The following is a 576716-nucleotide window of genomic DNA, read 5'->3' on the forward strand; positions in this document are numbered from 1 at the left end:
AGAATGGATGTGACTTTAAGCATAAAAATGGAGCTACCATGGGATCTGGTAGGCCCACTAATGGCCCTATCACATGAGTAGACCAGAATTAAAAAGACACAGGCTGGCAATCTTGCACTGCAGCAACATGTACCATAGCCAATCCTGGAAGAAACCAAAATGTCCATCAACAGAAAAATGCACCAAGAAGAAGTCGTCCATGTACACAATGGAATATTAGCCATGTAAAAGCACGGAACAGTGCCGTTGGCACCACCATAGAAGGAACTACAGATAAAATATAAAATATTTGCAAACGAATCAATGGACAAAGCTTTAATCTCCAATATATATAAACAGCTCATGCAGCTTAATATTTAAAAAAACAAACAACCCAATGCAAAGATAGGTAGAAGATCTAAATAGACATTTCTTCAAAGAAGATACAGAGATGGCCAAGACACACATTAAAAGCTGCTCAACATCACTAATTATTAGAGAAATGCAAATCAAAACTACAATGAGGTATGGCCTCACACCTGATAGAAAGGGCATCATCAGAAAATCAACAAACAACAAATGCTGGGGAGGGTGTGGACAAAAGGATCCCTCTTCCACTATTGGTGGGAATGTAAATTGATACAGTCACTATGGAGAACAGTACGGAGGTACCTTAGAAAACTAAAAATAGAATTGCAATATGATCCAACAATCCCACTTCTAGGTATATACCCAGAGAAAACCATAAATCAAAAAGACACATTCACCACAATGTTCATTGCAACACTATTTACAATAGCAAGGTAATGGAAACAACCTAAATGCCCACACACAGACGAATGGATAAAGATGTGGTACATATATAAAATGGAATATTTCTCAGCCATAAAAAGGAATGAAACTGGGTCCTTTTTAGAGATGTCGATGGATCTAGAGACTGTCATACAGAGTGAAGTGAGTCAGAAAGAGAAAAACAAATATTGTATATTAATGTATATATGTGGAACCTAGAAAAATGGTACAGATGAACCGGTATGCAGGGCAGAAATAGAGACACAGAGGTAGAGAACAAACGTATGGACACCAAGGGGGGAAAGCCATGGTGTGATGGTGGTGGGATGAGTTGGGAGATTGGGATTGACCTGTATACATGTATATGTATAAAATAGATAACTAATAATAACCTGCTGTATAAAAAATAAATAAAATTAAACTTCAAAAATTTTTAAAATAAATAAAATTAAAAAATAACACGGAAAAAGTTCTTCCCTTCACACAGAGGTGTGTATATGAATGTATTATTTCCATGCTTATATCTATAAATACATAAAAGAGAATAAAATCTACCTTGAACTAAACAAGAAAAGAAAAACCCCAGAACCCACCAGATATACAGAGGAAAACCCTATCAGGGCACTTGCTCCAGTGGTAAACAATCCTGAAGTTGGTCAGAGGTGGGGAATCATCTCCCATGCAGCCAGCAGCCCCCCTGCAAGGAGCGTCCTCATTGCAAAGCTGGGGCACCGTGCCAAGGCGTCTGTGAGTAAACGTGAGCTGAGCCCCAGGCCAGCTGCTGCTGAACTGTTCCCACCCTTCCCAGGTAAAACACCTGAATATGTACAAGGACTTGAAAGCCTAGAGGAAGGGCCGTGGAGCCACACCAGTGAGAGCAAGCAGGCCGACTTCGTGCCTGCAGGCCAGCCAGGGTGGTCCTGAGCCCGTGCGCTCATCGGGAAGCTTTCCATTTCCCTGCCTGAGATACCCCTCCTGTCCTGGCCCCCACTGCTTTTTTCCTTCCTCACCTCTGCCCGGGGAGATATTCCAGCGGAAGATATGGGTGACACATCCTCTTCCTTAGTAGGTGGCAGCCTGGCAACTCCTGCAGAAAGTCCAGCAGAGCCCCACTCACACCGGGCCACCCACAAAGCCGTGGCCCCTCACTCCTTCCTGCAAGCACAGGCCCGAGACTCCTGACGGGGCAGAGAATATGGCGTCAGGCACAGCTGCAGGGGCTCTTGCTGCCTGGAGCGGTGCTCATATTGACCTCAACCCAGGCACACCTGGGGAGGGTTGGCCGGCAGGGTCAGGCCGCCCAGGTCAGTCAATCCTCACCCCTCAGGGGCTCACATTGCAGAAAACGGACCGCACTGAAACGGCCAGGTCCAAGGAACAAGTGTGGGCTCCTGAAAGTCAGGATAGACAAGGGGCTGCAGCTCCGGCTTGTTTTCCAATCACTTTGTCTGGCCCATGAGTGGGAGACAACTTCAAGAAGACCCTCTCCTAATGAGAGGAACCCAGGAGTCAGGGAGAGGAGTTGTGATGGGTGAAGACAGAGGCCTGGTTCCCCAGCTGCAGTGGAAGTCTCTGGAAGACCAGGCAGAGGGAGGCCGCACAGAGTGATGCCCGGGTCACAGACCTGTCGGAGCTGCTGTTTGTTAGTTCAGTTCCTGCTCTGAGGTGCTCTGTGTCAGCTCTGAGTGACAGGTGTTGTGGGATGCTCTGCAATGAGGACTATGTGCACGGTTCCTGTGTGCCCAGCCCTGCTGGGGTACCTGCCCAGGGGAGCTCCGTATCCTGGGAGGAGCCTGACCATGAGAGCCCCATGGGCTGCTGGGTAGTTGTGCAGGTGTGTTCCATAACCTGGGAGTGGCCTGACCAGGAAAGCCCCGTGTGCTGCTAGGGACCTGCACAGGTGATCCTCCTATCCTGGGAGGGGCCTGACCACGAGAGCCCCGTGGGCTGCTGGGGACCTGGTAAAGGATGGCAGGACAGTCAGTGAAGCCACCGAGGATATACATCCAGTAGTTCCTAATTCCTACACTCTGCTGGTCATTCTACCATTCACCAGGACATGTTATTCTGTAGTAGACTTCAATGATGCCTTCTTCTGTATTCCATTAGTCCCAGAAAGCCTCTGCTGCCCTACTAACCAGATTTGGGAATGGAGAAATGCTGCCGCCTTGTGGCCGTTTCCCACAACAGCAGCTTTTAAACCCAGTGCTAATGGTCACTAAATATTCACACTCATTGCAGGCCTGTAAATGACACCTGTCCTCACAAACAATCCTGGGGTCGAAAATTGACCCAAAAATTCAAAAGAGGACAACCTTCCAAGAAGACAATTTCAAGAGGTTAATTGTACTCTCCGTTTTTTTGTTTTACTTTACCAGAAATTTTAAAAGGCGTGGGAAAATGCTGAACATTAGGAATAATTAAAGTCATGCAAATCCAAATTACAAAAGCCTATCAGCTCACACCAGTCAGAATGGCCATCAGCAAAACTTCTGCAAACAGTAAATACTGAAGGGGTTTTGGAGAAATGCCTACACTTGGTTCAACGTGGGACATGGTAAGAGCCAGTAATGAAAACAAAAAGGAGGTGTCTTGAAAAGGTAACTACTGAGCTACCATTCAATCAAGCATACCCACTGCTGGGCTTATAGCCTGAGGGGATGAGAATCCAAAAGACACAGGCTGGGCTTCACTGGTGGCACAGTGGTTGAGAGTCCGTCTGCGAATGCCAGGGACACGGGTTCATACCCGGGTTTGTGAAGATCCCACATGCAGTGGAGGGGTGGTCCCGTGAGCTATGGCTGCTGGGTCTGCACGTCTGGAGCCTGTGCTCTGCAAGGGGATGGGCCCCAGCACTGAGAGGCCAACATACCATAACAAAAAAGACACAGGCTGGCAATCCTGCACTCCAGCAATATTTACCATAGACAACAATAGGAAGCTACGAAAATGTCCATCAACAGAGGAATGCACAAAGAAGTCGTCCATGTACACAATGGACTATGACTCCATTAAAAATATATATATAAATTCAGTTTAGAAACCAAACATAAGTGAGAAAACATCAGGTTTTGGGGGTTTAACCGGGCACATTCCAATCTAATATATAACTGAGGAACACCAGTGCCAGGAAGGTATGTTTCCCTAGTTCCCAGATTGGGAAAAGCAGAAATGCTGCCACCCTCTGGCCATTACCTGCAACAGCAGCTTTAACACCTGTGCTAAGGGTCACTTCATAGGCACCAGTACTGGAGGGCTGTAAATGAAACCTGCCCTCAAAATGTCTTGAGGGGGGTAATGGCCAAAATATCTCTAAATGTCACACATACTGCACGAAAAGCATTTGAAAAGGTAAGCTGTACTCACAGTTTGAAGGAAAAAAGGACATGCCAGAAAGCTCAATTTCAAGGGCTTAAGAGATGTATTCAAATCCAGCCACAAAGAGGTATCAGCTCACACTAGTCAAAGTAAACATCAGCAAAAAAACTACAAACAATAAATGCTGGAGGTGTTGGGGAGAACTGCATACCCTCAAATTTAAGTGGAACGTAACCTGGTAAGTGCCACTACTGAGAACAAAATGGAGGTGCCTTTACAAGGTAAACATTTTGCGACCATATGATCCGGCAGGCCCAATCCTGGGCCTATAACCTAAGAAGACAGAATTGGAAAGACACAGGCAGGCAAATGTGCATTGCCACAGTATTACAATAGCCAAGACATGGAAGCAACCAAAAAAGCCCATCAACAGATGAGTGGACAAAGATGAACTGGTACATGTACAGACAGAGTATTAGCCAAGGAAACAAAGGTCACTAGGCCATTGGCAGCACCGTAGATGAGTCTAGAGGTAATCAAGCCACTTGTAGTAAGTCAGAAAGAGAAAGACACATATCATATGATATCACTTATAGGTGGTACCTAAATATTGATACCAGTGAAGATATTTCCACAGAGAAGGGCAATCACAGGTTCACTAAACAAAATTATGGTTCACCAATGGAAAGGGGTGAGGATTGCATACATTAGGATATTGGGGTTAACAGACATATAAAAGCACAGGTGAAATATATAATCACCAATGACCTACAGAATACCAGGTGACGACTACTCAACATTCTGTCATAACATTCATGGGAAAAGGATCCCAGGAAGAATACACAGATGTATATGTGTAAAAGAACCATATCTTGCACACCTAGAACAAGCCAAACATTGAAATCAAATTTCCTGTGATAAAAAATAAAAATTAAATTAAACAAACGAACAAGAAGGAGTGAGTCAAACTTAAGGGGCTTTTCCCTGGCACATTCCATTCTAAATTACAACCCAGAACAGGACTTCCATTGAGGCTCCGTTGCCCTAGTAACCAGATTTGTTAAAGGAGAAGTGCTGCCACCTTGTGGGCGTTTCACACAACAGCAGCTTTAATCCCAGCGCTAATGGTCAGTTGATATTCAAAATAACTGCAGGCCTGTAAATGACACCTGCCCTGAAAACAAATCCTGGGGTCGTATATCGACCAATAAATTCAAAAGACGACCACATTTCAAAACGACAGCTTTAAGAGGCATATTTTACACACATTTGTCTCCTGTTCCTTTTTTTTCTTTTTTTGTGTTAAAAAAACGGGAATGGAAAAAGGCTGAACATCAGAAATTAATAAAGCCATGCAAATCCAGTGTACAAAAACGTTCACCTGACAGCCGTCAGAATGATCATCAGCAAAAAAAATTCTACAAAGAATAAATGCTGAAGAGGTTTTAGAGAACAGCATACACTTTAACTGCTAGGCAGATGAAACCTGGAAACAGCCAGTAGTGAGAACAGAATGGATGTGACTTTAAGCATAAAAATGGAGCTACCATGGGATCTGGTAGGCCCACTAATGGCCCTATCACATGAGTAGACCAGAATTAAAAAGACACAGGCTGGCAATCTTGCACTGCAGCAACATGTACCATAGCCAATCCTGGAAGAAACCAAAATGTCCATCAACAGAAAAATGCACCAAGAAGAAGTCGTCCATGTACACAATGGAATATTAGCCATGTAAAAGCACGGAACAGTGCCGTTGGCACCACCATAGAAGGAACTACAGATAAAATATAAAATATTTGCAAACGAATCAATGGACAAAGCTTTAATCTCCAATATATATAAACAGCTCATGCAGCTTAATATTTAAAAAAACAAACAACCCAATGCAAAGATAGGTAGAAGATCTAAATAGACATTTCTTCAAAGAAGATACAGAGATGGCCAAGACACACATTAAAAGCTGCTCAACATCACTAATTATTAGAGAAATGCAAATCAAAACTACAATGAGGTATGGCCTCACACCTGATAGAAAGGGCATCATCAGAAAATCAACAAACAACAAATGCTGGGGAGGGTGTGGACAAAAGGATCCCTCTTCCACTATTGGTGGGAATGTAAATTGATACAGTCACTATGGAGAACAGTACGGAGGTACCTTAGAAAACTAAAAATAGAATTGCAATATGATCCAACAATCCCACTTCTAGGTATATACCCAGAGAAAACCATAAATCAAAAAGACACATTCACCACAATGTTCATTGCAACACTATTTACAATAGCAAGGTAATGGAAACAACCTAAATGCCCACACACAGACGAATGGATAAAGATGTGGTACATATATAAAATGGAATATTTCTCAGCCATAAAAAGGAATGAAACTGGGTCCTTTTTAGAGACGTCGATGGATCTAGAGACTGTCATACAGAGTGAAGTGAGTCAGAAAGAGAAAAACAAATATTGTATATTAATGTATATATGTGGAACCTAGAAAAATGGTACAGATGAACCGGTATGCAGGGCAGAAATAGAGACACAGAGGTAGAGAACAAACGTATGGACACCAAGGGGGGAAAGCCATGGTGTGATGGTGGTGGGATGAGTTGGGAGATTGGGATTGACCTGTATACATGTATATGTATAAAATAGATAACTAATAATAACCTGCTGTATAAAAAATAAATAAAATTAAACTTCAAAAATTTTTAAAATAAATAAAATTTAAAAATAACACGGAAAAAGTTCTTCCCTTCACACAGAGGTGTGTATATGAATGTATTATTTCCATGCTTATATCTATAAATACATAAAAGAGAATAAAATCTACCTTGAACTAAACAAGAAAAGAAAAACCCCAGAACCCACCAGATATACAGAGGAAAACCCTATCAGGGCACTTGCTCCAGTGGTAAACAATCCTGAAGTTGGTCAGAGGTGGGGAATCATCTCCCATGCAGCCAGCAGCCCCCCTGCAAGGAGCGTCCTCATTGCAAAGCTGGGGCACCGTGCCAAGGCGTCTGTGAGTAAACGTGAGCTGAGCCCCAGGCCAGCTGCTGCTGAACTGTTCCCACCCTTCCCAGGTAAAACACCTGAATATGTACAAGGACTTGAAAGCCTAGAGGAAGGGCCGTGGAGCCACACCAGTGAGAGCAAGCAGGCCGACTTCGTGCCTGCAGGCCAGCCAGGGTGGTCCTGAGCCCGTGCGCTCATCGGGAAGCTTTCCATTTCCCTGCCTGAGATACCCCTCCTGTCCTGGCCCCCACTGCTTTTTTCCTTCCTCACCTCTGCCCGGGGAGATATTCCAGCGGAAGATATGGGTGACACATCCTCTTCCTTAGTAGGTGGCAGCCTGGCAACTCCTGCAGAAAGTCCAGCAGAGCCCCACTCACACCGGGCCACCCACAAAGCCGTGGCCCCTCACTCCTTCCTGCAAGCACAGGCCCGAGACTCCTGACGGGGCAGAGAATATGGCGTCAGGCACAGCTGCAGGGGCTCTTGCTGCCTGGAGCGGTGCTCATATTGACCTCAACCCAGGCACACCTGGGGAGGGTTGGCCGGCAGGGTCAGGCCGCCCAGGTCAGTCAATCCTCACCCCTCAGGGGCTCACATTGCAGAAAACGGACCGCACTGAAACGGCCAGGTCCAAGGAACAAGTGTGGGCTCCTGAAAGTCAGGATAGACAAGGGGCTGCAGCTCCGGCTTGTTTTCCAATCACTTTGTCTGGCCCATGAGTGGGAGACAACTTCAAGAAGACCCTCTCCTAATGAGAGGAACCCAGGAGTCAGGGAGAGGAGTTGTGATGGGTGAAGACAGAGGCCTGGTTCCCCAGCTGCAGTGGAAGTCTCTGGAAGACCAGGCAGAGGGAGGCCGCACAGAGTGATGCCCGGGTCACAGACCTGTCGGAGCTGCTGTTTGTTAGTTCAATTCCTGCTCTGAGGTGCTCTGTGTCAGCTCTGAGTGACAGGTGTTGTGGGATGCTCTGCAATGAGGACTATGTGCACGGTTCCTGTGTGCCCAGCCCTGCTGGGGTACCTGCCCAGGGGAGCTCCGTATCCTGGGAGGAGCCTGACCATGAGAGCCCCATGGGCTGCTGGGTAGTTGTGCAGGTGTGTTCCATAACCTGGGAGTGGCCTGACCAGGAAAGCCCCGTGTGCTGCTAGGGACCTGCACAGGTGATCCTCCTATCCTGGGAGGGGCCTGACCACGAGAGCCCCATGGGCTGCTGGGTAGTGGCACAGGCAAGCTCCATAACCTGGGAGTGGCCTGACCACGAGAGCCCCGTGGGCTGCTGGGGACCTGGTAAAGGATGGCAGGACAGTCAGTGAAGCCACCGAGGATATACATCCAGTAGTTCCTAATTCCTACACTCTGCTGGTCATTCTACCATTCACCAGGACATGTTATTCTGTAGTAGACTTCAATGATGCCTTCTTCTGTATTCCATTAGTCCCAGAAAGCCTCTGCTGCCCTACTAACCAGATTTGGGAATGGAGAAATGCTGCCGCCTTGTGGCCGTTTCCCACAACAGCAGCTTTTAAACCCAGTGCTAATGGTCACTAAATATTCACACTCATTGCAGGCCTGTAAATGACACCTGTCCTCACAAACAATCCTGGGGTCGAAAATTGACCCAAAAATTCAAAAGAGGACAACCTTCCAAGAAGACAATTTCAAGAGGTTAATTGTACTCTCCGTTTTTTTGTTTTACTTTACCAGAAATTTTAAAAGGCGTGGGAAAATGCTGAACATTAGGAATAATTAAAGTCATGCAAATCCAAATTACAAAAGCCTATCAGCTCACACCAGTCAGAATGGCCATCAGCAAAACTTCTGCAAACAGTAAATACTGAAGGGGTTTTGGAGAAATGCCTACACTTGGTTCAACGTGGGACATGGTAAGAGCCAGTAATGAAAACAAAAAGGAGGTGTCTTGAAAAGGTAACTACTGAGCTACCATTCAATCAAGCATACCCACTGCTGGGCTTATAGCCTGAGGGGATGAGAATCCAAAAGACACAGGCTGGGCTTCACTGGTGGCACAGTGGTTGAGAGTCCGTCTGCGAATGCCAGGGACACGGGTTCATACCCGGGTTTGTGAAGATCCCACATGCAGTGGAGGGGTGGTCCCGTGAGCTATGGCTGCTGGGGCTGCACGTCTGGAGCCTGTGCTCTGCAAGGGGATGGGCCCCAGCACTGAGAGGCCAACATACCATAACAAAAAAGACACAGGCTGGCAATCCTGCACTCCAGCAATATTTACCATAGACAACAATAGGAAGCTACGAAAATGTCCATCAACAGAGGAATGCACAAAGAAGTCGTCCATGTACACAATGGACTATGACTCCATTAAAAATATATATATAAATTCAGTTTAGAAACCAAACATAAGTGAGAAAACATCAGGTTTTGGGGGTTTAACCGGGCACATTCCAATCTAATATATAACTGAGGAACACCAGTGCCAGGAAGGTATGTTTCCCTAGTTCCCAGATTGGGAAAAGCAGAAATGCTGCCACCCTCTGGCCATTACCTGCAACAGCAGCTTTAACACCTGTGCTAAGGGTCACTTCATAGGCACCAGTACTGGAGGGCTGTAAATGAAACCTGCCCTCAAAATGTCTTGAGGGGGGTAATGGCCAAAATATCTCTAAATGTCACACATACTGCACGAAAAGCATTTGAAAAGGTAAGCTGTACTCACAGTTTGAAGGAAAAAAGGACATGCCAGAAAGCTCAATTTCAAGGGCTTAAGAGATGTATTCAAATCCAGCCACAAAGAGGTATCAGCTCACACTAGTCAAAGTAAACATCAGCAAAAAAACTACAAACAATAAATGCTGGAGGTGTTGGGGAGAACTGCATACCCTCAAATTTAAGTGGAACGTAACCTGGTAAGTGCCACTACTGAGAACAAAATGGAGGTGCCTTTACAAGGTAAACATTTTGCGACCATATGATCCGGCAGGCCCAATCCTGGGCCTATAACCTAAGAAGACAGAATTGGAAAGACACAGGCAGGCAAATGTGCATTGCCACAGTATTACAATAGCCAAGACATGGAAGCAACCAAAAAAGCCCATCAACAGATGAGTGGACAAAGATGAACTGGTACATGTACAGACAGAGTATTAGCCAAGGAAACAAAGGTCACTAGGCCATTGGCAGCACCGTAGATGAGTCTAGAGGTAATCAAGCCACTTGTAGTAAGTCAGAAAGAGAAAGACACATATCATATGATATCACTTATAGGTGGTACCTAAATATTGATACCAGTGAAGATATTTCCACAGAGAAGGGCAATCACAGGTTCACTAAACAAAATTATGGTTCACCAATGGAAAGGGGTGAGGATTGCATACATTAGGATATTGGGGTTAACAGACATATAAAAGCACAGGTGAAATATATAATCACCAATGACCTACAGAATACCAGGTGACGACTACTCAACATTCTGTCATAACATTCATGGGAAAAGGATCCCAGGAAGAATACACAGATGTATATGTGTAAAAGAACCATATCTTGCACACCTAGAACAAGCCAAACATTGAAATCAAATTTCCTGTGATAAAAAATAAAAATTAAATTAAACAAACGAACAAGAAGGAGTGAGTCAAACTTAAGGGGCTTTTCCCTGGCACATTCCATTCTAAATTACAACCCAGAACAGGACTTCCATTGAGGCTCCGTTGCCCTAGTAACCAGATTTGTTAAAGGAGAAGTGCTGCCACCTTGTGGGCGTTTCACACAACAGCAGCTTTAATCCCAGCGCTAATGGTCAGTTGATATTCAAAATAACTGCAGGCCTGTAAATGACACCTGCCCTGAAAACAAATCCTGGGGTCGTATATCGACCAATAAATTCAAAAGACGACCACATTTCAAAACGACAGCTTTAAGAGGCATATTTTACACACATTTGTCTCCTGTTCCTTTTTTTTCTTTTTTTGTGTTAAAAAAACGGGAATGGAAAAAGGCTGAACATCAGAAATTAATAAAGCCATGCAAATCCAGTGTACAAAAACGTTCACCTGACAGCCGTCAGAATGATCATCAGCAAAAAAAATTCTACAAAGAATAAATGCTGAAGAGGTTTTAGAGAACAGCATACACTTTAACTGCTAGGCAGATGAAACCTGGAAACAGCCAGTAGTGAGAACAGAATGGATGTGACTTTAAGCATAAAAATGGAGCTACCATGGGATCTGGTAGGCCCACTAATGGCCCTATCACATGAGTAGACCAGAATTAAAAAGACACAGGCTGGCAATCTTGCACTGCAGCAACATGTACCATAGCCAATCCTGGAAGAAACCAAAATGTCCATCAACAGAAAAATGCACCAAGAAGAAGTCGTCCATGTACACAATGGAATATTAGCCATGTAAAAGCACGGAACAGTGCCGTTGGCACCACCATAGAAGGAACTACAGATAAAATATAAAATATTTGCAAACGAATCAATGGACAAAGCTTTAATCTCCAATATATATAAACAGCTCATGCAGCTTAATATTTAAAAAAACAAACAACCCAATGCAAAGATAGGTAGAAGATCTAAATAGACATTTCTTCAAAGAAGATACAGAGATGGCCAAGACACACATTAAAAGCTGCTCAACATCACTAATTATTAGAGAAATGCAAATCAAAACTACAATGAGGTATGGCCTCACACCTGATAGAAAGGGCATCATCAGAAAATCAACAAACAACAAATGCTGGGGAGGGTGTGGACAAAAGGATCCCTCTTCCACTATTGGTGGGAATGTAAATTGATACAGTCACTATGGAGAACAGTACGGAGGTACCTTAGAAAACTAAAAATAGAATTGCAATATGATCCAACAATCCCACTTCTAGGTATATACCCAGAGAAAACCATAAATCAAAAAGACACATTCACCACAATGTTCATTGCAACACTATTTACAATAGCAAGGTAATGGAAACAACCTAAATGCCCACACACAGACGAATGGATAAAGATGTGGTACATATATAAAATGGAATATTTCTCAGCCATAAAAAGGAATGAAACTGGGTCCTTTTTAGAGACGTCGATGGATCTAGAGACTGTCATACAGAGTGAAGTGAGTCAGAAAGAGAAAAACAAATATTGTATATTAATGTATATATGTGGAACCTAGAAAAATGGTACAGATGAACCGGTATGCAGGGCAGAAATAGAGACACAGAGGTAGAGAACAAACGTATGGACACCAAGGGGGGAAAGCCATGGTGTGATGGTGGTGGGATGAATTGGGAGATTGGGATTGACCTGTATACATGTATATGTATAAAATAGATAACTAATAATAACCTGCTGTATAAAAAATAAATAAAATTAAACTTCAAAAATTTTTAAAATAAATAAAATTAAAAAATAACACGGAAAAAGTTCTTCCCTTCACACAGAGGTGTGTATATGAATGTATTATTTCCATGCTTATATCTATAAATACATAAAAGAGAATAAAATCTACCTTGAACTAAACAAGAAAAGAAAAACCCCAGAACCCACCAGATATACAGAGGAAAACCCTATCAGGGCACTTGCTCCAGTGGTAAACAATCCTGAAGTTGGTCAGAGGTGGGGAATCATCTCCCATGCAGCCAGCAGCCCCCCTGCAAGGAGCGTCCTCATTGCAAAGCTGGGGCACCGTGCCAAGGCGTCTGTGAGTAAACGTGAGCTGAGCCCCAGGCCAGCTGCTGCTGAACTGTTCCCACCCTTCCCAGGTAAAACACCTGAATATGTACAAGGACTTGAAAGCCTAGAGGAAGGGCCGTGGAGCCACACCAGTGAGAGCAAGCAGGCCGACTTCGTGCCTGCAGGCCAGCCAGGGTGGTCCTGAGCCCGTGCGCTCATCGGGAAGCTTTCCATTTCCCTGCCTGAGATACCCCTCCTGTCCTGGCCCCCACTGCTTTTTTCCTTCCTCACCTCTGCCCGGGGAGATATTCCAGTGGAAGATATGGGTGACACATCCTCTTCCTTAGTAGGTGGCAGCCTGGCAACTCCTGCAGAAAGTCCAGCAGAGCCCCACTCACACCGGGCCACCCACAAAGCCGTGGCCCCTCACTCCTTCCTGCAAGCACAGGCCCGAGACTCCTGACGGGGCAGAGAATATGGCGTCAGGCACAGCTGCAGGGGCTCTTGCTGCCTGGAGCGGTGCTCATATTGACCTCAACCCAGGCACACCTGGGGAGGGTTGGCCGGCAGGGTCAGGCTGCCCAGGTCAGTCAATCCTCACCCCTCAGGGGCTCACATTGCAGAAAACGGACCGCACTGAAACGGCCAGGTCCAAGGAACAAGTGTGGGCTCCTGAAAGTCAGGATAGACAAGGGGCTGCAGCTCCGGCTTGTTTTCCAATCACTTTGTCTGGCCCATGAGTGGGAGACAACTTCAAGAAGACCCTCTCCTAATGAGAGGATCCCAGGAGTCAGGGAGAGGAGTTGTGATGGGTGAAGACAGAGGCCTGGTTCCCCAGCTGCAGTGGAAGTCTCTGGAAGACCAGGCAGAGGGAGGCCGCACAGAGTGATGCCCGGGTCACAGACCTGTCGGAGCTGCTGTTTGTTAGTTCAGTTCCTGCTCTGAGGTGCTCTGTGTCAGCTCTGAGTGACAGGTGTTGTGGGATGCTCTGCAATGAGGACTATGTGCACGGTTCCTGTGTGCCCAGCCCTGCTGGGGTACCTGCCCAGGGGAGCTCCGTATCCTGGGAGGAGCCTGACCATGAGAGCCCCATGGGCTGCTGGGTAGTTGTGCAGGTGTGTTCCATAACCTGGGAGTGGCCTGACCAGGAAAGCCCCGTGTGCTGCTAGGGACCTGCACAGGTGATCCTCCTATCCTGGGAGGGGCCTGACCACGAGAGCCCCGTGGGCTGCTGGGGACCTGGTAAAGGATGGCAGGACAGTCAGTGAAGCCACCGAGGATATACATCCAGTAGTTCCTAATTCCTACACTCTGCTGGTCATTCTACCATTCACCAGGACATGTTATTCTGTAGTAGACTTCAATGATGCCTTCTTCTGTATTCCATTAGTCCCAGAAAGCCTCTGCTGCCCTACTAACCAGATTTGGGAATGGAGAAATGCTGCCGCCTTGTGGCCGTTTCCCACAACAGCAGCTTTTAAACCCAGTGCTAATGGTCACTAAATATTCACACTCATTGCAGGCCTGTAAATGACACCTGTCCTCACAAACAATCCTGGGGTCGAAAATTGACCCAAAAATTCAAAAGAGGACAACCTTCCAAGAAGACAATTTCAAGAGGTTAATTGTACTCTCCGTTTTTTTGTTTTACTTTACCAGAAATTTAAAAAGGCGTGGGAAAATGCTGAACATTAGGAATAATTAAAGTCATGCAAATCCAAATTACAAAAGCCTATCAGCTCACACCAGTCAGAATGGCCATCAGCAAAACTTCTGCAAACAGTAAATACTGAAGGGGTTTTGGAGAAATGCCTACACTTGGTTCAACGTGGGACATGGTAAGAGCCAGTAATGAAAACAAAAAGGAGGTGTCTTGAAAAGGTAACTACTGAGCTACCATTCAATCAAGCATACCCACTGCTGGGCTTATAGCCTGAGGGGATGAGAATCCAAAAGACACAGGCTGGGCTTCACTGGTGGCACAGTGGTTGAGAGTCCGTCTGCGAATGCCAGGGACACGGGTTCATACCCGGGTTTGTGAAGATCCCACATGCAGTGGAGGGGTGGTCCCGTGAGCTATGGCTGCTGGGGCTGCACGTCTGGAGCCTGTGCTCTGCAAGGGGATGGGCCCCAGCACTGAGAGGCCAACATACCATAACAAAAAAGACACAGGCTGGCAATCCTGCACTCCAGCAATATTTACCATAGACAACAATAGGAAGCTACGAAAATGTCCATCAACAGAGGAATGCACAAAGAAGTCGTCCATGTACACAATGGACTATGACTCCATTAAAAATATATATATAAATTCAGTTTAGAAACCAAACATAAGTGAGAAAACATCAGGTTTTGGGGGTTTAACCGGGCACATTCCAATCTAATATATAACTGAGGAACACCAGTGCCAGGAAGGTATGTTTCCCTAGTTCCCAGATTGGGAAAAGCAGAAATGCTGCCACCCTCTGGCCATTACCTGCAACAGCAGCTTTAACACCTGTGCTAAGGGTCACTTCATAGGCACCAGTACTGGAGGGCTGTAAATGAAACCTGCCCTCAAAATGTCTTGAGGGGGGTAATGGCCAAAATATCTCTAAATGTCACACATACTGCACGAAAAGCATTTGAAAAGGTAAGCTGTACTCACAGTTTGAAGGAAAAAAGGACATGCCAGAAAGCTCAATTTCAAGGGCTTAAGAGATGTATTCAAATCCAGCCACAAAGAGGTATCAGCTCACACTAGTCAAAGTAAACATCAGCAAAAAAACTACAAACAATAAATGCTGGAGGTGTTGGGGAGAACTGCATACCCTCAAATTTAAGTGGAACGTAACCTGGTAAGTGCCACTACTGAGAACAAAATGGAGGTGCCTTTACAAGGTAAACATTTTGCGACCATATGATCCGGCAGGCCCAATCCTGGGCCTATAACCTAAGAAGACAGAATTGGAAAGACACAGGCAGGCAAATGTGCATTGCCACAGTATTACAATAGCCAAGACATGGAAGCAACCAAAAAAGCCCATCAACAGATGAGTGGACAAAGATGAACTGGTACATGTACAGACAGAGTATTAGCCAAGGAAACAAAGGTCACTAGGCCATTGGCAGCACCGTAGATGAGTCTAGAGGTAATCAAGCCACTTGTAGTAAGTCAGAAAGAGAAAGACACATATCATATGATATCACTTATAGGTGGTACCTAAATATTGATACCAGTGAAGATATTTCCACAGAGAAGGGCAATCACAGGTTCACTAAACAAAATTATGGTTCACCAATGGAAAGGGGTGAGGATTGCATACATTAGGATATTGGGGTTAACAGACATATAAAAGCACAGGTGAAATATATAATCACCAATGACCTACAGAATACCAGGTGACGACTACTCAACATTCTGTCATAACATTCATGGGAAAAGGATCCCAGGAAGAATACACAGATGTATATGTGTAAAAGAACCATATCTTGCACACCTAGAACAAGCCAAACATTGAAATCAAATTTCCTGTGATAAAAAATAAAAATTAAATTAAACAAACGAACAAGAAGGAGTGAGTCAAACTTAAGGGGCTTTTCCCTGGCACATTCCATTCTAAATTACAACCCAGAACAGGACTTCCATTGAGGCTCCGTTGCCCTAGTAACCAGATTTGTTAAAGGAGAAGTGCTGCCACCTTGTGGGCGTTTCACACAACAGCAGCTTTAATCCCAGCGCTAATGGTCAGTTGATATTCAAAATAACTGCAGGCCTGTAAATGACACCTGCCCTGAAAACAAATCCTGGGGTCGTATATCGACCAATAAATTCAAAAGACGACCACATTTCAAAACGACAGCTTTAAGAGGCATATTTTACACACATTTGTCTCCTGTTCCTTTTTTTTCTTTTTTTGTGTTAAAAAAACGGGAATGGAAAAAGGCTGAACATCAGAAATTAATAAAGCCATGCAAATCCAGTGTACAAAAACGTTCACCTGACAGCCGTCAGAATGATCATCAGCAAAAAAAATTCTACAAAGAATAAATGCTGAAGAGGTTTTAGAGAACAGCATACACTTTAACTGCTAGGCAGATGAAACCTGGAAACAGCCAGTAGTGAGAACAGAATGGATGTGACTTTAAGCATAAAAATGGAGCTACCATGGGATCTGGTAGGCCCACTAATGGCCCTATCACATGAGTAGACCAGAATTAAAAAGACACAGGCTGGCAATCTTGCACTGCAGCAACATGTACCATAGCCAATCCTGGAAGAAACCAAAATGTCCATCAACAGAAAAATGCACCAAGAAGAAGTCGTCCATGTACACAATGGAATATTAGCCATGTAAAAGCACGGAACAGTGCCGTTGGCACCACCATAGAAGGAACTACAGATAAAATATAAAATATTTGCAAACGAATCAATGGACAAAGCTTTAATCTCCAATATATATAAACAGCTCATGCAGCTTAATATTTAAAAAAACAAACAACCCAATGCAAAGATAGGTAGAAGATCTAAATAGACATTTCTTCAAAGAAGATACAGAGATGGCCAAGACACACATTAAAAGCTGCTCAACATCACTAATTATTAGAGAAATGCAAATCAAAACTACAATGAGGTATGGCCTCACACCTGATAGAAAGGGCATCATCAGAAAATCAACAAACAACAAATGCTGGGGAGGGTGTGGACAAAAGGATCCCTCTTCCACTATTGGTGGGAATGTAAATTGATACAGTCACTATGGAGAACAGTACGGAGGTACCTTAGAAAACTAAAAATAGAATTAAAATATGATCCAACAATCCCACTTCTAGGTATATACCCAGAGAAAACCATAAATCAAAAAGACACATTCACCACAATGTTCATTGCAACACTATTTACAATAACAAGGTAATGGAAACAACCTAAATGTCCACACACAGACGAATGGATAAAGATGTGGTACATATATAAAATGGAATATTTCTCAGCCATAAAAAGGAATGAAACTGGGTCCTTTTTAGAGACGTCGATGGATCTAGAGACTGTCATACAGAGTGAAGTGAGTCAGAAAGAGAAAAACAAATATTGTATATTAATGTATATATGTGGAACCTAGAAAAATGGTACAGATGAACCGGTATGCAGGGCAGAAATAGAGACACAGAGGTAGAGAACAAACGTATGGACACCAAGGGGGGAAAGCCATGGTGTGATGGTGGTGGGATGAGTTGGGAGATTGGGATTGACCTGTATACATGTATATGTATAAAATAGATAACTAATAATAACCTGCTGTATAAAAAATAAATAAAATTAAACTTCAAAAATTTTTAAAATAAATAAAATTAAAAAATAACACGGAAAAAGTTCTTCCCTTCACACAGAGGTGTGTATATGAATGTATTATTTCCATGCTTATATCTATAAATACATAAAAGAGAATAAAATCTACCTTGAACTAAACAAGAAAAGAAAAACCCCAGAACCCACCAGATATACAGAGGAAAACCCTATCAGGGCACTTGCTCCAGTGGTAAACAATCCTGAAGTTGGTCAGAGGTGGGGAATCATCTCCCATGCAGCCAGCAGCCCCCCTGCAAGGAGCGTCCTCATTGCAAAGCTGGGGCACCGTGCCAAGGCGTCTGTGAGTAAACGTGAGCTGAGCCCCAGGCCAGCTGCTGCTGAACTGTTCCCACCCTTCCCAGGTAAAACACCTGAATATGTACAAGGACTTGAAAGCCTAGAGGAAGGGCCGTGGAGCCACACCAGTGAGAGCAAGCAGGCCGACTTCGTGCCTGCAGGCCAGCCAGGGTGGTCCTGAGCCCGTGCGCTCATCGGGAAGCTTTCCATTTCCCTGCCTGAGATACCCCTCCTGTCCTGGCCCCCACTGCTTTTTTCCTTCCTCACCTCTGCCCGGGGAGATATTCCAGCGGAAGATATGGGTGACACATCCTCTTCCTTAGTAGGTGGCAGCCTGGCAACTCCTGCAGAAAGTCCAGCAGAGCCCCACTCACACCGGGTCACCCACAAAGCCGTGGCCCCTCACTCCTTCCTGCAAGCACAGGCCCGAGACTCCTGACGGGGCAGAGAATATGGCGTCAGGCACAGCTGCAGGGGCTCTTGCTGCCTGGAGCGGTGCTCATATTGACCTCAACCCAGGCACACCTGGGGAGGGTTGGCCGGCAGGGTCCTCACCACTCAGGGGCTCACATTGCAGAAAACGGACCGCACTGAAACGGCCAGGTCCAAGGAACAAGTGTGGGCTCCTGAAAGTCAGGATAGACAAGGGGCTGCAGCTCCGGCTTGTTTTCCAATCACTTTGTCTGGCCCATGAGTGGGAGACAACTTCAAGAAGACCCTCTCCTAATGAGAGGAACCCAGGAGTCAGGGAGAGGAGTTGTGATGGGTGAAGACAGAGGCCTGGTTCCCCAGCTGCAGTGGAAGTCTCTGGAAGACCAGGCAGAGGGAGGCCGCACAGAGTGATGCCTGGGTCACAGACCTGTCGCAGCTGCTGTTTGTTAGTTCAGTTCCTGCTCTGAGGTGCTCTGTGTCAGCTCTGAGTGACAGGTGTTGTGGGATGCTCTGCAATGAGGACTATGTGCACGGTTCCTGTGTGCCCAGCCCTGCTGGGGTACCTGCCCAGGGGAGCTCCGTATCCTGGGAGGAGCCTGACCATGAGAGCCCCATGGGCTGCTGGGTAGTTGTGCAGGTGTGTTCCATAACCTGGGAGTGGCCTGACCAGGAAAGCCCCGTGTGCTGCTAGGGACCTGCACAGGTGATCCTCCTATCCTGGGAGGGGCCTGACCACGAGAGCCCCATGGGCTGCTGGGTAGTGGCACAGGCGAGCTCCATAACCTGGGAGTGGCCTGACCACGAGAGCCCCGTGGGCTGCTGGGGACCTGGTAAAGGATGGCAGGACAGTCAGTGAAGCCACCGAGGATATACATCCAGTAGTTCCTAATTCCTACACTCTGCTGGTCATTCTACCATTCACCAGGACATGTTATTCTGTAGTAGACTTCAATGATGCCTTCTTCTGTATTCCATTAGTCCCAGAAAGCCTCTGCTGCCCTACTAACCAGATTTGGGAATGGAGAAATGCTGCCGCCTTGTGGCCGTTTCCCACAACAGCAGCTTTTAAACCCAGTGCTAATGGTCACTAAATATTCACACTCATTGCAGGCCTGTAAATGACACCTGTCCTCACAAACAATCCTGGGGTCGAAAATTGACCCAAAAATTCAAAAGAGGACAACCTTCCAAGAAGACAATTTCAAGAGGTTAATTGTACTCTCCGTTTTTTTGTTTTACTTTACCAGAAATTTTAAAAGGCGTGGGAAAATGCTGAACATTAAGAATAATTAAAGTCATGCAAATCCAAATTACAAAAGCCTATCAGCTCACACCAGTCAGAATGGCCATCAGCAAAACTTCTGCAAACAGTAAATACTGAAGGGGTTTTGGAGAAATGCCTACACTTGGTTCAACGTGGGACATGGTAAGAGCCAGTAATGAAAACAAAAAGGAGGTGTCTTGAAAAGGTAACTACTGAGCTACCATTCAATCAAGCATACCCACTGCTGGGCTTATAGCCTGAGGGGATGAGAATCCAAAAGACACAGGCTGGGCTTCACTGGTGGCACAGTGGTTGAGAGTCCGTCTGCGAATGCCAGGGACACGGGTTCATACCCGGGTTTGTGAAGATCCCACATGCAGTGGAGGGGTGGTCCCGTGAGCTATGGCTGCTGGGTCTGCACGTCTGGAGCCTGTGCTCTGCAAGGGGATGGGCCCCAGCACTGAGAGGCCAACATACCATAACAAAAAAGACACAGGCTGGCAATCCTGCACTCCAGCAATATTTACCATAGACAACAATAGGAAGCTACGAAAATGTCCATCAACAGAGGAATGCACAAAGAAGTCGTCCATGTACACAATGGACTATGACTCCATTAAAAATATATATATAAATTCAGTTTAGAAACCAAACATAAGTGAGAAAACATCAGGTTTTGGGGGTTTAACCGGGCACATTCCAATCTAATATATAACTGAGGAACACCAGTGCCAGGAAGGTATGTTTCCCTAGTTCCCAGATTGGGAAAAGCAGAAATGCTGCCACCCTCTGGCCATTACCTGCAACAGCAGCTTTAACACCTGTGCTAAGGGTCACTTCATAGGCACCAGTACTGGAGGGCTGTAAATGAAACCTGCCCTCAAAATGTCTTGAGGGGGGTAATGGCCAAAATATCTCTAAATGTCACACATACTGCACGAAAAGCATTTGAAAAGGTAAGCTGTACTCACAGTTTGAAGGAAAAAAGGACATGCCAGAAAGCTCAATTTCAAGGGCTTAAGAGATGTATTCAAATCCAGCCACAAAGAGGTATCAGCTCACACTAGTCAAAGTAAACATCAGCAAAAAACTACAAACAATAAATGCTGGAGGTGTTGGGGAGAACTGCATACCCTCAAATTTAAGTGGAACGTAACCTGGTAAGTGCCACTACTGAGAACAAAATGGAGGTGCCTTTACAAGGTAAACATTTTGCGACCATATGATCCGGCAGGCCCAATCCTGGGCCTATAACCTAAGAAGACAGAATTGGAAAGACACAGGCAGGCAAATGTGCATTGCCACAGTATTACAATAGCCAAGACATGGAAGCAACCAAAAAAGCCCATCAACAGATGAGTGGACAAAGATGAACTGGTACATGTACAGACAGAGTATTAGCCAAGGAAAAAAAGGTCACTATGCCATTGGCAGCACCGTAGATGAGTCTAGAGGTAATCAAGCCACTTGTAGTAAGTCAGAAAGAGAAAGACACATATCATATGATATCACTTATAGGTGGTACCTAAATATTGATACCAGTGAAGATATTTCCACAGAGAAGGGCAATCACAGGTTCACTAAACAAAATTATGGTTCACCAATGGAAAGGGGTGAGGATTGCATACATTAGGATATTGGGGTTAACAGACATATAAAAGCACAGGTGAAATATATAATCACCAATGACCTACAGAATACCAGGTGACGACTACTCAACATTCTGTCATAACATTCATGGGAAAAGGATCCCAGGAAGAATACACAGATGTATATGTGTAAAAGAACCATATCTTGCACACCTAGAACAAGCCAAACATTGAAATCAAATTTCCTGTGATAAAAAATAAAAATTAAATTAAACAAACGAACAAGAAGGAGTGAGTCAAACTTAAGGGGCTTTTCCCTGGCACATTCCATTCTAAATTACAACCCAGAACAGGACTTCCATTGAGGCTCCGTTGCCCTAGTAACCAGATTTGTTAAAGGAGAAGTGCTGCCACCTTGTGGGCGTTTCACACAACAGCAGCTTTAATCCCAGCGCTAATGGTCAGTTGATATTCAAAATAACTGCAGGCCTGTAAATGACACCTGCCCTGAAAACAAATCCTGGGGTCGTATATCGACCAATAAATTCAAAAGACGACCACATTTCAAAACGACAGCTTTAAGAGGCATATTTTACACACATTTGTCTCCTGTTCCTTTTTTTTCTTTTTTTGTGTTAAAAAAACGGGAATGGAAAAAGGCTGAACATCAGAAATTAATAAAGCCATGCAAATCCAGTGTACAAAAACGTTCACCTGACAGCCGTCAGAATGATCATCAGCAAAAAAAATTCTACAAAGAATAAATGCTGAAGAGGTTTTAGAGAACAGCATACACTTTAACTGCTAGGCAGATGAAACCTGGAAACAGCCAGTAGTGAGAACAGAATGGATGTGACTTTAAGCATAAAAATGGAGCTACCATGGGATCTGGTAGGCCCACTAATGGCCCTATCACATGAGTAGACCAGAATTAAAAAGACACAGGCTGGCAATCTTGCACTGCAGCAACATGTACCATAGCCAATCCTGGAAGAAACCAAAATGTCCATCAACAGAAAAATGCACCAAGAAGAAGTCGTCCATGTACACAATGGAATATTAGCCATGTAAAAGCACGGAACAGTGCCGTTGGCACCACCATAGAAGGAACTACAGATAAAATATAAAATATTTGCAAACGAATCAATGGACAAAGCTTTAATCTCCAATATATATAAACAGCTCATGCAGCTTAATATTTAAAAAAACAAACAACCCAATGCAAAGATAGGTAGAAGATCTAAATAGACATTTCTTCAAAGAAGATACAGAGATGGCCAAGACACACATTAAAAGCTGCTCAACATCACTAATTATTAGAGAAATGCAAATCAAAACTACAATGAGGTATGGCCTCACACCTGATAGAAAGGGCATCATCAGAAAATCAACAAACAACAAATGCTGGGGAGGGTGTGGACAAAAGGATCCCTCTTCCACTATTGGTGGGAATGTAAATTGATACAGTCACTATGGAGAACAGTACGGAGGTACCTTAGAAAACTAAAAATAGAATTGCAATATGATCCAACAATCCCACTTCTAGGTATATACCCAGAGAAAACCATAAATCAAAAAGACACATTCACCACAATGTTCATTGCAACACTATTTACAATAGCAAGGTAATGGAAACAACCTAAATGCCCACACACAGACGAATGGATAAAGATGTGGTACATATATAAAATGGAATATTTCTCAGCCATAAAAAGGAATGAAACTGGGTCCTTTTTAGAGACGTCGATGGATCTAGAGACTGTCATACAGAGTGAAGTGAGTCAGAAAGAGAAAAACAAATATTGTATATTAATGTATATATGTGGAACCTAGAAAAATGGTACAGATGAACCGGTATGCAGGGCAGAAATAGAGACACAGAGGTAGAGAACAAACGTATGGACACCAAGGGGGGAAAGCCATGGTGTGATGGTGGTGGGATGAGTTGGGAGATTGGGATTGACCTGTATACATGTATATGTATAAAATAGATAACTAATAATAACCTGCTGTATAAAAAATAAATAAAATTAAACTTCAAAAATTTTTAAAATAAATAAAATTAAAAAATAACACGGAAAAAGTTCTTCCCTTCACACAGAGGTGTGTATATGAATGTATTATTTCCATGCTTATATCTATAAATACATAAAAGAGAATAAAATCTACCTTGAACTAAACAAGAAAAGAAAAACCCCAGAACCCACCAGATATACAGAGGAAAACCCTATCAGGGCACTTGCTCCAGTGGTAAACAATCCTGAAGTTGGTCAGAGGTGGGGAATCATCTCCCATGCAGCCAGCAGCCCCCCTGCAAGGAGCGTCCTCATTGCAAAGCTGGGGCACCGTGCCAAGGCGTCTGTGAGTAAACGTGAGCTGAGCCCCAGGCCAGCTGCTGCTGAACTGTTCCCACCCTTCCCAGGTAAAACACCTGAATATGTACAAGGACTTGAAAGCCTAGAGGAAGGGCCGTGGAGCCACACCAGTGAGAGCAAGCAGGCCGACTTCGTGCCTGCAGGCCAGCCAGGGTGGTCCTGAGCCCGTGCGCTCATCGGGAAGCTTTCCATTTCCCTGCCTGAGATACCCCTCCTGTCCTGGCCCCCACTGCTTTTTTCCTTCCTCACCTCTGCCCGGGGAGATATTCCAGCGGAAGATATGGGTGACACATCCTCTTCCTTAGTAGGTGGCAGCCTGGCAACTCCTGCAGAAAGTCCAGCAGAGCCCCACTCACACCGGGCCACCCACAAAGCCGTGGCCCCTCACTCCTTCCTGCAAGCACAGGCCCGAGACTCCTGACGGGGCAGAGAATATGGCGTCAGGCACAGCTGCAGGGGCTCTTGCTGCCTGGAGTGGTGCTCATATTGACCTCAACCCAGGCACACCTGGGGAGGGTTGGCCGGCAGGGTCAGGCTGCCCAGGTCAGTCAATCCTCACCCCTCAGGGGCTCACATTGCAGAAAACGGACCGCACTGAAACGGCCAGGTCCAAGGAACAAGTGTGGGCTCCTGAAAGTCAGGATAGACAAGGGGCTGCAGCTCCGGCTTGTTTTCCAATCACTTTGTCTGGCCCATGAGTGGGAGACAACTTCAAGAAGACCCTCTCCTAATGAGAGGAACCCAGGAGTCAGGGAGAGGAGTTGTGATGGGTGAAGACAGAGGCCTGGTTCCCCAGCTGCAGTGGAAGTCTCTGGAAGACCAGGCAGAGGGAGGCCGCACAGAGTGATGCCCGGGTCACAGACCTGTCGGAGCTGCTGTTTGTTAGTTCAGTTCCTGCTCTGAGGTGCTCTGTGTCAGCTCTGAGTGACAGGTGTTGTGGGATGCTCTGCAATGAGGACTATGTGCACGGTTCCTGTGTGCCCAGCCCTGCTGGGGTACCTGCCCAGGGGAGCTCCGTATCCTGGGAGGAGCCTGACCATGAGAGCCCCATGGGCTGCTGGGTAGTTGTGCAGGTGTGTTCCATAACCTGGGAGTGGCCTGACCAGGAAAGCCCCGTGTGCTGCTAGGGACCTGCACAGGTGATCCTCCTATCCTGGGAGGGGCCTGACCACGAGAGCCCCATGGGCTGCTGGGTAGTGGCACAGGCGAGCTCCATAACCTGGGAGTGGCCTGACCACGAGAGCCCCGTGGGCTGCTGGGGACCTGGTAAAGGATGGCAGGACAGTCAGTGAAGCCACCGAGGATATACATCCAGTAGTTCCTAATTCCTACACTCTGCTGGTCATTCTACCATTCACCAGGACATGTTATTCTGTAGTAGACTTCAATGATGCCTTCTTCTGTATTCCATTAGTCCCAGAAAGCCTCTGCTGCCCTACTAACCAGATTTGGGAATGGAGAAATGCTGCCGCCTTGTGGCCGTTTCCCACAACAGCAGCTTTTAAACCCAGTGCTAATGGTCACTAAATATTCACACTCATTGCAGGCCTGTAAATGACACCTGTCCTCACAAACAATCCTGGGGTCGAAAATTGACCCAAAAATTCAAAAGAGGACAACCTTCCAAGAAGACAATTTCAAGAGGTTAATTGTACTCTCCGTTTTTTTGTTTTACTTTACCAGAAATTTTAAAAGGCGTGGGAAAATGCTGAACATTAGGAATAATTAAAGTCATGCAAATCCAAATTACAAAAGCCTATCAGCTCACACCAGTCAGAATGGCCATCAGCAAAACTTCTGCAAACAGTAAATACTGAAGGGGTTTTGGAGAAATGCCTACACTTGGTTCAACGTGGGACATGGTAAGAGCCAGTAATGAAAACAAAAAGGAGGTGTCTTGAAAAGGTAACTACTGAGCTACCATTCAATCAAGCATACCCACTGCTGGGCTTATAGCCTGAGGGGATGAGAATCCAAAAGACACAGGCTGGGCTTCACTGGTGGCACAGTGGTTGAGAGTCCGTCTGCGAATGCCAGGGACACGGGTTCATACCCGGGTTTGTGAAGATCCCACATGCAGTGGAGGGGTGGTCCCGTGAGCTATGGCTGCTGGGGCTGCACGTCTGGAGCCTGTGCTCTGCAAGGGGATGGGCCCCAGCACTGAGAGGCCAACATACCATAACAAAAAAGACACAGGCTGGCAATCCTGCACTCCAGCAATATTTACCATAGACAACAATAGGAAGCTACGAAAATGTCCATCAACAGAGGAATGCACAAAGAAGTCGTCCATGTACACAATGGACTATGACTCCATTAAAAATATATATATAAATTCAGTTTAGAAACCAAACATAAGTGAGAAAACATCAGGTTTTGGGGGTTTAACCGGGCACATTCCAATCTAATATATAACTGAGGAACACCAGTGCCAGGAAGGTATGTTTCCCTAGTTCCCAGATTGGGAAAAGCAGAAATGCTGCCACCCTCTGGCCATTACCTGCAACAGCAGCTTTAACACCTGTGCTAAGGGTCACTTCATAGGCACCAGTACTGGAGGGCTGTAAATGAAACCTGCCCTCAAAATGTCTTGAGGGGGGTAATGGCCAAAATATCTCTAAATGTCACACATACTGCACGAAAAGCATTTGAAAAGGTAAGCTGTACTCACAGTTTGAAGGAAAAAAGGACATGCCAGAAAGCTCAATTTCAAGGGCTTAAGAGATGTATTCAAATCCAGCCACAAAGAGGTATCAGCTCACACTAGTCAAAGTAAACATCAGCAAAAAAACTACAAACAATAAATGCTGGAGGTGTTGGGGAGAACTGCATACCCTCAAATTTAAGTGGAACGTAACCTGGTAAGTGCCACTACTGAGAACAAAATGGAGGTGCCTTTACAAGGTAAACATTTTGCGACCATATGATCCGGCAGGCCCAATCCTGGGCCTATAACCTAAGAAGACAGAATTGGAAAGACACAGGCAGGCAAATGTGCATTGCCACAGTATTACAATAGCCAAGACATGGAAGCAACCAAAAAAGCCCATCAACAGATGAGTGGACAAAGATGAACTGGTACATGTACAGACAGAGTATTAGCCAAGGAAACAAAGGTCACTAGGCCATTGGCAGCACCGTAGATGAGTCTAGAGGTAATCAAGCCACTTGTAGTAAGTCAGAAAGAGAAAGACACATATCATATGATATCACTTATAGGTGGTACCTAAATATTGATACCAGTGAAGATATTTCCACAGAGAAGGGCAATCACAGGTTCACTAAACAAAATTATGGTTCACCAATGGAAAGGGGTGAGGATTGCATACATTAGGATATTGGGGTTAACAGACATATAAAAGCACAGGTGAAATATATAATCACCAATGACCTACAGAATACCAGGTGACGACTACTCAACATTCTGTCATAACATTCATGGGAAAAGGATCCCAGGAAGAATACACAGATGTATATGTGTAAAAGAACCATATCTTGCACACCTAGAACAAGCCAAACATTGAAATCAAATTTCCTGTGATAAAAAATAAAAATTAGGGGCTTCCCTGGTGGCGCAGTGGTTGAGAGTCCGCCTGCCGATGCAGGGGATACGGGTTCGTGCCCCGGTCTGGGAAGATCCCACATGCCGCGGAGCAGCTGGGCCCGTGAGCCATGGCCGCTGAGCCTGCGCGTCCGGAGCCTGTGCTCTGCAACGGGAGTGGCCACAACAGTGAGAGGCCCGCATACCGCAAAAAAAAAAAATAAATAAATAAAAAAATAAAAAAAAAAATAAAAATAAAAATTAAATTAAACAAACGAACAAGAAGGAGTGAGTCAAACTTAAGGGGCTTTTCCATGGCACATTCCATTCTAAATTACAACCCAGAACAGGACTTCCATTGAGGCTCCGTTGCCCTAGTAACCAGATTTGTTAAAGGAGAAGTGCTGCCACCTTGTGGGCGTTTCACACAACAGCAGCTTTAATCCCAGCGCTAATGGTCAGTTGATATTCAAAATAACTGCAGGCCTGTAAATGACACCTGCCCTGAAAACAAATCCTGGGGTCGTATATCGACCAATAAATTCAAAAGACGACCACATTTCAAAACGACAGCTTTAAGAGGCATATTTTACACACATTTGTCTCCTGTTCCTTTTTTTTCTTTTTTTGTGTTAAAAAAACGGGAATGGAAAAAGGCTGAACATCAGAAATTAATAAAGCCATGCAAATCCAGTGTACAAAAACGTTCACCTGACAGCCGTCAGAATGATCATCAGCAAAAAAAATTCTACAAAGAATAAATGCTGAAGAGGTTTTAGAGAACAGCATACACTTTAACTGCTAGGCAGATGAAACCTGGAAACAGCCAGTAGTGAGAACAGAATGGATGTGACTTTAAGCATAAAAATGGAGCTACCATGGGATCTGGTAGGCCCACTAATGGCCCTATCACATGAGTAGACCAGAATTAAAAAGACACAGGCTGGCAATCTTGCACTGCAGCAACATGTACCATAGCCAATCCTGGAAGAAACCAAAATGTCCATCAACAGAAAAATGCACCAAGAAGAAGTCGTCCATGTACACAATGGAATATTAGCCATGTAAAAGCACGGAACAGTGCCGTTGGCACCACCATAGAAGGAACTACAGATAAAATATAAAATATTTGCAAACGAATCAATGGACAAAGCTTTAATCTCCAATATATATAAACAGCTCATGCAGCTTAATATTTAAAAAAACAAACAACCCAATGCAAAGATAGGTAGAAGATCTAAATAGACATTTCTTCAAAGAAGATACAGAGATGGCCAAGACACACATTAAAAGCTGCTCAACATCACTAATTATTAGAGAAATGCAAATCAAAACTACAATGAGGTATGGCCTCACACCTGATAGAAAGGGCATCATCAGAAAATCAACAAACAACAAATGCTGGGGAGGGTGTGGACAAAAGGATCCCTCTTCCACTATTGGTGGGAATGTAAATTGATACAGTCACTATGGAGAACAGTACGGAGGTACCTTAGAAAACTAAAAATAGAATTGCAATATGATCCAACAATCCCACTTCTAGGTATATACCCAGAGAAAACCATAAATCAAAAAGACACATTCACCACAATGTTCATTGCAACACTATTTACAATAGCAAGGTAATGGAAACAACCTAAATGCCCACACACAGACGAATGGATAAAGATGTGGTACATATATAAAATGGAATATTTCTCAGCCATAAAAAGGAATGAAACTGGGTCCTTTTTAGAGACGTCGATGGATCTAGAGACTGTCATACAGAGTGAAGTGAGTCAGAAAGAGAAAAACAAATATTGTATATTAATGTATATATGTGGAACCTAGAAAAATGGTACAGATGAACCGGTATGCAGGGCAGAAATAGAGACACAGAGGTAGAGAACAAACGTATGGACACCAAGGGGGGAAAGCCATGGTGTGATGGTGGTGGGATGAGTTGGGAGATTGGGATTGACCTGTATACATGTATATGTATAAAATAGATAACTAATAATAACCTGCTGTATAAAAAATAAATAAAATTAAACTTCAAAAATTTTTAAAATAAATAAAATTAAAAAATAACACGGAAAAAGTTCTTCCCTTCACACAGAGGTGTGTATATGAATGTATTATTTCCATGCTTATATCTATAAATACATAAAAGAGAATAAAATCTACCTTGAACTAAACAAGAAAAGAAAAACCCCAGAACCCACCAGATATACAGAGGAAAACCCTATCAGGGCACTTGCTCCAGTGGTAAACAATCCTGAAGTTGGTCAGAGGTGGGGAATCATCTCCCATGCAGCCAGCAGCCCCCCTGCAAGGAGCGTCCTCATTGCAAAGCTGGGGCACCGTGCCAAGGCGTCTGTGAGTAAACGTGAGCTGAGCCCCAGGCCAGCTGCTGCTGAACTGTTCCCACCCTTCCCAGGTAAAACACCTGAATATGTACAAGGACTTGAAAGCCTAGAGGAAGGGCCGTGGAGCCACACCAGTGAGAGCAAGCAGGCCGACTTCGTGCCTGCAGGCCAGCCAGGGTGGTCCTGAGCCCGTGCGCTCATCGGGAAGCTTTCCATTTCCCTGCCTGAGATACCCCTCCTGTCCTGGCCCCCACTGCTTTTTTCCTTCCTCACCTCTGCCCGGGGAGATATTCCAGCGGAAGATATGGGTGACACATCCTCTTCCTTAGTAGGTGGCAGCCTGGCAACTCCTGCAGAAAGTCCAGCAGAGCCCCACTCACACCGGGCCACCCACAAAGCCGTGGCCCCTCACTCCTTCCTGCAAGCACAGGCCCGAGACTCCTGACGGGGCAGAGAATATGGCGTCAGGCACAGCTGCAGGGGCTCTTGCTGCCTGGAGCGGTGCTCATATTGACCTCAACCCAGGCACACCTGGGGAGGGTTGGCCGGCAGGGTCAGGCCGCCCAGGTCAGTCAATCCTCACCCCTCAGGGGCTCACATTGCAGAAAACGGACCGCACTGAAACGGCCAGGTCCAAGGAACAAGTGTGGGCTCCTGAAAGTCAGGATAGACAAGGGGCTGCAGCTCCGGCTTGTTTTCCAATCACTTTGTCTGGCCCATGAGTGGGAGACAACTTCAAGAAGACCCTCTCCTAATGAGAGGAACCCAGGAGTCAGGGAGAGGAGTTGTGATGGGTGAAGACAGAGGCCTGGTTCCCCAGCTGCAGTGGAAGTCTCTGGAAGACCAGGCAGAGGGAGGCCGCACAGAGTGATGCCCGGGTCACAGACCTGTCGGAGCTGCTGTTTGTTAGTTCAGTTCCTGCTCTGAGGTGCTCTGTGTCAGCTCTGAGTGACAGGTGTTGTGGGATGCTCTGCAATGAGGACTATGTGCACGGTTCCTGTGTGCCCAGCCCTGCTGGGGTACCTGCCCAGGGGAGCTCCGTATCCTGGGAGGAGCCTGACCATGAGAGCCCCATGGGCTGCTGGGTAGTTGTGCAGGTGTGTTCCATAACCTGGGAGTGGCCTGACCAGGAAAGCCCCGTGTGCTGCTAGGGACCTGCACAGGTGATCCTCCTATCCTGGGAGGGGCCTGACCACGAGAGCCCCATGGGCTGCTGGGTAGTGGCACAGGCGAGCTCCATAACCTGGGAGTGGCCTGACCACGAGAGCCCCGTGGGCTGCTGGGGACCTGGTAAAGGATGGCAGGACAGTCAGTGAAGCCACCGAGGATATACATCCAGTAGTTCCTAATTCCTACACTCTGCTGGTCATTCTACCATTCACCAGGACATGTTATTCTGTAGTAGACTTCAATGATGCCTTCTTCTGTATTCCATTAGTCCCAGAAAGCCTCTGCTGCCCTACTAACCAGATTTGGGAATGGAGAAATGCTGCCGCCTTGTGGCCGTTTCCCACAACAGCAGCTTTTAAACCCAGTGCTAATGGTCACTAAATATTCACACTCATTGCAGGCCTGTAAATGACACCTGTCCTCACAAACAATCCTGGGGTCGAAAATTGACCCAAAAATTCAAAAGAGGACAACCTTCCAAGAAGACAATTTCAAGAGGTTAATTGTACTCTCCGTTTTTTTGTTTTACTTTACCAGAAATTTTAAAAGGCGTGGGAAAATGCTGAACATTAGGAATAATTAAAGTCATGCAAATCCAAATTACAAAAGCCTATCAGCTCACACCAGTCAGAATGGCCATCAGCAAAACTTCTGCAAACAGTAAATACTGAAGGGGTTTTGGAGAAATGCCTACACTTGGTTCAACGTGGGACATGGTAAGAGCCAGTAATGAAAACAAAAAGGAGGTGTCTTGAAAAGGTAACTACTGAGCTACCATTCAATCAAGCATACCCACTGCTGGGCTTATAGCCTGAGGGGATGAGAATCCAAAAGACACAGGCTGGGCTTCACTGGTGGCACAGTGGTTGAGAGTCCGTCTGCGAATGCCAGGGACACGGGTTCATACCCGGGTTTGTGAAGATCCCACATGCAGTGGAGGGGTGGTCCCGTGAGCTATGGCTGCTGGGGCTGCACGTCTGGAGCCTGTGCTCTGCAAGGGGATGGGCCCCAGCACTGAGAGGCCAACATACCATAACAAAAAAGACACAGGCTGGCAATCCTGCACTCCAGCAATATTTACCATAGACAACAATAGGAAGCTACGAAAATGTCCATCAACAGAGGAATGCACAAAGAAGTCGTCCATGTACACAATGGACTATGACTCCATTAAAAATATATATATAAATTCAGTTTAGAAACCAAACATAAGTGAGAAAACATCAGGTTTTGGGGGTTTAACCGGGCACATTCCAATCTAATATATAACTGAGGAACACCAGTGCCAGGAAGGTATGTTTCCCTAGTTCCCAGATTGGGAAAAGCAGAAATGCTGCCACCCTCTGGCCATTACCTGCAACAGCAGCTTTAACACCTGTGCTAAGGGTCACTTCATAGGCACCAGTACTGGAGGGCTGTAAATGAAACCTGCCCTCAAAATGTCTTGAGGGGGGTAATGGCCAAAATATTTCTAAATGTCACACATACTTCACGAAAAGCATTTGAAAAGGTAAGCTGTACTCACAGTTTGAAGAAAAAAAGGACATGCCAGAAAGCTCAATTTCAAGGGCTTAAGAGATGTATTCAAATCCAGCCACAAAGAGGTATCAGCTCACACTAGTCAAAGTAAACATCAGCAAAAAAACTACAAACAATAAATGCTGGAGGTGTTGGGGAGAACTGCATACCCTCAAATTTAAGTGGAACGTAACCTGGTAAGTGCCACTACTGAGAACAAAATGGAGGTGCCTTTACAAGGTAAACATTTTGCGACCATATGATCCGGCAGGCCCAATCCTGGGCCTATAACCTAAGAAGACAGAATTGGAAAGACACAGGCAGGCAAATGTGCATTGCCACAGTATTACAATAGCCAAGACATGGAAGCAACCAAAAAAGCCCATCAACAGATGAGTGGACAAAGATGAACTGGTACATGTACAGACAGAGTATTAGCCAAGGAAACAAAGGTCACTAGGCCATTGGCAGCACCGTAGATGAGTCTAGAGGTAATCAAGCCACTTGTAGTAAGTCAGAAAGAGAAAGACACATATCATATGATATCACTTATAGGTGGTACCTAAATATTGATACCAGTGAAGATATTTCCACAGAGAAGGGCAATCACAGGTTCACTAAACAAAATTATGGTTCACCAATGGAAAGGGGTGAGGATTGCATACATTAGGATATTGGGGTTAACAGACATATAAAAGCACAGGTGAAATATATAATCACCAATGACCTACAGAATACCAGGTGACGACTACTCAACATTCTGTCATAACATTCATGGGAAAAGGATCCCAGGAAGAATACACAGATGTATATGTGTAAAAGAACCATATCTTGCACACCTAGAACAAGCCAAACATTGAAATCAAATTTCCTGTGATAAAAAATAAAAATTAAATTAAACAAACGAACAAGAAGGAGTGAGTCAAACTTAAGGGGCTTTTCCCTGGCACATTCCATTCTAAATTACAACCCAGAACAGGACTTCCATTGAGGCTCCGTTGCCCTAGTAACCAGATTTGTTAAAGGAGAAGTGCTGCCACCTTGTGGGCGTTTCACACAACAGCAGCTTTAATCCCAGCGCTAATGGTCAGTTGATATTCAAAATAACTGCAGGCCTGTAAATGACACCTGCCCTGAAAACAAATCCTGGGGTCGTATATCGACCAATAAATTCAAAAGACGACCACATTTCAAAACGACAGCTTTAAGAGGCATATTTTACACACATTTGTCTCCTGTTCCTTTTTTTTCTTTTTTTGTGTTAAAAAAACGGGAATGGAAAAAGGCTGAACATCAGAAATTAATAAAGCCATGCAAATCCAGTGTACAAAAACGTTCACCTGACAGCCGTCAGAATGATCATCAGCAAAAAAAATTCTACAAAGAATAAATGCTGAAGAGGTTTTAGAGAACAGCATACACTTTAACTGCTAGGCAGATGAAACCTGGAAACAGCCAGTAGTGAGAACAGAATGGATGTGACTTTAAGCATAAAAATGGAGCTACCATGGGATCTGGTAGGCCCACTAATGGCCCTATCACATGAGTAGACCAGAATTAAAAAGACACAGGCTGGCAATCTTGCACTGCAGCAACATGTACCATAGCCAATCCTGGAAGAAACCAAAATGTCCATCAACAGAAAAATGCACCAAGAAGAAGTCGTCCATGTACACAATGGAATATTAGCCATGTAAAAGCACGGAACAGTGCCGTTGGCACCACCATAGAAGGAACTACAGATAAAATATAAAATATTTGCAAACGAATCAATGGACAAAGCTTTAATCTCCAATATATATAAACAGCTCATGCAGCTTAATATTTAAAAAAACAAACAACCCAATGCAAAGATAGGTAGAAGATCTAAATAGACATTTCTTCAAAGAAGATACAGAGATGGCCAAGACACACATTAAAAGCTGCTCAACATCACTAATTATTAGAGAAATGCAAATCAAAACTACAATGAGGTATGGCCTCACACCTGATAGAAAGGGCATCATCAGAAAATCAACAAACAACAAATGCTGGGGAGGGTGTGGACAAAAGGATCCCTCTTCCACTATTGGTGGGAATGTAAATTGATACAGTCACTATGGAGAACAGTACGGAGGTACCTTAGAAAACTAAAAATAGAATTGCAATATGATCCAACAATCCTACTTCTAGGTATATACCCAGAGAAAACCATAAATCAAAAAGACACATTCACCACAATGTTCATTGCAACACTATTTACAATAGCAAGGTAATGGAAACAACCTAAATGCCCACACACAGACGAATGGATAAAGATGTGGTACATATATAAAATGGAATATTTCTCAGCCATAAAAAGGAATGAAACTGGGTCCTTTTTAGAGACGTCGATGGATCTAGAGACTGTCATACAGAGTGAAGTGAGTCAGAAAGAGAAAAACAAATATTGTATATTAATGTATATATGTGGAACCTAGAAAAATGGTACAGATGAACCGGTATGCAGGGCAGAAATAGAGACACAGAGGTAGAGAACAAACGTATGGACACCAAGGGGGGAAAGCCATGGTGTGATGGTGGTGGGATGAGTTGGGAGATTGGGATTGACCTGTATACATGTATATGTATAAAATAGATAACTAATAATAACCTGCTGTATAAAAAATAAATAAAATTAAACTTCAAAAATTTTTAAAATAAATAAAATTAAAAAATAACACGGAAAAAGTTCTTCCCTTCACACAGAGGTGTGTATATGAATGTATTATTTCCATGCTTATATCTATAAATACATAAAAGAGAATAAAATCTACCTTGAACTAAACAAGAAAAGAAAAACCCCAGAACCCACCAGATATACAGAGGAAAACCCTATCAGGGCACTTGCTCCAGTGGTAAACAATCCTGAAGTTGGTCAGAGGTGGGGAATCATCTCCCATGCAGCCAGCAGCCCCCCTGCAAGGAGCGTCCTCATTGCAAAGCTGGGGCACCGTGCCAAGGCGTCTGTGAGTAAACGTGAGCTGAGCCCCAGGCCAGCTGCTGCTGAACTGTTCCCACCCTTCCCAGGTAAAACACCTGAATATGTACAAGGACTTGAAAGCCTAGAGGAAGGGCCGTGGAGCCACACCAGTGAGAGCAAGCAGGCCGACTTCGTGCCTGCAGGCCAGCCAGGGTGGTCCTGAGCCCGTGCGCTCATCGGGAAGCTTTCCATTTCCCTGCCTGAGATACCCCTCCTGTCCTGGCCCCCACTGCTTTTTTCCTTCCTCACCTCTGCCCGGGGAGATATTCCAGTGGAAGATATGGGTGACACATCCTCTTCCTTAGTAGGTGGCAGCCTGGCAACTCCTGCAGAAAGTCCAGCAGAGCCCCACTCACACCGGGCCACCCACAAAGCCGTGGCCCCTCACTCCTTCCTGCAAGCACAGGCCCGAGACTCCTGACGGGGCAGAGAATATGGCGTCAGGCACAGCTGCAGGGGCTCTTGCTGCCTGGAGCGGTGCTCATATTGACCTCAACCCAGGCACACCTGGGGAGGGTTGGCCGGCAGGGTCAGGCCGCCCAGGTCAGTCAATCCTCACCCCTCAGGGGCTCACATTGCAGAAAACGGACCGCACTGAAACGGCCAGGTCCAAGGAACAAGTGTGGGCTCCTGAAAGTCAGGATAGACAAGGGGCTGCAGCTCCGGCTTGTTTTCCAATCACTTTGTCTGGCCCATGAGTGGGAGACAACTTCAAGAAGACCCTCTCCTAATGAGAGGAACCCAGGAGTCAGGGAGAGGAGTTGTGATGGGTGAAGACAGAGGCCTGGTTCCCCAGCTGCAGTGGAAGTCTCTGGAAGACCAGGCAGAGGGAGGCCGCACAGAGTGATGCCCGGGTCACAGACCTGTCGGAGCTGCTGTTTGTTAGTTCAGTTCCTGCTCTGAGGTGCTCTGTGTCAGCTCTGAGTGACAGGTGTTGTGGGATGCTCTGCAATGAGGACTATGTGCACGGTTCCTGTGTGCCCAGCCCTGCTGGGGTACCTGCCCAGGGGAGCTCCGTATCCTGGGAGGAGCCTGACCACGAGAGCCCCATGGGCTGCTGGGTAGTTGTGCAGGTGTGTTCCATAACCTGGGAGTGGCCTGACCAGGAAAGCCCCGTGTGCTGCTAGGGACCTGCACAGGTGATCCTCCTATCCTGGGAGGGGCCTGACCACGAGAGCCCCATGGGCTGCTGGGTAGTGGCACAGGCGAGCTCCATAACCTGGGAGTGGCCTGACCACGAGAGCCCCGTGGGCTGCTGGGGACCTGGTAAAGGATGGCAGGACAGTCAGTGAAGCCACCGAGGATATACATCCAGTAGTTCCTAATTCCTACACTCTGCTGGTCATTCTACCATTCACCAGGACATGTTATTCTGTAGTAGACTTCAATGATGCCTTCTTCTGTATTCCATTAGTCCCAGAAAGCCTCTGCTGCCCTACTAACCAGATTTGGGAATGGAGAAATGCTGCCGCCTTGTGGCCGTTTCCCACAACAGCAGCTTTTAAACCCAGTGCTAATGGTCACTAAATATTCACACTCATTGCAGGCCTGTAAATGACACCTGTCCTCACAAACAATCCTGGGGTCGAAAATTGACCCAAAAATTCAAAAGAGGACAACCTTCCAAGAAGACAATTTCAAGAGGTTAATTGTACTCTCCGTTTTTTTGTTTTACTTTACCAGAAATTTTAAAAGGCGTGGGAAAATGCTGAACATTAGGAATAATTAAAGTCATGCAAATCCAAATTACAAAAGCCTATCAGCTCACACCAGTCAGAATGGCCATCAGCAAAACTTCTGCAAACAGTAAATACTGAAGGGGTTTTGGAGAAATGCCTACACTTGGTTCAACGTGGGACATGGTAAGAGCCAGTAATGAAAACAAAAAGGAGGTGTCTTGAAAAGGTAACTACTGAGCTACCATTCAATCAAGCATACCCACTGCTGGGCTTATAGCCTGAGGGGATGAGAATCCAAAAGACACAGGCTGGGCTTCACTGGTGGCACAGTGGTTGAGAGTCCGTCTGCGAATGCCAGGGACACGGGTTCATACACGGGTTTGTGAAGATCCCACATGCAGTGGAGGGGTGGTCCCGTGAGCTATGGCTGCTGGGGCTGCACGTCTGGAGCCTGTGCTCTGCAAGGGGATGGGCCCCAGCACTGAGAGGCCAACATACCATAACAAAAAAGACACAGGCTGGCAATCCTGCACTCCAGCAATATTTACCATAGACAACAATAGGAAGCTACGAAAATGTCCATCAACAGAGGAATGCACAAAGAAGTCGTCCATGTACACAATGGAATATGACTCCATTAAAAAATATATATAAATTCAATTTAGAAACCAAACATAAGTGAGAAAACATCAGGTTTTGGGGGTTTAACCGGGCACATTCCAATCTTATATATTACTGAGGAACACCAGTGCCAGGAAGGTATGTTTCCCTAGTTCCCAGATTGGGAAAAGCAGAAATGCTGCCACCCTCTGGCCATTACCTGCAACAGCAGCTTTAACACCTGTGCTAAGGGTCACTTCATAGGCACCAGTACTGGAGGGCTGTAAATGAAACCTGCCCTCAAAATGTCTTGAGGGGGGTAATGGCCAAAATATTTCTAAATGTCACACATACTTCACGAAAAGCATTTGAAAAGGTAAGCTGTACTCACATTTTGAAGGAAAAAAGGACATGCCAGAAAGCTCAATTTCAAGGGCTTAAGAGATGTATTCAAATCCAGCCACAAAGAGGTATCAGCTCACACTAGTCAAAGTAAACATCAGCAAAAAAACTACAAACAATAAATGCTGGAGGTGTTGGGGAGAACTGCATACCCTCAAATTTAAGTGGAACGTAACCTGGTAAGTGCCACTACTGAGAACAAAATGGAGGTGCCTTTACAAGGTAAACATTTTGCGACCATATGATCCGGCAGGCCCAATCCTGGGCCTATAACCTAAGAAGACAGAATTGGAAAGACACAGGCAGGCAAATGTGCATTGCCACAGTATTACAATAGCCAAGACATGGAAGCAACCAAAAAAGCCCATCAACAGATGAGTGGACAAAGATGAACTGGTACATGTACAGACAGAGTATTAGCCAAGGAAAAAAAGGTCACTATGCCATTGGCAGCACCGTAGATGAGTCTAGAGGTAATCAAGCCACTTGTAGTAAGTCAGAAAGAGAAAGACACATATCATATGATATCACTTATAGGTGGTACCTAAATATTGATACCAGTGAAGATATTTCCACAGAGAAGGGCAATCACAGGTTCACTAAACAAAATTATGGTTCACCAATGGAAAGGGGTGAGGATTGCATACATTAGGATATTGGGGTTAACAGACATATAAAAGCACAGGTGAAATATATAATCACCAATGACCTACAGAATACCAGGAGAAGACTACTCAACATTCTGTCATAACATTCATGGGAAAAGGATCCCAGGAAGAATACACAGATGTATATGTGTAAAAGAACCATATCTTGCACACCTAGAACAAGCCAAACATTGAAATCAAATTTCCTGTGATAAAAAATAAAAATTAAATTAAACAAACGAACAAGAAGGAGTGAGTCAAACTTAAGGGGCTTTTCCATGGCACATTCCATTCTAAATTACAACCTAGAACAGGACTTCCATTGAGGCTCCGTTGCCCTAGTAACCAGATTTGTTAAAGGAGAAGTGCTGCCACCTTGTGGGCGTTTCACACAACAGCAGCTTTAATCCCAGCGCTAATGGTCAGTTGATATTCAAAATAACTGCAGGCCTGTAAATGACACCTGCCCTGAAAACAAATCCTGGGGTCGTATATCGACCAATAAATTCAAAAGACGACCACATTTCAAAACGACAGCTTTAAGAGGCATATTTTACACACATTTGTCTCCTGTTCCTTTTTTTTCTTTTTTTGTGTTAAAAAAACGGGAATGGAAAAAGGCTGAACATCAGAAATTAATAAAGCCATGCAAATCCAGTGTACAAAAACGTTCACCTGACAGCCGTCAGAATGATCATCAGCAAAAAAATTCTACAAAGAATAAATGCTGAAGAGGTTTTAGAGAACAGCATACACTTTAACTGCTAGGCAGATGAAACCTGGAAACAGCCAGTAGTGAGAACAGAATGGATGTGACTTTAAGCATAAAAATGGAGCTACCATGGGATCTGGTAGGCCCACTAATGGCCCTATCACATGAGTAGACCAGAATTAAAAAGACACAGGCTGGCAATCTTGCACTGCAGCAACATGTACCATAGCCAATCCTGGAAGAAACCAAAATGTCCATCAACAGAAAAACGCACCAAGAAGAAGTCGTCCATGTACACAATGGAATATTAGCCATGTAAAAGCACGGAACAGTGCCGTTGGCACCACCATAGAAGGAACTACAGATAAAATATAAAATATTTGCAAACGAATCAATGGACAAAGCTTTAATCTCCAATATATATAAACAGCTCATGCAGCTTAATATTTAAAAAAACAAACAACCCAATGCAAAAATAGGTAGAAGATCTAAATAGACATTTCTTCAAAGAAGATACAGAGATGGCCAAGACACACATTAAAAGCTGCTCAACATCACTAATTATTAGAGAAATGCAAATCAAAACTACAATGAGGTATGGCCTCACACCTGATAGAAAGGGCATCATCAGAAAATCAACAAACAACAAATGCTGGGGAGGGTGTGGACAAAAGGATCCCTCTTCCACTATTGGTGGGAATGTAAATTGATACAGTCACTATGGAGAACAGTACGGAGGTACCTTAGAAAACTAAAAATAGAATTGCAATATGATCCAACAATCCCACTTCTAGGTATATACCCAGAGAAAACCATAAATCAAAAAGACACATTCACCACAATGTTCATTGCAACACTATTTACAATAGCAAGGTAATGGAAACAACCTAAATGCCCACACACAGACGAATGGATAAAGATGTGGTACATATATAAAATGGAATATTTCTCAGCCATAAAAAGGAATGAAACTGGGTCCTTTTTAGAGACGTCGATGGATCTAGAGACTGTCATACAGAGTGAAGTGAGTCAGAAAGAGAAAAACAAATATTGTATATTAATGTATATATGTGGAACCTAGAAAAATGGTACAGATGAACCGGTATGCAGGGCAGAAATAGAGACACAGAGGTAGAGAACAAACGTATGGACACCAAGGGGGGAAAGCCATGGTGTGATGGTGGTGGGATGAGTTGGGAGATTGGGATTGACCTGTATACATGTATATGTATAAAATAGATAACTAATAATAACCTGCTGTATAAAAAATAAATAAAATTAAACTTCAAAAATTTTTAAAATAAATAAAATTAAAAAATAACACGGAAAAAGTTCTTCCCTTCACACAGAGGTGTGTATATGAATGTATTATTTCCATGCTTATATCTATAAATACATAAAAGAGGAATAAAATCTAACTTGATCTAAACAGGAAATGAAAAAAAATACCCAGAACCCACCAGATATACAGAGGAAAACCCTATCAGGGACTTGCTCCAGTGGTAAACAATTCTGAAGTTGGTCAGAGGTGGGGAATCATCTCCCATGCAGCCAGCAGCCCCCCTGCAAGGACCGTCCTCATTGCAAAGCTGGGGCACCATGCCAAGGCGTCTGTGAGTAAACGTGAGCTGAGCCCCAGGCCAGCTGCTGCTGAACTGTTCCCACCCTTCCCAGGTAAAACACCTGAATATGTACAAGGACTTGAAAGCCTAGAGGAAGGGCCGTGGAGCCACACCAGTGAGAGCAAGCAGGCCGACTTCGTGCCTGCAGGCCAGCCAGGGTGGTCCTGAGCCCGTGCGCTCTTCGGGAAGCTTTCCATTTCCCTGCCTGAGATACCCCTCCTGTCCTAGCCCCCACTGCTTTTTTCCTTCCTCACCTCTGCCCGGGGAGATATTCCAGCGGAAGATATGGGTGACACATCCTCTTCCTTAGTAGGTGGCATCCTGGCAAGTCCTGCAGAAAGTCCAGCAGAGCCCCTCACACACCTGGCCACCCACAAAGCCGTGGCCCTTCACTCCTTCCCGCCAGCACAGGCCCGAGACTCCTGATGGGGCAGAGAATATGGCGTCAGGCACAGCTGCAGGGGCTCTTGCTGCCTGGAGCGGTGCTCATATTGACCTCAACCCAGGCACACCTGGGGAGGGTTGGCTGGCAGGGTCAGGCTGCCCAGGTCAGTCAATCCTCACCCCTCAGGGACTCACATTGCAGAAAATGGACCGCACTGAAACGGCCAGGTCCAAGGAACAAGTGTGGGCTCCTGAAAGTCAGGATAGACAAGGGGCTGCAGCTCCGGCTTGTTTTCCAATCACTTTCTCTGGCCCATGAGTGGCAGACAACTTCAAGAAGGCCCTCTCCTAATGAGAGGAACCCAGGAGTCAGGGAGAGGAGTTGTGATGGGTGAAGACAGAGGCCTGGTTCCCCAGCTGCAGTGGAAGTCTCTGGAAGACCAGGCAGAGGGAGGCCGCACAGAGTGATGCCCGGGTCACAGACCTGTCGGAGCTGCTGTTTGTTAGTTCAGTTCCTGCTCTGAGGTGCTCTGTGTCAGCTCTGAGTGACAGGTGTTGTGGGATGCTCTGCAATGAGGACTATGTGCACGGTTCCTGTGTGCCCAGCCCTGCTGGGGTACCTGCCCAGGGGAGCTCCGTATCCTGGGAGGAGCCTGACCACGAGAGCCCCATGGGCTGCTGGGTAGTTGTGCAGGTGTGTTCCATAACCTGGGAGTGGCCTGACCAGGAAAGCCCCGTGTGCTGCTAGGGACCTGCACAGGTGATCCTCCTATCCTGGGAGGGGCCTGACCACGAGAGCCCCATGGGCTGCTGGGTAGTGGCACAGGCGAGCTCCATAACCTGGGAGTGGCCTGACCACGAGAGCCCCGTGGGCTGCTGGGGACCTGGTAAAGGATGGCAGGACAGTCAGTGAAGCCACCGAGGATATACATCCAGTAGTTCCTAATTCCTACACTCTGCTGGTCATTCTACCATTCACCAGGACATGTTATTCTGTAGTAGACTTCAATGATGCCTTCTTCTGTATTCCATTAGTCCCAGAAAGCCTCTGCTGCCCTACTAACCAGATTTGGGAATGGAGAAATGCTGCCGCCTTGTGGCCGTTTCCCACAACAGCAGCTTTTAAACCCAGTGCTAATGGTCACTAAATATTCACACTCATTGCAGGCCTGTAAATGACACCTGACCTCACAAACAATCCTGGGGTCGAAAACTGACCCAAAAATTCAAAAAAGGTAAACCTTCCAAGAAGACAATTTCAAGAGGTTAATTGTACTCTCCGTTTTTTTCTGTTTTACTTTACCAGAAATTTAAAAAGGCGTGGAAAAATGCTGAACATTAGGAATAACTAAAGTCATGCAAATCCAAATTACAAAAACCTATCAGCTCACACCAGTCAGAATGGCCATCAGCAAAACTTCTGCAAATAATAAATACTGAAGGGGTTATGGAGAAATGCCTACACTTGGTTCAACGTGGGACAAGGTAAGAGCCTGTAATGAAAACAAAAAGGAGGTGCCTAGAAAAGGTAACTACTGAGCTACCATTCAATCAAGCATACCCACTGCTGGGCTTATAGCCTGAGGGGATGAGAATCCAAAAGACACAGGCTGGGCTTCACTGGTGGCACAGTGGTTGAGAGTCCATCTGCGAATGCCAGGGACACGGGTTCATACCCGGGTTTGTGAAGATCCCACATGAAGTGGCGGGGTGGTTCTGTGAGCTATGGCTGCTGGGGCTGCACGTCTGGAGCCTGTGCTCTGCAAGGGGATGGGCCCCAGCACTGAGAGGCCAACATACCATAACAAAAAAGACACAGGCTGGCAATCCTGCACTCCAGCAATATTTACCATAGACAACAATAGGAAGCTACGAAAATGTCCATCAACAGAGGAATGCACAAAGAAGTCGTCCATATACACAATGGAATATGACTCCATTAAGAAATATATATAAATTCAATTTAGAAACCAAACATAAGTGAGAAAACATCAGGTTTTGGGGGTTTAACCGGGCACATTCCAATCTAATATATAACTGAGGAACACCAGTGCCAGGAAGGTATGTTTCCCTAGTTCCCTGATTGTGAAAACCACAAATGCTGCCACCCTCTGGCCATTACCTGCAACAGCAGCTTTAACACCTGTACTAAGGGTCACTTCATAGGCACCAGTACTGGAGGGCTGTAAATGAAACCTGCCCTCAAAATGTCTTGAGGGGGGTACTGGCCATAATATTTCTAAATGTCACACATACTGCACGAAAAGCATTTGAAAAGTAAGCTGTACTCACAGTTTGAAGAAAAAAAGGACATGCCAGAAAGCTTAATTTCAAGGGCTTAAGAGATGTATTCAAATCCAGCCACAAAGAGGTATTAGCTCACACTAGTCAGAGTAAACATCAGCAAAAAAACTACAAACAATAAATGCTGGAGGTGTTGGGGAGAACTGCATACCCTCAAATTTAAGTGGAACGTAACCTGGTAAGTGCCACTACTGAGAACAAAATGGAGGTGCCTTTACAAGGTAAACATTTTGTGACCATAAAATCCGGCAGGCCAAATCCTGGGCCTATAACCTAAGAAGACAGAATTGGAAAGACACAGGCAGGCAAATGTGCATTGCCACAGTATTACAATAGCCAAGACATGGAAGCAACCAAAAAATTCCATCAACAGATGAGTGGACAAAGATGAACTGGTACATGTACAGACAGAGTATTAGCCAAGGAAAAAAAGGTCACAATGCCATTGGCAGCACCGTAGATGAGTCTAGAGGTAATCAAGCCACTTGTAGTAAGTCAGAAAGAGAAAGACACATATCATATGATATCACTTATAGGTGGTACCTAAATATTGATACCAGTGAAGATATTTCCACAGAGAAGGGCAATCACAGGTTCACTAAACAAAATTATGGTTCACCAATGGAAAGGGGTGAGGATTGGATACATTAGGATATTGGGGTTAACAGACATATAAAACCAAAGGTGAAATATATAATCACCAAAGACCTACAGAACACCAAGAGAAGACTACTCAACCTTCTGTCATAACATTCATAGAAAAAGGATCCCAGGAACAATAGACAGGTGTATATATGTAAAAGAACCATATCTTGCACACCTAGAACAAGCCAAACATTGAAATCAAATTTCCTGTGATAAAAAATAAAAATTAAATTAAAAAAACGAACAACAAGGAGTGAGCCAAACGTAAGGGGCTTTTCCCTGGCACATTCCATTCTAAATTACAACCTAGAACACGACTTCCATTGAGGCTCCGTTGCCCTAGTAACCAGATTTGGTAAAGGAGAAGTGCTGCCACCTTGTGGGCGTTTCACACAACAGCAGCTTTAATCCCAGCGCTAATGGTTAGTTGATTTTCAAAATAATTGCAGGGCTGTAAATGACACCTGCCCTGAAAACAAATCCTGGGGTCGTATATCGACCAATAAATTCAAAAGACATCCACATTTCAAAACGACAGTTTCAAGAGGCATATTTTACACATATTTGTCTTCTGTTTCTTTTTTTTTCTTTTTTTGTTAAAAAACCGGAATGGAAAAAGGCTGAACATCAGGAATTAATAAAGCCATGCAAATCCAGTGTACAAAAACGTTCACCTGACAGTCGTCAGAATGATCACCAGCAAAAAAAGTCTACAAGGAATAAATGAGGAAGGGGTTTTAGAGAACAGCATACCCTTTAGCTGCTGGTGAGATGTAACCTGGTAACAGCCAGTAGTGAGAACAAAATGGACGTGCCTTTAAGCGTAAAACGGGAGCTACCATGAGATATGGTAGGCCCACTCGTGGGCCTATCACATGACTGGACCAGAATTAAAAAGACACAGGCTGGCAATCCTGCACCGCAGCAAAATGTACCATAGCCAAGACCTGGAAGAAACCAAAATGTCCATCAACAGAAAACTGCACCAAGAAGAAGTCGTCCATGTACACAGTGGAATATTAGCCATGAAAAAGCATGGAACAGTGCCGTTGGCACCACCATACAAGGATCTAGAGATAAAATATCAAATATTTGCAAATGAATCAAGGGATAAAAGTTTAATCTCCAATCTATATAAACAGCTCATGCAGCTTAATATTAAAAAGAACAAACAACCCAATACAAAAATAGGAGGAAGATCTAAATAGACATTTCTTCAAAGAAGACACAGAGATGGCCAAGTCACGCATGAAAAGCTGCTCAACATCACTAATTTTTAGAGAAATGCAAATCTAAACTACAATGAGGTATCACCTCACACCTGTTAGAATGGGCATCATCAGAAAGTCTACAAACAACAAATGCTGGGGAGGGTGTGGACCAAAGGAACCCTCTTCCACTACTGGTGAGAATGTAAATTGATACAGTCACTATGGAGAACAGTATGGAAGTTCCTTTAAAAACTTAAAACAGAATTACCATATGATCCATCAATCCCACTCTTGGGAATATACTCAGAGAAAACCATAAATCAAAAAAGACACATTCACCACAATGTTCATTGCAGCACTATTTACACTAGCCAGGTAATGGAAGCAACCTAAATGCCCACACACAGACAAATGGATAAAGATGTGGTACATATATAAAATGGAATATTTCTCAGCCATAAAAAGGAATGAAACTGGGTCCTTTGTAGAGACGTCGATGGAACTAGAGACTGTCATACAGAGTGAAGTAAGTCAGAAAGAGAAAAACAAATATTGTATATTAATGCATATATGTGGAACCTAGAAAAATCGTACAGGTGAACTGGTTTGCAGGGCAGAAATAGAGACACAGAGGTAGAGAACAAACGTATGGACACCAAGGGGGGAAAGCCATGGTGTGATGGTGGTGGGATGAGTTGGGAGATTGGGATTGACCTGTATACATGTATATGTATAAAATAGATGACTAATAATAACCTGCTGTATAAAAAATAAATAAAATTAAACTTCAAAAATTTTTTAAATAATTAAAATTAAAAAATAAAACAGAAAAAGTTCTTCCCTTCACACAGAGGTGTGTATATGAATGTATTATTTCCATGTTTATATCTATAAATACATAAAAGAGAATAAAATCTACCTTGAACTAAACAAGAAAAGAAAAACCCCAGAACCCACCAGATATACAGAGGAAAACCCTATCAGGGCACTTGCTCCAGTGGTAAACAATTCTGAAGTTGGTCAGAGGTGGGGAATCATCTCCCATGCAGCCAGCAGCCCCCCTGCAAGGAGCGTCCTCATTGCAAAGCTGGGGCACCGTGCCAAGGCGTCTTTGAGTAAACGTGAGCTGAGCCCCAGGCCAGCTGCTGCTGAACTGTTCCCACCCTTCCCAGGTAAAACACCTGAATATGTACAAGGACTTGAAAGCCTAGAGGAAGGGCCGTGGAGCCACATCAGTGACAGCAAGCAGGCCGACTTCGTGCCTGCAGGTCAGCCAGGGTGGTCCTAGCCCCGGGCGCTCTTCTGGAAGCTTTCCATTTCCCTGCCTGAGATACCCCTCCTGTCCTGGCCCCCACTGCTTTTTTCCTTCCTCACCTCTGCCTGGGGAGAAATTCCAGCGGAAGATATGGGTGACACATCCTCTTCTTTAGCAGGTGGCAGCCTGGCAACTCCTGCAGAAAGTCCAACAGAGCCCCACTCACACCGGGCCACCCACAAAGCCGTGGCCCCTCACTCCCTCCCACCAGCACAGGCCTGAGACTCCTGACGGGGCAGAGAATATGGCGTCAGGCACAGCTGCAGGGGCTCTTGCTGCCTGGAGCGGTGTTTATATTGACCTCAACCCAGGCACACCTGGGGAGGGCTGGCAGGCAGTGTCAGGCTGCCCAAATCAGCCAATCCTCACCCCTCAGGGTCTCACAGTTGCAGAAAATGAACCTTGCTAAACGGGCCAGGCCCAAGGAACAGGTGTGGGCTCTTGAGAGTCAGGATAGACAAGGGGCTGCAGCTGCGGCTTGTTTTCTTATCATTTTATCTGGTCCATGAGTGGAAAACAACTTCAAGAAGACCCTATCCTAATGAGAGGAACCCAGGAGTCAGGGAGAGGAGTTGTGATGGGTGAAGACAGAGGCCTGGTTCCCCAGCTGCATTGGAAGTCTCTGGAAGACCAGGCAGAGAGAGGCCACACAGAGTGATGCCCGGGTCACAGACCTGTCAGAGCTGCTGTTTGTTAGTTCAATTCCTGCTCTGAGGTGCTCTGTGTCAGCTCTGAGTGACAGGTGATGTGGGATGCTCTGCAATGAGGACTATGTGCACGGTTCCTGTGTGCCCAGCCCTGCCGGGGTACCTGCCCAGGGGAGCTCCGTATCCTGGGAGGAGCCTGACCATGAGAGCCCCATGGGCTGCTGGTTAGTTGCACAAGTGAGCTCCATATCCTGGTAGGGGCCTGACCACGAGAGCCCATGGGCTGCTGGGTAGTTTCGCAGGTGAGCTCCATATCCTTGGCGGGGCCTGACCACGAGAGCCCTTTGGGCTGCGGAGGGCAGGGTGGGTGGATGTGGGACCTGCCCATGTAAGCTGTGTATACTGGGAGGGGCCTGACCATGAGAGCCCCGTGGGCTACTGGGGACCTGGTAAAGAATGTCAGGACAGTCAGTGAAGCCACCGAGGATATACATCCAGTAGTTCCTAAATCCTACACCTAAATCCTCTACCATCCACCAGAACATGGTAGTCTGTATTAGACGTCAATGATGCCTTCTTCTGTATTCCATTAGTCCCAGAGTCAAAGAAATTTTGGATTGTGGGTGGCAGGTCTCAACATACAACAAAAACAATAGTGCTGGTCCGTCCTGCCCCAAGTGTTCAAAAATTCCCACACCATCTTTGGGGAAACGTTAGCTAAAGATCTAAAAGTTCTACCTCTGGAAAAGGGAACCCTCCTTCCATATGCAGATGACATTCTGATCGCCAGCCCTACTAAGGAGTCCTCTGTACTACCTAGCAATAAAGGATAGAAGGTGTCCAAGAAAAAGGCTCAAATATCACAGACTAAGGTGACCTGCCTGGGATTCATTCTCAAGGAAGGTCAGAGTAGCCCATCCCAGGAAAGGGAAGAAGCCATTTGCAGCCTTACCCCTTCTAAAACTGAAGACATCTTACAGGTTCCTGGGGAGGCTGGGGTTTGCTGCATCTGGATCCCTAACTACAGTCTAATAGCTGGGCCTCTATATGAAACACTGAAAGGAAAAAATGATGATCCTTTTGAATAGAGTCCAGAAGTGGCCTTTCAAGAATGGAAAGAGCAGTCAATTCAGACCCTTGCCCTGGATCTCCCTAATTTAGCTAAATCCTTTGACCTTTACATTCCCGGTCGAAGGTGAATTGCCCTTTTTGTATTAGTGCAAAAACTGGGACCACTTGAAATGGAACAACGCAAGAATGCCCTCCAGGTAGGAGAAGATACGGTCACCAAGGACTTGGCCCACCGCCCCATCTGGCCAGGATACTGGGGGTATCTAAAAGCCTGGAAATCAGCAGCCCACAAGGCAAGCACCTTCCTAAGGGAAAAGGACCCCATGTGGTGATCCTAACCACCCACCACGCCCTGAAGTTGTAGGGATCGCTCCGTGGGCACACTGATCTCCAGTGAGGAGGCCCTCCAACTCCAACCTCCAGAGTGACAAACGGGGGCAACGTGTCCCCATGACGACTCGTGTGACCATCACTTGACCTGGAGCTTCTCTCAGAAAACAACAAGAGTGTACCCCAAAAGAGCAGACTACTGCTTGCAGGACTGACTGCACCCAGAGGGGAGCTAATAAGCTTGGTGGGGGAACCGTATATCATGCTTTCACCATAGAAAAGCCAGCAGCCACCGTGGTGATGGCAGCTGATGAGACTGCCTGGACTCCTGGCTACTTCAAAAGGCCGTTGACTCAGTTGTCGTCATGGTCCTGGATCACCACTGACCCTGGACTGTCTCGGAGTTGAGCGGGCAGGGCTCTGACACCTGGTGCTGTTTGTACGTTAATTCAGGGGCCTAATTGAAGAAAGCACAGACTACTGGTCAGAGCATCTAGGCTGGCAGAAACCGTCAGCCTAAGGCGGCCAAACAAATGTGGGTCAGGGTAAAACCGGCCCACCCAGCGTCTCTGCGCATCTCTTTCCTGGACCCTTAAAGGTCATTAGAATCTATAACATTTCCAATGCTGGTGCTCAGGCGGACGAGCAGTGAGGCAGGAGGCCTGGGGACAATCAACCTCACCTGGAGGCTGCTGGGGAGAAGTTCTGCCCCTCCCCCCTGGTATGAGGACTCTCAACTCAGCACAAAGCAGTTACAGAAGAAGGGTCTGCACCCTCAGCACCCCAATAATGAGGAATGGGACAAAAGGCAGAGGAGGGGGTTGTCACCGGCAAAGCCCATGAAAAATTCCTGGAAGATAAAAATAGAATCTGGGCAATAAAATAAAGTCTAACCTTTTTCTCCTTTGTGCTTTGTCTAATTTCACTTGCTCCTAGCTTTCCACATGCAGAGGTCCCACACCCGGCACCTCAGACCCGATTTCCTAGTGCAAAATTGCTGGGCCGACACCTCAGCTTGCGGGGCCCAGTGCAGACTCCACGACATAGAGCCTGAGCTCCAGCCTACCCAGCCCTCGAGAGCTCCACCCCCTCCCTGCCGCTGACGGTGACGGGATCCCTACACAGCAGCCCGGAGCGCACGCTCTCACCTCTCCATTCTCTGATTAAAATATAAAGTTTTCCTTTGTTTCTGAACCAAACTCAGTCTCGTTCTGTTGGCTCCAATGACACTGGGCAGGGGGACCCTTGTTGGGACCCATTCTGGAGCATCAGTGACAGAATTTGAGAACATTGTAACTTCAATGAACAGATGTGTGAGCCAAACTGTAATTAACGTAGAGCAGTGTATAAGGCTCGTTTAAAGGAAGAAGTTTCTAACACTTCCATTTGATATTTCCATCACTTTATTATAAGCAAGTTCAGTGAAGGGCTTTTGTCTTACTTGTCAGGTCAAGTTTACAGAAACTAAGTGATTTTTTTCCAAGGATGTACATCTAATAATCTGGGCTGAAGCTTCAATCTTCTTTTGAATAATTTTCCATTGAAAATGATACCCCTCTTTCAGCTCCCCCATTTCTGAGGAATATAAAATCTTATAACTTATTGTTACCAAAAAGGAAAGGCGGGGGGAGGAATAAATTAAGAGTTTGGGATTAACATATACACACTGCTATGTATAAAATAGATAATAAACAAGGACCTACTGTATAGCACAGGGAACTACACAAAACATTTTGTAATAACCTATAAGAGGAAAGAATCTGAAAAAGAATAGATATCTATATGTACATCATCTATAAAGGCCAGATAAAATTGAACCTAAGGGAGGCCGATGATGACCGCTTCTGACACTCAAGACTTCAATCATCTAAAGCTTGGACTCTGCCTACTGTCCAAGGCCCTTCATGAACATGCAAGTACCCGTAGCTTAAAACATCCCCAGTTTTAGGGTTCAGGGAGACACTATTTTGGAAAAGTCCCTCGTGTTCTCCTTACTTGGAGGGGACCCTTCCTACCCCTAAAACATGCCTGTGACACCCAAATGATGGTACACCGTCTGATCGGGAAGAGTTTGGAAAAGGCACCTCATCTTCTCATCTCCTTGTGGTTGGGTTCCCCCTGCAGCCTCTTTTCTAAAAATCTCCCCACTTGGGAAGTCAGCACCTTCAACACCCTGTTTTGCACAGTTTGGAAATTGTCTGGAGGATGAAGTGGAAGGGGGGGAACCAATGAGAGACAAGCCCTAGGTGTTTGGACAGGCACATGCCATGCTAATTTCCAATCAGGAAGAGGAAATGACCAAAGTCTCACCTTACCCCTGGAACCAGAATAGGGCTTGAAGCAATCCTACTGTTTTGTGGCCCATTCCCAAAAAGACAAGTTGAAATATGGAGCTCAGGGGCACTGCAATTCACAAACCTGCAGGTTTGTAAATGATACCTATCATCGAAAAATGTCTTGAAGTAAGTCCTCGAAAAGGACTTGTAATCAAGGCACAATTGCAGGAAGAGGATTTCAAGAGGTAGAATGGACTCGTCATTAAAGCACATGAAAAGCAGCTGAACTTCGCCAATGATGCAGTTGGCCAAAAAGGGCGTATGCGTTTGTCCTGAATATATTCAGGACAAACGCATACGCCCTTTTTGGCCAACCAAACAAGCAGGCAATGCAAATTAACACTACAAAGAGGTATCACTTCGCATCATTCAGAAGGGCCATCCTCACAAAGTGTAAAAACCAGAATGCAGCACAGGGGATGGAGAAAAGAGAGCCCTGTTATGCTGATGGTGGGGATGTAAATTGCCAAGGCTATTCTGGAGAAGTGTATTGTGTTTCCTTAAAATTCTAAAAAACAGAGCTACAGAGCATACGGCACTTCCACTCATGGGCATATTTCTTGGGAAAATAAAAATCGACAGGACACAGGCACCCCAACCTTTAGTGCTGCTCTGTTTACAAGAGCCTCGACTTGCATACAACATAAATGACCTTGGAGGGAAAAAATGGATTAAGAGTATGTGGTACTGGGCTTCCTTTGTGGCGCAGTGGTTGGGAGTCCACCTGCTGATGCAGGGGGCGCGGATTCATGCTCCAGTCTAGGAGGATCCCACATGCTGCGGAGCGGCTGGGCCCGTGAGCCATGGCCACTGAGCCTGCCCGTCCGGAGCCTGTGCTCCACAACAGGAGAGGCCACAACAGTGAGAGGCCCACGTACAGCAAAAAAAAAGGAAAAAAAAGGAAAAAAAAATGAATATGTGATACTTATGTAAAATGGAATATTACTCAGCCATGAAAGAAGGCCAGTTTCATCAACTTGGGTGGGCTTATGTAAGATCATTCTAAGTGACATAAGTCAGACAATAAAAGAGACTTAACATAAGATATCACTTATAGTTGGAATCTAAAAATGGCTACACATGAATTAAATGACAAAACAGAAGCAGAGTCACACATTTAGAAAACACACTTATGGCTGCTAAAGGGGAAAGGTGGGGTGGTGTGAGGCATAAATCAGGAGGTTGAAATTAGCATAGATACTGTTCCATAGACCAAATAGGTAATCAACAAGACCTACTCTATAGCTCAAAGCACTTTAGTCAGCACACTCTAGTCACTGGAAAGGAATATATAAGACTGGTAAGAATCTGAAAAAGAATTTATTGATGCCCCTCTGTAAGTGAATCAAGTGAATGTACAGAAGGAAGAAACACAGCATTGAAAATCAGCTATACCCCATTATAAAAATTAATTAGAGAAGAAAAAAGAGAAAGACAGTGAGAGGGAGAGAAGTTCTTACAAAATTCGTTCAGGAGCTGTGATGCAACCTGGATTGACCTCATCTAGACCCACAGAAGAAACAGCCAGAACAAAGGTTCAAGGATAGTGTCTCCAGCGTGTTAGAAAGCTTGCAAGAAAGGCAGTGTGGCTGGAGCAGAGCGAGCAAAGGAGACAACAGTGAATGGAGAAGTGATTTCTTCACTTGTTTCCTTCTAGAGTTTAACAATAACTTATTTTGTCAGACTTTTCTTTTTAAAAAATCACTTCCTTGAATAATAATAGCCAAATAAATATAGGAATTGGTTTTTTGTTTGTTTGTTTGTTTGTTTTTTGCATGGACTTGAGGATATGGAGAGGGGAAAGTGTAAGCTGGGACGAAGTGAGAGAGTGGCATGGACATATATACACTACCAAACGTAAAATAGATAGCTAGTGGGAAGCAGCCGCATAGCACAGGGAGATAGCTCGGTGCTTTGTGACCACCTAGAGGAGTGGGATAGGGAGAGTGGGAGGGAGGGAGATGCAAAAGGGAAGAGATATGGGAACATATGTATATGTATAACTGATTCACTTTGTTATAAAGCAGAAACTAACACACCATTGTAAAGCAATTTTACTCCAATAAAGATGTAAAAAAAAAAAAAAAAATCATGGTCCAAACAGAAACAGAGTCACAGGTGTAGAAAACAATCTTATGGTTACCAGCGAGGATGGGAGGGAGGGATAAACTGGGAGATTGGGATTGACATATATGCACTACTATATATAAAATAGATAGCTAATAAGGACCTACTGTATAGCACAGGGAACTCTACTCAGTACTCTGTAATGACCTATATGGGAAAAGGATCTAAAAAAGAGCAGATTATATATATATATATATATATATATATATATATATATATATATATGATTCACTTTGTTGTACAGCAGAAACTGACACAACATTGTAAATCAACTATACTCTAATAAAATTTTTTTTTAAAAAATCAATGGAAAAACACTGAATCTTAAAGCTAGGGAGGAAATGCTGATATTTCCCTTCCAGGTAAAAGTTTTCCTTCAGACAGTTCCTTCTTGCCTAGTAACCATGACGTGAAGCCCATCTCCAGTTGTCCTTCCTCAAGAGTTCATTGCTCAGGTGTGGGCACGTGACTAATGGGCAGCAGATCCAAAGGTGACAGGTAACCAGTGAACTCGATGGACAGGCTTATTAAGATTAGACAGACCAAAGTGATCCACTTTCCCAGAAATTTGAACTAATACATAAAAGTAATATTCCAGTTATCAGAAGCTGTCATGTGGTTGAGGATCTATCCCTAGAAGCCATGAATTAGCTGGTGATATTCATAAAGTTATTCTAGATTTTGACTTGGAAATAAAATTAGATAATTTTAGAATTTTAAAGTCATCTGTAAGGGGCCTCTTAAATTTACCAGCATATGTGCTACATTTTTATTCAATATCTGAAGTCACAGACTGTTGTCGGATTCTAAAATGGCAAAAATGTTCAATATGAGTTTATTTACTTCTACCTAATGAGGTTTGTATTTTTTTTCTTCCCCCCACACACTGACAAACTTCCTACTCTATTAAATAAAAGTGAATTTCATGAACACAATGAAGGATTTGTGTGTGTTTGTGCACACGCATCTCAGTGTCACTTTTGAACCGATCTCAATTATTTTGGAAACTCACTATTTGATCCTCTGAACACCCCATTTCTAATGTGTGGAGGGAGGGTGTTTCCCACCACCAAGAAGTTTTCTGGACGCCAACTTGGTGTCCTACAGTTCAACTCAATTCTAACACTATATCCTTGGAAACAGCATCAGATTCCACAGGTTATGGGCTCAGTCCTACCAGACCACATGGCCCTCCACTGCCACCCACCTCCTTACAAACACAAACACACACACACACACACACACACACACACACACACACACACACACTTCAGATATGAATTGCAAGTCCAGGTTATCACCTGTGCTTCTGACTGATTGACTATAGATCAGCAATTCCAGCGACCCTCCTTGGTTTGGGGTGAATTTGCTTGATTGGCTCACAGAGCTAAGAGAAACATTTACTTAACTGATTGTTGGTTTATTACAAAAGAATATGACTCAGAAGTAGCCAGATAAAAGAGATGCCTAGGGTAAGGTATGAGAAAGGGCATGGAGCTTCCTTGCCCTCTTTGGGTGTGACTCCCCAAATCTCCACGTGTTCACCAACTCGGAAGCTCTTGGAACCCCTCCTTTTGGGTTTTTATGGAGGGTTCCTGAAATGCATGACTGATTACAACGCTGATGGCTGAACTCAGTCTCCAGCCCTGTCCTCTCCCCTGAGGCTGGAGGTTCAGGGGTGGGGAGGAAAGTGAAAGTTCCAACATTCTAATCAAATCTTTGACTCAGCTAGCAACCAGCCCCCATCCTTAGGCTGTTTCCAAAAGTCACCTCAGTAACGTAAAAACACACCTTTGTTGTCCCTGTCACTTAAGAAATTCCAAGACTTTTAGGAGATTTGTGGAAGGAATAGGGTTTGAAGACTGAATATATACTTTTTATTGTAAATTGCAACATCACACTCACCAAAATAGCTTTCAACATTATAGACTGTGAACTTTATGAGGAAGGACAACTTGATTTAGTCAATTAAGTTTTTGGTGCTATAGTTTACAGAAAAAAATATAACCCTGAATTGTGGTGCTAATGCCACCTGGTTCAATTTTCTCTATCAGCTGACCTCAACTTCATAATCCCATACCTTATACACAGTTTTGTTAACTCCAAGAGTTTGCTTTTGTAACAGGCCCTCACAAACAGTAAAGTATTAAGGACGTCACTGAAAAGAAAAATTCCGTTGAGATAATTTTTAATTGCCTGACACCTCTGTCTCCTAGTTATCCTAGTTCCTTCACATAAATTGTGTTCAAGTGAGAGAATGTAATTTTATTTATTATTTTTTTAATATTTATTTATTTATTGGGCTGTGCCAGGTCTTAGTTGTGGCATGAGGGATCTTTTAGTTGCGGCATGTGAACTCTTAGTTTTGGCATGTGGTATCTAATTCCCTGACTAGGGATTGAACCTGGGCCCCCTGCATTGAGAGCACAAAGTCTTACCCACTGGACACCAGGGAAGTCCCAAGAGAATGTAATTTTAATAATAAATCACAAAATTGGATGTGTGTAGCAAGCTGGGGAAAAAACAAATTCCCGAAGTAGCAACCAGAAGGATTCCATCCAAACAGGACAGAGGAAGACTTTGCTTGGGAATTTGAGCAGCCCCAGAGGAACGCTCTAAATACTCCAACATCGGGATTTCCACAAGGAAATGTCCCTGCCAGATCACTCTATATAAAGATCACAGTTTAAGAAATTCATCTGCTCTCAGAGTTTCCATTTGGGTTTCTAATGTACCACTCTTAAATATGAGCAAACACACAAGCAACAAAACAGGTAGGAAAAAAAAGAAAAAGAAAATATCAATTAAGTGGAGAGAAGAAAAACATTATTAAAATATCATAAGTATCCTCAGAGCCATGAGATATTGCATTCATAAACTAAAATGGATGCTTTGAAAAAGTAACATTCAAAGAACTAATAGAGGTATTTTGAAAATTGTAACTATTAGAGCAGAAAAGAAAAATTCACAAGATTTGGAATATGAAGTCAACAATTCTCACATAAAGTAGGGTAAAGAAGCAAATAAATAGGAAACAGTGAGGGGGAAAAAGAAAGGAAACAGTCCAAGAGATCTGATAGAAATTTCCAAAAAGAGAAAAGAAGTCCGTAGAAAGGATAAAGTCATGAATAAAATAATTTTCAAAAGATTAGCAGATCTGGAGAATATAAATTTGCACTCAAAAGGGACTCACACACAGAGTGCCTGACATAATGGAAGGAAACAGAGCCCATCAAAGTATATACCTGTGAAACAGAGGAATATTGACAAGGTGAGAGAGAGAGAGAGAGAGAGAGAGAGAGAGAGAGAGAGAGAGAGAGAAAACTAGGTTTCAAAGAAAAGATAAGAATTTGAATGATTTCAGCCACATTTGGGCCCAGGAGACAGCAGAGAAATACCTTCAAAATTTTGTGAGCCACCAATTTCCAATCTAGTGTTCTATACTTTGCCAAGCTATTAAGTAGAAAGATGATAGAATAAGGGAATATTCACATATGCAAATTCTCAAAAAATGTTTCACATGCATCCCTTTTTAGGAATATGCTGGAAGATATACTGCACCCAAACAGGAAGGAAACAAACAAACAAACACTCCCTTCTTCCCCAACAGGAGATGGAACCCAGGAAACAGGAGATCCTACAAAAGAGACAGGTGAAGGGAATTAAAATGATAGTGAAGTGTGTCCAGGACCAAAGGTGGGCACAGAGAAGAACAAGTCTAGATTTTAGCAGTTTAGAAGTTTCCAGGAAAGTTATTTTTTAGTAAGAAGAGAAAATTCAGAGAAGACCTAATGTATTTGGATATAATAAGAAGTTTATTATATAAGAGAAGGAGCCTTTGGGGTTGAATTAGTGAAGAGTACATATAAAGTTGATAGAATGTGAAAGAGAAAATATTAGCTCAAAGTTAAAAAAAATGTACAAGAAAAAGTGAGCATAGTATACTGGATTCAGTCCTAAAAAACAAAACCAAAATTTCACTCTTACCAAGTTGAAAGGGTGTGTGTGTGTGTGTGTGTGTGTGTGTGTGTGTGTGTGTGTGTGTGTGTGTGTATAGTGGGGGGTGAGAAGGGATTTTGAAAAGATATAAATCCTCATCTTCCAAAAATGGGAAGTCAAAAGGTAATTTCAATGAGAAAATACAAGAAGTAGAAACATGTATAAACATGTTACATGGAGATACAGAGGTAAATACCAAAGGATCAAGTTGAAAAATTCAAAGCGGTTGCCACTTGGAAGCAGGAAGTGGGATGGTAGAAGCTTAATAGAGTCATTAGAAACTTCAAGCTTTGGGCCAGCCTTTCCATAAATAACAACCTCAAATAAAGGAAGGAAAGTAAAAGGAAGTGAAAAAATAATAAAATCTGGAAGAATATAACAAAAAACGATTCTGTGCCTTTCTCTATGGTGTGAATATGTAGCAACGGAGGTATATCATATTTATAATAAAAGACTTATTTTAAAAATTAAGTATATATGTAAATAAACAAGTAATGCACAAACACACTGGCCTAGCCAGCCTATGGTATAGTGAACATATCATTATTAGCAGAAGCTTTTGGAAACAAAACCTTATTGTTCCTTTAGTTTTATCATTATGAGATTAACATTTTAAAAGGAAAAGAAGCATAAAGATATAGAAATGTTCTCCCACCACTATAAATACTACTCTTCTCTCGTTGCCTTTCATGTGACAGTAACATGTTCTCCAATGATCACAGTGATTTGTGTACTTGAATAGTACTTTTACTTAATTGCCTGATTCTGCTCATGATACTTCTTTTAAAAATTAGACTAGTTTTCTGATATGGGGGGAATTTTCAAATTCTCTAAATTTCACTTTTTTAGGTGTATTGAGTATCAGAAAGTTATAGTCTTCCTATCTTAATACAGACATAGACTTTGGAACATGACGAGACAGGTTTAAATACTAGTTCTGCCGTTCAATAGCTGTGTAACTCTGCTCAGATTATATTGTATTTCTGAGTTTCAATTTCCTCATTTTAAAAATGGCAACTATAGGGCCTCCCTGGTGGCGCAGTGGTTGAGAGTCCGCCTGCCGATGCAGGGGATACGGGTTCGTGCCCCGGTCTGGGAGGATCCCATATGCCGCGGAGCGGCTGGGCCCGTGAGCCATGGCTGCTGAGCCTGCGCATCCGGAGCCTGTGCTCCGCAACGGGAGAGGCCACAACAGTGAGAGGCCCGCGTACCACAAAAAAAAAAAAAAAAAAAAAAAAAAAAAAAAAAAAAATGGCAACTATAATGCCTACATTGCAGGTGTGTTATAAAAATTATAAATAATTTGTGTAACATAGTAGGTGCTTAATAAATGATTACTTTTGCTATTAATTTAGGTTAGCTAGGAAAGGGAAAAAATGCATCTTAAATCCAAATTTTCTAAAATATGATGTCTCAAATTGATAGAGATCGTGATTTTTTTTGACATAAAATACAATGGAATAGTATTGGGGTGTTCTTCATGAACTGAAAACAGCCTGTTTTCTGTTTTCCACAGGAACTGCTTTGGGGATGCTTTTAGGACAGCCTGAGTGGCATACTGGTGGTACTAACGGTATAAAGTATTGATATTGGTTTATATTAAATGCAATTTTATTTAAGGAGGGGACCCCCTCCCCCTCCCCCCTCCCCCCACCCCTCCCCCACCCCCTCCAAATACACTCTCTGCATAAAGACAAAAGTCTCCACAAAATACTGAGAGGTAGAAGTAGGGAAGGGTGCATTTGTATGGGATGTTGACATTTTTTATCTATATAACTATGTATAAGTGAATAGAAAACTAAAACCCTTTAAATCTAGATTTTGCTATTAAGGACAAATGATGAAAGCAGAAAGCTGAAGACCCAAAGCTGTCAGAAAAATCTGACTAAGCCACGTTAGTCATTTAAGAAATAAATCATAAATAGATCACAATAGAAAGACTGTCGTCTCTGAGGGACTGCTGAGCATACACTTTGTGCATCTTCTCCATTAGCGAGATTGGCACTGATGAAAGAGCTCTTGGTGCACTCAGTATAATCATGCAGTATTGATCCCACATCTTTAAACCAAAGCTGTAGGGCTCCAGCAGAGGGCATGATTCACAAATGCTGCAGAGGGGGAAGGGTTATCTATTTATTCTATCATCTATCTATTTATCCATCTAGCTGGAGATGGATCTGAAATTTACAATTTCTCTCAACCTCAGATTGCTTTCCTTTTGTAGTGGGCTCCATTCAGGGAGTTAGTGATGAAAGCTAATATACTTCATGTTTTTTACCCTAGAAAATGGCAATGAGAAACAGGAAGCTGGTTTTCTAGAGAGAGATTAATTATTGAATAAAATATTTAAAAATATTTACTGAAAAAATGATTCTTTTTGGCAAATTGCATTTTTCTTTAAAATGCTTGGATATGTTTCTTTCTTTATGGATATGAGCTGCCTTACTGAGTCCAGAATCTGAAGGAGGGGGAGAAAACATATTTTTTAATGCCAAGTTAACAGCCTATCTTAGGAAGGAAAGGTGACTGCAGTTGAAAAAGCACCTAGAGCTTGATAAGAGTTCTTAATAATGAATTCTAAACAGCACATGCATGCACACATACGTAATCCCCACCACTGAATAATAATTAGCTTTTCTTCTCAGGTGAGTGTCTTAAAATATATATGTTGTAATTTAAAACTATTCCTGAGGTCAAAAATATTCAGGGAATATGAGGAAACGGGTAGAGGAGCTGAGGGACGAATCTCCATTATCAGGATTTCTCCACCTATTCAAAATGTCCTGACCTCAGAGCAGCTTCCATACAACGTTCCTCTGTGGGTGGGGTCACCCCACCCCACCGCCGACACCTTGTCTAAGTCAGGCTAAACTTTATGATGACTGGAAGAAAAAAAATCCCCAATAGCTCTCTCTCACCTTCTGACTCAAGATCCCAATATTTGATCTCGATGTTTCTGAAAACGATGGGTTTGAGTTTTTAGCTTTAGCTTGTATTTGGCCCTCAGCCCTGAATCTGTCCTGTTGCACATAGGAGATTTCAGACATTACCTCAGATTGGGTAACATATAACACATTGAAGGCAAAGTGATACTTTTAATAGTGACTTTTTTTTTTTTTTTTTTTTTTTTGTGGTACGCGGGCCTCCCACCGCCGCGGAGCACAGGCTCCAGATGCGCAGGCCCAGTGGCCACGGCCCACGGGCCCAGCCACTCCGTGGCACGTGGGATCCTCCCGGACTGGGGCATGAACCCGTATCCCCTGCATCGGCAGGCGGACCCTCAACCACTGAGCCACCAGGGAAGCTCTAATAGTGACTTTTTTTTTTTTTTTCGGTACGCGGGCCTCTCACTGTTGTGGCCTCTCCCGTTGCGGAGCACAGGCTCCGGACGTGCAGGCCCAGCGGCCATGGCTCACGGGCCCAGCCGCTCCGCGGCACGTGGGATCCTCCCGGACCAGGGCACGAACCCGCGTCCCCTGCATCGACAGGCGGACTCTCAACCACTGCGCCACCAGGGAAGCCCGCTAATAGTGACTTTTGATAATGTTGATGATAGTGATGAAAAACAACACTCTGCAAATAGAACAAAGAACAATAGAGAACATAGAAAACAAATATGAATGGAAAGGGCAATAGGCTGTTTCAACTGAGGTCTTGACCCCAATGAAAAAAAATAAAATATCCATCTCAATTACATATCTAAATGTATGTAGGTCCTGGGATTTTTCTTCTTCCTTGGGAGCAGACACGCTTTCATTTTCCATTTTATGAGAGTACCAAAGAATTGCAGAGACAGTGGCTCGGCATTCCTTTGAAGTATTTACTAAGGAGGTATTTCAAGCTCTACTAAATGTCTGCTGCACTATCAGTAAAAGCCAATATTAAAATTCAGGGATCTAAAGCATGTTTACACTAGGCTCAAACATTTTTTTCATACATTAAAAGAACATCAAGCCATCTAAAATCATTTGTTAAAAAGGGCTCTTCTTGTTTACTCATCAACAAATAAAGCACTTAGCCAGCATTATTCTTAGCATTTTTAGTGTTCTGTTAGTATAATTTTTTGATTATTTTTATTTATTACAAGTAATAAAGACATAAACACTTATGCTTCCTAAAATTTTTACTATCAGATTCACATCTGATTTTTTTTTAAATGCTTAACCCTATTCCTGCACTAAACTTCTCAAATTATTTGAATCTATTTGGCTAGAAGGCATGATTTGTTTTCCAAAACTGTTTTTTTTTTTAGTAAGCAAACAAAAATTCCAAAAATAAAAAATCTTATTCTCAAAAGGAAACTTACTAGAACACTAAAATTAGAGTTTGCAGATTCTAACCTAAGACCACTAAATTTCGGACTTTGGGAAACATTTCAAAAGCCTCTCCTCTGAGCTAAAGGAATAACTAGATAACATAGTTCACACAACATATTTCTGAAAACTCCAAGATCACCAGACTTGAAGCTACAGTTGAAACATTGTATCGCTCTTTAATTGCACATTTATACAATTATACAATTGCAAATTGTGTAAATTTTTAAAGGGCAAACTTTACCTATGCATCGTATTTGGTGTAAGAAATAGACTATTTGAGGGAAACATATTCATTTGGGTTAAATACATAAATTTTACTTAAACACACAAAAAGTCATGTTCAGTATTTTCCAAAGTAGAATGGAATGTGAGGTACACTGGTTTCTAATTCTAAACCCAATCCCAATTTTTCCATAGTCTTAATTGCCATTAAACTTCTCTAGCCTGCTTCTGTGTCGTACAGTGGATTCTTGCATATGAGTTGTGGTAGCTGTGGAAGTGGCCACGCCTTCATGAAAACCTGCTGTGTGGAGCCTAGGGGATCAAGCACGTTAATGAGCTACCCCCATGAACCCTGAAGCCATGCATCCCAACTACTCCCAGCCAATGGCTAAGCAGGACAGGGAATGGGACCCAGCCCAGGCCTGCCTGAAGTCATACTTCTAAGGACCGAATTTTCCTTGGAGCCTCCCCTTAGCTTGTCCAAGATTTTCTCAGACTTGTTCTGTGATCGAGGCTCCCTTCCTTGCCCAGCCTTCCTTTTCCTCTCTGTCTTCACAGTTGTCACCCTTCTATCTCATCCTGAATGCTCTCCCTGCCTGCTTCCCCTCCCCCCTGCCTTATCCTTCACAGGCAATACCCCAAATCCCTGACATATCCAATCCTGCCCAGGTGTCTACTCCAGATGTCTTCTTCTTGGAAGACATAAACTGACACAAATTGTATACAGGTGATGAGATGTGGTTTGGGGTCACTGTCCAGTGGGCAAGTGAGACCTCATCTTGAATGAAATGTGAGGCAAAGAAAGTTCCTGCATAAAGAGGCAGCCCAATTGCCATGATTTCATGAGTGGTGACTTAGGAAGATGTCCCCATGGAGAGGAATGTCCTTGCTGGTGTGATGATTAAGGTGTTTTAAAGATATAGGGTTAAAAAAGCCTATAAGGACAGCACAGTTGACTGTTTACTACTGAATTAAATTGAGGCTTTATAGAAGGACAATGACAAATTGAGGGCAGTTAACAAATAATTAAAATGTGATGGCTGGAGGGCCACTATTGTAGTGTGCAGTAGAAGCCCTTGTTTCCTGTACTGGGAGAGCAGATGCAGTCCGGGAGCTGACCCAGATTTCACATTTAGAACTGCAGAGCTCCAGAGACAATTAAATGTTCAACACAGACAGTACTGGTACCCTGAGGTCAGGGCAGTGGCTGGGAAAACATGAACCTTGGAAATACTGACTAAAATGGCTTTAATGCTCCCCTCTCCTTGACTAAACTTTAGACAGGCTTCATCCTGCCTCTAAGCCCCTGACCTCTCTTTCCTTAGAGCATTTACTTTAGAAAATGTGTTATACAGTTTTCTTTGTCCTTTTCCTATGTAAATCCTTTAAAAAACATCTTGACTGCTTTACAACCCAGGAAAGTGTTTCTGGGGTGAACTGGGAGCCATCCTTTCAAAACCTAACCATCAGGAAGCTAGGGCATCTTCTCCCAGTTTCTCTGGGAAGGTAGGAGCCTAACTTCCATGGACACAATTATACAGAAGACCTAGTAACAGAGAAGAACATTTGTGAACTCAGGAATGACTCAATGTGTTAGACACATCCCATTGTCAACCCTGCCTCCGACATCCTCCAGCACACTTCTGCTAGCTCACCACAGAGCTGGAAAGCCCTCTTGACATTTGTTTCCATGGGGTTGAGGTCAGATGAGTTCTGGCCTCTCTCCCCTATTTCAACAGCCTTGAGTAAAGTTTTCTTGTGCAATTTTTGTTTTAACAACATCCCTGAGAATAGTAGTTCTTCAGATCCCTCTGACCTTGGGGACTTACAGAGGGGAGGAGGCTGTCCCTCCTTAGTAAGAGCTAATGCTTCTCCAGACAGGAATAGGCTGCAAGACACCAAGCAGGTGCCCTTCTCAATAGTTGTCTCTCCCTGCATCCTGGCTACTAGGCTGATGACTATGATTAAATTCTAGCATCATTTAATGAGAGACATAATGGGCCTGATAAGGGAGGAATGAGGTTATACACTGAAGAAGCTACAAGTAGTACCCAAGGGACTACCACTGGGATTAGGTTTTGAGGCTGTTTGATCAAGGGGGCCAGAATTAAAAACTGAACAAGAGCAATATATTGACTCGGCAGCATCTTCTTGGAATGTTTGATTTTATACCTGGGTAAGGACCTCAGAAAATGGAACACTCACCGCTAAGAGTGGCTCTTAGAAGCTAAGAATAAGATGGGTCACACTGAGCAAAGTGCAAATGCCTTTGTTGCCTGGCAGGTTGTAGAGGAAAAAGAAGAAGACTCAGGAATGTGGGCCCAGTGGAACTGATGTTATGTGAGGTCAGAAGACCCATTAGAGGATGCCAGCATTCAGGGGAATCCAGCATTCAGCAGGGCAGTCAGGAATGCATTGGTAGGGGTACCAGCATCCATAAATTCAGTGACAACTCATCTCGGAGTGACAGGGAAGTCATTAGAAGAAGTGTTCATAGAGCTGGTCTGATCACTATCCATGAGGGTGACAAGCCCTGAAGTAATTGAGTCCAGGTGGCAGTGATTAACTGCCAGAAACAAGGGGCCCATAGGATCGGAGTAGTAGCCAAAGGGGGCTGGACTTGCAGGGAGTTACAGAGATTGTTAATAGAACATGACACCACCACACACAAAATAGACAGGTAGCCACTGAGTGTGCTGTTTGACTTCTACAATCAGAAGCAGCCTAGAATGGAAGAGCAGGAAGCTAAGGGTTATTGTCTCAATAAAAACTCGCAATTGTTTGCTCAGTTCTCAAACCTAAAACAGAATTCATGGACTGAAGAGATGACCATGTATCCAGGAGGAGCAAGTCTGTAACACCACAGCAAGTATATGCTGTACTGATTCCCCAGGTCCTTCCCCAAAGAGACTTACAGCCATTTTCTCATGTGATTATATACTGGTGAGAGGGAAATACCCAGAGGATTATTAGACACAGAGTCTGACCTGACAGTGATGCTTGTAGATTTAGTGTATCATCATGACCCTGTAGTTACTCTGGGGATTACAGGAGCCATGGAATAAATGGAATCCTGCTAAAATCTGGCTTAGAGTGGATCCACTGTGTCAATAGATATAACTGATAGTCATTTCTTGGTCTCCAAATACACAATTGGCATGTCACTTGGAAGTTTGGGGTATTCCCCATGTAGAGTCCTTGAATTTATTGGAAAGACCAAGTGGAAGACTCCAAAATTATTTCCTCTACTCTCCTCACAGCCAAGATAGTAAATCAAAGCATCTCTGGGGGACAGGAAGGAATATAGAAATTAGCACCACCATTACAGACTTAAAGGATGCATGGCCCTAATGTTCATCATTCTGGCCCTCAGAGAAAATGAATGGATTGTGGAGAGTGACCACTGTAAGCTCAGGCAAGTAACGGCTCTGGTCGTAGTTGCTATGTTATATGCAGTATTGCTGCTAAATCTTACTAATAAGGCTTCAAGTGCATGGTATACAGACATGGGTTTTGCGAATGCACTTTTAAAAAAATTTGATCACAAGATCAGGAAAAAGTTGCATTTCTGTGGAATGGACAACAACATTTACTTATGGCTTTCCCCCAGGACTATATTAACTCTCTCACTCCTCTGACATAATTCAGATTTCTTCTGAATATATTATCTGGACAGATTATCACATTATTACACTGATGACATTACATTGATGCTAAGTTAGGCACTATGAAAAACTGGTGGCTATTAAATTGGAGGCCTTGCTAAGACATTTCAGAGAACTGCTATTTCAGTAAAGTTTTTAGGGGTCCAGTGGCCAGGGACATTTGCAATATCCCCTGAAAGGTAAAAGACAAATTGATGTGTCTTACAATTCCTATAATAGGAAAGAAACCACAACACATGGTAGAACATTTGGGGTTCTGGCCAGAACACATTGTGCACATAGAAATGTTATGACGCTTAAGTACAATGATATGGAAGGTTACCAGATTTGAGTAAAATCCCAGAGTAGAAAAGGGTTCTGAAGCTGGTCCAGGCTATGGTACAAGTGGTCCTGTTACTCAGGCCACATAATCTTGTAGGTTCTATATTGTTAGAAGTGTCAGTTGTGGGAAAAGATGGAATCCAAGTTTATGGCAAACCTTAGTGAGAGAATCCTAATGCGTGCTACTGGGCTTCTGGAACAAGGCCATGCCATCTGCAGTGGAGAATTCTACTTCATTAGAGAATCATCTCCTGGCATGATACTTGACAAAGGGGCACCAAGTGACCATGTGTCTGGAACTGCCCATAATGGGTTGAATACTCTTAGGCCCACAACCTCAGAAAGCAGAAGGCTGAGCAGCAGTCCATCATAAGTTAGAAATAGTGCATTTGGGATCAAGTCTAAATGACAACAGAGGGCATAGGCAAGCTGCATGAGAAGGTGGCCCAGACCCCATGTCATTCACAATTGTTGTACTAGAGCCCCTTTGTGGGTAAATTCCCTATGACCAGCTGAAGAAAGAGGAAAAGGCCTAAGCTTAATTTCTAGATGGGTATAAGAATGCAAACTGAAATTGGATAACAGTGGAGAGCAGTATTTCTTGATAATAGTGAAGAGAGAAAACCTTCCCAATGGGTAGAAGTCCAAACGGGGAATCTGATCACCCACTCTTTGTGGAAGGAGAAGTGACCTAAGGGGAGAACATATGTACGTTTCTGGACATTTGCTAATGGCCTAGTAGACCGGTCAGGAGCATGGAAGGAAAAGATTGGAAAATCAGAGACGAGAAGGTCTGGGATAGCTGTGGATGGATATGTGGGAGTTGGCACTGAGTATAATTTTTGAATCATATATTAATGCCTAACAGAAAGTATCCACCAAAGAAGAGGCACTGAACAATGAAGTAGGCAAAATGATTTGGCTCAGTTTACATTAGCCACTTTTGTCATTGTCCAGTCTAGAACTGGCATTAGTGACACATGAATGGAATGACCAGTCACACTACGGGTATTTCTTGATCATGGGCAAAGATTTTTTTTTTTTTTTTTTTACGGGCAAAGGTTAAATGATGTTTATGCTTACTGCTTTGTCTTTTAATTGTCCCCATACGTTTCTATTGTGTTTAAAATCTAGAACCAAGAATTATGATAATTATATAAACAAGTCATGAGGTTTAGAAGAAAATTATCAATACCAGAATTATGTAGCAAGACAGTATTCAACCAGAAGCACAGTAAGTTCCACAGATAGTGAGCCTTACTTTATTTGTTTGTTTGTTTATTTATTTATTTATTGCGGTACATGGGCCTCTCACCGTTGTGGCCTCTCCCGTTGCGGAGCACAGGCTACGGACGCGCAAGCTCAGAGGCCATGGCTCATGGGCCCAGCCGCTCCGCGGTTTGTGGGATCTTCCCAGACCGGGGCACAAACCTGTCTCCCCTGCATCGGCAGGCGGACTCTCAACCACTGCACCACGAGGGAAGCCCGAGCCTTACTTTATTGATAACTTATTTAGATTCAGATTTTGACTCAGACTTTGTAGAAAAATCTTGTTTTAAAACATGGCTACTTATAGTGATTTGGTGGTGGGGGGGGAGAAATTACATAAAATGGGAGCAAATGAGTCAGCAGAAAGGTTTTGTTTCAGGAATGCAATTGCATTCTCAATTTTGTTAGATTTGTGGGGTACCTTGCGTATTATGTAGTTCAACTCTTTAGTCTGGGGAAATCAGGCCTTGAGAAGGGAGACAGTGTCATAGCACTAATTAGTGGTAAAACTATTGTTAGAATCCAGCTATTCTGACAGTCTATTATTTTTCCACTATGTCATATAGTCTATTGTACTTAGAATAATGTTATTTGAAAATATTGTCATTACCTACATGAAATTCATATTCCTTGAAATAACTGATCTCTTAATTTGTCTTAATGGTGGTCCTGAATAAATCCTGCATTTGCTTTGTTCAAAAGAAGAATTAAAAATGCAACTTGAGGAAATGGTGATAATGCTGAAAAGTATGAAAATTGATAACAGGTAACTTTCTAAATTATGAATTTATACCAGCTGTTTTCTCACATATTTAATAGTGCCATTTTTTAGAAAATGTTAATCAACATATTCTACACCTGGACACTATTCTTTGATTACCATGGACCTTCTTGAGATGAGGTTATAGATTATCCATCCTCAACTCTAAGATTTCATTTAAAATTTAAATTTGCTTTTTATCAGTTTAACGACAATAGCTCACTTTCAGGGTTTTTCCCATTTCCGATTCTAAACTTCAGATTATTTCTGTGGCACTAGCTAATCAGCATTTCACACCGATTTTCTTGAAATTTTTTTTTTCTTTCTCAGGTTCCTCATCAGTGCAAGTATTTTCATCACTCAGGTGATGATTCTAAGATCATAAGGTGACAAAAATTTATCTGAGAATAATTTTCTCCTTCTTCTCTATATATTTTATATATTCAATAGCCTTTTACTGTGAAATATTTTTTATTATGTAAAATGTATTTTGTATGAGCACCTTATATTAAATTCATTGACAAAAATATTGAATGACAAGAAATATTCTATCAGAAATTGTAAGAAAAAAGGTCCACTTGTCTAAGATTTGACTGAATGCTAGAATCAGAAAGCAAATAACATAAGGCCAAGAAAGTTCAAGTGATTTTTCCACTCTCCTATTCTCTAAAGTATTGAAACTCGTGAACATCTTTTACTGTTATACCAACACCATTCTGGCCTCAAAGTCCTCTTTCCCCTTCTCCCTTTCCACACCACACTTTCTGACAAGCCATTACCTTCCTCCTAACCTCACTCCTTATAAAGGCTAAGACAGATGTAACTCTCTGTTCTATCAGTGTTTCTCCTGACTTTCATCCCACCTGGTATTTATCCTTTTTCTTTCAAGAGAAAAGGAAAAGTGTCTGTGTGTATGTAGTATGCATGTGTATGTGTGTGTGTGTGTGTGTGTGTCTGTGTGTATGTTAAGATGGGAGGTGAGTGAGAAATAAGTTAGTGACCAAAATGGCCTTAACATTTCATTCAGCTTTGCCAAACTTTAGACAGGTTTCTTTCTGCCTCTAGGCCCCTGACCTCTGTTTCCTTAGAGCTTACTTTAATTTTAATTTCTTAATATAATCTTGATATACAAAAGATATATATTTAATGGATAAGATTCAATGAGTTTGGACATATACAAATGTGGAAACCATCACCACAATCAAGTTAGTAAACATATTCATAGCCTCCAAAACTTTCCTCATGTCTCCCTTTTTAGTGATAAGAACACCTAACATGAGATTTACCCACTTACATTTTTAAGTGCACAATTCAGTATTGTTAACCCTAGGCCCTACATTGTACAGCAGATCTCTAGAATTTACTCATCTTGCACAACTGAAACTTTATACCCATGGAAAAACAACTCCCCATGCAAGTGGGTGAACCAAACAAGAAGCATTTGCAATAGTTCAAGTGTGAGAGAGAATTAGAAAAACAGAAGGATGCAGTTTTTTTTAATGGCTTGAATTTGAGGGGGAGAGTATAAGAGAAGAAGGTGTCAAGGATGTTGTCCAGTTTCTTGGTATGGTTTGGCCATAGGAACCACTATGAAGTTTTAGAAGGGACATGTTATGGTCAGATATGGATTTTAGATAAGTCACAGGGGATGCATTTGAAGGAGAGGAGGTGGCAAAGCCATTAAGAAGCTACTGTAGAAATCCAAGTAGGAGTGGATAGAGTCTGAATGAGGCATAACTGAATCAAATATTCTAGGCAGCTGTAATTTATTTACTCTGCAAGTCCTAACTACTGTTAAAAGGAAGTAATTCAATAGTGTATGACTTTCTTTTCAAGGTCTATAGCAGATTTGAGTACTCCCTTTCAAGGGAATATGGGAAGCATTCAAAACCTCTAATCAGGGCTTCCCTGGTGGCACAGTGGTTGAGAGTCCGCCTGCTGATGCAGGGGACACGGGTTCATGCCCCGGTCTGGGAAGATCCCACATGCCGCAGAGCGGCTGGGCCCATGAGCCATGGCCCTGAGCCTGCGTGTCCAGAGCCTGTGCTCCGCAACGGGAGAGGCCACAACAGTGAGAGGCCCACGTACCGCAAAAAAACAAACAAAAAAACAAAAAACCTCTCATCAATTGACAAAAATAGTTCCTTGAATTTAACAGGTAGAACAGAAAATTAAACTCTCCAGCTCAACAGAATAAAGCTGGCTCCCACATTAGAAACTTTTCTTCATTGAAAGCAGAAATGTCATCTGATGAAGGAAAATTGGTCAGTTTTGCTAATAATCGGTTATTGTCTCTGGTTCAGCTATCTTTTTTCAAACTTTTAGGTGCAATACTGTATATTTTGAAGAAAGTGGTAATCTCTTATTTGTTTTGGAAACATTCTTTGAAGAATAGAGATAAAATACATTTAGAAATATATTATTTGCAAAATTTTCAATTGATAAGTAAAAGATAGAATCAGATATTGCCCCACTGGAATCATAACACTTATTTTATAGCAATACCATTATTACCAAAAATCAGAATTTATGACAGTTTATGCAATCTGATCCTGATACTTTATAAACCTCTCTTTTTAGGTCTTCTTTACCATTGTAAGCTTGGGAAATACAGTTTCTCAGTATTTTTGAAATAAGCAATTCATTTTCACAACACTTGTTTACACCATTCCCTTAGCCTAATTCTTAGTCTCTGGTTTCAACTGGTAAATTCTAGTCCCCTTCTAAGACTTTACTCATAGTTCCCTAAAATTTCCCTGATTTTCCCAGGAGGAATTAATTATTCAATCTTACTTAATTTTTTATATTATTCTTTTACCCAATCCAATCATCATTCACTTTCTTTACTTCCCTCCTTAACAGTTATACCAGGACTTCCCAGGTGGTCCAGTGATAAAGACTCCACCTTCCAATGCAGGGGACATGGGTGGGCTTGATCCCTGGTCGGGGAACTAAGATCCCGCATGCAGTGGTGCAACTAAGCCCTTGTGCCACAACTACTGAGCTCGTGTGCCTCAACAAGAGGGCCCACTTGCCACAATGAAAGATCCTGTATGCCTCAACAAAGATCCCTCTGCCACAACTAAGACCTGATGCAGCAAAAAAAAAAAAAAAAAAAAAAAAAAAGAAAAAAACCAAAACAGTTATACCTTCTATGGTCTGGCAGTGTAAAGGTCCTGAGACCTCTGCTCCCTTGCACATCTATCTTTTTGTCTAATTCATTTAATTAAAATTTACAGTGTCTGTTCTCTGCTCCTAGAAATAAACCAAGTCAAGGCGGGGGAAAGCCATATGGAAGGAAGATTGGTGTGACTATGTGCTGTCACTAAGCTCCAAAGAGCCTTCAATACAGCACAGCATCCTTCTCTTCCTGTCTACTTGCCCTCCCACTCATTTCCAGGACTATTTTAAACCTTCTTTGCTCTTCAAATATCTAACTTTTATTCATTTCCTCTTCACTCAAAGCAAATGACCTCATAGCTCACTGAGAAAAATATAGCCATCAAAAGGAAAGACTCTTAACCTCTTCCTATCAAACTTACAATGTCTACTTCTGTGCTAATGATCTCCCTTTCTTTTTTTGTTTCATTAGGGTAGTAATTTTAAACCTTGGCTCCACATTGATAGTAGCACCTGGGGAGCTTTCAAAAAATACTTCTGCCTGGGCTCAAACACCAGCAATGCTTGTTTACATAGTTTGGGTTGGAGTTTGTGTATCCATGTTTTTGAAAGCTCCTCATATGATTCTAATGTGTAGTCAAGACTGGGAATCAAACCTTAGAAAAATTGTTCTTTCTCCTCTTAAAGAGGAGTTGCTGAACAAGTATTAACATTCCATCTTCTCATATCATACACTCAAACTAATTTGTTTGTTCTTTATATATAGAGGGAGTGTAGAGAATCACTCCCTCTCAAATTTGTTTTTTCCATTGACACTGCATTTACTCAATCTTCTCTCATATTAAAAACCAAACCAAAGTGAGGACCTTCAAGATGGTGGAGGAGTAAGACGTGGAAATCACCTTCCTCCCCACAAATACATCAAAAATACATCTACATGTGGAACAACTCCTACAGAATACCTACTGAACGATGGCAGAAGACATCAGGCTTCCCAAAGGCAAGAAACTTCCCATGTAACTGGGTAGGGCAAAAGTAAAAAGGTGAAACAGAGACAAAAGAGTAAGGACAGGACCTGCACCTCTGGGAGGGAGCTGTGAAGGAGGAAAGGTTTCCACACTCTAGGAAGCCCCTTCGTGGGTGGAGACTGTGGGGGGCAGAGGGGGGAAGATTCAGAACCATGGAGGAGAGCGCAGCCACAGGGGTGCGGAGGGCAAAGCGGGCAGATTCCCTCACAGAGGATCGGTGCCAACCAGCACTCACCAGCCCGAGATGCTTCTCTGCTCACCTATCGGGGCGGGTTGGGGCTGGGAGCTGAGGCTCAGGCTTTGGAGGTCAGATCCCAGAGAGAGGACTGGGGTTGGCTGCGTGAACACAGCCTGAAGGGGGCTAGTGCACCACAGCTAGCCGGGAGGGAGTCCAGGAAAAAGTCTGGATCTGCCTAAGAGGCAAGAGACCATTGTTATGGTGTGCACGAGGAGCGGGGATTCAGAGCACCACCTAAATGAGCTCCAGAGATGACGTGAGCCGTGGCTATCAGCACGGACACCAAAGATGGGCATGAAATGCTAAGGCTTCTGCTGTAGCCACCAAGAAACCTGTGTGCAAGCACAGGTCACTATTCCCACCTCCCCACCCGAGAGCCTGTGCAGGGTCCCGTGATCCAGGGACAACTTCCCCAGGAGAACACACAGCATGCCTCAGGCTGTTGCAATGTCATGCTAGGCTCTGCTGCCGCAGGCTTACCCCACATTCCGTACCCCTCCCTCTCCCTGGCCCTGAGTGAGCCAGAGCCCCCTAATCAGCTGCTACTTTAAACCCGTCCTGCCTGGGTGGGGAACAGATGCTCTCAGGCGACCTACATGCAGAGGCGGGGCCAAATCGAAAGCGGAACCCCAGGAGCTGTGTGAAAAAAGAAGAGAAAGGGAAATCTCTCCCAGCAGCCTCAGGAGCAGCAGATTAAATCTTCACAATCAACTTGATGTACTCTGCACCTGTGGAATACCTGAATACACAATGAATCATCCCAAAACTGAGGTGGTGGACTTTGGAAGCAACTCTAGACTTGGGGTTTGTTTTCTACATCTAATTTGTTCCTAGTTTTATGTTTATCTTAGTTTAGTATTTAGAACTTATTATCATTGGTAGATTTGTTTATTGATTTGGTTGCATTCTCTCTCTCTCTCTCTCTCTCTCTCTCTCTATATATATATATATATATATATATACATATATATATTTTTTATTCCTTTTTCTCTTTTTGAGAGTGTGTACGTGTATGCTTCTTTGTACAATTTTGTCTGTATAGCTTTGTTTTTACCATTTGTCCTAGGGTTCTGTCTGCCCATTTTTTTATTATAGTTTTTAGCACTTGTTATAATTGGATTTTTTTATTGATTTGGTTGCTCTCACTCTCTCTCTCTCTCTCTCTATATATATATATATATATATATATATACATATATATATATATGTATATATATATACATATATATATGTATATATATATACATATATATATATACATATGTGTGTATGTATATATATATATATATATATAGAGAGAGAGAGAGAGAGAGAGAGACAACTCAAAACAATGAAGAAAATGGTAATAGGAAAATACATATAGATAATTACCTTAAATGAAATGGATCAAATGCTCCAACCAAAAGACATGGACTGGCTGAATGGACACAAAAACAAGACCTGTATATATGCTGTCTACAAGAGACCCACTTCAGACCTAGGGACACATACAGACTGAAAGTGTGTTGATGGAAAAACATGTTCCATGCAAATGGAAATCAAAAGAAAGTTGAAGTAGCTATTCTCATAACAGACAAAATAGACTTTAAAATAAAGACTACTACAAGAAACAAAGAAGGACACTACATAATGATGAAGGGATCAATCCAAGAAGAAGATATAACAATTGTAAATATTTATGCACCCAAAATAGGAACACTCAATACATAAGGCAAATGCTAACAACCACAAAAGGGGAAAATGACAGTAACACAATCATAGTGGGGGACTTTAACACCCCACTTTCAACAATAGACAGATCATCCAAAAGGAAAATAAATAAGGAAACACAAGCTTTAAATGATACATTAAACAAGATTGACTTAATTGATATTTAAAGGACATTCCATCCCAAAACAACAGAACACATTTTCTTCTCAAGTGCTCATGGAACATTCTCCAGGATAGATCTTATCTTGGGTCACAAATCAAGCCTTGGTAAATTTAAGAAAACTGTAATCATATCAAGTATCTTTTCCTACCAGAATGCTATAAGACTAGATATCAATTACAAGAAAAAACCTGTAAAAAATACAAACACAGGAAGGCTAAGCAATACACTCCTAAATAACCAAGAGATCACTGAAGAAATGTAAGAGGAAACAAAAAATACCTAGAAACAACTGACAATGAAAACACAATGACCCAAAATCTAAGGAATGCAACAAAAGCAGTTCTAAGAGGGAAGTTTATAGCAATACAATCCTACCTCAAGAAAAAAAAAAATCCCAAATAAAAGACCTAACCTTACACCTAAAGCAATTAAAGAAAGAGTAATAAAAAAAACCCAAAGTTAGCAGAAGGAAAGAAATCATAAAGATGAAATCAGAAATAAATGTAAAAGAAATGAAGGAACTGTAGCAAAGGTCAATAAAATTAAAAGCTGGTTCTTTGAGAAGATAAACAAAATTGATACACCATTAGCCAGACTCATTAAGAAAAAAAGGGAGAAGACTCAAAACAATAGAATTAGAGATGAAAAAGGAGAAGTAACTGACACTGCAGAAATACAAAGGATCATGAAAGATAACTACAAGCAACTATATGCCAATAAAATGGACAACCTCGAAGAAATGGACAAATTCTTAGAAAAGCACAAACTTCCAAGACTGAACCAGGAAGAAATAGAAAATATAAACAGACCAATCACAAGCACTGAAATTGATAGTGTGATTGAAAATTTTCCAACAAAGAAAAGCCCAGGACCAGATGGCTTCACAGGCTAATTCTGTCAAACATTTAGAGAAGAACTAACACCTATCATTCTCAAAATCTTCCAAAATATAGTAGAGAGTGGAATACTCCCAAACTCATTCCACGAGGCCACAATCACCCTGATACCAAAACCAGACAAAGATGTCACAAAAAAAAGAAAACTACAGGCCAATATCACTGAGGAACAAAGATGTAAAAATCCTCAACAAAATACTATCAAACAAAATCCAACAGCACATTAAAAGGGTCATACACTATGATCAAGTGGGGTTCATCCCAGGAATGCAATGATTCTTCAATATACACAAATCAATCAATGTGATACACCATATTAACCAACTGAAGGATAAAAACCATATGATCATCTCAACAGATGCAAAAAAGCTTTTGACAAGATTCAGCACCCACTTATGATAAAAACCCTCCAGAAAGTAGGTACAGAGGGAAATTACTTCAACATAATAAAGGCCATATATGACAAACCCACAGCCAACAACGTTATCAATGGTGAAAAACTAAAACCATTTCCTCTAAGATCAGGAACATGACAAGGTTTCCAACTCTCACCACTATTATTCAACATAGTTTTGGAAGTTTTAGCCACAGGAATCCAAGAAGGAAAAGAAATAAAAGGAATTCAAATCGGAAAAGAAGAAGTAAAGCTGTCACTGTTTGCAGAACATGATACTATACATAGAGAATCTTAAAGATGCTACCAGAAAACTACTAGAGCTAATCAATGAATCTGGTAAAGTAGCAGGATAGAAAATTAATGCACAGAAATCTCTGGCATTCCTATACACTAATGATGAAAAATCTGAAAGAGAAATTAAAGAAACTCTCCCATTTAGCATTGCAACAAAAAGAATAAAATACCTAGGAATAAACCTACCTAAGGAGACAAAAGACCTGTATGCAGAAAACTATGAGACACTGATGAAAGAAATTAAAGATGATACAAACGAATGGAGAGATATACCATGTTCTTGGATTGGAAGAATCAGCATTGTGAAAATAACTATACTACCCAAAGAAATCTACAGATTCAATGCAATCCCTATCAAACTACCAATGGCATTTTACACAGAACTAGAACAAAAGATTTCACAATTTGTATGGAAACACAAAAGACCCCGAATAGCTAAAAAAATGTTGAGAAAGAAAAACGGAGCTGGAGGAATCGGGCTCCCGGACTTCAGACTATACTACAAAGCTACAGTAATCAAGACACTATGGTACTGGCACAAAAACAGAAATATAGGTCAATGGAACAGGATAGAAAGCCAAGAGATAAACCCTCGCACATATGGTCACCTTATCTTTGATAAAGGAGGCAAGAATATACAATGGAGAAAAGACAGCCTCTTCAATAAGTGGTGCTGGGAAAACTGGACAGATACATATAAAAGAATGAAATTAGAACACTCCCTCACTCCATACACAAAAATACACTCAAAATGGATTGAAGACCTAAATGTAAGGCCAGACACTGTAAAACCCTTAGAGGAAAACATAGGCAGAACACTCTATGACATCAATCACAGCAAGATCCTTTTTGACCCACCTCCTAGAGAACTGGAAATAAAAAGAACAATAAACAAATGTGACCTAATGAAACTTAAAAGCATTTGCATAGCAAAGGAAACCATAAACAAGACAAAGAGACAACCCTCAGAATGGGAGAAAATATTTGCAAATGAAGCAACTGACAAAGGATTAATCTCCAAAATTTATAAGCAGCTCATGCAGCTGAATATGAAAACAAACAACCCAATCCAAAAATGGTCAGAAGACCTAAATAGACATTTCTCCCAAGAAGATATACAGATTGCCAACAAACACATGAAAGCATGCTCAACATCATTAATCATTAGCGAAATGCAAATCAAAACTACAATGAGATATCACCTCACACCATTCAGAATGGACATCATAAAAATCTACAAACAACAAATGCTGGAGAGGGTGTGGAGAAAATGGAACCCTCTTGCACTGTTGGTGGAAATGTAAATTAATACAGCCACTGTGGAGAACAGTATGGAGGTTCCTTCAAAAACTAAAAATAGAACTACCATATGACCCAGCAATTCCACTACTGGGCATATACCCTGAGAAACCCATAATTCAAAAAGAGTCATGTACCAAAATGTTCATTGCAGCTCTATTCACAATAGCCAGGACATGGAAGCAACTGAAGTGTCCATCAACAGATGAATGGATAAAGAAGATGTGGCACATATATACAATGTATATACTCAGCCATAAAAACGAACAAAACTGAGTTATTTGTAGTGAGGTGGATGAACCTAGAGTCTGTCATGCAGAGTGAAGTAAGTCAGAGAGAAAAACAAATACCATATGCTAATACATACATATGGAATCTTAAAAAAAAAAAAAGGTCATGAAGAACCTAGGGGCAAGATGGGAATAAAGATGCAGACCTCCTAAAGAAGGTACTTGAGGACACGGGGAGGGGAAAGGGTAAGCTGGGACGAAGTGAGAGAGTGGCATGTACATATATGCACTATCAAATGTAAAACTGATAGCTAGTGGGAAGCAGCCACATAGCACAGGGAGATCAGATCGGTGATTTGTGACCAGCTAGAAGGGTGGGATAGGAAAGGTGGGAGGGAGACGCAAGAGGGAGGGGATATGGGGATATACGTATGCACATGGCCAGGAAGTCATTATAAAAATTGTTATTGGCCTTAAAATACTAAAAATAGAACCAGCATATGACCCAGCAATCCCAGTACTGGGCATATACCCTGAGAAAACCATAATTCAAAAAGACTCATGTACCAAAATGTTCATTGCAGCTCTATTTACAAAGCCATGGAAGCAACCTAAGTGTCCATCAACAGATGAATGGATAAAGAGGATGTGGCACATATATACAATGGAATATTACTAAGCCATAAGAAGGAACAAACTGAGTTATTTGTAGTGAGGTGGATGGACCTAGAGTCTGTTATTCAGAGTGAAGTAAGTCAGAAAGAGAAAAATAAATACCGTATGCTAACACATATATATGGACTCTAAAAAAAAAGGTCATGAAGAAGCTAGGGGCAGGATGGGAATAAAGACGCAGACCTACTAAAGAAGGGACTTGAGGACATGGGGAGGGGAAAGGGTAAGCTGGGACGAAGTGAGAGAGTGGCATGGACATATATACACTACCAAATGTAAAACCGATAGCTAGTGGGAAGCAGCCGCATAGCACAGGGAGATCAGCTCGGTGCTTTGTGACCACCTAGAGGGGTGTGATAGCGAAGGTGGGAGGGAAGGAGACGCAAGAAGGAAGAGATATCGGGATATATGTATATGTATAGCTGATTCACTTTGTTATAAAGCAGAAACTAACACACCATTGTAAAGCAATTATACTCCAATAAAGATGTAAAAAAAAAAAAAAAAAGACAACCCTCAGAATGGAAGAAAATATTTGCAAACGAAGCAAGTGACAAAGGATTAATCTCCAAAATTTACAAGCAGCTCATGCAGCTCAATATCAAAAAAACAAACAACCCAATCCAAAAATAGGCAGAAGACCTAAATAGACATTTCTCCAAAGAAGATATACAGATTGCCAACAAACACATGAAAGGATGCTCAACATCACTAATCATTAGAGAAATGCAAATCAGATTTACGAGGTATCACCTCACACCGGTCAGAATGGCCAACATCAAAAAATCTACAAACAAATGCCGGAGAGGGTGTGGAGTAAAGGGAATGCTCCCACACTGTTTGTGGGAATGTAAATTGGTACAGTCACTATGGGGAACAGTACAGAGCTTCCTTAAAAAGCGAAAAATAGAACTACCATATGACCCAGCAATCCCACCACTGGCCATATAACCTGAGAAAACCATAAGTCAAAAAGAGTCATGTACCACAGTGTTCATTGCAGCTCTATTTACAATAGCCAGGACATGGAATCAAACTAAGTTTCCATCGACAGATGAATGGATAAAGATGTGGCATATATATACAATGGAATATTTCTCAGCCATAAAAAGAAATGAAATTGAGATATTTGTAATGAGGTGGAAAGACCTAGAGTCTGTCATACAGAGTGAAGTAAGTCAGAAAGAGAAAAACAAATACCGTAAGCTGACACACATATATGGAATCTAAAAAAAAAAAAAAAAAAGGTTCTGCAGAACCTAGGGCAGGACAGGAATAAAGACGCAGACGTAGAGAATAGACTTGAGGACACGGGTAGGGGGACGGGTAAGCTGGGACGAAGTGAGAGAGTGGTATGAACTTATATATACTACCGAATGTAAAACAGATAGCTAGTGGGAAGCAGTTGCATAGCCCAGGCAGATCAGCTCTGTGCTTTGTGACCACCTAGAGGGGTGGGATAGGGAGGGTGGGAGGGAAACGGAAGAGGGAGGAGATATTGGGATATATGTTTATGTATGGCTGATTCACTTTGTTATAAAGCAGAAACTAACACTCTATTGTAAAGCAATTACACTCTAATAAAGATGTTAAGAAAATTAAAAATTTAAAAAATCCCCACAGAGGCGTTAAAAACAAACTAACAGAAGAACAAACCAAACCAATCTACCAGCGAACGAACCAATCAACCAACCAAAACAAAAAACTTTAGATTTCTCCATCCTACCTGTGGTGAGCAGTTTTCTGTAACAGCTTGGCTAGGCTGTAGCACCCAGTTATTCATCCAAACACGACTGGAGGCATTGCTGGAATGGCCTTTTGTAGAGTTATTTAACGTCTCTAAACAGCTGACTTTAAGTAAGTTGATAATCCTCAATGATCTGCGTGGGTGTGGCTGATCTCATCAGCTGAAAGTCCTAAAAACCTTTCAAAAGCTTAGGTTCCAAAATGAAGAAATTCTACCTGTGGACTGCAGGTCCACTTCTTTCCAAGAGTTTTCAGTCTACCCTTGATACAATCCGAAGGTCTAAAAAGAATTAAATATTTGTTGAGTCCATTAAAAAAAACTGGTTCTGTCCCCATCATTCCACTCAAAACAGGCTACACATGTTCTAATTAACCTTATTTTGCCAAACACTTTTTTCAAGTGGCTACCCAACTGACCCGTGCTTAGAAAGTTCATGCTTTTTTGCAGCTCTGCTTTATCTCCTCTGTTAGATATGGTGTCCATTCCTGTGCGAGTCAGCTGGTCTCACTATTTTATTCAGTTGTTCAATTTATAGATATAAATAGATGTTGGATTTTATCAAATTTTTTCCACCACCTTATGATTTTTATACTTTAATATATTAATGTACTGGATTTCATTAATTCATTTTCCAATATTGAAATAATCTTGTGTAACTGGGATAATTCAACATGGCCATGAGTCTACCACTTTTATACACTGTTCGATTGGGTTTGTTGAATTTTGGCTTTTGGTATTGGCATCTATGTTACACTTGATCTAGCAAAACATTGAGAAGGGATAGCACATTAGATAAAAGTTGCTCAATCAGTTCAATGCATTCCTAAATTTAATTATTTTATAGAGATAAATAGAAAGAAAAATAAAAGTAAAAATTCAAATTAAGTAGATTTCCTATACAGTTTCAAGGTTAAAGAAATGATATATAACATTCTTGCCACAGAGAGAAAGTTATTGAATAAACTAAGATACATGTAAGTCCACTCGACGATGTACCCACTGGTCCAAGAGGGTAAATTTGAGGATTAATAAGAATAACAATTTCAATGAATTAAAATTTATCAAATATGTTAAAGTTCAATTTCTTGATCTGGGTAGTGGTTATAAGAATGTCTGATATAATAATTTATTACGTTATACATTTGTTTAATTCTGTTTCTGTAACCATGCTGTTTAAAACATACTTTTTAAACTGGGTGAGTGAATGTATCCATCATATAATTTCAGAGAAAATGTTCCAGAAAGTTCTATGTCTATATTAAGTATCAATCTATCAAGTTGATAAACACAAGAAGTCGAAGTTGATATTTTCAATATTTATTAGTAAGGCTGAGGCCACAGCCTTTATACAGCACAATTTGCATAAGTTATCAAGATACTTCTTGTGTACAATCACAAAACCAAGACATATTTTTACACAGAGTAAAACTCAAGACAGATTTACAAGCATTTTTTATACAAATCTCATGTATTTCAGTTCAGTTTATACAACCTTTAGCCCAAGAATTTTTATTGTTCATTAGATTTTCCAGAGAGATTTGGGTAGAAGAGAAAAAAAGGACACATTAGCAAATCACCAACACAGCATGCAACATACAGTTAGAAACAAGACATATCTCCAAGTACTCTATTTTTTATCTTGAAATCAATTTTATTAGGTTTTTATTTTTTCAGACAAGAAATTTATTTCCTTTAACATCAGATGTGTTTTTGTTAGGATATCAGCACACACATTAATCGGTAGTGGGAGCACCTGAGCACATCACCAACAAATATACAGACACAATCAAACAAGAATCATATTCACATGCTGAATGCCACAAGGATTTAATATTTCAACTTCGTCTAGGTTACCAAATGTATAGTTATGTACAGGGTAACGAATTAAGAAAATGCTGTCAATCTACGTATCAGATAAGGAATCATTTGATTAAATGCTTTTGATTTAAAGGGCATATCTTTAATAATAACACCATGGAACATACAGAAAACATCAATTGTCATATTCAATGAGATTATCTGTTTCACTCATTCATTCTTGTGTTACATCAAAGGCAAGTTATTATTAAAGAGACAGCTCATAATTATTCATTGAGCTTTCTTTTACTTCCAGCTCCAAGCTCAAAAAGAGGGAAAATCACTCTGTCACACATAGAGTTATAAACACATATATAGCTGTAGTTGGCTGCTTTTGGAATATTAGACATCGTAGCAATGAAAATAAGTTTTTAAAAATATTGTTAGTTATGATTTAAATAATAAAGTAAAAAAATACTATAAACATCTTTGTGATATCTTAATGAAATGAAACACTGATCAAATCATTTCTAATAAATTGGGCACAATATAGTATATTATTTCATTTTATTTCACATCACCACCAACCTAGCTCACTACCTCTATCACCACGATCATCACAACCGTTCCTATAATAAGAATCAATATCAGCTGGTTACCAGCTATAATATTCCCACAATATGACTATCTTAATGTGTGTGATCCACAAAATTAAATCCACTGATATGCTGAAAATACTCATTTACTAGTGTGATTAATTACAATATGGGCAACATTAAGGAGCAAAGACAATCACTACCCCTTAGTCTTGGATACTCTTCCTTTAAACTGAAGTGATAAATAAAGAGTTCAGAGTCACCAAAAATCTCCTTAACCTTAAGTAAAACAGGGAAACACCAACTTCTTGCTCCTAGTGTTGTCTGTGTCTGTCACGACCATTCTAGATATCCCTGTCTTTTGTAAAAATTCACTCTGTGCTTTTGCTTCACAGCTAAAGGTTTCTTGAGGACCGAATTTTAAACCAAGAAGCAACTTCCGTCTCTGATGACTCAATGAAGTTGTAGGAAAAATTAAGATCCTTTTCAAGGTATAAGTGCTATAGTCGGACTAATCACGTGTTATTTAGAGATTACAAACTTTGTCTCTATTAGGATAAAAAAAGCTAATTCTGGTAAAATAAATGAAATAAAAAGTGGAAAATCATGTGCTGTGATATATACAAGAAGTAAAAAGTAAAAAACACCAAGAGCCCTATTTGCAATTAAAAAAGAAATAGTTTTGTTGTAAGAAGGGTAATCAATATTATTCAGAAGAAATGCATTTGTAGAAGGATCAGTGTTGCATAGAATAATTCCAGTACAACCTAGGTGTTTGGTCAGCTGCAAACTTGGCACACTTATGCTCTCTGAATGGGGATGCTGGTGCACAAAACGAAGCCCTGTCACTTAACTCTCTGGATTGGCCTGGCCCCATCACCAGTTGTTGGAACAGAGGGGCACCTGTAATGGTAAGACTCCTACTTCTTCAGGTCAAATAGCTACCAAGGTATGACCTTTGTTTTGGTGGCACCTCCTTTTGTGTATCCTAAAAGAAACTGCAGCTGGAATGAAGTAAACTAACTGGTCATAAACCTCTCATCCACACTTGTGGATGTAAGTGGCTGCAGAAGAGGATCCATGGGAGCCAGAGTTTCCTTTTAAGGACAAACAGCAGAGCCTTTTGATGTCAGAAAGAGATCTTCCTGAACCCTTCCCTTCCCCAGTTATAAGTGATGATTATAAGCTTCCTAAAGTGCTAAATTCTGCTGGAAATATCCATGGCAACCATCAGCAGATCTAGTTGTCTCTAAAAATAAAATCCTAGCAATATCAAATCTTTAGCGATCCCCTCGCTGCACGTTCATTTTACACCAATATCAACGATAAATGACATTGCATTTTCGGGGGAGAGGGTCTTAAAAAATAGAGGGAAGAAAAGTGACTTATCTTTCTTAGATTGGCAAGGAGTGAATTTGTATTTCTTTATGAATATAATAAACATATGTAACTTGTTATTTATTAGAAGTTATTTTTAATATCTTAAATTTAATCAATTCCTCTCAGATTTCAAGTATGTTTTTCTTTAAAAATGAGAAGATTCAATATCTGAGCAATATATTTGGAGATGATTTCTCTAATCCCACTAAAACCTCACCTTTGAATAAAGAATCAGTTCTTAAGCTCAGAATTCACAGAGAAGCAATTTAACTAATTTATTTTTGTGGATATGGGAATAGGATAAGATCAGCATAATTTATGTAATTTATGATAACCTGATTTGCAAATCATTTTCATTGAATTTTCTCCCTTTTTTAGGTTAAACAAAAGTTTATATTTTAAAGGAAAAATTAGTTTTGGAGCCAATATACTGCTTTTATCCATGTCAGTGCTTGCTATTGGTTTGGAAGATGCTTTTTCACATATAAAAATTGGGAAATAAAAAACTGCATAATACTTATTCCTCACTTATGTGTATAAAACTATATTTGGAAATGTGCTTTCATCTTCTCTCATAGATCACTTAGTTTGATTATCCCAACATCCCATTAGGAAGGTTAGGAATATATAATTATATTTTCCCACAAATAAGAAAACTGAGGAAAATTAAGTTTAAGTGACACGTGCAAGGTGACACAGTTCGTCAGTGGCAGAACAAAGACCAGAAGCCAGGCTTTTAATCCTAGCCGAGTGCGTCTCCTATAAGTCCACGTTACCTCCTTTGTTCACGTTGTTGGTTGATGGGGAAGAGGATGCTTCAGTTTAATGACTTAGACGTTGGTCTTTTTATTCCATATTATTAAAATAGCTCAAAGGATATTTTCACCTTAATATAATGTTGATTTTTCACATATTTTCCCAACATTGATGAACTTGATCTCTGTGATACTGTCACTAAAGTAGGAAAATAGAGCACTAAAGAGAACTTGAATTTAGGGTCAGGGTTTTCATTTTACAAGATAATGTACTAAGGGGAAAAAAAGACCATTGTGGAAGAGCAGGAAATGACACCAATTTAATCAATGTCACAGATTAATACGATTTGTTTGCCAGAGGAAGAATTTTCTCTCTGTCCATGTATCATTCAAGAGAAAGAAAATATATGAGATAATACATTTATTTGCAATTCCACAAAGAACACGTTATCATGCTTCCTAGAACATACCAATTTAATCTAGGTCCTTTGCTATGTAGACTGAAAATGTCTTGGATTAAGGGTAAATTATGGAGGTTTTGATGTTTCAACCAAGGTTCCAAAAGTTTGTGGGGCAATATTCTTTTTTGTTAGCCAGTCATGGCTTTATTTCTAGATAAATGTAATTTCATTTCTACTTAGTATTGTCTTAACTATACTTTATTTCAAGTTTTACTAGTGTGCTTTTACAACATGAATTCTAAAACTGGTGGTGTTCACCCTTGTAACATTTAGACACAGAGAAAACCTGTACAACATGATCTAAAAGCTATACTTTCTACATCCCTGGTTCCCTTTTCCCTGTAAACACAAGCTCCTTACTTCTAGTCTGGACACATATTGTAGGTGTATCCTATGTCAGAATCTCAAAACAGTTAGTTGTCTGAGAAGATAAGACGAAGAAGAGACTTTTGAAAACTGAGATTTGTTCCATTAGTTTTTTCCTTTCAACCAAGTTCTTTTGCATAAAGGATTATTTTTGCCTGCATTAGAAAACATATTAATCTTTGAGTCTCAGCCTTTAGATAGCTGTAGCTCAACTCTAGTCAAAAATTTTTGCATTAAGCAAACAAAATTTCTCTCACTGTTTTTCTTGACAGCCACAAGAAATCCAAGGTTTGAGAACTTTTTTTCTTGTCTTCAATATATGAACTTTTTCATTTGAGGTTTTTTTTTCTATGTTCCACAACAATACTTTTGCAAGCCTTTGAGTATGTTTTTGCCTTTTGTTCCTCTTCTTATGGTTACCCCTGAAAACATAGCTTAGAACAATAGTATTCGACTATAGTCTTGATTTAAGACTGTTTAAAGAACTTTCTATACCCTGAGCAGACACATTTCTTCAGTGGGCTTGAGTAGGACTGACCAAAAGTTTGTGCCAGTTGACTATTCTTTTTCTGAGATCCACTTTGTCTAGCCAGATACAGGCTTCACCAATCAAGGTCTTTTTCATAAACTTCCCTCCATTGGAAAAAAGTAAAATCTAGAAAAAAATAGCCAAAATTATATATATGTGTGTGTATATTTTCAACCTCTTTTATGGACATTTGCTCATCAAAGAAGTAACAGAGACAAGAAAGGGTGAGGGTGAGAGAAATAGCAGGCATACTTGTAGGAGAACTAATAACTAACATGTCCTCAAAAGATCTGCATAATATTAATTAATTTACTTCAACATTTCCCAAAGGCAAAGACATATCCTGAAGGACAGGAGAATTCTAGATAATATTAGCTAGCTAGATAAACCTAGCTAATTCTAACTAGGTTTTTGATTAAACTGATTGAAAGTTTCAAAAAAGAAATTTGCTAGGTGCATGTTTTATTACTTAATGAAATATTAACTCAAATACAGAATTATTTGAGTGGTGAGTACATAAATACGAGTTTACAAGGCAGATAGAACACAACAATGACTTTAAATGCCATTTAATTTACTGGGAATTTTATTATAGGAAGCACTTCCAAAGTGGCTTCTTGTCATATGTAGAGCTTACACTAGTTGAAATTCCACGGGATCTCACACTCAAGAAATTTTTTTCTTTTAGGGATCAGTTGAAAGAAAAGTAGAGAAATTGAGATGGAGATAACCATTAATCCTTGACAATTCTTCTCTCATGCTCTCTCTTTTTGGAATCTCCTTCAGATAATTCATCTTTATTCCTGACTAAAATTTACTATTACGTTTCTGACTTCAAAATCTACTTTTCTGTCTCTTTTAGCCTCTGGTTTGGGGATTTCAAATGGCACATTTTATATTTTACTTGGACCCTGCCTTCCTGTTAAGTTTATCACATTTCAGACAAACTCATGTTCTTTCTCCCTATCCATCCCTTCTGTAACTATTCAATCTCTGTGACTGACACATTTGTTCACACAGATTTCAGAGTATCCTTTAACTTTTTTATTCCCTTCAACTCTAATGTCAATTAATCCTCTCAGTGTAGTTTTTGCTTTGCAATATCTCTTACATAGGTCTCTAGTACAGGCCTCTAAGTGCCAGTACCATGGTCTTCTCTTCCCACATTTTTTCATCTCTTCCCTCCCTCCTCCTTTTTCCTCTTTCATTACATATCTCTATATCTACTAAAGATATACTATGTACAAGCATTGTGCTAGGCTACAAAACAAAGAACAATGAAAATCAAGCCTTGCACTAGAGAAGCTGATAGTATAGAAGCAGTGAGAGGTAAGTACACAAATTGTTGTACAAGACTGGGATTAATGGCCTAATGAGATAAGCAAAACATTATGTGAATAAGGTGTGATAAATTACACCCAGGGTCATTATTAAAGAGCTGAGTTTACATTGAAGGATATGGAAAATTGTGATAGATGGAGAGAGATGGATAAGGGAGTATTGAAGGAGAGGAAAAATATGTGCAAAGACTTAGAGGTTTAACCTGATTTCAAGATTCTGGTGTGACTGGGGTCAAGAGTGAGTGGAAATGTATACAAGGAGATGAAATTAAGTCAATACAATTAGAACTCACCTTAGAGGACTCTGAATGAGTCAGGATAATGATGAATCACTGGACGGTTTCAATGTAACCTAGCCAGTGTTTTTAAAAGATACTTCTGCCAGCAGTGTGATAAAATGAATTAAAGGGTAAGATATTGATGGCAAATAGGCCAGGTATATTGCTGAGATGACTTGCATAACAAAGATGAGGACCCAAAGAGGATTAGTGTGGCAGTGAGCATGGAAAAAAATCTATGTAAAAGAAACTGAGTAGGTAGAAGAGAGGCAACTTGGTAGCTAAATGGATGGGATGAGTGGGTTGAGGAATTTTAAAGGGCCCCTGGGAAGTTACCTCTAAAAATTAACTTATAAAATATCACATAGTGTATGACTGGCATTTAAATATTGAATAATTAAATGGGAAATAAATACAGTATAAATGAAAATCTAAAAATCGGAACTGTATGAGTTACCTGAAGAGAATGTCCAGCAGGACTTAGGCTGAATCTAAAAGTTTCATTGAATGAAGGCTCTCGATCATGTCTACATACTCTTGTTTTTTTCTTGATCACCTTTTTTTGGGTAGAAACGTTCATCACATATAGTTTCACATATAAATCTGAAAATAAGAATTCAGCTTGTTAAGTGTCCATTAATAATACAATTTTCTGTTGAAAGAGTTATAATCGTATATGGAGAGTTCTCCTACATTTTACACAAAGCCAGTAGCCTGTGAACAATTTGTTTCAGACAACATAGAGTAATTAAAATATACACCAATTTTCTAAGCAACTTAAGTGTTTTCTTGTTGTATAATAAATACATCACTCTATATTTGTGTTGAAAAAATCTAATTTTTAACTAGTAAAATATCAACTTGCTCTATATAAGAGAAATTCATTCTTATTTCATATTTTTCAGATATATTTGGTACACAGCCCAAATTTTAATTAGCATTTTCTAGGCTATTTAGGACATACTCCTAAAGAGTTCCTAGATACATTATATTGTTCATTATCATAAAATTAGATACCTGGTAAGTGATCAGGAGATTTAAATTTGTAGGTGATATTTCTGCATTGGAGGATTTCAACTATGAGTTGTTCCCCATCTGTCTTCATTTCTTTCTTCAGTGCAATCTTGATTTCTCCCATTACCTGAGTTTTAACTAGAACAATTTAATTAAAAAGTTAAGGAATATGTCATGCCATTAATTAAGTGGTTAGTTCAATAATTTACTCATATTTTCATTTATTGAGTGTTTATCAAGTGCTAAACACCTTATCACATCCTGTGGAACACAGATGAATAAAATACAGTCCCAGCCCTTAAGGAGAGGAAGGTCTCATGGGGAGACTGATAAATTATACGCTTACAATAAAGTATGTTAAGTATAATGATAAGCAAGTAACAAAAGGGGTATGGAATAAATTCAAGTAGGTAAGTATTACTCAACTGTAGATTTTTAGGCCAAAAGAGGTAATAGATGAGACTACAGGGGACTATAGGAAGACAGTCATACATAAAAATAATAGAATTCTAACATAATATATAGGAAGTATTAAGTCAAGTGAAATGCAAGAAGTTGTTTGCCGACAATTGCTCACTACTTACCAGGCTTGCAAAAGAACACTTGTTAATACAACTAAATGTCATTGTATATTGTATCTACTTCCATTCTATTTTTCTTGTAAAACAAGTAGGCAACGAGAGCATATGGTAATAACATTACACAAGGGAAAATATGAGTGACTGAAATGAATTCAATGTATTTCTTTCTAGTGTTTATCTTGGATTTTTACATTACTGAAGAAGCTATTCATACTAGGTCAAATTTTTTATTGTTTCATCCTTTTCTCTATCGACACATATATTTATCCACTTACAATTCACCAACAAATATTTTATTTTCCACCCTACTCTGTGATAAGCACTCTGTTAGGAAGAATGGATACAATGATACACATGCTTATTGGTTTTATGGTTTTTCTGTCTATTGGGAAGAAATCCATCAATGAAATATTTTTATCAATAAGTGTACAATTAGAAAGAGAGGAAAGGTTCTGAAGTACAAGAGCATGGTTACAAGAAAGCCTAGGAAAGGGCTTCATGAGCTGATACCAGAAGAATAAGAAAGAATTAACTAGGTGACATGGGTGGGGAAGAACATTATAAAGAGAAGGAACAGTGTGTTCACAAAAGGCAACATCATGGGACTGAGGAACTAGATAAATATTAGTGTGATTATAAGATATTGTTAAGTGGTACTATGTTAAGAATTTGAGTTTTACCTTTAGAACAGTAGGAATCTATTAAAGGTCTTTAACACGGATGTAAATCATTTGTTCTCAAATGTTTCTGTCTCAGGATTTCTTTATACTCTTAAAAAAAATGGTGGTACTCAAAGAACATTAACATTTCTAATTAAACAGTAAAATTGTATATTTAAAATTTATTTATTGATTCAGTTAAAATGACAATAATATACCTATAAATAAGTATTTTAATGAAAAATAACTGTATTTTCCAAAGCAACAAAAAATAGTGAGGAGTGACATTTTATATTTTTCAAATTTCATTAGTGCTTGGCTTAATAGAGGACAGCTGGATTCTCATACCTGTTTCTACATTAAATGCAGGTCAATATGCTGTTTTGTTTGAAATATATGACAGTCTCACACAGATATATATATAGTTGGAAAAGGAAGGAGTATTTTAATATCCTTTCAGACAACTGTGGGCAATCTTTGATACTACATTAACAATTGAAAAGTGTTAGTTTCTTTAAGATTAGTGTAAATGTGAAATCTGAAACCATATCAATGAACCTTTGGACTCTTACTTTAAAATATAATTGTCTATCTTGCACCTTGAATGGACCAGTTAACTATGCCTGAATTGGTAACATACTATATTGTTCATTTTGGAAAATACTGGTTTACTGAGTTATTCAGGTCTTCAAAACATTGACACAATTCATACAATATTAAAGCACATTTGTTAATATCACCATTGATATCATAAAAAACGTCTGACTATTGAAAAGCTGACAAGCTCAGGGAGGCAGGTATAAGTTTTGGAAAATTTTATTTTTACTTAAAAGTTGATTTTTATTATTGACAACAACTATTGCCAATTGTTTTTCTCAAAGTGAAAAACTCACGTTGTTAATTTTTGAGAAAATGGCAGCTGAATACAGTCAGCCTTCTGCACCCATGGCTTCTGCATCCATGGATCCAACCAACCGAAGATCAAAATATCAAAAAAAATTTTTCCAGAAAGTTCAAAAAAGCGAAGCTTGAATTTGCCACATGCAGGCAACTATTTACATAACATTTACATTGTATTAGGTATTATAAGTAATCTAGAGATGATTTAAAGTATATGGGAGGGGGCTTCCCTGGTGGCGCAGTGGTTGAGAGTCCACCTGCTGATGCAGGGGACACGGGTTTGTGCCCCGGTCCGAGAAGATCCCACATGCCGCGGAGTGGCTAGGCCCATGAGCCATGGCTGCTGAGCCTGCACGTCCAGAGCCTGTGCTCCACAACGGTAGAGGCCACAAGAGTGAGAGGCCCGCGTACCGCAAAAAAAAATAATAAATAAATAAAATAAAGTATATGGGAGGATGTGCATAGGTTATATGCAAATATTACATCATTTTATATAAGGGACTTTAGTGTAAGCAGATTTTGGTATTTGTGGAGGTTCGTGAGGCTCCTGGAAACAATCTCCCATGGATACCAAGGGCTAACTCTACCAAAGTTTGAATAGGCAGAGTTTATCTGTCAGTCTTCTTTCAAGTAAAAATGATATTTCTTGTAAAAAAAAAAAGGCTGGCTCAGCTTGCAACTCAAAAAAATTGCACTAACATGCTTTCTCAAGTCAACGTTCATATTTTGGTATGCAGCAAAAGTGCTTTGTGTGTAGTTCCCATTTTATCACACAGAATATTCTAGAACATAGACTATTAGAAACACATGTACTTAAGGGTCTAGGTTTAATAACAAGCATTTAAATTTCTTTATCAAGGATATTAAGTGAAACAGGCAAGTTTTTCATATAAGTGCATGGTGGTAAAAAATAAATAAATACAGTCACTATTAGTACACTTTGGTGCTGCTGCCCTGATTTATGCTAAGTCACCAGCAGTTTTCTGCAGCATTGCTTTTGCATTATCAATGTAAATGTCAACATGGTAAAATGGTAAATAATATCTTAGTATATTTAAAAAATAATTTTGACCTGGATGCACTTCAACAGTCTTGGGGACCCACGGGGATTTCTGAACCATGCTTTGAGAATGACTGTTAAAGAATATAGTTGAGTAATCTCCTTGGAAATTAAAGTAACAAAAACATCATGTACAAAATCTATTGGATTGTAGTTATTTAATCATTTCGATTTAATTTTATCACACTTTTGGATATGGGTTTTTAGAATGCATTTCTTCCCTGCATTAATTTTTGCTTTAATTAACTTATATTTTCATGTCTAAATGTACCCTAACATGAGGAAAAATATCTACCAATACCATACTTTGGCCTGCTCTCTTCCTTCTTTCAAAACACTAAGTTCCCCAAATAGGCAAAGTTGTCCTCCATATGTTTGATAAACTGAAACACAGATCTTCTAGACATAGTTAAATCGTGATAATTCAGCAGCCAATGATCACAGATACTTCACAGTAGCTGGGTGTTAGCTTTACCCTTGAGAAATTCAAGAAAATAAAGTGCAAGCCAAGGATTTTTAATACAGCTAAAGTGTCTTTCAAGCAGCAAGCCCATAAGTTTAAGCATAAGGAACTCAAGAATACCATAGAAAAGTTCACTCTCAAGAAATATATGAGAGGATAAATTTCATCACATCAAAGAGATAACTAGAGAGACTTCAGCCAAAGGAGTGATGGTGAATATTTAATACATTTAATTGTAGAACTGAGACTAAAATAAGAGTCAGAATATAGACGGGTAGAAGGGCAGCATGTAATTGTCATATATTCTGATAGAGTATAAAGGATGAAACTGAAAGAGATGGATGACAAAGGGAGAGAAAGGGACAAGTAGAATGAGATTGTTGATTTTTGTATAGGTAAATGGTAGGTGACACAAGTTATACTATTTAAAATTGACAAGACAGATGGTAAGTGATAAGTAAGAAGAGCAAACATAATAAAAGGTATAAAAAAAGACAATCATTGGAACAAAGATAGAAAGCTTTCTTAATTACAAAAGAAATTTAAAAAAAATTAAAGACACCAAACGGAGGAAGAAACACAACAAATCTAACATCATATACACAATAGTTATAAAACAAAATGCAGAGTTATGATCAAACATATCTGTCATATCAATAAACATGAACAGGCTCACTGAGCATATTTTTAAAAAGATATTCAGATTGGCCCATAAAGCAAAGCTTATGAGCTATGCTATGCTAAAACTTAGTTTCGTTTCAAATAATCAGAAATACATGAATTGTAAGCATGCCAGATGTATGGAAACAATAAGAGAGTAGGGGTTGATATATTATTGTGAGGCTAAATAGAAATAATTCAGTTCAAAATGTAGTAAACAAGACAAAAAACAGGACATGTTATAAAGTTAAACATCCATAAATCATAATGAAGACACAACAATTATGAATATCTATGCACCACTAAAATAGGTTGAAACTAGAAAATAAGGTGTAAAGATGTAGGAGATGAAAGCTAGAATAAAGAGAATAATAATAAAATACTTTAACACAGTATTTTCAGTACAAGACAGGTGAAGTAGACTAAAATACGTAAAGACAGAATACTGAGACACCATAACCAATACAGCAGATCTCAGATTGTATATATTAAACACTACACACTGATAAGAGAGAAAATATATTTTCCTCAATTAAATATGGAACATGGATCATATTGATTGATTATGTATTGACTTACAAAGTAGACAACGGTAAGTTCTATAAAATGAAGCTAATACATTGTCTGATAACACACACACACACACACACACACACACACAAAGGCTTTAACGAAACAATTCTTGGCTGAACAGCAAAATACAATGAGAAAATACAGAAGTTCTGAAAAACAATGATAATGAAAACACTATAAGAATCTATGAGAATTAAAATAATGATCAGAGGAAAATCACCAGTCTTAAACACCTATATCATTTAAAGCAGTGATCAGAAGAAAGTGTATATATGCATTAATATTCCATCAACAAAATTTTAAAAAATACAATTGATTTAACCTTCCAATTCCAAAAGCTAGAAAAAGAACAACAAAGTAATATAAAAGAAAGTACGAGAAAATAAATAATAAAAATATACAGAGAAATTAATGAGGCAGCATATAGAAAAAATAGAAAAATAGTAGATAAAATTAATGAATCAAAATTCTGGTACTTTGACTAGCATCAATAAAATAGAAAAACCAATAATGAATTTAGTCAATAACATGGGGCCTTAATATTATGATTTACAAATGGCATGTGGCCTTTTAACTATGACACTACTCTCCTCTCAGTGATTTGGTGTAAACATTTTAGTGTCCTGGATATACCCTAATACTATTAGCTCACATTCTGTTTACACATTCTTGACGGGCAGAAACAGCAAACATGTCTAATATATTTATTTGAACTTGTGAGGGACCAGCTAGCTCAGGTTACTGAAAGATTTTAAATAAGTATAAACAAGCCCATTCAAATCAATCTGTTTTATTTTAAAGAACTTTGCAGGAAAATGAAGAATTTTCAATATAAAAATGAGAAAACAAGACAGATGTTAGAATCTCCTTTCTTTAATACCTATAAAAACTAGGGGAAAAAGTAAAATTTAGGAAAGTATTAGCCAGTAGCAACTAACCAAAGAATAGTCTCCTGCCAGAAAATGATGAGTGGTGTGTAGGAATGGAAAGGCAGATTCTGGGAAGGCTCAGTTTAGCAGCATCCCCAACCATACCACGTATCACAAAATTCTGCCAGGAAAAGAGAGATGAATTGCCAAAACCCTGAGAATTATCACCAAGTCCCCAGCACAGAGAAGTGGATGAACAATGAGCTTAGGCAGCCCCAGAAATGTCATACTAAACCCTTGAGAGTGGCAGCTTTGGCCCATCGCTAGGAAGATCTGAGGGTTTCACTGAAAATTGGAAAAACAACAAGTGCTCCCCATTTACTGGGGATCCAAGGTTAAGGAGGAGCAAAATCCAAAGCTGAGAGAGTCTTTTCATTGGAGTAAGACATACCTGGGCTTAGTTGAGTGAATGCTGGCAAAACAAAAGCAAAAACAAAACCAAAAAACATTTAAATCAAATCTCAATAGAGAGCAAAACGTATTCAATCAGGGCAGCAAATCTATCTGTGAAAGAGCTCTATTTCTTTCCTCCAAAGGCATAGAAAATTGGATAAAACTACTACTGCTCCATCTCTCAAACAGTAACTGGGATGGAGGGGAAAAAAGAGCATTCTACCTGATAAGGAGGGAGTCAAGGAAAATACTCCCACTATTTGGAGCCAATAGGAGTTGTGGACAGAATTGATCACACCACTGAACATGATGAAATGAAACAGCAAGACAATTTTTTTCTGGGAAAAATTCACTGTTATGGGTCATATTCCTCTAAAACTCCAACATGCCAAGCATATAAAATTTATTGTTGCTGTTTACCACTTTCTCACTTCAGGAGAAATGTAGAATTAAACACTTGTTAACTAAAGTTCTCAAAGCATCACATTGCCTATTTTTTTTATTGGAAGGTTAAATTCACATGCTTCACAGTGTGATGCTTGTGAAGTTCTTGTTAAGTTTTTCCTACTCCAGATTGTTCTTTATTGTTTCTACTAAAGGAGGAGAGGAACATACCTACTGAGGTGGTCTCAAAGAATGCTTGCATTAATTATGAGTTGTTACTATCAATCGTGCTTGCTCTTTCACTGGTTCAGAGTACCTTTGTCATTGGAAACAGATGCATATGGATGGTGACAAAAACCTCTGTTTTCACTCTCTCCACAGGGTGAGGGAGAGTGGTGGGTAGGGGGGTCAGCAACTACAGATCTGCTTGGGCCTCTGAACTGAAGAAGACAATGCACACGCAGAGGCCATGTGTGGGTGTTTTGTCATTGTATTTGGAGTAGAGAGTAAATAGGCAATAAAAATTGCTTTGACCAGCCTCCAGGTCTCTTGGTGTCCCAAAATTTATGTTTTGGTTGTATTAAAAGAATAAAAATTAATCCTACTCTAGAGAAGATATTTATCTTACAACATGATACATAGCTATGATTAAGAGTAGAAAGAAGACTGTCTTTTCTCCATTGTATATTCTTGTACCTTTTTCCAAGATTAATTGACTGTAGGTGTGTGGGTTTATTTCTAGGCTCTCTATTCTGTTGCATTGATCCATATGTCTGTTTCTGTGCCAGTACCAAGCTGTTTTGATTACTGTAACTTTGTAGTATTATCTGAAGTCTGGGAGGGTTATGTCTCCATCTTTGTTCTTTTTCCTCAGGATTGTTTTGGAATTCTGGGTCTTTTATGGTTCCATGTAAAATTTCAGATTATTTGCTCTAGTTCTGTGAGAAATGTCATGGGTAATTTGATACAGATAGCATTAAATCTGTAGATTGCTTTGGGTAGTACTGCCATTTTAACAATATTAATTCTTCCTATCCACGAGCATGGGATATTTTTCCATTTCCTTAAATCATCTTCAATTTCCTTTATTAATGTTTTAGAGTTCTCAGCATGTAAGTCTTTTGCCTCCTTAGGTTTATTCCTAAGCGTTTTTTCTTTTGGATGCAATTTTATTTAATAAATTTTTATTTTTATTTATTTTATTTTTGGCTGTGTTGGGTCTTTGTTGCTGTGTGCGGGTTTTCTCTAGTTGCGGTGAGCAGGGGATACTCTTTGCTGTGGTGCACAAGCTTCTCATTGCGGTGGCTTCTCTTGTTGTGGAGCACAGGCTCTATGTGCACGGACTTCAGTAGTGGTGACACGTGGGCTCAGTAGCTGTGGTGCATGGGCTTAGTTGCTCCACGGCATGTGGGATCTTCCCGGACCAGGGCTCGAACCCATGTCCCCTGCATTAGCAGGAGGATTTTTAACTACTGTGTCACCAGGGAAGCCCTTGATGCAATTTTAAAAGGGAGTGTGTTTTTACTTTCTCTTTCTGATATTTCATTGTTACTGTAAAGAAATGCAACAGATTTCTGTATGTTAATCTTGTATCCTGCTACCTTGCTGAATTCATTTATCAGTTCTAGTAGTTTTTGTGTGGAGTGGTGTAGGGAAAGCTTGATAGTCTCATGTAAATCGATGAAGTTAGAACACACCCTCACATCATACACAAAAATAAACTCAAAATGGCTTAAACACTTAAATATAAGACATGACACCATAAATCTACTACAAGAGAACATAGGCAGAACATTCTCTGATATAAGTAACACCAATGTTTTCTTAGGTCAGTCTCCCAAGACAAGAGAAATAAAAGCAAAAATAAGCAAATGGGACCTAATCAAACTTACAAGCTTTTGCACAGCAAAGGAAACCATAAACAAAATGAAAAGGCAACCTATGGACTGGGAGAAAATATTTGCAAACAATGTGACCCACACGGGCTTAACTTCCAAAATAAACAAACAACTCATACAACTCAGTAACAACAACAAAACATCCCAGTCGAAAAATGGGCAGAAGACCTAAGTAGACATTTCTCCAAAGAAGACATACAGATGGCCAATAGGCATATGAAAAGATGCTCAACATCACTAATTATTTGAGAAATGCAAATCAAAACTACACCAGTCAGATTGGCCATCATTAAAAAGTCTACAAATAACAAATGCTGGAGAGTGTGTGAAGAAAAGGGAACCTTTCTACACTGTTGGTTGGAGTGTAAATTGGTGCAGCCACTATGGAAAACAGATGGAATTTCCTCAAAAAACTAAAAATAGAGTTGCCACATGATCCAGCAATACCACTCCTGGGCATATATCTGGACAAAGCTATAATTCAAAAAGGTACATACACCCCAATGTTCATAGCAGCACTATTTACAATAGCAAAGACATGGAAACAACTTAAATGTCCATCAACAGAAGAATAAAGAAGATGTGATCAATATATGTATATATAACGGAATACTACTCAGCTATAAAAAAGAATGAAATAATGACATTTGCAGCAACATGGATGGACCTAGAGATTATCATACTAAATGAAGTAAGTCAGAAAGAGAAAGACAAATACCATATGATATCACTTATATGTGGAATCTAAAATATGACACAAATGAACTTATTTATGAAACAGAAACAGAGTCACAGACATAGAGAAGAGAATTTTGGTTGCCAGGGAGGGAGAGGGGTGGGAGAGGGGTGCAAACTATTATATATATAAAGGATAAACAATAAGGTCCTACTGTATAGCAAAAGGAACTATATTCAATATCCTGTAGTAAACCATAATGGAAAAGAATATCAAAAAGAATATATGTATGTACAAATATATACATATATATATTATATATATATAATATATATATATATAATATATATATATATAACTGAATCACTTTTCTGTACACCAGAAACTAACACAACATTGTATATCAACTATACTTCAATTTTAAAAAAAGAATAGAAAGAAGAGGAAGAGATGATGGATATATAGAAGGCATAGTTCAAAAATGAGATGACAAAATAATAGGTGGGGTGAAAATGGGGATAACAGAGCTAAAACACAAATAATCCCACTTGAAAGCTGTTAATGAATTAGAAACATCTGGGAACAAAATTAAATAAGATGGAAATCAGTATTATTGACATAGAGGGAAGAAGGCTTAGGATGATACAGAGAGAAAGATAAAGAAGTTACAGAACAATGACAGATATATTAAAACTGAAAAATATGATCCAATATAACTTATTGCTCAGAAAAAGTAAATTCAAGAGAATAGAAAATAACATCTATTTAAAATGTAAAGATATTTCTCTGAAATAACAGGAGAGTGAATCTCTGGACCAAAAGATCATCCTATACTCACTGAAGTGATAAGTTGGTACACTGATATATCCAGCTTAAGCTACTTCAAGGATACAGAAAACATTCTTTAAAAATCCAGGGTGGGGGGGAAAGTCCTCTGAAAGAGTACATTTGTGTATAAAAGAAACAGCCTTCCTAAAATATTTAAAAGACTAACTCAAGGACATAGAGGCTATAGTAACGAGGGAAAGAAAAAGAGAGGAGAGAGAGGGGGAGAGAGGGAGGGAAGAGGGAATGAAGGGAAAATCTGAAGATGAAATCCAGGCCACCAATAAAACAATGGAAGAGGAAAGTGGAAGAAAGTGGAAGAGTGTTGATTTCCTTTAAGCAGAGAGTTAATCAATAAAATTTAAATTTGAAATAGCGTATTAAAAAACATAATTACTCAACCTCTTAATATTTTCAATTTTGTTTCTTAAACTTAGTGAGATCTTTCATAAACTATGGCTGAAATATTTTACATGACTAAAATAGTTATTGAAATTAAGTTATTCCTTTATTTTTACGTTATATTCTTTTTTTGTTAAATCTAAAAACAATATAATTATGTTTTGACAAAGAACAAGACTAATTTAATTCCATTTTAACAAAATTGTGTGTGTCCCTCTCTTTAGCTAGCTGAAGTGCTCCAAGTAAGCGGAACTGTAAAACTGGCTTACTTTTATCTTGCACAGCTTTCTTTTTTCACACTCTCCAGTGCTTTATTCTCCTTTAAGATATGCAATGTTCTTTCCACTTTTTTGTTTTCTTAAAAAAGAGTTTACATATATTCTATCTTTGAAAAAATGTGTATGTTGTATCTGTAAGCAACATTTATACACATACCTATATCTATATCTCCAACTACTTTATATTTTTAGTAAAGTATATTTTAAGAAAGTATTGCAATTACTAGAACACTATCATTATTTCACAAGAAATAAAGTTGGTAAAATCCCCATTTTACAGATGAGAAAATAGTAGCTTGCATGTTTTAAGTAACTTGCCAAATTGTTAAGCGTCCTAGGCAGAACTTTACTCTAGATCTTCTTATTTTAAGCACAGGGGTCTGTTCTCTCATGAACACCTTATATTTTCTTATGAATAATATTTGTAGAACACTGGCTCATTCATGGAAATATTAATTTAAAAATATTTTTTAAAAATATTATCAGAATGAAAGGATTTTTCAGGGGCTATTTTGCTATTTTATTTTACCCAGACATAGGACTTTAGAAAGCAGGGAAGGCATAGCAAACAATTATTTTAGTTGGTTAAACAACAGGTAGAAGTTATCGTCTACCTTTATACACTAGATTGATTATACAGGATATTTATATTAAAGAACAAAAAACAGCAATAAACACTTTCTAAAATATTCATAATTATATGAGAGTCTATATGGAATTGAATAGACACACAAAGTAAAAGAAGTGTCTATTGATTAAGAAAAAAATTTTTTTTGTATTGGTATTTTTAAGACTTAACTGGATGGAGTACAAATTGAGGTTTACATTTTCCCAAAATTGTAAGCATTATATTGCAACTTGAGCAGCTTTTGCCAATGCAAGACCATTTCCAGCAAAAATCTCTTTAGAGGCAATGTTTAATGAGCTGGAAGTGAATAAAATGTGGAAAAGTAAAGAAGCAAAGAATGTTACTTTGTAAAGGAAAGTCTGTGTAAGGAAAAAAAGAGAGCAAATAAAATTCTCAACACTTTTCTTTGCATTTGCCAATTTTCGTTAATAAATACTACATAGCAATGTTGCAGGTCGCTGGTGCTAATACAGTCTGAACTGGTTTTAGGTAAGACGCATATTTAGCTCTGACAGTCTGTCACCTCATAATTTGTTACCTAGCTCCTATCACTCATTCCAAGTCTAAGAAAAGTCCAATATAGAATTAAGATGGATTAAAAACCAGGAATTCTGGCTTCTAGCCCTGTGAGATGTCAGGCTTGTCATTACGTATCTGTTTTGTATTTCCTCATATTGTAAAGTGAAAATATGTAATATGATTATTTATAGACCATTTATAATATCTTTCAACTTTATAGAATAATAAATTTTTAGACATTTTCTGATATTATCTAAATACTATTTAGTCCCGACCCTCTACTAAGCATCTTCTATCCTAGATAATTTTGTCTGTTTACTCAGGTATTCTAAACCTTCTCATTATAGAAAGTCTTAATAATGTGCTAATACCTGTTAATAGCCAAAATAGTGATGTATATTTCCTCATGTATAGTTGTATTTTCCTTCATTTCAATTATTTTTACTCTATCAGTTTTAGTCTAAATGATGATTCTCTAAAAAAAAGCTAACACAACAATGGCAAATTGTTAGCGGAATGTCTAAAATGGTAATTATTCAATAAGCATTCATTCTTTTTTATGTCTCAACATTTGATGCAATGGAAGATCAGTTCTAGAAGTAATTGACAGTTTACTCCTAGCAAGCGTATCTATACCATTAGGTCAATTGCTCAATCTATTCAAAGTAAACAAACAAAACAAAAAAATGTCTTGATATATCCATATAAATCAAGACTTTTTAAATGGAAATTTCTTTAATAAAAGGTCTTCTTCTACTTCACTGAGCCTTTCAGAGAAAGGAAGTGAGCTAACTGTAGCTTGTTTTATTCAACAGTCTCTCTATAATTTGCAACCATGTGTATCAACCCTACCCTACAGCCTATAATAAATTTTACCTTCCATGCTGAAATTATCTCTCTCTCTTCCAAAAGTTCAAAGTGGTACTCACTAATTTGATGGTGGTACTGAATAATTACCTAAAATTGGTACTTCCTTTTTCTTTACACCATGTCCTTGAGTAGCAGGGAAAGCTACTAGATCTTTTAACAAGTCTGGTAATCTTATCTGTATTGAATTTCATCTCCTAGTATATTGTTGTTTTCTAGCAGCTGTGTTCAAGTCATTGATATGTTTTAAACTTAGTTCTCAGAAACATGTTTTCTGGACAAAGGTTCTTACTTTATATGCAGGACTGAATAGAAGGAGTGAAGAATTAGTTTTTAAAGGTTTATCCTAGTAATTTAATGTTTGAAAGGAGGAAGCAAAAATGAAACTAATTTCTTCATTCTATATTGTATTAAATTCTATTCCAAGTACTCTCACTGTAAGACCTCCTGAAGTTGACTCTCCATAAATCAGCTTGCTCATACAATGAGAATGACCCCATGCAGCCAACTCCATTATCTGACTTCTTTGCTACCTTTGTATATAACAGATGACTGTAAATGCTTGGGTCCAGCACTTTTTACTAAAACATACCATTAATAAAGTGTTAGAGAATTCCCAAGACAGGATGTGTGAAATGCTTTGTGATTACATATAAATAATTGCTTTATAGGACAATTCAATATATTTGGTTTTCAAAATAAATGAATCCTCATCCCAAATATATTTCACAAAATATAATTTTCCACTCTCTAACAGTTTAAGTATATATTCATCTGTAACCAAGTGAATAAATATTACTATAATATTATGGATAAAGAATACAGATTAAATAAAATTTAAAATAACGTATGTATAACACAGAGAATTGTATTTAATATCCTATGGTAAACCATAATGGAAAAGAATATATAAAAAGAAAGTGTATATGTATACACATTATAACTGAGTTATATATATATATATATATATATTTATATATATATATATGTATGTATGTATAACTGAGTTACTTTGCTTTACAGCAGAAATTAACACAACATGGCAAATAAACAATACTTCAATTAAAAAACAAACAAAAAATAAAATAATATGTAAACGTCAGTCATATCATCTCAATTTTTCCTAAACCATTTGAAATAGACAGAGGTATGACTAACTTCACTTTCAAGAAAAGAGACTCTGAAGTTCAGGTTGATTAATCTGCCAAAAGTCACATAGCTAGATTAGATGCTTCCAGCAAGACACCCCAAGGTTATTGCCAAAATTTTGATTATCTATTATGTAACAGTGATTATGTGCCAAATTCATGTATATGCTTGTGAGCGTGCCTATGTTGGGGGAGTAAAGTTCAGGTTTTGTGGGGAAGTTGTGCTGGAAAGACCAGGTACAGACAGGAGCAAATGCTCACCCATTCCCTTTCCAAAGCACTAGTTTGTGATCATATACTTCTTGATTTGCTGCATGTAGGGAATTACAATATACTTGAATGGTATTCACAATGCATTCAATTTCTTAAACAACTCACCTATTCCAGGCACATTATGTATGTAGACTACTACAGCCTTTAAAGGGTAAAGACTGTTCCTTATTTATCCTGGTCTTTTTAGCCCACAGAAAAGACACCTAGAATATATTAGATGTTTAATGAATGAATCTGTAAAACTTTCTCTAATATGTACAGCAAACCTACAAATGAGGTATCGTTTTCATTTAGCTCTTAAGAAAGTGATTGATAAGGCTTGACTTAAAAGCCCATGCTCTTCCCATTAAACTAAGCTGAGACCATAGATCTGGAGATGTTTTGGAATATTTTTTCAAACCTATGGTTTTCACCCCAAATAAATGCTTTTTCTCAGTTTATTAATTGCATTCTCTGTTTACGTGCATATACAAGCCTCTATTATTCAAAGCCATGGGGAGACATCCTAGTACATGGTCATGTCTCAGGGCTGAATGGAGCCGAAGGAGGAGGCATTTTGTTATGTTTTCATTAAGTTTATTTTGCAAGGCAGAAGAGTTCTATAAGCTTTCATTAAGGCCCTTATTTGAAATAACCCAGACTCAAGGAGATATTTTATACAATAAGGCAGGCATTTGGGTCTAATATGATTTAAGAGTTTTGTGAAAGTAGGCCAGGCCTGAACATTCTCTCTTCTTACATAAAGAAAGCCTTTCTTTCTGAGACAAAGCCAGAAAGAACATCATTTTAGAAGGAAAAAGATAGATTTTTCTGATTGATCTTCAGTGTTTTGGGAATCTTTTGTCCTTTTGGTACATGATTTTAGCATTCATGTTGCTGTGACTGAAAATAACCAGAGCTCTTTAAAAAAAAACTTTTAATTAAAGCCTCCCATCCATTATCTTGTATGAGACCTAAAAAAAAAACAAAACCCAAAACCCCCAAATCCTCCCCAAAACAAAACAACAACCACTGTTAGAGAATAAAAATTGAAAACCTAAAAGGATCTTACATTTTAAATATTTGCAGTTATGAAATACCCCTCAGATGTCAGGAAAACAAATCCTAAAATGAGTGAAATGGGAGAGCTGGTATGATATAACAAGAGGGCAGTAATGTTCTTTTCCAGAGAAGCGTCAAGTTTAAGAAGACAAGCCTAGCTTCCTGAGTTCACAAGGCATTGACTAGACCTCCCATCTAAACCTCTTGATCTAAAACCAGGAAGATTACCACCCAGGAGAAGTGATGGGTCTACACATATTCCCTTTTTACAGAGAAACCTTAACATCATCAGGTAATGATTTTAGAAAATAAAATCAGGTAATAGTATAATGTTAGGGAAACTAGAATTTCTTGTGAAAAAATAAAAAAGTTTGTCTCTGTAAGAGTGAAGCTCCCGATGCACTGTAGAATAATCGCCAGTTTCTTACAGGAGCGGATGGTGATCAGGCAGTCAGGTAACCTCTGAATAAACCTGAGAAAACCACCCAAATGAGGGTTAAATAGATTATGAGAGTCATATGTTTCCATTGGACCACTAGGTTACTTATATCATTTTGCTTTCTTTGTGCTTAGATTAATTCTACCACTCTTAACATACAGAACTTTTGATCCTCCTCAGTTTTAACCAATTCTCCAGTTTTTCACTTACTACTAATGCAATATTTGTTCCATTCTATAAAACCATTCCTCAATTCCTCAATACAATTTTTTTAATTTAACAAATTTAATCAGTTATACATATACATATGTTCCCATATCCCCTCCCTTTTGCATCTCCCTCCCGACCTCCCTATCCCACCCCTCCAGGCGGTCACAAAGCACCGAGCTGATCTCCCTGTGCTATGCGGCGGCTGCTTCCCACTAGCTATCTACCTTACGTTTGGTAGTGTATATATGTCCATGCCGCTCATTCGCTTTGTCACAGCTTACACTTCCCCCTCCCCATAGCCTCAAGTATATTCTCTAGTAGATCTGTGTCTTTATTCCTGTCTTACCCCTATGTTCTTCATGACATTTACTTCTTAAATTCCATATATATGTGTCAGCATACAGTATTTGTCTTTCTCTTTCTGACTTACTTCACTCTGTATGACAGACTCTAGGTCCATCCACCTCATTACAAATAGCCCAATTTCGTTTCTTTTTATGGCTGAGTAATATTCCATTGTATATATGTGCCACATCTTCTTTATCCATTCATCCGATGATGGACACTTAGGCTGTTTCCATCTCTGGGCTATTGTAAATAGGGCTGCAATGAACATTTTGGTACATGACTCTTTTTGAATTATGGTTTTCTCAGAGTATATGCCCAGTAGTGGGATTGCTGGGTCATATGGTAGTTCTATTTGTAGTTTTTTAAGGAAACTCCATACCGTTCTCCATAGTGGCTGTACCAATTCACATTCCCACCAGCAGTGCAAGAGGGTTCCCTTTTTTCGACACTCTCTCCAGCATTTATTGTTTCTAGATTTTTTGATGATGGCCATTCTGACTGGTGTGAGATGATACCTCATTGTAGTTTTGATTTGCATTTCTCTAATAAGTAAGGATGTTGAGCATCCTTTCATGTGTTTGTTAGCAGTCTGTATATCTTCTGAGGAGAAATGTCTATTGAGGTCTTCTGCCCATTTTCGGATTGGGTTGTTTCCTTTTTTGTTATTGAGCTGCATGAGCTGCTTATAAATTTTGGAGATTAATCCTTTGTCAGTTGCTTCATTTGCAAATATTTTCTCCCATTCTGATGGTTGCCTTTTGGTCTTGTTTATGGTTTCCTTTGCTGTGCAAAAGCTTTTAAGTTTCATTAGGTCCCATGTGTTTATTTTTGTCTTTATTTCCATTTCTCCAGGAGGTGGGTCCAAAAGGATCTTGCTGTGATTTATGTCATAGAGTGTTCTGCCTATGTTTTCCCCTAAGAGTTTGATAGTGTCTGGTCTTACATTTAGGTCTTTAATCCATTTTGAGCTTATTTTTGTGTATGGTGTTAGGGAATGATCTAATCTCATACTTTTACATGTCCCTGTCCAGTTTTCCCAGCACCACTTATTGAAGAGGCTGTCCTTTCTCCACTGTACATTCCTGCCTCCTTTATCAAAGATAAGTTGACCATATGTGTGTGGGTTTATCTCTGGGCTTTCTATCCTGTTCCATAGATCTATCTTTCTGTTTTTGTGCCAGAACCACACTGTCTTGATTACTGTAGCTTTGTAGTATAGTCTGAAGTCAGGGAGCCTGATTCCTCCAGCTCCGTTTTTCATAATCAAGATTGCTTTGGCTATACAGGGTCTTTTGTGTTTCCACACAAATTGTGAAATTCTTTGTTCTAGTTCTGTGAAAAATGCCAGTGGTAGTTTGATAGGGATTTCATTGAATCTGTAGATTGCTCTGGGTAGTAGAGTCATTTTCACAATGTTGATTCTTCCAATCCAAGAACATGGTACATCTCTCCATCTATTTGTATCATCTTTAATTTCTTTCATCAGTGTCTTATAATTTTCTGCATACAGGTCTTTTGTCTCCTTAGGTAGGTTTATTCCTAGATATTTTATTCTTTTTGTTGCAATGGTAAATGGGAGTGTTTCCTTGATTTAACTTTCAGATTCTTCATCATTAGTATATACGAATGCCAGAGACTTCTGTGCATTAATTTTGTATCCTGCAACTTTACCAAATTCATTGATTAGCTCTAGTAGTTTTCTGGTAGCATCTTTAGGATTCTCTATGTACAGTATCATGTGATCCGCAAACAGTGACAGCTTTACTTTTTCTTTTCCGATTTGGATTCCTTTTATTTCCTTTTCTTCTCTGATTGCTGTGGCTAAAACTTCCAAAACTATGTTGAATAAGAGTGGTGAGAGTGGGCAACCTTGTCTTGTTCCTGATCTTAGTGGAAATGGTTTCAGTTTTTCACCATTGAGGAGGATGCTGGCTGTGGGTTTGTCATATATGGCCTTTATTATGTTGAGGAAAGTTCCCTCTATGCCTACTTTCTGCAGGGTTTTTATCATAAATGGGTGTTGAATTTTGTCGAAAGCTTTCTCTGCATCTATTGAGATGATCATATGTTTTTTCTCCTTCAATTTGTTAATATGGTGTATCACGTTGATTCATTTGCGTATATTGAAGAATCCTTGCATTCCTGGAATAAACCCCACTTGATCATGGTGTATGATCCTTTTAATGTGCTGTTGGATTCTGTTTGCTAGTATTCTGTTGAGGATTTTTGCATCTAAGTTCATCAGTGATATTGGCCTGTAGTTTTCTTTCTTTGTGACATCCTTGTCTGGTTTTGGTATCAAGGTGATGGTGGCCTCGTAGAATGAGTTTGAGAGTGTTCCTCCCTCTGCTATATTTTGGAAGACTTTGAGAAGGATAGGTGTTAGCTGTTCTCTAAATGCTTGATAGAATTCGCCTGTGAAGCCATCTGGTCCTGGCCTTTTGTTTGTTGGAAGATTTTTTATCACAGTTTCAATTTCAGTGCTTGTGATTGGTCTGTTCATATGTTCTATTTCTTCCTGATTCAGTCTTGGCAGGTTCTGCATTTCTAAGAATTTATCCATTTCTTCCAGGTTGTCCATTTTATTGGCATAGAGTTGCTTATAGTAATCTCTCATGATCTTTTGTATTTCTGCAGTGTCAGTTGTTACTTCTCCTTTTTCATTTCTAATTCTATTGATTTGAGTGTTCTCCCTTTTTTTCTTGATGAGTCTGGCTAATGGTTTATCAATTTTGTTTATCTTCTCAAAGAACCAGCTTTTAGTTTTATTGATCTTTGCTATCGTTTCCTTCATTGCTTTTTCATTTATTTCCGATCTGATTTTTATGATTTCTTTCCTTCTGCTAACTTTGGGATGTTTTTGTTCTTCTTTCTCTAATTGCTTTAGGTGCAAGGTTAGGTTGTTTATTCGAGATGTTTCCTGTTTCTTAAGGTGGGATTGTATTGCTATAAACTTCCCTCTTAGAACTGCTTTTGCTGCATCCCATAGGTTTTGGGTCATCGTGTCTCCATTGTCATTTGTTTCTAGGTATTTTTTTATTTCCTCTTTGATTTATTCAGTGATCACTTCGTTATTAAGTAGTGTATTGTTTAGCCTCCATGTGTTTGTATTTTTTACAGCTCTTTTCCTGTAATTGATATCTAGTCTCATAGCATTGTGGTCGGAAAAGATACTTGATACAATTTCAATTTTCTTAAATTTACCAAGGCTTGATTTGTGACCCAAGATATGATCTATCCTGGAGAATGTTCCATGAGCACTTGAGAAAAATGTGTATTCTGTTGTTTTTGGATGGAATGTCCTATAAATATCAATTAAGTCCATCTTGTTTAATATATCATTTAAAGCTTGTGTTTCCTTATTTATTTTCATTTTGGATGATCTGTCCATTGGTGAAAGTGGGGTGTTAAATTCCCCTACTATGAGTGTGTTACTGTCGATTTCTCCTTTATGGCTGTTAGTATTTGCCTTATGTATTGAGGTGCTCCTATGTTGCATGCATAAATATTTACAATTGTTATATCTTCTTCTTGGATCGATCCCTTGATCATTATGTAGTGTCCTTCTTTGTCTCTTCTAGTAGTCTTTATTTTAAAGTCTATTTTGTCTGATATGAGAATTGCTACTCCAGCTTTCTTTTGGTTTCCATTTGCATGGAATGTCTTTTTCCATCCCCTTACTTTCAGTCTGTATGTGTCTCTAGGTCTGAAGTGGGTCTCTTGTAGACAGCATATATATGGGTCTTGTTTTTGTATCCATTCAGCCAATCTGTGTCTTTTGGTGGGAGCATGTAGTCCATTTACATTTAAGGTAATTATTGATATTTATGTTCCTATTCCCATTTTCTTAATTGTTTTCGGTTCATTATTGTAGGTCTTTTCCTTCTGTTGTGTTTCTTGCCTAGAGAAGTTCCTTTAGCATTTGTTGTAAAGCTGGTTTGGTGGTGCTGAACTCTCTCAGCTTCTGCTTGTCTGTAAACGTTTTAATTTCTCCATCAAATCTGAATGAGATCCTTGCTCAGTAGAGTAATCTTGGTTGCAGGTTTCTCTCCTTCATCACTTTAATTATGTCCTGCCACTCCCTTCTGGCTTGTAGAGTTTCTGCTGAGAGATCAGCTGTTATCCTGATGGGGATTCCCTTGTGTGTTATTTGTTGTTTTTGCCTTGCTGCTTTTAATATGATTTCTTTGTGTTTAACTTTTGACAGTTTGATTAATATGTGTCTTGGCGTATTTCTCCTTGGATTTATCCTGTATGGGACTCTCTGTGCCTCCTGGACTTGATTAACTATTTCCTTTCCCATATTAGGGAAGTTTTCAACTATAATCTCTTCAAATATTTTCTCAGTCCCTTTCTTTTTCTCTTCTTCTTCTGGAACCCCTATAATTCGAATGTTGGTGCGTTTAATGTTGTCCCAGAGGTCTCTGAGACTGTCCTCTGTTCTTTTCATTCTTTTTTCTTTCTTCTGCTCTGCAGCAGTTATTTCCACTATTTTATCTTCCACCTCACTTATCCGTTCTTCTTCCTCAGTTATTCTGCTATTGATCCCATCTAGAGTATTTTTTATTTCATTTATTGTGTTTTTAATCTATGCTTGATTCATCTTTAGTTCTTCTAGGTCCTTGTTAACTGTTTCTTGCATTTTGTCTATTCTATTTCCAAGATTTTGGATCTTGGAAATAGAATCTTGGATCATCTTTACTATCATTATTCTGAATTCTTTTTCAGGTAGAATGCCTATTTCCTCTTCATTTGTTAGGTCTGGTGGGTGTTTATCTTGCTCCTTCTCCTGCTATGTGTTTTTCTGTCTTCTCATTTTGGTTATGTTACTGTGTTTGGGGTCTCCTTTTTGCAGGCTGCAGATTCGTAGTTCCCGTTGTTTTTGGTGTCTGTCCTTAGTGGCTAAGGTTGGTTTAGTGGGTTGTGTAGGCTTCCTGGTGGAGGGGACTAGTGCCTGTGTTCTGGTGGATGAGGCTGGATCTTGTCTTTCTGGTGGGCAGATGCACGTCTGGTGGTGTGTTTTGGGGTGTCTGCAGACTTTTTATGATTTTAGGCAGCCTCTCTGCTAATTGGTGGCGTTGTGTTCCTGTCTTGCTAGTTGTTTGGCATAGGGTGTCCAGCACTGTAGCTTGCTGATCGTTGAGTGAAGCTGGGTGCTGGTGTTGAGATGGAGATCTCTGGAAGATTTTCGCCGTTTGATATTATGTGGAGCTGGGAGGTCTCTTGTGGACCAGTGTCCTGAAGTTGGCTCTCCCACCTCAGAGGCACAGCACTGACTCCTGGCTCCTCAATTTGGGATGATTTGTTGTCTATTCATGTATTCCACAAATGCAGGGTACATCAAGTTGATTTTGGAGCTTTAATCCTCTGCTTCTGAGGCTGCTGGGAGAGATTTCCCTTTCTCTTTTTTGTTCCCACAGCTCCCGGGTCTCAGCTTTGGATTTGGCCCTGCCTCTGTGTGTAGGTCACTGGAGGGCGTCTGTTCTTCGCTCAGACAGGACAGGGTTAAAGGAGCAGCCACTTTGGGGACTCTGGCTCACTCAGGCCGGGGGGGGGAGGGAGGGGCATGGAGTGCGGGGTGAGCTCGCAGTGGCAGAGGTCGGCGTGACGTCGCACCAGCACGAGGCGCGCTGTGCGTTCTCCCAGGGAAGGCATCCCTGGATCCCGGGACCCCGGCAGTGACAGGCTGCACAGGCTCCCGGAAGGGCGGCGTGGACAGTGACTTCAGCTCGCACACAGGCCTCTTTGCGGTGGCAGCAGCAGCCCCAGCGTCCCACGCCCGTCTCTGGGCTCTGCACTTTCAGCCGCGGCTCACGCCCTTCTCTGGGGCTCCTTTAAGCAGTGCTCTTAATCCCCTCTCCTCGCACACCAGGAAACCAAGAGGGAACAAATAGTCTCTTGCCTCTTCGGCAGCTCCAGAGTTTTCCCGGACTCCCTCCCAGCTTGCTGTGGCGCATTAGCCCCCTTCAGGCTGAGTTCTCGCCTCCAGCCCCAGTCCTCTCCCTGCGCTCTGACCGAAGCCCGAGCCTCAGCTTCCAGCGCCGCCCGCCCCGGTGGGTGAGCAGACAAGCCTCTCGGGCTGGTAAGTGCCGGTCGGCACCGATCCTCTGTGCGGGAATCTCTCTGCTTTGCCCTTCCCAAGTACGTGGGGAGTTTCTTGCCTTTTGGGAGGTCTGAGTTCCTCTGCCAGCGTTCAGTAGGTGTTCTGTAGGAGTTGTTCCACGTGTAGCTATATTTCTAGTGTATCTGTGGGGAGGAAGGTGATCTCCGTGTCTTACTCTTCCGCCATCTTCCCCGGAAGTGAACCAGAAGATTCTTTTTGTTTCCTTTTCCTCTGTCCTTAGTTTCACTGGCTCACAGGGTGCTGCAAGACGGGGCCCAGCACCTAATGTTAAACGACAGCCCCTCAATACAATTTTGCAGCAATCACTTTGTCTTCTTTGTCCTTAATTGCCATGCTAGATAAAAGAGCACACTATAATTCTACCTCAGTTTTGTATTCTCAGCCCACTTGGACTGTATGTGTATATATTTGCCGCTCCAGTTCCCGTCTTCATCAGTCTTTCCTGCTTTGCCCCAAGAAGAACACTTGCTTGCACTTCATCACCTGGGTGTCCTTACCTTATATGACTTCTGTGGGGTTTTAGAAATGAAAAACCAGCAGGAGATGTAAGGGTAGGAGGAGAGAGGCTGGGCTATTTTTTGTCTTCTTTGACTCCATCCTCTCTGTCAGCTAGTTTTGCAGTGGCTGTGCCTTGTTACAAAGGCTACCACTCCTGTCTGCGATCTCCTGTACCGTGGCTGTATATCTTGCTGGGTTCTGGAAATAATTTCCCTCCCCATGCTTCATTAGACCCAGGGTAGGAATGGCTTTTTGTTGTGGCTGCTCCTTAATATGCATCACCTTTCCTTGTGAGTTCCTTTAACCTTCACCACCTTGTAATGGTCATTAAATTCTTTTAAACTACCCCTTTGAATGTGTTACCTGTTTCCCACTAGGGTTTCGTGGGACATCCCCTGTTGCATATAAAGTCAGACAGTAATCCAGGGTTTGTTTTGTTTTGTTTGTTTGCTTTTTCTCTATAGGGAGACATTCTCCCAATTCCATCTATGAAACAGTCCCCTTTGATTTGTGGTGCCACTTTGAGTTCCCATATATTCCTGGGTCTGTCTCTATGCTTTGTATTCTATGTCATTGTTCCTTTCATCTTGCACAAGTACCAGACTCTTTTGTCTTTATGTTTTAACACCTTGCAGGGTAACCTCACCCTTGTTTCAGTCAGGACAGATTAGATTCTGCTGTAGTAAGAAACACTACCAAAAGAGATTATCATACTAAGTAAAGTAAGTCAGAGGAAGACAAATATCATATAATATCACTTACATGTGGAATCTAAAATATATATATATATATATATATATATATATATATATATATATATATACACACACACACACACACACAAATGAACTTATTTACAAAACAGAAAAAGACTCACAGACATAGAAAACAAACTTATGGTTACCAAAGAGGAAAGGGGTAGGGGAAGGGATAAATTAGGAGTTTAGGATTAACAGATACACACTACTATATATAAAATAGATAACCAACAAGGATGTACTGTATAGCACAGGGAACTATATTCAATATCTTGTGATAACCTATCATGGAAAAAATACGAAAAAGCATATATATATATATATATATGTACATATATTCAATTTGCTGTACACCTGAAACTAAAACATTGTAAATCAATACATCAATAAAAAAAAGTTAATTTAAAAAAAATGAAGGATTTTATTCTCTCACTGTACATATCCAATAAAGGTTGGCAGGGTCTCTGCTCTTTTTAGTCACACCATCTCAGGCTGATGGGTAGTCACAATTTTCCCCCTTGCTGACTGCCATGTCTGGAGGAAAAGAGAACTCTACAAGTCTCACACCAGCAGTTAAATGTTCAGTTCAAAAATGGCACACATCTTCACTATCAATGACTCATTGGCTAGAACTAGTCAAAGGGTCAACTGTGTCACAAAGAAGCCAAAGAGTCTGGGAGTCAGAGAAACAGAAATAATTAGTGAGCAACACTAATGAACACCAAAACTTTCTTTGCTCCTTTTCAAAGTTGACTTGGATGTTGAAAGTTCTCTATTATTTCATATGAATGTTTGAATAATTATATTGAGTTCCTCAAAAATATCTAGCTGGTAATTTCATCAGAATTTTATTAGATTTATATTTTTATATTTAAATTGTTTCACTACAAAGCATGGAATGATTCTACATTTATTCAGATTTCCTTTTATGCCCTTTAATAGAGTCTAAAAGTTGCCATGGATATCTTGGTTATTTTACAAGTTAAACCTAAGATACTGTTTAATTTTTTTTTTGCAGTACGCGGGCCTCTCACTGTTGTGGTCTCTCCCGTTGTGGAGCACAGGCTCCGGACACGCAGGCTCAGCAGCCATGGCTCACGGGCCCAGCCGCTCCACGGCATGTGGGATCTTCCCAGACCGGGGCACGAACCTGTGTCCCCTGCATCGGCAAGCGGACTCTCAACCACTGCGCCACCAGGGAAGCCCACTGCTTAGTTTTGATATTATGAGTGATATTATTATTTTTGTTGCTTTTTTGCTATTGTGTATTTATGATTAATTATTGGTGATCTAGAGTAATTCTTATTAGTTCTAACATTTATCTGTTGATTCCATCAGATTTTCTGCATACATACTCAAATTGTATACAAATAATTTGTTTTATTCTTTCCCTTCCAATCACTGTACCTCTTACTCAATTTTCTTTCCCTATATATTAACCGAGACCAATGCTATGTCAATTATTAATAGTAGACATCCTTGTCAATCCTGATCTTAAAATGCATGTGCCAAAATTTCACCTATAAGTAAAATAATTTTTAATATAATCTTTACAAAATTAAGGAAAGGCCCTAACTTTCCTAATTTGCTAGGAACTGTCATCAAAAACAGATGTTTAATGTAAATGAAATGATTTTTCTTCATCCATGTAGTTTAATTTATTATATTAGTGAATATATTAAAATTATGTATTAATCTGTCATAAATATAGTTTTCCAATTTATATTATTACAAACAAAACTAAAATAAACATTTTTTACACAACTCTTCACACATAGATAAAATAATTTAGCTAGAATATAGTAGAATATTTAGGATATGTTGGAATCATTAGCCAATGGTTAATCAAACATAATGCAAAATTTCAAATTTAGTTGTTACTGTCAAATTAGTCTCAAAACAGTTTATACTAACATTTTATGTACTGCTTTTCTATCAGCAGTATAATAATTTTGTCACACTTCTGAAAATTTCAAATTTTTTAAGGACTTTTAGAAAAATCATATATACATATATACATACACACACATACTGAATCCTGATCCATTTCTTTTATATGCATAACAAATATCTACTTTCAGTCTTCATATTGTTTTTGTTTACGTTATAATTTTTGGAACAAAAGTTTTATTTTAATTGCAATGTGGTCAAATTTGTTAGTCTTTTACACTACAGTTTTGGTTTTGTGTTTAAATAGTTTTGTTTTGTTTGTTTGTTTGTTTGTTTTTTAACAGTTTTTTCATATTTTGCCATTGGGAAGAAAGTCTCTGTTTTCTTCTAAAAGTTTTTCACTTTAGATACTCAAAACATCCTCAGTTACTCTTTATTGCTTTTTTACAGTGTGAGGTAGTAGGAATTTATTTTTCTTTGTAGGCAGCCAAATTTCCTTTAATCATTTCTTTATTTGCAATGCAATTTTTGTTATAAATTAAGGTTTCATATACAGGAAAATATTTTCTGGTCCATCTGCTCTGTTTCATTGTTCTACTAGATAATACATGTGTTGTACCACAGTATTTTGTATACTATAACTCTAATTAATCTTGATAACTAGGAATAACCCTACTTTATCATTTTTATTCAAAATTTCTTAGTCTTTAGTTCCTTTATATAAATTTCACAGTCAGCTTTCAAAATTCCACTACAAACTTTTAGTTATTTAATTGAACTTTCATGGTATTTCCATATTAAGTGGGAAACAATTGCAATCTTTATGATATTAATCTTTATGACATGCTCTATATGTCTATTCATTCAAGCCTTCTTTTTGGAATTTCAACATTATTTTGCAATTTTCTCATAAAAGTGTGAGTATTTTGTTAGATTTATCTACTGGAATCTTAGACTTTATCTCTACTGTGAATAGTTTCTCTTTTTAAATAATGTTTTTGAAGTGGTCATTATAGGTGACATAAGAAGGCTATTATTTCCTACCTTGATTTTTCTATTTTTTCTGACTCTGATACCATTTCACCAGCTTTATTTTAAATAGTAATTGTGTGATGTATATATTTCCACTTCTTTTTTTTTCAACTCATCTCTGAGACTTTTACTTTAGGTAGATTTTCTGTAAATAGCAGGCAGCTAGATGTGTTTAACTACTTGGATGAAATTTCTCTTTCATTAGGTGATTTTAACATATCAACAAGTTAGAAGTAATTTGGAATTAATTTTACTTTCTGTTTAACTCCTTTTTTAAAAAACTGCACTTTTCTCAATTGTTTTCCTTCTGCCTCCTTAAGGAATGCTTTCATCTGTAAGTAACTGAAAAACTTACTTAGAATGATTAAACAAATAGGGATTCATTTCTTAATATAAAAGAAATCCAGAGATAGGCACAGGTTTGTCATTTCAGTAATGAGGCAGGCACCCAAGTTCTTTCTTTCTTTCTACTGTGTCATTTTTAGTACTTGTTTTTTTGCCCTTTTTGTCTAATGGTTGCAAGATGCATGCTACATATCCAGGCATCACGTCTACCTTCCAGACACAATAATATGGGTGAGAGAAAAGGATTTTACACCACAGGGTTCTCGCAAAAATCAAATGAGCTAACACAGTGCTCAGCATATTTAAGCTCTTGACAGATTTAAATTATTTACATTTCCTCTTTACTATAATAGAAATCATTTCTTATTATCCAATTTTTATAAACCCCAAATCATTTTGATCCCCAAGTCCAGGCAGTATATTGTACCCTATCCTTCTGGCAGGAACTTCACACTGATAGCTCCAGAGTGTACTAATCGCTAATTGGCTTAGGTGAACAGTGCCTCCTGGAACTGGGCTTTGCTCATTTTACATACATGAGCAGCACTGACCTCAGGCTTCCTAGTAAATGAAGCATGCAAGATCATTGATACTCCTGATAAATACAAAACACAATTACTATTAAAGTTGAAATTATTAAGTAGAGAATTTAGTAACCTACCTTCAAAGAACAAAAAATAGAATGTTCTATGGACTAATTGCTACTGCTTGCCACCAATTTTGAAAACCTGCTACCAATTTTACTATTTCTGATTGACTGAAGCTAAGCCCTTTTCTAATCAAAAATAGCTATCATTTCCCCAAGTGCTTCAACAGCAAAATAAAAGCCTCCTATATTCTCTCTATACTCAGTTTACACAGTGATACTCTGAATGAGTAGTTAATATTAGCTCTCTTTTAAGTCCTCATAAGTCAATCATTTCCCTCAAATGACAAAGATAGTATCTGGTACAAAAGCACTTGGCATTATCATCCCCCAAATTAGTAAATCAGACTTTCTTTGGTTTCTTTTTTAAAGGTTGAAATTATAGGAAATGGATGAACCATAATTTTAGATTGGCCAAAGTATATTGAGAATATACTAGGCATTGCAAATATCGGCATGTCACTTTAGCTCACAGTAAAATAATCCTTGAAATCAGACTCACATAAAAATGCTTCATCAATAGTGGATTGACATGAGTGAGTTTTCTGAAAAAGAAGAGTAAGTTCTTTTTAAATAATCAAAACACCAATAAATATTTTAAAAATTAAATAATCAGCGCTTTTGAAAAGAAAGGCAATGACCTGATAAATTTTTTTTTTTTTTTTTTTTTTTTTTTTTGTGGTACGCGGGCCTCTCACCACCATGGCCTCGCCCATAGCGGAGCACAGGCTCCGGATGTGCAGGCTCAGCGGCCATGGCTCACGGGCCCAGCCGCCCTGTGGCATGTGGTATCCTCCCGGACCGGGGCACGAACCCGTGTCCCCTGCATTGGCAGGCGGACTCTCAGCCACTGCGCCACCAGGGAAGCCCCTGATAAATTTTTAATTGAAATTTACGCAAATAATATTATCTTTTTAAAAATAAATTTAGTTATTTTATTTTTATTTATTTTTGGCTGCATTGGGTCTTCGTTGCTGAATGCAGGTTTTCTCTAGTTGCGGTGAGTGGGGGCTACTTTTTGTTGCAGTGTGCGGGCTTCTTATTGCGGTGGCTTCTCTTGTTGTGGAGCATGGCTTCAGTAGTTGTGGCACGTGGGCTCAGTAGTTGCAGCTCGCGGGCTCTAGAGCACAAGCTCAGTAGTTGTGGTGCACGAGCTTAGTTGCTCCGTGGCATGTGGGATCTCCCCAGACCAGCGCTCGAACCCATGTCACCTGCATTGGCAGGCGGATTCTTAACCACTGCACCACCAGGGAAGCCCTATGTCAGTTTTAAGAGCACTGATAATGCAGTGCATCCAAGATTGTAAATCTATTGTGGTGATATATGTTTAGCCAGAAGAAGCCGAAATAAAAAAGAGAGTAAAATGTTGAATTTCTGGAAATAGTCCCCATGCCACATTTGAAAATGATACACTAAATGAATTATCCATTAATACTTAATGAATTTTGGAACATTTTTCACGTTATTATAGAATATCAAAACACATTTCAGAAATTTATTCTAGCCCTCTGTTCTGTATTTCATTCCAAGCAAAACTCTTCTACCGTTTCTATGTAATAAGTAGTTACAATACTTATTTTTATTATTATTCTTATTAGTTACATTCTTTACCTATTTAAAAAAATTCCCTTTAATACTTAGTAGAAAGTTTTCTAGCATCTATTTAAGAGGTTTTTTTTTTGTGTGTGTGTGTTCGTTTTGCCACATCCCTGACTGCTCCATTCAGATTCATGGATTTCAGTACATTTTTTAAAGTATATGCAGACATATTCTAACATAAATCTCTTATTTTACCTTTCCAGTATCCCTTGTGTTCTTCTACCACTACACTGGGAAGGTCTGCCCCCAAATCCAAATGGATCTGTTAGGTTGAAAACCACCATATTTCATTTTCTTTGCCACAGTGATTGTTCCAGAGGTGGGCATCTGAGCCACATAGGAAAAAGCAGAGTCCTTCACTGAGGATATTTGAGACATATTCTCTCTTTCCTTTCAGTCAAGAGCTTAAAAGTGGGTCCCAGAACAGCTGGGAGCTCTGTCCCCAGCCTCATGGAACAGCCTGAGTACAAGGTTAACTTGCAGGGAAAATTGAGAAAAGAGTTGAGAATCTAGAACAGGCTGCAGGCTGGTATTTCCTGAGGCTATTTCCAGCTATGAACTTCTCAGTTATAGCAACCTATAAACATTCTTTTCTTTAAGTTAGTTTGTGTTGTTATCTGTCTCTCAACAGTGAAATATACTGCCTTATATAGGTATAGTTGAGGAAATATGTTAAAAAATTGCACCCTAGATGTAATGAACAAATAAATGTCAAAATTACTCAATATTGTTTTCTAAAAATTTAAAATACTTTAGGTAGGTTTAATGGAGTATAAATAATATGTAGTAAGCACTCATGTAATGACAGGTCAGTTTAAGAAATAAAACATAAATTCAGATGAAGCCAATTATGGAACCCTTCCCCAATTGCATCCTTCTCCCACATCCCCAAAGTAATCATTATTAGTTTGATGATTATATTTTAATACTATTACTATGTATATATGTATCACCTAAGCACTTCTCACTATACTGGACCCTAAACCTGGTCTGAGACATCATCATCTGTTCCCTGGATAAGTGCAATAAATACCCATCAGTTCTTCCTTCTTCTGCTTTTCTTCCCTGCAGAATAGTCTCAAAAGAGTAGTTGGGATGAACCTTTTAAAACTTAAGTCAGACTGTTGCATTCCTTGGCTCAAAACCCTCCAACAATGTCCCACACCACTTTAAATAGGAGGCAAAGTTCATGCTGTGTTCTCCTAGGCTCCTGTTCCTCCTCTGACCTTCTCACCTCTGCTCTTCCTTGCCGCACTAGCCCCTTTTTCATTGGATGTGTGGGGCTCATTTCTCCTTAAAAACATTTTGTTCTGCCTGGACAATTCTCCCCCCAGGTATCCGCATGGCTCTCTTTCATCTCCTCCAGTGTTGACACAACTGTCTCTCAGTGAAGCTTTCCCAGAAAACACTATTCCCAACTTTTTTTTTTTAACTGCAGGTGCCCAGAATTGAGCTGCTCACACTCCTCAATTCCTAGCCCACAAACACTCAATCAGCATTGTCTCTGCCCGGATCCTTCTTTGTTTAGTATTTAATTATCTTTATAGTTTTCCCTTTCATCCCAATAACTTCAACTCATCACCCTCCCAACCACAGCCACCCAATCTTGGTATTTACTACAATCCTTTCAATCCAACTTCCATATATTTGTTCACATGAATATTTACATAATGATGTAGCTATAAAAAATCTAGTATTACTTTGTGTTTACTTATTTGTAATGGAAATAATATTGTGCTATAAATCTCTTTCTTGATTATGACAAATTATATGCCAACAAATTTGACAACCTAGAAGAAATGGACAAGTTTCTAGAAACATAAAGCCTAGAAGAGAAATAGAATCTGTAATTAAAAAACTCCCTACAAACAAAAGTCCAGGACGAGAGGGCTTCACAGGTGAATTCTACCAAACAAGCAAAGCAGAAGTTATATTGATCCTTCTCAAACTCTTCCAAAAAACTGAAGAGGAGGGAACACTCTCAAAGACATTCTATGAAGTCATGATCAACTTGATACCAAAACCAAAGACACCACCAAAAAAGAAAATCATGGACCAATATCTTTAATGAATATAGATGGAAAAATTCTCAACAAAATATTAGCAAACCGAATTGAACAATACATTAAAAAAATCATACACCATGACCAAGTGAGATTCATCTTAAGTTCACAAGGATGGCTAAACATACACAAATCAATGTGATACACCACATAAACAAAAGAAAAGCCAAAAACCACATGATTCTCTCAGTAGATGCAGAAAAAGCATTTGACAAAATTCAACATCCATTCGTGATAAAAACTCTTACCAAAGTGGGTATGGAGGGAACATATCTCAAGATAATAAAAGCTGTTTATGACAAACTCACAGCCAATATAATATTCAACTGTGAAAAGCTCAAAGCCTTCCCACTAAAATCTGGAACAAGACAAGGATGTCCACTCTCATCTCTTCTACTCAACATAGTATTGGAAGTCCTAGCCACAGCAATCAGACAAGAAAAAGAAATAAAATGTATTCAAATTGGAAGGGAACAGGTAAAATTGTCATTTTATGCAGATGATATGATACTATATAAAGAAAACCCTAAAGACTCCACACAAAAACTACCACAACTTGGGCTTCCCTGGTGGCGCAGTGGTTGAGAGTCCACCTGCCGATGCAGGGGACACGGGTTCATACCCCAGTCCGGGAAGATCCCACATGCCGCGAAGCAGCTGGGCCCGTGAGCCATGGCGGCTGAGCCTGCAAGTCCAGAGCCTGTGCTCCACAACGGGAGAGGCCACAACAGTGAGAGGCCCGTGTACCACAAAAAAAAAAACCCCAAAAAACCAAACAACAACAAAAAAACCTACCACAACTTGTACATGAATTCAGCAAGGTAGCAGGACACAAGATTAACATACAGAAATCAGTTGCATTTCTTTACACCAACAATGAAATATCAGAAAGGGAATGTAAAAAAATAATGCCTTTGAACTTCCCAGGTGGTGCTGTGGTTAAGAATCCGCCTGCCAACACAGGGGACATGGGTTCAAACCCTGGTCTGGGGAAGATTCCACATATCATGGAGCAACTAAGCCCGCATGCTACAACTACTGAGCCCATGTGCTGCAACTACTGAAGCCTGCTCGCCTAGAGCCCATGCTCTGCAACAAGAGAAGCCACCACAATGAGAAGCCCATGCACTACAACAAAGACTAGCCCCTGATTGCTGCAACTAGAGAAAGCCTGCATGCAGCAACAGAGACCCAACGCAGCAAAAATAAAATATAAATAAATAAGTAAAATTTTTAAAATGCCTTTTAAAATCAGACCCTCTAAAATAAAATACTTAGGAATAAATTTTCTGACATAAGTAATATCAATGTTTTCTTAGGTCAGTCTCCTAAGGCAATATACATAAAAACAAAAGTAAACAAGTGGAACCTAATCAAACTTACAAGCTTTTGCACAGCAAAGGAAACCACAAACAAAATGAAAAGACAACCTGCAGAATGGGAGAAAATATTTGCAAATGATGAGACTGACAAGATCTTAATTTCCAAAATATGCAAACAGCTCATACAACTCAACAACAAAAGAACAAACAATCCAATTGAAAAGTGGGCAGAAGAACTAAAGAGACATTTCTCCAAAGAAGAAATACAGATGGCCAACAGGCACATGAAAAGATGCTCAACATCGCTAATTATTAGAGAAATGTAAATCAAAACTACAATAAGGTACCATTTCACATCAGTCAGAATGGCCATCATTAAAAAGTTTACAGGGCTTCCCTGGTGGCGCAGTGGTTGACAGTCCGCCTGCTGATGCAGGGGACACGGGTTCGTGTCCCAATCCCGAAAGATCCCACATGCCGCGGAGCGGCTGGGCCTGCGAGCCATGGCCACTGGGCCTGCGCATCCGGAGCCTGTGCTCCGCAACAGGAGAGGCCACAGCAGTGAGAGGCCTGCGTACTGCAACAACAACAACAACAAAAAAGTCTACAAATAACAAATGCTGGAAAGGCTGTGGAGAAAAGGGAACCCTCCTACACTGTTGGTGGGAATGTAAGTTGGTGCAGTCCCTGTGGAAAACAGTACAGAGGTTCCTCAGAAAACTAATGATCTGGCATTTTGGTTTCCATCCTCAGAAAACCATATGATCCAGCAATTCTACTCCTGGGTATATATCCAGATGAAACTCTAATTCAAAAAGAGACATGCACCCCTATGTTCATAGCAGCACTATTCACAATATCCAAGGTATGGAAACAACTTAAATGTACATCAACAGATGAATGGATAGATGTGGTACATATATACAATGGAATATGACTCAGCCATAAAAAAGAACGAAATAATGCCATTTGCAGCAACAAGGACACAACTGGAGATCTGGAGATTATCATACTAAGTGAAGTAAGTCAGAAAGAGAAAAACAAATACCGTATGATATCACTTACATGTGGAATCTAAAATATGACATAAATGAACCTATCTATGAAACAGAAACTGAATCACAGACATAGAGAACAGACTAGTGGCTGCCAACGGGGAGAGGTTTGGTGAAGAGATGGAGTGGGAGGTTGGGGTTAGCAGCTGTAAGCATTTATATATAGAATGGATAAACAACAAGGTCCTACTGTATAGCACAGAGAACTATATTCAGTATCCTATGACAAACCATAATGGAAAAGAATATAAAAAAAAGTAGAATGTATATATAGGTATAACAATCACTTTGCTGTACAGCAGCAATTAGCACAACATTGTAAATCAACTATACTTCGATAAAAAAAATCTCTTGTTACTCATTTCCTTCCCACTCAAAGTTATGTTTTTGAAATCTACTGATTTTCTTATATGTAAATCTAGGTCATTTTTTTCTGACAGCTGCATAGTATTCCTTTACCTGCATCTCATGTGATTTATTTATGCATTCTTCAGCAATGGACACATATATTGACTCCAACTTTTCACAGCCACACACACACACACACACACACACACACAACACACAAACTGGAAAGCATTACGTTACTAATGCCTTTGTAAGTCTTTACATACCAAATAACTTATGTTTCACCAGCAGTATTTAATGTTTTATTTTTGCCTTTAGCTTAAGAAAGCAATTATTCTTAATTGTCCTTGAGGAAAAAAAAACTTCAATGATATAAGCTAAGGAATGCTTCCATGTATCTGTCTAACCCTTCATCTCTTCACCTCAGTCATTTCAGCTCACAGTCTGGTGAGGAGATAGAACTTAACAAGATCATTACAATGCAATGTGGTTAATGCGATGATAGAGGTGCTGAGGGTAAAAAGAGAAGACTTCCTTAACAGAGCCAGTGGGAGTGCTTGCCACAGATAGCTTCTTGGAAGAGGTAAGGTGAGGAGTGGCCTCAAAGGATGAATAGATGTCTTCTGAGATAAAGCCATTTGAGAAGTGGTGATCATATTAAGTAAAGAAAACAGCATGAGCAAACGTAAGCAGTTTTGATATAACAGAATATAGAGTGGGAGAGGGAACATGCCAGGAGATAAACTGGAGAAGTAGAAGGAGGGGCTTGTTGTATTAGAACCTTGCAAGAGTCAGGTAGCCAATAGGGGTTCCCAGAAATGTTTTATACAAAGCCAGATTAAACAGTGCCATCAAAGATGATTTTGAAGATGATGATACTATAGGTGAAGAGAACAATTAGGAAACTAGGAGGTTCTCTGGGTGAGCTGTGATGAAAACCTAAAATGGACATTTTTAATATCAGATAGAACAAGATTTAAAATGGTTTTATAAGCTACATATACCTATAATGTAATTGATATTAATCTTAGTTAACCGGCCATAATCATCAACAATGTTAGTTTTCTTTTGAATAGTTGCAGCTACTTTTATAAATTTATTTTTCATGCAATAGCACTGTAACCATTAACGTTAAAAAATCTTGGAAAGTACAATAGGCAAGAGTCAGTTGATATTAGATTATATATCTGTAAATTTTAACCCACACTGTTTAATTAGTTGACTCTGGGTGAATGGTGTCGTTGTTCTACGTCTCTGTTTCCATAACTTTAAAATCGAAATAATTATTCTATGTTTATATCCCCTACTGTTTTGTGACAATGAACCAGATAATGTAAAGGCATTTAGAACAAAGTAAAACTATATATCTGTAATATTTATATATCTGTAATATTTTTATGTCTTGTTTTGTTAATTTTCTACAACTATGCTAAGAGAATATTCTTAGTTTCTATTCATTCACTACCCTTTGCTATGTTTTAATGTCCTTATCTTGATTCAAAATCCTCTCTCCCATAAATAAATCAGAGCACCAACTCCCAAAGCAAGCAGTTTGGAGACTTCTAGGCAAAGAAGACATTTTCAAAAAATATTAAAAACTGCCATTAGAGATATGAATCCCTGAAAGTCTAAAATATTCTGGGCTTAAATTTAGCAATTGCTGATTCTTTGATGTGTGCTTAAGGCTAAGAAACAGTCAAGATCTATTCCAGAAATTTAATTCATTTAATTCATTTTTAGTGGTCAATTAATAACTTCCAATAACCTCCAGTGATGAACTTATCTCACAGTAAAGACCCAGAATTATTTTTTGTTTCAATAATAGACAATTTTTAGGATATGCTTTCAATGTTAAATTCCCAGTGAGTAATCCAGGACTAGAAATCAGTAGCACTGAATTTTAAACTCAGGTCATTTAGTAAAGCATAATAAGGTCTAGAAAAGACATCCTTCATAGAGGGGAGGCATTACTATACAAGGGATCACATCAGATTTATTCTGGGAAGAAGAGTAGTTTGAAATACTGTAATAAATATATGTATCATCTTTTCAAAACAAACTGCAAAATATAGGACTTGAAAACATCTTTTCTGGTGGAATGCCAAAGGCAGAAAAATAAACAATTTTAGAAAACATGAGTTTAAAAGTCTTGGGGAAAATCAGGTCAGAAGTATTCACTTACATGATATAGGCGATGACTAGGACAATGACCGCTAGCATTTATTGACTCTGTGCCAGCCACAGTGCCAAGCACCTTACAATTGTTATTTCCATCAATCCTTGCAACACACTGATAAGGTAAATACTACTGTTATTCTTACGTTTGTAGACTAGGAATCAGAGACTTAGAGAATATGAGTAACTTGTCTAATATCCTACATATAAAAATTGTAATGTGCATACTGGCATATAAAGATATACCATGTCCATGAATAAGAAAATATTTGATGTAATGATGTAAATTCCCTCAAAATTATATTAGAATTTTAATATAATTTCAAGAAATATTCATGTGGAACTTCCTTTGCTTCTCAACAAAGAGAGTTTTAAAGTTTTAAAAAATTATTTATTTTTTAACATCTTCAGTGGAGTATAATTGCTTTACAATGGTGTGTTAGTTTATGCTGTATAACAAAGTGAATCAGCTATACATAAACATATATCCCCATATCTCTTCCCTCTTGCATCTCCCTCCCACCCTCCCTATCCCACCCCTCTAGGTGGTCACAAAGCACCGAGCTGATCTCCCTGTGCTATGCGGCTGCTTCCCACTAGCTATTTTACATTTGGTACTGTATATATGTCCATGCCACTCTCTCACTTCGTCCCAGCTTACCCTTCCTCCTCCCTGTGTCCTCAAGTCCATTCTCTATGTCTGCGTCTTTATTCCTGTCCTGCCCCTAGGTTCTTCAGAAACATTTTTTTGTTTGTTTTTAGATTTCATATATATGTGTTAGCATATGGTATTTATTTTTCTCTTTCTGACTTACTTCACTCTGTATGATAGCCTCTAGGTCTATCCACCTCATTACAAATAACTTAATTTCATTTCTTTTTATGGCTGAATAATATTCCATTGCATATATATACCACATCTTCTTTATCCATTCATCTGTCAATGTCAAGCTGCTTCCATGTACTGGCTATTGTAAATAGAGCTGAAGTGAACATTGTGGTACATGACCCTTTTTAAATTATGGTTTTCTCCGGGTATATGCCCAGTAGTGGGATTGCTGGGTCGTTTGGTAGTTCTATTTTTAGTTTTTTAGTTTTTTTTTTTTTTTTTTTTTTTTTTTTTTTTTTTTGCGGTACACAGGCCTCTCACTCTTATGGCCTCTCCCATTGTGAAGCACAGGCTCCGGACGCGCGGGCTCAATGGCCATGGCTCACGGGCCCAGCCGCTCTGCAGCATGTGGGATCTTCCCGGACTGGGGCATGAACCCGTGTCCCCTGCATTGGCAGGCAGACTCTCAACCACTGCGCCACCAGGGAAGCCCTATTTTTAGTTTTTTGAGTAACCTCCATACTGTTTTCCATAGTGGCTGTTATCAATTTACATTCCCACCAACAGTGCAAGAGGGTTCCCTTTTCTCCACACCCTCTCCAGCATTTATTGCTTGTAGATTTTTGATGATGGCCGTTCTGACTGGTGTGAGGTGATATCTCATTGTAGTTTTGATTTACATTTCTCTTATGATTAGCGATGTTGAGCATTCTTTCATGTGTTTGCTGGCAATCTGTGTATCTTCTTTGGAGAAATGTCTCTTTAGATCTTCTGCCCATTTTTGGATTGGGTTGTTTGTTTTTTTGATATTGAGCTGCATGAGCTGCTTGTAAATTTTGAAGAGTAATCCTTTGTCAGTTGCTTCATTTGCAAATATTTTCTCCCATTCTGAGGGCTGTCTTTTCATGTTGTTTATGGTTTCCTTTGCTGTGCAAAAGCTTTTAAGTTTTATTAGGTCCCATTTGTTTGTTTTTGTTTTTATTTCCATTTCTCTATGAGGTGGGTCAAAAATGATCTTGCTGTGATTTATGTCATAGAGTGTTCTGCCTATGTTTCCCTCTAAGAGTTTTATAGTGTCTGGCCTTACTAAAGTTTTTTTTTAATATTAAAAAAATAAATGGGTAACAACAGTCTAATTTAGAAAAAACTGAAAATAAAGTCAGAATAACAATGAGACTGGCACTGACAGACACAAATAGACTGAAATGTCAACAAAATATTCCATAAAGTTCATTACCAGCCATGAATATTCTTGAAAATTTTGAGTATGATTGATACAGTATTTCATATTAGTGAGGAAAGGAAAGCTTATTCAACAAATGTTTCTAGGAAAATTTCTTGACTATTACCTTATCACATGGAATAAGCAAAATTTATTTAAATAATTCAATATTACCTTTCACAGCACAGAAGAGCTAGAAGAAAATAGAAATAATTATGTACCTAATATCTTCTGTGTGTGTAAAGAATATCTAAACAAATGATTAAAGGAGAAATGATAAATAAAATTACTTATAAATTTGATCCCTCATATTTTTGTATTTAAGTTTAGGGATGAAAGTCAGGGATTTAATTTGTCATTTTAAAAGGACTGGATGCAACCCTTTGTTCACATGTTATGTTACTCACACCCTGGACTGAACAACTGCCCTCTGCACTGTTCATTCTTCTCAGTAACCTCAACAACTTCTAATTCCTGGTAGGCAGCAGTGTGCTGGTTAAATATATGGACTTTAGTATCAGACACAACTGGGTTTGGGTCTTGACTTTGCCCCTAATGGCACTAAAATCCTCTGATTTTCAATCTCCCTGTATGACTTGCAGGGAGGAAAAAGTCTATTAGATGTTACTGAGATTTTTCTTGTATTGGTCGTCGGAGCTTGGAAGAGATAATGCTCCTCTTTGCTCCTGGTTCATGTTAAGTGCTCCACAAATGTTACTACCTCACGACTCTGCATAATTGAGACCTATATCCTGAACTCTAGATTCACAGTCCAACTATATAATATGCATTGTTTCTACTTGGATAGCCTATATTTACTTCAGTCCTTGAAAAGTCCTAAGAGGGGATTTGAATAAAAAAGAGGTCTACCTTGGCTCTTCCATAGAAAATTCAATACTGTTCAGTATTGATACTGTCTAAATTCCTCACTAACATTTAATAGCTTCGCACTTTCACAGAAGCATTGAAGTCCTTTGTCTGATCTAACTTTGTACAAGTTAGATCCAATTTCTCTACTCTCCCTGGCACACTTTGCTCCAGTTGCACTGAATTACCTTTCCCCTACATACCCCTAATCCTTTCTTCCATTTGTATCTTTTCTCAGATTGTTCCCTCAGTCTGGAATTTGCCTCTCCCATTGCCACATGTTTAGAGCTTGTCCACCCTCCAAAGCAGTTACCACCTGTTACATCTCTCACAAAAACATGCCCCCGACTCCTACAGATTTAGCAATGCTTTCAAATCCCAAAGCACATAATTTGCTCTCTCACTTATGAATTTTCATCCTAATTCTTCCTTGCATTGTTGTTATTAAAGGTGATAAAATAGTTAACAAGGGATATGGCACAGTCTCCAAGCAATGCCGTTGCTCAATGACTGTACACACTGGTTAAGCATGCATGCCTATTGGTTGATGATGAGACAGGACCACACTAGATCGTAAGCTCCCTCAGATCCGCATATATATTAAAGTGACCTCTGTAGCATCCAATTTTTTAACACAATGTCTTGCACATAATAGACATACTCATATTGATCATTACACAACTTAAAAAATATAGAAAAGAAAATCATGTGTCAGTCAAATTAGGGCAACAAGCTCACAAACAACTAAACATATTCAGTCGACGGAAAACAATTTTACAATATAATGTGCATGGTGGTTGGTTTTTAAAGACAATATGTGTAGGGCAAGTAATCAAATGACACAAAAGAATCCACTAATCACATTGTTTTTGACAATATCCTGACCTCAAGATTGAGGTAAAAATCAGATAACATCACAATTCCTTGTTAATTTTAACAACACATCTACAATATAAATAGGTTGTCAATAAATTTTATCTATTGTTAGCTTTAGTAAAACGGAACAAAATACACATACTTTTTAATTTAAAAATTAACTCCTTGAAAGATCATTCTTGACCTCGGTAAAATGAAGAGAATTAGGAAACTACCAAAATGATAAAAGGGGAAGTGATAGAAGACAGAAAAAAGGCATTATGTATTTAATTTGAAAGTTCCTTGGTTTAATTAGGAACAGAGCCTGAAGAAATGGGAATGTCTGGAGTCATCATGAATTTTTCTTCAGGAACAAGAGTGTTAACTATCATCTGAGTTGTGAGAACTCTGCTGGGAGCTCCTGGAGGCCAAGGATTATGCCACATTCCAAACTGCATCCCCAGTGCTAATCCTAGTTCCGTTAGCCACAGCATTTGCTGAGGGACTCTCTGGATGCCCTAGTAACAGTTGCTATTCTGTTCTAATTGGGGGGTCTTCCAGAATGGTTTTGTATTTTTGCCTTTGCAAGCTAATTTTTAAACAACTCAGTTGGACAGGGAAATGAGGAAATTAAATGAGCATTTTACATACAGCACTTGGATATTCCAATCTACAACCCCATAGAGAGATAACTATCATTTACTCCATTTTCTTTTCCCTATTTAAAAAGAGAAAATACTTGGAGAAAATACTTTTAAAAACCTGTTTTTGTGTATTTATCAAAACAAGACAACAAGATAGAGGACTCCAATCCTGGGGCCTAGATTTTTCTTGGTTTAATTCAGGAAGTCATTTCTGTTGTACACTTGCTTCATGGACTTTGCAAAATATGTCCATTCACGTAACAAGGATTCAAACTAATCACTGTTAGAGCTATGTATGAAATATATACCTATATAAAATAGACTTGAGATGCCAGTTAAAATGAGATTGTTGTGGTTATTACAGATTTCCATTATTTCTGCATAAGTTGTTACGCCTTTTAAAAAAACAAAACAAAACCACTTCCAATAATATATTAAATCAAATCTTGTTCTCTACCCTAAACCCCTCCGCATCACATCCTCAGGTGATGTGCTTTCACACACTCAAGTATCTGACTGAACACATGTGTGAGTAGACCTTAGCATATTTCTACAGTAGTAGAGGTTTATTTGTTCTGGCCCACTGAAAATTGAAATTGAGTAATTAAATTCAGGCTTCCAAAGATACTTAAGAGAATAAATGATGTATTAGTGTTATTTGTTCTTTAAATGCACGCAGCCAGGCAAATTATGCTTCATACAAAATCACAATCCTAATGCCTGCTGCTAAAGCTTGTGAACACCTGGTTTAGAAGAAAAAATGGGTCAAGTCAGTCACTGTATGTAATATACATGGATATCCACCAGCAAAGAATAACACAATTAGAAACTTTAAAAATGTGGGGAAGAACCAGATCGTCTATTTTGAGGGTATTCGAAGTTTTTAAGGTAAACTGGGAAAACACTTGTCAGACTTGGAAAGTCTAATGGATTTGATCTAAATCTTTAAAGGAAGTGGTCCAGCTCTTCCAAGAAGTGCATATTTCGTCTTGACTAATATCACTCTTTTGGATGGGATTCAAATGGCTCTCTCTTATATCCACTTCTCATTTAATAATAGCTACAATTTAAAGAACGTTAAACACGCATCACACATGGTCCTTACTCGCTCTTTACATTGTGCACTTACTTAAACTGTGGGCGTTCAACCATTCATTAGTAGAGATAGCCCACAAGACTATTACTATTTTCCACTACAACTTAGGTCAGAATTCCAGAACTTTTGATTGATCTTATATTCTGAACCACTGAATTAATCTCATGCTAGGATTAAAATTTATAAGTCACTGCTGTACAGAAGATGTATCATTGTTAGAGAAAATGATTAAGAGGATAGTAGATTTTTAAAAATCAGAACCCAGAAGAAGTAGACTTGCTCAATAAGTAGAATAAGGACACAGCTATTTAGCATTAAAAAAAAAATCTCAACGTGCTCAACACAAAATTTCAGTCCCATAAAACATTACTTTTTGCATTCTGTATACTATAATTCCAAAACAAGAATAAAAATTTTATGAAAACAGACTGTCTAAAGATGATTACTTAAAATCTATGATAAAATAAAATCTGGTTTAAATTATGACCATCCTAGGGCATATCACTGTAGATCAATTTCACTTAGAGTGGACCGAGGTAGTCACAAAACAAAGTGCTTAAATGAATAATATGAAAGGTTCAAGATGAAGTGGAACATTGCCATATTTACAATTTCAAGAAAACTGTACTAATCTACAAAGAGACACTATTTTTCTGATGCTATGGAGAAGAATTAAAAAGAGGAAAATTCTGGTCAGGAGAGTATATATTATGTTTAAAAACAAATTGAACTAACTGTTTTGTCTGTTCTTTGTTTTCCCAGGCTGTTTATGTTGACTGACAACAAAGGGAAGTGAAAGCAATCCTCTGGATCACTCAAAACAGATAAAATTTACATCATACATATACCTCAAGTCCAACACAAGGTTGAGTCCATATTTCTATGGGGACAAAAAAAATCTTACACTTTAAATTGGTATCTTCTTCTTATCTGCTTAGAACAAATAAATTTTTGTCTGATTCAATAATTTTCTCCCCAACCTCTGCCTATATATTCTTCTTAATGTAAAATTGTTCGTAAAGGATTTTTTTTAAAAAATATCTTTATTGGAGTATAATTGCTTTACAATGGTGTGTTAGTTTCTGCTGTACAACAAAGTGAATCAGCTATATGTATACATATATCCACATATCCCCTCCCTCGTGAGCCTCCCTCCCACCCTCCTTATCCCACTCCTCTAGGTGGACACAAAGCACTGAGCTGATCTCCCTGTGCTATGTAGCAGCTTCCCACTAGCCATCCATTTTAAATCTGGTAGTGTATATCTGTCAGTGCTACTCTCTCACTTCATCCCAGCTTCCCTTCCCCCACCCCCATGTCCTCAAGTCTGTCCTCTACGTCTGCGTCTTTATTCCTGCCCTGCCACTAGGTTCATCAGTACCGTTTTTTTAGATTCCATATATATGCGTTAGCATATGGTATTTGTTTTTCTCTTTCTTACTTCACTCTGTATGACAGACTCTAGGTCCATCCACCTCATTACACATAACTCAGTTTTGTTCCTTTTTATGGCTGAGTAATATTCCATTGTATATATGTGCCACATCTTCTTTATCACACTTGTAATAAATGTTTAACATTTACTCTTCTCGCTAGATTGTAAGCTCCATAAGGGCAGTCTGTCTTAATCATTGTATGTAGCACAGTACTTGGCACATAGTATTTGCTCAGTAAATATTGTTGTCTGACCATAGTTTAAAAGAAAACTATGTTGAAATATTATTTTAGATTTCTTTTTAAAATTTACTAATGATATGAAAATTTTATTACATGAAGAGCGTAGTGAAAAGGTTTTAATGAAATGATTTATAAAATGAATCTATACCAAGTGTTTTGTCTCCTTATTTAGCTATTTCCTTTGATATGCTCAGTACCAATTTGTTTTGTGTTTTTGTTATACTATTTCAAAGAGGGGACTTTCTAGTGCATTAACTGTAAGTGTACACACTACACCCTGTGAAACATAATACAGAAAAGCAAAGAAAGGTGAAAATGAAAAAGAATTTTTTCATAGATTTTGAAGACTCAACTAAATAAATGGAGAAATTTTGTGTTCCATTTTAAAGCTCCTACAAGTATAATGTATATTTACTTGGTATCTAAGTAAAATTTCTTCAATTGGGACTTTAATCATCACAGTACTTCACATAGTACTTCTTTGTTTGTTGTTAGACATGGATGCTTTCTGACTCTGGCACGTGGCTAGGCCTAACTGAGATAACCCTCTCTGTGGTATGCTACTGTTCACACAGGGGAAGGGACGCTGCTGCAGCCAGGGCACTGCTAGCCCACTGGCAGCCTCTCTGAGGCCAGAATATCCCTGTAGCTGGTCCAGGGTATACCTGATGGATTTTGAAGTATAACTTTCCTAAAAGATTTAATATTTATTGTAGTTTTCTTTTTCATATTATTAGCAATCTCTTAAGTATCTCTTATAGAACTACTCATAACTTCACATAAATGTGTTACTTGTAGATTTGCTTATTGTCAAAATGTCATAAGTAACTCAGTCAAAAATAATTTGTCCAAAATATTGCTGCCAAAAGGGCATGACTCACATTACATTACATATTCCATATGGTTCCCATCCTCAGCTCCCACCCCTCTGCTCAGTAACTAATCTGAGATTAACTGTTGATAAGGGTCAGTTCACTAAAATATAAACACATTGACTCATAAGTTTAAATAAAATATAAAGTAGCCTACGACTGGCTTCTTCTTGGAAAACAAGCATGTTTTGTGTGGGACTGATAGGAAATAAGAAGGCGGCATTAGGATAAACAATTTCTATTCTTTTCAAATGTTAACATCGATACTAAAATAATTATATTTATAAACTTTAAGGTTAAGAGAAAGATGAAGTTAAGTAGCTAAAACTTTTGGGAAAAAGCGCCCATGAATTGCTTCTCTGTATACATGAAGTATAGAATCAGATGAAAATCAATGGCTATTACTTGAATATAAGATTATATTGTTTATTCATTCACTTAAACATTCTTGAAGCAACTTTATGGGCAAGGCTTTCTGCTAAGTGCTGGGACACCAAGATGAATAAATCATAGCTCTGGTCTGAGAGTTGTTCAGCCTTATGAAGGAGACAGGCATAGAAATGGGTAAATTTAAGTCAAAGAACAATGATAACACAAGATGAAAATTATGGTATAAATAGGCACAGATTTTGTGAGTGATAGACAAGTACAGGAGGAGAAAGAGGAAAACCTGAATTCAGGGCATATGTAGTTTGATGCATCTATGGAATTTCCAGGTAAAGTATTGTACCAACCCTATGCCTGTGTGCCCTTGGACGCATCTTTGGTCTTTCTCAGCCCTGCTTTCAGAAGAGCTGCTCCCTAGCATGTTTTCCAGCCTCCCCTGTTAGTTGGCTTCCAGCTGATTTGATCAGGCCCTGGCAGAGATTGGAGAAGGGGAGGAAGGGAGAAACTGGGATATTTCTCCCCATCCTTGTCTATCTCAATATATATTTCTATCTTTTGTTGTGTCTCTTCCTTACCTCCTGAACCCGGAAGACAGGCTTATCTTGGTTTCAGCTCTCCCTGTCCTCCAGCCTTTAGGGACAGTAGCTTTCTTCTGCTACCTCCCTACCCCCTGCTGGGTTTCTCAGCATCTTCCATGCACATATAATAACTGCCAGCCATAAATGTCCTATTTTTAAAATATGTAAATTTTTAATATGGTTTCTATTTTCTTGGTTGGGCACAAATGCCTGGTGGACATCTGAGTCTGAATTCCACTGAGCTTGGATGGCAATCAACATATAGACAAGAGTTGATGAGTTTATACAGAAGGACGATGGGTAAAAGGAATGGTGGATTGAGGATGGGACCGTGGGACCATGGCAACAAGTAGAGGAAGCACAGTCTTTGAATGAGTTCAAATAAAAATTTTTAGTAGAACCAGAAATATGTGATGCCTACGTAAGTCCACTGGGAAACTTAAGCATCACTTAGACCCAGCATTTTTCAGATCAGGTTTCTAAAGATAGAAAGATCAGGTCACCAGTCAAGACAAGATTTGAACCTTAAATCTGGGTTTCCTATTTCCCCATCGAATGGCCATGTGGTACCATGCCATTAACCATTCTTTTTAATAGCGTGTGATTTGGCATCATTTTCCTGGATTCAATCACTTGCTCTTACCTTGTGTGATGTTTGCACTTCAGTTTCTTTTCATGTAAAACCAGGTACATTCATAGGTAATTGTACGAATTAAATGAGATAATATGTGAAAAGTACTTAGAATAGTGTTAAGTACTTAGAATAGTTAAATTCTTGAGAGTGTAAGTCATGATGGATACCAGTTTTATCAGATCTTATCAAAACATTAGGAAAAAAAAATTTTAAACGAAGGATAAGTCATTGTGCACCTTAGAGATACTGATTATGTGTGGAAGAAAAGGATTTTTTTTTTCACTTTGTAATACATTTATAATACTATTTAATAAAACAAAGTTTAATTTCAAATAAAGTTCTCACTTTAGAAGTTAGTTCAGTCATTATTTTTTCTGTAAAAAGATTTTTACACCATTAGTTTCTTCTTAGTTCCACATTTTTAAGGCTTGCCATTGACTTAAATGAGGTTTCATGATTTTCTATTTGTATAGTATTTTAAACAAAAACATTTTTTTTAAATTTCAAGATATTTTTTCCCTGAGAAAGTCTTCAAGTTTCGTTCTGTAATCCTCACTCTTCTTTTCCTTTAAAATTTATTGTACCCCAAAGTGCTTAAATGTTAAATATGAATGTTAAAATGAAGTGACAAAGTCATTCTAATTTAATAGATCATACAGATAATGGTGACTTATTTCCTAGTGCTTTTGGTATTAGTACTTAGAAATTAACATTCATATTAAAACAAAAACAAAGCAAACAGTATAGCATACAGATACAACCAAAATCCAGTGTATTGTAAACTGTAACTTACCTTCAGTGTCTGCTAGTCCTACGCCTACTCCTGGCTGTTTTATAGTCTCTTGCCCATTCTGCCCCATCTTTCCTCTGTTTAAAAAGGAAATAAAAGTTTATATATTCAATTATAATCCTAAATGCAAATGAGGAGTCCAAGTTTGAAAAAATAGAATGATGTCATATATTCAGACCTGCAACAAATTACTTGAATGGCAAATGTTGTATGAACACAATAAATCACTCTATATCATGTTAATTTTAAAGTGAAAATTTGTTTATCATTCCTATTTAGTCCAAACATAGAACCTCAAAATTCAGTGTCCTATTCATGGCCTCATTTATCAAAGACATAACCATCATGAAATCTTCAAATTTTGTTTTAGAATTGTTTTTTTTTTTTCTGCCATTTTTAACTCAAGAAGGAGAAGGGTTTTTTATATCTTCACACTTTGTTATGATGAGTTATATAGATCCTTTGGTGAGAAGGGAAATGTTGAATTGAATAACTTATAAATATAATATTGTAATTACATGGATTATTATTTCTTACAGATCCTTCCTGTATTTTAAGCTGTGTGTAGCACATTGGCTTTTGAAGTCATACAGCTTGGTTTCTACTTCTGGCTTTGCTGCTTTATGCTATACATCATGTAAGGTAAATCTTTCAATCTGGTGAAGACTATTTCTTCTTTTGTAATTTAAGGATAGTAACAGGAGCTACCATTTGGTTATGGGAAAATCACATGGAAAATGTATGTAAGTGCTTAGCATAGTGTCTGAAACATCATAATATTCAATAAAGTACTAATAGGTAGATATGTACATAACAGCTTTAGAATTCAGCCAAAGGCTGAAAACCATTTTTAATTTCAGCCTTAAACTTCTTGGAAGGCCAAACAGATGAAGAATTCATTATACTCTGAGCACTGTAGGTTCAGAATATTGATAATATAAGAGCCACACGATTATAGGTCACTTCTTATTTCTTCAGAGAAAAAGCTACATGGCGTACAAAAGATTTGGAAGTTGCCTTTATATGTAGTTATATAAGATGTTCTAAAAAGATGGAATAAAAATGCTTAAGTGTTAAAAATGGTGCTTGAACAAAGGAATGTCTTGATACTAGACTTTCTAGACAATAATTCAAACATAGCAGTATTTACTAACAATTCATTCTTACTCTCACAAAAATATTTAGTTTGCGTTACCAGCTGAAAATGTAACCATACTTATTTCTTAAGACTCCAATTAGATCTTACTTGAAAACTGCTCTAAAGATCCTCTCATCATTCTACTGAAATGGTTCTGCACATAATGAAAGAGGAACTGATGTAAATTCAAAATCATTTTATCTTGAAAGCCATTACATTGTTCCAAGACGACAATTCTAGGTCAAAGTTTTAAACACAAATTTTTATTAAGTGATTATGTGAAGGATAAAGTGCATGAAGAAATGTTATAAATTATATATATAATTATATATAGTTTGCATCTGAATATATACAAAAAAGTCTTGATTAAGCAATGCACAAAACTTCAATTTGTGTAATTACTTCAATGAGATTTGAGACAAACAGCTATGATAAATTTAAAAAATTAACTTTGTCTGCCAGGATTAGACATGGAGAAAGCTTAATAACTTAGTAGCAATCTCACCTTTAGCAGTATACTATACAAGCAGAGTGGGCCAAAACACATCTTGTTACTGAGCCAAACTCAACTGAAAGTGAGGATCGTTTTAGTAGTGCTAATCGAGTAGATGAGAGTACTGAAAAATTACTATTCTATACTTTGCCAAACTTTAACAAAATAAGTATAATTTTTAGTAACGGTAATAAAAAATTTTTTTGATAATTTTTATTTGATCTTGAGGGCTATATTTCATATTTTAATGATGCTATTCCACTGCAGTATTTGTTTCTAGTGAAAACTGATTTTAACATTTGGTATTTAGCCAAAATGTGTATTAGGTGCATTTCTAAGATTATACAGAAAACTTGCAGCACTGTGAAGCTAAATGAAGTACAAAGGAAATGTAACTGTGGGTCTTAAAGGATGCAATTTTTCTGAATTCCCAATAAATAATCTTCATCTCAGGACATTCTGACTGCACAGGTTATAATTTATCTCTGTTAAACAATCACCAAATAGTTATTGAACACTTATGCTAGCCCAAGCAAAACTGTGTTAGATACAAAGAGAGACAGAAAAGAACCACCAAATACTGCTTTTTACTTATATCCTGTAATGCTTTAGAAAAGAGAATTTTCTTTGTGCTCATATGGCAAAAACAATAGCCTCCTATGCAGTTTTAAAAGCTTTTGATTTACAAGAGAAACAGGAAAATGGGAAAAAGCAAAATTGAAATGTGGTTTGTGTGTAAAAAAACCAATCTACTTCCACTTCAGACATTCAGATATTGAGGAAATAATGTATTTTACGCTCTGAAAGTTGTAACTTTATCATCAGTGTTAGATTATATATTTTGAAAGGTACAGATAAATTGGAAGGATAGTAAGTGATGTGTGGTGCAAAACCTTTACAAATTTATATGATATTCACAGCTTGGAGAGAGAGGAATGTAATGAATTTGTAGAAATTCTCTTCAGTTAAATTGGATCATCAGAGTCTGCGGACTAATGAGATCACACTCCTTTTAGAAATAACTGTCAATAAAAAAAGAACTGATTAAATACAAATAACTCCATTGAATCCACAGCCTAGGTCTCAAAAAAAATAGACAGATAATCGAATAATTAGTCAATTTAAGTAGGAAAAATGTAACCCAAAAATCACAAAATAAACATTTTCACCTTACAAATCCCTTTTATCCATTATTTTGCTTTTATAAACTTGAGCCATTATCTAAATATTAGAACTATTCTGGGGATCAAAAGGAAAGATTCATAAAAAACCGTGATAGTAAAACAAAGAGAAACAGAAATTCCACTCCCAGAGATGGTTTCACTTAACAGAGAAAATGAAAAAGACCCTCTAACAAGGGCCCAGACTAGGGATCTTCAAACTCACTTTGCAAAGGGCCAGACAGTGAATGATCTGAATAGTCCCGGTTGTAATTATACAAGTCTGCCCCTAGAGCACAGACAACATTAGGCAACACATAAGCAAACTGGTGTGGCCGTGTTCCAATAAAAGTTAATACATGGACACTGAAATTTCAAATTCATGTAATTATCATGTGTCACAAAATGCTATTCTTCTGGGTTTTTGGGAAACATTTAAAAATGCAAAAGCCATTTTTAGTTCTTCACAGACCTTACAAAAGCAGGCAGCAGGCTGGACTCACCCTGGGCTAGATCCTGGAGCTCCATGGCCCAATGGTGTTTTTGAAAACTTAGAAAACTAGTTACTGGAGAAAGTCAGGAAGTTTAGATTTTGATATTGGAATAGAGATAACATATTTATCTTGGATTTATCTTGGATGCTGCTAGATTTTGCCACCCATATGACTAAACCCATTCTAACACAGTTAAAATACAGTCTGCTTTAGTTTTGCATTTTATTTGCAATATGATTTTCTCGAGGCTTAACGTATTATAAATTAACTTTATTCCAAGAGTATCTATTTGGGGACCTATGCCCTGCTTGTTATTTGTTCTAGAAAATATGGATCCACTTCAAAATCTTCCACTTTAATGGTAGAGGAATTTATAGTTGAAAAGTCTACATGAGTGGCCCAATGTGCTATTTCAAATGTGATATATGAGTTCTTTAAATATGTTTAAATATCTCCTGATTCAAAATCAATTAATCTATGCATTATGCAATTAAAGCATCCATATATTACTGCTGCTGAACTTGATTCAGGCATAGCTAAGTTATTATTATTTTAGCAGTTTTTCTATTAAATACAGAATGCACTGATTAAGTAGTCCTGGTGGTGACCAGCATTCATGCTTAGAATTCACTAAGTTAATCCAATCTTTCCTGAACAGTCTATTTTTTACATAGGCATAAACAGTTGAAATGCTTCAGGGACACTGACTCAGACTTGGATAATTATCTAGTTATTTCCTTTTCAATGTTAAGAAAAGCTTACTCATGAGGCTGTTAACTTTCCAGTGGGAAAACAAAAAAAAAAAACCACCACTTACATCCTTGGAATAGGAAATAGATTAGTGTCCCCTGCAGTGCTGCTGCTTCCTTCACTGTCCACGCTATACCCACTGCCAAAGCTGCTGCCCGAGGAGCCAGTGGACACGGAGCTTTCTGAAGGCCGGTGATTGGTGGGCTTGGCTGCATGGTGTGGGAAGAGTCAACACCACAGTCAATCAATGAACCTCCCATTGATCTCCAAATGCATACTTATATGTTTTCTTCATTTACGTGTGTAAAGAAACAGCTCTAGCAAGAACTCCACATCTCTTAACCTGCCTTTCATTTTCTTTTCCTTAACCAGTAACTCTCAGTGGCAACAATGAAGCCCTTGATTGTTTTTGTTGGATATAAAAGAAAAAAAATTAACTTCTAGGAATCAACCATCACATTTTAAGACTGAGTTAAATAGTATTATTATTACTTGTGATTTCTTTAGAGTTACTTGTGATTTCTTTATAGAGTATTGCAATAACGATATGGCAAACAAATAAGAATTGTGGCTATTTCATGGAGAAAGGAATTTAGGAAAACTTGGGTAGACAGAAATGACAGAATATGTGAAAATTGCTTACTTACTTCCCATATTAATAACGAGTAATTTGTTTTTCTCCTGAGAAGTGAAGATGCAAAATAGAAGAGATAATTTCAGAAAATGACTGAAAATCCTGGACTTGTTTGTATGTAGCTCTACCAACTACCTCCAGCAGGTTTTTAAATTTGAAGATATTTGTTTCCCCTTAGGCATGTCCTAGTTTATGACTGGGAATTGTTTTAAATAACCCATAAGTTTGATTTTTTGTATATAAGAATCCATATTCCCATAGAAGAGTTATGAATTTGTGTTATAAATTATGCAGTAAGAGAATGGTAATATTGTTAGCAGAGTTCTAGATTAGAGATTTGGGAGGAAATTCTGATGCAAAAGGAATGAAAAGAAGGCAAGTGTAGGCGATTGGGATTGACATGTATACACTGATGTGTATAAAATTGATGACTAATGAGAATCTGCAGTATAAAAAAACAAACAAAAACCAACTAATACTAAACTTTCTTTGGGTTATTTGTATGGAAATATGTTAATATAAATGTTTCAGACATTACATGAAATTTCTAAAAATCTTATATGTTCTGGTGTAATGTTATAAATCATAATTCTAGTTATTACTTTAAAATGTATATCTCAGAAATAACTAAAAAAAAAGAAGGCAAGTTTTTCCTCTTTTTTTATGGGGGTGGAGATTCTCTAGGCAAATTTTTGAAATTGTCATTTGTCTTCTGCCACGTGGTCAGAGTTTAAGAGCATGAGCTCTGATCACACGGATCTGGTTTTGAATCCCAACTCCTGCTGAAGTTAACTCTAGGTGGTCTCCGTTTCCTCATTTGAAAATAATGGGGTCAGTAAAGCCCCCCTCATAAGACTGTGATTATGAGGAGTGAGATAAAACAGGAACTCACTCTTCTTTGTCTTGTGATTTAATTTGCTGTACCCCCAAGCTCTTCTTCAGGGCTTTATGGTCAGTGGCTGTTCTCCACTTAACAGTGCACCTAGTCCCGGACAATGAATTCACCTCGATTCTCTTCTAATTTTAGATGTATTCTAGGCTGCAAAAGTACTTAAGAGTCTCTCTCCTCCATAAATACTCTCCTCCTGTTCACTCAGGAGTTTCTCAAGCAGTTGGATAGATCCACACAACTGGGTAAAGAGTTGATAATCATTTAATGATCCTAAATGACCAAAATTTTTCTTAAGGAAATGTATAAAAACACAATGACAATCCGGTGGAGTTTTAACCAATATACCCAAATAAAATGAAAAGCATAGATACTGTGAGGGAAATCATCTGAGGGCAGGAAACTCTCCATCAGATTAGCCAGGATCAAGTCTTGCAAAGGCTTTAGCTTTTCCTCACTTCTTCCCTTCTATTTCTGAACTAGCAGTTTCTCTAAAGCCACCAGAAATTTTCATACTATCTATTCCAGTGATAGTAGGATTCCTTTCCCAGAATAGAGAAGGAAGAAATGTTTGATAATTAGTCAGTTATATATCAGGTATCTATAAATTGGGAATAGCTAGTTAGAAAAGGGTCTGAATCCTGTTAAATAGCCAGTCATCAGTGAATTAAGAGTAACTCACAGGACTAGATTTCCAGGAAAAGAATAATAGTCATAATATTTGTTTAATATTTTCTTCAACTTATGTGGAAGAAAACCAGCTGGCGTATTTAGTGTTAAAGACCTTTTAAAAGGATAAGTTAAAAAATGTAAAGGTAATATGACTGATATAAAATTATGAACATTATAAAGAATATTAAACTGTATAACCAACCACATAATGAGTAAGATAAGTCAACTGATTGTAAACAAGGAAAAGCTATCATACCTTTTGATTGTCATTATATAATACAACCTACTAGATTGTTAATAATTTTTAGTATGATATTGAATGTAAAAATTTAATTTCATCAACTGGAAAATCTCAATATAGCATTTTCAAAGACAAACCTTAATTAATAGACATTAATTTTAAAATCAATTTATCTTTACTAATTTAAAACTTTTTTTTTCCCAGAGCAATCTCACAATATATCAAAATATCCACATTATAGAAATGATGTCTTATTTACATATCAAAATATCCAATCTTTTCTTTTGCAAACTTTGATTTTACCTGATGCAATTTCTAGTTCTATTCCTCTTCTGGGAAATTTGAGAAATGTGAACAGAATGTAAAACAATATAATAATAGAAAAGGAACAAGGATAGAAATAAATTTAAGGAAAGCCAGTTTTGTCATACTGCCTAGGTGAATAGAAATTTCATTTGGAAAACCTGTGTAAGTGTTGTCAATATTTTAAACGCAAACAAGTAATAGTTTATAAGAAATATTACAAGAAAGAAAAATATAGGGAACATATACATATTTCAGAATAAGTAAGTCTACCTTAACATCTTTGCAAAACAAAATTACATGTAATGTTGAATCTAAAGAAATTTTAGGCGGTTAGGTGAATAATTCAAATGAGTCTAGATATTTGGCATTATCTCAAAACATCTGGTGCATGACTGAATTTTTTTATACTTAACCTGGTATGTAAGCATAGAGATAGATAGCCTGACATTTAGTTACTTTTTGAAAATGACTTAAACTAAAATGCAGAGTGGATCTTCCCTGTACAAGGCTATATATACATAGCATAAAATGAGATTAAAAATACAGAAATGGTGAGGTTTTGATAAGCTGGTGCTAAGAGTCCAAATATTTTAAAAGTTCTTTTTCAGTTACTTGAAACTACACGTCTATTTGCTAATTTCTTTTAATTGAATCAGCCCCACATAAGAAACCATCAACTCAATTAAACTGAACTGTATTTCTGCAAACTTCTTAGTGAATAAAGTGCTTTTAGGATTTAATGTTGGAGGCCAGATCGTATGCAATTTCAAGACATCTCACGATTTCAGTCAAGTTTTTTAGTTTGCCTCTCGAAGTCCTTTATCATCTGCTTCTTTCCATATGTACCTCCCATAATTTTCCTTTGTATACCCTTCACTGAAGCCCATTCAGACCACTCACTCTGAATCCCTATGGTTTGGCTTTTTTTCTCCTAGCTCTAGCCAAGCCTCTTCTTTCCAGTTTTGTTATACCCTCCTCTGACCCTGTCACTTTCTCATATCTAAATTATACTCACCCGGAAAGGCTCAGCTCAGATAGAACCTGCTTCATACATTTTCCTCATCTTTACAATCAGAAGTGAACTTCTATACCTAGACTCTCATAGCACATAATTTTTTTCTTTTATGGCAACTGTCACTTTCTATCTTTAATTGTAGTTGTTACATTCATGTGGCTATTGGAAACAGAACCTACCTATGTTTGCTCCACGGTAGCATTCTTAAAAACTTAATCCTGGGACTATGCTTAAGCAATATTAAATAAATTGATAGTAAAATTATAATGATAACATATTAATAATTCTTTCCTTTAACCAAACAACTTAAAACATCTGAGTGATTTAGTAAGATTTTTCATTTTTAATCCAGTTCTGTTGATACAAATCAAAAAAATCTCATCAAAGATACCACAATATAGGTTTTTTTTAAATCCCACTTTCTTTGTCAATGCAATTTTGGGTAACCTAGCTTTTTTGGTAGCTTTTAAAATCAGAGATTCAACTTTAATCTGTCATACTGTATATAAAAATGTGATCACTCAACCAGTTGTTCTGTTATCCCAATTCCCTCAAAACTGGTTTGACTGAAAGAAATATTTAATGATAATACATGAAACATGGGAGAGCATAGACTTGTGAATTCAAAAAATTCTTAACAGACCATGAATATTATATATATATTTCTAAATTGAAGTGACAAAATAATTTGTATGGTAACATTCCATGGGAGGCACTAGATGGTGCTAATACAGACACTAGTACTTAGGCTGATTGCACCTTTTGGTATACAGACAGGTGGTGAGCTCCAGTTTATATTTCAGTGTAATGTCTCTCTATGTTCTTGTAGAAAATATTATTTTAAAACATTAAAAATAAATGACTTTCCATAATTTTATGATTTCAAAATTAACAATTTAAAAATATTGCTTTATTTTTCCTAATCTTGAAATCAGAATTTCAGAAATCATGTATTATGCACCTGTGTATTACATATGAAAATATTTATTTTACATTAGAATTGAGATTTATTTAATAATGAAAAACATTTTTGGAGCCATTTTCTTAAAGAGTTACATTTTGGGGGGCCTTCTTTCTTTTTGAATTTTTATTTTTACTATTAAGTACCAACTAGAAAAAAGAATGTATCATATAAATATGTGATGGAAGAAGTCCACTCCTACAAAGAGGGTCCCTATACGCTAGAAGAATAAATACTAGCGTGTTGAAGAATTTTGTGATTCAGTTATTGAGGGGGCATTTCAGGTAAACGTATTTATTTTCTGTGAGGCAATTCAATCTGTTTTAAATTATTCTTTGACCTCTTCATTTTCTGCGGCTTCTAGGTGGTTAGAAAACATTTTATTACTCCTCTGTGGCTAACCTTAATTAAACCTGGTAGTGTCTCTTTGACTGAACATCTGTCTTCAATTAGTTTGCTCCGTTGATTTTTCCCCTCTACTATACATACATACTTAAAAAAATGCAGAACTATCACTGTGCCTATCACACGATGGCAGCACCATGCGCAAAGTCTCAGATCAGAATTGTAGACGATTTTTATAATTGTGGAATCATGGAAATTAAAAGCTGGTAAGGACTCTAAAGATAACCTGTTCCAGAACCATCATCTTGCTTATAGAAAAACTAAGCCCTGGAAAGTTTAAGTGACTTGTTCCAGTTCACAAATCAAAACTGAAAAGTGCTCATCCACTTTTCTATCATATTGAATTGTCTCAAATTAAGAGAGGTTGCCTACCTTAGAATTCAGTGCTTGGAATGTATGAAGCCTCACTTCCATTGGTTTTATATCTTTGGTCTAGCTCAAAGGTATTTCCAAATATTTCAGGAGTAATTTATTATGCAGGTAACCTGTAATTTCCCAAATTACTTGGTTGATGCAGTATTAATATTATCTTCATAGATACAATGTATAGGATTTTAGGATCAACTGCTTGAAATTAAGAGAAATCAATCAATAATTCTTTTGCTTATTCCAATAGTATAATGATGGAACTGAAATAACTACCTGGCTATTTTAGAAATTATATACTTATAGCATGCTTTTTTTTTTTTGCTTCTTTAGCTAGTTTAACTTTAATTTAGCTGGTATTAACTTTAGTGACGTTTTCTACTTTATCTCCTTTACCTTTCACTCTTTCTATTTATCTATCTACCTTTTATTTTTGCTGTTGTTTTAGTTGTTATATTTACTAAAGGGATTTTGCAGTTTTATCTCATTTGTTGATTGGATTTGGATGTAGCCCTGAAAAATGTCAACTTTTAGTTTCCACTGTTACCAGCACTGTTGGTAGGTTTCCCCTCGAATTATGTGCAATAACATTTTTAGGTTTTCTACTGTCATCCAGGGGTATTAAGAAGGGGTGTTGCATCTTACAAGGACTTTAGAAATTTAGTATACTTTTTTTTCTGAATTTAATTCAGTATATTCGTTATCCAATTTGGAAAAATTTAAAAGAAGACACTAGAAAAATGGCATAGGTAGCTTCAATACAACTATTTGTAGGAATGTTCACATACCTCCAAATTACAAGTTTTCACAAATAAAAGTATTTAAAATAGACAACTCTGATTTCTACAATATATCAGTCATTTGTAAACCCTTGGGTGGAGTCAGTGAAAGGAAGGATGTCACTGAAATATTTTTTAAATGAAAAATTATTGGTGATTATATTACCTCTCTCCCAGGGTCGTTGAGGATGAAATTAACACTAACACTCGGCTTGGTCACTCAGAAAAAATAATTATATATATCAGAAAGTTACAACAAACTTATAAAAATCAAAATATGTCCCTCAAGATATTCCATATTATTCACATAGTAGCTTCTTTCAGAGAGGGAGAGGAAGATGCGATGCTTCTATTTTCTATGTCCTGGGAAATGTGGTAAAGCTTTAAATCATGTTCGCACTCTTCCCTCTCCATCCACATTGGCCTTACAACTGACTTCTTCAAGACGTTTTAATAATCAGTTCAATCTTTTTTGATCTAATGCATCACCATTTTGCAGGTTTCTCCCATTCACTCCCTAGCTTTATGGATAATAGGATCAATGATCACTTTAGGGAACAAAAGTAATAGCATATAACTTCAATACAACACGTATTGGAAACGAGAGTAAAGTTAGCTTAATAACAAGGTAGAGGATTTTTTTCTTACATAAATACAATATGTAATGGCTCAGTGTACTATAGTTCTTGCATTTATGCTATAATGTTGCCTTTTAAGTGTGTCTTCCTTTCTAAAGGTGTTTTTGGTTCAGAACTTATTTTGGAAGAAGACACTTAAAATAAATACAGTTTAAGTGGGGACCAAAATTTCAGAGTAAATAATGGATAAAAGTTTAATTAAGACATCATAAAGAAAGTAAATTCATTTTATCTTTAATAAGTTTAGTTTATAATTCTAGCTATGTCCAAATAAATAGAATGAACAAAGAGTTTATCAAGGAGACCAAGTTTTGGTTTTGTGCTAAAAAAATGCTAACACAATTAAGATCTTTACCTTTAGCTAACACAATAAAGATCTTTACCTTTAAAAGATTAAGAGTAAGGAGAATTATATTGAAAGAAAAAAATCTTCAAGATCTACATCAATTTTCAGAGCAACTCAATTTTTCAATATTTATTTCATTCTCCTTTGAAACTGAAATATTCTCTCTCACAGTTTGCTTGCAAAACAAGTGGTCCTGTTTGAGTGAAAGTAATTATAAAAATAGTTTTGAAAAATGTTCTTACATAATCCTGAAACTGATCACCTAGATCATGAATACGAAGATAATAAGGACGTTATCTTTAAACGGAATCCAAATAATTTGATTTATATAAAAATCCTGTCCAAAGGAGACATTTCCAGTGCAAATACAAATTAATAATAGCATACTGATTTACATGGCTAATGCTACAACAAACACTGAGTATTATTTTTCATATCATTCAAATGTAGTCAGTGGCCATAAAGTAAAGAGGAATTTAGACAATTATTTGGTAAACATATGTCCAGTCCCATGGAATCCATCTCTAATTAATTTCATTAATTTTCCTACCTTCTCCAAATAGATCATTTTCAAACACTTTCTCTCCTCCTATACTTGGTTATATCCCAGTGAACTGTAAAGATTACAAGAGAGAACCAGACCAGAATAACAAAATAATTCTATTTTCAGATATTTCTAAACATGATGGTGTCTGTGCATATAAACTTAAGTCATTGACTAATTGCAATGTTCTACTTCAATTTCAGTTGAAGATAGACAAAACTCATGCTTTTGTCATTCTTCAAATTTTTTCCACATACCTTTAATCAGTTATTTGATAAATATTACTAGGATGGGATATTTATGGGGACAGTGATTTTTGACTATTGTGTCCACTGCAGAATCACTAACACTTTGAAGAGTTTCTGAAATATACTTACTATTCATTAAAAAAATGTGTGTATGAATGTGAATAAATGATGAGCAACTAATATGGGTAATTCAGATAATATTTTCTGTAAATGATAAATAACATTTTCAGAATTCCCTTTTTAGCTTTAATTATTTAAAAACAATAAATTATATGTTTGAAATTAAGGATCAAGGATTAGGTAAGAGGTAAGAAACTTAACATTTCCTCAAATTTGAATCAAAGTGATGATCTTCAGTGTTTCTATTGTTATTTATGCCAACAATGAATTTGCAAAGTATAGGACCACTAATATAGATAATCCAATAGAAGATTAAAGAAACAAATAATTTATAAATGTTTCTCCAATAAATTTTATCATCAAAATAAGGACACACAAAAAATGTATTCTATCTTTAAAATACTCCCTTTCATTCTACCTTAGGCTCGGAACAACTTGATTAAAGTTGACAACTTACCAGACAAACTGCAAATGTAAATAATGAATATGGGCATATAATCATAATGTAACCTAAATCATGCCCAATAAAATATTTAAAATAAGAATATAAAATGAAAAATCATTTGTCAATCTTAAATTATAAATTAACATTAAATAAGAAAAGAAAGTAGGGGTTCCAAAATGCAATCAATACAAGATATAAAAAGCATAGAAAATTTAGAGGCAAATATGATAATTATCTCTTGTAAGAAATTTCTATTTATCCAACCTCATTGACTATTGGAAAACTTATGATTGTACCCAGGTATAGATCAGTGGCTTTTAAATATTTTGGTCTCAAGACCCCTTTTCCAGTCTTAAATATTGTTGAATTTCTTAAAGAACTTCGCTTTATGTGAATTATATCTATCAATATTTATCATATTCAAAATTAAGAAAAAGTTAACATAAGCAGTTGACAAATACATATTCATTAGCCATCAAAGCAATGATGTCACGACATCTCATGGAAATGTAGGAAAAGTCCACTGCACACTAAGGAAGGAATGAGAGTAAAAAAGACAAATAACATCTTAAGAGTCTTAAGAATTTTTTGACCTTGTAGAGTCCTGAAAAGGTCTCTGGGACACCTAGGGATCAATGGACACACTTTGAGAATCACTGGTCTACATCTACAGTGATGAAAATTAAGTATGAACTGTGAAAATGAAAAAAAAAAAAAAAATTAGCACCAGCTTTTTTTGACAATCATCTTAAACCAGTATATACATGACAATCATTCTATGGTGTCTTTTATTTTTTATTTTCTGCAGCAAAAAAATCAAGTTCTAATGCCTTACTTGAAAAGATTTATTATTATTATCATCACCCTTTTAATTTCTCTAAGGTTCTTCAGAATTTGTTTCACCCAGAACTTCACAACTATAGAATTATAAGGTCTGAGTTAAATATTATATGTATCATAAAAATTTGCGTGTCTGTTCTATTTTTGCCTAAAAAACACACAAAAAACTTTATTACACAGAAATCCAGAGTAAATAATGAAATTTAGCAGGCATAAAACAATGCAAATTCTTCCCAAAACGGCTTTTCTCTACACTGTCTCTTCAATTTTCTTGTACATTAATAGTTGGATGGAGCCAAAGTAGTTATTTACTTTAAAAATGTCAGTAGCAATGAGAATGCTTTACAGCAAACTAAAAGTATATATAGAAAGTATATATATATCCATATAGAAAGAAATTTGAATTGTGTAGTATAAAAATTACATTTTCTCTCTCTTTAGATTCCAACCTCATTTTACCTAAAGAGTCAGATAAAAATATAATGTGACCTGTATGTATAACTGAATCACTTTGCTGTATACCAGAAACTAACACAACATTGTAAATCAACTATACTTCAAAAAAATTTTAATAAAAATAAAAGCTATAAGATCTTTGAAAAAAAAATGTGACCTATAGAACTTAAAATAATGTGGTTTTTAATTTCAAATGTCTTAATGAGGAAAAGTAGATTTTGCTTCTGTGTTCTTTTAAGAACAAATAAAGTAGAAGTAGAAATTTTATTCCATTGTCTTTCTTATGTTTAAAAATAGGGACCTACCTCCTGACTTTTTCTCTAATTTTTTTTTCTTTTCTTTTCTTTTTTTTTTTTTTTTGGCCACACTTTGAGGCTTGTGGGATCTTAGTTTCCCAACCAGGGATTGAACCCAGGCCCTTGGCAGTTGAGAGTGTGGAGTCATAACTACTGGACCACGAGGGAATTCCTACCTCCTGATTTTCATCAAGCATTTTCTTCTTAAAATCTTATCTGCTCTTGTTTGATTTGTAATAGTAATATTTTGATTAGTTTCTGTTCAAATGATCATTTAATTAATTTTATCTTTCAGTATTTTAAAACACATTGAGGTATAAAGCTATGGTTCTATCTACATTATTTCTCTTTATACATCTGAAAACTGTAATACCCCAATCAAAATATTGCTGAAATGTTTTCATTTGAAATCCGTAAGTTTTTTTTGTCACCTCAATGATTAAAATATATATTTACAGACTCAACAAAGTAATAAAATAAAAAAGGCTATTTTTCACAGTCTGACTCGTTGTACATAAAGATTCCTTTCATCCTATCCCATCCCCCTATGTCCCCCTCCCTGCCAAAGATTATCTTGCACAACAGAGAATGGGTGAAATATCATGGTTTTACATAATGTAGTACATTCGGATGAAAAGTGGGAAAAAAATCAAGTAATTCATGGATAGATATCTGCAATTAGGCAATGTTGTTAAGCAGCTACCTATTAGCCTTTGGCATTCTTCCGCCTCTCCCCAGGTGGCACTTCACCCAGTTCCAGGATCCTTCCTACCCAGGCGATAACGTTCCCAGCCCCAAGCTCAGATTGTACCCTCTGTCCGTGGTCCCGCACTGTGTCCCCATCAGCCTTCTCATGCTCCACGCTTCTCATTTCTTTCCTCCATCAGCATTTCCTTGCCTGTCTCATTTGCTCTGGGTCCTGCTCTCTGATGGTAATTTGGTAAATTAACTTTTAAAAAATAAATTTGTTTAAACCTAAAATAAAATAATTTGCAATCAAAAAATAAGTTTAACATTGTTAAAGACATGTCATAAATAGCATTTAAGGGACTTTGACATGTTAAAAATTAGGCCTTTCTCTTCTAGGATCATGTATTAATAGTCCCGCTCAATCACATAGGCCCATAGTTAGATCACGTGACAAAGGCACAGCAATACTGAAGCCAAGTTTGATACTTAGATAGGCCAGCTGGTCTTGCTATTCATGTCAGATGAAATGAACATAGAAGTCCTCAGTATGAACCAGTAATTCCTTACGTGGATGGCTTGACACACTCATGGCTACTACTAGAAAAGAACAAAAGTATCCATTCATGATACGTCAGTGAATTCACCTTTGGGAAGGAAGGTGCATAAACAAGAGACAGTGTCATATGTTCAGAGCTATATATTTACTGTCTGTGCCTCTGCATGTGCAGCAGAGATATTTCTGGCAATGAATGTTAAATGACTATAGGAAGATTTGAAAATGCATAACCAATCTAAGAAAATATGGAAACTCTTAAAAACCCAAAACTTTAGAAGAACACTTTGATTTTCAGAGACAACAAAGAAATACAACCCTTGCCCCCAGAGACATAGGCAGAAAACTTTGAAAGCTGAAATCCAATTTGATTCTCTCAGATTTTTGCTGGCTATTTTCTGTGTTCACATCATTACAGTTTGTTTTCTTTTTAAACTATCCAAAGTTTCCTTTTAAAAGCTTTTCTCTGCTGCCTTTCTTTGCACAAACACATTGAAATGAGGAATGTTGTCTGTTTTTATTAACCTCTTACACACATTCCAGAAGACTTCATCTCCAAATGATCTCATTCTGATTTCTTTCCCTTTTGAACCCTCTCCTTTCCAGAAACAGAGAACGCCAAATTCCTTCTGATCAAAAGTGACCATCTGCTTCCGGTCAGAAGAGAATGGACCACTGATCAGCTACTGCCTTTGTAACCAACACTTCTCTCCACTCCCAGTGCCCGCCCTGTTTCCCAACCAGCCACCCATACCACTTGCCCAAGACAGCAGCTCTCACAGAGACATGGCTTAGTCAGAGTTCACCACGGCAATATGGATAGGAAACTCTTCTTTGACAGGTGCCACAAAGGAGCCTTACGGAAAGTGGAGTTTCCAACAGCGGTCTGTGGAAGTAGCTTCAGGACCTTCTCCTACGATTCGGCCACAACAAGGGACCTTCAGTCATAGCTCCTCACATAACTCAGTCAAAGATTCATCTTCTTACTAACCTCTCCAAGCTCTCATCTTACTGCCCAGGGTGGAGGGATACTTCTATCCATCCTGTATGAGTGTTTCTAAACTTAAAGCTTACCTAAAATCTCAGCATCAAACAAAAACAGCTCAGGAATTTTAAAATGCCCTTAATATATATATATATATATATATATATATATATATATATATAATGTAATATATTCCATAGCAACTAAATTAATTTTCAAGGTTGTATATTCCATAGCAACTAAATTAATTTTCAAGGTTGTAAAAATACTTCAATTTGTTTTAGTTTGGGTATGGATTTAAAAAACAACCTATCTTGAAACTCTTTTCCCTGGTTGGCGTTACCTTCTAAAATAGCCGGGCCTATAATTCCACCAAACCAACTGGCTTAGAAAAAAACATTTCCAGGGATTTCTAAATACAAATGTAGAGTTGTTTAGGTATCAGGATGATCTGGCACAATCTGTCTAAATCCTGTCCTTCAGATTCCCTAGCATGCAACTAAACCCTGGAGGGAGAGAAAAAGTTCCTCCTTTCTTACTCCATAATTCTTAGCTGACCCATATTTTCTGCTACTTCAAGCAGAAATCTGCTGAAAAGCTCATATATATATATATATATATATATATGAAAAGCTCTTTAGGGGCAATTTCGTCACCCTTGATAGCAATGACTGCAGATGTACACACAGTTTCCTCTACAGAACCTGATTACTGCTGCACTCTGCTTGTGCTCTTCCCTGGTTTGTGGCAGCTTAATTATCAGCCTTCAGAAAAGAGGATCAAGTAGGTAGACCAAGTCTAAATTGTATTCCGCCATAATTTCTAGCAACCTCTAATCATTTGTAAGGACTGGAGTGTAAAGAGCAAATAAGTAAATGACAATTGTTTTTAGTGAAATCAGGAGAGTTTGATTTCAAAGGAGCCAATGTATATAAAAAACAAAGCCTTATTAGGTGCAGTCATAAACAAGGGTTAGATTGCCGATTCTGACAATTTCCAGGTATGCGTTCTTCATCAGTCATGCTGCCACACACACACCCCGACTCTCTGATGGCTCACTCAGAAAACAGAAACGAAAATATCTGCAACGAATCCCTCATCCACTAGGTGTGACAAAATGAGAAAATGGGAGATGAAACACTTTGCACAATGTGAAGAACTATTCTAAATGTATGAGAGTATCCATTAGAGCATTATCCAAAGAAAGGGAGTTAAATGCATTTTGCTGCAAATTTTAAGACCCACATCTAGGAAAACTAGGACAAAGTATCATAGGAATACTTAAATCATGATAATTAAAAAGAGAGTGAAATAAGAGAAGCATTTGACTACTGTGACATTTACAATTATGAAATATTTGCGGTAAGAAAATAAAGTAAGAAATCAACTGAACTTATTTGATGGAAAAAAAGGTGAGAGGTGGAATTTTAAGTACTGTTGGACAGTACTAGTAAGGCTAACTAGAAAAGGGAAACTGCTTTGGTGATAGTCTATAAACTGGGCTGAGTAAATGCATATTCACAATTATCTTAATATTTAAGCTGTTTCCTTAATTGCCTGCTAATTCAAGGAACAACAGAGTGGTTTGGCCTTTGTACTGCCACATCATACATCCTCTGTTACTCCTAAATATCTGATTAGTTGGGACAAAAGCATATTAAATTTAAAAAATTTCTGAGAATACAGAGAAATGCAATAGGAAAGTACAAGTCTTAATTTTAGTTTGTGGAAAGTACAGAATCATAGAATCAAGTGTTTTAGGGCTGGAAGGGACTTAAGGGGGCAAACACTGCTATAATTTTTTTAATCCTTTCTTTGATATATGTTTTTGTATTAAAATTAAATTTAAATTTGAATTACAATGAAGATAATTTTATTTTATTTTTTTTAATTTATTTATTTTATTTATTTATTTATTTTTTTTGTGGTACGCGGGCCTCTCACTGTTGTGGCCTCTCCCGTTGCGGAGGACAGGCTCCGGATGCGCAGGCTCAGCGGCCATGGCTCACGGGCCCAGCCGCTCTGCGGCATGTGGGATCTTCCCAGACCGGGGCACGAACCCGTGTCCCCTGCATCGGCAGGCGGACTCTCAACCACTGCGCCACCAGGGAAGCCCTGAAGATAATTTTATAATCACCCTGGTTTGATCCCTGTCACTGGCAGTGAGTGGCATTCTTTCTTGGGGAAAATTCCACAAATTGTTGGTGTCAAGTTAGGGACAGATATTAACTTGCTTTCCTTCCTAACAAAGCCATGGAATCAAGTCTAGGTGCCTGTCCAGAGCAAGACTCGTTGGATTTGTCTTCCTCTATCCAGAAAGCTGAGAAGATTGTGAAGTAGATCAGACGTGCAAGAAAGGAAGAGTGGAAGCATTGCCTAGATTAGCCCAAACCCGTTATTTATTTGCATGTTTATGTAAGCTCTGGTACTTTTATTTGGTAATAATTCCCCATCTATCTTATGTTTCCGACATGAAACTTTGTCCTGCAACTCAATATTCTATCATTATAGCTCGCATTAGCAACGAAGCAGTAACTTTAAATTCTCTATTGCAAGGAATCAAATGAGAAAGCAAAAACTGACACACTCATTTTAAGCTGCATCATATAACAATGGCTCAGAACCCAATGGTTTATGAATGAAATAAAGATACTTTATTTATTACACAGGCACTTGGATATTCACATGCCCAACACATCTGATACACTTGACAACTACGGAAACATGAGTGGAAAAAATGTGTTCGTAGGATCAAGAAAGAATTTTCACCATGTAAAGGTGAATGAGTGCATTAACAATTTTTTCCTTTACTTTCCTCTAAGAATTTCCAAAATCCACTGAATTTTTTAAAAAGTTACACTTGAAATAATATTCAACAAAAACTGATCTACATTCCAACTGGTATGCTAACTCGAATTGTGAGCAGTTTAAACTTTTATCACAGTGCAACATATTTATAGTCATGCTTGAACAGATTATGTTAGTAGCATGCGTTCCATTCTGCAATATGAATACTGTTAATCTATTTCCCAACAAAAGTTAAAAGATGCCCAGTGCATAGAAAAATACAAATCACTGTAGTCAATATATTATGGGACTGATCTTGGGACTTACACAGTGATGATGAAGTCCTGAAATGCCATGCCCACAAAAGCACATTAAAAAGTGGATAAACATACTTTATCAGACAATCTCTAAAAATTAAAAGATGAGGGCTTTAAATTTGGGGATGTTCTTGCTGTGTGCTTTGGATAGCGTCTTTCTGCTCACCTCCTTCTGGCTTGACTGGTCCATCAGACATCACCTTCCTGAGGGCTAGCTGGCTTTGGTCTTGGTTGCCATTAGCTGGTGGAGGCAGATTATCAGACTGAGTTCTTTGAATGGGGAGGACTCCTGCTATGCTGTGTCTGTGCTGCTTCCTGGCATGATAAGACTGACCGCTTTTATGTGCTGCTGTGGTAGTGTGGGTGAAATGGAAACCCAGAGTATGTATCCTCAGATGGAACCAGCTTGAATGTTATTCATGCAAACAGAAGTGATCTTTTGCTCTATCGAAGTAAGTTGTGTTTTCAAATGCCAAAATGACACCACATGCACAGCACTAAAGGGGGTTAAAACTGGCTGTTTCTTTGGAAATGATGACTTTGCGAGATGGGGAGAACATTCATCTATCTCCGTTGTTTGGCTGATGCCTCTTGGAATTAACAGTGCCCCTACATTTTTAAAGTCTCTGTACTCACTAAGTTCTTATATAATTCTGTCAATTGAAATTACAGCAGTTAAGATGGGTGAATTGTTATGCTTTAATTGATATCTTGGCTTCCAAAGGATTTCCAATGGTTAGAAAAAAGAATAACCCTATAAATTCTCTTGTATCATATACAAAGTGTGATCCAACACAATGGACCCAACTGTGTTTCTTAATGAGGTAACATGGCCTCATCGAATATGCTTAGACATACATTAATACTACATACTTTTTTGAGAATATAGGAAACATTATTTTCTTTATAGATTTTTTTTTCCAAAAGACTACAAAGTTTCTCACGTGGAAAGCCTCATTATTTCACATGCATAATTTATTAAAAATTTTAAGCGTAAAATGGTTTTTCCATTTCCCCTAGGTTCTAGAACTTGACTGTTGGTTACATGACTCTTCTGCCTAAAATTTTTTAGCGTTTTTCAGAGGTGAGACTCTCATTGCTAATCTGCTCAAAATGCTTATGTGTGTGCCTTTTATTGGTGTAATGCCTGGAAAACTGGCAGCCACTTGTGCTTATAATTCCTGTATTCTAAAGGATATTTAAGTGCACACAAAAAGGACACACAACATAGTTTTGCCTGCACACATCACAGACACAGCTACCAAATACTATGAGCCAGGTTGGATGGATGGTGGAGACAAAGGAGAAACAGCCAGTTTTTTTTTCGTTCTATGTAAATTAAAACAAAAAAGAACTAAATGAGAGAGAGCATATTTATGTATCGATACTGTTCCTACACAGACAAAGGGACAGAGAACAGAGGGAGCAGGGAATGCACAAAACAAAGCAAATGAGGAAGGACAGCAGGAAAGAAAGGCAACAGATGAACATTAAGCTGCCATGCTGAGGAATTTATTTGCGTCTTTTACTTGGTTGGAGGCGGAGTTGTTGCACGGCGGCTTCGGCAGCGGCTATAGCAGCCCCTGCATCTTCCAAGTGGGTCTGAGTGACGCTGGTTTTGCTTTGACTGCGAGATGGTCCATGAGAGCGGAGATGGCCTTCGGATGAGGATTTCGAGCTACCGGGACTACTATGGGATTTCTCAATGGTGGGAACCTGCATGTCTGGTTACAAAAGGGTAAAACATGAGTTAAATTTGCTTCAGCGTTCCTCCTGTCAAGCTGGGTCTCACACAGTTTGAAACCGTCTAAGATTTAAGTTAATCCTGTTTCTTTTTATGCAACTGCTCACCATACAGCGATGTGATTCAACACTTGGGAGACAATGTTTGGGAGGAAAGGCAAGAGGATGATAATCTTGAGAAGAGAGGTTTGAGAAGAGGAATGAATACATTCTAAGTGGTCTCATATAAATGAATATATTAACTTACAGTTTCACCAAGCAACTCTGCTAATTCTAGTAGGGACCAGGTAAGAAACAATAGGCTGACACTGCCAATGGAGGAGTTTTTAAGTAAAATTCCTGGAGAAAGGTGTGTGAGTCACTGGGATACATGGAAGTGGGGACTGTATTATATCATCACCTCAGGTGGTTTTAGAGAATGTATATATAAGATCACACATTTACTTTGGTAGTCATAGAGAGAGAGGACTTTATACCAATCATCTTCCAGAATGTTAATTAGTGCAGAGCTGATCTGGCTAAGTGGAATCCAGAAATGATCTATACAACTCATAAGTAATCTATAGCACTTATTGTAGTCAGTGGTTTATTGTATCAACTCAGTGGCCTCCTGGACGTGACCTCAGTTTTTCATCTCCTAGAACACTTGCATTTCCAATCCAAATTGCAAAGAACCACTTTTCAATTTGCTGTACTTCCTGAGAAGAGGGGAAAAGGAAGGAATACTCAGATCCAATATAAAAATTTTTATTTAATATTTATAAATATCTCAGCATATCCTGGAAAGATACTACATGGTTCTCTCATACAGGCAGTTAACTCATTTTATGATGAAGATTACTGTTGTGTTGTAGGATAAGTGGTTAATGAACCTCCCAAAGGAAAAGCTCATTCCAATGGGAAAGCTGTGCATATTGCCAAACCCAATGTATGATGCTGCAATTAAAAAATAATAACAGTAGTTAAAAAAAATCATAGAATTAGTTTGAATGCACCACTTAGGAAAGGTTTAAGTAATTTTCAGCACACCAATTGTTTTGATGACATGAGGAAAATGTTTTTGATATAATTAAAAAGCAGAATGCAAAACTGTTTATGTCCATATATTACATATATGATTTATGAGTAAGAATATACATATGAAAAAATAGGGATTTAAACAGAAGAAACATGCATAAATGGTAATGATGATTATGTCTAGTTAATGAACTGTTGGGGATTTTTATGTTTTCTTTATGAAATACCCCAATGTATTTTATAAAGTCATATTAACCTAGATTTTGGGAGCTGAAAAAGACCCAATAGCTCATATAACCCAATCTCCTCTATTTTATAGGTTGAAAAACAGAGAACCAGAGAGGTGAAGATCACAAAGGCATCAACCTAATTATGGGCTGATCTGAGACTAAAGCCCCTTTCTCCTGATTCCATATCCATTACTCTTTGCATAATATTATATTAAATATTTCCCAATATAATACCTTTCAAAAGATATTAAATATACAGGCACTCATATTCAAGAAGATACTGAGTAAACAAACAGACAAAAGCTTTTTTCTACTTGAAATATCTCCTACCCTTGGATGGGTCAGGGAAGATACCATGGCTTCTGCTTTTGATGACAGACGGCTTTGGGGACTGCTGGCTGCTTTGACTGGAATGGGACTTGCCATGATCAATGCTTTCAATCTGTTCTTTGAGAGGATACCACCTAGGCATGTTATCGAGGTGAGATGTGCTAGATAAATCAATCAATACCTGAAAAAAAGTGCAATAAGTGAATAAAATTTATGGATTAAGCTGTAATTCATTTGTTGTTTTTTTCTGTGATCTGAAACTTATTCAAGGACATAAGTCAAAGGATATAGTATAACCTTTAGGATGATGAGGTCTTCCTCATTTTTCTTCACCCATGATACTGAGAATGTCTTATGCATACCAGATGCTGTATAAACGTTTGGTTAAATCGAACTGTATGACATCTCTGACTATTAATTAAATTATTTGGAGATGATGCAAAAAGGTAGAGTCACAAGTCGATCTCTTTATGAAATAAAGTCTTCTTTTGTTAAATGGACACATGATATTCTTAAACTGGGCTAGTGTTTTTTTGCAGATTGTTTTATTTTAGTTACAAGAGGGACAAAATGAAAAAGAATGGCTAATTTTCAATTACTAACTTATTCCCTCTATTTTAAAACATACTTTACTTCACATTTGAAACAGAGATATTACCAACAGTTTACAATAAGAAAGCGCTGTGTCATGGTTTAATTGGCAACATTTTTTCTTTCTTAGTGGTACATAAACAATGGTGCATTTTACAGTAGTTGGCATCTTATATTTGAGCAGATATTAAAAAATAAAACCACACAATTGATATATGCTTCAGGTTCATGTGAACAAAAAATTATAAGGACTTCAATAAATCAGCTTTTTGAAATAGGACAATAAATCAGATATAACCGTACTCTAGAGTAGTCCTGTCTAAGACCAACATTAGTCCAAGTGGCTATACCGCATGGAGCCTGCAGGTGAAGTTCAAATGATCTAGTTTTGATGGGAAAGAGGTACACAGTGTAGGAGCCAAACAAGACCTCATGTCACCTAGACTACTCAACTGTTTTCTATTGCCTCTATAAAAATGATATTGTATTTTCTAAGGTGTTATATATTTTCAGAGATTTATTTTTTTAACATTAATTCATACTTCTGCTTTAAGCAAAGATCACTAAACAAAATATGTATTTTTGGAATATGACAGATGAAAAATATCACAGAATCTGACCATCTTGCCACATTTCATAATTAGGTTACATTCCTTGTGAATTTATAAAAATTGTTTTTACTGTTTTCTCCTATTTCTAGTTTTGCTTCTTAAAATATTTTGAGATGTTTTGTGGGACACTTAAAAGAAATATGCAAAATGTCACATCAAGTCATTCATACGTGCAATGAGGAATAGCAATTAAATAAACTGAAAATGCATTTGAAAAAAATATCCAGCTCATTTTATAATACAATAAATTTATCTCAAATCTTTTACATAATCATTTGGATTCACAGCATGATTATATAACTTTCTATCAAAACAATTAATATTTCATCTTGCAAATTAATTATAAAGTACATCAAGTGGTAAAGTGAAAAATATTTCTCCAGTTGCTATTCATCTATTCAAAGAGTCATTTGTAAATAAATTCTATCCACCAAAGAATTTTATCCAGAAACAGTTATCTTATACACTTAAGAAATATGCTTTCCATAAAGATTTAATTGATGGTTTATAATGAAGCAAATAAAAAAAAGGAAACCATAGGCTCACCTCACCAAGAAAATCATTGGAAGAAAATTTATCATAATCCCAGACTGTCACCTCCAGTGTTTTCTTCTTGAGCTACAGTTCAAATCAAAATGTCATTAACCTAATTTCTCATCATAAATTTTCATTATACTCATATAATAGACTCATTTATATTTCCATTCCTTGAACTCTTTCCGCTTAGGTAAAAATACTTTAAGTTTATATAAAACTGTATATTTACATTCAATATTATATAAGCTGTCAATCATTTTGTGGTCCAACCAACTATTTGATCATAAGATACCTCACTATTTTGCAAAAAAAAGGGTGATTTTTACTTATTTCCTGTTATTCTACCCCTGCCCATTATTAAAAGTACCAAGTAGAATCTATATATACTCTTTAAATACATGAAATTCATAGGTTGCAAAAATGTCTAGGTTATTCAAAGTAGTTGGGTTATAGGTTTTTTGTTTCAGTAAATTGCCATAACACATTAGTAGCACTGTCTTATTTCTGCAGGGGAACTTAACTTATTTTAAATTCAAGAACCCAGATTACAATTTATATCCAGCTTCAATTTCATAGTCAAATTAGAAATCTTCCAAAGGATAAATCAGAAACCTCATTTTGAAAGACAACTCATTTGTAAATTGTTTTCATGGATGTCTCCTTCCTATTCTGTTTGTATTCTTTTCTCTCTGAATTCATCTTTATAAACCATCAGTTATTTTCTATTATTGATACAATGTTATGACATGAAGATTTTCAGAAACACATTGATGCAATTTTGCTTAGAGTCATCTATTTGTTGTGATAATCCTTTACACTAGTCTTCTTCACACTTTCTTCTGTACAGTTTAGTTGCACAATGCCAGATCCGTAGGAAGCCTCAATTTAGAAAAGAGATGATCCCTAAATTGTTGCCAGGAGGGGTAATTCATTTCAGTGCATCTGAATCTTATTTTTTCTTTGTTTATGAAAGTCAAAATACAGCTAGCTAGAAAACATTTTCCCTCAAAATATGATAAATAGAGCCCACTCTACTGAAATATTTAATTTTGAAATAATCAGTGGAAAATGTCCCACCAGTCTTATTCATTTTGCTTATTTTTTAGCTGTTTTGTCAAAATGTGCACATTTTCTTTCACTGTATCTTCGAACTGCACCCAGTTCCTTTTACTGGCTATATTTATTGCATGTATTTTACTTATTTTTTGTTTGTTTGTATGGAAAAATTGATATGAATCACAATCTTTCAATAATTCTATCATCACTATTTTTATATTAGCCTGAATCTGTCATATAGAAAATAATCATTGCATACCTGTTCCATGGAGATACTTTTATAAATTACTGTTTGATTCCACTCAGGATTAAGACTTTTCTGAACATATTTAGTCCTTCTCTTGTACTCAGCACTGAATTGGAAAAAGAGAAAGAATTACCCTGATTATTTACCTTGACCGGTGACTTCATAGTCAACCTGAAGGTCATGCAGACATTTAAAGGTATTTTGTTTTGAATCACTATGTAATCGTCTCATCATCCTCATGTCTTAAACTGTATTTTAAGTTGAATGCACAATGACAATTTAAAAATATTTTGGATGCCTTTAGTTTTATTTTCCCTAAGGTATTTTTTTTTTAAAGAAAAGCTTTTAGGTGTTCTAACTAGAATACAATTTTAGAAATCAATCTCTCCTGAATGTGTGAGATAATTACATGAACTATACAGTAACATCAATATCTTCTTGTCCTATAAATAATAATTTGATATTTAACTTTCCAATAGTTTTGCAACTGATCATGTCAGCAAAGCCAAATGGTCTTTCAATTCATTTTTTTCTGTAAAAAGCTGAAATAACTGTACTGACTGAGGAAAGGATGAAAAATGGCTGTTGCTATAGCTGAGATTCCATGAACATTTGTTACCTTATATTTATAGTAGATTTTGGCACTCTTGGTAAAGTAGAATACTTAATCTAGTTATGAAACAATCTTAATTAAATATAAATTCTTGGTTTATGTCAATAGCTTATGTTACAAATGATGAACCAAATCAAAACTTTTCCTCATTCATTATAACTTGGGGCATTTCAGTTTATCCTTGACTCTTCCATACCCTCTGATCACCAGTTAGAAGCTTATATCTTACACGTTTAAGCGTAACTTATTTTCAAAACTTATTCTAATTAAGTTTGACAAAACATTTATAACTGGCATCAACCAGTTAATGGGGTTGGAATTATTGCTATTTGCTATGAGCCAATGGTGCCCACATAGACAAAGCGTTTCTCTAACACTCACTGGCTTTTTCCAAATTTTCTGCCTAGAAAACAAACCTATTTGTTTGGGGTCCATTCACGTGCCTGGATTTCATAAACTGCCTTACCCTAAAGGTATTGCATCCTGACCCTGGACCTGTATTTCTATTCCCAACTGTCGGCAGACTAACTCTTGTTATATTCCTGGTCTCAAGCATTGCCAAATTCTGGAATACCTACTATTGTTCCCCAGATGCTAATTTACTTATTCATTCTAGATAAAACTATTAAGAATAAAGCTCCATTTCACCACTCACTTTTAGAGATGGGTCTACAGCCAAGTATCTTTTTTTCTCCCTCTGGCTTTATTCTCTTTCGTATCAGACATACACAAGGGCAATAGTTTCCAACACTGACTGCATATTAGGATCACTTTGGGATCTGAGTTCCCAGGGTGGTAGGTGGGGCAACTAGCAGGGCACCCACATCCCCCTGCCCTTCACCCCCAAGGAGAGTCTTATTTAACAGATCTGGGGTGAGGCTTGAGCATCAGAATTTTAAAAATGATCTAGGTAAATCTAAAGTATTGCCAAGATTGAGAACCACTGAGAACCACTGAGCTCATGTCTCCTAAGACCTCACATTTCAGCCACTGTGAACTGAATCCAATTTAAGAAATGAAGCAGCACTATTCTCATTTGTAACCAACCTATCTGAAAGTACAAAAAAAGACAGTAGGATTTGACAATTTTGTCATTCAGCACAAAGTGCAAATAATTCTGGGGAAATGTATAGGCAATGATTCAAAGACACAGGAACTTTCATAGACTATGAACAGAAAGTATACATTTGTACATATGCTTTTTAGGTAAATTTGTCTATGTCTAGTTAAGTTTATGCACTCAAGTACCCAGAAAATTCCACTTTGACTTAATTCCACTTCTACTTTAGAGAAATTCTCCCACATGTACAAAAGGAATTTGTTAAAGTTCATTGCAACATTGTTTCTAATAGTGTGTTAATAATATAATAAATAAATACATTATATTTATTTAATGAAATTTAAGCAGCAGTTAAATTAAATGAAATATACCTTCATTTATCAAGATAGATAAATCTTAAAAAAAAATCTTGAGCAAATAATTCGCAGAAGAAAACCTATGGTAAGTTATCATGATATAAAGTTAAGATTACATGAAATAATACTGTAAATTATTTATGTCTACTTGTATATATGTACGACAAACATTAATATCGTAAGACAGCTTGGGAATTATAGATGTTAAACTCTATTTTGTGGTTATCTCAGGAGGAGAGGGGGATGGTTTCAGAGGACTTCAGGGGTACTTAAAATATATTTTTTATTTAAAAAAATCTGAAGCCAATATAGCAAAATGTTACGATTTGATAAAATTGGATAGCAAGAACACAGGTATTTGTGACAGTATTTTCTATAATTTTCAGTAAGTTTAAAATATTTTATAACAAAATTCAAAACTATTTTAGCAAATTATGTCCCTTTATACTTTATGATTTTCATTCTTTAAATTAATGACATAAGAAGAATGAATATGACCACTTTTAAGTTAATAGCCAACTCTGGTTGCTACTTTAGAATTCATGGCTGTTCCTGTAGTAGGTATACTAAGAAAAAAACACATTGTGTAGTATGAGCTTTAAAGTTTCTGTCTGTTTTGGACTTAATTATCCAAGTGGTGAGACCATGGGAAAAACATATTAGGGATTAAGATTCATAATACAGTGAACAGTGGTAAAATTGTTACTTTTTCAAATTCTGAAAAATTGAATGCACAAAATTTTAAAATAAGATTGAAGATGGAAATTATAATGTCAAATGCAAACTCATGTATCTTTACTAAAATTCTAGATATGTCAGTGTATATTAAAATAGCCTGAACTATTGAAATGTCTTCAAAAAGATGTATTAGTCAACATATTTTAATTTATAATATTAATAATTATATTTCACATGCATACTTTAGTAATTTTTTCACCCATATGTAGCAAAATTATTGAATGTCAACTCTGCACCAGGAATTATGCTCTATCAAAATGTATAACTGCAAAACTCTTAATTGTACTGACATACCATTATGTCATGAGAAGCACTTTATAAAGTAAGCACATTGAAATAATAGCAGCTAACATTTACGAAATGCTACTCTTTCACAGGCAGAGTTCTAAGTGCTTTTCATGTGTTACATTATTTAATCCTCAAAGCAACTCTATGTGTCCAGTATTATTTATTATCCTATTTTATAGCTGATAAGAACTGAAGCTCAGAGGAATTCAGGCACGTTGGCAAGGTTGCATAGTTATTAATTTATAGGACCAGGTTTCAAACACAGGGAAACTAATTTCTTGCTCTGAAACATGAGCTATATGAACTCAATTGATTAGGCCCATCATAAAATTTCTTAATTGCATATTTCATTAGCTGAAGTGTCTAGTTTGTCTTCTTTATTTTACAGTCAAAAACTGTACATTTCAAATTAAATGTTTTATATATATAACATAAATTATTTATAGTGTGTGTATATATACACATATCGAAAATGAGGACAGCTTTAGAGTTGCCTAGGGAAATATTGAATGGTATATCCTAAGACTAAGAGAGTGCTGTGGAACAACTAGGGATAATTATTATTAAAATTTACTTTTGCTCAGATACACTCACATATAACCCCAATTAGTCGGGAAAAATCTAGATGTTCACTTTACTAGGTTATCTTAATCTTACTAATAAGTTTGAATCTCTAGTTCTCTCAAGACTCAAGGTCTGTGTCCTTTAGGGTTAACGAGGGTAAACACACCTTTCTCCTGATCCTGCCTCTACCAGCACTGGTTGACCTGTGTAAATGCCAATGAGATCCCTTTGCAATCTTTTCACACTTGAATTTCCTGACACGCGAGATGGCCACATAAAGCTCTTCCTTCAAGAACCCTAGTTTGATAGCTACCATGTACTGACCATCTTGGGCATGATGTCAATGGGCTGTGTTCCCACTTTACACAATTGAAAACTCCACAGTTCTCATCTCCATATCAAAACCTGTGGATTTACAAGTTGAAGGTGGCCAGGTAAGCAGAGGGATTCTTGAATGTGAGCAGAAATCCAGGCTGAGAAATAAGTGGAGTTCCTTTCCCTTTCCTACCATGTCTGTTAAACACACTGCAATCCCTCATGGGAAGACTGCAATAATGACATTATTTTAGGACAATTAAGCCATATGTAATAATCAGAGAAGTTTTTTAATAAGGGAAAATAAAAAGTCAATTAATCAAGATGGAACACGGTGCTTATCAAACAAAAATCTAGGGACTTCCCCGGTGGTCCAGTGGTTAAGAATTTGCCTTCCAATGCAGGAGGCATGGGTTCGATCCCTGGTCGGGGAACTAAGATCCCACATGCCGTGGGGTGCGGCCAAAAACTTTAAAAAAAAATCTAAACCTTTATTTCCTTAAAGTTTTGACTAATTTCTTTTTTCTTTTTCATTATTGGACCATCATTTTCTCATAGGTAGATATGATTTTAAGGCTGGCAGAAAAAGGTATTTAAAATTCAATTACCCTCTTCTAAACCAGAAGAAAAAAAAGTTCTCTGAGTTTCTCTGTAAAAAAAAAAAAATTGAGAAAGAAGAATGGAATATAATGGCTTGTTTGTTCTTAACTTTCACAGAATTATCTAAAGTACTGAAGGTCTTCATTTCTTTTGTTTTTTCTTGATTGGAAAAAATACATATAAATTTCTTTATTGAAAAAATATATAATGAGTCCAATAAAGATATATATGTGTGTGTGTGTGTGTGTGTGTGTGTGTGTGTGTGTGTGTGTGTGTGTAGTTTTTTCAAAATTACTCCTCTGAGGATGTTGCCTTTAATTTAGAAAGAAGCACAGAGCATATCCCATTTTATAAGCTCTGTTTATCTGTGTGCAATAGTGCATTTATGGGCTGTCACTTGATTGTCCTCTGTGCCCCCTGAAGTCTGACACTATGGCTGTGTTCTCAATTCCAACAGAGTCTGGAGCAGTCTGTGCTAAATAAATGGTTTTTGGATGGATCTTTAAAACATGTTTGTACTTCTCTTTTTCCTTTAAAATCTATTTAAATAAAATGTTTTGGCCTTCAAATTGTAAATACGATACCTGAATCTGCTTTACATTCTTTCCAGAAGAAATAGTTTGAGATGCTAACAAAGGTGTTTAGAGAAAGTCCAGCCAGGAATTAGGCTTCCAGCTATCATGATAGTAAAAATCAGCTTCAGTCATGGCAAAATCTCATTAGTGGGAAAAAAATCTGTACTTTGTCCAACAGTGTAATGAGAGAAAACCACAACGAAAGCCTTCAGATATACTCATTTCCATTTCTTAATTATCCGGGGACAAGTTTTGAGTTCATGGACTCTTCAGGCTATTTCCTTGTCTTTCTTTCACCTCATCTCGGCTGACATTTGGGCTGTCAGAGCTTATGAGTATCTTGATTAAAGGATGGCAAGAGGAAATGAAAGGAGACAAGAAAACTGGACCAGTGAAATTCTTTTAGTTAACAGGACATTTAAAAAAAATTTTAAGAATGAAGGATGTATTACACTTATTATTGAAGAAAAGTTGTTTGATTTTCTATATAGTGTTGTTAAATAATTTGGTCTAATGCAGTAGCCCAAGCATTCTGCATTTCTTTTTTGTAGGGATAACAGACCATTGGCTACATGAAGTTTATTATACATATTTCTAGCAATAATAGCAACTGCCATTTATTGAGAGCTTATTACGTGCCAGACATTATGCTTATCATTTTTGGTGCATTCTCCCTGTGTTTCACAAAAACACTGGGAGGGGGGCTATTATGATTCCTAGGTGGAAGAGGAAATAGTTTTAGAGAAACCTCACAACTTCTAAGTGGCAGGGCTGAAATTCAAATCCAAGTTCTTAAGGACTTCGCTTATTGGCCTCGTCAGCCTAACTTACAATGTCAGTACCTCATCAGTATAGTTCCTTTCCACATTGACAATTCTCGAAGAGATGATGAAAGTGATTTCAAGATGAAAGATATGATGAGAAAGTGACTCTAGATCTTCTAAATTGTAATCTAATACATCACAGATTATTTCGACCATTATTTACATTTACAGAAAACATGTTCTCTTCTAAGTTAAATATAGACAATCATTGTCATTCTGACAATTTCCCCCAGGTTTCTCTGGACAAAAGAGAGGAAGCTTCTGAATAAAGTGACTGACAATGTTTGTTCTAAAATGACACTATCTCTTTGAAACAAAACTCATTTCACGTATCAGTCTGAGAGATCTGAAGATGAGAGAGCCAGTCATAACAAGCAACCTTTCTCAGTATCAAATTTTACTGGTTGCCATAATTATGTGATTGCAAAGAAACAGGAAGTTTCCGGGCACCAGAAAGGTTGTAGTGACTAACACTATTCTTTGAGATATTTAAATATTTAAGCCTTTACAAATCAGAAACTGCCTCTTTTGGGCAACAGCTTGTCAGGTTTAGTAAAGATGCTGAATTTTAATGTCACAGACAAAAATCCTGTACCACTAATATTCTGGGTGGGACTAAAATTCCCATCACCCTGTTGCTACAGATGGTACAAGATTCACCTCCCCAATTAAATAACACATTTAATTTATAAAGCAATAAGATGTACAAAAAATGCTTTTGGCTATGTGTTAAGAAATATCCTTAGCTGACAATGTAATGATGCAACATGCTCTAGCAGAAAACAGACAAACCAAGGAGGTTGCTCTTATGCTGTTGCTAACACCCTAGAGCAGGCAGATTATGGCATCCTATATTACACAGCAATAATTTTGTGGTACAGAAGGTATAAAGGCATGAAAATGTTTCAATATCACGTCTAAGTGAGGGTAAAAGACCAGACAGCTATCATCTTTAAGATGACATACACACCTAGTACTGGTCATCCAGAAGATCAGTTAATTCCTTTTGAAAAATGACTAGATTTTTTTGTTTGGTTGTCATAGAAGACTCAGAAGAATCTGAGCCATAATTTTTGCAAGAGAAGCTAAATGAATTTTAGCAGACAAATTATAAATGAAAACTTTAGTTATATCTAATTTCAAAGTGACAGTTCCTTATTCATACCTTTCTATGTTTTTACTCTTTTCTACTTTTCTGGGCTCCAAGGCACATACCTGCTACACATATTTAGTAATGTTGTGGTCAGAATAGTCTGCTATTAGCCTAATTCAACTGATACCAACATGTAGAAAAATAAAAATTATAGCCGAAGTTGAACTGCAGGTGAATGTACTTAAAAGGCAAACAAGAGAACTCTAGACATTTCATTGAAGTGTGACACTGAAAGAGAACCAACTCTACCTTGCATTCTGGACAACCATGACTTGACTGCATTGATTCCAAGAGCGAGAATGAAGGATACAGCAGGAAAGTAGGAAAGACAGGAAGAAAAAAGTTAGGAACAGAAATAAGGAAGAAAATGTGAGAATAAAATCTAGAGGGGCTATGCCATAATATATTAACAACATGAGGCAGAAAATAATCTTAGAACTAAAGTGAAAATAATACCTCACAAGTGTAGTAAATTCCAAGGTCTTGGCCACTATAATAATTAGGAGTAATTTAATGAAAGGGCTAGGAATTGAATACGAGTAGCACATTAGCCTGCTTTTTGGTCAAATCCCACCCAAAAGGCATGTTTTGTTTGACAAATGGCATGGGGATAGCTTTAGGTGGGACCTCACTCTTCATTTCACTATAGTTGCGACCCTTTCTCTGTTACCTACTCCAGAATGGACTGACATTCATGCCACCTGCCTGACCTTTCTAGTTATTCAAGTTTGCAATAGTCTAATTGAAACATCCTGTAACAAATAAAGGATAACCACTCTCTAATAGTATAAAAGGTGATACTCCAAGATATTAAAGAAGATAGAAAATAAAAGACAGTGCTTTAATTTCATTCATTCATTAGGAAATGCTGATTGGAGATATACCCTTGGCAGTCATTTCCTCTTGTCCCATAATACTGTCATTAAATAACACTGAAGGACTAATGACCCAAATCAAAGGCAGAATGAAGTTGTCAGTTTGTTATATTCATGTTAAAAAAAATAGTGGTGGGATGAGGGATAAATAAGGAATTTGAGATTAGTAGATACAAACTACTACATATAAAATAGATAAACAACAAGGTCATACTGTGTAGCACAGGAAACTATATTCAATATCTTGTAATAAACTGTAATGGAAAAGAATATGAAAAAGTATATACATATATATGTATAATTGAATCACTTTGCTGTATACTACAAACTAATGCAACATTATAAATCAACTATACTTCAAAAAAGTAGACAAATTACAGTTATAACTATTACATAAAGATATAAACTAACATAAAATAAAAGCTTCCCTTTCCTGTTCTATATGGCTAGTTGGTAATGTCTGAATTAAATTCATTTCAGCCTGCAGAATTCTCTTTAATATTTCTCGAAGGGCAACTCAGCTGGGAAAAAAACTGTTTCTCAGATTTGTTTTACTGGCAATGTCTTACTTATTTATTTAACATCTTTACTGGAGTATAATTGCTTTACATTGTTGTGTTAGTTTCTGCTGTATGACAAAGTGAATCAGCTATAGGCATATTTCTATCCCCATATCCCCTCCCACTCGTATCTCCCTCCCACCCTCCCTATCCCACCCCTGTAGCTGGTCACAAGCACCAAGCTGATCTCCATGGGCTATACGGCTGCTTCCCCTTAGCTATCTATTTTACATTTAGTAGTGTATATATATTGATACCACTCTCTCACTTCGTCCCAACTTACCCCTCCCCCTCCCCGTGTCCTTAAGTCCATTCTCTACATCTGTGTCTTTATTCCTGTCCTGCCCCTAGGTTCTTCAGAATCATTTTTTTTTTTTTAGATTCCATATATATGTGTTAGCATACAGTATTTGTTTTCCTCTTTCTGACTTACTTCACTCTGTATAACAGACTCTAGGTCCATCCACCTCACTACAAATAACTCAATCTCGTTTCTTTTTATGGCTGAGTAATATTCCATTGTATACATGTGCCACATATTCTTTATCCATTCATCTGTCTATGAACACTTCGGTTGCTTCCATGTCCTGGATCTTGTAAATAGTGCTGCAATGAATCTTGTGGTGCATGACTCTTTTTGAGTTATGGCTTTCTCAGGGTATATGCCCAGGAGTGGGATTGATGGGTCATATGGTAGTTCTATTTTTAGTTTTTTAAGGAACGTCCACACCGTTCTCCATGGTGGCTGTATCAATTTGCATTCCCACGAACAGTGTAGGAGGGTTCCCTTTTCTCCATGCCCCCTCCAGCATTTATTGTTTGTAGATTTTTTGATGATGGCCATTCTGACCAGTGTGAGGTGATACCTCATTGTAGTTTTGATTTGCATTTCTCTAATGACTAGTGATGTTGAGCATTCTTTCATGTGTTTGTTAGCAATCTGTATATCTTCTTTGGAGAAATGTCTACTTAGGTCTTCAGTCCATTTTTGGTTTGGGTTTTTTTTTTTTTTTTTTTTTTTTTTGATACTGAGCTGCATGAGCTGCTTGTATAGTTTGGAGATTAATCCGTTGTCAGCTGCTTCGTTTGAAAATATTTTCTCCCATTCTGAGGGTTGTCTTTTCATCTTGTTTATGGTTTCCTTTGCTGTGCAAAAGCTTTTAAGTTTCATTAGGCCCCACTTGTTTATTTTTGTTTTTATTTCCATTTCTCTAGGAGGTGGGTCAAAAGGATCTTGCTGTGATTTATGTCACAGAGTGTTCTGCCTATGTTTTCCTCTAAGAGTTTTATAGTGTCTGGCCTTATATTTAGGTCTTTAATCCATTTTGAGTTTATTTTTGTATATGGTGTTAGGGAGTGTTCTAATTTTATTCTTTTACATGTAGCTGTCCAGTTTTGCCAGCACCACTTATTGAAGAGGCTGTCTTTTTTCCATTGTATATTCTTGCCTCCTTATCAAAGATAACGTGACAATATGTGCATGGGTTTATCTCTGGGCTTTCTGTCCTGTTCCATTGAACGATATTTCTGTTTTTGTGACAGAACCATATTGTCTTGATGACTGTAGCTTTGTAGTATAGTCTGAAGTCAGTGACCCTGATTCTGCCAGCTCCGTTTTTCTTTCTCAAGATTGCTTTGCCTATTCGGGGTCTTTTGTGTTTCCATATAAATTGTGAAATTTTTTGTTCTAGTTCTGTGAAAAATGCCATTGGTAGTTTGATAGGGATTGCACTGAATCTGTAGATTGCTTCGGGTACAATAGTCATTTTCACAATGTTGATTCTTCCAATCCAAGAACATGGTATATCTCTCCATCTGTTTGTATCATCTTTAATTTCTTTCATCAGTGTCTTTTAGTTTTCTGACTACAGGTCTTTTGTCTCCTTAGGTAGGTTTATTCCTAGATATTTTATTCTTTTTGCTGCAGTGGTAAATAGGAGTGTTTCCTTAATTTCTCTTTCATATTTTTCATCATTAGTGTATAGGATTGCAAGAGTTTTCTGTGCATTAACTTTGTATCCTGCAACTTTACCAAATTCACTGGTTAGCTCTAGTAGTTTTCTGGTAGCATCTTTAGGATTCTCTATGTATAGTATCATGTCATCTGCAAACAGTGACAGTTTTACTTCTTCTTTTCCGATTTGGATTCATTTTATTTCTTTTTCTTCTCTGATTGCTGTGGCTAAAAATTCCAAAACTATGTTGAATAAGAGTGGTGAGAGTGGGCAACCTTGCCTTGTTCCTGATCTTAGAAGAAATGGTTTCAATTTTTCACCACTGAGAACAATGTTGGCTGTGGGTTTGTCATATATGGCCTTTATTATGTTGAGGTATTTTCCTCTCTGCCTACTTTCTGGCGAGTTTTTGTCATAAATTTGTGTTGAATTTTGTCAAAAGCTTTTTCTGCATCTATTGAGATTATCATATGTTTTTTTTTTCCTACAACTGGTTAATATGGTGTATCACATTGACTGATTTGCGTATATTGAAGCATCCTTGCATTCCTGGTATAAACCCCACTTGATCATGGTGTACGATCCTTTTAATGTGCTGTTGGATTCTGTTTGATAGTATTTTGTTGAGGAATTTTGAATCTATATTCATCAGTGATATTGGCCTATAGTTTTCTTTTTCTGTGCCATCTTTGTCTGGTTTTGGTATCAGGGTGATGTTGGCCTCATAGAATGAGTTTGGGAGTGTTCCTACCTCTGATATATTTTGGAAGAGTTTGAGAAGGATAGGTGTTAGCTCTTCTGTAAATGTTTGATAGAATTCGCCTGTGAAGCCATCTGGTCCTGGGCTTTTGTTTGTTGGAAGATTTTTAATCACAGTTTCAATTTCAGTCCTTGTGATTGGTCTGTTCATATTTTCTGCTTCTTCCTGGTTCAGACTCAGAAGGCTGTGCGTTTCTAAGAATTTGTCCATCTCTTCCAGGTTGTCCATTTTATTGACATACAGTTGCTTGTAGTAATCTCACATAATCCTTTGTATTTTTGCAGTGTGAGTTGTTATTTCTCCTTTTTCATTTCTAATTCTGTGGATTTGAGTCTTCTCCCTTTTTTTCTTGATGAGTTTGGCTAAAGGTTTATTAATTTCTTTTATCTTCTCAATGAGCCAGCTTTTAGTTTTACTGATCCTTGCTATTGTTTCCTTCATTTCTTTCTGATTTCATCTTTATGATTTCTTTCCTTCTGCTAACTTTGGCAGCTTTTTGTTCTTCTTTCTCTAATTGCTTTAGGTGTAAGGTTAGGCGGTTTATTTTAGATGTTTCTTGAGGTAGGATCGTATTACTATGAACTTCCCTCTTAGAACTGCTTTTGCTGCATCCCATAGGTTTTGGGTCATCGTGTTTTCATTGTCATTTGTTTCTAGGCATTTTTGGACTTCCTCTTTGATTTCTTCAGTGATCTCTTGGTTATTTAGTAGCATACTGCATAGCCTCCATAAGTTTGTATTTTTTTAGTTTTTTCCCTGTAATAGATTTCTAGTTTCATAGCGTTGTGGTCAGAAGATACTTGCTATGATTTCAATTTTCTTAAATTTACCAAAGCTTGTTTTATGACCCAAGATACGATCTATCCTGGAGAATGTTCCATGAGCACTAGAGAACAAAGTGTATTCTGTTGTTTCTGGATGGAATGTCCTATAAATATCAATTAAATCCATCTTGTTTAATGTGTCATTTAAAGCTTGTGTTTCCTTATTCATTTTCCTTTTGGATGATCTCTCCATTGGTGAAAGTGGGGTGTTAAATTCTCCTACTATTATTGTGTTACTGTTGATTTCCCCTTTTAAGGCTGTTAGCATTTGCCTTATGTATTGAGGTGCTTCTATGTTGGGTGCATAAATATAAATAAATAAATAAAAGGGAGAAAGAAATAAAGAAAGAAAATAAATAAAATTATTAAAATAAAAAAATAAATACATAATAAAAAAAGAAGAGAGCAACCAAACCAATAAACAAATCCACCAATGATAACAAGCACTAATAACTAAACTAAGATAAACATAAAAATCAGAAACTGGTCAGTTGCATACAGCAAACCCCAAGTCTACAGTTGCTCCCAAAGTCCACTGCCTCAACTTTGGGATGACTCATTGTCTATTCAGGTATTCCACAGATGCCGGGTACATCAAGTTGACTGTGGAGATTTAATTCGCTCCTCCTGAGGCTGCGTGGAGACATTTCCCTTTTTCTTCTCTGTTTACACAGCTCCTGGTGTTCTGCTTTGGATTTGGCCCCGTCTCTGCATGTAGGTCTCCCTCTGGAGCCTGTTCTTTTGGGAAGTCTGAAGTCTTCTGCCAGCCTTCAGTAGGTGTTCTGGAGGAGTTGTTCCACATGTAGATGTATTTTTGATGTACCTGTGGGGAGGAAGGTGATCTCCACATCTTACTTCTCTGGCATTTTGAAGGTCCTCTCCAATGTCTTATTTATTAAAAGAAAAGTCTTTATTTTTGAAGGACAGTTTTGCTGGATACAGAATTCTTGTGGACCATCTTTTTCCTTTAGTACACTGACTATGTCATCTCCCTACCTTCTGGGCTCCATGGTTTCTGACTGGCAATGAGTTTTTAATCTTATAGAGGATCTCTTGGATATGATGAGCCACTTCTCTTGCTTCTTTCAAGATTCTCTCTGTGGATTTTGATAGTATGATTACGAAAAGACCTAGTATAATTTTTTTCTTTTTATCCTGATTGGATTTTGTTAAGCTTCTTGGCTGTGCAGATATCTTCCAACAAGTGTGAGAAATCTTTTGCCATTATTTCTTCAGAAATGTTTTCTGCCCTTTCCTCTTTCTCTCCTCTTGGAACTGCCTCTCTGTGTATGTTCGTATATTTTATGATATCCCAGGTTTCCAAAGCATTGTTCCTTTTTCTTCATTCTTTTTTCTTCCTGTACCTTAAAGTAAACAATCTCAATTGACCTGTCTTCATGATTGCTAATTGTGTCTTCTGACTAAATATATTGTTTATCATATTATTAAGACAGTAGATCCTAAGACTTCTCACCATAAGGAGATTTTTTTTTCCTGTCATTTTATTTTACCTGTATGAGGTGACAGATGCTAACTAAAGCTTTATTTTATAATTTTAAAACACCCATTTGAAAATATGCATATGAATAATAATATATCAAGTCAGTTAATGAACATTTAACGTATTGAATAATACATGTCTTATAAAAGAGTAACTGATGAGTCCTTGAACACTGGTTTCACAAATATATTTTGAAAAGTAAACTAATTCTTTAAATCTTCCACAAATAATTCCTGAAATGATTTTACTGTCTACCTGATTGGTCATAGCACAAGTGCTTTCCCGAATTGAAATACTGATGTGTTCTCATCCAGGCATGTTTTGCTACCATCATGGCTCTCCTAAAACCCATTAAGGCTTAATTACAAATTTTTAATTCCACCTTACTTACTAATTGGAAATAAATAAATATGACATGTAGATAAAACTAAGGAAAAGATATTAAACTCTTTAAATTAGAGACCAGAAGACACTATCACTATTTTTTAAACCATAGGGCAATATTTACGATACTAAGAATATAGTACTTCTTTACTTACCCTCGCCCTGGAAGAAGGTACACTTTAACAAAGGGGTCTGAGTAACCATTGTTGTCTCGAGCGACAAGGTTTCTTGCTTGGAGAATATGTATTATGAGATTTCCAAGATCATAGTTGATTTGAAGCTTAAAGGGACAGCAAATATTCCATGAACATTATCTTTTTTGTTTTAAAAAACATATAATACATTATTATTCAGCATTTTACCAGTATTTTTAAAAAGTTCTCATAAGGAGCATCAACTGCTACTTTCATTTTATTTGAAACTGAACAGACCAGTTAATGTCTAATTTAATTGGGAACTCCCAGGCACACATTAATTACTAGTAAATGTGCTGCTTATTCTTTCCACGGTGAAAGTCCTGGCCTGTCAAAAATTCATTTAGGATAATCACACAGTGAATGCTGGCTCCATTTTTAAACTAAATTTCTACTCTTAGGAAAATCAGAAATGTTAACATTCATAAATACAATTGCCAGAATTTTGAAAATAAATTAATTGATGAATTTATTAGAAAATATCTTTTGCATTTCATCAAGTAATTAGCAGTGGGTGGAATCATTATTTAAAGACAAAGATGTTAGTACTGAATTGTAAGAATATTTAAGAATGTGTAGATTTTATCCCTTCCTATATTAAATTATCTGATAAACCTATAGCTATTCTTTCTGTGTGTGCTTTCTTAATAGTGAGGCTAAGATAATGAAATATTGTTCTTTAATTTTAGAAGCTGAAGAGAAAAGAAGAGGCAATGTCTCATAGACGCTTAATGGCTGTTGTAAAATTGTCATTGAATAGTAAAAGACTTATAGCTCAAATTAATATTTGAGAAGCCTGCACGATTCAAAATAATCAAATTAACTAATTTTTCACCGTCAAAAATGAAAGATTCTTTTGGCATCATTTAGAATAAGACAATTCTGTTTGTTGCTGTTTCTGTTTATCAAATAACAGAAGGGAAGGGATCTATATTTTGAAAAAGAAAATCCATAAATAAAAAATGAAATTTTTTTATAATCATACAAAACAGATATGCTGTTGACAATGGAATAATTTAGATGAGATAGTCTTCATGTTAATAATTAAAATAATTTCCTAATTTCAGAATAATTTTGATCTGGTTATGTTTTGTGGCAGAAAATGAATCTTTGCTTTCCTCAGTACAGAAAGGCCCAGAGTCTCTCTGACCATCATGGAAGCAATATGAAAAAGGAAACAAAGGGCCGTGAAGGAAGAGGAGAAATGAAAAGTTTAGAACTGCAGTAACTGTGCTCTAATGGAGTACTGAAATAGAAGAATTACTCTGCAATTAATTTCACTGAGGTTTATAATGGCTTCCAAATCTTTAAGGAGAAATTCTTCTCCATTTTCTCCTTTCTCTGCTAGCCTGAAAGTCCACTTTTAACTTGTAAGGCAGTAAAATCATTTCTTATTGAAACTGAGATTTGCAGGCTACCCTAAGAGAGTGCTTTCCAAAATGTACTCTGTAAATGTGGTGCCTTAGAGAACACTTAGAGTTGCTTGGAGGTTACATCTGAGAGAGAATGAGATGCCCCCAGTAACCCTCAACCAGAGATATGCCATGCTGGCAATTCACTGTTTGGGTGTTTACATAAGGTTTCATTAAAAGACAAAAGATAAAATGTAAAAAATTGAAATCACTGTCATAAGAAAATATCCCCCCCAAAAAAAAGGAAAAGAAAATAAAATAACCTGGGTGTTAAGAAGGAAAATTATTAGAGTAAATTTCCACTATAGAATTAAATATTACTACTGAAGGGAAAGGAAAATAAAATAAGGACAAAAAAACCCAACAAACCAAAAAGAAACAGCATATATTGGCCCATGAGCAAGAAGTTTAAAAAAATGAGCAGAAAGAAGGAGATATTATGAATGAGAACACCTAGCATTTTCTGTGCTGCATGTGAAATGAAGAAAGATTAGGTCTGTTTTTCTAGAAGTGGGAAATAGCAGCGATATAGCAAGATCAAGAACACACAGGTGATCCCGACTCCATCCTGCTGGGTCCTTCTTAGTAAGGTGCCCATGTTCTGCACTCTTTCTCCATTTCCACTCTCATACTGCACTTCTGCTTGAATCAGGGTGTACCTAGGTTAACACTTAATTGATTTCTTTGTCTTTGTGTCCTACCCTTCATAATACTTTCTAGAGGCCAAGGCTCTATGAATTTTCTATCACATATTGCTCTGAATTAGCCTCTCCCTCACTCAAAAATATTTATTTCCTGATCACTCTATTATGTCGTGGCTAACATCCCTTGGCTTCTGTTCAAGGTTCTTTTAATTTAGTCTCAACTTACGTCTATAGTAACATTTTCCTGCAGCAAAGCAGATCTGTTCCTTTCACTACCCTCTGGCAGAAGAATCTTCCCTTGTACCATTTCTTCCAGGAAAACACTCCCCCTTTCTCTATGCTTACCCTCAAATTAGTTCAAATCTGTTACACTTTGTGAAAATGTACTGTAGATGCAACTAAGACTCACTGTTCTCTTTCCCTTGTCTGAAATGTTCAAATAGTTATTATTTGGTATTGTGTTAATTCTTTCCTCATGATATTTATTATCTACACTAAATTACTTTTTGGTACCATCTAAAGTACAGTTTTTCTAACATTTTTGACTTTGTCCATGTACAATGCAATATAAACACAGAAACACACATACAGAACTAAAAAAGATAGTGATTTATACTATTTTCTTCTATTTTCCTGGTCAAAATCCTCTAAATTGATTTGATAAATTACAGATTGGTTATGACCCCCAGTATGAAAAACACTGCTCTAAAAGAATTGCTCAGCATTTATTTGACAATTATTGATCAGAGGAAGAAAAGAGGACAGCATTAGACTCATGAAACTCTTAAAGAGGACCCTTCAAATTTCCAGGAGAATCTGTCATGTTTGAAACATTTTCAACATGTATAAAGTAACCGAGGCATACTACATTGATACTGTTAAGGTATCAGGCAGACTTCGAAGTATAGAATTCCACAGATATCATTAGATTTAATAAAACATGTATTTGTATTAAAATACTTTTCTGTAAAATTGTATTTTTTCATTATACATCTATATACATTATAAAACAGGAAAGGTTCTAACAATGCTTACAATTTCAATAGACCAGTGGGAAAAAGAGCCACAAAAGATGGTATAGCAATGATCTTTTAAAAACTTTCATACCTGAATTTCCCCCGTAATTGGATGAGAGACAACCTTTGTTGCATCAGTAGGCTGCAATATCAAAACATAGATTAATGGATAAAGCTTTCATAGGATTTACCATTTCAACTTCCTTCTGAATTAATTTCTGTTTGTCAGAGCACACCCTGCCTGGAGAACACATTTCATCCATTTGGCTGCTTCAGATTAGGGTGTCTACTTACACTTCTCAATACATGTTTAATTTTATAAATACATAAATCCCTTTTTCATTTTGTGAAGCCTGTTTTTTTTTTTTTTTTTTGCGGTAGGCGGGCCTCTCACTGTTGTGGCCTCTCCCCTTGCGGAGCACAGGCTCCGGAGCACAGGCTCAGTGGCCATGGCTCACGGGCCCAGCCGCTCCGCGGCATGTGGGATCTTCCCAGACCGGGGCACGAACCCGTGTCCCCTGCATCGGCAGGCGGACTCTCAACCACTGCGCCACCAGGGAAGCCCGTGAAGCCTGTTTTGAGGCTATAATTTTATACCTGCAGTAATCTATGTTCAATTATCTAAGAAATGGAACAATTTTGGTTGAAAGTATTCAATTTAAATATGAACAGATTTTAAATATCTATAAGAGAATGAAAAAGGTTTTGTTTTTATTCAACTGCCTAGGAGCCCAGAAGTTATAAACGTCCATCCTTATATTCCTTTGTTGGGTTCTCAGCCTATTCCTACTCTCTTCTAGAGTGGAACAGCCAGGCAATCACTTCTTAGTATTTCATACTCCTTTAATTAAAATTCCATCCCAGTCTATATAAGTTCTCATCTCCTTAATAATTTCCTTATGTCAGTAAAGCCTTAAAAACTGTTAGGACTGTGATCTGGTAAAGTGATTCATTCTGCTGATTAAGTGGCTAATTGCTGAATTGTTACATTTCAATAGAATGTACAAATTTGTACCAAAAAAGAGATGCTGTCCCTGACTCTAGATCTATAATGGAATTTCAGGCAACATGGCATCACTATAGGGAAATATTTACTAAAATGGAGGCAAGCTTGCTACCCTACAAATAAGGTCCTGTCTCCCTATATATACATAATATTGGTTTTATTTTAATAATTAACCAGAAAAGGAGAAATTCATAATACTTAGGTATATATACTTGTTCTGCTACCTTTTCTTTTATAAATTTATGCTAGAAATGAGAGCAATCAAAGAAGACAGCTATATTCCAGGTCTTGTTCTGTGAAATAAGAATAAAAATAATGTAATCATTGGTAAAGTTATAGAGTAAGGGTTAAATTTTCTAAGCCATATATCCTTTATTAGTTCAGCTCTTTTATAAGAAACTACGCCCTGGCTGCAAAGGATAAACTGCTAGGTAATGAACCATTATATTTACTTAATAATTATTTTACTGTTTAAATTTTAAGAAAAAGAAACTGAATCTAGAAAAAGGACCACACAACTTCCTGAAACTATTTCTATCTCAATTAACGATGGGGAGTTTCCTAAAACCAGATATCCTTGCATCTCAGTTAGGAACGTTGGGGAATAACTAGAGATAAAAAGTCAAAAATAAGACCAGAAAAAAAAAAGAATAATGATAATGTATTTTGTTTTGATTTATTTTTGACAGTTGTAACTCATTTGACATATGATCGTGCAAACATAACTAGATTCAATACAGAGAATAAATGTATGGACCATCTTTAAATGTTCTGGGGTATGGCAGTGAACTCATAAGAGCACAGAAGGATATTGTAATATCTGTTGTACAGTGGGCAAACTACCAGCTCCAGATAATTACAGTTTAAGATTAGAGACAAGTATTTCTTTTTGATAATGTTATACCTTTGTGAGGCTGGTTTGTGATGACTGTGGTGCTAAAAAAAAAATGTACTGCAAGAAAATCAGTGAGATCAGTGTGGAACAGGAAATGAGAGTGTCAGTGTCCAAACCAATTCCACCATTTGAATAGCTGTGCAGTGCCCATCAGGCACATACCCTACTGATATATAATTTGAATGATTAACAATGAAATAAATATATTTTAATTTCATTTTATGGGTATTATTTTTTCCAATGGTTACTAAGATGTTAGGGTATAAATACTAGTTGAATTGTTAGGACCTAACTACATAATAAATGAAATTGTTTTAGGTATTTCTTTGGGCATAAGGGCATCATGAAAAAATTACTGAGATGTTGTATGCCATGACAGAAAAGTTTGGGAAAGCAAGAACCTATTTCATTAGAACGCTTAAAACTAGTAAGCACTTAGTACAATTATTTATTTATACCATGACTTGGAAGAAATTATTCAGATTTTAAAGATAAAATGAAGAAAGTCTGATTAGATTTCAGAAATAAAAGACCTTGAGGCAGTAAACTAAAAATTTTGAAGACAAAAATTCATATTGAATTAGTAAGCAAAATAATAAAAATAGTCTTATATACATAACATATAACTTAAACATATATCTAAATAGATGCATATTTTACTTACATTTACTCAGAAGTAATCACTTAAACTAGAGTATTAATAGATTAATAATTACTTATGAATAATCATTCAAAATGTTTAATAGATGGTGCTCTAAATATCTAAATGTATAATTATGCTATGATTTAAATTTTTAGTTTTAATACATCCCATTACATTAATGTTTTATAATTTAATATATAGTTAGCCTCATACCTAATAAAAATGAAAGGATGTTAAAACTATAATTTTCTAAATTAACTGAAGAACATATGTTATATTTGGAAATATTATATTACCTGACTCAGGAACATGTAAGTTTTAGACAACTGCTCGATATTTCTCTAATCTCTCAATATCAATTTTCTTAACTTTGCAGAATTTGGAGAACAAATAAAAGTATTGCTTACTACATGCTGACTGGCCAAGAAATATCATTAAATTTATTCATTCATTCAGCAAAAATGTTTTAAGAACTTCAGTACCAGCTAAATGTTGATGATAAACCCCCCCAAAAGATGAATAGGTAGTAGTACCTTTCTTCAAGAGTGTTAACATCTATTGACTATACATTTCTATATATATATAAAACTTCAAAAATAACCAGATTTGATTATCGTTATTACTACTATTAAGAGTTAAAAAGGAATCTCTATACCATAACTGTCCAGTGGAATATAATGTGAGCCACACAGGTTATTTGAAATATTCTAGTAGTAACATTAAAAATATAAAAATAAATGGGTGAAATTAATTTTTACTGCCATATTTTATTTGATCCAAATCATTGAAAATATTATCATTTCATGATGAAATCAATATAAAAGTTGTAATGAGCTATTTTACATTCTTTTTTTATACTAAGTCTTTGAAATTTGCTGTGTAATTCACTTATACAGCATATCTCAATTAGGACTAGCCACATTTCAGGTGCTCAGCTGTCACACGTGGCTAGCAGCTACTGTCATGGACAGTGCAGCTCTATAACTCTTTATCATAGCAAAACTTCTATAAAAACTACATAGGCCACATTCCTGGCATAGAAAAGAATGACCACATATCAAAACCTGTTCATATTATTTCCTTGATGTTTGTCCTACAATACCTGTTTTCATCTTCTACTCATTACCAAAAAGTTAACATATTACAAAACAATTACATTTTCTACCCCCATAATATTACAGAGACTCACAGGTGCCACTGACATTTTAATCTAATTTTAATTTATTCTGTTACGGTCTATGCAAGCTACTCTACCATGTTCTTAGGGAGCTAGAAGAAATAAGAAATGGTTCTTGGTTCTCAATGAGTTTGCAGCCCATTTGGGAGGATAAAATAAGGAGACAAGTAACTATAATCAAGATACAAATTGTCCTAAGAGGTACATAAAGCATCTGGCACTTTGGATGGAGGGAAGGAGGAAGGAAGGCTAACTTCTGACTTAAGGAAGGATGAGAATATGGAAAGACGTTGTGGAGGAAGGCTTCCTGTTATTTTATTTTCACTTATCACTGGCTCTTTATTTTCCACAGATTGTAAAAGTCGTGCATGGCATGTAATGTCTTCCAGTTTACAATCATCTAGGCTTCTCCTCTATTTCTTACCCCTATATCCTTTGTACACCTATGTCCTAAGCATACAATTTTCTGTTTCTGAGATTTTCTTCATGTTGCATTCTCTTCTTTGGATGTTGGTTCCTTTCTCCCTTTTACCAAATCAGTTCATTAGCTAAATGCCAGCTTTTCTAACCCCACTCTCCTAAGAGTGCTCTGTGTACTTCTTAATGACCACCAACATTACAGCTTTACTAAATTTGTTTATATATCCTCTTCATCTATACATAGATCAGCACTTTTCAAATTACAAGGGGCACCACACTCACTTGAAGAACTTACTAAAACCCAGGTTGCTTGGTCCCATCCCTGGGGTCTCTGATTCAGAAGGCCTAGGGTGGGATCAACAATCTGCATTTTTAACAAGTTCCTAGATGATGCTGGTGCTGTTAGACTGGGAGCATGCTTTAAGAACCACTCATCTACATAGGACACAGGGAAGGATTTTATCCCTCTTTGTATCTTGGGTACCAATTATGACCCGTGACACTGAGGTGGCATCCAAAAATGTCTGTGGAAAGTAGGAATGAGTTTAAAACCCTAATAAATAGAGTACTTATTAGCAAGGCAATTGTAAAGATCTGACAACATTAAGCTGATGGTGATAATCTTCTAAGGAAAACCATTGACCAGGCTCTCTTAGAATGAGCAGGACAGGGTCTTAGACAGAGGTAGGGAAGCTGACATTCCAGGGAGCAGGGCTTCATTTTCGACAGAATAGTGATTCAATCAGAACATGGTGTCACAGATCAGATAGTTGTAGGGTAGTTTAAGAGGAAGGAAAAGAGACTGGTGAGTGGAGTGACCAGTAGTGAGTGCAATACTGTTGGCCAAAAAAAAATAATGCTTAGCTAAAGAAGCTGGCAAGTTCAGAGAACGTAAAAAATGATTAAAGACTTATTAAAAATTTAAAATTCACAGGATTAAGATTCAGTGAATGAAGATAAAAGAAGAGGCAATGGTGCTTTTACATTTGTACTTAATTTTCTGGGAGGATGGTGATGTCAAATGCTGAAATAAAAAATATCTGGATGACAGACGTATAGAACTACAATGTGCTTGGTGTGAAAACTTTGCTAGTCAAGTCTGTCATGTCTTTAGTTCTACTGTGTGGAGGTACTGAGAAAGGAATCAGTAATGGTATCAGTGTGTAACTCCAGAGACAGGGGGCCTCCATGAGGTAATTCTTCAAAATTAACACATGTGGTAAAATATAGTTGTGTTAAAATTTATTTTGAAATTGAGTCTATCCTTGAACTTATTCCTCATAAAACCTTACTATATTTAGTTTGAAACAAGTCATTTTATGATGCAATGATTAAGATCATCCTACCATTCTTTTTTGCTTCTAAATAAAAGGGTTTTTTAGTGACATCTGCTGCGTTTTTACACTTAGTAGAAAAAACTTTATTTTCCGAAGTCTAGTCAACTTATCCAACCATAGCCTGTCCTTCCTATATATCTCACCACATAAAGAAAAAATCTTATTTGTGGTTAAACAAACAAACAAAAAACCTTTTTTAATGTATTTATCAACCATGAAGAGAGTTTCTCTATTAATAATCAAATCTATGGGGGAAAATCACAAATTGTCTATATTATCATCTGATTTTATAAAGTTAAAAAATTAATTCATGTTTTTTTTTAATTCCCCAGTAACTCTAAAATAATAATGTTAGAAACATTGGTTCTAAATGAAGAGCTGCATCAAGAGAAAATTTATTAGTATGGAATTCGGGATAAATTTCAAAATGGCAATACTATATTACTGGCTTTCCTTCTTTCTTGTTGTCCTAAATTATCCTCATTTCTTTGTCCTTTTTACCTTCTACTTAAGTTACAAAATCTACTGTAACGTATATCTTGTGTTTCCAAAAAGATACAAAGATATATTTGATATACAGAGGCTCAGATTTGTGTAACAACAAAGAAAAAGAACATGAAGCATTAGATACATTTTTCAAGTTCCCCATAATAACTGCTACAGTATTTTAAGAGATGTAGAAATACATCATTTTGATACCTCTTGATCAGTTATAAACTCAGAAATGGAAACATTTTTTGTTTGTTTCAGTAGATCATTAGGAAAGGAGAAATCACATGAAAAACACCTTAGGAAATAATATTGTATTTCCTACCTCCTAGTCTGAATAAGGAGCTAGAAAATAAGTAACTTGGAGGTTGCATTGGACACTTCTCACCTTGCTGCTGCTGTGTTTCTTTTTGCTCACTGAGGGTGACCCTGGTTGCCCAGGGCTGGGAACAGAACTGGATCCTGCTGATGTAGGGCCTGAATGAACGTGAGATCCTTTTTCAACGACGGACGACAGAACCAGTGGTGACTGCTGTAGCGAGACCTTCTGGAGCTCTGCAGCCAACTGCTTAGGATCAACCCCTGGGGATTTCGCTTTATCCACTACAACAAAATGAAATGGCTTCACACAGTCTCAGTTTCATAGGTACTTAATACCATGGAACTTATCTAAGTTCTAGATAACAAAGGCATTCAGAACTTATAAAAGTTTTATAGTTACTTATAAAACAAGCTAAATTAAAAAAATACATGCAATTGTACCTTTATGAATCTATTATTAAAGAAGTCTGGAAGGCTCAGAGAAAAATGAAAGAATACTATATTACAGAGGAAAATGGAGGTTCCTATTATATCTTCATAAAAATGTTTTTAAATGTTTTATATAGAGAATTCTATGCATGATAAAATATTGTTTTACTCACTGGAATTTAATTTGTATGATTGGCTGTTTTTCCTTCTTGAAATCTTATATATCTATTTCTCTAAGTGAGAAATTTCAAAGAACATATTTACATTTACAGATGTATGAAAATTTCTATAGGCCTTGGCCTGTTCTGTTCAGTGCAGTGACCCAGCATCTTAGAAATGCTGACTACAACATAGGAAGTGCCCAATAAATATTTGTTGAACAAAGCTATAGTGATATTTTTAGTCTTATAAGTGATTTAGATTTATAGACTGTATTTGTTATCTAAGAGATAAATCTACTTCATCGTGTAGTTATGAAATTATATGTTGAATTTTATTTATCATAAAAGGCAACCAAAAGGTTTAGGAGTAAGTGTTCCAAAACCAACTGCTAAAAAAGAACCAGTATCATCTAAAAATTATATAGGACCCCAAACAAATGGCTCCATGGATTACTTTCATATAATGAATTTTATTTTAAAGAATTAAAAATATAAACTCTCACAGTAAGAATTTCATATGAATTTCTTTAATGGGTCAAACATGTAAATATGTGTTTTCCTAGAACACTAAAAGTGTAGTTACAATGCTTTTGATTTTCTTTATGATTACATGAATATATAAACATCTGTCTATAAATTTATTTTTGTCTATATCTATGTATGTGTCTATATCTGCCTCTACAGCTACATCTGCCTCTACAATTACACCTCCATTTAAATCTACATCTTTACCCACAGTTGGAAGCAGACTGTTTTCACCTACCAGCTTTTGGTGGTTCATGAAGTTCTAGGTGCTGGGGATTTTCAGAATCTGATAGCATACTGAGGTCCCTAAAAATTAAAACAAAAAAAAAAAATTAAGAAAGCAACTGAGGAAGTCTGAGACAAAAGGCCTTTTTCCCCAACTATGCTGAATATATTTTTTCAGTAGGTAAATGAGAAGTGGTTAATGATATAAAGCAATTTCAAAGCATGCTCACCCTTCTAACCAAAACTATATTTGCAATGCTGTTAAAAGTCAGCTAATAAAAATGATTATTTAAGGTGAAATCTTTATGGATTAAATATAAGTTCATTTTGAAATACTGTACACATCCATGAAATCTAAATGGGTTTAGGCTTTCATTTAAATGATGCATGTTTCAATAAAAGCATGAAGGGGGACATAATCAGAAACAAAATTAGCTGGATTCTTTCTATGCTTTAGACTTTGATTCTGAACACAAGAAATCTATAAAACTTGTATTTACTTCATGTTCTAATTACAGGAAATCTTGCTGACTGGCAAAGGTTCCACCTTAACAATTTTAAATTAAAAGAGCCATGAATAGCCAAAAAATGGAAACAGAAAGATGGGGAAAAACTCACAGTCTTACACATATTTCTGCTTCCCCACTTTGCTGACTAATGATACTCTGTACTTCTTCATATGTTTTAGAAGTTAAAGGAACTCCATTCCATTCCAATACTTGCATGCCTACAAAGACAAATTCAAGTATAAAATAAAAAAGGTGTGCTGTCTCATCTGGGTCCACAAGGCACAGAACACATTGCTTTGCATTTAAAAACCAACTCAACACACCATTTCAGAGAACATCAGTTCCAAGTTCTCTGGAACATTAATATCAAAATCATATGAAGTTTGATTTCATCAACTTACCTGAACATATAAAATATGTCAAACAGAATATGCAAAATGTTGCTCTTGAAAATCTATTAAATAGTATCAAACACATGCATTTTGTTCACACTGCTTTAAAGAAAACATTCTTGACTGTATATTGCTTAAACCAATTTTGTGTGGGAAAAAAATAATTGCAACCACCAATATAATTTTTCCACGGCCAATGAGCAAATAGAAGAGTGTAAACTTCCATTCTATTGTGGAATAGGAGTGGTAGAAAAAAGTCATTAGGATTTTGTTGCGAAGCTCCCTTTAAGAAATTGTTACAGCTTCAACTTTGATCAGATAAAAAAGATTTCCATGGTGTGTGTTTTTCTTCGCTGCATGCAAGACAATCTTGAGTAGAAGCAGTAGAAATGTTATACAGACGGCAGCGTCATGGATGTGTGTGTGGCCTGTGCAATAGTATGCCCTGTGCTCAGAAGGGCCCCATGCTTGGTTTAATGCTTTGCTACTGCCATCTTGAAATTCTTAACACTGTTTGAACAAAGAGTCCTATATTTTTATTTTGCACTGGGTCCCATAAATCATGTTGTTGGACTGGTTACAGAGCATTTCATGTTTCCTCTCTTCCTAGAAAGGTAATTTTCATACAAAAAAGTAGTAACATAATTAATATTTCAATATTTTACACTTGTTTTTTTGTCCATATTATATGAGCTGCCAAATAATTTTGGGAACGTATATGGCACAAATCACATGGTCCTAATATGTAGCTAAGTGGGCTAGATACAAATTCGATGAAACCATCCTGAGTTATAGTGCCCAGATATTTGTGAATGCTACCAGCTTTACCTGAGAAAAAATACCTGTATGCCATGACTAGGTTATAATTTAAATAAAAAGAAATGCTTGTTGAACAATTAGGTTTTCAATGAGCTTCACAGATGCCAATGTGAAATTCCCTATTACTCACTATTGGCTTCCATGGGAAATTTTCAACATGGCATGACTGAGTCTTTAAAAGTTTTAATGATTTTGATATACATTGGAAAGCGTATTACCAGTTGCAAACAAGTAAGGAAAGTTCTTTTACTATTGGGAAATGGCAAAAGAAGTCCTTAAAAGTGCCCACGATAACACAAACAAGAATGACTTTTCTATAACTTATTCCAAGAAAACTTTACCTTCAGATGGGCCTTAGGTTTATTTCAACAATCCCAGGCTGTTGTACACATAAAATGAGAAAATTACATAAAAGACAGTGATAATACCACTAAAGAAAAATTTAGAGCTGAAAGAGGAAAAGCACACTGAATAACACACTTTTTCTTAGTCACAAGAAAGAGTACATTTATGAACAGATGATTCTGAATTGAAACAAATTAATAGTGCTATAATTCAGAAATTGCATTGTCACTTTCCTGCAGGAGCAAATTCTATGAAAGGCAATAGCTGCATAATCTTCATGCTTCTTCTGTTGAACTTATCCATTCATTTTTCACATCTTAAAGGGGCAAATTTATAAAACATATTTATCCAGTGAAATGAATAAATGCTTCTAGTTGTAAACAGGAAAACTATTTAGACACATTAATAAAACTGATGAAAAATACAGATAACTAGGATCTTAACCTAGATATTTACCTGAGATCATGAACTACATGATTTGCTCTGTCCTAAGATATGCCAGCTGAACTTCTTTTCCCCTTACTCAGTTTCCCACTAGCACTGGGGCAGTACTGCAGTTCAAAAAATTTTGCCAGTTCTTTTATCCTTTTATTTTTGGTTTCAATGGTGAGTATGCGTTCTATAGGGAATGTGACTACTTGAACACAGTTTCCTTTCCTCTGCCTCTCCAACTTCCTACAAATCCTACAAGAACCACAGTAAAATAACCAAGTGAATATACAAACTACTTTAAAATTCATAAGATGGTTTTAGTCATTGTCAGAATTAAGTACTGTTAGGTATGAGTCTTCAAATATGATATTTTTGAAAATAGTTTAATTGTAAAATCCTATAAACTATTTTAAAATGCATGCAGAAATTGTCTGATCACACTACATAGAAACCAAAGTAGTATTTTATCATTTCAACGATTTGAATGTAAGCATATTCAATCTTTTTTTTTTAATTTTTATTTTTTATTTTTTGCTTTATAACAAATTTAATCAGTTATACATATACATATGTTCCCATATCCCCTCCCTTTTGCGTCTCCCTCCCACCCTCCCTATCCCACCCCTCCAGGCAGTCACAAAGCACCGAGCTGATCTCCCTGTGCTATGCGGCTGCTTCCCACTAGCTATCTACCTTACATTTGGTAGTGAATATAGGTCCATGCCGCTCTTTCACTTTGTCACAGCTTACCCTTCCCCCTCCCCCTATCCTCAAGTCCATTCTCTAGTAGGTCTGTGTCTTTACTCCTGTTTTACCCCTATGTTCTTCATGACTTTTTTTTCTTAAATTCCATATATATGTGTCAGCATAAAGTATTTGTCTTTCTCTTTCTGACTTACTTCACTCTGATGACAGACTCTAGGTCCATCCACCTAATTACAAATAGCTCAATTTCATTTCTTTTTATGGCTGAGTAATATTCCATTGTATATATGTGCCACATCTTCTTTACCCATTCATCCGATGATGGACACTTAGGTTGTTTCCATCTCCGGGCTATTGTAAATAGGGCTGCTATGAACATTTTGGTACATGTCTCTTTTTGAATTATGGTTTTCTCAGGGTATATGCCCAGTAGTGGGATTGCTGGGTCATATGGTAGTTCTATTTGTAGTTTTTTAAGGAACCTCCATACCGTTCTCCATAGTGGTTGTACCAATTCACATTCCCACCAGCAGTGCAAGAGTGTTCCCTTTTTTCCACACCCTCTCCAGCATTTATTGTTTCTAGATTTCTTGATGATGGCCATTCTGACTGGTGTGAGATGATAACTCATTGTAGTTTTGATTTGCATTTCTCTAATGATTAATGATGTTGAGCATCCTTTCATGTGTTTGTTGGCACTCTGTATATCTTCTGTGGAGAAATGTCTATTTAGGTCTTCTGCCCATTTTCGGATTGGGTTGTTTGTTTTTTTGTTATTGAGTTGCATGAGCTGCTTATAAGTTTTAGAGATTAATCCCTTGTCAGTTGCTTCATTTGCAAATATTTTCTCCCATTCTGAGGGCTGTCTTTTGGTCTTGTTTATGGTTTCTTTGCTGTGCAAAAGCTTTTAAGTTTCATTAGGTCCCATGTGTTTATTTTTGTCTTTATTTCCATTTCTCTGGGAGGTGGGTCAAAAAGGATCTTGCTGTGATTTATGTCATAGAGTGTTCTGCCTATGTTTTCCTCTAAGAGTTTGATAGTGTCTGGCCTTACATTTAGGTCTTTAATCCATTTTCAGCTTATTTTTGTGTATGGTGTTAGGGAGTGATCTAATCTCATACTTTTACATGTCCCTGTCCAGTTTTCCCAGTACCACTTATTGAAGAGACTGTCCTTTCTCCACTGTATATTCCTGCCTCCTTTATCAAAGATAAGGTGACCATATGTGCATGGGTTTATCTCTGGGCTTTCTATCCTGTTCCATTCATCTACCTTTCTGTTTTTGTGCCAGTACCATACTGTCTTGATTACTGTAGCTTTGTAGTATAGTCTGAAGTCAGGGAGCCTGATTCCTCCAGCTCCATTTTTCGTTCTCAAGATTGCTTTGGCTATTCGGGGTCTTTTGTGTTTCCATACAAGTTGTGAAATTTTTTTGTTCTAGTTCTGTGAAAAATGCCAGTGGTAGTTTGATAGGGATTGCATTGAATCTGTAGATTGCTTTGGGTAGTAGAGTCATTTTCACAATGTTGATTCTTCCAACCCAAGAACATGGTACATCTCTCCATCTATTTGTATCATCTTTAATTTCTTTCATCAGTGTCTTATAATTTTCTGCATACAGGTCTTTTGTCTCCTTAGGTAGGTTTATTCCTAGATATTTTATTCTTTTTGTTGCAATGGTAAATGGGAGTGTTTTCTTGATTTAACTTTCAGATTTTTCATCATTAGTATATAGGATTGCCAGAGATTTCTGGGCATTAATTTTGTATCCTGCAACTTTACTAAATTCATTGATTAGCTCTAGTAGTTTTCTGGTAGCATCTTTAGGATTCTCTATGTATACTATCATGTCATCTGCAAACAGTGACAGCTTTACTTCTTCTTTTCCGATTTGGATTCCTTTTATTTCCTTTTCTTCTCTGATTGCTGTGGCTAAAACTTCCAAAACTATGTTGAATAAGAGTGGTGAGAGTGGGCAACCTTGTCTTGTTCCTGATCTTAGTGGAAATGGTTTCAGTTTTTCACCATTGAGGAGGATGCTGGCTGTGGGTTTGTCATATATGGCCTTTATTATGTTGAGGAAAGTTCCCTCTATGCCTACTTTCTGCAGGGTTTTTATCATAAATGGGTATTGAATTTTGTCGAAAGCTTTCTCTGCATCTATTGAGAAGACCATATGGTTTTTCTCCTTCAATTCGTTAATATGGTGTATCACGTTGATTTGCGTATATTGAAGAATCCTTGCATTCCTGAAATAAACCCCACTTGATCATGGTGTGTGATCCTTTTAATGTGCTGTTGGATTCTGTTTGCTAGTATTTTGTTGAGGAGTTTTGCATCTATGTTCATCAGTGATATTGGCCTGTAGTTTTCTTTCTTTGTGACATCCTTGTCTGGTTTTGGTATCAAGGTGATGGTGGCCTCGTAGAATGAGCTTGGGAGTGCTCCTCCCTCTGCTATATTTTGGAAGAGTTTGAGAAGGATAGGTGTTAGCTCTTCTCTAAATGCTTGATAGAATTCGCCTGTGAAGCCATCTGGTCCTGGGCTTCTGTTTGTTGGAAGATTTTTTATCACAGTTTCAATTTCAGTGCTTGTGATTGGTCTGTTCATATGTTCTATTTCTTCCTGATTCAGTCTTGGCAGGTTGTCCATTTCTTCCAGGTTCTCCATTTTATTGGCATAGAGTTGCTTGTAGTAATCTCTCATGATCTTTTGTATTTCTACAGTGTCAGTTGTTACTTCTCCTTTTTCATTTCTAATTCTATTGATTTGAGTCTTCTCCCTTTTTTTCTTGATGAGTCTGGCTAATGGTTTATCAATTTTGTTTATCTTCTCAAAGAACCAGCTTTTGGTTTTATTGAGCTTTGCTATCGTTTCATTTCTTTTTCATTTATTTCTGATCTGATTTTTATGATTTCTTTCCTTCTGCTAACTTTGGGATGTTTTTGTTCTTCTTTCTCTAATTGCTTTAGGTGCAAGGTTAGGTTGTTTATTCGAGATGTTTCCTGTTTCTTAAGGTGGGATTGTATTGCTATAAACTTCTCTCTTAGAACTGCTTTTGCTGCATCCCATAGGTTTTGGGTCGTCGTGTCTCCATTGTCATTTGTTTCTAGGTATTTTTTTATTTCCTCTTTGATTTATTCAGTGATCACTTCGTTATTAAGTAGTGTATTGTTTAGCCTCCATGTGTTTGTATTTTTTACAGCTCTTTTCCTGTAATTGATATCTAGTCTCATAGCATTGTGGTCAGAAAATATACTTGATACAATTTCAATTTTCTTAAATTTACCAAGGCTTGATTTGTGACCCAAGATATGATCTATCCTGGAGAATGTTCCACGAGCACTTGAGAAAAATGTGTATTCTGTTGTTTTTGGATGGAATGTGCTATAAATATCAATTAAGTCCATCTTGTTTAATGTATCATTTAAAGCTTGTGTTTCCTTATTTATTTTCATTTTGGATGATCTGTCCATTGGTGAAAGTGGGGTGTTAAAGTCCCCTACTATGAGTGTGTTACTGTCGATTTCTCCTTTTATGGCTGTTAGTATTTGCCTTATGTATTGAGGTGCTCCTATGTTGGGTGCATAAATATTTACAATTGTTATATCTTCTTCTTGGATCGATCACTTGATCATTATGTAGTGTCCTTCTTTGTCTCTTCTAGTAGTCTTTATTTTAAAGTCTATTTTGTCTGATATGAGAATTGCTACTCCAGCTTTCTTTTGGTTTCCATTTGCATGGAATATCTTTTTCCATCCCCTTACTTTCAGTCTGTATGTGTCTCTAGGTCTGAAGTGGGTCTCTTGTAGACAGCATATATATGGGTCTTGTTTTTGTATCCATTCAGCCAATCTGTGTCTTTTGGTGGGAGCATTTAGTCCATTTACATTTAAGGTAATTATTGATATGTATGTTCCTATTCCCATTTTCTTAATTGTTTTGGGTTATTGTAGGTCTTTTCCTTCTGTTGTGTTTCTTGCCTGGAGAAGTTCCTTTAGCATTTGTTGTAAAGCTGCTTTGGTGGTGCTGAACTCTCTCAGCTTTTGCTTGTCTGTAAACGTTTTACTTTCTCCATCTAATCTGAATGAGATCCTTGCTGGGTAGGGTAATCTTGGTTGCAGGTTTTTCTCCTTCATCACTTTAATTATGTCCTGCCACTCCCTTCTGGCTTGTAGAGTTTCTGCTGAGAGATCAGCTTTTATCCTGATGGGGATTCCCTTGTGTGTTATTTGTTGTTTTTGCCTTGCTGCTTTTAATATGATTTCTTTGTGTTTAATTTTTGACAGTTTGATTAATATGTGTCTTGGCGTATTTCTCCTTGGATTTATCCTGTATGGGACTCTCTGTGCCTCCTGGACTTGATTAACTATTTCCTTTCCCATATTAGGGAAGTTTTCAACTATAATCTCTTCAAATATTTTCTCAGTCCCTTTCTTTTTCTCTTCTTCTTCTGGAACCCCTATAATTCGAATGTTGGTGCGTTTAATGTTGTCCCAGAGGTCTCTGAGACTGTCCTCTGTTCTTTTCATTCTTTTTTCTTTCTTCTGCTCTGCAGCAGTTATTTCCACTATTTTATCTTCCACCTCAATTATCCGTTCTTCTGCCTCAGTTATTCTGCTATTGATCCCATCTAGAGTATTTTTTATTTCATTTATTGTGTTTTTAATCGATGCTTGATTCATCTTTAGTTCTTCTAGGTCCTTGTTAACTGTTTCTTGCATTTTGTCTATTCTATTTCCAAGATTTTGGATCTGGGAAATAGAATCTTGGATCATCTTTAGCATCATTATTCTGAATTCTTTTTCAGGTAGACTGCCTATTACCTCTTCATTTGTTAGGTCTGGTGGGTTTTTATCTTGCTCCTTCTCCTGCTGTGTGTTTTTCTGTCTTCTCATTTTGCTTATGTTACTGTGTTTGGGGTCTGCTTTTTGCAGGCTGCAGGTTCGTAGTTCCTGTTGTTTTTGGTGTCTGTCCCCAGTGGCTAAGGTTGGTTTAGTGGGTTGTGTAGGCTTCCTGGTGGAGGGGACTAGTGCCTGTGTTCTGGTGGATGAGGCTGGATCTTGTCTTTCTGGTGGGCAGATGCACGTCTGGTGGTGTGTTTTGGGGTGTCTGCGGACTTTTTATGATTTTAGGCCACCTCTCTGCTAAAGGGTGGCATTGTGTTCCTGTCTTGCTAGTTGTTTGCCATAGGGTGTCCAGCACTGTAGCTTGCTGGTCGTTGAGTGAAGCTGGGTGCTGGTGTTGAGATGGAGATCTCTGGAAGATTTTTGCCGTTTGATATTATGTGGAGCTGGGAGGTCTCTTGTGGACCAGTGTCCTGAAGTTGGCTCTCCCACCCCAGAGGCACAGCACTGACTCCTGGCTCCTCAATTTGGGATGATTTGTTGTCTATTCATGTATTCCACAGATGCAGGGTACATCAAGTTGATTGTGGAGCTTTAATCTGCTGCTTCTGAGGCTGCTGGGAGAGGTTTCCCTTTCTCTTCTTTGTTCTCACAGCTCCTGGGTCTCAGCTTTGGATTTGGCCCCGCCTCTGCGTGTAGGTCGCCGGAGGGCGTCTGTTCTTCGCTCAGACAGGACAGGGTTAAAGGAGCAGCCTCTTCGGGGACTGGCTCACGCAGGCCGGGCGGGAGGGTGGGGCACGGAGTGCGGGTCGAGCCTGCAGCTGCAGAGGTCGGCGTGACATTGCACCAGCCTGAGGCACACCGTGCATTCTCCCAGGGAAACCGCCCCTGGATCCCAGGACCCTGGCAGTGGCGGGCTGCACCGGCTCCCGGAAGGGCGGTGTAGACAGTGACCTGCGCTCGCACAGAGGTTTCTTGGCGGTGGCAGCAGCAGCCCCAGCATCCCACGCCCGTCACTGGGCTCCGCGCTTTCAGTCGCGACTCGCGCCCGTCTGTGGAGTCCCTTTAAGCAGCGCTCTTAATCCCCTCTCCTCGCGCACCAGGAAACCAAGAGGGAAGAAAAAGTCTCTTGCCTCTTTGCCAGCTCCAGAGTTTTCCCGACTCCCTCCCGGCTAGCTGTGGCACATTAGCACCCTTTCAGGATGAGTTCTCGCCGTCAGCCCCAGTCCTGTCCCTGCGCTCTGACCGAAGCCGGAGCCTCAGCTTCCAGCGCCGCCCGCCCCGGCGGGCGAGCAGACAAGCCTCTCGGGCTGGTGAGTGCCGCTCGGCACTGATCCTCTGTGTGGGAATCTCTCCGCTTTGCCCTACCCAGGTATGTGGGGAGTTTCTTGCCTTTTGGGAGGTCTGGGGTCTTCTGCCAGCGTTCAATAGGTGTTCTGTAGGAGTTGTTCCACGTGTAGCTGTATTTCTGGTGTATCCGTGGGGAGGAAGGTGATCTCCGCGTCTTACTCCTCCGCCATCTTACCCGGAATTCCTCATCTTACCCGAAAGTCCTCATATTCAATCTTAAGGAAACTTTTTACTTTGACTTTGGTTTAGAAATAATTCCCAGAACACAGTGAACACATGAATGGTTTTATCTATTATTTAGCATTACGAGCAAACACATTTTCTTTATGTTTAAATTATATCAACATGTATGTTAACCAGTTGTTCAAGTTTGAGATTGCATAGATGATACTTCAATTATATCCCTAGAAAGTGCCTCTTCTAATAACTTTTAATAGGAAAACTAAGATAATCTGAATTTTTTTGAATGTACAACAGTCATGATAGAGTTTGCTGCTCAAAGTCTTACATCTAATAGGTTATTAAACACTGAAAAAAGACAATAATCAGGTAATTTTTGAATTCTAAAAACATCAATCACTACAAAACATTCTGAAATGTGTGTTTTTATAACTTCTGGGGTTACTGAATTTTGTATGTTTCCCAAATTGGCAAAAGCTATTCTTATCTTTACAATTCAGAATTTCATGTTGTTATTTCTCTGTCTATAATATTTACCATTACTGCAAAAACATCTTCTGTATTAAAATTATTGCATTAACAGTCAAAATCTTATACGTTAATGTATATGCAAACATATATCACACAAAAGCTCATGACTGTTACTGATTTATTCCACAAATATTTATGTGGCAGGCACTACACAATTCATCACCTTTGTGAAGATCACCACCTTTGTATCTACTATTTTATGCTGTTATAAAAATTAATAAAATAGATACTCTACTAGAAAAAGCAGAAGTATCTTGGCAATTAGTAAAATGAAGATTCACAGAGAAGGAAATTCAAAAGTGGTTTAAGTATATGAAGAAAAGCCCAGACTCATTAGAGATTAGAAACTACAAATCAAAACAGTAATGATGTATTACTTAATGCTCATCATATTGAGGAAAGTTTGAAAGCCAGAAAATACAGCATGTTGACCAGGATATGGGATTTAGGGGACCTTGACTTCAAGAGAGATTATAATTGCTAGGAGGTTTTTTAGCTTTATCCCCACTCTATGATGTGAGAATACTAAAACTGTTAGGATGAAAAAAACCAACTGCTCATTTACAATTTATAAACATGTAATTATTTTAATGGGAATGCAGACAAATGCAACCACTCTGGAGTGCAATGTGGCAGAATGTCGTTAAATTAAGCATATGTACACCCTAGGACCCAGAAATCTTCTTGACTTTCTATTTGTGGGGAGGTGGAAGTATCAGGAAATATGGACAATGAGAGCTTAATAATTACTCATGATGGAAACACTTAGCAGTTTTAGGAAAGAGACCATACCAGGTGTTAACACCAAAGGGCAGATCCATCTTAAAATCGTCTGCCAAGGGGCTTCCCTGGTAGCTCAGTGGTTGAGAGTCCGCCTGCCGATGCAGGGGACACGGGTTCGTGCCCCGGTTCGGGAAGATCCCACATGCCGCAGAGCGGCTGGGCCCGTGAGCCATGGCCGCTGAGCCTGCGCATCCGGAGCCTGTGCCCCGCAACGGGAGAGGCCACAGCAGTGAGAGGCCCGCGTACCGCAAAAAAAAAAAAAAAAAAAAATCATCTGCCAAGTAAAAACAAGTGAGAAACAGGATCGGATGTATAGGGCAATGACATTTATGTTCATTAAAATGATATTCACACAAACTAACATTATATATCATACAAATAAACAACAGACCATTACATAAATTATCATGGTTTTTCATGGAGGGAAGAACAGATAGGAAGAGAAAGTGAGATAAAAGGAAAGAAATGAGTTAATAAATGAATGAATAAACAAACAAGCAAACAGTCCCCCCTCACACACACACAGAGGAGGGGACCTTATGTGAACCAACTGGGCTGGTGTGCTGTGAAATGAGAATTGGATGCAGCTGGGATAAAAAACCCCACAAAACAATTAAAAAATATGCATATAATAAATTATTTATAACTTATTATTTTATCCTTTTTTCCACTGATATTATTAACTATGACTCTAGGTTAATTTTTTAAATTTGGACATCCGCTCCCAAGAACCCTCTATAAACTAGCAGCAGTAGGAAAAACTCAGCTGAACTGGTTATCTGCCCTGGCTTTCTAAATAGCAAACAAACCCTGCAAGTGATTTTCAGGAGTCCAATACATTGTCCCCAACAGTTATACTACTTACTCATTCATTTTCAAGTTAGGCAATGTTAATATAAGAGAAATGCATAGGTAGATGGATTTTATTATTTTTCAGAACTACATTTTAAAATATTTTACAATTTTAGCCTATTTATACATTAATATAAAAGAAAGAAGGGTGGAAAAAAAGGAAAAAAAAAAGGAAAGGAAAAAAGAATGGAGGGAGGTAAAGTTAAAAAAAATAGTATTTGGGCTCCCCTGGTGGCACAGTGGTTGAGAGTCTGCCTGCCGATGCAGGGGACACGGGTTTGTGCCCTGGTCCAGGAAGATCCCACATGCCGCAGAGCGGCTGGGCCAGTGAGCCATGGCCACTGAGCCTGCGCGTCCGGAGCCTGTGCTCCGCAACGGGAGAGGCCACAACAGTGAGAGGCCCACGTGCCGCAAAAAAAAAAAAAAAAAAAAAAAAAAGTATTTGAATAGTGTCTTGATTATTTACAGATCAAAGGAGATGTCCTCAATTATGATAAGATGTTCAATACTGTACACCTGAAACACTTTAAAAATCAGCAAAGTATGGCTTGCATATATAAATGCTCAAATGAAATTAATTTACATATTATAAAATTATCACATTTTGAACATAAAAAATTATCTAGGAAATATCAAAGACTACTGTTCAACTGTCTGAGCTTACCCACAGTTTTTTTTTTTTTCTAGGTCTGAGTCTACTGAAATATTTAGAATTAATGACTTCCACACTTCCAGATGTAAAACAGATATGCCTCCACTCATTAAAAAAATTGTAAAGAAAATAGATTATCACATATTTTTCAGTATTAATGGTCAATAATAAAAGGGTCATTGAAGGAGGATTACATGAATGAAATGTCTTACAAAGGCATGTCAACTAATTCAGAGGCTCATTATAAAGTAAGCAAGATCTGTGTAGAGGTGCTAGTTTTAGTCTTTTGCACAACATACAAGAGAAGTGAAACATGAGGTGACATGACTTTTCTAACATCAGTTAGTTGATGGTAATGCAGAAATATGAAGTCCATTTAACTGTCTTTCAGGCCAATGCTAGTGTCAGTAAAGAGGAAAACTCATTCAAATTATGCTAACCAAAACTACATCGTAGCCCACCTGAATATAAACAATGTTCAAATATGTAAAACCTAGCACAAAGAACACATATGTTATCTATAATGACATATTTAACCACAATGAAGAAAGATAATTTAGAAATTATTTCATTATCTATATGATATTATTTGAAGATTTGGGCATGCAAAAATTGAAGATCTTATTGAACAAACAGAAAGTTGTTGTCGGATATATCATTTTATGGTGCGTAAACAATGACCATTAGGAAAGCTGATTGGCTTTCTCATCTCTTTTCTCCACTTCACTCCCAGAAGGGAAACCAATTTCACATTTCTACAGGCACAATGATGGGAAATTATGCTGAGCCCCGCTGGAAGGGAAAATAATGTAGGAAGGATTGTTCAATATCACTAATCATCACGGAAATGCAAATCAAAAGCACAATGAGACATCATCTCACACCTGTTAGGATGGCTATTATTTAAAAAAACCCCAAACAAACAAACAAAACCCCACAAAAGACAATAAAAGTATTGGTAAGGAAGTGAAGAAATTGGAACTAGTGTACTCTGGTGGTTGCAATGCAAAATGGTGCAGCCACTATGGAAAACAGTATGAAGCTTCCTAAAAATTAAAAGTAGAATTATCACATGATCTAGCAATCCCACTTCTGGGTATTTATCCAAAAGAACTGAAATCAGGATCTTAAAGAGATATCAGTGCTCCTATGTTCTCTGAAGTGCTACACACAAGAGCCAAAATGTGGAAATAACCTAAATATACATTAACAGATAAATGGATAAAGAAAATATGGTTTACAAATATTAAGGAATATTATTTAGCCTTTATTGTTCGGGATTCAGGAAATCCTGTAATAGGAGGCATGAATGAACCTTGAAAATATTATGCTAAGTGGAATAAACCAATCACAGGAGGACAAATACTGCTTGATTCCATCTATATGAGGTATCTAAGATAGTCAAACTCATAGAAGCAAAGAATAGAATGGTGGTTGCCAGGGCCCAGGGGAGGGGGAAATGGGGAATTTCTTATTAACTTGTATAAAAGTTCAGTTATACAGGACAAATAAGCTTTAGGTATCTGATAAATAACATTGTGCTTTTAATTAACAATGATGTATCTTACACTGAAAAACCTACGAAGAGGGTAGATCTCAATGTTAAAAGTACTAAACAGAATTTTAAAAAGAAAAAAAGAAGAATGTAGGATGAATGAGGGGAAGGGAAGGTAGAGAGTTCTAGGGAGATCTCCCCCAACAATGGTGGCTGGAGGTTGCAAGGGCAGTAGAGAGCAGCATCCTGCTGGCTTATATTACCCAGGGAAAATGGCATTACCTCGAAGAAAAATTTCTGTGCAGTGCCATTAGAAAAGCTGACTGTAGATTTGGTGGCTCAACCTAGGCAGAATTTCTCTCGTGAAAATTTGGTCACAGTTTAAAGGAGCCATCCACTGTCAAGGAAGCATGCAGGCTTGGACACTGCTCTCAATGGGGTGTGGGTCAAGGTAAAGAGGCCCAACCCCCAGTGTTCTAGAATGTGTAAGAGCCTCACTGGGAATTTCCCCAGTGCTCATGGGGCAGGCAACATCAAAAAATTGAAGGGTTTCAACTTCTCACCAGTAGATGAAGGGAAGATTGGAACTGATTACATTTGATTTACAGAAAAAGTCGTATGTTTCTTACACTCCAGTATAGGTGTTGCAAATTCATGCTTTTTAAACAGAGTTAAGGTAAATAGGGGAATATATCCATGATTTGTGGGTCCAATTTGAAGAAGATTATCGTGATAGGATTCTATTTCTAATCACTCCGACCACTAAAATAATCTATTATTCCAGTTCAATATTTCCTGGAAGGATTGGTACAGATACCAAAGTCACACTATGGCTACAGTTTATGGTGTTTAAAATTAGATATGTTATTTGAAACAGGCTACAATAGAATGTGGCTGAATAAGGCAGGAAAGGGGTTATGGGTAGATTAGTAAAATTTTATTGATCCTCCCGAAAATAATATAACACGTGGAGATATCCAATGATAGGTTTGTGATGCTATCACCTCATTTAAAATAGGGTGCAGTTCATAAATTTATAAACTTTTCTCAGTTTAATTTCCCTATTTATTTTGTTAAAATACTCAGAATGGATGTTTTCTATTGACTTTCTAATTAAATGGCATGAACAGATTAATGTCATCAAATCTAAAGGATATCATGACCAGCTAACAGTAACAGATTAAACCAAAATGCACTCATGATTATACAGAGATACAGAGTTGGGTTAAATGGACATAGGAAGCTAGGGCAAATGACACAATTGTGCATGAGAAATGCTTGTCTTAACTGGTGCCTCCTCTGCTTTAAGTATCCCTAGCGAACCAGCAAGGATTTTAACTTTAATTATGTTCTTAACCTTTTTTGATACTCATGTGTTCTGTACTATTCCCTTTATAAAGTTATTTAAATGTATCCCACTACTCAGACAATGGATTTTAACATAAAATATCATCAATTTATACTAGGAAAAGTGTTTCTTAATAAATACAGGAGACGTTTGAACCAGTGGCAAAATCATCATCATCATCATCATCTCCACTGAGCATATATATAGAAGATACAGATTCCATTTCATAACATTATTTGACAGACAAAATGCGCAGAGCTTTGCTTTGACTTCTGAGTTGTAACTTTAAATCATGTGCAAAATTGGACAAAAAGGAAACTATGTTTTGAAAAGTAAAGTTATAAAAAGAAATCTCCCAATCAAAATTTAAGAGCAAAAAATTCCAATATACTATTCTAGAGTATAAGAAAATACATGTTTTTTTACAAAGAAGAAGAGTTTTTTTTTTAAATCATAACCTAAGTACTCATCACTAGAAATATTATAACATGGTCAATTTCTGTGCATAAAAATGTTGTTTTTATATTTTGCTTATTTTCAGCCAGACACTATATAATTATTATGAATGGTATAATCAAAACTAAAAGAGTGAACTTTAAATACATAAATTCTTTCATCATCTGAAGAGTTAAAGGATAGAAATAAAACAGAGAAGTCATTTCAAACAATAAAAAATCAATAACCATTTTATCACCCTAAGAGAAACTTTACAAAAATAAAATGAATTATGTGTTTAGTTACTTCATAAGAAGTGCCAGTATTCTATTAACATCATGAAGAAGAACTAGCAAATAATTCACTTTGGCTGGATAGATGTTCAACACATGACAAATGTTATTTGATGGTAGAATTCTATTCAAAAAGTTCTCACAGTAAACAGAATGTAATTTCAATCTATATATATATATACAACATATTACAATTCTTGATTTTTCCATTAATAAACTAGAGTTGTTTAAGAAGACACCTTAACAGCAATATCTGCCAAATAATAGAGAAAAAACTCAGCTATTTTCCCTCCAGCTCTTTAAAATTCACGTAGAAAAATTATTTCCTCTAATTCAGAAGCAAACATGATTAACAACCACAAAAAATAATGGTAACATATTTTGATGAATTACACAAAACTTTCAGATGTATACCATCTAATTAGAAGAAGTCTTTTTGATTAAAATGAATAAAATTAGATCTATTTCACTTATGTTAATCGTACCAACATGGGACTTCGTTGTTTTTTTTTTTTTTTACAAAGTTATTTTGATCACTTTTTCTCATTTTATCTTTACAGCACTTCAGTAAAATAGGTAGGGTAAATGTAACTATTACTGTGTTTACAGATCTGAAATCTGTTTTAGAAATTATACTGAGTGGTAGTTCAAAGAGCCAGGACTCCTGATTCCTCATCTACGTTCAAGAATATTAGCATTCTGAGGGCTTCATTTCTGTTTAGGTTGTATGACTTCTATTAAAGAATGTATATTTATTGTATTAATTAAAATAAGATTTAAGACTTGAATGTTAAATGCTCTGTAGGTTTGTTATATGATGTAGAGATTGAAGTTTTTTTAAAAAATGGTGGAGTACATTTTGGCCTACTAAATTTGAATACTGTGTACAGGAACAAATGAATGAACATATTGAGGTCACTTTCACTGAGCTGAAATGTAATACACATGTTATATTAGTATTTATAGATATATGATATAATATCGTTTATCTCCACATCCCCTGTTCCCACCTTGGTCTGAACAGCCACATTTCATGCCTGGATCATTTCTATAGCATCCTAACTGCTCTCCTTCCTATTCTTTACTCCTTCAAACTATTCTCCTTATAGCAGTCAGAGTGATTTTATTTAAACGTCATTCAGCTTGTGTCATCCCAGTGCCTTCTCATTTGACATTAATAGAAGCTGAAGTCCTCACACTGACCTAGAAGATGTTACCTCTGTTACTTCTGTTACTCTGTTACATCCGTTACTTCTCTGCCGGAAATTCCTGCTTTCTTCTCTCTCACTCACATCCTCACTCAGTGCCAGCCATGCTGGCCTCCCTGCGGTCTTATTATTCCTGGCACACACCAGGCAGGCTCTTGCTCTGGGCCTGTGCCCTTTTCATTCCTCTGCCTATAATACCAATAACTCCAAGCTCACTCCTTCCTCTCCTTGGAGGCTTTCCTCATTTTTTGCCTTCTTGGTGAGGTCTTCCCTGACATCCCATCTAAAATTTCAACCCTACTCTATTTGGCATATCCACCCTCCTTGTTATCTTTTTCTCCTTAGTACTTATTACCACTTATTATGTGATACTTATAAGTAGGTTTTACTTTCTGTCTCACCTACTGAAATGTATGGTCCATGTTTTCTTCATTCATGTCCCACAGGACCAAGAAAGGTTGCTCTATAGAGCATGTACTTACACACACACACACACACACATGCTAGAACTTAAAAATCTCAAGTACCATATCTGACAGTGACGGGGATCTAGTAAAAACTAGAGAGTAAAAGAAAACAAAAGTAGCCTAACAGGAAAAAAAGCAAATTTATTTTCTTCCACCACTCTCAGTGTAACTTAGTATATATATGAAAAACCTTTAGTCTGATATGAAAATCTGCATTCCCACAGAATATTCTTTCTGCTGCAGTCTCGTCACTATACCTGGAACATGGCTGTACTCCATCACTATAAATAAGTAAAATATGAACTATGTAAAAAATTAACCAATGAAAGAGATAAAAGCCTAAAAAGATCTGTTTCAGTTCCTGGAGAGTTCTTTGCCCTCAGGAGCTTACAGTCTGTTCTTAGACATTACCTGAAAGTTACCTGGGGAGGGGAAGAGGCATATCTGTAACCCACACTTAGCTATGGTACTGGTTCTGACAGAAGCCTGCAGAATAAACCAATGTATTCTGCATTTCTATATTTCTCTTACTGAAAGTAGAAGAAAATATACATTGTCAAAAAAGTTATTAAATAATGGGTTTTCTTTCTGTAAATACATCTTTCTCCTAGTTCTTCAGGTTTATTTTATATTTTTGTTCATTCAGACCCTGACCAAGCTTTTCCTCCACAGTGAATATCCTCTATCCACTGCCCTTCTAGGCTGTAACCATCTTGAAAGCAAGGTGGAATTATAGAATGATAGAATTCTAGGATATACCTGTAGAGTAGTTACTGAAATAAACGTCTTGACCCATTTGCATTCTTTATTATTTCCCATATTCCTGATATTCTCTCCTCTACTCCTTCCTAAAACCTTCTTTCTGAACTCCCTTTTTATCACCTCCATCTACCTTGTCAGCATATTACTGCTGCACACCAATAGGTTCTTACAGTTCTGCAGTAAGCACCTCAGTGTTCTCCCCCAATAAGAAACAACATCTCATGCAGGGATGAATTCAAGTATTGTAAGGCCTGAAGCTTATGCAATTTTAAGAAAAAAAAGAAAATTATGAATACAAAATTGATACAAGTGAATATTTGTTAAAAGGACAAAATAAACCACAACAAATTACAAAAGTTAAAAAGCTGACAAATGTCACAAATATCACATATATTTTTTAACTTCCTGGAGCCTTGGAAGGGGCCTGTATAGGTGAGGAAGGAGCCCTGAGACTTTAGGGTCATGATTTATCCATTCTGATTTCATTCCTTCTTTCATCCTATGTAATTAGTCTCACATTCTTAATTCTAGGGCTCACATTTCCATTTTATGTAACATACACAACTTACCATAGCACACATACTACTGTTTTGCTTCCTCTTTCCACACCTTAGACTGTATGATTCTTCTCAAGGTTCAATTTCTCCCCTGCACCCCTTCAATAGTAAAGTGTCTCAAAAGTATGCATTACAGAAGGGTCTTGTGGAGGGCCCCTTACACTTAATGCTGAACACCCAGTGAGTTTCTGTGATTTGTCAACAGCCATAAAAAGGAGTTGATGAGAAAGATCAGTCCACACACTGGGTGCCAGACACCTGACATCTGACACCTACACCATGACTCTATTCACTAACAAGATATGCTTTCAGTGACTTACAGAGCATGAGAGTTACATAAGCAGATATTAATTGTATGTATGTCCATAGACTTTAATCAGAGATGAGATTAACAAACTGTTGATAAGAAGAAAAACTTAGAAGCCTTTTTATAAGACTAGCCAAAAGTATGGTTTTACGGTTAGGAGGTGATATATTTACATGGGACATGACTTAATCACTTCAGGTTTTAAATTTTTAAAAAATTTATTCAGGCCTAATAAATACCTAAAATGATATTCCATTATAGCAGAATACCCCTAGCAGATCAATGCTCCCTTACAGGAAGACTGAACTTTGTGAGTTAACTGTCATCTATGAAAATAATTTCGTCTATCCTTAAGAAAATAGTTTCTTTAGTTAATCTAGTTCTTTATAGTTAACTATGCATGAAAAATACATCAGCTCCTTTCATACTCACAGTTAACCCCATGAGATAGGTCTTGAAACCTCCTAACTGACACATCAACCCATCCAGATGAGATAAAAGGAGACTCAGAGAACATAAACAGCTTGCCTAACATCATGAGGATGACATTAATTCAGTGTCTTCTGACTTCAAATCTGTGATTTTTCCATTAGGAATATTCCAAATCCCTGCAGTTCAGAGCTCAGACCTGACCATGGTCAATTATCTACGCATGTTCAGATAGAGGGTACGGAGTTCAAGCTTAAGTAGCACATACTATTCTTATCATCAAAGATCTCCGAAGTAAGTACCATCTTTTCACTACTCCTGTGAAATACTATATCAAACACTATACTAAATGTTTCTGACACATTATTTGTAAACCTGATAACAATTTTTCAGCCACTATTATTATCCCAATTTCCCAAATGAGAACACCAAAAGTTAAACTTATCCAGGCAAAAAGTACCCGAGCTCAATCTAAATCCTGATGTGTCTGACTCTAAAAACATTCTCTTTATATAATGAAGACCTTGAAGCATTGGCTGTTTGAAGATTTGTTGTATCTATTAAAGACAGTTCAGCATCCTTGCTTCCCAAATAACAACTCCAAGTTCATACACACCAAAATGTAGCCTGTTATGGCATACTGATTAGACAAATCCAGAAATTTAAAAACAGAAACAACTGTTAATTATTAATCAGTATCACTTGAACATACATATATATTTTAAGGTATACCACTCATTGATAAAAGCAATCAAATTAGGATATGGAGTATTATACATACTAAAAAATGCGTTAAAAAAAGGGCAATTATTTCATTTTCTTGATGTCCCTATCAGAAATACTGACTCAAACATAATTTCCTCTGATTAATTTCAAAATAAATGTATAAAGAAGAGAAACATCTTTCTTTGTCCTGGCAATACAGCTAATCATTAATATGTAAGTATGATATCACTGCATCTTAAAAATAGTATATTACAACCTACCAGTCCAGGTACCCACAATTTATGTTCTTTCTTTACAGAAGATAGTTTCCTAAATGTTTTTTTAGAAAAATTCTTGTATCAACAAGAAATATGATCTTGTGCCATGTGTACCTGACACACTATCTTGCAGGAATTCTGAGAAATCTCATGCTAATGACCAATCCATACCTGGTAATCCCCCTGGAACAAGAATAAGGAAGCTCACTCATCTGTGTGGTGTGTTTCCTGGTCTCCAGCTTTGATCATTGCCATGCCATCTGTAACATATGCCAAAAAAGCATAAGCAGAAATAGAGACTTTCTTGCCTCGGAACATTATCCTTTAAGTCACACAGGAGTGTGTCCTCTACTGGAATTAGCTCTTCTACCACAGACTTCTTCAGGACAGGGAATTCCAGAGGCGAACCTCTAAAATCAAAACCACCATGCCAAAAACACCTAACCTCACCTCCACTCCAATCACTGATTCTCAAACATAAATCCAACAACATTTTCTTGCCTGAAACCCTGTCAGTTCATCTTTAAGAGGAGCTAACTAGCCGAATCAATATCCCCTACACTGAGACAACTAGAAAGTGAGAATTTGGAAATATCCGTGAACTAGAATTTATGCCACAGGTACATTTCCTCACAGAATAGCATATAGACAAACTAAGATAAACTAATTTCTTTACAGGCCTACCTACTGGCCTGGGAGAAGGTAATTTTCCACATAGCTCGGCTAAATCCATAAGCAAACATTGTATATCATTGGTTTTAACTTTTTGCTCTCCTAGTCTATGTTCCTACTGATTCATTAAGAAGCTTATTGAAGCTACATTCAGAGCTTAACACTATATTCCTATCTTAGCTCCAAACAGCATTCTCCAAACAAATATGATTTTATTATCAATAATAAAGACAATTTATCTTCAAAATACTTCAACTATATTGATTTTCAGCTGGAAAACCTAACAATATAAACAAATACCTGTTTTTGGTTCAATGGCTAAAATGTGTTTAGTTCTTATGGATTCACTGTTCTCTTATGAAAACTGTTGAAATATGAAAGGTATCATGCAGGTAATATATTTCTCAATTATGATGTTACGATACACAATACTAGGGGAAAAACCATTTGGAGAATAAGTTCAGAAGTCCAGCGATTAAATAAAGCTTAGAACCAGTGATATGCACATAAAGGATTAGGTTTGGTCCATTATACTTCCTAAACAAACTTTTATTTTATTTATATTTTCTACTCTTCCTTTTCTGGAGATATAAAATTGTTGTAAGTTGATATAAAATGATACAACTTGTTAATAAGTTTAACAATTGCTATGTGTTAATTTTTTTAATGTCCTAATGTACTTTATTGTATTGATTCAAAATACAATGATTAAATCTCTAAGAAGAACAAAGGTCCAGCATTGTGAACCCATGGAAGACTCAAATAGATAAGACTCAATATAAAAAAAATTTTTTTCTAAGTTAATCTATCCCTTCAATATAATCACTACCAAATTTCAACAGAGATTTTCCAGAAAACTGACAAGCCGGTTCTAGAATGTATATGCAAGACCAAAGGGTCAAGAATTGTCCCAAGAGGATTTTGAAGAACAGCAGTATCGTAGATTACCTACCATATGTCAGGACTTAAAGTCATCATAATTACAACAGTGTGACACTGATGTAGGGATAGACAAATAGACAAGTAAGCTAGAACAAACATCTCATAAAAGACCCATACATGTACAAAAAAATCAATATATGACAGATGGGGCACTGTAGATCAGTGGGAGCAATGATACACTCTTCAATAAATGGTGCACAGGCAACTGATTATCCATACTGGTGGGGGGGAAAACTAAAATTTCTAGTCAGAGTATGATAGACTAAAAATAACAATTCTATGTCTATAAGGACATTATATAAAGAGTACAATTTCACAATTTTTAGAAGGAAATATATGCTAATATTTGAAGACTTCAGGGCAAGGAGAATTTCCTAAATAATATAGAATATTTAAAAAACTTAATAGAAACAAAATAAGCCAACTATGTTAAAATTTCATTAAAAAAAAAAAAAGACACTAAAGAAACAAGCCACATACTGGGAGAAGATATTTACAGCCTACATACTTGACAAACGATTATAACCAGAATACATCAAGATTTTCTAAAATTCAATTTAAAATACACAAACAATCCAAATAAAGAATAAGCAAAAGAACAGGCAAATCACAGATGAGGAAAACCCAAGTGCTAACAAGATTAGTAACATATTATCATATTCAACATTACTGAAGGTAAGGTGAACGAAGAAAAAAATGGCCTATCATTTCACATTATACTTGAAAAAGAAAATGTTGAGAAAGAGGAACAAGGATATAAAGGAATAAGAACACTAATTTACTACGGATGAACGTAAAAATAGCGTAACACTTTGGAGAGCAACTTGGAAAAATCAACTACTGTTGAAGAAACCACACAACATTCTCTTATATTATTTAATAAGATAGTCACTATAACCCAGAAATTGAACTTTTTCTAAATTTTTTTGAACTCTTTTTTTTTTTTTTTTTTTTGCGGTACGAGGGCCTCTCACTGCTGTGGTCTCTCCCGTTGCAGAGCACAGGCTCCGGATGTGCAGGCTCAGCGGCCATGGCTCACGGGCCTAGCCGCTCCACGGCATGTGGGATCCTCCCGGACCGGGGCACGAACCCGTGTCCCCTGCATCGCCAGGCGGGCTCTCAACCACTGCGCCACCAGGGAAGCCCAATTTTTTTGAACTTTTATTGTAGAAGAAACTTCTGTACATGTGCAAAAGGAGACTAATTCAAAAAATTAATTACAGCATTGTTGGAAATAGTAAAAAAAACCTCATATATAACCGAAATAACCAGAGAATGTTTAAATTAAACTGTAGTAGAGACATACAGTAATAGAATTCTGCCCTGAAGTGAAAATAAATAACTAGAACTACATGTGTGTATATGTAGCTATGTATACCACTTTAGATAAAACTCATAAACTCTGGAACTAAAAAAAGTGGCAAAAATACATGTACAGTAAACTATCATTTATATAAAATTTCATAAACAAGCAAAATGAATCCTTATAAAGTTTATGAATACATACATAAAACTATAAAGAAAAGCAAGTGAAGGGTAATCTCAGATTAAGTCTGGTGGTTTATTTTGGGCGAGTAAGAGAGGTTTGGGAGAGGAGAGGTGACTACAGGAGGCTTTAATTGGTTTTTAGGTACTTATCTCTCCTAAAAATATGAAACAAATAGGCAAGATGTTAAGACTTAAAACAATATGGTGAGTACATGGTTGTTTGCCATATTATTCTCTACAGCTTTTTTGTACACTCAAACACTTGTAATGAAAATTACAGGTCAGTGACCAATTAAGTGTTAAACTGCATACATCAAACCATGAATACTGAGACGCTCCCCCTGCCCCACTCCCATCGGGGAAGGCAGAACAGAGATGTGTGATGTTGAGCTGCGCATCCCAATAGATGAGAAATCTTATAAGGCAAATCTTTTAAGGCAGTTTTCCTGATTGTGGAGGAGGCCCAGACTAAGGAAAATCACATCCACTTTCAACAAATTAGCAAACATCAAACCCTGACTTCCTGTGTTTACCGTGTAATGGAGAAATGCAACCACTGAGTTGCTTCAGTAAAATTTTCCAAGATTGAGAGCAAAACCCACTCACCATTTAAGTGCAAATGAATCAGAAAGAGACGTGTCAGGCAGCAAACATTTCCAGGTAAGACTTGCTATTTTAAGTTTAGATTTTAATTTCTAATTTAAAACTCATCTGTTTTGTGCCTTTCACCCTCTCTCCACCAGACAGCCAACACAAAAATTGGGAGATTCTGGACTGGTGAAGAACCCAGTAGACAACTGTAGATTCTGGGTTCTACTGGCAAAACCAGGATCTAAATATTGAGAGTCAAGATAGCATCGTGAGTCTAACAGAAATACTACCAAGAGTTGTATTAAAGATTTATGTTTTAAGATAAAGTAAATCTGGAAATCATAAATAACGAATTATAGGTGTGAGTTATGTAACAACTGGACTCTAATAATCAGAGGATCTATAGTCATAGAGAGGCCTGGCTTAGCACTTGGCAAAACTTTGGGAGAATGAATAAATAATACAATTAATAAAAGTAAAATCTTAAGTCACATGCACATAGCTTTCAATGATTTCCCACTTTTCGCAATGAAACAAACTGCAAAACTATTATTTCCAAAAAAGATGACGACCTTAATGGCAGTCTCTGAGTTTATAAAATCACAGATGTAATTTTAGGTTCATTTCAGTTTCCTTTCTTGAATAAGTTTGTATTATATCTATTATTAATTTAGGTGCATGAACTTAAAAATGGCCACATAGATAGGGGGACCGGAGGAAGATGGCGGAAGATTAAGACGCGGAGATCACCTTCCTCCCCACAGATACATCAGAAATTCATCTACACGTGGAACAACTCCTACAGAACACCTACAGAACGCTGACAGAAGACCTCAGACCCCCCCAAAAGGCAAGAAACTCCCCACATACCTGGGTAGGACAAAAGAAAAAAGAATAAACAGAGACAAAAGGATAGGGACGGGACCTGCACCAGTGGGAGGGAGCCGTGAAGGAGGAAAGGTTTCCACACACTAGAAGCCCCTTCGCGGGCGGAGACTGCCGGTGGCGGAGGGGGAAAGCTTCGGAGTAGCGGAGGAGAGCACAGCAACAGGGGTGTGGAGGGCAAAGCGGAGAGATTCCGGCACAGAGGATCGGTGCCCTCAGCCACACACCAGCCCGAGAGGCTTGTCTGCTCGGCCGCCGGGGCGGACAGGGCTGGGAGCTGAGGCTCGGGTATCGGGTTTCAGTCGGAGCGCAGGGAGAGGACTGGGGCTGGCGGCAGGAAGAGAGCCTGAAGGGGTTAGTGCACCGCGGCTAGCCCGGAGGGAGTCCGGGGAAAAAGTCTGGAGCTGCCGAAGAGGCAAGAGACTTTTTCTTCCCTTTTGTTTCCTGGTGCGCGAGGAGAGGGCATTAAGAGCGCTACTTAAAGAAGCTCCAGAGACGGGCGCGAGCCACGGCTAAAGGCGCGGACCCCGGAGACGGGCGTGGGATGCTGGGGCTGCTGCTGCCGCCGCCACAAGGCCTGTGTGCGAGCGCAGGTCACTGTCCACCCCCCCTTCCGGGGAGCCTGTGCAGCCCGCCACTGCCGGGGTCCCGGGACCCAGGGACGGCTTCCCCGGGAAAGCGCACGGAGCGCCTCGGGCTGGTGCAACGTCACGCTGGCCTCTGCCGCCGCAGGCCCGCCCCGCACTGCGTGCCCCTCCCCCCGCCCCACCTGAGTGAGCCAGAGCCCCCGAATCTGCGGCTCCTTTAAACCCGTCCTGTCTGAGCGAAGAACGGACGCCCTCCGGCGACCTACACGCAGAGGCGGGGCCAGGTCCAAGGCTGAGACCCAGGAGCTGTGAGAGCAGAGAAGAGACAGGGAAATCTCTCTGTGCAGCCTCGGAGGCAGCGGATTAAAGCTCCACGGTCCACTTGATGTGCCCTGCGTCTGTGGAGTGCATGAATGGACAGCGAATCATCCCAAATTGAGGCGGTGGACTTTGAGGACAAGATTTAAGACTTTTCCCCCTTTTCCTCTTTTTACAACGAACTATCCCAAATTAAGGAGGTGGACCTTGAGAGCAAGATTCCAGACTTTTTCCCCTTTTCCTCTTTTTACAACGAATTATCCCAAATTGAGGAGGTGGACTTTGAGAGCAAGATTTTCGATTTTTCCCCCTGCCCTCTTTTTGTGAATGTGTATGTGTATGCGTCTCTGTGAGATTTTCTCTGTATAGCTTTGCTTCCACCATATGTCCCAGGGTTCGATCTGTCCGTTTTTTTTTAATAATTACTTTTTAATTTTAATAACACTACTATATTTTATACTTTATTCTATTTTACTTTACCTGCTCTTTCTTTTTTTCCTACCTCCCCTTCCTCCCTCCCTCCCTCCGCCCCTTTCTTTCTTTCTCTTTCTTTCCTTCCTCCCTCCCTCCCTCCTGTCTTTCTTTCCTTCTTTTTCTTTCTTCCTTTCTTTCTTTATTTCCTTCCTCCCTCCCTCCCTTCTTCCTTTAACTCTTTCTTTTTCTTTCCTTCCTCCCTCCTTCTTCCTTTCACTCTTTCTTTTTCTTTCCTTCCTCCCTCCCTCCCTCCTTTCTTTCCATCCTTCCTCCCTCCCTCCCTCCTTTCTTTCTTTCTTCCTTCCTTCCTTTCTTTCCTTCTTCCTCTCTCTCCTTCTTTCTTCTACTAATTCTTTCTCTCTACTTTTTCTCCCTTTTATTCTGAGCCGGGTAGATGAAAGGCTCTTGGTGCTGCAGCCAGGAGTCAGTGCTGTGCCTCTGAAGTGGGAGAGCCAACTTCAGGACACGGGTCCACAAGAGACCTCCCAGCTCCACATAATATCAAACGGCGAAAATCTCCCAGAGATCTCCATCTCAACACCAGCACCCAGCTTCAGTCAACGACCAGCAAGCTACAGTGCTGGTCACCCTATGCCAAGCAACTACCAAGACAGGAACACAACCCGACTCATTAGCAGAGAGGATGCCTAAAAACATAATAAGGCAACAAGCACCCCAAAACACACCACCAGACGTGGACCTGTCCACCAGAAAGACAAGATCGAGGCTCAACCACCAGAACACAGGCACTAGTCCCCCCCACCAGGAAGCCTACACAACCTACTGAAACAACCTTAGCCACTGGGGACAGACACCAAAAACAACGGGAACTACGAATCTGCAGCCTGCAAAAAGGAGACCCCAAACACAGTAACATAAGCAAAATGAGAAGACAGAAAAACACACAGCAGGTGAAGGAGCAAGATAAAAACCTACCAGACCTAACAAATGAAGAGGTAATAGGCAGTCTACCTGAAAAAGAATTCAGAATAATGATAGTAAAGATGATCCAAGATTCTATTTCCAAGATCCAAAATCTTGGAAATAGAATAGACAAAATGCAAGAAACAGTTAACAAGGACCTAGAAGAACTAAAGATGAATCAAGCATCGATTAAAAACACAATAAATGAAATAAAAAATACTCTAGATGGGATCAATAGCAGAATAACTGAGGCAGAAGAACGGATAAGTGAGGTGGAAGATAAAATAGTGGAAATAACTGATGGAGAGCAAAATAAAGAAAAAAGAATGAAAAGAACAGAGGACAGTCTCAGAGACCTCTGGGACAACATTAAATGCACCAACATTCGAATTATAGGGGTTCCAGAAGAACAAGAGAAAAAGAAAGGGACTGAGAAAATATTTGAAGAGACTATAGTTGAAAACTTCCCTAATATGGGAAAGGAAATAGTTAATCAAGTCCAGGAGGCACAGAGAGTCCCATACAGGATAAATCCAAGGAGAAATACGCCAAGACACATATTAATCAAACTGTCAAAAATTAAACACAAAGAAATCATATTAAAAGCAGCAAGGCAAAAACAACAAATAACACACAAGGGAATCCCCATCAGGTTAACAGCTGATCTCTCATCAGAAACGCTAAAAGCCAGAAGGGAGTGGCAGGACATAATTAAAGTGATGAAGGAAAAAAACCTGCAACCAAGATTACTCTACCCAGCAAGGATCTCATTCAGATTTGATGGAGAAATTAAAACATTTACAGACAAGCAAAAGCTGAGAGAATTCAGCACCACCAAACCAGCTTTACAACAAATGCTAAAGGAACTTCTCTAGGCAAGAAACACAACAGAAGGAAAAGACCTACAATAACGAACCCAAAACAATTAAGAAAATGGGAATAGGAACATACATATCAATAATTACCTTAAATGTAAATGGACTAAATGCTCCCACCAAAAGACACAGATTGGCTGAATGGATACAAAAACAAGACCCATATATATGCTGTCTACAAGAGACCCACCTCAGACCTAGAGACACATACAGACTGAAAGTAAGGGGATGGAAAAAGATATTCCATGCAAATGGAAACCAAAAGAAAGCTGAACTAGCAATTCTCATATCAGACAAAAGAGACTAAAATAAAGACTATTAGAAGAGACAAAGAAGGACACTACATAATGATCAAGTGATCGATCCAAGAAGAAGATATAACAATTGTAAATATTTATGCACCCAACATAGGAGCACCTCAATACATAAGGCAAATACTAACAGCCATAAAAGGGTAAATCAACAGTAACACACTCATAGTAGGGGACTTTAACACCCCACTTTCACCAATGGACAGATCATCCAAAATGAAAATAAATAAGGAAACACAAGCTTTAAATGATACATTAAACAAGATGGACTTAATTGATATTTATAGGACATTCCATCCAAAAACAACAGAATACACATTTTTCTCAAGTGCTCATGGAACATTCTCCAGGATAGATCATATCTTGGGTCACAAATCAAGCCTTGGTAAATTTAAGAAAACTGAAATTGTATCAAGTATCTTTTCCAACCACAATGCTATGAGATTAGACATTAATTACAGGAAAAGAGCTGTAAAAAATACAAATACATGGAGGCTAAACAATACACTACTCAATAACGCAGTGATCACTGAAGAAATCAAAGAGGAAATAAAAAAATACCTAGAAACAAATGACAATGGAGACACGACGACCGAAAACCTATGGGACGCAGCAAAAGCAGTTCTAAGGGGGAAGTTTATAGCAATACAATCCCACCTTAAGAAACAGGAAACATCTCGAGTAAACAACCTGACCCTGCACCTAAAGCAATTAGAGAAAGAAGAACAAAAAAACCCATAAGGTAGCAGAAGGAAAGAAATCATAAAGATCAGATCAGAAATAAATGAAAAAGAAATGAAGGAAATGATAGCAAAGATCAATAAAACTAAAAGCTGGTTCTTTGAGAAGATAAACAAAATTGATAAACCATTAGCCAGACTCATCAAGAAAAAAAGGGAGAACACTCAAATCAATAGAATTAGAAATGAAAAAGGAGAAGTAACAACTGACACTGCAGAAATACAAAAGATCATGAGAGATTACTACAAGCAACTCTATGCCAATAAAATGGACAACCTGGAAGAAATGGACAAATTCTTAGAAATGCACAACCTGCCAAGACTGAATCAGGAAGAAATAGAAAATATGAATAGACCAATCACAAGCACTGAAATTGAAACTGTGATTAAAAATCTTCCAACAAACAAAAGCCCAGGACCAGATGGCTTCACAGGCGAATTCTATCAAACATTTAGAGAAGAGCTAACACCTATCCTTCTCAAACTCTTCCAAAATATAGCAGAGGGAGGAACACTCCCAAACTCATTCTACGAGGCCACCATCACCTTGATACCAAAATCAGGCAAGGATGTCACAAAGAAAGAAAATTACAGGCCACTATCACTGATGAACATAGATGCAAAAATCCTCAACAAAATACTAGCAAACAGAATCCAACAGCACATTAAAAGGATCATACACCATGATCAAGTGGGGTTTATTCCAGGAATGCAAGGATTCTACAATATATGCAAATCAATCAACGTGATACACAATATTAACAAATTGAAGGAGAAAAACCATATGATCATCTCAATAGATGCAGAGAAAGCTTTCGACAAAATTCAACACCCATTTATGATAAAAACCCTGCAGAAAGTGGGCATGGAGGGAACTTTCCTCAATATAATAAAGGCCATATACGACAACCCACAGCCAACATCGTCCTCAATGGTGAAAAACTGAAACCATTTCCACTAAGATCAGGAACAAGACAAGGCTGCCCACTCTCACCACTCTTATTCAACTTAGTTTTGGAAGTTTTAGCCACAGCAATCAGAGAAGAAAAGGAAATAAAAGGAATCCAAATCAGAACAGAAGATGTAAAGCTGTCACTGTTTGCAGATGACATGATACTATACATAGAGAATCCTAAAGATGCTACCAGAAAACTACTAGAGCTAATCAATGAATTTGGTAAAGTTGCAGGATACAAAATTAATGCACAGAAATCTCTGGCATTCCTGTACACTAATGATGAAAAATCTGAAAATGAAATCAAGAAAACACTCCCATTTACCATTGTAACAAAAAGAATAAAATATCTAGGAATAAACCTACCTAAGGAGACAAAAGACCTGTATGCAGAAAATTATAAGACACTGATGAAAGAAATTAAAGATGATACAAATAGATGGAGAGATATACCATGCTCCTTGATTGGAAGAATCAATATTGTGAAAATGACTCTACTACCCAAAGCAGTCTACAGATTCAATGCAATCCCTATCAAACTACCACTGGCATTTTTCACAGAACTAGAACAAAAAATTTCAAAATTTGTTTGGAAAAACAAAAGACCCCGAATAGCCAAAGCAATCTTGAGAACGAAAAACGGAGCTGGAGGAATCAGGCTCCCTGACTTCAGACTATACTACAAAGCTACAGTAATCAAGACAGTGTGGTACTGGCACAAAAACAGAAAGATAGATCAATGGAACAGGATAGAAAGCCCAGAGATAAACCCATGCACATATGGTCAACTTATCTTTGATAAAGGAGGCAGGAATGTACAGTGGAGAAAGGACAGCCTCTTCAATAAGTGGTGCCGGGAAAACAGGACAGAGACATGTGAAAGTATGAGATTAGATCATTCCCTAACACCATACACAAAAATAAGCTCAAAATGGATTAAAGACCTAAATGCAAGGCCAGACACTATCAAACTCTTAGAGGAAAACATAGGCAGAACACTCTATGACATAAATCACAGCAAGATCCTTTTGGACCCACCTCCTAGAGAAATGGAAATAAAAACAAAGATAAAGAAATTGGACCTAATGAAACGTCAAAGCTTTTGCACAGCAAAGGAAACCATAAACAAGACCAAAAAACAACCCTCAGAATGGGAGAAAATATTTGCAAATGAAGCAACTGACAAAGGATTAATCTCCAAAATTTATAAACAGCTCATTCAGCTCAATAACAAAAAAAACCCACAACCCAATCCAAAAATGGGCAGAAGACTTAAATAAGCATTTCTCCAAAGAAGATATACAGACTGCCAACAAACACATGAAAGAATGCTCAACATCATTAATCATTAGAGAAATGCAAATCAAAACTACAATGAGATATCATCTCACACCAGTCAGAATGGCCATCATCAAGAAATCTAGAAACAATAAATCCTGGAGAGGGTGTGGAGAAAAGGGAACACTCTTGCACTGCTGGTGGGAATGTGAATTGGTACAGTCACTATGGAGAACAGTATGGAGGTTCCTTAAAAAACTACAAATAGAACTACCATATGACCCAGCAATCCCACTACTAGGCATATACCCTGAGAAAACCATAATTCAAAAAGAGACATGTACCAAAGTGTTCATTGCAGCTCTATTCACAATAGCCCGGAGATGGAAACAACCTAAGTGTCCATCATCGGATGAATGGATAAAGAAGATGTGGCACATATATACAATGGAATATTACTCAGCCATAAAAAGAAAAGAAACTGAGCTATTTGTAATGAGGTGGATAGACCTAGAATCTGTCATACAGAGTGAAGTAAGTCAGAAAGAGAAAGACAAATACCGTATGCTAACACATACATATGGAATTAAAAAAAAATGTCATGAAGAACCTAGGGGTAAAACAGGAATAAAGACACAGACCTACTTGAGAATGGACTTGAGGATATGGGGAGGGGGAAGGGTAAGCTGTGACAAAGCGAAAGAGAGGCATGGACATATATACACTACCAAACGTAAGGTAGATAGATAGTGGGAAGCAGCCGCAGAGCACAGGGAGATCAGCTCGGTGCTTTGTGACTGCCTGGAGGGGTGGGATGGGGAGGGTGGGAGGGAGGGAGACGCAGGAGGGAAGGGATGAGGGAACAGATGTATATCTATGACTGATTCACTGTTATAAAGCAGAAACTAATAAAAAATTATTAACACACACACACACACAAAAAAGACTAACTATAAAGTTACAATAATGAAGACAGTATGTTATTGGTGAAAGAATAGACAAACAGATTAATGGAACATAATAAAAGCCCAGATAGTCCCATATAAATATAGTCAACTGATCTTTAACAAAGGAGCAAAGACAATACAATGGAGAAAAGATAATCTTTTCAACAAATAGTACTAGAACAACTGGGCACCCACACGTGAAAAAATGGATCTAGACACAGACCTTACACACTTCACAAAAATTAACTCAAAATGGATCACATCTAAATGTAAAATACAAATATATAAAACTCCTAGAAGATAACATAGGAGAAAAATCTAGATTATTTTGGGTTTGGTGATGATTTTTTAGATACAATCCATGAAAGAAAGAATTGATAAGCTGGACTTCATTAAAATTAAAAATTTCTGCTGGGCAGAAGATGCTTTCAAAAGAATGAAAATACAGGCTTCAGACTGAGAAGAAATATTTGCAAAAGACATATCTGATAATGGACTGTCCTCTAAAATATATAAAGAACTCTTATAACTCAACAAGAAAATACACAGCTCTTTTAAAAAATGGGCCAAAACCTCAACAGACACCTCACCAATTAAAATATACAGATGGCAAATAAGCATATGAAAGGAAAATTTAAGGGAAATGGAAATGAAATAACAATGAGATACTACTATGTACCTATTAGAATAGCCAAACCCCAAACACTGACAACATCAAAAGCTGGTGAGAATACGGAGCTACAGGAGCACTCATTCATAGCTGGTGGGGATGTAAAATGGTACAGCCACCTTGGAAGACAGTTTAGTAGTTTCTTACAAAACTAAGCACACTTTTACCATACAATCCAGCAATTGTGTTCCTTGGTACTATCCAAATTAGTTGAAAACTTATGCTCACATAAAAACCTGCAAACATACTGTTTGAGGGAATGTAAAATGGTACAGCTACCGTGAAAAAACAGTATGACAGTTCCTCAAAAAATTAAACATAGAATTACCATATAATACAGCAATTCCACTCTGGGTGTATAATCAAAGAATTGAAATTAGGGTCTTGAAGAGATATTTGTACATCCATGTTCACAGCAGCATGATAATAGCTAAAATGTGGAAGCAATCCAAGTGTCCATCAATGAATGAATGGATAAGCAAAATGTGGTATATACATATAATGGAATATTACAGCAGTCAGCCTTAAAAAGGAAGGAAATTCGCAATATACTATACCATGGATGAATCTTGAAGACATTATGCTAAATGAAATAAGCCAGTCACAAAAGGACAAATGCTGTATGATTATACTTATATAAGATACTTCGAGTGGTCAAAATCATAGAGACAGAAAGTAGGATGTTGATTGCCAGGAGCTGAGGGGAGGGGAAAAAGGATAGTTATTGTTTAATGGGTAGTTTTGGTTTTACAAGATGAAAAGCATTCTGGAGATGAACAGTGGTAATGGCTGCAAAATATTATGAACGTATTAAATACTGAACTGTACACTTAAAAATGGTTAAGGTGGTAAATTCTATGTTAAGTGTATTTTACTACAATAAAAAAAATGGGAAAAAAACCCTAAAAAAAAAAAAATGGCCACATAAGCTACCAAATGCAAAGAGCATCACTTCATCATAGAGTGCTTCACTGAAATTGTACGTAAAAATCATCCTGATTTGTAGCATTTGCTGATTTTCATGGTGTAAGGACAAAGAAAGGTATGAAATTTTATCTTTAAATTATTCAAGTATCTTTGTCAGCTATATCAGGCAAAGTTACTGTTGTAAATTCTATCTTAAAATAAAAATAGCATATTCATTTCTTTCTGAAGTATGCTTTCAGAAAGCAATCGTATCACTCCCATTCTTACAAATAGGCCTCAATTCCTGTATCTTAACTAGACTGCAATACCAACAGAGTAGCATTAGGCATGATAGGATTATAGTCATAGAAAATTCAGAGACCCAGTGTTTGCTCATAATGGTTATTTCTTGATTCATATAGTCTTTTCCTTCATTTAGCTATGTGGCTAAACCTCCAGTTTTCCCTGTTGTGAATATATATATATATATATATATATATATATATATATATATATATGGTTTTTTTTTTTTTTTTTTTTTGTGGTACGCGGGCCTCTCACTGTTGTGGCCTCTCCCATTTCAGAGCACAGGCTCCGGACACGCAGGCTCAGCAGCCATGGCTCACGGGCCCAGCTGCTCTGCGGCATGTGGGATCTTCCCGGACGGGGGCATGAACCTGCGTCCCCTGCATCGGCAGGCGGACTCTCAACCACTGCGCCACCAGGGAAGCCCTTTTTTTTTTTTTTTTTTTTGGTAGAATATTTCTAATAATATGCTTTCAGTTATATATGTGGTGATGTCCTGGTAAACTGGCATTCTGAAAATCAACAGGCAAATAAATGGACAAAAAAGGTCTGATTTATAGCATTTGCCTATTTTCATGTTGTAAATACTGTCACCATGGCCAATTCAAGCTAAAAACGTGATGGTCCTGAGTGTGAAGTTGGAAAGAGATATTCAAAACATCTCTTAGTGAGACGGGCAAGCTGCTTCCAGCAGAACACTGTGATGAATAAATATTGCCTCAAATTTGTGTTTATTCGAATTGTCTATCAAAATATCTAGGGATTTTTTTCGGTAGGTTCCAATATATTTAAGACAATGACAGGGAATAATCTTAACATAATTGAGTTTCAAACAATAACAGGCAACATTTTATTAAACGATGAAATGACAGAAAAATGCTTTCTAAACATTTAATTTAGGATAAAAATGAAAGGATAGACTGAGGCTGCTTTATGATAAAAATATTCGTGTTAAGCAATCTAACTGAAAACTTGTAAAGTATATCTATGTTAGGTTTTGGAAAATGCAAATGACCACATCGTCTCATTAATGAGTGAAAATTATCATTGTATATCTTGAGAATCAAGCTGTAACCTTTTACTGAAAGAAACATCATTTTATGGCCCATAAGACACATGTGTAAAGTTCATTACTTTAAAATACTTTATGATGTAATGAGGTAAATAGAATAGTACCTAGCACAGGAGTTGGCAATTTTTTTTCTCGAAAGAGTCAGAGAGAATATATATATTTTAGGCTCTGTAGACCATACAGTCTCTGTTGTGAATGAAGTTCTGCTATTGTAGTGGGAAAACACCCATGTTCAATATGTAAATTAATAATCCTGGCTGTGTTCTAATGAAACAATGTTCACAGAAACAGGCAGCAGATGGATTTGGCTTGTGGGTCATCCATAGTTTGCTGACCTGACTTTAGCATGTACTGAATCACGTGATGTTTTTATGGCTCTGATTTCAATATAATTTTTCCTGGTGTTTATGAAACACTAATCCTTTTAATCAAAGTGTTTTTTTTAAATATAATATTGCCCCAGTCAGTAAAAAATCTTGACTAATTACTGTTTCTTAAACAAGATATTCCCATAGCAATCCAACTGCCAAAAGGACAATGCAATTGAAAATAAAATGAATATAGCTGTGGACATATCTTCCTTTATATTACTCTACCAAAATATCATAATTAACCATAAGGAGAGTTTTTCCTAGACAGTAAAAGAAGAGAAAACTTTCATATCAAATTAAGATATATTTAATATGAGCACATTCATTTTAATTTACTCTGAAATCCTTATTCTTACCTTCTACAAGTTTCCCTGTCTGTTCTGCACTTCCCCCAGGAAGAATGTTGGCGATATAAGCTCCAATTTCTCCGCTATGTCCAGGGATTTCTTTACCACCCACAATTCTAATTCCTAATCCATTACCTGTATTGAAAAATTAGCAAATTATTAGCAATAAGTTAAGAAGAAACAACAGCTATCACAAGTTATAAGGTGCACAAAAAAATGGGTTCTGGTATCTAGAAGTTAACTACAATATGAATATTGGAACTGGATACCAATATCAAAAGAACAATATTCTGATTTCAATAATAGTTGATAGGAAAGAGAACTTTCTGAGATCTTGGTCAGATCTATAATGATTAATCTGATATTAACAAATAATTTTTATTTTAGCCATATTCAGTAATATAATAAAGCTCTGTCCATTCTGATCAGATATTTTATAAAAATTTTGAATGAGGATGTTCCCAGTATAAGAAATTCCACAGCATATAATTCATTTATGAAATCAAGGAGCATTTAACTTACTAAAAGATAGTAACAGCTATCATACATTGAGAAGACGCAATCTAAACATATAAATGACTGCAACTGATAAAGTAAAAACACGATCATAACTTATAAATTATTATTCACATTTCAGCCTTAACTCATAAACTAATACTGTTTGTGCATTAATATGGCACTTAGTACAGGGACAATAAAAGCATTCTTGATTGATGAGCAACTGAGTAAACTGTTCCTTATTCCACAGAACAGATTTTTCTGTAATTAGCCACATGGAAGCAAGATGGAGAATGATTATTATGAGAAATCTAACTGAGACAGAAATAAACTGTTGATATTTTATCTTTTTAAAAAATAATCTAAAAATTAGCTAGTGTTTACAGCACCAGATATATTTTTGTTACAAATGTCAAGATTTTAAAATGAAAGCACTAAAAGAAAGCAGAATTCTCCTTTACTGAAGACACAATTATCTCTTTAAAATAAACCATTCCATTCAGTGATTGAAGTGCCATTTTCAACTCTTTCAAAATCTCCAAAATTAAAAGCCAGCTCTTTTCCAAATCCTGTTCCCTTCCTACTTAACTCTTCAAAAACCATCCCTGTAGTCAGCATCAACACAGTCCAAACATTCAACAAGTAGTAGCTGAATTATGGAACCCTTCTTCATTTATCTAGTAGGGATATATTTTGGTAAAATGCTGTTTCTTATTTCTAGGTGATGTGATACTTCCAAATGAATTTCATCTTTCCTTTTCTTCCTCCCCCCCTCCTTCCCTTCCATCTTTCCATCCTTGTTTTTCCCCTTTTCTCCCTCTCTTTCCCTAGTACCCCTACCTCCATCCTTACCCCCCAGACCTACTTTTACAACAGAGCAAGTGTTCTGAAAAATGATTTAGCCTCAAAACAAAAACAAAAACAAAACCGAAACAAATTAACTGTGTTCTTCTACAAGGGGTTGTCAAGGGTCAGAGTTAAGTAAGATACTAGCTCTCTCTGGCCCCACTTGTGGAGCTTTTCTGTCACAAGTTTCTTGGTTCAGTGTTACTGTTCTTTGTAGAGATTAATTGATGATACAAGCTGAACATAACTGGATGAATGAAGACTATCATCTACTATATGATTTTTAGTTTCAACTAAGCCTGGATAGAGACAGTTGATTTCTTAGACATTAGTCTTTAAAGACTCACCAGAACTGATTCTACAGTAAGACAATAGATAGATACTAATAAAGGGTAGAAGATGAAGAAAAGTTATTAGCCACTCTTCATTCAATTAGGCTAGCATAGTTTTTTTTTTAGTGTACTAAGACACTTTAGAAATTACAAAATGAGGACTTAAAAATAGCTGGTCATATTTAAAGGGTTATTCCATGGAATTTATCCAAAACAATAAAACTAGATTCTTAATATAAGGTTTGGTTTCACTTTCCATGGTTGAATCACTCACAAGTTGTAGTTCATCACTTATTAAAGATTTCATAAAACCCACACAGATACTGAATTTCTAAGTAGTCAGTATAACCATATCAATTTTAAGACATGGTCAGTCTGAGATCCCAAAAAATTATTCATGAGATTTCCTTAGTGTAAAGCCATAGTTTCAAGACCTTGCCTTATATCAAAATCTATCATAATTTACGCTAGACTATAGTGGAGTATATAGAGTGCTTGTGGCATGGGTCCTACTTTTCTTTTTTTTTTAATTTTTAAATTTTACTTATTTTATTTATTTGGTTTTGCCAGGTCTTAGTTGCGGCAGGCGGGCTCCTTAGTTGCGGCTTGCCAGCTCCTTAGTTGTGGCACATGGGCTCCTTAGCTGCAGCAGGGGGACTTCTTAGTTGTCGCTCAAGAGCGCCTTAGTTGTGTCTTGCCAGCTCCTTCATTGCAGCTAGTGGGCTCCTTAGTTGCAGCTTGCCAGCTCCTTAGTTGTGGCATGCGAACTCTTAGTTGCGGCATTCATGTGGGATCTAGTTCTCTGAGCAGGGCTCGAACCTTGGCCCCCTGCATTGGGAGCGCAGAGTCTTAACCACTGTGCCACCAGGGAAGTCCCACTTATTTCTTTTTAAGCTTAAAAATTAGAATATAAATGTAACTCATAAAAATAATTTCAGCACTATATAATATATGGTGCAGCCATATGCTTAGAATCTACAAAGAGAATTGTTATACCTTGTAAAGGTATAGCTAAAAAGTAGAACTTCAAAATCTATTAATTAACATGTGACTATTTTTAAAAATTTGATTATAGTTCCATTCTGTAGATGACATTGCCTTGAGGATTAAGTAGTTGGGTCCTTCGTGTCATTTGATTTTTAGTGACCAAATACATTCTAAAACCCTGTAGTAAAGGAGGTGTGATAGGAAATTACAATCATATCTATCTTAATAAAGTAGCATGACACAATAATTATTTAATTTTGTAAAATACAGTTTCATGCTAGTGAATTCAAAACTTTCTAAATATACTTTATAAGCTTGAGTGTCTTTGGTAAAATGGGAGTAATACATAGCCATGAAAATACTATGAGAAATGATATTTGATATAGAGTTGACCATTGAACAACATGGGGATTAGGGGTGCTGACCCTCTGTGCAGACAAAAATCCTCATATAACTTATAGCAGCCTTCCGAAGACAAGGTTCGTCTGTATACTCGGTTCCATATCCCTGGATTCAACCAACCATGGATTGGGTAGTACGGCAGTATTTACTATTGAAAAAATCTGCATATAAGTGGACCCATGCAGTTCAAACTCTTGTTGTTCAAGGGTCAACTGTATATAGAAACTACTCAGGCATATAGTAAATTTTCAAAAATTACTTTTCCTCTTGTTGACGTTGCTATGGTGGCTCCCATTGTTTTTCACGTATACAATAAAGTAGCACAGAAATATTAAAAATCTGTGAAAGAAAAAGCAAGGTAGAAAATAACAACCCAGCAGAGCGCAGGGAGAGGACTGGGGCTGGCGGCGAGAACTCAGCCTGAAGGGGGCTAATGTGCCACAGCTAGCCGGGAGGGAGTCCGGGAAAACTCTGGAGCTGGCAAAGAGGCAAGAGACTTTTTATTCCCTCTTGGTTTCCTGGTGCGCGAGGAGAGGGGATTAAGAGTGCTGCTTAAAGGGGCTCCATAGACGGGCGCGACTCGCGACTGAAACCGCGGAGCCCAGTGACGGGCGTGGGAGGCTGGGGCTGCTGCTGCCGTCGCCAAGAAGCCTGTGTGCGAGCGCAGGTCACTGTCCACACCGCCCTTCCGGGAGCCTGTGCAGCCCGCCACTGCCGGGGTCCCGGATCCAGGGGCGGCTTCCCTGGGAGAACGCACGGTGCGCCTCGGGCTGGTGCAACGTCACGCCGACCTCTGCCGCTGCAGGCTCACCCCGCACTCCGTGCCCCTCCCCCCCCGGCCTGAGTGAGCCAGAGTCCCCGAAGAGGCTGCTCCTTTAACCCTGTCCTGTCTGAGCGAAGAACAGATGCCCTCCGGCGACCTACACGCAGAGGCGGGGCCAAATCCAAAGCTGAGACCCAGGAGCTGTGAGAACAAAGAAGAGAAAGGGAAACCTCTCCCAGCAGCCTCAGAAGCAGCGGATTAAAGCTCCACAATCAACTTGATGTACCCAGCATCTGTGGAATACATGAATAGACAACAAATCATCCCAAATTGAGGAGCCAGGAGTCAGTGCTGTGCCTCTGAGGTGGGAGAGCCAACTTCAGGACACTGGTCCACAAAGACCTCCCAGCTCCACATAATATCAAACGGCAAAAATCTTCCAGAGATCTCCATCTCAACACCAGCACCCAGCTTCACTCAACGACCAGCAAGCTACAGTGCTGGACACCCTATGGCAAACAACTAGCAAGAAAGGAACACAACGCCACCCATTAGCAGAGAGGTGGCCTAAAATCATAAAAAGACCGCAGACACCCCAAAACACACCACCAGACGTGGACCTGCCCACCAGAAACACAAGATCCAGCCTCATCCACCAGAACACAGGCACTAGTCCCTCCCACCAGGAAGCCTACACAACCCACTAAACCAACCTTAGCCACTGGGGACAGACACCAAAAACAACGGGAACTACGAACCTGCAGCCTGCAAAAAGGAGACCCCAAACACAGTAACATAAGCAAAATGAGAAGACAGAAAAACACACAGCAGGAGAAGGAGCAATATAAAAACCCACCAGACCTCACAAATGAAGAGGTAATAGGCAGTCTACCTGAAAAAGAATTCAGAATAATGATGGTAGAGATGATGCAAGATTCTATTTCCAAGATCCAAAATCTTAGAAATAGAATAGACAAAATGCAAGAAACAGTTAACAAGGACCTAGAAGAACTAAAGATGAATCAAGCATCGATTAAAAACACAATAAATGAAATAAAAAAAACTCTAGATGGGATCAATAGCAGAATAACTGAGGCAGAAGAACGGATAAGTGAGGTGGAAGATAAAATAGTGGAAATAACCGCTGCAGAGCAAAATAGAGAAAAAAGAATGAAAAGAACAGAGGACAGTCTCAGAGACATCTGGGACAACATTAAATGCACCAACATTCGAATTATAGGGGTTCCAGAAGAACAAGAGAAAAAGAAAGGGACTGAGAAAATATTTGAAGGGATTATAGTTGAAAACTTCCCTAATATGGGAAAGCAAATAGTTAATCAAGTCCAGGAGGCACAGAGAGTCCCATACAGGATAAATCCAAGGAGAAATACGCCAAGACACATATTAATCAAACTGTCAAAAATTAAACACAAAGAAATCATATTAAAAGCAGCAAGGCAAAAACAACAAATAACACACAAGGGAATCCCCATCAGGATAACAGCTGATCTCTCAGGAGAAACTCTACAAGCCACAGGGGAGTGGCAGGACATAATTAAAGTGATGAAGGAAAAAAACCTGCAACCAAGATTACTCTACCCAGCAAGGATCTCATTCAGATTTGATGGAGAAATTAAAACGTTTACAGACAAGCAAAAGCTGAGAGAGTTCAGCACCACCAAAGCAGCTTTACAACAAATGCTAAAGGAACTTCTCTAGGCAAGAAACACAAGAGAAGGAAAAGACCTACAATAACGAACCCAAAACAATTAAGAAAATGGGAATAGGAACATACATATCAATAATTAACTTAAATGTAAATGGACTAAATGCTCCCACCAAAAGACACAGATTGGCTGAATGGATACAAAAACAAGACGCATATATATGCTGTCTACAAGAGACCCACTTCAGACCTAGAGACACATACAGACTGAAAGTAAGGGGATGGAAAAAGATATTCAATGCAAATGGAAACCAAAAGAAAGCTGAAGTAGCAATTCTCATATCAGACAAAATAGACTTTAAAATAAAGACTACTAGAAGGGACAAAGAAGGACACTACATAATGATCAAGGGATCGATCCAAGAAGAAGATATAACAATTGTAAATATTTATGAACCAAATATAGGAGCACCTCAATACATAAGGCAAATACTAACAGCCATAAAAGGGGAAATCGACAGTAACACAATCATAGTAGGGGACTTTAACACCCCACTTTCACCAATGGACAGATCATCCAAAATGAAAATAAATAAGGAAACACAAGCTTTAAATGATACATTAAACAAGATGGGGCTTCCCTGGTGGCGCAGTGGTTGAGAGTCCGCCTGCCGATGCAGGGGACATGGGTTCGTGCCCCGGTCTGGGAAGATCCCACATTCCACGGAGCGGCTAGGCCCGTGAGCCATGGCTGCTGAGCCTGCGCATCCAGAGCCTGTGCTCCGCAACAGGAGAGGCCACAACAGTGGGAGGCCCGTGTACCACAAAAAAAAAAAAAAAAAAAAAAAAAAAAACAGAAACTTTGGGCTTCCCTGGTGGCGCAGTGGTTGAGAGTCCGCCTGCCGATGCAGGGGACGCAGGTTCGTGCCCCGGTCTGGGAAGATCCCACGTGCCGCGGAGCGGTTGGGCCCGTGAGCCACGGCCGTTGAGCCTGCGCGTCCGGGGCCCGTGCTCCGCAACGGGAGAGGCCACAACAGTGAGAGGCCCACATACCGCAAAAATAAATAAATAAATAAACAAGATGGACTTAATTGATATTTATAGCACATTCCATCCAAAAACAACAGAATACACATTTTTCTCAAGTGCTCATGGAACATTCTCCAGGATAGATCATATCTTGGGTCACAAATCAAGCCTTGGTAAATTTAACAAAATTGAAATTGTATCAAGTATATTTTCTGACCACAATGCTATGAGACTAGATATCAATTACAGGAAAAGAGCTGTAAAAAATACAAACACATGGAGGCTAAACAATACACTACTTAATAACGAAGTGATCACTGAATAAATCAAAGAGGAAATAAAAAAATACCTAGAAACAAATGACAATGGAGACACGACGACCCAAAACCTATGGGATGCAGCAAAAGCAGTTCTAAGAGGGAAGTTTATAGCAATACAATCCCACCTTAAGACACAGGAAACATCTCGAATAAACAACCTAACCTTGCATCTAAAGCAATTAGAGAAAGAAGAACAAAAACATCCCAAAGTTAGCTGAAGGAAAGAAATCATAAAAATCAGATCAGAAATAAATGAAAAAGCAATGAAGGAAACGAAAGCAAAGATCAATAAAACTAAAAGCTGGTTCTTTGAGAAGATAAACAAAATTGATAAACCATTAGCCAGACTCATCAAGAAAAAAAGGGAGAACACTCAAATCAATAGAATTAGAAATGAAAAAGGAGAAGTAACAACTGACACTGCAGAAATACAAGAGATCATGAGAGATTAGTATAAGCAGCTCTATGCCAATAAAATGGACAACCTGGAAGAAATGGACAAATTCTTAGAAATGCACAACCTGCCAAGACTGAATCAGGAAGAAATAGAACATATGAACAGACCAATCACAAGCACTGAAATTGAAACTGTGATAAAAAATCTTCCAACAAACAAAAGCCCAGGACCAGATGGCTTCACAGGCGAATTCTATCAAGCATTTAGAGAAGAGCTAACACCTATCCTTCTCAAACTCTTCCAAAATATAGCAGAGGGAGGAACACTCTCAAACTCATTCTACGAGGCCACCATCACCTTGATACCAAAACCAGACAAGGATGTCACAAAGAAAGAAAACTACAGGCCAATATCACTGATGAACATAGATGCAAAAATCCTCAACAAAATACTAGCAAACAGAATCCAACAGCACATTAAAAGGATCATACACCATGATCAAGTGGGGTTTATTCCAGGAATGCAAGGATTCTTCAATATACGCAAATCAATCAACGTGATACACCATATTAACAAATTGAAGGAGAAAAACCATATGATCATCTCAATAGATGCAGAGAAAGCTTTCGACAAAATTCAACACCCATTTATGATAAAAACCTTGCAGAAAGTAGGCATAGAGGGAGCTTTCCTCAACATAATAAAGGCCATATATGACAAACCCACAGCCAACATCGTCCTCAATGGTGAAAAACTGAAACCATTTCCACTAAGATCAGGAACAAGACAAGGTTGCCCACTCTCACCACTCTTATTCAACATAGTTTTGGAAGTTTTAGCCACAGCAATCAGAGAAGAAAAGGAAATAAAAGGAATCCAAATTGGAAAAGAAGAAGTAAAGCTGTCACTGTTTGCAGATGACATGATACTATACATAGAGAATCCTAAAGGTGCTACTAGAAAACTACTAGAGCTAATCAATGAATGTGGTAAAGTTGCAGGATACAAAATTAATGCACAGAAATCTCTGGCATTCATATATACTAATGATGAAAAATCTGAAAGTGAAATCAAGGAAACACTCCCATTTACCATTGCAACAAAAAGAATAAAATATCTAGGAATAAACCTACCTAAGGAGACAAAAGACCTGTATGCAGAAAATTATAAGACACTGATGAAAGAAATTAAAGATGATACAAATAGATGGAGTGATGTACCATGTTCTTGGATTGGAAGAATCAACATTGTGAAAATGACTCTACTACCCAAAGCAGTCTATAGATTCAATGCAATCCTTATCAAACTACCACTGGCATTTTTCACAGAACTAGAACAAAAAATTTCACAATTTGTATGGAAACACAAAAGACCCCGAATAGCCAAAGCAATCTTGGGAACGAAAAATGGAGCTGGAGGAATCAGGCTCCCTGACTTCGGACTATACTACAAAGCTACAGTAATCAAGACAGTATGGTACTGGCACAAAAACAGAAAGGTAGATCAATGGAACAGGATAGAAAGCCCAGAGATAAACCCACGCACATATGGTCACCTTATCTTTGATAAAGGAGGCAGGAATGTACAGTGGAGAAAGGACAGTCTCTTCAATAAGTGGTGCTGGGAAAACTGGATAGGGACATGTAAAAGTATGAGATTAGATCACTCCCTAACACCATACACAAAAATAAGCTCAAAATGGATTAAAGACCTAAATGTAAGGCCAGACACTATCAAACTCTTAGAGGAAAACATAGGCAGAACACTCTATGACATAAATCACAGCAAGATCCTTTTGGACCCACCTCCTAGAGTAATGGAAATAAAGACAAAAATAAACACATGGGACCTAATGAAACTTAAAAGCTTTTGCACAGCAAAGGAAACCATAAACAAGACCAAAAGACAACCCTCAGAATGGGAGAAAATATTTGCAAATGAAGCAACTGACAAAGGATTAATCTCCAAAATTTATAAGCAGCTCATGCAGCTGAATATGAAAACAAACAACCCAATCCAAAAATGGTCAGAAGACCTAAATAGACATTTCTCCACAGAAGATATACAGACTGCCAACAAACACATGAAAGGATGCTCAACATCTTTAATCATTAGAGAAATGCAAATCAAAACTACAATGAGATATCATCTCACACCAGTCAGAATGGCCATCATCAAAAAATCTAGAAACAATAAATGCTGGAGAGGGTGTGGAAAAAAGGGAACACTCTTGCACCGCAGGTGGGAATGTGAATTGGTACAGCCACTATGGAGAACGGTACGGAGGTTCCTTAAAAAACTACAAATAGAACTACCATATGACCCAGCAATCCCAGTACTGGGCATATACCCTGAGAAAACCATAATTCAAAAAGAGACATGTACCAAAATGTTCATAGCAGCCCTATTTACAATAGCCCGGAGATGGAAACAACCTAAGTGTCCATCATCGGATGAATGGGTAAAGAAGATGTGGCACATATATACAATGGAATATTACTCAGCCATAAAAAGAAATGAAATTGAGCTATTTGTAATGAGGTGGAGGGACCTAGAGTCTGTTATACAAAGTGAAGTAAGTCAGAAAGAGAAAGACAAATACTGTATGCTGACACATATATATGGAATTTAAGAAAAAAAATGTTATGAAGAACATAGGGGTAAGACAGGAATAAAGACACAGACCTACTAGAGAATGGACTTGAGGTTATGGGGAGGGGGAAGGGTAAGCTGTGACAAAGTGAAAGAGCAGCATGGACATATATACACTACCAAACGTAAGGCAGATAGCTAGTGGGAAGCAGCCGCATAGCACAGGGAGATCAGCTCGGTGCTTTGTGACCGACTGGAGGGGTGGGATAGGGAGGGTGGGAGGGAGACGCAAAAGGGAGGGGATATGGGAACATATGTATATGTATAACTGATTAAATTTGTTATAAAGTAAAAAATAAAAAATGAAAAAAAAAAGAAAATAACAACCCAGGAAAGATAACATTTTTTGCTTATTTTACAATAGTTGCTTGTATCCTACTTTAGATGTCATAAGTACGAATTTAATTTACACAATTTCTAAGAATTTAAATCTGGACATTTTGATTTAACGCTTCTATAGTTGTACTTTTTTTTTTTTTTTTTTTTTTTTTTTTTGCGGTACGTGGGCCTCTCACTGTTGTGGCCTCTCCCGTTGCGGAGCACAGGCTCCGGACGCGCAGGCTCAGCGGCCATGGCTCACGGGCCCAGCCGCTCCGTGGCACGTGGGATCCTCCCGTACTGGGGCACGAAACCGCGTCCCCTGCAACGGCAAGTGGACTCTCAACCACTGCGCCACCAGGGAAGCCCTATAGTTGTACTTTCATATTTTATGTATTGAATGCAAATAAAATGAACAAAGACACCTCTATAAAGATAAAACACGTCAGCTCAAATCTAAAAAGCAGAATGCCAATAAAAGAGTTGATAAACTCAAGAAGCAACATTAATTTTTAACTGAAATGCTTAAATCTAAATGGTCCTTGATAACTGGTATTTATATTATCAGTTTTCAACCTTTACAAATTTTTATCAACATAAACTTATTTTCTTCTCTGCTTCTATTCCATCTAGAAACATTGTTAAAATGCTTCCTCAGTTAGATGCCATGAAAATGCACTGGTCTTGCTCTCGAGTTCACAGTATGGCAGAGCAGAGAGGCCAACAGTTACTATAATGAACATAGGAGCTTTAGGAAAAGAGGTCACAAAAAGTTAGAGTAATTTCACACCATATAAGCATAAATGTGGTTAAGGAAGTCTCATAGGGAAATCTGAATTTCTGAAATCCATTAAAATATATAGAAAATATTTATAAAAAAGAAGTTCGATCATAAAAGTAACAAAATCACTAAGAAAAAGTATTACTGTATCTTGATAACCTTCGGATGAACCTTATGATTTAAATGCATTAGTGACCTTTTTTTTTTTTCTCTTAGCGTCCATATATACGTGTTAGCATATGGTATTTTTTTTTCTCTTTCTGACTTACCTACTAGGGACAAGATGGGAATAAAGACACAGACCTACTAGAGAATGGACTTGAGGATATGGGGAGGGGGAAGGGTAAGCTGTGACAAAGTGAGAGAGTGGCATGGACATATATACACTACCAAACGTAAAATAGATAGTCAGTGGGAAGCAGCCGCATACCACAGGGAGATCAGCTCCGTGCTTTGTGACCACCTAGAGGCGTGGGATAGGGAGGGAGGGAGGGAGGGAGACACAAGAGGGAAGAGATATGGGAACATATGTATATATATAACTGATTCACTTTGTTATAAAGCAGAAACTAACACATCATTGTAAAGCAATTATACTCCAATAAAGATGTTTAATAAATAAATAAATAAACAAATAAATAAATGCATTGATGTTTTCAAGTGTATGTATTTTATAATTATGGGATCAATATACTACTATGTAGTCACTTCTAAAGTTCTGGTCCAAGATGGCAACTGAACTCACCCTGTCTCATGGATACATTGAAATATACAGCTATACATGGAGCAATTCCCACTGGAAAAAATCCAGAAACTAGCTGAGCAACTCCTACATGTGGGGTGAATCAGAAAATACCCACATCAAAACAGGTCCTGGCATACCCTCAACTACTGGGGCTGTTAAGAACAAAGAAGGCAGCTTGTACAATCACAAAGGTTTGATAGACAATCAAGAGTTTGGGCTAGGCGGAATGATAATGTTTATCTCCTACACGAGACCACTCCATCAAGATTGGGAGAGGTGGCTGTTTTATCCAGTGTGCAGAAACCAACACAGAGAGTCAAGGAAAATGAAGAAACAGAGGAATATGTTCCAAATAAAGGAACAAGATAAAAGTCTAGAAACAGACCTTAATGAAATAGAGATAGGTTATTTACTTATAAAAAGTTTAAAATAATGGTCATATAGATGCTCATCATCTTTATGGTAGGAGAACAATGCATGAAGAAAGCATAAATTTCAACAAACAAAATATAAGGACATACCAAACAGAAATTACAGAGCTGAAGAATACAGTAACTGAACTGCAAACTTCATAGGCCAGTTCAACAGCAGACTAGAGAAGTGAAAGAAAGGATCAGTGGACTTGACAGGGCAGTGAAATCCATCCAAGTAGAGGAGTAAAAAGAAAAAAGCATGAAAAAGAATGAAGGTAGATTAAGGGTCTTAAAGGACACCATCAAAATGAAAAGGCAACCTTTGGAATAGGAGAAAATATTTGCAAATATATTTCTGATAAGGTGTTGATATGAAAGTATATATTAATATATAGAGAATTCATACAACTCAATAACAACAACAACAACAAATAAACAGTCTGATTGAAAAAATGGGCAGAAGAAATGTATAGACATTTTTCCAAAGAAGACATACAAATGGCCAACAGGTACACGAAAAGGTGTTCAAAATCACTATCAGGGAAATACAAATCAAAACCACAGTGAGATGTGACTACATACCTGTTAGAATGGCTTTTACCAAGAAAAAACAACAAGCATTGGTGAGGATGTGGAGAAAAGTGAACGCTTGTGCATCGTTAGTGGGAATGTAAATTGGTACAGCCACTATGAAAAACAGTATGGTAGTTTCTCAAAAAATTTAAAAAAGAACTACCAAATGATCCACGTATCCCACTTCTAGGTATATATCTGAAGGAAATGAAAACAGGATACTGAAGAGATATCTGTACTCCCATGTTCACTACAGCAATACTCACAGTAGTCAAGAAATGGAAACAATATAAGTATCCATTGATGGATGATTGGAAAAAGATGTGGTACATATATACAATAGAATACCGTTCAGCCATGCGAAATGAAATCCTGCCATTTGGGACAACATGCATGGACCTTGAGGGCATTATGCTCAGGGATATAAGCCAGACAGAGAAGGACAAATACTGCATGGTATCACTTATATATGGGGAAAAAAAGTCAAACTCATAGAAAGAGAGTGGTTGCCAGAGGTTGGGGATGGGGGAAATAGGGAGAAATTGGTAAAAGCGTATACAGTTTTAGCTATAAGTTGGAAAAGGTCTGACTGGTGACTATAGTTGCTAACACTGTATTTTATTTTTAATTTTTATTTATTTATTTATTTTTTGGCCACACCGTGCAGCACACGGGATCTTAGTTCCCTGACCAGGGAATGAACCCACGCCCCCTGCAGTGAAAGCATGGAATCTTAAATCTGCCAAGAATGTAGAACTTAGTCTCATACACAATGTATTCATAAATCAAATCACCACGATGTACACTTTAAATATCTTATAATTTTATAAGTCCATTATATCTTGACAAAGCTGAAATAAAAAAAATTAAAAAATAAGCTGTGTATAAAATAAACATGAGCATACTAAGGAAAAATCTTCACATTTGCATTTAAATTTGCAGTTTAAATCTACTTTAACTTTACATATTTATTAACATGTTACATTAAAAGCTCTGATATTTTAAAGCCTTACAAAAATGTCATTTCTATTATTAAAATAACATGAAAATATTATGATGTTATAATTAGAGCATTAAGTGTTGACAAAACTAAAATACTTGCCTCATTTCAACACTATCATGTTCTACATCTAAGCATCAAGGAAAAGCAAAATTTTTATCAGTGAACATACTATCTTATGAATAGTAGTCTTTAAATCAATAGAGTTGATTATTCATAATAAAGTTATTACAGGAAGAAGATACTCTGCATAGTTTAGTCATGTCATTAGTTGGGCTGAAGAAGAAGAAAGATTGTCTCTATACATATTAATGCTAATGAAGTACTAAGGATAATGAAAAAGTCTCCAAAGGATAGTTCAATTAAATCTATTTTTATAGTTCTCGTTAATTATATTCCTGCATAAGGCTGTGAAAATTTATTTTTACACTCTTGCACTGACTAATGTTATCAATTATCCAAGTAAATATTTAGGAAAATAAACCAAATTATATTAGAAGTCCATAATCATTTCCTTTGCATGTCTTATCAAATGGTACATTAATTCATTAATACTTGAATATGAAGACCTAAAGAATATTTCACTATTTGTTTTTTAACTTTACTTACTTTTTCTCATTATAAGAAAATCATTTCTACAAATACAACAAAGTATATCAATTGCCTTATTAGCAATCCATACTTGACTGTTTCCAGAAACATCAAAATGGCAACACCACATTCATGCCATATACAATCCAACTCTAAGTCTGGGTATGCAAATTACAAACTCATCTACTCCCATTAGCTTTTTCTAATCCAGCCAACTGCTGTATAACATCCTTTTTCCTAGTCTTAAATATGTAAACATACATGAAGAATTTGAAGTGAACATCGTATTTCACATTTCCATGAACAAAAGTTCACCACTTGTCTTTTCTATTGTAGTTTGAATAATATTAAGGCAAAAATGTTGCATGGGATTCATAGCATGTATAAAATGCTATTCACACTTACATCATACTGGATGAGTCCAAATTGGCCTGCCATAAGACTGAAATGGCCATTGGCATGGGAAATAAGGAAGATAAATCATGGATATACATCAAAAGACACTGGTATATTGGATTTGTTGAGCAACACCTTTCAAATGGCAGATGATGTATGTACTGATAAAGTATTTTTACTAAAAGGGCATAGGATTTCCTCTTCCTGAAATGCTTCAGAAATAATTCTCATGAAGAGTAGTTCTCAGGACTTCCACATCATAAATGCACATTTCATTCACACAATAAGGTAAGGATTTTTTCTTTATTTTAGCTTATATAAGTCAATTGCAAAGCTACAAGCATAAAGACAAAATCTGAGGGGTTTGCACGATACTCCTATAAAAGGCAATTAAAATAAATGTATTCCCTGGAAACATCATGCTAATTTTCAAGCAATATTACAAAGCTATAGTAATTCAAACAGTATGGCATTGGCATAAGAACAGACATAAACTAATGGAACAGAAGAGAGAGCCCAGAAATAAACCCAAACATGGTGAATTACAACAAAGGAGCCAAGAATACACAATGGGGAAAGGACACGCTCTTCAGTGAATGGTGTTGGGGAAGCTGGACAGCTACACACAGAAGAATGAAATTGGACCATTACCTTACACCATATATAAAAATTAACTCAAAATGGATCAGAGAGTTGAATGAAACCATAAAATTCTTGGAAGAAAACTCATGTGGTAAGCTTCTTGATACTGACCTTGGCGATGATTTTTTGGACTGACACCAAAAGCAAAAGGCAACCAAAATCAAAAATAAATAATTGGGACTACATCAGACTAAAAGGTGTCTGTACAACAAAGGAAACCATCAATGAAATGAAAAAGCAACCTACTGAATGGGAGAAAATATTTGCAAATCATATAGTTGATAAGGGGTTAATATCCAAAATATATAAAGAATGCATACAACTCAATAACAAAAATAAAAACAATCTGATTGAAAAATGGGCAGAAGACCTGAATAGACATTTTTCCAAAGAGGACATACAGATTGTCAACGGGTACATGAAAAGGTGCTCAAAATCACTAATCATAAGGGAAATGTAAATCACAATGAGATTTCACCTCACACCTGTTACACTGGCTATCATCAAAGACAAGAAATAACAAGTGCTGGTGAGGGCGTGGAGAAAAGGGAACTCTTGTGCACAGTTGGTGGAAATGTAAATTGGTGCAGCCATCATGGAAAACAGTACAGAGGTTCCTCATAAAATTAAAAATTAATAAATTAAACATGATACAGCAACTCCATTTCTGGGTATTTATCTGAAGAAAATGAAAACATTAACTTGAATAGATACATGCACCCCCGTGTTCACTTCAGCATTATTTACAATAGCCAAGATATGGAAGCAAACTATATCTTGTCTATTTATAGATGAATGGATAAAGAATGTGTTATATATACACAATGGAATATTATTTAGCCATAAGAAAGAAGGAAATCTTGCCATTTGCGACAACATGGATGGACCTAGAGGGCACTGTACTAAGTGAAGTAAGTCGGACAGAGAAAGACAAATACTACATAGCATTACTTATATGTGGAATCTTAAAAGAAAACAAACAGAAAACCAAAAAAACAAAACAATCAAACTCAGGGATACAGAGAACAGATGGCAGTTGCCAGAGGCAGGGGGTGGGAGGGCATGCAAAATGAGTGAAGGGGGTTAAAGGTACAAATATGCAGCTATAAAATAAATTAAGTCATTGGGATGTAATGTACAGCGTGGTGACTATATTAATAACACAATATTACATGTTTGAAAGTTGCTGAGAGAGTAGATCTTAAAAGTTTTTATCACAAGAAAAAAAAATTTGTAACTGCATTTGGTGATGGATGTTAATAGAATCAGCGTGATGATTATTACCCAATATATACAAACACTGAATCATTATGAGGTATACCTGAAAGTAATATAATATTATGTCAACTATATCTAAATAAAAAATTATTCCATTTAGCAGTACTTAGGGTCCAAAATGAACTGATACTTTGATATGAAAGTGGATGCTATGAAGTGAGAAAATAGGGTCAATTTATAGATATGGCTTTAATACTGACTTGTTTAGATACTGATCTCATTGATGGCAGGCCAGGACTTGGGGTAGGGTCATCTACTACATGTGCTAAAGAAAAACGTTGTACTGGGAGATGCTTATGTAACCCTATGATGTCACTGGAAAGAAAATAGTTTACACTTATTTTACGGTAAAGCTATGATGTGCTTTCCCAAATGATAGTTTTACTTAAAAGATTGTAGGAAGAAAAATAATATCCTAATTCAAAATAGAGTATTAAGTGTTCCTTTTGTACTTCTGAACATAATAGAGATTGTGCAGACATACACCATTGACTCGCAGTGAATTATTTCTGTATAAACCACACCCTTTGAGTCCATGTACCTGTGACTTGTTTCCAACCAATAGGACCTGACAAAGGTGATGTGATAGTCACCACCATGATTATATTATGTAAGATTCCATCTCAGCAGACTAGAATGAATCTTCTGCTAGCCTTGAAAAAGTAAACTGGGATGTGTGAGGGGGACTGAGTGGGCCCCACAGATGCTGAGAGTGGTCCCCAGCTGACAGCCTGCCAGAAAATGGGGAATTTAGTGCCACAACTTGGAGGAACTGAATTCTGCCAACAACCTCGTGACCCTGGAAGAAGATCCCCAAGCTCTAGAACAAAACACAGACTGGCCAACAAACAGATTGCAGCTTTGTGAGATCCTTACCAGGGCACCCAGTCCATGCTTAATTTCTTGAACCATGAAAACTGTGAGATACTAAATGTGTGCTCTTTTAAGCCATTAAACTTGTGGTAACTTGTTATGCGTCAATAGAAAATTAATACAAAGATGAAAGCTGTATTCTGAGTCTTCTCTGCACAAAATATACAGGGACCTTATCTTGGTAGCAAAACCTGTGGAACATTTTATGTTTATAGTAGCTACCACAGTGATTTAGCAGCTACAGAGGGTAGGAGATAAAGGGAAAATAGGCCATGAAGAGATAACGTTTTGCCCTTCATAAATGAAGAGGAAGAGATTTGTGTATCAGTTGTGCAATGGTGGGGTTACGGTATAATATATGTAGCAAGTACATGGCATCTAGGCTGCACTAAATATCTAACTGAATGAATTATGAATGGATGAAAATTGAAATGCCTAATTTTCCCCAAGCGGGGCTGATGCATCGGTGACCGTGATGTTAAAAATAATAGATTCGTATTGTATTCTGTTCTTAGAAAATGTCTATAGAAGTATATTAACTCAATGAATCTTGAAAGAACAAACAGGAAACCCTCTATTTTACAGAAATAAAGTTTTGTGAGGTTAAGTGCTCAAGACAACACCTAATATATGGCAATGCTAGAGCGGAGCCCAAACTCTTAGTCCAAATAAATAAGTGGCTTAGTGATGAGTCTCCTGTTGGGTTAGGGCCAGGGAACCTGGTTTGGAATCAGAAAGGGTGGGTTTGGGAGCAGCATATCCACCCCTTCCCTTTCTCATTCAGTTGCAGAGGGGAGAGTGATGAGAGACATCACAATCAGGCCATTAAAAGGAGAAACTACCAAGATATAAAAAATGTTGGGGAGTCAGTATCTCTCAGTCAGTAATGACAAGAGGAAACATTTCTGGCTTAGGCAGTTTGCAGATTATACTGTACCATTTAATCTGAAGCTGTAACTGATTAGTTGGGACAGATTGTGCTCATTTTATCAATATAATTTCCATTTTTCTATTGATGCATAAATGTCTATGACTTGTTTATATCTTTATCAGACACTACAAAGATGAAAGTGTTACTTTTTAAGTATTACAGATTTTATCATTTTTGTATTTTACCATTTGTGTTAAAAAGATGAATGGCATATACATATCTGTTAAATGAATAAGTAGTTAATACTTGCATATCTTAGTATACAAATCTACATAGAAGAAAGTATATACAGGCCTGGTACCATAATAATATTATAATTACCACTATTTGGGGGAGTAGTTGAGAAACTGATTTGGAGAGAAAAGTTCTGAATTTGCTGAGTCACTTTAGGGATACTATAAATAAAATCCAGGTGTCCGTATTATTTTTGTGCTACAGGCTAAACCTGTTCTCATCGAAATCAATTTGCTCTTGGTGAAGGAGGTATTCAGTGAAGTTCAACAGCTTCTACTGTCCAGTATATATCAGGGAATATTTTTCACTAAAGAGTTATTTTATAAAATTATTTCGGTTATATTCGTTACTCTATTTAAAAAACTGTTACTACTATCTGTAATGGAGAAGAAACGTTATATGTTGTTAGGTGACCAGGCTAAGAATAAACATTCCACTGAAATTGTGCTTTAAACAAAAATTGAGCTGCTTTTATTTATTTTCATCTAGTTTGTTACTACATCAGATTTATTGAACTTTTAGTTGTCAGATGTCTCAAAATATATGACTTTGAACCAATGAATTCTATTTGGTGACTCTACCTTGTGCCAATATTATTTTATATTTAATATATTATTTGTTCCTAATCTCTTCGGTATCATCTTCAGGGATAGAAGGAAAAAGAAAGTAACATTTCTAGAGTTTCTCCTATTTGTCTTATACTATTTTTTGTGTTTTTTAATCATCTCTATAACTTTTCATGTTAGTTACTATCCATACCATTTCAGGACAAAGCAGCTGAGACTAAGGAAGGTTAGAAACCTGCCTAGGTTGGCTAGCAAGTAAAAAAGCTAATATTAGAGCCCATTTTCTTCTTGAGTCCCACGTCCTTGTTCTTTCTATATAACTTTGCTCATCGCTCTAATTGTCAAGAAAATATTCTAGAAGATCAGTATAAATCCTTTCTCCTTCAACTGAATCTCATTTCTTATTACCTACTTTCCATGGCCCATTCATATACATTTTTCATTTATATCCTTATATTTAACATTAGCATCACCAATTTATCCTCCTTAACCTGCAGGTTAAACATCTTGAATGTCTTCACCGTGTCCTCACAGAATCAATTATTAATTCCTTTAATTTTGCTTTATTAAGAAAAACAGAAAAATATGTTCATCTATCTCCAGTTAGAAGCATAGCCTATAATGTCACTTCCTTAGCAGGAACACACTTCTACAAGCAATATTTATCTTGACAGATGTCAGGAGAAGTGATGATGTGAATGAGGAACTAGTCCTGACAGTAGATACTTCCTTTGTCACTAAGGAAATGCACACAAGCTTTCACTAAAATGTACCAGGATGAAACTGTGATTTTAGAAGAGATTCAGTCCAAATAGTATTTTATTTCTATAGTTGTATAATTTGTTTATTCCTAAAAATAATTTGAGAGGCTTGCAAAAAATTATGTCATACATAATTTGGACTGTTGCTAAGAATGAAAGAGAAAAAGCCATCCTGAATGGGGAGGGAGAAATTTGGGGGTCAAGGCACCTTCGCAGAATCTGCTCAGTTTCCTAGAACTTGCAGCAGTTACGATGGAGCACACATGTTCCCAAATGGACTGTGACACTTCTTCGTGTTCCACGAGAAACAGAAAATATGACAGAATTGTTTTAACTTTCTACGACTTGGCCTTAAAAAAAAAAAGTTTTCTCACGAAGTGTTCATGTAAATAACAATGGAGGCATGTTAGTGCATGTCAGGTATAATTTATATCAACTGCATGAAGCAGAGTTCACCACATTTTTGCCTCAGTTCCCTTTTATTTTATATACCACATGTGAGGACAGCAGTGCGTTCTCAAATAAAAGTGATCAAACATTTTTATTTGATCACCTGGTGCACCTTATTTGATTATGGTTAAGCTTCTTTCAGAATTCAGTTTTGAAGCAAACAAGACAAAACCATGCTTCAATGATTTCAATGATACTCATACCACCTATCAAATTAAATTCAGATTCTTTACTTGTCTGGTCCACCATGATCTGGCCCTAACTTTGGTTACTTTTATGCACTCTGTGTTCTATCAAAACAAAACGGAAAAAAAAAAAAGAAAAACCCAAACAAAAATAATCTGTCTTCCTGCAGTGAAAAAATCATTGAAAAGAAAAAAACAGCACTAATTATGGTCTAAGGTCTAAAATTAAGACTCAGTATTATGTGCTGCCTCATGAACTGGTCAAATTAGCAAGGTCTTAAATGGTCTAACCATAAGATCCCCTCCCTACTCTGGTGGATATAAGGACCCCTAGCCAAACAGCCCTCCTTATCAAGGGGATCAAGTACAATTTCTGCTTATGCCTGAGCAGCTGGGCTTCAGTTTCCTCCAAGTCTAGGAAATTATTCAACCAAGTCAATCATATCTTCCTTCAAGAACCAGGGGCAGTCCAACCTTTTGATACTAAAATGTTGGCCTTCCACAGCTGGTTGTTTACTCTGTTCCTAAGTAAAACCCCCATGTGGCCTATATATTTTAAGGAAATAATGAATATCATGGCTGCATTTTTACACTGTAGTATTGTGGTATTGTTTATAATACTGAAAAGGGGAAGACAACACAAATGTCCAACAATTGAGGAATGGTTGATGTAGATGATTAAATATCTACAAACATGATAAAAACAAGTAATTAAATTTATGTTTATGAAGAACTCTTGACGTAACAGGAAAATGTCTTTGTTAGGCAATTTACACTATATTAAAAATATGTATGTAAACTACTTTACAATATACTCCTAACTTTTACTGTGTGTGTACATGGGTATAAACAAGATAAAAAGGAAAGAGAATATAAATTGTCAAATTACGATGGCTTTTATTTTCATCTTTATATTTTTCACTACTACCATAATTTACTGAGGATTGATCGCTCTGTCTATCCATCCATCTGTCCATCCAGCTATCTACACATACATATACCCACACACACACACTCATTTTACGTATACATACAAAGAAGAGAGTTGAAAATGATATATGCATTTAGCCATTTAGCTACTGGTAGCTGAAAGCCAGATGGGAGGTTTGCCTATTAGATCTCTAAAAGAGGAAACAGAAATGAAAATCTTCATGAGAAAATGGGGAAAGATGTGTTCTCTATATCCCATTGATAAAATTCTTTGAGCAAATGAAGGTATGCAGTACAAAAATTGTACGTGTACAAACATGTACCCGTGGTTTGTGCCATACTTTAATTTTCATTAGACAGTCTCATGTATTCATTGCTTCCTATGTATTAGCTCCACTTCTTCAAGTGGCTTGCAAATTCTTGGAAGCAGAGTGGTCGCCACAGGCTTTTCCTGTATGTGCCTCATAGCTAGGTTAAGGTTGAACCTATATTCAATATGAACTATTTATTTTTTTATAGTGGACAACTGAAAGATAGGCCTTTGTTTATCATAACTGTACTTTCTGTAACCCTATATTATTTGAAAAATTTTCAAGTAAATTTAACAGTTAAAAAAGGTGGCTAAATTTTTGTTTCAGTATTTTTATTGACTATGGAACATATTCTATGGAACATGGGGGTATTTTTTTAAACTAATTTGCTGATCATATCTTTGAGAAATACTGGGTAAGATATATAGAACTATTCTTACCATCTAGAAGGTTCCATCTAAAGTCTGAATACACGTATCTATCTAAGTCACCTCTAAGTTTGTGGATTTTCTCTGTAAACACTCATAAATAAGAAAAAAAGGAGGAGAATGATATCAGTATTTGGTGGAAATGGTTATACTTTCAAATTATTCAGAAGCGAGTAGAAAATATGCAAGTACAAAGTAAACAGTATAATTATTTTCATATCTTTTTAACATATTTAAGATTTTCATTTGCTTTCTTAGGATTTTGCATACGTAATTTCTTTGGTTGCATACTGGGACAACATAATGACTGACCAAACTATGTAAATAAGGCAATTATCACAAATGTAATCATTTCCATTAAAAAATTATTGAAATATAAACCATAGTGAGTATGAGGGTTTATTTGCTGTGTATATATGTATGCATGTATGTAAACTCCCTATCCTCTTCCAAATATGAAAACATAATTCACTCAATGCCTATTCATTTTGCCAGTGTTTGAGATCTCCATTGATTAACAGGAGGAAGTAGAAAGTCTGACTAGCTATTGTTTGCTTTTAAAGCTATTCTTAAATACTTCTGCTCAGATTTTTAAAATTTTAGGCCAATAAAACTCCTTCCAGTGATTAGTATTAAATGGGAAGAGAGGAAGAAATTCTATAGCAGATGGTACAGTTCCTGCATTGTTGTCACAACTAGTCACTAATGTTCTTTATGAACAAAGCTGGGATGTCTACTCTCACTACTCTGTTCAGTATTGTACCACACTTTTAGCAATTGCAATAAGGACAAAAATGAAACTTATCCCCATTGGAATGGAACAAGTAAAACTGTCTTTACTTGCAGATAACATAATCTTGCATGTAGAAAATCCTAAGAACTCCACAAAAAACTATTAGAACTAAAAACACTAGCAAGATTATAAGCCAAAAGGTCAATATACAAAAATCAAATATTTCTATAAAAGGGCAATGAATAGTCCAAAATTGAAATTAAGAAAACAACTGCATTCTCAATAGCATCAAGAAGAATAAGATAATTTGGGAGACATTTAGCAAATGAAATGCTAGTTTTGTACACTGAAAACTATAAAACTTTACTGAAAAAAATGAAAGGATATCTCAGTAAATGAAGAGGTATTACATGTTCATGAATTAGAAGATTCAATGTTGGTAAGAGAGCAATTCTCTCCAAATTGATCTATAATTTCAATGCAACCTCTATCATAATCCCAGTAAGTTGATACTAAAAAAATATGGAAGTTAAAAGGATCAAGAATAGCCAAAACTATCTGGAAAAAAAAAAGTTGGAGGACTTCCACTATCAGATTTCAAAACGTAATATAAAGCTATATAGTAAGCAAAAGAGTGTAACAGTTAGGCGTATAGTCAAACAGTACAGAATTGAGAATCTAGAAATAAATTCTTGTATTAATGGTAGATTGATTTTTGACAAAGATACCAAGGCAATTCAATGGGGAACATATTTTTTTAACAAAAGGTGCTTGTACAGTTAGATATCCATTAGTGCTTCAAAAAAATGAACCTGGATCTCAGCCTCATACCATACACAAAAACCAGCACAAAATAGGTCATTGACCCGAATGTTTAAAGCTTCTGGTATAAAACACAAGAGAAAATCGTTTTGACCTTGGGATAGTTCTTAATACATTATCAAGAGCAGCATGGTTCACAAACAAAAAAAATCAATAAACTGAATTCCATTAAAATGTTAAAACTTTTCTTTAAAACACACCTTTAAGAAAATAAAAAGACAGCACACAGATTAGAAGGAAATTTATGCATGCCATGTATCTTATAAAAGACACATCCAAATATATAAAGAACTCTCACAACTCAGTATGAGGACAAACAACCCAAATAAATACGGGCAAAATTTCTTAATAAATACTTCACCAAAGAATACATATGCTTTGCTTATAAACCTGAAAATATGCTCATTATCATAGGTCATGAGGAAAATTCAAGCTAAAAATAACAATGAGATATCATCCACACTCACCCCGAAAGACAGACATTACCAAGTGTTGACAATGACATGGAGAAAGTGGAATCCTTACACACTGCTGGCGAGAATGCAATATGGTACCTTCATCTTGGAAAACTACTTGGCAGTTTCTTAAATAGTTAAGAAACTTACCATGTAACTCAGCAGTTCCTCTTCTAGGATGCCATACAGAAATACAATATGTCCAAACTAAAACGTGTATGCAAATATTAAGAAAAGCCAGGCAAAATCCAATGGATAAACAAATATACACAATCTAAACAATGGAATACTTCTTAAGAATAAAAATAGCAAACTTCTGATACATGTTACAAAATGGATAAACCTAAAAAATACTGGAAAGGGAAAGGAGCCAGACACCAAAACTGTAAACTGTGTGATTTAACGTATGTGAAGTGCCCAGAAAGGGTAAACTCAGAGACATAAAGTAAATTTCCTGCCTGTGGCTGGGAGAGGAGTGTTGGACGTGGCTATTGCTATCAGACCCAAGGGAACTTTTTTGCAATGATCGAAATGTTCTAAAACAAAATTGTGGTGATGGTCACACAACTCCATAAATTTATAAAAGTCATTGATTTGCACACATACAACGTGCATATTTATGATATGTAAAGTTGTTGAAATAATAATTTAAAAAGGGCTATCCACAATGGTATTCCTACCAACTCAGATCCAATGAGATCTGTTATATTTATCTCCTGTTTCTAAAAGCTCATGAAGATGGTGGACTAAAGAGGAATAGAAAATGAGCCGCTATTTCCACAGAAGACACTGCTGTCTTTTGAACCTAAACATTTTTAATGTTCTTCACTACTGCGCTTTCTAATTAGTCTTTCTAGCCTTGCAGATGGAGCCAGTCTATTGCAGAACTATACATAAGCAAATATCTTTTTTAAAATCAGAAGAATTTCTTTGACTTGTTTCAAACAGCTGTGTTTCTGGAGCCATAAGACGAGTTCTAAATAAAAAAGAGACTCATTTCTTGAGCATTGCATTTTATCTTTTTTTCTGATAATTTCTGTCTAAGAGAAGGGGAAATAACATTTGTTGAGTGTATAGTAAGTATAACATTTTGGGCTAGGTGCACTTGCAATTACGTGAGATAGAGAGAGCTGGTCTTATTTTATGGTTGAGCAAACTTATTCTCAAAATTTAAATAAGTGATAGAGCTGGACTCCAACTCAGGTCTTTCTAATTCTAAAACTCATGACCTGTTTTCTTCATTTTGCTGCCTTCAACTTGTTTGAATAAAGATTTTCAAAACCACTGTATAGTTGTTGATCAACACCTATAAGAGTATCTTTGAAGTTTACGGTAAAAAGTTAAAGTATCTATTTCCTTAAAATTATGGGCCACTTAATAGAAGACTGTAAGCATGTATTTTCCTCTGCATACATCATAAAATACTATAAATGATGGTACATATGTATATGTGTGTACACACTTATACATATATACATACGTCTATGAAAAATAAAGTTCTATAAATTCCCTGGCTTTGTCTCAGTTGTTCCTAAAATTGTACTATAATAATTGCTCACATTTAATATTCTCCTACTAAAGTATGAGTAATTTGTAGATCAAGGTCTTTGTTGGATTCATTCTAGTAATACAGCAACCAACACAATGTGAATCACACCATGGGTGCTCTGTCAATAACTATTAATGAATAAAAAATTTTTAATGAATTCAATATAAGTTTAAAAGCAGTTATAAAATATACTTTATTTGTGTAAGTTTTTTATAGGAAGAAATAAAAACTTATTTAGAATTTTTTAAACTTTCTCTATAAAGATCCTTAGAGAAGTATTTCTCAAACATTTTGGTTCCAAGGAGCCATTTATATTTTTTAATATTATTAGGGACCTCAAAAAGCTTTTGTTTATATGGGTTATAATTATGTGTATTCTCTGTATTATAAACTAAAACTGATAATTTAAAGTATTTATTAATGAATTTAAAGTATTAATAAACTCATTCTGTGTTAAAATAAATCACATTTTTAATAAAAATATATTTTAAAAACAAAACATTTATGAGAAAGGTGGCATTGTTTTATATTATTGCAAATCTGCTTGATATTAAGTTAAGTAGAAGACAGCTGAATTCTCTTATCTGTTATATACAGTCTATTGTGATGTCACACATCAATTAATCTCTGAGAAACTCTACTGTATATTCACAGGAAAATAAGAGTGCAAAAGGCAAATGCTACCTTAGTATTACTATGAAAATAATTTTGACCTTGAAAACCCCCTGAAAGAGTCTTGGGTACCATGAGGGTTCCAGGCTTATACTATGACAACCACATAGTAGAAAGAATTATGAAAAAAAAAAACAACTTTCTAATCCTGTCTGCTATTTTGAAATTACTTTTGCTTCCAATAAATAGAAATATATTTTTTCCTTTTCTGTGAGGTATGCTGGTTTCATATAATTCTTATAAAATATTTTAATGCTAGACCCATTTAGAATGGTCTATTAAAATACTAAAAAAGATATATTTTATTTCTACTTTCGATGGGTTTATATAACTAAAATGAAAATTTACTAACGACAATTTCCCCCTCTGTTTAGGAGAGCAGAAATACTACATTTTATTCTTCTCTTCTTCCTTGATTACACCCTTATCTTTTTGACAAAGGCAGTTAAATTATTAGCTTAGAGAGCTTTTTCACTATCGATGAAGCTATTGGACACTGCTGTTTTTCTCTAAATGTGAGAGACAAACAGGAATTTAATTATTTTTTATTATGAAAAATTTCATACATATAAAAGAGTAGTGACAAGACCGTAATAAACCCCAGTATGGTTGATCTTCCAGCTCCAACAATTAATCAAATCATGGTTAGTTTTGTCCCATCTATTTCTTTACCACTCTCTACACAGCTAATTGTGAAGCAAATTTCACACAAGACACTGTTTCCTCTGTAAATATTTTAGTATGCATCTCTAAAAGATATATTTCATTTTTAATGAAAACATTAACATAAAAATGACACTGATAGCTACGAATAACTTTACTGTCACCAAACATTAGTCACTCAAACTAAGCTTTTGGTAGACCAGCAAATAACAGAGATTAGCCAGGAGTGTAAACGCTCTATGCCAGGGTTTGCGTATTAACCTCAAATTTCTGGAGGCTGTTTGCTAAAAATTGCCGTTTCTGGTTCTAGTCTTGCATATACATGCATTTAAACCCCTTTCAGGTACTTAAGACTTATCTGAAGACAATACAAATTGCTTCAAAACGTTTACTTTAGAATGAGATCGTGCTACCGGATACATGGAAAATATATTCAGTAGTAACGCAGGGTAAATACAACAAGGAAAATATTTTTATTATTATTTTAGGCAAATATCAAAATAAAAAGGAGCTTGCAGAGAGATAATATAATACACTAGTAAATTTACCGTTCAAAACTATAATCCTCTTTTCTCATTTTGCAAAATCTATATACAGAGGAAACAGAATTTAGTTTTCAGACTAGAATATTTATAACAAGAAATCAATAGCTCTTATTTCTGTTATTCTTATATTTTAAAATAAGAATTATTTTTTCTTAATTGTAGTAAAAGAAAACAAATTAAAAAATTTTCCTAATTGTAGTAAAAGAAAAATTAAAATAAGCTGCAAAAGAAAAATGATAAGGTTGAAGGGATAATTACTTTGACATAGTATACTAATAGTAATACAACTAAAAAATAGACATATTGATATAGAGTCCTGATGATTTAGTAAAAATACTTTGAAGATTTTTGTTGTACTCCCTGAAAAAAATAATTTTGGTATTGATAGAAAGTATTATGTTGTTTTGCTTTATGAGCTGGAGGGAACTGAAATAGTTTGTAGCAGGTAGTTATTTCTACAAAAAGAGTCCCTGGATTTTAAGGCTCACCCCTGGAATGTTCATCAGTACTTAAAATACAGTCTGTATACAATAAAATCTTGAAAGTTTGAATTATCTATCTCTGGCAGAAGAAAAATTACCCAATCTTAAAAGAAAAACAACAATATTAGGCTCTAAATCGATTCATTCTCTATGAAAATAAAGAGAGGACAATTGCTCAAAGCAAAACCTGTTCCACATCTACATTCTCTAGGGTCTAAAATCTGCAAGGAACAACAGGAAGAACACTGAAGAAATACCTCTTTTTTATTCTCTATCAGTCCTTAAAAAGAAAAACCCTCCAACACATAGGCCATGTTAGATATACCACCTATACATATATCCATATATATTCGTGAATATTTTCTGTTGATGTACGGTGTCTATGAAACAAAGAGTGAGAATATAGGGAAATACTTGAGTGAGAATATAGGTAATTTTCATATTTTAAAAATTTATTAACTATGAGAAAATTTATACTTCCATCTCACAAATATAAGAGGACTTTTTATTTGTAAACTAAATTCAACTTGAGATCTGGATTAGATTCTGAACCAGAAAAAAAAAATTAGCGGGGATACTCAAAATCTGGATAAGGCTTGTAGATATTTCAGTACTATCATATTAATGTTAATTTCTTGTTTTGATCATTTTTTTGTGGTTAGATAGATGTTAACATTAGTGAAACTGGGTAAAGGGTGGGCAAAAGAACTGTGTTAATTTCTGGGAGTCCAAAGTATTTCAAAATAACAAGGTTAAAATTTCTGTCATAAGTTTGGTTTACAGAAGAACACAAACAAATAAAAATCAGCAAAATTGATAATCTTCAAATTGATAAGGTATAGGGGAATCTATTCTTTAGAAAAATTCAAGTTAGTTTTCTACTTTCTGTGTAAGAATGTTTTATGGTCCTATGACCATATTACTGAACAGTGCAATAAGTATGGAGCATTGTAATGTCATGTACATTTTTAAAAATGAAGATAACAGAATGATCTAAATATATATGCCATTTAGTAATGTATCATACTAATGATTATGCCATTATTGTCTTTTATATTTAAATGCACAACCTGCTTATTTTTTGAAATTTTCCAATACACAACTTTTGACATAAAAAGTGGTCTTTTCTAAAGTTTAATGAGTCATGTAAACTGAAATTCAAATACATATCTCAGTGCGACATTAATGAAAAGAACTAGATTATTTGATTTCCTTTACCTGAGACTGTGTGATCCTTGGAGTCTCTTGTTATTTTTATTCTTGCATGAGGAAAGATGTAGTGCACAGTTTTCCCGTTCATCTGTATAATCTAAGACGTACATGTGATAAGGTGAAAAAGCAATGTTAAAGAGACTTAAAAGGCAATTTATAGAATTCACTTTTTTTTCAAAGCACATTGAGTCAATCAATGAAAATATATTAGAAGACTCTCAAATGATGACAATTTTAAGCATTTAATACTACACAATGACGTTATTGGTTTCCGAGTTTATTATAGTCTTTATGTTTACAACCAGTTTCTCTTGCAAACTGATTTGTTGTGTTTGGAAAATCAACGAGCACATGTAACACCTAAAGGATGCCTGTTACTATGGTAGTGCATAGTAGTGATGACAGTGGATAGAGGAAGTATATGGAAAATTGATATCTGCTGATTTTGTTTTGGGCAGCCTAGAAATAGGCATTGTCAATTTTCAGCAATCAAGTGATCCTAAGGGAGAAAAGCCACAGAAGATCCTCATACTCTGCATCTCTATCACTCTACTAGGAATGCATATTTATGTTATTTTGATTTCATTGTGGAATTTTGCTTCTGCTGAGCACATCTACAAGCAGTTTCAATGTATACCTGATGCTGAGACTAATTCTGTATAAATAAATCAAATCTTTGCTCATTCTAATATTTTCTGAAGCCTTCTTTGTATGCAAAGGTGTTACTTCTCATTTACTTCTGATGTTCCTTCGGGTAGAAGAAACAACACTCAAAGTTCCTGTTACAAGTCTGTGATTTCAATTCTCATTACTGAGACTTGAACATGAGAATACTATAGACTGCATTATTGCTGTTTCCACCTGGAAAAATGAGATTTCTGAAACAAAAGTAAATTAGCAAATCCAAACTTATGCTTTATATTTTATGGAATTTGGCTTTCAAAAGAGATTTGTGAAATAATGAAAGAAATAGTAAAATATTTCTATATCTGTATTAATAGGATTTTATTAGGATAGAATCTTGTATTTATCACCTCAGGAGAATTTTTGACTATAATTCAAATGAAATAATAGTCAAGAGACATTCAATACTACCAATTTCAGAATACGTTTAAAAAGTGTTTGGGACTACCAAAACAAAATATTAAACAGAATTTAGAACTAAAGGGATCTACATTTTGTGAAGGAAGATTCCTTGTAATACTCTTGTGATATTAATGTGTCTTTGAAAATCCATCAATAAAACTGCTAGACTTCTGGATTTTAAAAGGAAAATGTACTAAAAAAAATACAACCTTAAATTATTGCCTTTAGCTTTTATTCTCTTCGGCAAAGAATAAGCTTAAACAGGCCTTTGATAGATATAAAACACTCCCCAGTCAACAGCAGAATCCTGTCTAGTCCAAGAATATTATATGAATTCTGCAAAGTAAAGCTAAAGTATTGTTTGCAAGATTGTAAAAACATTATGGTCAGTATAATCAGTCAATCTTGATAATTTATACTGATGCTAATTTTGTATACCACTGAAAACCTTGTATATATTCATAACAAAAGAGTGTGCATTTCCCTCTTTTCTTCCATACTCTTGCCTCCCATTCTGTCTCTTTCTCTTTCTTACTTTCTCTCCTGGCCTCCTTACTTTCCCTCCCTTTGTCTTTTCTCCTTCATCTACTTTCCTTCTTCAGCTCCTCCTCTCCTTCCTCCCTCCCCTAATCTGCGTTTAAAGATCTTTATTTTTTACTAAAAATCAAACCATGTGCATTGAAAATCCTACAACTATTAGATATAACTCAACTTTACTTTGTTACTGTAGATAATTCATTAAAATTATGGGTATTATTTCATTTTACTTCAAATGTCTTCTAATTTCACTTGGCCAAAAATAAACTAAGAAAACACAATTTTGCCTTTTGTTATTCTTTCTAATTCTCCAGTCTAGGGAGAAGTTGATATAATCTGATAGTCCCCCTACTGCCTAGTCTAGAAGAGTAGTCAGGTTTCCCAAATGTTTCATCAGTTTTATCAACTAGTCCCTACTGCCTTTCAATATGTATCTATGATGATATTAAGTAGAAGGGATGTTAAGCATCTTCATTTCCATGAATATTGCTTTCAGAGCATATCATAGGATCTCCTGTAATTTCAGCTTCATGAATTCATTTAATCAATTAAAAACATTAAACTGCCTCAATTTTTGATCAATGTGACCAAGAGTCTGAGGAAAGCAGAAGTATCCATCTCCCACGTTTGCACTAGCTGGATATTGGCTTTTTTCTAGCCAACGCAGGCAAGTGTTGAGAGAGTTCTCTAGCAGATGAAGTCTAAGGGCAGGTGTTGCTTCTGCCAACTAAGAGTAGGAACAAGGCCAGAGGGCGGGACTGATGTCAAGTAGTGCCTCATACCTCTCTCCAAGAGCCAGGTTTCTGATAGCATAGTCTTTTGATGATTCTGCATTGACAGAACTATCACCTGTATGCCACCCAGAAAAAGGGTTCTTCCTCTTCCCTACCTACAAATATTTCAAGAGAAATTATGTTCACGAACTGGCCCTTCATACTTATGAAGTAACAACTCTTGTGTTAATATATCTTTTATTTATACAGACATTCATGCTTTCTCTCACCTAAATACCTTGTATGACAGATGCAGGGGACAGAGTGCCCTTCTGGGGATCCAAGCCCTATGTTAGGCACTGCACATATACCATGGTGGATGGAAGAGAGAGCACTTGCTCTCTAAAAGCCTGTAGACCAAGACACAATGCGTGGAGTGCTACTGGAGCACAAAGGAAGAACACCTGTGGGGAGGTGGTGGTGGTAGTGTCAGAGAAGGCTCCTTGCAAGATGAGGCATGTACATGGAGACCTCAGTGATGAATAGGGTTAGCCAAGAGAAGAGAGGAGGGGGAATGTCCAGGAAGAGGAAACAAGACATTCAAAAGCCCAGAAGAAAGAGAAAGAGTGGCTCTTCCAGAGGAGCTCAATGTACCGCAATATAGCAGTTGCATGGGAATTGCACAAGGCATGGGCATTACTGCAGAGTGAAGGCATTTTGTACTAGTAGAGAAATGCTGACCTTTCTAACAACCCTGTGAAGGGTATTAGTCCTATTTATAGATGAAGAGACTGAAAAAAATTTAAAAAAAAAATAAAGAGAAAGGAGTCAGGTGATCTGTTCAATTCACAAAGCAGAGTTGAATTTCTACTGAACAGTGCAGAGGTTAAACATAAATATATATATTTGAAAGGAAACAAATATAGTTTTGCAGATTTGGTTTATTTTTATGGTTTATATGATTTTGACTCTAACTTCAGAAATACTCTTCAATTTCTCTAATGTATGCTTACATTAAATATTTTTAAAGCAGACAAATTAGTGCTTGCATTAGTCAATTTGGTTTTATTACTTCTGCCTCCAGAGCATTTTATGAACATAAATTCTTATTATGCATAAGTTTTCAAATAAAAGCAGCTGGACTTATTGGTACCAAGAGTTCAATATTACCTTTTTGTGATTAAATATGCAAAGAAGTGACTGAAACAAGAATGCTATTTTGCTATCCTTCTATACCAAAATATAGTTTTGATGAGTTAATGAGGAAGACAGTATTTGAAGATAAATATTAATGCAAAAAAGCATGAATTTTGAGCTTTATATAAATGTAATTAAAGCATATGTTGTCTTCAATAAAGCTTTTATTTAGAGAAATCTATAAAGCAAAACAAAGAAATTATTGTCACAAAAGTCAGTATATTTGCTACTTGTTTGGGAGAGGTTGAAAATTACAATCTGCAAAGAGCACTTGGAGGTTTCAGTGGGCAGAAAATCCTCGCTTTTTTGTTTGTGTGGTGGTTATATGGCTGTTCACTTTATAACTAGTTTATAATTCTACATATTTTCAGTTTTGAGTATTGCAGTTTTTTTTGTTTGTATGTTATATAACAAAATACAAATGTAAAAAATAACTTTTAGCAAGACAATACACATTATTACATTTACCAGTATATAATTCTAACAAGGACCCTTACATTTTCTATGTTATCAAACATAGAGAGAAATTAATTAAATGATTCTCAAATATAGCCACTCTAATTTTGGTATTATATTGCTCTATAATTATATATTTAAACATGATGTGCTATGGCTTCAGTGAACCAAAATCATAAATCTGTAGATGTAACAGAAAATTATGAACAAAAAAGTCATTAGGAATATTTATGTTTAATCTACATACAATAAAATAAATTTTAGAAAATATTTTTGGGGATGGGCAGATTATTTTAAAATTATCCTGTATAATATTAGTTGGATAAATTAGTTGGACAAGACTATTCTGATTGGATCCTCAGAAGTTTTGGGAAATAATTGTATGGAAGTTATTATTTTTTTTAGTTCTTCAGTTTTTATAGTTCATCTTATTAGGATTTCTTTAAAGGATTTGTGTTTTCATTAACTTGATCTACGTTTGTCAGAAATAGTAAACTTCAGAGAAGCAAACAAGATGGGTAAGATACAACAAGTAAGGCATTACAGAGAGATTCCTGTAATAAAAAAAATTGACAAATTGATTGTTTTAGTAATTGTAGATAACAGGTAAATTGAAATTTTTAAACATGTTCAGAATGATTTTAATCCTTTAACTTTCCCACTTCTGAGCTAGATCTATTCTAGATCTACAATACTTACAATATACAGAGAAGAACAGATTTCTATAAAATATGATAGCATCTAGAAAAACAAAATAAAATTCTGAGAAAACATTCAGAACAATTCTGAAAAATTTAGAACAAAATTCTGAGAAAAGAAAATTCTAATCAGCTGGAAATTTGTCTATGAAAACTGAAACTGGTTAGGAAAAAATCAAATCTAAGACCATAGATAATATCTTTTAGACAGTACTTATACATGTAAAAGTCTTGTTTTCTTTTACACCTTAATGCGACAAACACTGAATTATAGTAAATTCATATGGTTCTTCTGTGTTGTTCAAAATATAGCTGTCATTTACATCAGTGAATCATTAATCAGACAGGGATGATTTAGGAGTTAATGTACATGATATAAGTAACTATCTCTTTGTGGGTATTTTAATGATCATAATGAATATACAGCCTACAAAAATCTGATCTGTTAAGGCAACTGATTTAAGGCCACATGGCTTACCAGAGGAATCTCCCTCAGGTTATCCAACTGTTAATCTAGTAAGATCTATCAAAATTCAATTTAAACATCACCACATTTGTTCTAAAGTGAATAAGATCATGAATTATGATATTATATTTATGTAATAGTGAATAGTACCTCTAAGTTTAAGTTTTTCACCTATAAATAGGTATTAATAAAACATACTTTATGAAAGTTGTTCTGAGGATAAAATCCAAAAATGAATGTAAAACAAAAAAACACTTCCACATAATAGACCCTAAAACATCATCCCTTCACCCCCAACTGATGCCTTCCCTGTCCCCAGGTGACTTGGTTTGGTCATCCTCTTATTTGCTTGACACCTGAACATACTGTTATTGGAGAACACTGAAATTACCCAAATCTATTTCACCCAATATTCTGTAAGCTCTTTAGGAGTTTCATGTATTCTCTGTGTATGGCAGTGTTGGGTATGTTGTACAAACTTAATTATCTGTTAGAGGTAAAAAATCGCTTAAATTGCCTTGGTAGAAGCATCATGGTTATGCTGCGATGTCAGTCATGGCTGATGAAGAAAGGTTACTTAGTACTTTAAGATACTGAAAAGAAAAATCATTTGTGAACTGGATTGACAAAAGTCCCATTCATTGCAGGATAACTGAGACCACTTTAGGATGAAATGAATCTTTTTTAAAAAAAAAATAAATCTGAAAGAGATTGCTCAATATAGCACTTACCTGCTCTTGATGTTGACTGAGTGGTCTAGAGTGGACCAACCTTTCTGGCAGTTTTCGATCCAGACCATGTCCATTTTCCAAACGAGACTCCCTGGGTTTGTCAAACCAATCTGTTTCTTCACGACGCAGGTGATAGGCTTTGAAGACCAAGGAAACATCAAACATTGCAACTCTAACAAATACAGATGACAGAGGGCAGCAGATGTTCTGAAGTAGCAACATGCTCCAGGCTTATTAATCATTCATGCATTTCAAGCACAATTCCCAACAGGATCAGAAAAATCATTTCCAATATTATGTTAAAAATTTTGTACCATGGAATAACCTAGAAAAAATAATGTACCACCTGTGAAACTTTTCAAAGCAAAATAAAACAAAATTTAAATTTAGATTAGGTGAAAGAAGAAATTTAGAAAGTGATTGAATAAATAAATGAACAATGAATATTTCTCAAAGGTCATTCTATTCAACCTCAGTCCATCAGTTCTACCTCCTCACCTCTCCCCACTACCCATCACCAAAATCCAAGGAAAATATATTCCTTGAATACAGAAGATTCTGTTATTTTCCCACTCTCATATCAACCCAGTACCACTATGGCTCTGGACATCAAGTGAGCATTTTTTGAAAACATGACATTTCTATGACATCCATAAATTAACAAAAGCATTTATTTTTAGGAGAATCCCAGGTATCATTGCTAGGAACATGTGTGCCATGATCACCTGGTAGCCTGATACTAAAAATATATCTATTAGCATTTTTCATTAAAAATTAAACAATTATTTTCTGTGGGCTCACATATTTAGGAATTAAAGAGTTGGTTAACTGCTTTTTGTACTTAAAATGTGCCAAAACTTGACATCTTAAAATACTTTTTTGAAAATACAACAATATTTCAGTATATAAATATTATTTTAAAAATTTCATCCCATTCAGTTCTTAGTACTTCCAAGGTCTTTTTCTTATTTAGTGCCCCCAAATCACTGTTTACCTAATATACAGAATTTGACTTTATCTAATTTTATTCTTTGTAAAAGGATCCCTAATTAATAGTCTCTGGAAATACATTATTGCTTCCTAAATGGCAGATGGAGTACCCCTTCTCAGGTGCTCATCCTGAAAGATCTGTTGAGGATGCTATCAACCTATGCCTTCTTGAAACTCTAGCTTCTACAATGCCGTACTACTGAGTGTTCCTCTCTAACTCATTACAGTTCTCTGTCTACATCACTGACTTCTCTTCTACTACTTTCTCCCAAGACTTTTTCCCAGGCAATTTCCATTAGTTCTTTACTGGCAGGGCTGGCAAACCCATAGCATATACAGCATTACTCACCTCTACACCTCCCGTGATCGTGGTCAACGCCACTGATTAACCACAGCACTTTTCCCGAATAAACACAGAATGATAGATGATGTGTCATAATTTAGTCAGTCTTAGATTTGAGGAAATACGATACATACCTGGTTTGTGGTTGCATATGTACTTATCTTATCTCCCCTATTAGCCTCTAAGCTGCTTGAGGGTAAGGCTCATGTCTTCTTTTGTTGTTGTTTTTTTTTCTCCCTCAATACTAAAAAAAATGCCTTGCAAATGTCATAATATTCATTAAATATTCAGGAAATGAATGAAACATAGGAAAATTAGTCATCAACTAAAGATAGCTAAATATCCTAAATTATGATAAGCTCATGTTAAAATAAATATTAATTTGTCCCTTGAGTCTCATTAATAGTTACACTATCTTTTCTCACAATCTACTCAATATTTATTATGGTTTTTCAGAGTTTTAATTTGACACCAAGTGACTAAATTTATGAAAGAAATATTTAATATAAACTTGATAAGTAAATAGAAAATCTGTTATTTAATCTCTAAAACTTATTAGATTATCAACAAACACACTAACATCATTTTATAGTAATTTTTGTATATCTCTATTACTTATTTTTCATAAAAAAGCCTATACTGATTTTAATAAATGACTATCTTAGATAATGCACTACATGATTTCACTTGAATATACAACTTTGCTTAATGCATTTAAAATAACGATTCTTTAAAATGTTTCCTTGGTTGTGTCTATACAGATAAGGCAGAATCTCAACCTGATATAAATTTTGTCAATTTATTTCCGATTCTGATGACATACTTTGATTGTCTGTTATGTCTTATAATGACTCTATACATAACCAAGTTAGGATGGCTAGCATGCTTTGCATAGGAATTTATAGATCAATGAAGAAAAACCAGATTAAATAAATATGCTCTATATTGGATTCTGTCTTCATCATTTACAGCAAGTTGGACATAAATGCTAATTGTTTATAACTACAATTGTCTGACCTGCCATGGTAGATCCGAACTTTAAAAACTAAATTTTATAATAATAATAATATTTTCCAAATTAAAGAATTTTGCTGGAGATTAACATCCCCTCGTTTTAAGCCATTGATATTTTCTTTTCTTAAATGTAAAATGCAAGAAACCTATTTTGGGGTCTAGCATTATTCACATTATTGACTGCAACAATAGTTATACAAACAGCTTACTTCTATTCTGTATGAAATATTCAGTGGAAAGTTTTTAAAAGACTGTATATACCGATGCTTTTTTATTTTTTTACATGGAGTATATTTTGAAAGAACGTTTTCAACAAAATATTTGCGGTTGTAGAAATACAACTTGACTGTTTCTAGTTTAGTTTTTCTCTTAACCATGAATGGATATTAAGTTGTAGACTTCAAGCTGATGGTCATAAATAGTAAGCAATATAAATTACCTACCTATAAATTACCTACCTAGATTATACCTCAAATGAGATTTTTCAAAATTAATTGGAGTTATATAGAATACATCTGAAAAACATCCTGTTGTCTATAACCTAGAGTTTGAGTTCAGAGAAAGCTCAAAAATTTGAAATCAGTTAAATTTGCTTTGTTTACGTGCTACTAAATAGCCTGTTGGAATGTTATACTTTTCAAAGTTGTTTTAGTATCATTCAAACACAGATATAGTATATATTTGGTTAATTTTTATTTTAAAAATCCCTAATATTTCATGAGTTTATAATGTCATGAGTTATGTAATTGGGAAGAATATTTTCTATTTTTCTTAATTACCCAAGGAATCCAAGATTTCAAAAGAAAAGCAGACCACTGTTCACCAGAAAAAAAGTGATATGCTTATGAGATATAAACACAAAGAAAATAGATAACATTTTAAAACATACATCTTTTAAAGATAATCACTACAATTCACACACATAATATTACATATGTAATTCAGTTTGTTATAGTTTTTCTTTGTAGAATTCTATATCAACATAATTTTTATGACTAAATTTCTTGTCTGCTTAATTTAAAAATACATTTTAACTCAATTTGATTTTGTGTAAATTTCATTGTAATTGTTTACTTCTCTGGTGTCATCATTACATATTTCATAATTTTGTATGCTGCATGATGTCTCATCCAAATTAGTTTAAATAATTTTCTGGAGATTAACATGTTTTTAAGCTGATGATATTTCCAAATACTTGCCAAAATTGTATTTGATAAGTATTCTTTGATGTGTCTTGATATTTTATCAAAACAAGTTTTCATAGTCTTTGATGACTATGAGTACACATCATCCAAACATATAAATGAGAAATAAAAATTTGGTTATTTTTACATGGTTGTACGTAAATGACTGCTGTATTTTGGAATATCTAGAAACATCTGTATGGCTGGAACCATGTTGGCAAAACATCTGTGATGAATAAATCAATTTGTCAAATTCTCTCCAGGTATATGTTCATCATGCACACACAGATTTTACGTGTTTAGTTATGTGACTGACCTGTTAGTTTTTGTTTTATTTTGCTATTTTACGGATACAATTATTGAAGAGCCTTTTTATTCTTCTGCAGCAGTCATTGTATATATATACTTATATACACATATAATGTGTGTAAAATGTGGATTGTGAAAAAATAAAAAAAATAAATGTTTCTGCATTATATAACTTACTTAACTACGTAGATTGATTCAAACAATCGGCTAAATAAAAAAAAAAACCACACAGAGTGTTTTATTTAACTGGCTGGTTATCAATAAAAAATGGTCAATCCAATAGCCTGTAGAGAATAAAACAAATCAGGAAGTGACTAGTCTCTTGGAATTTCACTAGAAAAAGCAGTCTCTCCTCCTTCAGATCCAGTGATTACCTTAGTCCTGATCAAACCTACATTTGAACTTCTAAAATCATATTGGTGTCTAGATATAGAAGAAAGAAAATCCTTTTCATGAAAACATATTTCCTGTAAGTCCTCAGGGAAAATGTTAGATTTAAAATAAGAGATGTTCATGTTAACTTAGTGCTTTGCAATCTCTAAAGCCATGAAGTAATACATTTTTATGTGATGAGAAGTATTTTATTTTTAGGACTCAAACCACACCTACATTCAAATGTATACCACAGAGGGGGAAAAAAAAAAGAGCCAAGTGTCATGAGTCCTCTTGGCATGGGCAAGACTTCACATCTCTGTACCTGTCCAAACATGTCTTCTAATTTAGACTTGGTCTAAGTCATTTTCTAAAATCCTTATGCTTCTATATGATTAAACAAAGAAAATTACCATAAACCAGTTTTTAGTTAAGTATGTACTTGCCATAAATCTCTTGTTCAATATGAAAAACTAGTAATAACAATTTAGGGCAAAAAATGGAATAATGCAAAAAGCAAAGCCATGGAAAAGGCTAACTGAACACACAAGGAAGGCTTCAGCTCAAATAGCTAAATTCACAAAAGCAGTGTACAAATTTCCAATTTTAAAATCTAAACAATGCTTCATACATATTGACAAGCATGTGGATAATACTATTATTTACTGTCAAAACCATATTTAGTACTAAGCTTTCTAGTATGTAATGCAAAATGTACAAGCTTGTCAATTATTACATTCATAATGAAAGAGATTAAAATATAAACCTTTTATTTAAGTAGAATTATAAAACTCTACATTATGTTAACATTAGGGACTTATTTATTTATTTTAAAAGCACGTCTTTGTTTTTATTTATTTATTATTTTTTTATTTTATTTTTTATTTTTTATTAGTTTCTGTTTTATAACAAAGTGAATCAGTCATACATATACATCTGTTCCCACATCCCTTCCCTCATGCATCTCCCTCCGTCCCACCCTCCCCATCCCACCCCTCCAGGTGGTCACAAAGCACCGAGCTGATCTCCCTGTGCTCTGCGGCTGCTTCCCACTATCTATCTGCCTTAAGTTTGGTAGTGTATATATGTCCATGCCTCTCTTTCGCTTTGTCACAGCTTACCCTTCCCCCTCCCCATATCCTCAAGTCCATTCTCAAGTAGGTCTGTGTCTTTATTCATTAGGGACTTATTTGAAAGTTCTCAAAAGGAGAACATTCTCTGAATTAACGAACACCGATCTCACAAAATGATATAAATAATTTTCTATTACAGAGTCTAGCAGAATAGTACTTAATGGCTCAAAACCTTATTCATTTCACAAACTGAAAGAAACTAGTAACTTTAAAAATGCCTTTTTAAAAAAATAAAAGAAACATACAATGAAAATATTTCCAACTATAGATTTAAAGGATGACCGTATTTTATTGACACAATTGTTTGGTAATGGTTTTGGAAAAGTGGACACCAAACAAATCAAGCAGACAACCAAGAAACAACAGTAAAAGAATAAACTAAAAAGAAATAAAGAAGAGCATGCTACAAAATCTACACACAAGATAAAATTTCCATTTACAAGAAATAAAATTGAAGTAAACATGCAAAAGACGCACCAAGAAAAGTAGAATACGTCCTTGGAGAAGGAAAATTAAACATGCAGAAACACAAGAGTTTGAGTTTTGAGAGTAACAAGGTAGTTTGAGGCCCAATTTACCTTCACTGTCTGACATGGCATGTTGGAAGTCATCCATGATGAAAGCTATGTCACGATCGTAGCCTCGCGTCCGTGATTCTTCTCTCATGTGTTGTTGAACTTCAGGCAATGAGTGACTTGATCCAAACTGATCCCTGGTGTCTGCAGATATTGGTGGCAGGGGTCCAGCTGCAGCCCTGGCCATTCCCATTGGCTGGCCAACAGGACTGAGTGGACTTTCCTCTTCGGAATTCTGGGCCACAATTGGTATTCTTCCTCTACTCTGGCTAATCGGCAAACTGGTAGGCTTAGTTCTGCCAGAGGGTGATGCATGACTAAAGGAAACATCTAGAGCTTCCGCCTCTTGAGCTTTCAGTCTTAGAGAAGAGCTGGAAGAATCTCTTTTAATTGATAAATCAAGCCCGTAGACAGAGGAAGGTCTGGAAGAAGGTCTGGACCTGCTGCCACTGCTGTATGGCTTATCTGCTTCATCCTGCAGAGCTGACCGTATGGTATTTCCTAATGTGCCCAGCCCTGTGCCAAGAGATGATCCCAAAAATTTGTGTTGGTCTGTAATATTTTTTCTGAGGCCAAAAGTGATATCATCTTGAAGAAGCCTTGCCCTGGAAGAAATGCCACCAATAGATGAACTGCTAGAAGTCATATAGCTCGAATAATCAGGTTCAAGGTCTCTACTTTCTTGAATAGGTGAAAATTTGGACATTTTAGGATCAATTAGTGATTTCTTATGCTTTGACTGCTTTTGATAAAGTATGGCTGCTGGTAGCTGTTTTGCTGCTTGTTTTTCAAGTGTGAGTCTACTAATGCTATACTTTTCAGATTTTGGAAAATGTCTATAGCTAGTATCGGCATGGTAATAATGGGAAAGACCAGCGAGGTGATCTAAGCTCTCTGCCCCTCTACGGAATTCTTGTTTAATCTGATGTTTCAGAAGCTTTAACTCATAAGGATCCTCCATCGGGTCTTCCTCTGCTTTCACATAACTATGCAATCTGGAAGAAGTCTGCAGAGGTGCTAGGAAATCTGTCACTTCTTGAGACCTACGTGTCTCAGTGGTTCTAAGGAGACGGTCTGCTTTTGACAGATCTTTTTCATGAAGGCTAAATGCAGTGCTTAAAGCGGCTGTTCCTTTTGTAATATCTCCAATGTCATCAATTAAGACATAATTTCGTGGAGTATGATGGTCAATATCTGCATAGAAAGAGTCTGCCGATATGCTTGATATTGGGCTGCTTGCCATGCTACTTCTTTCCTCCAATCCTATTCTCAAGTCTAAGCTGTTGTACTTACTACCAAGGTGGGAAACAGCATATGTATTATCAGTAGAAACAGGCGCTATCATCAGGGGTTGGTTGCGAATCACCTCATAGTTTGAAGTTATCTTGGGCTCCAAATATAATGCAGTTTGCCGGGGCTTTTGTTGTATCACCATCATCTGCGATGGTAACTGATAAGCAGGTTGTGGTGTTGGGGTAGGTTGAGCTTGAGGTGTGAAGGACATCGTTGCCACAGCTTGGAAGGTTGGCTGAGTCTGATAAGGTGAAACTTCCTGATGGTACAGAGTCTGTTGCTGAAAGTGGGATTGTTGGGTGTATGGGGTGGGTGCTTGGGTAGGAAGAGCAGGGGAAGAGTATTGGTATTGGGTATAAGGACTTGTAGGAGGAACTAGCTGAGATTCTGTTTGGGTTTGTGGTGGTATAAACTGGCTGAACTCAGTTTGGGGAGCAGTTCTCGGTCGCTCTATGCCATGCTGACTTTCGATTCGGGTTGGTCTGGTGCTGCTGACCTCACTGTCAGACATGTAATCACGATCCTCAGCTACTCCCTGGAGGTAGGCTCGCTCTCTCTTTTCTCTCTCCTTTAACAACGCCTCTTTCCTCCTGTTAATCCCCATTTCCAGGTACCGTAATTTGGCATCAATCTCCTTCTCTTCCTCATCAAGTTCTGCTTGTTTCTTTCTAAGCTTTGCAGATTCCCTCTCCACAAGATCGAGCTCTCTGTCTATATCCTGGAGAATCTTGGCTCGTGCCATCGTATTGGTTCTGCAGATCCTTCTCCTGGAAACTGTGCCCACGGTGCTGTATGTTGACTGAGTTCCCGTGGAGGTCTCCTCGGGAGGTGGGTTTGGCAGAGTTCTCTTCACTTTTTTCTGGGTGCCAGAGGGTGCCGTGGTTTGAGAACCTTTTGTCTGTAATTAAGTAAACAAAATACAGTACTTTATCATCAAGGAAAAAAAGTAAAAGGTCAAAAAAACCATAATTTACATTTAAATAAAAGTGAGTTCATATATGTTTTAGCTATGAGTGCATAATAAAATTAAAATTCTACACATAATTTCAAGTATTAGTCACAAATGCAGTTAACTGAAAAATAATTTTCCTCTTCTTGGTAAACTGATTATTTATTATTACAACTTTGTAACATTAGAAGTGAATTCTGAAATCAAGCACAGAGTACACTGCTAGGCAAGATTATATTTTAGTTAGACTCTTAGGAGAACTCTTAAAAACTCATTTTCCATCCTATTTAATATACATAATATTACTTACTGAAGGTATGCCCAGAGTATTTGTGTTAACTACCTAAAGTTTAAGTTATATTTGTTGAAGATGGTCATTGTCCTGTTGAATTGTTTGCTTCTATCTTCCCATTTCTACTTTCACACCCTGAAGTGACTGTAATTCTTATTCCAATCATGAAATGTTTTGAAATGAAATCCTCTCATTCGCTGTCTTTTTTTCCCCAAGAGTTATCTGAACCAACTTCCTATTTAATCTTTCAATATTTTTCTGACTATTTGAATTTTCTATTTTCTTTCAATGCTATTATTCTTTAGTAATTTCAGCTTCTTCTTAATGCTTTAGTAACTTCTACATGAAGCAAAAGGAAATGACTACAATTCAAAAACTCATTAAAATCTTTAAAAAAATCAGATAAAGTTTATCAGTGAGCTGTCAGATATTTTCAATTTTATTTGGTTAATTTGTCACAAACTTGAATTCTAAGAATCACTGGTCTTGAGAATCATACAATTTTAGAATATCAGAACATGAGAGATCATTTTGACTATAATTAAAATAAGCTGATATACTCAAAGATACCCAACAATGTAGCAGCATATTCACAACTAGATCTCAGGCCTCTGCCTTCTAGTTGCATATTTACTTTTTTCTTCTTACTAATAATACAAAGACCTTAATTCTTCCCTTTTTCCCAATCACCAAAAATTGAGGACCCCAAAATAACAAAAAGAATATCGGAATTATGTCTAATTAATTATATCATATTTGTCCAAGACCCTGTACTTTTTTTTTTTTTTTTTTTTTTGCGGTACGCGGGCCTCTCACTGTTGTGGCCTCTCCCGTTGCAGAGCACAGGCTCCGGACGCGCAGGCTCAGCGGCCATAGCTCACGGGCCCAGCCACTCCGCGGCATGTGGGATCTTCCCGGACCGGGGCAAGAACCTGTGTCCCCTACATTGACAGGCGGACTCTCAACCCCTGCGCCACCAGGGAAGCCCAAGACCCTCTACTTTTATTGCCTTTTTACTACTCCCAAATTTGTTACCTTGGTTTTTTTAATCTGTTTTCTGTTATTTTTCTGCTCCATTTATCAACCTAATTGTTTAATAGAAATCAGAATCAGAAGCAATATCCTAAATATCAATTGAGGTTTATGTGTATTTCTGAAATTTTAAATATCTGAATGCAAATTCACAATGAATAAATGTTGTGAGTTTGTAAAATATGGCAGAGTGATTTTGAAATAGTAGCTTATCCTCACAGAGAAATCTCAAGGAATATGGGGAATTGGAGCCACAAAGGCAGCTGTTTGGCATGTTATTTATTCTCTCTCACCCTCAATTATTTTCATTGTATTTAATACTCACAATCAAGTCATAGGGTTGTTATGAAGAACAAATGAGACCTTTGTGTAAAATATTTAGTACTCATTGTAGGCATCCATTAAGTATTATTTCCTTGTAAAATCCCCTTATTTCCACAGAAAACTGTGGAAATTGGTAAATTCATATACCAAATATTAAAAAAAAACTGTTTTTTTGAATAAATGAATGCACGTTATTATGCTTTTTAATAACTGACCATAATAAAATAGTAATAAAATTAAAATTGAAATCTTACAACTACTTAATAATTTTCCAAAATACTAACATATATATGTCTTCTGTTTTTAAAAACTTTTTTCACAATAATCTTTTCAGTTCTCTGAATATAATGGAGCTCAATAGGAGGCTGAATTTAATGACTGTTTCTTTTCCTAGACTAGCATTTGGAAGATTTGGTATATGCATTAAGTTTTCAAATTTAAGATGTTCATGTGTACTACATGATTGTGGTTGTGAAATTGTTTGAGAAAGAGTGTTTAAGTGTATTACTCTGAAAGTGTAATAGCATTGCATAATATGAAGACATTTGAAAAGTCTTACGTTAAAAGAATTCTCCTCCCTACCAAAGGAGGTTAAAAACGTGCACGAATTAATGTAACACTAAAAGCTGATCCTAGCAGAGAGAAAACACACAGAACAGAGAAGGTAACAACGGAATGGAGTAAATAGAGAGAATGAAAGAAATTTCTGGGTTGGACACACACATTTTGAAAATTAATTAAAAAAAAACAACTGAAGGCATCCATTAAATGGGTGCATATATTTGTTGAGTGAAAGAATGAAGAAATGAAAGGGTAAAAGAAGAACTTGTGATTTTCTGGTGTGTTACTATTTTTAAAAATTCTGAATCAAGAAGTGAATTTCCGAGAATTCACTGTGTGGAATGAGAGGAAAGATACGAAAACACAGGAAAGATAAAACTACGAGGATCTGTAAAAAAGACTATAGTATTAAGTGTAATGGTTATAATGAACTGGAAACTGATAGTAGTTCTTACTCTTTATTGCTCACACATTTATGCAATTTCTCTTAACTTTATGTTTACAAGTTTATAGTTCTCACTTGAGGGAGTGTGCTTAGTCATGCTCATTTTTTTGCAGTTTTATAAAATCCTAGGTTAAAGAAACATTCCAGGTATTAGGGATTTCTAATTATCTTTCAGGGTTGCAAATATTTAATGATCCATGACTTATGTTTATTAATATTTTGTGTGCCACGGATGTGAGTCATGGAAACAAGTGACAAAGTTGGTTGGTAGAAGCTAGGTACTTACTCAGTTAGTCTAGCTAACTACTCAGTCTCCACAAATCGAAATAGCTTTGCTGTTCTTTCTTTTTTTTTTTTTTTCTTTTTTTTTTTTTTGGTACGCGGGCTTCTCACTGTTGTGGCCTCTCCCGTTGCAGAGCACGGGCTCCGGACATGCAGGCTCAGCGCCCATGGCTCACAGGTCCAACCGCTCTGCGGCATGTGGGAACTTCCCAGACTGGGGCACGAACCCGTGTCCCCTGCATCGGCAGGCGGATTCTCAACCACTGCGCCACCAGGGAAGCCCGCTGTTCTTTCTTGATAACAAAGTTGGAGACTCATCAAGGTCTCAGCCATATTCTTCCCAAATGACAGAAAGTGTAACACTGATTGAAAGCTTAGTGTCTCAGGCCAGACTTAGAGTTTCAATCCTGGCTCTGCCTTTACCAGCTGTGAGACCTTTAGTAAACTGCTTAAACTCCCTGGGCCTCAGTTTTCCTATATGTAGAAGAGGTCAATATTTATTGTTACATTATTGGTTTGGCTAAGGAGTAAATCAGTTAAAACAAGAATCTAGATTAGTTATAATCCAGAGGACAGACATAAATATAGTAGAGAATTTAAAGTGATGTATTGCCAACTTATAATTTAAAAAGAACAGCCTTTTGAGACAATAAATAACTTCAAAACTGACTATTTAATTCCAATCTAAACAATATAATATAAAATAAGAGTAGAGAACCCCAAAAGAGAGAACCGAAACATAACCTCTTAAAGATCATCTATATATAATTGCTTAGAAAAGAACAAGAGATGTATAAAAGAAAGTTTATCATGATTAAAGCTGATGTAGTTGGAGGCCATGATTAGAGATGACAACAACAATCTAGAAAAATCTCGGTGTCTAGTAAGATTTTCTTTCCTTGATGACTAGCTTGGTAAAAGTTTTCAGACAGATCTGGTGCTCTTAATCTGAAAAATAATCATACTAAGTAACTGTAAAATATTTTAAAATAGCTGTGCAAATAACAGACCAAGGGAAAAGAACAGAAAGTCCTAAGAATAGAATGGAGGTTGAGGAAGACTGGAAGAATATCTAATTTCAATTGCAATACCTAGGAGGTAACAATGTTAAGAAGCAAACAAGCTCCAGCATAAGTTTTGCTGTCCAAAGGTTTTTTTTTTTTCATATTTATTGGAGTATAATTGCTTTACAATGTTGTGTTAGTTTCTGCTGTATAACAAAGTGAATCAGCTATATATATACATATAACCCCATATCCCCTCCCTCTTGTGTCTCCCTCCCACCCTCCCTATCCCACGCCTCTAGGTGGTCACAAAGCACCGAGCTGATCTCCCTGTGCTATGCGGCTGCTTCCCACCAGCTATCTATTTTACGTTTGGTAGTGTATATATGTCCATGCCACTCTCTCACTTTGTCACAGCTTACCCTTCCCCCTCCCCATATCCTCAAGTCCATTCTCTAGTAGGTCTGTGTCTTTAATCCTGTCTTACCCCTAAGTTCTTCATGACATACTTTTTTTTTTCTTAACAAAGTTATTTTAAACAACATTCTCCTTGGGGGAATCCACTTATACCACGTATCTTATAAAGGAAATAAATTTTTCCTTGCTCTGAGGTGTCAGGGTTATTAATAAAAAGAACAATAGCTAAAGTATATGGATACACTATCCTGAGGACTTTAAATATACATATCTGCATGATCTCACTGTTAAAATAATCTAAGCTTAATCTAAGAATGAGAAAAGTTGAACAAGCAAAAATAGATGCTAGACCAAAATTATTAATTGATTGCTATATATAATAAATATGGCAAAATTCAATTTATTTATTTATTCCAGGAGTTTGCTTAGTATAATTCTAAAATGTATTTTTCTGGATAATAAAGGCACAGAGCTAAGAGGTAAGAGACAGAATGAACACAAACCTTATTCTCAAAAAACTCATGAATCAGGAATATTTTTTAGGATGTTTAATGAAGAAACTACCTCAGCCTTTTGCTAAATAGCTCTTGTGTCAATATCAGAGATACTCTTCTAAATCACTGTATCACTAGAGAGACTTTGGAATGTATCTTTCATTTTATAAATATAGAAAGCCATACCTGCTACTGGAAATCAATGTTCATCATGATAATATCTTCAATTTTTAAGTTTGTTCTTTCAGTAAAACAGGAATGATTTTTATGAAGTCCCTGTACTTCTAGAAAACGAGAAATGTAGATTCACTTCCAAACAGTATAATTCCACATAGATTTATAGATAAATAAGATACTTTGATACAGATAAATATATAATTTTCTAGAGAAAACATAACCTCTTAAAGATCATCTATATAAAAAGTCGGAAGGTGAATTAGAGGAGTGTATAAAGAGTGTATTGGGACCCAGAATAAGAAGGATTTACTTTCATCTTGGGCAAGGAAAGATGGATTAAGACATAGCAGAAAGCCTTGGTATTGAAGAAGGGACTGGACTTAAATAGGAGAATAGTTTCTATGTGGAGGGAATAGTATAAAATGTAAATTTCCGAGAAACACCCAGGATTATCTGGTTTAACTTCAGCCTGGTGATGCATTAATATCTGTGAGATGGAAACACATACAGAGTGGGGTTTTATGCAAACAGAAAGAGGAAAAATGGAGAAGCAAATAATACAATTTAAATGTAAAATAGATTACATATATATAATTTATATGTAAAATATATACTATGTTATAATTACATATGTATTATATATATAATATATAAAGCCCTTGAAATCTGTATATTAAAATCTCCACTCATTCCTTTTCCTTTTCTTTCTTTCTTTCTTTCTTTTTTTTTTTTTTTACAGATGGAAAAGGCAACCCGGGTTATTACATAGTGGTCAAATTTACTCCAATACCACGTGAAGTACCAGGACAAACCATCAAACTGTAAATGTGCAATCATTGGCAATGACTTGCAATACAGTGCACTGGGTGGCAAGCACTGTGGCTTCATCAAAGAGAAAACTGTGACAGCCAAATTTAATTTCCTTCAATGATAATGTGGCAGTCCACACAGATAACATAGAAACTGAAAATACAATCTCACAGGGCTTCAGCAAAACATTTTACATTGTCCCTTGACACAGTCGCCAACAAAGTTTTGGACTTAAGAATGGAAAGTGTTCATATAATTTGCCAGGGACCTGCATGCAGACTATGACTATTCATGGTCCAGCATCAATGTAAGTAACTAAAGTTTCTTAACCTTGGCAATATTGACATTTTTCCCAGATGATTCTATGTTGGGGTTGGGATGGCTGTTTTGTGCATTGTAGGATGTTTAGTGGAAACTCTGGCCTCTACCCACCAGATAACATCAGCATATCCTACCCCAGTCCTGTCAGTCAAAAATGCCACTATGCACTGTCAAATAGCTCTAGGGGGAGAGGGAGGCAAAACAGTCACTGGTTGAAAACAACTGATGTCAGAGGATATACAAGATGATGTCTTCAGAAAGAGATCACTGGTCTACTGTCATTTAGCTTACGTATTGATGAAGAGACTGCTAGTATTTGTATGTCACAGTGCCTTAGTCTGAATGGACAAGACAGGGATTTCGATGATGTCTTGAAAAAGAGAGCTCTTGGGATAAAGGGTGAAAGAAAAAGAGATATTACAGGCTATGGTAACAATCTGAGCAAATTAATAAAATGTATTATTTTGTCTTGTTATAAATTTGTTTTATGATCCTAAAATTAATCCCTGTATTTGATAGGATAATTCTTACTTTTTGGATTAACATGAACTAACATGCAGAAGATAGTCAACCAAGTTTTTAAAAACACAGTTTTATTAGAGAACAGGAAGAAAAAAATAGATGCCTACAACAGTAAGAATGTCTCTTCAGTGCAGAAGATTAATCTTTCTAGCTTAACCTCATAAAAATCTTGTGAAATTTTCCACAGCTGCAATAACTATGGAAAAATCAGAGGATAAGGAATTGCCAGTCTGATTGAAAAATGATGTAAATGTTAGATCTTTGTTAAAAGTTGCTTTTTACTCTGAGTTCAAAAGAAGGATCAATGGTGTAATTAAAAAGGGATTACAAACTTAGGGGGAAATGACAGGTATTTAGTTTGAGAAATTAATTACCAGAGTCACTAAGGGAGGTCAAGTGGATAGCTAACCTCAATTTTAAAATTGAGAAATCCTTGCCAACTAAAAAATAATTTAAGAGAAAAGAATCGAAACAGTAACCATAAAAATCAAAAACACCTATCTGATAGCTCAGTGAAAAAATGTGAGAACATGCTTATTGTTTACTGTACTGACTACTGAGATTATGAGTAAGACATGGTCCCTGCCCTTCAATTGTGCAGTATGAATACAGAACTGGAGGACAGAAAATGCTCTCAGAGTCATCTGTCTCACCTTACTGGGAGTTCTCCTAATTCAGGGCCTGCATTCACTTTGAATATGAGAGTAAGTCTTTGTCTTGGTAAGAACACTACTACTCATACATACTATGTGCTCTCTGACATTTTACTTCTGCTCTGTACCTGGTCATTCCTTCTTCTTAGGATATAAACATTACCTGTGTATAAAGATCTATGCCTCTTAGTATTAGGCAAGTAGATGAAATGTCTAGGATATTTTCCCCTTCAAACAAGACAGCTCTTTAAAATATATGAACATTGGGGCTTCCCTGGTGGCGCAGTGGTTGAGAGTCCGCCTGCCGATGCAGGGGACACGGGTTCGTGCCCCAATCCCGGAAGATCCCACATGCCGCGGAGCGGCTGGGCCCGTGAGCCATGGCCGCTGGGCCTGCACGTCCGGAGCCTGTGCTCCGCAACGGGAGAGGCCACAGCAGTGAGAGGCCCACGTACCGCAAAAATAAATAAATAAATAAATAAATAAAATAAAATAAAATAAAATAAAATAAAATAAAATATATGAACATTGGTTAGCATACTCCTTTAACTTTGGAAAGTTAGGATGGAGGATGAAGATGAAGCTGTAAGAGAAACACAAGGCTGCAAGCTGGAAAATATGACTATACGTCCTTCCTTTAAAAAGGACTAGAAGCAGAGTTTCACTCTCTGAAATGTCAATGAAAGCATTAATTCACCTTCCAGGGGTCTCTCTACCCCAATATCTACAGTTTCTAGTTTTGAGACAAAAATAGCAGTTGAATATAAAAATATTCAGCATTCTATCCTATACATTGTATCATTAATAATGTGCTCCCAAAATAGACCCATTATTTACCACCATCCCACCCTTGCCCCTACACCCAGCTAAAACATTCCAAACGTTGAGTGCAAGGGCTCAGTAATTTCTATTGCTGTAAGATATACAAGAAAAATGAAAGCCAACGGAGGAGTGACGTGTGAAAACGAAATTCTAAATGATACCACTCATGGAAAAATACTTTAAAAACTGATAAAACATCTAGAATCCACTAGGCATTGCAATAAGGCACAGTGCCTGACACACACAAAATAAAGCCATCAAATTTCTTCAACTAGAGTACTGTGGAATAATTTCATAACTATTTCCATGAATCAAACTCAAAATAAGCAGTATCATCATTGCTATGAAAATATCACCGAATCACTGAAAAAATATAAACACCTTTATCAATAAACAGTCTTGAGTCTCTACAGCTATGGGAGAGAATTTACCATTTGTGAATGTACTTGAAATTGTTAAAGTAGGTCTTTAGTTGTTGTAATATTCTAGTAGCCAGAAAAAGGTGAGAAACTGAATCACAAGACGTTATTAGTCAGAAAATAAAAACAAAGTAACAGAACATATTTAAAAGTCACACACAAGTTATTTTTCAAAGTCTAGTAGCAGAGGCAAAAATGTTCTCCAATTAATATTTTGAGAGCGGCACTCAATATTTCATCGGGCATCTTTAAGCTTTTCGTTAATGTGCCTATTGCCCCAGTTGGTCTTGTTTTCTTGCTTAAATTCACTGCTCTTGGGCTGGCAGCCAAGCAGAAAACTAGTTTCCACCTCACTGGACAGAAGCATCAGAGATGTCAGTCTGTGCAACACGTATTGCCTTCTATTTTCTGGAATGTCCCAAACAGATTAATTACTTTTCTCCTAAAATCTGTGTACGGTATTTTAGAAAGCCCTCTTAGAAGTTTGTAAGGTTATCATTTTTTATACATATGTATGTGTATGTATTTCTCCCTCCTCCCTTCTACCTTCTATCCCTCCCATCCATCCATCTTTGTTATCTCTAGATTTTACATTTTCATTAGAAAAACACGTTTCTGTGCAAGACTACAGATATATTTCTTCACTGGTGTGTTGCTTCATTCAAAATTACATTTTCTTGATCATTTTCCTAAGAGAAAAGAAAATGCTTAAAGGTACTGATGACCTCCTTTTTCTTTTCCTTTTAATCTCCCAACATCCAGTTATTACTATGTTTAAAATCACTTTTTGTAGTTATTACTTCAAAAATTTATTGGGGCAGCAAAACATATTTTGCCTATAGGCTCTTAGCTAAGCAGAAAGAAGGTTTGATAACGAGTGAGTATAAAGAGAAACAAAGAAGTAATTTAAAAGCACTGACTAACCTAAAGGCTATGAAAACATGATAGCATAAGAATTAAAATCAGATCAGATCACTGGAAAATAAACACAGATACCTCCTATTTTCTCATTTCTATACCATTTAACTTTTACATAGTGCTGCTGGACTAAGAGACGGAATGCTATGAAGAACTATCTAACGTTGATTCCTTCTTCAAGGGCAAAACCATTTACAGTTCTAACATGCTACCACAAGATAATGACTACATCCCTTTACCAGAAAATGTGTTAATGGTTTATACGAGCAATTTGAAGTGGAAAATTAAAGTTAATAAAAATTTCCAAGAACATGAAAACTTATCCCAAAACATAAGTGTATATTAAAAAAGTAAGATACATCTCTTACACCTGCTTTTTTTCCCAGCATGCTGAATATTATAGTATTGCCTGCCTGTGACTTACTTCATTTTGAGAACAAATTACTGATCCACAAAGAGGGATGGTAGTGATTCCAACGCTTCCAAAAAAATCTCCTCATTTGCATTTCTCATTGACAATCTCTCATCAGAACAAAAATAATTGTATTCAGAACAAAAATAACTGTATTTCAAATGCTGTAAAATGTAAATCTCTAATTATGCTACAGTTTTGTACATGGAGTATTAGAATGATGATTGATTACTATGTGATATGTTTTCCAGCACTTCAGATCATTAGCAATTTGAGGAATGATTCAATAACTACTTATCTAAAGCCATGAGAAACATCATGACCTTTTAACAGTGGCACAGTTTTTACTAAATTATCTTGAGATAATAAAGATATTTTATGTTTACACTCTTGAAATGCCTAACCACAAAATCACAGGAATATCTATTATTGTTTTTTGTTCCTTTCTCATTGATTAATAAATCCTCTGGCCTATAAAACCTTGGAACATGACATTAAGATACTTCTGAGCTGCTCTGGCCTACATGTGTGCAGTAAATAAAAATAGTTCTTTTTCATAAACATAAATCACATGAATAGCTTCCAAAAAGTTAAATTAAATAACAAAATTTCCTTGGCAAGTAGGACCATGGTCCTTCTTCCATATAAACTGGAGAACCATCTGGTTCTTTAGAAGACAGTGTTATTAAGAACTGATAAAGGATGGCAATTAAATTAAGTGGCAAGAAATATTTTTTTTTTGGTCTTCTAAGATGATAAAGCTCATGCACGGACTTATGTAAATACAACAATATTTTTTCTAAATGTTATTTTAAGAGGTTAAGTTTTCAATTCTTAATTCTATAAATTCAGTTACATGAGAACAGAGGTATACTTCGATGGGTGATTAGATGATTTTCCAAATGGATAATTAATGAAACCTGAGCTTACTGACTGCAGTGCATTTGAGTGAGCATTTACAGGCATCAGCTCATGCCATAAATGGAAGAACTGGTTGAAAGTGCCGCAAAGAAGCTTTTTCTAAACACAATAACATTGTTTTATTAGAAACATTACTATCATTTTAATACCTATGACACACCGAAGAAATTCATGCACATTTATTAATGTCAAAAGGAGAAATGTCATGATGTCGGGTCTTCATGAAGTATCCTAAAACTCTCTACAATTAGCGCTAATTAGTACTTTAAACAGTGATTTCAGCTCAACCTTCTAAGAAGTAAATGACTAACCCATAAAAGTAGCCTCTATGCCCGGAGACTGAGCTCTGTGATTAGGACTGAGTTTTATCAGAAAAAACACTGGAGACTTGTCTTGTCCCTGTCATGTTAAAATATACTATCTAACAGGTCAGAAATTAAAATATTAAGAGTGATTTACTTATGTAGTTAAAATGGTTTATCAGTGAGCCCAAACAATTTTCGTATATATCTTTTTCATTCAGTTGAGGAAGGAGGAGGACAGAGGATGAGTATAATCACTTATAGCTTCAACTCTTCTAATGTTACTGTTTACTCCTTCATAGGGGTTATTTACTGTTCTTCACAAAGTTAAGCTTTTATTTTTCATCTTATAAAATTTTTTCAACCAAAATAAGTAGAGATAGCCGTCCTATAATTTAGCTTAAAGATCTCTTACATTGTGTTCAACCATCGCTTTTCTCAACTGTTTTAATTTGAATCTCTAGCAAACTGTTCTTAAGGAGAAAAAAAATAGATAAAAATTCCCTTTGTTGTTTAAAGCTTTAGACTAAGTTACCTCAGTTTATTTAGCCGTTCATTTCATGCTCAATTTACCTCACTATACTTGTTCTGGTGCTTTCCTAATTCAAACTCTATGCATAAGTCAAGATACAAAAGAGGACCAAAAAGAAAATCCTGTTAAGTAGAAGAAATTCATTTGCTACAAGTGGAATTAATTAGGGGTAGGGAGGTGCAAAGAACACTGACCTGGACTTCAGATTTCTCATCTTTAAAATATGGAATGAAATAAATATAAAACCTACAGAAAAGAAATGGTTTGGATCTCTACAAGCAACTGAATTTGAAACTATTTTATTTGTTATATAAGGCTATAAAAGTATTAACTAGCTTACATATAGATGTATATGTATAGGCATATATGGCCATTACAAACATGTATTTTTATGTTGAACATAGTGATAAGAAAAAGTAAAGCAACTACTGGAATACATTTTGATGCCACTATGTACATTATACCGCAAAACTTTTCCAAATTTTTATATCACAATCATTTTCGTTGCTTGTTATTTTATTTCAGTAATAACACATGTGGCAGATTACAGAATCCTAAATAAGTAGTAATTTAAAAAAACATAGACAAATATACAAAAGTGCATGTCTGTTTGTTGGGAGGGGATGTATCTTCGAGAATATGTAGGTAGCTTTATGTAGAATCAGTTTTAAACTGCACAACTGTTCAAAACAGGTAGTGTACTGAATTAAGAATATTATGATAAAATACTTAGGAAGCTAATAACTGTTAAATGATGCTCAGTGTTTTTAAATTGGGTCAGTAATAATCAATACTCTATTAATTCAGAACTCCCCTGTGTTAAACTAGTATTTCCTAATATTTAGGGTTACATTTTCAGCAAAGGTCTTTCACTGAACATTAGGAACATACGTCTGTTTCTTATAATTATGTTTATTGGCATAGTTTGAAATGTAGATGTTGAGAAAAAATAACACAAATAATCTGATTTTTTCCCCTTCAGTCTGAAAAGGTTTGCTTTGAAATTAATCCTTAGATACTTATTACAATGAAATAGCAAAGGTTAACTACTGAACACTAGATTGATGAGATCAATTCAAAAAATTTCTGGTTTTCACTGACATTTGTCTACATGTATACATTCATTTTGATTTTTATCAGAACCTAATAATAATGACCATAAATTATTATTTTACTGCCATTTATTTTGAAAAACACTTTAACATACTACTTCTTATTTTAAAATATAATATTATAATAATATATAATAATATCCAATATTTTAATCATAAAGAAATATGATAAGAAAAGTGTACTAGCAATGAAGTGGGTGTAAAGGCTATAGAAAAAAATGAGGCCTCAGCTATTTAGAAAGCCAGTCGTTAATATATGGATACTTTTTCTCTCCTATATGTAAATACTACCATTATAAAACAGCTTATTTCATCAAAGTCAGTTTTAATAGACTGGTTTCTTATGTTGCTTTTCAAAGACAGTAATGAAAAACAACCCCTAAAAAATATTATTCTTCAAATCACACTTAGTTATCATGGCCATTATTTCTTAAATCTGTATATTCTGACAGAAATAAAATTGACAGAAATAAAATTTCTCAATTTAGGTTATGGAAATTACTCTCAGAAACAGACACCAAAGGGTTCTAAAAATCTTAAAAATAGCTATCAAAACAGCAATCAGTGAAGCAAAACACATTCTTGTAAAAAATCAGCTCATGAATACCATCTGCTTTGCAATAGGATCCTGGCTTAAACTCTAGAACAAAAATATTTTAATAAGGAGTTTGTCTATTATTTAAAAAGCTCTAAAATTGTTCAACAAGTCTAAGGGTAGGAAAAACAGTTTTAACACTTGGCAGTTTATGTAATTTTAAGACGAGACAGAGGTGACAACATTTTAAATGTAGCTTATTTTAGTGCACAAAAGTGGCATGTATCATTATTGATAAAACGTGCTATTTCTTTTGATAGAAAAAAATCATTTGCTTTTTTTTTTAAAGACAGATAAATCTTGGAATGATAAATCTAGTTCCAAACAAATCCTTTGAATTTACACTGCTATTTCTTCCAATGGCTATGACATTCTCTCCTGATTTTGTAGAGAACATGCTACATTAACTTCTTTTTTTTTTTTATAACATTTTAACAATTTACTTGAGCAAAAATCCACTTGAGTCAGGCAGCATCCAATCTAGCAGATAGAAAGAAGCTCCGAAGAGCTGTACAAAATGAGTTTTACAGGCAGAGGGGAGTGGGAACAAGGAAGTTATACTTTGCAAAAAGAGTGAGTTTAACCTCCTTTCTTGACGTTCATGATCATCTGGGGTCATGATGTAAACAGTTTCATTGTGTAAAAGAAAAAAAAAGAGCATGAGGAACATGTTTTGGTGCTCTGATTTATGAAAGTTTCATAGGTGTGACGTTCGAGGTAATCCACAGACACACACAAAAATACTGGACTGAAATAAATTTGAGAAAGCGTGTTGTCATCCATTCAGCAAAAGAAGAAAAACACAGGGGAAAGCAGAAGGAAAAACTGTAACCCCGAACTACACAAGAAGTGTAGTACAGAGAATGAATAAGATTTTATTTGTTTTGCTTTGTTACTATTTTTTGTTTTAGGTGGGAGCAAGGAATTGGTGAATCACCCCCAAATTAAAAGCAGTTTGGTGGATAAAGTGGTCTGTACACTAATTCATCAAATTAATTTACTGCTATAGAGAACCTACTGTGAACTAGGCATTGTTCTGGGCACTGGGGATATAGCAGTGAATATAATTAACAAAAATCCTCACCCATAAATTCTGGTTGGGGAAGAAAGACAATACATGAAATTATAAAGAAACAGACATAGTACTTTTGATAATAATATGTGATATGGAGAGAAATCAGGAAGGGCATAAGAACAGAGTGTTAGAAAGGTGGGTGGTTTTCATTTGGTCAGTCAATAAAGGCCTTATTACCTAAAAGAATAACTTTAAAATGGTTATAAAGAACAGGAATCTAAAATTTCTAGAGAATCACCATTATATACTTCATAGACCATGAAAGGCACACAGTTACTAGGAGATTTGAAAATTTTTTCTACTAACCCATAAGGTAAAGCTCTTTAATGAGAGTCAGCAAATTTCTGCTGAGGAAATACAGAAACTGCCAAATGTACACCCCCCCACCCCCCACCATGAGGAAAGGGAATTAACTGGATATCTACAATTGCCAGACTTAGTGATGGGAAGGTTGTGTTCCTTTCATTCAATCATTACAGATGATTTGATCACTCTCCACTAGAGTCCACTATTTTTTAATTATTGGACTTCCATAAAACATTTTAATTGAGGAAGTCCACTGATGAAAGTTAGAAAACAATCTCTGTGTGCACACCATTTTTTCATTACAAAGCTTATTTCTTTCTGTGCTTTTTCTAAATCATGATGAAAATACATTATTTTCAAGTGGTATCTAAGTAGCAAGCTCAGCCCCATGGGAAGGAATAAATTCTAAATTTACTTTAGTTGTATCTCTTCGGAATTTTCCTGGGGAGCAATCAGAAGAACTCAAGTAAAAACGTGGTAATTTTTTTCCATCTTTACTCAGAGTTAAAATTTTCTAGTTGTAAAAGGAAGGAGACCACAAGATAAAAATATCTGGTTATATAAAGTTGTCAAAAATAGAATTTGGCTTTGGGGCTGTGACTTTGATACCAGAGTGATAAGGTCTAGAAAAGAGATATAGCTCACCTCTTACAGACACAGGGGAATATTACATAACTCAATAAAATGATCTCTGATAACTCCCTGCACCAGTTATGCCCACTCTGTATTATTTTATGATTTTATATTAATTAGTGCTAATTTAACCAATTACATCTATGAGATATCTTAGGCCTAAGCATGAACTCAAAGTGTCGGTGAAAGACTAACCAGATGATATAGACTCCTGCCTTGAAATTTGTGTGTCAAAAGTGTAACCACAGTTCCATGATGGAAAAACTCTATCAGAGTTAAAGGATCTCAGATAGTTGGATTCCTATAGAGTAGGAATGGAATAAATTTAAATCTCTGATGTTTAAAATTGCAGAATTAAGACAAATGTTTGGAAACTCCAGGAAGAGAGATTTTACCCATGTGGAAGAACTTTGTAATAATGAAAGCTCTCCAAAAAGCTTGGAAGATAGTTACTAAGAAAAAAATAACTGAGTATGGAAAGAGGACCAAATGCAGACAAAGCAACAAACCATAAAAACAGTCTACATTTGCCTATGAACAAACAAAAAGGGCAATATAGTGCTTTGATGTGTGTTATGGGTTTAAAAAAAAAAAGTTTGTTGGAAGTCCTGATACTTAGTACCTCAGAATGTGAAACTACTCAGACACAGGATCTTTACAGGTAATCAAGTTAAAACAGGTCTTTAGTGTTGACCTAATCAATAGGACGGGTGTCCTTATAAAGAGGGGAACTTTGGACATAGACAGACACACAGAGAGGGAAGACAATGTAAAGAGACACAGGGAGACCACAATTACAAGCCAAGGAACGCCGGAGGCTAGCAGAAGTTATGAGAGAGACCTGCAACAGCCCTCAGAAAGAACCAACTCTGCTCACACCTTGATTTTGGACTTCTAACCTCTAGAACTGTGACAATACATTTTTGTGGTTTAAGCTACCTAGTTTGCGGTACTTTGTTATGAGAGCCCTAGCAAACAAATACGACACTTGGGCAAGAAGAACAAAATGATCCCAGTGGTGGGAGGTCAAGCATGAACTCTGCCTCATCCTGTATGTTACCACAGTGTCTGGAAAAGAGCAATGAATGGATGAATGAGATAATGAGTGAATGTAAGCACGAATAAGTTAAAAAATGAATAAACCTGATGGGGATTTAAATTGGATTTTTTGGGAGAGCAGAGGAAATGACAAGATAAAAAGACAACAAGCATGGTACTGAATTAGCAAGAAGAATCAGAAAATGTCCCATAAGCCTCAGAAGAAACTAATAAAGAATAACTGTCAGGTGCTAAGTTTAGCATTTTAACCCTGGCCAGGTTACTGGTTTATTAAAGAACCACGATAAAGGCACTAGCCTACTCTGGGCTTTGCTCCTCATCTGTAAGGTGGTTGGACTAATAGCTAAATGCTATTTAACTTGTGCTCAGTTGTTTCAAATATCTATTCCATAACATCTTACAGAAAAACCCAGATGAACATTTTGGCCAACCCAATACATAAAAATAAACAAAGTGGAACTGACACTTTAAGCAAAGGAGGTATCAGTTTAGGTTATCAACAGGACTTGCTAGGATGGGTCTAGATTGTGGCAATGAAAAGGTAAGCAGCCAGAGTCTTTTAATGCATGTCTTAACCCATTGCTTCTATGCTTATAATCCTTCCTTTAATACATTTATTCAATAAATATTGAAGGTCTGCTTTGTGCCAGGTGCTGTTCTAGGCTCTTGGGACTACAGAGGCAAACAAAGTAAGATTCCTGATCTTGTAGAGGTTATGATCTACTGGTGAAGGAAGATGATATTTGATTAAATATATATTAATAAGTAATACACACAAATTTAGAGGGTGCAGGGATTCATGCTGATAGACATTTAGAGAATGAGGTAAGGAGAGCTTCTTTGTGGAAGTGAAATTTAAGCAGAAACCTGTACACAGGAGCAAGCCAGGCAAAGATCTGGGGGAGAGAGAGATCCCACCAGGGGTCCTGGGTGGGGATGAGGTTGGCACATCCAAAGAAAGGCAAGGTCAGGGGTTGGAGCAGAACGAGAAGGGGGGTAAATGTAGGAGTGACCAATGAGGTTGTGAGTCGGGATCACATGGGTCCTTGTTAAGAAATTTCTAATGTATCCTGATGAATCTTTTGAGAATCTACTGGAGAGTGTGTGACAAAATCTGATGTACACTTAGAAAATCACCCTAGGTGCAGTTCGGAGAATAGACTGTAAGGAAGGCAAGGGTGGTGAGGTCCATGGGCTAGGGCACAGAGTAAACAGAAAATGATGGTGGCTTGGTCTAAGCTCCCCACAGCCAAGGGAAGTAATCCAAACTTGAACTCAGCAAATCAGATCCCCTGGGACCTAGCCCTTCCTTATCTTTCCAGTTTCACTTATAATAAGCCCCTTCCTCCTCCTCTTTGCTTTATGTCTGTTCACCAGTCTGAACCTTTGCACATCTGCTTCCTCTATTTAGAATAACCTCCATTTTTCTCTTCATGGTCCAACAGAGATCTCACCTTCCTGTTTTAGAACCTCCTCTTTGAAACATTTCCTGGAACTTCCAGGAAGAGGAGAAGTTACTATAGAATCTCATATAATATAAAACTGATCTTTCATGCTGAATTACAAGTGTTACTATGTTGAACTGGATGGTGTAATTTTTTTTTCAGTTTTATTGGTGTGAGAAAATTAATGATATAGAATTTATTGAGCTAAACTTAAACTCACAACACTATGAATATCACTTAGGTTATTCTTTTCAGTACAACTAACATTTAGTAATTCATCCTTATAATTGAGAAACTCGTTTTAGTTTAAAACACTCAAAGAGTGTTTAGAAATTTGCCAAGAAATAAATTTAAAAATTCACATCTTAGAATCAGAGTATCTAAAGTGCTAAAAACATTGCCTGTATATAAAATGGTCTACCTTGTGTGTGCAATAAAACAGTATTTTTGAGTCTGTATAGAATTATTCCATATTGAAGTATGCATTAAGTGTGACCAATTAGAAAAAGGAACTACTGGATTGTGCTCCAAGGCTCAATACACTTAGGATTTTTCAGGCTCAGAGTATTATTTGGTAATTCTGTTCAACTTCTTTTACGATTAGACAGTTAATCAGTATCGTTGGTACAATCAATAATACAACTTATACAACCCACTGTATCTTTCATTTTGTACTTCTAAATCCAAAGTGAATACTGCGAGGAAAAAATACTGACACCTGAATCTCTTCTATCCCAGAGCTCATTTGAATTAAGGGTATAGGGCTATACGTTAAGTAAATGATGAATACACCAAGTGGAAAAGCCTGTTCTTTCTAATGACAGAAGCCTTGAATATAACTTTAAAATACTGTTTAAAAATGTATTTTCAAAGGTTTCCAAGTAGCTCTTTGGATGAGTTCATAGGGCACAGCTGTAAAAATAAATACCTATACATTATAGCCGAGTTAAAAATATTTCATGCAATATATTTAATTATAGAAACAGTTATACATTAAAACAAATCTCTGTAAACTGAACGAAATCTCAGTGCACCAGTGGTTCCCTGACTTAAAACAGTTATGACCTGTCCCCCACATGAAGACAGTTACACACTGTTTGAGAAAGTCCATAATAACAAAATGCCCCTACGAAACTAGAAAACTTGTAAGAATTTTTAATTTATTAATATGACTATCAATATGCCTATATACCTAAAAATTGACTTACAGTTACATATAGTGACATATTTTTCAGCCCACAGCCAATGTTCAATGTATATGGGTTGCTGGCAACAGAGTGATATCTCAGAAAAACCTATTTAGATGCTTCGGGGTTTGAAGATCTAGAGTTCAGAAACCAGTGCATTAGGGGAACTCTTAATCTGAACATAAATCTAGTTTTAAATACAACTATCAGATTTATCAATAACCTTCTGAAGAATTATATATTAGGTTTTAAGTAGGATACACCTTCTTTTATACCTGATTATTGACATTTCTTATTTTCAGCTATAGAGATCTTCACGAATGTGTCCAACATACCTATATATGTTCTTTTCCCTTTGAAGCATATTTTAAAATAATTAAACTCTATTATTCAAAGGAACATAAAAAATTAATTTTTCCTCTGTAAGAACGCGGACTAAGGCTTATCTGAGGTAGAATAAGAAAGTTTCCAGAAACAAAATAAGCATGGATGAACTATGAAGATTATTTTACACTTTCTGCTCTAGAAATGCTCTCTCTGGAGCAACAAAGGTTAACATTCTGGAGGAAGGAAGAATAGACTGATTAAATGATCTCCACAGATCTCCCCACTAAAGAATTCCAGTATCCATGGGTTTAAATGTTTGGTCATCCTTTGCCTTATCTATTTATGTTCAATGCTTATTCCATCATACTTGAATATGAATATTAATTGTACTTACCAAAATCAGTCTACAATTGACACCTGGGAGATTTCAAGATTAGAACAAAATTTCAATCTCATTACATCATAAAATGATAACCTTCTCTCTCATTTTTGTCTCACATAATATGGTCTTTTTTTGGTATTTCTACATGGATGTATACTTTTCTATCTTTCCCCAAAAATTTCTAATGAAATAGTCCTCACTGAAATTTAGAATTAGGCACCCAGAGCCTTTACTGCCTCCTAAAGTCTGCAAACACAGTTAGTATCAACTCATCCATTGTCTTCTAGCTGAAAAGAAGCACTCTTACCGTGTAGCCCTCGGTATACTGAAAAGGAGCCCTGGAACTTTCGTCTGCTGTTGGACTCAGAGGCTTGGGGTCAGACATGGAGCGTTGCATCATCTTGGCTGTCTTAGGACTTGCTGGGGGAACTTTAGCCATATCGGGGTGCAGTACTTTCTGTGGACTTATATCATCAGGGAGGGGTTTCTCATAAGGTACAAAGGCTGATTCTAAGGCTTTGCCTGGTGAAAGTGGTGAGATGGGTGAATAAAGGACTTTTGGAGATTTGGGTGGGGAAGGAGCCAGCTGTAATGTGGAATCTGCCCGAAGGTGAGATGAATAACCGATCTCTAAAGGTGTTGGGCGTTTCTTGTCTTTGGGTGGAGATGTGGCACCCAGATATTGAGGACTTTGTGTGTCTGAATCTGCTTCTGTTTGACATCCTAAACTGCCCCCTTTGTAAGTCTTTTCTGGTGCTGAAATGTGTTTAATTATTTCTACCTTGGCATCCACGCGTGCCCGTATCGAAGGAATTCTTATGGTTCCGACTGGTTCAGTTTGCACAGATATCTCTGCTACTGTTTGAACTGCTATACTGGAGACTTTGGAAAGGAGTTTGGCCTTGTCTGCCTCTGTAGTGCTGTCACCGTATTTCCCTACGCGAGCTTTTCTCCTTGATCTAGTAGGCATATCCCATTCATCCTGATCTTCATCATCCGTTTGGACGCTTGTATCGACACTCTTTTTAGTTCTCCTTCTCCTACTCACGTAACTCCTATCCGCTGCATCTTCATCATCAGTTTGTACCCCGCTGTCCACTATCTTTTTAAAGCAGCGGGGATCATCTGCCAGATTTTCCCCCATCTCATCATAGTGGCCACGGACTTTAGCTCCAGAACTTCTCTTTTTGGGTTGCTTCTCCTCTTTTACAACCACGTCTGTCAGAGGTATTTCTGAAACAGTACTCAGGATGCCAGGTGGGGCAATGTACTGAGTAACCCCATCCGACTGAACTGTGTACCATCCTTGGCTTTGTGGTATTTCAATCGCCACCACGGCAGAGGCTGTGGTGGTTGTATCTTCGGTCGCCCAAAACTGACCACCTTCTGGGGCAGCATACTGACCTTCCAGAATGGCCTGCTCTGTAGTGGTTTGTGGAGAAGCAGTTCCAGAAGGATCATAGTTATACTGGTAGATCTGGCGGATCTTTTGCTCCTCGAGCTGCTGGTGAAGCTGTTGCTGCAGCTGCTGGATCTGCTCCAGCTGCAACTGTTGCTGCGCTAACGTCTCCTGTCTCATGATGAACTGGGCTTGCCGCTCCTCTTCTTGCTGATACAGGAGGTGCTGCTTCATTGACTGCAGCTCCTCCAGCTTTTTTTGAACCATGAGCTTTTCCTGTTCTCGGAACCTTTGAATTTCCTGCCGTTCCCACTCTAATTCCTCAGCAAAACGCTGCTGCTTAATTTTCTCCAGTTCCAAGAGCTCACGCTCCAAGTCCAGTTGCTGTTGTTGCTTATCTTCTTCGGGGACGATTAAAAGTGCACTTTCCTCTCCCACCACTTCAGAAAATACTTCAGACGCTGTGGTTAAAGTGGGAACTGAGTCCATCGTCTCAGCTGTCAGAGTTTCCATAGTGATAGTCTGCAAACTGGCATTGATATCAACACCAGTGACTGCAATGTCTGTTTCAGATGCCCCTGTTGTCAAGAAATATGACCTAGGCATTGGCTGGCTCTGGTGCAGGGCGGATAATGAAGTCACAGTGTCAGTTGTGTGCACACCAGACAAATCCCTCATGGTGTTGCTGAAAATGGAGCCAGGTTGTGTGGTGATAGCAAATGTGGAAGGAATTGGAGTTGCTACTGAAGAATAGACAACACCATTAGATGACCTCAAAACACTCCCCACACCATACTGAGGTCCTGGAGGTGGAGTCATTCTTGCTGTGGAATACTGTGGGGTACTAATCCCAACTCCTGAAATGACTTGTCGTGTTTCTGGATATGGACCTGTAGTCTTGCTTGAATAATCCATTACCTCACCTGAAACACAGGGTAGAGTTACAGTCCAGTTCCCAGAACGAATGATGCTTTTGGGGTTGGAAAGCCCACTCAGTCTTGAAGAACATAATAAACGGGACAGCATGCAAATCCACAGGTTAACCTACCTAGGTGCGGAATAAAAGCAATGTTGAACATGCAGGCACATGCAGGCGACTTTGCGTGGAACAGGTTTAAAAAAAAATGAAGAAACAAAAGCGCACATGTACTCCAAAATACGTTGCCAAAACATCCAAAGAAAGATGAAAAGTAACAAAATTGGGAAAGGGACCACATTGTCATCCTGAAATGAGACGAGGAACACCATAATGATATTTCAAGGAAAGGTCTGTTGCTACATCATACTGACCTGTAGTAATTCTCCCTGAAGTTAGATCTACTGCTGCATCAGTTCCTCCAGAATAATCAAAAGCATTCTTACTTTTATAGAAAAAATGTCCAGCTTCTGCTAAATTAGTGTCAGACATGGAAGGTTTCATTCCCCCAATCCCTCTATAACCATACGGCCCTGCTCGATCATACTGATAGTGATCATCCCTATAACCAAAACGATCCTCAGGAAGAGTCGTTGCAGGCTGCTGTGCCGTGCAGCTCCTTCCAAAAGGTAACTTATAAACCACATCACAGCACACAGCTCTTCTTCCTGCAGTCAGATCAACAGGTTTTTCATCATCTATTATTTTGGTCACCACATTTGAAGTAGCTTCATCCATTGTTACAACAGTTCTATGAGACTTTGAGGTACTGAGATCCACTACTTCTCCATCAGTGATGCCCTGTGATGTGGTGCTATCAGTCCAACCGTTTGTGACACCAACAGGAGGTGCAGTCATGGTTTTCGTAAGAGCTGATGTCATTGGGTGTACAGAAGTGGTTAAAGATAAGTTTATTGGTGCTTCCTCCCTAACTGTAGGAAAGGCCTGGCCACTTGGTACCCTGCATGGGGGCTCTACATGCTTTGATGTAGTGAGTTGGAGTGGCATTGCTGTTGTACATTCTAGACGCACTAGGCTTTCTGTGCCTGTGGTGTAGCTTGCAGTAGCTGTGCACGTGACAACAGTCACTGTCTCAGTGACCAGGGATACTGGAGTCACTCCTGATGAAGTTGCACTGAGATTTATAATAGAGGGCTGGACAGCACTAATTTGTCTCCCATACATTTCGCTTACTGTGGTCTGCCTCTTCACATCCATCATGGAAGCAGAAAGATCCATACATTTTTCAGTTACTTTAACTTCTACTTTGGGTACTGTACGCAGATCAATAGCATCACCAACAAGTTGCAACTTAACATTTTCTTTATACTGTTGCTTCTCTAAATGGAGGTGATCTAGAGCAAGAGGCTCTGGAGGAATGGATATAGAGACACTGCTGAGACCAGTACTAGCAATTGTACTTTTGGCTGTTGAAAACTCAGCCTTGGAAACTTCAGCTGGGAAAAACTGTGTAACTGAAGTTGGGGGTTCTTGAAATGAAGATAGTGTTGTGACAGGGATAGCAGAAAATGTCTCCAAAGCTCCTGAGATGTACAGGCTCTGTCGTGAAGAACTTGAAATTTCTGTAGCTGTCATAGGAGGAACTACAGAAAATCCTGGCTCCGTGGAAATCAGGTCTTTGGAGGGTGATCCCAAGGGCCAGCTGGTAATAACTTGACTCCCTGAAGAATCTGTTGGAGTCCCAGGTTCAGATGGCAATGTGATAACCACGTAGGTTTCCATGAGGGACTTGGAAAATCTTGGCGAGGACTTGTCAGAGTAAGGGGAAAGTGGAGAGGTAGGGGAAGGCAATTTATAATCTGCTGAAGCCACTAAATTTAATGTCATAGTTGAAGTTATAGGTAGACCTGTTGGTTTGGGCTGCGTATCTGTTGGTTTTGCGGTAGCGACTGGAGGTTCAGGAACTGCTGGTTTAGGGGCAACTGGAGGTTTGCTTGGCTCAGGTCTATGTGTAAATACAAGTCCAGATGGAACTGAAGATGGCTTAGGGGGGACAGGAGGAGGTACAGTGGTACATATTTTTGTTATAGGTAACCCATTACTTCCTGGAGCAGCTGTGGTCTCTACTGTAGCAACAGAATCTACTAGAGGTGTAGCTGCAGTAGTCGCAGTCACTGGAGCTGGAACCGTTACCTTTTTTTTAGGATGAATAGTTGGTTTAGGTGAGGTTGGTGGAGGAAGAGGTGGGGGAGGAGGAGGGGGTGGAGGGGGAGGAGGGGGTGGGGGAGGAGGAGGAGGGGGAGGAGGTTGGGCTGATGCGTCCAAAGAAGAACTTCGAAGGAATGGACGAGCTTTAGTTGGAAGACAGGAAATAGAAGGAGTGCCAGATGGCAGCTGAGATGCAGGCTTTGCTGGACCAAAAACGTCTTCAGATAAAAAGCATGTAGTTGAAACCTGCTCCTTCATTGGAAGGGCTGTTAGAGAAGAAGGTGTCTGATCAAACAGGGTTTCAGATAGGCTAATTTTTGTTAGTTCAGCCTCTGACTCCTTCCTTGTATCTCTGTAAGCTTCCAAAACTTCCAGAATAATTCCATCCCCTGTTTCCTTCTTGGCTTTCTTCACTGGGTCTTTTTCAGATACAGATAAGTCAGTGGAAATAGTATCAGCAATTAGCCCCTCAAGTTTAGTGCCTACAGTTTCTATGAGAGAAGGTTCCATATCAGATAAGGAAATCACAATGTGATCAGCACTAGTTCTACCATCTGGTATGGTAGTCCGATCTAAAGATATGTCTTCTGGATAGTCTATAATGCTGCCTGGGAAATATGTTGATGAAGAAATTTCCTCAGAATCTTCAAATTTAGTTACAATGTCCACTGGCTCAGTATATATTGTGGTTATGCTATCCAGGGTAGTAATGGGCGAGGAGCTATCTGTGGTACAAACTGAAGAGACAGATGATGTGAGAGAGGGTGTCTCAGAGGGTGGGGCAGATGTAGCACTTTCTGAAGGCTCAGAGTAGGTCAAAATCAGTGACTCATGAGCAATTATCTCTTGAATTTCTCTTGTATAATCAGTCACATATTCATCCTCAATTTCTTCTGTTGAAAAATGTTGGGTTATTTTAACATCTGGGATGGAGAGTGTTGCACTGCTGGTTGAATCTGTAAGAGATACTCCTGAGAGAACACTTGATGTCAAAGATGCATCCGGCACCCTGTCAAAGCCCACAGTAGACTCTGTCATATCATCCCTGATGGGGGGCTGGGTTGGGCTGGATCCAGGTGTTAATTGCATCTGTTGCCTTTTTATGAGTTCTTCATAGGCAGCATCAGCATCTAATAATTGCTTTTCTTCACTGGTAGAAGTTACCATACTACCCAGATCCACAATCTCATGGCTTTCTGGGATGATAAAAGAGCTTGAAACAATGTCTTCTTGAGGCAAAACAGTATGTAAGCTTTCTAGCTCATAAAACTCTTTCTGAAGGTCTGTAATTTTCTGCATGGGATCTTCATAAATCTGTTCTGGAAGTCTTATTTTTTGCTCTCTCCCTCTCTGCTGTAAAAATACATTTTCTTCTTCTTGCCTCGTGAGCAGACTGCCATCAGCGGAACCATTATATGTGTCCTCTACTAAAGATTCATAAATATAATCCTCTATTAACATCCCACCGTACAAAGGCTCTTTTTCAAACATTTCGTCTCGTTCACTTGCAGCTGGAAAAGCTTTGTATTTCTGGCTTTTATGCATCATTTCTTCATACATCTCCTCAGCGCTTTTTAATGCCTTTTGGCTACCTTCTTTCTGCATAATAGATTGCTCATCTGTCGGTGAGTATAAAGACACAGCTGTGGGCAATTTATAAACTTTTTGTACTTCGATTATCTTTTCTGGGCTTATTTCAAAGCCTTCCGGGTCTGACTCTATGCTAGGTGAATATTCAGAACAAGAAGATCGATGGAGCTCCTCCATTTCTGCAGCCTGACGTAATTCTTCTGTTGGAGATGCATCTTCGATGGGAGAGAGATTACTGGGTGGTGTCTTTGGTCTTTCCCTCCTTCTCTGAGCTCGAAGTTCATCTTTGTCTTTCTTTGATTTCTTACTAGAACTCTTTCTTTGCTGCTGTTCCAATTCCCGTTGCTTTTCTTGCTCCTTCAATAATTCTTCTTCCTCTCTCAATTCTTCTTCCTCTGAAGAATCTTCAATCGTAGGTAAAAGAGGGCCATGCGATCTGTGTCGAGCTTTGCGTTGCTGTTTGCTCTCTCCTTTTTTGTGACTCGGGCTACTGTCGCTGTCCTCATCAAGTGACGAAACTGATGTAGGGGATGTGCCAGGAGTGAAGCTGGAAGCATGAAGACTAGAAGATCCTTCCCCCCTTGACCGATCTTCCGGAGAGTCTGTCAAGCTTTCCATTTCTAATTCTGGCTCTTCATCAAAGTACAAAGCTGTTTTTTTCTGTGATGACTCTGCAGAGTATTTATCTGCGATCGTGCTATTGAGTTCAATCGTTTTGAATCGACGTAGCCCTCCTCCTCCGGAAACTACAAGTTCTTCACTCTCCTGACTTTTAGTTTCTCTGTATTTAAGTTCCGGACTTTCATCAAAGGTCTCATCATCTTCATCATGCCACGAATGGCGTCTCCCTGCATCATCATCAAAGCTTGCACTACTTTTTCGCATCAGTCGCCTGTGTTTCCCTGCTATTCCTTTTCCCTTCCCTTTGGTTTCTTCCTTCTTCTGGCTTTCAATACTACTACTAATCTCTTTGAGCTGGTTCCTAATGAACTCATCATCTTCAGAACCTGAAGCATCTTCATCGGCACTCATTTCTATGATTTGCTTTCGAATGAAGTCTTCCTCTTCACCTGATCCTTGACTATCTTCATGTTTATATTCATCACTGCTTGATGAACCAACACTAGTTCTCCGTTTTCTTTGTGGAACAGGTGAGTTTTCACTTTCGCTACTGTCTTCAATTGAATCATAAGGCTGTCTTCTTGTAGGCAACTCATCAACAAATTCAGACTTTTCTTCATGGTCCTTTCTGGAAGGGATGTCTTGTTGGCTCTCTTTCTTAACAGTGTCTTCTTCGTCTTGACTTTCTTTAAGCTCCTCTGAAACTGTAGTTTCGGCTAAACTCTGAGTTTTCTGTTGGTCCTTAGGCTGCTCAGGAGAAACCTCGCAGGGTTCTGTTTTCTTTTCTGCTTTTTCTTCAAGTGTACTTGCCTGAGCTTCCAAAATGGATAGGACCATACTTTCTAACTTAGCCAAATCTGAGGGGCTGGATGGGCTGCTTTCTTGTGAAAAGGAGTCCTTTTTGAGTCCCTTGAGCAAATCCTTTTCATCACTGGGAATAAGACTTGGAATTTCACCAAGCGAACTTGATATTCCGTCAGAAGAATATCCTGTGTCACTCAGACCTTGTGGGCTTTTCGGCTGCTGAATACTTGATGTGTCTGATTTGTCATCTTCCTTTTCCTAGCAGGAAGGAAAAGATACAGGAAAACTTAACAGGGTTAAACTAATAACATGGCCTCTCCATTACTCTCAAATAACTATTACAAACTGAGGAATAATTATAGGAATTTTTTCAACTATATAACAGTATTTTTTTTTAAATCTGTGAGCACAAAAAATAAAAGTGGTTGATACATATAAAGGTTAGTTTTCATTTAACTTAAGTTTAATTAAATGTCTATTCTCAATCACAATTGATTTTATTTCATTAATGTTGTATACTTTTACATCTCAATACCATTTTTCTTCAAAAACATGATTATCTTTCTTGGTACATTTACTTTGGGAAAGAGTTCAAATGGTTGAAGAAAAATTTTAGTAAGTTTCCATTAACATAATGAATACTTTTGGATTATGAGGACAGGCAAACAAAGAATCAGAGGATGGGCACTGTGCTTGGCTCCAAGTTGCATGGGATGTTGAAAAATTTACTTAACAGAAACAAGCAGGTAACATGGCCACAGTATAATACTCATCTCACCTACCGCAAAGGACTTTTTTTTTTTTTTTTGAGAGAGAGATTCGAACAAGGCATTGCCTTTTAAGTATACTTTGAAAGATGTAAAACACTGTATTTTACTTGGTATGACTGTTAATATTATTATTCTGTATCACTTGAAATGAATGTTTAGAAAGCGTAAACTTTGAAGAAGCTATGACATAACTGGTCTGACTCAAGGTTCTAGAAAAAGAGAAATATCCAGTTATTATTTTTCTAGAGTTGTTAAATCACATTTATCTTCAGCATCCCATCTCAAAGAAATTTAATAAATTTCTTATAAATATCTTCGGATTTTAAAATACTTGGAATTTTACCTTCACACAAGTTCAAAGTCAGCTCCCTTCAACCAGCACAATAACTAACTTGTGAATGTGAACAGGGGCTTTCAAGGGAGCTGGGACACTTCAGATACATATCACAGTCTTAAACAACTGCTTTCTTTGGGCTGTGATGAGGCCATACCAGCAGTTTGCTTTAAGAATCAGAGAGGCCTTAAGCGAAAGAATGAAACAGAGACTTTTTTGCATAAATCCAAATTAAAAATACCTATGGGCAAAATGAAACCCAAGTGATCCAGTTAGTTTCCATGTTTTACAGATAGTGTCAAAATAACCCCACAGCCCTATGGAATGAAGAGGTCAGAGGAAGAGTTGCAGGAGGACATGCTCTGTCTGACCCTGGCCTATGAGACCACCTGGATTCTACTAAGTATGTATCTTGAACTAACCATCTTGATATTTTCAGTGGATGTATGGCCATGGGTTTCTCCTAGCTATCCACAGCTCGAATGAACAGATGTAAGGTTGCACAAAAAACAAATACCATGCAAACACCTCTTTCTTCCTTCTTTCCTGCCTTGTTCCTTCCCTACTTTCTTCTTTCATTCTTTTTTCTTCCTCCTCCCCCTTCCCCTTGTTCTCAAATATAAAAGTTGTTGGGTTGATACTCATTTTACATTCATTTCCATCTCAATATCTGTCTTTATTATGTATGGCTAAGGATGTATCTTGAGCATATAGGGTAAAATGCACATTATATGGTAAAATGCTTTTTGCTGAATTTACAACATGGCAATTCAGAAAGACAGTCTGATACATTCTTTACAACTGTCCTGCAAAAGCAATGAATACTCTTTGGTTTACTAAGAATTAACTTTCCTAGACCATTTCAGATGTCTTTCCAGAAAAGGATTACTTATCTGCTGTTGTGAGACTATAGTAGTTGGGTTGACAAGCACGCAAATAATTGGTTTGTTTCTCTTAAGAGCTACTACACACAAGAAAAAAAACAGGTAAAGCATCGTTTTCATAAAATCTTTCTGGATGGTCACAGTGGAGGGATATTTCCACCTCCTCACATCCCACACAATACCAGCACAATATTTTGAGTCCAGTATGCTTTCTATGCCTTTCCTTGTCTGCCTTCCCACCCTTCACTAAATCACAGTAAAAACCGTAACCACAGGGGTGGGGTACCTAAGCTTCTTGTGGAAAAAAGGTCAAGAAAATGATCTTTCATAATCAAATTTTGATGGTGTCATTTGTGTTCTTTATTTTGAGTCTGCACATATTATAAACATAACAATGTAATAAAATTATACATATAAGGAGGGAATGCAATTGTGGTTACATATAACAATTCATTGAATATAATAAATAATAAATTATAATTGTATACAATGAACTCTGAAGTTTCTACTGACATTTTACAAAAATAAGACTAGGATCAGACATACACAATGTAACAAAGGAAATTAAGATACACTAGACAGAAGACTCAGACGCATAAACATCAAAATCCCTACCCTACAATCCCCCTCATGTGCCCTTCTGGATGTGTTCATGCTTTCTTTCTTTTCTCAGTGCTATGTTCTACCCACTTCTCCCTCTTGCCACTTTCTTCCTGGTCTCTTTCCTCTCCTCCTCACGGGATTCAATCATCATTTACCTATGATGATGCTGTGATGATTTTTCACCTAAATGACTTCCTCTCCATATTATAAGGTGGCAAAAGTCTGCAAAGATGTTGCCCTACAGGTTTGTGGGTCTAAGATAAAGTGTTTGGAGTGGTTAATAAGGAAATCAAGTTAAGTGACCAAAGGGCATATGGCTGAACTGTTTAGAAGGAACAACTGGTCATGTACTTATTGTACCATGAGATATTGAAAAAATTGAAAATGTCAATTTTTCTCATACTAACTACCATGGGTATAAATTCCCCTGACAGAGGTGAGTAACCTTCTACTTCATTACTGTTAGCTTGTTAACTATCAGATAATATACCAACTAGCCCTTTTACCTCTTTAAGATAGCTACACATTCCTCTTTTCACCTGCTGCTGCTAAAATTTAAAAAAAAAAAAAAAGCTGTTCTTCATATACAGAGATCAGCATATTGAGGTGTTTATGTGTCCATCCATTTACCCTTTCTGCAGCTCTCCACTCTGATTTGTGAGATATCTGGGTGAAAGTTCTAGTGCAATTTATTCCCATGCAGGTTAACTGGTCTCTCATAGATTTAACATCACAAACCCTTGCTTTATTGAATAACATTCCTTAACGAGGGAATAATTTGATCAAATAAGAAAGAGTAGCTGGCACTGAGAAGAATGTAAAACATAGCATGTAAGTTGGGTCTGGTTTTCTCTATTCAAACTTCAAATGGATATCTGAAGTACTGTAACTCCAGACGACTATAATCAAAGGATCCATGGGAGGGAGGCTTATATTCTTTCAAATTTCTAACTCCCTAGGACTAAAAGATTGGCGGTTTTCTCTCAGTTGGCTCAAAAATGTGCAGTTGCATACACATGGAATCTAAAAAAAAAAAGGTTCTGATGAACCTAGGGGCAGGACAGGAATAAACACATAGACGTAGAGAATGGACTTGAGGACACGAGGAGGGGGAAGGGTAAGCTGGGACGAAGTGAGAGAGTAGCATTGATATATAAACACTACCAAATGTAAAATAGATAGCTAGTGGGAAGCAGCTGCATAGCACAGGGAGATCAGCTCGGTGCTTTGTGACCACCTAGAGGGGTGGGATAGGGAGGGTAGGAGGGAGACACAAGAGATAGGGTATATGGAGATATGTGTATACATATAGCTGATTCACTTTGTTATACGGCAGAAGCTAACACAACATGGTAAAGCAATTATACTCCAATAAAGATGTTAAATTTTAAAAAATATGTGCAGTTGTATGCTTATTTCTGAGAAAAATATTAAGCTATTTAGTAACATATTAAGATTTAATAAAATAGATTCAAATGATTCTTCCCAAAGTACATGCATAGATTACATATATAACACATATATATATGTGTGTTTAAATATCACTGAGTTTTCTCATTTATGCATTATTTTCTTCATCTGAATAGATAGGAGTTGGAATTAATTATCCATTTAATTTTTTACATGTAGTACAAATACAACCTAGAATGACCTCCAAAATTATTACATAAGAATAAAATTACAGGCCTAGACCCCTTGCATGAGAATTTTGTTTGTCATCTTAGATTGAGGCAGTGAGTGGGAAGCGCCATAATTTAAGCACTTAAAAAAAAAAAAAAAAAGCAATGTTATTTTTCGGGAACACATTTTCCCTGAGGAACACATTTTCCTTGTATTTTCCTAAGTACATTAGCATTCGACTCTATTACACTGACTTTTATTTTTTTGTATATATTTCAGTCTTCTCTATGTACAGAATTATGGTACTTGAGCCTTTCTAGTCTGTATATATGAAACAAATCTTCAAAATTTTCAGAAACTAAGATTCATATTTTTTACTTACTAACCAAAAGCAGAAAGCACAGAATTCTTTTCTTTCCAATATTCCACTGCCATTTACTGACCTGAAGACCAGTCAGAGAGAGGCAGTGATGAATTGAGACCCGCTTGAAACCTTCCCATGGTGTCATATCTTGAGGCCTTCTCTAGTACCAAGACACTTCTGTACTGCCAAGCTTAGTTCTGCCCCTTTCACATATTTTGAAACTTTTAGCCTTCCATGTTGAAGGAAAACGGAAGGTTTTTAAAAACTAGTATTGGGGTTATGAACTGAATTCTTGGTTAAATATAAGACTGTACAAAGAAAGGAAGCAATATTAAGTTTTTGCCTAATGTCTCCCAAGTCATTTATATTAATGGGCCAAAGTAAAACAACAGATGAATAATCTTTAATCATTTATACAATGTTTGGGTCAAAATGGATTGCTAGTCTGAGTGTTCCAAGCACTGTAAACAAGATTCAATCCATAAATTCACTGGGTCTAGAGATAAAAACTGGATAGTCCCACATATGTGGGAATCCTTTTCACTTCAGAAAACCTCATCATTTTCCATCCTATACAATTATGCTGCCTTTAGATACCATGGCTATATATATAACTTGAATACTAACCCCTGGGTCATTTTAACCATAAATAAAAGTTTATGCTAAAGGATGTTCAATTTTTTTTTTTTATCGAGAGCTATAACGTTTCAATGTAATATATCAAATGTAGACAAGCAGTATTCTGTTTAAGTGTATAGGTAGAAAGAGCATTCTGTAGCGACATACAATTTTAAAATATTAAACTAAAAAATGAGGATGTACATTTCAAAATATTTATTATATTTCAGGATAAATTTTAATTCCATTCAACTAACACATTTTGAAAGACAGGAATGAGTGGAGAGACAAAATGATGTAGCAATAAAGAAATGTAAACAGTATACTATAACGATATGAATGATGCAAATGACAAATAAATGAATAAATAAAATAATATAAATATATAAACAAAGTAAAAAATCACACAAACTGGAAGCTGCTAAGGGAGATGAATATTTAAAATAATAAAAAGGCAGCATCCTAAAAGTGTCACAGGGAAGAAGCATTCTGTGCAGTGTTTAGGAACCCAGCCTTTAGAAGCAGAACAGGACTATAATCTTAGCTTTGCTGCCTCCCAGCCATGTGATCTTGGGCACAACAAATTTAGTTTCCCCCTCTTTAAAACAGGTATAATATTTACCTCAACAACAAGTGGTGTGGATTAAATGATAACATAACCAGCACAATGCCCAGAACACAGTAAGAGATAAACTGAATATTATTTTGATTTCAAACAAAAAGTAATCTAATACTAATCAGCATAGGGTGTTCAGCAGTAGAAGTGACTGCCACCAGGGAGAAGAGTGGCCCAGACGTCCAGGTGGGGTTTTTCTGATAGGATGCAGTGCCAGTGCACAGAGAAGAACTGACTGCAGATCCAGAAGGCAGAAAGCATAAGCCACCTTCGGGAATCGTACAAAGGCATACGCGGCTGGTTTTCTACCTCTCACTCATGGGGAATACTAGGTTGCTTGAAAGTTATAGTGGAGCCATAGTCCAGAGGGCTGAGAAAGCCAAGCTAGCTATTTAGACAGAAGTCTCGGTCATGGGGTACAGAATCCTGGGCAGGTGTGCAAAATGTAAATATTTGTAGGAAGTATTCAGGACTTTTTTGTATTTTTAAACCCAAATAGAAATTACATTTTACTAATATTTAATAAATAGATTGAAATCAGTATTCTTTTACTTCTTATGTCAGTGGGTCAGATGTTCTATGAAGAATCCTGGGAGAAAACTGGGAATTACACTGTAAAAATTTATAGCAAGGGCAGTCACTTTATTGCTCACCTTTATATTGAAGGTTTGGTTGGTTTGGTGGTTTGACTATAATCTTAGCTTTGCTGCTGCCCAGCCATGTGATCTTGGGCACAACAAATTTAGTTTCCCCCTCTTTAAAACAGATATAACCAACCAAACCAACGTTCCTATAATAGGTAAGTGGTAGACAAAATATTATTCTTGCCATAAAATCATGTGTCAAAGTTAACAGTAAGAATGCAAGACATACACAAACACATTAATAAAGAAAACTGACACAAAACTGGCCAAAAAAGTTTGACATTACCAGGAAAACCATTTGATATCTGTCTTACATATGTTATTGCTAATAACAAACCTTGACTAAACACATAATGTGCTTAGGCTATTTATAGCAAGTCATCCTAAGACACTATCACAAACTTCTAGAATTTTTGGCAAATAAATATTCCAGTATTTCACACATTTTCAATGAATTGAAATAAATACTTAAAATCTCCTTTGGAGCTGTCTTATTTAATAGTAAATGACAAAAAAGTCACATAACATTTGGGGAAACTTGATTTTTCTGCCATGGAAACAATACGGTGACAAATTAAACTGCATTTCTTTGTCAGCCAATATTGTTGGAAAGAAAGAAAGAACTGTGGAAGATTTGGGGGAAAATCATTAGAACAAAGTAAGTAGCAAAAGGTTTGGTAATAATAAAATCAAAGTGCAGATATTTCTAACATGCTCAGTTTATAATATTCACTAGTTCTGTTTCAATAATAAAATACTTAAAGGATTACTACTGCAAGCCACCAAATGGCTCAATATTCAGTGAGTTGTTTAAAAAGGTATATATATATTTTTAAATGAAAAAACTGTATATTAAATTCTGAGGAGTGGCTCTTTTAATTGGAATTATTTTTTTAAAAAGATAAAGTTACATAGATAGCAGTGCATGTGAAATTCATTTACTGCGTCTGTACAAGTAAGCCAGTAATGCACAGAGTATACCTCAGGATTTTACAGATGTGGTACACATTGTATACTAATGATACCTTTATATTTTGAAGAATATCTTTAATATTTTGTACTGAGATAGAGAATAACTATGTATTTATTTTAACCATAGAGGTTTGCTGATTATCTTATGGGAAATTAAAAAGTTGTAGACTGTGAAGATTTAATTCTTTTTTAACGAAAGTAGAAGAACCCAAAGTTGTTGAATATTTTGGTGATGACAAGTGATTATTAGTAACATACTGCTTATTATATATTTAGAAAGAAAGTAAACTCTGGTTATCAGCCATATGCTACCTAGCAAGTATTCGGAAAAAAAATAAACACAAGCTGTCTCTTCAAGAGAATTATGATGTGGACACAATCCTTTGAAGATGGATAATTGGAAATCATCATGTAATTATGCTACATAAAATGACATATCATTTTAAAAAGTTGTCATGTCTGCCTTTTCAGACAAACTTTAAACAGAATACTTCAATCTTTTTATAAACATTGCAGATGAAGAACTGCAGTGGGTTTTAAAGTCATTTGTTAAAAAAACATATTTTAAATCACCACATTTTGTGATAGTTAGCAAGAGAAAATGATTGGTATCATGTTAGATTAACATTTATTTCTGCAATTTCCACAAGTTAAAAAAAACAGTTTTCAATTCCAAACTTAGAAAACAGGTAGCAAGATTTGGCAAGTACAACCTTTGATACACTTCTCTCATTTCTTGTATATCCTGTGGATTATCTTTTTTTGTTATGGAGCGTCATTAAAACTAAAAGTCAAAATATCAAAATAAACTTAAGCTGAATTTCAAAGAAACTCTATCATAAAATTTTAGAACAAGATTTTCAAACACTGAAGCACAGTCAATCAAAGCTCTCTCTAAAATGCTATTATTAATCATATTTTACTGTGATCAAATGTATATACTTAAATAAATATAAAGTGGTGATTTTAGCTTATTTCACTGACTTACACATTTCTGTGAATGTTTATATTTCAAATAATGTTAGTAATAGTGCATAGATTTAATTTAGAAATAAATATATATACACATATTGAAGTTGTTAAAAGAAAAAGTAGTGGTAAAAGGAAATGATAAAAAAGTGACACATTTGTAAAATAATATAAAATGTAGTATATTAACAAAACATTTGGATACTTCTTGTTTAGATTATATTTAACAAACAATAGAGAATCATTAGAAATATCTGAGTGATAGAGTTAAATTATCTGAACTCTGGAAAATAATTATCTGATAACTATATACTGGAGAAGGGAAAAAGAGAAGGCTTAGTGACTAGTAATTAGATTACCCAAATCGTTGGTAAAAGGTCACAAAGGCCGTTAGGATACTGTCCTTAGGAATAGGAGCTAAGAGACAGAAAAGAAGTGTGATGTAGAGAGCCTAGGCAGGTAAGAAGAAACCTCAGATTCCCCAGGTTAGTGACTGGGAGGCTAGAGACATGATGAAAGATGGTGTCATCAGAAACAGATAGTCAGAAGCAGAAACTGCTTCTATAGAGGGCTGGATATGATTTGAACACACTGAGTTCCAGTTTACAGTGAGTTTCTGAAGTGGAATGATCTACTCAGTATTTGAAGATGTAGGTCTAACACTCAAGAGGGGCAGAAGGTGCACAAGGAGATTTAGGAAGTGTTCATGTGGCTACCCTAAGAGGAAAGAAGACAGAGTTCAAAGAAGAACTGATCAGAAAAGAGAAAGTAATAGAGATAATCAAAGTGGAACTCATAAGGGGTGATCAGAAAGACAAGAAAAGAACAAAAAGGGAAGAGTCATGAAGCTTCACAAAGAGAGAAATGGTAAAAAGCATCAAGTTCTGCAAGGTGGTCAACTGAGAGAAGCAGCAGGTGGTGGTGGTGGGGTAGCTAGATCCAGCCATTAGAATGGAGAATACACAGGCATCTGCTTTCTCTGACTTGGATAAACTCATATAACAAAGGAAGACCAGGATTTATTTAATGAGTGATGTCTTATATACCAGAGACAGTCTAGTAACCGTGTGTTAAAACTGTAAACAAAATAACAACTGAACCAGGGTTGGGATGGACTAAAAGTTCTAATTAGAATTCTAATATTAAATTTTTAATACCAATGAATCATTTCATTTTCCCACAAGTCATTGCTGCCATCTGTGAACTAAAATTACTCAGCCTGATATAAGATCTCTTGAAGCTCTAAAAAGAGTTCAGAGTTCCTCTAGAAATGGTATTATTGCCTGTGCAAATATAGGTTAAGATGAGGTACCCTTAAAAGTTTCCACTGAAGAAAAAGAAAATATATAAAGAATAATATATATTCCAGATGATGCTTGGATTATAAATAACCCTCCAATATTAAACACACTGAATAAAACGGAACAAAATATATTATACTGATTTCACACTAAATACTAAAATAAACTTTAAAAAAATGTTTCTCCTGAATTTTAGCCAAACTCCTTTTTTTAAAATCACAATTATTTAATCATTTTATGGTTGACCACATCTTAAAAGGCTTTCAAGTGAGAAGAAACTTGAGTCTTGCTTAACCAAGTGGCTAAGTAAACAGAAATTCCAAGACAAACATTATTTTATGTTAAAGGAGGATACTGATTTTATGTTCACAGTGGAAGGAAAAAAGCAATCATTTAAAATTATAAGAGGGCTTCCCTGGTGGTGCAGTGGATAGGACTCCACGGTCTCAATGCAGGGGGCCCGGTTTCGATCCCTGGTCAGGGAACAGATCCCACAGGCATGCTGCAACTAAGAGTTCACATAACACAACTAAGGAGCCCACCTGCCGCAACTGAGGAGCCTGCCTGCCACAACTAACACTCAGCACAACCAAATAAATAAATATTTAAAAAATAAATAAAATTAAATTAAAAGAAACCCTTCTTTATCACTCCATAGATTTTTATAAATTATTTGATAGGCATAAAAGCTAATAAATGTTATATCTATGCTTTATTTAAATTAGATTAAGCTGTCAGAAAGCCAAAGTTCATCATTTTAGCAAACAACTGTTACATTTTTCTGAAAATGCTATTAATTGAAGGCTTTCACTTACAAAATTACCATTAAGCACTCAGTGTACTTAGGTGGACATTAGTAAATTATAGGTGTAAATCTGCAAAGTTAGGAAAAAACATAACTTACTGTTTTTTCCTTCCTAGGTTCCATCTGATCAGGCTTTGCCGAGCATGCTGCCTGTGGCTGTTCTTTTATTTTTTGAGTCATCCCATCATCTTTCGTAGACAAACTCTGAGGTGCGCCAGATGGTAAATCTTCCATCTTGGTCAGTGGTTGTTTCTTTTCTTGCACTGCCTCTGGAGCCACTCTGCCTTCAGGTTTTTCTTCAGCAATCTGTACTTGAGTTTTAAGTAAGTCATATTTCTGTTCCTCCTCTAGAGCTGATGTTTTTGCTCCTGGGGGTAACTTTTTGTCTTCAAGAGCTGGCCTTTTGTCTTTAAGGGTTGGCTTTTCTTCTTCAAGAGGAGGCTTTTTTTCTTCTAGGAGTGGCTTTTTGTCTTCAGGGGTTGGCTTCTTTTCTTGAGGGGCTGAAGTTTTGTCTTTCTCTAGTTTACTCTCTTCCTGGATTTGATCTGTGGTTCCCTTAGGGGGAATTTTTTCAACTGAATGTGTTTCTTTCACTTCTTCTGGAATGATTTTTTCACCTTCGGTTTTTTCTTCTTGTTCCCTCTTTTTCACTTTTACTTGGGCAGGCATTGCTATTTTCTGAGATGGTTGTTCTGTAGGGACAGGCATAGGAGAGGCTTTTGGTCCTGTCTGTGTAAGTGGCATTTTGCCCATGTCTCCAAGCTGTCCTGATATTGCTCTCTGGGTTTGGCAATTTAAACAAAGCCATTCCTGAATCTGCAGATAAAATAGAAATTAAAAGATTAACTATAATTATATACATCTGTTTTGGTGCATTTACCAAGGTTAGCACTTGACAATTTCTAGCTGCTTTTCTGTATATGGAGAAGGTGGGTCATTGTTTTCTGGATCAATGAAACGGTGACTTTTAAAGAAGACTGCAAAAAGACTATTTGAAATTTAAAAACAGGAGTCCTTAAAGATCAGCAATTAACTCACCTCATCATAAAAAAAAGAAAAAAATGCATCAAAGATAGACCCAGGGGAATATCAATTTTTTGGTTAAAAAAAATCTGAACTTGTTCCAAATACAACTATTTTTAAGCCTCGTGCCTTCAAAATTATGTTTCCATTCAAAAACTATTAAATTTCATAATAATTTTAACAGCCAATTAATCATAAGTTTTTTTTAGGACTTAGCCTATAATATCCTGTCTCTTGACTTGGATCAAATATAGTTGTATCTACCAGAGCAGAACTTTTACAAGGCACATGTAGAGTTTTCAAGAATCACTTGTGCATAATTCTCCATCTAATTTAAGATCAAAAAATAATATTCTTAATAATAGTCACATTTCTCATGCAATTGTGTCAAGAAGCATTCACAAGTTAAAATTGTTTGATATTCTTTTTCCCCAGAGTTTTCTCAATTGCTAATTAAAACACTTCCTTATACCTCTAAGTGTAATCTATGGGCCACCTGCACCAAATCACCTGCGGTTGTCCCTAGACATGCAAATTCTAGGAACTACACCGAAACAAGTTTATCAGAATCCTGGGATAGGAGACGGAGGATCTGCCTTTTAAATAAGCTGTTGGTTAATTTTTTTGCAAACTAAAGACTGAGAACAACCCTCTCATAATACATATAGATGATCACATGGGAGAGAGATTGTTAGACCAATAATATTGCAGAATTCCCCCCTTATTGTTGTATGTTGTGCTTCTTCTTACAGCATACCTATTAAAATGTAAGAAATAAAGACTATACATGTAGCTTCTAATTGTTACCATTTAATGAGTACCTATTCTCTAAAGTGCATGGTTGGAGAGTCATGCAAATAATATCGTGTTCGTATGTTGTATTGTCTTCTGAGAAGTTCAATTTCAAACTGCTTTTCATATTGGATCATTCTTTCCAGCAGCACAACTTTAATTATTTAGAGACAAAAATCATTTATTGTTCTAGAATATTATTGGACATCTAACATCCATTTCTTACTTCAGCTTTCCATTTCTTTAAAGACATAAAAAGTGTTGCTTAATACTAATGACTGTTTTGCAATCTGTAAGCTGTTATAATTCTTACTTGGTGATCTAAAAGAGTAAAGACCCAAGTCAGTTATTTAATTTCAGTAAAATGTTGTCTATAAAACATTAGTACGTATTACGGGTTCACTTGCTTTTTGTGTTATGATCATCCAATACCAATTCTGTTCTTGATTTCATGTCTAAGCAGCAAAAAAGTGAATTGTGGCTTCTCTGTATAGTAACTTTATACAAAGCCTTGGGAAAGAAATTGATTTGATCCCTATGTCAAATTCTAAAAGCTCCAGCCCTTGTGTTGAATAGTCCCTAGAGGGGGTACTTCCATAATACCTACAGAAAAGCAATCTTAACCTGTCCTGTAGTATTAAAAAAAACATTACTTGGTGGGGCCACATCTTAGGATATTTTCATTCAGAGACTGGCATTTTAAAAAACAAAAACAGACACAAATAGCTGTGTCCTTGTGCTGTTTTGTCACATGGATTCTAAAAACCAAATGCAGGTGTGTGCTATGCATTCCTGTCAGGGCAGGTCTGAATGTAAATAAGTTAGGAAGTTTTTAATATACCAGAAATAAAGGTTTCATCCCACTGGAAATTCTTGTCAATTATAAAAGTGTGATTACTTTATCTGAGTTTTAGGGACAAATTATACTTACAAAGTTGTCGTCTCTTGCTACTTATAGCATATGATGCCACAATGGTACACAGCTCTTGTTAAAAGGAAAATGTGTTGAGACAATAAATGTAGTGATTATTTCAAGGTAGTATACTCATTATTTTCATACATTTGAAAATTTAGGTAAGAGGATAAAGAGTATACTCTATTTAATCTACTATGTCACATAAAACACTCCATTTTCCTGATTTAAAATAATGTTTGATAAACCTACAAGCAGTGATAACCCACCCACTACTAAAAGGCAAACAGAAGGCAACAGCGTCAGTCTAAGAGAAAAAGGACCTTACGCTGAGAGCCTCATTGGCTAGTTCAAATTCGTGTTTTGCTTAAATTCGCATCCTGATTCAGTTAAAAGTAGTATCTTTTTTTTTGACCACGCCCTGAAGCTTGTGGGATCTTAGTTCCCCAATGAGAGATGGAACCCAGGCCCCTGTCAGTGAAAGCGTGGAGTCCTAACCACTGGACCGCCAGAGAATTCCCTAAACCTATTACCTTTAATCCTGTAATTATTTTTAACATGATGTTGCTACACTTGGTCTCTTGGTTACATGACTGACTTGCGTTTTGAAGAAGATTATAAGGCCAAGCTTAAGTTTTTTTTGACTTTACACTTTGTCACCAAAATTAATTTGGAAACTGATGTTACTATCATGTCAAATAATTATAACAGCATTCACTTATGCATCTATTCTGTATATCTCTAGTCTATTTATAGCTATGGATTACATATACTCTTGGGAAATTATACATGCAAGGCTTATTTGATCAGGAACTCACACTCAAGTAGAAGAAAGAAGACATGGGTTAAAAATAAGTATAATTTGCAGGGAAAAAATTAAGGAAGATGGAAAGGATACTATGGATTTAAAAGGGTTAACTGATGAATCCATTTAGAACATAAGGAATTTGATAACTTATAAAGCACACAAGAGTATTTTTTCACCAATTAGAAATGCTGAATTGGTGGTCTCATATGTGTGTCTCTTCTTTCTGCAGCCCTAGAACCAAAATTAGACCACCAACAAATTCAGCAAGTAGAGGAAATTATAAAATCAAAAAGGACTGAAAGGGAAAAAACACTATAGTAGCATCAAAATTTTGTATTTCTTTAAACATATAAAATTAAATTTTGTTTATTAAGAGAAAAGACAGGAAAAGGCAGAGGCTAGGGTAAAATCAAAAGTAGGAATGAGAAAAGTAAAATTGATCAAATTTTGACGAAGTGGAGAAAGCAAAAATGAATTTTCAAGAAAGTTCATTCAGGACAATATAGGCCATCACCATTATCACATCATTATTAATTATAGACACAATTACTAGAAAAATTTTCTTCACAAAAGACAATTTGGGAAATACTCTATAACCACATAAGATGATGTAAAAATCTGTCGTTCACATTTTTTTTTTGCCTTTTTTATCAAAAATAATCCCAAAGATTTTTGTATCACTGTTCAGGAGCCTAACTTAAGAAGTATTATATTTCTGGGTCCAAAGAAATGTATCTCCACTCTTAGTTCCTCAATAGCCGCAATACTATTAGACACAACATTATTAAATAGTCATAATGTTTCTAGTTCAGCAGCAATCTGGAGAATTAAGCAAGATTTCTTAAATTATATTAAAATTCAATGAATAATATATCACTGCCATATATGACTTTTACTAGCTGAAAACTCTACAATAGTTACAGTTGTGACACACATGACTATTCATGTTTTGCCTTAAGGTTAAATATCAAGTGAGTTACAGTTTTATCTTTGAAGCATTTCCTTATAAAGACAGTGAGACAATCAGAAAATGAATATATATTATATATAATGTATTATATATTACATATATAAACTGAAGGTATTTCTATTATATTACTGAGTTTATTACATAGAAAAATAGAAAATAGAGATCTTATGGAGGTTTTTTTTAAAAACATACTAGTCATTATTATGGATGCTCTCAGGCCATTTTCATTTGTTTTTCTGTGTTTTTAAAATATATTTTATTTTCAGTATACTGTAAGTATCTCCTAATGGTATAAACATATTAAAAGTTTACATTTCATCTGTATTATTATTAAATGTTTTAAATAAATTCAGAAGAGTCTATACTATGAGACCAATCACATATTTTAGTACTTTAATGTTAATATCCAGGATATCAAAATTCATCTCCAAGTAGGAACAATTCTGATAAATAAAGTATATAAAAAATAACTCCATGTTGATCATAACATATTAGAATATATCTAGTTGCCAGCTAGTACACGTTAATAAAATGCATTTATTTTAACATCAAATCACCAGGGCTTCAAAACAACACTCCAAAAATCCATTAATCTTAAGAGTAGGAAATGAAGGTAGTAAAACCCCCAAAAAACGGATGCTGCTGTGCTACTCAGCATTTTTCGATCAATAAGTAATTTTCTTTATATAACATTTCAGCTGTAACTATAGCAACAATACCATTAAAGAAAATCTCAGAACTTCAGGCCCATCTATTTTTTCTAAAAATCTTTTCTGAAGCATGATAATAAGACCTGCAGCAGGTTGAAAATCTGCCATTAGACTTTAAATGGTAGAGAAGTGATGGTCCCAAAACCTACATGAGCATTCATATTTGTGTCTGAGATATCTTAATAGTATCTTAACATGAATTTTCATTAAAAGACCAACTGGACTGATTTGGAAGCTCATATAATTTCCATCAATAGAAGTATTTAAGTAGAGACTGGGTGGCCCCTACTTAAAATTCTGTAAAGGAAAACCAAGCAATAAAGGGGATTGGTTCTATAATACCATTGAGTTTCCTGCCTACCATGAAGCTTTTGAGTCAACAATAAATATTTTACACACATTTTTGTCTGTTTATTTGCTTATCATTCAGAATGTTATTTTTTTTAAGCTAAGAAATAATTACACTAATAATCTGCTTAGACATCACTGTTTTACTTACTGACAGATTCAAAAACTGGGAAGCAATGTTATCTGCAACTTGTCACTTGTATCTATGCCCCCTATAGTCTCAGCATTAGGGTTGTTCTATTTCTCTAAGGCCCACACACTCTTCAACTTGACATTCTGAAAATCAGATTTTTTGCTTGTTAAATTCTTAAATTTATTTCCTTTTGTAATTTGTAAAAGGGAAAAGGATTGAGTTCACAGTTGATGCACTTTTTTTTTCAGATTACACAACTGTTCAGACTACACAATCAGGATATGAAAATCTGTGATCATTTATGAGACTACATTTTACAAGTGTATGCAGTAATGTGTTTGTGATACTTCTATTACTGTGTCCCTCCTAAAACTGAATGGGATTATTTTTGTTCCTTTTATAATCATTGAAACAAGAATAACTCATATCCAATATATATAATTGACTGAGGCTCTTCCTTATTTACTTCATATGTAGATGTAAGAATTCTATTAGAATATATTAGAACATTAACGTTGATATGAAAACTAAGAAAAAACCAAGTAGGCAATTTAAACATCAATTTCCAGTGGAGTTAGTGAATGTGAAGGGTAACATATCAATAATGAAACCTAACAGAATATTCGTACTTTTAGGAACCTGCAATGGGGTTATCTTTTTTAGGTCTAAACTGATCATTGGTCATGTCCCTATTCATCTCTTCTTTTATGTTTATTTCTGTAAGACTCCCAAACCCTTATCTATCACATGAAGTCTGTTTCACTCATTTGATATAAATTTCTATATAACACATTTCTGCATAATGTAAAACTACATAAACATTTCCATAAATAGCAAGATGCCAACTAAATATACATGCCATCATGTATATTACACCAGGGATTAATATTACTGCATACTGTTGATTGACATTTTTCTATGTCCATTTTTCTTTGAAGAAAACCAGGATCATTTTTTAGTCACTTTCTCATCACAACTAATAAGTATTTTCCTAAACTAAGAAAGTAAAGTCTGGGGCTTCCCTGGTGATGCAGTGGTTAAGAATCCACCTGCCAATGCAGGGGCCACGGGTTCGAGCCCTGGTCCGGGAAGATCCCACATGCCGTGGAGCAACTAAGCCCGTGCACCACAACTACTGAGTCTGCGCTCTAGAGCCCGTGAGCCACAACTACTGAGCCCGTGTTCCACAACTACTGAAGCCCGCGCGCCTGGAGCCCGTGCTCCGCAACAAGAGAAGCCACCGCAGTGAGAGGCCCTCGCACTGCACCACAACAAAGAGTAGCTCCCACTCGCTGCAACTAGAGAAAGCCCGCATGCAGCAATGAAGACCCAACTCAGCCAAAAATAAATAAATAAATAAATAAAATAAATTTATTAAAAAAAAGAAAGTAAACTCTGATGTTTTAAATACCATTACATAAATAATATATAAATACACACAAGCATTCATTAAAATACCTCTGAATAATTACATTAACACAATTTTGACAGAACTTGTTGAGGAAAATCAGGGGCTTAGTTTTCTTTTGGAAATATAGATACATGAAAATGAATATTTATATTTATGTAAATATGTATATTTATTTGCATAGATGAGAACTAAATAGGGTTCATTTCCCTACAATGTCTTCTTTCCTTCCTTCCTTTCTACCTTCTTTCCTCCCACCCTCTCTCCCTTCCTTCCTCTCGCTCTCTTTCTATCTGGATAGAGGGCAGCAGGAACAGAGAACAGCTCACTAAAACTGTTTTGACTAAGTAATCTACCTGATTTGGGTTCAATCAGAAGCACTACGATAACTGATTGCCTACTAGTGTGTATAAAGGACAACTCCAAGGACACAGATGATTTCTCACTGGTAACCAATGATGCACTAAACCTAAGGGTAATCATAAGTACTTATTATGTTGACTTTAGCTAACTCGGCTCTAAGCAAAAATTGAAGTCTCAAAGGTAAGACATCTGTGGATTCACGACATTTCTATTTGTGATTAATTGTTCTAGTGTACTACACTTTGGGCTGATATTTACATAAGTTTAACATAAAAAATAAGCAACAGTTTAAAAATGTATCATTTATGTTATATGAATATCAACTTCAAGTTTTTATATAATCAGTTCTCATCCCTCTGCTTTTATAGAGTTGTATTTTATTATTTCCCATTACGAGAGGTATATATTTTGCATGTGTGAATAATTACATCAAAGAAAAAATATCTTTCTAGTCTTAGTCACTAGTCAGCACTTCAGGCAATGTGTGACTGAATTTTAAAATAAGATTTATTTTGAAGATTTTAATACACTTCATCACAGAAGATGTTAAAATTACAAACATATGCATTTGGAAGACAGATTATTTAAAGCACATTACAGCTGAATAAAAATTTACTGAACATTTTACAGGATAAATAAAAACCAATCCCAACTTTAAATTTAAGCATCATTGTGAATATAATATTCAAAGACAGAATAATCTCACAGACTAGGGAGCCTGAAATATATTGGAAAGGGGCTTGCACAACTGGATGACAGAGAATGAATGCAAGGTGACTGGGGAGACTGGCTGGGTGTTAAGCCCTCCTACAATGCAGTAGAACATGGTGCAGTACTGGAGGTTCTCTGTACAGGGAAGAATCAATGTGTTGATTCGGCAAGGTGTAAACTTGTCTAAGCTGAACTATGTTTCCTAGGATTCCCTTCCCTAAACGTTTCCCATTATAGTTTAGCACTAGAGACCTTTTGTGTGAGATGTGGAGGGCAGAAGTGAAGCAGCAGCCACCTTACTCTTTGGATGCTCAGAAAGTTTGGGTACAATCACCAGGTGCTGTTGAAGTTCATCCATGCTGTTACTTATCGTTTGGCTTGGGGCAGCAGGCAGGCATGCAGCTGTTCTACTTTCCTCTGAATTCTCCTTCAGCCTCTTCATCAGCTTTTAGGCTGGAGGCAGTGAAAACAGACAGGTGTTCTGGTGTGTCCCCATGGGTTCCAGCTTGTCCTTGCTCCCAACTACTCTAAGTTCATCATCCTTCCCTCTACCTGCCCTTTGGACTGCAAGCTCCAGTGGCCTTTCAGCACGTTCCCTGCTCCCACAAATGTGTAAGGACAAATTCCTAAAATAAATCCCTGTTATATACATTCTATACTTGCTAATGGTTTTGCTTTTCTAATTACAGTCGACGTGATACAGTCATGCTGAGTCTGTCGTTATTCAAGATATGATGACTTTTTATCATTAAGGTTGGTGTGCGTTCAAAGTAATTCTGATAGACTATTTTTGATTTTAAGTTGCATGGCAAAGAAAGTACACTTCACTGGAATTCAACAGAAATAGTGACTGTCTTTTGAGTGTCAGTGTAACATGCATAAATGAGTCATTTGAAAGGTTTTAGTTTTTAAAACTGTTATGGTAAAATATTAAAAACAGTCATCAAAAATAATTTGTGACATACACATAACAACGAAAAAATTTTAAAGGGTTGAACACCCATGTACCCACTATCCACTTAAGAAATAGAACACTGTCGATATCATTAGAGACAACCAGGTGCCCTCTGCAATACCATCCTAGTCTATACTCACCACCAATAACTGCTATATTAACTGCTGTATTGTTAGACCTCTGTTTTTTGTTGTGGTCTTAACATTATACATATACTTTTAATATACTGTTTGCTTCTGGACATTTAAAAACTATATATAAATAGTTTTGTGCTATCCTTTCTTTTTTTCTTTTTATTCTTTTCAGTGAACACTATCTTGGTACAAAAATCATCTATGAAGTAAGTGTGGAGCATAAAGAATAACTTTAGGGCTTCCCTGGTGGCACAGTGGTTGAGAGTCCGCCTGCCGATGCAGGGGACACGGGTTCGTGCCCCGGTCCGGGAAGATCCCACATGCCGCGGAGTGGCTGGGCCCGTGAGCCATGGCCGCTGAGCCTGCGCATCCGGAGCCTGTGCTCCGCAACGGGAGAGGCCACAGCAGTGAGAGGCCCACGTACCGCAAAAAAAAAAAAAAAAAAAAAAGGATCAGGAAGAGTCAATAGACTCAACATTCTTCAAGCAAACCTCCATGATGTTTATTTTGACCAAGCTTTAGAAAAATGTGACCTGAGGCTAATTCAGTATTATACTGTGTCAAGCCCCTGCAGTGTAGTTATTTCACATAGCCCACTTGTTGAGGAGCCATGTGTTTTAATTTTAGCCAGACTGGGGTTCTAAATGATATACTGGTATCATCTTGTGAATGCTACTTGCTGAACAAGGGCATATGTTCAACAGGCAGTGCTGTGTATCTCTTTGGACTTGCATTCTGTAGTATCTACTATCACAGATTCATAAAACATCTTAACTAAATATTTGATCAAAATTGTCAATGTATGTGGAAATAAACCAACATGAATCGAAAGCTACACTTATTACTAAGTACTAAAAATATTATAAACCAAATAGGGAAAAAAAGTCCTTCATTTTAAGAATGGATAAAAGAAGAAAGTTGATGGCTTTTTACTTATTAAAAATATCTTATAATATGACAGTACAGTTACTTAAAAAATCATTCTGCATTTTAAGCATGTGCCTAAAAATTAGAGATAATAATACTGTTGTCTATCTATTCTCAAGTATACTTTTTACATTTTTGTATGTGTGAATAAAGTCTATTAAGGTTAGAAAAGAGTATTCATTTTATGTACATTTGCAAGAGAAATGGTATCAAATACTTAGTCAATGTCTTCTTATTTTTCATATACTTTTTTATATCACGCCTACCAATACATTATAATTCAGGGCAAGTCATTTTGATGAGATTACATTTTTCTTATAATTACTTAATAAAGTCACAAATTAGGTTACAACTATATTTAAGAAGGATGAAGGAGGAAAAAAAACCATAAGAACTCTACAATTGAGAGGATCACTGGAATCAGAAAAATAGATTATAGGTTGTTTTTCCTTTTAAATCTGTCATCAAATTTCATCATAACTTACAAAGATTATTGTTTGCACTCTCTACAAATGGCCTTACTCATATACGATTTGTAGTAGCTTTCTTCTCAAATATAGTATACACAAAATAAACTAAAAATATGCTACCATAATTAACAAGATATGGCATTTTTTGTAAGTCCAAATATGTTCCCTCATATTGTCACCTCATACTGTCACCTCAAAAGAAGTGACAAGCCACTTCTTTTCCCATTAAATACTGAACAATATTTGAGTGAGAACAGCTTCACTGGCACAAAGGAGAATGATTTTCTTAACTCTTTCATATTTCAATTATTCATATAAGTCCTATTTTAATTTAGCTGATTTTCACATTTTACTATTAATATTAAAATTTAGATCTAAACCAGGTATTGCTTTTTAAACAAATGTATAACACAAGATGCTGAATAAAATCCACTCAAATGAGTTAAATTAATTTAGAAACAAAATTTAAAGTACATTTAATTTAAAGTTCAAGTTTCTTATGTGTAAAATCGGGCTGGGTTAGTGAAAAACTATGTGTTACTTTTCAAATTTAAAACTTGAATAAACTTCTATAAACACATAATTTAAAGAAATTAATATGGGGATATTCTATCAAATTATTGCAATATTATTTTTGATCACTCAAGAATTTCATTACCTCTAGAAATTTATTTCATTAAATGAACCTGTGATGTTTCATAGAGGCAAATGGAAATTTGCAAGGGCAGAGCAAGTCTTCAACAGTAAAAGTTTTCTTACTTTTATATAATGTATAATCTACCTATCCATATATTGCACCGAAAGAGGTAAGCATACAAAAAAAACCCAACAACAACAACAGAAAGGGGTATTCCATTTTACTTAAATCAAACATATTTTACAACTGATGCCTCACAGCAGCGAGTAGGCACATTAAATATATGTAATGTGCTGCCCAGTTTAAACTATCAATCAACTTCAACAGATGAAGATCTGAGGATACAAAATTTTGACTAGGTTTTACAAATAGAATTACAGCAAAGTGGCCAATAGTCTAGGATAGATACTATATAAAGTAAAATCTTCATTTTTCTATATACTACTGACTTGACTTTTAGAAAAATAGTCAACTTTCTCAGTTTCTTCATCTCTGAAGTAGAAATAACAGTACCTATCACCTGAGTCTTTTTGGTTAAGAGAGGTAATGCATGCATAGTGTTTTTCAAAGTAACTGGTGATAATATGCCAGACATAATGGTGTGTGCAGAAAAAAACAGTAAAAATTTAGGGTTGAAATATTTGCTTTATATTATTTTTTTTTTTAGTTGCTCCGCAGCATGTGGGATCTTCCCAGACCAGGGCTCGAACCCATGTCCCCTGCATTAGCAGGCAGATTCTCAACCACTGCGCCACTAGGGAAGCCCTGCTTTATATTATTAAGTCTATTATTATATGTCAAGTATTGAACAGAACTCTGCCTAATCAGGTAATACTTTAGAATCAGGTAGTAGCAAATAAAGTACAATTTTAAATAGTGCTCAAGTATGCTATATTATGCAAGAATTTCATAAGAAAAGTTCCTAATTCAAAGAAGGTTGCAGAAATATGTTTTGCATCTAGTAAATTTAAATCTATTAGTTCCAACCAACAATCAGCACTGTTTTATACGTTTATATATTTTATATGTTTAAAGATGAAATTAAAAATGGAGAAAATTAACCTGCCTATTGCTCCCCATGGCCTTAGTCCTTCCCACACACAGACACATCTGTTCTTCTTAGATATGAAAGATGGGAGTTAAAAGGGGAAAAACAAAGTAAGATGAGGGTAAACTCATTCAGATGTTATATGCTAATGGTAGCTAACATTGTAAACAGTTTTAAAAAACTTGGAGATAGTGCATTATCAATTACATAAAATTAAATTTAGTAGGTATTAATAATATAACTCTAAGCAAAATGAATGGATTCACACACATACACAAACACACACTATTTATACACTGTTTCTCTGTTATTAAATAATTTATACAACATATAGGTAATCCTGGTCTCTTATCTTACTACTGTTCTTTGTTTCTCAGAAGTTTGAAGGTTGCTTTTAATTATTAACAATTCTGACAGAAGACTAAAGAAACAGCAGAAATGTCTGTTGATATTTGAAAGGCAGTAAATAAGAATTACTGAAAACTTGGAAAATGGAAGAAAGATGAAAAAAATCACATGAACTTGTTATATCTCATTCCAATCTATTTTTTTCTTTTTTTATCCCAATATTCTTTTCTACATTAATACAGTCGACATCATATACTACTCATTTACTTTATCTGTATCTATCAATCATCTATGCAGGAGGAGTTATATATTCATTTGGTACCTATATACTTTTTCCTGCTACTTCCACTTAAGCTTATAATATGAGCACATTCAATGTTATTTATTAATATCTTTGCTTACATCGTTAAAAATAGAAATCGTATTCCCCTATGAAAACAAAAATTATTTAACCATTTTCAATTATTACATACTTAAAATATTTCCAGTTTTCACTAAGGAAGCTCTTAAATTGTGTTTCTAGGGCCATCACAAATCCATGTGTAACAATGAGTTGGATGAGTAGGGTTTTCTTATTAGAGCATTTATTTCTCAAGAGGCTGAATTTCTAAAGTACATATAGATCCTCCTAAATGAAAAAATAAAAGCTGGATTATTATTAGCTGCTGTCTGGTGAAGGAGTTGTTTTCTTCTTCTCTATAGAAAGGTAAAAACTTTTAGAGCAAAAAGCAATCCAATGAGGTACAGAAACTAAAAAAGAAAATCCTTGGATTTCCTGATCAATTACCTCTTATCAAGAAAGGTTCTACCATTTTCTTTAAAGGCAGAAAAATACTAGACTAAAATCAAGTCTATTTCAAAATACCTTAGAGAACTTATTTGCTTCTGTGCTTCTAGATCCTTAAGAGGATATAATTTATTCAAATGACAAGATAGCATTCTTAACAAAAGAAGAAAAAGCCAGTGTTTTTTAACTGTGATATTTATGTTTTACATATGATTTTGAACAAATACAATTTAAATATATTTAGTTTCTTAAGCTGATCTTAAATCCACTAATACCACAAGTTACTTAAGGTACAACATTTATAAAAATTATCAGATATATATTCTCTGTAGATAGAATGCTGTTATTTTTGAAATATCTTTTTCCTATAGAATTTCCCCTTTCCCTTTATTTCTATCATATGGTTTATCGTGTATTGAGTGCCATGGGGAAGAGGGAGAACATGGCTAAGAGAATTAGTAGTTACCTAGTAGTCTCTGGATTGGTGTTTCCCCAAAGTTCAATCCATTAAGGAGAATATTATCTGCAACATCATATAGGGAGTACCTCAGATGAGAAAATATTAAAACTTAAGAGTAAGGAATTTCTTTGTGACTATGAAAAGATTTCCTAGCCTTGGATGATAAGAAAGATTAAAGGAAGTTTATGAAGAATAGTGAAAGGAGATGGGGGGAGAGGGGCCCTAAGTTATGCTTTCTAGGAAAACGCCTAAATAGGTAAGCATGAAGAAATCCTTCCCCAGAGAAGCTGTGGGAGTTGAGGGAAAGACCCAGAAAGTCCATGGATTCTTTGTGTAGGAATATAGGACCACTGAGTGTCAGAGCTTAATATGACCCAGAATTACACCAAAGCAGAGAAACATTTCTGTAACTCCTTTATTGCTTCCTAAACTAATGGAACCATGGGAAAAGGAAAAGAGATGGCTCACTAAATAGTGTAGACCAAGACCATGGACAAGATGGATTTTTCAATATTTACCTTATAGACACATGACTTGACTATCATACAGGTAATTATATTTAAGGTAACCACCTTGCCATGACTCTTTATAAATCTACTGGATCTTGTACACAGTGGGAGCTAGTCTAGGGGGATTCCAAATTGATTCAGATTAAGTTTTCACCGATTTAATGAATGGGGCTCAAAACAGAACTTGAGTTTGCTTACAGACAAATAAATGAGTGTAAGTTTGTTATGTGCACAAGACAGAAGGTCAATTGTAATTCATAATTACTACAAACAGAAAAGACTTTTTTGCCCTCTATGATGTCTTTAAGAAAGACTTTATTTTGCATAATTGGTGTTATTATTGATTAAATATGCTATCTCCTGAGAGATATCTAAATGTGATTATGCTCTCTGAGAAACATCATTAAGCACTGATATAATTATTATCATATAAACTGAGAAAAAATTATTATAAAACACATTATGAAAAGACAACCTACGGAATGGGAGAAAATATTTGCAAACAATGCAATGGACAAGGGCTTGCTTTCCAAAATACACAAACAGCTCATGCAACTCAACAACAAAAAAAACAAACAGCCCAATCGAAAAATGGGCAGAAGACCTAAATAGACATTTCTCCAAAGAAGACATACAGATGGCCAACAGGCACATGAAAATATGCTCAACATCACTAATTATTAGAGAAATGCAAATCAAAACTACAATGAGGCACCACCTCACACCAGTCAGAATGGCCATCATTAAAAAGTCTACAAATAACAAATGCTGAAGAGGGTGTGGAGAAAAGGGAGCCCTCCTACACTGAAGGTGGGAACATAAGTTGGTGCAGCTACTATGGAAAACAGTAGAGAGGTTCCTCAGTAAAACTAAAAATAGAATTACCATATGATCTAGCAATCCCACTCCTGGGCATATATCCAGACAAAACTCTAATTCAAAAAGATACATGCACCCCTATGTTCATAGCAGCACTATTCACAATAGCCAAGACATGGAAACAACCTAAATGTCCATCAACAGATGAATGGGATAAAGATGATGTGGTACATATGTACAATGGAATACTACTCAGCCATAAAAAAGAACGAAATAATACGATTTGCAGCAACATGGATGCAACCGGGGTTATCATACTAAGTGAAGTATCAGAAAGAGAAAGACAAATACCATATGATATCACTTATATGTGGAATCTAAAATATGATACAAATTAACCTATCTACAAAGCAGAAACAGACACATGGACATAGAGAACAGTCTTGTGGTTACCAAGGGGGGGGGTGGGTGGGTGGGGATAGACTGGGAGTTTGGGGTTAGTAGATGCAAACTATTACATATAGAATGGATGGACTCTAGAAGGTTCTACTGTACAGCACAGAGAACTATATTCAGTGTCCTGGGATAAACCATAATGGGAAAGAACATAAAAATGAATGTATATGTTGTGAGAAAACCATAATTAAAAAAGACACATGGGCCTCCCTGGTGGCGCAGTGGTTGAGAGTCCGCCTGCCGATGCAGGGGATACGGGTTCGTGCCCCGGTCTGGGAGGATCCCATATGCCGCGGAGCGGCTGGGCCCGTGAGCCATGGCTGCTGAGCCTGCGCGTCCGGAGCCTGTGCTCCGCAACGGGAGAGGCCACAACAGTGAGAGGCCCGCGTACCACAAAAAAAAAAAAAAAAAAAAAAAAAAAAAAAAAAGACACATGTACCCCAATGTTCATAGCAGCACTATTTACAAGAGCCAGGACATGGAAGCAACCTAAATGTCCATCAACAGAGGAACAGAGGGCTTCCCTGGTGGCGCAGTGGTTGAGAGTCCGCCTGCCGATGCAGGGGACACAGGTTTGTGCCCCGGTCTGGGAAGATCCCACATGCCGCGGAGCGGCTGGGCCCATGAGCCATGGTTGCTGAGCCTGCGCGTCTGGAGCCTGTGCTCCTCAACAGGAGAGGCCACAACAGTGAGAGGTCCGCGTACCGCAAAAAAAAAAAAAAAAAAAAAAAAAAAGCCAGAGGAACAGATAAACAAGATGAGGTACATATATACAATGGAATATTACTCAGTCATAAAAAGGAATGAAACTGGGTCATTTGTAGAGACGTGGATGGACCTAGAGAGGGTCATACAGAGTGAAGTAAGTCAGAAAGGGAAAAACAAATATTGTATATTAACGCACGTATGTGGAATCTAGAAAAATGGTATAGATGACCTTATTTGCAAAGCAGAAATAGAGACACAGACATAGAGAACAAATGTATGGATACCAAGGGGGAAAGGGGTGGGGTGGGAGGAACTGAGAGATTGGGATTGACATATATACACTATTGATGCTATGTATAAAATAGACAACTGATGGGAACATACTGTACAGCACAGGGAACTCTACTTAATGCATTGTGGTGTCCTAAATGGGAGGAAAATCCAAAAGGGAGGGGATATATGTACATGTATGGCTGATTCATTTTTCTGTGCAGTAGAAACTAACACAACACTGTAAAGCAAATACACTCCAATAAAATTTTTTTTAATGTATATAAAAAACAAAAAAATCTATATATATGTATAACTGAGTCACTTTGCTGTACAGCAGAAATTAATACAATATTGAAAATCAAGTATACTTCAATTAATAAAAATAAAAAAAGTACATTATGATAAAATAGGCAAATGAAATCAACACCAGAGATACAAATCCATAACGGTAAAGCAAATTATCAAATGAAGCATGATGAACTATTTCTAAGTTTTTCAAAAATGATATTCATTAATTTCTTGCTTATTAATTTTAAAATCAGCTAGCACTTGCTAGTAGACCAGTAGTAATGTTTAATCCAAGTTCTCCAAAAAGCAGTCATCTATTTTTGTTTCATTTAATTATTCAATAAACATTTATGAACAATAATGCTCATAAATGCTCATAAAAAGTAATTATGAACAATAATTTTCCAAGAACTCTTACTATACAGTGGGGATAAAATGTGAATTAGACGTGGACTTTTCACCACGTAACTGTGTATCTCAGTTATCTTAATACATCTGTCTGTCTGTCTATCTATCTATCCATATTTTTACCATAACTTTAAAATGCTATGCTTTTATATACATTTGTAATATAAATTTTATACCTTCAGACATTTTAAAATGTGTCATGAAACACTGAAGAGTGTCAATTTAAAATTTAATATTATGAATTAGCCATAATAATTTATTCATATCTTATTTACTCAAATACTTTATGATATACATTATTAAAACTTTAATGTCCCTTTCTATTCTTATCCTCACAACATCTCTGATAAACATCAAGAATAAAAGGTATACATTTGTTATTTGGGAAATTTATATTCATGACAATGAACTGATTTTCTTTGAAGAGACTAACTTAGTGGTATAATGGTAGAAGTCATTTTCATTTTGAGAAGTTGATTAGTAATTTATTCACATGTTTTGGGGCCACCATTCCTTCTCACCACCTATCAGTAACCCTTTCAGTCATAACTTGATCACAGCTACATCAATGCTATTATAATTTAATATTTTTCAATAAAATTTTTATTGGAACTATTCAGAGATTTTTCAAGGATACACACTAGGAAAAGAGATACATGCAAATTCTAAACATCTACACACTGCAGGATCATACAGTGATTTTAAAAGCTTTCTTTGTAGACTATTTTAGCCTTATTCAGTGAAAAGGCTGCTCATTGTCAAAACAAAATATCAGTGCACTACAGTACAACATTATCAAATTGCATGTAACAACTACCAGGGTCCCTTCCCAGGGGGGAATAATACATAGAGCAAATGTAAAAATGTTCTCAGTACCAGCACTTGCTTAAATTAGTTTCACAGAGCAATCATTTCAGACCTCTGTCCAATATATTCTTATTGGTATGTTAAACGATCTTATGGCATTATTATGTATAGCTTTGAAATTGCATTTAACATCAAAACCTACTACTGGCTCAAGAGACACAGGACTGTCAGACTCAGGAAGTCAGGCATCATCTCCTGCCTACATCAGAAAACACTTAACTCTCTTATTTCTATTTGTCTAAATGCTTAACATTGGTAAACTGACTGACACCAAGCTCAGCCCCACACCGTAAGAGCTATGTGTCTTACTATGTGTGGCCTTCTTTCCATAGACAGCTACAAAGAGAGATGTAGGCCCATACTCCTAGTTTCCCTCCAAGATCACAGAGCTCAGTCCTGGAGGGGGAAAGAGATGAAAGGCCACTCTCTGTGTTCCAGCTGCTCTCCACAATTAATATCAAATAAAAGAGTAGTTCGTTAAGAAAGTAGCCTAAACTTCTTCAGAGTTTACTGTGATGTGTTGTAATAGTGGAACACCCTATTTACCTTGGACTTTAAAGTCATCATACTAGATTGATAAACCTAAATGCCTTATAACACTTCCATAAAAATTGATGCCTTACTTTCTGTGAATTCAGAACGAATACTGACATTTATATTACTGCCACTCTTTTAAAGTACATTTCACAAAGGAATTATTTCAGAAATGATTTAAAATTTTTCTGAAGTAGGACAGGAATCATCTAGTCATCTATACTCAATGTGTTGGAGGGGTACTTTAATGATTAAATATACCTAACAGTAACAATACATCTGATAATCAAGATATGTTCTCAGTACTGACTATAAATTTAAGTTCATTGAAGGTGCATTTGATCTTACCACCCAAGGTGAAAATCTATAAAGTGTCATTTTTCCCCCTCCAATAAATTGTATCTTTAGAATCAAACATGTACCATCTCAAAAGAAAACTTCCTATATTTGGTTAAGTTTGTTCATGTATCTTACTCAAAGACAAAATTTACATAAAGGGACACAGCAAATGCAATGTATTTCTGTAGAATCTAAAAAAGTAAAAGATCCACCACTGTCTGCTATAAAAACATTGTAAGCCCTCTGAGGGTAGAAACTGTGTCTGTTTATTCACTGTTGTAATAATAGTCTATCAATACCTAGTTATTGAGTGATTAACGATACTTTAAAAATAGTTAGTTGTACTTTGGGATTTTATACATTTGTTGCATTTTATATTGAATCTAAGATTATTGTTTAAATTACTTCATGCAATGAGTCCAAACTGCCTCTCATTTAAAAATTTTAACATTTAATCTTTTTCCGTAATTTAGGTGTCCTCACTTCAACCTTTACCTCCCAAGTTAGTGAGATATTACTGCATCCACTAACTAGCTTTCCTAAGGCTTAATGCCCATTTATTTTCTTCTTAATAATTTTTTCTCATTAAAACCAGACACAGTCTATTATCATACCTAATTAGCTTTGAAAGTCTCATTTTATGGCTTCAGTTAATTATTTCACTATTTTTCCTATGACAAAAGAGATGGTTAAAATAATTACTCCAAATCAAACTCCTAACATGTGGTAAAGCCAGAATTGAAATTCAGGGCTTTATAAGAGGCTGCAAAGTCACTCTTCATTCTGGATCTGTTCCCGATTATGAAACAAAAGAATTCAGCTTACAGCCTCAGCTTGATAACTGTGTAGTGAACTCCGAGAAAGGAAAGATCCCACTTCCCTGTGGAAGTGACATATGAGGTGAAAACTAGGTAATGCAAAGGGTGAGGTGGTTAAATTGGGAGATCAGAGTTTGTGGATGGAAGTGATAATGTGTGGGAAACTGAGGCCCGAGGGCATAGGCCTTGTCAGGATTTTAAACGTAATATCAAAAGCACTCAAGAGGCCACCACAGTGTTTAGCCAGGGAATGACTTGATCAGATATCTATTTTCAAAACAGCAGTTTATGTGGGAAGTAGATTGGAGAGAGACAAAAATGGATGAAAGACCGGATTGTAAGAGTCCAGATAAGACCTGGAGGGTGAGGTTTTGGTAGTGGGAGAAGGAATAAGAAAACTGAAGTTCTTTAAGAAAGTACAACTGATAGATGTTAGTGTTTAGCTGAACGTGGGCAGTGAGGAAGAAAAGAAGTGTAAAGATCACTCCCTGATTACTGGCTCAAATTTCTGAGTGGACTATTGGGTCATTTACTATGATTGCAAAATCAGAGAGAAAAAGATATTTGGATAGCCAATGTTTTAAAGGCAGTCTTTAAGATATCAAGTGATGCTGCTGAGGTAACTGGATATATGGGTCTGAAATTCAGAAAAGAGATATGGTACAGAGAAACATATTTGGGAGTTACAGTGACTAAAGGATTTTTTAAGCTATGGAAACTGATGAACTTCAAGGGAAAGGACGTACAGTGAAAAGACATGCGGAGCCATGGTCCAGCCCTGAAGCTATGTAACATTTGGAAGGAAGGCTGAAAACCAAAATCATCTGATGCCCAACAGCAGAGGCTGAGAAGGAATAGGCAAAGGCATAGGTGGAACAGAGGAGGAAGGTTGTATGTACCAGGGAAACCGAGAAAAAAGAGTGAAAGAGGAGTAGTCCTTGCCCTTGGTAGGTTGACAGTACAAATAAACTGGGTAGCCAAAGCATCCCCTGGACTAAAATTCATTAGAGACTCTATAGCAAGAACCAACAGTTTTGTTAAACTGGTATAAGAAAGTGCTGGATTGGAGTATGTCACAAAGTGGTAGGGATATGAGGAAATGCAGCCATAAAATACAAATAACTCTTCAAAGAAGTTTGGCTATGACAGGGTGGGTGGAAATAAATCACTGCACAAAGTGAATAGAGTATCATGGGAGAAGCAATATCACACACTTTTCAAGGTCGTAAAATCTAGAAACAGATGGCCTGGGTTTGGACATTAACTCTGCTATTTCCTAGGTGTGTGGTCTTAGGTAAGTTACTTAATCTTTCTGTGCTTTAATTTCTTCATCTTAAAATTAGCAACGAGAACAATGTCATCAGGTTTTGTGAAAAAAAAGGTTGACATATGTCTAGTACTAAGAATCATGCCTGGTACATAGTAAAAGTGTTTGCTATTGTTTTGTTCAACATGTAAAAATCTTTATTATGTGCAAATGGCGATTGGAAGAATCTAATACAGGAGGGAAAAAGTTAAATATCTTTATTATTATCACTGAAAGAGAGATCAAAGATGATTCTAATCACCTTATTTTTGCTTAAGAGTAGATTCTATTATTTCATAATGAGCATTTTGTGACTTTTATAATAAAAATACTAAATATTGCTTTAGAAGAAAATGCATAATGTCATGAAAATTGCTCATAATATGCTGGGAAAAGAATAACAACGATGATTAAAAAATTAATATTATAATGATTTTATTTTGTTGAAATCATATATATATATATATATACTTGTCAAATAATAATAATACTTGTCAAAATATCAATAGTAGTAAATTATGAGTGGTAGGGTTATAGAGTATTTTGATTTTATTTTCGGTGCTCCTGTACCTTTTAAAATTTTTCTACAATTAACATCAATGATATTTTTGTAAGAGGAAAATTCTACTTAAAAAATTAAAGACATTTTTCTCTGTTGACTGAAAGTCTACAAATAGAGCTTGATCAGAACGCAAAGCTACTTAGTTGATATTTGCATCAATCTTGGGCAACTGAGTCACCACCAGCCTTTTCAACCCAAATCCCTGAGGTTTAAGCAAAAATCTTGTTATCTACTTACTGCTGTTCAAGCAATCTTCACAAAATGCAAATCTGGCCAAGGCAAACTCCTACAGTGACTCTCCTTCCTTATGAATAAAATTGCCCATTTGCAAGGTCTGCCACATGCATTCAGAAGTGGAAGATTCACTGAATGTACTTTCTCTCTCAGCGTTTGATGGTTTTTTTTTTACATGGTTTATTTACTTAGAGACCATTCCTTTCCTTTCTCACATAGCCAAATTGTGCCTTTCCTTCAAAGCACTGTTTGGTTAGTGATCTTCTCGTTGTATAGGTCTTATCTAGACTCTCAGCCACTTGGGTGCAAGGACAGGCACGTGCACACACACAATTTTTATATCTATGCATCTAGCTCAAAACATTTTGCTAAGTGAGTTGAATTAATTTGAAGCAAACTGGTTAGTGGACCTAAAGATTCTAAAGCCTCTTTGAAATTCTGATAAAGAACTTTTAGACTTTGAAAAAAACTGTTGAAAAGAACGGCAATCCTATACTTTTCTCATTTATGTCCAAGGAAAAACCTAGAATCAATTTTAAATTAAAAAAATTTAGACAGAAAAGACTAGAGAATTTAGAGTCGTAGACCAAATACATTTGGGCCATCACTGCACTTCAGTGGATAATTATACTTAAGCCTTCAATGAAAAGAGTCTTCTCACTACTAACACTGAAGACTAAATTGGGGAATAAGAGTACACCAGCTGGGCTTCCCTGGTGGCGCAGACGTTGGGAATCTGCCTGCCGGTGTGGGGGACACGGGTTCGTGCCCTGGTCCAGGGGGATCCCGCATGCCACGGAGCCTCTGGGCCTGTGCGCCACGTCTGCTGAGCCTGCGCTCTGGAGCCCGCGAGCCACAACTACTGAAACGAGTGTGCCTGGAGCCCGCGCTCCGCAATCGGAGAGGCCACCGCGATGAGAGGCCTAAGCACCACAGCAAGGAATGGCCCCCGCTCGCCGCAACCAGAGAAAAGCCCACGTTCAGCAATGAAGACCCAATGTAGCCAAAAATTAAAAAAAAAAAGACAAACACGATAATGTCACTTATATGTGGAATCTAAAAAAAAAAAAAAAAAAAAAAGAGTGCACCAGCTGATCTGACCATGGTAAATGGGTAAATAGAAGAGCAACCATCTGTTAGGAAAAGCGATTATAGGCTACCTCAGGACAGTACAAGGCTGAATGCTGTTGGATCCACTCCAAACTGAATTTAAAGCCATTAGCTGGTGGCTCACCTTCTTATATCAGATAATTTTCTCCATAACCCAAGGATAATTATAACCATCATACTCTTTCTGTTATGTTTAAGAAAAAACTGGAAGAATATATCTTTTTTCCTTTGCTTTTATGGTTGTCACTTTTCAAATCTTGAATAATTCTTTTAACAAGTGCAACTGTAACACATAGTAACTGATCAGTAATGATAACTACAACTACAAAGTAAGAAAAGAAATTCTTCCTCCCCACCAAAAAAAAATCTAAAAATTGCTTATAAACAGGTAGGGCTGTGTCAACAAAAATTTTCAAGGTACAAACACATACACCACAGACAAGTTTATAAAGGTCACACATATAAGTCAGCTAGATGTCGTGCCCTCATATCAGTCACATGCATAAGATTTCTCCTCAATTCTGGTGAAATCGGTCAAGAGACCTGGCAGCAAACTGCTGTTAGCAAGTGAAAAACCAGTTTAAACTCATTCTAATTGGTCACTTAGATGGTAAATGCACATGAAGTCTTGGATTTATGTATATTTTTGTATCTCCAAAGACAGAACATTTTGTTATATCCAAAAGAGACACTACATAGTTAAAGCACAATGTAATAAAAACTGTACAATTAACACAGGACAAAACACAAAAATGAAACAGTGAAAATGGAGGGGAAAGGAAAGGAAAACAATAAACTCAAGTTTAGTGAAGTCACAGGGGTTAAGCATAAACCATTTGCCTGAGCATTCTAGAAGTCAAGACAGAGAAAATGGATTGGCTTGTTAAAGTACTAGTGAGAAAACAACAAAAATTAGCTGAAATTTATGACATACGGTAATCACATTTAGTGTTAATAATTCACATATATTGAGTTATTCACTAATCACAAATAATTCCTTTTTGTATATGAGGAGATTAAAGAATTTGAGTGACTTGCTCAAATGACCATATTCTCAGTCACAGAGTTCTCCAGAGAAACAACCAATGAGAACCAACAGAATGTGTGTGTGTGTGTGTGTGTGTGTGTGTCTGTGCAAGAGTGAGAGAGTAAGAGGGAGAGAGAGAGTGGGGAGAGGGAGGGGAGGGAAAGAGAGAGAGATTGACTGATTTGTCTTAAGGAATTGGCTCACACTGTTACAGAAGCTGGCAGGCCAGCAGTCTAGAGAGCCAGGGAACAGCTGTTGTTGCTTGAATTCCAAAGTAGCCTAAAGGCAGAATTCTCTCTTCCTTAGGAGACTTTAGTCTTCTTCTCTGATTGGATGAGGACTACCAACATTATACAGAGTAATATGGTTTACTCAGTCTACTGATATTAATGTTAATCTCATCTAAAAATACTTTCACAGTAACATCCAGACCAGTGCTTGATCAAATATCTTGGTACTGTGGTCTAGTCAAGCTAACATATAAAATTAACCATCACATATGTTTAACATGATTTTGAAGCACATGGAACTTCTTGTGTCCCGTGCCATAAAACAGCATTTTATTAATTTTCAATAAGTATATGTTTCAAGCCATTTGCCAATATAATGAGTCAGGATTGAGTAGGTTGATTTCTCAGAGGAGTGATATCCAGATAGATAAATAGATAGATAGATAGATAGATAGATGATAGATAGATAGATGATAGACATGGATGGATGGATAGATAGATAGATGATAGACAGATGATAGATTGATGGATAGACGATAGATAGATAGATAGATATAGATAGATAGACAGATGATAGATGGATAGATGATAGAGAGATGATGGATGGATGGATGGATGGATAGATGATGGATGGATAGATGATAGATAGATGGACAGATGATAGAGAGATGATAGATAGATGGATAGATGATAGAGAGATAGATGGATAGACAGATGATAGATGATAGATGATACATAAATGGATAGACAGATGATAGATAGATGATGGATAGACAGATGATAGATGGATAGATAGATGATGGATAGACAGATGGATAGATAGATGGATAGATGATAGATGGATAGATAGATAGTCCGTGGAAGACAGTAGAGTGAACTTGATAAGAACATAGGTAGTGGATTCAGACAGATCTTGATTTCAAGTTCCAGGCTCCACTATGTTCTGTGTGAGCTTAAGCAATGTGTAGACTTCTCTAAACCTCAGTTTTTTCATCTGTAAAATGGAACATAATACCTAATTCACAGAATTGTTGTAGGAGTAAGTATAGTAATCATTATAAAGCTCTTAATATAGACCTATAACAATTGGTCAAAAACAAGTTGTATTTTTTAACAATAGCAATTCTGATTTGATGATGATGATGATGCCAATTACTGGAAAAATAAGGTTTTACCTCTGCCACAAAAAGAAAACAACCTCTGAAGCAGCTGGGCAAACATACTCTCCTTGACTTTCTATTATAGTTATAAGAGAAAAACAGCCAAATAATGATGCATTCAATAAGCATGAGATAAATGAGGAAAAACAAAGAAAACAAGAGGATCAAGCAAACAAAACAGTATTGAAGAGGTGTCAATCCACTGGTCCATGGGTTACTGTCAACCCACTTTTATTTCTACCTGTCTCCAGAATAATGAAAACAAAATTTTCAAAGCCAAACATTTTCAACTAAAGGATACTACTTAATTTTGAGATTATATCCTTCCTACATTTTTGATGTTAACAATATCCACACCATTTAAAATAATGATAGTAGCATTTAGTAAGGTTTTTTTCCTTCTTTTTTCTATGACTTTAGGTGACAAAATAAAAATCTCACAGATTTACTTCAGACACACTATTTTCTCTTTAATATTGTATCACTATTTCTCTTTAATATTCTGTGAATTCTAAAAGTCTGGAAACCATGGTTCTAATGTATGTCAGTGGAGTTTTAGGTAAGAAGATTCTGAGATGTGTGATTGCACAAACAGAAATAATCAGAACGCTAGCTATTCCTGTCATGGAAAAGAATACCAATTATTGGAAGGAATATCTATGCATGTTGGAGTGAAAAAAGAATCACTAGCATATACAGAAAACCTTCATGACTAATTCACACTCTGTATTACATAACTAAATGCATTAGCAGGTGTGTCAGATTTAAAAAAAAAAAAAAAGAAGAAGAAGAAAATCAAGCCTGTGCCGAGGATCTTCCTTCATTCTCAAATTGAAAAAGAATGCTGGGAACTGAAACAGATATCTATTACTGAGTTTCAAACCTCCCAATACTTAGTTGCATTTCCCATGATCCTGTGTGTTGTCTGGGCTCCCTCCTGTGGCTTCCACTCAGGCTGGGGAAGACTGGGCGGGGCAGAACAAGATGTGGCCTCATGAGCATGCCTGCCACATGGTGCCCCTTACAGCAGGGGCCCACTCTCCACACTGTCTTTCATGCTGGCACGTCATGGTAGTCTCAGAGCAGCATTCCAAAAAGGTTCCAAGGCACACATGCTTATCAAGCCTCAGCTTGTATCATCATCATGTTTGCTGGTATACAATTCACCAAAGTAAGTCCCTGGGCCAAGTGAGTACACAAAAACTTGGATTCTGAGTGGTGTGCCTCATGGGGGCATGTTATTGCAATATGCTACTGTGGGGATCCCATGCCCAGATCCTCTATTTTATCCCAATCATACTGTACGGGTGTATTTGAAAACATTATGAATGTATACACTTCTTCTTGGTAAACATAACACTTGATTTTAACTGTACAGAAGTGCAGATAATGAAGGCCTTTATTTAATGCAATTAACAAAGTCCTCCAAAAAGTTTTTTTTTTTTTTTTTTTTGCAGTACACGGGCCTCTCACTGTTGTGGCCTCTCCCGTTGCGTAGCACAGGCTCCGGACGCGCAGGCTCAGCAGCCATGGCTCACGGGCCCAGCCGCTCCATGGCACGTGGGATCCTCCCGCACCCGGGCATGAACCCGTGCCCCCTGCATTGGCAGGCAGACTCTCAACCACTGCGCCACCAGGGAATCTCCCTCCAAAAGGATTTAATTAAGATAACAACATCAACCAGGAGTCTGGGATGGAAAACAGCTACAGCTTTACAAATGATTTCTTCTATTGAATTTTAAATGGGGTCAGATTTACACTTGACTATAAAATTTAAGAGATATTGATGAGTTAATAATGGATAGAAATTAAAAACCTTAACCTACAGAACACAGTACTTAAAATTAGAATTTTGTGTTTTAAATATAATAATAAAACTTAAAGTAGCTGTAAAACTTGAAGTAATTGAATACATATCACGTAACCTGGTAAAGTTAATAGATATTTTTAAGGCTTACTTTCACAATTTTTTGAAAAAAAGATTTAATTTTATGGATTTAAGAATTATGGATATATCAGATGGAAAAGTAGCATAGGAACAAGTTAAAATATTTACAGCTCCTTTTCTTGTCATGCTGTTTTATAAAATACACTACACAGCAAAACAATAATTAATTTTTCTCATTGGACCCTGGAAATATAGTAAGATATAATTTAAACAAAGTATTTTATTCTGCTTCCTGAGCATGTTCTTTTCATTTCAATTAGGTACTCCTAAGAAGAGTACCACAAAGTTCAATTCCATAGTGTAGAGAAAGAGAGATTGGATGAATCACACTGTATAGATGGATGTTTCTTTTTCTTTTTTTTTTAGAAAATAATGAATAGAACACTTTATTCTAAAAACCTATGGTACACAGTGAAAAGCTTTAAAAAATCTATAGGTTTAAGTATTTAGTTATCAAAGATGAAAAAATAAGAAAAAGAATAATAAAATAAAATAAAATAAAAGATAAAATAATAAAAAGAAAGAAACAAGAAATTAGAAAAGGAACTATAAAATAAATGAAAAAAAGTTAGAAAAAGTTTAAAAGACAAAATTAATGAAATAGAAAACCATAGCAACAAAGAGAGTAGAAGGATAAATTGATCCAAAAGCTGTTTCTTTGGAAAGAATACTTAAAAAAGTTTGACTAAGGAAAATAGAGCAAGAGAGCAAAAATATACAAGACAAAAGTGAGAAAAGAAATTGAATCACAGATAAAAGAGAACTTAGAAAAAAATATAAGGAAATATTACATGTAATACTATGGCAAATACTTTGAAAATGAGAGGAAAAAAACAAATTAAGCACAAATTACCCAAATTGTCCCAATAAAAAGTGGAAACCTTGACTAGGCCAATTACCACAGAAGAAATTGTAAAGCTGTTTAGAGATGTGTCATTAAGAAACATACAAAACAAGGTGGGTTCACAGCTGAGTTTTACCTAACTTTTAAAGATCAGATAAATAAATCCAATATTATGTGAACTATTCTAGGCCAGAGATAAAGAAATCTTCCCAGTTAAACTTATAAAGTTTGCATACCTTTAATACCAAAACATGACCAAAAAATTATCAAAAAGGACAATTATACTCTGATATAGATGGATGTTTCTACTAGAGTTACCAACAGCCCCTATAATATTTATAAGACCATACAGCCTGCTTTCTTCCTCCCTTACTTTTATTACAGTCTTTTCATGTCTTTGCTCAACCCTTAGCTCCTCATTGATCACTACCTATTGAAAACTGCAATCTTCCTTCATGTCTTAGCCTCCACAATCTCCCTTTATGCTGGTCTGCTTTTAATTTTTTCATTATCACTTGCCACATCTAACAGGTTAAATTTTCCATATTTATTAGATTAATTTATTTATTATCTGTTTACTGCCATAGGTTGGAAATGTTTTTGTCTATTGTGTTTGCAGATGTATCCCAAGATCCTTGTCAAGTACTAGGTCCTCAATAATATTTGTTGAAATAATTATGTTGATTCAAATGAGATATATGTCTCCTCCTTAGAAACTTAAGTATTCTCCAAAAATAGTCAAGGCATATGACAGGAAATTCTCAAAGGAAAAAAGCAAAGAGGTACAATTTCACTGCAAAACAAGCATCAGTGAAAAATCACTCTAAAAAATTATAAAACAGGGTAATACATACTGTTGGCAATGAGTTAGTGAGACAACAGTTGAACATATTGCTCTAAAATATGTAAATTGGTATAATATTTATTGGCTGTTTTGTTAATGTAGAGGGCAATGTAGAATTGCAAATTTAAATAGGTAGTCATCATTGAGGAACTGATATTTGAGCAAAGATTTGAAAAGACTTTGTGTAGTAAAAACAAGGAGGGGAAGGAAAGAAGGCTGTAACATGTGTGTTATTTTTGATATGAAAATTGGATTAATAATGAAAAAAGATGGTATTACCTATTTTGTAGCTGTGAAAAAATAGAAACAAATTTCTAACAGCAGGAAATTACTTACGCAAATTTGTTCTGTAAATAAGAATACTATGTAGCAACTAAAAGATACTATGATGAGATATCCATTTATTATTACCAAGTGGGAAAAAAAGGCAAGAAAACATATGTATCAAAATATCTATGGGGAGAGGTCATTCAAGGTAAAATTTAAGAGTGTGGGCCTGTGGATTCATATTGCCTGGGTTTGAATCTCTTTTCCATCACTTATAGAACATGAAATAATGGCAAGTTACTTAACTCTGTAGTATCTCTCTAGCCTTAGTCTACACATCTGTAAAATGAGGGCATAATAGTACCTGTTTTAGAAAGTTATGTTTAGGATTGTGTGATAAAATCTACATAAAGCATATAGCAGAGTGTCTGAGTCACTGAAATGATGAATAAATGTTAGCTACTTTTGTTGTTTTTGTTGTTGTTATATGCTTTATTTGGACATATGTGTGTGAATAAAAAATATGGAATGATATATAATAAAACAATAATTGTGATTATTTTTAAAAGATTGGTGTGCTTGTACTTTTTATGCTTTCTTTCCTTTTTTAAAGCCTATCTGTATATTCCAAGTAATACCTGTTATTTGTGTAATAAATACGTGCACAGGAGCAGACACATGCAAACACATACAACATAAGAATATGTAAAACACATGACCAAACTATGTTTACTGCAGGATTCCCCTGTCCTCTAAAAATATAGATTATATACTAGTAATCTCTCCTCAAAGGACTGAATTATTTTTAATCTCTTAAATTTAAAGGCCTAAATAACCACTTTCAAGGTCAAAATAGTCATTTGAATGACCCTATTCGTTAGAAATCAGCTTATATGAAACAAAAAAGGTTCCAGAAGTTTAACTGGCTACATACTATTGGGGCAGGAGTCTAATCTTTTTTGAGTGCTTCCTATATATAAGGCCCTGCATGTATTTTGTAATTTGGTGTTTCTACTGTTTAATACCAACATTTAGAGTTTGCTAATATGAATACTTGAAATGGTGAAGAATGTGTAGTCAAGAGAAGGAAAAAAATGTTTTGCATGGGGGAAGTACAGAAAAGAATAATTTCCATAGAAATGTATAGGTTGTCTCAGCACTAGTATTAACAGACTCTGAAAAATTTCAGCAAATATATCTAAATATATCCATTATCACATTAGTATACATAAAGAAAAATCACTGTTTAAAATTGAGATTATCAGAATATATATATATATACACACACAAACATATTCTGTTAACCTCAACTTTATATATATATAAACATATGTGTGTACATATATGTGAATATATATCTATCCAGATAAGATGCACACTCAAAATAAAATGGCATAAAGGGAATGGGATGGAAAAAAATCTCTATCAAGCAAATATACCATTTGCAGCAACATGGATGGACCTAGGGAATATTATGCTTAGTTAAATAAGTCAAACAGAGAGAGACAAATACTGTATGATATCACTTTATGTGGAATCTAAAAAATGAAACAAATGTATATAGCAAAACAGAAACAGACTCACAGATATGGAAAACAAACTAGTGCTTACCAGGGGTAGAGGAAATGAGGGAGGGGCAAGATAGGGGTATTGGATTAAGAGATACAAACCACTATGTATAAAATAGATAAGCAACAAGGGGCTTCCCTGGTGGCACAGTGGTTGAGAATCCGCCTGCCAACGCAGGGGACACGGGTTCGGGGCTTGGTCCGGAAAGATCCCACATGCCGCGGAGCAACTAGGCCCGTGCGCCACGACAGCTGAGCCTGCGCTCTACAGCCCGGGAGCCACGACTACTGAGACCCGTGTGCCTGGAGCCCGTGCTCCGCAACAAGAGAAGCCATCGCAATGAGAAGCCCACGCACTGCAACGAAAGTAGCCGCCACTCACCATAACTAGAGAAAGCCTGCATGCAGCAACGAAGACCCAACACAGCCAAAAATAAATAAATTAATTAATTTTAAAAGATAGATAAGCAACATGGATACACTGTATGGCACAGAGAATTATTATAGCTAATATTTTGTAATAACTTTCAAGGGTGAATAACCTATAAAAATACTGAATCACTATGCTGTATACCTGAAACTAATATAATATTGTAAGCCAACTATACTTCAAGAAAAAAAGGAGAGGCGATGGGAAAATTCACAATCATGGTATAGAAATTTTAAATAATTTCTTAGTTACTGATTGCTCAAGCTGACCTAAAAATTAGTAAAACTGAACAAATGTGACCTGATGATCACATATATGATCCTGTACTTAAAAATAAGAAAATTAATATTCTTTAGAAGCAGAATTGGTCATTTATAAAAAGTGGTTAGATGTCAAGATACAAGGCAAATATCAACAAACAGCAATAAACCAACATCATGCAAATGATGTTATTTAACAATACAAAAAAATTCAAAATTAATAAAACTCATAATATGAGTCCCTATATAAAGAAGTTAGAACACACATCAATACACACACATACATACACACACACAGGATGTTTCATAGCTAACATTTACATCAATGTATATGTAACATTTTTATTGTATACGTGATTCATATTCAAAGAAAGTATAGCAAAATGCTAATATCTGCCTAATTTTAGTAGTGTTTCTTACACTATACAATTTTTAAACTTTTACTACACGTTGCTGTTTTTTATATATTAAGAGAGGTAAGGAATGAAATAAAAAAGATCTAAAAAAAAGGAGGTACGAAAAGTGGCCACCCAAAAGCATATATGCAATGATTAATTTAAATGTAGAATGAGGCCTTAAAAAGTAACTTGTCACTGGAACTATTCAATCAGAACCTAAATGGTTACTGATCTGTTATATAAAACAGGTTCCTACATTTAGTAAGTAAATGCATTAGGCAGCACTTTAAATTCTTAAGATTTTTATATTTCAAAATCTGACTTTTTTTGTGGGGGAGGCCAGGCTGCACTTTCTTGAGATATTTACATAAAGGCTAAGACAAAAATTCATCTCTTTACCAATTTCTATATCCAGAGATACCCCATACAGAAAAATCACCTTTATCCTGATTCATTTTAGCATATTTTAAAATAGCATTTTTACTGGGTACTGTAAAAGATATTTCAAAATTTCTGAATATAATGGCTACTGGTTCCTTTTTGCCTCTATTCTTAGCTCCCAGACTAGCAAGTAATGGATCAACCACAGACCTAGAATATTATGTAATATCTGAACATTTTCAGAGATAAATAATTCCACTAGCACCAAATGCACTCACTGGCACAATGTTTAACATAAAGATAGAAAGTAATAATTTGAACAAATCATTTTGGTACTGTGAAATTAACACTAGGGAAGGACAACAGCCCGAAGTTGGCGTGCTTTCTCTGTAATTTTTGGGCAGGTTACTTGGCCCATCTGTGACAAAGATTTCCAATTTCTATTTAATTGTTTAATTTCTGATTTCTATTTAATTATGAATTCTATAAACTTTAGATAAATGGTTTAAGTGTAATAGAAAAGAGATAACAGCTTGCTTTTCAAAGAGCATTTTTCATTCTAGGACCTGAAAGCACATAATAAAATCCTTTTCCACTTTTATACTACTTTGAGAGATTAATTAATACAACATTTGATAACGTACAAAGAATATAAGCTCATATCAAATCGAATGGCTTCTCAGTATAAGCAACTACCTGGAGCTGAAATAATACAGATTTAAGATAAATACTTATTTCTAATGTAAAAATTGGGATTACATTAAAAATTTATGTAAGAGTTTCTTTGTTCTAGGAAAAGAAAAATAGTATTAGGTTACATAATGGTTATATAGGGATTAACTAAGCATGATGTTTAAAAGCACTTTCTAAATACTAGCATCACAAAGTCTTAGGGTTAGAATACAATTTATCATTTACTAAGTATTATCAAGTACTCAATTAAAATTGTTTTCAACAGTACATTAATTTGTAACATGGCAAGTCCTAAACACCACTTCCTTTCTTTCTTTTTTTTTTTTTTTAACATTTCTAGATTCTATTTCTCACTGTTGAACAAGCTACCTGTTCTCTTTGTGCCTCAACTAGCTCCACATTACGCTGTGGATAAGGTGTGCACCTGTTTTATAGGGTAGTTATTAAGGTTAAAGTAGTAACTGCCATACAATCTTTGTTTATTATTATATGCATTCATTCTATTCTGCATGCCCTTAATTACCAGTGCCCCTTAGGACTCCATTCTAGCACCATTTGAAGAGGCACATCCTTTTCCACTGTTGACTTGAGTTTCAAATCCATATTTAACAACTCTTCTACTTGACATCCACAGTTGACTATTTTTTAGGCATCTCAACTCACCATGCTCCAAACTAAACTCATTATCTTAAACCACATCCCCACCATCAAACTCTTCCCACACTTAGATATCTCCAAATTCAAACGTAGTGAATAGCACCAACATCCATCCTAGCTGGTTGACAGGCAATTCTACAAAAATGGAAATTATCCTTTCCTTAGCACCAATACTATTTTGGCCATCAAACATGATAATTCTGCCTCCTAAATGTCGATTTACTTGTACTCCCACCACCATCCTTCCTTAGCTCTCACCCCAACTTACTGAAATTACCTCTTTACTTGTCTCCCTACCTCCAGTTTATCACCCATCTGTAGCTCAAACCACCTACCCTTCACATAGTACCTTAGTGATATTTCCAAAGCACTAATATTATCATGTCACTCCCTGCCCACAATATAAGAGCATGCTTCCTCATGTAAAGAATAAATCTCCAAATATTTGGTCCGAGAAATCCTTCAATCATTTGCCCTATATCTTATCTGGCCTCATCTCTTACCACTCTCTCTCACTTCACACTCTGCTTTAGACCCATGCAAACACTTGCCAAACTTCAAACACATCATATTCTCTCTTTCCGATTTCAGCCCTACATGCTCTTCTTTCTGGCTATACCCACTGCCTATGCATTTGGGAGCCTCAGCACACACATGATCTTCTGTGCAACTATCCATGATGCTCCCCTTATTTCTGCATAGTTAATTGTGATCCCTTTTGATCATTAATGGCTTGAGCATAATGCTAACATTAATGTCTTGAGCATAACTGCTCTTATAAAACTGCCGTAATGGTTTATATTCTACTTGTTTTTTCAAGAGAGAACGAAGAATTTGTCTTATAGGTCTGATTTCTTAACACCTAGGACAAGACCTAGCATACTCATAAAAGAATAAAAACATATAAAGATTGGTATGTCCATATATTTAAACACTTTAAGAAAAGTAAATATTTCTTCAAATCTACAACAAAATTTAAATCTTTAAGTTTTACCAGCTATATCTCAGCTTGTATTTTTTTACTATTGTTGTTTTTTATCTTTAATTTCCTGTCATAGTAACCTCCTCCTAATAGCCTAACTTGCTTTATCACTTTTATGTTTATCTTTATCTTGTCTCCCCCACACCACCATGTAAAATTTATCCAATTTAAAAACAAACATCTTTAACTTATAAAAATTAACTAGATATATGTTTTATATCCAGTTGTGTACAAGATAAATTTTATATGTTTTTCCTAAAAATCTATAGCTATTATATTCTTGTTTCTATATGACTATTTCTTATAAAAAGTTTTTGTTGTTTATTTGTTTAATCTGGTATTTGTTAGACACTTGTCAAATAAATTCTATACAGGGAATAAACATATTCTACTAAGAGCATAAACACCTGAATTGGAGAGTATTTTTATTCTCTACCAATCTTATTATGTGCTTTTATTTTGAGGAACTTACTAAATAGAGCAAGACAAATTCATAGCACAATGTAAAAGTATGACATAATATTAAAGCTGAAAAACAAAGTCCAAGAGAATTTAAGATATATCTTCTAAACTTAGTTTTAAACTACTGATCCACCTCTTCTAAACTAGACTTCTTAAAACCTAACCATGACTAAATTTTCATCTCACTTTAAACCAGCTAAGAAGCCCAAACAACCAACAAACCAACAGTGGTTGATCTGCACTTTAAAGATCCCTAGATTAGCTTGTCTATCCCTAGATTAGAGATAGTATTGAAATCTACAATGAGAGTTCATTAATGCATTCATACAACAAACACTGAGCGTCTCCTGAGTGACAGATTCCGCCAGGAACTGAGAATCAGAGAAAAGTATATCATAGTCACAATCTCCAAAAACTCACACTTAACAAATTATGGTTTAAAAATTCAAAGGATCAAAGTGTCCAGGCAGGAAACACAAACAAGTAAAGCAAATCAGACACAGGAAAAACCACAACATCAGCATAATGATGTTTTTTGGATATTTTTAGGGATATAATAGGAAGCGGTACGGGCTCTTGTGAACTGGAGAATATGGGTCCTTAATAAGGAGGGATATCACTATGGAGAGCTTACTAACTGTTACCCTAAGGAATTAGCCCAGAGCTGCCTGAAACACAATTTTCAAAGAGAAGCCAGAAACCCTGATTTTCATATAAAACTCCTTGTGGTTCAAGTATTCATAATTACAACCACTCTAAAAACAAAGCAGAACACGATGGGGACCAGTACAGTACAACTCAAGAAAAAACCCCTGCTGACTGGTTCTGGCCTGTTGGCCACCAGATCCTACCTCTAGGTTAAACTCTACTTTTATATAATAAAATAAATCTATTTAGTTATGGGTATTTTCTTTCAACGTCCCACCAAAATGAATTTTATAACTTACGAGATCATACTGGAGTTGAGCCAAGGCAGAGAAGGTAAGTCCCCTTGTCCAGGCTGCCCCACCAGAGAAAGGCTGATGGGTTTCAAATTAGCTGAGTTCAAAGCTCATCCCTCAACCCATGCTTCCCTTCTCTTACTACTGTAGCTTGCTAGTCAGCCTTCTTATACCTCCATCTTCAGTTTGTATATATTTTAAAGATAGGAAATACAAATAAACATGAATATACCATTTATAATGAGAATAAAAACTAGTAACACATGAAATATTCTATGATGATAATACAGTACATTTTCTGAAGGCGTCTGATATAAACTGAGAACTCAACACACAAATAATACGTTTTACCTCCCAATTTGGCAGTATGTATATACGTGAAGTACTGCAGGATTTAACAATAAATTCTCCTTGGTATACTACTGTATATTATCAGATGATGCCTCATGAAATCAACATGGCTTCTGATATACTGTGATCCTGAGGCAAATTTTAGAAACTGGTTTCTCTTCCTCCTTGATAACGTTCACTTACTGTCTTGTCTCTTTATAATAAACCAGTTTGGGGGGAAAAAAACCCCTCTCATACCATTTAAAATATTATTACTTGTCATATACATACACTATATATGTGTGTGTGAGTGTATATATATCTTATATTAAAATATGAGTATGAGGGAATAAAGGAACTTCGGTAACATACAAGTCTTCATCGCTTGAGTAATCACTCATATCGCAGGATCTCTCTGTTGCTTATTAGCCCTCTTAATAGTTGTAATCACCAAAAGATGTGAAATTCAGTACAATGTTGGGAGAGAGAACTGGCTTGATACTTATACCTAACCTTAGATTCCAACGATTAAGAGACTTCATTAGGCACTTAAAGGTGAGCTAGAGGCAGAAAGAAAATGTAGCAGAAAAAGACAGTGTTGAAAGATAATTTTCAAAATAAGAGCCGCTAAAATTATTCTCATACAGATGTAAAATGAACACTTCTCAAAGATTTTAATTAGCTCTTAATGAATGAGGTAATTAATACATGTTAAAACTGGTTCAAAAGAGAACTCAAAGTACCATACATTTACAGTCAGATAAGAATACTGAAATGAATTTACAAGTGGATACAAAACGGCTGATCATTACTTACAGTGAGAAAATCAACTGACAGGAAACAATTTTTTTTTCCTATGGACAGGAATTAGGAATTATTTACATTACTATCAGGTTTCAACAACTTAGAGCTCTGTGAAGACGTAAAATGGCCTAATCAAAGGCAAGATAGATATAAACAGATATAGATATATCAGGTATATATAATTGAGAGGGGTGAGCTAGTCAGATTCTACCAAAATTCAGCCTTTTAAGACTTTTCCTTATAATATTCAGGAACATTTGCTAATTTCAGAATTAGGCCAAACACTGGCCCTGAACGAACATTAGCCCTGAAAAATCAGCACCTAACATTACCTCGAACACATTTCCATCTCAATAAAGAGACCAGCTCTAGAAATTTTAGTTAGGTAACTTCAAATTCTCGATTTGACTCACTGAAAACTCATGATCTCAGAAAGAACTTAAAAGAAATGGAATTCCTAAACAGAAGAGACAGAATCAATCTTCACCAGTCTTCACCAATTAATGTAAATATTTCATGCTTCTAAATCAATGTAGTAGAAGTAAAAAATCAGATATCTGAAAATTTGATTCCAGTAGACAAGAAAATTGGCAAAGATAAACTTAAGCACTGAAGTTTAAAACAACAACACTCTGATTAGAATATTTTCTCTGGAATGTATTCTCTATGTGATCACAGGCAGTTTAATCTTCTAACCTCTATATGCCTGATGCTCTTCATTCAAAGTGATTAGACTATCGCTCTCTCATGGTTGTCATCAGGAAAAAATTAGAAGTACATGCACAACAAGACCCAACACAGCAAAAAAAAAAAAAAAAAAAAGTACATGCACAGAAGCCTTGCACAGTATCTACCACAAGGTACATCTATTTACTACTAGGTAAATGACTTTTATGGATGCTTCCTGGAACAGAAGCTGGAAGCTTGATACCAGAGATGTCAGTCTAAATAAGGCAAATCCCTGTCTCAGAAAATTTCACAGTAGGGGATCCTAATATTTTGTCTGGGTTCTAATCAATCCAAATTAAAAAAAAGTTTTTCAAACTTTCTACATGAGGAAACAATAGATGGAAATGAAACTTCTGAGACTATATTCCTAGAGTCTTATAATGGATTTAAAATGGAACAGTGGTGTGAATAAACAAATTTGCAAGGCACTTAATGTTTTTGGAAATATCAGGATAATAATTCCTATAAAAGAATTATTTTAAAATATATATTAGATATTCATAGTATGTTATTAAACATAGTATGTGAGGGGTTTTATTGCTGTTGTTTCTGTATCCTTTGTCGCATAGCAATTCTTATGACAGTCTTAATATACCATTTTATACCACTAGCCCCTGCAAAGCAGGAGGAAACAATACATGGTTTCATGGAAAACAACCAAATACTTATTGAACATCAATTCTGGGTCCAGCTTTATGCTTGGCACTGTGAAGAAAGGCATTAGTATTAAACAGTCTCTTAAGAAATTTACTATCTTCCTAGGAAGGCAAGAGACACATATGAAACAGATAAGTCAGCAAGTAAAAAAAAAGTCAGAATGAGTGATATAAATGAGAGGTCAAGTCATGCCTGGAAAGGTCTTCAATTAAATACCTAGCTTGATCTACTGTCAAATCCAACAGAAATATTTATGAGTTGCTAGGAATTTACAAGAATGATTATTAATTATGCATTTATATATGCACTGAATAGAGAATGCGGGATGATAAAAATGAATTCCCCTCAAGAACTTGGAGCCAAGATGTGAAAGCAACCCGTGTCTATCAACAGATGAATGGATAAAGAAGTTGTGGAATATATATACTAGAATATTACTATACTACTATAATGGAATATTACTCAGCCACAAACAGAAGGAAATTTTGCCATGTGCAACAACATGGATGGACTTGGAAGGCACTATACTAAGTGAAATAAGTCAGACAGAGAAAGACAAATACTGCATATCACCTGCATGTGGAATCTTAAAAATACAACAAACTAGTGAATATAACAAAACAAGAAACAGACTCACAGATACTGAGAACAAACTAGTGGTTACCAGTGGGGAGAGGGTGGGGGGAGGGGCAACATAGGGGCAGGGGATTAAGAGGTACAAACTATTATGTATAAAATAAACTACATGGATATATTGTACAACACAGGGAATATAGCCAATATTCTATAATAGCTATAAATGGAATGTAACTTTCAAAAACTGTGAATCACTATATTGTACACCTGTATATTGTACACTTACATAATACTGCACATCAACTATACTTCAATTAAAAAAGAAGAAATTGGAAATAAGTACAGTTGCCTGCTGAGGTTTAACTATAAAATCAGTACATAATGGATCAATGAATACAGTATTTTCTTCGTGAAGCTCTTAGAGCAAAATTTCCTGAAAGTAACATAAATATAAAAAGAATGTGTGAGTCACAAGAGAGTGGAGGGGAATGGCTGTTTAACACTGGAAATAGAAAAAAAGAATAGCAAAGGCTCAAAATTAACAGTACTCATCTCAGCACCAACTGGGAAGAATCTTGATTCACAGACGGACCAACTTTTTGGTTCCCTGAGGCAAGACTGCACCATTTATGAAGGTGGATGTATCAGGCTACCTCTTCCTAAATTCATTAGATGATCAAATTCTGCAACTAACATCTCTGCTGTCCTAATCTCTTGCTTAAAACAGCAAAGGTTGGATTGCCTTAGACCTTCTCTGGTAGCTTCCCAAATGAGAGAAAGAGAAAAATGCCAGAAAAAGGATGCAAGTGTCCTGCTCCTTTTTAGTAGCATTTCTCACAGTAAGTAATTATAGTAGGGAACATTTTTTGAGCAATTACTATATGCTAGACACCTTCCTAAATGTTTTACATGAATTAACTCTTTAAACCATCACAACCCTATGAGCTATGCCTAGCTACTATCCTCATTTTGCAGACGAGGAAACTGAGGCACAGAGGGGTAATGGTTATTACTTGAGATCACACAGTATGCCACAGAGATGAGATTCAGAGCCAGGCAATCTGACTCTTAAGTCTTTGATCTTTCTTAAATACTATACTCTACTGCTTCTCATAGTATTTTATTAATCGACATTAAAATTTTTGTGAGCTTGGTGGGCATAAATCAGTATCTCTTAAATCCCCTACCAGTTCTAGACCCCGTGAAGATTAAATTTCTGGGCTCTCAATGCTAGGTCTAGATTAAAAAAAAAATCACATTCTTGGGACTTCCCTGGCAATCCAATGGTTAAGACTCCATGCTTCCACTCCAGGGGGCATGAGTTCAATCCCTGGACCGGGAACTAAGATCCCGCATGCTGCACGGTACAGCCAACAACAACAAAAAAATCATGTTCTTGGGTGGACATTCAGCCCCTTCCATGTGGAAAATGATCTCAACAGGAGTTTCTTTTTATTGATACATTCATCTGCACATATACTCTCCAAAGTTCCACACATTCTTGTTTATTTCTAGAAAATGTACATAAAACATAACACTTTGTATCTCTGAAATAAGACTGTATTTTTAAAATAAACAAATTTAGTAGTAAAAATATTGAGATTCATATATAAGATACTGCTTCCTGATATAAACAGATGGTATAGGCAATGATCTATAACAAATTATCATTACAATTTTTTATTGTGAAAATCAGGCTAGATAAAAAATAACATGTTACCCATATATGCACCATTTTGAATTAACTAAATGATGCAGAGTCATTATCTTTCCATTTCTTTAACACTGAAATATATCACAATCTTCTACCACATTATGAATTAGTTCCTTTTCTTTTTTTTTTTTTTTTTGAGGCAAGGAATATGACTTTATTCGAAAAGCCCGCAGACCGATAAAAAGGCAGACTAGTATCTCCGAAAAACCATCTTATCGGGGTTCAGATGCCAGTTTCTTTTACAGCACAGAGAGGGGGAGGAGATGAGGAAGTAAAGTAAAAAGGCCATAAGTTTTGCAAATAAGCCCTGGAATGGCCAGCCTTGGCGAGGGGATGTGTTAATTTCTTCTTTTTTGCAGCCATCCACAGGTGGACAGGGTCCGGGTGTTTCCCTGTAGTTCCTTTTTTTTTAAGTTTGTTTTTCCTCCCACAACAATAGAGGTTCTTAAAAAAGATCCAAGAATATAACTCTTTTATTTTACCCTAAAGAACATATGCTTCTTGGCATGGCCAAAAGCCAGGGTTAAAAAAACCTTTCCTCAGCACAATTGTTCATCACAGACTCTATTTTTTGAGATGTCACACATTCTTATGTCTATTTCCTTAAAATAATGCAGAAAACTGGCAATACCCAAGCACCAGCTCCTAATTTGTTTTCACGAAAGTGCACAGCCTGGGTAGAAAATCAAACATCGGGAGGCAGGGGGTTCTCTTCTCACCAGCTCACTGAGTTCCTGGTATAGAAAGGACATGGCACAAGGTTGGACACCCACCATCAGAGGCTCAACAACAGATGGACTGACTAAGAATTAGCACTGCTGCCAAAATCTGGAAATGTCACAATAAAATAAACTAAAACACATAGGTTGAGGAAAAAGGGAAAAAAATATGTGTGAAAATGGGGACCTGAAATTAGAATCAATGTTGAAGGAAACGCAATTAAACACGTGATTTCAATTGCTGTAAGAAAAACTCAGTTCATGTGTAAACGTTTTAACAGAAGGAATGAAGAGGGCTGCTTATTTTTTGATAGTTTTAAATGATGGTCATGATTTTCTTCTGTTTATTTAGGAAGCTTATGCTAAGAAGCAAATATAGAAGTCTGGGCCATTACAGAATGTGTCTTTTGATGTTCGCTTCAAAGGAAAGTTATTTTTTGGACAATCGATAGAGTTGAGAGAGGGTAGAAATGTAGAATTGAGTTGACGTTGGAGAAATAGGTCTTTATGCAGGGTCCTGCACACCAGGTACATGAAGTCATTCTTAAACAAGAGAGAAATCACTGCAGTATTCTGAGTAGAAAAATGTTAAGTATGACATCAAGAAGGTAAACATTCAGAAAATGATTCTGAGTGTTATACAGGGTGAGAAGAATGAAGGCTGGGCAGTAGCTTAGCTGAAAAGTACACTAGATACTGGGAAGCTGGGAGAAACTGAATCAACTTTCCTTTCAGGCTGTGGGAAGGATTCAACCAGCAGTCCTAGGACAGAGAGCAGAGTCCAAGATAATTCAGGTGCTTTACCTGATGGCATAAACCATGTTAGGAATAAGTAGTCCTCACTGGAGGTGGGCTTCAAGTAGATAAAAAGAGGGAAACACGCTGTATTCCCTTTAGGAAGAAACTTTGGCTCTATGAAGGGCTAAAGGAGAACAAGAAAGGTGAAAATTTGAAGATTCGGAAGAAAAATAGATCTCTAAAAATAATTTATAAAGACTCAGAAAAAATAATTAGAAAACAATTTAGCCATTTTAATACAATGTTAAAAATGCTCTTCATAAAGTAGGAGGGGGAGAATTAGAAATGAAAATATACCTTCTATAAGGTTGTGGAAATGGGTGAGGAAAGGAAGAATGGAAATAAATTAATAATACAGTCACAGGATTAAACTCTGTTTTGATGTTAGAAAAGAACAGTATAAACATTAAGAAAAATGTGGAGAACTTTACTGGAAAAAGAAAGAAAAATGAAGACAGACAATGAAAAGAAACGAAATGAAAGAACTTTAAGTACTCTAGAGAATAAAACCAGAATAACTGGAACAGGAGTAACAATCAGACACATTTCCCAATATCTTTCCAGAGTAGAAAAAGGACCAGATTATGCAGATGGGTTCACTGAATGCCAAGAAAAATCAATGCAAAGAGGTATACCTATATTTCTTATTTTTAAGTTATTATTATAGCATCATTTTCTTGAGGAGTTAATAAAATACATAGTACATTTACAGCCACAAAATCAGATTGCTCTTTTGCATCACTAAATACAAAGACAAACAAAAAAATTTTACATTTTCAGAGAAAAGAGATATTAAAAAAAACAAACTGTAAAGAACTCAATTATAGTTCCTATGTGATGACAGGAAAATACATTATACCATATATAAAGACTTATGATGTAACATTAACTAAAGATTTTCATGGGGAAAAATACTTGACAACATACTTCAAAAGGCTAAGAAATAAATGCAAAGAAGCACTCTGAAATGGCGATGCTGTATTATGAATGAATTGAATTTACTCTCCATTTATAAGAATCTTTCCTAATGAAACACCTCAAAATGCATAAAATTGTTTATAGCAGTATTATTTATAAAAAAGCTAAATTGTTAGGAAGCTAAGGACTCCACAAACTGTCACACACTGACATAAAATTTATGTAAAAACAAACATCAAAATGTTTATAAAGTATTTTTGGTGCCATAGAAAATGTTTACCACACAACTCTGTTAAGGGAAAAAGATAAAATATAAAGTTGTAAATGTGTGTAGAGAATTAATCTGTACAGAATATCAGAATAAATGTGAGGAATAAAGAAAATAAGTAATGTTAAGACTAGTTTCATCATCAGGGGAAACAGTTATGATACACTGCTTTTGTTTAGTTTTGTAAAATAATTTTATGTATTTTCTAAATTTTCTAAAATGTTCTACTATAACCAGAAAAAAATATAGGTATAAAAAATGTTAAACTGTGATATTCTGTTGAAAGAGTTTGTGTATTTTGGTATTTGAGCTGTAATACATGTGACAGAATTACCTAGTTTTAGAATGTGTCTAATATGGGGCATATTAAGAATATTATAAACCCCATTTTAAGTAGGGGTCAAATCATTCTGCAAGTATATACATATTAAATATTAATGAATATTTTAAGAGTAATATTAATTTCCCTTTCATTTTAGGGAGGAGTTAAACTATAGTTTAAGTTAGTGTTTTATTGTTTGCTTTAATTATTATACAAATGTTTTTGAAACTCAGTTTGGAAGCCTGTACACCAGGAGATAACTGGAGTGCACTTAGTGAAATATTCCACAACTTCAAAGAACTGATGGCAAGTTTAAAACTATTCTATGTTTTAAACTTCACTTTCTTTAGAATTCTATTAGAATACATATTAGAGGGAAACTCCTTTTTGAAAATTTGAGTTAGGCAGAAAATACAACTTTGGAAGGTGAAATAAAGGAGGTGGAACGAAAAGGGCTGGCACACACAAAGGTAGGGGAGAGTTCCAATTTACTTGTATTTTACAACACCTACTATGGAATTTCAATAAATATTGAAATAAAGTTTCAATAAATATTCCTGAAATCAATGTATTTATATATGAATGAATGAATGAGTAAATGAATAAATGAAAGTATCAATGAAAATTGTGTGAATTGTTAAAAAATCTTAAAGAATTTTCAGTTCCCTCAACATACGTGTGTTTTGCTTAGCTTGTTAACAGTGTAGTTATTTTAGCTTAAGTAGCCCTAATGAATTTTAAATCTTTTAGGGGTGGAGTAAGGCAGGAAGAAGAGCAGAAATAAAGACCTAAGTTTTGTTTCGATTTAAACCTATTTGTGCAAAAGTATGTAAATCTATGTTTTAGTTTCATACACTGCATTTAATCTATTGTAATCAGCTGTCTTCAATCATGAATGTTTAACACGATGATGAGATTGTAAGAGAAAAACAAATTAATGTAAAGCTACACATGGAATATCATTGGTTGGCACATTTTTAATAGTCAGATTTGCTTTGCCAGAAGAGTGCAAACAAAGGGCTAGTGTCTGCTGTTAGTTAGTCTTTGAAGTTAACAGAAAGGATGGCATAAAATCTGGATGAATTACAGGAATACACAAAGCTATCATGTAGGAGAACCAGTGTCTCATTTTTACTGTATAAAATAATTTCTAATCTCTAGGCACTATGTGGCCCTTATTACGCTCTGTCTCTAAGAAGCAGGGTGTTTTTTCCTTACATATATCCCAAATCACTATTTCTATACAATATATTATGGCTAGAAAACCATTCAGATTTGGAAACAACTGATGAATCAGTAAAAGACACTTAAATACCAGAAAGATGCAATATCTTATTTCAAAAGAGGCAGAGGAAGGAAGCACTTGAGAATGACTCTTAGAGCATTTCAAAGTCACTATCAGTTAAAAAACGCTTAGGAGATGAGTGGCTCTCAGAAGTAAACAGAGATATTCACAGAAAGATGGACAAGATGAAAAGGCAGAGGGCTATGTACCAGATGAAGGAACAAGATAAAACCCCAGAAAAACAACTAAATGAAGTGGAGATAGGCAACCTTCCAGAAAAAGAATTCAGAATAATGATAATGAAGATGATCCAGGACCTCGGAAAAAGAATGGAGGCAAATTTCAAAAATATGCAAGGGGCTTCCCTGGTGGCGCAGTGGTTGAGAGTCCACCTGCCGATGCAGGGGATGCAGGTTTGTGCCCCGGTCTGGGAAGATCCCACATGCCGCGGAGCGGCTGGGCCCGTGAGCCATGGCCACTGAGCCTGCACGTCCGGAGCCTGTGCTCCGCAACGGGAGAGGCTACAACAGTGAGAGGCCCGCGTACCGCAAAAAAAAAAAAAAAAAAAAAAAATGCAAGAAATGTTTCACAAAGACTTAGAAGAATTAACAAACAAACAGAGATGAACAATACAATAACTGAAATGAAAACGACACTAGAAGGAATCAATAGCAGAATAACTGAGGCAGAAGAACAGATAAGTGACCTGGAAGACAGAATGGTGGAATTCACTGCCACACAACAGAATAAAGAAAAAAGAATGAAAGGAAATGAAGACAGCCTAAGAGACCTCTGGGACAACATTAAACACAACAGTGTTTGCATTATAGGGGTCCCAGAAGGAGAAGAGAGAGAGGAAGGACCAGAGAAAATATTTGAATAGATTATAATCGAAAACTTCCCTAACATGGGAAAGAAAATAGCCACCTAACTCCAGACAAGTCCCATACAAGATAAACCCAAGGAGAAACACACCAAGACACACAGTAATCGAACTGGCAAAAATTAAAGACAAAGAAAAATTATTGAAAGCAACAAGGGAAAAATGACAGTATACAAGGGAACTCCCATAAGGTTAACAGCTGCTGTCTTAGCAGAAACTCTACAAGCCAGAAGGGAGTGGCATGATATACTTAAAAGTGATGAGAGGGAAGAACCTACAACCAAGATTACTCTACCCTGCGAGGACCTCACTCGGATTCGATGGAGAAATCAAAAGCTTTACAGACAAGCAAAAGCTAAGAGAATTCAGCACCACAAAACCAGCTCTACAACAAATGCTAAAGGAATTTCTCTAAGTGGGAAACACAAGAGAAGAAAAGGACCCACAAAAACAAACCCAAAACAATTAAGAAAATGGACATAGGAACATACATATCGATAATTACCTTAAACGTGAATGGATTAAATGCTCCAACCAAAAGACACTGCCTTGCTGAACGGATACAAAAACAAGACCCATATATATGTTGTCTACAAGAGACCCACTTCAGACCTAGGGACACATACAGACTCAAAGTGAGGGGATGGAAAAAGATATTCCATGCAAATGGAAACCAAAAGAAACCTGGAGTAGCAATACTCATATCAGATAAAATAGACTTAAAAATAAAGAATGTTACAAGAGACAAGGAAGGACACTACATAATGATCAAGGGATCAATCCAAGAAGAAGATATAACAATTATAAATATATATGCACCCAACACAGGAGCACCTCAATATATAAGGCAACTGCTAACAGCTATAAAACAGGAAATCGACAGTAACACAATAATAGTGGGGGACATTAACACCTCACTTACACCAATGGAAAGATCATCCAAAATGAAAATAAATAAGGAAACACAAGCTTTAAATGATACATTAAACCAGATAGATTTAATTGATATTTATAGGACATTCCATCCCAAATCAGCAGATTACACTTTCTTCTCAAGTGCACACGTAACATTCTCCAGGACAGATCACATCTTGGGTCACAAATCAAGCCTCAGTAAATTTAAGAAAACTAAAATCATATCAAGCATCTTTTCTGACCACAACACTATGAGATTAGAAATGACTTACAGGGAAAAAAACGTAAAAAACACAAACACATGGAGGCTAAACAATACGTTACTAAATAACCAAGAGATCCCTGAAGAAATCGAAGAGGAAATCAAAAAATACCTAGAAACAAATGACAATGAAAACACGACGATCCAAAACATATGGGATGCAGCAAAAGCAGAACTAAGAGGGAAGTTTATAGCTATACAAGCCTACCTCAAGAAACCAGAAAAATCTCAAATAAACAATCTAACGTTACACCTAAAGGAACTAGAGAAAAAAGAACAAATAAAACCCAAAGTTAGCAGAAGGAAAGAAATCATACAGATCAGAGCAGAAATAAATGAAATAGAAACAAAGAAAACAATAGCAAAGATCAATAAAACTAAAAGCTGGTTCTTTGAGAAGATACACAAAATTGATAAACCATTAGCCAGACTCATCAAGAAAAAGAGGGAGAGGACTCAAATCAATAAAATTAGAAATGAAAAAGGAGAAGTTACAACAGACACCACAGAAATACAAAGCATCCTAAGAGACTACTACAAGCAACTGTATGCCAATAAAATGGACAACCAGGAAGAAATGGACAAATTCTTAGAAAGGTATAACCTTCCAAGACTGAACCAGGAAGAAATAGAAAATATGAACAGACCAATCACAAGTAATGAAATTGAAACTGTGATTAAAAATCTTTCAACAAACAAAAGTCCAGGACAAGATGGCTTCACAGGTGAATTCTATAAAACATTTAGAGAAGAGCGTTAACACCCATCCTCCTCAAACTCTTCCAAAAAACTGCAGAGGAAGGAACACTCCGAAACTCATTCTCTGAGGCCATCATCACCCTGACACCAAAACCAAACAAAGATACTACAAAAAAAGAAAATTATAGACCAATATCACTGATGAATATAGATGCAAAAATCCTCAACAAAATACTAGCCAACAGAATCCAACAACACATTAAAAGGATCATACAGCATGATCAAGTGGGATTTATCCCAGGGATGCAAGGATTCTTCAATATATGCAAATCAATCAATGTGATACACCATATTAACAAACTGAAGAAGAAAAACTATATGATCATCTCAATAGATGCAGAGAAAGCTTTTGACAAAATTCAACACCCGCTTATGATAAAAACTCTCCAGAAAGTGGGCATAGAGGGAACCAACCTCAACATAATAAAGGCCATATTCGATAAACCCACAGCAAACATCATTCTCAATGGTGAAAAACTGAAAGCATTGCGTCTAAGATCAGGAACAAGACAAGGATGTCCACTCTCACCACTATTATTCAACATAGTTTTGGAAGTCCTAGCCATGGCAATCAGAGAAGAAAAAGAAATACAAATTGGAAAAGAAGAAGTAAAACTGTCACTGTTTGCAGATGACATGATACTATACCTAGAGAACCCTAAAAATACCACCAGAAAACTATTAGAGCTAATCAATGAATCTGGTAAAGTTGCAGGATACAAAATTAATGCACAGAAATCCCTTGGATTCCTAAACACTAATGATGAAAAATCTGAAAGAGAAATTAAGGAAACACTCCCATTTACCATTGCAACAAAAAGAATAAAATACCTAGGAATAAACCTACCTAGGAAGACAAAAGACCTGTAAGCAGAAAACTGTAAGACACTGATGAAAGAAATTAAAGATGATACCAACAGATGGAGAGATATACTGTGTTCTTGGATTGGAAGAATCAATATTGTGAAAATGACTATACTAGTAGCCAAAGCAATCTACAGATTCATGCAATCCCTATCAAATTACCAATGACATTTTTTAAGGAACTAGAACAAAAAATCTTAAATTTTGTATGGAGATACAAAAGACCCCGAATAGCCAAAGCAGTCTTGAGGGACAAAAACGGGGCTGGAGGAATCAGACTCCCTGACTTCAGGCTATATTACAAAGCTACAGTAATCAAGACAATATGGTACTGGCACAAAAACAGAAACATAGATCAATGGAACAAGATGGAAATCCCAGGGATAAACCCACGCACCTAAGGTCAACTAATCTATGACAAAGGAGGCAAGAATATACAATGGAGAAAAGACAGCCTCTTCAATAAGTGGTGCTGGGAAAACTGGACAGCTACATGTAAAAGAATGAAATTACAATACTCCCCAACACCATGCACAAAAATAAACTCAAAATGGGTTAGAGACCTAAATGTAAAGTTGGACACTATAAAACTCTTAGAGGAAAACATAGGAAGAACACTCTTTGACATAAATCACAGCAAGATCTTTTCTGATCCACCTCCTAGAGTAATGGAAATAAAAACAAAAATAAACAAATGGGACTTAATGAAACTTCAAAGCTTTTGCACAGCAAAGGAAACCATAAACAAGATGAAAAGACAACCCTCAGAATGGGAGAAAATATTTGCATATGAATCAATGGACAAAGGATTAATCTCCAAAATATATAAACAGCTCATGCAGCTCAATATAAAAAAAAAAAACCCAATCCAAAAATGGGCAGAAGACCTAAACAGACATTTCTACAAAGAAGACATACAGATGGCCAAGGAGCACATGAAAAGCTACTCAACATCACTAATTATTAGAGAAATGCAAATCAAAACTACAATGAGGTATCACCTCACACCAGTTAGAATGGGCACCATCAGAAAATCTACAAAGGGTGTGGAGAAAAGGGAACCCTCTTGCACTGTTGGTGGGAATGTAAATTGATACAGTCAATATGGAGAACAGTATGGAGGTTCCTTAAAAAACTAAAAATAGAATTACCATATCCAGCAATCCCACTACTGGGCATATACCCAGAGAAAACCATAATTCAAAAAGACACATGCACCCCAATGTTCATTGCAGCACTCTTTACAATAGCCAGGTCATGGAAGCAACTTAAATGTCCATCGACAGACAAATGGATAAAGAAGATGTGGTACATATATACAATGGAATATTACTCAGCCATTAAAAGAACAATATTGGGTCATTTGTTGAGACGTGGACGGATCTAGAGACTGTCATACAGAGTGAAGTTAAGTCAGAAAGAGAAAAACAAATATTGTATATTAACGCATATATGTGGAACCTAGAAAAATGGTACAGATGAACTGGTTTGCAGGGCAGAAATTCAGACACAGATGTAGAGAACAAACGTATGGACACCAAGGGGAGAAAGCCGCGGGGAGTGGTGGTGGTGGTGTGATGAATTGGGCGATTGGGATTGACATGTATACACTGATGTGTATAAAATTGGTGACTAATAAGAATCTGCTGTATAAAAAATAAAATAAAATTCAAAAAAAGGAAGTAAACAGAAAGAATCTAAAAGAGGAAGGGAAATATGATAGTCCTAGTTTCAAGTCTTTTTCATTAGATGAATTAGAACTTTTAAATAAGATCATTCTTAAATAAGATCATTATTTGGTAATGTATCCTATTTAATTATTCACAACCTGGAAAGCAGTAGCATAGCCCTTCATACTAAAATTATTAAATAAATGGCACACATCTAAAGAAGACCTTTAATTTCTCAGATCCAGTTTGATCCCTAAGTGTTTATGTGATTATTTCTTTGAAAGAAGTAAGCATTTTAAAAAATCCATGTTTCATGTGTTGCTGCATTCTGTTACAGCCCACCTTTCATAGAGGTGCAGAATTTGCTACCAGTGGATAACATTTGCTAACAAATGTCATGTTGACTGTGACATTGAGAAGAGCTAACAGAGCCAGAAACCACTGGCCAGAGAGTCCTAGATCTAAACTGAATTCAACATTCACTGGCAATGTGATCTTGGACAAGTTATGTAAAGTTTATGGCCCTCAGTTTCTCTGTCTATCTAGCAAAGATAAAAATAGCTACTTCTTAAATCAATGTTGAGAATGAAATGAGCAAACATACTGGAAAAACCAAGCACACTATAATATCGTATGAATTCAGTAGATACCCCCCCTCTCTTTTCCTCTCCTTGCTTGCCTCTCCCTTCCTTTCCTTCCCTCTTCCCCATGCATTTCCTTATATACTTACCATACCATAGAAATAAAAACACATTTTGGCATATTTGGAACAAGATTAGCATGCATTAAAACAAGGTAAAATATATTATGATTAAGAATAAGGTGTCAATTTTTAGAATGCTTCACTGTAAGTGCTTTGACATATTTTAGTTTTCCTAAAATAGTATTATATATAAAAGGTAAAATTATAATCTTTAATCACAAAATACAAAGAATAAAATATATTTATAAGGATCTCTTAAGACTACAAGGAATTGTAGTGTGTATGGTATAAAGTTGTTTATATGGACCCGTAAGCATTCTGGCAAGAGAAAATTATGTAAACTAAAATTTAAAAAATTCTGTATATAATTCTCAATCATATATGCAATGATTTAGCTCAAGAAGCAAAGTGACTTCAAAGGTAGCTGGAAAATAATGGCAGTGTTATAAAAGGTAAAAAAAAATATTACAATCTTATTGCTCAGGACCAACAAAGAGTCTTTACTGGAAGCCCATAGTATTGTTTTCAGAATCATCAACAATATTGGTGGAAAATCCTGTGTTCCATAAATATGTAAAAGACATATAGCAGGTAAACAATATATATCTGTTGAATGAATAAAAACAAATCATTCATGTTTTATATATTTGTTATTATAAGATTCCATATTTTCTTTCGAAATAGAAATACCCATTTTTTAGACTCATAGAAACTACTTTAGCTGCAGGTCTTTTTTAAGCCTGCACAGAAAAAAATTCTTTAAATTGGAAAAGGTTATAGCACATTTATTTGCTTTATGTAAGAAACACAACAGCTCACAAGTGCCTCTGGCATGAACAAGCTGAAAAGCCTGCATATATGGCTACACATCTTGTCTTATTTGTAAGATAAAGGTATTTTTTAAACTATATTTTTAATAGATCTTTATTGGAGTTTAATTGCTTCACAAAGGTATTTTTAAGAACGAGATTTCTTATTTGTTCCCCAAGAACTTTTATGAACAAATGCTGAAAACTAGAAAGCTAACTTGAGATCTGACTGTGTCCTTAGACACATGACCCTATTTTTTTTTTTTTTTTTTTTTGCAGTACGCGGGCCTCTCACTGTTGTGGCCTCTCCCGTTGCGGAGCACAGGCTCTGGACGCGCAGACTCAGCGGCCATGGCTCACGGGCCCAGCCGCTCCACGGCATGTGGGATCTTCCCGGACCGGGGCACAAACCCGTGTCCCCTGCATCGGCAGGCGGACTCTCAACCACTGCGCCACCAGGGAAGCCCGATCCTATTTTTTATTATTTGGTTTGAAGTAAATATCACATGTAAAATGTATACACCAAATCACAAAATCACACTTTTCAAAAACTGTTACACTAGCTATTTTGACCTGCAAAATGTACTGTCATAAAGCATGTTAATTTTTAAACATGAATTGATGGTATATAAAAAGCTGATCTTAATATATAACAAAGTGAATTTATAATTTCTAAATCTATTCATGTATTGATTTTGCAGATTATAATGTAAAAATTATAGCTGCAAGAGCAAAATCAAAAAATTATTCTTTTTTAATAAATTTATTTATTTTATTTATTTATTATTTTTGGCTGCGTTGGGTCTTTGTTGCTGCGCACGGGCTTTCTTTAGTTGCAGCGAGCAGCGGCTACTCTTCGTTGTGGTGTGTGGGCTTCTCGTTGCAGTGGCTTCTCTTGTTGCGGAGCACGGGCTCTAGGTGCGTGGACTTCAGTAGTTGTGGCTCGCGGGCTCTAGAGAGCAGTCTCAGTAGTCGTGGCGCACAGTCTTAGTTGCTCCGCAGCATGTGGGATCTTCCCGGACCAGGGCTTGAACCCGTGTCCCCCGCATTGGCATGTGGATTCTTAACCACTGCGCCACCAGGGAAGCCCAAAAAGTTATTATTCTTAAATGTAAAATATTATAGAGCTATTTACAGTATTATGACTGACAACATGACAATCCAGAAACAATTTGAAATGAACAAGAAGGAAAGGTGGTTAAAACACATTTAGAATTCAATAATATGTTCTATTGGTTTGCTCCATTTAACCACACACCCTCCCACCTGAAACCCTATTCACATAGCCTATTCACAAGCCACATTCTAACTGGGGGTTAAAGTACCATATAATATGGCATATCTTTGAATTTGAAACTGATCACTACATAAAAGTACTAATTTTAGTTCCCAAATGCTTCAGCAGAAAGATTGTGCCCCTGAGCAGCAAGATAAATGATTAAAGTTACAGCAACAATGTTTTCACTTGGAAAAAAAGAAAAAAAAAAGATGTACCTGGGTGCTGTGATTAAGGAAAGCTTAATACTGTTTGGGACCAAACTTTAACAGTTCAGTCAAAAACGAAGTCACCATGTCTTGTGCCAGAGTGGGACAGGTGGGGAGTGAGACGAATAACTCTAACTTCTTCAAGCCATTGATAGAGAAACAATGGTGCCTAGGAAGTACCATGGTTTACCAATCTTGGAATTTCAGTAAGCCTTCCTGGAAACTTTATTTTCTGGAATGCTTATCAAACTAAGGACATAGAAAAGCTACCCGTTGAGTAATTCCTGAGAGTTGACTCATCTTAACCATTCTGTCACTACATGATCATTTATTGCCCACTGGCTGTGGGCCAGTCACTATGTGAGGTGTTAATGATACAGACTCAGATAAGAAAGGGCTCCTGCTCAGCTTTAAGAGCCTCACAATTGATGGAGTGAGACTGACATTTAAAACTCTAATACAATTTGATAAGCCCAACAGTTGGGATCTGTACAGGGATCTGTGTATGTAGCAGAGAGTTACAACTAATTAATCTTGTCTGAATATGAAAACAGCTCTACAGAGGATGTACCTTTGATCTGGGTTTTGAAAAAATGCTAGGATTTCTTCAAAGGGAGAGGAAAAAAGCTATGTCAGGCATATAAAATGGCATGAGCAAAGGTGTGGGCAAGTGAGACCACCTAGAACTGTCTACAGGCTGTTAGCTGTCTTCTAAAAACAACTGTAAATCAGTCTTTTGCCCTTGATTTATTCCACCTCCATTTCTTTGGCCCTTTTGCTTTTGTGCAATTTACACTGCAGAGAAGACAAACAAGAAGAACGCTGCTGCAGGGCTGGGATTAAAATCAGGTAAGTGAAGAACACAATTTGGAGCAAATTTAAAGGGGCAGCAGTACTGGAAAAGCCCAGTAGCCATATAATATTTTTAAAAATCAAAATTAGTGCCCAAAACTCCAGGATGAATAAAATATAAAAACATTAAAGACAATAAAATATAAAAACAATAATGCAAGGTTTTACAACCTTGGATTATTGTACAATGGGAGAAGTGGTTCCAATCAGCCCAAGGGTTCCAGGGGTGCAAGAGCCCCCTCAGGTCTACCTTCAGGCCCTGCAAAGGCTGAGTTTATGAAAACATAATGGCATGCAAACCCACTGGGTAGTGCCGGGCTTTATATGTACACTCACTTCTTTCTTTGTAGAGCTTTTAGTATTTGGTTCAAAAATACTGGAAAATATTTAGGTAAGTGTGTATAGAGGCCCAATTTTTTTTCCTCAGGCCCCCATATGGCTCCAGAAGACACTGCCCTGCGGGAATTGACATTCCCAGCCCTGCTCTGACTTGCTATATGATCTTGGGGGAGTCACTTAGCTCCTCTGGCTGCAATGTTCATACTTCCTCATAAATCAGGGATAAGAGCAACTACTCTAACAGAGCTATTGTGAGGAAAATACTTTGAAAAGCCTTTGTAAATTGAATCTACAGCTTACACTGTATCAATTTAGCAATCTCTGATCAATTGAAATTCAGACATACATCACAGGCATGTTCCAAACATCTAGTTCATACCACACTATTAGAAACAGGCAACGGTAATCTCCCCTCAGCAGCCTGGGGCTCTGAGCACAAGTATGTTTTACCACCAGACTGAAAGGATCTAAGGGCCTTTTACTTAAAGAGTCTCTAAGCAGTTAGATCAAAGATCTTGGAACTTTTAAAATTCAGGGCAAAAGCTACCATTTTAAATTTTGTTCCAGGTATTCTCTCTTTTTACCATCTAGCATCCTGGATGCCATGTGGGCACCATGTCTTAGCCTCATTGATAAAATACCACATTACAAGGAGAATGAAAATGGTAAAATCAAGATGGAGTCTTTGAACAAATGCAAAGGCATTCTGACCAGTCATCAGAATCAGATCCTAAACATACTTGTAATGTCTTTAAGAATTATCTAACAACTACATAAGGAATAAAAAGCTACACCAAGAAATGAGACTTTAAGGCAACCTCTCTCTCTCTCTCTCTCTTGCATACACACGCGCACACACACAAATGCTGGCTCCTATTTCAGACCCACTAGAAAAAGTAAGTCCCCTCAAACAAAGATAATCACTGACATTAAGGAGGCTTAATATCACATTTTATATAATCTTTTCAATAATTCCCCTTCCTTGACTCATTTCCTTTACAGGGCTACCCTTGATATTGTCACTCTTTGCTCTACTACCAGGCTTGTTCTTATTCAGTTAGCTACTTTCTTCAATTCAGTGGCAGGGTTTATGATCTGGATGTGTAAACAGTATGGGATTTTTACCTTGATTTTCCTTACCTACTAAAATTGTGGCATCATCTTAAGACATGCAGTAGAACTGTTTTAACTTCTTCGCTCATGCCCCTTGCACCCACTTGTCTGCCAGCCACTCCTATCCCTCTTTCAATCTGCTTCTATTTTCACCACACAGCTCTAACTAGTGTCTTAAGAGTCTTCCTGAGTGTTCCAATTGACAGATTCATTATCCTTTGAGTGCTGGCCATTTCCTCTCCACTCCTTCTTCAACCTCTCTTTTCCTTCTCCTTCTATTGAAAAAGCACAAGGCTCCCTGGCTTCTCTTTTCATCCTGGCTAATCTCTCACTCTCTATTGGCTCCTCTTCTTTCTTTTTTTTAACATTAATGTTCTCCAAGATTTTGTTCTCTTGGTACCTTTTTCCTCTCTATCTTGAGCTCAGACTTCTCCTGAACTCCAGAGACAAATTCTTTTTTATTCGATATAACTTCCTGCAGGTCTACTAGTAACTTCTGATTACTATGCCCACATGAAAACTCTTTTCACTCACAGTGCTACCGTTTTCCACATCACCCAGACATGAAACATGGGCATCTATTTTGACTACTCTTTTTACTTTACGCTCTACTTCCAATAATCTAGAGTCAAATCGTGAAGTTTTAACATCTGTAATACTTCAAATGCCTGAGATGCAGCTGAGTGAAAATGAAGCACAGGGTGAAAGCTAATCAGAAAGATTTGATTAAGAATACCAGGCCAACTCCCCACTACCTATTTGATTTTATCCCCATTACTTACTAACCCAAATATGATAGTTAAGATATTACCTAATAGGTAAAGATTAAACAAAATAACATTCGGAAAGATGGATACAATATGACACCACTAAACAAATGGTATCATTATTGTTATGCCTTTTCTCTATAAGTAACCTATTCTTCAAGTATTATCTAAAGGTTCCTATCTATGTACAAAGGCACCAGTTTTTTCTTATGCTTTGTATATCCTCCATCACATACCACTTAGAGCCTATGCATAATTCAAGACCCACCTTCAACAGTCCTTCCTCCATGAAGCCTTTGCTGATAAACTACCCTTCCATACTAGTCTAAACTTTCTTGTTTTGGACACATATAATGCTTTGCACTTCACTTTAGCCACTTTTAGCCCTTTATTTTTCAATTTTTGTTTCTTCTATTTACTAGACATCTCTCTCTCCACCATATTTTCAAATTCCTCACAATATTCCTGCTGCAATGCCATTGCTCACCTAGACTATTATTGATTTTATCACATTCTTTCTCCCTTTATTTGAAGTCATATTTAGTTCATTCCCAGATAAAATGGTAAATTTCTTGGAGAAACAGTATCATATTTATCTTTTTTCTTGTTTTCAGGGCATAGTACATAGCCTTATTTAAGGTGCTAAATAAACTTTTGTTAAATAAGTTTAATCTGAGTACTTGTAAATTGAAAATTAGTCCAAGAGAGTTAAGAAAAAAGTCAAAAGTATATCTTACTTGCACTTGTTCCATTCCATGACAGAAAATCAGAATACATTTAAAATAAAATATACTTCTCTTACGTTTTTTCCATAAGAGCCAACATTTTTTCCTCCAAAACACTTCTGAGAAAAAGAGAACAAGCAGATATAACTTTCCCGTAATGATGCAGGACAATTTTTAGAAGCAAACTACCACTCATCTCCTTACTTGAGCACTGCTTCTCCCTAGCCAAGTCTCTGACATATGACATTTATCAATCTAATCTTTGTGTATATGCTCTATTAAAAATCATTGTTCAATGCAAACCATACTGGGGACTTAATTACATAAATGTGCTACTATGCTTAGGCAGCATCCACATCTGTGTTTTATTTCTAGTTAATACGTGATAAGAATTTAAAGCCTCTTGCTGAGGTTTCTGTCTCAAACTGCTGATACCATTTGCATTACAGAAAAATGCACTGAATGTTATACCACAAGTGACACCACAATAAAAAATTCTTATCTATCTTATACCCTTGATTACAGTTTTACTTTGAATAAGAAAATGTTTCATACACCTGAGGATAATGTTTCAATTGGTTCCTTGACCAGCTGTAATGAAAATATTTTTCAAATTAAGGGTGTATTTCTCTTCCTTTGTAAGGTATATATTTTTTATACGCTGCAATGTTCATTCAGACGCTCTGGCAACAAGACTCTGCAATGTTCAGAGTTGTTTTCTTGTTGTTGTTCTACCACTATCTGCAGGCCCAGGATTCTGAACTACTAGCCATATCACCTTTGCTTCTGGTCCTGCCTTGTTCCTGTAAATCAATTCCAATAACCTGGCTTCTGCACTCTTTCTTGTGAGACATCCATCAAGAACAATTATTCCAGAATTGGAAAACAGGTAAAATCATTAACTGCATGTTCTTTCAGAGTAGTGCGGGGGTACATCTTTGATTGACTGTCTATTGGCTAGGCTCTTTTATAATTCTGTAGGCCTAGAGGTTATCTTGCAGCAAATTGATATCAATTCAAATGATCCTTGTGTGAGAGTAATGAAAATGATTCAGGTATACACCAATGTAAATACATGTTGTCCAGGAAAGATGCAATTGGTTTTAGTCTGATAAAAACGATAACTCCAAACATTACAATATATTGTTCTATAGGGTATCATCCAGTTTTACATCTATTAGAAACATTTCAGCATTCTTGACAGATTATATAAACTCCATTCTCCAAAATCTCCTTTGAACTCAATTTTGACATTTTACCAGTTACCTCATTAATTAATGAATTAAAAAAAAATCTCTGACACGTTTATTTTATGTTACATGAGAGCCATGTTTTTAACTTTTAGAACATTATAATTTAGGAATTGCAAACCTTATATCACAGTTTTAATAATATAAAAATCATCATGTGAGTTAACATCTATTCTGCCCTTACTATGTGACAGACTTATTCTGGGTTTGGTCTCTAGTTCAGTTAATTTTCACTGTAACTCTACAAGGCTATCGCTATTATTATTAAACTGATTTAGAGATGACAAAACTGAGGCATAAGAAGTCTAGCTTGTTAAAGGTTATACCTATGTGAAGCCAGAATATTTTTATTTGACTCTGTATATTGCCTTTTATAGCTATGTAGTTTTCAAAATGGATGCCTTCTTACCCAATATACTGTTTTGGGGGCACTGAGGTCCAGTCCTCATTCCTTTCCCTCTGAGACTCACTGCCAACTGCTTCCAAAACTATGTTTAATGTCGAATCTGTGAGGTGACTCTCCAATCTTATAAAACATCTTAGTACAGTGATTCTCAAAGTTTACTAGGCATCAGAACTGCCTGGAAGACTTGATAAAATACAAATTATTGAGTCCCATCCCACAAATTTCTGATTCAGTAGGTCTGGGGAGGGGGGGATTTGCAATTCTAAAAAGTTCCCAAGTGATGCTAACACTGCCTATGTCTGGAGGCCACATTTTGAAAACCACTGCCTTTGTATATACTGCTAAATCTCCTGCAGGATGATTGCCAAGTAATCTGGGTTAGACAATCATCTATTTCTTTTTTTTTTAAACATCTTTATTGGAATATAATTGCTTTACAATGGTGTGTTAGTTTCTGCTGTATAACAAAGTGAATTCAGCTATACATATACACATATCCCCATATCCCCTCCCTCTTGCATCTCCCTCCCGCCCCTCTAGGTGTCATAGTCATCTATTTCTTGATCACGATACTTGTATTGTTCACCTGCTCTTCCTGGATCAGTTTCACCTCCCCTCTGCCTCCTTTTGTTACCACAGAACACTTGTCCTCACATGCAATATTGTTCCAACGACATATGTAGACAATCTGAAATGTATCAGGGGGATTACCTGAGCATAGCGACTGAATCTCCTAAAGGCTCCAGTGCACAGCCCTATTTGTCATGCTGCCTTAATATGAATATAGGACAGTTAACATTTTGGTGGTGGGGCGGTGAGCGAGTAGGAAGTTCTCTGAGATACCAACTCTCCATTGTCATATGTCTGCAAATAATTACCCTTGCAACAGCTGCTAATTACATTGCTCCTACTGCCATCACTATTGTAATTGCTTCCACCCTATCCCCTACTGCTTCCTAGCTCCAAGGCTGCTTCTTCATGGCCAAATAACTTTATGGGCACTGTGTCCTTTTTTCAAAGTTACCTCCTGTTCTGGCATTGATTTATGGAGTCAATGCAATATTGCTTAAACCATAATAAGAAATGAAGAGCAACAGATTTGACATTCAACTCTCTGATGGTGTTCCACTGGGGTTGAAGAAAAGTAAATGGAAAAAAATATTTTGAAAAAAAAAAGAGAAACACGGAAGTGAAGAAATATTGCTTATTATTTATTGATGAATCAAACCTCTTTTGACAGTTCAGCAAGCCTGTTTGTGATCAAACTATAGCAGGTTGCCAGGCCACATGAAGCCTAATGCACATTATTGACAGTGGCCTGGCTTGCAAATGTGCTTTTAAAACAGCTTTCTTCCATATCATTTTCTTATTAGAAGATTTTCCAATAGCTACCTAGTCTATTCCCACATCATAAGACCAAAGTACATGATGCCAGAAGTGTTAATACATTTAGATAGAAGCTGGTTTGAAAGGTTTGATAGATTCTTACTGAAATATAATTTTCTATTAGAGCCTGTGAGCTACAGAACCAAACTGAATGGACAGCAGAAAGAGCACTCTACTTGTTTCTGATGGCTAGCAAGAATGACCATCAACAGGCTTTGGTCAGGAACAGACCAAAGGGAAAGAAGCAGTTACTTTTAAAATCATACTTCTAACTCATAAATAGGATGTTTTAACTTTTATAAATAGGATATCAATTCTAACTTGTTTTATGGCAAAGAAAAAAGAAAAGGCATATGCCGGAGCCCCAGTTTCCTCTGACTTCTTTTATGATACTCCCTCAAAATGAATCATCCAGAAAAATCTAAAGTGAGTGGCAACTATCGAAACGATGCCATACTGTCCACTTCTATTTTAAAACTTAGAACTACCATATTATCAGTAATCCCACTCCTGCGCATATATCCAGAGAAAACCATAATTTGAAAAGATACGTGCACCCCAATGTTCACTGAAGAGCTATTTACAATAGCCAAGACATGAAAGCAATCTAAATGTCCACCTACAGAGGAATGGATAAAGAAGATGTGGTACATGTATACAATGGAATATTACTCAGCCATAAAAAAGAATGAAATAATGTCATTTGCAGCAATATGGATGGACCTAGAGATTATCATACTAGGTGAAGTCAGATAGAGAAAGACAAATATCATAGGATATCACTGACTGGATTTTAAAAAATGATATATATGAACTTATTTACAAAACAGAAACAGACTCACAGATTTCAAAAACAAACTTATGGTTACCATAAGGGGAAACGTAGCAGGGGGAGGGATAAATCAGGAGCTTGGCATTAACATACACACACTACTATATATAAAATAGATAACCAACAATGACCAACCATATAGAACAGGGAATGTACTCAATATTCTGTAATAATCTATATGGGAAAAGCATCTGAGAATGAATATATGTATATGCATAACTGAATCACTTTGCTATACACCCGAAAGTAACACATTGTAAATCAACTATACTCCAATAAAATTTTTTTAAAAATAAATAAATAAAATTAAAACTATCTAATAATTCACCACTTAAAAATACCTTTTAATCTATAAACTGTCATGGTAATGACTGTTTTTATTGGGACCACTGAGGGATAAAGTGCGTATTAACTACTGCCAAATAATGTTGGTTCTGTACAATTTGCTAGAATGTGGATTAAATTTTGAGTAAACTTCCTGTATTAGTTGAAGTGTATAGGTGTGGAGAAAGGGCCTTGTTTTTAATAACAGCTTTATTGATATAATTCACATACCATAAATTCATCCACTTAAAATATACCATTTGACAATTTTCAGTAGATTCACAGATATGTGCAATGATCACCACTATCAAGTTTAGAATATTTTCATCACTTCTAAAAGAAACTCCATACACTTTAGTTATTACCCCCCCATTTTGCCTTTTCCCCTACCCTATCCCCAGTCCTAAGCAGCCCTACTCTCAGCTCAGACTATTTTCCATACATTTTTTATTTGTTTTATTTTTAATTGCTCATTTGTAAAGTTGTCCTAATCTTTACTAGCTTTTAACTATGAGAAACTCCTTAATTGTTTTCCTTTGAGTTTGTGAGCTCCTCTTCCTATAGCTCTGAATAGTCAATATACTCTGTGTGAATGCATGGCATGAAACAACTAATTTAAGAGTCTTTTATAAATAAAGTTTGTATTAACTATAAAATAATCACTAATCTACTTCTGTCTCTACAGATTTGATTATGCTGGATTTCACATAAATGAAATCATATATCATGTACTCTTTTGTAACGGGTTTCATTTAGCATAATGTTTTCAAGGTTCAGCCATGTTTGAGTATGTTTATTCACTTTTATGGCTGAGCAATCTTCCACTGTATGAATATATCACATTTTGTTTATCCATTCATCCATTGATGGACATTTGGGGTGTTTCTACCTTTTGGCTATTATGAATAGTGCTGCTATAAACTCTATGTTTAACTATATGAAGAACTGTCAGACTATTTTCTAAACTGGCTGCTTGGTTCTATTTGCACCAGCAATATATTAGGGACTGGTCTGATTTCTCCACATCCTTGCCACCAGTTGTTATTTTCTGACCGATTTTTGTCATCCTAGAAGTAGTATCTCATTGTGGTTTTTATTTGCATTTCCCTGATAATTGAAATTGTCAAGCATGTGTTTATTGGCTATTTGTATATTTTCTTTGGAGAAATGTCTATGTAGATCTTTTGTCCATTTTTAATAGGTTATTTGTATTACTGAGTTTTAAGAGTTCTTTATATTTTCTGGATACAAGTCCCTTTTCAGATATATGTTTTGCAAATGTTTTCTCTAATTCTATGGATTTTTTCATCTTCTTGATAGTGTGATTTGAATCATAGAAGTTTTTTATTTTTATAAATTCCAATTTATTTTTTTTTTCTTTTGTTGTTTGTGTTTTTGACTTCATGCAGATTTACCCCTGTGTTTTCTTCCAAGATTTTTATAGTTTTAGCTCTTACATTACATTTAGGTCTTTGACCCATTTTGAGCTAGTTTTTGTATACAGTGTATAGGCCCAATTTCATTCTTTTGCATGTGAGTATCCAGTTGTCCCAATACTATCTGCCAAAAAGACTATTCTTTCCCTACTGAGTTGTCTTGGCACCTTTGTCAAATATCAGTTGACCACAAACATGTAAGTTTATTTCTGGACTCAATTATACTGCATTTATCTATATATCTATCCTATGCAGTACCATACAGTCTTGATAATTGTTGCTTTGTATTAAGCTTTGGAACCAGGAATGTGAATCCTCATATTTTGTTCTTTTCTTTCAAGATTATTTTATCTATTCTGAGTTCCTTGCAATTCCATATAAATTTTAGGATTACCTTGCCCACTTCTATAAAAAAGCCACTGGAATTCTGAGAGGGACTGAATTTAATCAGTAGATCATTTCGCAGAGTATTGCCATCTTAACAATATTAAATCTTCCAACCCATTAACATGAAATGTTGTTCCATTTATTTAGATCTTCTTTAATATGTTACAACATTATTTTGCTGTTTTCAGAGTATAAGTTTGGCATTTCTTTTGTTAAATGTATTCCTAAGTATTTTATTCTTTTTGATGCTATTATAAATAGAATTGTTTTGATTTCCTATTCGGATTGTTCACTGCAAGTATATAGAAATACAACTGATTTTTGTATATTGATCCTGCAACCTTGGTGAAATCATGTATTCTAATAATTTTTAGTAGATACCTTAGGATTTCTTAAATACAAGATCGTGGTGTTTGAGAATACAGATCATACTTCCCTGTTTCTTAGCAAGTCTCATAAATTTTTGTTAGAAACTGGATCTTTAGAGAATAAATTATAGCAAATCTGAGCAAAAGTCCTCCAGTATCTATTACTATTTACTTGTTTAATGACTGGCTGGATTATTTCAGTGAAGTCGATTCCCCTACCCTTGTCTGCCTGCATTATGAGGTCTCTGATAATGCTCCTCAGGGAGCACTGCCTTGGGAATGCTGACAGTCACCCTGGGAAGACTGCTTCTGACAGGGCTGCCTTTGATGGTCTCTTCCCTGAGATCACAGCAGCTGTTAAACTCCACTAATAGCCAGGGGATTCTTCTATTATTGTCAACAATACCCTGGGGCAGCAATTGTTTCACAGTCTAATCTAATCAACCTCTGGCTCCTTTCAAGGAATAGTTCCCAAGGTCAGTGTTTGAAATTTGTTTTGAGCTCAGGAAAACTCCTCCCAGTAGTCTCTTTCCCTACTTCTCTCCTGCAGACTCCCAGGTCTTCCTGGCTCGCCTTTCTCTGTGCCAGGATCTGGGGTGAGGGCTAGGAGGGCCTCAGTATTCTCAGTAGTGCCCCACCCACGGCAGAGCATCTGTACCAGGAGTCGGGGCTGGTACTAAAAAGGAAGCTATCACCTCTTGGCCATCATGGCCCAGAACTTAGCTTCAATAATAATAGGTAGCTGGAGGCAAGATGAGAAGTGCTGAGGTCCTGCCCCTTCCAGAAAAATAGCCCTCAGACTGGGAAACCAGGGGAAGAGAAAACTGTGTTCTCCATAATACCAGAACCCAGTGGGGCTTCCCTCTCACTCAGTAGGAAGAGGGGAGGAAGACAGAGGGTCTTGGTTCAAATACCACAGACTCTCAATTCTTATCGAGGGTTAGTGTATCTCTTAATGTTTCCTCATTTGCTGGATGCCCACAGGGCCATTTCCAGAGACTTTAAATGGTTGTTTGTTTTTCATAATTTTCACCAGTTTCACTGAGTAGCAGATCCTCAGAGCTCCGCATGCTGTCATGGACAGAAGTGGAACTCCAGGGCCTTTATTTTTAATAAGCTTGAACTGCAACATCTTTTATCAATTGGAGAACTTTTTCTTTTTTTTTTAAATCAAGTACTAGAATTGCAGGCAGTAACATTACATGGGACAAAATGATAATCATATAGAAAGAGAATTCACTTTCACTTTAGGCCATCAAGAAAAGCTTAGTAGAGCCTAAAACATAGTTAGCATTTAACATTGTGTGTATGTGTATATGTGTGCACGTGTGTTCTGAATTGTTGGATTAGGTTTAAGCCCTTGGTAGCAAATACATGAACAGATTTGCAGTACACCAAAACTGAGGTAATTTTAAGATGGATTATAACATAATACCTTTCGTATCAATAATTTCCTTTTCAACATTTTTCTTAAAGCTTTTTGATGTGGACCATTTTTTTTTTAAGTCTTTACTGAATTTGTTACAATATCGCTTCTGTTTTATGTTTTGGTTCTTCGGCCCTGAGGCATGTGGGATCTTAGCTCCCTGAGCAGGGATCGAACCCACACCCCCCTGCATTAGAAGGTCAAGTCCCAATCACTGGACTGCCAGGGAAGTCCCTCAACATTTTTTTAAAGTCTCTATGACACTAACAACCTTCTCTCTCTTTAACAAAGATACCTAGTTCTGTGGTTTTCTCTATATTAAATAACTGAAGAACAGGCAGAAATGCATACACTTCAACACAAGCAAACTACTAGCCAATTTTGTAATTTACTGAGTCAGGAAATTATTAGGCCAAAATTCTACTCTTTCAGAGGTAGTCATTAACTTTACCCCTGCGATATAAACTGTATCGATAATATAATCTCCATTAAGGGAGTGAAAAATTAATTATGAACTATATTTTGCTTTCTCCTATGTTTCTTATGTATATATTCAGATAGAAAATTCTGCAATGCTGCACTAATCACATAGTAAATAGAATAGTATTTTTATTCATCGTGAGCTCTCACTTCTCTTACATACTTAAACCTCTTTAAAAAGTTTATATTTTACAGGATAACTAAGTGGTTTTAGACTGAGAATACCGTTTAATCAGGAAATTTAACTTCTCTGAAACATCATAGCTTTTAATGACAATTATGATGGGTGTTTTTCCTTTAAAAATTATTAACTGCTGATTTTATCAGTGCTGCTTTAAGAAATATATCAAAACCACAACTATTGTGATGTTCAATGCACTTTATAAAACATTAAAAAATAAAGTGTTTATTTTAAAAACCTTAAATGGTTATGAGGCCAATATGAGTTTTATTCAAAAGAAATGAAGATTCAGAAATATCAAAAAATAAGTGTACATGTGAAGTGAACCTGCAATTGCTCACTTCAGAGTAACTGGGAGAGGCCTGCTGTTCCACCTCCTGCCACTACTCCACAGGCTGGTAAAGCCTACACTTGAAAACTGACATATTTTCAAAGCAGCAAAGCCTACTTTTCAGTTCTGTCTTAAAAACTCTCCCCGCCATGTTAATGCATCAGTTTAACTTTCAGCTATTTGTTATAGGAAAATAATGTATGGTTGATAAAATCCAAAAAACATAACCAAATGACCAACTTCTACAATTCAAACTTCCAAAAAATCTTGTAAAAGCATTATTTTATTTTATTTCCCTAGCAAATATTGACCTATAAAATAAAGCCATTTTAGAAAGGTGGGGATAAAAATGGGGCAGTCAAGGGCATGAAGCTGCAATATAGTATTTATTCAAGTATCTAATTTATCACTCAAGAATGTTATGTCAATATCAAATTCTAGTTTTTGATAACAGTTTTAACTTTAATTCCTACAATTACATTTTTTCATGATATAAAAATACTATGGGACTTGGTCTACATTTATCATTACATACTCCTAAACTGAATCGCAAAGTGTTTCTGAAAAATAACATATGAGGCACCAGCTAGGGCTTCCAAAGACATGTGTTGTTTCATAGGGACAGAAAAGACTAAAAGAGGAATAAAATCTTCTGCTTGAACTCAGATTTTTAATTATTAAAGTCAAATGCATTTTACAGCATAAACACTGATACATTCTGTGGTGCTACAGATGAACTGAAATAGGAGTTGTATTAAAAATGCCTTTTTTTTGGAAGATGCACCACTAGTCTTCTGGTTGAGAGGTTTTAGGCAAGGTTAGTGGTATTATTTCAAAAATTAATAGACCCATATTACTGAAGTTATATCACATGTAAAGTATGAATACTAACTCCTGTATTTTTCAGCTTCTTTCAGTTCTTGCACACTGATAAAAAAACAGCAGGTGAATCACATTTTAAAATTATTTATTTTTGATAAGATACACAATGTGGTGTTTTGATATATGTATACCCTGTGAAGTAATTAACATAATCAAACTAATTTATATAGACATCACCTCAGGTCATTTTTTCTAATGGTGAGAACACTTATGATCTATTCTTTCAGCAAATTTCCAGTATATAATACATTATTACCTAGAGTCACCATTCTATTCATTAGGTCTCCAATGCACTTATCGTATAACTGAAAATGTGTATCCTTTGATTAATATCTCCGTTTTCCCCCATCCTTCAGCATGTGGTGACCACCACTCTACTATCACTGTGAATTCAATTTTTTTTTTTTAGATTCCACATATAAGTAAGATCATGCAATATTTGTCTTCATGGTGTCTGACTTATTATTAGCATAATATCCTCCAGATTCATCCACGTTTTTGCAAATGGCAGGACTTACTTCTTTTTTTAAGGCGAATCTATTCTGTTCACACATACCATATTTTCTTTATCCATTCATCTGTAGATAGATACTTAGATTGTTTCCATATCTGTAAATAATGCTCCTAATGAATACGGGAGTGCAGGTATCTCTTTGAGATACATATATCATTTCCTTAGGCTACAATCCCAGAGGTAGTACTGCTAGATCAAATAGTAGTACTATTTTTTTTAAAAGAAACCTCCATACTGTTTTGAATAAGGTTATACCAATTTACATCCTCACCAACAGTACACAAGGGTTCCCTTTTCTTCATATCCTACCCAACACTTATCTTTTGACTTTTTGATAACAGCTTCCCAACAGATATGGGGCAATATCTCCTTGTAGTTTTGTTATGCATTTCCCTGATGATTCATGATGTTGAGCATCTTTTCAAATACCTGTTGGCCATCTGTATGTCTTCTTTGGAAAAATGTCTATTCTGGTCCTTTGCCCATTTTTTAATTGGGTTATATATTTTTTTACTGTTGAGTTATATCAGTTCCTTATAGATTTTGGATTTTAACCCCTTATCAGATATATGGTTTGCAAATATTTTCTCCCATTCCATAGGATGCCTTTTCATTTTGTTGATGGTTTCCTTTGCTGTGCAAAATGTTTTACTTTGATGTAATCACACTTGTTTATTTTTCCTATTGTTGCCTATGCTTTGGTGTTAATGCCAAAAAATCACTGCCAAGGCCACTATCAAGGAGATTTTCCCCTATGTGTTTCCTACTAGGAGTTTTATGGTTTTAAGTCTTACATTCAAGTCTTTAATCCTTTTTGAATTGATGTTTGCTAATGATATAATAGAAGGGTCCAATTACACTCTTTTGCATGTGCCTATCTAGTTTTCCCAGCATCATTAACTGAAGAAACTATCCTTTCCCCACTGTATATTCTTGGTGCTTTTGTCAAAAATTAGTATGTGGGCTTCCCTGGTGGCGCAGTGGTTGAGAGTCCGCCTGCCGATGCAGGGGACACGGGTTCGTGCCCCGGTCTGGGAAGATCCCACATGCCGCAGAGCGGCTGGGCCCGTGAGCCATGGCCACTGAGCCTGTGCTCCGGAGCCTGTGCTCCGCAAGGGGAGAGGCCACAACAGTGAGAGGCCCGCCTACCGCAAAAAAAAATAAATAAAATAAAATAAAAAAATTAGTATGTATGGGTTTATTTTTAGGCTCTCTATTCTGTTCCATTAATCAGTGTGTCTGGTTTTATACCATTACATACTCTTTTGATTACTATAGCTTTGTAATATAGTTTGAAGTCAGGAAGTATGTTGTTTCCAGTTTTATTCTTCTTGCTCAAGATTGCTTTAGCTTTTGAGGTCTCATACAAATTTAAGGACTTTTTTTTTCTATTTCTGTGAAAAATGGCATTGGAATATTGATAGATATTGCCTTTGAATCTGTGGTCTGGTTTGGGTAGAATGGACATTTTAGCAATACTAATTCTTAAAATCCATGAAAACAGGGTATCTTTCTATTTGTGTCTTCTTTGATTTCATTCATCAATGTTTTCTGGTTTCCAGTTTTTAGTATATAGATCTTTTACCTCCTTGGTTTAATTTACTCCTAAGTATTTTATTCTTTTTTGTTGCTACTGGAAATTAGACTCTTTCCTTAATGTCTTTTTTTCAGATAGTTCATTGTTAGTGTATGGAAATGTGACAGATGTGAATCACACTGGTATCTCTGCACTGATGAATATATATTGGGTGTTTCTCCAAGACTATTAACCTAAAAATGATTAAAACTTGAATAACTTAAATGAGCTCTTAAAATAATCCCCCATGTCTTTCCCTCTCAAAATATGAGAAAACTAGAGATAAATTTTGCAAGATTTATAGACTTAGGTCTCTTGGTAGGTAATATAATCAAAATATTCACTTCATAAATAAGGAAACTAGACGAGGGTGGGGAAATGACTTAAGACAACAGGGCACCCAAAGCAAAACAGATGACAGAACTGGAAACAACTGTCTCTCTATGTCATACTCTGTCCTTTCAAGCATTATTTCCTTATAGCAGGTAAACCTGACCCTATTGACATTTGGGGCTGGATGATTATTGTAGAAGGGCTGGTTGTGTGCCTTGCAGTACTAACCCTGGCCTCTACCCACTAGATTCAGTAGCATGCATTTCCCAGTTGTGACAATCAAAAATGTCTCCAGACACTGTCACATGCCCCTGGGGGGCAAATTCTTCCCCAACTTACAACCACTGTTTTAAAATTAATGAAGCTGAAGTTCTGGAGAAAGCCTTAAATCAAGGCAAATATATATATATATATATATGTGTGTGTGTGTGTATATATATATATATATATATATATATATATATGAATTTGATTGCTGGTCCTCTCCATTTTCTTTGACCTTCAGTATATGTGAGCTCCTTGAATACAGAATTATATCTGATTGAGTTTTGCTCCTTTATAGCCCTAGCATATTGAAGTGATACACAGTAAATAAGCTGGTATGAAATGACATTATTTCAAAACTGTCCAAAGGAAAAATGTGTTGGATATTTGATTATGTGCACCCTACTGCATTCCAAAAAGGCATAAAAACTGCCAAAAGATTACATTTAAAAGTCATATGGCAACTTCTTACATAAGTATGGAAGTGAGAAATTAATAGAGAACTGAAGTGGTGCTTGTTTCTCTTTCATGCACCATTTGAATTGCCCTGAATTTTCATTTTCATCCCACACATTGGATTTCCTGCATCTATGGAGCCCCCAAAGCTTCTGATAGCAACTTAAAGATTCAGGCTGTGACTGAGGTGAACAGAAGCCCGCCCCAGCAAAAATGGCTGCAAATGCTCACAATACAAATCCATTTTTAGCTAAAGGTTTTATTTCCAATTCCAGAAGAGAAACTGAAACCTTGATTTCTTCACACAAAGCAGAAAAGATAGCCCGAAGTCAACTTTACTACTCAATTTTTTTTCCTTATATCTTTATATCATGAATATACCTGAAGTGTGCAAGTATAAGAATTTTGAGTAAATAACACAATTATTTCAACTTGAAGGGCTTTGATACTATAAAATAGAAATCTGAGTAGTTAAATAACTAGCACCTTCCATATAGGAGATGATCAGTAAAATATTAACTAGTTATTTGAGTGGTTGAAATGAACCACTGAACATAACAAATTTTGAACCTACTGCACATAACAGATTTTGTCTGAATCTACTGCACATAACAAATTTTGTTGAAGATCATATAATAAAGAAAAACAAGTAAAGATCAGTCTCTATAAAACAGGAGGAACAACTATTTTACTGATTATTTGGAACAAAAAATTGCACAAGTTACATGTATAAAAAGAACAAGGGGTGGTCAAATATTGATATTGCTTCAGCTTCTAAAATAAGAACCTTCACAATACTGTGTGAACTATAATTTCTTGCCTATAAATGGTGGGGATATAGTGGGTAAGGACATTATTTGGCTGATTGAAAGTCAAAGTTTTGGAAGATGTTTCTTTTGTCATTTAATGTAGCTCCAGCGAAAAGCAACAATGAAGGAACAAAATCAATCTTCCTAACCACAGTGTAGGCCAAAAATATTTGTAAAACGACCATATACTCCTATTATCCAATATTTCTTATAAACTGATGGTAGCTTTCAAATCTAACAGCAAAGCAGTTGTTTAATATGATTAGGACCTGATGATTCTGAAGCAGATATATGCCTGATGCAATTCAACTTTAATGGCATCGTTTAGCTCCCTGTTGAGCTAATATACCAGTCCAATAGTTCTTAGATGGCTAAATTGTCTACTTTCTTCTCAAGTCCAACCTATATCCTTTTGTAGAGAAAAGATCAGTACTCAAGGAAAGGAAAATAGCAGAAAAGGGGTTGTGTTGTTACATTAGGGATGGACAGAAAAGTGAGATTGGTTTTTCCATGAATTTCAATGCATAAGCGAGTTGCTTATGCATTGCTAATACATAAAATGTGATTTGCTCTTAAAAATCATCTGTCAAAAATTCTACTCATCCTCTATGATCCAGCTAAAATGCCCACTGCTCCAAGGAGGAGACTTCCTTAATCTGCCCTCTGGAACAGATAATACAAATGACTAAGGTTTTTTTCTCTTCAGAACTTGCTATATCTGCACGGATCTTTCTCATGACTTGGAGCATAGTCTGGCTCATACTATAGCTATTTGTGTTTACAGCTTATCACCACTACTAGTTTGTATGTTCTTTAGGTACATCAGTGACTCTAGTTTATATCTTCCAGATTGTCTAACACAAAAATATTCAATCAATTATTATTTAATTTTTTTTCTTCTACCTAGCCCATAGGCAATGAATCTCCTAGATTCATTGGAGATGATGATCTTTGAGAGATATGTCCTGTGACTCATTCACAGAAATGATGGCTTTATTACAATCGTCCAATACTCCAATAGAGGCAGACCTTCTTCAAGAGGAATACTACCAAGTGGGGATTCTAAGAACCAAAATGTAAATATTATGATACGTAGATACCTGTCTGTATTAGTTTTCTAGGGCTATCATAACAAAATAACCTAGACTTTGTGGCTTAAACAACAAAAACGTATTTTATTACAGTTATGGAGGACAGAAGTTCAATATCAAGGTGCTGGCAGGTTTGGTTTCTTCTGGGCCTCTCTCCTTGGCCTGCTGATGGCCACCTTCTTGCTGTGTCCTCAAACAGGCCCTCCTCAGTCTGTGCTGTCTTAATCTCTTCTTATAAGGACACCAGTCATTTGACCCCTTTTAATTTAGTTACCTCTTTTAAAACCTTATCTCTTAATACAGTCACATTCTGGGGTACTAGGGGCTAGGATTTCAACATATGAATCTGAAGGTCAGTTGGGGCACAACTGAGCCCAGAACATGGCCTAATTTCTAAATTTCTGACTACACCATTGTCACCTTCTTAATATTTCCCCATGTTAAACTCCCGGAATTAATACAGGTATTTATCTTGTATGTTCTCTATATCCTTACCATGTTGCTTTGGATTTTATAAATAAAGAAATGCTAATTTTTAAGTAAGAAACAGCATCTTCCAAGTCATAATAATAATTCTAGCTCTCCAAAACTTTTTCAAGAAGAAGAATCTGAAAGCATTTCATAAACACTGTTATCTAAATAACTTTCAAAATTCCTGAATTAGATTCTTCTGTATTTTTAGATCTTAATATTAAATTTGTCCAGATTTGAAATATAAATCACAGACTATAAAAGCACACACATATTTTCTGAATTATTTCATTCTTATTAATTCTGGCTAAAAAATATTCCTTTTAAGAAAGGAATAAAATTTTATCTATATCCAAGGCCCCGAACACAAATGTGTGCTTATAATTTAGGTTTTGATTCCATGGCTGAGACATCAATTTTTAAACATGAGCACTTCGGCTACCTTTGGCATTTTTACACTCTGTGCTTTAACATGTTGACAAATATGGAACAATAAGAGGATAGATGTGTTTTGTCCAGGGGCAATTATTTCAAAAAGAAGAAGAAAAATCAATATGAGACAATAAACTTGTCCAAGTAGAATTAAAGAAATAAAAATAGCTAGTTATTTTAAACTGTTCCGGCTAGGTACAGTATCCTTATCTGTGCTTTCTTATCTTGCGAGCTACTAAAACTTCACTATGAATATAAATCAAAAGTAAAAATAGGAAACAGCTCAAACTCTAAATACTAAATATGGAAAAGCAGGACAAAGAAAGCTTCCTATTACATAAATCACATTTGTTTACACTTTTTGCCCGATAACATGGCCACCTCTTTGGAAAGAATGACAATGAGTAAAGTGCCTTTATGCGACCATATTTTCAAAATCAAAGAGATTGTGATAGAATTACTTATTATCTACCTACAAATGAATTTATATTTATATGTACAGATATGACATTTGTTAACATCAGAAAACATGTATGATTAAATTTCCAAAGGAGCATAATATACAGTTCCCACCTTAAGTCAAATATAACACATTAGAAATTAAGATATTAAAAATGAGCTGCTTTCTTATAATGTCCAGTGAATATTTGCTAGTTTTAAATGTGCTGAAAATATTTTACATTATCATAGTCAACTCGACTTGCATACTGAGTTCAAAATCCATTTCCCTTGGTTTTCATATTAATGACAATAGAGAGATCACTATAAAAAATCCACAACACATATAAACAATTGCTATCTTGCACTTTTTAGCACAAATACTAGCAATTTGCATTTACTGAGGATTTACTATTTCCCAGGTACTATTTTAAATGCTTAAACATGATCATACCTAACCCAAAAAATTCCCTTTAGGAAATATTTCACTCCGTATAAATATGAGAAAATGGGAATTAGAGAATTTAAATAATTTTCTCAATGTCACCTGTGAATAACTAGCTGTTTCATGATATTAACCCAAGTTTGTTTGACTTCTAGCCACCTCCCCAAACAACACACACACACACACACACACACACACACACACACACACACACACCCCTCAGCAAACACACCCACAAAAGAAATGTTGCAAGAACTAAATGGAACTCTTGTAGATAATCACAGGAATAGAAGCAATATATTTTATGTGAGGACCAGGCCCAACAACCAAACATTGTTCCAGAGTCCAGGGTTCACATCTTGTTTCATAGGGTTCTCCCCCCACTACTCTAGCATACACTGATATCTTCCTTTTCTGAACTCTGATAGTTATCTATGACCTAAACCACATATTTCAGCATTGAACTGCATATTGCCTTACTACTTTGATGTCTTAGATGTAATTTTCTTCTGTTCCCACCTTTATTTCAAATCTAAATTTTAGATTGCTATAGGATTACAGCGATGTGAGATCTATCTATGTTGTCTGTCCATAGGTCTCATAAAAAGGCACTGCACACAGCCTGTTCTTTAATAAACATGTTGCTGGCTTGCTTGAGTTGCTGATCCATAGTGCAGACAGTACTTATAAGGACAGATCAGTTTGGATGCCCTAGAATAAGTTACCTTGCTACCCAGGAGAGGAAACCACCATTGAATCAGATCCTTTCTTTAAGGATCTTCTGCCCAGAAACAAAGTCAGCTACTCCCTTGGATAGCTGGGGTTTTGATCCATGCCCCAGGTCAGACAGAAACCAAACCATCCCTGGAGATATGAGACAATTAAAATATTTTCTTTTTCCCCCGCCCCATTTCCCACTAATACTGCAGGCAATTTGGCAAATTTATTTAAAAGCAAAGCAGTATTCCCCAAAGAAGACAGTTAGGTAGCTGACTGGCAGAATATCCTTAGAGGTATAATTATTAGTTTGTGAAACATTCTGAGGTTCTTACTGTCTCCTTTATTTATGATAGCTTTTACATTCTCCACACCCTTCATTCTCATGGCTTAAAGAGCACAGTATTGCAAAACTTCACATACTCCTTTCTGCTTTTTCCAATGACAGATGAGAAAACTATTCTGAAACGACTATAATTCACTTATTTGAACATCTAACATATGCTTCACTTACATTTTAATCATAACACATTTCTTACCTTAAACTTTTACACAGTTGGGGAACTTAAGTATTCTGCATATGGAAGCTCTCAGAACAGGTGGCTTACTCATGGCTGACTGTCCTCCCAAATGACAATAATGTACTCTTTGGTACTTTGATGAAGCTAACTTAGCCACCTGCTGCTGATTTCTCACTATCTTAATTTCACCTGGAGTCATCAAGTTCACCTCTTAAGGAAAAGAAAATGCGAAACTTCCAGCTTGCTCCTGTCACTCTCTAATATTGACGGAATCTGGCAGTGATGACATGAACGATGAAATGTGTGAAAGATAAATCCACTGACCTCACAGAACATAATACAAAGGCACTTTACGGTCTGATAATATGATGCAGTAAGTGTCATATAAACAAAATAAGATTAGTTGAGGTCCCCTCAGCTTATTGCTAAGAGATGGCACAAAAATTCTGGTCCCCATTCTCTCCTACCTATCCTGCAAATCAAAGATGATTTTTTTCATATAATCTTTCCCTTGATAACCCACATATAAAGCTTTCCCAAAGCTCAGGCCTTAGTCTTTTGCTTTTCCCAGTCTATGACAGAGAATTACAATTGTTAGTATTACATGGTAGTTGTTGAGGGCTTGAGTCCTAGAATGAGACAATCTGTGTTCAAAACATACTTCCCAGGATCACTACTTAACTCACTGGTAGTTTAACCTTAACTCATCTGTAAAATGGGGATGAATATAACAGAAGACTAACAGTGCATTTTTAGAGTAAATATTTTTAAACCATATACAACACTGCCTGGCATTAAAAAAACACTAAACAATGTAAGCCATTATTGTTATTAATGATACTATTAATCTGTTTGCTATCATTTCGTGGCATCTAACACCACTGTGTACTTTCATTCCTTGACCTTAGCTATCGTTTATATACTGTTGACTCCCAAATTAAAATTTCTCTTCTAGAATACTATAAGGGAGTGATTTAAACATAGGCTCTCAACAAAATGTTAGCAAATCACATCCAACAAGTATTTTAAAGAGTTATACACACAACCAAGTAGGATTTATTCTGGTTCAACATTCAAAAGTCTGGTTCAACATTCAAAATCAATGAATGTAATCTATCACATCAACAGACAAAATAAGAAAAATCATATGATCATATGAATAGATCTAGAAAAATAATTTTACAAAATCTAATAGCCATTTATGATAACTCAGCAAACAAGGAACAGAGGGGAACTTCCTCAACGCAATAAAGAACATCTACCAAAAACCTACAACTAACATCATACTTAATGATGGAAAACTCTCTGCCTCCCCCTAAGATCAGGAACAGGGCAAGGATATCACCTCTCACCACTTCTATGCAATATCATACTGGAAATCTTAGCTAATACAATAAGAGAAGAAAAGGAAATAAAAGGTATAGTGATTAGGAAGAAATAAAGCCATATTTTTTAATTGATGACATGATTATCTCTGTAGAAAATCCCAAAGAATAAACAAAAATACTTGGAACTAAATGATTATAACAAGGTCACAGGATACAAGGCTAATATACAAAAGTCAATTGCTATCCTACATACTAGCAATGAACTTTTACAATTTGAAGTTTAAAACACAATACCATTTACATTAGCACTCTAAAAAATGAAATACTTAGGTATAAATATAAGAAACATATATAAGATCTACATGAGGAAAAACATAAAACTCTGATGAAGGAAATCAAAAAAAAAAGAGGATCTAAATAAATGAGGAGATATTTCAAGTTCATTGATAGGAAAATAACATACCATTGTTAAAATGTCAACTCTTCCCAATTTGATCTACATATTTAACACAATCTCAATCAAAATCCTGAACATTTATTTTCTGAATATTAACAAAATGATTCTAAAGTTTATATGGAAAGGCAAATGACCTACTATCGCCAACAGACTATTGAAGAAGAAGAAGAAGAACAAACTTGGAGGACTGTCACTGTACAACATTAAGACTTACTGTAAAGCTATAGTAATCAGAACAGTTTGGTACTGGTGAAAGAACAGACAAATAGATCAAAGGAATGGAATAGAGAGCCCAGAAATAAACCCCTTCAAATACTGACAACTGTTTTTAGACACAGGAGCAGAGGCAATTCAATAGAGAAAGGATAGTATTTTCAACAACTTGTGCTAAAAGAGATGAATATCCACATGTAAGAAATGAAGCTAGATTCTGACCTTACACCTTTTACAAAAATTAACTTAAAATGGATCAAAGACCTAAATGTAAAATTCAAAATGATAAAACTGCTAGAAAATAACACAGGAGAAATTTAGGTAATCCTGACTTCGGAGATGACATTTTAGATTCAACACCCAGATTAAGATCCACGAATGAAAAACAATATATCAGTATTGGCCTATCAATTATAACAAATATACCATAGTAATGTAAGATATTAATAATAGGGGAAACCGGGGCAGTTTGGAAAAGGGAGACAGGGGATATGGGAACTCTGCACTTTCTGAGAATTTTTTTTTAAATCTAAAACTGCTCTAAAAACAGAGTCTATTAATTTAAAAAGAAAATAATAAAATCCAAAACGCTGACAACACCAAATGCTGGTGAGGATGTAAAGCAACAGGAACTCTCATTCATTGTTAATGGGTATGCAAAATGGTACAGCCACTTTGGAAGACAGTTTGGTGCTTTCTTACAAAACTAAATACACTCTTACCATATAACCCAGCAATTACACTCCTTGGTTACTTATCCAAAGGAGTTGAAAACTTTTGTCCACACAAAAACTTGCATATAGATGTTTACAGCAACTTTATTCATAATTGCCCAAACGTGGAAGCAACCAAGATGTCCTTTAGTAGATGAATAGATAAACAAACAGTGGTACAGCCAGAGAATGGAATATGTATTACTAAATGCTCAAGAGAAATGAGCCATCAAACCGTGAAAAGACATGGAGGAAACTTAAATGCATGTTACTAAGTGAAGGAAGTCAATGTGAAAAGCCTACAATTATATGATTCTAACTGTAATTCCAACTATACAATTCCAACTATACAATTCCAACTGGAAAAGACAAAACTATGGAGACAGTAAAATGATCAGTGGTTATCTGGAGGTAGGGGTGTGAGGGACTATTTACATGGAGCTCAGAAGATTTTTAGGGCAGTGAAAGTTCTCTTTATGACATCATAATAATTGATACATGTCATCATATGTTTGTTCAAACCCACAGAATGTACAACACCAAGAATAAACTGTAATGCCAACTAAGGGCTTTGGGTAACTCTTAATGTGTCGAGGTAGATTTGATTCTAACAAATGTACCACTCTGGTAGGGGATACTGAAAATGGGGGAGGCCGTGGATGTGTGAGGGCAGAAGGTATATGGAAAATTTCTGTACCTCCTCAATTTTTCTGTGAAACTTAAAATGTTCTATAAAAAGAAAGTCTTAATAAAAACAAAACCAACAAATAAGCAAACAAAAAAACACAAAGGCTCTAGAGTCGGAAACTTTGAAATTCAATACTATCTCCACTTCTTTCTAGAAATTTGAGCTAAGGTATTACTTCTCTAAGACTACAGTTGCGTCTGTAAAAAGGGAACACTGACAGTCTGACTTAGAATAATATTGATATTTAAGTGACATTTTGCATGCTACATGTTTAGTACAGTGTCTCTAATGGTTTCATTTCAAGCTCATATTTGTAAAATACCGATGTCCCACAGGGATTAAAAAAATCACCATGACCCCAAACGAAAGTAAGATCATTTCACTGATTTCACAACTGCTCCCCCTATGTCTCTACCTTGTTGAGTGTTAGACAACCTTGAGCCCAACTGTACCAGCTACAAACAGGAATGGTCTTGACTCCTCCCTCTCAACTGGACTCCACATAGATCACTGGTCACCAAATCTTCTCAATTGTACCATGTAATTATAGTTCAACCCTCCTATTTACTTTTCTGTACTAATCATCTCTTATCTAATTTATTACATCATCCTCCAAATTGGAGTCTCTGACTTTAGTTTAACCTTTACACTTCCTATTAATTCTCCATGCTCCTGCCTGAGTGATTTTTTTAAAGGCAAATAATGTCCTAGAAATAATTCTCAAGTTGGGTTCACAGTGCTATAAAGAAAATGGTCTGGATGGCATTTTCCCCAGTAAAATGTAGAGGGCCCTTCATGACCTGGTCTTATTACCTCTTTGGCCTCTTCTGCCAGCATCACAAATTTACATTCAGTATTCAGTCCTCTTAGCTTACTTAAAGTTTTCTGTACATTCCCTATTCTTTCATGCCATTTCCTCTTCCTAAGGCACATTTTATCTACTTTTTAATATGAATATTTTCTTTCTTATCCTTTGAGACCCTGATTAATCTTCACCAAATCATTTCCCTGCTCACCCTACTGTGACAAATAATATACCTTCCCTTCTAAATCACTCCTGTAAAATATTACACAACATTTTCCTATTTGTCTTGCAAACTCAATACAAGCATGTTGATATCAAGGATTATACTGAGCTCAAAATTATATTCTAACAACTAGCAAGTCATTAGAACATAAAATGTGCTTATTAAATATTTGTGAATATCGACAGAAATGAATGGGGAAAGGAATGGATGGAGAGAAGGATGGAAGGTAAGATGGTAGTAAGAAGTGATGGAAGGAAGAAGGAATAGAAGAATTAGATCAGATATTATTCAGGTAAGGTCACTTAAATAGAAAATAAAACACTTAGTGAGTTTCACAGAAAACAAGAAACTGAGCTAAGTTTTAGAGTTACCTGAATATGTATCGTAGTCTGGGAATTCCTTCTAAATCCACCCAGTCATCTTGAGTCTTCAGTAATTCTTGTTTTCAACCTAATAAGCATTCCCTAAACAATACTATTGTAATATTTTATTTCGTTGAATCTAAGATGGCATCTATATTAAGACTACACTACCTTCATGTACCCCGGAGAAAGAAAAATAGGGTCAAATAAACTCTAACCAAATCATAAAATACATCTCCACTTCACAAATGTTAAAATGCAAAAAATATGCATTGTAGAATCTACGAAAAATAGGTAGATGTAAGTGAACACAATTCTCATGGACCATTCACTATGTATCCCAAAAGGAAGAGAAACATTTAGCCATTGCTTGTAACCTTGCATGTCTGCAAATATCAGTTAGAGAACCACAGGATAATCTTAATTTTGGCTCTAAAATTTTCAGTAGTTGCTGCCAAGAGGGAAACATGATATTTTACACAATTCAGAAGGTTTATAAAATATTAGCAAGTTCAGGTATAACAAATTATTCTAAGCTACTAAGACAAGAGAAAACTTTCTAAAATAGGTAAAATCAATTCTTAGGAGAACTCCTATGCAAAAAGGAAAGATGCAAAGCCAAGTTCTGGAAATGCTCTCATGTTATACAGCTCACCTTCATATTGCAAATCCAACCAAGCTGCTAGAGATAGTGGTTTCCCCCCCATGTTTTCCTTTTCAAGGAATGGCATAATATATATAGGCCCAGAAGTAACTATAATCTTTCACAAGTACTTTTCTTCAATATTGTAACATTGTTTGAAATATTTAATAAATTAGACATTATTTTAAAACAAACTAAAATAAAACAGATATTAGTTCTACGGTAGGAATCAAAGAATCAACTCAAGCATTAATCCAGATACAAAAGAATCAAATGGCTGAACAAAAATTCTCCCTTGTGGCCAGGAAGCAACATCAAGGTCAAAATTTGCATAACAGCTCATCCACATAAAATCAAAGGTCAGCTGGCTCAAAACTGAGTACAATTCTAATACACATAATTGGCAGGCAACTGTGCACTAAGGTAGAAGCATTGCCAATGAGGAGGAATTTCATGCTTGGGCATTAAATTTTGTTCAATCAGTCGACCAACTTCGTAGGTACATACATTACCTCAAATGGCATTTAAATGGTCCAACCACAGCATGGTAACGTAAGTGTAAATTGGCAAATCTAAACATTTTAAATTATTTTCAATTGCACTTGCACATTTGATTTTTAAAACACAGTATCCTGACTAATTTTATTTGTTGAAAGAGCCAAATCAGAACCATCCTAGTTGTAAACTCAGTATCTCCACACCTAAAAATCTCCTGAAGGGTTTCAGTATTTACTGCACTGCCATCATAATTTCATAACTACAGGAAAGAGCATGCCTTTGCTAATAAAAATGTTGACCTTTTTCAACACTATTTTCCCCCAGTATTGCAAATAATCCCCAAATGCATTCAAACCCTAAAGATGGCCACAAAGACTGTGGAATAAATGGGATGCCTTCTTACCCACTGGGCAGTCAGGGAATATGGAGATGAAAGTGGCTAGAGAAGGATTTTAGAATGAGATCCTTAATGGTCTGTGACATTCTGTCAAAATTACTTATTGATTTTAGTTGAGGAGACTCACTACAACCTATATGAAGAAATAAAAAATGATAACCTTCTATTTGGGGGCAACTAAGGGAGCCTTCTGAAAAATCTATTTTGATCTTAAAACATGAGCATAAAATTATTTAGTTGATCTATTTCCCTCAACACTGCATTTCCATTGTGTATGTGGACTTTTTGTGATTGTCTCCATCAGTCAGACACTTTTTGGGTCTGTTTTTGAAAGGCAGGCATTTGCAAAGCTGTCTAAGTCAATTATTTGCAGAGATGAAGGGTGAAAAAGGCTGTCAGTAGGTATAAATGCTTTTAAAAATTTGTGAGTTTTCTGGAAAACAAGACAGAGTTGACTAAAAGAAAGATGTTGGGGTTAAGTGCTCTCTAAAATATTTTATCTTACTCTTAGTTTTGAGTCTACATAGCAAGGGAAAATTATTCGGTAAAGACATAAAGCTAGTTCAAAGTAAATAAAATATCCCTTTCAAATTTATATTCAGGCCAAATATACAAATGCTACTATACTTTTACAAATCTAGTAGCACTGAAATCTAGTAGAAATCTTGAAGCACTGAAATGCTTCAAGTCATGTGTGAGAAGACATGTAGCTTCTGTTGGGTAGCTATTGTGATTAGCATAAAGAGATATTTTAATACAATAGTTTATAGGCAATGAATTTGGAACCAGTGTGCAACCTAAATTTGGTTTCATAATCTAGGCAGTTTAACAGTATTTTTCAGAATATGGCGCTTCTAAATTAGAATCACTTAGAGTGTTTATTAAAAATGAAACCCAGTCAAAAAGTGGGCAGAAGAGCTAAACAGACATTTTTCCAAAGAAGACATACAGATGGCCAACAGGCACAGGAAAAGATGCTCAACGTCGCTAATAATTAGAGAAATGCAAATCAAAACTACAATGAGGTATCACCTTATGCTGGGCATCATCAAAAAGTCTACAAATAATAAACGCTGAACAGGGTGTGGAGAAAAGAGACTCCTTCTACACTGTTGGTGGGAATGTAAATTGGTACAACCACTATGGAAAACAGTATGAAGGTTCCTTAAAAAAAACAAAAATAGAGTTACCATATGATGCAGCAATCCCACTCCTGGGCATATATCCAGAGAAAACACTAATTCAAAAAGATACATGCACCCAATGTTCACAGCAGCCCTATTTACAACAGGCAAGACATAGAAGCAACCCTAGTGTCCATCAACAGATGAATGGGTAAAGAAGATGTGTACGTACACACACACAAACAGGAATATTACTCGGCCATAAAAAAGAATGAAATATTGCCATTTACAGCAACATGGATGGACCTAGAGATTATCGTAATGAGTGAAGTCAGACAAAGACAAATATTATATGACACCACTTATACGTGGAATCTAAAAAATATTACAAATGAACTTATTTACAAAACAGAAATAGACTCACAGACAGAAAACAAATTTATGGTTCCTAAAGGGGAAGGTGGAGAGGGATAAATTAGGAGTACCATGGGATTAATAGATACACAAAACTATATATAAAATAGATAAACAACAAGAATTTACTGTTGGGAACAGTATTCAGTATCTTGTAATAACTATATTCAGTATACTGTAATAACCTATAATGGAAAAGAATCATTATTCTATAACAGCGCAGGGAACTACATTCACAGGGAACTATAGTCAGTATCTTGTAATAACCTATAATGGAAAACAATCAGAAAATACATATATGTGTATAACTGAATCACTTTTCTGTATACATTAAATTAACTCAATATTGCAAATAAACTATACTTCAATTAAAAAAAATACAAAAAACATGTAGGTTTCTGAACCTTACACCTCAGATTGAATCTCAAATCATTTTGAAGTACTAGATATTCATAATTTTATTAATCTTGCATTTCCACAATCTAACCCTGAGATCTTTATAAACAATAAAATCTGAGAACCACTGCATTAAAACAAATAGTGTGTGTGCTCCAAGGAAGGCTTCCTCCACATTTCACCGTGAAGAAAGGATCAGTTACTTCTACACTGAAGGGCAGAAAATGAGACTTCTCAAATCTTCGGGTTAAATTCAATTGTACTCAGACATTTTTAGGAAAAAAATACGTATTTTTATATAGAATTGTGCTCAATCAAGTATTAAGTAATTAAAATTAGTCAATAATTATCTACACAGAATAAGGGTGATAAATGCGTCTATCCTTACATAGATGTTCAGTCCTGAGTGTTCAGAAAAAAACACCATAAACCCACTGTTACTTTGAGAGTTAACAAAGAAAATACTTACCTCCCACCCACATCTGTATGTGTATGCTGAGACTGTTCTCAACAGCCTTAACATATCATTTTAATCTCCAAACTTTACAAATTCAAGCTAAATGGAGGTGAAGCCTTTAGAACTACAGAGATTAAGACTGGAAGAAAGCTCAGGGGTCATTAGTCCACTCACTTCATTTTACAAAGTTGAGCACAGATGTTAATATAAGGGAGAGTAAAAAGCCAGTCTTTTTTTTTTTTTTTTTTTTTTTTTTGTGGTACGCGGGCCTCTCACTGCTGTGGCCTCTTCCACTGCGGAGCACAGGCTCCGGACGCGCAGGCTCAGTGGCCATGGCTCATGGGCCCAGCCGCTCCACGGCATGTGGGATCCTCCTGGACCGAGGCACGAACCTGTGTCCCCTGCATCGGCAGGCGAACTCTCAACCACTGCGCCACCAGGGAAGCCCAGCCGGAATTCTTGATGTTAACACCATTACTCTTTACTACTGTCTAGACCATACAACCTTCTGACACTGTTGTCTTATAATTTTCTTAAATAATAAAATTTCTTTCAACAGTTTTTAATTGATTTTTTAGGTTACTACAGTCATCTAGCATGTGTTGCAAATTGTGTTTCTCATAAAGTAAATACAGTACAGAAATGTTACGTACATCAACACTCACCAATGTTTATATCATTAAGCCATACAGCCCCTTTTAAAACATTCATTCTTTAATCATTAAGGCTTTTTAAAATAATTTTTTTCTTGGGATTCCATACCTATATAACTATCAAGCAACATACTCTACTTGAAAGACAAAATCAGATCTGGAACTTACAAGGGTTGTAATGAAAAGGAAATCCAAATCTTACAATTTTTGTTTATTTTATGATTTCACATAATTAAACTCAAAGTATGATGTATAAGTCTCTGAAACAGTAAAGACTTGCAGTGTTTTATATCCACTCTGAAAATTATCTTACACTGAAAAGAATACAGATAGTATGATTCCAAATCTTTTGAATAAAAGACCATTAGCTAATTTGATTTTATAATAACATGAGACTAGAAAACTGAATCCTGAACCTATTGCCACCTCCAAATAGGATAGGACAGAATGAATTAGTGTCTTGGGGAAACAGAAAGTGAGCAGTTTGGGGCTTCTCAGGCTTAACCAGACAAGTGCACTTTAAAGAAGAAAATGGTGAGGCTTGGTAACAGTCTTCATATATATTTAAGGTTCAGGCCTGTTTCATGAAGCTTCAGAACTTAGAACTCTGGATGAAGCTGTAAGAATACAGACCTGAGTCCATTATTTGGAAGAACATTCTCACACTGTGTTGTTTGAAATCAGAGCAGTCTGCCTCATATGTTGTACTGAGGATTTAGGCATCTATTAGGAGTTGTTTGTTGTTTCGTGTCATTTGCCTAAAGTAAGCTCCAAGGAAACAGCAATCTCTGCAACTCAAACTCAAAGTGCAGTATATTCTGAACCACTGTCATGGTACTTAGCTCTGACAATTTCTCAAAAAGTACTAAATCCTTTTGGGAGACAAAAGCCATAAAAGAATCTGAGATACTTCCCTTATAGACAGTCTGTCATCAGCCTAGCATTAAACTACAGACAAAACTAAAACTCTGTTATTTGCTTTGTAGGTAACATTCTCCAGGGCAAGGGTGAAATTCATAAAATATACGAGTATGGATCAATTATATATATATGCTAAAATTTATCAAACACTAAATATGTGTCAGGTGCTGTTCTAAGGACATTACATGAATTAATTCATTTAATCTTCACTAGTACTCTATTATCATTTCCTACGTACAAGTAAAGAAACTGAGAGATGGGGGGAGTTATGTTATATACCCCAATTCATATCATCAGCGAGGGATGGAGTCAAAATTTGAACCTGGCCAATCTGACTCCAGGGCCTGCCCTCTTAACAACTCTGCAATGTCACATCCATGTAGGCAGCCAGGGACTTACCTGGATATTATATGATGGAAATAATGAAATGTTAGCATTTATAAAAGAAGGACTATTAAACATGAACAGTGACGATATTCATATAAGCAAAATTACCATTCCTACCTTAAGAAATAGCAGCCTCCTCCCTGTTTCTAAAAGGATATAAACTATAAATAAGCTCAGATTAGAAAGAACTAAAAAGTACTTTTATTTTGTTATAAGCACAATTATCAATAGTTTTATAAGCTTCATCTTCTTTAAAATTATGAAAATATGTCTGTATGTATATATGTGGATAGATGTATATCTATACACATCTATAGTAGTATATAAATACATAGTACAGGACATGAGAATAATTTTAAAATAAGAAAGGATAAATTAATAAAGGAATGGTTTGGGTAACATACATTGATCGGTACGGAATTCCAGCTTTAAAAGGGAGAAATGTATAGATCACAAAACCATGAGAAACTTTCATGCTAGCATAAACCAAAGTAACTATCAATTGATTTTTCTTAATTAAAAAAAATGAGAGTAGGCTTAAAATACAGTCGTGACTGAAAAATATCTAACCAACCTTTAATCCATGTTGCAACAGTAAGCAATTTCCCAAAAGAGATGGATCTGAGATAAGCACTGAATCATGGGATTCATTCATATCAGTGGTTAGGAAGTGAAGAGCTATGCCATCTGAAAGGAATATTAAGATGGAAATCTTGACAAGAGGTCAAAGAGAAGTCAGTGTAGGAAACAGCAATCAAGTTTCCCCCACTAAATGGAAAGTAGAAATGGCAGCAGAATGCTAAGAGATACAGAAAGCCATGTAACAAGATAAAATGAATAAAGGAACATTTAAGTCCTTTAGAAATGTGCTGAGTATAAAGTAGCATGTGAGGGGAGGTTAAGAAGATGACAGTAGCATTATTCTCTTGCCCTTTGGAATCTGAAAGAAGTAAAAGTGATCTACAGATGTCTATGGTTTCTAGAAACTTGCAATTAATATTCATTTTCTGTGGCTTAAACCATCTGCACTATGGCTAAATCATCTTCACTACAGCAAGAAGAGAGGTGCATGGAAATAAAGAACACCTGAATAAACTGCCCTGGTAAAACTATTTTTTAGCTAGTACAACCCAGTGCCTCTAGACTGCAAAGAGAGTAGGTAAACAAATGCCACGTTAAAAATCCAAACTCACATTTGATAGTTTGATAGGCTTCACTGGTGAAATGGTTGGACTTCAGTCCCCTTTTAAGCCATTCCCCTCCCCTTCCCTCAACCCTGACACACAACCCATGGCCTATCCATGAAGAAGTGTCCCACATGCTCCCAGGGATAAAATCAGGATGCTGCTCCTGCTTGGCTCTGGCTGGTGCGGAGGCTGCTGCTGTGACTGTGCTCCAAGTAACTGCCAGTTGCTCTGCCAGAAATGCCACCTGACCTGCTGCTCATTACTGCTTGCTCTCTGCTACAGCTTCTACCAGGTAAGGGCTGCAAACCTGCCCCAGACTGCTGCTCACAGTGCTGCACCTCTGCTTCCAGCCACTGCTCAGCCCTGCCCTCAGTGTGATGACATCACCATTCTACCCTCCATCACAACATTCTCTCTTTTATGATATCAACAGGCAACTCACCCAATCCTCTTAAGTCCAACTTTCTTAGAGGACACCTTTGGAGCATGAGGTGCACAGAGTCATACTATTCTTCCAATTTTACTCAGGTAACTGTTTTTCCTAGGTACGTAAAAGTCACCTATGGCAGGACGGTGGGTACAGGGTGGCTGTGGACAGGTTCAAGAAGAGTGGACTGCCTAAGTGTCCATCGACAGATGAATGGATAAAGAAGATGTGGCACATATATACAGTGGAATATTACTCAGCCATAAAAAGAAATGAAACTGAGTTATTTGTAGTGAGGTGGATGGACCTAGAGTCTGTCATACAGAGTGAAGTAAGTCAGAAAGGGAAAAACAAATACCGTATGCTGACACATATATATGGAATCTAAAAAAAAAAAACCAAAAAAATGGTCATGAAGAACCTAGGGGCAAGACGGGAATAAAGATGCAGACCTACTAGAGAATGGACTTGAGGATACGGGGAGGGGGAAGGGTAAGCTGGCAGAAAGTGAGAGAGTGGCATGGACATATATACACTACTAAAGGTAAAATAGATAGCTAGTGGGAAGCAGCCGCATAGCACAGGGAGATCAGCTCGGTGCTTTGTGACCACCTAGAGGGGTGGGATAGGGAGGGTGGGTGGGACGGAAGGAGACGCAAGAGGGAAGAGATATGGGAACATATGTATGTGTATAACTGATTCACTTTGTTATAAAGCAGAAACTAACACACCATTGTAAAGCAATTATACTCCAAAAAAGATGTTAAAAAAAAAAAAGAAGAAGAGTGGACTGAACCTATACTTATTTGCTCCTTTAGTCAAGGTTGTTGAGTCCAGCTCCAAAATGATGCTATCATGATAAATATATATATATTTTTTTATGGGCAACACAGTACATCCTGATAATCTGCCTTCTGCTATTGCTGTCAACCACAGACTGCTGGTCCACAGCTTATTATACCAGAATATGTCTAAAATTCAACTTTGGAACATTTTAATTTATTTCTGTAAAGCTTTTTCTACTTTATTAATTGGGGATTAAATGAGAATATAAATTATAGAATAAAATGAGAATAAGTATATGAGGGGCGTATTAATTTCTGTTGATGTATAAAAAGTTACCAGAAATTTAGTGGCTTAAAAACAATATGAATGTATCATCTCAGTCTCTGTTGGTCAGAAATAAAGGAAATGACATCACTGGGTCCTCTGCTCAGAATCCTCAAAGGTTGAAATCTAGGTATTGGCTAGACTCTGTTCTTACGTAGAGCTTGGAGATCTCTTCCAAGCTCACTCAGGTTGTTGGCAGGATTCAGTTCCTTGTGCTTATAGGACTGAGGTGCTCAGCTACTAGAGGCCTCTAGCCATATTCTCTGCCATATGGCCCTCTCCAAAACACAGGAGTTTGCCTTTTTAAGGACAACTTGTGAACAGTACCTGTTCCCGTTTCTTGTCTTTTAAAGGTTTACCTTATTAGGTCAGGATAATCTCTATTTTGATTAACTCAAAGTCAATTGATTAAGAAGCTAATTACATCTGCAAAATACCTTTTTCCCTATAGCATAACACAATCAAGGGAGTGTTAATCCATCTTATTCACAGGTCCAGCTTGTACTCAAGGGAACAAGATTATACAAGGCATGTGCACCAGGTGGTGGAGATTTTAGGGACCATCTTAAAATTCTTCCTACCACAGGTGAATTGGTATCCTAACTACACATGCTAACCATACATGCAGCTTCCAGTTGTTTATTTTTTCCCTAGGTACATTTATTTTCTTGCTGAAAATAAAATCCTTTCTGCCTCTGCAGTTAAGCTGTGAATGATATCACCCCACATGCCCCATCAACTAGACACAGTCATAAGCCATTAGCTTTAAAGCTAAGAATAATCCTGAGTCAACTCAGGCTTCACTCTCTAATCATTTGGGTTGAATCTGGGTCTTAGGGTACTTGGAATACATACAAAATGACTTAATCCAATCCTACTCCTGAGAACTTGAGGCTATACTGGCATCAAGGTCATATATTTTAAACATCCAGGATTTTTAATTTGACAGTGACGAGAAGGCAAAGGACTTTCGTATGACCTTACTCAGGTTATCAGAATCTATATGACATTTGGTGACTAAGAGCCAAACGGCATACAGTTTATGGTTAGCAAAGAAATGTACACCAGGCTTTAAGAAGTATGTCTTTGGATATGCCAAATACAGATCTGGTTTCCTGTAGTTTATCACAAGCCCTATTAAAAGTCTGTCTTAATGAAACTCTTACAAAACACAAATAATTGTATCTGCAGTTGGATCTGATTCCAAAGTTCTGACAGAACTGGGGCCATTATAGAATTCTGGAGAACTACTGCTCCTGCGAAAAAATATTATTTACCTTCACCAATATGCTATGTCATGGGCGAAATAAAAATACTGTGAAATCTAACACTCAGTGTCTCTCTGGATAAAAGGCAAATTGCATCTAAACCCACATTAAACGGACAGAGAATAGTCAACTGAAACTGAACAAACATCCTGGGTTGAAGTGAAAAAAAAAATCAGTGTATTTACCTTTCTTTCATTTTCTTTCATGATAGGATCTCAAAATTGGGTATAAATAACAATTGTGTGTGATAAGTATTCCTTATTTAAATAAAAGCAAAAACAGCTTCACCAAAAGCTGGGGGAAGGTGGAACACCCCACTAGTCCTGCCCATCAACAGCAGACATTCATTGAGAGACTTGTATGTGTGAGCCTACCTCAAATTTAACACCGCACTACACGGCATCAAATATCTTAAATCCAACTTCCATTTCTCTTGGTTTCAACCAGTGCTACTATCCTGTTTTCTGTTGTTCAAGCTCAAAACTTCACATTCTCCTTGACGTATCACATCACCCCTGTTCACCATAAGCAACACTGTTGATAGTTTTACTGTAATACTCACCATACAAATCCCTTAATTTTCATTCCGCTGTTGTCAAGATTGCACTAGCTTTCTAACACTGAACTAGATTCCCTGCCTAAAATTACTACTCTTTCCAAACTGTCACATATACAACTGTTTGATTGACACGCCCAAATACCTAGTAGAAGCTCATGTATTCTGCATACTGAGTGCCATTTGTCAGATTTTCTTCTAACGACTCTATATGCATTTTGTAAACGTAAACAACCTAGTTGAACCCTCTTTATCTCCATTTTGCAGAGAAAGACTCTTAATAAGTACCAAGGAAGTTTCCTAAGGTAGGTATCTGACTCCAAAGCTACTTCTTATAATCACTACTGTGTTGGCTTCCTTTGTAAATTAACAGCCTGGACCTATGCCCAGTATCCATGAAGCTAAGTCTGAATGCTTCAACCAAGAACTCAGATTTGCTCTTCTTAATCCCATCTGTATTCAAATGGATCACTCCCACCATTGACTTTTCCTGTCATTTGGCACGTCATCTTTCCCCACCTATTCAAATGTGATTTATCCTTCAAGCTGATCTCAAGTTCAGCCTCTTCCTTGAAGCAGTCCAGACCATCCAGGGTATTGTCTTATCCCCTCCTTTGAATTTCTTGAACATCTACCTCATTTTTGCACTTATGTCTTTTTTTTTCCCTGGGGATATTCAACTTATTTGACTGTGCTTTATGACATTTGACTTATTGAGAGAACATAAATTATTTAGGGATACAGATTTTGCCTTATACTCTCTCTTGCCTTCACAGCATATAGAATAATACCTTACATTAGGAAGTGCTTTGCAGATAGCGGGCCCTCATTCAATACAAACTTAGTAAGAAGTTTCCATGGGCAAGCTCCTACAATGAGAATGGAAGGTACAAACAGGTGAATATACATGTTCCCTGAAAGAGTGTCCTTGCTATGAAGCAATTCCTAGTCAAGTTTGTAATTTGTTGTATATTTACAATAACCACAGCATGTACCATAAGAGAGACTCAGGGAAGGCTTAGTCAAATTACGATATTTTGAGTGATGATATGCCATATCATGGGAACAGAAAGAAGAAATATGATTAGGGAAGCACAGATTATATACTTTAGGAGGAGGAAATAGACTAATCTGACAAAAATATAATAGGAAATATAATGGTGGAAATTAATAAAACAATAGATGGAACAAAGGAAGGAGCATCCTGAATGACAGGCTATGGATTTTGGATTCTCTTTGAATTTCAGCATGTTTCTAAAAAATTATTATTAAATTAAATTAATTAATTAACCAATTAATTTATTTTTTGGCCTGCATTGGGTCTTCATTGTTGCATGCGGGCTTTCTCTAGTTGAGGCGAGCAGGGCCTAGTCTTCATTGCAGTGCGCGGGCCTCTCATTGCGGGGGCTTCTCTTGCTGCGGAGCCCAGGCTCTAGGCGTGTGGGCTTCAGTAGCTGTGGCATGTGGGCTCAGTAGTTGTGGCTCATGGGCTCTAGAGAGCAGGCTCAGTAGTTGTGGTGCACGGGCATAGTTGCTCCATGGCATGTGGGATCTTCTCGGACAAGGGATTAAACCCGTGTCCCTTGCATTGACAGGCAATTCTTAACCACTGTGTCACCAGGAAAAACCTCAGCATGGTTTTGAGTACCAGCTCATAATGAACACAGCACACTGCCATGCACAGTTGCTGTTATGATTAAAGAGAGTGTTTGTAAAACACCTAGTATTGGGCCTGGAAAATTGCAGGTGTTCACCAAAGGATACCTTGTCATTGTTCACTGATCAGAGTTCTCCTTTAAACAGAAAAATCTGCCTGGATTCCACACGATGGGGACAAAAAGGAGGCAATGGGAGCAAACTGTCAGTCAATGTGTCCCTGAAAGGAGAGAGACACTCTGAGGAGAGTAAGACGCTCTTAGTAAGAGCAGTAAGAAAAGCATAAGTTAATTTGTCTTTCCTTGAATGCCATGGGCATTCATGTGTCCTCAGAGAGATGTTAAAAAGAATCAAAATGATTAATTCTAAGTAGTCCTTCCTTTTAAATTCACTTTTTATTTTTCCCCTAAAGTGAAGAAGAAACTTCTGAAGGTGGGAGATGGATCCTTTTGGCACACAGAATATGACTGCCTTACCCTTTCTAGCATCTCTGGCATTTCATTTCCTTCACTGGAATCATTTTGCATAAATTACCTCTGGCCAATCATCTTTACAAATGCTTGGCTCCAAGAAAGAAATTAAGTGGAAACCAACCATTTTGAGCCATTTGTCTTCCAGTTTCCAGACGCAGACACTTAATCAAGGGCTTGAAGACTTGTTGACTGCTCTCTCCTTCCTGGCCGAAAGGCTTCCTATAGCCACAATCATCTCACTACACGTTCTCTTTGCATTCTACTGAATTTCTATAAATTCTTTTTTACCTAATTCTCTTGCTATAGTTATTCTCATGCTATATTCCTGTGGCTTTTTTCCTAAGTAATTAGCAGAATGAAAACTTACCAAAAAAACCCCAATATTCTAAGAATTTTCAACATAGAATTTGTGGAGTTCTTTTAAACTTTATTTTACTCAAAAGAGAATAAAGAAGGTTATTAATCCATAAATTCTTTTGCTGTTGAAGAAGTTTGCTTCCATTTGGTTCAAGGGTTCTTAAGAAAAGATTTTTCTGAAATGCAACTAAAAATAAGCATAAATGGTGACTATTCCGCAGACTTCAACTGAACACTGAAGTCCAAAAAGAGCACTAAACTTCTCTCCTGTACCATGAAATATCATTTTCTATTCAACTAAGTTTTATTATGCAAGTATGTTATTTTTAGATAAATATGAAGATAAAATGAAGACAGATAAATTTAGCTATAAGTAAATAACAATTGTAACTATTGCTATTATACAACAGAGAGAAAAATAAAACTAGGAAAGCTTTCATTTGTTTTTCCTGTGCCCCAGATAAATGAACAAATACATGAAAATCAGAACACTAGCAGTTATACATGAATTTTATTGAAAACAGGTCAAAGTTATGATGCAATTTGGTCATGGAAAGTTATCCCTAACAATGGTGAAAAAGGGTGAATTTAATAATCTCCTTGTGTCCCTTCTGCTATCATATGTTCAGCAGACTACAATGGAGGTTCTATTACATTAAATGTATCCTGCCTGCTGTACGCATGTTTCTGGGACAGAACTAATCAAGAGAATGTTGCTTTCGCTCTTGTATTTTCTTCTGAGGATCTCTGGTTCCTTCATGAGTTTCAGTTCTTGTGAGCAAATACAACGTTTTAGTTCTTACAGCCTCTCTTCTATGAAAAGCTGTTGCTAACCCAATGACTTCTAGCTCTATATATCAAGAATAAATTGTCGAAACTTCTAAAACCCTTCCAGAGTCACTAGCCAAACCCTGTTAACGCTTGTCTGATTTGTCAAATTTTATGATTTTTTATATTGATGGTACTTATTATATTGATGGTATTACATTCTAGCCCTCACACCTATCTTTTATCTGCTATGTCTAACATACACTTGTCTCCATTTTTAAGGTCATTTTGTTTCTCCAACTCATAACAGAATTTTAAATACTTGCTCAGTGAAGAAACCATTATACTCCTCATACGTACATGTATGTACGCACATAGGTCTAAAGTACAAATTGAAGACAAAGAAGTCTCAGTACCAAAGACTAGGCCTTTGTCCATCTGTATTTTCACATTCCATTTTAATTTATTTTTATTTCCAAAGTAGTTAAATTAAGTATTATTTTCATACTCTTTTTTTTTTAGCATATCAACACCTGTATCTTTAAAATGTTAGGTTTCTAGTGTATTTATATGATTGAAACATCTGTTGAACTTGTTGAACTTGGATTATGACTGATAAATAACCAAATGTACCTCTCTACATTTTCAGTTATACAACATGTGTTCTGTCAAAATGCCACACTAAACTCAGCTCTGAGGCATGTTTGATGAAGCAGAGGGAAAATGGAAATAATCAGGACCTTAGCTATGAAATTGGCGTTGGATCACTGCTCTTCACATACGAGAGAAACGAGTATCCTGTGACTCAGTTTTCTAATCTGTAAAATAACAATGCTATTACCTACTTCATTCAGTTGATATAAGGATTAATGAGATTACTTGTGAACACATACTGACTGGCTTTCCTAGGGCTTCTTTCTCTTGGCTTCTCTTTATTCAGTTTTAGAAACTGTCTCTGAAGTGTTTATCAATTTATATCAAGTCAGTTGGTTGCCTGAACTATTCCTCAAAATAAATTTCAAAGTAGGGAGTTAATTTTTTTTCCTTCTCAGCAGGAGTTTCTTTTGTTTTGTTTTCATTTTCTTGTTTGTGTCCATAGGCACGCCTTTTGAACAAGTTACTGAAACATAGAGAAAGAGTAGAGTACCAAGAGGGTTTTTAACCTGAGTCCCCTGGCTGAAGCCAGAGTGAATGCCCTCAGCAGGGGCCCTCTCTCCATGTCAGCTGAGCACTGTCCTGTCAAGAGGCCTGGCTTCCACAGCACCCCACTGTTCAGCCACCAACTTGCTTTGTGTTGATTACTGAAGATCCATACCTTTCCTTGTTTGACATGTTTTATTTTGTTATGTTGAGTTTTCTTCTCTAAGTAAGATGCACCATCTTTGTACCTTTTCTTCTGCTCTGAGACAATTCAGTAGGAAGTTGGTCTATCACATTTAGATTAAAGATGCATACAACGAATCCCTCATGTGCGAAGAAAAGTCAAAGGAACCAATAAGCAAGATTTATAAGGAACCCTTCTGGGGTGCACCTTACAGACTTTGTGTGCATATCTGAAACCAAGGAGAATTTCCCCTCAATGTTTTAATGAAATAACTTTTTGTTTACTTTTGCTAAGTTTTTTTTGTTTTTAAACAGGTAATATGATAAGACATAATATTTTAAAGAGAGGTTTATATAAAAGTTACTGAGAATTCTCTTTGCAGCAGTGTTGGATAATGTATCACTCCAGATTTTTCAATTAAAACTGAAATTTAGGGACTTCCCTGGTGGCGCAGTGGTTAAGAATCCGCCTGCCAATGCAGGGGTCACAGGTTCGAACCCTGGTCTAGCAAGATCCCACATGCAGTGGAGCAACTAAGCCCGTGCACCACAACTACTAAGCCTGCACTCTAGAGCCCGTGAGCCACAACTACTAAAGCCCACGCACCTAGAGCCCGTGCTCTGCAACAAGAGAAGCCACCGCAATGAGAAGTCCATGCACCGCAACGAAGAGTAGGCCCCACTCGCTGCAACTAAAGAAAGCCCACGCGCAGAAACAAAGACCCAACGCAGCCAAAAATAAACAAATGAAAAAACAAACAACAATAAAAACTGAAATTTAGCCACGTTTTTAGATACTATCCACATTCAAGCAAAATAAAGATTCCTTCCTAACACTAGGCCCTTTGAGATAAAGAAAATGGCCTGACATCCAAGAGTTGTAGATGACAAATAAACAAGAAAGGAAAGATATTAAAGAGAGCCTGCACTACCTCAAACTATCATAGTGGGATCATAGTTAAAGGGAAAGTGAAGAAAATCACTTTTTTTTTAATGAAACATGTATCATTTAAGAATTACAAGTTTAAAATCAGTATCAACTTTGTAAAATCAGATTATATACATATATTTACCTATATACATATATCTTTTTGAATCACATAACATGAGTTTAGATTCTAAAACTGCCACTTATAATTTATTCAACTTGTTACTTAACTTTTGTTCTTTAGTTCCTTTATCGAAAACAGGAATACTAATATCTATTTTATAGGATTCTTGGGCAAATTAACAAAATGCTTAGTTCTTAAGCACCTAGTTCAGTGACTGTGACATAGTAAGCTTTAATGAATATATAAATATGCATGGTCATCATCATCACTATCACCACTCCTTACATCCTTAGCTACTCACCAAGTACTCTAAAGATTCTAATATATATATATATATATTCATATTCATATATATATATATATATATATATATCAGTCTGTAGACTGAAGATATGAAACAACCATTGAACTAAAAAGATACCCAAAGGAGAGCAAATGGAGAAGTATATCCACAAGCCCTGTGGTGGTTTTAAAGTATGTCTACCAATTTGTTGATATAACCTGCTCCCCAGCCCAAAAGGTGAAGCTTAATTTCCATCCCCTTGAGTGTGGGCTGGATTTAGTGATTCACTTCTAAAAACAAGATACAGCAGAAGTAATGGGAAGTCACTTCTAAGATTAGGTTATGAAAACAGCGTGGCTTCCATCTTGGGTGTTCTTTCTGTTGCTCTCTCTTTGATCACTCTTTTTAGGGAAAGCCATATTGGGAGCAGCCCTAAGGAGGATCCTACATGGTGAGGAACTAAAGTCTCCAGATCGCAGTAACATAAGTGAGCCTGGAACTTCAAGCCCCAGTTAACTTTCAGACTACAACCAAGGCCAACAGCTTGAATACATCTCATTAGAGATCTTGGACAAGAACTACCTCATTCCTACATTCCTGATCCTCAGAAACTATGTGAAATAAATAAATATTTGTTGTTGTAAGTTGTACGTTTAACAGCCAGTTATTATGCAGAAATAATATACACCTAAATAGTGATAGAAACTGATCCAAGGGAATGGTGATAGGATCAGACCAGAAAACAGGTATTCAGGAGTTGTCCTTGACTCAGCCATTTCATCATGGAGCACAGCTTCCTGCCTCTTTACTTATGAATTACTCGACCCAACCTTCTCTATTAAACTCCAATAATATTTGTCATCATCCTACCCATCTCTTGATTATTCGGTTGTACAAAGGCAAGTATCACTATCTACGTTTGAATTGGATTCTACATAAAAGTTCTTAAATCACTTTAAAATATTTCTAAAATGTGACAATAGTTACATCTTTTTGTGCTTACTATTATTTTCTTTCCATGTAAGGACAGTTAAATCTAGTGGTCTTTTGAACATTTAAAAAACGTGTATTTCTTGTACCTGAAACCATATATCAGCTTCAGGAAAGGAAGATTTGGCAACTGTTTCTAAGTGGATCACTCTTCCAGTAATAAAACAAATGGCACATTTCCCAGACTGAAATAATTATTTTAATCTCAATCAATTACTCTCTTTCTTTCTCTCATTCCCCTCTTTCTTTCTTCAGAGAGTTATATTGGACAAGAGAGCTTTCTAATTGAATAGCAATCAAGCGCTACCTATCACTAATTAATACATCAGGAATCTCTTATTGCTTTCCATGGGTGAGAGTGAGAAAGAACAGAAGTGAGAGCTATATATATTTTCTCCACTTAAATTAATTTCCAAAGAAATACATGAAGGCTATAATGGTTGTTTGGTCTTGTTATTGGAAAAGGAACAAGTAAAGAAAAAACTTTAAAAGGATATTCACAATAATTACATATACCTGGATTTAAAATACAATCATGCAGTTGGTTGCTTAAGACCCACCTGGAATGTAAGAGGAGACCTATTAAATACCGTACACTTCTTACATGGAGAATTATCCATTTGTGGTTGAAAGAAATTATTTTATTCAAATTCTTTACTCTAATTTTGTCAATTTTTGTGGATTAAAGTAACAGCTTAATATGCACGTTTAAGAGAATCTTTCTCAAAAAGAAAACAATCAACGATTTATCATGGCTCTCTAGATTTGTATAAGTCCATTATAAAGGTTATGTTGTGGTTTTGTTGTTATGGTTTCTATCAAAAGGGCTTAGTATGAAAAACTTATGAGAAAATTCAAATCCATGAGAGAATTTCAACTATGGAAAGCACTTCAACACTTTATGAAGAACAAATATTTCACAATCTAAGCTTGACTACTTAAAATAAAAGTTTCGTAAAACTGCCAGAGCCTAAAAAGTTAGGATCAAAGGTCCCTTTCTTCTTGATTTTTAAAATAATATTATCCAACATTTCTAGTGTTCCTTTTTCTCTTTTTCCCATCTAAAATAGCCCTCTGGACTCTCTTTTTACTGTACTCCTCACCAAAAATGTTACATTTGTTCCTACATGTATTTTCAATTTACAGGTAAGAAAGTGTGGAGGAAGGTATTGAGAAAAGAGATGAGGATTACAGTCTTCACTTTGACAGCATCTCTGGGACCTTGGCCATATTACTTCATTCTCCTGGGACTCATTTTCTTCAGCTACCAAATTAAGCTTTGTGCCAGTTCTTGTTCAGCTACAACATTTTATAACTTTCAAATCTGATATTCAAATCCTACACATATCCTAAGTTGCAAATTTTCTGGTATTTCACCTTTTCTGTATATTTTCCCACTTGCTGTTGCTTCAAATTCAAATTCATTTAAACTAATGAGAAAGGTCTGCATACAGAGCCATTCTCTGTTTTCCCTGATAAGGACCCCATCATTCTCCACTACCCAGACTTGGAAATCCGTAATTCTTGTCTTAACCGCCCCTTCATCTTCAACATCAAATCACTTGCAAAATTCATTTGAGTTTTTCATCTCTATCTCTCTTCAGTCTAGTATCTTTCCATTTCTATTTCCATCAAACTATTTCTGATTTTTATTGCTACTCCCCTAGACAACTACTAAGGTTCCAACTTAGTTTCCCTACCTACAGAGTCCCCACCATCCAGCAACAGACTGGAAATATGACGGGGATGCAGGGATAATACCATTCTAACCTCTGAGTCCCATGGTATATGGGGCAATATTTTAGAATTAAAGATGGTATCGATCAGCCCAAAACTTCTGAATATCTTGTAAACTGATTTAAAGTACATTTATATTAAAATTATAGTTAAACTAAATGTCATCACAAAACAATATGAAGCAAATATTTTCCCACACATGTGCCAGATATTATGCTAGATGTTAGGTAAATAGTAATTACTATTTTCTGCATTTGAGAATTCACTGCCTTGTACAGAGGAGACAGAAATACAAACAAAAAGAAATCACAATATAAACCAAACAAAAGCCCACATTGGAGGAGAAATATACTTTATGCCTTGCATTTAGCTTTTCCCCCATTCAACTACCAAGGAAGAACATTTTTAATGCAAAGTAGCTACCCTGTATTTATCTTGTTACTTTGCTGTAAAAATTTAGTGAAACATATTAATTCTAAAATACCCAAGAAGTACATAGTAATACTGAAATACAACTACAGATACTGTGATATTATAACTTCGAAAGCTGAAATTGAGTTTTATTTTTTAAATTATAGTCTTTTAAAAATAATTCAATAATAAAAATGACTTATTGAAATTATGATCATGAAACCAAACTATATGTGGAGGTGACAGATAAAAATAATTTTATTAGTAATTAAAACAAATCCCTTTTAGATATGTTTCTAAACCTTCCACTATTAAATCTCCATACAATCCTGGAGGCACTGGATGTAGAAAGTTAAATTCAGAATATTATTAAATACAAATGAAACACATTATAATTCTGGATAAATGACCTATGTTTCTTCAATATGTCTAGGTTATCTCTTTATAACTGCAAGAAAACTAGATGGAATTTCAAAATAATTCATTACTAAAATAACTCTATTATATCCATGTAATATTTCTACGAATACATACAATTTGTTCATTACTTTTTATTTTAGAGTTCATTCACGGGGGCAGGTGGGGAAGAGACAGAGAGAGAATCTCTAATAGGTATCTTAACACCTAGAGTTGTCAACATTCTTAGAGAATTTCATAGGTAAAACTGACCCTCTATATACGCAAAATTTAGTACATCCTAGAATCATGTGGAAAGAAGTTTTGTTAACCAAGAAGTGACTGAATAGATACCGTTCAGATGCATTACTATTGAACTAACTTTAATGAGATGAAATTACCTCTGTAGAAATCTTCTAAGAATTAGGCCCAATTACATGCAAGTAGGCCCACATAAGATGCCTAGATAAGCTGGGTGGATACTTCCAAGATGTAGAATGATGGTCAAAGAACACAACAGTGACCACCGATCTGAGCCACATAGGAAATTTAAAAATTCTAAGAGACCTTTTTCATGGGGAAACTTGATGGAGCAACGAGTTATCAATTGTTTTTTATTTAAGTGCTTAATGGTATAGGCCAATGTGGGGAAATTAGACAAACTGTCACTAGGTATTTGAAAATCTTAAAGCAACTAACAAAAGGTGATGCTTCACAAACAAAAATCAGCACCTATTTGGGGTAAAAGGATGTACTTGATCACTCTAAGAACTATCTGAAACACACACTTCCTCCCAATTTGACATATGCCATTTGCGTATTCACAGGAAAAAGACAGGGGATATGTGCAACTAATGAAAGAATAATACTTTCATATCTTATAGCTTTAACTATAACCAAATATCTAGTGAGTTACTTTAATATGGTGGTGATCACAGAATATTTCCTAAAGAAATGAAAGACAAAAATCTAAGTGCTCCCTAGTAGATAGAATCAATCCAATAAACAGTTGAAGAGGTTGCATCTGAAATGGCTCAGTGATCATGTCACCAAGTTGATATTTTGAGCCCATTAGAGACCCTTACCAAAATTACAGGTATTTAACAAAATATACTTCTTTGGAAAAGAGATTACTAAACAAATCAATATACCATTCATTTTTCCATTAAAACTAAAAAATACTTCGAAAAGACAAGTAAAGGTTGAAAGGTATCATCAAGTGTGAGTGTGAAGTAGTATCAAGAGCTTTTCTGAAATAAAAGCCAGAGTTTTTTTAGAGGCCTCTCCTGTTGCGGAGCACAGGCTCCGGACGTGCAGGCTCATCGGCCATGGCTCACGGGCCCAGCCGCTCCGCAAAAGCCAGAGTTTTAATGGCTACACTCTTTGCTCTCTGTCAGGTACTAACTTGATTGATTTGGGAGAGGAGCCAGTCGGGCTCCGATGCTGTTGGTTCCATTTCTGAGCCTCGATGATACAAGGTCTCCCATCAATTCTAACAGGTCCCACCTAGTTCAGCTGATCTTTTGTTCCACCCAAAGAAGCCTGAGCTCTAAACTACATTCCACACATTTCTTAATATAAAATGACTGTAGAAAATATAACAAATAGCAAAATCCATGGATGATAAAACATGACAAATGCTGTTTCTGTCAAGAGTAAATTAAATGATATTAAGGACTGATAGAATCCAAGCAGTTTATTACTTTGAAATAATCATTAGATTTTAATGCATTTTTAAACCCTGCATGTCAAAATAGTAAGTCACCATGATTTTCTCTCTGTAACACCAAGTTAAAATCTGGTATATCAAAAGAGAGTATTGGGAAATCATTCTAATACATATGTATGTATGTGTATATGCATATATAAACTTTTGATTGAATTAGGAAATTTTAATAATTATAAATGTTAACACAAAAAAGCCTAATTTATGTCCTGTAAATAAACACATGTAATATATCCAAGGGATTTTTTGGACACATCTTGTATAGTTTACAGGGAGATAAGAGAAGTGAAAAACAGATAGGAAAAGTTGGTTGAAATTTTTTGAATAGAAAACACTTTTTAACTCTCAGATATAATTTTGAATGTATCATAACCATAGTTTTGCTATAAACATTAAAATGTTTATAGGACCTGTATTTCACAAATTAATATCTAGTATAAGATACCACTAAGATTGCATTACTTCAATGTGACTCTCCAGACCACTTCTAAACTAGCTTTTCTCAGACTTCTATAAAACTCATAATTTTCGTAAGTCTTCTATACAATTCGTACTGAAATATCTACAGATCCTTATATCCTTCTGATTAACCCCTGCCATGCAGTTGGCTTATCCAAGGAATAATCCTTCAAAAAGCGAATGGTGGAGAAATTTACTTTTTAAAATCTTTATGTAAAATATTTGCATTCCTCCGGTCAAAAAATAAAACAAAACCAAATGAACAAAAAAGTAAATAAAAAACAAAACCCTCTAGTATTTCTTATCCTCTGTTCATCAATGAATAACAATTGGGGAATGTGAATTTCTTATGGTTAAAGAGCTATTTAATAATCAGCTCTCCAATCTGTGTCTAGTCTAAATAAAATATAGTGTAGACTAGAAAAGAGTAGTTTCTCTCAAGATATCTTTATGCACTGTTTCTATATCTAGAACATGACACCCTGCTTTAAACAATTTAAAAGTAAAACAATTTTAAAATTAAAAGTACATTGACATGTGTGCATGCATGTGTGTGTCATAAGGCTACATGGTTTCAAAAATGTCTAATATTCCTCCTTTTGGACTAAAATATGATTATATTCTGCACATAGAAGGCCATTTTACAGAATCTCATATACAGAATATAACAAAGAAGTAGCATTAACTTTTACATTATAGGGTCCTGCTTTTTTTTTTTTTTTTTGCAGTACGCGGGCCTCTCACTGTTGTGGCCTCTCCTGTTGTGGAGCACAGGCTCCGGACGCGCAGACTCAGCGGCCATGGCTCACAGGCCCAGCCATTCCGCGGTATGTGGGATCTTTCCGGACCGGGGCACGAACCCATGTCCCCTGCATCGGCAGGCGGACTCAACCACTGCGCCACCAGGGAAGCCCCCTGCTGCCTTTTAATAATGGTTGCCACTTCTCCCCAGCTCTGCTACCCTATTGATATCATTTCTCTTGTCCAGCTTGTGTGACTGAAAGAGGTCAGTGGAAGAATGGGCAAAGGCTGTCTCTCAGTCATTAATAATAGGATTCAATTTCAAAGGGGCCGGTATGAATTTGTGAGTGCTCCCTAACTCTTCCTCTTCAAATCAGCCATCTCTTTCCCTAGACTCATGCCCCACTCCTGTCCATTGTTACTGTTGTTAGGCTTTGTGAGTGGTTTCACCATCAAAAACATGCAAGTGTGGAGGCTGGTTCCAGACTCAATGCCAAGTTATAAAAACAAAAACAGGGCTTCCCTGGTGGCGCAGTGGTTGCGAGTCCGCCTGCTGATGCAGGGGACACGGGTTCGTGCCCCGGTCCGGGAAGATCCCACATGCCGCGGAGCGGCTGGGCCCGTGAGCCATGGCCGCTGAGCCTGCGCGTCCGGAGCCTGTGCTCCGCAGCGGGAGAGGCCACGGCAGTGGGAAGCCCGCATACAGCAAAAAAAAAAAAAAAAAAAAAAAAAAACAACGAATAACTCTAACTACAGACAAAAATGTGTAAGGATGGGGAGGGCGGGTGGGGGGGGGAAGGATCAGGAGTTTGGGGTTAGCAGATGCAAACTATGATATAGAGAATGGATAAACAACAAGGTCCTACTGTAGAGCACAGGGAACTATATTCAATATCCTGTGATAAACCATAATGAAAAGGAATATGAAGAATAAAAAATATAAAATATGTATGCATAACTGAGTCACTTTGCTATACAGCAGAAATTCAACACAACATTGTAAATCAACTACACTTCAATAAAATTTTTAAAAGAAGAAATACTCATTAGCACTTTCCTGGAAAAAAATGCATAAGGAATAGATGCATTTTTTTTTTTTAACCAAAAAAGACAACCAAGTCTAGATAAAGTTTCAATCAGATGAAAAACACTTATTTGCTAGCACCGGGAGAAATTCTTCCTTTTTGTTCTGATTTGAGTAGACTCCAGTTCATGGAATCAAACTGTACCTGGATCAGTCTGTCCCACAAATGGATTACTGTTTTTTATATGAAGCCAACATCTGATAAAAAGATTTATCTGAAAGAGATGATAAACAGAAGCTCATGAGATCCATCGGGGGAAATGTTTGAGGAGAACAGGTAAGCCTAAAAATACAAGAGCTTTCAAAACTTAATGGGAGAGATCCAAATTCTCTCAGCAATTGATAGAAAAGGAGGACAGGGCAGTCAGAGGTCAAGATCGGGAATGTAACTGCATTTTAAAGGAGTCCATGCAGAGCCATTCCCAGCACTCAGGGTATAGGAAAAGCTCTGCCCCGCCCGCCCTCTGAGCTCTTGAGTCTCTCACATGCTTCCTAATAATGGCTACTAAGAGAAATAAATCTTTCATTTCTCAAATATAACCAGATAAATGGACCTATCATTGTTATCCTATAATCAGCAAACATACATTATTAAAACATCAAAATGATGACATTTAGCTAAGAGATTTGCTAGATACAAAAAGCACTCAAGCCTTACTTTCAAGGAGTTATCTTCAAATAGAATTTTAGGTTGGTAGCTCTGAGCCAACTCTTATTTATTCCCCAAATAGCCTAAGTTAACCTTTACTGCCCTATTTTTTTTTATTAGTTTCTGCTTTATAACAAAGTGAATCAGTCATACATATACATCTGTTCCCACATCCCTTCCCTCATGCATCTCCCTCCCTCCCACCCCTCCAGGCGGTCACAAAGCACCGAGCTGATCTCCCTGTGCTCTGCGGCTGCTTCCCACTATCTATCTACCTTACGTTTGGTACAGAAATTGTGAAGCTGCACCCAAAAAAGGAGAACCATATTTAATGGCACATGAAAGTAGACTTTTTTTTTTTTTTTGCAGTTTGTGTAAAATCACCCTATCTGGCCAAATAATTGTCATTCAAAAGATGTTCCAGGCTTCCTTGGTGGCGCAGTGGTTGAGAATCCGCCTGCCGATGCAGGGGACACGGGTTCATGTCCCGGTCCGGGAAGATCCCACATGCCGCGGAGTGGCTGGGCCCGTGAGCCATGGCCACTGAGCCTGCGCGTCCGGAGCCTGTGCTCCGCAACGGGAGAGGCCACAACAGTGAGAGGCCCGTGTACCACAAAAAAAAAAAAAAAAAAAAAAAAACACTGCTACAAAGCACACTAAAATGGGATTTGAGAGACCAAAGCAGACATCCTGCCTTGAAACTGACTCATTATAATTTCTTTATAACATACTGGGGAAGTCGTATCTAGAATAACTTGGCCCAAGAAGAGGAAAGAAAATTAGTCTTCCTTGCGTGCTTACCACAGTTGGTTCAAAGATCCTGAAAACATACACTAATAATGATGTAGAGTTCATGCATTCCCCAGCTCAACTATTTACATGAACCAAGCTGCTACATGACTCTCCTTACAGTCCTGCAACAGGTCCAGAAATGTGTGTCACTTTAGGAGAAAAGCGACATGTGGGAGGAATCATGTGTTTCGTAATTTTAGTTTACTTCTCATCTAAATAGTAGGTAAGATTTATCTGATGCTTACTACATGCCAAACACTGCACTAAAATCACTGTTTTATGTCGCAATTTAGGAACTACTGTCAAGTTAATTTTATAGGTGAGGAAACTGAGGCACCTGGAATTTAAATACGTGGTCCAAGATCACATGACTAGTAAAAACTCACTAGGTTTCAAAACCAGGCAGTCTGCCACCACACGCTTACAACATGCCTCAAAGTTGGCTAAACGGTGTAGCGTGCTCACTCTCCCTTACTTCAATGATCTTGTGTTCAGATTTCATAGTACCAAGGGCACTAGAATTTGGTAAATACTTGCTGGATACATTGTCACTAACAGGTGTGTTATCATTTTTTGCAGTCTAATATTGGGTTGGCCAAAAAGTTTGTTCGGGTTTTTCCACAAGGCAGTCGTGAAAACCCCGAATGAACTTCTTGGCCAACCCAATATTTAAAGAATTGTTTCCCTCTAAAAAAAAAAGAAGACTAAAGGAGAGCCTATCTTCTCAATCAAATGGAAAACACTTCTGTAAAACACTTTAATTCAAGTTTCTTTTCCAATATATGTTATGGATATAATAAATAGACAGTTATGCATAATTTTGTAGCACTGTGGCCCAGAGAAAAGTTCAATCAAGTGGTATTAATACTATAATGAATTTTGATATAAATATACTTGTCAAATATGACTTAATGGATAAATCACTCAGATGGTAAAACATGATCTCAAATAATAACGGTATAATTGGTGCCCAGACACACTAAAACTGACCATTGCTACCTGCATACTGATAATTTCTCTACCTATCAAGCACAGGGGAAAAATTCTTCTTATTGAGAATGCAGGTTAAACAATGCCAAGTGACTTTTGGGGGGGGAAAAAAAAAAGCCGTTTCCTAAGATAGAGGCCTATGTTAGTATCTAAGAGCCCATTTTCTTATGATTATTCTGGAGAACAATGATCATAAATACAGCATTATTCTGGCTGTATTTTGGAATATTTTTTGATCCTGGCACAACTTGGTCAAAAGGAAATTTGACAACACACAGATTTTCAAATACTTTGATCCAATGAGTCTGCATATAAAAATACAACCTTAGGAAATATTTAACCAAGATATTTAACAGCTATAGGTTCAAGAGTACTCATCAAAATCTTATTTATAATAGTAATAATTTGTCAAGGGTGGAAATTTCTAGTGTGTGTGTGTATATATATATATATATATGAGAGGGTAAATAAAGTATGTGTATTCACAAAATAGATTATTAAATAATGGTTAAAATTATATTCCTAGGGCTTCCCTGGTGGTGTACTGGTTAGGAATCCGCCTGCCAATGCAGGGGACACGGGTTCGAGCCCTGGTCTGGGAAGATCCCACATGCCGTGGAGCAACTAAGCCCGTGTGCCACAACTACTGAGCCTGCGCTCTAGAACCCGCGAGGCACGACTACTGAGCCCACGCACCAAACTACTGAAGCCCACACACCTAGAGCCCGTGCTCCGCAACAAGAGAAGCCACTGCAGTGAGAAGCCAGCGCACTGCAACAAAGACCCAGCACAGCCAAAAATAAATAATAAATAAATAAATAAATAAATTCTTAAAAAAAATTATATTCCTAAAGAGTATTACACAGCCTAGGGAAATTGCTTATATATAGCTCTTATATATTAATAAACATAATTTATCTATAGGTTTTAATGGGTGATTCTTATCTTTTTTAATAACTTTTATATTTTTTTCAAATATTCTACTTTTACTATGAAGTTTCACTGCAATGAGAAAAAATTAACTGTTTCTAAATTTATGAGTTCCAATAAACATGTAAGAAACAGAATGAGATACATCAAAGATTGATATCTTACAAATTATCTATTACTCTGGAATAATATGCTTGCTTAAATATAGTTTTAAGGTAATTTGTGGCTGCAGAAGACTTAAAAAAAACAAAACAAAAAACCCTAATGTCATCATAACTTTATAAAGAGATTTGCATAGATTCTAGGACATCTTATCCTTAATTGCATTATACATTGATGAACTGATGTAACACTGTATTCTAAACGCTTACTCCAAATATCAGACCAAATATAATTAATAAAATATCATGGGATTAGTTCATATTAAACAAAATGTAATTTCATTAAAGAGTTCCTTTTAAATGTACATAATGGACAACCTCTAAATTTTCTATCATGGACCAACTGCTTTCCTTCATTCTCAAGTTTAGGTTTGAAAATGTATAGTAGTAAAATGCCAGCTGATACTTTTTCATGAATCACAAACTATGGCTGGCACTTTCAAGGTAGATGCCAACAATAGCAGGAGTTCAGGAGATAAAATGCTGAGGAAAAACAGGAGGATTAAAGAGAGGCATTTCCAACACCAGGCAAGATGACTTGAGGAGTCTGCAGTCATCAAGAAGACTGTGAACTGGGAACTGGATATGGCAGGAAAGCAAACAAACAGCTCCAACAAGTTCTTTTTAAAGTCCCTGAAGCCCCAATAAAGAGCTGGGAGAAAAGATCCTCTTCGCTTTTAACCCCATACCTTGTTCACTCCATTGTTCCAACTCTCGATGTTTCCAGATTTATGTCAGCAGAGGAGTATATTCAAGCACCGGTGGATTAATTCCACCAGCATATTCCACAAGCACTCACTGTCCCTCCCCCCCGCCACTGATTCAACATTTTTCTCCCACACTGAATACAGACCTGGTCATGACTCCTCCCTCTCTCTTACCCTCAGCTTTCATTGGTCAGGACATTCTGCACTTCCTGCCTCATGAATACCTCTCAGGTCCTTTTTCCTCTTTTCCATCACCAATGACCCTGCCTGGGTGGACCCTGCCTGGGTGGTGATGTCATTACTTACCACAGAGAAAGTATGTTGCCTCCCTCAAAAGGTCTCTCCCTACCTTATCTCAATCTCCTCCTGGCTACTCTCCACAACGCTGACAAGACAAGCTATTGAAAAAGCAAAAGTGATCAAAAACCCCTACTGAAAAATCCTTCAATATCACGCCAATTTCTTCAGGATAAAATCAAAATCCTGGGCCTCCCTGGTGGCGCAGTGGTTGAGAGTCCGCCTGCTGATGCAGGGGATACGGGTTCGTGCCCCGGTCTGGGAGGATCCCATATGCCGCGGAGCGGCTGGGCCCGTGAGCCATGGCCGCTGAGCCTGCGCATCCAGAGCCTGTGCTCCGCAACGGGAGAGGCCACGCGTACCGCAAAAAAAAAAATCAAAATCCTTATTATGGCTTATAAGTCCCTTCAATAGAACTGTATGACACACCAGAAGACCAAGTATGTGTGAGAAAATGAGTCAAGTTCAGCTTTGAGTAAATTCTCTAACAGTCTAAAACCAAAATCTGGCAAGAACCTACCATCATTTCAGTATATAGGTAAGTTTTATGTTTTATCGAAAGGTTAATATTACATTTATTTTGGATTACACACTCAGAGTGGAGAGATTTACAGGTGCTAAAGCCTTCAGGATTGTCTGATTTCCGCTCTGCCATTTTTGAGGCTACTTTTTCTAACTCACCAGCTTTCTCTCTCCACTTCCACACCTTGACAACATTTCTCACGTCTTTCTAAAATACCTGCATATTCTAGAACATATCATGCGCTCTCATGCCCCATCACTTTGTACTTTTTTTCATCTGGGTGAAATGGTGGTCCTTCCCTTTTCTGGGAGAAATATCTATTAACTCATTAAACCCATTTCAGCTGTCACCTCTCCAGAAATGCTCCCTTGGCTCAGGACTCAAACCACACACTATTATAGATAATGCTTCACCCTCATTTTCTGCCATACAATTTTGCTAACCATGACACCTAGTAATTGTCAAACTCTCTGCTCAGTATTTAATACATCCATCTGTCCACTTACTTGAAAGGATTCGACATTGTTCACTACAGCACCCAGTGCAATCGCCACTGGCAGGAACAGACAGAAAGGCAGGACAGGAAGCTTCAGTACTAATGACCTGAGGTCACTGAGGCAGAACCTGGTGTGCCATGGTCCCACAGCACATCAGTCATCTACCCTGGCTTGCCCCAAGGCCCCCTAGGCTTCCAAATCACCTACCCTCGCTTTGTCAGGATTACAGAGTATGGAGACTTCACTCTAAATTCGGTAGTTCTTTCAGTTCATGAATATTCTGTAGTTTGTGCTCATGTAAAACATGCAAATAACTTTCCCAAATTAACAAAGAAAGTAGAAGTCAACAAGTTTAACTTTTACTCATAAAACCATAGATACTAGCTATGCAAACTAATGTGATTTATTGGTTGATGTGTGCTAAAGACATAAAGATTTTAAAATATGTAGAGCTAGAAATCCAGGAAGTAAAAAAGTAAATAAAAGGTGACATTTATTTGTCCCTCCAAAACAACATAAGTTTAATTCCCCTCAAACACAGCATCAATTAGGAAGGTACTAGCATGACAGCATTCCAAAAAGTTTTCCACCAACAATAAACATTCTGCATTCACACAAAATGTCATCAGCTTCAAATCAGGAGTTCTACATAATCTGTGTGAACCAGGCATACTGCTTAAACTCTGTTAATCTCAGCTTCCTCAATATTAAAGGAACTTGCTTCTCATTAAGGTCCTTTCCCAGATCTAAAATCTCGTAATTTAATAACACACAAGGCCCTGTGATGGGTACAAAGGAAAGACATGCGTTTCCGGAGGAACCAAGAGAACCTACAAATTGACTATTATTTTCGTTTGTAAGACTAAAACATTCTGAAAGCTATGTTAAAAATTTACATATTTTCTGATAAACTTGAAACTGGAATATTTAGTTATACTTTCAGGGAAATATCCTTTTTTCCAAGTAAATAAATAAAAGTTGTATTAAGCTTGTGCTAAATTCAAAATATTATACCCTCCTATCATTGTCACCCATCTTTCACAGGAGTGAGACTGCAGACAGATTTTAGTTTCTGAGAGAGCAATTTATGTACACAGTACTTTTTTGTTCCAATTAGAGAAACAATCTTTATATAATGTAAGTCGCTTGCCTAAATGATGCTTTGATGAGCAATGAAATATGCTGATTCAATTAACTCATTTTAGTTTCCTAGAAAACAGACTTTTAAAAAAATATATAGAACCTTGCCTCTGAAAAGACTTCAAGTATATGCATATATACATGTAGTCCTCACCACTAAATAATGATAAACAGATTTTAAAAAGAAAGAAAATGTTCATCTTTCTAATGTCAAATCATATCTGAAAGCTTGAAAATAACTTGCCAACTGAATGAACAGAAAACAACACTAATTTCAAAGTATCAAAGGAATGATGAGACAAAAATAGCAATGGAAAATAGAATCATTCTCTCTAGCCAGTTGAAGAAAATGGACTTTTTTCCCTAGTACTGTGCCACTTTTATGAGGGCTTAGGAGAATTACTGAGTAAGAATGCTGTAATCTCACAAGTAAGGACTCAAGTGATTGCAAGAGCTAAAACCTCTAATCAGCTGCCAATCTGTATGAGTTTTCTGCTGAACAGGCTTGGGAAGGAATTGCTCCAAAATTTCTCCTCTTCATTTTTTTCCTCTCTTACTGATACAGATTTTGGATTTGCTTGTAACAAATATTCAATTGATTTTGCATTTTGAAAAACAAGGCCAGAGCTTGAAAGAAAAATGTGTGTTTCGATGACATAAGAAATAAGGCCATTCAATTGTACTACCAAATCCTTTAAAAACATTTTACCAGGAAGACTGTAACCATGTGTCATATTAAAACAAATGCTTTTGGTTCAGTGAAGAAAACAACTTCAAAAATGTACTTAATTGACAGAATTTTCTACATGCTATAATCAAAAATCACTTGGGAGTTACCACTTGAATTGTAACAGTAAGGAAGTAATATGGAAGTTGTCACTTTCAAATTTCTTTTATTTCTTACTTGTTTGTTAAAAATGTGCCTGTTCCCCACCTGAGTTTAATATGACTACTGAATATTACCTTTGGGTGGGGAAAAAATCAGTGTATTCATTAAAAAATTTTTCACTTAGAAAACTCTGATGCAATATGTGGAAAGCACTAAGTCAGGAATAACTGTGGATGCCCCAGAGTCGGCAGCTGCATCTATAACATGATTTGAGTCACCACGGGGGCATCCTGAACAAAATGTCCTCTTCATTATTTGCCATTAAAATCCTGAAAGCTTTTCAGTCTTGAGAGATTCTCAACTAAACTTGAACACACAGGAAGATAAAACACCATAAGCCATTATCCCTAATTCATATATGGCTTGGAGTTGGCAACCACTTGAGATCCAAGACTCATGGGGTGGGGAAAAAAACAGACAATAGGTAAGAGGACAAGGAAAAGCCCAGAAAAAGGGAGGTGGGGCAGCATCAAATATAGAATTTATCTATTTTACCACTCAGCCTGGGGCCAATCCAAAAAGTTAATTCCCAAATTTACTGACAGCATTCAAAGTGAGCCCAGGTCACGTTCTCAGGCTAATGTTCTGGATGCTCAAATCCAATCAAATATGGATCTGTTCTCCATTTCTGTAACCTGACATTTCAAGAATGTTATATGAATGGACTCATACAATATGCAACCTTTGGGGACTTTTTTTCCACATAATTCTCTGGAGGTGCATTCAGGTTGTTGTGTGTATCACGTTTGGGGTTTTTGGTGGTGGTGTTTTCTGAGTATTCCATGATACGAACGTACCATGGTTTGTTTAGCCATTTACCCATTGAAGGACATCTGGGTTGTTTCCAGTTTTGGGCTATTATGAAAAAATGGTGCTATAAACATTTGTGTACAGGTATTTGTATGAATATGTCTTCATTTTTTTTGTACTAAGGGCCCAAGAGTGCAACTGTTGGGTTATATAGTAGTTACATGTTTAGTTTTTTGTGTTTTTTTTTTACATGTTTAGTTTTTTAAGAAACTGTCAAACATTTTCCAGATGGTATAATTTATTTTTATATATTGCTGAATTCTTTTTGCTAATGCATTTTTTAAGCATTTTAGTGTCTATATTAATGAGGTATATTGGTCTGTAATTTTATTTTCTTGTACTGTCTTTGTACTGTTTTGGTATCAGGGTATACTAACTTCACAAAATGAACTGCCAAGCACTCCCTCCTTTTCTATTTTCTGGAGAAGACTGTGTGGAATTGGTGTTAATTCTTCTTCAGGTTCTCCAGAGAAACTATCTGGACTTGGAGATTTCCTGTTTTGGAAATTTCAAAATTACAAAATTCATTTTCCTTAACAGTTACAAGCTATTCAAATTCTTTTGTATCAAATGAGTTATGCTAGTTTGTGTTCTTCAAGGAATTAATCTATTCTGTCATTGTGGTCAAGTTTATGTGTATGAAGTTGTTTGTATCATTCCCTTATTATCTTTGTTGATGTCTGCAGGATTTGTATTGATATCCCCTGTTCCATTACTTATATCAACAGTTTGTGTCTTCTCTTTCTTTGTCAGTCAATTTTGATGAACTTTTCAAAGAAACAGGTCTCGGTTTCATTTTCTCTATTTTTTCTATCTTCAATTTCATTGATTTCCATTCTTTTTTCTTTCTTTCCTCATTCTTGTTTTGGGTTTATTTTGCTCTATTATTCTAGGTTCTTGAGGTGTGAGCTTAGATTATTAATCTTATCTCAGACCCACTTGGACTTTTTCTTTTTAATGCATGCATTCAGTGCTATAAATGCCCTTCTCAGGTGAGCTCCACAAATGTTGATATATTTTCATATGAATATGAAAATATTCAGTACCATGTATTTTTTTAATTTTCTTTGAGGCTTCCACTTTGACGCACCCATTATTTAGATGTGTACTGTTCAATTTCAAAGTGTTGGAGATTTTTCTTATATCTTCTTGTTACTAGTTGCTAGTTTGTTTCCACGTGGTTTGAGAACACACTCTATATATTTAATTCCTCTAGATTTGTTGACATTTGTTCTATGACCCATGATATGGTATATCTTAGAATATGTTTCCTTGCCATTCGAAAAGAATGTAGATTCTTCTGTATCAGATTCTGGTTATAAAATCCCCAAATAAATCTACTCTCCATAAACAATGTGCACCCTGTCATTAAACACCAGGGGCTCTATATCACTTCCATCTCAAATACATTTGTTTAAAAAAATTAATGGTATTGAATGTATCTTAAACTTCCTAACTCTATCCTCTCAGACTTTCTACATTCTTAATACATGAAGAGACTATGATTCACACTTCACAAATTTTAGAGTGCTTTCCTATATAGTAACTAACATGATCCTCACACACACTAGCTCTCTGGAATGCTTGCTGATATGATTGGCATCTCTATTTTTTTTTTTTTTTTTTTTGCTGATGATTAAACTAATACAACTAATGTAAAACAAACATTCTCAACTCTAGGTTCACATTCTGCACTGCAGAAATTTAGTCACTGTTTGACTTAGTATAGGAGAGTGGTTGGATTTAAACCCTGGCTCTGACAATTACTCGTTGAGTGACCTGTACAAGTTAGTTATTAACACTTTAAATCAGTTTTCTCATCTTTAAAATGGGAATAATGATACCATGTACCTCAAAGGGTTGTGTAAGAATTAAAAGATTTAATACATGTGATGAGCTTAGAGATCAGTGCACAAGGTATACATGCTATGTGTGTCAGCTATGACTGCATATCTCCTATGGTGGAAAAAGAGGGCAAGATTGGCAATGAAATTCAGCATGTCAGTATCCTCTAATTTGACTTACACTGTCACTATTTTTTTTTTTTTTTTTTTTTTTTTTTTTGTGGTACACGGGCCTCCCACTGCCGTGGCCTCTCCCGTCGCGGAGCACAGGCTCCGGACGCGCAGGCTCAGCAGCCACGGCTCACGGGCCCAGCCGCTCCGCGGCACATGGGATCTCCCCAGACCGGGGCACGAACCCGTATCCCCCGCATCGGCAGGCGGACTCTCAACCACTGCGCCACCAGCGAGGCCCACACTGTCACTATTTTAAAGGAATAAAAGTAAAGCAGCAAGGTAAATAAAAGTAAACTTAAAAAGGTAAATTCAAAGGTCTGGTTAGTTTTGCTATATATAATATTCTTTTTCATGGATTAAAGTGCTCAACCCTCTGGTTTTTCATCACCATGTTTTATAAACTGTGACCCAGAATACACATGGCTAAATGGACTCGGGTCTAAATAATACATTTCACATTTCTACATTGCAACCCCCTTAAACTGCTTTAGAAAATTGTGGAACAGAGCAATTTGTCCTTGTAAAATAAAAAATATGCTTAAACTTCACTTAACAAAACTTCACGAGCATGATCATTTTTTGACAACTGGTCTGCCACAACAGGAAAAGTTGAACATCTTCACTATACATGCTATGCTCTACAAGATGTGGAAGAGATTCTTCTTTGTTTAACAAATAAAAAATTCTCCAAGACTCTGACTATTCAATGCTTGATGAACATATTTTCCCCCACTCTCAGTATTTATAATAAATGACACTTAGATTAATATTGTTTGCTGATAAAATCATAATATGAAAAAGATGAAATAAATATTAATAATAGCTCTTCTAGATTGCCTCATAACTCGACATTATTATTAAAGAAACGAATGAAGGTATTTGTATAAGTAAATGTAAGCCAGACAGGTTGGGTTTATTCAGCTAAGGGAATTGTCTCTCCATATACCACATATGGATGTCAAAAACATCATTCTAATTTCAGGGGGGTTATGGACAAGCCATGACCTAAATTGTTTAGAGGATCAAAGCTTCTCTGGGTGTTTACTAATTCAACAGTTAAGATAATCACAAAAAAGATCATTAATATCCACCCCTGGAAATAATTTCTTTACAAATAGATTTCTAATTTGGGGAAGAAATACCATCCTTTTCGATAAATACTACAGAGTGAACATAGAAGGTACACTCTTTAAGAAGCACCACATACAACCAACCGTATAAATTAGTGCATTGTTAGTAATCAAATCACTAAAATGGAAATTAATTAAGCATGTGCTACACATAAAGCCTTGCATCAGACATCAAGGGAAAGCTAAATTCTCGCCCTCCAAGTTTATAGTCTAGCAAAAGTGATAACCGTACATCATAACAGTGAATCCTAAACTTTATATATCAGTAGAACATCTTTCAATATTAGAATTTTGGATGGCATATATAAAAGAAATAAATAACAGTCCCAAACAATTGCTCCTACTGTTTGCCTTAGCATATGTCCATAAAAGCATCTGCATGTCCTGCGCTCTTCTCTGTGATCATCTTTCTGCATTCTCTTACTAAGTCAGTAACCTTCCCTGACCAAGTTCTCTTTTATACTCAGGAGGAAACATTCTCTCATGTTTCAGTAAACACGTCACCTTCCTTTGTTGCTAACTTGATATGCTATGTCTCTTGGGGGACATGGATTATAGGAGATCAGCACAGGAAAAGGCAATGATGAGCTGCGCTAGTCAGCAATCATTGCACAGAAGAAGAGGTATTCAAGTTGGGTCTTGAAGGATAAATAGAATTTACATACTAAAGAAAGGATTTGTGACATCAAAAAGAATGTGAACAAAGGCCTTGGGATGGCTAAGCACAAGACACATTTGAAGGCCAGGAAGTACATCTGGAAGGTTGGAATGGCAAATTAGATCAGGTGAATAGCTTACAAAAATGCTAAGCACAGAAATTAAATACAAATTTAATAGATTTAACATATCACGCTAAGAAATTTTAACTCTCTTCTACAAAGGAAAGCCACTGAATGTTTACTAGCAATGCTTTGCTCTGATGGCAGCATGATGAGGGAAGGGTAGGAGGGACAGTAGAGGTGACCAGAGCCAACAAGGTATTAAAGGCAAGGGGAGTGTCCAAGAAAGCTGGAGGCGGGAAGGCTCCAAACAAGGATTATGAAAGGAAAAAAATAATTGGATAAAGAAACAACATAGAAGAAGCAAACAATATGTTGCGACTTACAGTCAAAAGAAATTTGTTTACTTCCTTTTTATTAATATTTATTAATTTTTCTAGCCTTACTGAGGTAGAATTTCTAAATAAAAATTGTGTATATTTAAGGTGTACAATGTGATAACTATATATGGAATCTAAAAAAGTTGAACTCACAGAACCAGAGAGTACAATGGTGGTTACTCTCTTTATGTATAATGCACTTGCAAATCTGCTAGGATTACATACATTTTAGACATATCTTGATTTAAACATAGGTCTAAAAAGTTATGTAGTCTCCATAAAGCACTTCCAACCATTCTTCCTCCTTCTTCTACTATTGTCACTAAATCCATAAACTGGTAGAGAAAATACTACTGTCAACGTGCTAAAGCCATTTTAGGACAGTTTATTAGAAAGCATACTATCTTTTTCAGGCTACACACTCTAGACTAAAATCTACTACACTTACTATATTAAATAACATTGTTTATTTAATTTATGGTTTTATTTATATATATAAATACATGATATTTAGAATATATGAATTTCTCATATATAACATAACCTTTACACCAAATGAATTATCCTTTAGTTGAGGAACTAAACCCCATGCCTTTGTAACTCTAGCTTTGAGCTTTAGCTCATCATTTGCCAGAGCAAATCCTGCTACAAGGATAGAAGGCAAGATTAATTACACAGAAGCTTTACCATAACCACGAGAAAAAGTTTCCAGTGTTCTACAGGATTCAAAGAGAACCAGAGAAGGATGTCCTTTCTCATTTGGATGTCTAGAGAGGAGGGCCATATGGGATTAGTACAACTAATCAAAGGGACACAGGCAGATCATTAAATAGGTATCACAGTTTGAGCTCAATTAAGATAATCTTGAGATAAAAGTAGGGCCTTCTTCATTTACAACCATCTATACTCTTCAGATTTCCACTCTGAAGAAGGAAGGAGCACAATAACAGAAGGAAAGATTAAATGTTGGACGAGTTGATCTAAGTTCCTTCTGTTTCTCAATATTATGATTTACGATCAAGATTACTCAATACAATTATGTTGAGGTTGCACTGTGCAACAGTGGACAACTGACTTAACTCTGCAGTGATGATAATTAATACTAAATAGCTGCAAGTTTTTTAAAAGAATGTCTAGATCTTTCTGAGACATTCTTTCTTCTTTGACTGTACAACTAAAATGAACACAATTATGTTCGTTTAAAAACTCTTTTGCCAAAAAAGAGAGAAAACCTCAGTTTTTATTTTAATCAATCTCTCCATCTCTTCCTTTTTTTTTTTTTCTATTTGACTATCCCATACATTACACACTTATATTTCCTGTGGCAAGGAGGCTGAAGGATGTTGACCAGTGTGTACAATGCTGGGCATCCAAAGCAGGTCCCTGAAGTTCAATGCAACTGAACTCTGAAGGTGAGGGATGAGGACAGTAGGGTTGTATTCATACATATGGACATCATGGTGTCAAGGACACTACAGCTGTGGCTTAACAAAGCCCTATGCTTATTTTCGAACCCTTGGTGACACACACAGGTTTCACTTTGGTTTATTTCAACAACATGAATAGAGTGTCTATTCTTTAAAAAAAAAGAAGTCTACTCCTGTTCTTCCCAGGATTAAAAAAAGAAAAAAGGGGAAAATATCAAGGCTCTTCTCCCTACAGAGTTTATATTCTGGTATGGGAGAGGCTACTGTATGGCAGGATGTAAGAATGTCACTGAAGCAGAATTTAGAAGACAAAAATGTCAGTCAGGTGTAGTTATAGACACCCGGCGAGACAATGATGAAGCTATATTTAGACTTTAGCGCTAGACCCAGAAGTTACTTGAGAAACCCTCCTCTCTTCTACTCCACAAGAAAGGCACACATACAATTAAGTTTCATATTTAACATTCTATTACCATTTATTTTAAGTAATAAGCTATCTTTCATAGAGTATGGTGATTTTTGCTTGGTTGTGTGGCCACAAAAGTAGAAAAACAGGAGGAAGATGTGCTTTTCCCTCTTTTATGTAACTGTCAGTGTTTGAGGGAATTAACGGCCTCCTGACCATTGCTAAGAAAATAGAAAGGTTCCATGGAAAGCATCAGACTCTTTTCTAAAATCAGTGATAAGCAAAGTTCCCATCTGGACCAAAAAATCCACGTTTTTATTAAGAACCATCACTGTTCTTCTATTTCTGAGCTGAATGACATCTCTGTTCTAGACGAGCAGAATTCTGCAATGGAGGAAATAAGCGAGGTGTGAGGGTACCTCAGAGATTAAATGTGTGTATGTGCTTAAGGAAGGACTGAGAGCTTCTCAAGAGTGCATGTTACAGAATTAGGTATGTTTCTGCAGTAAATACCAAAGAGTCAATCTTGAAAATGTAACCAAGTCATTGACGCAGCACACAGCACTATGAAGGCTCAGAGAGAGAAAAGCTGGTATCTGTGCTTGGTTCAGATGTCACTTCCAAAAAGGAACCTAGAAGTCATCTGTCTCATCACTGGCATTAACCTCATGGTATATTCTGTTACCACACAAGACCCTCAGCAGTATTTTTTCTTATTATAAGATTATAAATTTATGCTCCCATTTAAAATGACATATATATATTAGTCCCACATTTGGGGAGTCATAATGTTCAATAATTTGCTCTCCAGTTAAGAATGAAATTTCTTTTAAAATTTTTTTCATTTAAAATATACCAAAGCCACATTCTACTTTGCTTATTAGCCCTCAAGGAATAAAGGGTAGTTTTATATAACATTATGTAAATATCTATTACTGATGTCTTGACTTTTACATGAGATAGTCTATCTAAAATCTACACATTAAATTCACACAGGACTGATGCATAACCTTAGGAATTAAAGTACATTAGAATGTGAACTAAGTGGCTCTTTTTTAAAGTCTCAGGGAAAAAAAAAAAACAACCAGAATCACCTGGCCATTAAAACCACAAATGACACTTGTCATTCTTAATTCTTTGAACTGTGAAATGTGAATAAGACAGTACAAGAAAATGTTTTAGGTGTGCTAAAGCTCAACCAATTTCAGCATGAACTAAAGCAAAAAAATATATAATAACAATAAATAAATGTAATAAAGAAGTAAATAAATAAATCTATTTAGCAGATATTACCTGCTGTGTCTTTGGGTAATAAAGCTATTAGCTATGTACGGTTGTAGATTCTAAAATGCTCTTAGGATCAGACTTGACAATGGAATTATTTACATATTTTATGACCTTGAACAAATAAGAGGCATACATTTACCTACATGATTGAAAAAAATCGTAACTGCAAAAATTTATTAATATTCCAAACCCCATTCATCCACCTACTCAACACAAATTACTTGTGGGATTTGGCTCAAGAATCAAATACTGCATTTTATTTGAATAGTCAGTTTCCGATGTTTTATATAACTTTCTCCTGCCCCTTTGCCCCACCCTGCAAATACACAGAGTACTCAATTAAGGAAATAATAAAGATAGAGACTTTGGAATTGGAAAGATCTGGGTTTGAATTCTACTTCTGCCATTTTATGATATAAAGCAAGTTAATTAAAAATCTCTGACATTCTACAATTGAAATAGCAATACTCACCTTATATCATAATAATTTAAATTATGCCTTGTAAAGCAATTGTCATAAAGCACATAATCAATATACACTGAATGCATTTCTTATTGAAAACTATACAGATTTGTTACTTATAAAACTCAGGAATTTTTTATCTCTAGCTAAAATATTAGCTTTGCTTTCATAAATTTAAAAAATTTCTTATTTTTCAGCTCTTTGGTTTGACAGGTTGGTTTAGCTTAAATTACATCCACTGACAAATCTTTCCTCAACTTAATGGTTTATTTCCTTGATGATTACTTTTGTCATTAAGAAATTCTATGATGTTAGTTACTCCCCACATAAAATGATGAATTGTTCATGAGTGTTACATAATCTTAAATACCCTACTTAAATTTCCTTTGGAACTCTGAATCACAAGACAGAATACATTTGTATACAAATATACCTTTAAATTGAAAACGTAATTATCAATACAAAGGCCACTAACTGGCACACTGTTGATGGATGGTAGTTAACTAGTACATGTGGAAGTGAAGGAAAATTTGAATGATACATGTTTTATTTTTGGCACAAGAACCTGTGACATTTCAATGCAGCAATGGCTGAAATCTGTTGCTTCTAAGAATAAATCTAAACTTAACTTTGCCAATCACGAGGCAATCCTACCTCACACTCCAAAAAATTTCAAGTTTGTTTATTTAGGTATCATTCTTCCCAGAACTAACCTGAAGTCTAACATTTCTTAGCAGACATCTAAGTATTTCACTGATAGAAGATTAAACTCAAATAAACCCACTTTTTTTCTAAGAAGATAATGTCACCAGTTTTTGTGACTCAGAAATAAAAGAACAATGTGATTTTAATCAAACAAACAAGTCGACCTGAAACAGTTCTAAGAACTGAATTCACAACTTTAAGAAGTAGAGGGGAAAGTTTTGTTAGAACAAAACATTGTTATGTGTCTTGTAAATTCAACCTCAACATAGTTCATTATGATTTTTCTAATCATGCAGAATGAATAATTAATTACTTCTGATAGTGCACTGTATAGCAGGCTTCTATAATCTAAGTAATGAGTGGGGTGTTTCTTACAGAAGATCTGTTATTTCAACAAACCTCAGACACTTATTAATTTGCATACTAAAAAAGGCATGTTTTATTTTCTTAAATATATCATATGTCTTATAAATACAATTATATGGCATTCATAAATTGAATGTCTATTAAAATATACCTTTCCAAGGAATCTGTAAATTATAAGTATGTTGAAAATTTTTAAAGGTGATAATTAGGAAGATTGATTGGCTATCCTCAGAAACACGTACCAACAGGATCTTTCTAAACATTATAGGTTTATAACACATGGTTCTTCTTTTTTGTTTAACCATTGTTATAAAAGGAATTATTAATTTTGAGAAGATATACTAACTTTAATCTATTCCAATCTATTTTACTAATACAATACATATTAATCAAAATGAAATTTAAAAGGTATTTTTATGTTTGTCTATAAGGTTAGGTTATTTAAAAAATACCTTTTCAAAAGAAGAGAGAAAAAAATGAAGAGGAAAATATACCAATGGACAAAGATAAAAGTTAAGAGTAAATTCAACTTGGAAACAAACTAAATGTTCACCACGAAGAGAATGTATAAATTATATGGTATATTCAGAAAACATCCATACAATAAGCCAACCTATACAATAGTTAAGATGAATGAGCCAAAGATACATGTATCCTCATGGATTAAAGTTCAAAACAATACTTTATATTGCTTATGATCACATGTATGTATAATAAAAATATAAAACCCTGTTTAGGGTTAAAAGATATAGCAAATTTAGGATGGTAGTTTTCTCTGAGAAGTGGGGGATGGTAATGGAATCAAAGAGGAGTATCGAGGGTGCTGTGCCTGGACCCATATGATATCTGCCTAAAGCAAATAAGGTTACATATTAAGATTTGACAAGATTGGATGGGGTGTTCATTATGTTTTTCTCTTTGTATCTGAAATACTACCTAATTTGAAAATTGTTTTCAAAAATCATCGGTTTCAAGGACTATGACAGATTTAGCATAAGCAAGCATTGCAATGTGAAGGAGTATCTAACTTGTATTGAGATGTCTTAAGAGCCCAAGATATAAGAGTTTTGAGAATCACAATCCTGCCAAAAAATAATTTCTCAATGTATTTTCCCCTGGACACATGCAACAAATGATATTCGCATTCATGCTTTCATGGGCATTCTAGAAACTACTTGTGGTGAAATAAAGCATTACAGTAATTTGCAACTACCACAAATATGAAAGGGAAAGAAATAATCCTTTGCTCACTAGAAATGATAAGGAGCAAATTTAGTGCACCTTCTGCTACTCTAGTTAATAACCATACGTCTATTTTGACTCACCAAAGCAGCCTATCAGAAAACATTAGAATGAGGATGTAATTCTAGGGTAAACTTCAATTTGCATTAATTTTCTTGTTTATGACAGTTATTTACAAGTATTAGTCCTCTATGAACTGGAGAGTGCCATCTCATGACACTTTTTTTTTGGCTCTCTCTACTCAACATCACAATCCAGCATTTTCTAACATTCAGAGCCTTTACATAGGCCATCTCTTCTGTTTGAATTGCCCTGCATGCGCCTACCCCATTCCCTTGACCCGTCTCACCTCACTGGTCTCAGTTAAAATGATCCAACCTCAAAAAGGCCTTCAGGGAACCACCCTGTTTTAGTTGTATTCATTTATTCACTTTTATTCCTCTCTCTTATAGATTGGAACTGCCATAGCAAGAGGGTGCTTGCTTACTTTATTCACTAGAGTTAGAAGGTGATGCAATGTCTGGCATATCATGAGGATCCAATAGATACAGCCTGATTACATTTGAAACTCATATTTTTAACATACCTCACAAGTAATTACAAAACCCTGTGTGGTGGGGACTTCTATTGTAAAACATTAGTAATTTACTTCTGCTGTTATTACAAATTTTTCTTAAGACTTATAGAGGTAATAATACCTCAATAAGTGGGTAAAGTGCGTAGAACAATGCTCAGAATATTAAGAAGCTCAATATAAAATTGTGACCAGAAAAACCTTCCAAGATCATCAGCCTACTCCCTCTAATAGCCACCTTTATTTTTTTAAGGAAAACAAAAGCTATTCACACACAAATCATTAGGTATTCCAGTGTTTATGAGACAAACAATTATGAGAGTCTGATAACTGTCTTAATACATCTGTACTTAACATAGAAAAGGAAGCCTGGAAATTTTTTTCAAAATTAGAATCTCAATTAAATGCAAGTCAGTTTCTAACTCTGCCAAACCATAACAAATACTTCATTTTTATGCTCTTTCTTGCTTATCAAACTGTCATAGAAAAAAAATGATAATCCTAAAACTTCAACATAATATTAATTATGTTGTCTTACAAAAGCCAAGACAGACTAAGTCACACAATATTAAGCAACACCAAATGCAAGGAATCCTTCCTCACCATCATTATTTATTATAAAGTCACAAAACAGTTTATTGTATTAAGCTAATGCTTCATAGGCCTTCCCAAAGAGAAATCTCATTTTCTCCAAAGAAGGATATTTGCCTATACTTAGTAAAAATAAAATTATAATCTCAAGAATATCAATGCACTTTAGCACTGATGGATGCCAGAGACTCATCTAAGGGATTGTGGCCTTTGAGCCAAGATCACTTTTTAAAGTTGGTTATTGTTTATTTCATTGAGTGGCACATTTAGAGCCTTATAATTTCAAAGTCTTGTTCACTCAAACACACATTCTAAGAAAATACAGTAACAGTACAGGAAATCTGAAAAAGAAACCACATTTTTCAGTTTCAAATTATCTGTAAATGTCTTAAGCTAGTGTGAGTTTGATGAACATAAAAGATAAGAAATAATAAGAATTAGTTTTGATCATATTATATATGTGCCAGAATGCTTTTCTGCTCATCAAAACCCTCATTTCCCTACATTTTTATGACCCTTTTTTTTTCATACTTCTACTACAGTAATTACAATGGTCTAACTTTCATTAGCCATTTTATAGGTTTTCCTATTTTACTGAATTATGAGTTTTGTGAGGGCAGATGCTATGTCATTGCTTTTTTTCTAAAATCTACCAAAGCATTTAAAATTTCAACTTCATTTTATATGAAACAGTAAAATATGCAAGTAGAAAAGGAAAATATAGGTATGTTTTGTCATTATTATTCAATTTTAATATAACAAATTTAACAAGGTCAACATTTCCAGAAGTATGTCTCAAATAACATATACAAATCCCCAGACATATTCAAGAAAATAAGTATGAGAAAGGTATTAACATCCCTTTATGGGATGTACCTTACCATATTCAAAATTCTGAGTATTCCCTACAGTAAGAAAAAATATTTAACTTTATTTTAACCAAGATGATCTAATATATCAAACATCTGTGCTTATTAATAGTGTGATTTATCACTTTACCCAGCTTTTTAGAATCACTTAAAAATTGTCAGAGGATTTTTAGCACACTCTCATACTTGAAGAACTAAACAAAAAGTTAGTAAATATACCTAAATACTTTGAAGACATGCATCAAACACAGACTCACTGCATTTTAAAAGACAAAAAGAGTAGTCAATATATATATATAGATTTAAGTGATCAATGTGATGTTTTTTTCTTTTTACTCATGCTCACAGATCATATACATGTATGTAGCCATGTGCTGCAGTACTGTGGAATTCTGTCTATAAGTGAAGAAATAACAATCTAATATCAACTGTAGCCTGATTTTATTTTTTCAATCTAAGTCAATGTTCCAGAATCCTTCTTTCAGGATTTAGATCCCATCCTGAGTGAATACCACCTGCTATAGTTATGTTAGCCAGTAACTATAACAAATAAAAGTTATCAAGGATTATTTTACAGGTCAAATTCTTAGTCTTTACTCTCTTTGGAAGTACCTTTCTTTTTTCAAGAAAATTCACTATCCTATTTTATGATCATTCATATGTATTTTACAATACTGAAATCAATTAAATATATTTCTTACCAAAAGCCATCCCACTTAAAAAAAAGAAATAATATAAGCAATACTTAAAAGAAAGAAATTTACTATCTATTAATTGCAAGTGGATGTGGACATTTGCCAGAATTACTAAAGAAGCTGTATTATCATTGGTGTTGCACCTATGCACCTATGACTTATCCTGTCTGTGACCAACGTAACAGGAAGAAAACACAGCTAGATGTCAGCAGTTTCACGTCACCACTGTCATGCCTGGTTGAATTTCATTTAGCACCTTCTGGAGTTAAGTGTTGTGAAGAACAAAATTTAATATTCAATCAAGACCAACATGAATCCATTTTGCCCGAGTCTACCCTTCTGTCATTTGTCAAATACACAAAGTACAATAATGTTTCCTTTACTTAGGCCTTAATTGAGATTTTATTGACTTAAGTTATAAATTAATCATAACTAAAGTATCTATTAAAAAGTCAATGCTTAGTCACCTTTAAAATTAATAACTTTTAGTTTTTATTTGGATTATTCAAATATATAGATATACCCAGTTGAATTCATTAGAAAACGTATTCATTGGAAGACCAACACAACTCACAAATGAACAAAACTATACATAAATTACATATATCAAAGAACTCAAGTTTCAAATTATAATAGTTTTGAGATATTTTTGGCAAATTAAAGGTAATATAACTTACATAAAGTAAAATATTCCATGTGTGCATGTAGGTGTGTATACATGTGACAGAAAAATACTCATCTCTAAAAAAATCATTGACTTGAAAAAGGAAGAAGCAAAAGTCACTATTAGCAGTGAAAGTGATGAATTTTCTTTTCCTTTGCTCTTTTTTGTATATTAGATCCTAAGTCCATATTTATTTGGTCATTTTTCACACCACATATGTCAACTTTTATCCTAGCCTATAGCATCCACCTGTATACATATCTTTCTACTTTCTTATCTACCTATCATTCTATCTATCATAAGACATTTATCAGAGAAATGGAAATACGTTCACATGGAAAGTTTAACTATCATTTTAAAAGTTCAATTTCCCACCGTATGTGCTGTAAAAAATTAAATACAATTTTATACCCAAGTTTTATCTTTTAAAAATACTACCCAAATTCAAATACTTAATCAAGTACACAATTCTGAAACAGACTGTACTCATCCTTAGTCCTTTAATGATTAAAGGCAGAAAGGGGGGCTTCCCTGGTGGCGCAGTGGTTGAGAGTCTGCCTGCTAGTGCGGGGAACACGGGTTCGAGCCCTGGTCTGGGAGGATCCCACATGCCATGGAGCAGCTGGGCCCGTGAGCCACAACTACTGAGCCTGCGCATCTGGAGCCTGTGCTCCGCAACAAGATAGGCCGCGACAGTGAGAGGCCCGCGCACCGCAATGAAGAGTGACCCCCGCTTGCCACAACTAGATAAAGCCCTCGCACAGAAACAAAGACCCAACACAGCAATCAATCAATCAATCAATCAACCAGCCAAGCATTTGAAGCCCTTTAAAAAAAAAAGGCAGAAAGAGATAAATGTTCAATATTTTAAGGAGTTATGTTGTTTTTATTGTGCAAAACATATTCTCCTTCAATTTTTTACATGGGGAGAATTGATTAATATACATGACCACTGTTACTAATCAGCCTCCTTCATTAATTCTTACCTGAATCAGGGTTATGTCTGCAAAATGTACTGGACCTAGAAATGTTTGTGGCTACTTGAAACGCCTCTACTATAACTAATATAACTACTTTGAAAGTTTGGACTTAGTACTCTCTGGACTTCTTGCTTTCAGCCCCTTCACTTTGTTGTGCCTGTAAATAATAATCACAGATCTAAGTACCTGTCCCAACTCTCAAACTCACAAACCCACATCTATACCCAGACCTTAACCTTGTACCTCACCAGGTTAACTAAACAGGTGTCTGCAAGTCCAGTGGACTTTAAATATGCCCCAAGCAAACCCTGTTTTAATTCTATAACGTTTCCCTCTATTCTTCTTAATTGCCAGCTTTTCCAAAATTACATTTTTTTTCTTAGACTGATTCCCCAAAATATCTGCATGGGAGTGTGATGGAGTCAGGGGAGTTGTATATCTCCTACTCTCCATTGCTACTTTCCAACCACTGTTCATTCCCTAACAAACTACTCTCCTCTTTTGAAAGCTCCATTGTTTAGTTACCTTGCCAATGCGTGAATCTCATTTCCATAGACCTTCAACACCTTCTCAGTAGCTTTAACCCTAACATACAGCTAGCTCCTTTTTCTCTTTACCTTCTGTGGTCTTGATATTGATGTAGTTGCTCTTTCTAGCTATCTGGCTTCATACTGAATAAAATATATCAGCTCAAATGACTGTTCTAGCCAATGATTTTGTAGCATGATGCTATAGACAGACTCTCCATTTACTTTTAAAAGATTAAAGACAAAAAATTTAAAGAAAAAATGAAGATAAATCTACCATTCTAATTCATCTATTTTCACTTAAGAATGGTCTTTCCAGCCTTATAAATTATTATAATAAGAGCAAAACCATATTTTAATTAATATTATTTCATAAATACATGATTTCTCCAAATAACAATCAGTTATTATGTCAGTGGTTTCATAACATTCCATCAATTTTGAAAGGCAATCTTGCAGATGAATTCAGATTTCCCAATTTGGAGCCAGATTGAGTTAAAACTCTAATTCTCCAACTTACACTGCAGTGGGAACTTAGTCACTTTTCTGTGCTCAGTATCCCCATCTGTAGAATGAGAACAATCATGCATCCTTATGCAGTTTTGTATATTTGGCTCTTGGAACCTGACACCCAAGTCGGTGCTTAGTAAGTATTTGACTGTATAAATTATAATGTGCCATGTTTTCTTTACATAACCATCTCTATTGCTGGAAATGTAGATCTTTATAGTTTGGGGGTTTTATTTGTTTTTACTACTAAAGAAAATGGTGCAATAAGCCTAGGGCCTTTCTTCTCTTAAATCATTTGTCTGGTAAAACCCTAAGGAATATGAACTAGATCCAAAAATATAGATGCTCTTTGGCTCTGAATATGCCTTTTTAAAAAAAGATTTGTAACAATTTATAATACAGCTATTAGGAGATCAATTTTATCACCATACTGTTGGTACTTAATCACTTGTTTTCCTAAAAAAAAAAAAAAATTTCTCTTCCCTTGTATTTCCAAAATGCCCTCTTTTTTCCTTTCTCTCTAATCACTCAATATGCTATGTTTTGCATCCTTTCCTCCTTCCCCACAGATTTTGGCCTTTCCTAGCTCTCCAGCTTCTATGCGTTTCTGTGTTCTCTTCTTTGATATTATAATCTAATTTCATGCTCTGACATCTTTTCTATTCTGATGATATCCAAAACAAGATGGTTATCCCTGAAATAGCCTCTGAGATCTGGAATTGAGTAATCTAACTACCCTCTGAAATCAACATTCCAGTAAATGCACAAACTTCAATTTTGCTTGACTTTACAATCGCTGCCCCAATGTTCCAGAATGAAAACCATGGAGTCATGTTTACCTTCCACTTCCAAACAGCCGGCTAGTTGCTAAACCCTGTGGTCCATCTCCTCCCCTGGAGGGAATCCTATACTCTAATTTCCAATATAATCTGGTTCATTTAATAAATTAACAATAAGATTACAAAATAAGGTCAAGCATTAAACTGTAAATTCATAAAGACCTCTCATTACTATCCCAAATAGAGAGAACAATGCATTACATTTTTTTTTTTTTTGGCCGCACCGTGAGGAATGCAGGATCTTAGTTCCCTGAGCAGGGATCGAACCCGTGCCCCCTGCTGTGGAAGGGTGCAGTCTTAACCACTGGACCACCATGGAACTCCAACTCATTACTATTTTGGAGGGGAAGGCTTTAAAGGAGAGATGACACCATAAACATCACTTCTGGTATTGCTCTAACTCACTCTCCTTCCAATGGGATCTGAAATAAATTAATTCTGCTTTACATTCAGGTGTCAATGAAGTACCCATGTACAATTAAGTATGCATGTACTATGACAAAATCAATTAAATAGGTGTGTTCTCCTTTACAAAATTTTCTCGCTTTACTAAGTTCAATAATTCAGTTGTTCTGCTAGGCAGAATTCTAAAATTGATCAAGAGGGAGGAGATATGGGGATATATGTATATGTACAGCTGATTCACTTTGTTATAAAGCAGAAACTAACACACTATTGTAAAGCAATTATACTCCAATAAAGATGTTAAAAAAAAAAGAAAAGAAGAAGAAGAATAAATAAATAAAATGGATCTCACACCCCTAAGATTTGTGCCCTCTGGTATACACACCTTATTTAATTCCCTCCCCTTTAGTATAGGTGGAGACTGTAAATATGATGGGACATCTCTCAATGATTAGTTTACTAATCAGTTGACTTTTGAGTAAATCCAAAGAGATGATATCTAGTCAGGCTCAATCCAACCAGGTGATCCTTTGGAAGAGCCTGGGTCCTTCTTCAAGCCAGAAATTTAAAGTGTGAGATGGATTCCACATGAGGGAAATTCTTTGTTACTGGCTTTGAAGGTAGGGGAGCCCTAAGACAAGGAAGGCCACCAACCGGCAAGAACTAACAGTGGCTCCGGTGGATAGCCAACAAGGAAACAGAGACCTCAGTCCTACAACCACAAAGAACTGAATTCTGCCAACAACCTGAATAAACTTGGAAGCAGGTTCTTTGGCAGAGCCCCCACAAAGGAACACACCCCAACAATATCTTGATTTTAGTCTTGTAAGATCTGCTCTGAGAACCAAACCACACTATACCAAACTTCGGAGCTACAAAACTGTGAGCTAATAAACTGGTACTGTTTTAAGCTACCAAGTTTGTGACAACTTGTTACAAAGCAATAGAAAACTAATACCCATGCAGGAAAAAAAAATCAGTCTTCACTGCACTACTTGAATTTAGAGTAATGTCAGTTTTAAAATGGACTCTATATTTAGCTTTCCTTTAAATGTTATATAATTTTTTTAAATAGAGAATATAACATCATTTTTATAACTACAAATGATACAATTATTTCTGTGTAACTTAAATAACATTCTATCTGTCAAGAAGTATATTTACAATTTCCCTGAGGGTGACGGAGTGTTTTAATTAGGAAATACACGCTTGTTTTTTAAGAACTAAGATAAATCATTCTAACAATTCTGGCTACTGGGCTTCATTTAGTAAAAAGTCATGATGATATAAAGCCTTCATTTACTTCAAATTCTTTATAAATACAAAAATGTGAACTCATTTAAATGTGAGGAAAGAAAATAAATCTCAGCCCATTGCTGACATGAATTAAGCCATTTAGCCATAATTTTCAGTGAGCATTTCTCATGTCAACGTATTCTTGTTGGTAATCATTTATAGGCAATTTTCTAAGGCTTTCCAAATATACTCGCTTGAAGAAAATCCATGCTATAACTTCTCCCAATGAAAATCTTTTTGAAATCTTAGAGATACTTTGCTTCTTTTCATATGTAAAGAATGCATTCATATTAATATGCCACAATCACAGAGAAAAGCTCATTAAATAAGTAAAAATAGAAGTACTGTTGACATAGCAAATAAAAGCACACAGCAATGCATGTATTTTCTTTTAGTCAGGGCCCATTACGTTTTGCATTATATAAAATAACCTGAAATAATCTTTCAAGCTTGCAGTAAAGGCCCGCACTTACTATTTAACATAAAAACACATTTCATTAAGCAGCTTAACTCTTCTTAGAAGTGAAGCTTCACTTAGAAAGGAATCATTTTTATCCTGTCTATTCAGCAAAAGGTATATCTTGGTACCATAGGCCTTCTAGATCTGCCAACTGTAGCGAGCAAAACTATCGTTTACTGAGCTTCATCAAGTGCAGCGTCATGAACTGTTCCTAAAGCTTAACAGGTATCCACTCTTCTAATCCTCACAACAGCCCCATGAGGTAGGTCCTCTTTGATAGGTGATGAAACCGAGCTACTAAGAGGTGGTATAGGTACCATCTTGACAACGCTGCTATGCTGCCTCTCAATAGATCACCAAACCCATTGTCTCTTTTCCTTGAAACTTAGTTTATCCCTCAGCCATAACAGAAGATACAATATCCTTTATGGACTCAATTTTATAATGAGGCTTTATATGCAGAAAGTTCTTCCAAATATGTGGTGTATGTGTCTTCTTTTCACCTTTTGAAATGAGGCATACTGGGAAAAGGTGAGGTAGGAAAGTCGTTAAAAACATTTGCAGCTCATTTGCAGATATGAGTCTGACCAGATCTTAACATTCTGAATCAACATTCCAGTATACCTTATTCAGGTACTGCATCTGTAGTAACCATACAGGACTAATTCACTCGTTGTATAAAGATTTCATGATTGTATGCTGTAAGCCAAGTACCTGGATTTGTGAGCCTACTCTATGCCTTGCATCTAGTGAGGCAGAGAGATAATTTTTTTAAAACATGATAAATTTGTAAATGGAATATTATGTTACAAGGTAGTAAGTGCTCTGGACAAAGAAAAAAGAGAGCAGGGTAAGAAAACATTGCATTATGGGAGGTGCCAGGCAGGTTACAGTAGTAAATAGAGTGGTCTAGGCTGGCCTCATTGAGGTTATACTTAAAGAAATAATTAAAAAGTAGAAAGTTCTTATATTTTCATGTAAAAAAAGCTCATCTTCTTTCTAATACTTCTGTACTTCAAGAACACATGCAAAGATATATATATATATTAGTATGTAAGACTTTTTAAGAGGGCTTTAAAAATACTTGCAGCCAATATAGAACTAAATAACAAAGTTTCATACTACTTCTAACTACAATTATGATGCTATTAACACAAAGCATGACTTTTACTCTACATGTCATTTCCCTAAATTCTGTCTTTCCTTCACTGAACAAACTCGTATTGACTACCCACCACCTGCTGGCATTTTGATAGCACCGACGGTGCTCCAGGGGTCACATTCCCATGGGATGACACAACTAAACAAGCAACTGCGAGATATATAAGAGGGCTGACTGGAGTATTAGAACATGAAGCAGGGGGTCAAGGGGAAATGGTATCTGAGATGAATCTCAAAGAATGGACAGGAGATAAAGATGTGGGGAGGTGGAGAATATTGAGGCACATGCAAAGTACTGAGGCACATGGAGGACTGAACGTATATTCTTTGCTCATGGCACTGAATATAGTCCTAAGTGAGAAAAGACTAAGGGATTCAGTAGAACATGATAAACAAGGATACTGCAGAAATATTCGGCAACTTGTAGGAGAATGAAATTTGAGAAACTGAGTTTCCCCAAATAAAGTATTCATGGTCTATCGCATTAGCAAAGATGATAAACAAGGGCTCAAACAAGGCTCTCACAGTAAGACTAAGAAGGAGGTGAGGTAGAATTGACAAGAGTTGAAAGCTGCTGCTTCCGGGCTAGTGATAGAGAAAGAGAAGTGTGGAATGACCCTCGGGATCTGTGATGCCTTTCAGTCTGACAGGGGACACATGAAGAGGGACACGAGGAAAAAATGACGACTCCAACATGGGGCATATTGAACATGAAGTGTGTGTCATAAACTAATGGAAAATTTCCCTAGATGGTGTCATTTATGTATCTGGAGGCAAAAGAAAGAATTTTAGGAATAAGAAAATGAAGGTATTAATTAAAATGTATTTAATATTTAAACTACTATTGCTTGAGCAATATGTGTCATGTAGAACACTAGTTCTGCCAAATAAGTAAAAAGACTATGTGGTAAAATAATTTTTTTTTATACTTGGTTCAACAAAGTCCTTTATTAAAAGGCTTCTCATAGAAGTAATATATGCAATTCATATCTTGTGTGTGTGTGTGTGTGTGTGTGTGTGTGTGTGTGGTACACGGGCCTCTCACTGTTGTGGCCTCTCCCGTTGCAGAGCACAGGCTCCGGACGCGCAGGCTCAGCGACCATGGCTCACGGGCCCAGCCGCTCCGCAGCATGTGGGATCTTCCCAGACTGGGACACGAACTCGTGTCCCCTGCATCGGCAGGTGGACCCTCAACAACTACGCCACCAGGGAAGCCCTGCAATTCATATCTTTAAGAGAGATTAAATATGAAGCATTTGCAAATTTTCTTGAGGGATATGTTTTTAGTGTAGCATCTTGTGGGATGCACATAAAATGCATTTTTGAAAAAAAACTGTCTTAGATTATTCAGACAGGTATATTATCAAAATATGTTGTGTCCATCATTTAGTGTATCTCTCTTTACACTGTATTACAATGTCATGAGAAAACTGACTCTAGGTCATTTAGATCCCCATAAATGAGGAAGGCTTTTAAATAGAGGATGATTCTTTTTATAAAAGTCACAAAACACATTCAATCTTTTGTTTTCATTGGCTCACCTGACACTCTTCACTTCTATCTATTTAAGTCTTTTAAGTCTATTATTAAGATTTTTGTATACTTAGATAATACTTACATAATTACTTCTGTATGAATGTGACTTTTTTTTTAAAGTGGAGAGTAGTTATTTCTCCAGTAGTTACTCATGTATTGCAGTATGTTGATGAATTAAACAAGAATGAAAGAATAAATACATGATATATAACAGATGAAAGAAGTCCACAGAGTTTCAAGAAGGCTGAGTAAATAGCAAAAGAAATTAACAGGCATTCGGGCATGCCATTTACTCAATGAAAAAGTATACTGTTTACTGAGTGCTTTAATTAGCTTTCCTTTGGAAGTGTGGCTCAGGTAGACAGGTTTTATTTTTAGCAGGTGCAAAAGAAATCTGCTTGTGATGGTACTCTGAGCTGATGAGAGCAGTGACAGTGTGTGGTATGTTGAAAAAAAAAATCATTCTAGGGCTTCCCTGGTGGCGCAGTGGTTGAGAGTCCGCCTGCCGATGCAGGGGACACCGGTTCGTGCCCCGGTCTGGGAAGATCCCACATGCCGCGGAGCGGCTGGGCCCGTGAGCCATGGCCACTGAGCCTGCGCGTCCGGAGCCTGTGCTCCACAACGGGGGAGGCCACAACAGTGAGAGACCCGTGTACCGAAAAAAAAAAAATCATTCTACTTATAAAGTTATGGAATCGTGAGATAAACGGGGTGACAATGTATAACTGTTATACATGTTTACAGTTATAAATGTATAACTGACATGCTTAAAAGGTAATGTAAGTGAATACAAATCTAATTTAAGGATTTAAAAACAAGATAAACTCACAACCATCATTTACCTATATACTTATTAGCTGTTAAAACAGTCTTCTCATAGACTTAAAAAAAAAAAAAAACACAACTAAAAGTGCTTTAAAAGAATATCCCTTCTTTCTGTGGATTCCCAGATTGGTAAATTAAAATGACGTGTCTTCCCATATCTGACTGTCCATTTTTTTTGCATGAAATTTTAAAAAATACAAAAGAGAAGCAAAATGTACTTAAATCCAAGTTTAAGAATTCCACACATAGACATATGAGGTTATTTTTATTCCAATAGTTAATTCCATGTGCAAGGCATATTTTGGTTTCTCCTGATCATGTTTCTATTTGACACTATACATTTTTTAAATTGGTAGATGTGATTCACAGTTCTGTATGCTAACACACAACACTGCACGTATGTTATCTCCCCAAATTAAACCTCATGGTATTTTTAAGTCCTAATTTCTTCCCAGGGAAATTTTTTATTTTAGCTCTAAAATATATACATATGCATATATATATATACACACACACACATCTAATTGTATATATACAGATATACACATAAATAAAATTTTCCAATGTTAAGAAATATTAAAACATTATTTCAATTATTGACATGAGTATCTGTTGTTACATTTCCCTCCTAGACTAAGACAGATCTACAATAAGTTGTATAAAATGACCAAGTAAATTACATTATCAATAGTATAGACTGTTATAATTAGACCAAAACATTATTTTACTATGTGATTAGATTGATTTTTATAATTTAATAAAAAAGTAATCTCAGAGTCATGCCACAACTCCGTGTAGTGAAAATGCCACTGAATTTACTTTCAAATCATATTAACATTATGTTAATATGGGGGGGTTATGTAACCCACATATAATAGGGCAAGAAAATATTAATATATACATTAGATTTTGGAGCATGTGTTTTCTGCTAGAGCCATGCTTGTTTGAATACAAGATTGAGTTGTTTGTTTCACAAATTTTTCTCTTGTTTCTTTTGGTCACGAACAAGTCAAGGAAGGAAGTTTTAAAAGAAGATGCAGAAAACAAACAATGAAAAGGGTATTTTTATTTAGTACTTCAGCAACCACTATCTGACCCCAACCTTAAGCATATCATTTCAGTTCCCTGAGCCCATTTTCTTCATCTTTAAAGTAGGAGTTTTGAGAAGTAGCCTTTATTCATGAGTTTCATGGAGCTGGATCAGAGGCAGGCCCAAGAATAAGAGAGGGTGCCAAATGGGCAGCTTCCAGCCCTTAGTCACACAGATGAAGTTGGCCTCAACCAGCACACTTCCACATTTATCAGCTTTCTACACTTGGTCTCTATATTCAACATCATTGGAAGGAACAGTTCATAATATTTTAAGCTTTAAAACCACTGGATTATTAATACCTTTGGGAAAGACAATCCTCAGTGGGTCTCTCCTGTACCTACACATCTTATGGGGTTTGCCAACAATGCAAGACCCTGGCTGCTCTTCACCTTGGCCATTTCTCAAACTTCTGTGTGGAACAGGCAACAACCTTAGGGATGAGGCAATGTCTCCCTCTGGGACAAAGAGCAGACTAACTTACTGCTTGCTATAAAAGAGGTGGATTCCACAAGCTCAGTGCTCCTCACCTGTGACTGAAACCTACGTGTGCAGCATCAATCTAGGCCCATATCTCACGTGACCCACATGAGAGTGGGGGACAAGGGGAACTGATGCAAATATGCTGATGTTCATTCATGCTGCCTCCTGTGGTGTGAGTAATAAAGTTCTTTGTGTCCGACCCAGGAATCTCATGTCTACTATTGGCATCCATGAAACTGTAACAAGTTAATTTATTAGTTTATAAGTAGAATAAGGTAAAGTTAAATCCTGGGAAGGACAATGCCCTATTACTAGACTCTTGCTAAGGTGTTCATGGATATTTAATATCTTTAAATATTAAAACTAGACTAATAAAAAATAGTAAGGTGCTGACACTCTGAACTAGATATATAACTAACAGTACAAATGAAAGAATCTAGAAAACTGTCTTAATGGAAATTTATTATATGAAGAAAGTGGCAATAAGAACCAGAGGGAAAATGATGTATTACTTAATAAATAACATGGAGATAAGTGGCTATACATTTTGAATATATAAAGTTAGGCCCTTCACCTCACATCATACCAAAAAAAAATCAATTACAGATAAATAAGTGATCGGAAGTGAAAAATAAAACTACAGATGTTTAGGAGTAAATGTGGAAGACTATTTTTATAATAAAAATGTGAAAAGGCCTTCTTTAGCAAAATAAGCAATCAGGGAAACATTAGACGATTTGACTGCATAGAAGTTTTTTTAAAAACCTCATGTACAGGAGAAAATTTCATAAAGAAAGTTAAAAACAAGTGATCAACAGGGAAAATCATTTCAAGATAAGATGACAAAGACTTAAATTCTCTAAGATATTTTAAGAAATATACAATATATGCACGTGAAAATATGGCCAATGCGTACAAATGGGCAACTTAAAAAAACAAGAGAAATACAAGTAGTTGATAAGCTCTTGATTTTGATAAATATATAATGTTTACTCTCAAAACAGGCAGGGAAATTTAACATTATGCAACAATACGATTTAACTTCTGACTCTTGAAATTGATAAGTATGAACTACTATCCAGTGTGGGAGACTAGAGACACTAATAGTTTGTTGGCAGGACTATAATTACTACCCTTTTAAAAAAAAGTAATATGGAAACTCTGTCAAACATCATTTGTCTTAACCTTGCCCACCCATTTTAAGGAATTTATCTAACATATCAAGATACAATGGAAAAATATATGTGTTGATGTTTTACTGTAACTCTGTTTGTACAGTAACAGGAACTCGAAATATCTTCAACATCTCAGTTTTCATGAGGAGAATGTGCATCACTATTGAGATACTGCACAGCTATTTCCCTCATAAGTAGAATGAGGCAAGTCAGTGAAAATTCACTTGTCCAATGCATAAAATTTTGTGAAAAAAAGAATTCAATGAAAATAAGTATAGTAAGAAAACATGTTCATTTCAAAATAAATACATTATTTTTAAAAACAACTAGACTTTTTGAAAAATCTCAAATCCTTTCCTTTACATTTCACTGTTGGTATAACCATTATAGAAATAAACAAAAAGCAAAGGAAAAAAAAAAAGACATCTAAATAGATACTAAAGCATTAACATGAAGTGCAAGGGCAAGAGGAAGCTATTCATGTTTCTTCAGACACTTTGGTACTCTACGGATTGTTATAAGGAATACTGCTTTCGTAATACAAATTATTAGAACAGAATTTTAAAAGAAAATAAATTGCCAACAAGAGAAGGAAGGAAGAAAGCAGTGGATGCACCAGATGACATATTCAAATTCTAACATTCTGTATTGCTGAGACTTCTGAAAGGAAGTGACCCAAAAACTGATGATATTCACCCAAAGCCACAGGGAGAATAGAAACAGACCCAAAAGTTCTGAAAAGAAATAACAGAGGAAACATTTGGAAACAGAGGAGTTAGTAGAAAAGAGAACAGATCCTGACCTAAAGGTTGGTATGGCCACAGTACACTAATCAATAGTACAGATATCTCTTACTGATGATTAGCAGGGCCTAGAACATTGATCTTCAGGCCAGGCTGGGTCAGGCCAGGCATCAGTATTTTACTTCCAGAAGATGAAAGCCCTGAGAACTATCTGCTCAGTAGAGCATGCAAAGAGAACCAGCTATCTTGTGTCACATGAGGAAATTAAGCTCTGGAAGAGCTAATCAGAGTACAGCAAATATAGTAATAGTCTTTTTTTTTGTATCAAGAGAAAGAAATATATCCTACACAGCAATATACCGCAGTACATGCATATGCAACTGCGAAGTGACATGTGAAAAGGCAGTCGTAACCTCGATATTTAAGGAAGAAAAGCCTTACACAGTAGTAACCAACATAAAATTATCAGTGAGATACTTTACAATTTTCATACTAAGTTTTTGAAATCCAATGTGTTTTTCACACTTTCAGTAATTTTAATTTGAGCCAGCCACGGTGCTCATTAGCTACGTTTGTCCAGTGACTATCTTATCAGACAAAGCATCCCTAGAACAACAGTAGCATGTATGCAAAGTTGGTCAAAATAAAAACTGATAAAACTACTGTGGAGAACCAGTTTAAGATAAATATAACCTATGTTTCAGCAATCCCACTCCTGGGGATGTAACAAAGGAGGCTATAAAAAAATGTTGGTAGAAGCAAAGATTAACCACCACCACTATCACCAATGGAACAATTAGATGTTCATCATTTTCATGGAGTAAAGTCTTTGCATGCATTGGCAGGAATATAATAGTATTTCTTATAGTGGGAGCAACTATGTTTTATGCCCTCGGGTGTGCTATATATGAAAGGAAGGACATTATTTCATCATTCAGCCATATGCTTTCACCTAAATAAATGTTGACCAGTTGGTAGGCTTATCTGGAAAGAAAAGGATGATGCTGGCCTCTACGTTTCTGAAGCTCTCAATCTGCACGTGATTCTAAATTCAGCCATATAACACAGCCACCATTATTCTGTAGGCCCCAAATGTTACCTGGTTTTGACGTACATATTAGCAAATTTGTTGATATTAAAGTCCTAGTAATTACCATTGACACAACTTATAGGTAAGTGAGGAAAGAAGAAGTGACATTTGTTATCCAGTTCCCCAGGTTACTTAAACATGGTCCAGGAGATAGAGCACTGGCTCAGCCTCTGAATGGTATCTCTGTGGCTTGGTAACTACCTCTCTGATACTCTTTTCCTGATCTCTAGAGCAGCTGTAAAACCTACCCCACACAGTTGTTGTGAGAAAATGACTGACACAATGCATTTCACATAGGCCTAGTCAAATACCAGTTTACTTTTTCCCACAATGTCTGCACAATGTTTTGTCCGGATCATAATTAGAATCATCTTTTTACATTTAATATCTAAATAAAAGTTCTGGTAATCAAAGAAATACAAACCAAAGGAACCATATTATAGCACTTTTACACTTCCAAATTAACCAATTTCATTTTAAATAATATTCAAATTTGGAGAGTCTGCATTAAGAAAGGAATCACGTATGCTAGTGGCAATGTCAATGACTATCACATCTCCAAAGAGAACTTGATACTTCAGGGTCCTTGTTCTTTGATTCAGTAACCTTAGTAGTAAGCTTTCCTTGGGAAACAGTTAAAACTATCAATATTTACATCCAGAAATGTTCATCTTATTTATAGTGAAAAAATGAAGACATCCTAAATCCCTAATACCAGGAGAATGTGTATGGAAAAACATACAACCATAGAATTGAATAATATGTAATCATTTTATATAATATTTAAGAAATGTTTAATCACATGGGAAAATGGTATATAATCATGTCACTACTGGGATATAGAACTACCACATAGAGTAGAATATTAAATACGTAAAAATGCATAGAAAAAGAGACTAATGAAGAAACTACTTTTTAAAAAAATTTGTTTAAACAAAATATCTCTTCTTTAAACCCACATTTGGATTTTTGTTCAACTAAATATCACTTAATAAAAAGTTAACATCAAATTTCTCCTAAAGATTAATAAGTAAAAATTTTGTTTCTATCAACTTATCAATTTTCTTATGTCAGTCAAAAAGTGTCATCAGGTATCCCTCTTTGCCATGCATGCCAGAAATTTTTAAACAGAATGTAGATCTCCATCATGGAATTCATTAAAAACGGATTATTGGTAGAATTATTTTCTCCTTATTGATTTTTGATCACTCTGTCTTTAATTGCTCATATATGTGTGTATGCATACTCTTAAATGCTTGTTAGTAACACATATATTTCTTCAAGTATTAAGTAATGGTTTTTAAAGTTAAAGCAAGACATTATGTGTTTACTGAACTACGAAATGCAGCACATCCCCACCAGGCCTTCCTTAAGGGTCTGAGAGAAAATGCAGAAGCCACCTTGACTACAGAGTAAAGATCTGAAGGGAACTCAGTTACACCACTGGGTCTTAATTGGCTCAAAAGGCCCATTTGTTGCCTGGTGACAAATATATGCTAACTATTCGAACATCATCTAGGCCATGAATAATTATCTTACTAAGGAAGCAGAACTATGACTCTAGGACTTCCTGAAGCATGAGGAAACATAATTTTAAATCATACTTTCATAGCAAAAATTTACTTTCCAAAAGGTAGTACAAACAATAAAATAAATACCCATGATGAGTAATTTTGACTCCTTTTTGTACTTGAGTTGAGTCAGAATGATTAAAATTCACTAGGTAAATTGATTGCCAATTTAGGCTGTTCTTCTCAGCACGCCTCCAAATTCTCTAAGACTAGAAAGCCTTGCAATCACGTTTAAAACTCCTTCAAAGACAAAATATTTCCTGATTTGGCAGAAATTAAAGCCTAAAAAAAAATGTTCCTTGCTATCATAGGTTAATGGATTATAGTACCATTTATACAAACTGGGCATAAAACAGTTAAACCGTAAGGCTTAGGCTGAAGCCTGGCGACACCCCAGGACCCTGCAGGCAGTCTTGGCACTCTTCAGGTGCTGTGGGAGATGCTGAGTAGGAGATACAGGAAACAACCTTAGAGGCAGGTGTGTTTAATGAATGGGCGGGGGAAGGAGGATAGTGTCTATAGCTCCCAACCCATGACAAACTAGGACCAGCTCTTCTCACCCACAGAGCAGGACAGAAAAAGGGGAGGGAAGAGAGACACCAGCAGGAAAAGACATCCTGCCTCACAGTGATGAGAGTAGTAGAAGCAGAGGCTTATAATAGAGTTACATGTGCTTTATCAGAAAAATAAATGGAAATACATAGTTGAATCCTTTCTTGAGGAACACCATTACTCTGCATTACAGGCGAAAGTCTGAGTATTTTCAGAATGTGCTCTTTTCAAAAGGAATGAAAGTACAGTGCCAGCGCAGCAGAAAATCTTGGATCACAAGAAAAATAACATAAGCAGAACAAAGAAATCATAGAAATAAAACAAGGATCAAGGAGGAAATACTTTCTAACCACTCAAAATGAGGAGAGATCAGTAAGTAGTATAAACACCGGGACAACACCACAAGTTAAGCATATACATAGAATTCACAATTTCCTGGATATACATGGACATGTACGCGCACACACACACGCAAACACAGGGTGGCTTTTGCTTCAACAAATCCCTTCTGCCAGTCCTCTAAAGTCTTCTAGGTAAAATAGTAGGAACTACGGCGACAGGGATTAACTCCACTGACCCTCAATCACTCCCTTGATGCCAGGTCAGCTAATGGACTTTATTTACCTAGAGACCAGAGGGCATTAAGGCCTTAGACCAGCTAAAAACTTCACTGTGATTAACATAGTCAAGTGGAACCAAGAACATGAGTCGACTGCTCCTGTTACATCAAACTTTTTTCTCCTCTGAAATACCATCTTCCAGATTCAAAGAAATGACCACAGAAAAAAACAATCTGAACAATGACAGATCATCTAAATCCCACTGATCATACTTAAAATAAGACTTCCCCTAAACCACTTGAAAACTTAAAACCACTTATATTTTCAAACTATTTAAATTCCACACACATCCTAGATAATTCTCTGCTTGATTCAAGAAATCTCCTTTCCAAATTACCACTTCTGAAATATAATTTACCAACACACAGAAAATCAAAGATTTTGTTGAAGGTTTACTGTCCCTCTGCCCAAGGACTCTCATTTCACACCTCGAAACACTGACAGAATTCTAATAATCGTTATGGCCCAAATGTGTACATATACATATGTACACACACACACGCACACACACACACACGTTATAGCCCTTTTTTCAGCGTGCACAAAAGGCACTTTAAATGCAGACATTACGGTTTTGTTTTTAGCAGTGCAGTTTGTTTTCTAACTATTTAAACTAACTGCATGGTGTTGATACCATAGGCTCCTCATTAAAGGATACAATTTTTAGAATCTATGAAATTAATACAACTGTCCTAGGAAAACCGAAATTTCCCTCTTCATAATTACACAACAGAAAACAACTCTTTTAAAAATATGGAATACACTTAAGGTTGTTTTGCTTTTACAATGAATCCTGAATACTGTAAGTAATAAATACAGTCGTTACCACTCATGAAGTGCTGAGAGAAAACAAATTTTATCTACTTTTCAAATGGGTTGTAGTTGACATTATTCATCACAGTTAGAGAGGATAAGAATCAGCTCAAGTCTACAGGGACAACACTTTCATATGGTGTTAAACATGGCAAAGCAACCGAATATCTTTCAAAAGTAAAAAATAAAAATATTTTATAATTTATTATTTTTAAAAAAATTTAACTCAAAAACACCACCAAGAGTCTCAAAGCTTCTTTTGTATAATTGCTAAAAGTCTGTTCCATTTTTTTTTCCATCCCAATGAATTTCAAAATCAAGGAGAGGAGAATAAAATAATCCTTAAGTATTTTTGATTTGTACAAAAACAATGAACAATGATCTAAATTCAATCCCAAAGTGTTTACTAAAACATCACTGTTACTTATCTAAGACAGCAGCATCATTCAACCTCTCAGTCTCTCAATATCCAAATATTCTAATAGCCCTAACACAGGACTAATGCTTATAGATTCATTCTTCTATAACTGTATTAGGTAGAAAATTGCCATCTGCTTTTCAGTCATTTACACTGTATAAAAAGTGTTTTGGTCACCCCATTAAAAAAAAATCCTTCACATTAGTCACTGAAATCCATATAACTTCTTTTTCTTTCCACAGTTCCTAATAAAGTGCTCTATTTTATTTATGCCAGATAACAGTTCAAACAGAATTATAAAAAGTCTAGACATTATAAGTTTGAACCAATATTTTCTAGCAGACAATATTATTAACTTACTCAAAGCTCTTAACTTTTGTCAGATAACAGATCTCATGTTGTTTATAGATTTGCCATCAATCAAGCTTCTTTTTTTAAGGTATGAAAGAGACTGGAAGGATTAGAGATACTGGGAATAGTAAATTACAACTCTTATTTGGTGTTTTTAGGTGAAAATCAAATAGTGCTCCAAAGCTATAGGTTGTTAATTCATATAAAGGATGGGATAATTGTTATTTTAAGTTGTCAGCTTATTTCATCATCTTACTTCTGGTACTTTAAGCCAGAAAAGTCTAAATTATGTTAACTTTTAATAAGAAAGTAAGCCTATAATAAGTAATTGAAACTTCTTCAAAGATACCAGTATCAATTTTTCTTTACTAAAAATGTATTTTTTGCTCAGAAACTCGGCCACCAAAATATTTCAGAATACACACGATATACTCACATTCGTATGTAATACAAATACTGCTTACCTCAGTCAAGTGTGGTGTAGGGTTAAATCCACAGAGATTACACACTTGTTTCTTGCATTCAGTGCAAGTATTGAAGTTAGGAGGATCCTTAGAACCTATGTTGAGTTTAGTTTTGCAGAGAGGACAGGCTGATTCTGGTTTGGGGGTTTCCTCCAGTTTGGGGGGAAGAACAGCCTTTTGAGGCTCAACTGTTGAAGGTTTGCTGTCCTTAGTAGGCAGAGGCTTCTTTTCTGTTTCTGTTCTTTTTACTGTTGAAACTTGTTCAGCTTTGGGCTCTAATTTTTCAGCTACTAGAGCTTTGGTTTCCTTTTTCACAGGTATAACCTTTGCAGGTGCAGGTGGTGCTGTGGATTTGGGTGGCCCCTGAGAAGTAGGTGGCTGCGAAGGAGGGACTTGTTTTGTCGGGGCCACTGGCCCACCCTGTGCATGAGACCCAGGCTGGCCTGCTGTGGAGATTAGATTTGATGCCTGGCTGAAAATGGATGCTCCAAACCCGAAGAGTTTCCCAGTCACTGTTTCTTGAGGAGTTGTGGGCTGTGATTTAGGGACATCAGAAATACTTCCCAGATTCAGACTAAAACGTCTCGACTGCTCCTGAGGTTTCGGGGGCTGTGGAGATGGGGGGGCAGTTTGGCCAGTGGAAGGTCGTGGACCTTGGGGTGTTGGTGCCCCTTTTGGCATAGGCTTGGCATCTGGCTTAGGACTCATTCTGGTTTGTGCTTTCTTTGGTTCGTCCCTCTTCTGAATTGAATCAACTTGTTTTTGACCTTTGGTCTCTGAACTAGGCCCAGGATGTGAAATAAGTTTTGAATCTGATGCAGGTCGAGGTATGACTTTAGAATCGAATGAGGTGACTTTTTCTCCTGTTGGTGGAAAACTCTGTGAGGGTTTGGCAGAGTCTGGTTTTAGAGAAGGAATTGCTTTCTCTTGATCCTGTGATGGTACTTTGGAGCTTGGAACGTCCGGTTTTGCTACTGTTGACAATGAAGACACAATGTCTGTGGCTGGCTTTCCTGTCTTGGGCTGCTTTGGTTTATCATCAGCCACGGAGACCTTGGCCTGTTCAGATGGGACGGAAGGCTCTTTGGGAGGGGCTGGCTTGGAGGAGGACTCTGCCACAGGAGGCTGCTGCGCTGTGACTGGGAGGGAGCCATGAAGGGTTGGCTGTTTCACTAGTGGTGGGGGCTTTTTAGACTCAGGGGCCTTTGAGACATCCTGTTTGGGTGTAGTATCTTTCTTTGGAGAAATCTGCTGTGACTGTGGGGTTGGCTTGCTCACTGCTGATGTAGGAACAGGGGCGGTCTTCGGTTTGGGCTGCGGTGATGATGGAACTGGAGCCAGGTCACCTCCTAGAGCTCTCTGCATCTGACAGTTTAAACAGAGCCACTCTTTAATCTAGAAATAATATAAATAATATAAAACAACAGTCAGTGAGATAATAACAATGTAGAAACAAAAACATTTTTAAAACTGCATGGTACCTTTTGAAACTATGTCTCTTATTATGCAAAACATAAAATATACATCAAATAATTTTACTTAATTTCTATTAAAATGTTAGGTATATTACAATATAACTAATGAACCTCAGAGCCTTAAGCACTGAAAACAAAATAAAAATCAGCACAGAATTGTATTTTTCTTCTAATGTTAGTTTTGTTATTCTTTGCCTTTGCAAAACAAAATACTCAGTTTGATTACTCCCAGAAATAGAAAACCATGTATGATAAAAGAAAATTAATTCTAACATATTAGATTCCAGAATCAGTTACGTTAGATATTTTCTCTATTGATGGCTCATAAATGATTTTTAGTTATATAACCCAGAGTATGCTTGTCAAATTATTAACACATTGCTAATTTCTTAAATTAGCAAGAGCATCACTTCCCCCTCCAAGGTGATAGAATCCAATGTGAGAAAACAAAAAACTTACAGTAGCCACTGTAGGTTAGAAAGAGAACATTCTCTGTTAAGAAAATAAATGAAAAATAATGGCACACCCTCAAATTATCATAGATAGCATGATCTAACAGAGAAAACATTGCTTCCATTTCCTTTTCATTACTGGAAAGAGCAATATAAGTATGCAATATACTTATATGACTGGTGAGATATATATGTGAGATACACATCGTATATGTATCATGTATAGGCGTAAATGCATCTGTTCTTTTCATATCACCTTCATTGTTAAAAGGAGATGTTGAATTTGGTACTACCATATTTTAGAATTTAACAGTACCTATGTTTAAAATTTATCTTTTCTTATTCCAAAATAATGTATGCTCATTATACAAAACTTGAAATATTACGAAAGTAATTTTGAAGGGCAAATTCATGATCTAATCTTTTACTCCAAAAGTAACCAATGTTACCAGTTTAGCACTGAAGTTCTGTGTTCAGAAATCTACACAGTAAAAAACTAAATATATGGAGCATAAGTACAAGAAAAGTTTTCTACAGTACAAAATTGCAAAGTATTAGGCTGGCAAACAACATACTCTCTATTTGAAACAATTCCCTTTTGCAAAGAAACCAAACTAGTCATTTCTAAACTTTTAAAAACTTCTTTTTTCACTTGACATTTTATGCTGTTAAACTTTAATGAAAAAAACTCTACTGTATCTTTTTCTTAATCATTAAAATGGCTTTAAAAAAAAGCCACCGAAATCATTTAAACTCAGGTAACAGTATAACAGGGCTTATTTTGCAATCTCATGGAAAGCAAACTTTTGTTTTTAGAAGGTTGAAGGAAGATTTTAAACTCTAACTGACAAGTTATATTTCTGTTTAAAAATCTGAATCCAAAAGCAAAATGAAAACATGTGTTACATATGGGTGGGAGGTACTTGGTTGTTCATTACATTTGTTTTCAACATGAGTATTGAGTACTTATGTATTTGCTATATTGTCTTTACCTTTCTGTATGTTTGAGGCATTCACAAATAAGTAACTTTTTAAACATAAAGATATTTGAATCCCAAAACATAATCAAGCAACTGTTACCTATGTAACACGACTAAAGGTGAGCTTGAGAAACTCACTCCACTTTGTCCCCTTCTTGATGGAAGGAAATTTCTCCATAAACGTACCCCTACGCATTCAACCATCTCCCTCCCCTACTGTCAATGTCAATTCTGCTACTCTATTTATTTTTTCTCATTTGTTTTCTTCCACAGTCTTAAATGATACCACGTGACCTCATAATCACGCAGCCAGACAAGATGAAAGAAAATATAATTAAAAGCATAATTCTTTACTTATATTTTATCAATTATTTTTTTCTATAAATTATTATAGGAGAGCTATACCCACATTAACCACTTTAAGCTACAAACTTCTGGGGCTAGTGTCTGTCATTGTATTAACTGCTCTTATTCTTTCTTAAATGGCAGAGCCAAAGAAGACGCAAAATGTATTCATCTGTTTCTTTCTTTATTCAAGTATTTATTGAGCAACTTCTACTTAGCACATACCACTGAACAAAAGAGACAAAAATCTCTGTCCTCATGGAGACTATATTATAGAAGTATCAGATAAGAAACAGGTTAAAGCATAATGTAATTTCAAGATAATCACAGATATATAATAAGTATCTGATGGTGATACTGTGATGAGTCCTTTTATCCTTTCTTCCTGCAAGTTCTCCCTCAAACAAGCCCCCCGCCCCGCCAATTTCTTTGGATGCATTTGGTCTTATCAGCAAAATTTTAAGTCTCTTTGCCATGTGAACATTGGAGCTTCATGCATAGCTGGCCAGTAGGCCTTTACTCCATCTTTGGACCACTGCAAAATTAGAACACTACCATGGCATATCTAATGTATGATTTACTTCAATAGTGGGTCACACATACTATACTGTCCTCAAACCAAAATCAAATGTTTCCTTGTAGTTTATAAATGTATGTGACTATGTCTCCCAATAAGCAGACAAGAGAGAGTTAGGAAAAGACAGGTGGAAAACACAGGTCACTGCTTCTTCATAAGGATACAATTCTACTTTTCTCTTAATACACCCTTTTTTCGAACAGACTCCACTGACCCATCTTTTGTCCTTCTCATGACCCCATTTTCTTCACTCTGATAAGCAACACATAAAAGACAACTGATCCCTCAATGTTCCTCCTCACTGTGAGAATACAGGTTAAAATCATTGTCTATAGCTTTCACAATATGAAAAGCATTTTATCCTCTGAGGATTTTTCAGAAAGAGGCTCTTTTTTATTTAATTCTGGCCAAATCTGTTGAAAACAGAAATGAGTTTTATCTCAGAACTTAATCTATTACTGAACACAGCAGCGTTTCCAAGTCCCTGACTGAGCTGAAAACAAAAACAAAAAAATCTTTCCTACACATTAAGAAATTGAAAAAGTCCATAGCCCGCCCTGACATTAATATCATGAACCACCATCTACTTTTTCACAATGCACTGAGGGAGAGTTAAGGAGTAGTAATAGCACCTTTGCCCTCTCACTCATCTGAGTTAAAAATCCCAGTATATCTTTACTGCATTTTCAGTTATTTCTAAAGTGTGTCTGCATTGCTTGTGAAAGGTAATTCCCCATTCATTTGTTCACATTTCCAAAGCCACTGTCCCTCATTTGGCCCTTGTCATTTCTCAAATACCTCATACCTCCACCAAATATAACCTGTTTAAAACAAACCACCACAGAAGGGGTTGACTCTACTTCTCTTCAAACCTCAATACCTCTCCAATAACTGTGAAATAAAGTTAATTTTTGCAAGAAATTCAGAATATATAATTTTGTTCCTGTTCTCATGTTAGCACTGCGATAAGTCTGCTACCTCCAGGGCTGTATTTCCCAAAAGACTGTAAGCAACAAATGATAAAGACTTCCTGGTATAGTCTGACATAATTCTGCTACCTCCAGGGCTGTATTTCCCAAAAGACTGTAAGCAACAAATGATAAAGACTTCCTGGCATAGTCTGACGCTTTAATCATTATATATGTTCACGAATATTTTTTGAGCTGGTTTGAATTAAATAAACTAATTTAAAATGTTTATGCTCTTCAAGCTACATTTCTGTGTGTACTCTGTTAATCCCCACTGTTTACCTAGCCTAAATGACAGGCTTCCACCTTCATTTTCTGGTTGCACGCCGTTCTCCCTATACTATACTTTTGCCCATGGATCATATATACTCATTTTGATTTGAACTGAAGGAACACCCCATACTTACCCCACTTGCTAACCATACATATTTTCACTGCTTGGAGACAATTACTGTCTTGTTTAACTTCTAAAATTAAATGTTTATCTCTAACTATGAGCAGAGGTGAACCTGAATTTACAACCATCATTGCCTCAGACACCTGCTGCCCGTTCCATTTGGTATCCATATCTACAACAAAGCTGGTTCTCCTAGTTCTGCATGATTGGGTCTTCATTTCACTATAGCTATGAATGTGGATCTTAGAAGATTTTAGTCCTTAGCCCTTATTCCCTATGCCAAAGGAGTCAGACAATAGCCAAGGCCAAGCCTAATTCAGAAGAAGCCTTTCACCAATATTTCATAAACAACTTCCCAGGTGCCCTGACATGAGTAGCACTCGTTCCTCTAATCATCCACATCCATTTGATAAACAATGGGAGAAATTCAAGAAACAATACCAGGGGAGCCTACAACTGTATCAGTATTTCCAAAGCCACGGTTCCTTATCTGGCCCTCGATGAGTGCTTTTTTCCTTTCTTCCTGCAAGTTCCTCCTCAACTCTCGCCCTCCCCACTTCTTCGGATGCTTTTGGTCTTATCAGTAAAATTTTAAGTCTTTGTGCAATGTTAACTCTGGAGCTTACCTTCAACATACAAGCAGTAAAATGAAAGAATCTGTGTTAGATAAATATGTCATGCCTTAACTATTCATAAATTCTAGATTTTATATAACAAATAAGGAAAAATAGTCATCTTTTCCTTCCCCCACCTATAGCCTTACTTACAGCAAATGAATAAATGGAATTCATGATCTGGAGACACAAGTGTTTAATGAGCTACTCTAATCCAATTAGCTCTATAGAAAGAAGCAAAAAAAAAGGCATAAAATTGTTCATTCAGTCTTCTGACAATATGCTACATAAATGGGGATAAGAGAGTAGTCAGCCAGGATTTCTGCTCATTCTGAGGTCACTGTGTATTCTAATGTGGACCTGCTTATAATTACTAACACAGCTCCCTGTTTAATCCAACTCCCCCGGCTCCCTTTTATGTTATGTATCAGAGCCGAGTCATGTGAAATATAGTAATACAATTTCACTGGCTAAGGCTTTTGCTGGATAATTATAAATGTCTTACTAAATGTTTCAAGACATATCACTTGAAAGTTTAATTGTGAATTCCACACAGAGTTTCAATTATTGGTGCCACTATCCAAAAAGTACTGAAAAATTAGATTCTGATTTTTAAGAGTATGTCTTTAATAATAATTCAAGATAATTAACTCAATACATCTAACAAATAAGATGAGTTGGCAAATATTGGGGTTCCAGAATTAAAGTATATTCCTGCTTGGAACTATTCTTCATCTATTAGCTTCAAAAGATAATGGAAGCTTCTCAAAACAAAAGTGTCCAGAAGGCATAATGACTAACATCCACCCTTCAATGTACTCCAAACTGGACATTTTAAACACAAAATCTACATAAGATTTATACTCGAATCTCTGCTCAACAACATAGCATAGTAGGAGGAATAATGGAACATCTAAAGAACAAACACAATATTAGGAATTCATATGTGCTGGTGTTCATACCATTCACATTAGCTACTGAATACATTTTCTTCAATCATACACTCACCCTGCCCTTGTACTAAAATCTGTTGGGTTCTTACTTCTTGATGCATCACAACTAAACTTTTCTGCAAACCACGATACCTAAATGTACCATTTACTCCATCAAGGCAGTGTTCTCATTCTCTCTTACCTGAGTCACGATTCGAAATCCAATTTGTACTCCTCTTCCATTTACCTAAATGCTTCCTATGCTTTACATGATGACCCCTCTCCTTTACCACTTACTATTCCATTCTCCATTAAGGTCTGCCCCTTCTCAACTATTCCTACTATCGTTTGAAGCACAGCATTTAGACTCAAATAGATATTGCTTTATAAATATTTTTCCAATTATTTCCTCTCTTTTCCTATCCTCACATGGACTCTTAAAAAGAGCAATCACTTCTTATGATTACTCTTACCTCTGTATTAGATACCAAGTAAATTTTAGATATTATTTATTGATGAATTATTCTAAACTTGTTTCCTACTTCTCATCAAATTATCTCTAAGTTATCTATGTATTATTCTTATTCATATTATTTTGAATGCCACAGAGAATATAATTAAATAATATATATCAGATAATAACATATAATATTATAAAGAGAAACCCAAGCTGAAATTTGATAACAGATTATGCTTTCTGCTATTCAAGGAATGCCCAACCCACATGACCTCCTCCACAAAGGCAGCTACTAGCTGACAGCAGTTTGGCTGCAGATGGCTCACTGCAGTTGACATCTGTATGCATATTAATGCACGATTTATTTTGGATAAAAACTAGACACTAGCATTCCTCAGAACTGTGATGACATGCTCAGCGACTTGATGAAACAGTTTTATTTAAGACAATCCATCCAGAATTTAAATGGATACCTTCTGAAACTGTGTGGATTACAATTTCTGCTGCATAACTCAGAAACCATTAACAAACCTCGTGAAATGTAACCTAAATCTGCACTTTTTTCTTCATAAAGCATAGTAATGTTCACCAAAGGCTAGAAACAACATTTGTAAATCTTCACAAAATAGGGTCAAATGACAAAAGCATATCTGAATGTGTCAGTGCAGTCCAACCAAAAAAATTGCCACTTTAATCAATTTACAAAATAATTACAGTACAAAGACATAAAAATATTATTTGTATTTTACTACAGCAACACAGAAGACCCTAAATCAGTAAACTGAACTTACATATATATTAACACTTCTGACTGCCTCTCACATGGTGAATTCAAACTTTTAGATCTCAAATGATTAACACGCCTTGAGCTATCACACAATTTTGTAGCCTGCGATCCAACAGTTTCAATTAGGCAATGTTTGTGCAATTATTTAAACAACTTATTGATTGTCCTATTATTTCACTTACAAGTGAAAAAAATTACATTAGTGAAAAGACTCAAAGGGCTCATAAACTTTGTGAACTCATTATATATGCTGAAATTTAAATATCTTTAATTTGATCAGATAGTAATTGGAATTAAGACAATCACTTGTATGTTAACTTGGAAAGGAAAGAAATGCTTTTAAAAATACGTACATGAGGGACTTCCCTGGCGGTCCACTGGTTAAGACTGTGCTCCCACTGCAAGGAGCTTGTGTAAAAATACAGTTTCATAAGGGATTTTAGCCTCTTTCAGCTTTCTGTGAATGGGAGCCGCCTATAATTTATTCAAATCTTAAATAGTTTTAAGTATGTGCATTTTCAAGAATGTATTTAAGGAAAATCTGACTTTAAAATTACACTTAATCAGCTTTATTTTCACCTTTTTTTCACAAATCCTAGCCACATTTTTCATTACCGTTGATTTCCTTCTGACCATTTTTTTAAATCCTTCCTCTTTCAAGTTAAAAAACACACAGATCTACATATTAAAATTTTTCCCAACAAATACAATTATAGTTACATGTTCACATGATGAAGCCTGCCACTGACTTCTTTGAATTCTTTTACCCAAGTAGAAATCTGATCCGAAGGTTTGTTTGATGAATTCTACTGAAGTTTGATTTTCCTGAATAAATGATAGAAATGGCTTATTTGTTTTGCCAACTGATTTATTTTTGATTAGATAGAAGAAAAGAATAGAAAGGTAGTTTATTGTTTTATATTCAGGTAAGAATGTATCTCATCTATGTGGTGTTTATTATTTTCTATTTTACAAACAAGATTCCATCTGCATTTGCTAAATTACTGACTCTCCCTCTAAACTCTGAGTTCTATTCTTAACAGTGAGAAAAGTTATCAACTTCATTATCTCTATTTTCAAAATCTAACAGAGTGGCTGGCTCATAGTGGGAGCTCGTGGCTTTCTAAAGAACAAAAATGAGCTCAGCAATATAAATAAGGCTTTGGTTTGAGCAAGAGTTACTAGAAAGGTATAAAAGTGCTCTTAGACCTCAATTTTTTACACTAAATTTCAAAAATAAACTCCTGCCAAGAAGGTTAATTTCTTTTTTTTTAATTGAAGTATAGTTGATTTACAATGTTGTGTTAGTTTCAGGTGTTCAGCAAACTGATTGAGATATATTGATATAGATACATATTAGATATACATATATGTATACACACATATTTTTTTTTCAGATTCTTTTCTATTATAGGTTATTACAAGATATTAAATACAGTTCCCTGTGCTATACAGTAGGTCCTTGTTGTTTATCTATTTTATATATAGTAGTGTGCACCTGTTAACCCCGAATTCTCAATGTATCCCTCTCCCCACCTTTCCCTTTCGGTAATCATAAGCATGTTCTCTATGTCTGTGAGTCTCTAGAAGGTTGATTTCTTGTAACTTTAAGAATATGTAAAATTCTCTCTCTCTCTCTCTCTCTCACACACACACGCACACACACACACAAGTCTTTCTGTAACCTAGAAATGATTGGTTTAAAAACAAATGTGCTCTCCTATTTTAAAAAGTTGCTAAATTTAGATCTAGCTTCTTGTATGGGATTCATTGCTAAGTAATTCTGTGACCTTGCAAATTCCTACCCTCGGTTTCTCAGTGACAAACGGAGTTAACAATGATGGCACCATCCCTACTTATTAGAATTTTTATAGATTAATAATAAATACAAATATTTATTCATGTCAATTTCAAAGCACTTCCACTTATACTCCCAAATGTAATTTTTAGTATATGACAAGTCTCACAAATAAGGAAAATAAATACTCAGAAAAATTAAAATGACCTGACCGAATTACAGTAAGAGTGAAGTAAGAAGACAGGCAAGAAACATTGTTTATCGTGAAGTTATTGCTTCTTTATCAAAGGTAACTAGAACTACTGTTGATTGAATTCAGAGGAATATCAGCAAGACTATTTATGTGTAAAGGGCAGAGCTAGGACTACAACCCAGATCTTTATATAACTTACTGATGCTTTTGATATTGGCATTACTTTAAGGAAGATATATAAACTTCTAATAGATTATTTACACCTTTGTCTTCAACGTAGTACTTTTGAAATGTTTGTAAGTAAGAGCCCAGTTTTACCTAAGCTAATTAAGGTATGGAACACGGGAGAGTGTTTGGTATGTGTGATTTCTCAAGGGATGTGAACAATGAGCAAGTTAACCCATCACTGTATTAAGTTTACTGATCCAATAAATGATTCTGTTAGTTGTGGGTATCTGCTTTCACAGCAGAACATCTGTTCTTACTAAGCTATGCAGATCATCAGACTAGCTGCAATAATATGTAGCAACACTTAGTAGACATTACAAAAAGCTGGATATGCAGAAAGACACCTGAAACATCTAGTTATTTAAAAGCTGAAAGTGGAAAAAAGCTTTGGTTCTAATGATTAAACTTATGGGTAGAGCATGAGGAATATATATTTATTTTATATGTGCAACATCCAAGTAATGAGGAAAATTCTTCAAACTAGACCTCATGGAAAATGAGAGTTAAACAAACATGGCGTTCATGAACACATTTAAGTAATAAGGATTTTTAAATGATTACTTCTAGTCCTCTAAGTTCATGAGAAAATTATTTTAAATAAATAAATAAATTTTGTTATACTCAGGGTATTTTTGTTTTAAATACTATGAAGGATACCTAAGGATTATTAGAGAATAACAAAACAAACAAAAACAAAACAAACCCAGAATATTCTTTGTCTTCTAAAAACTTTATGTTTAGAATCAAGGGACTTTATTTCTCTTTACTGGTTTCATATAAAAATGGTGCCAGTTAAAGTATACATGCCTCTGACAAGCAAAGAACAAATGAAAAAACTGACCAAATTTGGCATTACAGGCATAAGGCATTTCAAATCATTACTATTATCTAGAACCAAAAATTCCTGGCATTTCACCAAGTAGAATGCCAAAGCTAAAGATGTGAAAATCAAGACTCTAATTTACCCATTCCTTCATATCATATAAATTGTTTAATCAATCATGTAATGAATGAGAATTTTTTAAATTACTCAAGTGTTAATTATAAGATGAATTTCCAAATACTGTATGCTAACACATATATATGGAATCTAAAAAAAAAAAAAAAAAATGGTTCTGATGAACCTAGGGGCAGAACAGGAATAATGACACAGATGTAGAGGATGGACTTGAGGACACGGGGAGGGGGAAGGGTAAGCTACGACGAAGTGAGAGAGTGGCATGGACACATATACACTACCAAATGTAAAACAGATAGCTAGTGGGAAGCAGCCATATAGCACAGGGAGATCAGCTCGGTGCTCTGTGACCACCTAGAGGGGTGGGATAGGGAGGGTGGGAGGGAGACGCAAGAGGGAGGAGATATGGGGATATATGTATATGTATGGCTGATTCACTGTTATACAGCAGAAACTAACACACCATTGTAAAGCAATTATACTCCAATAAAGATGTTTAAAAATAATAATAATAATAAAGCGAAGGAAAATTTTTAAGAAACAAAAACAAACAAGCAAAAAAAAAATAAGACGAATTTCCAAGGTTAAAAAAATAGCACAAAAAGGTTTGACATTAAAAGTAAAAGCCTCTCTCTCAGGCACCAAGCTTGCATCTTCAGAAACAATCAGTGTTAAATTTTGCTGTGACTTTTTCTAGTGGCTGCCATTATAACATCAAATAATAAGTTTTGATTTATAAATTTAAGATACTATGTATTTTCTCCTTCTATAAAAGCAACATTTTTTCAAAAAACAACCTTATATTATTATGTTTTAGGGTTGTCTTAAGCAATATCCAAGAAATGATATTTGATGTATTAAATATTTTAACACACAGTTAAATAATGTATAACTTTTTCAGTTTGATTTGTGTACCATCTGATATCATCTCACATTCCACTACTATTATGCAATCACATTTTGGAAAAAAATGACATAATGTCTTTTTAGTTTTCTTCATTTCTGGGGCATAATCAACTACTCCATCCTACTCTTTTCATTTTCCATTTTAAGAGAGGAACTCCTACAGTGATTGTGATATATACATACATATACCTACATACACATTTATACACGTATACATACACTTATAGAGTGCCAATGATTTTTATGGACCCTTAAGTGTGAAAAAAAATTCTTAAGCTGCCCTCACACTCCCTCTTGATCTCTTGCCTGGATAGAGGATTCATCTAATCACAATCTCTATAAATTTAAAGAAATTGGTCCCTCTCGGCTGTCTTCTGTGTTGACACCTGCCTGATTTCTCATCTTTTTGTAGATGCTAATTTTTTTCTCTGTGGACGTCTTCCAATTTTTCTCCTTACCCTTGGAAATCAGACTATTTTACCAAGATGTATCTATGAGATGTTTTACTAATCTTGCTTGATCCATTGGTGGATCAAAATCTGAAGACTTACATTTTCTTTCTTCTAGAGCTTGACTCCATAGCCTTGACTCATTTCTTTCTGGAACTCCTATTAGAGCTCTTAGATATAATTTCCATGATTTTTAATATCTCTCTTAAAGCCCCAGAACTCCCAGAGTCCCAAGGGAGCCCCAGAATTTCAGATGACCACACCCCCAAAATGTCTACAACTCCATGGACAAGAGTTTAGAAAGAGCTCCCTATGCTGGAGTAAAATGCTCATTCCCCAGCCTCCACATCACCACAGGAAGGAGTAAAGAGGGGCATCTCAGAATTGTGCACATTCCTGGGTACATCCCACTCTTTCCTTTCTTAGCCCCCCTCGAGCTCCCAGCCTCAGAACTATACAAATTAGACCTTTAGTCACCACTAAAAATTCCAGATTCCTGAGTCATCCCTCAACTCCCAGACTCCAATCCCCCAATTAGAGGGAGTGAGGGGACCCTACCACCACATCACCAACACTCCCTTGGTCTGTGCTATAACCTTCTACTTCATTTTTCTCCATAACACTTATTACCATCTGTCACACTATACGTTTTATTTATTTGCCACTCTTACTAGAATACACGTCGCACGAGGGAAGAATTTTTGGCTACTTTGTTCACTTTTACAACTAGGACAGTCCAGAAACATGCCTGAAACATAGTAGGTGCTCAGTTAAATAGCTGGATAATTTGCTCTACAAGCTGGGAAAATTCTGGGTCTTGCTTTTCCAGAACATCAACCAGGCCCATTTTTACCCTCAATCAGCCCGCTGAAATTTGAGTGTACTAATTATTGAAATACCCTCTCTTAAGTATTTCTCAGGAATAATAAGAATTTTATAAGTTCTTTATAATTCCTGAATGAACTCCTTCCTGTGAGGTCAGGTGTTTTGTTTTGTCTTTCACTAGTTTATCTATGTCCTTCATGTGGTATTATTGCTAAAATGTCAAGTGAGTCTCTTCAAACCATTCATTTACAGTGAATGTCTCCATTATTTAGAATAGGTAATCAACAGAGGTTTTTCTGTATTTCTGGACAGTTCTGCTTCCGCATTAGTCCTCTTCTTTGAATGAGAGGATGTAGGATGGCAGAGGGTGAGTGTCCAAAGTAAGAACAGCTTTACTAGGAGGGTAACAGATTTAGTAAATTTGACTCCTTTAGTGTTTTGTTTGTTTCCTCCTTTAAATCACTCTGTTGTGGGAGAGGAGCATTACTTCTCATTTTCTTTTGAAAGCCCTACTTTTCTAATGAGGGCCCTTCCTCAGGCAGTTCATCCCTTCATTTGGAGAATTCTTTGGATTTAGCCTAAGCAGAAGAAAATAAAGCCTCTTCCTACCCACTGTCTTCCACTAGAGATTAGGAAAGAGTCCACTTGTCCTGCTTGTTCCTCCTGTAGTTCTGTAATTTATTACTTGATCACTACCTACAACCCACTGTTGTCTGTATTTGTGGATGCTAAGCTCAGAGCTTCACTGAGGCTCCATCAGGAAGCCATCTGACAGTGGTTTCTTTAGCTCTGTTTCTGTCACCACCTTTCCATTTACTTTCTATCTTATAGGAATTCTTCAACCTGCCAATTTATGGTATTGGTGGTCTTTCCCGAACTACTACACTTTTTTTTAATGAGTACTTTTTATTATTGTTTTTATTTATTCATTTATTTTTTAACTGAGGTATACAGAACTACTATACTTTCAATCTTTTAAAACTGGGACCTCTAGAGAGGAGGTGAACGCATATGTGCTCAGTCCTCCTTTTTAAAAAGAACCGCGTTGCTGTCTCTGCTTAGAATTTGGGTGACAAATCACCTTTGTGCTAAAACAGCAAGCAACTAAAAAGAGAATATTCCTTTTTCTAAAAGTTCTTTCTGCTACTCCATCATCAGGAATGTCTTACTGGCTTTCTTTCTCCACAGGTTCCAGCCTCGTGACATTTGGCATATCTCTACTCTTTTCTTAACAGATTTTTCCCCCTCAGTTTCTCCTCCTAGAAGTAGCAGACTGATCCACCTAAAAGAGGTGGTCAGTTAAGTCATTTTGCCAACCTGAAAAATTTCAGTCATTTTTTGTTTGTTCTTTAGAGTGTATATGGAAGTCTAAGTGTGTTTGTTTTTTATTTTTATTTTTTAGCTCCTGAGAGATGGCCATGTTTTTGTTAAATAAAACATCTAGTTTCAGCCAAGATTAATATATGGGCCATCATGATCGAAATAATATGAGGAAAAAGAAAAAAACACCCACCTAAATCCACTTTTATCACTAACATTTGGTTCGTTATTAACAGTCTAAAAAATGACATTTCATATATTACAAAATTTCCTAAGAACCAGGAGAATTATCACACATTAGGAGTAAGTCTTTAAATCTCTCCTTAAACCTACCTGGTCCCAGCCTAGACATCGAAGAGATAAAGTAAATCAACAACAACAAGAACAACAACAAGAAACACTGTAGTTACTAACTGTAAAGCAAATGTTCAGTTTCTGTGTCAGAAAGCAAACCCAAAGAGTGAACCTGTGTTGCTGAGATTAACTCCATTAATGGACTAGCAAGAAGAGATACAGCTATAAAGTCTAGGCTTGGAGCCAGTGGATTCTTAAAGTTTATCTGAACAGCACACATCTTGACAACTACCAAAGAGCACACTTAAACATCATCCCCTTCACACAAATATTTGGGTTATCTAAGGTATGAGTGTGTTTGTGTGTATATGTATGTGTACAGGTGTGTATATGTGTGTCAGGTGGGCAGAGGTGGGAGAGAGCTGGCAAATTTAATTAAGGAAGTAAAAGTCCCCTTTCCTAAAGCTTGTGTCTGGGTGTTGATACCTCTTCAGTCCTTCTCCTCAGACCTAGTAGTCATTTAAGAGCCAGGATGTTCAAAGCAAATATAGTCATAATTCTGCTTTGGTAACAAAAATATATCAGAGAAATTCTCCTGATCTTTTCAAGGAGTGATACAAGAGACCAGGATTTTATTTTTATTTTATTTTTACCCAATAGGCTGTAAAAGTAATAATATAGAGAATAACTTGCATATAAACTCAAACTTGAAAATAATAAATTCATGTAAATTAAAGTAGTATAGAATGTCTAGTCTCTGGTGCTGTGCTGCATGGTAAAACTGTTTATTCAATCTGAGTATTTTTGGACAATTTGACCCATAAGATTACATTTTTCCTTATGGGAAAAAAATGAGAATTAAAATGAAATGTTATAATTAATACTGTAGATCAAATGGCTCTTGATTGCTATCTCAGAACCCAACAACTTATGATATTGTATCTATGTAGAAAACAATTTGAGAGTAAGCTGTCAAAGTCAACTGTTTAAAATATTAACATTATCTATGACACATCATATTACAACTTCAAAAAACTTCGTATATTGAAAAATACCTTCTCATACAAATGTTCAGCTAATCCTCCTAAAAACCCAAAGTGTTTAACAGAGAACATGTTATTTCCATTGTTTATATGGTATCACTGTTACAGAAAATGTAAATGACTTGCCCAAGCTCATCTCGTTAATAATGGGGATGCTTTTTTTTTAGCCATTGAGACCCTCTACCTGCCCCCACATTCCCAACTCCTGTCAAGTGTGTCCAAATTCTTATCATTCTTCACATTCCCAGCTCAAATACTTCTATTTCCATGAAGATAGTTGTCATACCCCCCAAAGATAGTGATGAGTTCTTCGTTTGATCTCATAGCACTTTCTCTCTTCTTACCACGAGTAAATGGATTTGGAATCAGAAGATTTAGCTTGGGTTCTGGTTATTTACTATCAGGATGATCCTAACATAGTAACCACTTGAACACCAATTTTTTCCCAACAGAGAAAACAGAATACATGACCACAGAATTATTTGGAAATTTAATTTTGAAAAAACAAATAAGAAGGAACTATGTGAACTGTAAAGACCTATATAAAGTTACTTTTCGTACATATCTATTTTTTCCTTTCTTATTTACAACTTTTATTTCTCCAGTTTTCTGGTAGAAAGAAGACTCCATAGCTAACACATACTTGATTCTATCAAAATACTTGATGGTGCTTTGCAACTTAGCATTTGATACACATTTGTAAAATGAATGAAGGATTGAAGGTATGATTACAATAAACAAGGTAAGTTTCATAAAGCAGAATGCTCACTGCTACCGACTAAATGTGGAAGACCTAAATCTGACTTAAACTTTTCTCCAATCTCATTGCGCATTTCTTTGCCACCACTTCAGGCAACCTAGATTTATGCCTGATTCCCTAAATATACCCTGTATTATTCTGGCTCTAGGTCTTAGGCTAAATCATTACCCCCTTTCATGTTCTTTATCTGTTGAAATAATATCCATCACTAAATACCTAGCACAAATGCCATTTTCTCCATGAAGCTTTCCTTATCTCACCCACTGGAAATGGCACTTCCTACTTGGAAGTTCATAATGTTTGCTCATGTCTCTCACAGCTTTTATCATTTGACCACATATTTCCTTGTGTGTGTATGATCTAACCTAGTACATTTGGATCATGTTAAGATCAGCATTATGTTTTACTTATCTTTATAGTCTACCAAATGTGTAGTAAAATGTCTTCCACATTGTAGGTACTCAAATAATATACGTGGCTTGAAGGTCCAACTACAGGTTTCTGCCTTATAAATTGCCACAAAAACATGACAAACATTTTATAAAAAGATCATCTACTGTTTGAAGTCATTATTACTACACATTCCTATCAAGATGGTATACTATGGACAGAAACACATCTTTATCAGAATTTATATATATACACACACACACAATATGGAATATTACTCAGCTGTAAGAAAGAATGAAATTTTGCCATTTGCAACAACATGGATGGACTTGGAGGGCACTATGCTAAGTGAAATAAGTCAGACAGAGAAAGGCAAATACTGTATGATATTACTTATACATGGAATCTAAAAAATACAAGAAACTAGGGGCTACAACAAAAAAGAAGCAGACACACAAATGTAGAGAACAAACTAGTGGTTACCAGTTGGGAGAAAAAAGGGGAAAGGGGCAGCATGTGGGTAAGGAATTAAGAGGTACAAAACTATTATGTATAAAATATGCCACAAGGATATATTGTACAACATGGGGAATATAGCAAATATTTTATAATAACTATAAATGGAATATAACCTTTAAAAATTGTGAATCACTATTGTACACTTGTAACATATAATTTTATACCTCAACTATACTTCAATGAAAAAATTCAAAGATAAAAAAAGAATGTGGAAAAAAAGTTTAAGATATAAAAAAAGCTACAAATATATAAACCAACTATTTATAATCTGATTTCCTCCATAACTTAAATGTTCTTATTAATTGCAACTTTATCATTAAAGTATGGCTTATCTAAAAAGTTAAAGTACTCAATATGACTTTTGGTAAAAAGAGTAAAAGATACTTCAGCAAAAACCAGAGGTTGACATATTTTAAATGGACATCATTTTCAACTTTCATCACAGTAAGTATCCAAACTAACATAACAGCTACCAATAATTATCACTGTTGTTTTTATCAGAACATAGATTTCATTTATAACAAGGGTACACAAGTCTCCTCTCTCGCGGATATTTAAATGACATAATCCTTCATTGCCTGCTGCCTTCATTCCTCTTGTGCATTATGTGCACATAATGCACACAAAGCCCACTAACAGCTGTTCTCTAGATGGACTTCTGTGCCTTCTCATCGGGTAGGGGCTATTGCATTTCTTTTAAAAATGTATTCTTTCAAACCCTAAGCCCTTTTATTCTCACTTATTTTATATTATTGTACCATCTTTACTGTATTATTTCTTAACTCCAGAGAATTTCTAAGTTCTGCAGTTTTATGTTTTCTGTCCCTTCCTCCTGAACGTCCCCAAATCTCTACCTATTAAAATGCTATTTTATTCAGGGACTTTAAGCACTGAGTTGACATTAACTGACCTGCTGAGAATAACTTTTCTATCCTGAATCAGAGTAAACAACCTTGAACTCATTTGTGTCACAACTGGCCCCTTCATGATTCAGTCTGCCAGGAAGGCTTACCCAAAGACTTGGAGTTATAAACTGTGATCCTTCTAAGAAGACACCCATAAAGTTGAACCTGTTCTAATGACTTCATTTTTTTGAAGTGACTTACGCTGTTATGAATGACTCTCAACTAATGAGGGAAGCATGCTCTCATAGTGTATAGCAAAATCACTGGCAGGAATGTGCAGTTTGAAAGAATGTATTCAATTTCGTATCAAAATTGTATTTAGAATCTGAAAACACTGTCCACTTTTTTTCGCAGCATAAATAGGATCCCATTTAAGAATATCATATCAAGAGTATCATGGTAGGTAGGAGCATGAATTTAAAAGTTAATGTAAAAATTAATATAATGTAATAATAGTGTGGATTTTACCCATAGAATGCAATGAGTAAAAGCTCAGCATCTATCAATCAATTCATACTTCCTTTATGTGCCAAATTTATCAGAAATTGTAGCAATATTTTGGAGAAATATTATTGGAGAAAATGTTGAAAAACTCTAATTTACATTTGGCAGAGAAGAAAAAGAGGAAAGTAGGAAGGAAGGAGGGAAAGACGAACCAGAGGAAAACAGTGTTATCCTATCATAACAGCAATAAACTAAGCACCATTTGTGTAAGATGATGATATGGTTTAAGAGCATGAACATAACGAAAAAATGCACTTACCTCGGTTAAATGAGGATTGGGGTTAAAACCACAGAGGCTACAAACAGTAGTTTGACACTCAGTGCATGTGTTAAAATTGGCCTTTTCTGGAACATGCAACAGAAGTTCAGTGGTATTGCAAAGAGGACAGATGGTTTTTGGGAGGCCTTGTACTGGAGTCTGTGCTGCAGATGGAAAAGTTTGTGGCTGCAGAGGTTTCCCTGTTTGGCTTCCTGGTTTTGTAGATTGTTGAGGAGGGGGCTTTGCTGGGCCAGGCTGCTGAGGAGGGGGCTTCATTGGGCCAGGCTGTTGAGCTGGAGTCTTGCCTGGCCCAGGCTGCTGGACCTGAGGCTTCCCTGGCCCAACCTGCTGAGCTGCAGTCTTTGCAGGCCCAGGTGGCTGAGCTGGAGACTGTGGCCCAGGTTGGTGAGCCGGGGATTTCGCTGTCCCCAGCTGTTGGGCCGTGGGCTTTGCTGGCCCTGGTGGCTGAGCTGGAGTCTTTGCAGGCCCAGGAGGCTGAGCCGGAGTCTTTGCAGGCCCAGGAGGCTGAGTCGGAGTCTTTGCAGGCCCAGGAGGCTGAGCTGGAGTCTTTGCAGGCCCAGGAGGCTGAGCTGGAGTCTTTGCAGGCCCAGGAGGCTGAGCTGGAGACTTTGCAGGCCCAGGAGGCTGAGCTGGAGTCTTTGCAGGCCCAGGAGGCTGAGCTGGAGACTTTGGCCCAGGTTGCTGAGCTGCAGGCTTTGCTGTTCCTGGTGGCTGGGCCAGGGGCTTTGGGGTCCCTGGCTGTTGAGCTAGGGCCTTCGTTGGTCCTGGCTGCTGAGCTGAGGGCTTTGCAGGTCCAGGCTGTGGTGTGGAAAGTTTTCCAGGTCCAGGCTGCTGGGCTGGAGGCTTTCCAGGACTTACTTGGTGAATAGGAGGCTTGGATGGGCTTTGCAGTGAGGGTTTAACTGACTCTCCCCTTACTGTATCTGTCTGTTTAGTCTGAGGCCTGGCTGCATCTCTCTGAAGTGGCAATTTTGCCTGGTCTGTCTGAGGAGCCTGGGTGAGGCCCTGAGTTGGCTTTCCTGTTTCTGGAGGTTGTGATTTAATTTTTTCTGGCTGCTGAGGAGATACTGATTTGGGAGAACCGTCCTGCTGAAGCAGGGCCCTCACAGGTCCTGGCTGCTTAGGAACTGGCTTGGGTGACTGTTGTTGTGATGGAGGCTTTGTGATTCCTTCAGGTTTTCCTTGTTCCTTCTGAGATATTTTTTGTTTCTTGGAGGCTTCTTCCTGGGAGGCATCAGGGTCTGATATCAAATCAAAAGGACTGAATTTATTTACAACAGAGGAGACAGCACTTAAAGGATTAACCTCTGAGAGGAAGCCAGTCATCATACTAGACTTGTGCTCTTCCTTAAAATCAGTTCTGGATTTCGATTCTTTCAAGCTAATAGTGGAAGGACTCCTTCCAGGCAATTTCTGCTCTGACCTCAGAGTATCTGTAGTTCTACTTTTACTGAGACCAGGCTGAACTGGACGCCCAGGGTCCGGCGGTTTTCCTGGTTGCTTTGGAGATTGACTACTATCCAACTCTTGTTTCCTAGAAGAATGAAACAAAAAGAAGTGAAAATAATGGAAACTATCACAATTCAAAATAATATTTAAAACCTATTACTTTCTTACATCTTCAAAATTATGAATGTATAAATATAACTAAAATCCATTTTTGCAGCATCCTACAAATAATCATAAAATTTTTAATGTCTTTGTTACTTTCTTTACATGGATACAGATTTTCAACACAGAAGTGAAGGGGAAGGGGAAAAAACCCCATACTTGCTACTATAAGTAACAAACTATTAAGATATCTAGTTAGAAAGTATTTATAATAAAAATAATTTACATTTACTTAATAGAATCTAGCCATACTTTAAACCTATTTAAACATATTAACTCAACAGATCAATGCAAAGCCATGTTCCAGTACTTTTATGCTCACAGGATGTATCCTTTTTAACCAAAAGTTATAGTCAAGGAATGTCAGCCTCCCAAATACTAGCACACTAAGAAGTGAAAATATTCCGTTTTAAATGAGATTGCTGCAACTGTTTTTTGTTCTGTTTTTTACTTAATATTAGAATTTACATTAGCTACATAAGACATACAACATGACATCACAGGATCTGGTAAAGGAGGTTTTTCAGGGACTCTGAAAAAGCTGACCATCTATTCAAGTTTTGACAGAATACCTGTCAAAAAAGGTAATATCCATGAAATACTGTCCTTATTAAACTTTATAGAATAAGAATTCCTACTTTAATTAGAAAATTCGGAGAAACAATTTTCTTGTGGAAGAACAGTGTTATATCATTCAATTATTTTTCCAATAGCATTCTTAATCTGAGATCTCTCTATGTAACAATATGATGCTTAAAGTATCTTGAGACATACATAGCCTGATGTACAAATAGCAACAATCTGGTTGTGACCCCACTTTTGAAAAGTTACTTTCCTCAAAGGAAGAAAAAACATAATGATCTCTTTACTTAATGTTTTCTACAACACTTACTATTACCATTGTTAATTAGACATTATTATTGACAATGACTTAAAAATGCAACAAGTAATTAATTTGCAAGATTTCTTTTAACTCATAGACAAATACACAAGATGGATATTTTTAAAATAGTTTTGGAAACATCAATTTTAAATGACTATGGCTCAATAATTAAAATACTTGTTTCTCATATACACTTTTATCAAGTATGTTAAATTTTAAACAAGCTACTTTTTACTGATAAAATTGCAACTAATAAGAACATGCTGCATTAGAATTATGGGGTAAATCAAATTACAAGTATTTTGTTTGATATATGTAACATTAATTTTGGAAAAGATTTCTTTTTAGTTAAAAGAAAAAGATAAACAGAGTGATTCAGTAGTACTTAAAATATGAGATGATCACAATAAAGTTCTATAGGTTTTAATTTGTTTTAATAAAATTTACCTGCTAATGGACCAGACTATAACTTTTTCATTTCATGTCATCTGGTACTTATTATGAATTAAGTTTTTAAACTTCCCCTAATGATACAGAAATTTGAGTACAGATCAAGATGTAAGGCATAGTAGGAAGAAACACGGAAGTATTACTTCTAAAGAGCAAAGGGTCAGAAAGAAAATAGTCTATAAATGACAATGTATGCCACAAAATGATTTTCTAATAAAAGATGAGTAAATAGAATTCTTGGTTCTGGCAATTTCCTCCAGGAGAAAAGGTTACAAAAACTTTAGATACTACCATGTCCCTGAAGCCTGTACTTAAATAAGGAACTAAAATTATTATCCTAATTGATTCCAACAGTTCTAAGATATCTTTTAAAACACACTGCTACATATTTCCATTGAGGAAAATAATTTTGAATGTTTCCTTATAGGCTTCATTATGTGCTCCCTTCCATATGAAGGCAAAAGAACCATAGTAAACAACCCCAAATGGATTATTTTCAAAAAGTTCCACTGTTTAGATAGTCACATTATTCCAGAAATGTTCCATATTCAATTAATAAAGTTTACCATTCCCTTGAGGGGCAGATGCTTAGGGACTATCCTATAAGTGTTTAGGCATTTTATTAAAGAAATCTATATTCAAACGAATACCCAAAAAATCTATTCTTAACTGTGCTCTCTTGAAAATACTATTAAACTTAATCACTGTTTTTGTAATATTTCACTTAATCCAACATACGTACAAAACGAATAAATTTTGTGAATACCAAATATTTGTGATAACAATAAACACCAAAAGTTAAAGGAAGCTACTTGCATTAGAAATTATAACTGCATGTACTTCCTATGAATATTAAGTTATATTATATTATAGAATCCCCCTATGAGAAAATACCCATATAGCTATAAAGACTACAATTTAAACTTAGTTTTAGTTGCTATAATTATGTAAATAAACATGGAGATCTGGGAGTGAAAAATAGAAAGACAATCATTAAGAGAAGATACAGGCTTAATACCAAACAAAAATATAAAGATGTCTTAGCTAACTATGTCTTTTGAGGAATTTTTTGGTATGACAGTTCTGTTAAAAAGAAGAATGACCAAAATGCAATCTGTGTCTTCTGCACTAGACTATGAATTCCTAGGGAGAGATATGTTTCACTCATTTTTTCATCACTAGAACCAAACCTGGTAACTAGCAGATGAGTATTAATGTTTGATGAATGAATGAATGAATGAATAACAGTGAGTGAACAAATGAATGAACACATCAGGTCTTTGTTTCCCTCTAGATTAATGTCTCTTGAATTCTTTTCACTTTAAACTCTTCCACAGGTCTTGTGAGATATAAATGGAAACATTCCATATTCATTTTGGCTTGCTGCTCTAGGAAGAAAAACAGTTGTGGAGGTGTCTACCCAGCAGCGGAGGCCTAAAGGAATGCTAAGAAAATAACTGATTCAGTCAGAATTGTTACTAAATATTCTACTAATCAGAAGCGTTTTCCAGTAAAGCTCTTCTCATATGACACATCTGTAGGTGTAAATAGAATGAGTAGAAGATGTAATAAAATTGCATTTCCCTGGATCGACAATAAATCAAAAATCCAGAAGCATTTCATTTGTAAGCTCTAACTTCTAGCTTCTAATTACTCAAGTCTTATACACTTCCCTTTTCACTTTACTATTGTCATCCTCAGATTAGAATTTTTCTTTCACAGGTTAAGAGAAAAAAAATGTTTCAGCAGCAAATGAGATAAACATGCATTCAAGACTAAGAATATAAAAGCAGTTGGAATACTAAAATATTTTAAAATGTAACACAACAAGCAATGACACTTGACAGTGTTAAGTCATAAAATTTTATAATAGAAATATAAGCATCTTTAGGAATGTCCGTTCGTTTGTATATTGCAGAGGATACCAAGACTTAAACAGGCTAAGAAATTAATTCAAGGTTATAAAACTAGTTAGTTGCAGAAATCTGGTATCCTAACTCCTGGTGGGCAGGAAGGGGAGGCAGGATATCCAGTACATTGCACTGACTTCTCCATATGTAAAAGAGTATAGATACATCCAAATAACTCATAACAGTGAATAATTCAATATACAACTTGTCTGCAGCCATAACTGCCAGTGCCATTCACTGCTGATACTGATATTACTACTCTTTATATGTATAGGGTTCCTTCAAATTAAAATCCAAGCAAAAATGTTCTGGTCAAATTTTAATTAATCCTTACTATGGCTCTACAAGATGGGTAAGATAAGTATTACTGCCTTATTTAGAAGCAAGGAAACTTAGGCACATATGGTTGAGAAGCATATATAATTCGCTATGAGTCAGTTAAAATTAATAAGGTCTCTGGGCTCTCAACCCTTATTTCTTTAAATAAATAAAAATCAAAGCCCACCCTGTCTAATTCGCACCACATAATCTCCTAAAACTTGAAATGATTTGGATATACTTTCATATATATTCTTAAATTAATATGTGTTTATTTGGTTATCACAAATGGGGATAATAACTTTCCAAAATTAAAGACATTTATAGAAATCTCTCAGTAAAATATAAGCAGGTTGCCAAATTCAGACATGTTTATATATTTCAATGAAGCTTTCATCAGTAACTGTTTAGGACGCAGACTACCTATTGATAAGAATTCTACCGTAACAAAAACATCAACAGAGAGCTTTAAAAGTATGCTATCTGATACAAATGCTGCCCAAAACACCATACTTTCATAGGCTGAAATAATATTTTTATCCGCCCTCTGAATACAAGGAAGAAATTTAGGAATCAAAGCTCACACTCTTCTTGGTATTCGTAACCAGCATGCTAAACCTGTTGCTTGTGCCTCTTAGGAAAAATTGTAGAAGAGTTGGCATACATTTCTAAAAGGTTAATAAAAGTATTGTACCCCATTATTACCCTAGAAAAATCTAGTATATGAACATTCAAAATTTTTTCTAAGTCAGGTTTTAAACAGTAGAGAAAATAGTACATATCATAAACTGTACTCTTAAGGGAATACTTAAGAAAGGCTTTATACCAAAGAAATAGCCCAATATATTACTAGCTTAAAAACACAGAAAAATATATTCAATATAAAAAAGCTAGTCTTTACTAGTAGTGTTGGTTCCCCTTCAAGAAAACAGGGTTTTTGCCTGATATAGTTTACACATTTATGTGGAAAATATTGCCACTATCCACAAAACATTTTACATTTTTACTGTATTAGTTACCTGACAAAATTATATGTATATACTTATATTATAGCTCCTAAGTGTTTTTATTTTATGAAGTACAGAATAAAAGCCTACACCTATATACATATCTTTCATATTTCCAGTATCTCTAATGAAAATTGTTAGGTTATCATAAAGTAGGAGTGATTTCAGAACCACGGACAGAGGAATGTCCTGTCTCTGAACAATCTATGAGGGTGCAAAGTTAAAGGGTTTGTTTACAATAATAAAGGCAGGGCAGGCACAGTGATTATACCCTCTCAGTACTCTAATTAGAAAACAACTAATTTATTGGGATGGAGGAACACAGAGAGCTAGAGGGGAAAATGAATACGTTAATATTATAGATTAGCTCTTAATTACCTGTCCAAGTTGCTATTTGTTTTGTCTTTAAAAGTATGTACTGGAAACTAATTTGAAGGTAACACAAATTCACATGTTCTTCCGTAAACTGTAAGACGCTTTTTCGTATAAAAGAGCGGTGGTTTAAAAAATAGCATATGCTAATTCATAAATACACGTACAGCACCTGCACTGTTGTGACCAAACCATCTGTTTAATGCCACACATATTTTAGGGTGTCTCCCTGAATATAAAAGGTGTATTTATTCTATACCTTCTACCTAAACAGCTCCTGTTCTCCTCTGGGGCGTAGGGTGGGAAGGAAAGACAAATCACCTCCAGGGGAATTAAAGGTATTGTTACAGAAATATTTAGATATCATTCACAGAGAGAAAGACCCCGAAATGACTGAGGAGGTTTAAACAGAAACAGGTAAACACCCAGCTCTCTCCATTTCCTAACACGTCCGTTTTGTATTAATGGAAGACTTCCAGATTAGTAAAACACTGGAGGGCGTCTCTCCACGCCACCCTACAGAGAAAAGGTTCCAAAAGGCCAGAAATCACAACCTAAAATCACAGTTCAAAGAATGCAACCCTTGACTATCCCATCAGAAACTCTATAAGGCATCATTTTTATCCTGCCCAACAGAAAGCTTATGTTCTCTTTACCACCACCCCATTAGGGAGAATAAAATGAACGGAAGCGACATATATGTACTGCCGTGCTGGCGCATATGGGCTGGCACATATGTGCACGGGAAGCTGTACATATATGCCCGGACATATACATCATGCTGTGCGTGCCTGTGCATGGAAGGCGGCTCCGCAGAGGCCGGAGGAATGCTTCCCTTGGGCAGCCCCTGCGCCCTTGACATGACAGCAGCGATCTGTCTCCTCTCCTCTTCGCTCAGCTGGCTCAGATCCGCCTCCATGCCGGCCGGAGTCACGGTGTGCAAGGGGCTCCCCGCCCCGCCAGCCCCTCCTCCGGCCGCCGCCGCTGCTGCCGCCGCCAGCCCTTCGGGGAGCCCTTCCCCTTCCAAGCTCGCCTCGTTGCCCATGGCTTAGGGAAACTCAGGGCCACCGCACTCCCTCCTTGTGCTGCCTCCCCGCCGGGAAGCCCGTGGCCGGAGGAGCAACCGGAGACGGGGGCCGCGGGCGTGCAGGCGGCGAAGTCCCTGAACACCAGGCGGAGATTAGTCCCTCTTGCAGGTGATGACCAAGGCCAGTGCCTCCTCCATGTTGGACAACGCCAGGCAACCTTTGCGGAAGACAACTCCCGACGCCGCCTCAGCGCCCCAAGCCGGGGAAAAGCAGATCTGAGCGGTGCCAGCCGGGCGCCGTCTGCCCCTCCCACCGTGCCCCGCCTCCTCGCCGGCGCCCTCGCAGTGCGCATGCCCCTCTTGGAACAGGTGATGCCTGCGCCCGCACCCATCCCACTCTGCGTCGCTCTGTATCCTTCCTCACTCTCAGCACCGACTTAAAGGAGCCCAGCGAGAGCACAGCTAAAAAGCAGAACGAAACAGCCGAGGTTTCTTTCAGGCATATTTCAGGATGCCTCAACCCTAGTTTTAGCGGACTACATTCAAGGGGACCGGGAAGGGGGTTTGAGGGGAGGTGTCTGTGTCCATTCCATCTTTGACTCATGGGATTTGTAGTTCTTTTTCTTTTCCTTTTTTTTTTTTTTAAAGGAGAATTTTAAAAGATCCTAGGAATGTTTTCAGGTAACTGGAGATTAATAGAGAAGCCAGATACCTTTGGGACAAATTTCCCCAAAGGAAATAAAACTGGCCGTCTTCATTTAGAATTTTGCCATAACAGTTATTTTAGAATCTTAGATACAGTGTAAGTAAGAAGGTAAGGTTTTTGAATGCTTACCGCTATGTTGTTACCTAAAGGGACTACGCAAAAGTAAAGATTTGGAGAAATTGCGGATAGGATACTGTATTCCAGACTGTCGAGTATTAAAATGTTACAATAGTGTGAACTTTTAAGACGTGTGTTCAACCTTTTTTGTACAACTGTGGGCCCAGAAAGAAAAATTAATTTGTGTAGAGTCACACAGCTGACTAGCAGCAGAGGTATAACTAATACTCACTCTTTCAGACCCACCCACCAACATATACTCTTTTCTTGCTCCTGCGCTCTTTAGAAGGGAGTGTTTTCGTTCAGCACTGGATCTGCAGCCCCAATTTTGCTACCCACCTTTCCTAACAAGGTGGACTTAATGTCCCAATTGTTGAAATTAAAGAAAATCAAAAGGTAACAACTGGGAATGAAAGAATAAATCAAACAGAAATGAATGAGTTGCTCAGAAAGTAAGTTTCCTAGGTTTTGTAATAATCATTATAATAGTCTGTTATTGTGCATTACACTTGTATCAAAACTAAATAATGGCACAGTTGTAACAGTCTGTACTAAATTTACTGCTTTGGAAGATGGCTAGTCGGCAGATGAACTATTATTACTGGCTGAGTTCCTAGAAAAACTTTGATTCTCTTGTAAGATGCTGAGATGTGACTTCTAAGTCAAAACTGCAAAGAGTTATTCATTTAAATAAAGAAGAGAATGCTCACACTTCATACAAACAAATCAAGCTGAGGCAACCTGACAGTCCAGTGGCCACAGATGGGGGCAAATACACTGCTGTCATACCTCCTGGAAAGGAGTTTGCTTCAAAAAAGTAGATAATTAGGTACGCAATTCTGAATCATAATGCCTTCTCTGACAAAATGAGTAACTGCTTCATGGCTCAGGCTACCCTCGGAGTAAGTAACACTCTAGTTGAAGGTGAGGAAGGAGATGATTCACATGCTGGCTCTTTTCTAATAGTATGCTCAAGTTTTGTGAGAATAAAATATATTGATGTACTCAGATTTCACAAACCACAAGCTTAAAAAACTGGTAAGATAAATACCCTTTCAAACTCTAGCCTCAGAATAATATCAAAACTGAGAAAATACATTGTTAACTCTATATTCTCTGCCATTGTACATGGGAAGGAGCTTGTCAAGTAGTAAGAAATAAAAAGTGATAGTCAACATGCAAAGTAATGTTGACAGGCTTAACAAAAAGCAGTAATTCGTAAAATGGGAATGTTATAACCCATTGTGTAAATATGTACATTTACTTTCTCCTTCCCTCCTCTCTCCCAGGAGCAAACATCATCAGAAAAGACGAAAATAGAACGTGTGGTGGGAAGAGTAAATGAACTGTGAAAACAAGAGATGTGATGGCGACACTGGGAAACTTATTGCTTGTTGACTCTTTTTTTTAAAAGGATTTTGCCTTTGGGACCTTTATAACTATTGAGTTTGAAGTAACATTTCTTTTTTTAATCCTTTATTTGGGCTTAGTTGCTTGTACTGGGGAGGTGTTTCTGACTTAAAGAGAAATGCTAGAGCAGAGTCCAGGTGCATTCCTTTTGTGTGAATTCTCAGAATTCTAAGGGGATGAGGATGAGAAGTTAAAGGCTAGGATAACTTTATGGAATTTCTCTTTGTTTACTCAGAAAAATATCGTAATTACTTTCATTCTGCAAATTAACTAACGGTACTAGATTCAAAATCTTTATTGCTTCCTGTTCATTATATAGTTAATAATCATTTATTTGAATTTCGATTTAACTTAAGCTGCTAGTTCAGCTCCCATTCACTCAGCTTGATAGGTAGGTAATGAAATGAATCAATTTCTGAAAACCTCCACTCATATACTGTTACGTCTTTCTAACATTTCTCAACTCTAGAAAACGACATCTTTTTTCTTTTAATTCTGGTCTCACTTAAATTAGAACCAATCTAAATGTGATAGTTAACAACTAAACATAACTAGGTCATGATTCCTTGGAATGGGGTGGCCCAGTCTACCCAAGTCCTTACAGATACCATTCAATGGGGATAAAATCAAACAGACCACCTCATATGTGGTCATATGTGCAATACTTGAATAAATTAAGGACTGCAAGAATTGAAGTTAGAATAGTCTTCATCAAATATCGAAAAATGTGTAGTCTCACTAGTTTTTAAAAACCTACAATTAAATAAACTTCATATAATTTAATGTAGCCTATTTAATTAAAATAATAGTATATGTTTATTAAAGGCTAGCAGGCATAATGTGAATACTTAATTATTTATTAAATGCCTATTATGTCCCTATTAAGACCTTTATAATAATGCTAGTGAGTGTTTTGCAAGCTAAATTCAAGAGTAAAAACAGATTCAACCTTTCTGGAAAATAATTTCGCAGTACTGATCAAGAGCCTTAAAAAGATTCATAACCTGTGATACCCTTTTGGAAACCAGTCCTGAAGAGATCATTTGAGTTACAAAAATGATTTTGTGAAAAAAAGTTCACTGCACTATTATTTACAACAGCAATAAAGTAAAACAGTCATTACTCCTCAGAGAAGTAAAATCTGGTACAACTAGGTGATAGTATTTTATGAAGATATTTATTTAAAATAATGCTTTTAAAGAGTTAATTATAACATGGGGAAAATTTCTCAAAGTATACATAGGGTAAATTTTCATAAAGTTAAATACTTAAATGTGCAAAAAAATGAAACCACTAAAATGCACAGAAAAAGTAAAAGAGGAAGCAAGGCAATGAACAAAATCCATATATATTTAATGACAAGACCATAGGTAATCTTCCTTTTTCTTAGAATTTACTGTATTTTCCAAATTTTCCAAAATGAATTTGTAGGTTTTTTGTAATGGTGAAACAGCACTAGTAATTATTACTAATCATTTTTTTTAACAGCAAAAATAACACAACCCGTTCAGCTAGGGAATCAAAATGTGAACATCTTTTTGTAACAAATGCCTCTGAAGAAGCTGAAGAAAATGATGCAGTGTATATCCTAACAGTGAATTCATATGACGTGATGAGTGCTAAAACTCAAACAATTCTTGTACTTTCTATATTTAAAAGTCCATGCATTCCTAGTGTATGTGTGGATGTATATATTCATGTTTGTATAAGTATACTGAACATGACATATTTTTATATAGACACATATCTTTTTTTAATGTTCCCTCTCTAACAGAAGGTAAGAGAGGATTGTTAATTTACTGGAGGAGGAACCTACAGTGGCTTAAGGTCCAACCTCATTTTTTGCTGTGGTTGAGCTGTTTCTCAATTGCTCCTCTCAGCCATTTTTGTGAGCTCTGCTTTCAAATGAGATTTGCAGCTAGAGTGAAGAAAATTCAAGTGAGAGTACAGGTGATTATGAACTGGCTTCTCAATTTTTTTTTTTTTTTTTTTTTTTTTTTTTTTTTTTGCGGTATGCGGGCCTCTCACTGTTGTGGCCTCTCCCGTTGCGGAGCACAGGCTCCGGACGCGCAGGCTCAGCGGCCATGGCTCACGGGCCCAGCCGCTCCGCGGCATGTGGGATCTTCCCGCACCGGGGCACGAACCCGTGTCCCCTGCATCGGCAGGCGGACTCTCAACCACTGCGCCACCAGGGAAGCCCGGCTTCTCAATTTTGAGAGAAAAAAAACATGAAAAGTCTTTTAGAGAAAAGTTTGATAAATATATTTTTGAATTCTGACATCTGGAATATCAGGCAGTTTCCTTCCCTTTATACTGTTTCCCAAACTAAATCTGTAATTTAAAATAAAAGAGAAAGTTGCTTGTATTAAAATATGTTCTTATAGGTGTGGAGAAAAAGGAACCCTCCTACACTGTTCGTGGGAATGTAACTTAGTATGACCACCATGGAGAACAGTATGGAGGTTCCTTAAAAAACTAAAATAGAAGTACCATATGATCCAACAATCCCACTCCTGGGCATATATCTGGATAAAACCATAATCCAAAAGCATATATGCACCCCAATGTTCATAGCAGCACTATTTACAACAGCCAAGATATGGAAGCAACCTAAATGTCCGTCGACAGAGGAATGGATAAAGAAGATGTGGTACATATACACAATGGAATATTACTCAGCCATAAAATGAATGAAATAATGCCATTTGCAGCAACATGGATGGACCTAGAGATAATCATACTAAGTGAAGTAAGTCAGACAAAGACAAATATCATATGATATCATTTCTATGTGGAATCTAAAAAAAAGGTACAAATGAACTTATTTACAAAACAGAAATAGAGTCAGAGATGTAGGAAACAAACTTATGGTTACCGGGGGAAAAGGTGGCGGGGGGGAATAAAGGGGGGGATAAATTGGGAGATTGGGATTGACATATATACCCTACTATATACAAAATAGATAACTAATAAGGACCTACTGTACAGCACAGGGAACTCAATATTCTGTGATGACCTACATGGGAAAAAAATCTAAAAAAGAGTGGATATATGTGTATGTATAACTGATTCACTTTGCTGTACAGCAGAAACTAATACAACATTGTAAATCAACTATACTCCAATAAAAATTTAAAAAATAAAAATAAATGTTGCTGAAAAAAATGTTCCTATAGACATAAAATGTGTAAAATATTAAGAATAAAATTAGTTTCTATGTCATTTTACAGTATTACTTTGTAAATTGAAAATTATTAATAAGTCATGAGGTTATAACAGATTATTCAGCATTATTTATTCACCCATTTTATAAATAGGCTTTTAGAATTCAGAGCCTACTCTTTGGAAAACCTGGATGAGTGTGCATATCTTTACTTCATGATTTTTGGAATGGCAATGTGTTACTTTAAATCCTTGCTCTGCCATCTTACACCTACTTTGGGGTTAGTAAGTCACTGACTTTTCCAGAACTTGAGGTTCCTTTCTCTATTGTGAAAATAGAGAAGATTGTATATTACCTCTCAGGGTTCTTGCGATAATGAGATATGAGAAAAAGATGTAAATGCACTTGTAAACTGGGATGCATAGTAGGACAGCTGTGATAGATTGTTGCCATACTGGTCCTCAATGAATCACAAGTCCATGTATTCACAGCCCTTTACAGTGGGACTGCCACACTTCCCATCAGAGATAGGGTCTGTTTCCTCACCCCCTGACTGGAAATGAACCCCTGCCTTATTTTTACCAAAAGAATGTGGTGGGGGGAAAAAAAAAAAAAGAATGTGGTGGGAGTGGCATATAACTTCCCAGGTTAGCCTTCCAATCTGGCCCTCTTCATACCAGGAGACCTCTGTGCTCAGAATAGCCCAGACTCCATGAAGAGAGAAGCCCAGCTGCCGCAGCCTCCAGCGATCTCATCTGAGGTCTTACGAGCCCCCACGGATCACCCTGCCAGCTACAGTCACCTCAGTGAACCAGCTGAAACCAGCAAAACGGCCCAATCAACCCAAGCATCGTAAGACAAAATGATAACAGTTATTATAATAATTATTACCTTAAGTCACTACGTTTTGGGGATCTTATTTAAAGTACTTAACTGATCATTCAGTTTTTATACATTATGATTATGTATAATCTCTCAAAGTTCCCTTTTCACTCTTTGAATTCTAGTGACTTTTTACCCATTTACTGTCCAGTTGGACTTGAGCTATTTGTTCAAAATTTTCAAATACCACCCTTCTAAAGTATCAATGGGAAAGAGCCCAATTATACCAAATACTTACATGCTTGTGTTGTGAAAGGCTACAACAATAAAATATATGGGAAGATTTTTGAACTACGTAATGCTGTCCAAATATAAAGTTATATGAAAAAAGTGGAAAACTTATTCATGAGAATTTTTCTGAGGGAGACCAATTTGAGAAACTGGTGGGAGAGGAGGACACTCAAGGTCCCAGTCAAGACAGTGGCTAGATGACAGATGTGCAGACTCCTAGATGCAACACTTGGGATCAGAGGTTCAAAAATATTTTTAGGTTTTATAAAGTTAATATGATACATAAACTATGCATCTTATAACCGTGCCTTTAATATATATCCAGGAAGACCTATTAATATTCACATTACTTTTAAAGGATTCAGGATCACATCAACTAGAGGATACTTAGTTTTACCTAGCCGGATGATAGACTGGAGTTCAGACATTTTGGAAGAGAAGATAGGGCTTATGTGAATTGTTCTGCAGAATAAAGAGAGAGCAATTTGAGTTGGTTGAGCAGCATCCACTGGAAGACAAAAGTAGAGAAACGTGTAAGGGAAGGAGGGCACCCGATGCCACTTATTTTGTGGAAAGGGGAAATGGAAATGTTCTCACTGGACTAGCTTTGTCTCTCACATGCAAATTACAGGAAAGTCCACATTACTAAAGCATCTGTACATGGATTCTTTGAGAGGTGAGGGGTGGCACAGAGATGCAAACTTTATATCCAAGCTGATAAACATTAAAACTATAGGTGCTATACAATAGCTATTGTATAATTACTGTATAAAATTATTGTATAATTTTATATTATTATACAATAATTTATACTGTATAATAAAATACTATTTTACTATTGTATAATTTTTTTCCAAATCCATGTGTAGTTCTAAAGAATTTCATAATTTCCTTTGTATTTGTATATGGGAATACCTTGCAATTAGTGGAATATGATACATAAATAGGTGAATCTGTTTAGTAAACATGCTAAGGTTCATTATTTTTCCAGTTATAACTTCTAGATCAATTATAACAAAAAATAAGGAAGTTGATTATTTTTTATTACATGATTAAATTAAGGGAGTTTGTCATTATTGATTTGGATACATTTGTAAAACTTGAGTGATGTACCTCTGGTGAAACCTTGTGAAACATGACCTCTACATATTGCTAAACTGTCTAAGACTTCTAAATAGAACACTACTATCTCTAAAAATATATATATACACACATATATATGCAGTAAGATATCATATGCATACACACGTGAAGGAGCTGAAGAACAAAGGACATGTAACCTCTGTGTTTCAGTCATTATTATCATATATGCTAAAGTGCAAGGTTTATTATGGTTTGCAGAGAGCCCCATAATTTTCCCATGTGCTCATTCCAAACTAATGGGAGAAAACTTTGGAAAGTTTTGCTCTTGTCTGTATGCAAGCAGAAAAAGAAGAGATAAATTTCAATAAGGATATGTAAAGAGTAATTGGAAAAAATTACAAATTATTCATACAACAACGGTTCACAGCCCTGAATGTCTTACATAGACATTTTGAGAAAGATCAATAGCTAGGCCTCATCTCAGGCAAATTAAATCAGAATCTTGAGGAAGGGGGTGGCATTCGTATTTTTGAAAGCTCCCCAGATGACTGTAATATACAGTCTGAGTTGAGAACTACTGCTTTGAAAGGATAGTGGATTTTAATGCCAGAATTACAAGACTGAAAACAAGAAAGAGGCACTTGGGAATCAGTGTAGACTTTTCTTTGAAGCTGCAGCCAAAGGCATCTGCAACATAGTTGCCGTCATCAGAAATGAATTTTGAAAAAAAAGGTAAAAAAAAGACACAGATTTACTCTGTTCAAAATGGTGGTGTATGCATTTGGAATATGGTGTACAATTCTGGCCACTGTATTTTGCAAAATGTGTAATAGAGTTAAGAAAGGTACAGCAAATTAAAGAAAAAGCAATATCAATCACTTCAATCTAGATGTTTGAAGGGGGAATCTAGAAAGATTGGAGCCTCCTACTGAATAATATGAATTTGAAATATTCACCAAAATCTGGTAAACTAAAACTAAGGGGCTTTTTAGATACATAGAAAAGACATGCTTAAGAAAAAAAAATAATAGGGTACAGTACAGTTATGGATTTTTTTTACATCTCAAATTAGGATGAAGGATGCAAACTCTTCACCAACATCAGTTTTCTCCCCTTTTGGGCAAGTAGCTAAGCCACAGTTACCAATTTCTCTTGCAGTTTTATGTGGCCTCGTGACCCAGCTGCACCTAATGAAAATGTGCTCCTTCCAGGCCTAGCCCAAAGGAATTCTGGTGTTCAGCCTCCTGTGGTTGGTGGGGATGGAGACAACATGTCCACTCTAGTGGGTCCATGGATTGAAGATGACAGAGTCATTGGGTAGGTTCCATCAGGAGGGTTCCCTGGATGACCATGTGTGGAATTCTGCATTCCCCTACTGACACCACTTTCCTTGGACAGTTTTGTAAATGAGGGGGCCAATATATGTATTATATTTGAACCATAATATATTTGTTTTTTGGGTGTTTTTGTTAAAGTAGTCAGCATTATCTTAACTAATCCGAGATAGCAAGAGGCAATTCTATACAGGAGAAACTAACATTAATAAAATACATCCCCTCCTTACCCATTCCACATCAGTGATCCTGGTTCCATTTTTCTTTTGGTATAGCAGGATGGGTAAACCTGGGTGCCTCACTGACCCCTGAAAATGCCACGCTCACCTCTTCTCCAGCTTTTGTTCTTTCTTAATCTGGCAAAATTGTCCCCTCACCTCTATCCATCTATGCATTTCTCGAGGCCAAGCTCAAGGCCCATAATAAGAACTTTTCCTATTCTGAAGCTGCTATTGTTCTCCATTGTTATTTGAAAATCTTATTATCCATTTGACATTTATTTACATATGTTCTTGCTTTATTTGATTAACTGTTTCAGAACTGAGTTCTTAGAATAAATCAAAAGTGTTTTTGTTTCTCTTGCAGTCCTATCGGTATCAAGCGCACACAGTGCTCAAACCAACAGACATAAATGCATTACTTAGTGAGGAGTCTTCAGGTTAAAAACACGAATAATGCAAAAAACACATTAGGTTATTTTGCAGAGGACATCTACAAGGCGGGGAGTAAGGAAATGCTTTCACTGAGATAAAAGAATCCTCTTCTGTAAAGGTACAAATTTTAACCCATAAATAATATATTTAGTATATTACTAAGGTAGTCTCTTCAGTATTTTATCTATTTTTGCCTCAGCTAATCCTTCTGACAGTCTTGTCATTTAACTACTGTTTTGTCCATTTTATAAGAAAACAGAGATTCAAGAAAGTTATTTAAATTTCTTAAGGTCACTTAACCAATAAATAACAAGAGAGAATTCAAACCTAACTCAACCTGAATCTTCTAACTACTGCTTTCTTCACTTATATTAAAATACCTTCCATTTCTAACTGGAAAAGACAGTCACTGCTAAAGAGTCTATATGAGGTGGTATGTCTTGTGGCCACTTTCAGAACTTGGCTAATACATTAAGTATATTAGAAGTACATGTATTTTAACATGCTAATCAAAAATGATAATAATAATTGAAAAATGGCATATAGTACTTTAATTGTTTAAGAAATATCCCATGTAGACAGAGAAAGGGGAAAAAATATTTCAGAAAGAAGCAATAGGGCTTCCCTGGTGGCACACTGTTTAAGAATCCGCTTGCCAATGCAGGGGACACGAGTTCGAGCCCTGGTCTGGGAAGATCCCACATGTCGTGGAGCAACTAAGCCCATGCACCACAACTACTGAGCCTGCCCTCTAGAGCCCGCAATCCACAACTACTGAGCCCGCATGCCACAACTACTGAAGCACGCGCACCTAGAGCCTGTGCTCCGCAACAAGAAGCCACTGCAATGAGAAGCCCACGCACCACAATGAAAAGTAGCTCCCACTCGCCACATCTAGAGAAAGCCATGCACAGCAACAAAGACCCAACGCAGCCAAAAATAAACGAATAAAATAAATTAAAAAACAAGAAGTAATAAAACTTTCTCATGATTTTCTAGGATAATTTAATTTAAAAAGTTGTCTTCATCATTATCAATTTATCATGTTTTATTTGCATTTAATGCTAGATGTCTTGCCACAAATCACAAGGTACGAATTTTTTTGTTCACCATTTCAGGAGCCATTTGGAGAATTTATTTCCAACGAAGTTCTAGATTGGCTAGGTTAATTATTGATGAGCAAGCAGAGGGTGGAAAAGATTTTATACAATTCTGCCTGAGGCTTCCCAAGTCTTCCCCCATTTGACTTAGTACTAATATTAAAAAAAAAAAATCAGTGTCTGCTATTGGTGGATGGTCCACAATCTGCCTGTAATAATAACTTCACGTTTTCTAATGGCCTTCACTGCAGGGATCTCCAGCTTTTGAAACCCGACAGCCATACAATACTGCAATAACCATCACAGGTCTGTTTTACAAATGGTTAAACTGCAGAACTGAATCAATGAGCCAGTCTCCAGCTTAATTCTTGAGTCATTTATACTTGACACTAGAGAAGTTTAATTTTTCACACATTTTGTTATCATCATCCATCTCATAAGACCAAAGACATACCAATCACAAATTCAAAATTTGAGCTCTTCAAAGAAAAAAGTAATTGTATCAATCTAATAAATGACACTGCAAGATAATCATGGTCTTCTATTGATTTCTTTGCCATTCTTGGCAGGAAATGGTGGTCATTTTTAATTACAGATAGTAAAAGACTCAAACAGAAACTGCTAGAGAGATTTTCCACAAGTAAAGGCTCCTCCTGAAGAGAACAATATAGTTTCTTTCTAGTCATTTTGTGGGTGTCATTCCATTCTCAAATGCATCCTGAAAAAAGATGAACTATCTGGCACCAGAAACAAGGTCATACCTTGCAGCCCATCAATTTGCTTTAGATGTCCAAGAAGTCCTTCTTGGAATCATCTCTTTCCTGCTTGCCTGCCTTAATGGCTAGTGATGACCTCCTGGCTTTGCTCAGTGGGGCAGGCTGCCTTCATTCAGTAACCAGTTTGAGAACCTACTATATGCTGATGCTAGAAATATAGTGTGATACAAAGGATTCAAATCAGCTTTCCTGGTTCCTGTGCTTAAAAAGTGTATAATGTAGTGGGGCGGAAACATACTTTTAAAAGTATTTACAGATTGCTTATTTTCAAAAATGGCAAGCCAGCTTATTTGAACAAGTCGTCCTGTTGAAAAAAACTGAGTTGGTCAAAATACGTTTAGAAGGTTAAGATGCATCACAGAGCTGATAATACAGCGAAGTATTACCAGTCCCAAACTGAAGGGACATAGAAACCCGTAAGCTGCTTTTGTGCTGATCGCATTTGCTGATTCAGAAAAATGTCAGCTTTCCTTTCTACAGCCTTGTAGAGTGATGAAGACTGAAATAAAAGCCCAGAGTCTGCAAATGGTGAAGAGACTGACATGAGATCCTCCCAATAAGCTGGAACACTAAAGTGCTACAGGGCATGGTGAACTAGAAGGGGAATCACTTCTCTCTTTCAATTGCTTAAGTTACGTAGGAAAACTCAAGTCTCAAATTTTACGTTTCCAATATTAAAGTGGACTGTAAGTACCACTAGGTGGAAGGCAAAAGCACATGAAGGTCTTATCTGGAGGAAGGTACTTTCACCCTAGACTTCTAAAAATTTCTGCTCTTTCTGGGAGAGAGGAAGTCAGATGCTGAGATTTAAGGTTGTTTCAGGGGAGCTAGTGAAATGTAGCTCAAGATTGGAGTAGCTTATGAGAAGAATGGCAAAGGAAACTAAAAAAGAGTAAAATTAAACAAAACCCTGAGGAGTTCCCCACCTGATCCTTGCGCCAGAGATTGAAACAACTGTCTGTGATCTTTCTGGGCAAAGTGTGGTCCTTGGACCTTCTACATCAGTTCCGCCTAAGAGCTTGTGGAAAAACAGACTCTCAAGCCTGACTCCAGACCTACTGAATCAGAATCAGCACTTTAACAAAATGCCCAGGTGATTCATATGCACATTAGAATTTGAAATAATGAATGAAATAAATTTGACATAATGAAAATGATGAAGCATGAAAGGAGAAGGAGTGACGGAACCGTAGATGCCATGTATTTGATTTTAAAGTCCATGTAGTTTCTTAATTTAGGCACCTGGAGAGATGGCTAAGTTGTGCTTCAACATGCTTTCAAATTGGCACAACAAATTAAAAAAAATAATAATTTAACTATGTTTTCAAAATCAAAAATATTTATGCTACCTTGGTAAACTTCAATGTTACATGAAGCATGAAGATGTGCTATCAAAATCTTTCACAACTTTTTTTGTTTTACCATCTATTCTTTCTTTGGCAACACTGTGTTATAATTTGTTAGTAAAATATTCATTATCACGTGTAGAGCCAATATGAAAACAAATTAAATGAAAAACAAACAAAAGATGGGAAGTGAACAAATCCTTAAATTCATCGTGAGAATTGAGTTTTTGGCAAGAAGATATGGGAAGCTTTAGGAGCCCTTATCCAGGTATAGGTCAGGATAAGATGGTGACCACACGCCCATTTCCTCTACCAGTAATGAATATGACAAGCCAACTACTGCAAGACTGAGTGTGGCCCAGAGACGTTTTGCCTTCCTCACACAGTGATTTTTTAAGTGCTATTTCTTCTTTAATTGGGATATTTCCCATTTCAAAGTTCAGATTTCTCGCTTTCATGTTAAAAGGAAACTGACAGCACTGACTTGGTTCCTACTTGGCAACAATCAACTGTAGCAGGGTAGCAGTTTCTCCTTCAGACCTGCTCCTACCTGAATCCTTGGTTGATATTCCCTGTCTGCCTCCTGTAGACATTTTGTATTTGACAATTCTACAGTTTCTACTTCTTACCAAGAGAGGAAATAATCTTTCTACCAATTAAAGATAACTAGCTAGGGCTTATGAAATTCCTAACTGATTTTAAATGTGGCAATTGGACTACAATTTTAAAAGATGAGGCATGAGACCTGCATTACATTATAGATCTCAGCCACATTTTCTCCTTTGCATCTCCACTGATTCCTTCACTGATTTTCCTTTGAGCACATTGGTTTGTGTGCCTGACAGGTTGAACTTCCTCTGTACCTGCATGTGTCAGACTTGCAATTAACGATCACGTAGGTAGAATAACAGTGATAGCAAAATGAAAGAGAAGAGTCATCCTCCTAACTTAGTGTTTGGAGGATTTTTCTGTAATTAACCTCTTCCTTTAGACACAAAGAATGTTTCCCTTCCAAAATAATCAATGTCATACATGAACTCCCTTTCCAAATAACTCTTCTTATGTCTAAAAATCCTTTTGAGGTCAAAAATTAACACTGGCTGTCTTCTTTTATAAACCCTTGTCTCTGGAGTTCATCAATTCTCTAGGACTTACTAACTTTTGGGAGAAGTTAGCAATATTTGAAAATCCCTTATAGATAATTTGAAAAATTAGCATGCCATATATCTGGCCATAAATTTGAAATTAAAATAAAATTCTATTTAATCTTTAAGTCCCATAATACATTTTTAACTTGCTTCAGAAAAAATCTGGCCCAAGCCAGAAATATGTGAGTCACTTGAGACACCTTCCTTTCCTGAAGGTCATTAAATTATATACTCCAAAAACTCTAGAAAAAATATGCCCCTCCTGACTTATATCCCCTTGTCCCCTATATGAACTTTTTCCCTTCTAAGATGTCTTATATTATGCCTTTTCTTTTCTGGTGCTCTGACATCCCCTGGTCTTATGTTCTTACCCCCATCCCAGTCTATCCAAATCCCACCCAAACTTCATGGACCTTCTCAAATGCATATCCTTCATGAAACCATCCCTGATTACTATATGACTTTCTGAGTCAATCCTTTGGCATATATCATGTGCCAGATTAAAATATTATTCATCTTATTAAGTAAACATGTTTTAATCCCTTTAGTAGTATGTTTGTGAAAGAAATGGACTGTATCCCATTTTTTTATCCACTAAATTTCTTTCCATAAAACTCTATAAATACATATGGACAGTCTAGTTCTGAGATCTAATATCTTAAATCAAAGATCTTACACCATGAAACTTTCTCTAAATAGGAAACTTTTCTAACCAGCAGACAAACATACTTCTATTCCTAGTATGTTTTTAAAAATATCCTTCTCTTGACCTCATATCTCCCACTAGCCTTAGTCCATTTCTGTTCTCCTTTGTAGCTGAACTGATGGTCTCACCCAGTATTCATAGATTTAAATGTCCAGCCCATATGATACCTAACAGTTAAATCAAACTTAACATGTTCAAAATAAATACTGATCTCCACCCATGACCTAAGACACTACTCCTGCCATTTCCCACAACTCATGTAACAGTAACTATATCTTTCTAGCCTTAAGGTCAGATGTCTTTTTCTCTTGCATCCAGTATCCAATCCAATGGCAAATCCTATTGTCTCCAGCCTCAAAATTTATCTGGAATCCAAACACTTATCACCTCCCACACTGTTACTATGATTACTCAATCATTTCCTGCTTGGGTTATTTCAATAGCATCTATCTGCTCAGCCAGCTTTCACCCTTGCCCAGCTTAAGTCTATTCTCTACACATGTGGTCAGAATGCTGCTATCAGATCATGTCACTTCTCTAACTCAAACACATCCAGTGTCTTCCCATCTCAATCAAAAGAAAGGCCAAAGAATTTGCAAGGACCTACAAAGCCATATGCCATTTTAAGCCAATTCCCTTTATCCCCTAGTCCTCTCCCCTCTACCTGTATCCTTCCAGCCACATTGGCCAACTTGTTTCTCAAACCTACCAGCCATGCTCATGCCACAGGGCCTTTGCACTTACCACTCCCACTGTTTGGTACAGTCTTCCTTACTAGGTCCACAAAACTTCCTGCCGTTAGGTATTTGCTCCTTAGTTGTTTGCTCCAGTGTAACCTTTTCAGTGAGACCTTACATGAACAGTCTCTTTAAAATGGCAATCTCTACTCACCTTAGCACTATTTATTATCCTCCATTACTTACCCATATCTGATATACTTAATATTTTACTTATCTATTTTGTCTTACCAACCAGAATGCATACTTCATTAGAGCAGGGGTTTTCTTTACCTGTTCCATTTGTTGATTTATCCCTAATGCCCAGAACAGTGGCTGGCACATAATAGTTATTCAATAAATATTTTCTGAATTAAGAATGGTTGAATGAATGACCAGCATATTAACATTATCTACTGTAAAACTAGATTATAGGTGAAATGCAATTATAATACATTTATCCTGGTAAATTCAGAGGAAAGTTCTCATGCTGTCTTTGGATGACACAAACCACATTTTTGGACTTAGATACCATATACACAGTTAGGTTCTTATAGTTTTTCTCTACCCTCTACTGTTTCCTACTCACCTCTGTGATGGACAAAGCATAAAAATGATCCTCAGGCATTATAGATTCAGCATGCCCCAAATCTCATCATATTCACTCAAACTTACTCATTCTGTCATGCTACCTAACTCACTAAATGGCAACACTTCTTGCCCAAGCCGGATATGTAGCAGTTTTCCTAGAATCCTCCCTCATCTGGTATAAGCAATCTCAGCACTCCAATAATATTATTCAGCCATAAAAAAAGGATGAAATAATAGCATTTGCAGCAACGTGTATGGACCTGGAGATGATCATACTAAGTGAAGTAAATCAGACAGAGAGGACAAATATACCACTTATATGTGGAATCTAAAAAAAAAAAAAAAAAAAAAAAAGATGCAAGTGAACTTATTTACAAAAGAGAAACAGAGTCACAGACATAGAAAACAAACTTATGGTTACCAAAGGGGATAGCAGGGGGCGGGGAAGGGATAAATTAGAAGTTTGGGATTAACAGGTACACACTACTATAAATAAAATTGATGAACAAGGACTATAGCACAGGGAACTATATTCAATATCTTCAATAACTATATTATTGAGTATAGTTATATTATAGGTAATAACTTATAATGGAAAAGAATCTGAAAAATAATAGACATATATGTGTGCATGTGTATATATATATTTATATATATTTATATTTATATATATATCTGAATCACCTTGCTGTACACCTGAAACTAACTCAACATTTAAATCAACTATACTTCAATAAAAAAAGGGAAAAAAATGAATTGCAGGGGTATCCCAGCCTTTTCCTTCTCTTTCTAAGAAACTACAGCAAGGTAATTTTTGAGAGACAAATTTGTGGGGATTTTTTTTGTTTGTTTTTCTCTGTTCTTTTACACCAAGCAGGAGAGTAGACCTGTAGTATTTTCTTGGCACAGGAATTTTCAGCATGCAAGTAGAAGCTGAGTATTTACAGGGACAAAAGGAGTGAAAGAGTATGAGGGAGAAAAATGAGAGAGAGAAGATTAAGACATTAGAACAAGTAGTTGTATTCGGTACATGGCTCTCCCAGGAAGGCTCTGTCCTAAGCACACTGATGTTTAGACCTTCCAAAGAGCTACACTCTTCCATTAATACCTGGGAGCTGGAAAGTCTCCAGACTCAAAGGAATGCAGACTATAATAATGGTACTCTTTTTTTTTTTAATAATGGTACTCTAAATGACACCAAGTTGACCAATGACCAGTGACCTACCTTGTTGTCACAGAAGGTCTTGAAGATCTCGAATGGTAGCAAACACATGGAGCCCTGACTATCCCACCCACTCAGCAGAATGGAGGCTCTATCAACTTTAGTTTTTTTTAATTTTTATTTTGTACTGGAGTATAGTTGATTAATGATGATGTGTTAGTTACAGGTATACGGCAAAGTGACATGTACACACTACTATATTTAAAATAGACAACCAACAAGGACCTACTGTATAGCACAAAGAACTCAGCTCAATATCCTGTAATAACCTAAATGGGAAAACAATTTGAAAAAGAATGGATACTTGTATGGGTATAACTGAATCACTTTGCTCTATGAGCTTTAAATTCATACCCATGTTATTTCAGCATTTGTAGGCTAAGACTTATTTGATTTAATCAATTGTTTCTCTCTGTGTCTCTCTATGAAACAAAGCTACCAGTATGACTAACGTTTCAGATAAGGACTTTTCTGAACACCAAAGGAAAAAAAAACAGGCTCTAAAGCTCCAGAACTGCAACTTTTCATCATGCCTTTTAACCTTGGGAGAGTACAGTCTCTTTTTTCTTCTCTCATTTCCCCATTATTAAATAACATTCAATAAGTAAAACTGTCCACTGACACAAAACAGACTTCTGTACAAAACAGCATCAACTGATTTACGGTCACAATCTTCCCAAGAACCTAAAATCTTAGAAAAGCAATGAATTAGAGAGACTAGGAGCTGGCAGCCTTGCGGAGGTGATGGATAAGGAGGGGAAATGATGAACTTAAGCAAATGAATCTTGACTGCAGCATATTAATGAAGCCATTTTGACTAAGGGACCTTTTTAATGCAGACTAAAACAGAAAATTATAACTACTTTTATTACCCAGAATTAGGAAAAGAAGATATCCTCAACCTTTACCCCTCACTTCCTCCCACTTCTATGGATTAACTGGAAAGCAGACAGTGTGAAGAACAGACAGGGTGGGGGAAAGGTACTAACAGGTACAAAAATTGTACTTAACTAAGAGTCAAATACAATTTGACTCTTATGGTTTGCATCAAAAAGAATAAAATACCTAGGAATAAACCTACCTAAGGAGGTAAAACACCTATACTCGGAAAACTATAAGATGCCGATGAAAGAAACTGAAGACAACACAAACAGCTGGAAAGATATACCGTGTTTTTGGATTACAAGAATATTGTTAAAATGACAATACTACCCAAGGCAATCTACAGATTCAATACAATCCCTATCAAAATACCAATGGCATTTTTCACAGAACTAGAACAAATAATTTTAAAATTTGTACGGAAACACAAAAGGCCTCAAAAAGCCAAAATAATCTTGAGAAAGAAGAACTGAAAGTATCACGTATCCTGACTTTGGACTATACTACAAAACTACAGTAATCAAGACAGTATGGTACTGGCACAAAAACAGACATAGATCAACGGAACAGAATAGAGAGCCCAGAAATAAACCCACACACTTACTGTCAATTAATATATGACAAAGGAGTCAAGAATATAAAGTCTCTTCAATAAGTGGACAGCTACATGTAAAAGAATGAAATTAGAACACTCCCTAACACCATACACAAAAATAAATGCAAAATGGATTACAGACCTAAATGTAAGACCAGATACCATAAAATTCCTTTAGGAAAAAATAGGCAAAACATTCTCTGACATAAATCACAGCAGTAGTTTTTTGGATCTGTCTCCTAAAACAAAGGAAATAAAAGCAAAAATAAACAAATGGGATCTAATTAAACTTAAAAGGTTTTGCACAGCAAAGGAAACCATCAACAAAACAAAAAGATAACCTACTGAATGGGAGTAAATATTTGCAAATGATATGACCAATAAGGGATTAACATCCAACATATATAAACAGCTCATACAACCCAACATCAAAAGCAAACAACCCAATTAAGAAATGGGCAGGAGAACCAAATAGATATTTTTCCAGAGAGGAAATGGAGATGGCCAACAGGCACATGAAAAGATGCTCAACTTTGCTAATCATCAGGGAAATGCAAATCAAAACCACAATGAGGTATCACCTTATGCCTGTCAGAATAGCTATCATCAAAAAGAACACAAATAACAAACGTTGGTGAGGATGTGGAGAAAGACAATCCTTTGCACTGTTGGTGGGCATGTAAATTGGTGCAGCCACTGTGGAAAACAGTATGGAGGCTTCTCAAAGAACTAAAAATAGAACTACCATATGACCCAGCAATTCCACTCTTGGGTATATAGCCAAAAAAACCAAAAACACCTATTTGAAAAGATACAGGCACCCCAATGTTCATAGCAGCATTATTTACAAGAGCCAGGGCATGGAAGCAACCTAAATGTCCATCGACAGATGAATGGGTAAAGAAGACGTGGTATATATATGTGTGTGTGTGTGTGTGTGTATATATATATATATATATATATATAAAATATATACACATTTTATACATAAAATATACACACACAATGGAATACTACCCAGCTATTTTAAAAAATGAAAATGTGCCATTTGCAAAAACATGGATGGACTTGGGGGGCATTATGCTAAGTAAAATGTCAGAGAAAGATAAATATTGTATGTTATCACTCAAATGTTGAATCTAAAAAATACAACAAACTAGCGACTGTAACAAAAAAGAAGATTCACAGATATAGTGAACAAACTAGTGGTTACCAGTGGGGAAAGGGAAGGAGGAGGGGCAAAATAGAGGTAGGAAATTGAGAGGTACAAACTATTATGTATAAAATAAGCTATAAGGATATATTGGGTAACATGGGGAATATAGCCAATATTTTATAATAACTATAAATAGAGTATATATAACCTTTAAAATTTGTGAATCACTATATTGTACACCTTTAACTTATATAACATGGTACAGCAACTATACGTCAATAAAAAAGAATAAAAGAAAGATTCCTATAGCTAACATATTCTCTCACCACTAAAGATCATCATTCTTAAGCAAGGTACAAATTGTCAACATCCTTTTTTATATTAAATAATCTACTTTTCAGATTCTTCTTTCTCAAAACTGTTTTTACTTATTTCAATTTATAAACAACACTGCATGTTTATTTATGCCATTAAGATTTTTTAAATTTGAAACTCTGAAAGGCAGACATCCCTCCCACTTTTAGGTTTCCTGATTACACTGACTTTGCATGATTAGAAACAAATATAGGACCCTGGAAGGGGTAGGGTTGCAAAAAGGGCTCTTTGGGTCTTTTGATGAGTGTTGGTCAGTTATTTTGCAGACTATCCTCAGTTTTAGTTTGACATTTTCTCATGAGTAGATTTGGGCCATACATTTTTGGCAAGAATGCCACAGAAATGATGTGGCTTTCGCAATGCCCTCTTGTTCTGAGATCCAGACTGTGTAGAAAATTCCCAACAAATATCTTCCATTTTAGTGGCTAAAAGACTCTCCTTGGTTTTCTTCCTTAACCAGTCTGTGCCTTATTCTTTTCTCTGTAAAATTTAGATACCAATTATGCCTTCCTCATACATCTGCTGTGATGATTAAACAAGGTTATATTCATAAGATATACAGGACAGTATACAGAGTAAACTCTAAATAAATAGCAGCTGTTATTAATATTCATTAATAAAATACTAATAGTTAACATTATTATGCATCCACTGTGCTTTTATTATTGAATCTATTTAAACCACTAAACAACTCCATCAAATAGAAATTCACCACTAAAGTACTGCAGGAATGATGCAAGCAAGACCTACCAATGGATGCTAAATTTAGTGGATAAAAGTTTGAGAAGAAACAGAATATTTGCTTAGTCTCAATGTGTCTCCCCCATAGTATTTATTAATTACAAAGAGGAAAAACAGTAACGTTACAATGGAGAAACCCAGCAGATACCACTGTAACTAAATAAATGATCAAGTTAACATCATATAACTGATCAACATCATGTACTGCCTAATATGATGCAGTGAAAAGAGCAATCATTTGTGGCACTCTATCCAAAAGGGATAACCTCAATCTAGCTATGAGAAAACATGACATCTATCTGTATTGACTGACATTCTGCAAAATACCTGACCAATGCTCTTCAAATGTATCAAGGTCATAAAAGACAAGGAAAAATTGAAAACTTGTTACAGGCTGGAGGAAATTCAGGAAACATGGAAACTAAATGCAGTGTAGGATCCTAGATGGATGTTGAACCAGGAAATGAACAATAGTGGAAAAACTGGTAAAATCTGTAGTTTAGTTAATAATATTGTACCAATGTTAATTTCTTAGTTTTAATACATACAGTGGTTTTGTAAGACGTAAACATTTGAAGCTGAGTGAAGAGCATAAGAACTCTCTATTACCTTTTTGACTTACCTGTAAGTCTAAAATTATTTCAAAATTTAAAAAAAGATTGAAAAAATCCAGTAGATACTACCGTGATGAGGTATGAAAGATGAGGATGAAGGTATGAAGGTATGAAGTTACAGAAAAGTACATTGAGTTCACATGGTTAGCAAGTGTAAGAGATGACATTTTAATCCAGTCATTTGGAGTATAACGTCTGTACTATTTTATACCGCCTCTCAGTAACATAGATATACAATGATACATAATGATAACTTGGGAAGATTTTAAAACCCACTTAGGGGCTAAACCAATGGTAAAAAAAAAAGTTTATTTTTATACTTTATGATTTTTTCATTGTGTTAGAAATGCCTATTAGTTTAAGAGGTCTAGCTCAAAGAGATATATGTAAAATTACAGCCTCTACCTCCACTCCTAGCAATTCCACTCTTTTTCCCCCACTTTTCTTTTTCCTCTTAACACTTATCTCCAATACACACACACATACAAACTCATTAATTTCACTTCTCTTCATCTCTATACTTTAGAATATGAGCTCTATGAAGGCAGGGATTTTTGTCTACTTTATCCCTAGTTCCTTGGTTATAGTACACAATCAATTTCCTAGATAAATAAATGAAGGAAGGAAGAGTCCCCACCCTCACAGGGAGGAAAGGATTCCAACTGAAATGGCCAGAGAAGACCTCACTGGGAAGATGGTATTTTTTTTTTTTTTTTTTTTTTTTTTGCGGTACGCGGGCCTCTCACTGCTGTGGCCTCTCCCGCTGTGGAGCACAGGCTCCGGATGCGCAGGCTCAGCGGCCACGGCCCACGGGCCCAGCCGCTCCGCGGCATATGGGATCCTCCCGGACTGGGGCACGAACCCGTATCCCCTGCATCGGCAGGCAGACTCTCAACCACTGCACCACCAGGGAGGCCCGGGAAGATGGTATTTAAGCAAAGATCTGAAGGAGGTGAGGGAGCAAGCCAGGCATATAACTGAAGAAAGAGAATCGGGGTCAGGAAAAGCAAATTGAAAAATCCTGCATTAGCAGGCTGCCTTGCTTGTTCCAGAGCAGCAAGAAAGAGGCCAGTGTCATTATATCAGACAGAGCGAGTGGTGGAGGAAGTGAGAGATGCAGTGAGGAAGACAGACAGTGGGGACTGCAGACACACAGGAGCTGCCGGAGTGCAAGGACTTTCCTCTGGGTGAGATGTGAATCTAGTAGACGGTTGTGAGCAAAGGAGGGATATTATCTGACTTAAATTTTTACAAGATCACATTCCCTGCTGTGGAGAGATTCTAGTGAGCAAACATGGAAGCAAGGAGACCAGTTAGAAGCTACTCCAAAACCTATGCAAAATATTGTGGTGCATGGACCTGTTTGGAAGCAGAAGTGGTAAGCAGTGGTGCCCATAGTGACTACATACAGTTTCCACATATAGTCAGTGCTCAAAGTGTTCCTCTTCTGTAACAATCTTCTCCGATGTCCCAGAAAAAAACTCTGACTTTCAAGGCAGTTCTGAAACCTCTCCTTTTATTGCCTCTATCCTAGAATATGTCTTCTGCTGATTCCCTCCTTAAACAATCGTCTCTTTCCCTGTGACTCCAATCCAGAGAAATGACCTTCACTTTTTTTTTCCTTTCCACATCTTCCATCTAAATTTTCTGCATATGCTAAAGACCTAACCCAGATGCCTACTTTCTCAGGAAAACATGCCTTTCCCATCCTTAAAACGATTTTATTCCCATCTCCAGAAACTTTACTTAAAGAAACAATTTCTGTTTCAACTCTTTGACAGTCCTCACGTGACTACCATTGTGGTAGTTGTGCTGTAGAAGGTATAAAAGAAGAATAAACACACTAGCAAATATTAAAACATTTTCTCAGTGTAAAACCTTTTTCAACAAAATCCTGCATGCACTCCCCTCTGCTCCTCCCACCCACATTCCCACAGGAGCATTCCTTTATTATCCTTGATTGTGGCTCTGTTATAGATATAATAACATGTAGCCTATAGAGCATGATTTATGAATACAAAACAATCTTGTTTTACAGGTGAGTAAGCAGGAGCATGCAGTCCCTGGGGATAAGGGGTTTGGGTGTGGAGCCAAAACTCATGGAAAAGATTACTGACAGTGTTTGCCAAGTTATTCATAAACATGGCATCTCAGGAATGAAAGCATCAGTAAAGTACATAGTCAAAGTCCTCCCCCAGTGGAGCTCTTGGTGCTGAGAATTGTTACTCAGAAGTAAATATACAATTAGCAAGAAACTTACCGATCTTGTCAGATGCCAGAAAGTAAACAAAGAGGAAAATGAGGAAGAGTAACTAGAGGAAGCAATATTGGATGGAACAGCATGGGAAGAGGTCTCTCAAGAAGTGATATTTGAGCTGAATCCCAAAGGTTGAATCGGTGAAGACCCAAGGAAAAAGTATTCGATGAAGAAAAAATATCTAAGTCTAAAGATAAGAAAATAACCAAGAGTCTGATTGGAATAAGCAATATAAAAATGGGCAAGCTGGTATGACTAGAAAGGAGGCTGTGAGAGTGAGTCTGAGATGAGGTAGTGAGAAGTAGGTAGAAGCCTGATCATACAGGGCTCTTTAGGCCAAGGCAAAAAAATTGGATTTTATTCCAAGAGCAATGGGAAGTCATTAGAGGCTATTAATTATAAGAGTAACATGGTCTGATTTCCATTTTTAAAAGGTCATTGGGGAAGTGGTGTGAAGAACAATTTCAAAAATATCAAGAGTAGGGGTATTTTTTTTCATCTTTTTATTTCCAATTCCTTGTAGTATACTGGCCGGAGAATGAGTTACAATGAACTTGGGGTAAAAACACAATTATTGGGAGCTTGTAGGCAAGCAAGGGGAGAAAGCTAGGATGAGCCATGTGGTAATAGATTACAGATGAAGACATCAGTAAGAACGTATGTTAAGCTTAATATAGATATAGCTACATACACACAGAATTACTTACAGATATGTATATACATAGGTAGAATACACATATATTTCATTTCTCTGTCAGAAGAGAGAGCTTAGAAATAACAACATTCCAGTGCACTTAGCACACCTAGCACTAAGTTCTTAGTTTCGTAGGCCATTATTCAATAAAAGGAACCAGAGATCCTTGGAAAAATGACCTAGTCTAGGGCTAAAACAGGGCACATACAAGTTGAGTCTAAGCATCTTGAAGTATCAGAAAGAAAGTACTAAAAAAGGAAGGAAAGAAGGGAGGGAGGGAGGGAGGGAGGGAGGGAGGGAAGGAAGGAAGGAAGGAAGGAAGGCCAGAATAATGGGAAAGGTCAGAAGGACACAGGAACCAACTGAAAGAGCTTCCAATGGCCACAGATGGAATAATTTGAACAAAATAAATAAATAATGTAGCATTGGGTTATAACCTGAAGTATAAAATAAAAATCCATGAGTCCATACTTACTGATATACTTGAATGAAAAATTGAATAAATAAGTGGGGGAGAAGTGACTCATCTCTCATGCTGAAGAATTCCAAACACTTTATGTAGATACTCCTTGCCAAGAAGATGGAGTATAACTCCACTCCTTATGTGTGGGCTGCACAAACTTCCTTCCCAAGAGTACAATGTAGAAAGGGGATAAAATATGTAGAGTGGAGAAACCTGATAAATTACATCTCAGCTATGTGTTCAAGGTCAACATTAACAATGGTAAGTTATATTGAGCACATGTACACTTGATATGATGTGATGAAAATGATACTTTATCTCTCCAGTCTTCCTCCCCAAACTCTCAATCTAATCATGAGAAAAATATTGGGCAAATCCCAGTTGAGGGTCATTGTTGACAAAATAGAGACCATTACTCCTTGAAACTCTCAAGGTCATCAAAAACATGGAAAATTGGAGAAACTGGCACAGCCAAGAGGAGCATAAGGATGCTTAATACTAATGTTATTTGGTATCCTGGATTGGATCTTGGAACAGAAAAAGGGCATTAAGTAAAAACAAAGAAAATCTGAGTAAGTAGAGTATAGGCTTTGGTTAATAACAATGTATCAATATTGGTTCTTTGTGACCAATGTGCCACACTAATATAAGGTTTATGAGAGGAAAGTGGATGTGAGGTAAACAGGCTCTCTTTGTACTACCTTCATGACTTTTCTGTCATCTAAAGCTATTCTAAAATTAAGAAGTTTATTTAAAAAATCAAACTAACAAAATGTACTATCTACCAGGTGAGCCGGTTTTGCCAACTAGACACAGCCTGTCTTTAAGGATCTTCAATAAGTTTAGGTCAGCCTTATAGGTAGGATAGGAAGGCTGGTTAAAAAAAAATAACTTCACCAACTGAAGGGTTGGCTCAAGGAGCTGACCATGACCCCTGCCTTGAAGGTCTGCTCTGTACTCTGTTGTTTCAGATCAGGAGGCAAATAGAAACAGCTCTGGGCTCTGCAAATTTTGTGTGATTTTGCTCATGGTATCCCTGACACCTACAATCACGCCTGGCACATAGTAAGTAAACCATCAGTAATTACATGGTGAATCCTTGAATATGGGAAGTCGAAGAGCATAATGGGTATGAACATATACTGGATTTGGTTCTACATTTTCCACTTAATAGTTGTACCATTATTTGCTACGTTTCTTATTCTCCTTTGGCTCAAGCAATATAATGCACCCATTTTGACTCAGTTGTTTTATCTGTTAAATAGATACAATTTTAGTGGTTAATCTAGTTATTATGAAAATTAGATAGCATAACACATGTAAAACAATTAGTGTCTGGAGCATAGGAAGTGAGGAAAAAATAATAGTAGCATAAAAGTTCAACCAATAGAGAAATGAATTGTCCTAAGAATTATAATATATTCTCTCTCTCATTTCTGTCTCCTAGTTTAAGAAAGAGAAATGCCTTGTGTGAAAGTAAGGTAAAAAGCCCAGATTATTTTCCAGACTGCCATTATCTGATGGGAGAGTCCTGTGAAGACTCACCCCTTTCAGACCCATGGGATTCCAAAATAGAAGAGCACTGAACAGTTGGACAACCATCTAGACTGTGTGGCCCTGGCATACAGAGCAAAAGAGGAACAAAGGACTGAAGGGTATGGTGAAGGAAGATTGTCGCCACCATTAGATCCTGACACTCATAATTTTGAGACCCCCAAAGCAGTAAGTTTCTGGGGAAGGGAAGATGGGGCAGTAGATCAGAAAGGCTGCTTTGGAATTCCCATCTTCTCAAGTGGATTCTGCATTAACAGTCTGGGTCTGTGTATGCCTCACTCAAAGACTATTTAAAACACAAACCGTAGGATGGCATCACCCTCACCTGTCGCAGTTTTTGGCATCCCTAACGAAACTACAGGGCTCAGACTTCAAAACACAGTAGAAAGTCAAAGTCCTCTGTATGAGAAAAACTGGGAAAGAAATCAGGATGCAGGATGTCAGTGGTGTTATTTCTTAATATAAAATCAATAATTTAGTGATATTTGACAGGGAAATATAGCCTGCCTTTTATAAAGGCTATATAGGAATGACTGCATTAAGATATTCTGCTTCACTGAGATCTACCTGGGACAATTTTTTTGTTCTGAATTATCTTTGTAGAAAACTGCTAAATTTTGAACTCATTTTATGAAGCGTATTTTCAAACCTAATGGTTGTGAGACTTGGACTCTGTACCCTGAGAAATTAGAGTCACCTTCTTTGGAAAATTATAGTCAAGGCACCAAAGAATACTGTTCTGGGAGAGTTTAGAAGCTGCCCTGTTTGGAGAAAATAACCTTTTGAGATATTTAGAACTTCTATGACTTCTTTTACCTGAAAATTCTTTCAGAGTTTAAATATTAAAGCAAAGCTGAAGAAATGTTACAACTGAACCCTGCCTCCATCTTTTTCCCCTTATATTGTAGGAAGGCATTTTTAACTATTTTTTGACATAAATCACAGCCAGTCCTACAAGTCAACAGGAAAGAAGGGGGCTGTTTATATGGGTACAATTTGAGGGACATTTTCCACAGCACATCCCCTTGTACCTGGACTTTATGCTGCAACATTTCACCTTTCAGTATCACTTTAATGCAACTGGTTTTTGTGTGTGTGAATTGCTACCAATAAAATGTCTAAATCTTGACTGAGCTGGAGAAGCATGCTTATACATTAGCAGTTATTAATATATCTATTGATTAACCATTTCTAAGTATAAAACCAAGGTCCATATAAGGGAAGAAAGATACCAGGAGTAGAAGAAAATGTGAGAGAAACCTGGAGAAGGAGAAGTAAATGCCCAGGACTCGTGAAGAACTGGGAATCCAGGGAACAGTAGAATAAACCAGAACTGTGGAGAAGAAAGTCAGTAAAACCATCATAGTGATTCCGGTAACACTCTAGGATATTCCCCTACCACTTCCTTTAGAGCATCTGAATCGTCATGTTCTTAGAAACAGAATTTTAGGAAATTAGAACTTATCTGCTCATTCTTTTCACATGGTATGATATCTTAGAAAAGACCTTAAGGAAAAAAGGTGAGTTTTTGGAGGTTCAATTCACCCATTGTATTTAAAAATGTATGCCACACTTCCAAATGTAAAATAGATAGCTAGTGGGAAGTAGCTGCATAGCACAGGGAGATCAGCTCGGTGCTCTGTGACTGCCTAGAGGGGTGGGATGGGGGGGGTGGGATAGGGAGGGTGGGAGGGAGACGCAAGAGGGAGGGGATATGGGGATATATGTATACATACAGCTGATTCACTTTGTTACACAGCAGAAACTAACACACCATTGTAAAGCAATTATACTCCCATAAAGATGTTAAAAAAAAATGTACGCCAATGGCTCAGTGGCCCATATGTTAGCGTTTATTGCTAAAAATAAGGGATACATCAAGGCTTGTGCTACAGGTAAAGGATAAAATATAATCATTTATTTCTGAAGTCAAATATTAACAAATAAAATATAAAAAATAAATTATACAACTTTTCACTTCTATGATGAAAACTTTTCTGAGAGACTGGTTAATAAGTAAATTAGTGATTCAGTTAAAATTTTGTAGTTGTGGGCTTCCCTGGTGGCGCGGTGGTTGAGAGTCCGCCTGCCAATGCAGGGGACACGGGTTCGTGCCCCGGTCCGGGAAGATCCCACATGCCGCGGAGTGGCTAGGCCTGTGAGCCATGGCCGCTGAGCCTGCGCGTCCGGAGCCTGTGCTCCACAACGGGAGAGGCCACAACGGTGAGAGGCCCGCGTACCGCAAAAAAAAAAAAAAAAAAAAAATTTGTAGTTGTGATTTTCAATGTGACTTTTTCATTACTGACTGAACAAACAATTTAAAAAGCTTTATAATTATCTGAATGTGTATTAGGAGAATAATTATTCTTCTCATGGAATACATTCAGTACAAGCAGGTAAAACTGTGATACATTGATCCAGCTAATCTCCCTATATTCTCCTTGGAACAACTGAATGCATTCTCTCTCTCAATACTATATATGAATTGTGAAATAAGTTATATTTTAATGTAAAATACATGTTTGTTTTATCCAAATAAAATTTCTCTAGAATATAATGTTTTATAAAATGAACTTAGAATACATGATTACTCTTCCTGTTAGTAAGGAAATCTGCTCCATAAATAGATAATCCTATATAATTATAAAGTTTATACATATCACATTCAGTGAGTACCAAATACAGCATAATTAACCTTTTAAATGTATGTTTTCCAAAAGCATATATTTACTTAAACATGGCTATAGAAATATTCATTATTCCTTTACTTAAGTATATAATAGAAATGTAGTTAAATTAGACTGAAAAGTGAACAAGGATGTTATCAAATAATATGTTTGTTTGGGGTTTATAAGCAGATGATAGATTTACTTTTTAGAACTGTACATTGCAAGTAATACCCGAGTTAGAAGTCTGATTTTCTGATTGTTTACAGTCATATTTCAAACCAGTTTGAATGCAGTTCTAGATTAAGTGACTGCATTTTATCTTGTGGATTTTAGTAACTGCTGCATAATTTGTGTCATTTCCCTTGCCTAGAGCTTAGGGAAATTTTCAGTATTTTTATGTCATACATTTATTTACAAGTAGAAAAAATAATTAAAAGAAGAAATGAACTTATATACAAAACAGAAATAGACCCACAGACATAGAAAACGAACTTATGGTTACCAAAGGGGAAAGCGGGGAGGCAGGGGATAAATATGGAGGATGCAATTAACATACACACACTACTATAAATAGGATAGATAACCAACAAGAACCTACTGTATAGCACAGGGAACTCTACTCAATATTTTGTAATAACCTATAAGGGAAAAGAATCTGAAAAGAATATATATATATATAATATATATATATATATACACACACACACATATATATTTGAATCAGTTTGCTGCATACCTGAAACTAACACAACATTGTGAGTCAACTGTACTTCAATAAAAATAAAATATAAAACATTCCCTTAAAAAATAAAATAGATAAACAACAAGGACCTACTGTATAGCACAGGGAACTATATTTACTATCTTGTAATAACCTACAATGAAGAATCTGAAAAAGAATATATATATATATATATATACATGTCTAACTTAATCACTTTTCTGTACACCTGAAACTAACATATTGTAAATTAACTATACTTCAATAAAAAATGGTTAATAAATAAAAGAAGAAATAAAAATCAAAATAGAAGGAAAAATAGTTTTATGTGGCCACAGTTTACTGTGATTCATTCTGCACTCAGAAAGCCACTCCTTATATGTTTGGGGACACATTATCCTGCTGGGAATCATGGCGCAAGGTGGGAAAGTAGCAGCAACAGAGAGGCAGTATAACCTCGGACTTCAACACAAAGGTTCAAAACTTAGCTGTGCTCTGTAGCCTGTGCAATTCTCTGAGTAGTAGTAATAGCCAACCCACCTAGGGCATTAAGGGCAGGACACCGCTGTTCTAACCACTATGTCATTTAAGCTTCACTAGAGACTTATTCTATGGATTAGGAAATTGAGGTTACTTTGCTTCTCCATGTCCACTTGAGTAGTGGAATTAAGAGCTGATCTTAGGTGGTCCATCTCCAGAGCCCACGCTCTTAACCACAAATCTAAACCTTTAAACCACAAACCTATACCTTTACACCCATACAAAATGATGGCATGGTTGAGTATAACTGTACACTCTGCCTACTGTCATAATATAATAAATTCAAGTATGGCTAAATGGATGTCAAAAACCTTTCGCCTATTAAGTTTTAGGTAAGTGTTGACAATTGCTAAGCTGGTGACAGAGTAGCAATAGTGTCTGGAATCATAAAATGAAGTTTCAGAGATTATCTTGTTTTTATTAAATTTAGATTTCCAAATCAGATAAATCAGGCCTAATCTTGAAGGGGAAGAAACTTCCCAGGACCACTGACTATGTTAAATTAAGTAAACTAATTTTGAAATATCAACCCCATTTGGCAGTGCATAGAATTTTGACTTTTGAAAAAGACTTAAGGAATATTTAGCATGCAATGAAGGATTCAAAAAATATTTATCCAAATCACCAAATTCAAAAATCAGTTTTAGGTCCTGATTGGCACTGACAACAATGTTCTAGCTCAGAATTATGTGGCTGATAGCCTGGTAGTGCCCCCGTGATGCTGAACTCCTATCTTCTCGACTCACATGTAATATTGGTTGTTACTTAAATGTTAAATATCCCTGGCTTCCACCCTAGAGGACAGCTTGGTGAAACACAGAGGGCAGTGACCCTAGACTTAGTCGTTAGACTCAGTTTGCACACCTTTGGGTAAGTCACTAACCCTTGCTGAGCCTCTGCATTAACAACTATAAAGTGTTTTCTTTAAAGAAAGAGGCTGTTAGCACCTTGATATTCCAGGAACTATGCAAGGCAGCTTTGATTTGGGTCCTTAATGTGCGGAGAGAAATTGACAATCTCAAGTACTGAGAAGCTTACACTGTTTTGGTGAAAGTATGTGGTGAGGCGAGGTTGGGGAAGGATCAACAATGAACTAGAGGTCAATGGCCTGGCTGTATGTCTAAAAACAAATCGCATGTGACATGTTATATTTTTAAGTCAACAGATAATATTTAGTTGTCCAAAGTCCAGAACTGAATGATACCTGAACTGAATGATCTCTAGATCTGATTAAAATACTTGCACCAATGTTTCCGTGTTGTGCAGCTTAGTGAATTCTTCTTTGTATTTCCTCATTACTTTCACAAACCATTCTTTCTTTGTAAGACTGCTGCTACTTATTTAAAATTTTCTTTGCATATTTATAATCTCCATAGAGAGCAGCCACATCTAGACATTGATTTTTAAGAAAACACTGTACTAGCCAGAGAGAAAATATAGCTTTTCAAAGTTGTATTGACATTAACTTGCCTGCCTTTGAGGAGCTGCTCTGAAAAATGACATGAGACTCTAAATTGCATGTAAAATTCAGTTATACTACATATAATTTCCTTAAACTTGATTAGAAGTATCATTTGTTAAGCAAGTAGTATTTCTTCTATTGCTTTCTACTACTTTGTTACTTTTTCATAAGAATTTTGAAAGTAATTCATGAGAAAGAGAACACACAGGCAAAGATTTTCTAAAGAAAATAAAAATAATAATTTGGCCATGAAAAAGAAAATTATATTCTTAAAAATGACTTCTATGCTTTAAAAAAACTCACACATATAGCTCCAAATTTGGATAACTAGGAAAATTGTTCACATGCTAGAAATTATTTCCTTTCAGTCAGTTTCCAGATTGTTGCCCTTCATTTAACAGCTCCCCCACTAGGTTAGTGCTACTGCTATTTTGAATGGGGGAGCCAGCTGTTAGTTGAGCTAAGGCACCATGACGGTCTTTAATAAACAGAAGCACATCCCCCATTAACATAAATATTTGCTGTTAATTTAGGGATATCTAAGACCTACAGGTAAAATAAACAGTTTTGACTGCCAACAAACAAAAACAAATAGGATGTATTTTAGAGACACAATAGCTAACGTAACTAGATTACTGAACTAGTTGTCTCAGGTGCCAATAACAGAACATCCACATGTCTTGAATAAGTTACTGTTAAACCTTTCATCTGCTAAACCAACCATAAAATTGCTCCCTTCCTTACTCTCAAATGACAGCATTGATTTATGGTGATATATGAGTTCAACTGGGGAGATAAATGCTCCTAGGAATAAATATACTTTGACCTACATGGGCAAAATAAAACTTTGAATTAAAAATGAAATGAAAAATATTTTTATTTTTACCATATGAGCTTTCCATTGTGTATCCTTATTTAGCTAGTCAAAATGTCCTATACATAACCGTGTTTCAAACTTTTGTAGAAAAATAATTTTAGGGGAAACGACAGATAAAGATGCATACAAACTCAAATTTTAGACTTATTATTCTTTACCTTTCAATTTTTAGTAAGATTTATAAAAACATTTTATGGAATTTTGGCAGATAGCTCAGATCCAGGGCTGGTTTCATGAGAATTCAGCCTGTACTGTCACAGAGAGCTCTGTGTTAGAAGGACCCCGTTCTTGGCTTAATCAATGCTTCGTTGTTATAATCTCGAAATTCTTTGAACATTTGAACAAGGTGCCTCACATTTTCTTCTCGCACTGGGCCGTGCAAATTATGTAGCCGGTACTGATCAGATGTTCATTACATCTGTGATTATAATATTGCCTGGATTAGTAAAAGAATTGTAATCAATTTAAAGATTGTGAAAAACCACCTATTAGGTTGTTTGTCAGCCCCCTTACCAGGAGAGAACTGCCCACTCAAGACTGGGCACTGTGAATCACATTGCTGCTTTGCAACACTGACCAAAGCTAATTGTTCTCTCCTCTCATTTTCCCTAGATTTGACTGTCACAGTTAGACAGTTCCTGGGATTACATGTGATATCCCAGGAACTGTCTAATTAATTCTCTTTTAGCTTAACCAAGCCTATGCAGATTTCAGTGAAATTCAACCAAATGAGATTTAACCAATATGCACATCATTAAATAGGAATTTGATTAAAGTAAATCATGAAAACTCATTAAATACAGTATAATGCAATATTGAGAAGAATGAGGTGGAGTTACGAATAATGCCAGAAAAGACACAACGTGTCAGGTTTTTGGTTTTTATTTTTTTAAACAATTTGCAAAACAAATTGAAGCTGCTGTTAGACAACTTCTCCCTTCTGTTGAATTTTTTTTAAATACATTTAAATGCGAATAGACTTTGGAAGATACATTTTCAAACTGTTAACAGAGATGGTTACAGGAGGTGGATATACATATTGTATATATAAAATAGGGACTGCCTATAGGAGAATTTCTATTTCTACAGGACAAATTTTTGCTTTATTTAAATAGTTTTACCAAAATGTGTCTTTTTTAATTAGAGAAAACTTAAGAATGATATTCCTAACAAAATAAATGCCTACATTAATATGAATTCCCTTGTTGAGGAAATCCATCCACATCTTAGAAAATATTTGCTTGTTTTCTAAATAAATATTTTAACTCTAGTAGAGTTAGTGAACTATTGCAATCATCTATACAAATGTTTCCCTCTAGATCATTTTAATTAACCTGTTCTTTCATATTTATGAAAATTAATTCATCTGTTTGAGATTATTAAATATACAGACTCTTTAAGATTCAAATATACATCACAGTCAACAAAAATCACTTAAGTAACCCCATGCAGTGATTAAATATAAAAATGTAGTCCTCATCCTCAAGAAACTCAGTTTAGAGAACCAGACAGACAACAAGAAGGACATATTTTTAATTCACATTATAAAATAGATGAATAACCTCCTGGAAATTGTTATAAGTTAGATGGCAGAGCCAACTCCCTGTTTTTATCCCTTCCTGGCCCTAAATAAGACTTTCTTCTAAGAGTATCAGTATAAGGGATGGACTGACTAGGAAGCAAGATAAAGAAAGAATTCTGTGCTGGAGATACAGTTTGAGAAATTATTTTGTTAATCTCAAAATGTTGAGTCTAAATATAATGATGATCTAACAAATAAGATCCATGAAACTTGCCTTTCTAAATGATCTTTAGTAATAAATTATATTTACCTAAGAAATTACCATTAGTGGTAAAGTTACTACCCATATCAGCATGTGCATTTTGTTATGCTGTTAACTTTTTTTTTTTTTTTTGCGGTACGCAGGCCTGTCACTGTTGTGGCCTCTCCTGTTGCGGAGCACAGGCTCTGGACACACAGGCTCAGCGGCCATGGCTCACGAGCCCAGCCACTCCGCGGCATGTGGGATCCTCCCGGACCAGGGCACGAACCCGTGCCCCTGTATCGGCAGGCAGACTCTCAACCACTGCGCCACCAGGGAAGCCCTGCTGTTAACATTTTGATCAATTTGACCGTGAAACAGTCAACTGCCCAAATTTTTAGAGTATTCTCATCATCATTTGCAGACCCTCTTTGCCATGTTTTCCAAAAAACCCATTTCACGATTGAAAATTACCATTTATCATCATTTGCCAAACTCAAGTATATGAATTGTCATTAGAGAGTAAACCCATTGGAGAGTAAACCCTATAGAGTCATGCTCCACTTAACCATGCTCAGAAATAATCTGTTAAGCTGTTGTTCCAGAAAATTATGAAGTTATGAACTGAAGTTATGATGCTCATGCTGGAAAATACGGGAAACCTCCCATGACAAGAATAGACTTTGTTAACGTGACTAATTAAGTTGAGTCCTGCCAGCATGTCTCAAATTTTTAGGAAAATGGAAAACTAAAATGAATTTGAAAGTATCGATTTTCACTTCTTATATCAAACCTTATATATCAGAGTAAATTGGTAATCCCACAAGGATTTTGCACACCACACATACGCACACACACACTACACACATCACAATAGGACATAAAATGAAGCAAGAGTAAAAATATTTTTGTATGCAATTAAACTTGATTCTTATTTCCAAACTTGAAGACAATTTTCAAATCTGTCTCTCTCGATATGCCTTGTTATGAGCTGAATTGTGTTTCACCCCCCACGAAAAAGTTGTATGTTGAAGTCCTAACTGCTAGTACCACAAAATGTGAGCGTATTTGGACATAAGGAGGTAATTAAGGTAAAATGAGGTCATATGGGTGGGCCCTAATCAGGTATGACCGGTGTCCTTGTTAAAAAAAAAGATTAGGATCCAGACATACACACAGAGGGAAGACCGAGTGCAGATACCAGAAGAAGACAGCAATCTACAGGTCAAGGAAAGAGGGCCTTAGAAGAAACCAACCTTTCCAACACCTTGATCTCAGACTTCTAGACTCCAGAATTTTGAGAAAATAAGTGTCTGCTGTTTAAGCCACCAAGTCTGCAGTACTTTGTTACAGTAGTTCTAGCCAATTAATACAAGCTTCAACAGTGCTGCTGAAAAATACAATATTGTGAATATATTTTGATGCCAGTTGTACTCAGGAGCAAAAGCAGATTCTTAAAACAAGAAAGATAAAAGCTTAATAATAATTAATTGAAGTGTATTGTATTGAATACAAGGATAATTCAACATAATTATCCTCTACCATGACAAGCCTTCAGCACAGCGACCCAACCAGCACATTACTTCAGTCGTATCTTTACTGTGACAAATGCTTCCTTCAAAGAGGGTTCTGAAGGCCAGTTACTGAGGTCTCAATATTAAAAATTAAACGTGAAGCCTTAAATATTTTAAAGTTTTTAAAAGAACAGGATGGGGGCTTCCCTGGTGGCGCAGTGGTTGAGAGTCCGCCTGCCAATGCAGGGGACACGGGTTCGTGCCCCGGTCCAGGAAGATCCCACATGCTGTGGAGGGGCTGGGCCCGTGAGCCATGGCTGCTGAGCCTGCGTGTCCTGAGCCTGTGCTCCGCAACGGGAGAGGCCACAGCAGTGAGAGGCTCGTGTACCACAAAAAAAAAAAAAAAAAAAAAAAAGAATAGGGTGGCAAGTATTTAGCAAATGTTGGCTGTCAAATTTAATATGCACTTAATTTGGTTGTAATTTGGGATACTGATGAATGAATTGATTATCCTGAAGGCTTGCCATGGTACAGGATAATTGTAGAACTGGGAGAATTATGGGCTACAGCTTGTTGGATATTATATTTATGAAGACCTGAGACCTAAATACTAGATGAGGAAACATGTTTTTCTCAAAAAATTCACACCATTTACCAAGAAAGAGAAGAGATATCCTCTGTGATTGTATTCTTTTTACATCTGCACAGCACAAGTTTTTGAATCATATGTCCAGAAATGATCATATATCTACTCTCATCTCTTATGTCTCACAATTAAAATACTCTAGAAACATGCAAATTTTTTGTGTTTCAATATTTTTATGCAGTTTTTTTCAAATATCAAGAGCTAACCTCTTAGTAGGCCAAGAAAAAGTTCTTGATTCTTTCTCCATGGTTTCAGATCAAATTCCCCCAAGTTATTAAAATGGGTATTTTAAACTTCATAGACTTTTTTGTTACAGTCTATTAAGATTTTTCGTTGTCCTTGGTTGAGAACTCTCATGTAATAAATCCTTTTATAATGCATTATTTCTTTTACATAAAATTGAAGCCTCTATAACAACCTGCAGCTATTCTACCAAAGAGACATTTTTTATAGTCCTTAATAAAGTTTACTTTGTCAGTTATATAACCCATTACAATCTTCTATCAAATTGTATCATGTGTTACTAAGTTAGAGAATTTAGACTTAACAGGTAAAATAATTACTTCAACTTTATGGCTGAGATTGTATTCAATAGCTTTTCTGTAACTGTGTGGGCTAAGGAAACTCAACCACAGTCAGTCCCCATTTGCTTCCCACATATGTGTGGTAATAAATTCACATGTTAGGAAAAAGCATTTCTGTCTAGGTATGGGAAACAAAGGTTAGAAAATTGTTAATCAATCACATTTTTCTAATGGCCTTAAAGTAGCCACCAAATTGCCAGAGTTAAGTGAGTCAGAAGTCTAAAACATCACTTCCATTAAATTCCCTTTTTTGGCCAGCTGCTCTAGCATATTATGAAATAAATCAGCAATGGACAGAAGAGGGAAGAGGCTGTAAATATTCAGCCAAGTAAATACAAACAGAAAACAACATTTCTTATTGGCTGGTGCTTCCCCCAAATAAGAGAAAGTAAGAAAGGAAAACGACAGGTGAGAAAATCAGGAGTGGTATAGCTCAGAGAACCTGTTGCAAGGCAGCTACCTGCTGACGTGACAGCCTCCAGCAACCACACCCTAACTTTCATCAAGGCCACGCGTCCACTGGACAGCTCCTGGCCACTGACTGGACAGAACACTGGTATAGAGCCGGTCCGTTTCTACCTGAACCAAGGACTCCTCCAATGGGCAACCAGTGCTCAAAGACTCTTCAAATTCCTGAGCAAGACTTTCTCAGGCTCCACTGAAGTAGGAAGCCTTTCCTCCCCAATCCTCCTTCCTTCCCTTTTCTGTCATGGATGTCCAGGGTCAGGCATCAGGGACACAGCCATCTGAGGGATCTCCACACCTCCCTCCACTCCCTACCCTCTTTATCCTTTACATGCATTTCCCCTGTAAATCACTTGCATATCTAGACCCACCTTGGTATCTGCTTCTCAGAGGCCCCAAGGTGACGCAGAAAGTAAGCTCCATGAAAGAAAAGAACCTGTTTTTCCTTTAAGAAAAATAACTATATACCTTAACTATTTTGACTCCTTGCCACCTAAGGTCAATGAGGAAAATCTATAATTTGAAAAAATGTTTGACTTTAATGACAGAATAAATTAAAAAACAATTTTTTTTCAGGGTTTCTTCCTTTTAACCCGCCCTCCTTCCCTTCTTTCAGTTTTTTAAACAAAAACTGAAACTTGGCAAGGAATTTCATGCAAAATTTTGTTCTCTTTAATGTAGATTTTAAAACTTGCAAAAAAATTTTTTGTAGTGTTCTTTGTAATGTCAATTATGGTGATACTTTTGGTAGACTATTTATAAGTGGACACACAACCAACCAAAGTAAGGTTGCTACTACCAGTGTAATTTAATGAAACCCATCACTATAGGGTAACAACTAACATGCATGCATTCTTAAAGACATCTGTAGGAAGATTCCACTCATGACTTTCTATTGGCATGATAATACATGGTGGGACAACGCTACTCAGGGTCATGTTATTATTTATCAGTGCTCCATACACATATTCTTCAGATAGATAAGACCAAATTTTGCCCATCACATCAGCTGAAGCATATTAAAACTCTCTCTTGTGTAAGTACACCTGCTCTGTTATATTTTAAATTAATAAAAACAACATAATATTAATTATTAGGGTATTAACAATAAGCTACAGCATTATTTGAATGATTATATGGAGGTATAGAAAATTCCACTATCTACCTATCTTACTCATATGAGTGACTTTCAGACTACAGCCACACCACCACAAAGATAAAATAATTACATGTAAGAACAAAAATATCGAATATAGAAGGAGAGTACTAATTAGCATCATTGTAATTATATTCTCTTCTGACCAGAAAACAAAAGGCATGAAGACTGGTCCTTGGCAAAACTTTGAGATTGTTTTTATTTTGTTGTTGCTTTGTTCTGCTACAAAAAGGTGTTAAAAATAATCAACATTCTATTTGTTCACTTTAATTTCAATGTCAAGAAACCTCTAATTCTTATCAATGTTTCCATTCTAATCTCCAACTCTTGTCCAACAGTGACTCGGTGTAACTGATCCATTTGCTACTCCTCAAACCCACTTTTTCTTTCCTGTCTCTATGCTTTGTTTATATCACATTCTCTATCTAGAGGCCTGGAAGACCTAATGAAATCACCTACCTTTCACATCCAGAGCAACCTAACTTTCTGATGATCACAGATAAAAGAGATCAGCCTTCACAGTTAACATGACCACTTCTGTTTTGGAAATTTGTGTCTTCCTAAAGTTACAGCTCTTTAGAAATAACTGTTAAGTTCCTTTAATAATCACTCTCTCTTTTCTAACCACTGCTTCTTAACTATCATATTATCTCCATTTTTGGACTTACCTTTTGACATACAGTAGTACCTACTTGAGCAAGTCTTTAAGAGAAGTTCTAAACATGGTAGGTATAATGTCAGCATCCTTAGACATCTAAAAATATACTTATTTTCCTTCATATATTAATGATAATTTTCCTGGATAATAAATTCTAGGTTCTCTCCCACCTTTTTTAGGACTTTGAAAATATACTTCAGTTTCTGCTTGTATTCATTATTAAAGATGAGCTGTATGAAGTCCACCTATTTTTTATCCTTTTAAAAAAGAAAAATTGTAGATGCCTTTCTGTATCCTTGGGGTTGTAACACTTTTTGCAGGGTCTGTATAAGTGCTAGTCTTTTCTCAGTTATGCTGCTCAATCTACAGAGCTCCTTTAAGTATGAAAAAGTATGCTTTTCTTCAAAGCAAGCAAAGATTCTTTTCTTATGTCTTTGATTTTTTTCCCTACTCCTACTTTTTGATCTATTTCCATCTGTAACTCTCTTTAGGAAGCTGTGGAAAGGTTTTGTTTTCTTTAGGAATGTCTGGGGCATTTTTTGACTCTACCTATCAGGTTACTTATTAGCTCTACAGTCATTTAACTTTTAATAATTAGCCCTTTAATTTTTTTTAACTTTTCAATCTATTTTTAATATTCCCCAAACTTTTTGTTCTTCTCTGGTTGTTTCTTTTTTTGGAAGCCTGGTCTTCTTTTCAGAATCAGTATCCTCGGGACTTCCCTGGTGACGCAGTGGTTAAGAATCCACCTGCCAATGCAGGGGACGTGGGCTCAAGCCCTGGTCTGGGAAGATCCCACATGCCGCGGAGCAACTAAGCCCGCATGCCGCAACTACTGAGCTCGTGTGCTGCAACTACTGAAGCCCACGCACCTAGAGCCCGTGCTCTACAACAAGAGAAGTCACTGCAGTGAGAAGCCCACGCACCGCAACGAAGAGTAGCCGCCGCCGCTCGCCACAACTAGAGAAAGCCCGCACGCAGCAACGAAGACCCAATGCAGCCAAAAATAAACAAAATTTAAAAAAAAGAATCAGCATCCTCTATAATCCCTCCGAGGACACTAATCAAAATTTCTTTCCTTTGTTCCCTAAATTATCTGTTCTCTTCCGTGTCATTTGTTCTGATTGTCTATATTTGGTCTTTCTATTTCATGCTGTTAATTTCTCTAAATTGTGCTAATTCTTGGTTTTCTATACATACTATTAGGTAGCCAGCAAAGGTTTCCCCTGCAGTTGTGTAGAATCTCTCTGTCACACAAGTATCTTTCTCAGTGGTAAGGCTGATAAAACTCAGATATGTTACATCCAGACTTTGCTCTTTCTCTGCAGCACAAATCCTCCCAAATTTTCCCTGGACATTTCCCAGGATGAGCCTAAACAGTCCCTGCATGACTCTATCTGTAAGTACAGTGCTGATTAATTCATTTGCACATGCTTTCTCTTTCTAATGCTATATGCATAGAGCTCTTAACTACTTGATTAAACTCCCACTCTGCCCTCTCTTTCCTCATTTTATAGCCATCAGAATATAAACACGTACAGTTTTCCTCTCCTTATTTTCTCAATTTCTCCCCCAATGCCTTACTGATCAACCTGTACCCACTCTCCTGAACTCATTGCCTTCCTACATTCTGTTTCTACTAACTAACCTGATTTCCTCTCCCTTCAAACATTAGATTTCACCCCGCTCTATTAATCAACTCTGATCACTCACCAGTCTTCACTGTCAGCTATCTGTGTCCTTGTGTTGCTCACTGTGAGGATGGCTCAAGTATCTGCCAGTAATCAAAGATGGCAGGGGCGGAGCTCTCTTGTTAAGTGTAGTTCAGTGGTGCTCTTGTCTAGACAGAGAATCCATTTCCCTGGACTTGGAGCCTCCTACTTTAGCTACTGCATTGACTAGAGAGGAACACACACTCATCGACCTCATATCCCTCAAACAACATTTTCTCCATGTCTTCATCCACCACTTCACTTTCCTTAGCTTCTCTTTCCATCAGCTTTTTTTTTTTTTTTTTGCATCTTTGATATCTTTGAATTCCAATCTATAATGGGAGGCAAGCACCATTTGCTGCTGCCGTGTAAGGAAGGCTGCGAATTTGCGGAGGAGAGTGGAAAGGAAATGAGAGGAGGTGGGAGGGCCTTTTTTTTTTTTTTTTTTGGTGGTACGTGGGCCTCTCACTGTTGTGGCCTCTCCCGTTCCGGAGCACAGGCTCCGGACGCGCAGGCTCAGGGGCCATGGCTCACGGGCCCAGCCGCACCGCGGCATGTGGGATCTTCCCGGACCGGGACACGAACCCGCGTTCTGTTTATCGGCAGGCGGACTCTCAACCACTGCACCACCAGGGAAGCCCGGGAGGGCCTTTTTGACTCTGGGTAACAGAGACCATAAATTGAAAGTATTAAAACATTGATTTTGTTTTGCCCTGAAAACATGTTCCCTTACAGCCTTCCAAGGGCAAGTCCTAATCAGATAGTGTATTATTTAAAAAGGAACAGACAGGGACCACCTAGAACAAAAAGGTCATTGGTCAGCTTTGAGTCCTGAGGCTGAATTTCCTCACAGGTTTAGTTTGGCAATGGTTATCAATGCCAAAACTACTTAGAGAGAAATAAGTCTCTAAATGACTTTAATATTAAAAATATTATATTCAAGCCTGGAGAATTCAGATTATGGTTTTTAGTCCATTCTGCTGAAAGATTACTATGACTCATGTGGTAGGTGATCCAGGAGGCCTATCTTCTAGGACACTAGCAGGATATGAGACAAAGGAAAGAAATAAAGAAGGAGAAAATTTAACATTTCTTTTAAATTCACTTTGTCTGCCACAGACTTAAATATTTATTTCTACTGCATCACACATATGCACACATACTAGCACAATCTCTCATCATAAGTAAGTTATAGTTTTTACATTTAGATAATCTAGATTTATTTAAATACCATTATACTGCTTTATATAAATCATGTGAGTTATCACTCTGAATTTTTCTCTCACAAACTGTATATAATCTTATGTCTCAAATATTTTTTGCGAGTTGAGTTCTCCACAAAGCAGACTTTGAGAGAAAATTGAACATATAGGATTTTTATTAGGGGTGTTTGTGGTCAATATCTGTAGAAGAGAGGAGAGGGGAGCAGGGTTGGGCAGCTACAAACTTAGCTGACCCCTCAGGGAGGGAGATTTGGCACTAGAATTGTCCTCCAAAGTTGTATTTTGCTTATTAAAAATGCAAAATCGAAAAATGGGCAGAAGACCTAAATAGACATTTCTTCAAAGAAGACATACAGATGGTCAACACACACATAAAATGATGCTCAACGTCACTAATTATTAGACAAATGCTACAATCAAAACTACAGTGAGGTATTACCTCACACAGGTCAGAATGGCCATCATCAATAAGTCTACAAACAACTGCTGGAGACGGTGTGGAGAAAAAGGAACTTTCCTACACTGCTGGTGGGAATGTAAATTGGTACAGCCACTATGGGGAACAGTATGGAGATTCCTTTAAAAAACTAAAAGTAGAGCTACCATATGATCCAGCAATCCTACTCCTGGGCATATATCCAGAGAAAACCATACTTCAAAGACATAAAATGCACCCTAGTGTTCATTGCTGCACTATTTACAACAACCAAGACATGGAAACAACCTAAATGTACACCTACAGAGGAATGGATAAAGAAGATATGGTACATATATACAATGCAATATTACTCAGCAATAAAAAAGAATGATATAATGCCATTTGCAAGCAACATGGATGGATCTAGAGATTATCATACTAAGTGAAGTAAGTCAGACAAAGAAAGACAAATATATCATTTATATGTGGAATCTAAAAAAATGATACAAATGAACTTATTTACAAACCAGAAACAGATTCACAGATCTAGAAAACACCCTTATGGTTACCAAAGGGGAAAGATGGGGGAGGGATAAATTAGGAGGTTGGGGTTAACATGCACACACTACTACATATAAAATAGATAATCATTCAAGGACCTATTGTATATCACAAGGAACTCTACTCAATACTCTGTAATAACATGTATGGGAAAACAATCTGAAAAAGAAATTATGTGTATATGTGTGTGTATATATATATATATACACACACACACACATATATATACACACACACATATATAACTAAATCACTTTGCTGTATACCTGAAACTAACACAATGCTGTAAATAAAATATACTCCAATATAAAGTTTAAAAATAAATAAATAAAAAGAAAGTATGCCAAAATATTAAATGTTTAAAAATAGTAGTATTATGAATCACTTTAATATCTTTATGATTGCAATAAATTATAATTTTTAAAGTTCTATGATAGGTAGCTGTTAATTTTATATTTAGACCTATTATCTCATAATAATTTATAATGGAATATAATCTGCAAAGGTATTGAATCACTATGCTGTACACCTGAAACACAATACTGTAAATCAACTCTATTTCAATTTTAAAAAGTGAAATATGGAACGAAGAGCTTTTCTTTATGAAGCAGATATGATAACAGTATCAACCAAGAAGCATATCACTTATTCCTCTATGGAACTTCAGGTAATGTACTAATATCCTTTTAGTGTGCTTTTAAAGGACTCAACACTAATCTGTATAGTTTTCATGCCAACTTCTTTTAGACAGCTTTACATACATGGAAAAGCAAAGTCATGTTTCATTATCTAAGTTGAGCACTCTGAAAAACTTTGCTGTTCTTAATGAAAATTTTATTGATTCAATTTGATATTTTAATTAAGAACAAAGGTCAAGATGAGCATTATTCTGCTTTGGGAAAGAAGAGTCATTGAAATACTTGGGGAAAAAAGTCAAAATTCTTCTCTTAATAGTAAAAAATTACAGGTAAGAACAGAAAAAGACAATCAGATATTTGAGTGTTCAAGCTGGATACTGACATTATAAAAAAATCTAAAATATAAGCTATTTCTTTTGGGGATGGATCAAGATAGAATCAGAGTGTGGGAATTTCTGAACCCTTATGAGTTGTGGTCCCTCTATAGGCTGACGTCAAGAGGCCCCCTTCTGTACTACTTACCCACTTCTAGAGGGGCAGTGGTAAAAATTGCTAAAGGAACTCTCATACATTATATCGAAAAACTGATGATAAAAAATCCTTATTTCTTTTCAAAAGGCATAATATTAATTTCTAAACTAAAGAAAGACCTTAAATTCTCATTTTTTAATTTAAGGAAGCTTAAAATACTGAACTATGTTTGATGCTGTATTATAAATATTTCTCAAGAAGAAATGAACTATGGTACAAATAATAAATGTAGATTACTTGACTAGGAAGCTTCATTTCCAAAATCATCTGAGAAAGAAATTGCTTTATATTTAAGTTCTTACACAGCCTCTCACTGTAGGAGAATTCTTCCCATTTCTTTACTTTAAAGTGGTGTTTGAGAATGATATCTTAGCCAGCAATGACCTTGATGTATTTTGAATGTTTACTGAGGACATCTGGTGGATTAAGTGAAATAGTGAGAGAGCAAGGTTTAACATGGATGTAGTAATTTTAAGAGGTGTAACTTCACATTGCTAGTGATGGATATCATTATTTTTAAAAGTCCTTTTAAAGATACTTTCTAAAGCCACATATTAAATAGTATGTTCTGGAGGTATCAATACATACCCACAAGAAACGATGTTAAAAACAAAACCCAAGCTACCCTAAAGTTATGTGAATCAGTAATTGGGTTGGTATAAAATTTCCAATGATTAGCATCCTAGGCTGATTCAAAAAGTGCTGAATTTAAACAATTTAGGCAGCCAGAAGTACCAGCAGTAGGTTCTTAGAAATTGTTAGATGAGTTCAAAAGTGACTCTAGTCATTTTAAAGGTATCAATGTCAAAGTTATGTGTGAAGACTTTAAAATAGTTTCATAAGGTGTGGGAATAGAAATAATGTTCTTTGAAATGCGTTGCATATGGGATTTTGAATACATTTGTAAAAGTGAAAAAACAATTTTATCTAGATCCACAAGAAATTATAACATTTTTGGGACAGTCCAATTAGACAATGTGGTATTAACTTATATCTGGTGTCATTTTATAAATGAACATACATAATATTTAAAATTAGGTGAACAAAATTAACAGGCAAGTAATTTTTAAAGTCTTTTTAACTTTAAATTTCAGCTACACTTTCCCTTGATGTAAAATAGCACTTATACATAGCCATATTTCTCTGTGAAAACAATTATTATGTATAAATGATAAATTACCTTTAAAAGGTTGTATAATTTACTCCATTCTTGAGTGCAAAAATTAATTTCTACCATAAAACTGATTAGCTTGTTCATTACAGCTCTATTTACAATAGCCAGGACACAGAAGCAGCCTAAGGTTCCATCGACAGATGAATGGATAAAGAAGATGTGGCACATATATACAATGGAATATTACTCAGCCATAAAGAGAAACAAAATTGAGTTGTTTGTAGTGAGGTGGATGCACCTAGAGTCTGTCATACAGAGTGAAGTCAGTCAGAAAGAGAAAAACAAATACTGTATGTTAACACATATATATGGAATCTAAAAAACAAAACCAAAAAAATGGTCATGAAGAACCTAGGGGCAAGATGGCAATAAAGATGGAGACATAGAGAATGGACATGAGGACGTGGGGAGGGGGAAGGGTAAGCTAGGACGAAGTGAGAGAGTGGCATGGACATATTTACACTACCAAACGTAAAACAGATAGCTAGTGGGAAGCAGCCGCAGAGCCCAGGGAGATCAGCTCGGTGCTTTGTGACCACCCAGAGGGGTGGGATAGGGAGGGTGGGAGGGAGACGCAAGAGGGAGGAGATATGGGGATATATGTATATGTATAGCTGATTCACTTTGTTATAAAGCAGAAACCAACACACCATTGTAAAGCAATTATACTCCAATAAAGATGTTTAAAAAAAAACTGATTAGCTTAAGAGGATTTTTTTAAAAAACAATAGTATGTTTTTAAAGTGAAGGAAGAGTAATACATTTTATGATCATAGCATAACTTGCACCTTTAAGCTAAAATATTCAAATCCGCAGATACAAGTCCTTTTCTGATTCTCGTAAGTCATAACTTCTTGTTGGACTTCCACAAAAGATATGTGCAATTTAAGATATGTGAGATTTTTTTTTCAGATACCAATTACAAATGAGACATCATATAATTCCACACTATTGTTAATTTTGAAAAATCAGATAATTGAGAACATGGAGCATAACCTGTCGAATCATATGTTATCTCTTTTAAACCAGTCCATAGAAAATAGACTCTCAGCGTGGAGTATTTCTGGGAACGAGATCAGAGAGCACTTAGCTGGCAGAAATTCTGCATCTTTACACAGATAATTTTGAGCCTAAAGAATTATTTTTATATGTCCCTCTCTTAAGTCAGGGGCTGGCTTCACATCCCTGAAGATATTTCATAGACTATAAGGTGTTCTGATTATCACCGAGGAGACACTGGCTTATATGATCTCATCACATAATATATGAGAGGGGTCAAGAAACATTGCTTTTCTTCCACCTGTTTCAGAATTGTGGCTTCTTACAAAGGTCGATTATTGGGCCCCATCTCAGACCAGAAACTAGAGGCAGATATGTAATTTTAAATCTCCTGGGATCATCCTATGCATTCTGATACATGAACTCCATCAATCAAAAGAATGACATAGTGACCTAATTTACACAGGAGTCTTTAATAATAGATAAACCTACGCTGATCCCTGTGGAGAGGAGTATGAGATAGGTCATTGTGAAACAAGACATCTACATAGATATGCTATGTGTCAGTTTATTTTGGCGTGAGTTGTTTAAAAATGAAGGATGTATTTTAGCATTCTGATTAGGCAAAAGGAAGGAAAGTGTAGCAGATTACTGCAGCAGTGGACCACAGATAATATCAATTAGGCTTCCAGAAGGAAAGCCAGAAAAGGAAAAGACTGATTATGAGAAAAAATACTGAAATCATTAACAAGACCTGGTAGATGATACCTTGGATGCCAAGGACCTGAGGGAACTGTCTTGGAAAGTGCACAAGATATGATATGACGGTCCCAGGAAGGCAACACACTTCTGGGATAGAATGTGACAGCTTGGAAGATACCATATTTCTTGGAAATTTATTGGTGAAGGGACAAAAAGAGGTTAAATGTAAAGAAAGTTCTCAAACAAATAATACAAAAAATCAGAAGAGAAAGAAACATAATAAAAGGCACCATGTATTGTAAAGAAAATGCCCTATAACAATAGAAGAAAATGAACCCAGGAACTAAGTCACATAGGTTGTCACAACAACTCACCCATAGGATGACCAAATGTTTTTGTATAGAAAAATACAACACAGTTCAAACAAACAGGAAACAACTTCAACAGCATCTGTTCAAAGTTACTAGTAAATATATATATATAATATTTACTGTCTATGCTATATAATTTAATATTTTATTTATATTATTTATAAAATATTTTATTTATATATAATGTTATATAATTATATATGATTCAAATTTTTCAGCAGATGAAAACACACAGATACACATGCACACACAAACTTATATGACAATGCATGGGATCTAGAAATTTATTAGCCAAGATCATTATGAAGAACAAAGTTAAGGAATTTTACTACATGAGATCAAGGCATATACATAATGTAGTATCTAAAGAGAAACAGATCTATGGAACAGAATAGAGTTCAGAAAGAGATGTACACATATGTTATCCCCTGATTTATAACAATGTTACCATTGTAAACACTTGGTGAAAAGATGGTCTTTTCAATAAAAGGAACTGAGTCAACTGGATATCTGAATGGAAAAAAAAAATCAATCTTGACCCCTACCTTACACCATACCAAAAATAAAAAATAAAATAAATCGCATAGCTTACATGCGGAGGGAAAAGACATTAATCATTTAAAGAAAAATAGAGAATATGTGCATGACTTTAGGGAAGAGAAAGATGTCTCAAACAGGAGACAGAAGGCACAAACCATAAAATGATTGATAAACTGAACCTCATAAATATTAAGAAATTCTGTTCACCAGAAACATTATCAAGAGTGTGAAAATATTCCAAATACTCCTACCTGACAAGGGTTCATATTTAGATTTAAAGAACTCCTACAAATGAATAAGAAAAGCAGCAGTCCAGTAACAATAATAATGATAAACAGTTAAAAGACATGAACAGTCGCTTCACAAAAGCTACTATCTGAATGGTCAATAAGCACATAAAGTACTACTCATTAGGAGCATAAGTTAAAGCCAAAGTGTGATACCACCAAGCATTGAGTAGAATGGATGAAATAGGATAGAAATATGTATATGAATGTTCATAGAAGCACTGTTTATAATTGTAAAAAATATTTTTAAAAATGAACTCTTCTTCAGGAGAATAGGAAAAACTACTTTATTCATCCAATAGATTATTATAAGGCAATTAAAATAACTGAACTAGTTCAACATGTATCAACACGTATACATCATAACATTTGGTGGTGATGGTAGGAATCCAGGTGCAAAATTGTGTATACCACTTGAAATCATGTATCTGTTTTATGATTACATTCATGTAGTATAAAACATACATACATATTGGAATTTAAAAAAACTTTGGGGAATGGAAGGAGGGAAACCGATGGGAAAAGAGTCTTTAGCTGCATCTATAATGACTTATTTCTAAAAAAGGAATTAAAGAAGAAAACTATAAAGAAAACACTGAAAACATTAATATCTGCTTAATTTTAGAGGTTGGTGCATCAATACATTGTTTACATTGTTTTATGTACTCATCATTTACGTTTGAATTTTTCACGGTGGTTAATTGTCAAACTAAGAAATAATTATTGACAGAAAAACATTAAAAAGGACTGTCAACTATTTTAAGAAATATTTGAAATTTGTCTTTTTCCTAACCGAGAAATAAGATTTTACTGAAATGAAGTAAATTACAGTGAAAACTATGGTGAATTGTGGCGAAGAGTCACACACTCAGTAAGTGCCCAAGATAAGTAGACATTTTAAGAGCCAATGTTCTGGTGAGAATGAAATACTAGTTTGAAGGGAACTGTATGTTCTGGACAAGACAGTGAGATACCACAAAGAGACAAACCCCCAAATGTGACATCAACATTCATCATATGAACAGGATTTTTGAAAATGGCCATATTCCTGAAACTATTCCAGAGATGTGTACATTAAGTCAAAATCTGGTGTCATCATTTTGAGATTTTACTATTTTGAATTTTTAAAACTAAACAGCATTTTAAGAGAAAATTAAATTTCTAGTCCTCAGTACTCCTGCCTTAACGACTGCAAGGGACACTATTTCCATTGTATCCTATGAAAATATTACATGTATTACATGTACATGTGGTGGTCCTGGAGTTCTGCTATAACCCATTTTATGGGGTAGTCATTTTTCCTTGAGATATTGTCCCACTACGAAATTATCTTTCAAAATAGCTGACATCTTTGGTTCTTAACATTGGCTGCACATTTGAATTCTCTAGGGAAATATATATTTTATATATATATATATATATATATATATGTTTCAGAAATCTTTGTTTAAACATTAAGATGTAATTGACATATAACATTGTATAAGTTTAAGGTGTACAGGTGTTGAGCTGATAAATTCATGTATTGCAATATGGTTACCACCCAAGTGGTAGCTAATACCTCAGTTGTGTCACATGATTATCATTTCCTTTTTATGGTGAGAACATTGAAGATCTAGTCTCTTAACAACTCTGAAGTATATAATGCAATATTGTTAACTATAATCACATGCTGTGCATTAGATCTCCAGGATTTATTCATCTTCTAATTGCAAGTTTGTACCTTTTGACCAACATCTCCCAAACCCCACCCCCCAGCCCCAGCCCCTGATAACCACCATTTTACTCTCTGTCTCTAGGAGTTCGGCTCTTTTAGTTTATACACATAAATCTATACTACACAGTATTTGTTTTTCTCTAGTTGGCTTATTTCACTCAGCATATGCTTTCAAGTTCTACTCAAGTTGTCACAAATGACAGGATTTCCTTCTTTCTCATGGCTGAATAATATTCCACTGTGCATATATACACAACATCTTCTTTATCCATTCATCCATTGATAGACACCTAGGTTGTTTTCATATCTTGGCTATTGTGAGTAATGCTGCGCTGAACATGGGAATGCAGGTCTCTTCAATATTCTGTTTTCATTTTCTTTGAAATCCTATACAGAGGTAGGATTGCTGGATCATATGATATGCCCAGGTCACACACCAGGCCAGTTAAATCAGGGTCTGTGGTTGTGAGTTACAGGTATCAGTATCTTTTGAAGTTCACTAGATTTGTCCAAGGTACAGACTACTTTTAGGGACTGACCTGAGAAATGACTTGGTCCTATTACTGAGTTTGTGCTTTCAGCTACTGACTGAAGTTCTTCATACATTTGGCTTTCCCTTTTTTATAGCAACTGTTCCAAATAAATGAGAAAACAAACAACAACAACAAATATATATATCTTCAGGACTTGCTCAAATGTCTGCTCCTGGGGAACTGTTCACATCTCCCTGAGGTTTGTTTATGTGCATGTGTGTGCTCACATGCTCCCAAGCTCTCCTCTGTGTGTGGCACTCCCTGTACTGTAGAGGAGTTGACGGGCTTTTCTATTTTCTCCACTAGATCAAACAATTTACAGTAAAGAAATGTGCCTTAATCATTGTTGTATCACCTAGCACACAGTAAATACCCAATAAATATTTGTTGAGAGAATGAATAATCCAATGTAGAAGGCATTATTATTTTATTACCTTTTTATAAAATTGATGTATCCTTCATTTCAGAAATCCATTAGTATAAGGACGCTGAATTATTTGTTTGTTTTGTATTTTAAAATAATGCAATTTCCTTCTACTACCTCCTGGTATTAAGAATTTGGATTTTTTTTTCTGGGCTAAGCACCTGTAACATCTACTGGAGCACCACTGGTTAAATGTGGCCAAGTGTCTCCACATGTTTATCTTATCTCCCTCCCGAGGAACTCACCACCGTACATCTCCAGAATTTTTGTCATCTTGCAAAACTCTGTACTCATTAAACAGTGACTCCCCATGACCCCCTCCCCCCAACCCCTAGAAATTACTGTTCTACTTTTTTTACTTTCCTTTTCCCCCCTTACACTAGTGGAATCTTATTCAGCATTTAAAAAGAAGGAGGTTTTCAATTTGGTTTATTTTTCTTATATTCATCCATGCACAGTTTTAGTGGTTACACGATTTTACAAAGACTCTTACCAAAAAGCAGCTCTTCCTACCCTACACTATTTTATCCTCCCAGAGGCAGCTACTTTCAACTATTCGCTGTTTCTATCTTATCATCCTTATCATTCAATCAGATATCAAGATCCCTTGTTTTTTATTTTTAAGTTTTAAGCATTGTGTATTTACTTTTAACAATGGAACATCAAAACTTGGATCATTTTCATAATGTCCCCCACAACCACTACACACTTGCATACACCATATAAACTCAGTAATACGCCCACTGCAAATATGCAACCAACCCACACATCCTCCCAACAGAATTATAGCATAATTGTGGGTACACCAGTATTTAGCATTTATATTATTATGACAATAAATGCCTTTATTTGATAAGTTACTGTTTCTTTCAAATTATTATTATTTGAGGGTTTGGTCTCTATTTCATGTTAGGTAATTTTCTAAAATGTTCAGTGACTTTTGGCTGCCTACTCATAATTAAGAGTTGTACGTTAGAATGCTGAGTGGAAGCTTTGTATACATGGACAGATTTGTCAAATATGACTTCATTGTAGAATATGCCTGGATTATATTGGGGGATACCACGAATTTCAGTATCTTTAAATGTTTTCTGTTGGACTTTCTGGAGAATAATTCTCACATCTCCTGTTTAGAGTGTGTAAACCTAGTTTCCAAGGCTCTGGGATCCAAGAAATGGACAGAGCTGGAAGACTAATCACCAGGAAAAGCTGTTCAATCTCATTAATCAACAGGGGAAAGAAAATTAAAATTACGACCATATGTATCAGGTAGTAGCATGTGTTGGTGAAGATGAGAAGCCACTGAAACTCTCATGAGTGCTGAGGGGAGCATGAATTTGCACAGCCACGTTACAGAACGGTTTAGTAACATCTACTAGAGCAGAATATATGCATATACTATGATTTGGCAATCCCACTCCTTAGTATATACTCAACACAAAGGTGTGTATATGTTCATATATATTTCAATTAATATTATATATGCATGAATCTTACAAACATAATGTTCAGTGAAAGAAACTAGGACAAGAAAAATTATATACTAATTCCATTTATGTAAAGTACAGAAACAGGCAAAGCTAATCTGTGTTGTTAGAAGTCAGAATAATGGTCCCTCTCAAGAGAGGATAGGAACTAGCTGAGAGCACAAGGTGGAGATTCTGAGGAACTAGTGATGTTCTGAATGCTTTGTTTTCAGTGTTATTTACTTAAGCGTAAGCAATGACAAAAAGAAGTTCTCGCTCTCCCAGGCAAAGACTGATTGTCCGATAGCAGTGGTTTCATGGAGCCACCAGAACTGGTTTGAAACTTGCTGAACTGATCAGAAACTCACCTCAGTGAATGTGCTTTTATAATCAGTGACAACCCTGCCGCCTTCCTGACAGGCAGTTCGTCAGAAATGGATTCTCTGCAATAAGAACGCCTCTGACTGACAACACATCAGTTAAAAATCTCACCTGGGTGAACACTACAGCTAACATTAACTCAGCCTCTACAAAGTGTCAATACCAGAATTCCACACTTCCACCCAACTTTGTATATAAGATCATCATCTGCTCTGCTCAGAGACACTGCATCTAATATAATTCTCCTTCACAAAAATAAACAAAAAATTCAACGATCTTTTTATTTTAGATATTGAGTGGTGGTCTTATCATCCTTTGATTACAGATTATGAACATTTATTTTACTGCATGCTTATGACAGGTGTACCTTTGCTGTATGTACAGCGATTACAATAAAATGTTTTTTCAAACATTTTTCTACCTCTGACTAAGATGAAGGGATGGGGACCAGATTTCCTCTATTGCCTTAAATAACCAAAAAGCAGACCAGATATACGAGTCACTAGGTTTCAAGACACTGGACATGAGTCAGTGAAGGACAGCGCTTTTAGAAGAGGGAAACAACTGATCCCTAGGACTGCCTTCACCTACTGCCTTGAGACACCGGAAAGGGAAGAAAAACCCAGGTGGATACTGATGGACTCTCTGATTTGAGGAGACATAGTTAACAGTCACCATGTTTTTAAAGCACCCAGAAAATCCTGGTGGGTATCATCCAGAAACCAAAGTTCCAATTGCTCTATAAACGCTCATATTGTACTTAGGCTTTCCCCAATTTGTTCTTCTTGACAAGTCACTTCAGTTTCTTTTCTGCAATAAGGGGGATAATAATAGCAACTACCACGTGGGGATGCTTAAGAGTAAATGAAATAAAAGGGATAAAATGCACAGAATACAGCCTGGTTAACACAATTTTTGTCAGTGCAAGCTCTTACTATTAGTACTTCTTAACCAGGTAGCGATCGGGGAATGACAGAGCTCCCATGCCTAAACAGAAACCAGGGTTAGCCACGGACATTAGATTGCTGTCACAATCCACTGGGAAAGACTTTGAGATTATCTGACGGACATCAGGCAGTATAGATGTATAATTGGGAGATTTCCACTTTAGTGGTAATATGACATAATGACTTGCTAAAATGTGTTCTGTTCAAACTCAGATTATCTTTGATTTACTCTCAAAATTCTTCATGGAAATAATATTCGTGACACACTAAGTGTAAATCTTTTCTAGTATGACATCTGAAATAACGTTTGTTTGTTTGTTTTCTTAAAGTGTAACATATCCTCAATATTCTCAATCATGGCAGAGTACTTATTAATGTAAAGAACAGAACCAAGCATGGAGCCAAGATAGACTTTAATGTTCATCTCTCCCCAAGAGACGGCCAGATGGCTGCTTAATATACTTTAGCCTGGCACTGTTAACACTTATCAACTATCAGAGTTTCAATTTCATGCTGGATGTAATTCCTTGCTTCAACATAAGGAGTTCTCTTTTATAATTACACTAATATATAATCTTCAGTTCTCCTAATGTCTAAAGGTTCCTGAAAGATTCCCTTGAAATCATTTTTGACAAAGTCAAGAAATTTTAAAGAGAATAATGTGACAATCACAGGAAAAGTTTAAAAAGTGTATATCTGCATATTTATATTTTTGCAGGTAAAATTATATATGAAACTAATTCATTTTAAAGGTACATTTCTGTTTGCTGGAGCCATTGCTATGTCCTGGAGTGTGACCCACTGTAATTGTTTACTTTTCATAAATTCAATTAACAAAAAATCCTGAAGACTATACACCATCCCAGAAGTACTCATCCTAAAACATAGTAAGTCTGTTTAAAGAAAGTGCTAGTGTCTGGGTTCAATACAGATGCTTGCTTGCTAAATGTATTTGCATTTTGGGGTCTCAGAGGGAAACAGGGTAAAGCCATTGACAGAAAACTATGGTTAAAGAAGCAAAGCCAAAGACGTCAGCATAATGAGGAACTGTTTCATTTATACTAAATGGATAGAAGTCCCTCTGTGTAATGGAGTAATATGTATTTATTTTCACTTCTTTTCTACTCACCTCTTCTTCTAACCATGTAATTTGGCTTCTGCCTCAGTCACTGTAATTAAACTTGTGTCACATAGTCACTGACAGCCTCCCTATTGCTAAATCAAACAGCTTTTGTTTATAATCTGTCTCAGCATTGTCTGTGCTCTTCTCAGGATGGCGTCTTCTTTAGAACACATGACCCTATACTGTCTTGACAAATTCTATTTCATTAATCCTTCTATTTCATTGACAAGTCTTTGCCCCTTTCTACATCCTTTTCTCCAACTACATACACCATATACTTCTGCCTCAGAAGTTCCTTAAGTATAACAGTGCTTAAAAGAGTGAATTCTGATCTGCTGCTCCAGTTCTATTCCCAACATTTCCAACACTGTATATTCAAATCCCTTCCTATTTCTCTCTATTGAAAAAAAAAAGTTTTAATTTTCCTACCATTTCTGTCATCCATGCTTGAAAGTACGTATTGTACTTTTACTCATCATTCTCATTCTCGTTAATATTTATTCAATCACAAAGTCCTGCAAGTTTATATAAAATATGCCTCTTGTGTCTACTTCATCCACTTCATTCCCACTGGACTGATCTGAATCTGGATAATTTTCTAGACCTAAATGTTAAGCACTTTCCTAGCTACATTCCTTGTGTTAGCCTCCCTTGCAACCAGTGTTTGTTAGGAAAACAGTTCTCCATGAGTATTTCCACATTTCTGCAGTCTGGGCTTTCTAAGTAGAGTACTGACAGCCTGGGTGAGAGGATGACTGAATAGTAAACAAGTCTTGGAAGTTAAAGCTAATGAATTGCTCTGGAAAGATCTAAAGGCATGTCTCCCAAAGCCATCTGCTTACATGGTAAGGGTAACACTCAGAGATGCTTTTTCCCCTCCCTCAAAGGCTTTTGCTCACCTCCAGGGCAGCAGTGTCCTCCCATTCCTTGTAGAGGATTTGTTACATTATAGCTGTAGAGAGTGAAAGTCTCTCCCACCTTCTCTACTCTCCCTCCTCCCCTCCTCTTTCCTTCTCTCTCTTATTTTCTCCCTTCCTCCTTCACTCTGTCTCTCTCTCAGCCTTCTTACAGAAGGGCCAAGCCTCAGAATTTGGGGGTGATGCAAACCACACTGAGGCACAGATGACATCAGATGCCGATTGCTCTGTGTGTGAGGAACTGGGATATGGCACTGCAAAGATGCTCTATGAGTAAAGGTTCTGCTTCCTGATCAACAGGTCTCATGTTTCCTTTTAGGACTAATTAATTAAACCAAGAAACAAACTTAACATCTTGAACAATATTACAAAACGGATATTGCTTAAACAATCATTGTAGCCAATTATTTCTTTGCACAAAATATTTGGGGGACTTTTTCTTTCTTTTTTTTGGCTACTGGGCTTTCAAAATCCTTATTGTTCCCCAATATCATCATATACTATAGTCTTCTCTGTTTCACAAACACATCACGTTTATTGCTGCTTCTGGAGAATGTGAAACTTTCTCTTTAGTATTTGTATTGTAATAATAAGATACCCTTATGAGTAAAGAGATTTGGATCCATAACTCATATGATAGGCCAGGATAAACACATCAGAGAATTACATGTAAATAATTACGTGATAAATATAAGAAAAATATGTGAGACTTTTATGTAACCTTGCAATTGGCAAAACTTGCCCAACTATGATGCAAAATCTAGAAGCATAAAAATTTCAAAAACATGGAAAAGACACCATAAGCAAAGTAAAAAGGTAAATGAGAAACTGCATAAAAATTTTGACACTTAAAAACAAAGGTTTAGGGGGGATTTGAGAAGATGGCGGAAGAGTAAGACGCGGAGATCACCTTCCTCCCCACAGATACACCAGAAATACATCTACACGTGGAACAACTCCTACAGAACACCTACTGAACGCTGGCAGAAGATCTCAGACCTCCCAATAGGCAAGAAACTCCCCACATACCTGGGTAGGGTAAAAGGAAAAAAGAAAAAACAGAGACAAAAGAATAGGGAAGGGACCTGCACCAGTGTGAGGGAGCCGTGAAGGAGGAAAGGTTTCCACACACGAGGAAGCCCCTTCGTGGGCGGAGACTGCGGGAGGCGGAGGGGGGAAGCTTCAGAGCCACGGAGGAGAGCACAGCAACAGGGGTGCGGAGGGCAAAGCGGAGAGATTCCCGCACAGAGGACCGGTGCCGACCCGCACTCACCAGCCCGAGAGGCTTGTCTGCTCACCCGCCGGGGCGGGCGGGGCTGGGAGCTGAGGCTCGGGCTTCAGTCTAAGCGCAGGGAGGGGAGAGGACTGGGGTTGGCGGCGTGAACACAGCCTGAAGGGGGCTAGTGCACCTCGGATAGCTGGGAGGGAGTCCGGGGAAAAGTCTGGACCTGCCGAAGAGGAAAGGGACTTTTTCTTACCTCTTTGTTTCCTGGTGCGTGAGGAGAGGGGATTAAGAGCGCTGCTTAAAGGAGCTCCAGAGACGGGCGCGAGCCGAGGCTAAAAGCGCGGACCCCAGAGATGGGCCTGAGACGCTCAGGCCGCTGCTGCCGCCACCAAGAAGCCTGTGTGCGAGCACAGGTCACTCTCCACACCTCCCTTCCGGGGAGCCTGTGCAGCCTGTCACTGCCGGGGTCCCGGTATCCAGGGGCAACTTCCCCGGGAGAACGCACGGCGCGCCTCAGGCTGGTGCAACGTCACGCCGCCCTCTGCCGCTGCAGGCTCGCCCCGCACTCCGTGCCCCTCCCTCCCCATGGCCTGAGTGAGCCAGAGCCCGCCAATCAGCTGCTCCTTTAACCCCGTCCTGTCGGAGCGAAGAACAGATGCCCTCAGGCGACCTACACGCAGCGGCGGGGCCAAACCGAAAGCTGAGCCCCCGGAGCTGTGCGAACAGGGAAAAGAAAGGGAAATTTCTCCCAGCAGCCTCAGGAGCAGCAGATTAAATCTCCACAATCAACTTGATGTACCCTGCATCTGTGGAATACCTGAATAGAGAACGAATCATCCCGAATTGAGGAGGTGGACGTTGGGAGCAAGATAGATTATTTTTTCCCCTTTTCCTCTTTTTGTGAGTGTGTATGTGTATGCTTCTGTGTGAGATTTTCTCTATGTAGCTTTGCTTTCACCATTTGTCCTAGGGTTCTGTCCGTCCGTTTTTTTTGTTTGTTTGTTTTTCTTTTACTTTTTAAATTTTTTTTCTTAATTTTTTTTATTTTAATAACTTTATTTTATTTAATCCTCTTTCTTTCATTCTTTCTATTTTTTCCCACTTTTATTCTGAGCCGTGTGGATGAAAGGCTCTTGGTGCTCCAGCCAGGAGTCAGTGCTGTGCCTCTGACGTGGGAGAGCCAACTTCAGGACACTGGTCCACAAGAGACCTCCCAGCTCCACGTAATATCAAACGGCGAAAATCTCAGAGATCTCCATCTCAACGCCAAGACCCAGCTCCACTCAACGACCATCAAGCTACAGTGAAGGACAGCCTATGCCAAACAACTAGCAAGGCAGGAACACAACCCCATCCATTAGTAGAGAGGCTGCCTAAAATCATAATAAGGCCTCAGACACCGCCAAAACCCACCACCAGACATGGACCTGCCCACCAGAAAGACAAGATCCAGCCTCATCCACCAGAACACAGGCACTAGTCCCCTCCACCAGGAAGCCTACACAACCCACTGAACCAAACTTAGCCACTGGGGACAGACACCAAAAACAACAGGAGCTACGAACCTGCAGCCTGCAAAAAGGAGACCGCAAACAGTAAGATAAGCAAAATGAGAAGACAGAAAAACACACAGCAGATGAAGGAGCAAGATGAAAACCCACCAGACCTAACAAATGAAGAGGAAATAGGCAGTCTCCCTGATAAATAATTCAGAATAATGATAGTAAAGATGATCCAAAATCTTGGAAATAGAATAGGCAAAATGCAAGAAACAGTTAACAAGGACCTAGAAGAACTAAGGATGAAACAAGCAACTATGTACAGCACAATAAATGAAATTAAAAATACTCTAGAAGGGATCAATAGCAGAATAACTGAGGCAGAAGAACGGATAAGTGACCTGGAAGATAAAGTAGTGGAAATAACTACTGCAGAGCAGAATAAAGAAAAAAGAATGAAAAGAACTGAGGACTGTCTCAGAGACTGCTGGGACAACACTGAACACACCAACATTCGAATTATAAGGGTCCCAGAAGAAGAAGAGAAAAAGAAAGGGATTGAGAAAATATTTGAAGAGATTATAGTTGAAAACTTCCCTAATATGGGAAAGAAAATAGTTAATCAAGTCCAGGAAGCACAGAGAGTCCCATACAGGATAAATCCAAGGAGAAACACGCCAAGACACATATTAATCAAACTATCAAAAATTAAATACAAAGAAAACATATTAAAAGCAGCAAGGGAAAAACAACAAATAGCACACAAGGGAATCCCCATAAGGTTAACAGCTGATCTTTCAGCAAAAACTCTGCAAGCCAGAAGGGACTGGCAGGGCATATTTAAAGTGATGAAGGAGAAAAGCCTACAACCAAGACTGCTCTACCCAGCAAGGATCTCATTCAGATTAGATGGAGAAATTAAAACGTTTACAGACAAGCAAAAGCTGAGAGTTCAGCACCACCAAACCAGCTTTACAACAAATGCTAAAGGAATTTCTCTAGGCAAGAAACACATGAGAAGGAAAAGACCGACAATAACAAACCTAAAACAATTAAGAAAATGGGAATAGAAACATACATACTGATAATTACCTTAAATGTAAATAGATTAAATGCTCCCACTAAAAGACACAGACTGGCTGAATGGCCACAAAAATAAGACCCGTATATATGCTGTCTACAAGAGACCCACTTCAGACCTAGGGACACATACAGACTGAAAGTGAGGGGATGGAAAAAGATATTCCATGCAAATGGAAATCAAAAGAAAGCTGAAGTAGCAATTCTCATATCAGACAAAAGAGACTTTAAAATAAAGACTATTACAAGAGACAAAGAAAGACACTACATAATGATCAAGGGATTGATCCAAGAAGAAGATATAACAATTTTAAATATTTATGCACCCAACATAGGAGCACCTCAATACATAAGCAAATACTAACAGCCATAAAAGGGGAAATCGACAGTAACACATTCATAATAGGGGACTTTGACACCCCACTTTCAGCAATGGACATATCATCCAAAATGAAAATAAATAAGGAAACACAAGCTTTAAATGATATATTAAACAAGCTGGACTTAATTGATATTTATAGGACATTCTATCCAAAAACAACAGAATACACATTTTTCTCAAGTGCTCATGGAACATTCTCCAGGATAGATCATATCTTGGGTCACAAATCAAGCCTTGGTAAATTTAAGAAAATTGAAATTGTATCAAGTATCTTTTTCTGACCACAATGCTATGAGACTAGATATCAATTACAGGAAAAGATCTATAAAAAATACAAACACATGGAGGCTAAACAATATACTACTTAATAACGAAGTGATCACTGAAGAAATCAAAGAGGAAATAAAAAAATACCTAGAAAAAATTACATTGGAGACACGACGACCCAAAACCTATGGGATGCAGCAAAAGCAGGTCTAAGAGGGAAGTTTATAGCAATACACTCCTACCTTAAGAAACAGGAAACATCTCGAATAAACAACCTAACCTTGCACCTAAAGCAATTAGAGAAAGAAGAACAAAAAATCCCCAAAGTTAGCAGAAGGAAAGAAATCATAAAGATCAGATCAGAAATAAATGAAAAAGAAATGAACGAAACGATAGCAATGATTAATAAAACTAAAAGCTGGTTCTTTGAGAAGATAAAAAAAAATTGATAAACCATTAGCCAGACTCATCAAGAAAAAAAGGGGGATTCCCTGGTGGTGCACTGGTTGAGAGACCTCCTGCCAATGCAGGGGACACGGGTTCGCGCCCCGGTCCAGAAGGATCCCACATGCTGCAAAGCGGCTGGGCCCGTAAGCCATAGCCACTGAGCCTGCACGTCCGGAGCCTGTGCGCCGCAATGGGAGATGCCCCAGCAGTGAGAGGCCTGTGTACTGCAAAGAAAAAAAAAAGGGAGAAGACTCAAATCAATAGAATTAGAAATGAAAAAGTGTATTTCTGACACTGCAGAAATACAAAGTATCATGAAAGATTACTACAAGCAACTCTATGCCAATAAAATGGACAACCTGGAAGAAATGGACAAATTCTTAGAAATGCACAACCTGCCAAGACTGAATCAGGAAGAAATAGAAAATATGAACAGACCAATCACAAGCACTGAAATTGAAACTGTGATTAAAAATCTTCCAACAAACAAAAGCCCAGGACCAGATGGCTTCACAGGCGAATTCTATCAAGCATTTAGAGAAGAGCTAACACCTATCCTTCTCAAACTCCTCCAAAATATAGCAGAGGGAGGAACACTCCCAAACTCATTCTATGAGGCCACCATCACCCTGATACAAAAACCAGACAAGGATGTCACAAAGAAAGAAAACTACAAGCCAATATCAATGATGAACATAGATGTAAAAATCCTCAACAAAATACTAGCAAACAGAATCCAGCAGCACATTAAAAGGATCATACACCATGATCAAGTGGGGTTTATTCCAGGAATGCAAGGATTCTTCAATATATGCAAATCAATCAATGTGATACACCATATTAACAAATTGAAGGAGAAAAACCATATGATCATCTCAACAGATGCAGAGAAAGCTTTCGACAAAATTCAACACCCATTTATGATAAAAAAAAAAACATGCAGAAAGTAGGCATAGAGGGAACTTTCATCAAGATAATATTGGCCATATATGACAAACCCACAGCCAACATCGTACTCAATGGTGAAAAACTGAAAGCATTTCCACTAAGATCAGGAACAAGACAAGGTTGCCTACTCTCACCACTCTTATTCAACATAATTTTGGAAGTTTTAGCCACAGCAATCAGAGAAGAAAAAGAAATAAAATGAATCCAAATCAGAAAAGAAGAAGTAAAGCTGTCACTCTTTGCAGATGACATGATACTATACATAGAGAATCCTAAAGATGCTACCAGAAAACTGCTAGAGCTAATCAATGAATTTGGTAAAGTAGCAGGATACAAAATTAATGCACAGAAATCTCTGGCATTCCTAAACACTAATGATGAAAAATCTGAAAGTGAAATTAAGAAAGCACTCCCATTTACCGTTGCAGCAAAAAGAATAAAATATCTAGGAATAAACCTACCTAAGGAGACAAAAGACCCATATGCAGAAAATTATAAGACACTGATGAAAGAAATTAAAGATGATACAAATAGATGGAGACATATACCATGTTCTTGGATTGGAAGAATCAACATTGTGAAAATGACTCTACTACCCAAAGCAATCTACAGATTCAATGCAATCCCTATCAAACTACCGATAGCATCTTTCACAGAGCTAGAACAAAAAATTTCACAATTTGTATGGAAACACAAAAGACCCCGAATAGCCAAAGCAATCTTGAGAACGAAAAATGGAGCTGGAGGAATCAGGCTCCCTTACTTCAGACTATACTACAAAGCTACAGTAATTAAGACAGTATGGTACTGGCACAAAAACAGAAATATAGATCAATTGTACAGGATAGAAAGCCCAGAGGTAAACCCATGCACATATAGTCACCTTATCTTTGATAAAGTAGGCAAGAATATACAGTGGAGAAAAGACAGCCTCTTCAATAAATGGTGCTGGGGAAACTGGACAGGTACAAATAAAAGTATGAGATTAGAACACTCCCTAACACCATACACAAAAATAAGCTCAAAATGGATTAAAGACCTAAATATAAGGCCAGACACTATCAAACTCTTAGAGGAAAACATAGGCAGAACACTCTATGACATAAATCACAGCAAGATCCTTTTTGACACACCTCCTAGAGAAATGGAAATAAAAACAAAACTAAACAAATGGGACCTAATGAAACTTCAAAGCTTTTGCACAGCAAAGGAAACCATAAACAAGACCAAAAGACAACCCTCAGAATGGAAGAAAATATTTGCAAATGAAGCAACTGACAAAGGATTAATCTCCAAAATTTACAAGGAGCTCATGCAGCTCAATAACAAAAAAACGAACAACCCAGTCCAAAAATGGGCAGAAGACCTAAATAGACGTTTCTCCAAAGAAGATATACAGATTGCCATCAAACACATGAAAGAATGCTCAACATCATTAATCATTAGAGAAATGCAAATCAAAACTACAATGAGGGCTTCCCTGGTGGCGCAGTGGTTGAGAGTCCGCCTGCCGATGCAGGGGACGCGGGTTCGTGCCCCGGTCTGGGAGGATCCCACATGCCGCGGAGCGGCTAGGCCCGTGAGCCATGGCTACTGGGCCTGCGCGTCCAGAGCCTGTGCTCCGCAACGGGAGAGGCCACAGCAGTGAGAAGCCCACGTAATACAAAAAAAAAAAAAAAACTACAATGAGATATCTCACACTGGTCAGAATGGCCATCATCAAAAAATCTAGAAACAATAAATGCTGGAGAGGGTGTGGAGAAAAGGGAACACTCTTGCACTGCTGGAGGGAATGTAAATTGATACAGCCACTATGGAGAAGAGTATGGAGGTTCCTTAAAAAACTACAAATAGAACTACCATACGACCCAGCAATCCCACTACTGGGCATATACCCTGAGAAAACCATAATACAAAAAGAGTCATGTACCAAAATGTTCACTGCAGCTCTATTTACAATAGCCCGGAGATGGAAACAACCTAAGTGTCCATAATCGGATGAATGGATAAAGAAGATGTGGCACATATATACAATGGAATATTACTCAGCCATAAAAAGAAGCGAAATTGAGTTATTTGTCGTGGACCTAGGATGGACCTAGAGTCTGTCATATAGAGTGAAGTAAGTCAGAAAGAGAAAAACAAATACCGTATGCTAACACATATATATGGAATCTAAGAAATAAAAAAGGTCATGAAGAACCTAGGGGTAAGACAAGAATGGAGATGCAGACCTACTAGAGAATGGACTTGAGGATATGGGGAGGGGGAAGGGTAGGCTGTGACAAAGTGAGAGAGTGGCATGGACATATATACACTACCAAACATAGAATAGATAGCTAATGGGAAGCAGCCGCATAGCACAGGGAGATCAGCTCGGTGCTTTGTTACCACCTGGAGGGGTGGGATGGGGAGGGTGGGAGGGAGGGAGATGCAAGAGGGAAGAGATATGGGAACATGTGTATATCTATAACTGATTCACTTTGTTATAAAGCAGAAACTAACACACCATTGTAACTAACACAATCTCCAATAAAGATGTTAAAAAAAAAAAAAAAAAGGCCAGTATGGAATGAGAAACTCTTCACTCCAGGTTTACTTAATCTGGCAAACCAGTTCTCTAATACTCTAGATGTGACCTCCAAGGTAGACAGCCAAAATTCTTAGTATTCAGCTCCAGTAAATGAAGATCCCTAAACAAAACCAAAAACCTACTTTCTGCCATTATTGCAAAGATTCAGGACATTGGAAAAGAGATTGTTAGAAATTTAAGTGCTTTCGACACCTTCTGCCATCTAAGTAGCCTTTCCAACATCCTCCCAATTCTTAATGATGGGCTCTGAGGGACTACAAGGGCTCTTCCAATTCCTCCCTATTAATCAGCTTGGGAAAACTTTTTTTTTTTTTTTCAGATTGGGGGCAAATCTCTTCCAGTCCAAACTGACATTGGCACTGCATTCTCGGTCCTCAACCCCACTATGATAAAACAGTCCCTGCCTTCGAGTTTTAAGACAGTTCAGATAGTGGGGGTCTCTAAGGAACATCAAGAGATTCCTGTCTCTGAACATATTCCCTTTTGTTTAGGCCCTTTGAGAGCTACCCACCCTTTTCTCCTTATCCATTTATTAGGCTGAGACTTCTTAGAGAAGTATCATGACAGAATTTCTTTCTCCCAAAACGGGGATGTAATTCTAGAAATTGACAGTAGTCATCAAAGTAGCTCACCAGGTGAATTAAATTACTGTCTGAAATACTTTATTTGTTTGGTCTCTGGTGGTACTAAAATTGATTCTGAGAACACTGATTATTTGTCCCTATTGAATCGGTCACCAGTCTCCTTACTGGCAAAACCTCCAACTGATGATGGCAAAATTCACAGCCCATCCCCCATTAAAATTCAAATAGATCTCTCAAAATCTCTTCCTGGAATTAATCAATACCTTAGGAGTAAAGAAGCCCTTCAAGGCATAAAGCCCATAATAGAAGATTACAAGGCTTCATTATGCCTTGCACTAGTCTCTATAACACTCCAATTTTATTGGTGAGAAAACTGAGGGTGGAGGTCTGTCCAGGACCTCCGAGCAATAAACAACATTATTATCCCTAAACATTCTGTTGTTCCTAACATCCAATCCCACAGGAAACAAATTCTTTACTGTAACTGATTCATGCAGTGCATTCTTTAGTATTCCAGTTGATGAAGGTAGCCAATATCTTTTTGCCTTTAATTGGGAAGAAAAACAATTCTTCCGAACAGTAATTCCTGAGGGTTTCACTGAGAGTCCTTCTTTTTTCTCAAAAATCCTGAAGGATAAGGTGGATGATGTAAAGTTCCCCAGAGGTTCTATTGATATTGTTGCAATATATGGATGATTTACTTCTTTGCTCTCCTTCTCAAGCCTTCTTACAGAAAGACAGCATCCACTCACTAAAGCTTTTAGACTTAAAGGGACATAAGGTTGCCAAAGAAGAAGTATAGTTTGCATAAACCCAGGTTTGATATTTAAGGCATCTGATATTAGAACAAGGGCTATACCTAGATGCAGTTAGGCTTCATGGTGTTCTAAGTTTCCCAAAACCCAAAGCTAAGTACCAACTGTGAAGTTCTTCTCAGGCTAGTTATTTATTTCTGAAATTGGATCCCACATTTCTCTTATGCCCAAACCTCTATATGTTTTACTAAACAGTAACAACCCCGACCAATTTTATGGGAAGAACCGGACAACATAGCCTTCCAGGCCTTAAAGCAAAGTTTGATGACCCCACCTGCCCTTGGGGATCCCAATTATCAGATTTCCTTTTTCCTTATTGTACATAAAAAGGAAAGGAATGCCCTTGAGTACTCACCCCAAATCACAGGGACCTACATCAACCCATAGGGCATTATAGTCAGCAACCTGACCCTGTGGCCCAAGGACACATCCGTTGCCTTAGAGAAACTACAGCCACTGTCTTTTTGCTTAACGCCACTGAGAAAATCATGGGATCTCCTTTAACCATTTTTATACCTCATGCAATAGAGTCTTTCCTAAATTCTTGTCATACTCAACATTTCTCAGCCAGCTGCCATCATCATCAGTTGACTCCTTTTGTCAACTGCTCCTTATATAACTCTTTTAAGTCGTAATAACCTCAACCCAGCTACTCTTCTCCCCTCCATCACCAACAAAGTCCCTCACAACTGCTTAAAAGTGGCAGACCACCTCGTGACTCCCGGTAATGATCTACAGGAAATTCTGTTTGGTATCGCTAACTTCTCATGGTTCACTGATGGCTCTTATTTAAAAGATGACAATGGCAAACACTGTGCTGGGTATGCTATTACAACTCCTTTTGATGTTGTTGAGGCAGCATATTTACCAATGGCTACTTCAGCCTTAAACGGACATAAGGTCTCTCAGATGATAATTTAGAAAAAACTGGCTAGAAAGGCCCAACAATTGGCCTTAGAAAAGGTAAAACAAGCTTGGAAATTCAACCATTGTTTGATAAGAAGAGAAAGCTCTGGTTCAGAGCAAATAACAACCCAGTCCTACAAGAGACTCTAAAATTCTTTCTCCTCACCACAGTACATGCATTAAACCATTGGTATACTGACAAAATAATAGCCTTCATGAATCGATATTGGTGGGCAAACACTAACAAGGCCACAGGAATTGCCTACCTCACAGATGCCTTGTTCTGTTTGTCCAAAGTACAATCCAGAGAAGCCTGTTCATACTGCTCTCAGACATTTTAAACTGCCTAATGGACTATTCAAGGTCTGACAAATGGAGTTCATACGTCCCCTCATCTAATGGTTGTATGTTTTAGTCAGGTCTACGTCTTCACACTGGACTGAAGCCTTCCCTTGAAGACAGGCTACTACCTGTTCTGTGGCTAAAGTCCTTTTAGAAAAGTTTGTCCATACCGGGAGAATTTCTCTCAAACTTCATAGTGATCAAGGTACCCATTTTACTGGCCAGGTGCTTTGACAAGTCTGTGTCATTTGTCTGGATTTACAACACTTTCACTATGCTTACCACCCTCAATCCTCTAATTTAGTTGAACACACTAATGGCATTATTAAGGCTCCACTAGCAAAATTTGTAGAGACCATCCAAATACCTTGACCAAAAGCAATGCTATTCATCCTTTTAAATCTCAGATCCACCCCTTTTGGAACTCAAACTCTCACCATTCAAGATAATCACAGAACACCAAATGCACTTGGCTCCTGCTTCTTTTTTTTTTTTTTTTTTTTTTTTTTGCTGTACACGGGCCTCTCACTGTTGTGGCCTCTCCCGTTGTGGAGCACAGGCTACGGACTCCCAGGCTCAGTGGCCATGGCTCACGGGCCCAGCCGCTCCACGGCATGTGGAATCTTCCCAGACCGGGGCACGAACCCGTGTCCCCTGCATCGGCAGGTGGACTCTCAACCACTGTGCCGCCAGGGAAGCCCTGGCTCCTGCTTCTTTTGACCCACAAGTGATGATAGGAGATATAAGCCAATATTTCAAAGGCCTAAGTGCTCCTATTGAGAATAACCACGATTTGGTAGAACATTTTTTTCACTGTATGCCTTTGGGAAACTAAGACCTTAAGTATCACGCCTTGCAACCTGGAGAGTTCATCTACAGGAAAAGACATCTCCAGAAGAACCCTCTTCAATCTTGCTGGAAAGCCCTCTATCAGGTACTGCTCACCAACCCTTGTGATACCAAACTCCAAGGAATAGACTCATGGATTCCCATGACACACCTAAAGAAATTGCTAAACACTGACTGGAACTGCACCTCATCTGATGACCTAAAAGTAAAGACATTCTGGAATCAAAGCAGATGAAATTTGATGAGACAGACTTCTCTAGAAGATATCCAGACCAGACCTGTTGGAAGTTTGTTGCCAAACCTTTGTTCATGACATAATGCATCAGATCGTCTGCAATGTCTATGTTCTTAATAATATATGAACTTTAGATAAAAATTGCCTGAGAGTTCTCGCACCCACCCCTCCTTGTCACTTGAATGTGATGTTAATAGGTGTCCAATCTGTGTACTTTCCCTCTGATATGAGACATTACACTCAAGTCTTTTCTGGAATTGAGGGACAAAAACTGCTGCAACTAGAAAACCTGACTCTTGATCAGCTATGCTTTCAGAGAGAGATCTTGATCCAAATGGGAAAATATAAAAAAATAATACATAGAAACCCCAGTTAAATAGAGGTGGGAGACCAAAACAGGAAGCTCTTTCCCCTTGTGACAATGGCAGAGCCTAACAGAAAGAAGAAAGACTCCTCTTCTTTCCTGGGAAGGACTCAGCCAATGAAAAGCCATGGCTTCTTTGTTTACTCAGCCCTCTCAACTTCTTTCCCTCTGTATAAAAGCTTTCTCACTCCCTTGTCCTGGGAGGACTTGCAAGTGGCTTGCCATGATTGTAGCCCCTGAAACTGCAATTCTCTGCTGATCTCAAATATGTCCATCTTTGATGGAGAAATACCTGGCAGTCTATTTATTTCAAGTCAACAATATATTCTTACATAAAACCAGAAAGACAATCTTGAGTTTTATTTCTTTCAACCCTTTTTTGTATATTTTCCAGAATTATCCTTTACTGAACAGTAACTTCTTTTTTCAGACAGCTCAAATGTATCCTTCTATTCACCCCTACAATTTACATCTAGTTAAGGCCTTTTTTGATCATCATATTTCTTGCATAAATATCTTACTCTCTAAAAATAAAGGCTCAAAATCTTGTACTAAGAGTTACCACTTGGTTAAACAGGATTCCACTGAAGCTAACAGGAGACCACTAAGAAGACTCATAGGATCCAAAGTGAAATGTAGCTACGGTTTGCTGTAGGTAAAGAATATAACAGAACAATATTGAAGTAAGGATATGCGTCATAGCAAAGGTTCAGGCATAAGCTTTAATTGTTTCCCTTCTGCAATGGCATACTGGATGCATTTTCTTTCTTGCCATCAGGAACCACTGGTGTGTATATAAAACATCTCAAAACCAGGTAGGCCAAATGGAATCTTGGCTAGACTCTCTTATACACTACTGGTTATGTAAGAACATTCTTGCTACATAAGCAACCCCAAAGGCATAATCCTTTGGGTCTTACTGTGACTATATATAAATCATCAATCTCTGTTATCGATAGATAATGTTAACAAATTGGTATAAATCATCCTGAAACTCCTTGGATCATGGTTACGATCAATATCATTAATATTATGGTTGTGTTTCTTATTTCAATAAAACAGATCAGGCTAATTCTTGACTTGCTTGAATTAACCCTCACAGCACTGTCAACCTCCCTGATTTACAGGCATGGTCTTGTTATGACAAAATAATCACTCTAGTTTTACAACAATCACTTAGCATACACCATTGGATAATTAGATCGAGTCTGTAAACCATTAAAATCACACATATTCCAAATATTTGTCATAATCAGCGAGAACCTGGTATGGATTTAAACAGAGAACTGAGCCATCCAATAATACCAGCACAAGTTTTCTCATTTTTTGGTATTAACTTTATAAATTTTTGCCATTTTGATTTATATATCCCTGTATTCTAGGGTACAGAACTATAGTCAGTCTATAACTAACCACATCTACATCTTTTTCAGGCCAATTCTCCTTCATAAGGATACCATCCTGAGGGAGATTTAATTCAGTCTCCCAAAACATTTGATCTTTAACATTAGCGTTAACATAAGTTTTATTAAGTTCCACAATATTATCTTTACACCTGATCTTTGTAGTCTACTATATAGGAGTACCGTGTCATATTCTGAATATATGATTATAATATAAATCAAATCCTTCCAACAAAATTTACCTTTTCTAATATACAATATATTATTTCTGACAAAAGACAGATGCCATGTGCTACGGACTAATTGTATCTCCCCAAATCAATATGTTGAAGTCCTAATCTCTACTACCTCAGAATATAATGTATCTGGGATTAGGACTTTAAATAGGTGACTATGTTAAAATAAGGTTATTTTGGTGGGTCCTAATCCAATCTGACTGGTGCCCTTATAAGAGGAAATTTGAACACACAGAGATGCACATGCATAGATGAAAGAACATATGAGAACACAGCCAGACTTCCAATTGCAAGCCAAGGAGAAAGGCCTCAGGAGATACTGAAACAGTTCACAGCTTGATCTTGGAATTAGTTTCTAGAACTGTGAGGAATTGAATTTAACTGTTTAGGCCATCCAGTCTGTTGTATTTTGTTATGACTGCCCTAGCAAACGAATACACCATGTCTGTTATTTTAGGATCCCAAAAATCTTGAGGACATAGCCAAATTCCTTTTCTTGGGTTACATGGTTGGACAGACACTGATTCTATGATACTCACTTTTTCATTTGCACATTTTATCCATACTATTACATCTGTACCATTCCACTGTTATATTCAATTATACATCCATTCAAAGAAGAGGCCACCACTGTATATGTTTTTTGTCATGCGTTTCAACATTTATCCAGATTTTACGCTTTGCTTCTTACACAGTAATTGTGTTCATCTACATCACAAGGGAGAGACGGACAATTGCTCTTCTCTGGATATAAATGATGGGCCCTTCCCTTAATCCATCCCAGTAAACTAGGAGCATCTCTGTGACCATTACAATTGTAATGTAATGTAATGTAACTAGGACCATTACAATTCTGATCGCCAATTCTCAGTAGGTTGGGGGTTTTCCCCATACCACCAAGCAATTCTCTGATACCAGTTGGGTATTCTATAATTCAATTCTGACATTATCTGTGAGAAGATAACATCAGATCCCACAGGTGCAGGGTTTAGTCCTACAAGAGTTTCCCCGCCAACCCCACTTTCAGATGTCGATTATAAGTCCAGGTTAGGGGTTTCCCTGGTGGCGCAGTGGTTGGGGGTCCGTCTGCTGGTGCGGGGGACATGGGTTCGTGCCCCGGTCCGGGGGGATCCCGCATGCCGCGGAGCGGCTGGGCCCGTGAGTCATGGCCGCTGGGCCTGCGCGTCCGGAGCCTGTGCTCCGCAACAGGAGAGGCCACAACAGTGAGAGGCCCGCGTACCGCAAAAAAAAAAAAAAAAAAGTCCAGGTTGTCACCTGTGCTTCTGACCTATCAACTATAGGTCAGAGGTTCCATGACCCCCAGCTTGGGTTTGGGTTTGATTTATCTGCTAGAGGAGCTCACAAAACTCAGAGGAACATTTTACTTACTAGATTACTGGTTTATTATAAAAGGATACAGCTCAGGAACAGCCATATGGAGGGAGAAAAGGCACAGAGTTTCTATGCCTTCCCAAAGAGCACCACTTTTTCCAAACTCCATGTGTTCACCAACCCAGATGCTCTCCAAACCTTGTCCTTTTGGGTTTTTATGGAGGTTTAATTACATAGGCGTGATTGATTAAAGCTTTGGTGACTAAACTCAATCTCCACTCCCTTTCCCGTCCCTGGAGGTTGGGGTGAGGGTGGGTGAGACTGAAAGTCCTAAACCTTTAGTTACATGATTGATGCTCCTGGCAACCAGCCCCCATACTTAGACGACATTCCCAAAGTCACCTTATTAACATAAAAAAGACACAATTATTGCTGTCATCCCTTAGGGAATCCCAGGTGTTTTAGGAGCTCTACGCCAGGGATGGGACAAAGACCAAATACTTATTATAGATATTTATTCTATTAAATCACAATAGAACAACCATCCTCTAAAAGGGAGCAACTAATTGTGGATCAAGTTAAACCCAAACACTTCCCTTTACTCAGAAGTGTTTAAATCCAGAGACAAATCATTTTGTTCTAAAATTCTAAGGAGCCCTTTTATTTAATTTATTTTTTATTTTTTAAAATTTTTTTATTATCACACATATTTTATTTCCTTTAACAAAGGGTAACATACATGTTACTTATTTCACTTAATAATACACCCTGGAAATCGAGCAACATCAGTTTACAGAGATCTCCCTCATTCTTTTGTGGCTGCACAGTACTCCATTGTGTGGACATACTATAGTTTATTCGGTCAGTCCCTATAGGTGGGAATTTCAGTTGTTTACAGAATTTTGCTAATACAGATAATACTGAACTAATAGCTTTGTGCATATGTTTTTTCATGTTTCTAAGTGTGTATTTTGGGGTAAATTCTCAGAAGTGAATTGTTGAGTCAAAGTCTAAATTCACGTGTACTTTTGTTAAATATTGCCAAATTCTATAGTTTGTTTCGAAGTGTGCTCCCTCCAGCAACGTATGAGGGTGTCTGTTTCCCCACAGCTTTGTCAACAGGATGTTGTCAAGTTTTTAAATTTATACCTATCTAAATGGTGGAAAATGGTATCTCAGTGTAGTTTTAATTTGCATTTCTCTTTTTTATAAGTGAAGTTGAGTATTTTTTCTTATGTTTAAGGGCCATTTTTGTATATTGTGTGTGTGTGTGTTTTCTGTTTATATCCTTTTTAAGGGGCAGGTTCATCAGAGTGCTGCTTGTAACGGTCTACAAAGTGATTTATTGCTTCTGTATTTCTCCTCAAGTTCATACCTTTTTTTCCCTTCTGTTATCAACTTTCCGCACTTTAACTACTATTTTAGTTATAAGCAGTCTCATAGGCATAGTTGATTTATCAAACGTAGTTTCTCAAGATTTTTTGGTTGGAACTCCACCTGCCTGAAAGGACAAAGCTCAATGGAAAGGTATAAACTTACTTCTGCTTTGAACTGTGCTGAAAGAAATAGCCATGGAACAGAATTTTTAGCCAACTTGCTATCACTTTGAAGTTTTTCTTAATCCATTTTGATAGCTCCTGGTTCTACTATTTCCAGATTCTACTGGAAAGTTTTATTGCAGTAACTGATTCTAAAACGTTTGTTAGGCTACCATGCAGTGTCAATAGTTCATTTCAGTCCCCTTTGCAAAATCATCATTTTTATACCTAAATAATTATGGTTTAGCCATATTTTTAGTTAACAGTGAGTCAGTAGTTTTATGAATCCCAGTTTTGAAACTAGCTGTGCTAACAAGACTGTACTCAACCACTAAAGAAGAGGTGACATGACAATGTTTACAAGTCTACAGTTTATCACAAGAAAATGATATAATACAGCAACATCTTTAACATAAGGATATGCATCACAACTAATGGCTATCTCACAGCAACAAATCTAGAGAGGCCAAGCTCCAGTCTAGAAATATAAGCTCCAACTGTCTTCCTTCATAAAGACCACTCTGGATGCACTTTCTCTCTTAGATCAGGAATCACTGGTATGTGTACCAAACACCTCAGAACCAGGAAGCCCAAACGGAGCCTCAACCAGAGTTTCTTATACCCTGCTGGTCCTATAGGTATTCCTATTATATAACCAGCTTCAATGACAGAGCCCTCAAGGTGTCTCACTGTGACCAGTTGCAAATCACCATTCTCACTTATCAATAAATAATACTGACTAGCCGATATAAACTACCCCTAAATTTTCAAGACCCATGATTATAAAGCAAATCTATTAACCAGTATGACTTATGCTTTGACCAGGCATCAGTGCCTGGTACATTCTTATTTCAGTAAAACATCTCAGGTTAATTTCAATCCTGCTAGAATTAACCATCAAGTCCAATTGTCATTAGTATCTTCTTCTAATATTTCAATCTAATGGTTCTTAACTCTAAATCTATTTGATCACCCTGCAAACATTCTTGACATACAAGATACAGTGAGAAGCTTAATTAACAAAAGCTATATTGACAATAATAATTTAGGTATTGGTATGTATGTATAAAATTTCAAAAATGCTCTCTTCACCCTACGATGCCCATTTCTTATTGTGTGGGTTTTATCATCTCACTCATTATGAAGATACAGAGCCTTTCCATTAGTACTTTATCATTAATAGAGCAAAGCCTATTTGGCTTTAAACTTGTTGCTCTACTGTTGGGAGGTCTATTTTCTATTCTTCTCATCTATGATGACAAGGCATTTGCTGTCTGTCTTCAACTACTTTGCCTGAAATATTTACCATAAACCCTAATAAAACAACAAGATCTACTCCCTCATCTCCCTTTCTATTCCAACAAGGAATATATTTATTTCTACCCTTCAACCAATATCCAGTCCATAAGAACCATTTCACCTGTGAAGTATGCCTGTTTATTATCAGGTTACAAAGCTACACTTAAAAAACATTTAAAAAACTGAACAAAACAGATGGTCTTCATCACGTAGTCTCATTTTTAATACTCTAATAGTCAATTTCAGTTTACTCTTCTATGCATTTCCTCCTGTTCTAATCTATATTGTTTACCAATCACTGAACTAGTAAGTGTGGCAACCAAAGCCAGGCAATCTAATTGGCCAGGCTTGAGGCGTGTGACTGCCCCTCTACTGTGATGTTCAAACTACAGGAAATGGTTATCCACTATTTGCAAAGATATATTCCATTATCAAAAAATAGGAAAAGAAAACCATGCTGGGCAGCAAAAACCATAGTTGCCATGGCTTCCTATATATAGTGAAATTGTAGTAGAGAGGATGTAGAAGTAGGAAATGAGACATGTTCACAGCAGGAATTTGCTCAAATAAGTACGTTTTGGGTTTTTAATTTTTAATCCTCTAAGCACTAGCCTGAAACAGTAATTTTCTAGGTTTGGTTTAATCTTCTTCTGAATTCATTTCCAAAGGTATAATGTCTTTTAAGCTTATTACCCAAAAAATAAAAAATCCTAAAATAAAAATTTAACTTTTTTGGTAAATTGGAAGAACAACACAAGTGCAAGTCATGCCCTGAATCATAGGTATCACCTCCTGCTCAGCCGTCATTAACTCCCTACCAAGTAAAGGCAATAGTGTGCAAGCTTAATGGAAAGAGATTCTGTGATGGGGATGGAGGTGTGCCAGGAAGAAAATGGTATGTTATTTCACTATTCAGAATACATTTTTTTTCTTTTACCAACTTTTCTTGTGAGTCACTGAAGGATCTGACATGAATTAAAACATGTTAAATCTATTATAATATGGTCTCTAATGAGTCTTATTGTTTAAGAAGATGAATACTTGAATACAGTCGTTAGGACTTACAACAAAGAGAGGAAGCAAGAAACAAAAAGTATAAGTTTTAAAAGGCTTACAGTCCATTCATAGTGTGTGATACAAAAACCCTTGGACAACACAGGTTTGAACTGTGTGGATCCAACTTATGCACATATTTTTTTCAATGTATATGTACCACTGTACTGTATAATCTGTGGTTGGTCAAATCAATGCAGAAGCACAGATAAAAAAGGCTGACTGTAAAGTTATAAGTGGATTTTCAACTGCGTGAAGGTCAGCACTTCTAAACCCTGTGTTGTTCAAGGGTCAACTGTATATATTTTACAGTAGCTCTACTAATACGAGAACTCTACTAATATTTTTATAATACCGACTTTACAAATAGAGGATGATAAATCTAATTTGCTTCCAGATTAATACTTCCAAAGAGTCCCTGGCTAGTCATGAGACTAAAAGATGCTTGAACTTAACAGCTGTTTAGTAGACTTTAAAGAGGCTTGACTAGGTACTTAAGTATATTTGTATCATAATTAGCAAAAAATTATCTATAAAATATTAATTAAATGAGTTATTTTTCCATTTCTTATAAAAGATTTCTTAAATCAAGTTGAAGGAACATGGGAAAGAGACTGTGGTTTGTGCTACATCAAATCCTTTGGCCTCTTAAGGAGAACATATATTTTACAGTAAATTTTTAAAATAAATATAATACAAACCTATTCATTATTTATTTAATATGTGAAAATATTAAAGTACATATTCATTTAAAATAGTCAACCAAATATCTAAGTTATTGTATGATTTTGAGGTATATGTATACTTACATATATGTACACATGTACATATGCATATGCAAATTTATATAATCTCATAAAATTCTTAGCTATAACTAATGAATTTAAAAAATATTGGTTGCATTTTTTTCTTAAAATTTTAAATATTAATTTTTTTTATAAAACTTTATAAAAATATTTACTATTACATTTTAATGAAAGATGACATGGGTAATATTATGATCAATATATAGTCTACTGTTTACAGGAAACTGAATTATTACAACTAAACATTATAATGCATTGTATCTTTGCCTCTTAATTGCTTATCATTCATGCATTCATAATAAACATCCTCTGAAGGAGACTGAAAAGATGGAAATTCGGATTAAAAAGAACTAATATAAACAAAGCCCAATAAATATATTTAACCATTTTAAGCTTTTAATGTCAATTTTGCCAGTATGAATAAGATCATTTAAAAATACATTATAATAATTTAAAAGCAATTTAAAATTTTGATATTGACGACGCTTCCAGATCATTCATATTCATACTTATTATCAATATCGGAAAATATTTACTAGAATGTACAACTCACAAGGTGATACAAAAATGTTTTTAATATATAAATGGGGAACATACTCAATCCTCATTGATTTTCTCCATTTTCTTTCCTTGTAACTTTTTACTTTGCCCCTTCTACCTGGAATACCCTAACCTCCCTGTTATGGGCTGAATTTTGTACCCCCACCCCCCAATCCATATGTTGAAACCCTAACTCCAGTACTTCAGAATGTAACTATATTAAAAGATAAGGTCTTTGAAGAGGTAATTTAGTCAAAATGAAGCCAATAGGGTGGCACCCTAATCAAGTATGACTGGTATCCTTATATGGAAGAGGAAGAGACACCAAGGAAGCTGACATGAGGAAAGGTCATGTGATGACACAGCAAGAAGGCAGCCATCTGCAAGCCAAAGACAGAGTCCTAAGAAGAAACCAGACCAGCTGACATCTTGATCTTGTACTTTTAGTCTCTAGAACTGTGAGAAAATAAATTCATTGTTTAAGCTACGCAGTCTGTGTTATTTTATTGTGACTGCCCTAGCAAGATAATATACTCGCTTTCCCCCATCGCAATATTTCCAAGTTCTATCAATCTAGCAAGAGCCTTTGAAAGGCTACCTGTTCCACAACATCTTCTTTCTTCCTATCCTATTCCTAACCTCTCCTATCCAATGGCAGTAATCACCCCATATTCTTAATTCACGAAATATACCTGTCACTTTAACTTCTACTGATAAACATCCCTTTGAAAGCATGTTCATCTAGGAATCCCTCAAAATGCTTAAAATATTTTCTTGATCCATCAGATCATGTTAAATGAACAAATGGAGAGATACATGATGGCAGCATAAACGGACAGCAGTATCAAAGGAAGAGTTTCTAGAGATAAAAGACATCCACGATCATAGAGGTTGAAGGTGTGAAATGATTTCAAGATGGATAAAAGCCTAGATGTTGTTCCTGTTTAATGGCTTCGATTTTAGTGGATTTACTTTCACCTCAGAGGGTGACGGTAAAGCTAGGAATTTGAAGGGAGTTTTGAAAAAGCACTCAAGAGAATGTTCAAGAAAATGAATAGCAGACAATTGAAAGGATTGTTGAGCAATAATGAAGACATAGTTTTTGTTAGCAATGTTAAAAAATACATGATGCTGACAGGAATGGTCAAGTAACAATATTGAGTGAACTTCTGTAAACAAATTTATAAACTTAGCAAATTGTTTTACAGAAACTATTAGCACACCACTCCTTGGCGGTAAAAATAGAACTCTACATAGTTAATATAAGGGGTTATGGAAAGCCAGACATTCAGAACCTGGAATCCTGGCTTCAAGAAAAGCCAGACCCATGTATTTTGCTGCAGCTATGGGCTTGAGCAGCTTAAAGGGCCCTGGGTACTTACTGACTGGAGAAAGGAAAAAAAGCACACAGTTCATGGGAGGGATGGAAGGTGGAAAGAACTTAATTTTTTGAAGAATCCCCTCCATTGCAGATTATCTAAAAGGGTTAATCTCAACTTGGAGTTTCACTTTATCCCAGCAGCATCTGAATATGAGGAATAAATAATTTAAGTAATAAGAGAAGCTGAAAGTAAGAAAGGACTATTTATAAATATCAGCATTGAGGTTTAATTCTATAATATCTCTTGCCTTTTCTGGCAGGGTAGGGAGTGATTGGCTTCAGAGAAATAAATGCACAACAGGCAAATGAGGCCTGCAGAACTCCACCCACAAAAAGGAATTAAACCGAGCGGCCCTTTAATGGATGAGGTCAGTGTAAATATTGTGACAGACCAGTGGGGGATGATGTGAGGGGTGTCAGAGGTTAGGTGTCATGGAATATTGCAAAGCATGCACTTTAAGAAAGTTAAATTCTGGTTTTAAAACTGCTGCCTTCATTTCCTTATACTTCTATATGCTTCTCTGAGTGGGAAAAAGGTAGAGTTGGAATAGTGGTTCTAAAAACATGACCCTAGCCTTCTCAGGGTCGCAAGGTTCTCCTTTTCTAAACTTGTATCTGTGTGAGGCTAAATTTTTTTTATGATACTGCAAATATACAACATATTACAACACACTGAATGCAGAAGCAGGTATCAGTACTCAACTATCTTCTATTAAGTTGGCTTTAAAATGATTTTGCACAGATGTAAATAAGAGCAGTCTTCTGTTTTGGGGGAAAACATTTTTTTTCCACCAATATATGTCATTTCACTTAACATGTAATGAGTTTATTACTGTGATTTTTAAGTAAATTAATATATATGCTTTTAAATTCCATTTTGTAATTTCTAATATGGTAAATATCAAAAGATGTAACTTACATAAGCAAAAATCCCTTCAAGTCCATAATAAATTTTTCGAGTGTAAAAGTGTCCAAGACCCAAGTATAAGAACTCCAATCTATTCCTCTATGAATCACACATATCTTGTAGTTTATTATATCTATGAGAAAATAGTAATCTGGGTTTATCCAGGGGAGCATGTCATCCGCCATGAGCATCAAGGGGAAAAATGACACTTTTTCTCTAGGCTGGTGGGTTCTAATGAGGCAACTACCAAAAGCCTGCCCCTACCAATCCCTTGAAGAAAATTTCATTTGAGTTCATATCTGTCTGTTATTTGCACATGTTTGCCTTCCAAGAAGGAATAAAAATTCTTCTGGTGAAAGATAAATATAATGACTTACTTTAATCACCATATTTCTTCCCTCATCTCCTTTTCCCACTGAGAATACTGCTTAGTGTAGAACAAAGCACTAAGAATCCTTTGTTAATTAAAACAAGATCAACACCATACTGGGAAAGTATCTATAGAAGCTATCTAGAGAATATAAACCTGATAGCTGGAGAAAAAGAACTGAACCTCAAAAGATTATGTAAATAGTGTAAAAATAGAGTTAGAAGGGTCACCTACATCTACATATCTATGTATATCTATATCTGTATCTTTATCCATCCTGATAGTGAGAAAGACATGGGTAATGGATAAATTGAAAACTTAAAACATTTAAAGTGTTGACACAGAAATTTTGTTAACCCATGTCTTTCTGTTTTTACTAATGAAAAGCATTGCACAATACTTTAGAACATATAGAAACAACCAAGGCACCACTGATTACATGCAGCATGAGATTTAAAATTTTTTTCTTAAGTAGTGAGATATGCATTAGCAAATGCATTACCTTTCAATCTTTTTATAAGCAGATTTTTAAAAAATCAGCTCACATTTAGGATTTTTCACCAAACACTATGTCTATTAACGTCACAGGAGAAAAACACAGACTAAAGAACTCTGTCAAATAGTCTACTTCTGTTGTGCTAACATTATATATATATATACACACACCCATAGCCCCCAGGAGAATCTAGCAGTTATCTTGACCTCTACTTCTTGATTAATGAATCATCCATTGTTAATCTTCAAACATAAAAGTCCAAACCCACAGCCTTTTTTAAAGCTTACAAATGGTTTCTCAAAATAATTTAGAAAGCCTTTAATAAATCAAAACAATGAGATTATAGACATGAAACTATACTTATTAGCAGCTTTTCAAAAAAGGTCCTGGAGGAAAGCAGACTATGAATACCTCAAGAAGTTGTAAGTCCCTGGTGTGTTTAAGGAGCATATACTATGGCAAAATTCATCTGCAGCCTTCTTATGAAGGAAAGAAAATGACCAGAAGAAAAGTCCTTAAAAGAGTAATTATTTTCTATTATCTGATTCAAATTGATCCTTTGACAAAAGTCTTAGAAGGATATTTTCTCTATTATCTGTCTTTTCTTACTAATACCAGAACCCAACTTGTGTGACAATTTACTAGGTGAATTTTGCTTAATTAAAAATCTACAAGTGATTTTTATCTATATCTAAGTATTCTTTCCCAAATATGTGTGAGCCACCTTGTAGCCTTTGACACAACTTTCCTCTTTGCCTGTAATAATAATAATCACCATCCTTGTGACCATATACACTTCCCAAGTTAAATATCAAAGTCACCAACAGTATCATACAGAACAAAGACCTGTGTATGTCAATTCTTACAATAAGAATCAAAGTGACACACTTATTTCCCTAAAGATTTACTGGCAACAATAGTTCCTATATTTTAAACATTGCTAAATGTAAAATATGTTCTTCATTACATTTTGGTTCACAATTCATTAGTAATTACATGGAATGATTTCAAACTTTGTAATGAAGGAAAATATCAATATAGCAATAGTTGACACTATGGTTGTTTATGTTTTAGGCACTTTCTAAGTATATCTAAAAAGGCAAAATGCTACTCATCTGGTATCAGTCTATGATTTGAAAACAGATACCTTTTTTCTCTTCCACTGCCAGAGATGTTACCAGGAGAGGAAGTTTAATGCACAATATTGGGACATTAAATTGTATTCTATGTTCACTGTTTTAAACATTTTGAAGAAATGTTAATTATTGTTGTTTCATTTGATTTTTTCTTCCTCCATTCCAAGAAGGTAGCCAGACTTTCTGTGGAGTTGAAAATAGAAGCTTGGGAAGACAACCTTTTTATAAGAGCTTAAACTCACTGTCTGCATAAAAAGCTTCCATCTCTCAAAAAAGTTTCAAGTCACTAGAAGTTTAGACTAGCTAACGGGTGACCAGTATGTGTTTGGGGGTCCCTGAGACTCTTGTAGGGGTCTGCAAGGTTATAACGATTTCTTATTATTAATTACATGGCAGGTGATATCATTATGTTAACAGCTACTAGAATGTGTGCTTGCATGTTGTTATGCTCTAAAATTTTCTCAGTTTTAGTTTCTAATAGGGTATATCAATAGCATAGAACCCACATAAACAGAGCTCTTCTGATATCCTCAATAACTTTTTAGGAGAGTCAAGGGAAAAAAGTTTAACAACTGCAACACTAGTTAATCTGAAAGGGTAGGGATAAAATTAGACTGCCTTCTTCGGAGTAAGAGGGGTCATGGTGAGAGAGACGAAGTAAGTTTTCCACACTTGGGAAATAGCAGAGATTAGCTTGACCCAATTCCCTTGCAAGGTCTCTGGGTGGTGGCAGGATCTCAGAAGGCTGAACACTAAGCTGAAAGCATTCTACTTATGTCATGTTTTAGGCACTGTAGCTTGGGAAGAATATAGTTGAATTGCCTGTCTTCATGGAAATAGATGACCACGAGTAATTAGAATATCAGGCACAACCATGATGTACTGAAGTATAAAAAGTTTTCTCTTTTCCAGGCAGAGTATGCAGTCATTTGTTTGTCCAGTAACCTCATATATCTTTGGGAAAATTTCTTTGGTTTGTCTACTCTTGATATGAGGAAGATTCCATGTTCTTGGTCCTCATTATAGAAGTCAGATTTTCCCTCTTCTTGTACCTTGGTTTAAACAGGAGGTAGGCCTGATACTAAGGACTGACAACCCACATCCTCTCTCCTGAGACTGTAAATCCTGAGCTGGTGACACGGGGATGGAAAGAATGTTTGGAGACTATTCATCATAGTGACTCTGGTGGCAGTAGCAGCGATAAAAGATGTCCTGGCTGCTATGCTTCCTGCCTCTTTCTTTCTAGGACTCCCTGAATTCCTGGCCATCTTGAGTCTGCTGCCCTGGACCCTTTCCAATAAATTTCTCTGTGCTTAAGTCAGCCAGAAATCTCCCCATAACATTACATCCCTAAGGAGATAGAAGACCATTCCCACTCGAACGAACACACAAACACAAACTCCCAAACCACTGTGACTAAATATCTCTCATGCTCATAGAGATGAGGACATGGAGCTAGACTAAATTTAATTTTTAAAATAATAAAATACCATGATCCGTTAAGTTAAAAAGACAGGAAGCATTCACTAATTTATAGTAATTTGATATTTACTGTCAACAATCAGCGGCCTCTATAAAATTATCACTTCTGGCTTCAGTTTCATCTATTCAACAATCCTTTTCTGACGTGAACATGTAGATGATAGAATCCAGAATCAGAGACATATAACAAGGTGCCTGGAAAAGTAATTTTTTGACCAAATAAGAAAAATGCCAGTTAAAATTTGGCAGCCATTTTATATGCTCCTGAGTGGAATGAGCAAAGTAACTGAAGAGAGATTTTCTATTACTGCAATAAAATCAGATTTAAGTGGTCCTTACTATATAAATGCAATACCAAGGGAAAGAACTTTTTGGTTTACATATTGACAAAGCATCTGTTTCCAATAATCTTTGATATGCTTAGTGGATTTTAGATAGCACATGGCCTAGTGTGAAGTAGAAGCACTACATAGTGATCAACAGAACAAGCCTTGGAGTCAGACTGCTGGTGAATTTGGATTCCACCACATATTTGCTATATGTACTACTTTGGGCAATTTTCTTAATTCTTCAACTCTCAGTTTCTTTATCTATAATATAGGGATATAATAGTACATACCTCATAGGGTTATTGTGAAGATTAAAAGAAGATATACATATCTAAATAAAGAGGTTAAGAAAGCTGTTTAAGGAGCCTGTTTAACATCCCTAAACATTCCCTTTGCAGTTCACCAATTATTAGGGCCTTTTGAATATTTTGTGATGGGCCTGACTGAGGTTCACCGATAGAGGAAGAGGACCACTATCTCCAAATGTGAACTTATAGAAAGTAAAGAGGAGCCTACTGGGTAACACAAATGGAGTAATCATTAATTTAGTCAAAGAAAAAATTCAAGAGCCATAAAATTCTAAGATTTTTTTCTTCTATTCCAGGTTTGAATTACATTTGCTGAAAAGGATCCAACTGAATCCTTATCAGAATTAAGATAATTATTCAACAAGAAAGCTGACTGAGCAGGAAATAGTTTGCATTGAAGTTGGTAAAATTTTCTTGAGATTTAGTAAAGACTAAATACACATTTTTTTGGTAAGTTTGAGCCATTCTGTTCAAAACAAATTTTCTGCTGTTTTTATGTAGCGAATGATCAGAATGATTCATGAAGAAGCAATTTAAAAAGAACAAAAGGGGGAAAAAAGTAATGTCTTTGCTAAGCTGGTTAAGTAGTAAATTTTAAAAGTAAAAGCAAAAGAAGAAAATGGCCTCTAAAATAAAGGAAATGTGTAGACTTCAGAATGTTGGAGTTAGATAATTCTCAAATTCAGTGACTTACTAAAACAAAAGTAGTGTAAAATGTAAGTTTTATATTAAATAGTAAAAATAAACTTTAGTGATTTAAGGGCTAGCAAATATTAATGTTATGTTCATATGTTTTATCTTTGATACTGTCCTAGTAATTTTCTCTTTCAAAAAGAAAAATAAGGAATTAAAATGCCACTAGAGATTGATACTATGTATTTTAATGTCTTTGTATTTCAATAGAATTTGATAAAATGAAGAAGATATACTGAGATTTTCAGTATTTTTCAATTTATTTCCAACAACAGAATTAATGTAGTAATAAACTCAGTACTCTAAAGGCAATCTTTGGAAAGTTCTGTTTCCAAATGAAATGACATAGTCTAAACAGAACATCCTTCAGCCAGAACAACCAAAAATATGCATGTAAACAAAAAAATCATGTATCCATTAGATGCACCTAAGAACAATAAGCACAAAGAAACCCAAAGGAACTAAATCTTACTGACAGATAAGTCCTGTTTGGTCCAGCAGAGATCTGTGGCCACTATTTGTCACTGGGTCTAGGTGAGCAGAGGACTGGACCTGCTACAGGTATAGGAACTCTGCTTGATTAAAGTGAATCCAGAGGAACTTTTCACAGCCACATGGCCATTCTAAATGATGAGCCTAAGTAAGAGTCCTAGCTGAAGAGCTAGATCTCTTCACACTGCTTCTAATTCTCCTGTATGGGACTCTTCCTGAGTTTGCAGCAGTGTGGGTGCAACAGAATTTGGAGTCTTGGGTAGAAAGAAGACACATAACCTGAGGTTTCTCCAATTCTTCAATTTTCTACTGGAGCAAGGGGCCTCTCGTGTACATAGGACACATAGTCTTTAACAACTTTTGAAACAGGAGGTAAAACAAAACTAACTACAGCAGTAACACTGCTCCAATTCAGCTTAACTACTGATTGGATTGAGTCAAAATGTTTAGTCAGTCATACTATCTGCCTCGAGTATTTCACCTCTGGGGTGAAAATAATATTTACTTCCATTTCTATGGGTCTTTGAAACACAATGTCCAGAAAATAATGAATCATTATGAGATAAAATAAGAGGGAGAAATTGTGATCAATAATCAGGGGGGAAAGAAAAAAATAAAACAAGAAACAAGTTTTAAAAAGGATCCAGAATTCGGCATTAACAGGTAAAGATTTTTTATGTCAATATTTTAAAGAAATTATGGCATAAAAGAGGTAAATAAAACCACATGTAAAGATTGAAAGGAAAACATGAGGACAATGTCTCACCAAATCAAGAATACCAATCAAGAGATAGGAATTATTAAAAAAAAGATCCAAATAAAAATTCCAGAACTGAAAAGTAATAATTGATATGAAAATTTCCTTAAAAAGGCTTACCAGCATATTTGAGCAGGTAGAAGAAAGAATCAATGACTTGAAGATAGGACAGTTGAAGTTATCCAGTCTGAGGAGTAGAAAGAACAAAGAAGGAAGAAATATGGACAGAGCCTAAAAGCTCTTGGGAGATCATCACGTATACCAACAGACATATAAGAGTATTCCCAGAAGGAGAGAAGAGCAAAGGGGCAGAAAGACTATTTGAAGAAATAATGGCTGAAAACTTCCAAAATTAGATTCAAAATATTAATATACACATTCAAGAAGCTCAACAAACTGCGAGTAGGATAAAATCAAAGACATCTGCACTGAGAAATGTTATAATCACACTGTTGAAAACCAAAGACAAGAAATCTTGAAAGCAGCAAAAGATAAACAACTCAGCAGATGTTAATCTTATTGAGATTTGTACAAGCTACCTCATCAGAAACCCAGGAGATCAGAAGAAAGTGGGATGACATAGTTCAAGTGTTAAAAGAAAAAGAAAAAAGAAAAATTGTTAACCAAGAATTCTATATCCTGCAAAACCATCCTTCAAAAATGAAGGAGAAATTAAGATATTCTCAGATAAACAAAAACAGAGCTCATTACCAGCATACCTGTGCTGCAAGAAATGCTAAATACTGTCCTTTAGACTGAAATGAAGGAATCTGAATCCACAAAAATAAATAGAGATCACAGATATAGGCAACTATATAGGTAAATATAAAAGTCAGTATAATTGTATTTATTACTGTAACTTCTCTTTTTAGAAAAGTAGATTCCATATAGTTTAAAAGAAAACTGTAAAGACAATAAGTATAAATCCTTGTGAATGGTCACACAATATATAAAGATGTAATTTATAACAATAACAACATAAGGAGAGGTCAGATTTAAATAAGAATAAAGTTTTCATATGCTACTGAAACTAAGTTGGCATTTATTCGAAGTAAATTTTTACAAATTCAGATGTTAATCGTAATCCCCAAGATAATCACTAAGAAAATAAGTCAAATATATATAGCAAAAGAAACAACCAGGGAATTAAAAGGATATATTAGAAAATATCTATTTAACCCTAAAGGAAGCGGTAGTGCAAGTATTGAGGAAAAAAAGATACAAGACATATAGAGATTGAATAGCAAAGTGGTGGAAGCCCTTATCAGTAATTACATTAAATATAAATAGATTTACCTCTCCAATTAAAATCGATATTGGCAGAATCAACTTTTTAAAAGATCTACTTATATGCTGTCTAAAAGAAACTCATTTTAGATAGAAAGACAAATAAGTTGAAAGTGAAAGAATGGAAATAAATTATACCACACAAACAGGAACGAAAAAAAGAGCTCAAGTGACTATGCTAACATCAGACAAAATAGACTTTCAGACAAAAATTGTAGTTATATGTCAATTATCTCTCAGTAAAATTGGAACAGAGTATTAAAAAGGACAAGGAGGGACAATTATAATAATAAAAAGTGACCTCATCAAGAAGGTTTAACAATTATAAACATATAGTCACCTAACAACAGAACACCAAAATACATGGAACAAAAACTGACAGAAATAAAGGAAGAATTTAACAGTGATAACTGGGGACTTCAATACTCCCCTTTTGATAATGGATAGAACTAAACAGAGATGATCACAGAAATGACTTGAACAATGCTATAAACCAACTAGATCAAAAGCCATACACATTCACAGCAGAATACACATTCTTCTTAAGTGCACAGGAAATATTTTCTAGGATAGACCAAATGTTAGGTCACAAAAAAAGTCTCAATACAGTTTTTAAAAAATTTAAGTCACTCAAAACATCTTCTCTGACCACATGAAGTGAAATTAAAAATCAATAATAGAAGGAAATCTGGAAAATTCTGACACATGAAAATCAAATAAATCAGTCAACCAGTGGACCAAAGAAGAAATCACAATGAATTAGAAAATACTTTGAGATTAATAAATATAAAAACACAGCATGCCAAAACTTATGAGGTGCAGTGTAAGGAAAGGACATTTATAGAAGTAAATATCTATAATAAAAAAGAAGAGAGATCTCAAATCAATAACCTAAACTTCTGCCTTAAGGAAGTAGAAAAAAATGAGCAAACCAAAGTCAAATAAAACAGGAAGAAGGAGATAATAAAGATTAGAGTGGAGATAAAAACAGCTTTGCCTCTCTAAAAGTGGCCCAGTAGCAGCGACATCAGAGGCACTTTTCCCATGACTAATACTGATGTATACTCCTAGCCTTCAGATTTTTGATCTACAAGATTAAGTATAATGTAATATCTATTTTATATAATGTCTATATGTAATTATATATAATGTAATATGATGCTAAGAATAACATAATACCAAAAAGGAAACAGGACTCCTCAAATATAGTTGATTCCCAAAATTACAAAAACAGCAGTTTAGGTTAGCAGCTTTTGTTGCCAAAAAGCAAAAATGCCTTTGAGGTTATCTGGGCCAGTGATAGAGGGCAAAGGGGTCAACTTAAAATTGACCAGCAGCCAAACTGTGAATATATAATGTTTAAAAAATTTTGGAATTTTTGTGGAGGGGCAACAAATAGTAACATTTTTCCCTTTCAAGTTAAAAAAAAAAAAATAACCATAAGGGTCAATCTGCTGGAGCTCAAATGTTCACTGTCATTTTTAACAATGAATCCCATCAGAAAATGTGGTATTGGATATACAGCCCAATATATTGGCTAATTCTCTCCCTAAATTAGACTGTGCACCCTGCCCCAGCTGGTTCAGCAGAGAGCCTGCCCTGCATGTTTACGCAAGGCATCCTGCCTTCTGACTGCCTCTGAAGCAGAGAGAAGCTGTAACAGTAACAACTCCACCCCATCACTCAAAGAACACCCTGTCAACAAGCTTACAACTTTTTTCTTAGTATCAATTCATTTTCCATGAGACAGCGAGATGAATCAAAAAGGAACAGTAGGCTTACATGCGTTATGAAATACATAACTTCACAAAACATTGGTTTTATACTTTTAAACAATATAAATTCCATATTAAGAATATAAGACAACACACACACCTGGCTTAAACTTTTAACAGCATGAAAAAAATAAAAGGAAAAAATTCTCCTCTGTATCACAGTGCTTCAATGCATTTCCCTAGAGAAAACCACTGTGTTTTCTTATATATTTTTTTCAGAAGGATTTGATAGCTATTTAAAAGTGTGTATATATATATATATTTTTTTTCTTTGAACACAAATGGGAGAGTACTGTACTTATAATTCTTCATCTTGCATTTTCATTTTATGATAAATGTTGGGGATATCTTCATATCAGCACATGTAAATCTATCTTTTTCTTTTTAATAGTTGCAAAGTATTCCAGTAGATGAATGTATTATACATTTAGTGTCCTACTGATGATTGTTTTAATTATTAAAAGTCCCTTATTATTACAATAAAAGCTGCAATAAAAGCTTTTGTCCTATAGATTCTTTCTGTAAAATGGATGAATATTTCTCCCCCCAGCATCCTTGGCATTATTTTGTATCACTAAATATTTCATCTTTTGACAATTCACTGCTCAAAAATAGCTCATAGATAATTCTATTTGCTTTTCTTTATTTATGAGTGATGGTGAATAACTTTTCATATGGTTAGGATCTATTTTTTATTAACTCTACATTCATCTCCTCTGTCCACTTTCCTATTGCCTTTTTGAAAGTCCATGGTTCAAAATAATTAAATAGGGCTTCATATTCCAACTTTGAAGCTTACTGTAACATGCAAGATACTACAGAGCTTGTGATATATTCAGGCTCTCAGAGACAGGTCTCAAAGCAGTAGCTTAGATTTTTTTCCAAGTCATTACTAAAATTAATACATTAACAATTTAGGTGAGATCAGATGACTTTCCTCCAGCATCATTTATAGATGTAAGAGGTCTTGAGACATACCAACAAAAAATGTTGCTAAATTTAAAATGGGTTGTCAAGGACATTTGCCATAAATAAATGTCACATTTTCTGTAAAATGTAGCATGGTATCATGATTCGTGTCTATTTAGTCAGCACCAATCCATGTGGCTTGAGATTAAGCAGACGCTACACATTGCCAATTGCAGAAATGCATGGTTTGTAAGTTTTCCAGACAAAAATCAAGAAAATTTTCTTCTGCATGGTGATTACTGAAGATGTTCATGACTGATTATGGCCCTTCAGGGAGTCTATAAAACAAGACTTGGAATATCATCGTAAGATCTTGAAAAGATAAATAGGTAACCACTAATAGAAGAATATTATTACAAGATAGACTTGTTTACAAGAGGAAATTGGGTGCATTAGCTCAATGCATTTTCAAAAAATCTAAAGCATGTTGTCAGAGCAGCTATTTTCTGTATTTTTAATATTTAGAATGATCAAGGTATTGAGTAAGCTCATGTTTCAAACAAGTTATGATGTTTATAATTCCCTTTGCAGCAGAGACAATCTTAAACAATGTTCTATAATCTGCAGCAACTCAGTTACTGTCTTGATAATAAGGGCTTATTTTGGGAGAACAATCTGTAGATTACTCAGTAAATCATCCTGTGAAAGTCTATGAAGACTGCCCAACTTCTACTTTGTGTCTTTCTGGATTTGATTTCTTAACTGTTTCTTCAATAAAAGCTACAATAATTATTCATAAGTGTAATAAATTAAGCAAAACAGTTATTAAATATAAAAAGAACTAATAAGGAAGCTTTTTAAAATGGCATGAAAGAAAATTTTCTGAAATTATGAGTGACTGATTACCTTCATAGAATCAGTTACATTAAAAAATAATCTTACTCATTTAAGGAATATTTATGGTTTGATTACTATGTACCAAGCAATGCTTTATATGCTAGGATATGGCAATGAACAAAATGGAGAAACACTCCTAACTCATGGAATTTCCATTCAGTTAAGCAAAGAGAAAAATAAAGGAAATCTGAATAGAAAGAAATATTCAATGGGGTGACTGTTAAAAAGAAATAACAATTTCTGCCAACATCTTGTTCTAGAGCTTTTTAAGATAAGAATTGATCTTCAGAGCTAGAAAGCAACTCAAGATTCTGAAGCCTCTAAAAAAAATAAGACCACATTATATTAAATATGTTATAGTTGGCAAAATCAGGTTACTATTTTTTTTTTTTTTTTTTTTTTGCAGTACACGGGCCTCTCCCTGCTGTGGCCTCTCCCGTTGCGGAGTACAGGCTTCGGACACGCAGGCCCAGTATCCATGGCTCACGGGCCCAGCCGCTCCGTGGCATGTGGGATCTTCCCAGACCAGGGCACGAACCCGTGTCCCCTGCATCAGCAGGCAGACTATCAACTACTGCGCCACCAGGGAAGCCCCAGGTTACTATTTTGAGTCTGATTTCTTTTCTAAATTTAGTACATCTTTACATTGTCACTACATATAGACCTGTATGATTCTTTGTAAATTGACATTAAAATTAAAAACTGCATTCCATAAAATGTCCCTAATTGCCTAGTTCACCTGACACTCAACATCGGGAACCCCTGTTGTTCCTGGTTTCATATGTATCCTTCCTGAGGCTGTTATATATATATTCCAGCAGATAAATTGTTATCTTCCCCATTTTTATGCAAAAAATAAAAACACATACTATTCTGTGAATTTTTAAGTTTTCTTTACAACACAGGTGGATATCTTTCCACATCAGTATATAAAGAGATCCTTCAATTTTTATAACTGCACAAGATTTCTTTTTATGGATGCACCATGTTTGTGTCTTTTATCTTTCCCCGATATTTTATATACAACCATTAAAATCACTCTAAGTAAAAAACACTGGAGCATTTTTAGTGGTATTTTTATTGTAATTACTTAAAATATTCTATTTTATTTTTACTTCCATCGTATTCTAATCTGGAAGGAACAAAATGTGACTATTAAGTTTAAACATATTAATGTTATTTTAGGAAATAAAGTTTGGATTTGTTGCTTGCAACTAATTTTTTTTTTTTATAAAAATAACTACACTGCACTACTCTTTAAAACAGTCTGGAAAAGAGGGGGATTCAATCCACTTGGGGAATAACTGGGAAAAAAATTGATTGGCAGGAGAGAAAACAGGACTAGGTTAAAATAGGCCAGATCGAATGTTGGGGGCTGGATAGAGAAAGATCTATAACCTCTATGACATAAAGAAAATAAATGTAATGGGGGGTTGTTCTACCATAAAAATTCTCTCTTGAAAAATAGATATTTATACACCATTGAAGTAAAATTTGTATGATAACAAGTTCTCTTAATACAAAGAGAACACAAGAACATAAAAGCCCATGGGTAAAAGAAGGATGACAAGGTATGAAAGAAGAGGAGCATCTGGTAGAAATAAGTATGTATTTGTTGCATGCCTATCTATTCCTCCCTTTGCCCCTCCTTATAAGGAGCCAGGTTTCCTTTAGGGGAAGTGTCATTTACACTCATTTGTCATTTACACCACATTTACCTAATGGTGTGGCGGCCATGTAGTTGGATGTAAGACTGAATTCACTCTTGACTCTGGGAAGAGTAATTTTCTTACTGAAAAAAATTTTTCTGGTTACCCAACCCCAAGTAATCAGCAAAGAACTGGAGACTTTGTCCAGGAATACCGTACTAAGAACATTTATCTCCCCCTAAACGATAGCCACGTTGCCACCATGAAATATGCCTCATGTGGTTGAAGACAGCGCACAGAAGTGCACATCTCAAGAGAAACACCACGAGTTGACACTATAGCGCTGTTCAAACCATGGCTGCTCATCATACTTTCTTTGGAACTTTTAGGTATATAAACCAAAAAATGCCCCTTAATATTTCAGTAAGTTTGGTTTGTGTTTTCTATTTCTTTCAGGTGGAAGTATCCTCACTGATATAAATGAGGGGACGGGGAGAAGAGGGGGATGGTAGGCAGAGGAGCTGAAAGTTAAACTCGGTCTATGGTTTATATTTGTTTATTTAGAAATTCTCTTGAATTTCTCTGTATAATTGTCCTGGAAAAGGGACAGGTAAACAGAGCTGGTTCTATATCAGGCTTCTGAATCTATATCTGTATTTATATCTATTCATACCTCTGGTCTCCTTCCCTAGTTTTCTCTCAATGCTGGTGTTCCTATGCCTTCAGTTCTTTATCTTATTTCAGTTGTATATTTGTATCATAACAAAGATACCCCTATAATCTTTCTTAATTTATGCCCTGTCAGATTACGTTACCTTCCTATTAACTCTGTTCACTTTCTAGTCTCAAAGTATTATTTGAAAGTATGCAGTTATTAAACCCATACTATAATTACTAACTAGTTCAGGGATACTATGGATGGAATCAGGAAAAAAAAAATCACTGAATAGTAACATTTAAGCTGTATTTCTATCTTCTGCTAGTCAGTGAGAATCTAAAACATTAGTCATAAAAATAGCTATGTAATAATACAGCCCAAGTACTGGTGAGCAGAGAGAATGCTGAATATCTGAACCAAACGCCCAGGACCAATCTCAAAGTTTTCTAGACTTGTGATGTCGAACCAAAAAGTGATATGAATTCGGAATCTGCCAGAGCCACTGAGGAAAAGAGCCTCACAATCTCAACTAGAAACGATTGCCATAGGTTCTTGAGAGTTATGAAAGAAAAGTTGCTTTCTAACTAGCTTATCCCTCAGATATTTATAAACAAATAACAACATCAAGCATTTTACCAAGAGGTAAACAGAGACTTTGAAAAATGCAGGCAGAAAGTGACAATTGTACTCTACAATATTTATTACCAAGCAATTATATTCTACATTTGTCAACAAGTATGTACACAAGGTGCTATTCTTTGGATGACAATGACCTTACCTAACAAGGAGCAGGGCAAAATACATCACAGCGTGCCTGATACTATTCCTGTATATACTTCTTTTATCCATGTTTGTAATTATTAATACTGCCCTTTCACTTTTAAATATTTTCTGTTTTGGAAGATGTCATATGGTCACCCTACTTATGGGGTGTGTAATCATGTATAAATATAAGGAAGGCTAATAAGGGGAAAGATGAGTACTCTGTTAATATATATAGCATAAATAATCATCCCCTTGTAATCAAAACATCTGCAAATAGATTATGCAACTAGGGAGTTTACTGACAATTGGAAAACTTCATCTTCCAATTTTTCCTCCAGAAGAGTATTCTTTCCTAATATATGTTAAAGTACAAATTTTCTGAGTTAAAATAGTCAACTAGTTCTTGATCATGTCAATCACACAAGTAGAGCATTTGCAGTGCTCCAGATTCCAGAAAGGAGGACAGGAGAAGATAGGGAGATAGGGAAGGAGGGAGGGAAAGATGAATAACAGCTTATAATCCAATGGATTTTCTTATTACATTAAGCATTTTTTCTTTGTGATGAATAATAAAATAATGAACGTGCAAGAGGTAAGTCAGAAGTGAGAAGACATCCTCCAGAAATATGTTTATTAATTCAACATTTATACTCACTTGTAAAGTGCCTAGCAATCTTACCTCATTTTATTCAACTTTATTCTGCTTTATTAAACTGAATAAGCAGCAAGTGGGTTTGCCTTTTAGTCTCATGACTCAGATGCTGTCCTTAGCATCCCCAAATGTACATCCTGAAGACCTCAACCAAAACTCTGAGGCCACACATAAAGTGAAGACAGATGTTGTCAAAGTAGCCTCCTATGGAAAGGGTACTGCAGCTTTGTGTCTTTATGTGTAACCAGCAACAAAATCCACTTATACAAATTGAAAATTTATGAGTAGCACATTGTACTCCAGGCCCTGGATTTTATGTGATTTACAGCTTTGGATTTTTAAGCTGAAGGTTTTACAATCTGTTTTATTTGTTAAACATATTTCTCCTGTTAATCTACATTACGAAGAACACTCTCATAAGTAGAGCTGTTAATATATCCTTCTCATTTTATTTTCCCTCATTTGCTTGTATATAAACAAAAGTAGGATAGAGAACTATTAAACGGCAGTGCTGCTTGGATGCCTGAGTGACTGGGAGATGCTAGGCTCTAAGGACGTTGCTAGGAAGCTGCTCTCACTATAAAATAGCCAATCCTCGCAGCCAATCAGATCAAGAGCCCTGCGTGGGATGACTAGGAGATTTTGAGCTCTTTACTCCACATTATTGCTGAGGATCATTCTCCTAGCTACATTTCCTTCAACTGATTAAAATGCATATACTTCTCTTACCATCTTATCCTGTCATATGGCTTTACAGTACATGGCTGAGAAACTGTCACATAGAATCACGGAAGGGATGACTTCAGTAAGGGTGAAAATTCATCTCACATTTTCCTTATGATTTTTAGCTTGCTTTTAGAATGGGGTTTTCTCAGAATCCATTCCCAAGAGGTTTTTTGTTTGTTTTTTGACCTCTCATCCAGGAAAGGTGATTGTAGTTGAGTCAAAATTCAATTTAAGCCCTGGTGCTGCTACCAGTGTGAAGTTGGTGAGTCTTATGAGTTGCTCTCTCCCACTTCCCTCATCCTGGCCATGGTAAGGATTTGTGTACATCTTACCTCAACCACTCATTCTCAGAGTCAAGCAAGATTTCACAGGAAAAAGAATTCTGAAAGACTGAGAGACTGAAAAATGGAAGATAGCATGATAAAGTTTTGTATTTTTCTTTTAATTATTGCCCTCTAGGCTATAACACTGTTGAGTAGAATTTTCTGCAGTGATCAAAGGAGCACTTGAAATGTGGTGTGAGTGAGGAATCGTTTCATTTTTGTTTACTTTTAATTAATTTTAATTTAAATGGGCACATCTTGCTAGTGGTTGCCATAAACAGACAGCACAGCTCTAAGGCATTAAATAGTTTTTATTATTTATTGCCTTCTAAGGCTGTTTTTAAACACTTGCAAATTATCAACCACTCACCTAATAATGCAGGTTAGTCTAGAGGATATAAGAATTAATGAGGGGCTTCCCTGGTGGCGCAGTGATTGAGAGTCCGCCTGCCGATGCAGGGGACATGGGTTCGTTCTCCGGTCTGGGAAGATCCCACATGCTGCGGAGCGGCTGGGTCCGTGCGCCATGGCCGCTGAGCCTGCGCATCCGGAGCCTGTGCTCCGCAACGGGAGAGGCCACAGCAGTGAGAAGCCCGCGTACCGCAAAAAAAAAAAAAAAAAAAAAAAAAAAGAATTAATGAGACCTAGATTTCTAGCCTTCTCTAGGGTAGGCCATCTTAGAAATAAAGATTATCTTTAAAACATTTCAGATTAAGAACGGAACTTGTTAGCGACTATATTGTTAATAACTATATTTTACAACTATATTGTTAACAGAAAATCTCTTTACACGTGACTCTCACTATGACAATGTATATACTGATATATACACATACAGTCTCTCTCTATATAGCATATTCTGTCAGGTTCAGGGATTTTACTGTGGAATGGTTCATTAGGGAATCAGAATGCTTGGTATAAAGTCTTGACAATGATACTTTTCTTGGTCAATTTACTCTTTTCTTCAAACACCTTCAGTAACTTTCTGTAAGCAACAGAATAACATCCCAAAGCTTTAGCATAAATTTTGAAGCCTCTTCCTCCTCACAATAAGCAATTCACCTCCTTCTCTGCTTTTTCACATGTTCTACAAGTAATTATTGAGAACCTACTATATACAAGACCATTTGGTAGGTGCTTCAAGTACACTAATGAAAATATAGTGTCTTCCTCTGGTGGTGATTACATTTTAGTAGGAAATATCAATCAAAATAATTGCTATATTATTTCATGCCTAATATTAAATTGGGATTTTATGAAACAAAAGTAAAAGATGGGATTGGAGATCTCATTTGGGTCTGGTTTGTGAGGGTCCCAGAAAGCCTTCCCTATGGAACTTAGAGTTAATCCTAAAGGTTCGCAGCAATTAGTCAGGGTAGAGCATTCCGAATGGGAAAAAGAGCATGACTGTGCTATGGAGTTATCTTGGCCTTCCTTCTCCTCCTCCACATGCTGAAACACTATTTGTTTGTCTAACTTACATAGGACCACTTTTGGAAAGCGATCCTATCCCAGAACCCCCATCACAATGAACCTTGCTCTGACACAGAACACATCACAGCCTGACACATTATAATTGCTTGTATTTATGTCAGTCTCCCATTTACACCTTGAATACCTCCACAGAAATTGTCTTCATCCTTACATCCTCTAGTATTAATTTTTTTGTGAGGCCCTGAATAAATTTGAGAGATATAAGAATGAATAACTTCAGTGCCCTTCCCTTTAAAAGTTCAAATTAGAAAGGGAAGGGAGATATGGAACTTAATCTTTGTTATTCTCTTTGATCCTTGCTATAATAGGGACCTGACAAAAATGTAATGCAGTAATGAATAAGTTTTTTGTAGGTAGGTATAGAGAGAAAAGTAGCATGTACCCAAATAAGTATCTTGTATATGCTGCCAAAATTTAGTCCAGGAGAGCTACTGGAATAAAGATTGGTAAAAACAGCCAGAATATAGTGAGACAGAGGTAATAAAAAATAATGATAAGAGTAGATCAATCATTCTGTGGAAATAAATCCACTGTCAATATACTGTGTCCATCAAAAAGAGCCCTGAACTGTTGCTAACGAAATTTGTAGCATGGGCAATCACTAACCTGAGCATGTTTCCTCTTCCATAACATGCAGAGCTTGTATGGATTTGAGTAGTGTTTTCTAAAGGGTCTTCCATATAGCTTCCAAAAATGTTAACGCTAAAAAGTCATTTGTGGAATCTCTAGATTAAATAAAATTCTGTAAGTTTCTTAGACTAGGACTTTCCATAATCTATCAAGGTTAATGTGCAAAGTAGCTCACTAGAGAGGTCCATTAAATGCCTTTCTCAAATCTATTTGAAACATAAAGCCTGTGCATCATTTATGTATAAAATTACAACTTATGACAAGAGACATAAAGGAAAAAGAACAGAGGAGACTTCCCCCGTAGTCCAGTGGTAAAGAATCTGCCTTCCAATGCAGGAGACATGGGTTCGATCCCTGGTCGGGGAATTAAGATCCCACATGCCATGGCGCAACTAAGCCCGTGCGCTGCAACTACTGAGCTCGCGAGCCACCAATACAGAGCCCATGCGCCCTGGAGCCCGCGCGACACAACTAGAGAGAAGCCCACGCCCCGCAATGAAAAGATCCCACATGCCTCAAACAAAGATCCCGCGTGCTGCAACTAAGACCTGATGCAACTAAAAAAAATAAAATAAGGACGGGGGCTATGAAATGGGATAAGCTACTATAGATTATATATTAAGTGGCTTGGGAATACCTCTGTGAGATCAGAATAGTGACATGAGGATGAAAAGAAATCATGTAGAGGAAGGTAACAAGCATTTCATCAATAGATGCAGTATGTACAGATGCCCTAATGGTGAAAAATTACTTGATTCATTCATTTTAGGTGCTAAAAAGCCACAGTGGATTAAGCATATGAAGCAAGGGAGAGGGTCAGAAAAAGCAAAGAGGCAGAGGTGGGTGGAGGCCTCTAAAATGGCCCTGCTGTGCTGACAGTTAATCAGTGCACTTCTTCCTTCATTGAGAAGCTCTAGGTAAAAAAAGGCGAGCTGATCAGTGTGTTTAATAACATGATTGATCTTTTTCCATCTGCCGTAAGTACATTATGTCATGGCAAAACCGAAACAACAGTTCATAATCCGTGTACTAAGAGTAACTCCAGGAGGCAGAAGTTAATTCTGAGCACACTGGAAAGCCATGGAGGATCTTTAAGCAAAAAAGTGATAGTCCTTCTGCAAAAATGCACCGAGAATATGATGAAAACCAGAGATGGTTGTTTCTGTCCATTGCTTAGCTTTGCATATCTAAAATGTAATGATACCTGATTCTATTGCCTCGTCTGACCCTGTACTTAAGTCCAGTGAGGAAGAAAATGTGAGGAAGGGCTTCTCCTTTCGGCAGTTTCAATGCCCCTGCACATTAGGGGCAGGACAGGAATAAAGATGCAGACGTAGAGGAAGGACTTGAGGACACGGGGAAGGGGAAGCTGGGACGAAGTGAGAGAGTGGCATGGACTTATATATACACTACCAAATGTAAAATAGATAGCTAGTGGGAAGCAGCTGCATATAGCACAGGGAGATCAGCTCGGTGCTTTGTGACCACCTAGAGGGGTGGGATAGGGAGGGTGGGAGGGAGATGCAAGAGGGAGGAGATATGGGGATATATGTACACGAATACCTGATTCACTTTGTTATACAGCAGAAGCTAATACAACATGGTAAAGCAATTATACTCCAATAAAGATGTTAAAAATATATATATAGAAAAAAGGAAAAAAAAAAGTAGGTACACACTGCTCAAAATCGCCACTTTAGTACTCCTATTCTTTCATCTTTCCCTTTCATTTTTGTCCTGTCGCTGTTCTAACCAAAAGTGGAGTGAATAAATGACCTGTCTGGGGAGAAACTATTATATTGATGATCACACTATTCTTTCTCTTGTTTATTCCACATTAAAATTATTCTCCCTTGGTTTCCATACATTTGTCCTCTACGTCTGTGTCTCTATTTGTGCTTTGTAAATAGGGGAAAGAGGGGTGGTGGGATGAACTGGGAGATTGGGATTGACAAATAAACAATATTGATACTATGTAGAACATAGATAACTAATGAGGACCTACTGTATAGCACAGGGAACTCTACTCAGTGCTCTGTGGTGTCCTAAATGGGAAGGAAATCCAAACAAGAGGGGGTATATGTATGCAAATAGCTGATTCACTTTGTTGTACAGTAGAAACTAACACAACTATTGTAAAGCAACTATACTCCAATAAAAATTAAAAAAAAAAATTCTCAAGAATGGATTTTAATTCTCTTTCTTTTGACACAAATTTTAAGTTTGGAAAATTGTTTTTCCTTCTGTCTGGCCATCCTGTCTTACTTTCCAATACCACGGAAGCAAAGTATGAGTGCTCAAGGGCTATACGGCTTTCCCTTGAATGATGTAAAATTTCTTTCCTGAGGAAGAATAGCCCACTTAGAACTGCATGCAGTGCCACCTCGTGACAAAGAAGGTAATTCTTTTTAGTGAATAGAGCATCTGCATGTTGCAATCTAATGCTTTGCATAATTCACACCAAAAGGTAGAGGTTTTATAAAGTCAGCAGGCAGTGAGAAACAAATATGAGTATCTTGATGTTTTCCCACTATTTTTGCTATGCAAATGTGATGATAGAAACTAAAAACAATAAACCCTTGGATTATTCAGTTTTAAGAATCTTCTTTGAAATGGTATATCCTGTTTGTACTAAAAAAATATGTTAGGTCGATGCAAAGGTAAGCCAGAGGTTACATGATAGGCTTACATATTTAGCATCTCCCTAGGGTAAAAGCTTCTAAGTAACCAATCAAAATTATCTTATACCGGAGAGAGTGAAGCTGATGACACTTTTCCAAAAGCCCTCCTCTATCAGCAAGCTAAGAAATTACCTTCTGGATTTTCAGTACATAATTCATAGCTAGCACACAATTATTCTCAAGTAAACATACACATTACTTTATGGAATAGAGGCAATTCCTACAGGTATGCTTTTGAACACCAAGTTCTGATTTAATTGTTATCACGCGCCTTGCTCCACCTGGCACTTTTCTCTGGAAAACAGTCTACAAGCACAGTAAACGTTTGAACTCTATAGAAGATAAATAGTTTCTTTTAAAATGGTGAAAACCAGTTTTTTGCTAAATATTATTGAAAATATGCATTATGTGACACATTGTATTTTAGATTTTGCTCTCCTAATTACAAAGTTCTCAAGTGCTTATTTAAGAATTCAGCTTGTTTTGGCCTCCTGCAAAGAACTAGCTGGGAAAGGATCACACTCTCAGTTTAGTGAGTAGACTCAAGGAGCAAGACTACAGTTTATTCAAAATGTTGACCACAGAAGCCAGGAACAACCACAGAATTTTTCCTTTTTTTAATTTTCTAATGAAGTAAAATACGTCTTTGATTAAGTAAACTGCTGGCATTCTAAAGAACAATTAAATGTTAATGATTTTAGAGATTTTTACTAAAGAATGCTTGAGTAGGCTAAAACTCTGAAAGAGACACCAGAGGAAACTGCAGGAATAACATGGGGTTTTTAAAAGGGAATTTAATATTGAACAACCTTAATATCAAGAAAAAGATGTAAATTAATGTAGATCTACCACAATCATTCCCTATAAGTCACTTGGACTCTACTTTGTCTAGACTCCGAAAAAGTGACACATGCATTAAAAAGTTCCTTAATTTCTACTCCAACTCTATTTGTGGAATGGAATTTTCCTATACAAATAAATGTGGGCTCTGCTACAGGAATTGAACAAAAGAGCTCATTTTTCTAAAGAACTGCTTACTTATGAAGTCTTTTGATAACTCAGACATCTGGACAGCTGTGTTTAATCTGTACTTAGTTTCACTACTTGAATTCAAATTTCCTATAAAAATTCAAAATGTTAAGCATGGATACTCAATTTCATCTTTAAACAATTCAATATTTTAAAGCGTCAGCTAATGTAGACACAAGAATGAGACCTGAGCATAATTCCCAGGATTGCTGGAGGCACTGCCCTAGCTCCTGTGGAGAAGAAACATGAAGATGGCATTTGTAACTGTTAACTAGCTACTGAAAGTTACTGCCTAAGCCACAGCTTCAAAGGAGAGGAGAAGCATCAAACCAATGGGAAAAACTACAGAAGCTTGGAACGGAAAAATCCTCTTGTACTAACATTTCTGTATCATGTAATTTTTAAAGAACAGCAAAGCATAAATCCCCCAAAATCTGCTAGAAAGCAATCATCAGGAGAGAGCTTGCTTCCCCTCTGCGCTCTCCACCATGAAAGGACACAAGAAGTTGGCAGAATGTAACCTCCATGAGGGTACTCACCAGAACCCGACCGTGCTGGCACCCCAGTCTCAGATTTCTGGCCTCCAGCACTGTGAGAAATAAATTTATGTTGTTTATAAGCCACTCATCCTACGGTAATTTGTTATAGCAGTCTGAACGAACTAAGACAATACCCAGCTGTTTTCACCAAAAGCAACACAACAACAACAAAACACCCTAACTGAATTACACTGCATGTTGTAAGCACTCTAAATGAATTCAGAACAGATATTGCGGGACTTAAAAAACAACATAAACTCTTAGAGTTTCCCCTAAACTTAACACGCTTCCCTTACCGCCGAGGCTTTCTCCAAGATCGTTCCTCTAGAATGCCTCCCAGCGTCCCTTTATTCCCTTCAGCTGATCAAGTTCTACATTGCTTGAGACGTCAGCATAAATAACAAATGAATTTCTTGCCCACCTCAAATCAATCAGCCAATCAGCTATTGAGCACCCCTTTTACGTATATCCGTAAAGAGTGTACTCACTCCAGCAAAACACACATCACCTGTGTTTCTCATTGCACTAAAAAAGGCAAGGGCTCTGCTGTTTTACTCTTCCAATACCGGCACCTACCACAATATTGAATAAATAAATCCTAAAGTAGCCAACCTCACCTAACCTAAGGCCACATCTGAAAGATGCCAAAAGTAACAATAGATTGAAGCTGCTACATCACTGGTGAAAAACTGAAAGCTTATTTATGTGATGATTGGTTCAGTTATCCATCAATTCGATTCAGCTGTTATGCCAGACTAAGACTTTTGGGATTGGCATGCTTATGCATTAGTGTACTTTCATTTATTCTTATCTTCACAGATATTTACTGAGTTTGTATGTGCCAGGCACTGTGCAAACTGCAGCGTGTATAATACCTAACAAAACAGACATAGTCCCCTGTTCTTAGAATAAGTGCATGAACCATTTTGCTATTGTGTAGTCACCTGACCTGAGTTTGAAAAAGTCCAGATAAAAAGTAGGAAAGGGTAACAGAACTAAGCAAGTCCAGAAAGCAAGCTGTCACATGTTAGTAGTATGTGAACACTTGAGAAGAAGTACTATGAAGTTAGAAAAGCTATCTTGAATCAAATCTCCTTTTAAACGTTTAGGAAAACTAAAAATAAGAAAGCATAAATACCTAATCCCAAACGTAGTTGTAACAGGAAAAATAGAATAAAAACCAGGATAGCATTTCTACAAATAATAAAAACACACAAGAAGACACGCCCACAAAGAGAACAAAATGAGCTAGAAGATATTTGGAAAATGATTAAAAACATGAGGAAAAAACATTAAAAA

General features: G+C 36.7%; 1 protein-coding gene across 1 annotated transcript; it reads right to left on the minus strand.

Moving 5' to 3' along the window:
• Nucleotides 1-85865: 85865 nt before the first annotated feature.
• PCLO (piccolo presynaptic cytomatrix protein) lies at nucleotides 85866-474093 on the minus strand (the record flags this gene model as incomplete). The annotated part of the gene is made up of 25 exons (XM_079711001.1): nucleotides 85866-86006; nucleotides 87956-88101; nucleotides 88516-88650; nucleotides 134976-135049; nucleotides 139075-139216; nucleotides 156070-156264; nucleotides 157861-158041; nucleotides 159609-159680; nucleotides 160915-161008; nucleotides 168238-168264; nucleotides 175003-175127; nucleotides 178205-178255; nucleotides 184469-184683; nucleotides 185755-185822; nucleotides 186360-186468; nucleotides 222091-222216; nucleotides 251519-251609; nucleotides 257397-257533; nucleotides 263320-265507; nucleotides 285647-287661; nucleotides 288029-293096; nucleotides 303438-304154; nucleotides 447142-448536; nucleotides 466477-468031; nucleotides 473840-474093. The coding sequence occupies 25 exons, from the start codon at nucleotides 474091-474093 to the stop codon at nucleotides 85866-85868; spliced, it is 15321 nt and encodes a 5106-aa protein (XP_079567127.1).
• Between the last annotated feature and the right edge of the window lie 102623 nt (nucleotides 474094-576716).

The sequence above is a fragment of the Hyperoodon ampullatus genome (genome assembly GCF_949752795.1).
Source record: "Hyperoodon ampullatus genome assembly, chromosome: 9".
In the NCBI taxonomy this organism is placed as follows: domain Eukaryota; kingdom Metazoa; phylum Chordata; class Mammalia; order Artiodactyla; family Ziphiidae; genus Hyperoodon; species Hyperoodon ampullatus.